Source organism: Lagenorhynchus albirostris, chromosome 5 (genome assembly GCF_949774975.1).
Source record: "Lagenorhynchus albirostris chromosome 5, mLagAlb1.1, whole genome shotgun sequence".
Taxonomy (NCBI): Eukaryota; Metazoa; Chordata; class Mammalia; order Artiodactyla; family Delphinidae; genus Lagenorhynchus; species Lagenorhynchus albirostris.
Window position 1 is genome coordinate 10,585,473 of NC_083099.1, and position 576,716 is coordinate 11,162,188.

The window sequence follows — 576,716 nt, forward strand, 5'->3', positions numbered from 1 at the left end:
GTTGCAGGAATGTACAGTGGAGAAAGGACAGCCTCTTCAATAAGTGATGCTGGGAAAACTGGACAGGTACATGTAAAAATATGAGATTAGAACACTCCTTAACACCATACACAAAAATAAGCTCAAAATAGATTAAAGACCTAAATGTAAGGCCAGAAACTATCAAACTCTTAGAGGAAAACATAGGCAGAACACTCTATGACATAAATCACAGCAAGATCCTTTTTGACCCACCTCCTAGAGAAATGGAAATAAAAACAAAAATAAACAAATGGGACCTAATGAAACTTAAAAGCTTTTGCACAACAAAGGAAACCTTAAACAAGACCAAAAGACAACCATCAGAATGGGAGAAAATATTTGCAAATGAAGCAACTGACAAAGGATTAATCTCCAAAATTTATAAGCAGCTTATGCAGCTCAATAGCAAAAAAACAAACAACGCATTCCAGAAATGGGCAGAAGACCTAAATAGATATTTCTCCAAAGAAGATATACAGATTGCCAACAAACACATGAAAGAATGCTCAACATCATTAATCATTAGAGAAATGAAAATCAAAACTACAATGAGATATCTTCTTACACTGGTCATAATGGCCATCATCAAAAAAATCTAGAGACAGTAAATGCTAGAGAGGGTGTGGAGAAAAGGGAACACTTTTGCACTGCTTGTGGGAATGTGAATTGGTACAGCCACTATGGAGAACAGTATGGAGGTTCCTTAGAAAGCTACCAATTGAACTACCATATGACCCAGCAATCCCACTACTGGGCATATACGCTGAGAAAACCATAATTCAAAAAGAGTCATGTACCAAAATGTTCATTGCAGCTCTATTTACAATAGCCAGGAGATAGAAGCAACCTAAGTGTCCATTATCAGATGAATGGATAAAGAAGATGTGGCACATATATACAATGGAATATTACTCAGCCATAAAAAGAAACGAAATTGAGTTATTTGTAATGAGGTGGATAGACCTAGAGTCTGTCATACAGAGTGAAGTAAGTCAGAAAGAGAAAGACGAATACCGTATGCTTACATATATATATGGAATCTAAGAAAAAAAATGTCATGAAGAACCTAGGGGTAAGATGGGAATAAAGACACAGACCTACTAGAGAATGGACTTGAGGATATGGGGAGGGGGAAGGGTAGGCTGTGACAGAGTGAGAGAGTGGCAAGGACATATATACACTACCAAACGTAAAATAGATAGCTAGTGGGAAGCAGCCGCATAGCACAGGGAGATCAGCTAGGTGCTTTGTGAACACCTAGAGGGGCAGGATATGGAGGATGGGAGGGAGGGAGACACAAGAGGGAAGAGATATGGGAACATATGTGTATGTATAACTGATTTACTTTGTTATAATGCAGAAACTAACACACCATTGTAAAGCAGTTATACTCCAATAAAAATGTAAAAGAAAAAGAAAAGCTATATAACAAGGATATTTCCAGGTAAAACTATTTAGAGTAATGTCTGCAACTAACTGTGCTTTTGGCAGATGAAACCAACTTGTTTTGAAATTTAAGAATATTTCCATTTTCAAATATAGGAGAAGATAAAATGAAAAATTTTATTAAGAAAGGGAAAGAATTTCCCTTTTGGCTAATTCACGCTACCCTTTTGTGGATCCTCGTTTCAAAAGTATGGGGGCTTATATGTGTTTGTGGAATGAAAAGGGAAAGAACAAGTAAATAAGTGAAAAAGAAGATGAAAAAAGAAAGAAAGGGGAGGAGGAAAGAAGGAAGGAAGAAGGGAAGTGTGCAGGTAGTACTATCGGGATTCTGGACATCATTGCCTTGAAGATGCCTTCAGGAGTGGCCCTGTTGAATCGTGGTGCTTAGGAGTTGTTTCCAACAAGCACTTGCAGACTCTTACTTTAACCTTCTTTTGGTCCTCTGTTTCCCTCCTGAAGCCACTCTGGCCAGGCACTCCCCACTACCACGCTACCAGACAGGGTACCCAGTGATCTCCACTTTGCTAAACCCAACGCATGGCCGACTCTCAACCCTCATCTCTTTGACCCGTTGGCAGCAGTGACATCCAGCTGACCATCTGAAATTCCACACTTGCTGCCTTTCCTCCTCTCCTGCCTTGCTGGATGCTCCTCCTGGGGCTCTTTTGCTGGTTCCTCCTCATCTCCCTGATCTCCAACTATGCCCCAGGGCTCAGTCCTTAGACTTTTCTTTTTAAAAAAAAAATTTTTTTTAATTTTATTTATTTATTTACTTGGCTGAGCCGGGTCTTAGTTGAGGCATGAGGGATCTTTGTTACAGCATGCGGGATCTTTAGTTGAGGCATGTGGGATCTTTAGTTGCAGCATGCGGGATCTAGCTCCCTGACCAGGGATCGAACCTGGGCCCCCTGCATTGGGAGCTCGGAGTCTTAACCATTGGACCACTAGGGAAGTCTCTGACTTTTCTTTTTGTATCAATATTTGTTGCCATCTATATGTTGACTCCCTCCTTTTCACCTGACTGTAAGTCTTTAGAGAATGCTAAAAATGAAAAAGTTATGTATACTGTGGTAGACAGAACAATGCTCCCCCCTCAGGACCTATAAGTATGTTATTGCCATGGACTGAATTGTATCCCCTCCACAAAATTCATATGTTGAAGCCCTAAACGCCCAGTGTGGCTCTATCTGGAGATAAAGCCTATTAGGAGGTAATCAAGGTAAATGAGATCATAAGGTAGAGCCTTGATCCAACAGGATTAGTATCTTTTTAAGAAGAGAGAGCTTGCTTCCTTAGCCATGTGAGGACAGAGCGAGAAGGCCACAAGTCAGAGAGAACTCTTACCAGGAGATAAATCCACCACCACCTTGCTCTTGGCCTTCACAGTCTCTGAACTGTGAAAAAATTAATTTCTGTTGTTTAAGCCATCCAATCTATGGTATTTTGTTATAGTGGCCCAAGCAGATGGATAGTCACCTTACAGGGCAAAAGGGACTTTGCAGCTGTGATTAAGCTAAGGATCTAGACATCACAGATTGTCCTGGAATATTCAAATGGGCCCAATGTAATCACAAGGGACCTCATAAGAGAGAAGCAGGAGGGTTGGAGTTAGAGGAGATGTGAGGATAGAAACAGAGATCAGAGAGAGGTCTGAAGATGCTGTAGTGCTGGCTTTGAAGATGGAGATCATCAAAAATGAAAGACAGCTTTACTGGACAGACAGAGGGATGGATAGATACTTAGATGTGTGGTGAAGCAAAGATAGCAAAATGTTCATGGTAGAATCTAGGTGGTGGTTATGCGGGTGCTAACTTAAAATTCTTTCAACTTTTTCTCTGTGTTTCAAATTTAAAAAAAATAAGATGTTGGGGAAAAGCAAAAAAAAAATTAGGTAGATATTATGATTTTTCCAAAATTTCTGTTATTTTTCTTTCAGAAAGGAAAAACATGTTGTCTTCTCCTTGCCTCTTCTCTCACAAAGGCCTTGAATTTCTCTGGAAGTTATGTTTCTACCTATTTATACTGCCTGGTCCCCCTGATGCTCGTATTTTAGAAAGGGCCTGAACACAGCAGAGGTAATCAGACCCTGTGGAGGCTGAAGATCTAACCTTGACATCAACAGCAACAAGCAGTAATCAACTGGGTTAACTAGCCTGAGGAAAAAGGTACGTAACCCCATGGAATGCTAACATGCGGATTTGCAAATGAACCAGCTTGTAATTTCTCAAACCTGAACTAAAAGATATACTCTGAAAATTGATAACTATCCTGACTTCAATGGAAAAAAGCCAGGGCAAAAAAAATTGCTGTTACTTTTGAGAAGAATGATATCCCACTCCCACCTTTATGAGAAAATTCTTATTTTCATAGGGAATGAAGGAATTAAGGAAACAAACAGTGTCTGTGGGCCTTTTGGTCCATTAGGGAGTGAGATCAGAAAATCTGTGGATGTGACTTCTTGAGTTAGAAGTCTTCCCTTTTGTGTATCTCAATAGCTACAGAAGCCATAGCATGGAGGATGTGAGGAGAAATGTCTTCTTTGGAATATTTTCTGATACAGGAGTGGGGATAAGGGTCGGGGTGGTCATATTTTCATATATTAACTGCTGTCTCCCTTACCCAGTAATGACTTCTGTCAGTGAAAAAATGTGGCCTGCCATATCAGTAGACAAATGATGTTGCAGCCATCAAGCCATCACATTACAGCTGCCCTGACGGTGAGTCCTGACGGAACTCAGGATGGAAACAGGATGCCCTCCATTTAGCAGTCAACTGCTGCAGCCAGCCCGACGGTGCACCCTGAGGAGACTCAGGATGAAAAAGCACAGGATGCTGGCTCCAGAGAGCTGAGGTGCATATCAAACGAATGATTTCAGTGAGCCCAGACTCTTGCATCTTCCCATACGTAGAAAAGCGCTAAATTCATTAACTTGTGATGTCTGGTTTTCTTTAATTAACAGCAATCTTCTGATGTTCCGACTACCTGGTCTTTGTTGCAAAAACTCCTGTGTATCCTGGCTCCCCACCTGCCTCTTCTGAGCAGTCCCTCAGAGTGATCTGAGAGGCTGCGTCCCGGGCTTAAGTCCTTAGTTTTGTCCACAAAATAAAACATAATTCTCAACTTTTAGGTTGTGTAATTTTTTTCAGTTGACACTTCTTTTTCTTACTCTACAATTTCCCCCATCATCACTGCCTGGTGAGGGCAGGCTGAGAGGCCTGTGGGTTTCTGCCTGAGAAGGCAGACTGCAGAGTATTTCCAGTCCAGTTCTGGGCTTTTTGAGTTGCTAAGCAGGCCTTTCAAATCCATGACAGAAAAACAGAGGTTCTCATTTACAAAAGCTGTGCTTTTTGAGAGAGAAAATAGTTCTGAGTTACAAAATGTCGGAGTGTCAAAAACAAAGGTCTGAAGCAATCTGGGCATATAGTGTATAAAAACCATATACACTTGCCATCTTGCCAGGAGCTAAGACAAAGCCAGACCGCTCTTTGGGTAAGGCTAAGTCTTCACTACATGCTTCCCCTCTCCACACCTCAGTTTCCTCATCGGGGAGTGGAACGTAAAATACTGACCTTGCCGCCTTGTTGTCAGGATTAGGGGACGTTCCTGGCACAGTCTCTGGCTCCCATTTTTTCCTTCTTCCATTCCCCTGTGTGCCCAGGCACTTCTGAAAGAAAGAAAAGCAGAGTCCTCTTGGGTATTTTATAATATACATGTAGACAGATGAGAAAACTGCATTCTCTCAGCCACTGGTAACTAGAATTCATCTTAGAAAAGGAATTTTATCTTTTTGTTTGAAAAAATAGTTTGATTAGTTCTTGGGGTGTGTGCTGTTCACTGATGTTCCTGGCTCTCTTCCTTCTGGCAGATGGTAGGCTATGCCACCCCCCTCTTGAAGTCAGGTGTGGACATGTGAGTGGAAGTGACCCATGGAGGACCTTATGAACCAGGAAACAAGTTAGTCACATTCTCTTTCCCCCGCCATGTTGACAGTAACATTTTCAACAGTGGAGTGTCCATCAGCTCATGGCCTTTGAGGGAAGATGATGTAGAACAAAGCCCCCAGCTGACCTATAATGAACTATGTCATGAGCAAGAAATAACCTTTGTTGTTTTAAAGCACTACTCTTTGGGGTTGTTTGTTACCACAGCATAACTTAGCCCATCCTAACTACACGGTACCTTAAGGTGTCAGAGGAGACCCCAGGGACTTGGGTGTAGATATGATGTCTCTGCATGGGACCAGAGGAAAGAATGTTTGCCCCGTTGATAGAGGAAGAGCAGGAATACAGAGGTGGAGCCAGCAAATGGGGAAAGGCTGTGTGATCTAAGGGCACTGGCATATGCTTTCTATTTTTGCAACAGTCTCCACTGAAATAAAACTTCAGCTTGTCCCACACAGCAAATTGTTCTGCTTTTCTTGGGCAACACCAGATTCAACTGAGAGAATGATATTGTTGCAGGAAGGGGGACCCATTCCAGAGCCTGAGAGTGGGATCTTGTCTAATACTCAGAAATGAACTGTCCAAGGAGACACTGACAAAGCAAAAGACTTTATTGGGAAGGGGCACCAGGGCAGACAGCAGTAGGGTAAGGGAACCCAGGAGAACTGCTCTGCCACGTGGCTCACAGTCTCAGGAATTATGGTAATGGGGTTAGTTCCCAAATGGGTTGGTTAGTTCCCAATCATCTTGCTTGGGCCATATTTTGTCTGACTCAGGGTCCTTCCTGGTGGCTCACGCACCTATCCGCCAAGATGGATTCCAGCATGAAGAATTCTGGGAGGTTGGTAGGACATATCGTCTCCTCCCTCCTGCTTTGGCCCCTCCCGAATTCTCCCGGTTAGTTTTCAGTGGCAGCACCATGTTCCTTATCCGGACCTCCTGCTGTGAGGCAAGTCGGGCAAGCAGTTATCCTTGTGTCTGGCTAAGGTGGGCAGTTTTGGTCAACGTTTGCCTAACAATATTACCCAGGTAAAGCCAAGGCATTGAAGAGCCTTTCAGATTTGTAAAATATTCCATTCTGATATTTAGCCCCATTGATGAAAATAATCCTTTGGTATGTATGAGGCCTTTCATTTTTGTAAAGGTGCCACAGTTACATAGTTAAAAAGTCATGATAGGTGACCCTGGCGTCACTTCTCACAGGTTGATCAGATCTAAGTTAGCTGTAAAATGAAGTGGAAGGGGTCCCCAGCCCTGTTCCACACTGGGGAACTTCGTCCCTTCACACCCCTGCCAACTCTAGACCCGCAGGCTGTGGCTTCCACAGATCACCAGAGACAAAAAGCCCAGGGGTTCAAAGCCTGGATGCTGGGATCAGAAGGCTGCTTTTGACTCCTTGCCATCACTTAGCTGGATGGTTAAGCCAGTGACTTAACCTCTCTGAGGTTCACTTTCCTATCTTTCAAATATGGAAACTACTGTTCACCTCATAGCGTTGTTATGAAGAATGAATGAAATACTGCATGTAAATCGCCTGCACTTAGTAAGTGCTGCCTAGATGTAGGAAGCTTTCAATAAATGATAGCAATTACCTCTTTAAAGAATTACTTTTTATGTGATTCAGGTTTGTTTCTGTCTTTGCTGTAGGATATCACATTTCCTTGTTGCTGTTGATTTTATCATGATATCATTATTATGATGGACTTCTATTCCTAGGGAATTAACTAATTGCGGTATTAGGTCCATTTTTAAATTGGTATAGGAGCCACAAAGTGAGGTTTGGAGAGAAAGAAGGAACTCATATCTTGAAGGTAACAGACCCTCTACACTCAGTTAGAAGTATTGCTTGTCATCCAGTTACCCCACTTTCTCCGTGTACCCTCTGAACCCTGTATGTCCTATGTGGGCCTGCACAATCTAGCACCTTCCTATCTGCCACCGCCTTACCTTACACACAGCTACTCATGAGCTGTGCTCAGTGCACACTGGTGTGTTTAACATTGACAGGCTTCAAGCAAGACTTGCTCCTTCCCAGGCCTCTACTCTGTATCTAGAATGTTCTTCCATTTTCCCTGCCCTTTGCTAACAACTACACATCCTCCAGAATGCAGCTTAGCTCCTACCCAGGGTATGTGGGTACCCAGAGGCTGATAGATCCAGAGATGAGTGGAACTGGACAAATGATGACTGTCAATCACAGATCCTGGTGACCCCAGTGGGGCCAGTTCCTTACACTCACTAAGCCGCATTTCCTCATCTGCAAGGTGCGAGAACAATGCATCTACCTTCCTTGAGCAATTATGAAGATGAAATGGGATCCTGAGAGGAGCAAGCCCAGCAGTGCCTGTCACACCGTAGTTCTGTCCCCTCCCCATTCACCCATGGAGCTAACCCTCTCCGTCCTGAGTGGACTCATGGTGGGGGACAGAGGCAGAAACCTCCAAGCAGTCAGGGCTCCCAGCCTGATGCATGGTCTGTGCTCCCAAGAGAAGCCCGCTTCCCGACCAGCTCTGCAGCTGCTCCTCACTTGAAGTGTTGCCCTTTGTCACCACGGCAGAGTACCCTTACCCTCCCTTGTGACCCCACTGGGGTCTTGTCCTCTCAGATGACCACAGGGGTTCATTACTCACAGTAATTCTCACCACAGCCTCTAGAAGGGAGCACAGCTAGGCTTTCTGGTGGCCTCGGGGGCACGGCACTTCTCTTTTAGGGAACTTCGTCAGGTGCTCTCGGGAGAGCTGCATCAGAGTGTGGTTCTCAGACTTAAGTGAGCATCAGAGTCACCTGGAGGGCTTGTTAAACCACAGATTGCTGGGCCCAACCCTGATTCAGAAGGTCTGCTTTTCCCAGGTGGTGCTGATGCTGCCGGTGCAGGACCACAGCTCAGAACGTCTGCACTGGGGAAGCAAGCCCAGGAGGGCTTACCCCACAGCCACTTCCTCCCGCCCTTTCCCCTCTCCTGAGGGTCTGAGGCGGGGCCCAGGCTGCTCTCCCGTGGCTTCTGCTGTGTTCTCCTGCTCCTAGGGGCTTCCTGGAGCCTTGTGCCATCTGTGTTCTCTTCCGGTTTCCTGACAGGAGCTCCTCTCACCCCACTCCTGTTCTCTTTCCTCTTCTCTTTCTCGCCCCCTGGGAGCCATGTCTGTCTTGCTCACCACAGTGACCCTAGCACCTAATGCAGTGCCTGGAGAACAAGGACCCGTAAATGAGTGCTGAACCAACCAGATGACCTCCTGCACACGTGGTCCTCGTATCAGTCAGGACAGACCAGGTTATGCTGCTGTAACAAATAGCTTCCAAGTCTCAGTGGCTCAAACGTCAAAGGTTTACTTCATTGGCACTGTGTGTCCTTTGCAGGCTGGCAGGGTGCTGTCCTTGCGCTCACTTCAGGACCCGGTCTGAGACGCCTGTACCACGTGGAATGCTACTGGTGAGACGGCAGGACTAAGGGCACGTGGAAGAGCTCACACCAGCTCTTATGTGATTCCACCCAGCAGTAACGCACATATCTGGCTCGGATTTCACTGACCAGTCCAGTCACGTTGCCGTGTCTGACTTCAGAGGGATAGGAAGTGCAGCCTTCCTACATACCCAGCACTACCACCCCAAGCAGGGAAGGAGAACGGGACTTCAAGAGAGCAGCCCCTCGGGCTTCCCTGGTGGCGCAGTGGTTGGGAGTCTGCCTGCTGATGTAGGGGACGCGGGTTCGTGCCCCGGTCCGGGAGGATCCCACATGCCACGGAGCGGCTGGGCCCGTGAGCCATGGCCGCTGAGCCTGCGCATCCGGAGCCTGTGCTCCACAATGGGAGAGGCCACAGCAGTGAGAGGCCCGCGTACCGCAAAAAAAAAAAAAGAGAGAGCAGCCCCGTGCCTCCCACCCCTACCTGCAGCCCTGATTGCTACCCTGGTATCCAGACTTGTATTTCCAAATGCCTACTAGACATTTATACCTGGCAGATCCTCTAGATGTTGTTTTTAAAACTGAATATGCCCCCATCAAGCTCCCTTTTCTTCCTTGGTCTGTATTACTGGGTTTTGTCCCAGGAAAAACCTATGGGTTCTAAACTTGGCCTTGTCTTTGCCGTCTCCTTGCCCTTGCACAGCTAACCAATTGCCACATCCAGCCAGTTATATGCCTCTTATACCTCAGTGCTTGAATCCTATCTTATCCCCTGCCCTCAGTTACCCACTCCTATTCATTCATCCCACAAACAGGTATAAATGCCCACCGTGTGCCAGGAACTACACTGGACTCTGGAGATACAGCAGTGTGACCGAGTCCCAGCACTGGCCTCATGGAGCTAACAGTTGGAATGGTGACAACTTGACTATACAAGGAATCGTGTAGTTATGCTTGTAATACAGGCTATAATGGAGAAGAAAGGAGGGTGGGGAACATGTTCCAGGCAAAGGAACTCCAGTGTAGAACCTCATCGTCTCTTTCCCAGAACTGCTGCTGAAGCCTCCTCTGTGGTCCTGCCTTCTCCCTCTGTCTGTCCAGTACTACAAAAGATTAGGAAGGGTAGGAGTAATCCTCCTCTGCAAAGGACTTTTCATGCCATCCCTTACTGAAATGCTTTCAATGAGTCTCCACTGCCTCAAAATAAAGTGACTCGCAAGGTCCTCTAGTTTCAACCTAACCTGTCTTTCTGCTGCTGTTTCCCACTTTTCTCCCCTCACTGATGGTCAAGCCGAACCAAATTGCTTACAGTTCTCTTCACACACCCTCCACACTTTCCAGCTTCCAGCCTTTATCCCTGCCTGGAATATCTCCCAGTTCCTTGGGTAAAGATCCCACCCATTCTTCAGATGCCACCTCATCCATGAAGCTTTTCCTTGTAAACCTATCATAAGTAACTTCTCTCTCCAGTTAATGCCAATGACCCTTGATCTGACTTTTTCGAAGTATCTTTTGGGACTTGTGTCAGCGTGCATCCCCCAGGAGACCATCATTTTCTTAAAAAGGAGATATGGCTGTGGTAGCTTTCTGTTTCTCACAGGACTCACCACAGGGTTTTGCACGGAATAAGTTGCAGCTGCATGACTGTAGACTCCTTCACTACCCCCATGGTCTGGCCCCAGGAATCCAGGGAATTTGCTACCCTCTGCTCCCTTTTCTCATAGCAGGAGTCCCTAGAATGGTTTGAGAGATCCCCTCACTTCTCAGAGGGAGATCCATATTCTATTGCATATTCTATAAGCTATATTCTATTGCATCTACTCTCTGGAACTTTCTTTAACCTCTCAGTAAACTTTTGCTGCCATACAAGATACATGCTCCTCTCTCCCCAGCCTAGCCCACCCCCTATTTGCTGGTTTTGAATGGACGTATTTCCACTTCTCTGCAGGGGTTAAGGGGATAAGGACTGGTGGGTGAGCGCGAGTTCATCATGGCTTCGGAGACTGCCTGGCTTTGTTTAAATCCTAGCTCTCCAGCCTTAAGCTCAGGGAGCCTCTTTTCATTCATCTGCGTAATGGGGATATCCATGCTCCTGCCCCAGACAGAGTGGGAAAATACATAGGAAGTGCTTTGGGCATTGATTCCTCCAACAAATATCTTAATAAATGGTCATTGTTACTCCAGTGTGTTCCCTCCCCATCCCCTGCCTCTTAACCTCTCTATCCACATGGAACTGCCAGCCTGTGCCCATTACTGCCCCTCCTCCTCTCCTGCCCACCCCTCCCCTCCACCCCACGGCCCCCACTGTGCCCTCCTGAGGAAGGGAGGAAGCAGGTGCTAGAGCAAGAGTGAAATGGACCCCAGAGCAGCCTGACTTCAATTTGCAGCATCTCTTGTCTGGAGAGCGGAGGGCTTTCAGTTCAGGGCCCACGAGCATGCTCTTTGGCTCCCCTGGGCCACACCTGATCTGACCATCACTCTTGCCCCTCCCAGCCCCTCCGTGGACTCCTGTTCCAGGCCGGCTCACTCCCCACAGGGGCCACAGGAACAGGAATGAAGAGTTCCTCTCTCCCTTGTCCAAAGCCTGAAGATTTGGGCCTGGCAGTGTTCCAGTGTGCCACATTGCAAATGTCCTGGTAAATTTTTTAATTTATTTTTATTTATTTATTTATTTTAGGTACGCGGGCCTCTCACTGTTGTGGCTTCTCCCGTTGCGGAGCACAGGCTCTGGACGCGCAGGCCCAGCAGCCATGGCTCACGGGCCCAGCTGCTCCGCGGCATGTGGGATCTTCCCGGACCGGGGCACGAACCCACGTCCCCTGCATCGGCAGGCGGACTCTCAACCACTGTGCCACCAGGGAAGCCCTATCCTGGTAAATTTTATACAGCAACAAGGAAGATCCCTGGATAGTCACAGCAAAGGTTTTAATGAGTGGGCTGTAACCCACTCCGCTGTGTTCTGGGCCTGAGTTTGGCAGGCACAGACTGTGGGACCTCAAACTGCTAGACCTCCGGGGGCCTGGGTTAGGCCAGCAGGAAATGTTCTCCAGTTCTCTTCAACACAAGCATTCTGGGAGTCTAGAAGTAGGCACAGAGCTCATGAAATCTTCAGACCCAAGCTTTCATGGGTGATCTGGGGCCACGTCAGGACTATGACACAACACCAGAGATGCTCATTCCACAGGCCCTCGAGTCCATGCAGCTGGAAAGCACCAGTTATGATCAGTCAAGGGTTTCCAATAGCGAGAATATTAGGAATAATGAATATCATATGCCAGCCACTGAGCTAAGGCTCATACGCATTAACGCTTTAATCCTCACAACAGTCCTAGAAAGCACTGTCACAGAGGAGGAAACACAGAGGGCCTTACTCCGAATGGATGCCTGGACAGCTCTCCCCATCCCTGGCTCCACAGGGGGACTGACTTTTAGATGCAAACAGCAGCAGCCAGCCACACTTTATACTATACACAAATGTTAGGAATCGCTGATTTATTATATTAATGCTCGCTATTTTAGTAGGGGAAGGGGATCTTGTTTGTGTGTCTGTGTATTAAGCACGTTGTCCCTGTTGTTGGTTATCACACCTAAGAAATGACCCATTGATTGGTCTCCATGGCCAACGGCCAAGCACCTGAGACACACTGTTGAGTGCCTTGCACCAAAATAAGTCCAGCTGAGTAATGTGACGTTCTGATGTCTGTTAACTACAGACAAGCTTATTTTACAGTTTGTTCCTTAAAACTGTACCTGATTTTTAAAATGATAAAAGAGCTAACATTTCTGAGCACTGGCCATGTGTCAGACCCTCACCCCATCACACAGATGCTACCTCACTCCCTCCCACAGCCCCCAGGGCAGAGACCTTCGGCAGTGCTCTCGCTAACAGAGGAGGAAGGAGGCCGGGGCACCGAGGCGGCTCCCTGAGGTCCCACAGCTAGGAAGTAGCTGACCTGCATTAGACCCAGCGTTGTCTGCCTCCGGAACCCATGCTCTTAACCACGCAGCACACTGGGGTAAAAGCAGCCGACGTACTTTAAAATGTTGATTTAAAAATACAGAGTATTAGGGGCAGAGAGAGCAAAAGGAGGAAATCCATGAGCTAATGGGGATCCGGTCTTTCCAGCAGAAATCCTCCCTGATTCCCCTTGAGAATGAAAGCCTCAAGCCACAGGGAAGCAAAAGCATGAAAGGGCCGGGAGGGGGTAGGGAGCTTTGCGTCTCACCTCAACGCCTTTCCTTTCTTCAAATTCACTTGTCTTTCCTGAACCCACACCAATCTGTTCCAACAATGCCCTTTCTCCCTGTTTCAAAAACCGTCATCTGTCCTAGTGGATGATTTTTATTGACACCCTCTTCTCTTTGAGACGCCTCACTAATAGGAATGCATATTAGGAATTTATAAACTTGCTTTCAAAGACGCCACAGGAAGTATACAATTTTTCACGCGTCGCTTTGTCCCCTTCTAAGAAAAAATTAAGCCTGCAGTGGAATATAGTGAGTTAAAGAAAAGGTCTTAAGTGATAGCAATTGATTTTCTGTGAAGTCTCCCCTTAGAATGCCTTTTAGAGAACAGCAGGGGTCCCCCCACACTTCCCAGGGGTTCTCAGAACCATTCTTCCCTCTCATCTTGCAAGTCTGGGCTGGCACTAGGTGTCAAGCCACACAGGAGAGCGGTGGGGGGCTCAGCCCAGCCTTCATTACCCATTCAGGGAGGACAGCGCGGGGCTGAGCTGCCTGAAACCAGCTCTTGTGTCACACACCAGCAGCATCAAGTCAGACAATGTGGACACAATCACCGCTTTTAATTTCAAGTTGGGGGTGGGAGGATTGGATTTTAAGACCTTGTAATTCGGCTTCTCTATTAGGACTGATTTCAGAGCCTCCTGGAGGATCCAGCCCATGTCACTGATGATTTCTGGATCCTCTTCTTCACAGTGGAGAAAGCATCACAAACTACAGGCATATCCAGGTTCGCCTGTACTTTCTTCCTAAGAAAAGCCATTTGTTTTCAAAAATTTAGGCCTAAGAGACGTACTTTAGACCAGTGATGTTCAATAGAGATATAATGGGGACCACGTCAAACTTTCCAGTAGTCATGTTAAAAAAGGTAAAAAGAATAATTTTAATAATGCATAATTTTAATAATGCATTTTATTTAACTCAGTATACCCCAAACAACATCTTAACATGTCATCGATATTTTGAAAATTACTAATGAGCTGTTCTGCGTTCTTTTTTTCATACTAAATCTCTGACCTCAGATGTGTATCTTACAAGCACAGCACATCTCAGTTGGGACCAGTCACATTTCAAGTGCTCCTTGAGGAGCATGTGGCTCGTGGCTGTTGTACTGAACTAGGTGGATATAGATGTTGCTGAATCTATATGTGTCCGTCCATGTATACGTTGCTTTAAGCAGATCTTAATAAAATTCAAGATTCACGTAAAAACAGGACATGTAACTAATCTTTCTAACTAATCTGCACTAATCTTTCCACTTGCTCTCAAGCAAACTGCAAACACCTTGGAGGAAAGGATCCAACCCATAGCCAGTTGTGTATTTCCTTTTTTATAAGTGAAGTTGATAATTTATGATGATTAGACTTATCTGGTTTTATGGTTTCTAGATCCAATTACTAGTCTGTTTGTCAAATTTTATCTTACTCTATTTCCAAACATTTGATTTTTGCAGGGATCTCCACACTCTTATATCCAGCCATCTATATCCAACCTCTCCACTTAAAGAAATCAAACTCAACATGTCCAAGACTGAATTTTTTTTTTAATTTTATCGAAATGTAGTTGATTTACAATGTTGTGTTAGTCTCAGGTGTACTGCAAAGTGATTCATTATATATCTATTCTTTTTCATATTCTTTTCCATTATCGGTTATTACAAGACATTGAATATAGTTCCCTGTGCCGTAAGTCCTTGTTGGTTATCTATTTTATATATAGTAGTGTGTACATTATAATCCCAAACTCCTAATGTATCCCTCCTCCCTTCCCCTTTGGTAACCACAAGTCTGTTCTCTATGTCTGTGAGTCTGTTTCTGTTTCGTAGATAGGTTCACTTGTGCCATATTTTAGATTCCACATACAAGTGATATCATATGATATTTGTCTTTCTCTTTCTGGCTTACTTCACTTAGTATGATAATCTCTAGTTGCATCCATGTTGCTGCAAATGGCATTATTTCATTCTTTTTAATGGCTGAGTAGTGTTCCATTGTATATATGTACCACATCTTCTTTATCCATTCCTCTGTTGATGGACATTTAGGTTGTTTCCATGTCTTGGCTATCATGAATAGTGTTGCTATGAACATAGGGGTGCATGTATCTTTTTGAATTATAGTTTTGTCCAGATATGTGCCCAGGAGTGGCATTGCTGGATCATATGGCAACCCTATAGCTTTTTGAGGAACCTCCATACTGTTTTCCATAGTGGCTGCACCAACTTACATTCCCACCAACAGTGTAGGGGGGTTCCCTTTTCTCCAAAGCCTCTCCAGCATTTGTTGTTTGTAGACTTTTTAATGATGGCCCTTCTGACTGGTGTGAGGTGGTACCTCACTGTAGTTTTTTGAGGTTTTTGTTTTTATTTATTTATTTATTTATTTATTTTTGGCTGTGTTGAGTCTTCGTTGCTGCATGTGGGCTTTCCTTTAGTTGCGGCGAGCAGGGGCTACTCTTCATTGCGGTGCACAGGTCTCTCATTCTGGTGGCCTCTCTTGTTGTGGAGCACGGGCTCTAGGCACGCGGGCTTCAGTAGTTGTGGCACACGGGCTCAGTAGTTGTGTCTCACGGGCTCTAGAGTGCAGGCTCAGTAGTTGTGGTGCATGGGCTTAGTTGCTCCACAGCATGTGGGATCTTCCCGGACCAGGGCTCGAACCCATGACCCCTGCATTGGCAGGCGGATTCTTAATCACTGCACCACCAGGGAAGCCTCCTCACTGTAGTTTTGATTTGCATTTCTCTAATAATTAACAATATTGAGCATCTTTTCATGTGCCTTTTGGCCATCTCTGTGTCTTCTTTGGAGAAATGTCTATTTAGGTCTTCTGCCCATTTTTCAATTGGGGAGTTTGTTTTTTTGTTGTTGAGTTGTATGAGCTGTTTGTATATTTTGGAGATTAAGCCCTTGTCAGTTGCATTGTTTGCAAATATTTTCTCCCATTCTGTAGATTGTCTTTTTGTTTTGTTTATGGTTTCCTTTGCTGTGCAAAACTTGTAAGTTTGATTAGGTCCCATTTGTTTATTTTTGCTTTTATGTCTCTTGCCGTGGGAGACTGACCTAAGAAAATATCGGTATGATTTATGTCAGAGAAAGTTTTGCCTATGTTCTAGGAGTCTTATGGTGTCTTGTCTTATGTTTAAGTCTAAGCCTTTTGGGGTTTATTTTTGTGTATAATGTGAGGGTGTGTTCTAACATTATTAATTTACACGTAGCTGTCCAGCTTTCCTAACACCACTTGCTGAAGAGACTGTCTTTTTCCTATTGTATATTCTTGCCTCCTTTGTCGAAGATTAATTTACCATAGGTGTGTGAGTATATTTCTGGGCTCTCTATTCTGTTCCATTGACCCATATGTCTGTTTTGATTACAAACGGCATACCATGCCATTTTGATTACTGTAGCTTTGTGGTATTGTCTGAAGCCTGGGAGGGTTATGTCCCCTGCTTTGCTCTTTTTCCTCAGGATTGCTTTGGCAGTTCTAGGTCTTTTATGGTTCTGTATAAATTTTAGGATTATTTGTTCTAGTTCTGTGAAAAATGTAATTTAGGTAATTTGATAGGGATCACATTAAATCTGTAAATTGCTTTGGGTAGTATGGCCATTTTAACAATATGAATTCTTCTAATCTAAGATCATGGGATATCTTTCCATTTCTTTGAATCATCTTCAATTTCCTTTATTAACGTTTTAGAGTTCTCAGCATATAAGTCTTTCACCTCCTTGGTCAGGTTTATTCCTAAGTAATTTTTTTGGGGGGGTGTGATTTTAAAGGTATTGCTCTTTTACATTTCCTTTCTGATATTTCACTGTTAGTGTAAAGAAATCCAACCAATTTCTATATGTTAATCTTATATCCTGAGTATTTCCTCTTTATTAAGGATTTGGGAAAGTGTTATAGGAAGACATGGCTTGAGAGTCAAATTTTAAATCAAATGCAAAGTTTTGAGTTAAACCCAAGATGGCCAGCATTGGGGGGAAGGGAGTATGGAATGGGATCAGAGGTTTCCTCCCATCTCTTCCATGTTTCACTGCCAAGAAGAGATGACAATAATAATAACCTTCCTTCCTTAAGCACTGTACCAGGCAATGTGCAAGCACTTTTTAAAATCAATTATCTCAGGAATTCCCTGGTGACCCAGTGGTTAGGCCTCTGTGCTTTCACTGCTGAGGGCACGGGTTCAATCCCTGGTCAGGGAACTAAGATCCCACAGGCCATGCTGTGAAGCCAAAATAAATACATACATACATACATACATGAAAGAGTCTGTGATAGAAGAAGCAGAGCTGAAAATTAAAGGAAAGAATTTAAAAAGAAATCAATTATCAAGTTTTCACAATAACCCTGTGAGGCCAGTTAAACTATTTCCATCTTCATTACACAGATGGGGGAATGGAGACTCTCAGGGTACAACTCCCTGCACAGCTGGCCTAAGATGCTATCTGCCTAATCCCGGAGCCTGGCCACACTGCTCTCCCAATGTTGCTGTTTAAGCCACAGCACAGTAGAATGGTAACACAGCATACTAGAGGGAAGGAGCTAGACATTCAGATAGTGAACTTGAGATTTTGTAGGGCTTATGTGGCAGTGACAAGGTCAAGGGTAAAGCCCTGTGTATATAGTCTGAGGTAAGGTAGTCAACCAGATAGTTAGAACACACCTCACAGAACTAGTCAGATAAAACCAACATTTTGTCGTGGTTTCTATATGTAGGTCAAAATGATGTGGCAAACTGTGAATGTATTGGAGGTTTTTGTTTGTTTTTTCACTAGCAGGCATACCCAGCAGAAGATGTGGCCCTCCCCTTTCTGCAGCTGATCTTTATTAGTGTTTACTGCTCACTAGTATAAACTGTGCTACTCAGAATTGGATTAGGGGGAGATCTGGCCTGAATTAAAGCCGTAATAAATGAGCACTGTTTACATTTCCTCACACCCGGCCTTCTCCACACACACATCAAATTCCTCTGGAAATGAAATGCAAAATAAAACGAGGAAGGGTTCTGTTCTTCATTAACATGTAATTATAAAGTGCTGGGGCTCCCCTGCTGGGTGGAGAAGGAAAGCTCACAGCAGCGGTGGGATGCTTGAGGGTGGGACACTCTTTGTTGCTCTTAACTATGGATGGAGTATGATTTTCACATCTTTACGAAGAGATGAATAACAATGAGGACAGTGATGGATCTCACCAGGCTCAAATCAAGATACTGGCAGGGCAGTGCTCCTTTTGGTGGGATCTGGGTGGGGTCTACTTCCTGCTTTTTCCAGCTTCTAAAAGCCACCTGCATGTCTTGGCTCAGGTCCGCCTTCTGCCACCTTCAAAGCCAGCATAAGCAAGTCGGGTCCTTCTTAAATCACATCACCCTGACCTTCTATAGTCATATCTGCCTGACTCTTCTCCTATATGCTTCCTTTTTTTTTTTTTTTTTTTTTTTGTGGTATGCGGGCCTCTCACTGTTGTGGCCTCTCCCATCGTGGAGCACAGGCTCCAGACGCGCAGGCTCAGCGGCCATGGCTCACGGGCCCAGCCGCTCCGCGGCATGTGCGATCTTCCCGGACCGGGGCACGAACCCGTGTCCCCTGCATCGGCCGGCGGACTCTCAACCACTGAGCCACCAGGGAAGCCCCATGCTTCCATTTTTAAGGGCCCTGTGACTACATTGCCAGCACCCCCCCCCCGCAAGATAACCTTCCTATTTTAAGATCATCTAATTAGCAAACTTAATTCCATTTGCAACCTTAATCCCCCTTTGCCAGGTAACCTAACATATTCCAGGGATTAGGATGTGGACATCTCGGGATGGGAATGATGGGAGGAATTATTCTTCCTACCACATACCCCAACTCCAGGAATCCTTCTGCCCTCTGGGACCTAAGATCCATTGTTCCCACGGCTGAGAACTTTCTGTCACCTTGCTTCATATCATCACTTCTGTCTTTTCCCAGCCAGAATTCCATGATCAGTTATTAAAATCGTGTCTTTCGTACACCTTCAACTCCCTTGTTCCCCTCTCTTGCTTCATTGTTCTTACCTGGCAAAACCTGAAAGAGTTGGGTGAAATCCAACTCTCTGCATCTCTGCACCTGCATCCACGCAGCTAAAACAATGGCCAGAGAAAATATACTACCAGTAGGACCGTCATGCTGCCCACCAATTATACAACATCTCCCTGGTCTGTTCACTCTCCCACATGACACATTCCCACCTTTTTGTCCTTCAACTCTGCCCCCCCCCAACTTACCCTTTTAGCCAATGACCTTTTTCACCAAGAAACAACCAGAGGAGAAGGTCTGCAAATTCCCTCCATCACAGCTACCGACCCACAGCCCATGTCCTCTGCCTTCCATCCTCATGAACTCTATCCAAGGCCAGCACTTCCTCTTGTGTCTAAAATCCCAGTCCCCTACCTCCTCATTCCCAGCAGCACAAAAGCATGCATGATTTCTCTTATCCTAAAAACACACCACAAACTCTCTCTTGACCCCCACTGACCTTTCCTGCTACCCTCCTATTTCTCTGTTACCCTTTAGGGCAAAACTCCTCAGGAGAGTAACCTGATTTGCTGTGTCCAGTCCTCTTACAATTCTCTCTTAACCTTTTGCAGTCAGACTTTTGACTCCACCCCCTAATCCAACCTGTCCTTGTGGAGGTACCAAATGACCACCATGCTGGTAAATCCAAGGGTCCATTTTCAGTCCCAATATTACTTTGCATACCAATTGTTCCATCGTCCTTGAAGCACTTTCCTCACTTGACCTTCAGGACTCTCCTGGTTCTCCACCTACTTCACTGGCCATTTTCAGTCTCCTTTGCTAGTTCCTCCTGGACTGAAGTTCCAGATAGGTCTTTGGCCCTCACGTCTTTTCTATCTACACTCCCCTCTGAATGAGCTCATCCACTTTCATGGCTTTAAATACATCTATATAGTGGTGATGCTCAAATGTGTACCTCCAAACCTAACATTCCCCCGGACCCCACACTCAGAGCCAGCCACGCACCTGACACAGGCACTTAAACGTCTGATAGACATCTCAAAACCCACCGTGTTCAAAACCAGCTAATGATCTTCTCAAAACTTGATCTACCCACAGTCTGCCACATTTCAGTTAATGGCAGGTCCATCTCCTTGTTGCTTAGTCATCGCATAGTTGCAATGCTTGCAAACATTCTTGACTCCCCTCTTTTTCTTATCCATATCCCAACTACCTCGAATCCTTAACTTGGCTTTCAAGGTATCTCCAGGCTCTGTCGACTTCTCACCAGCTCCACTGCTATCATCCTGGTCCAAGCCACCATCGTCTGGCCTCAGTTATTATAAGAACCTCCTAACTGTTCTTCCTGTTTCCACCCTGGTCCCATACCTGCAGTCTACTACAGCACAGCAGCCATAGTAGTCCCTGTAAAACCCAAGTCAAATTATGTCCCTTGTATGCTCCGTGGTTCCTCATTTCACTCAGGGTAAAAGCCAAGGTCCTTAAAGGGCATACCCAGCCCTCGAAGTTCCAGCTCCCACTCACCTCCCACTGTCCTCCCCTTGCTCTCTCCACTCCAACCACCCTGGCCTCCTTGGAGTCTTTTTTAATTCACTAGGCATGCCACTGCCTCAGGGCTTTGGATTTGCTATTCCCTCTGCCTCATATAACTGTGTGATTTGCTCCCTTGTGAAAGCCATTTCCTCACAGAATCCAGCAGCTCAAAATCACATGCCCTCATCACTCCCTATTCTACCTCCCTGCCTGATTGTTTCCCATAGGATTTATAGCCTTTCAAAAGACTATAAGATGTATTTATTTTGTATATCATCTGCATTCGCTGGAATCTAAGTGCCATGAGGGCAGGATTTTGTTCACTGCTCTATGCCCAGAGCTTGGTACGTAATAGGTGTTCAGAAAATATTAGTCAGGTGTGAATGAATGTGTGGCTCTTTTTAAAAAGATCATTCTCCGGGACTTCCCGGGTGGTCTAGTGGTAAAGAATCTGCCTTGCAGTGTAGGGGACATGGGTTAGACCCCTGGTCAGGGAACTAAGATCCCACATGCCGCGGGGCAACTAAGCCCGTGTACCACAACTACTGAGCTCGCCCGCCTCAACTAGAGAGCCTGCGTGCCGCAAACTACAGAGCTCATGTGCCCTGGAACTCGCGTGCCACAACTACAGAACCCATGCGCCCTGGAGCCTGCGCGCCACAACTAGAGAAGAGAAAACCCGCGCACCACAACAAAAGATCCCGTGTGCCTCAGTGAAGATCCCACGTGCCGCAACTAAGACCCAACCCAGCCAAAAATAAATAAAATAAAATAAAAATAAATAAATCTTTAAAAAAATAAATAAAAAGATTATTCTCTGTCAGAAGCTGGACTGTTAAAAAAAATTCAGGGAATTTTAACCTATTATACACCTAAGCACATCACTCTAATTAAAGAAATAAATTTAAAGGAATTGTAGTAAATATTATACATTACCTACAAAAGCCATTCTCCTCTCTCCCCTCTCCATCTATTTTATGCTAATACAACTCTGATTTTGTTTGGGATGCATGTCCCTACCTCCAGGAGTTGAATTACAGTGGGTCTAAGCCAGTTCTGGCGATTTTAGAAACTCATTTTTTTAGTCACTTTGCACCTACAGGTGACCATGTACTCTTACTAAACGTGAAGAAGTTAGCTGGGGCACATCTGGGAAAGATTCTCCTCTCTGGTAAAATCAAAGTTCTTTTCATCCTTTTCTTTCCTGCTTTGAATCTCCAGATATTTGGGGCTATAACTTTTGAAGCTATGGCAGCAATCTGTGACTGTACATTGACAAGCATAAGAAAGCAAACCTTCACTACGAGGATGGCAAAGCAGAAAGACACAAAGAGCCTGGGTCTTTGATGATACTATTGAGCCTTTGGACCAAATCCTGGAAATACTTACTTTCAGACTTCCTGTTTTGTGAAAGACTTAAATATCTTTTTGCTTAAGCCTCTGCTTGTCAGGTGCTCTGCCTAACAGATATAGACCTAGGTGAAGCTTGGGGTGAACTGTGACATCAAGGGACACCATACCTGACTGAATGTACGCAGATTCACAAAGGTTCTCAAACCTCAGGGTGCATCAGGATCACCTGGCAAGCTTGTTAGAGTGCAGGTTCCAGGGCCCCACCTTCAGAGATTCCGAGGCAGGAGGCCCAGGGTGGCCAGGGGACACTGGCTAGGGAGCCACAGAGGAGAATCACTCCAATGCCCTCCAAGAAAGAGCTTGCCTTTCAGCTGTGAGGAGTACAGTCAGCGGCCGACCTCCAGGGGTTAGTACCTGCAGGATCCACCTTAGTTTCTGAGCCAAAGCCGCACTCTTCCCCCCAACCAGTTAAGTATGGTGGGGGTACTAGGACATGGCCATTTCTGCCCATAGTGAGGCTCTAATGGGCAGTCTTTGCTCCAAAACCCCCCATTGGGTTGACTGAGATTTTGTCAGATCTGTGTCATGCTCTGGGCACGTTCTGCCCAATTCCACTTCCTTCCCTCTTCCTTTCGCGGGTGTCAGATGGGCCCTGTGGTGTGAAGCTTCCATGCCCAATACTGCTGCCTCGCTTTTTGTCTCTCGCAGGCGTTGCTGCCCAATAAACCTCTTGTGCTCCTAATTCCTCCTTAGGGTCTGCTTCCCGGAGCACCCAACTAACACAATGACATTTTTTAAGAAGCACCTAGGGATGATTCTAATGCAGGTGATCTGTGGTTAAAGTTTGGGAAATGTTAGTGTAGGATTTGGGGTAAGGAAAAATCCTTACCCCAGCTCAGGGGATGGCAAGGGACGTTGTCTCTCAGACTCTGCCTCTGTGTCCTAGCCTTTTTATTCTTCTCTGGAGAGATTTCATTTTTTCTCACCAGTACCTCTAGCATAAACGTTGGGAAAATGGGTCCAACCATAGTACCCATGAGAAAACTTCGTTGTACAAACTATTCACTTGTTGAACCACTTTACAAACATGGTACGAAATTGTACAAAATGATTACGCGTGCAAGTTCACCTTGTTCCGGTGTTGTAGCACCTGTGTGGAGTACCTGGCGATGCCTTTGCTTTTCACTTTCTGCAGCTGGAAGGCTCATCTACAGTTCCAGTTTTCTTCTGGACACTCTTCTTTCAATCTTTGGGATAACAGGGGCTGGATAAGGGAAGTGGACACCCTGTGGGAGCAAGCACATCACAGAGGTCCACCACAAAGAGGACCCCCAATGTGGCAAATGCACTTTACCATGTTGCCTAGAACGAGCCTTACCTGAAGCTCACTTTTCAGGTGTCTACCTTTCAAAACTGACTTTTACTAAAGTCCATCTTTGGATTAGTGCTGGAAAAGTGAAACTGACAGCTACAGCCTAAACTAAATTTTTTTAATGCTCATTGAATAGAATCAACCCCAAAAATATCAACAAAGAAAAAGAACAAATGTTTCCACGGTTATTCTTGATCTTCTGTCCATAATGTAAAGTGCCATTTTGTAGCATGAGTGGTTCAATACTGAGTTTGGATGAATGAGTGCTAATTTTTCCAACTGTCCTGGTGTAGATGTGCTGTGGAGGCAGCAAGGACACGAATAGCACCCATGCGTCTTTGTCCCCCCACCTTCTGGGTTGCTAAAGCCAGGAGTCTTCCTCTCAGGCACCTCTAACATTGAAGACAAAGCTAAGTTGTATCCACCCTACTTCCTGATGAGGTCTCTAACCCATTCACTCTGTACCACCTCCACTGCCACCATTCTTGTCAAGGCCTCTGTCATCTCTCCTCTGGACTCCCCTGGACCATCACAACAGCCTCCCCCATACTGGCTTCCTTCTAATTTGTTTTCCGCATGGCTGACAGAGGGATCTTTTAAACTTCTAAAGCAGATTGTGCTCTTTCTTAACTTCAAGGTTTTCAATGACTCTGCCTTAAGGCTCCTTACCTGGCCTACAAGCCCTGGAGCAATCCAATCCCTTCGCTCCTCTGCAGCCTCATCTCCCTCCTCCTCTCCTCCTTGTTCAACATGATCCAGCCACTCCGGCATTCCCGCCATTTATTTTGAGTGGGCCAAGTTCTTTCCCATCCCTGCTTATAACTCTCTTCCATCTCCTTCTCACCAGAGCCGTCATCCCCTAAGTAAAGCCACCCCTCACCACCCCTGCCGTCTATATTTGGCCTCTCCTAGGACTCTGTACTGATTGTTTATAGACTTGACCATGTGATTATTTGTGTAACATATGTTTTTTCTACTCTATTTTAAGCTCCATGAGATCTTGGTTGTCTGGTTGACCGCCAGACACCCAACATCAGACACAGTGCCAGGGTCGTAACACTTATTAAAAAATGAAAACATCTGGGCTTCCCTGGCGGCGCAGTGGTTGAGAGTTCGCCTGCCGATGCAGGGGACACGGGTTCATGCCCCGGTCCGGGAGGATCCCACATGCCGCGGAGTGGCTGGGCCCGTGAGCCGTGGCCGCTGAGCCTGCGCGTCCAGAGCCTGTGCTCCGCAACAAGAGAGACCACAACAGTGAGAGGCCCGCGTACCGCAAAACAAAAACAAAAACAAAAAAAATTTTAAAATCTTAATGAATTAAGATTGATCATAGCTCAGTCTTACTCTCACCAAGTTTTCAAGAATTCCTTAGTCTTCTACCAGGGAATAAAGGCTTTGGTCCTAGCTGTTGATAATTTCTACTTGGCTATATACAAATTTCTAGGTTTTCTGGAACTAGAGACTAGGTGAACAGCAAATTATTTTCATTGGTTCAAATATACAATATATTTCTATACAAAAATCATTCTGAAAAAGATATGTAACCAGAATGTGTTGGAAGGCTATAAAAACAAAGCCTGTGACTATGCTCTCTAGGCTTAGGTTCTCAACAAAGCAGTGAAATCCCCAGCGGCTCTGAATCCCGCTGAGACTGTCCACAGCTCCGCCTCAGCTCAACCAGCTCCTCGGAGGCCCTGACAGCACGGAGGTCAGAGTTTGCATGTCCCTACGGCAGGGCTACACATAGATTCTGCACAGGCATACAACTGTCAGTCTTTCAAGGTTGTGCTTCCTCCCTTGGGGTGGGGGAGAGGGATGGGGTCGGCATGGGAGCTTGTTGGTGTAAAGGGAGGCGGAAAGGGAGGGAAGTGGTCTGAGAGATTCAGGAAGATTCAACTACTAATCCACCAATGAGGATCTGATCAGAGAAGCTGAACCACCGGGAGAGAGATAACCAGTAAGGAGTTTACTTAGGGATAGGACCTTTCGCAATTTGGGGATTGGTTCTACAGTCTCTGTAAGGCTCCACGTCTGGTATTAGAACCTGAAGACTTCAGCAGGCTGTTGGGAAAGGAAGATGGAGATAAAGTAGCAGTTCTTTATTAGGGCCTATCACCCCCACCCCCGTGCACCTGACATTTGACAATGTCTGGAGACATTTTGGGTTGTCACAACTTGGAGATAGGATACTGGCATCCAATAGGTAGAGGCCAGGGATACTGATACACATCCTATAATGTAAGGAAAATTCCCCGCAATGAAGAATTATCTCACCCAAATGTCATTAGTACTAAGATTTAGAAACTCTGATGTAGAGTGAGGACGAACTGCAACACGTGTGTGTAAACTGGAGCCCAGGAAGATGGGTTAGAACCAATGTCCCTTACCTCTTAAAGCTTCAGGGCTGCAGGGACCCTGTGGTAGCCGCGGGTGCCTTTTCTCACAGAGCTAACCGTGCACTTGGTTCATGTGTCAGGGAAGCCAAAGATAGCTCCAGGGGCAGGTGGAAATGCTCCAGGCCCAGCTGGAGCTCCTAACCAGCAAAATGGGCCCGCCCATAGCGACAAGGTACGTGACCTACAACAGCACCTGGGGCCTCTGCTCCCACCACCCCCACGATCCCCTGGCTCCAGCCCACCACCTAAAAGCAACGTGGCCACTGCTTCCAAATCCTGGGCAAAACATGTTTGCGGCCCACCTTCAACATAGAGGGAAGACAATTCTGGGAAATGTAGTTCAACATTGTCAAGTTGACACATTATAAAGCCACCACAGGGGACTTCCCTGGTGGCGCAGTGTTTAAGACTCTGCGCTCCATTGCAGCGGGCCCTGGTTCCATCCTTGGTCAGGGAACTAGATCTCATATGTCGCAACTAAGAGTTCGCATGCCGCAGCTAAAAAGATCCCACACGTGGCAATGAGGACCCCGCGTGCTGCAGCTAAGACCTGGCACAGCCAAATAAACAAATAAATATTAAAAAATAATAATAAAATAAAGCCACTGCAGGATATACATGGAAGAGTTATGTGAGGGTTCTCCAGAGAAACAGAACCAGCTGGGTGTGTGGATGGATAGATGGATAGATAGACTAGATAGACAGAGAGATAACAAGGAATTGGTTCATGCAATCATGGAGGCTGACAAGCCCCAATGTCGATCCTCAGCAAGCTGGAGACCCAGAAGAGCCAGTGATGGAGTTCCACTCTGAAAGCTAGCAGCCTGGAGATCTAAGAAAAGCTATGTTTCAGTTCAAGTCTGAACACAGGAGTAGACCAGTGTCCCAGCTCAAAGTCAGTCAGGTAGAAGAAGTTTTCTCTTACTCAGCCTTTTTATTCTATCCAGACCTTCAATGGATTGGATGAAGCCCATCCACATCAGGGAGGGCAATCTGCTCTACTCAGTCTACAAATTCAAATGCTAATCTCACCCAGAAACACACTCACAGACACATCCAGGGTAATGTCTGACCAGATATCTGGGTACCCCATGGCTCAGTCAAGTTGACATAGGAAATAACCCATCTCAAATTGCTAAAAGCATTTCCTAGATTGTGTATCAGTAAACACAGGGAATTGAATAAGGGGTGCCTCTCTTCAGACTTTCTATAGAACCTTGAGTGTATACCATTTGTTGACTTTTTTTCATTGCCTCTCACTGCTGTTCAACTATTATCAGATCTGCTCTACTCAGTTTTTAATCCTCAGCTCCTAGCAAAGGCTTTGGGACATAGTAGGCGCTCAATTGATATTGGTTAAATGAATGCCTGCTTTTAAGGTGGAAGAAACCCAAACAAAATTGTAAATAATAATTTACATTAGGTGGATCTGGTCCTCACAAAGAATTTTTGTTTTAGGAGTTGTGTTGTTTGTCACCAGACTTCTAAAAAAGATTCTAGTTCTCCTATAGCGATATCTTCTTAAATCTTCCCTGGGTTTTTCCACAATAACCTACTAGAATGTTATATTAAAGTAAAACACAAATCAGTCATTTCTCTCTTTGGGAATAAAGTAATATAGAAATAAAAATTTCAAGAGCTAACACTTTAAGTGCAGTCAACTCTTCGAAATAATTTTTCACCTTCAAAACATGACAATCAAGCAGCAAAACAATAAATCCTAAACTCGGAAGCAGTGAGAGTCCATAGGAGGTAAAAGGAGCAAAAGACAACCTCCATTTTTACCCTTCCCACGGCAAATATCACCACATTCAACAGGAAATGATAAGCTTATAGATGTGAGAGTCCTGAGGAAAACAAAATCATTGCTTCCTTGCTTTTTCTGAAAGAGAAAAATGAAACTCTTCTGAACTTCACTGGTCACCAGGAAAAAGTACGTTATATCAAAGAGGTTTTTAAAAATCATATTATGTTAAATAGGTTAAAGGGCCAAAGCCTCAATCTCTGTAAACTTTGTCTTTCCATGATATTAATAATTTCTGAAGTTATTGTGCGCCTTAAAACCAGAAGGTCCTTTGGCAACTCCTAAGTTTCCAATTAGGCTCAGCCCAGAATCTGTTAGTATTTTTTATAAAGAAGTCACTTCCAGGGAAGAAATGTTCTCGAATCCAGTTTCCACAAGAGCCAGGTAAATGAACAGGAAAACACCATAATCTCCATTTAAAGGGAATCTATCATAAGAGGTACCTGATATAACAGGTGAAGGCCCTGACAGAATTAGTTTAACATCATGTGAGTTGCCTCTGGTTTTAGGGAAAGAATTCAAGATTTGGAGTTGGAAAACTTGGATTTAATTTCTGGCTTTGCCACTTGTGAGCTACATGACCTTGAAAGGGGGAAGGAGTGCTATAGATCCTCAGATTCTTATGTGGAAGGTCTAACCCCAGGGTGACGATATTTGGGGATGGAGCTTTGGGGAGGTAATTAGGTTTAGATGAGGTCATAAAGGATTAATGCCCTTATAGGAGACACCAGAGAGCTTGCTCTAGCTTTCTCCCTCCCTTCCTTCCCCCTCCTTCTGTCTCTGCCATGTAAGGACACAGCAAGAAGGCTGCTGTCTGCAAGCCAGGAAGAGAACCTCACCAGAATTCAACCATGCAGGCACTCTTATCTCAGACTTACAGCCTCCACAAGTGTGAGAAAATAAATTTGTTGTTTAAGCCACCGAGTCTATGGTATTTTGTTGTGACAGCCCAAGCTGAATGTTACAGAGAGGCATTAAACTTCTCTGAGCTTCAGTCCCTCATCTGTAAAATGGAGATGATTGTACTTATGTCATAGCGTTATTGAGAGAGTCAATGAAATAATACATAATGAGAGTTTTTAATAAACTGCAAAGAATAATACAAATGCATGGTCTTATTCCATGATTACTTATATAAAAGTAATCAACACCTGCAGAGTACTTTACAGTTTAACACTTTAATTTGATGATTAACACAACTGTATTAGATACACAAAACAGATGATATGCTCACCTTGTTAATGAGGAATTGGAAGCCACAACTAGAAAACCAGGTCTTCTGACACCAAATCCAGCAGTATTCCCACTCTGCTCTTAAAAGATCTGTTCAACTTTAACAATCCAGCAAAAAGGTATGATGAAGGCTCTACACAAACATAAGAACTTTTCTCCCTAGCTTGCCCACCATCTTCCTCCATTCAGTGTCCATATGGTGGGTGGTATTGATTTGTTTCTGGCACAAGTAAGAAGTGTAGGTACTCAGATTAAGAAAGAGGGTGAGAGACTCCCAGACTTCAGACTATAATACAAAGCTGCCATAATCAAAACAGCACAGTACTGGCACAAAAACAGACATATAGATCAATGAAACAGAATAGAGAGCCCAGAAATAAACCCACGCACTTATGGTCAATTAATCTACAACAAAGGAGGCAAGAATACACAATGGAGAAAAGACAATCTCTTCAATAAGTGGTGTTGGGAAAGCTGGACAGCTACATGTAAAAGAATGTAATTAGAAAACTCTCTAACACCATATATAAAAATAAAACTATATATGTTTTAAACACCATATACAACTATAAAACTCCTAGAGGAAAACAGGCAGAATACTCTTTGACATAAATTGCGGCAATATTTTTTTTTGGATCCATCTCCTAAAGTAATGGAAATAAAAGCAAAAATAAACAAATGAGACCTAATTAAACTTAAAAGCTTTTGGACAGCAAAGGAAACCATTGATAAAACAAAAAGACAGCCTCCTGAATGGCAGAAAATATTTGCAAATGATATGACTAGCAAGGGGTTCATATCCAAAATATACAAATAGCTCATACAACTCAACATCAAAACCAAGCAACCCAACTAGCAAGGGGTTCATATCCAAAATATACAAATAGCTCATACAACTCAACATCAAAACCAAGCAACCCAATTAAAAATGGGCAGATGAACTGAATAGACATGTTTTCAAAGAAGACATGCAAATGGTCAACAGGCACATGAAAAGATGCTCAATGTCGCTAATCATCAGGGAAATGTAAATCAAAACCACAATGAGATATCACTTCATATCTGTTATAATGGCTACCATTAAAAAGAAAAGAGATAACAAATACTGACCAGGATGTGGAGAAAAGGAAACCCTTGTATACTGCTGGTGGGAATGTAAATTGGTGTAGCTACTGTGGAAAACAGTATGGAGGTTTCTCAAAAAACAAAAATAGAACTGTAATATATGGCCCAGCAATTCCACTCCTGGGTATATATCTGAAAAAAAACAAAAACACCAATTCAAAAAGATACATGCACCCCAATGTTCATAGCAACATTATTTACAATTGCCAAGATATGGAAGTTACCTAAGTGTCCATCAACAGAAGGATGGATAAGAAGATGGGTGTGTCTGTGTCTGTGTGTATGTGTGTGTGTGTGTGTGTGTGTGTGTGTATATATATATATATATATATATATACACACACACACACACATGCACAATTAAATGCTACTCAGCCATAAAAAATAGTGAAATTTTACCATTTGCAGCAACATGGATGGATTTGGAGGGCATTATGCTAAGTGAAATAAGTCAGACAGAGAAAGACAAATATTGTATGATATCACTTATACATGGAATCTAAAAAATACAACAAGCTAGTGAATATAACAAAAAGAAGCAGACTCACAGATATAAAGAACAAACTATTGGTTACCAGTGGGGAGAGAGAAGGGGGAAGGAGCAATACAGGGGTAGGAGATTAAGAGGTATAAAATAAGCTACAAGGATATACTGTACAACATGGGGAATAGAGCCAATATTTTATAATAACTATAAATGGGATACAACCTTTAAAAATTGTTAATCACTATATTGTACCTCTGTAACTTATGTAATATTGTATATCAACTACAATAAAAAAAATAAAAATTAAAGTTAAAAAAAAGAAAGAGGGTGAGAGAAGATCCTTGAATGACTGTAACAGTTACTAGAAATCTGGAAATTTGGCAGGCAAAGCAGAATGAGACAGGGAAATATAGAAGGTGGTTAATGACACAGATTCTCAACTCCAACCTCGGGTTTGCCACTTATGAACTATGAACTGTTGGGCAAGTTAACCTAACTGAGCCTCAGTTTCTTTATCTGTAAAATGGGGATAATAACAATACCTACTTCATAGGGCTGCTGTTAAGAATTAGATGAGTTGATCCATGTAAAGTGCTTAGGGCAGCTTCTGACACAAAATAAGTGTTCAATTTATGTGGCCTCATGAATAAGTTGCCAGTGGCAAGAAGAAGATGGATGATAAGAACAGAAATGAGGATTCACAGCCCTTTCCTGCCTTCTAGGGAGACAGAAGCCTGCATCCCTTCGCAGGCTACCAGCGCTTGGTTTGCTGGCTGGGGCCATGGGTAAAGGGATCACGTAATTTATAGTTTTTGAGTGCAAATGAATTCATATTAGGTAATTTTGTGAAATATTTTAAAGCGACCATTTGATTTCATTATATTAATAGATCTATAAAAGAGTTTTATTCAAAAACTATTTTCAAAAATAATTTCTCCCAAATAAATGCATCATATATTTTGTTCATGAAAGCAAAATTTTAAACTTCTTTATAGTGATTATTTGAGTTTTAAAATATAACCAAGTAGAACAGTTATTCTTGATATATGCTCATCTACTTTAATGAGTTTCTTAGCTGACTCTAATACTACCGTTGATATTTTCCAAGGTAGTCTCACTCTTTTCATAAAATAACCTGTAATCTTCTTTAAAGATGCATCTTGTAGTTAATAATTTTGAAACTGTTGACACCTTCAATGCTCCTTTGCTGTAAATCACACTATTTTTAATTGAGAAAATATTCTCCCAATAGATACTGAGGTACCCGGTAAACTCACAGTAAATTCTGCTACATAGAAGATACTCTCGTTCTAATGTTTTAATGTAAGTATTTACATATTTCAGCCCAAATATTTTTATACATATTGTCTCCATTCAGAATACCTGTCTTCAACACAGAGTATTATAAAACTTGTCAATTAAATTATCTGTTATCAATCACCACAGATACTGCAAAATACTGCCTTCTCAATCTCATTGCCTTCTAATAATATAAATTTATCCAATTAAAACTGGGAGCTCAAAAGAAAAGGAGGGGGGCTCCATCCAAAGAGTTAAACCCCCTTTTGGAAAACTCTTACTGCCCCTCAGGTCTCAGCATAACCATCTCTCCCTGACCTGGCCACCACACTTCCCTCCTCCCAGGCTAGTACAACCCCTTGTTATGTGCTTCTACTCCATTCTGGCAATATTCCGCTTAATGTTTCCTCCCACCAAGTTCCACAAGGCAGGGACTGTGTCTGTCATGTTCACGGTGGGATCCAGCACAGTGCCCGACACACAGTAGGTCCTCAGTAAATAAAAACTGAATTAATGAACAAACAGCCCATTGTTAAAAAGAACACATAATTAGGTTCAACGTGTAAGAACCCAGTAAGATCCCATGAAATATGATTTAAAACATTTTCTTTTCCTAATAATAACTTTATAGTGGAGAAGCTTGGCAGATCAACCTTGGCCATGTGACCAAAATTAACATCACCAGTAATAAGACATCAACATCATGTACCCGATGACAGGATGCCCTGAGAAAAGCACATCATCACTTCCATGGTTTTCTTGCCCAAAAGCCATAACCTCACTTGGAACCATGAGAAAACACCAGACAAGCCCAAATTGAGGGCTGTCCCACCAAATAACTGACAACGGCACTGGACTTTTCCAAAGTGTCAAGGTTATGAAAGACAAAGACGGAGCAACTGTCACAGATTTGGAGGAGACCATGGAGACATAACCACTGTATGCAAAGAAAAGTGAGGTCCTGGAAGAGTTTAAAGGACATTAGTAGGGAAACTGGAAAAATCTGAATAATGCCTGTAGATTATTTAATCATATTTTACCAGCGCTAACTTGGTGTTAATAATAGTACTGTGTTTGTGTTAACATGTTAACATTAGGGGTAATCAATGAAAGTTAAAGTTTCCCCAGTTATTTGTTCAAAGACCAAAAACCTTAAGCACCATATTTACAGTGTTTCCTCTTGCCTGAGTATCTTGCATTGATCCATTAGTGCTGACTTATGAAGCCCATCCACTCTGCCCGCTTGTCAAGGCCCCTTCCAGCCTGACTGCCCATGGAGCAGACTGAAGCAGGCTCTGGGGTCCTCAGCACTCTCCTTGTCTTTGCACTCACCCAGTCTCCCAGGGACCAATGTCTTCCCTCTACTGCTTCTGCCAAAGGCATGGTCCCTCTCTACCTTTAACGTGGCTCAGAGGTCACCTCCTGAAGGCCTTCCAGAATCTGCCCTTCCCAGGGCTGATGATTCCTTCCCCTCTCACGGCCTGGCCCTTGGATGAATATGTGCTCCAAGGCACGGCTTTATCATGTGCTGTTAAGTCATACCTTGCTTGTATGCTGTGACCCCAGATAAATTGTCAGGGAACCCTCTGATGGCCATGCCCCTCAAGGGTCTCTTCAGGCCCTGTCATTGTAAGAGGCATTCTAGTCTATAATGAGGAGCTGATGAATGAGAAGCATGAGGGCCCAGAGAGGCTAAGGGACTTGCCCAGGATGCTACAGTATGTGAATGGCGGGGCCTACACCACCCGGCTCTCCCGAGTGTCTGTGCAGTGCTGAGCACATGTCTCAGGATGCACTGGGGGAGGTGAGACAGGGGCAGGCCAAGTCGTGGCAAGTCTGGATGAGGAGTCTGGCTTTCAGCCCTGTAACAGCAAGCCACCATTAAGGATTATAAGCCTGGCTCAGCTCTGATAATGTCACTGTTACTCAGAAACTTTCAGTGGCTCCTATATAATAAATTCTACACAATAAACTCCAAAATCCTTATGGTGGCACCCAAACATCCCATCCGACCTGCTTTGGATTTACTTTTCCATCCTCATCTCTCTTGCTTCCCTTTCACGTTATCCAGATCCAAGTCAAACAGTATGCTCACCACATACTCACATGGTCTCTCCAGCACCTAGCAAAGTATCTGACACACTGAATGAAAGAACCCCAGTTTTCCTCCCAAGTCTTGGGCAATGATGCTCCTCCAATTGGAAACCAGTGATGACTTTCCTTCATCTCCTCATATACGTTTCCAGCTCCTTTATTAAGGCCTAGCTCAAATGCTTCCTTCTCCATGGAATCTGTTTTCACAAAATCCCTCCAGCTAGAAATGGAGGAAGGACCCCTTCTCTAACGACTCATGCGTCTCATCTCCCTTAGAGTATGCTATCGTTTGTAGGGAGGGATCCGTGTCTGTTTAGGCTCTGTGGTAGGAAATGCTATGCCCTCCCCCGCCAGATGCCCACTGCCAGGCCCATGCACCCATGTCCCAGCTTCTCTGAGGGTTGACTGCAAATGGCTCACAGACACCTCCCCTGTGCTGAGAATAGACCTCAGCTGGCAGGATCCCCCTTGTCCCTGGAAGTGACTCCCCCAGTCCTACAGGGGCAGCCGACAGCCAACAACTGACTAATATGAGGTGCAAAGGGCCAGCCCCCTTGTCTCAGTGGGGAACAACACTGTGAGGATGTGGATACTCCAGAGCCCCCATGAGTCAGGCCAAGGCTGCTGAATCCACGTCTTCGAGTGGCTTCTTCCGCTGTCTTATCTTGCTGCACACCCTCCCTTCTAGGTTTGTCCTGAAGTACATTCCCTCAATAAGTCGTTTTCCTGAGAATTCCCATTTCAGGCTCACTTCCCGGAACCTGACCTAAAACATACGTGAAACCACCAACACCTAGCTAAAGGCGGGTACAGACAGTTACGTCGTGTCTGCAATGTGTCATGCATGGCAAATATTTTACAGGCATTGTCTCATTTAATCTTCTCAACAATCTTATGCATAGGAACTGTTACCCCTCTTCTGCAGAAAGGGTAACTGAGGCTTAAAGTTAAAATCAGATTCATGATTTCGACTCGTATCTGTTCTTTCCACCACACCCGGTCGCGCACTAGCATAACCTCAACCCTCAGAGGAACTCAATACGTGTTCCTGAGAAAATGAACGAGCCGTAGTTAGGCTTTCTCAACTCTATGTAGTTTAGAGTTGGTTGTTGTTTTGTCCAACTTAAAAAAAAAGAAATTAGAGCCAGTATTGTGCTAAGTTGTAAACTGAGGGAAACTTAGTAAGACCTGTTCTTTCAGATTCCTCTTGGAGTCCCTGTGTCTTGGAGATAAGGATTCTCCCTTCTTCCAGGTATAGGGAGGACACCTCTCACATGCGGGGCTTATGACCTCCTTCAGGGGAAGGTCAAAGAGTTCTTGCATTTGCCATTTCTCAGAGTCCTTCAGCTTTAAATATTTGATACACCAAGTTGCCATATTTGGGGGTAGCGTGTCCTGAACGCCCCCCAGCACCCGCTCCCTCATCAAAACCAGGTGATAAATGCTATACTAGGGAGAGAAAGATGCTGAGTCTGCTCTGAAAACACAGGAGAGGTGACAGTTACCTCTGGTAGGGATGGGAGGTAGGGGATTTTAGAAGAACTTCACAAAGGGAGAGAAACTCACGTGGGGTCTTGAGGGACAAGGAGACAGTCATCTAGCAAGCAAGCGAAGACGGAGTGGAAGATGATCTCAGTGAGAGAGGACATCAAGAGTGACGGCGTGGGCGTGAGAAAGTGCACAGCGTGTTCGGGACAGCCGCAGGTGTGAGAGGCGGCAGGCAGCCGAAACCAGGGGTGCGACAGACAGGAAAGGCAGGAGGGGGTCAGGAGCCCACGACGGTCTGGGTAGGCACTCGAATCAAGAGGGGCCAGGCCTGCAGAAGACTGGAAGTCACCCTCAATGATTTCAACCCTGCTTCCATTGAAGGAGGCCCTGACGTATCCCCCTCATAAGGTTGTCCACGGGGGATGGAACGAGAATGAGAACAGGTCAACTCACAGATGCTCAGCCCAGCACCAGCCCACTCAACAGTACTGCTTGGCAGAGAGAGCCAGAAATAAATATCCAGCTGTAACAGCACCAAAACACGGGTATTTTTTTCAAGTAAACAGCCTCACTTCACCTCACCTGAACTCACATGAACTCTCATTTTGTCCTGCCCGCTGGAAATGGATCCAGGAATGCAGGAATTTACTGATAAGAGGTCTCAGTTGGAAGGAAAGCTAAGCGGCAGGCTCTTTTGTCCTTTATCATATTTTTTAAAACACGAGGGCCGTTTCTTAAGAGGAAACACAAAGGGGTAAGAAAAATGTTGAAGGTTAGCTTCTGCATAAAGCGTCAGAAATCAATATCTTGGCCCAAATTTTGGAGTCTAAATATTCCTATTTAAGCAGGCAGTTTTCAGTTCCTAATTTCTTACCTCCTTGAGCGGAAGGGGGCCCAACAGTTTAAATCGGAGATTCTCATAAAAACAATGTATATTTTTACATGGACTTGAAGAAACTAGAAAATACCGTACGTATTCAATTACATATGATAAAGAACCATTATTAATATTTCTAAATAAATGATTTTTCCTGGCACGCTAGTAATGAATTGTACTCACTAGTCACCTGGTTCTAAATTCTTTATTCCCAAGTGCACGTGTGACAGTAAGTGAATTCTGCTAATTAATCCCGGTGCCTTGTCTGAGATGAGATTTAGAATACAGGAACTAAAATTTGCTTTGTGAGTGAATTCAGAGCAGACCACAGGAAGACGCTTTTGTTTCCATTGCTGCTCTCAAAATTTGTAGGAGTAAAGGCAAGGGGCTGAAGACCACCTTGGGCGGCAACGGGAGGACGTGCAAAGTCTGTGCCCAAGGCCCTTCCCAGCATTATCTCCCTGCACTGAGATCTGTCCACAGTGTACCTGAAGCCAGCACAGGCAAGAGCCCCTGGGAAGTACAGGCCCCTTTGTCCTCAGTCAGACTAGTTCACTGCCCGCAGGCGAAGCAGGAAGGTTTCACTCTCCTCCCCTTTACTGTTCAAATAAGTACTCGGGCCTGCAAACACCCTATGGATCATTAATCAGTTATGGACACTGAACTTTTTCCCTGTCTTGAGTTGAAATGCCCAGTGGGACTCCAGTGGCAATGCTGGAAGAGGGAATTCTTTATGGGTACCCACTGCCAACAAAGTCTTGATTTCAAATCCCTAAACCTAAAGCAACTCTCAGAAGCTGCCTGTGCCACACAGCCTGGGGGACTGCAGGACCCTCTTTTGCCAAGGGCCGCTCAATAATGATAAAGTTTAGACGGCTAACCAGTGGGGGTAGAACACAGCCATTTCCTCCTTGGAAAAAGTGGCCCCAGGATAAACAAGAAGGTCCTACTGTATGGCCCAGGGAACTATATTCAGTATCCTGTAATAAACCATAATGGAGAAGAATATGAAAAAGAATGTGTATATATATGTATAGCTGAATCTCTTTCCTGTACAGCAGAAATAAACACATTGTCAATCAACTACGCATCAATAAAATAATTTTTTTAAGTGGCCCCAAACAGGTTACTCTACAAGCACTACAAAAGGCTGATTTCTCTTTAAAAAAAAATCCAGCCCTTGTCATGATAACCCATGTTATCCTAACTAGAATCTTAGACATTGAGATTTTAAAAAGTGCTTTCGAGATGATCTCACCTAAGCATACCAGCTTACAGATGAGGAAACTGAGCTCGGTCAGTCCACATGACTTACTCAAGGCCCTCCAACGAATTAGTATTCCCTAAAACTGGAACAGAAATCTCCAGGTCCTGGTCTGGTCCTTCTGGGGTTGAAGCTGACATGCTGGCAAGAAGCAGAGCAATGGGCTTAACACGGCCCATCCTGCCGGAGCAATTTTCATGCAATAATAATTCATTAACACATGATTTTTATACTAAAAGGTACATGTTAATTTTTAAAAAATTAAAACAAGTCTCTTCAAGGAAATTCCACGCTTGTGGTGGTGTTTAAGGCTATGTTCCCAAGCCATAAACACTACAGATACTCTGTCGATATGGTAGCCACTAGCCACGTGTGGCTATTGAACACTTGGAATAAGGCTGGTACAAGTTGAGAAAGGCTGTAAGTGTAAAATACACACCTGACTTCAAAGACATAGGTCCAAAAAGGAATAAAATGTCTCAATAATTTCTTATGGTTACATGTTGAAATGATAATATTTTAGATGAATTGGTTTAAATAAAATACATTATTAAAAGTAATTTCACCTGCTTTTTTCCCTTTTTTTAATGTTGTTTAGTAAACAGGAAATTACATTTGGGGCGTACCTTATCCTTCTATTGGACTGTGGCTGGTAGAGGGTGGATATTAGGGTTGCTCGATAGCCAAGTTCTCTTCCTTCCAGGCACACACTAGGATTGCAGGTCCCTGCCCCCTATGAAATGAGGTGTGGTCATGTAGTTGGCTTTGGTCAATGAAATGTGAGTGGAAGACACGCGTTTTTCTGGGCAGCGCCTTTAACTGCCCATGCAGGACACTGTAACGCCTTCCAAGGAAATCGTGGACGTGAATGTGGAGACTAATCGCAGTCAAACTGTGGTGAGCTGAGGCTCCCACGGACTCGCCTTAGCTATGGAACGTGAGCTCAAAATCAACTTTTTAAAATCAGCATTGAGATTTGGGGATCGTTCATTCCTGTAGCATCAGCTAACATATTCTTAAAGCTAACTTTCTAGTGTAAAGGTGTACAGAGAACTATGCCACGGCAGCGTTCTCCCAAACCTGCTTAACCACAGAGCACTTTGAAGGTGTGATTTATTGACAGGATAGTAATTAGAGTTCATGAGATAGAATGCACACTCAGATCTGTGAAGACAGCAAAAATAGACCACACAGATCAATTAATTGAGCCAATGATCAAAACCTGACTTGCATGTCTTACTAGTCTTAGAATAAAACCAAAAATTAATCATTTTTATGTTAAGAATGAACAAATCAAAATCATTTATTTTACTTTTAAAAATACATTACATTTCATCGAAACTTTTTTATAAGAATAATATTTTGTGACTTTTTAAAAATTGTGAGCCTGGTCAATATCAGAAACACGATTGCTGATTAAGGATAGCACCTGGTCTGTTTCCTGAATTTTGTCTTTACTACATTATGATCTGAAAAAATAACATTTTTCCAGAAAATGAAGAACAATATGATCAGTGTGCTCTGCTATATTTGGGGACTACTGAAACGGGCTTCTCCAAAATTCAATTATTTCATCCCGAATAGCTCACTTCCTTCTTTTTTTAGAAAACAAAGTCTGTGATTTTTCATTTTTACTTTGAAGGATTCACTTTTTGCTTTTTTTAGATTGATACGATTTGCTAACTCTCAAGACTGCTCTTTGTTTAAAACTTTCTTCTTTCAATCTCAGATCCACAGGGAGCAAATTTATGTAGTATAAATATTTTTACATGAAATCAGTACTAAATATTATTACAAATTAATTTTTTATTGAGATATAATGTATCACAATCTCTTAAAGTGGTTTTTAGTATATTCACAAGTCATGCCACCGTCACGACGAATTTCAGAATATTTTTATCACCCCAAAAAGCAACCCCATTCCCATGAGCAGTCACTCAGTGCTTCCCCTCTCCCCCCAACTCCTGGCCACCACTAATCTACTTTTTGTCTCTATGGATTTGCCTTTCCTGGACATTTCTTACAAATGAAATTATACAAGATGTGGTCTTCTGTCTGGCTCCTTCACTTAGCATAATGTTTTCAAGGTTCATCCATGCTGTAGCATGAATCAGTACTTCATTCCTTTTCATGGATGAATTATATTCCATTGTATGGAGAATTATCACATTTTGTTTATCCATTCATTAGTTGATGGACATTTGGGTTGCCGCCACTTTGGACTTACGAATAATACTGTTAGGAACATCCCTATACAGGCTTTTATGTGAAAATATGTTTTTAATTATCTTGGGTCAAATTAAAATTTTGGGACAAAAAATAATTTTTAAGACAAAATGCATAACATAGATTTGGGTGTCCTTATAGCAAAGTGCGGATTAAATGTCCTGCATCTGTGCACCAGGCCAGGTGACTTCCTGGGGAATAGAGGCATGCTGGGAGACGGCCGGCTGGCCTGTTTTGGACCCAGCTGGTACAGGCAGGAGCTTTGTCTTCAAGCCCCCATTACCACCACCACCCTCTACTAGGTACCCACACCCCACTCTGTATTCCAGGGGGCTCCTGAGCATCCTGGCTGCCATCCACTTGTGATGAGTTGGGGAGGGGGTCCCCGAACAAAATCTCAGAGCACAGATGGCATCACTCATGTCGGATGATTGACGAGCATTGTGCACTCCTCTCTGGACCTCAACAGGAGGCACGGATGGGCCCGTGCTCGGCTTTGAGAGGGCCTCCTGGCATGGGAAACACACCGCGCCGATTCTGGTGGGAGCTCATGTTCCTTCACTTGTATGCTGCACCCCTTTCAGGTGCTTCCTCCCAATCCTTCCCAGTATATTTCTTCCCACCCGCTGTGGGTTGTTTTTTTTTGTTTTTGTTTTTTGCGGTACGCGGGCCTCTCACTGTTGTGGCCTCTCGCGTTGCGGAGCACAGGCTCCGGACGTGCAGGCTCAGCGGCCATGGCTCACGGGCCCAGCCGCTCCGCGGCATGTGCGATCTTCCCTGACCAGGGCACGAACCCGCATCCCCTGCATCTGCAGGCGAACTCTCAACCACTGTGCCACCAGGGAAGGCCCGCTGGGTTCTTTTAAACTATCCTGCCTTTCACCACCTCTGCAACTGTCTACCTTTCACCAACATATGTTGAATTCAAGACTCAAATATGCCACCTGTATTTTCCTGTCTTCGGGGCCTCTCTCTACCCAGAGGAGAGGGTAACCATGTCTGGCTACCTGGGTTGGGGGAAGGAGGAGGTGAAAAGCCCAAGTAAAGGAAACTCATTTTTATATACAACTTCAGAGTAGAAGGAGGAAGAAGAACTGATCATTTTCAACATTATCCCACATAGCAGTGCGCTCAGTAATGCCGTACCGTTTCTTAACGATAAATTATCCCAGGAGACTAAGAATAACCATAGATTTGATATTTTTCTTAGACATTTAAGAAGAAAGACATTCACTAGTATCCCTGTGAATTTCCCCCACCTGGCACAACCTTAGCCCTTTATGGAACGCAGTTTTGGAAATGAAGCACCCCAGAGCGTGCGGCCACACAAAGGATCTATTTTGAGCCTAGATGTCCTCAACTAGTCCCAACTGAGGAGTTAGGATAGCTAGGTATGTTGCAGAAACAAAAGACCCTGAACTTGAACTGGCTTACAATAACAAAGGTTTATTTCTCGCATAGTTATATGCCCACGTGGGCCTGCTGTGGCTCTGTTCTGTGTCATCCTCACTCCAGGATCCCCACGGAAAGCAGCCACTCTCTTGGAACATTGCCAGCAAGAGGAAAGAGAGAGCAGGCTGAACCAGACCCTGGCTCTCTGCCTTGCCCAGAAGTGACACACATCACTTCCTCCTACATTTCATTGGCCAGAGCAAATCAAGTCCCACAGCCATGACCAAATTCATGGGGTGAGGATGTACAACCCTCTCATGGGGAGGGGCACTACAGTGAGGGGCCCTGAATTTCAGTGAACAACAAATAAGTCAACGATGGGACCAGAACCAGAAAGCCCCACAAAATCTGGACCCTCGTGTAGGGCCTAAGTCACCAAGCCACACCTTCCATTCCCCTCAGTGAGTTCTTTGAGATCATTTGGGTCCTTCTGTACTGGGATCACACCTCCTGGTCAAAGCCATCTCATTCTACCCCATCTCTATATCTGCCTCTAACTTCGAATCTCAGAAAGTAGGGGTTGGGGTCTCAGACTCTCCCCACTGAGCAGGCCCTTGACTCCTTCCTCCTTGGCAATGGGCACAGCATTGTGCTGACTGCCTGTTCTACTCCCTGTTCAGAGGCAATGTCAGGGGCAGGGGAGCCATCTCAGGAATGGGCTACCTAGCGAGCTCCAATCCCAGGCCAAGTTGTGGAGGGCTCTAGAAGTTTGAGCCACCGATTTTCCCTGTTCGTGATTTCCTTCATACAGTCACATCGACTCATTATAGAATAAGTACCACATCTTGGATGTAAAACCATACAGTGAATTAACTGAAGTCAGCAGGAGACGTAACAAGTCGAAAGCACTCAACAAGTTCTCTCAAACGTGCACGTTTTTGCTATCCTAAATCTAAAACCCTCTCTTTCTCTGATCGCTGTATCAATTAAGATTGCATTCACTGCAAATAACAGATCCCCCCCTCCCCCCTCCCCCCGCACGCACTGGTGACTTAAATAACTCCCTTAAGGGAGTATGTTTTTTTTTCATTTAACATGGCCTTCTAAGTTAAGCAGAGGTGGTACTGAAGTTCCATGATGCTATCAGAGACCCAGCCATTTTCTTTCTCTACTCCTTCATCTTTAATATAATGATTTTCATGTCGTGTTTGTCAATTCATGGTCCTCTGATGGTTGCAGCCCCTCCAAGCCACGCAACCGTGTCCAAGAGGGAAAAGAGCAAGAATGATGGGCCAGGGTCTTTCTTTTCTCTTCAGGAGGCTGTGCCTTTTTATGCAGGAAGTGACACAATAGGGGTTCCCTCTCAAGAGCTTCTGCCTGTATCTCACTGACCTGAAGTGTGTCATTTGCTCCACTGGCCATAATAGAGGCTAGAAAAGAAAAATTTCACCTTTTACAGCCTCTGTAGTTGAGACAGGTAAGGGAGAAGGGGGTTGGAGGATGAGTTTGAGTCAGCCAGTCTGCAACGTCTGCTGCGTCCGGGCTGCACAATTTCCACAATGCCACTTACTTCTGTGCCCAAATTAGGCATTTGATTAGATTATATTTATCTCCTGAGAAACCACATGATTATACTCCTGGGAGTGGCTGGTGTCCCCAGCTTCCTTGTTTGATGCCTCTGCAGTCCTTCCTTGGTAAATACCCTAATGCCAGTTGGTTTCCATCCAAGTGTGTATAACCATATTAATCTTGGGTGATCAAAATTATACAAAGAAATAGAAGCTTGCTTTCTGTTATACATTAGAGATGTTAGTTGGTATTAATATGACCTGATTTTCACTGTCCTTATTTTTTTTAATAGATCTTTATTGGACTATAATTGCCTCACAATACTGTGTTAGTTTCTGTTGCACAACAAAGCGAATCAGCCACATGCATATATATGTCTCCATATCCCCTCCCTCTTAGGCCTCCCTCCCATCCTTCCTATCCCACCCCTCTAGGTCATCGCAAATCACTGAGCTGATCTCCCTGTGCTATGCTGATGCTTCCCAACAGCCAGCTATTTTGCATTCAGTAGTGTATATATGTCAATGCTACTCTCACTTCGCCCCAGCTTCCCCCTCCCACCCCGTGTCCTTAAGTCCATTGTCTATGTCTACATCTTTATTCCTGCCCTGCAACTAGGTTCATCAGTACCTTTTTTTTTTTTTAGATTCCATATATATGTGTTAGCATACAGTATTTGTTTTTCTCCTTCTGACTTACCTCACTCAGTATGACAGACTCTAGGTCCATCCACCTCACTACAAATAACTCAATTTCGTTTCTTTTTATGGCTGAGTAATAGTCCGTTGTATATATGTGCCACATCTTCTTTATCCATTCATCTGTTGATGGACATTTAGGTTGGTTCCATGTCTTGTACTGTAAATAGTGCTGGAATGAACATTGTGGTACATGTCTCTTTTTGAATTATGGTTTTCTCCGGGTATAGGCCCAGTAGTGGGATTGCTGGGTCCTATGGTAGTTCTATTTTTAGTTTTTTAAGGAACCTCCATACTGTTCTCCATAGTGGCTGTACCAGTTTACATTCCTACCAACAGGGCAGGAGGGTTCCCTTTCACCACACCCTCTCCAGCATTTATTGTTTGTTGATTTATTGATGATGGCCATTCTGACTGGTGTGAGGTGAGACCTCATTGTGGTTTTGATTTGCATTTCTCTACTGATTAGTGATGTTGAGCATCCTTTCATGTGTTTGTTGGCTATCTGTATATTTTCTTTGGAGAAATGTCTGTTTAGGTCTTCTGCCCATTTCTGGATTGGGGTGTTTGGTTTTTTTTTGATATTGAGCTACATGGGCTGCTTGTAAATTTTGGACATTAATCCTTTGTCGGTTCCTTCATTTGCAAATATTTTGTCCCATTCTGAGGGCTCTACCGAAGAAAGTTAAAGAAGCTGCCTTTTCTCTGCACCTCTGAATGTAGCCTGGGTGAACACTGGACCCTGGTGACTCTTGTAACATCAACAGCAGTGGATTTTTAAAGATGAGGAGCCTGTGTATCTGTTGCCAGCCCTGTGACAGGAAGGTGTGGTCCTCATATAACATCACGTCTTGAAGCACTTTGCTAAAACAATAGCGTTTATTTACTGGGTAAAAGAGTACTTTTTTTGTGGCCCTAATGTGAATTCATAAGTGGAGATTGTTTCTGCCTGGAATCAAAACCAAAAAAATGTATTACCCTTATTGTTATTGTGGATACATCTGTGGTCCAGTTGCGACATCTGGAACGTGTTGAATCCAGCTCTTTTTACAAACAAAAAGAAGTCTAATATTAATTTTGTTTTTTAAAAACATGGATATTTACTTACACGGGGTCTGTATGATATAAAATGTTCAGAGTGTTAGGAGAAAAACAGATTTGTCTAATTTGTGGCTTGAAACAAAAGCTCTTGTGATACTGGATTCTGGAGAAATTTTGTTTTTACTTGTCAGACTTTTGCACAAATGCCCATTAAACATTTGGATGCTCTGATAACAAAGTAGCATTCCTTTTAAACAATGAGCAGAGATGTCAAGAAAACTCAAATGATTTTAGACTTAAAACATAGCCAAGCAGACTTTTGTTCATTTTTAAAATTGCTTTCAATTAAATAGGAATTTTTTTAAGTACTTTAAGGGAAAACTTATGATTTGGTATTGTGTGCTTTAAATTGTGTTAAACTTTTCTATGAGATTAATGTTATTCTGAGTTAAAAGGAAGTCAAAATCCAAATTTTACACTATTCAATGAAGGTCAAAATGTCTCTAATGTTACAGTTTATTTGTAGCATACCCTTAGACAAAAGAAGGAAATTAGAAAACACGTACTAAGTGGCCAAATATATTTTTTCCTGATTGCCTCTTTTGAAATTAACTTATTTCTTTTCAGATTCTGAAAGTAATTCATGGCCGGTGTGGAAAATCTGAAAGATTTAGATTAGTATGATGATGACACATCCATAATACTACCTCTCAGAGATAACAACTACTGTTTGTATTGGTTTATGTCTCTTTGTTCTTTTGTCAATTTGCTATATTTTAAAAGATTTTAGATTCATCAAACCAGCAATCTGGAACTGCATTTTGCTAATCTGATGGATTATACATCACCATGTTTTTCTTTTTATCTACTTCTGGAACAGTTAAAAATATTAACTAAGAAAGAGTAGAAACCAACCAAACAATTATTCAACAAGTGTTAAGGGAGCTCATCTCCCCTTGTGGTTAATACTACGGGAACTAAAATATACAATTGATTTCTGCCTTGAGGGATTTATAGGCTATGTGCAAGATGAGACTAACATGCATGAAACCATTAAAAAACAAAATAGGGAGTAAATGTTATAATAATTATCTTAGTGATTATTAATTGAGACCATTAAATTGAGTCTCTGGCTTAATCAGGCTCTCTGATTTCAAGAAACAGAAACCCACTAAAAGGAGACTTATTGGAAAGATGCCGAGCTCTATCATAGAATGTAAGGCGCTGGAATCAGGAACTACTGTTTCTTGAGTTCTTAATTCAAATGCTAATGGGAGAGAATCTGATTGATCCAGGTTAGGTCAATGTTCATTTCCATACAATCAGTCGTGGCCGGAAGAACTCAGGTGGCATCTTGAGTTGCCCAAAGGACAGTCATGGTTGACACCTAAAATACAGCCATCCCCTCTTCTTCCTTGACAACAGAACCCACTTCTGATATCAAGCAGGAATGTGCCCAAGCCCAGAGGATGAATCATGACTAGTTCAGGTCAATTATTATAAATGCATTTCCCTTTGGTCAGATATGCACTTACCCAGACTCCCTTTGAGCTGGAAGTACATACATCACACAGTTCTGGCCAATAAGGTACAAAAGGAAGTCTATTAGGAAAGATTTTCCTCCCAGATAAAAGAGAGATGTAAGAAAGAAACATCTCTCTATAGCAGAAAACTATAAGACACTGATGAAAGAAATTAAAGATGACACAAACAGATGGAGAGATATACCATGTTCTTGGATTGGAAGAATCAACACTGTGAAAATGACTCTACTACACAAAGCAATCTACAGATTCAATGCAATCCCTATCAAACTACCAATGGCATTTTTCACAGAACTAGAACAAAAAATTTCACAATTTGTATGGAAACACAAAAGACCCCGAAGAGCCAAAGCAATCTTGAGAAAGAAAAATGGAGCTGGAGGAATCAGGCTCCCTGACTTTAGACTATACTACAAAGCTACAGTAATCAAGACAGTATGGTACTGGCACAAAAACTGAAGTATAGATCAACAGGACAGGATAGAAAGCCCAGAGATAAACCCATGCACATATGGTCACCTTATTTTTGATAAAGGAGGCAAGAATATACAATGGAGAAAAAAGAGCCTCTTCAATAAGTGGTGCTGGGAAAACTGGATAGCTACATGTAAAAGAATGAAATTAGAACACTTCTTAACACCATACACAAAAATATACTCAAAATGGATTAAAGTCCTAAATGTAAGGCCAGACACTATAAAACTCTTAGAGAAAAACACAGGCAGAACACTCTATGACATAAATCACAGCAAGATCCTTTTTGACCCGCCTCCTAGAGAAATGGAAATAAAAACAAAAATAAACAAATGGGACCCAATGAAACTTAAAAGCTTTTCCACAGCAAAGGAAACCATAAACAACATGAAAAGACAACCATCAGAATGGGAGAAAATATTTGCAAATGAAGCAAGTGACAAAGGATTAATCTCCAAAATATATAAGCAGCTCATGCAGCTCAATATCAAAAAAACAAACAACCCAATCCAAAAATGAACAGAAGACCTAAATTGACATTTCTCTAAAGAAGATATACAGATTGCCAGCAAACACATGAAAGGATGCTCAACATCACTAATCAGTAGAGAAATGCAAATCAAAACTACAATGAGGTATCACCTTACATCAGTCAGAATGGCCATCATCAAAAAATCTACAAACAATAAATGCTGGAGAGGGTGTGGAGAAAAGGGAACACTCTTGCACTGCTGGTGGGAATGTGAATTGCTACAGCCACTATGGAGAACAGTATGGAGGTTCCTTAGAAAACTAAAAATAGAACTACCATAGGACCCAGCAATCCCACTACTGGGCATATACCCTGAGAAAATCATAATTCAAAAAGAGTCATGTGCCAAAATGTTCACTGCAGCACTAGTTACAATAGCCAGGACATGGAAGGAACCTAAGTGTCCATCAACAGATGAATGGATAAAGAAGATGTGGCACATATATACAATGGAATATTACTCAGCCATGAAAAGAAATGAAACTGAGTTACTTGTAGTGAGGTGGATGGACCTAGAGCCTGTCATACAGAGTGAAATAAGTCAGAAAGAGAAAAACAAATACCGTATGCTAACACATATATATGGAATCTAAAAAAAAAAGGTTCTGAAGAACCTAGAGGCAGGACAGGAATAAAGATGCAGATGTAGACAATGGACTTGAGGACATGGGGAGGGGGAAGGGTAAGCTGGGACAAAGTGAGAGCGGCACTGACATATATACACTACCAAATGTACAATAGATAGCTAGTGGGAAGCAGCCGCATAGCACAGGGAGATCAGCTCGGTGCTTTGTGACCACCTAGATGGGTGGGAGAGGGAGGGTGGGAGGGAGACGGCAAGTGGGATGGAATATGGGGATATATGTATATGTATAGCTGATTCACTTTGTTATAAAGTAGAAACTAACACACCATTGTAAAGCAATTATACTCCAATGAAGATATTTAAAAAAGAAAACTGCAAGATGAACAACGGATTTTAAATGAACAGAATAAAAATTTCAGTGAGCTTTTGCATACAAGGTGCTATTTAGAAATTACCAAAAATGGATATTTTAGCCAGTGATGTATGTAAACACATGTACAAATTAAATAATAGAAATCATATAGATTTTGTGATTCTAAAGTGTCTCCTATATCAGGTAGTGCAGAGTATGAGTTCTCATTTCACCCTAGCTTCACTAATTTAGTAATAACATAAGCCCAGGCAAGTCATTTATGCTCTGCATCCGCACTTTATTCATGCATAAAATGAGAGAAAGTACTTACTTACAGAGTATTATCAGTACTGAAATAGATAATACATGTAATAAGCTAGGTAGAGTGTCTGACCCTCAATAAATTTTTTTTTTTTTTTGGTTTAAAAAAAAAAAAAGAATCCGCCTGTCAATGCAGTGGTCACGGGTTCAAGCCCTGGTCCGGGAAGATCCCACATGCTGCGGAGCAACTAAGCCCATTAGCTACAACTACTAGCCTGTGCTCTAGAGCCCACAAGCCACAACAATGGAAGCCCACGCGCCTAGAGCCTGTGCTGTGCAACAAGAGAAGAAGCCACTGCAATGAGAAGCCCGCGCACAGCAACGAAGACACCATGCGGTCAAAAATAAATAAATAAAGTAAATAAATTTATTAAAAAAATAAAAGGAAGGAATACAGAAGGCAGAATGAGAAGGGAGTTGGTGAGACAGTCTGATTAGGGCTATATAGGGCGAGGTTGTATAGTAAAGAGATCTAAGAGCCAGGCTGAAAAGGTAAAATTTAATATAATAAAGCTAGCACTAGGGAATGCTGGAAGGTTTGTGAGCAGAGCAAGAGAGCAATACACTGACAGTAGCGTCTGATGGAGATTTAGGTGGCATGGATTCCAGTCACAGAGCTATTGGAATCATCCAGGCACAAAAAGAAGAGAACATGACCCGATTTTTTTTTTTTTTTAACCAAGAGTATGTCCCATGGTCTAAAAGAAAGTGGTAGGAACAGAAAGGAAGCTCTGTTAGAGAATCAATTTGAAGGAAAACTGACAGAACTTGTTGACTGACCAGATATGGAAAATGACAAAAGAATGTTTCCCTTAACTATTTCCATTCTTTTTTTAAGTATGTGCATTTTCTCCTTTTCTATGTCTTTTCTTTCTTTACTTTCTGATTTTCTTTCAGTTTGGGTTCTATTCTGCCCTTTCACTTCCGTTTCTTTGTCTAGGTTGGCTGAAATGCTAGCTACAGCTACAAAACACAAAATGTTTGCCAAAAGGGAGCTCTAAAATTAAAGACAGATTTTTTTTCCAGTCAATTCCACATAGGACACAGGAAAAATCCTTAGTAGGGAAAAGGAAACAGCTTCTCCTTTTTAGGGTGATCAGAGATTAATTTATGTTGTGTTAATCAAGTTGCTTTCTGAGCCTTTCCTGCTAGGCTCTAAATGCTGGTCCTGTGAACGATGTATTTATTCATCTGAAGTCTCGCCTCTTTTCTCTACAGGTACTCTCACTCTAAACAGAGGGGACCAGGGGCAAGAACAGAACTTCCAAAGTTGTTGGATCTTAGTACATTGTTGCCCTGAGCAGATTTCTCTGGGGGGGTTCTTTTTTTTTTTTTTTTTTTTTTTTTTTTTTTTTTTTACGGTACACGGGCCTCTCACTGTTGTGGCCTCTCCCGTTGCGGAGCACAGGCTCCGGACGCGCAGGCTCAGCGGCCATGGCTCACGGGCCCAGCCGCTCCGCAGCATGTGGGATCTTCCCGGACCGGGGCCCACCCGTGTCCCCTGCATCGGCAGGCGGACTCTCAACCACTGCGCCACCAGGGAAGCCCTCTCTGGGGTTTTTTAGGCACTTTCTTTGAAAGTGAGGGACTAACTGATTTAAATAAGAGCTCTTATCGGGTTTTTAGGAGGATGTCCAGGAACGGGTTGATGTTCAAAGGCACTGAAAGCTTCAACAGTTGATGTTTACACCACAGATTTCCTTTCCTCTCTTGTTTGTGGCTTACATCTCTTTGATTTAGGGAAAGAAACTCTTGGAAACGAAGGTAACTCTAATGCATTACACTGGACTAGAATTTCAAGGAAGCACCAATACCACTGCAACCTTTGCCCAAGGGGCTGAGGAGGAAAATAAAGAAGCCAGACTCCCACGAAACAGTATACAAAAGACAAGCAACCCAAAAGAAAAATGGCCAATGGCTAAGAACAGGCCAGAAGAAGAAACTGAACAGTCAACAGACAGCAAAATAGAGGCTCAATTAATTCCATGAACAATCAGAGAAATGCAAAGCAAAATGAAAATTAGATGCTGTTTCTGTGCCATTGGGCTGACAAATTCAAGTGTAATGGTATCAATATTGGCAAATGCATTGACTCACACTCACAGCTGTAAGCTGGTATATACTGGCACGGCACCTTAAAGGGCACTTTCCTGCTACCTATTAAAATTGGGAACGTGCATATCCCATGACCCAGCAGTTACACTTTTTGGTGTTCACTGCAGAAAAATACTCATGTGGCTCCAATTAGACAGGCTCATTGTGTATATTTGTAGCAATGAAAAAATGAAAACAACCTAAAGGTCCATTGACCAGGGAATGGCTAAGTAACTATGGTATACCCATATTATGTAAGATTATGCCACAGTTAAAAGGTATTAGGTAGATCTATATACTGACATTAGAAGTCTCTTAGCCATACTGTTAAAGGAAAAAAATCAAGTTGCAAGATCTATACAGTATGATACCATTTGTGTTAACAACATACAATAAAGTACTACATATTATAAATATACATATATAGTCTATAAGTATATACTACAGCATATAGTACCTGTCCTATATAAACTATATATAGTATATACAGCATAAGTAGCATAAGTAGTGTATATTTTCTACAAGTATACTAAAAGAAGTACATATTTTCCATTAGCATAAGTACTTTCTATAAATACAAACAGAAAATATTGCATATAGGTATACAAAAGGGAAAGCCTAGAAAAAGGTGTGCAAGTATTCACACCAAACTACCAACAGTGGTTATTACCTCTGGGGAAGGATCTGGGATAGAGAGTTGGTGGTCAAAGGGAGTTTAAACCTTACCTTTAATGGTTTTCATTTCTTTAGAAAGGGAAACGTATTCTTGTATTCTCAAAAAAATGGATAAGGAAAAGAAAACATTTAAATACAGAAAAACTATGGAAATGAAGGTGAAGTTGACTAGGCCTGAGGAAAATGAGAGAGTGAGTTCTACCAGCCTTTTCTCCCTGCTCCTCCACGGCGTAAAACAGCCTCTGCTTCTCTGATTTGCAAATGTCTGCTCAGTGATGCCTCTTGACTCAGAAAAAATAGTTTCAAAGCGTTTGCGAGGAGTATAAGCATGAGTAGGGAGCCAGCAGTGTGAGCCAGGGCTGGAGATGAGGTTGTCAAACAGTATAGTTGTGACCCCAACACTTGGAAAAAGGACTAGAAGATTTTCTGACCGGCAAAGTTCAGAGGGAAATTTCTGTTAATTGGGTAGCCTCCTCAAGGGCCAATTGTGTTGGAGCAATTCATTGGTGTAGGTTGGTTTGAATGTAGATTTGGGGGGTTTCCCTCATTTTGATGGAACCACTGAAGTCCTGGTCCTGGCCCTACTTATTAATGTGAATATATCAGAAATGACTAAAAAACCTTTTTTAAAGTGAGAAAAGACTCCCAACCTTCCTCTTTACTTGGCTACTCTCATGCAAGTCAGGGATTTAATTTGTCCCACTACATCAGCCCTTTCATCTTCCACAAAGCTTGCTAATACAGCATGATGGTGAAGAATTCAGACTCAGAAGCCAGACTGGATCAAAACTGCCACTCTGATATTTACCAGCTGTGTGATCTTGGGCAAGTTATTTGACCTCTCTGTGCCTCTGCTTCCTTCTGTATAAAATGGCGATGATAATAATAGTACCTGTTACTATTATAAAGATTGGATGAATTAACAGAAGTAAGACGGTTAGAATAATGCTTGGTACGTAGTAAGCACCATATCAACGTCAGTGATTTTTGTCATTATCGCTGCTTTTAGTAAGTCAATCACTTTCACGGTCATCTGTTTAGGCAGGTCTTTTGAAGCCACTGTGAAGATTAGGTCAGCGTGGCTCAGGCCAACCCCCAAATTCAGGCAACCTGCTTATGAGATTAAGTGTTAAATGAACAAACTATTATGCAGGTACTAGGGTTAAAGGTGAATAAATGGGGCTTAAGCAACATTGCTCAATGGACACACATCTCTGCAAATACACATAAGTGCCCTTGAGATGTGTGTTGCTATGCTGGGCCATGTGAACATAGGCCCAATAGAAGCTAAGGTACCATACCTTGAGATTTAAATGGCATTGGCTCAGACTTCAGTGTGCAGTTGGTATAGCACACATCTCTTTCTATATCTCTGGGAATTCTGGAAGTATGATTTATGGTTTCCAGGTCACTTCTGGCTCCAAGCTTCTGTTCCTGATGAATTATTTCATCTGTGGATCATCCTGCTGCAGACTGTGCAGTCCCTGTCTATACTATGTTGCTCCGGAGAGGGTAAAGAGACACTTTCTTGACAGCCCTCACAAAACGCCACTGGCACAAGGCCTTTGTGTATGTAGTAGAACCTTACTAACGGTTGGAAGCAATAGAGGGGTATTGTGTTATGGAGTTAGAGCAAAGAGCCATAAATCTTTTGGCTGTTAACCATCCACTTAAAAGTACTTTGGCTGACCTCACTCTCCACCTATTTCAGTCAAGGTTTTTTGTTGCAAGCAATAGCCACAGTACTTTTGGCTGATTTAAATAGAAAAGGAATCTCGTAAAGGACTGAAGAACCAGGTTGGAAGTCTGTGTCTCCAGGAACAACACGTGGAATCATGCTGCAGAACTGGTCCAGTGAAGGAGCTTCAGCTGCTACTGCTGGGTACTGAATGGCATCACAGCTTGCACAACTGACCTCAGTGGATATCGCTGCTCTGACTGATGCCTGGGCTGCTGCTGCTGTCACTGCTTTGTGGCATAATTAGTCCCCTATTCAAAATTTAGAGTAGGTGCATCTCATTGGTGTTGTTTAGGTCACATGCCCAGGTCTAGCTGAAAGAGAGGCTGGGAAAGCAGTCTCTCCCTGTAAAGTGAGGGATTCTCAAATCCAAGAATGCAAGTTGTTTATGGCAAATATTCCCTATGTCAGTGCTTCCTGAACTTTAATGTGTTTGTGAGCCATCCGGAGATCTTATCAAACTGCAGATTCTGATTCAGTAAGTCTAGAGTGGGGCCTGAGATTCCACAGCACCCAGATGATGCAAAGCTGCTGGTCTGAGGACCACACTTTGAGTAGTAAAGCTCTATACCAAAGATTTTCAAATTTAGTTGCATATTAGATTAACTCGAGAAACATTTTTTTTTAAGAAATACTAATGTCTGGGTCTCATCCTGAATTATTTGGTCTGGGGTAAGGCCTGGGAATGTGAACTTTTAAAAGCCTCCAGATGACTCCAATGTACTCAGATAACATCTTTCATTGCAGGCTCCAACTTCTCACTTTGCAAGCTTATTCCTTTTTCCAAATTCCCAGATTTCCACTTTTCCAGCCTTGCTTGGTTTCCCTCTTCAGATCGAATTACTCTCATTTATTATGAAGAACGATATGACACTCCACCCCCTAGTTCCTGGGACCTAACTTTGCATATCCAAAGACTGGGTAAAAAGTTCTCCTAATCCAGTATTTTTTCTATTGCTCTGGGAAAGTGTGATCTGAAGTGATCCACAGACCAATATTGTTTTAAATGTTAATAATTATATATTTTAACATGCATTGCTAAAAGAAAAATGTAACTAACACAATAAATGTGATTTCATAAATATTTTTGCTTATGACAAGTCAGTTTTTTAAAAGTTAGGTAAATAATGAAATAGAGATTCAGAGCAGATACAACTTAAATTATGAAAATGGTTTGCAAATGAATGAAGTTTGAGAGTGTTTATACTGCTAATTGTAAGCCTTCTATCCAAAGTCACAGGCTTTAAGAGCACAAAAGAACTGGCAGAGGAGTTTAAAAATATCAGTCTTTTTTCTTCTCCCTTCCCTATCAGTCTTGGAGGATAAGCAAGCAATATAGAGATTTATTTCTGAATTTATGTGAATTATGCTACCAATCTTAACACATAGAAATAGTTACAGTCAATCTTCATCTTAAATCAATTCTTTTTCTCTATGTTACGTGACGATTCCATAAGGTTTTAAGAAAATACTATCAACCTTTGAAAAAGTCATGAGCTAAACAAAAATCACCATAAGAATTGCTCATGGAATATGAAAAATAGGTTAAATTCCCTAACCAGTTAATCTTTGACAAGAAAATGGGTGAAATTTTTTAGAATTCTTGAAAGCTAATCTACAAATCCAGAGAGCCCAAAAACTCCTAAGGAGAAAAAATTTTTTAAACTGTACACCTTGTCACATTACTGTGAAATTTCAGAACACCAAAGAAAAACAGATCTTAACCAGCGATTAGATTGATAGCAGATTTCTCAGTAGCAACAGAAACCAGAAGATAACAGAATAATATGTTCAATATTCTGAGGAAAAAAGACAACTGCTAACCTAGAATTATATCCAGTAGAATTATCTTCAATGAACAAGGGCAAAATAAAAGCATTTTGGGTGAGAAAAAACCTGAGTTTACCACACATCACACTTATTAAAGGAAATTCTATAGAGCTTACTTCAGGCACAAGGAAAACAATGCAGAAGGAAGATCTGAGATATGCAAAGAAATGGTAAGCAAAATATTTTTATACATGCAGGTGGCTTTAAAAAACATGATGTCTAATTCATAGAAGAAAAACAGGATAGAACTAAAGTAGTGATTAATAATAGCTTATAAATTGGGAGGGGTGTGCCAACTTAAAACATCCTAAGGTCTTTGAATTATTCGAGAGGAGAGCAAAGATATTTACTTGTTTGAGACTTTGTTTACAAGTTATAATACAGTAGAAAAATCACCTTACGATATACATAGAGTGTATGACTCCAAATAAGAGAAAAAGACATGTGCCCAGGTGTATTCACACACACTCCAAAAGAAGTTTCTTTTGTTAAGTTTTTGACATTTTAATCTTCATCGTTTGCCATTCTTATTCATGGTAAACAGTATGTTATAACTTTTCATTCTGAGTTTAACTTTAAAGGGTTCTCTTCTCATCAGAATCCCTTTCAGCTTTTTACGGAAGCATCCCTCCAGGTTGGTTTTACATTTTTTTCTGCTAGGCATTCCAGTTGCACCCTGTCTGGGATCTTTTCTTGGGGAGGAGGCGAAGGTTAAGGGGAATAAATTTCTAGTTTTTGAAATCCCAACGTCACATAAGTGCTCCAGATTTAAACTCCAAACTCCAAACTCATGAAATGCAGTTCTAGGATTTTAAAATTTCATTGGAGTTAAATAATTTTCATTTTCACCCAGAAATGGGATAAGCTTCCTCACTTGCTTGTCCACTGGGTGTTTTACATTGTCCCTAGTCCACTCTTTTCGTGAGCTGATGTCTCTCTGGGACAATGGCTTTTTGTAGCATATTCAGTACCAGCTCCCACCCTGAGCTATTCCAGACCCTTACCTCCTGTCCCTATACTTTCAGGCCTCAAGTTACAGAAACTGACGTTTTGCCCACACCTAAGATGACCAATTCTCCTGGTTTGCCTTGGACCTGGTCTCCAAGAATTTGGGGGGTTTTCAGGGCTAAAACCAGGAAGGTGCCAGGCAAACCAGTTGATTAGTCACCCTACACTCCAGCCCTGACACCCAGGGGCGGAGAAGAATCTGTTCAACAAGTCACTGCTGATTTTCAGTTTATTTTGATTTCTGGCCTGTTGGGATTTCCCTTCATTTCTTGAGTTTAACTGCACATTGAACTCAAGACATGAAGTTATTATCCAGTAATGCTAGCTGTTTGTGGTCAGTTTTCCGGTTACAGATGACCACGATTTTGCCAGCTCACAAAGTAACATTTTCTAACTTTTCATCAGTACCAAAGTGAAGTTGGAGGATAAAAGTCACAGTTACCGTCTGTGGATACAGGGTGCTGCAGCGGTTCCCAAAGTTATGTGACTTTCTGCCCCACCAACTGCCCCACAGCTCTCCCTTGCTCTAGGCCCTGTTTCTCCGACCTTGAGAAAGTTCTAGAATTCTCTAGGCAGGCCTAGCTTCCTGTAAGGCCTAGAAGAAAAAGTCTCCCCCTCACAACTTGAACTCCCGGAGCGAAGGAACGTTTGGCTGTTTTGTTCACTCCTACACCTTGGGTATCCGGCAAATCGCTGACCTAGATAACTATTTCTTGAAAACATGAACGTCTTGAACACCCAGTTGGCCTGCCCTAACTGGTGTTCCTTCCAATCCAGCCCCATCTCCCTCAGACTTGACAGAAAGTAGTCCAAGTTTCTGGACTTCTGATGTCTCCCTCCTTGTTCTCCATATAGGTGTTTCTATTTTCTATTTCTGTTGGCATTTCAATTGATTCTGCGGCCGATGATAGGAATAATCGCCATCGATCGGGCTAATCCTGTGACTTCAGGACGCCATTTTGATCCCAGTGCCTGGACACATTAAAAGTTTGTTTTTAATTTTAACACATATTTGAGAATGCATACTTATGCCTCTAAGGCACTTTTGGGGTGATGCCTGTCTCTGTGGGTCGGTGGGCCCCTTCGTCTGGGGCCGGTGCCTGGGGCGGAGGGTGGGGGGGAGGGGCACGATGCCGGCCCGCGCGCAACCCCTGCGTGCCCCCCGGCCGGCGCAGTCATGCCCCGCGAGTCCCCCCGCCCCCCACCATGGGGGACGGCGGCGCGGCCGCCCATTGGCTGACGCGTCTTTCCGACGAGCCCCCTCACCCTGCGCAGGAGCCACGTCCGACGCTCCGGCCACGCCTCAGTCCCCCTGCGCCCCTCGGTCTCGCCAGCAGCCTCGGCTTTTCCTCGCTTGTCCACCTCTGCTTCCTCTGCCCAGTCAAGCGGGGCGGTGGGTACGAGCAGGCCTAACAGCAGCCCCGGTGCCTGAAGCCAGCCTCAGCTCCTTCTCGAGCCCCTCTGTGGGAACACGGGCTGCCGCCATCATGGTGAGTGGACGAGGCCTGAGGGGGTCCTCAGGGTGGCCGGGGCGCTGAAGGGGGCGGGGAAACGGGAGCCGAGAGCGGGGCCACCCGGCTTTCCTGTACTTGGGCCCGGCCTGAGGGCAAGGGGGAGGCGGTCCAGCACGGCCTACAGGGCGTTGAGGGCTGGCAGAGGGGCAGGAGGCCTGGCTGTGGGAAGGGAGTGCCCGGGGCTCCGCCCAGCACGTGCAAGCCCCGCGGCCATCCCACCACCGCAGCCAGGGTGTGGAGGGGCTTCCGGCCTCCGCCGTGGACTGGGGGGCGGGGACCCCGCTCCGCCCCACCCCCACCCCACCCCAGAAGCCTCTCTTCCCGCGCTTATTCTGAGGAGCCAGGCGGTGAGGCCTCCGCGAGATGGCGGCGTGCCTGCCGAGCACCGCGTGTCGTGGCCTCAGGCGTGCCTGCGTGCAGATGCGGAAGCCGGGCCCGAGCCACCTCGGGAGGCGGGGCCCCACGGGTCCGGCTCGGGGCTGGGGTTGGGCTTCCTGGCGGGGCTTTGGGGTCATGTCGATACCTGGAGAGCTCGAGCCCGCGGTGCTCCTGGGGCAGCCTTGTGCCTGCGCGGTGGCAGCAGCGGGGCCGCGGGGCGGAAGCTCACCCGACGCCATCATTTCCCTACAAGGTCGGCGCTGTCCACGCCCCTGAGCGGCCGCAGGTGGGGGAAGTCTAGCAGTTTTTAACCCGGGGAACACTTTTCCCGAAGAGAAACCAGAAACCTTCAACAAAATGTCCCTAGAGTATTACATGCTCTGTTGGGTGACATTTATGTGAGTTTTGTTAAGTGCATTTAGTTGATTTCACCACCTCAAGGGTACAGCTCTGAGAACACTTTTGACCAACCATCAAGTCACAGGTGTATTATATATGTGTAGTTGTCGGTAGTGTAATAACTGTTATCTTCTGTATTTTTAGAGGCAAAGGGAGGAACTTTATATACAATTTATTAGAACATATAAATTTTAAAGTAAAAAATTGTGATTGTATGTAACTGTAATAATTATGTCATGTACGTATCCATATCAATAACTAATAATCTGAGTTACTGTAATTATTTCCAACTTTGTTCTCTCCTCTTTTTAGAGGAAAAGGGGGGAAATGCTAATAACTTCATTGATTTTTTTTCTGATACAAAACTAATACGTTGGGCTTACCTGGTGGCGCAGTGGTTGAGAGTTCGCCTGCCGATGTAGGGAACACGGGTTCGTGCCCCGGTCCGGGAAGATCCCACATGCCGCGGAGCGGCTGGGTCTGTGAGCCATGGCCGCTGAGCCTGTGCGTCCGGAGCCTGCGCTCCGCAACGGGAGAGGCCACAACAGTGAAAGGCCCGCGTACCGCAAAAAAAAAAAAAAAAAAAAAAAGAAAGTTAACTCATTGGAAGGTAATCAATGTAAGAAAGTAGAGGTCCATCTTAATCCCAACATTTAACCACTATTGAAGTTTTGATGTACATATGCCCTTGCAGATTGTTTTCAAGCATGTGTTGCATATATACAGGTACATTTTATTTTATAAAAATTTTACCGTGCTATATAATACTATCTTACAACCTGTATTCTTCACTTAGTGTAGTGGGCCTTATTCCAAAGAGAAATTTAAAATAATTTTGAATATATACTTAGTTATTTTACCAAAAATTATATATTTCTATATTACCATTACTTAATTTTACCAATTCCCTTGTAATGAATAATTTGTTTACGTTAAAACAATACCATAATGAGTATGTTTGTGCAAATGTTTTGGCATGCTTATTCTTTTAATAACTTGAAATAAATTGCCAGGAGTGGAATCACTGGGTGAAAAGGTTATGCCCATTTTATAACGATTTTGAATTATGATACATTTTTCTTAGTAACTCTTGATAAAGCACGTACCAGTATGTATTCCCACTGGTGGTGTGTAGTGTGACCCCTTCTCCACACACTTCCCAATGAAAGGTATTGCAGTTTTTAAAGTTGCCAGTCTAATAACTGGAAAATATTTCACTGTGTTGATGTACTTTTTCTTTTGTTTATCATTAGTGAAGTTGAAGTTTGTCATTAGCTTTTTCCATTTCTTTTTTTTTTTAATTCTTAATCCACCTTTCTGTTTGCATATATATCTTTTCTTGGTGATTTATAACAACTCTATATTAATACATTAGTCATATAGGAAAAAATTTATAGGTGTGATAAGGAGAGACCCTTATTTCTAATTTTAATGTAAATTACTACCATGTTTCACTTTAAGCTTGATGATAGCCTAGATTTAGATCAATAGAAAATAAGATGTTTTTATTTTACTTGGGTTTTTTAAAAGTTAAGAAATGGATGCTGTATTTTATCAAATGCTTTTGCAGTGGTGAATTACAGTAACAGATTTCCTAAGAATGAACCATCCTTGAATTTACAATGTAAACTGTTCTTAATTGTATATTTTTTTGTATGCTGCTAGAATTTTGCATCTCAGTGTTGGGGGCAGGGGTGGACCATCTTAACCAGATTTTGCTATTTAGATGGTATTAGTTTTATTAAATGCATTGAGAAATATTATTCTTCTTTCCTCTGAAAACTTTTTTAAAACATTTGAATTTTCCTTCTCTTCCACTCTCTCTCCTGTCTACCGTTGTTTCTGTCTAGGTGCGCCGCCTCTTAGCACCCCACTTGCCCTCCACACACAAATTACCTGTTTCTTCACAGTTTGAGAAAACTCCTAGTGAAACTGACCCAGGAATTGAGTGCTCTTTCTTTTCTTAAGATTGTCTTTAAAAGTTCATTTCTCTGGGAAGTTAGTCATATCATCAAGATTTCCAAACTTAACTCCTACAGAGCATTCTAATCTGTACTCATATCCCGTTTTTTCAGGACTAATGTGTATTTTTGTATTCTTGCCTTTTTCTTGCTTAGCTTTCCCAGGATTGTTTGTTTATTGTTTGGATTCCCCCTGCCCCCCAGAGTCCATTATTTGATTTACTTAAAGGGTTTTATTCTGATTTTCATTTACTATTTCCTTAATAGAATTTCCTTTTCTCTTTAATAACTACTTCCTTCTGTGGATATGACACTGATGACTGCAAATTATTTCAGTTTGCTTGCATGAAGATATAATAATTGAATAAAATGTCAAAGAGCTGACATCCCAGAAGCTTTAGTAATGATAAAGGTTTTTTTTCCAGCTTTTAGTTATCTTTGTCATTTGGCCATCCAGATATAAAAGGGAATTATTACTGTGAATAGCAGTGACGAGAATTGTGTATATGATGGCCTCCAAGTTCACCCCTACTTAATATTCCAGAATTACTCATTTCAGAACCCATCAACTCACTTGAAGGTGTAATTAAGAAAAATAATTATTTCTTTCATTTAATTTACATGCAGTTTATTTTCTACATGCTGTTGGTAGGTAAGATGAATTCTTCACCAAACTTTTTGCTTAAGAATTCATTTGTGAAGTATTTTTAGCAATAGTTTAGAAGTAACCAAAGGTTGTGTGTGGTTCTGGATTTGTATATATAAGTTATAACTGTATGTAAATACACGCACAGGCAAAGTTTTAAAATCCCTATTGTTCAGGCGTCTTAAAATGGAGTACTTTCCTTACTTTAGCTTTGAGCACCATCTGCTGGCTCAGGACTAGGACGGACATAACGATGCCTTCCTTAAGACATTATGACACTAGTGAAATGATTTGATCAGTTTTATACTTAATACCTCAATTAAGCAGACAGTCAATTTGTACAACCCAACCCGAAACCAAACTTTCTATAATATCTAATGGCTTTTTTCTTTTTCGCAAATTACTGTTTAGTTGTCTCACACATCCATTTTACTTTTGTAAATAGGATATAAGAATTAGAACTTCCGGGCTTCCCTGGTGGCGCGGTGGTTGAGAGTATGCCTGCTGATGCAGGGGACATGGGTTCGTGTCCCGGTCCGGGAAGATCCCACGTGCCACGGAGTGGTGGGGCCCGTGAGCCATGGCCACTGAGCCTGCGCGTCGTCCGGAGCCTGTGCTCCGCAATGGGAGAGGCCACAACAGTGAGAGTCCTGTGTACCGCATAAAAAAAGGAATTAGAACTTCCCTCTTCAATTCTGGCAACACTATCACAGGTTTCTCAGCTGTGACCCTGTGCAAATTTGGGGCCAGATAATTCTTTGTTGTGGGAGGCTCTCCTTTGCGTTATAGGATGCTTACTGTATCTCTGGCCTCTGCCACCCAGATACCAGGTACACCCCTCAATTGTGACAACCAAAAATGCCCCCGGGCCACAAAATCTTCCCCGGTTGAAAATCAGTATATTATCATAACTCTTTATAATCTGGCACAGTTTTCTGGCCTAATGTTATACCTCTAATTTAAAATACATTTATCCATTGTGGTTCACAGACAGCTGATATTATAAATAGTTTGTCAGATAAAAAGGTATCCAAAGTTCATCCACAAATGAACGGGAAATTGAGAAGGAGAAAAAGTCTATAAGAATTTCAGAACCACTATTTTGTTTTATTCCTGTTTTGGGTTTTTGAATGTGAGCTAATTGAAAGAGATTGGTAAATTGTCTGTCACGAAGGGAAATCTAGTCAAATTTCTCGATAGTTCAAGGTACGTGACTTATGTAATATAGTCCCATTTAGAAAAATAATAAAATTATAAAACATTTAAAAATGGAAAAGCTTTAGAAATAGTTTTTACTTTCTCTGATTTTATTGTCTTGGAATATCACTGTACCATAGTTAAAGGAAAGAATCAGGAACTATTCAAACAAACACTGAATAGCAAGTATGAACACAAATTAATAGAGAAAAGCCCAAACACTCAAATTTGGTAATTTAACAATTTTGATTTCATAGCTAATTAGTACAGCAGCTTGTAGAATCTTAAATTTATCAGTAATTTCTAACACTTAACAAAGTAGGAACTCTACCTGCTTTTCATTATTGTAACTAATTTCTATAAAAATTATTTTGCTTATCTTTTAAAAAATATGTATCGGTTGCTTTCTTTTGTCCTTGCTTTTGTTTTCCTTTATAAGCTGAAGTGTAATAGCTGTATCTCTCTCTTGCAGCCTTTTGTATTTACTACTTATAATCAATAGGCACTTCATAAATGAATTTCAAATGAGCAGATGTGCCATAAACTAGTTTCCTGAGGTTCCAACTCAAGTTAGTTGTTAATTAATAGAGTATCTACAAAATAAGTACATAAATCATAAAAGCAGGAAAGAAACCTTTCTTTAACCTATTGAAAATCAGATACCAGGATGCTAACCGTATTGGCATACCACTTTATAGTTTACAAAACGAATTCACAGATGTTATCTCACTTCATTCTCAAGTTTTCCAAGAGATAAACAACTGCCAAGTAGGTGATTTATAACTTAGTAAGGTACACAAATGTCTGACTAAATCAATTTTTAGATCTCCTGGCTAAATCAGTTTTTGTTTCCGAAATATGTATTACCAGTAAATTCTGATTCATAGTGTGGGAAGCCTAAAGACAGAGTTCTGACCAGAATTCAGAAAAATAATAAGTTTCTTGTGTGGGTCTCTGAAAATAAAGATGATATCGTTTGTATCTATCAGCCCCTTGTGAAAATTAGAATTATCAGTAGGACTTATTTGGTATTATTCAAGAAGAAAGACATTATTTTAAAGATGCTATGAACACCCTACCATTAGGGAAAAGGATTATAAACCCTCTTTTTTTTAAGCAGGAGCTATGATACGTGAGCAAATGATGTTTTCATGATCCATTTCCAAAGTAAAGCAGGCATACTAACACAAGGAGTGTTAAAATTATAAAGTCCATGTTAGTTTTGGTGAATAGGAAGATGAGGCAAAACAAATTGGTTTAAAACTTTCTTGTTTCCGGGCTTCCCTGGTGGCGCAGTGGTTGAGAGTCTGCCTGCTGATGCAGGAGACACGGGTTCGTGCCCCGGTTCGGGAAGATCCCACATGCCGCGGAGCGGCTGGGCCCGTGAGCCATGGCCGCTGAGCCTGCGCGTCCGGAGCCTGTGCTCCGCAGCGGGAGAGGCCACAACAGTGAGAGGCCCCCGTACCGCAAAAAAAAAACAAAAACAAACAAACAAAAAAAAAAACTTTGTTTCCTTTTTGATGCAACTTTTAAAAAAAATTGGTTATCTTTAAAACCATACTTTTGAATAAGGTACTCAGAAAAATGAGAATTTGCTTATTGACATACAACAGGATGATTTTAGTAACTTTACTTTTTACAAAGCTGAACTTTCTAATTACTTAACCGGTTCACGTAGTATTTCACAAACTCAATATAAAATCAGTATTCTGCCACAGCACTGGACCGGGGTAGTGGTGAGTGACACTGGCTTTGAGAAAGTACTATATACCCTTCTGTTAAAATTTCATGCTGATCTACTCTGATTACCCTAGACCTTGAGCCTGAACTAAGCTATATTGATGACTAATTTACAATGAAAGTAATTTATATGAAAATATTTTGTATTTTAAAAACATAAATTATATTTCATATCATCCATCATTTTAGCCTGTATGCCTAGTGGTGATATCTGCTTTCCAAATTACAGTCTGCTGCAGATCCTGACACTCCAAACTCAACCATCTCCAGAGAGGCCAGCACCCAGTCTTCATCAGCTGCCACCAGCCAAGGCTATGTTTTACCAGAAGGCAGAATCATGCCGAACACTGTTTTCGTTGGTGGAATTGATGTTAGGGTATTGTATTCATGTTTCATTTATTTTTAAAAGTATTTTGTGAATAGTGGGATTTGGGCCCTGTTATAAGGCTTTTTTGGGGGATTGTTTTTATGTTTAACCTAATAGGGACTAAAAATATCTTTGACAAAGAACTACAGGTAGTTTGGGGATACATGGAGGAGATACTTCCACATCATCAAATCTTCTTTATAGTATAATTGAAAATTTTGAATGTTGAATTTTTAATCTTGAAGTCAAATTTTTCTTCATAGATGGATGAAACCGAAATTAAAAACTTCTTTGCTAAATATGGTTCAGTAAAAGAAGTGAAGATAATCACGGATCGAAGTGGTGTGTCCAAAGGGTAAGTGAAACATATGTTCAATATAAATTATAATAAATATCTGAACTATAGTATCTATAGAGTTTCAGAAAATAAAATTTCAAATCTGTTATTATAACATTTGTATAAATGTAATTTGTTACTTTGTAATTCCTTTCATGTAGAAGATAAAAGTTTGCTGCCAGCTCTTTTATTTAATCATTTGCCTAGTGTTTGTATTTAAATGTTTCCCATCTTCATTTGTTTCACTTAAGTGGATTAATCAGTTATATTGAAGAATTGTTTTCTTCACACATTTCACAGTATCTTAAATTTTAACTATCTTACCATAGATAGTAGGTTAAATTCAGGTTCATAGGTATGAATTTTCTGTTCATCTTTGTGCATTCTAATACAGATGACCGTAGGAAAATAAAACAGTAGTATTTATAGAGGATCTATCATGTACGTCTTACAGTTATTTATCTCAGTATATTCTTCATCCTTTATCATTATTACTTCTGTCAGTTATTTCATGGAATAATGCAGTTTCAAACCGTGTACTGTTAACGGTAGTGATTTTATACTCATTTATTTGCCTTTCTAGCTATGGATTTGTTTCATTTTATAATGACGTGGATGTGCAGAAGATAGTAGAAGTAAGTAATCTTCTTTTGGGAAAAAATCTCTTAATTACCTTATGGATGCAGTGTTCAGTATTGTTTTGAGTTCTGAATATTTACTTAGTCTTGTATAATGTATAGAAATAAATATACTTTGTGTTTGAAATCCAGACTTAGAATAATCTTACATAACTTGTGAGAACCTGTTTATTTTTGATTGGGCATCCAGCCTCATGATCCAGAGACAGGAAAGATAAGAGAGAGTAAAGGTTTTTGATCAAATTCCACAACACCTCTCAACATTTGATTAGAGTAGTGAAGGTAAGTAAGGTAGCTTCAGGCTGATAAATTTTGATTTGGTATGTCTTTAGCACTGATCTTCTCCGATAGTAGTAATTTTAGAGAACTTGCATGTTTACCAAAGTCTTGGAAGTAAAGATTTAGACATTGATTCTAGTTTTGTTACTGTTTTATTTTCAGTCACAGATAAATTTCCATGGTAAAAAGCTGAAACTGGGCCCTGCAATCAGGAAACAAACTTTATGTGAGTAAAGAAAGGAATTGTTCTCGTTGACATGTGTAGCTTTTCAGAGAACTAAAAATAGGCTTTGTTTTCTTTTCTTTAAAAAGGTGCTTATCATGTGCAGCCACGTCCTTTGGTTTTTAATCCTCCTCCTCCACCACAGTTTCAGAGTGTCTGGAGTAATCCACACACGGAAGCTTACATGCAGCCTCCAACCATGATGAGTCCTATTACTCAGTATGTTCAGGTAAGAATTACCTACATTCCTGTTTTTTGTGTGTATTCTGTTAGAAATCTTATACAATGAGATGGGCGCACCTTAAAAATTAAGCCAGTCTCACTTCTTACCCTCTGTGGAATTACGTCAACAATTTCCATAATAAGTGACAATATTATTCCTGTTTGAATATTTTTGAGTGACGGGACATCTGTTACTCCTGTTAGAAATCTGTCATTCTTAGTGTTACTTTTTTTTTTTTTGGCGGTACGCGGGCCTCTCCCGTTGCGGAGCACAGGCTCCGGACGCGCAGGCTCAGCGGCCACGGCCCACGGGCCCAGCCGCTCTGCGGCATGTGGGATCTTCCTGGACCAGGGCACGAGCCCGTGTCCCCCGCATCGGCAGGCGGACTCTCAACCACTGCGCCACCAGGGAAGCTCAGTGTTACTTCTTATACTAAGCTAAAATCTGCTTCTATATAGTTTGTAAGCCTTTATCTTAGAACTGATGGCTGTAGCCACATAGAATATATCTTTTTTTTTTCCCAGATAACTCCTAGAATATTTGAAGGCAGCTTTCCTCATATGTTTGTTTGGTTTGTTCTTTTCTAGGGTCAGCTATTCTTTATTTGCAGTGATTTCCAGATGCCTTCTCATATAGATTGTTGATTTCTGGATGTATTATGGTTCTAGAATGGATAAATTTCTGGTGACTTAACTATATTTGTAAACTCTATGAGTTTCTGGCATATAATTTGTCTCGTCTTGGTTACTTTAATATTTGAAGTGGGGTTTGGAATACTTACCTCCCATTGATAATATTTATTTTCTTCTTAGTTCAGTTTACTTTCTTCAGTTTAAAAGACATTTTATTTTTAGGAAAAGAAAGAAGCAAAATAATAGTGAAGTAGTTCTGCAGTGTCTCTCATTTGTTTACATTTTCCATCTACCTGAAGTGTAGGATATATCTTTTTATACTTTTCTTACTTAAAACACAGATAGAAGAAAAGCCCTACTTGTTCCTAACATTTACCATGAGGTATTATTACCTATTCTGGTATATTTATGTATGCTACTACCTAGATATTTTCAATCAATAAATACCTTTTGAAAGATATAATACAAAGACATTGTATTGTCTCTTTTCTAGTTTGGGGTAATAAACTGCCCTTAACTTTTAGAAGTGAAATACAGAAAGAGCCAGAAAGTCTGTAGGAGGATCCCACGTTACCCCAAAATACTGTCAAAGGAATACAAAACTGCTTAAAAGTATTTTTACAAAAAAAGAGAACACATGTATTAATACAACTCTAATATGGAAATCTATTCTAATAGAGTCTTATCATCATGTAAGAAAGAACTTCTGGATGGGAATAAATATACAGATAAGGTAAACTTAGGCTGGCAAAATCAGTCACTCACCTTATTTATCTCTTCCTTCTCCCAGCCCAAAAGACTAACATTTGACAGAGAATACTTACTTCTTCATGAAGCCAGTCACTCAAATAGAATCTTGCATTGTATATGAAAAAACTTAAGATTTCTTTATTTTCATATTTTTTTACATTGGGAATAATATTCCTTCTTTCTGATTTTTAAAAATACATCTCGTTCATTCATTCTTTCTGTAAAATTTATTTTCAGGCTTATCCTCCTTATCCAAGTTCACCAGTTCAGGTTATCACTGGATATCAGCTGCCTGTTTATAATTATCAGGTAATTTAAGAGGGATCAAAATGATTTACATTGGAATATTATTGAGACCTTTATTTATGTAAATTTCCCTAATAGTTTGTCATTTAAAGTAGTTGAGTGTGCTTAAAATTTAAGAAAAAAGTTGGAATTAGTCTAGAATTAGGGCTTCTCTGTTACTTAGAAATAAGGGAATGAACTTAGAAGCTTTTGACAGGAATGAGTTTAGGAAGAAGCTTCCTCTTGTACAAGATTTGGTGTCCCCTTCTGTATTTCAGCATGTATTCTTCATCTTTTCTGTCAAATAGCTGAAACATCCAGGCTGACTTTTATGAGTTTTTCTAATGGCATAGGTTGAAATAAAATGATTACTCAGTTCTTAAGAGCATTGAATTCCAATTATGTTTGATAGTGTTTATTTTAGCTGGCTGCTACAATAGTAGTTCTCTGAATTTCTGCCCATGGATATGACCATATCTATGGTAATATATTCAAAGAACTGTATGTTTGAGTTTTCCTGTAGACCAACTCCAGAAAATTGAGAAAAAGATGGAGTTTATATATGAAAGTAACAATAAAGTCCTTAGGTATCAGAAACAGAAAGTACTTTATTCTTCCATTTTGTTTCTTTTATTATAACAAGGTCAAGGAGCCAGCATGACAGATACCTCAACATTGTCTATCTCATATCTTTGTGAAAATGTGAAGGTATATTTAAATAATTATTTCCTTTTTTTTCTAAGATGCCACCACAGTGGCCTGTTGGGGAGCAAAGGAGTTATGTTATTTCTCCGGTAAGGTGAATTAGCGAAACATGTACTTCCTATTTTAGAGTTTTTTACTGTTTAACTATTATATATTTTAAAGTATTTTACTGTTCAGCTATTATATATTTCTTGACCTTTTGCAATATCAAGTATACCTAGAAATATTTTAAATGCTCTTTTACATTATGTGTTATGTTTTATTTCTTGTCAACCCAAGTATATACTCCCATGGGAGAAACTGTGCTTTTTGTTTCTCAGGTTGTTGTGTGTGTACTTAAGCAATGGCTGCCCTGCATACAACAAGTGCTCAGTTACTTGTTGATAGAATATGTAACCAAGAAAGGTAGTTTTAATAACTATGCTAATTCTAACTCCAGGGATTTAGAATTAGTATTGAATCTGCCTCTAGTTTTCTTGCCATAAAAAATGTGATGAAGAGAAGCAAAAATGTTTTGCTGTCAGTACTGTTATATGTTATATAAGAAAAGGAAAAAAACAAGAGAGGGTGCTACCTCTAAAACACCTGAGCCTTTGTTACCTTCTTTCATCAAGATTGGATATTCGAAGGATATAGTATGAGCTGAAATTCTCAGGCACTAGGAGATTCCCTTCTCATTCCCTTACTATATGTTGGAGTTTCTTTTTCTTAGGGAAATTGTCCTAATTCTGATTGTGTTGACATTTCAAAATAAAAAATTGCCTTATTGCATTTCAACTCTACAGTTTGAAATAGTTTCTGAAATAATGTAATTGAACTTCACAATCCACATTTAGACTTTCAGTGTCAGCTCACCATTTTGAAGAATAGATTTAGAAATGTATCTAATGTACATCTCTTTAATTACACTTTTATCATCATTTTAAATGTAGACTTATACAGCCGTTAACTACCACTGTAATGAAGTTGATCCAGGAGTTGAAGTTTTGCCAAGTGAATGCTCAGTTCATGAAGCTACTGCATCCTCTGGAAATGGCCCACAAAAGGCAAACATCTAATTTTGCTTATTAATATTTATATTTTTATTGTTTTTCAGGTTTTAATAATGGCCATTTGAGAAGCAAGCATCTTTGCCCAAATTTAAATACGTTACAGAGCTTGAGTCATTGACTGATAACTTTGCAATTTACATAAGAGTTAATGAAATTTTAGGCATCCCCAAACTTTCAGTGTGTATATATAGTTGCTGATTCAGTAGTCCTTCCCTCTGTTCTGTTTTCATTGGGGTTTTTTTGTTGTTGTTTTTTAACCGTAGTTTAATAAGTATTGTATTAACGTGATTTGGTGGAGTGGGTTGGTTTCCTCAAGAATCCTACCCTTCAAAAGAGGAATTAGTATGAATTATATCTACTTTGTCTTTTGCCAATTTAAACATTTATTTAGCTAAATAATAATATACAGTTATTTACGGTATTCTCTCTGTAACATTATGTATGGTAGGAGCTCTCAAGAGTGGTGGAGCCACTAGTAATTGAAATATTAAAACAGGCAGAGTTGTTTCTTTTTTATCATTACAGCAGATCCCTATAATAACAGTGCCCTCACTCTTGAATTCTGTGTTTTCTCGTATGGGTGAGAATATGGAAGTAATTGATGTGATTGGAATGTGCATAATAACATAGGATGATTCCCATTGGAGTATGTGTACTTCGTTCATGTGTTTCTCAGTGGAAAAATGTTGAGAACTACTGAACTATGGGGTGAAAAAATTCCCAGATTTGTTACACAACTTAAAATTTGAAAAAATATCGAAATAACTTACAGTATAATTATATTACCAAAGTTTAACCTAAATGTTTTTTGAAATGTTGAAGTTCACTGTTTTTTATCTAACAGGAAAAATTAAAGAGGCTTAAGCAAGTATCTTAGGGCTTGACTAATTGAGCTTTTTAAATCAGTACTCTATCACTAAGTTTCTGAAATAATTCTTAAATTTGGTACAAAAGTTACACACTAAGTGACATGTGGCACGTATTACAAAATTACCTGAGAATTCTTTAGAAATAAGTGTATGTGTTCATTAAACTTTTTCAAAAAGTTTGTTCCCAGTGAGTAAAAGGAGGAATAGTCTTTACCGCGAAAACTTCTGTGTTTCAGAAATCTGTGGACCGAAGCATACAGACAGTGGTATCTTGTCTGTTTAATCCAGAGAACAGATTGAGAAGCTCCTTTGTTACTCAAGAAGAGTACTTCAAGGTATGAAAGGAATAGTGTACAGGATAAAAAGCACACTTGTCAGCCATAAAGTATCTTTTTTCTGTGGTATATATATTTTGATACTACATAGAGCATATATCAGTAATTGAACTGTTAGCTTTTGACTGTAACCCAGTAAATCTGTGAGTGAGTTTTAAGTGGCAGTGTATTCTAGCTGCTCAAATCTTGATATAGTGTAGTTTGCCCTTAGGGAAGATAATCTTTAGCAGAAACCTATACTGTAATTGATAGGGTTCATGAGAGTTGAATGAGAATATTGGCTTGACCAAATAGGAAAAGAGAAAATTTTAGAAAGAGAAAGCAAAACTTAAGAGTACGTAGATATTGGACTAAAGAGAAGAAAAGAAATTGATCACTCAGATGATGCTTGAACCAACAGTGTTTTGGGGGGGAGAAAAGAGGTAAAATGAAGTAGTAAAAAGAGCTGAGTAGAAAGAAATGGAAGTTGATTCAGAGTTGGTGAAGTGGAGAAGAATATGGGTGTTTGAATTTAAGAAAGTTCTGGTTTCTGATCCTGGTTCTGTCACCTTGGACAAATCATTTAAATCTTATTATTAAGGCTCCAGTTTTTACAAGTCTGAAATGAGTCTCTAAGATCCCTTTAAGTTGTGAGTCTCTGAATATGGAAAGGAACCGGTCGCTTCAATGGGGGAAGAATACTGTGCTTTTTAAGTAAAGGGAAGGTTTTTGTTGTTTTTTGTAACAGGTTTATTGAGATAACGATTTTCATACCCCACAGTTCACCCATTTAAAGTGTGCAATTCAGTACTTTTTAGAACATTAACAGAGTTGCGCAACCATAACGACAATCAATTTTAGAATATTTTAATCACCCCCAAAATAAAGCCCCTGCCCATTAGCAGTCACTCTCCCCCAAACTCTCTAGCCTTAGGCAACCACTAACCTCCTTTCTTTAAGAATTTGCCTATTCTGGATATTTCATATAAGTAGTATAATATGTGACCTTTTGTGAGTGACTTTCACTTAGCGAAATGTTTTCAAGGTTCATCAGTGTTACAGCATGTATCAGGACTTCATTCCTTTTTATTTATGGATCTGCCACTTTGCGTTTATCCATTCATCACTTATTTGATAGACATTTGGGTTGTTTCCACTTTTGGGCTCTGATGAGTAACGCTGTGAACATTCGTGTACAAGTTATTGTGTGGATATACGTTTTTATTTCTCTTGGGTATATATCTAAGAATGGAACTGCTGAATCACATAGTAACTGTTTAACTTTCCAAGGAGCTGCCAGAATTTTTCTAAAATGCACCATTTTGGAACCATTTGTAAGCCATTGCTTTGTATCTTAAAACAGGGAAAGGAGAATAGCTTTTTCCATCTATGAATGGAAATTGGATAAAGCTTAAAGTGTTTTTAAAAGGAATACTTAGGCGTTCTTTTAATTCAGAAGGCTAGAGCTGTAGCAGAGTTAAGTTCTTAACCCCCTTCTCATTGGGGAGTAAACCCATTCATTTAAAGTTGATCTTTGTTCTGTTGTTTCATTCTGCATAGGACAATTTAAAAGGAAAGAACTGGGAGCTGTAGGACAGCTTACTTTTGCCCAAGGTTCTGCAGGTTAAATAGGTATAGTACTAAAGGATTTGTTTGCAAAGCAGAAAATCTTTAACCAGCAAGTCTTTAAACTTGAATTTTTACGTGGTATTAAAAGTTTCTCTTTGAACCTTCCAAAATTTTCTGCTTCTCTGAGCTAAGAGTTAGAAGTTGTGTAGCATATCTAGACCTACTTTGATTAGCTAAATGTTGTTATTGTTGTTTTAATTGAATTAGAATGCACTGAGGCGGGATATACACTGTTGCTATGATAAATTCCAGCTCCTTCATAATCTTTCATATCCTGCCTGATCTCTGAAGATACTTGAGTTTGTGACCAGTTTTCTGGGCTTTAACCTAAATAGGATATTACCCTGTTAACAGATTACATAATTTCCAGAAGTCACCCTTCTTTATGTGACAATGGAATTTAATCCCTAGGAACAGGGCACAGTTAAGCTAAAAGTGTAGAGAAGAAATACTATTATTATGTTATTGATGGTTTACTCAGCTCCATTCCTCTTTGTAAGGCCTCATTTCTTCTATCTGCACATCTGCAAGCAACGTAAAGTGAAAGGAAATTTTTGCATATATTTTTATTTTTCTATTCATTTCCTAAAAAATTACATATCGGGCTTCCCTGATGGCGCAGTGGTTGAGAGTCCGCCTGCCGATGCAGGGGACACGGGTTTGTGCCCCAGTCCGGGAAGATCCCCACGTGCCATGGAGCGGCTGGGCCCGTGAGCCACAGCTGCTGAGCCTGCGCGTCTGGAGCCTGTGCTCCGCAACGGGCGAGGCCACAACAGTGAGAGGCCCACGTACCGCAAAAAAAAAAAAAAAAAAAAAAAAAATTATATATCTTCATTACAGGTTAAGAATATGCCTTTAAATATGCCAAAACTTCTATCTTTTAACCTGAAAGCATAGGGTTTCAGATTGAAGTGGATTACTCTTCTCGAGCCATGATTTCTGTCAGATGTATTTTAGTAAAAATAGGACTTTTAAAAATCTCATGTGCTTTTCACCAGCTGTCTGTTTGGGACATCACTGCCAAATCATGAGTTAATGTACATAAAAGGGTATTGATTCTAAGTCCTCTTTTTCTGAGTTACTGATACTTCTTTTTTAACTAAATTGTTGAATAAAACTGGTCATTGGTACATTGGTTATCGCAAAGTTCAGGAATGCTTCCCCAAAAGGATCACTTTTCTTTCATTATTTATAGCGTTTAAACCCAAAATAAATGCTTTTTTAAGTACAATATTTTTCAACTGTCTTAGGTGATAATGGTAATAGGAATTTTCAGTGAAGTAAAATGGAGTATTCTGTCTTTTCTAGGATAAACGAGTTCATCACTTCAGAAGAAGTCGGGCAGTGCTTAAGTCTGTTTGATCCTCTGCTAACTTTCTAGTCTCACAGGAAGTTGGAGGTTTTGAGTAGTAAGAAGAGACTGAAAGTTTTTCCCACTATTTTAGAGATTTAATTCTGAATTTTGATAAATCACACTTAGACTTTCTATACAAGTTATATTAGATTGCCTAGTTTTATTTTACATTAGAACTGTTTTTCATTAGACATTTACTTAGAAACTTTTGTGTTGAATATATGGTTAAAAGTAAAAAAAAAATTGAGACTGAAAGGAATAACTTTAAGATTTATCTGTAAGGATTTTTTTAATTGACATTTTAAGAGTTTAAAAGCAAATGCTGATTTCCAGAAAAATTGTTTTAGAAAACCTATTTTGAAAGGTCAGAATTTTGATTAACTACAAGCACTTCACTTCTCCAACAAGTACCTATGAACAGTACAGTATCTACAATATTGTGCTTTTATGATTTGTCTAGAAATTTACCACAAAAGCAGAGTTTTTAAAACTGCATTTTTAATCAGTGGAACTCAGTATATAGTTGGCTTTATTGAAGTTTTCCTTATCTAAACCCAGTGAAACAGATTCTAAACAAATAGTCCAATCAGTGGGTCTTACATTTATTAGTTCAAAATATTTAATCTTATCTAGAATCCACACATAGAGGTATCTGATTGGGATGGTAACTAGGATAACTAAAATTCTGGGCCTAATTTTTTTTTTTAAAGAATCCAAAACAAACTAAACTTTACTAGGTACATAAGCTTCTCAGTGAGTTACCATTCTCCTTTTTTTCTTTTACTTTTTTTTCCTTGAAATGATAAATTCAATGGCTGTGTCTTAAATTGTGCAAAATGTTGGTATTAAAGAAGGCTGAAACTTTTTTTATGTCACTTAAAAGTTAATCAGAGTATCTGAAAGGAATAGATTTTATGAAAAACATTAAAATATTAGTTATTTGTTAAAGAACAGGTCGATTTTTATTTTTGTTTTGTAGCTTATTATATTTTCTTTTTTAAAGTAAAATATGTCCAGGAGAATCGAATTAGTTTTGGCGTTTCTAAACCACAAAAGTTGTTGAGTAATACGCATAGCCCAAAAATATACTAGCGTTGTGTTAACAATCCATTTTTAGATTAGCTAGGCTCCTGGTTAGACATTGTAAATCGTGACAAACAACTAGAGATCCAGAGCCCCTTTGCTCTACCCACAGTCTTGCTTTTCCAGTCTGTAGCACCATTCTTCCAGGAGGTTTGCTTTTAGAATAGGTGATGTAAAGTAGAGAAGTAGCAATATAAGCAGTATGTGGGCTAATAAGCCTTGGAAGGGTAGCAATGGGATAATACCTTTCTAAGGGAAACACTTGTATCAGCATCATTTGACCTGCCGTGGACATGAGTTTAAAGTGGCTTCCTGGCTTTTCTTTCATTGGCCTGCCCCTTCACTAAAACATGGAAACTCCATTTATCCTTATCCTAATGAAGCTTCCATGGGCCATATCATCAGTGCCCATTGTTTTATAATCCCTAATAATTTTCATTCTGAATCTGAAGGGAGGAGTCTTTTAACTTGAGGGTCCCCAAGAGAGCTTTCTTAGGCCTCAAAATTTGAAAGTGCCCTGAAATTTGTTCTTTTTAAAATTCTTTGTACTTTTTTGTGTGTGTGCTATAACATTCTTACACATATTATTCTGTGATTAAATCTCCAGGTTACTGTAAATGATACCTATATTCTAAAGAGCCAATTCTGATTATCCCAATATGACCTTAAGAAAAGGAAGGAAATAAATTTTTGTCTGCTGTTTTGTTGGACTGAAGTATTTAAAAGAGTGAGGTAGAAAGAAGAGACAAAATCCTGAACCTTTCAAAATGGAAAATTAATTTTAAACTTAAAAGTGTGTTCCTATTACCTATGCTCATACTGTCTTTGCATAAATGAATAAATAGAAATAAAACCTTTTTTCAAAAGCGTTTTAACCTGCTTACTTATGTTATCTTAAGAAAATGGTGGGGATTTGGGTGGGTAGTATGTGACAAGATTTAGATCCTTGAAATTCAGGAGTGTAAATATTGTTCAGTTTCTTAATCTAGCCGAGTTCGTTTATAAAAGCACATTTTGGTACATTGTATTTTTGCTGCTCTCTCATGAAATTAAGAGATTTTCATGAGAAAATAATTTCTCTTAGTTGAGTTGGAGATAGTTAACAGTGGGTTCCAGTGCAGTGCATCAGCAGAGCAGTGCCTAGTAGGAATGCTGGAGAGTCAGGTATATGACTGCAGTCCCATGGCCAAGGTCCCTCTCTGTAAACAACTTGGACTTTATAAACACTTCGTTGCACACTTTTGGTCTAATCTCTGTGACACTATTATTTTGGGGAATTGCAGTTGTTGATAATAGAGCCTAGATTTTTCATATTGCATGTACTTCATGAAAAAGAGTGCCTTCTGAATCACCAAAGATTAAATTTTGATGTTTAAAGTATAATTTGCTAACGATTAGTAGTACTTAAATGTGTGTATACTCATACTTATGTACTAAGCATTATCCAGATTATTTGATTAGTTCTGATCAAGCTAAATTACAATTTTTAACATTTTGAGACCCTAAAACTAGACTATATATTTTAAAACAGTGGCTTTAAATCTACTTGATAATTTAAGCATATTTGCAGTTGAGGATTACCACAAAATTCTCAACACAAAGCCAAGTCTTTGGGATTGAAAAAAATTTCATAGAACACCTTTTTGTAAAAAGTTGCAAGTTACGGCAAAATCAAGCAACTCCAAAAAGTTTGGTCACCTCTGGAAGTTTATTCTGCATGCTTTCTTTTCTTTTCCTAGTAAGAGCATGTTATCTTTGTAATTGTTCAAAATAACTATTCATTATTGATTAGCACCCTTAAATTGCAAGGAAGTCATTGAGTTTCAAAAATAAATACTCCATTGCAGTTCCCTGTAGTTTATAAAGCCCTGTACCTACTTCTCTAAAATTCTCTTGCTTGTCTTTAAAGGTAAATTCATAAAAATGGGCTGCCACATTGCTTAATCGGTTTGCCTGCTTTCATTGCCATTGGTTGAGGGTAATTAGCAACAGCGATAAGGCAGCATGCCACTCTGCTTTCACAAAGAAGTATTAGGGTGGGGGACCATAAGGCAGAGAAAAGCTTCCCATTGACCAAATCTTACAAATAGGCCCAGCTGTTGAGTGTGATCATTTGGAATCCCTGAAACACTTCTAGATGAAGATTGCTCCTGTACATATTTCGATAACTATGTAATCTAGCCCTTCCCAACATTATGTGTAATATGTTTTCTCTGTGTGTAACTGAATCTTTTTGAGTCTTCCTCACTACCCATCATCGAAGACTCTGTAGACAGTACATTTGGTAGTAGAACACAAACATAAGTTCAAACTATAAACATGCGTTTTTGAATGCTCATGCAGAATATTCAGTCTGTATAGCGAAGAAATGATAGGCAATTCTGCATTGCGTTTAGAGTTAAAAACGTGTCCAGTATGGCTGTAGCTGTGGGCCAATCCTAAGAAAATGCAAAAAATTGTCTCTCAGTACAGAAACTGAAACTGCCACTGTACAATTAAGCTCTGTGGTAGCTATATTTTATGTTTTTAACTGGTCTGAAAGCTTTCCAGTTGAGTCTCTAGTTCATTTTCCCAAGGCACACGGGGCTTTGTATCATACATGCACGTCTATTAAGGCTGCGTGCCAGGAATTGCCTTTTCTCATATGAAATTCCCGGATACCAGTTCACTATACCTTTAACAATAGAACAAATGCTTGTATTACTGGGATATTGAAGTCATGAAAGCTCTATAAATTTGAAGCAATAGTAACATTTCAAGTTCAGAAAGTTGAAGGTTTTAATCCTTAATCAGTTCTTTACAAAAAGCAAATCTAGCAAAAGTACATTAAGGCTCTAGTCACATCTGTTATCTTTCTCCAAAAGAAAATGAATAGAGACATGCTGTATTCTGGCTCAGTGTTGGGTGAAACTATTTACTATAATAGAAGAAAGGCAGGGCTGGCACTCAACTGATCTGTGCTGGTAAAGCCAGATCAGCTGTTTCCAGTGGGCTGGTCCCCTCTGCCCATGCACATGTGTTAAACGTTTTTAATATTAGCAGCTTAGCCCCATCCTCCAGAATAAATCTGGCTGGACCAGTGAGAATGGGGAGGGGTAATTTAAATTACAGAGGCCATTTTCTCTTTGTTTTTGCCTAAGCTAGACCCCCTTCACAGTCAAGTCTGAACAACATTAAAATAGTATACCTGGTAAATGAGAAAAGTTTAACTGCACTTTCTTTCTTTCTGAAACAGGGCATGGTTGCTGCTCATTATTCTGATTGGTGGTGTGTCTGTCTTTGACAAAGTAAAACCCATACACTCAGTATCCAAGGTTTTATCAATGATTAGGTCAACCTCATATTTAACAGGTCAAGTTTCAGTGATCCCAGTCTCACAGGGAAGTCAAAATACATCGGAACCATCACCTGGGGTGTTTCTCAGAGATTCAGACTCCTGGGCCCTATGCTCAGATATACTTACTCTGTAGAAATGAGGGCTCAGTAACATGCATTTTTTTAAAAGTCCCTTGGGATTCTTACCTCTGTGACATTCACTTTGAGAAGTACTGCCCCAGATGGAGATCTCAGCATCTCAGGCTACCCCTAGTTTGAGGATAGCTGAATTTGGAGAACAATGCTGTCAAGTCCATTTTGACTCCTTCATAAGGGATTTTGTTGGCTTAATCTTTCCCTGACAAGCCTGTGCCCAGGAGTGCCATTTGTCCTCAGACCAGGTTGACTCGTGAACAGGCTGAAAAGTGGATTGAATGAAGTCTGAAAGCCAAGACTTGTGACCAAAAATGAATGGTAAGAGAGAGTGACTGCAGGAGAAAAGCCGGACGTAGAGGCCAAGTGTAGGCCGAGTGTGAGGGACTAGGCTCAGCTTGGAGGACAGAGTGGACTTTATGGAGGCTGAGATGCCATACTTCCTTCCTGGAGGGTCTTTGGCCCACTTGGCTAATTTTAAAAACATTACCTGGATTTTAGAAAAGTATGGCCTGTCATTTCTCCTATTCCTGCCTTGGAATTAACTAGTATGTCTCATCCTTAACAAGAATATTAATAACACATCAACATTGGAAATAATATGTTAAATCAAGTTCCGGAGACAGTCTTGAGCATACTGAAATCTGAATTGTGTTTGTGTATTTAGAAAATTCACCCATAATTCATGTGAAAATGAGTATAGAAATAAGTATACCTTTAAAGAGTAATAAAATACCCAAGTTAGCATAAGAATTTACCAATAAATAGCAATTCCCTCAAAAAAAAAGAATATTCCATTAATTTAAAAGTTCCCTATATGCCTTCCCTCATCACACCCTCTTCCTCAACAAGAAGTAACCACTAAATTGAATTTTGATTTAATTATCCACTAAATTGTTGGTTGTTTCTTTTCACATGTCTTTTTAGATGCTTTTAAATTTTTATTTCACTTTTTTGAGGATTTTATTTAAAGACTTCATTTCTTCAGAGTAGTTTTAGGTTCATAGAAAAACTGAGAGGAAGGTACAGAGATTTCCCATATGCCCCCTCATCCCACACATGCACAGCCTCAGCTATCATCCTCATCCCCCAACAGGGTGGGACAGTTGTTAACGATGGATGGACCTACATCGACATATCATAATCCCCAAAATCCATAGCTTACTTTAGGGTTCACTCTTGGTGGTGTATGTTCTATGGGTTTGGACAAATGTATGATGTGAATTCACCATACAGAGTATTTTCACTGCCCTGTAGATCTTCTGTTGCCTATTTACCCCTTCAACCTTACTCCCAATCCCAAGCCCTGGCAACCACTGATCATCTTACTGTCTGCATAGTTTTGCCTTTTCCAAAATTTCATATAGTTGGAATTTTACAGTATGTAGACTTTTCAGATTGGCTTCTTTCACTTAGGAATATGTATTTGTTTCCTTCACGTCTTTTTGTCTTGATAGCGCATTTCTGATGAATGATTTCATTGTCTGGATGTACCACAGTTTGTTTATCCTTTCACTACTGAAGGCATCTTGGTTGCTTCCAAGTTTTGGCAATAAAGCTGCTCTAAACGTCCATGTGCAGGTTTTTTTTTTTTTAATAAATTCATTTATTTTTGGCTGCACTGGGTCTTTGTGGCTGCACGCGGGCTTTCTCTAGTTGCGGCGAGCAGGGGCTACTCTTAGTTGCAGTGCGTGGGCTTCTCATTGTGGTGGCTTCTCTTGTTGTGGAGCACTGGCTCTAGACTCGTGGCTTCAGTAGTTGTGGCACATGGGCTCAGTAGTTGTGGCTCATGGGCTGTAGGGCACAGGCTCAGTAGTTGGTGGCACATGGGCTTAGTTGCTCTGCGGCCCGTGGGATCTTCCCGGACCAGGGCTTGAACCCTGTCCTCTGCCTTGGCAGGCAGATTCTTAACCACGGTGCCACCAGGGGCCCCCATGTACAGGTTTTTGGGCAGACAGTTTTCAAATCGTTTGGGTAAATTCCCAGGGTACAGTTGCTGAATCATATGGTAAGAGTATGCTTAGTCTTGTAAGGAACCACTAAAGTGTCTTCCAAAGTGGCTGCACTATTTTGCATTCATTCCCACCAGCAATGAATGAGAGTTCCTGCTGCTCCACATCCTCGCCAGCATTTGGTGGTGTCAACGTTCCAGATTATGGCCATTCTAGTAAGTGTGTAGTGGTATCTTATTGTTTTAGTTTGCATTTCCTTGATGATATATGATATGGAGCGTCTTTTCATATGCTTATTTGCCATCTGTGTATTTTCTTTGGAGAATTGTCTGTTAAGGTCTTTGGCCTATTTTTTAATTGAATTGTTTGTTTTCTTATTTCTGAGTTTTAAGAGTTCCTCATATATTTTGGAAAACAGTTGTTTATCAGATGTATCGTTTATTTTTACTCTCTCCTCCAGGATGTTTCAGATGTACCTTTTGAAAATATTTTCTACAAGTCTGTGGCTTGTCTTCTCATTCTCTTGAAATTGTTTTTTGCAGAGCAGAAATTTTTTAACAAAGTCTAGCTTACTGATAATTTCTTTCATGGATCATGATGTTGCATATAAAAAGTCATCCCCATGCCTAAGGTCATCTAGGTTTTCTCCTGTCATCTTATAGGATTTTTATAGTTTTGCATTCTACATTTAGTTATATGATCCATTTTGAGTTAATTTTTGTGAAGGGTGTCTAGATTCTTTTTTTTTTGCATGTGGATTTCTAGTTGTTCCAGCACCATTTGTTGAAAAGACCATCTTTGCTCCATTGCATTGTCTTTGCACCTTTGTTAAAAATCAGTTGACTACATACTTACATGAGTCTGTGTCTGGGCTCTATATTTTGTTCCATGATTTCGTTTTTCCTCTTCTAGTTTTTCTTTTCTTCCTTCCTTCCTTCCTTCCTTCCATTTTAACAGCTACATTAAAGTTGTATAATTGGTGTACATTAAACTACATATATTTAAATTGAACAATTTGATGAGTTTTGACATAGACATATATATAATATATATATACACACAACCATCACAACAGTCAAGACAAGTAGCATTTCCATCACCTCTTTGTAATTCATTCGCAACTCACCTTCAACTACTAACCTTCTTTTTGTCACTATAGATTTGTTTTGCACTTTCTAGAATTTTATATAATGGAATCATACAGTGTATATATTCTTTTATGTCTGGCTCTTTCACTCAGCAGAATTATTTTTAGATTCATCCATGTTGCATGTATCAATAATTTCTTCCTATTTATTGCTGTGTTGTATTCCATAATATAAATTTACCACCATTTGTTTATCCACTCTTCTGTTGATGGACAATTGGATTGTTTCCAGTTTGGTTATTGCAATAAAGCTGCTATGAACTTTTGTGTACAAGTCTTTGTATGGACATATGCTTTCATTTCTTTTCTGTAAACACCTAGGAATTGAAGAGCTGGGTCCCGTGATAGGTTCATTTTAAATTCGTAAGGAAACTTCCAGACCGTTTTCCGGAAACAGGCAAGGATAAGGTAGCATCATCATCTCTCCTGTTACGTTTGTGCTACAATGATGTTTGAAGGTTCTTATAAAATTAAATGAGAGTATCTGTTTCACCTGTGTCTCTGATTGCCTGGAGATTTCTTCTTTTTTGCTCCTGTAGTTCCTAAAACAGTGCTTTGTAGAAGGCAGATGTTTAATCCACCTTGGATGAATGAATATCAGGTAATGGTTTATCTGAACAAATGTGATGATGATTTAAGCACCAAAATGAATGACAGAGCAAAATTTGAGAGATCGAGAAATAGGTAAAATAAATAAAATAGGTAAAATAAAATAGGTAAATAAATAACACTGTCTTTTAAAAATTATGCAAGTAATTCATTATGGAAAAATTAGAAAATACAAAATAGATTAAAGGAGAAAATAAGTCACCTGTGATCCTTCCCATTCCCTCTTTAAAAAAATATTTTATTGCTGTTCTGTTTTCCCCCCAATATACTCTTATTAAAGTTAGGGCCAGTGGTTCTCAACTCTGGCTACACATAAAATCACCCAGGGAGCTTGCAATGGACTGAAGCCCTCATGAGTGGGATTAATTCCTCTACGAAAGGCCTGAGAGAGTTCTCTTGCCCCTTCTGCCATGTGAGGTTACAGCAAAAAGATGGCCATCTAGGAAGAGGGCCCTCACCAGACACCTGAATCTGCCAGGACTTGACCTCAGACTTCCCATCCTGCAGAACTGTGAGAAATAAATTTCTGTTTATAAGTTTATAAGTCAACTGGTCTATTGTATTTTGTTATAGCTGCCCAAACAGATAAGATAGATCTCTTATCTGGGAAGGTCCAACGTCTGGGTTCCATCCCAGAGATTCTAATTTAATTGGTCTAAGGTAGAGTCTGGGTGTCAACAGTTTTCAATCAACTTTTTCGAGGTGTAATTTACATACAATAAAAATGCATCTATTTTAGGTGAACAGATCCAGTTTTGGCAAATGTATATCCCCTTATAAACACTATAATCAAGTATAGACCATTTCTATCATCCCCAGAATAATCCCTGTTCCATCACCAGGTAACCACTGATCTAGCTGGTCACTGTAATTGGGACTCTGTAAGCACTAGAATTTCGTGTAAACAGAATCAAGCAGTCTGGCTTCTGTCACTGCATCATGTTTATGAGAGTCATCATGTCGCTACCTGTTTCAGCAGTTCATTTTATTTCTTTCATATAAATTTTTTAACATCTTTATTGGAGTATAATTGCTTTACAGTGTTGTATTAGTTTCTGCTGTATAACAAAGTGAATCAGCTATATGCATACATATATTCCCATACCCCTCCCTCTTGCATCTCCCTCCCACCCTCCTTATCCCACCCCTCTAGGTGGTCTCAAAGCACCAAGCTGATCTCCCTGTGCCATGCAGCTGCTTCCCAGTAGCTATTTTACATTTGGTAGTGTGTATGTGTCAATGCTTCTCTCTCACTTTGTCCCAGTTTACCCTTCCCCCTCCCCGTGTCCTCAAGTCCATTCTCCTATTACCATTTTCTTAATTGTTTTGGGTTTGTTATTGTAGGTCTTTTCCTTCTCTTGTGTTTCCTTCCTAGAGAAGTTCCTTTAGCATTTGTTGTAAAGCTGGTTTGGTGGTGCTGAATTCTCTTAGCTTTTGCTTGTGTGTAAAGGTTTTAATTTCTCCATCAAATCTGAATGAGATCCTTGCTGGGTAATCATGGTTGTAGGTTCTTCCCTTTCATCACTTTAAATATGTCCTGCCACTCCCTTCTGGCTAGAGTTTCTGCTGAAAGATCAGCTGTTAACCTTATGGGGATTCCCTTGTATGTTATTTGTTGCTTTTCCCTTGTTTTAATATCTTTTCTTTGTATTTAATTTGTGATAGTTCGATTAATATGTGTCTCGGTGTGTTTCTCCTTGGGTTTATCCTGTATGGCACTCTCTGTGCTTCCTGGACTTGATTGACTATTTCCTTTTTCATATTAGGAAAGTTTTCAACTATAATCTCTTAAAATATTTTCTCAGACCCTTTCTTTTTCTCTTCTTCTGGAACCCCTAAAATTTGAATGCTGGTGCATTTAATGTTGTCCCAGAGGTCTCTGAGACTGTCCTCAATTCTTTTCATTGTTTTTTCTTTATTCTGCTCCCTGGCAGTTATTTCCACCATTTTATCTTCAGGTCACTTATCTGTTCTTCTGCCTCAGTTGTTCCGTTATTGTTTCCTTCTAGAGTATTTTTAATTTCAGTAATTGTGTTGTTCACTGTTTGTTTGCTCTTTAGTTCTTCTAGATCCTTGTTAAATGTTTCTTGTATTTTCTCCATTCTGTTTCTGAGATTTTGGATCATCTTTACTATCATTACTCTGAATTCTTTTTCAGGGAGGTTGCCTATTTTCTTCATTTATTTGGTCTTGTAGGTTTTTACCTTGCTCCTTCGTCTGTAACATATTTTTTGGTCGTTTCTTTTTTTTTTTTTTTGGTGGGTGGTGCTGTATTCCTGTCTTACTGGTTGTTTGGCCTGAGACGTCCAGCACTGGAGTGTGCAGTCAGTTGGATAGAGCTGGGTCTTGGTGCTGAGATGAGGACCTCCAGGAGGCCTCACTCCAATTGATATTCCCTGGGGTGTGAGGTTCTCCGTTAGTCCAGCAGTTTGGGCTTGGAGCTCCCACCACAGGAGCTCGGTACTGACCTCTAGCCTGGGAACCAAGATCCTGCAAGCTTCATGGCGTGGAAAAAAAAAAAAAGGAAGAAAGAAAAAGCAGTAAAATATCAAAGAATAAAAAACAAAATAAAATTAGATAAAAAATACATTAGAAACAAGACTATAATTGAAACAACTGCAACAACGTGAAATAAAACCACAACATAAAAAAGAAAAAAAAAAGGGGGGGGAACAAGCCAAAAGGAGTGATCACTAACAAAGTATAAAGAATAAAATTAGAAAAATAAAAGATTTATTAGGAAGAATAAAAATATAAAAGAATCAACAACAATGAATCACCAAGGTAAAACAGAACCCCAATCTAAAAGGAAAAAAGTAAAGAAAAAACAAAAAAGCCTTGGCTGTGGGGGTGGAGTTTAGGTGGGGGGTGGAACTTTGGCAGGGGCGGGGTTTAGGGTGGGGCGGGACCTAGGTGGGTGGTGGGGGTGATGTTTGAGCATGGGGCGGGGCCTAGGCAGGGCTACATTCAAGCATGGGGCGGGGCCTCTGCTTAGGACCTGTGCAGAAGGGGAGCGGCAGCAAGTGGAAAGGAGGGCTTCTGGAGTGTGGAGTTCCGGAGTTTGGAAGTAGGGCCCTGAGTGAGGGTGTGTGGGTGGGGCTTAGGCGCAGCGCAGCTGAAGGAAGGGGTTCTCTGAGTGCCGAGGTGGGGCCCTGGGTGGGGGTGTAGGGGCGGGACTTGGGTTCTGCACAGCAGAAGGGAGGCTCTGAGGGCAGAGGATTAGTCCTGGGAGCCCAACAGGCTCTCCAGTGTCTAAGTGGGCAGGGAAAGCGCTGGCCCTGTTCCCTTCCATTCCTCTGTGCCCCTCCCCCCATCTCCCTCAGGGTCTCCCCAGTTGCCGCTGGACCCCTAACCCTGGGGTCCTCCCCTCCCCCAGCCGCCCCTCAGGGGTGCCAGTCCTGGAGGTCCGGCCTTTACTTTTGCTCCCCCTTCCCTCCCTCCCTCCCACTCCCTCAGGACCTGCGCAGCTGGAGGGGGCCTAGGTGGGTAGAGGATCAGGCCCGGGATCTCAGCAGGCTCCTGGGGGCCCAAGTGGGCAGGGGAAACCTGGCCACACTCCTTTTGACCCTCTGCCCTCCCAATGGTTCCCCAACTTCCCCCTTCTGCCATGGAATCCCTTCCCCTCCCTAGCTGCCCCTCAGGGGCGCCAGTCCCCTCCCGTCTCCACTTCTCCTCCCCCCTCACTCCCCCCATGCCACACGTCCTAGCTGGTCACTGGGCGTTTCCTCCCGTCCCCTTAGGTGTCCGTGGTCCCCCACTGGTGCCTGGTAGGTGCCCTAGTTGTGATAAGACTCGATTTCCGTGTCCTCCTAGTCCGCCATCTTGACTTCGCCCCCATTTTTTTTTTTTTTTTTTTTTTTTTACTGCTGATTAGTATTCCATTGTGTGGAGGCACCATGTTTTGGTTTGTCTTTTTTTTTTTTTTTTTTTTTGGCCAGGGCACTGGGCATGTGGGCACTTAGTTTCCCCACCAGGGATTGAACCCAGGCCCCCTGCATTGCAAGCATGGAGTTTTAACCACTGGACCACCAGGGAAGTCCCTCACCACGTTTTCTTTACACTCACCTGTTGTTGATGGACATCTGGGCTGTTTCCAGTTACCGAGCATTATGAATAATGCTTCTATCAACATTCATGTAAAAGGTTTTTGGGTGGATATGTGTTTTCATTCCCTTGGGGAAATACCTAGGAGTGGAATTTCTGTTCCTATGCTGAGTGTCTGTTTAACTGTATAAGAAACTTCCAAACTGTTTCCCAAAGTAGTTGTATTATTTGCATCCCCACTAGCAATCTGTGAGTGCTCACTTGTACTGCATTTTGTCCACAGCACTAGGTATTGTCAGTGTTCTTAATTTCAACCATTCTCGAGCATAGCAGTTTTTAAAAGCTCCCCAAGATATATATACTTTTCTGTATACATCAATAAAAGGTTAAGAAAAAACCAACTCCCTAAATGATTCTAGGTTGAGAACTGCCAAGCCAGACTAGACAAGTTCCAAATATCTTTAATTATGCATTCATGGTTGGTTTTTTTCCCCACTCACCCACTTATTTACCCAAAAAGAGCTGCACCAGCTCTTTACTAAGCATAGAGAATGTAGAGATAACACAACACCTCTGTCTGCCCTCCAGAAGCTCAGTGTCAAATAATTTTCTTTTTTCTCTTGTAAGAAAACCAGTTTCACATGTATGACCACACTCATTTCAGAGAGTTTAATTTTTTTTTTTTTTACTGATCTTGGAACTTTGCAGCTCTGGCCTACGTTCAGTCCTGGTGAGGGGAGGCAAAGGGGTCATTCATGGTGTTTGAGATGTTGCTTTGTTGGTTTTTCACTTTTCCTTCCCTGCTTCCTTACCACCAGTACTTTCTTATGTACATATTTAACTTCGGGGACCTTTTTTTTTGGCCGCACTGCGTGGCCTATGGGATCCTAATTCCCTGACCAGGGAACAAACCTGCACCCCCAGCAGTGGAAGCACGGAGAGTCAACCACTGGAACAATGCCTTTAAATGAGGTGGCAGGGGGTTATAACAATAAATATTAAATGGACATATTTTACCCCTGGTAATCACATTGGTGCCTGCACAGAGTATCATGGCTGGTTTCTGATCTTTGTATTTTATTCCTCTCCCTGGTTTGTTTCTTTAATACAGAAAATCTTCAATTAACAGAATGTTCTATTAAAAATAAGACCAATTGGCATAATATTATAAAACTGTCACCAAAAACCTAGTAAAGAAGTATCGTAGATGGGTGAAAATAAGGTGGCATGTAAACCGAACAAGGCTCACATGTAAAATTGTGTCATTAAATAGTAAACTATTCTCTTATTTGCTATTAAACTTACACTATACAAAGATTTTGAAATGGTACAACAAAGTCTGCCTCCCTGGAACTGTTAGAAAGAGGTATAAAACTGAAGCAGAGTCTACGCAGAAATTTTTTTATCTTCTAGGGTAGAGATCAGTGTCAGGATTGTTAATATTGCCCCTTCTTGCAAGAGCAACTGATATAAAATAGATTCCATTTTCCTTTTCCTTGGGGCCTTAGTGGTTCCAGAGACCCCAGAAATCTTATGGAAACGTGGCTAATGAAAAAATTCTGACAAAGAATAGAAAGCTATTAGTCTAGCTTTGGGTCTAAAGAAACCTCATCTCTAACATGGATAAATTTTCATCAAGAAAATATTATCCAGAGCAATCTCAAGCCAGTTTAATCCCTTGATTGATATTCTATACAATGGAATAAAACCATTTTCAATATTTGCTGTGTTTCTTTTTATTTCATTGAAACTTTTCACTGCAATTGTTCTCTTTTTTCAGCCATGGAAAATTCCATTCTTTTTAAAATTTTTTATTGAAATATAGTTGATTTACAAAGTTGTGTTAGTTTCAGGTGTACAGCAGAGTGGTTCAGTTATACATATCTATCTATTCTTTTTCAGATTCTTTTCCATTATAGGTTATTACATGATATTGAGTATAGTTCCCTGTGCTATACAGTAGGACCTTGTTGGGTTCTTTTTCTATGTGTATTGTTTTTACACAAATTGGATTCATTATCAGTTTTTTCCAGATTATTAAGGTATGATTGACAAATAAAAATTGTATATATTTAGGTTGTACAATGTGATTTTTTAAAGTATACAATGTGATGATTTACTATACATATATATTGTGATGATTACCACAATCAAGTTAATGAACACATCCATCACCTCACATAGTTACTTTTTGTGTGTGTGGTCAGAACAGTTAAAATCTATTCCCTTAGCATATTTCAAACACACAATATGGTATCATTAACTATAGTCACCATGGTGTATATTGGGTCTCCAGAACTTACTCATCTTATAACTGAGAGTTTATAGCCTTTGACCAACATCTCCCCATTTCCTCTGACCCCCGTCCGCTGGCAACCACCAGTCTACTCTGTGGTACTATGAGTTTGACTTTTTTAGATTCCATATATAAGTGAGATTATGCAGTATTTGTCTTTCTGTGTCTGGCTTATTTCACTTAGCATAATGTCCTCTAGGTTCTTCCATGTTGTCACAAATGGTAGAATTTTCTTCTTTTTATGGTTGAATAATATTCCATTGAGTGTGTGTATATACATATACCCCACGTGTTTTTTATTCATTCATCCATCAGTGTACGCTTACATTGTTTCCATATCTCAGCTATTATGAATAATGCTGCAGTGAACATGGGAGGGCAGATATCTCTTTAAGGTATTGATTTCATTTCCTTTGGATAAATACCCAGACGTGGAATTGCTGGATCATATGGTAGATCTATTTTTAAATTTTTGAGGAACGTCTGTACTATTTTCCATTAGTAGCTGCACCACTTTACATTCCCACCAACAGTGTACCAGTGTTCCCTTTTCTCCACATCCTCGCCAACACGTGTTATCTCTTGTCTTTTTGGGAATAGATTAGTTTCTTGAACCACATCAATTTTTCCTCATTTAGTTTCAACCATTGTGATTTTTGTTTTGCTTTTCCAAATCCAGAATTCCCCAAGGTCAAATTTTGTCAAGAAAATGTAATCCTTCTGTCCAGTTTTAGTCAATAGCATTTTTTTTGCCATGTGCGGTTTCATTTGTTGTCAGTTTGATTTTGTGTTGATTATTTCTGCCAGTAGTAACAATTAGGAATTAAGCAAAAATTGATTGTATTTATTTCCTAGATAATCAATGAGAAAATTCGGGGTCATTTAGTGAGACAGAGATATAGATACACAGAAAGAGAGGAAGGGCTACAGCTGTGTATACATGGCTGAACTCTCAGTTACTGGGTGGGATCAAAGTACAGAGTGGAGTGGGATTGCTAGATCATACAGTAGTTCTATATTTAGTTTTTTCCAGTGAAAACCACAATTTGAGAAGATGCATGCACCCCAATATTCATTGCAGCACTATTTACAATAGCCAAGACGTGGAAGCAACCTAAATGTCCATTGACAGATGAATGGGTAAAGAAAATATAGTACATATATACCATGGAATATTACTCAGCCATAAAAAAGAATGAAATAATGCCATTTGCAGCAACATGGATGGACCTAGAGATTGTCATACAGAATGAAGTAAGTCAGACAAAGACAAATATCATATGATATCCCTTATATGTGAAATCTAAAAAAAAATGGTACAAATGAACTTATTTACAAAACAAAAACAATCACAGAGGTAGAAAACAAACTTATGGTTACCAGGTGGGAAGGGGGGAAGGGATAAATTGGGAAATTGGGATTGACATATACACACTACTATATATAAAATAGGTAACTGATAATGACCTACTGAATAGCACAGGGAACTCTACTCAATACCCTGTAATGACCTGTATGGGAAAAGAATCTAAAAAAGAGTGGATATATATAGATGTATAACTGATTCACTTTACTGTACAGCAGAAACTAACACAGCATTATAAATCGACTATACTCCAATAAAAAAAATTTTTTTAAAGTGCATACTGGAAATGTCTGCAGTTAAAAGGGCAGCTCCAAGGGCAGAGTCCAAGTACCCTACTTGAGCTCCTGGCCACTCTCTCTGAAGTCACCTTCATTCTTCTCCATTCCCCACTGGATCCCTGTCTTCTTCTCTTTGGGGCTGCCTGACCATGAGCTCTCCTGGCTGAGAAGCCACTGACCTGGATGTGGACAGAAACTCCTAATCCCCTTAACTGAGCTGATAAAAAGTTGAACTTTTTCAAAAGGAACTAATTTTACTTGAGTCAACTAAACACAACCAAGCTACACGAAGAAAATACAACAGCATATAAGTGGATGAGGTCAGGGGCCTGTGTTTCAGTACTGGTGTAAACAGCAGATTCATTCACTCCAGAACAGCTGTGCTTTGGACATCTTAATCATGTGTATGCTTTACAGGTACACGTGAAACTTTACAGAGCTTGTGCTGACCCAGCCAATCCACTTCTACGAGTTTATCCTAAGCTGATATATTGGACCCGTGTCCCAAGATGTATATATAAACTTGTTCATCAACAAAAATTGGCAATAAACTAAATATGTGCCAGTAGGGGAATAATTCACTCAAGGTATTTTCATACTATTTAGTACTGAGCCACAAAGCAAGGGTTGGCAAATTCCTCTGTTAAAAGAATAGATAGTAAATAACTGAAGGCTTTGTGGGCTATATGGTTTCTGTCACAAATCAACTCTGCCACTGAAGCATGAAAGCAGCCATAGACAATATGTAAAGGAATGAACATGGCTGTGTTCCAGTAAAACTCTATTTATTAATAAAAAAGGGGGGGGTAGATTTGGTTTATGGGCCTTAATTTACAGACTCCTGGTTTAAAGAGAAAATATGGATTTGCGTTTATTGACGTGGAGAGTTCATCATAATATACTACTGGGTAAAAAAAAAAACAGATTTTGTTATTGTGATACCACTCATGTAAAATGAAGTTTTATTTGTGTACATATGCCTAGAGAAGGATCTAAAAGGACGATGAGCAAATGTTAAATATTATCTCTAGGTTTCTTCTTTATGTTTATATATATTTTTTTGGGGGGGGTGGGGTACGCGGACCTCTCACCGTTGTGGCCTCTCCTGTTGCAGAGCACAGCCTCTGGACGCGCAGGCTCAGCGGCCATGGCTCACGGGCCCAGCCGCTCCGCAGCATGTGGGATCTTCCCGGACCGGGGTACGAACCCGTGTCCCCTGCATCGGCAGGCGGACTCTCAACCACTGCGCCACCAGGGAAGCCCTGTTTTTATATATTTTTATTATCAGAAAAATACTTTCATTTAGTAATGTATACTCTGACAAAGTAATTCCATGGTTGTTGTTAGGGTCACCACATACAGCTGTGCAGCCTGTGCACCGCACAATTTTAGAAGATGCCATTCACATTGACTACAGTGTGAAGGATGCCCCCGGAGTTGTGTTATGGAGCAGCCCTCCTATCTCCCATTCTCTGTTCAGCCCTGTCCAGTTATTTCAACAAACATTTACTTGGCATCTACTATGCCAGACATCGTTCTAGGCACTACGGAAATATCAACAAAAAGTAGACAAAAAATTCTGCCCTTGCAGTGCTTACACTCTAGTGGGGGAGAAAGGTAATAAGCAGAATGAAGGTTGAAGTGTGTTAGAAGCAGCGATAAAGCAGAGTGATAAGGGGCACCCAGGATGCTGCAGCAGGGATGGGGTTTCAATTTTAGATAGTTTCAACTGAAAAAAAATGCATAACCTAAAAGTTGAGAATTATGTTTTATTTGGCGTACAAAACTGAGCACTTAAGCCTGGAAGAGAGAGTCTCAGATAAGCTCTGAGGAGGGACTGTTCCAAAGAGGTAAGGAAGGAGCCGGGATATATAAGATTTTTTGCAACAAAACCCAAGTAGTTGGAACTTCAGACAATTACTGTTAATTAAAGAAAATCAGACATCTCAAGTTCATGAATTGAGCTTGCTTCTCTACGTATGGGAAGATGCAAGAGTCTGAGCTTACTGAAATTATTCCTTTGATATGCACCTGAGCTGTCTAAGGCCAGTATCCTGCTTCTCTCCATCATGAATCCCCTCAGGGTGCACAGTTGGGGGTGGCTGCAGTGACTGCTGGCTCGATGGCCCCAATATCCTTTGCTTACTGACATGGCAGGTGACCTTCTTCATCCACAATAGGATGGTCAGAACAGACCTTACTCAGGAAGTCGCAACTGAGCAGACTCGAAAGAGGTCAAGGAAGAAGCCGTGTTGCTATCTTGGAGAGAGCATTCTAGATGGAGGGGACAAGCCAGTGCAAAGGCCCTGAGGGAAAAGCGTGCCTGGAGGTGTGCGGAACAGCAAGGAGGCCAGTGTTGCTGTGGTGAAGGGAGGGGCAGGGAGCAGTAGGGGATGAGGACAGATTGGTAATGGGTGGCCAGTTCACAGAAGCCCCTGTAGGTCAGAGCCACTTACGTGTTTTTGAGTAGAGCAGTGACATGATTTAATTGATGCATTTACAGGGCCACTCTGAATGCTGGGTTGAGAATAGATTGTCAGGATACCAGGGTAGAGGTAGCCCTTGACACAGTGTTTGGCAATTCCTTTTTTCTCTCTCTCCTCCCCAGTGGCCTGTGGAATCCTGGAGGTCAAGCAGTGGTTTGTGGTCTCCTCTGTTCCTAGCACAGTTTCTGGCAGAGGGAATAACTAGTGCAAAGGCCCTGAGGCTCCTTTACTAAGTGAAATAAGGCAGGTAGGACACATACTTACTACTCTTGTTCTACAGAAGGGAAAAATTGGAACTTAAGGAAGTTTAAGTGATTGCCCAGAGTCAAAACAGGGTCAGCACCAAAACCAAGACCCTTTTGAGTCCAAGGTCAGGGTTCCTAAGAACTTGGGACAAAAGACAGACATACCTACAAGATTCAGTGGGGTTGAGCTTCCACTGCAGGGAGCACGAGTTCGATCCCTGGTCCCCTGGCCAGGGAACTAAGATCCCGCGAACCTCTGGTACAGCCAAAAAAAAAAAAAAAAACATTCAGAGGAGTTGGTGAAAAGAAGTCCTGAGTTAGATTCTGCAGACTTTTATGAGAAACCAAGGCATTTTGATTTCATACAGTGATAATGGTAATAGCTAACATATTAAAAAAAGAGGATGTATAACTTACCTGGTAGGAGATTCACTGCACATTGCTGATTTGAAAAGGCAGGTTGAAAAATAGCATTTAGAGTTTAGGGACTTGCCTAGTGTGGCAGTGGTTAAGAATCTGCCTGCCAATGCAGGGGACACGGGATCAAGCCTTGGTCTGGGAAGATCCCACATGCCGCAGAGTAACTAAGCCCCTGCGTCACAACTACTGAGCCTGTGCTCTAGAGCCCGTGAGCCACAACTACTGAGCCTGCATGCCACAACTACTGAAGCCTGCGTGCCTAGAGCCTGTGCTCCGAAACAAGGGAAGCCACTGCAGTGAGAAGCCCGCGCACCGCAATGAAGAGTAGCCCCCAATGGCTGCAACTAGAGAAAGCCCACGCGCAGCAACAAAGACCCAGTGCAGCAAAAAATAAATTAAAAAGTAAATAAATAAATTTATTTTTAAAAATAGAGTTTAATTACCATGTATCTAATACGTGAACGCATAAGAGGAAGGATGTTCACCAGATGTTAGTGATGCTTATTTCCTGAGGGTAGGATTTCAAGGGAGTTTTTATTTTCTTCTTTATTCTTTTCTCAATTGTTTGAATTTTCTACAATAAGAACGTAAGACAGAAGAAATCAACTTAAAATGTTTGATGTTAAAGAGATATCACTAAGCCAATATTTACATGCACTTTGCAGTTTCACAGCACCTTTGTTACGCATGTTCCTTTGTAAATTCTTCCAGGGCAGGCACGGTTTTATTTGGTGTTGGATGCCTGGAGTGCAAAGCCTGCCACAAATAGGTGTTCAGTAGGGCATGTGGAATGAATCAAAATGCCTCTGGGAACTGTAGTTCATATAATCTTCAGTAGACCCCTGGGAGGCGGAGGGGCTCAGGAATGACGTGAATACAGGTTTTTTGTTTTTTTTTAAATTTTTATTGGAGTATAGTTGCTTTACAGTGTCGTGTTAGTTTCTGCTATACAGCAAAGTGAATCAGTTATACATATATTCCCTCTTTTTTAGATTTTCTTCCCATTTAGGTCGCCACAGAGCACTGAATAGCGTTCCCTGTGATATACAGTATGTTCTCATTAGTTATCTATTTCATACATAGTAGTGTATATATGTCAATCCCAATCTCCCAGTTCATCCCACCCCCCCCTTCCCACTTGGCATCCACAAGTTCTCTACATCTCTGTCTCTATTTCTGCTTTGCAAATAAGTTCATCTGTACCATTTTTCTAGATTCCACATATAAATAATATTATACGATATTTGTTTTTCACTTTCTGACTTACTTCACTCTGTATGACAGTCTCTAGGTCTATCCATGTCTCTGCAAATGGCACTATTTCATCCCTTTCTATGGCTGAGTAATATTCCATTGTATATATATGCCACATCTTCTTTATCCATTCCTCTGTTGATGGACATTTAGATTGCTTCCATGTCCTGGCTATTATAAATAGTGCTGCAATGAACATTGGAGTGCATGTATTTTTTTGACTTATGGGTTTCTCAGGGTATATGCCCAGTAGTGGGATTGCTGGGTCATATGGTAGTTTTATTTTTAGTTTTTTGAGGAAGCTCCATACTGTTCTCCAAAGTGGCTGTATCAAATTACATTCCCACCAACAGTGTAAGAAGTTCCCTTTTCTCCACATCTTCTCCAGCATTTATTGTTTCTAGATTTTTTGATGATGGCCATTCTGACTGGTGTGAGGTGAGACCTCATTGTAGTTTTGATTTGCATTTCTCTAATTATTAGTGATGCTGAGCATTTTTTCATGTGCTTTTTGGCCATCTGTATGTCTTCTCTGGAGAAATGTCTATTTAGGTCTTTTGCCCATTTTTGGATTAGGTTGTTTTTTTGATATTGAGCTGCATGAGCTGCTTGTATATTTTGGAGATTAATCCCTTGTTGGTTGCTTCATTTGCAAATATTTTCTCCCATTCTGAGGATTGTCTTTTCATTTTGCTTATGGTTTCCTTTGCTGTGCAAAAGCTTTTAAGTTTAATTAGGTTCCATTTGTTAATTTTTGTTTTTATTTTCATTACTCTAAGAGGTGGGTCAAAAAAGATCTTGCTGTGATTCACGTCAAAGAGTGTTCTGCCTACGCTTTCCTCTAAGAGTTTTATGGTGTCCAGCCGTACATTTAGGTCTTTAATCCATTTTGAGTTTATTTTTGTTTATGGTGTTATGGAATGTTCTAATTTCATTCTTTTACATGTAGCTGTCCAGTTTTCCCAGCACCACTTATTGAAGAGACTGTCTTTTCTCCATTGTAATATATTCTTGCCTCCTGTGTCATAGATTAGGTGACCATATGTGCATGGGTTTATCTCTGGGCTTTCTATCCTCTTCCATTGATCTATATTTCTGTTTTTGTGCCAGTACCATACTGTCTTGATTACTGTAGTTTTGTAGTATAGTCTGAAGTCAGGGAGCCTGATTCCTCCAGCTCCATTTTTCTTTCTCAAGATTGCTTTGGCTATGCGGGTTCTTGTGTGTTTCCATATGAATCATAAAATTTTTGTTCTAATTCAGTGAAAAATGCCATTGGTAATTTGTTAGGGATTGCATTGAATCTGTAGATTGCTTTGGGTAGTATAGTTATTTTCACAATTTTGATTCTTCCATTTCAAGAACATGGTATATTTCTCCATCTGTTTGTGTCTTCTTTGATTTCTTTCATCAGTATCCTATAGTTTTCTGTTTTACATGGAAGGAGTTGCATCTCTTTCCTGATTGGCATGGCCCTGGCACTCAGGAGACCAGAAATCCTTGTAAGAAGCCTAAATGGTAAATTTACAGATTTGTGAGGCCTGGTCTCAGGTCCCACCTTCACACTCTGTAAAAATTAAGTTTTTCTTTTTTTGGCTGCATTGCATCTTCATTGCTGTGCGCAGGCTTTCTCTAGGCAAGTGGGAGCTACTCTTCATTGAGGTGTGTGGGCTTCTCATTGCAGTGGCTTCTGTTGTTGCGGAGCACGGGCTCTAGGCTCATGGGCTTAGTAGTTGCGACACGCCTGCCCTAGAGTGCATGGGCTTCAGTAGTTGTGGTGTGTGGGCTCAGTAGTTGTGGCTCTCAGACTCCAAAGTACAGGCTCAGTAGTTGTGGTGCACGGGCTTAGTTGCTCCCTGGGATGTGGGATCTTCCCAGATCAGGGATCAAACTCATGTCCCCTGCATTGGCAGGCGGATTGTTAACCATTGCACCACCAGGGAGTCCCTTAAGTTTTTAAATGGAAGAGTTTTAGTAAAGAATCAGTGATGTGGCAACGTTTACTCTGATCGTATTTCAATCAGGCTTTGGGTTTTAATGACAGTTGCCGTCTCTGTTGGGTTACATCATTCTCAGAAAAGCCTTCTTTTAGTTTTATTTTTTTTAATTTTCTGGCTGTGATGTGGTGCCTTGCAGGATCTTAGTTCCTGGACTAGGGATTGAACCCAGGCCCATGGCAGTGAAAATGCCAAGTCCTAACCACTGGACCACCAGGGAATTCCCAGGAAAGCCTTCTTTTATTTTTTAATTTTTTTAAGTAAAAAAAATTTTAATACATCTTTATTGGAGTATAATTGCTTCACATTACTATGTTAGTTTCTATTGTACAACAAAGTGAATCAGCCATGTGCATACATATATCCCTTCCCTCTTGAGCCTCCCTCACACCCTCCCTATCCCACCCTTCTAGATCATTGCAAAGCAGCGAGCTAATCTCCCTGTGCAACTGCTGCGTCCCACTAGCTATCCAGTTTACATTTGGTAGTGTATATATGTTGATGCTACTCTTGCTTCATCCCACCTTCCCCCCCTCCCACCATGTCCTCAGTTCCATCCTCTATGTCTGCATCTTTATTCCTGCCCTGACACTAGGTTTATCAGTACTTTTTTTTTTGATTCCATGTATATGTGTTAGCATATGGTATTTGTTTTTCTGACTTACTTCACTCAGTATGACAGACTCTAGGTCCATCCACCTCACTACAAATAACTCAGTTTCATTCTTTTTATGCCTGAGTAATATTCCATTGTATATATGTGCCACATCTTCTTTCTTTTTTTTTTTAACATCTTTATTGGAGTATAATTGCTTTACTTCACATATTCTTTATCCATTCTTCTGTCAATGGACATTTAGGTTGGTTCCGTGTCCTGGCTATTGTAAATAGTGCTGCAGTGAACATTGTGGTACATGTCTCTTTTTGAATTATGGTTTTCTCAGGGTATATGCCCAGTAGTGGGATTGCTGGGTCATATGGTAGTTCTATTTTTAGTTTTTTAAGGAACCTCCATAATGTTCTCCATAGTGGTTGTATCAATTTACTTTCCCACCAACAGGGCAGGAGGGTTCCCTTTTCACCACACTCTTTCCAACATTTATTGTTTCTAGACTTTTTGATGATGGCCATTCTGACCAGTGTGAGGTGAGACCTCATTGTAGTTTTAATTTGCATTTCTCTAATTATTAGTGATGTTGAGCATTATTTTCATGTGCTTTTTAGCCATCTGTATGTCTTCTACAGAGACATGTCTATTTAGGTCTTCTGCCCATTTTTGGATTGGGTTGTTTGTTTTTTTGATATTGAGCTGCATGAGCTGCTTGTATATTTTGGAGATTAATCCCTTGTTGGTTGCTTCATTTGCAAATATTTTCTCCCATTCTGAGGATTGTCTTTTCATTTTGCTTATGGTTTCCTTTGCTGTGCAAAAGCATTTAAGTTTAATTAGGTTCAATTTGTTAATTTTTGTTTTTATTTTCATTACTCTAAGAGGTGGGTCAAAAAAGATCTTGCTGTGATTTACGTCAAAGAGTGCTCTGCCTATGCTTTCCTCTAAAAGTTGTATAGTGTCTGGCCTTACATTTAGGTCTTTAATCCATTTTGAGTTTATTTTTGTGTATGGTGTTAGGGAATGTTCTAATTTCATTCTTTTACATGTACCTTCCAGTTTTCACAGCACCACTTATTGAAGAGGCTGTCTTTCCTCCACTGTATGTTCTTTCCTCCTTTGTCATAAATTAGGTGACCATATGTGCATGGGTTTATCTCTGGGCTTTCTATCTTGTACCACTGATCTATAATTCTGTTTTTGTGCCAGTACCATACTGTCTTGATTACTGTAGCTTTGTAGTATAGTTTGAGGTTGGGGAGCCTGATTCTTCCGTTTTTCTTTCTCAAGATTTCTTTGGCTATTCAGGATCTTTTGTGTTTCCATACGAATTGTAAAATTCTTTGTTCTAATTCTGTGAAGAATGCCATTGGTCGTTTGATAGGGATTGAATTGAATCTGTGGGTTGCTTTTAGTAGTATAGTGATTTTCACAATATTGATTCTTCCATTCCAAGAACATGGTATATTTCTCCATCTGTTTATGTCATCTTTGATTTCTTTCATCAGTGTTTTATAGTTTTCTGAGTACAGGTCTTTCGCCTCCTTAGGTAGGTTTATTCCTAGGTATTTTATTCTTTTTGTTGCAATGGTAAATTTGAGTGTTTCCTTAATTTCTCTTTCTAATTTTTCCTTGTTAGTGTATAGGAATGCCAGAGATTCCTATGCATTAATTCTGTATCCTACAACCTTACCAAATTCATTGAGTAGTTCTAGTAGTTTTCTGGTGGCATCTTTAGGATTCCCTATGTATAGTATCATGTCAACTGCCAACAGTGACAGTTTTACTTCTTCTTTTCCAATATGTATTTCTTTTTCTTCTCTGATTGCCATCACTAGAACTTCCAAAACTATGTTGAATAAGAGTGGCAAGAGTGGGCATCCTTGTCTTGTTCCTGATCTTAGTGGAAATGCTTTCAGTTTTTCACCATTGAGTATGATGTTTGCTGTGGGTTTGTCATATATGGCCTTTATTATTTTGAGATAGATTCCCTCTATGCCCATTTTCTGGAGAGTTTTTATCATAAATGGGTGTTGAATTTTGTCAAAAGCTTTTTCAGCAACTATTGAGATGATCATATGGTCTTTATTCCTTAATTTGTTAATATGGTGTATCGTATTGATTGATTTGCGTATATTGAGGAATCCTTGCATCCCTGGGATAAATCCCACTTGATCATGGTATATAATCCTGTTAATATGTTGTTGGATTCTGTTTGCCAGTATTTTGTTCAGGATTTTTGCATCTATGTTCATCAGTGGTATTGGTCTATAATTTTCTTTTTTTGTGATATCTTTTTCTGGTTTTGGTATCAGGGTCATGGTGGCTTTGTAGAATGAATTTGGGAGTGTTCCTCCCTCTGCAATTTTTTGGAGGAGTTTGAGGAGGATCAGCATTAGATCTTCTCTAAATGTTTGATACAATTCACCTGTGAAGCCATCTGGTACTGGACTTTGTTGACAGATTTTTAATTACAGTGTGAATTTCATTACTTGTGATTGGTCTGTTTACATTTTCTAATTCTTCCTGGTTCAGTCTGGAAAATTGTACCTTTCCAAGAATTTATCCATTTCTTCATGGTTGTCCATTTTATTGGCATATAGTTGTTTGTAATACTCTCATAATCCATTGTATTTCTGCAGTGTCAGTTGTTATTTCTCCTTTTTCATTTCTGATTTTATTGATTTGCATCCTCTCCCATTTTTTCTTGCTGAGGCTGGCTAAGGCTTTATCAATTTTATTTATCTTCTCAAAGAACCAGCTTTTAGTTTTATTTATCTTTGCTATTGTTGTCTTCATTTCTATTTCAATTATTTCTGCTCTGATCTTTATGATTTCTTTTCTTCTACTGACTTTGCGTTTTCTTTGTTCTTCTTTCTCTAGTTGTTTTAGGTGTAGGGCTAGATTGTTTATCTGATATTTTTCTTGTTTCTTGAGTGAGATTGAATTGCTATAAACTTCTCTCTTAGAATTGCTTTTGGTGTATCCCATAGGTTTTCGGTTGTCGTGTTTTCATTGTCATTTGTTTCTATGTATTCTAAAATTTTTTCTTTGATCTCTTCAGTGATCTCTTGGTTATTTAGTAGCGCACTGTTTAGCCTCCATGTATTTGTGTTTTTTACAGATTTTTTCCTGCAACTGATTTCCAGTCTCATAACACTGTGGTCAGAAAAGATGCTTGATATGATTTCTATTTTCTTAAATTTTCTGGGGTTTGATTTGTGACCCAAGATGTGATCTATCCTGGAGAAATTTCCATGTGCACTTGAGAAGAAAGTGTATTCTGCCACTTTTGGGTGGAATGTTCTATAAATATCAGTTAAATCTATCTAGTCTATTGTATCATTTAGAGCTTGTGTTTCCATATTTATTTTCTGTTTTGATGATCTGTCCATTGGTGAAAGTGGGGTGTTAAGGTCCCCTGCTATTATTGTGTTACTCTCGATTTCCCCTTTCATGGCTGTTAGCATTTGCCTTATGTATTGAGGTGCTCCTATGTTGGGTGCATAAATATTTATAATTGTTATATCTTCTTGGATTGATCCCTTGATCATTATGTAGTGTCCTTCCTTTTCTCTTTTAACAGTCTTTATTTTAAAGTCTATTTTATCTGATACAAGTATTGCTACTCCAGCTTTCTTTTGATTTCCATTTGCATGGCGTATCTTTTTCCAACCCCTCACTTTCAGTCTGTATGTGTCCCTAGGTATGAAGTGGGTCTCTTGTAGACAGCATATATATGGGTCTTGTTTTCATATCCATTCAGCCAGTCTTTGTCTTTTGGTTGGAGCATTTAATCCATTTACATTTAAGATAATTATCAATATGTATGCTCCTATTACCATTTTCTAAATTGTTTTGTTATTGTAAGTCTTTTCCTTCTCTTGTGTTTCCTGCCTAGATAAGTTCCTTTAGCATTTGTTGTAAAGCTGGTTTGGTGGTGCTGAATTCTCTTAGCTTTTGCTTGTGTGTAAGGGTTTTAATTTCTCCATCAAATATGAATGAGACCCTTGCTGGGTAGAGTAATCTTGGTTGTAGGTTCTTCCCTTTCATTTGGTATCAGGGTCATGGTGGCTTCATAGAATGAATTTGGGAGTGTTCCTCCCATTGCTTTAAATATGTCCTGTCACTCCCTTCTGGCTTGCAGAGTTTCTGCTGAAAGATCAGCTGTTAACCTTATGGGGATTCTCTTGTATGTTATTTGTTGTTTTTCCCTTGTTGCTTTAATATTTTTTATTTGTATTTAATTTTTGGTAGTTTGATTAAATGTGTCTTGGCATATTTCTCCTTGGATTTATCCCTTATGGGACTCTCTGTGCTTCCTGGCCTTGACTGACTATTTCCTTTCCCATAATAGGGAAGCTTTCAACTATAATCTCTTCAAATATTTTCTCAGTCCCTTTCTTTTTCTCTTCTTCTTCTGGGACCCCTATAATTCGAATGTTTGTGCATTTAATTTTGTCCCAGAGGTCTCTGAGACTGTCCTCAGTTCTTTTCATTCTTTTTTTCTTTATTCTGCTCTGCAGTAGTTATTTCCACTATTTTATCTTCCAGGTCACTTATCTGTTCTTCTGCCTCAGTTATTCTGCTATTGATTCCTTCTAGAGAATTTTTAATTTCCTTTATTATGTTGTTCATCATTATTTGTTTGCTCTTTAGTTCTTCTAGGTCCTTGTTAAATGTTTCTTGTATTCTCTCCATTCTATTTCCAAGATTTTGGATCATCTTTTCTATCATTACTCTAAATTCTTTTTCAGGTAGACTGCCTAATTCCTCTTCATTTGTTTGGTCTGGTGGGTTTTTACTTTGCTCCTTCATCTGCTGTGTATTTCTCTGTCTTCTCATTTTGCTTAACTTACTGTGGTTGAGGTCTCCTTTTCACAGGCTGCAGGTTCGTAGTTCCCATTGTTTTTGGTGTCTGCCCCCAGTTGGTAAGGTTGGTTTAGTGGGTTGTGTAGGCTTCCTGGTGGAGGGGACTGGTGCCTGTGTGCTGGTGGATGAGGCTGGATCTTGTCTTTCTGATGGGCAGGACCACGTCCGGTGGTGTGTTTTGGGGTGTCTGTGAACCTATTATGGTTTTAGGCAGCCTCCCTGCTAATGGGTGGGGTTGTGTTCCTGTCTTTCTAGTTGTCTGGCATGGGGCATCCAGCACTGTAGCTTGCTGGTCATTGAGTGGAGCTGGGTCTTAGCGTTGAGATGGAGATCTATGGGAGAGCTTTCGCTGTTTGATATTGCGTGGAACCGGGAGGTCTCTGGTGGACCAATGTCCTGAACACGGCTCTCCCACCTAAGAGGCTCAGGCCTGACACCAGCCGGAGCTCCAAGACCCTGTCAGCCACATGGCTCAGAAGAAAAGGGGGAAAAGAAAGAAAGAAAGAAAAATAAATAAATAAAATAAAGTTATTAAAAATTATTTAAAATAAAACAAAGAAAAAAGTAATAAAAAAGAAAGACGTGAGCAACCAAATCAATAAACACATCCACCAATGATAACAAGTGCTAAAAACTATACTAAAAAAAAAACAAAAAAAACTGGACAGACAGAACCCTAAGACAAAAAGAAAGCTCTACAGAGAAAATCACACAAGGAAGCATGCACATAGACACTCATGAAAAGAGAAAAAGGAAAAAAAAAAAAAATATATATATATGGAAGAGAGCAACCAAATCAATAAACAAATCTACCAATTATAATAATCTCTAAATACTAAACTAAGATAAAAATTAGATGCAGAAAGCAAACTCCAAGTCTACAGCTGCTCCCAAAGTCCATCGCCTCAATTTGGGATGATTCGTTGTCTATTCATGTATTCCACAGATGCAGGTACATCAAGTTGATTGTGGAGGTTTAATCCTCTGCTCCTGAGGCTGCTGGGAGAGATTTCCCTTTCTCTTCTTTGTTTGCACAGCTCCCGGGGTTCAGCTTTGGATTTGGCCCTGCCTCTGCGTGTAGGTTGCCTGAGGGTGTCTGTTCTTTGCTCAGACAGGATGGGGTTAAAGGAGCGGTTGAGACAATGGTCTCCTGCCTCTTAGGCAGGTCCGGACTTTTTCCCGGACTCCCTCCCAGCTAGCTGTGGCGCACTAGCCCCCTTTAGGCTGTCTTTACGCAGCCAACCCCAGTCCTCTCCCTGGGGTCTGACCTCCGAAGCCCGAGCCTCAGCTCCCAGGCCTGCCCGCCCTGGCGGGTGAGCAGACAAGCCTCTCGGGCTGGTGAGTGCGGGTCAGCACCCATCCTCTGTGTGGGAATCTCTCCGCACCCCTGTTGCTGTGCTCTCCTCCGCAGCTCCGAAGCTTCCCCCTCCGCCACCTGCAGTCTCCGCCCGCGAAGGGGCTTCTAGTGTGTGGCAACCTTTCCTCCTTCACGGCTCCCTCCCACTGGTGCAGGTCCCGTCCCTATTCTTTTGTCTCTGTATATTCTTTTTTCTTTTGCCCTACCCAGGTACGTGGGGAGTTTCTTGCCTTTTGGGAGGTCTGAGGTCTTCTGCCAGCGTTCAGTAGGTGTCCTGTAGGAGTTGTTCCACATGTAAATGTATTTTTGATGTATTTGTGGGGAGGAAGGTGATCTCCACGTCTTACTCCTCCGACATCTTGAAGGTCCCCCATATCAAAATTTCTTAATCTCTTCACCAGTTGATAAACATTTGGGTTGTTTCCAGTTTTGGACTTTTACAAACAAATGTTAAACGTTGCTACAGACATTCCTGTATAAGTCTTTGTATGGACATGTGTGTTCATTTCTCATGTAGATACCTTGGACTGCAATGGCTGGATCATATGGTAGATAGATGTTTGACTCTAAGTAAATGCCAGACTGTATTCCATTTTGCATTCCCACTAGCAGTGTAGGAGAGTTCCAGTTCCTCCACATCTTTGCCAACACTTGGTGTACTCAGTCCTTTTGATTTTGCTTTTTAAACAGATGCGTAGTTGTTTTAATTTGCATTTCCCTAATGACTAACGATTTTGGACATCTTTTCATGTGTTTATCATCCATATGACTTCTTTGTGGAAGTGTCTATTCAAATCATTTGCCCATTGTTTTATTAAATCATTTTTTTTAATCACTGAAATTTGAGAGTTCTTTCTTTATTCTAGATGCAAGTCTCTTATCAAATATGTTCTGTGGAAATATTTTCTCCCAAACTCTAGCTTGTTTTCTCATTCTCTTAACAGTGTCATCAGAAAGAGCAGAAGTTTTAAATTTTGATGAAATCCAATTCATCAGTTTGTTCTTTTATGAATTGTATTTTTGGTGTCATATCTAAGAAATCTTAGCCTAGCCAAGGTCATAAAGATTTTCTTCTATGTTTTCTTCTAGAAGTTTTAACATTTTAGGTTTTACATTTAGGTCCATGATCCATTTTCAGTTCATTTTTATATATGGTGTAAAGTATGAATTATTATTTTTTAATTTGAATATCCAATTGTTCTAGCACCATTTGTTGAAAAGACCATCCTTTCTCCATTGCTTGCTTTTGTACCTTTGGGAAAAAAATCAGTGTCCACATATGTGTGAATCTTTTTCTGGGCTCTCTGTTCCTTTTCATTGATCTCTTTTGTCAATACCTCATGTAAATGTTCAACAATCAGCCCTCGGAAAGGACCCTGTTTGTAGTTTATCAGTGCTGTAAATACTCTCATGGTGGCTGATTTCAAGCTTCTTTCTTTCCTCCTTCCTTCTCTCCTTCCTTCCTTGCACTCTTTCCCCATCCCTCTTTCATTCCTTTTTTCCTCTCCCTCCTTCTTTTATTTTTTCCTCCCTCCCTTTTCTTATTCTCTGCCCCCTTCCTTCTCCAGAATTTGCACTCCATGACAGAAAGATCCAAATGTTTGTCTTAGTCGTTGCTTAGAAGTGTCAGACACACAATAGATGCTCAGTAAATATTTGTTGAATGAATGAATGACCCATTTTTAATGCTGTACTTCCAGCATTTAATAACCGTTCAAAGTAGATGGCATATTTTTTTTAATTTTTAAAAGAATTGTTATACAATTTTTAAATGTTACTTTCCATTTACAGTTATTACCAAATATTGGTTATATTTCCCGTGTTGTACAATACATCCTTAAGCTTATCTTACACCCAATAGTTTGTACCTCCCACTCCCCGACCCCTATATTGCCCCTCCTCCCTCTCCCCATTGGTAACGACTAGTTTGTTCTCTATGAGTCTGCTTCTTTTCTGTTATATTCACTAGTCTGTTGTATTTTTTAGATTCCACATATAAGTGATGTTATACGGTATTTATCTTTCTCTGTCTGATTTGTTTCACTTAGCATAATGCCCTCCAGGTCCATCCATGTTGCTGCAAATGGCAAAATTTCATTCTCTTTTATGACTAATATTCCATTGCATATATATACCACATCTTTTTTTTTTTTTTTTTTTGTGGTACGCGGGCCTCTCACCGCTGTGGCCTCTCCCGCTGTGGAGCACAGCCTCCGGACGCGCAGGCCCAGCGGCCATGGCTCACGGGCCCAGCCGCTCCGCGGCATGTGGGATCTTCCCGGACCGGGGCACGAACCCGTGTCCCCTGCATCGGCAGACGGACTCTCAACCACTGCGCCACCAGGGAAGCCCCACCACATCTTCTTTATCCATTCATCTGTCTGTCAATGGATATTTAGGCTGTTTCTATATCTTGGCTATTGTAAATAATGCTGCTATGAACATCTGTGTGCGAAAATGACATAGTTTTAAAATAACCAAATACTGTTTAGCACTTTGAAGTTTGCAAAGCACTACCTCACATGTCGTCTCATACAACCTGGGCACCATCCTGAGAAGCAGCCAGACAAGGTGTTCCCCTCCCCACTTCACAGATGAGGAAACAAAGACCCAGAAAGGTGGAGGTGCCCACCCCCGGTCACACCACAAATGACATAATCTGCGGGGTCTGACTCCAGGTTTGGGGCTCTTCCCCAAGGCTGCCCGTGACCACCTGGCTCTGGGGGGATCTCAGCAGGGAAGGCTGGCGGCTTCAGGGAGAGTTGTCCCAAGGAATAGGAAGGCAACAGATGGAGAGTGGGAAGGGGCAGATGATACCAGGGGAAGGCCTACCTGGACCGCTACCAGGCTGTGACTCTCACCTCAGGGCCAAAACAGTGGTGCCATCAGACCCCCCACCCCATTCCTGTTGCTGGATGTTCACAGCCCCTCCCCCAGACCCAGCTTCCCCCAGAGCAGGCTCACTCCTAGCATCCGCGTCTTCTTACATGTCTATAAAAATGAACAGCAGAGACTGAAAGCTAGAGACCCACAAGCTGAATTCAGTCCCCATGTATGACTTATTCAGTCCCTGCAGGGTTTTAAAATGTGGGCCAATTTACAGAGCGGGAGAGTCCACGTGGGTAGTTGATTTCTTTTGGCAAAGAGGGAAATCTGGCCACCCAGGCCCACAATCCCTTCTGGATGCCCCCTGAGACCAGATAAGTGTTATCCAGGTCACCACAGTCCCCACCATTTCCTAGCACTTCTCCAACCTCGAGGACAGCCATCACCTGCTGTTTACTTTCACCCTCACACTGTTTATTCTTATTGTTGAGAAACATACCTCGGAACCCATACCGCTAACAAAGGGAGGAACACAAAACATGTAGGACCTCATGATTTTATTACATCATGACAGGTAGTCATCTGAGTCTGAGCGCCTTGATTTACATCTGCTTTTAAATACACCCTCTCAACAATCCCACAAAGAAGGCTTGGAGAATGACCGTTTAGGAGAGGATCCTGGGGTTCAGAGGTTGAGGGGCTTACCCAAGGCTTTATAACTAATTGGAAGCAGACATAAAACTTGAAGACAACATCTCACCCGGCACGGAAATCTGCATAAATTGCCTTTGCGGCCACACGCTGCCTTTGTGTCCACTGTAGGACAGTGGGTGCAACCTGACGGAACAGCCCTGTGTAATCTTCCGCGTGCCCATTAGGTGGCGCCCTAAGCCAACAAAGCTTTTCGGGACAATGCCTTTGTGTAAATTGGCTGTCTTCCATTATTACTGAATTTTAAGCCAGAATGGTTTTTCCACTTTCTCTAAGAAAAAAAAAAAAGGAAAAAAGAAAGGTCTTTCAGCACAAAATAGAGCATGGCTTTCGTGCCAGGCGTAAAATGAAGTTTGCTTTAATCCATCGCCTAGGGAGAAAGTGTTTATGTGTCACAATTGACATCTGTTAAATTTTAAAATGAAGTAAGCAAGCAATAAGAAGGTCTGAAACACATTCTTTGTTCAAGAAATTGTGCAGACACTGCTCAGCTGGTCTGTACAATTAGAAATAAAACAAGCACCTTTTCTTCCCCAGCATGCCCCGCTGAAAGCCCCAATGAGGAAAAAGACGGAGGGCGATGGACCTGGGCTCCGAGAGAGGTTAGCACCTGCCTTCCGGCAAATCTGCCCGCACAGCAGGGATGACCTGCTTCTGCCCAGAAGGCCTCCCCCTCCTCACCTGCTCCTTTTTTTGCAAAGCGTAAGAAAGTGTGAGGAATTTCAGAGCAGCCAGGTCAGTTTTAACGATCAGCATATTTTATGGTGAAATCTATTCTTAAACCGATAGACATTTGTTCTTTTGTATTTCACACTAGCAAGGAATCTGGAACCAATCCCTCCAAAGTTAGCGCTTCCTATCTATTATTCAAGCTTCATTATTAAAAAGAGAATGAGAGCAGACATAATTCCAATATGCAGCTTCAGTATCAGTTAACAATCTGGCCTTTTGAAGATATCCTAAGACCATCAAATGAGAAAGCAAGGCCTTGCCTATAAAACCAAATATTACAATTGTGGAACGGGGTATTTGTAATACCCATGTAATAAGTGAAATACTTTTTTGGTGTGTTAAACCATTGAGATTTAAGCTTAATTTGTTATTTCAGCATAACCTGTCCCATCCTAGAAGGTAGGGCTGTGCCTTTGATCACTGGAGCCTTGAGCCCTCGGTAAGGAGTCGAGGGAAAGAAATGCTTGTTGAACACGACTCATTTGGACAGTCTTCCCTTCGATTATTTGAAATACTTCAGTATCCATGAATAAACTCTCCTTTCTGATCAGTTAGTTTGAGTTGGGGCTTGCCATTTTCAACTAAGACGTCTGCATAACAAGTCATTTCTCTCTCCTGTTCTGGAATCACTTTTCTTTTTTCTGATAAATAACTCTTCTTTTCAAATTTTTCTTCTCTTGTCTTATACGAATTGGTAAAAATGTACAAATGAAATACATGTAAGTATTTAATTTTTGTTTCTTTTATTCAGGAAAATGTCTTCAAGTTTAATAATGGCTTTCTTATTTCAAAAGCATGATGTATTATTAAAGAATAATCAGAAAATACATATGGGCCAAAGAGGGAATAAAGTGCCTACAATCCCCATGCCCAGAGAAAAACATGGTTCATACCTTACTGTGTGGCTATAAAGATAGTATGATTTTTACAAAATTGTATCACATTATATATATATTAAAATCAGATTTTTTTCATTGAAGTACCTCTTTTCATTTTGGTAAACATATTTCTATAACACTATTTCAATGGCTACACAATAGTTCATTCTGTGACTATTTGATCATTTAAACATTTTTTCTATACATGTTAAATATCATAAACATCTACCAGATCTTTGTCTGAATTGTATCCTTTGTTAATTTCTTTTTTTTAATATTTTTTTGGCTGCTCCGGGTCTTAGTTACGGCACACGGGATCTTCGTTGCCGCATGCGAGATTTTTCGTTGCAGCATGTGAGATCTAGTTCCCTGACCAGGGATCGAACCCGGGCCCCCTGCATTTGGAGCACGGAGTCTTAACTGCTGGACCACCAGGGAAGTCCCTCCTTTGTTATTTTCTTAAGATAAATCCCCAAACATGGAATTTCTGGGTCAATGAAAAGACACATCTTTAAAGACTTTTGATACATAGTGCCAAATTGCCTTCCAGAAAGTTTCTGCCAAATTAGAGAACATAAGTGCCCATTTCTCTGCCGAGTATTGTATCTTAAAATATTTCCAACTTGGTAAAACTCATTGTTTTACCAAATTACAATAATAGTTTGTATTTTTAAATTACTAGTAAAGCTTTTTTTCATATGTTTATTCTAAAAATTTTTTGTTCATATGTTCTATTTTTCTGTTAAGGTATTACTGTTTTGTTGTTGATTTGTAACAACTTTTACATATTTTGGAGATTAATTCCTTCTTATCATGTATATTGCAAATATTTCCCCAATTTTTCATTTGCTTTTTAATTTTTTACATACAGACATCTTATATTTTATAACATCAAACGTACCTAGTAATCTTTTTTTTTTTTCGTGTAATTTCTGCTCTGGAGTCATGCTTAGCCAGGTCTTCCCCATCCTAATATGATATAAATATATGCTCATATTTTCTCCTAGTTGTTTTGTGGTCTCATCTTTCCATTTGAACATTTAATCCCCTTGGAATTTATTTTGGTATATTAGTTTTTAACCAGTTGTTCACAGACTATGTAATTAGTCTTTCTTTTCCCCACCTACTGCAATTGCCAATCTAATATATGATAAACTCTGATCTCTGGATTTCTGGTCCAGGAATCTATCTTTTCATTCCTACATTGGTAACAAACTTCCTAAATTAGAGTATTTGGAAATATGTCTTACCATCTGGTAGAGCCTGTCCCCTTTAATTTTAAAATATTATCTTAGTTACTCACAAATATATTCTTCCAGTGGAATTTAAAAATCAATTTGGTAAGTTAAAAAGAGTAAAGTTGGCAGCCCTAGCCTTCTCATTCAGATGCATGATGTTTCTCTGCACTATTCAGTCTTCCTTCTGTCCAGGTTGTATATTTCTGCTGTATTTGGTCCTAAGTATAGGATCATTTTTGTTGCTTCTGTGAATGGGATATTTTTCTCATTCTGTTTTCCAATTTTTAGGACTGAACATTATTCCATTGTATGTATGTACCACCATTTATTTATCCATTGGTTGTTGATGGACATTTGGGCTGTTTCCACCTTTTGTGAATCGTGCTACTGTGAACATGTGTGTACCTGTGCTCGTGTGACTCCCTGCCTTCAGTTCTTTTGGGTGTGTACCTGGGGAGTGGAATTGCAGGGTCATATGGTAATTCTATGTTTACTTTTTGAGGAACTCCAAACTGTTTTCCACAGCAACTGAACCATTTTGCCTTCCCACCAGCAGTGTACAAGTTTCAATTTCTCTACACCCTCACCAATGCTGGTTATTTTTTTTTTAATTGCCATCTTAGTGGGTATTGAAGTGGTATCTCATTGTGGTTTTAACTTGCATTTCTTTAATGACTAATGACGCTGAGCATCTTTTCATGTGTTTATGGTCTATTCTATATCTCCTTTGGAGAAATGTCTATTGAATTCCTTTGTCCATTTTTTAACGAATTGTTTATCTTTTCGTTGTTGATTTCCTAACTTTTTGACAGGAAAAAACAGCTAATTGAAAGTTGCCATTTCATATAGAATACTTTCAAAAGCAAAAACTAGAGGCAATACAAAATGACTTAAATGATACATTTTTTAAAAATGTTTGAGTGGTTACTATATGCCAGGTAGTGTTCTAGCATTTTCCACGTATTAATTTATTTAAATTTCACAACACTACAGGGTAGGTACTCTAATCAGTATCTCCACTTCACAAATCAGAAACAAGAGGCACAGAGAAGTTCAAATTCACATAACTGGTAAAATTAGAATTTGAACCTGGGAACTATATTCAATATCCTGTGATAAACCATAGTGGAAAAGAATATGAAAAAGAATGTGTATATATATATACATATATATGTGTATATGTATGTATAACTGAATCACTTTGCTATACAGCAGAAATTAACACAACATTGTAAATCAACTATAATTCAGTAAAATTGTAAAAAAAAGAATTTGAACCTGGGATATCTGACTCATCTCTGTGTTACTCAGTAAATAAGAAAGATTTATTTTCTTACATAATAATAAGTACTTAGGGAGGCATTACCAGCATTGATTGGGTAGGAGTGAAATATAATTCATGAATCAGGATTTTTCTGTCTTCCTAACATGAAAAAGTTCATCCTAAGCATGCTGCTTTGGCCTCGAGATTGTTCCCTCATGGTCACAAAATGGCTACAACAGCTCTAAGCATTACATTCTTTCCCAGCAACACCCAAATGCCTGAAGCAGAAGGTCTCTTTGGTTTCTTCTTCTTTAAGAATGAGGAAAACTTTCCTAGAAGTCTTTCTGGCCCACTTCTCATTGGCCAGAGTTGTGTCACATGCCCCACGTTCAACCAGCCACTGACAAGGGGAAGCAGAACTACAGTTTGGGACAAAGATAAATCAAGATTTGCACTCTGACACTCCAGTGGGGTCCATCCTCCCAGAACCACCTGCTGCTGAACTCCTGAACAGAATCGCTTTTCTGTTAACCAAGGACTAGGGCATGGCTACTGGGTTGGTGAGCGACAACTTCTGCCACGTTGCCATTTGCCTCTGCAAAGCTCAAGGTCAGTGATGTTTCCTCCATGGGCTGGTGATTCCTCACCCTTGATTTGTCCTAAGTCCTCTCTCTGATTCCTTGTAGGCCATGGATGCAGTGCATGCAGGAGAATTTGAAATTCTGTCACACAACTATTTGCAAAACCCCGTTTGCCAACTTCTTTCCTGCCTTTGTTTCCCTCTGTGGACCACAGGGGCTCCCTTAGGCTGACCTTTGTGAGTTCACGCTGATTACACGTTTTAAACTGCAAGCACCAACACTCATAAAATCCTAGCTTCCCTATGTAAAAATTCCCCGAAGTAGTGCTTAATTTCACATGCTTGCCAAATCCTAAACGCAGAAGCAAAAGCTGATTTACCTTTGTGCTGAAACTAAAGCTAAGCAAAGCTCTTGGCTTTGGGGACACACACTGGTGTCCTGGGCAACACGTCATAGCAGGGATTTAAGTTAGGGGTCTCCCTGATATTTTAAGTGTCATTGAAGTGCTCTGGCTAAAGAGAAATGGACGAAGCTTTCTTCCACGTGTACAAGGGTCACAGGCTACCTCTCCAAATGACCAAAGTGAAGTAATCCTGGGACAAATCATTTTACTCCATGTTCATACAGTGGATACACTGCCTGGAACATCTGTGAATTTACCTTTTCCTTTTATTTTTCTGCACCCTGCCCCAGGCCAAATTTAATGTATTTCTGATAATGAAAACAAAAACAAACACACTTAACCTTCAAAGAGGCAAATGAATGCCAGTCACTTCAGAATCTGAGACAAACATCTGTAAGCATCTGGTCGCTGAATCTACATGATGGTCCTTCTGCAATTACTCTGGAGCTTCTGCAAGGTGGCTGTGATGTCACAAAAAGCCAACTCAAGTGGGAAAGCTTGTGGGAGTTAATTTCTTCTTAGAGAAAGGTAGGGAGTTTCCCATCACAGGAAGGATTCAAGCAGAGGGTAGTTGACCTTTTGTCCAGGATTCTTGAATTTGGAGAGGTTGAACGTAAAGAATTTATTTAAGATCTCTTCCAAAGGATTCTAAGATGAGTCAGAAAAAACTCTATCTTCATATGGTGCTTTACAAATCATAAAGCCCTTAGATACATGTTTTATCTCATTTAAGCTTCAAAACAACTCTGTCACGTGAGTGGGTTTATTACTTTCATTTTAGAGATGGAGAAATCAAGGTTCAAACAGAGGTTAAGCAATTTTTCCAGACTCACACTTTTGGGAAGCGGATGGTCTTAGGACATCGGGGTCAGAGATATGGCCACTCTCCAGACAAGGGGTTGGCCTGAGGCCGGCCCATCACTGGAGCATCGACTTTGGGCAGCCACGCTGCGGCCCAGAGACATATCTGGTCCGGACCATCCCTTTCTCCTACGCCCTCAGGCTGGTCCTCGGCGAAGCTGTGTGTCCTCAGGGCCTCTTATGGACTCTGTCGGTTACTCTGTAGTGTGGAGCTCTGTAGTGTGGAGCTTCCTGTCTCCTCAGAAGTGGAGTTTGTGAAGCCCAGGGTTTGAACTTGCTCGGTGTTTCAGCCCATTCCTGGGGTATTTCCTCTTTAAAAGCACCACGGGCAGAGTCATCCTAAGAAGGGAGCTGTCAGGGCGGCCCTCAGTGTGGGAGGAGGGGGTATTTCTGCTCCATGGGGGTCTTTCCAGCCATGCCAACCTGGCCACTCCACCTAGCCCGGATTGTGCAAGCACAAAGGACAATGCCACTGCTTGGTGGGGAAAGAATGCCGGGGAGGGGACAGGATATCCGCCTCAATCCCCCGCAGCCCCCAGGCCCTGGCTGGTGGGAGGACAAATCCCCTTGTGTGAGGGCCTGGGAACCGAGCTTTCTTCCACGCTGATCTTCCTATCAGATTTTGCCCTATTCTGGTAATTCAATGGGAAATGAATCCACCCAGGAGTCTGGGCTGGCCCCCGAAAGGAAGGTAAACGTAACAAAGAGAAAGTCATTGCCAATTTTAGAGATCGTGTGTTCACAGGAATAAACAGGAATACAGCAGACTGGGAAAGTGGGCGTTTCACCACACCTTGTAACTAAACAGGCAGTAGTCAAGCCACGCTTTGTATCTCTTTTCATTTGGGTTGGCCAGTGGGGATAAATGAGGGGGAATAAAGTATGTACAGATTGCTTCAAATATGATAGCTCTGGGTTAAAAAATATATATCCAGTCTTGATACTCCTAGTGCACCAGGAAGTACTTCCATTTTCAATGAATCTGGAAAGAATTTTTCTCCCTCTCACTAAATATCTTTGACCACATAATATGACGTGTGGGTCTGTTGGCGGTAGGTTTTCTGACTCTGAGGGCCTGAGGAAATTGATGTTCAGAGAGAGGTTGAGTGACTTGCCCAAGGCTGCACAGCTTGGAAATGTGAAGCCGCGACTCTCGCCCAGTGTCCTGACCCCTCAACAGGTGTCTTTCTGCGCACCTGGATAAGGCAGGGCATGAGGGGGACCAGGCACCCCACTACAGAGCAGGATAAATACATCGATACTAACTTTTATGATTATTTCATCACAAGGTCATTCTCCCACTCAAAGTACAATGGAGGCACCTGCTGGCTCAGAGGACGGATGCTCAGAAATAAAAGTGGAAGCAAATGTTTTCTGTCTTCTACACCAGGGCTTTAGAGACGCAAGAGCTTAAAAATCGGAGCTCTAAAGGAATTAAAGCCCTAAGTTTATGCCAGAAACTATAGAGAGCGGAAAAGAGCGAGGCTTAGGGGACCAGGAGTGTCCGGGTGTTCACACACCTCACTGAGAAAGGGGGCGTGGCAATACATTTCACAGGCACCCAAGGGGGATGTGGGGATTGCATGCCTCACAGCAGCCTTGGAGTTGGAGCAAGGAGACAGAAGGAGCGCTTTATGGACCAGGGGCGAAAGCCTAGGACAGCGAGGACACCTCAGGGGCACGGCAGAGTGTGCAGTGACCAGGGACCAGGTGGCTCCCGCACATGACTGCCTTTCCCCGCATGCCCCATCGCCACGTCAGCCCCTGAAGTGTAGGCACAGCCCTGGCAGCAATGGAGCTGAAATATACCGGAACCATACACAGTTGCCAATTTTTGCTTAGAAATGATCAAACCGCAGCCATTTCATATTGTTCAGCGTAATGTCATAGGAACCCCACAACTGGCTGCAATTTAGTTTCTATCGCCCAGCAGAACAGGAGTTTGAAATGGAAATCAAATTCAGTGGCAGTCGAACAGACACTTGGATTTCCTGCCCCCTGCTTGGGGGCCACACTGCTCACACACTGACACCAAGCAGTTCTTGGAATGCCCAGTGGTTCAGATCTCCTTCTCCGGGGGGCGCCTGGGACGTTTCCAAGACATTCGGCTCTGATTAGAATGGATTCTGCTCCACAACCTGCCATTTCAGACCTACACACCATTTCCTGTATTTTGATGGACGATGCACGAAGCAGGGAGAACTCGTTCTCTCCTTACAATTCAATCCAGTTCGAAGTCTTCCCTGTGTCGCATGTGAGTACAGGGTTAGAGAGATGTAGGTCATTTCAGAGAACAAGCAGGTGCCTACAAATCCTCACCGCGACTTTGTAAATGGGGTGAGTTTTGCTGTAGGCTTCTTACTGGGGTAAGGCAGGCCGGGTGGGGAAGCTTAGTCCCCACTGGCTGAGGACTGGTAGTAAGGACACTTCTGGGAAACTCATCAGCACTCACTCCTCCTGGTGTGACACTTGTGTGACACTTAGTGTGATATGTAATGTGAGGAGTCTTGGAAGAGCTGAGGAAGTGATTGCCAGAGAGGTCGGAAGGCGTTGCCCCTCCACAAGAAGCCATATCTTGGTGTAGTGCAGTGACTCATAGAGCCAGGGGGACAAGGACAACTTTCTAGGGCAGTGGTTCTCAAATTGTGTGTTAAGGCACCCTGAGGTGCCTCACTGAACACATAGGATCACTGCAGGATAGTTTAGATTTCTGAGAGAAACGCGTTAACTTCTCAGATACTGAATAAAACTACTAGCTCAAGATAGCTTATGTTTGAACGTTAGGTCATGACATCATGTCTTCGTGAAGCTGGGTTTCAGATGGTTGCTTTGATAAAAAGCATGCACTGGGCTTCCCTGGTGGTGCAGTGGTTGAGAGTCCGCCTGCCGATGCAGGGGACACAGGTTCGTGCCCCGGTCCAGGAGGATCCCACATGCTGCGGAGCAGCTGGGCCCGTGAGCCATGGCCGCTGAGCCTGCGCGTCCAGAGCCTGTGCTCCGCAACGGGAGAGGCCACAACAGTGAGAAGCCCGCGTACCACAAAAAAAAAAAAAAGAAAAAGAAAAGAAATTGTGGTATTAAAAATGAAATTAAAATATTATTGCTTATTTTGATCTATTTTTTTCACATAGGTACTAAGCCATTAAGACAGACATAATTATTAAATTATTTGAAACTAAATAATAAACAAATCTTTGGGGTATTTCTTCTGACTTATAGGTGCCATGAAAAATTCCTGAGATGCTAAGGGAGCCGCGAACCAAGAAAACTGGGGCATTTCTGCCCTAGGAGGTGGGCAAGCTAAAATGAACCTGGGCCCCTGGATGAACCACCCTGCATTGCCCACTACCCTAGATGATCTTATGAGAGAGAAACAAACTCTATTGTATTTGAGCCATTGTACTTGGGGGCTCTTTGTTACAGCAGCTTAGCTTGTTTCCTCGCTGTTACAGTAATGCTCAGTAGATATTTGTTGGTGAATAGACTTGGCATTGATTTCCTCTATAGTTTCATATTCTGGATTTGCTTATGGAACAGTAATAAGAAGTGGGTTATGAAAAAAATATATATATATATAAAACAGCAAGGGGCCATGGGAAGTATAAAGGAAAGAAGATTGGATACTCACTGGTCATTTGAGTAAGTTCCTTGAATGTCAGACTCCTCATCTGCAAAGTGGGAATAATTTATCTACCTTGTATAACTTACAGTAGTGGAAACTGGATAAGACAATAATCATGAGAATATTTTGAGGAGTATTATACAAATAGAAGTAGTCTTAATTATTGTAACGTTTACGAAAATACTAATGACTCAGGGATTATCTTCAAAGGGGCTTGTCCATAAGAAGAAAAGCCTGAATTAGTGGAGAGTCTAAATCATAGAGTTTCTTCTTCTTTTTTTAAATCAAACTTTATTTGCTCAAAAGCAGTTAAGCGCTGCCATTTAGAGGCTAAGTTTTAACAGGTAAAGAAGCATTTATCTCTTGAAAGTAAAATTCCAGCCCCAGTAGCTTACCTATTTATGTGGTATGACTACCAATAAATTCATCAGGGTCCCAAAACATTTAATTCTCTTAAGTAGTTAAGCAATCTTCTGTTTTATTGATACCTTCCATTTATTAAAAATCTTTCTTGTCTTTGTCGATGCCATTGTTAAGCCGCACTCCACCCCCTGTATGAGTTCTTATAATATCAAATTAGTAGGACCTGATTTTATAACAGTTTGGGATAAATCAATCAGATCCAAGGAACCCAGGAAAGAACGATTTGAGAGGTGGCCCTGGAGGGGGAGGGGTGCCAGGCTGTCTGGCATCCACTCCCCTCTGTGACTGTCCCCTCTTGTCCCCTCTTGAGGGGTTTTCCATCGTGTGGAACCTTAGAGGTAGGAATATAGTCAGGGGATTTGGCTTTGCCATTTGGGCTCAGCCTCCCTTCCAGGCTCTGAAAATCTGAAAACCATGGGGCAGTGGTGGTCCCGGTTCTTCGCAGGCTAAGGAGGGATGTGCAGGTCATTCCTTGGACGTGGTCCTTTTCACAACCCCCTTGGTTCTGGGATCCTAACCTACCATCAAGTCAGTGAACCCCAAATGTCCTTCCAATTACACCCCGCTCTGTCCAAGAGAGCCAGAATCAGTTTTTTTATTTGTAAATAAATACAGATAAATACAGATAGCCTAACTACTACAATGTCTTTTTCTGAACAGTTTTTCATCCACAAACATTTTTTGAGCTGACTTAGGGTGTTATTGGTGCTAAGTGTTTAACAGGAAGGAAATCAGAGTGATTTTAGAAACAAGAGCGCTCAATCCTGTTTTGATCGAGAATTCCTGAGTTGAAGATTTAAGATGTATCTGGAAGAAGTCTGTGTGCTCTTAAAACGTAGCCATGTTTCCATAATTGATATATTATACCTTTTTCAAATTCTTCCTCTCTGTGTGGCTGCAAAAATTATAAAGAAAAGTTTCTCTTCCCAAAGGAGAATTCCTCTATGGAAAACTTTTTTTTTTTAAAGCCACAACCATACTTCTGAGAATGTTTATCTCACTTTACTAAAACCTCATGGGCATTCTTTATTCTGACACTTATGACTCTGAATAAGAACACCATCCACCTTAGGAGAAAAAAAGAGAATGTTTCTTTCCAAATATGTTTACTGTTCAGTTAAAGTGTGTATATAGTGGAGAAGGGGGAGGATGGATTTTTCCTGAAACTTTTGAGAAGCTAGTTATTCAACATTGTCTATTTTAAATAACATTTATTATCTGAAATTATTAAGAATTTAGGTGTTTGGAGGTTGACTTTCTTGATGTTGGTGTTACATTCAAAGGAAATGGATATAACACCAATAGCTACGTTTTGGCTGAGATATTTGCTCCGAAGAAGAGACTCTAATTAGGAATGCAAGTCTGCCTTTTTGTGTGTGGAATTATTTACCTCACCTTCTTCATTTTTGAATCAGCTCTGTCTGTCCTGATCACCCAATTCAATCACTTCCCTCTTTATCTACTTCTCTCCAATTCCACGGCCACCATCTTGGCCCAGGTTGCTGCCACCTTCCACCTATATTAACGCCTTTTATCTGCCTTCATTGCCTCTATTCTCACCTCCCACTTCCAATCCCCATTCCATTTTCAAGAGCTAGAGAAATCTGCTGAACACACAAATCTGGTCATTTTATCCTCTGTCAAATATCATTCAATGTCTCCTCATTGTTCTTAGGATGAAAAACAAACTCCTTAATAGACTGAGAAGGCCAACAGTATCACTGTATTTTTAGCATTAAGAAAAACAACCCTGAGGGCTTCCCTGGTGGTGCAGTGGTTAAGAATCCTCCTGCCAACGCAGGGGACACAAGTTCAAGCCCTGGGCCGGGAAGATCCCATGTGCTGTGGAACAACTAAGCCTGTGTGCCACAAATACAGAGCCTGTGCTCTAGAGCCCACGAGCCACAACTACGGAGCCCACGTGCCACAACTACTGAAGCCCGCATGACTAGAGCCCGTGCTCCACAACAAGAGAAGCCACCGCAACGAGAAGCCCGCGCACCGCAACAAAAAGTAGCCCCTGCTCGCCGCAGCTAGAGAAAACCTGTGTGCAGCAACAAAGACCCAGTGCAGCCAAAAATAAATAAGTTAAAAAGTAAATAAATTTTTAAAAAACCCCAAAAGATGAAAGGGTCTTATAGTTCATAATTTGCAAACAAATTCACCAGAGCTGGATTTTAAAAAATTCATAACTTGCAATGGCCTCTTCTTTCAATAACCCTTTATCAGTAAATTAAATGTGTCAAATTTCATACTTTTGACAAGGAAAAAAAAAACCCTGAAATGGTGAAGCAACAGAAATGCCTGGTTCAATGGAAAGAAGATGTTGAAACTAAGCAAAAATGTTTAAGTTGGCAAAAATTAGAGCCAAGAAAAAGTGGAGAAAACAGGCGAGCCCATCCATCAGGCAGTGCCTGGGAAGCGGCCACATCCAGGCTGGAACAGGCAATCCCCAAAGTTGAAAAATATGTGGACACAATGTACCTTTGACCTAGTGTTACTTTTCTTTAAGGGAAATGAGTGTGTGTGTGTGTGTGTGTGTGTGTGTGTGTGTGTGTGTGTGTGTATCAGTGGGAAATAAAACAATATGATAAGATTTTACAATGAAATTGTTCAGGCTGCAACAACTTCCTCAGTGCGCATGTATCATAAGAATGTGGGGAGCCAGAGGGAGATATTTAATGCCAGAAAGGAACAGCTCTCATAGCCCCTGACTTCCGGTGGGTCGGCCATTGGGTGGCTTCCTCAGTGGCAGCTCCAGCCTGCCTGCGAGAAAGGACTCATGCAAAACTCTAGTTTTTATTCCCCTGGCGAGAAGTGATGGATCAACTTGCAGAGATCCACTGCTTGCGGTAGGTGAAGGTTTAAGAGATCTATAAAATGGCAGGGTTGGCCATGAAAAATCTTCCATCTGTGCTGGGGATACATTCTTTAGAAAGTCAATGACAACACCTTTATTTTCTGGAGGAAACATTTGGAGACTATTACTTATTAGGCACTTCCCATGAACCACACGATGGTCTGAATTTCATAATGTAGTTAAGGTTATTCCCACTTTAAAGATGGAGAGATGGAGTCTTAGAAAGAGAATAGACACCTGCTGTTTCCTCCATGCTCAGCATCCTTCCCCTTTGTTTCTGGTTTTCTTTGAGGGACAGGCCTCCCCCAGTCTTGGTGGGAGTTGAGGGGAGGCTACCACCCATGATATCCTGCTCTCTTCTAGCCAATCTTATGCTCTTCCCAAAGAATCCCAGCCTTGGTAAAGTACCATGGATGGAAAATGGTTGGAGCTCTCCTAAAGTATCTGCTCCCATGATCTCCCTTCTAGCCTTTCTAAAGCCTGGTTCTTCAGCTTTTCCTCTATTACTTCCTTTCTGGCCTAAGCTGTCCAGAGTCGGTTTCTGTTGCTTGCCATCAGACAGTCTTGGCTCAATCGTGTCAGTAGCTTGCCTGCACACGTTCCTACTTCTTGTTGCCTCAGTCTTTCTGCTTCCTCTCCTTACTGCCTGTGCTTATGATTTCCGTGCACTGGGTGCATGAGGCATGTGGGCCTGACCCTCTCTTCCACACTAGGAGAGTGAAGGAGGTGGTGCGTACTCTGCTCCCTGGGCACAGCTGCCCCAGTGCAAGGCCGTGGGTTTGTGTTTCTCAGTACAGCTGCACTGTATACAAGCTGAGCTCCCTCCTCAGTGTGATTTGAAGGTGGCCGAATAGGCTGGTGGCCTCCACGTATCCATCCCCAAACTGCATCTGTGTCTGAAACTCCACCATGAGAACCACGAGCTGTGGGACTGTTTCTGAAAGTTCTTGTTGAATAGCATCAAGTAGGGGTTTAACTCTCACATGATAGTAGGTGTGTATTCAGTATCTACTGATTACCTAAAGCTTAGATAATGCTTTTGAATGAAATATTATCCATCACAATATCTCATGTATACATCTGAATAATAGTGGTATAACCCTATGCAAGACACATAAGAAATTGAGTTCATGGACAGTAAAGCATGCAGGTGGATTTGGGGGTCTCCTTGCACAAACTGTGTGCCCCCATCCCCAAAAGCCTCATGTCCTGTAGGTGGGGAACCAGCCCAATAATCCCTGCAGTATTTGTTATCACATCAGAAGGATTCATTCATCAGAGAGCAGGGGTCACAGGGAACAGCACTGAGACAGACCTGTAGAGGTCATGGGTTCTGCAGGAAACTTTGAGAGTATGTTTGACTTGGCGGGGGGCAGGGGTGGCTTTAAAGACAATTTTTGCTGCTTTATGGCTTGTTTGGGTTTCTTTGAGCCAGCTCTCTTTGAGAATGAGTGGTGGAAATGTAGTAAGTACAAGTCCTGATTTTAGGAACACCAAATTTCTTGCTAAAATTGCCTTGTGCTTGAAAACCTGGGCCCACAGCTGGGGTTTGGCAACCATACCCTGCGTGTTTTCCAGCTGAGTCTAAGGTGCTGTTGATTGTATGAGGGATTTGTGTGGGCAGGGGTTATGGGAGGGTGGGGAGCCCAGTCTGCAAGGGGAAAAGGGATGTTTGTTTAATCTTGTTTGAGGATAGACCCTGTGGAACTGATTAAAGAAACCTCAGCTAAAGTTGGAGCCAGGCCCAGAGGGGAAGCTTTCATGCCCCACCATGCATCATCAATTACTCTGAACAGGAAGAGACTTTGGTCTAGGACTCTATCAGAAGGTACCTCTACTTACTCTCCAGCAGGAAGAAAACTGCCCTCTGCACAGGACAGCCCAGCCAATCAGAGACTGTAGCAGCTCAACCAATGAGAAGCCTCCATGCTTTAGAACACTAGCTCTTTCAATGGACTCCTTTGGTTATCACAGCCCTGCCAACTCCCCCTTTTTTCTTTTTTAAATTAATTAATTAATTAATTTTATTTTTGGCTGCACTGGGTCTTCACTGCTGCATGAAGGCTTTCTCTAGTTGCGGCGAGCAGGGGCTTCTCTACGTTGCGGTGCTCGGGCTTCTCATTGTGGTGGCTTCTCTTTGTTGCGGAGCGTGGGCTCTAGGCGCGCGTGCTTCAGTAGTTGTGGCACGCTGGCTCAGTAGTTGTGGTGCACGGGCTTAGTTGCTCCCTGGCATGTGGGATCTTCCCGGAACCCGTGCTCCGCAACAAGAAAAGCCACCACAATAAGAAGCCAGTGCAGCGCAACGAAGAGTAGCCCCCGCTCGCCGGAACTAGAGAAAGCCTGCGTGCAGCAACGAAGACCCAACGCAGCCAAAAATAAATTTTTTAAAAAAGGCAAGTTCGCCTTCCTGGTTCTCTGGATTTGATGGTCCACCGTTTTTCTCCATCCTGAATTGCAATTACTCCGGCTATTATAGTACTTAGGTTGACAGCCACAAAATGGAAGAGAGGGAGACACGGAAAAAGAAATAATTAGGGTGTGACTCCAGCCCAGCCCCAGGGACTAATAATAAAAGCCAGCATTTATTGATTGCTTAGTCAGTGGCAGGCACAGTGTATCCCTCATTTAATCCCCACAATGACTCTGTCGTGGAAACAATTACTATCATCTCATCTTAAAGAGAAGAAACAGATTTGGGATGTTAAGTAACTTTCTCAGAGTCACATACCCAGGTCTGTTGCTCTTGGAGCCCTGGCCTCACTCCCACAGTGACTGGAAGCCTCTGCAGGGCTAACCTTTAAGGAAGGTGTGGCCTGTTCCCCGAATTTGTGGGCACACAGCCTGGCTCCAGTGAGTGAAACCCAAAGAGGATATTTTGCACCTCAATGTTATCAGCTCTAGGAGTCAGGGTATCAGCCAACCTCAAGGGTGAGGCATTATTCTCAAGGAACCAGCGTGTACCCCAGCTGTGTAAACTTGAGGCTCAGTCTCACCATCTGTAAAATGGGGATGGCAATACCTCCTATCTCAGGATTAGCTTCAGTTAGAAATGACAGACAATACAGACTAACAGTAGCTTAAACAAGAGAAGTGTATTTTTCTCGCGCCTAAACAAATTCTGGAGATGTACAGTCCAGAACTCACATGGTGGCTCCATGGTAATCAAATACCCAGGCTTTCTATATATTTGTTCTGCCATTCGCACTGCATTTCTTCTACTTCATAGTCCTAAATGGCTGCTCTAGCTCCAACCATCACATCTGTTTCCATTCATTGGGAAGGAGGAAGGGGCAAAGGAGAACACTTCTCTTTAAGGTCACTCTCTTCCTGGAAGATGCACATGCCCCTTCTGCTTACATCCCATTGGTCAGAACTCAGCAAATGCTAAATCTAGCTGCAAAGGAAGCTGTGAGGCCGCTTGTCTAGCTACAAATCAGGAGTTCCATTACTAAGAAGGGGGGGAATGGATACTGAGGTTGCTGGGAGGATGAAATGAGTTAAATGTAGGTAAGTTATCCAGCAGAGGACCTTCCTGGCACTTAGGGTATACTAGATAAACACTAGTTTTGAATCTTTCTTTCCTTCCTTTACAGGTTTCCAATAAAACATTCCTGCAAACCATTCCAATTTGGTCATATCTGCCTTTAGTATGAACAAAAAACCGATCAAACATTTGTCTTTTGGAGCTTTTATTCTTTTCTAATTTTGTTATAGGAAAGTTTTTTTTTAATGCACCATAAATTTTTTAAGTTCCTTGCTGTTCTTGAAGATTTCTTAGTAAAGGAAAGCTCTTTTTTTTTTCTTCTAATGCTGTAATCCTTGGCTCTCTACTTTCCCTATTGTAATCAAGGCCCATCACAGAAGGCAAATAAAAATGATGTCAGTGTCATAATAAAGTGTGATAACTGAAAAAGTAAAGCACCATACTCATCTTTCCTTGGCCTTGAGATCATTATTGATATTCATGCCACTTTCCAAAAGGTGAATAAGGTCTGCCACATATAAGCTATTAGTACTTGGGCAAGTCAGTTCCCGCTCTAAGCCTCAGTTTGCTGATCTGGAAGACAAGACTGTGGGAATGAAATGGAAGGATTGATGGGAGAAAAGCTCTCCACAGACACCTGGCACATCGTACGCCCACCACAAAGGATAACTCTTACTTGCTTATTTTTCTATTCGAAAGACTATCAGGCTTAGTTGGAGATTTCTACAGAGGCTTCAAGTTCATGACATTTTAGCTTTTGTTATAATAAAAAGCAAGTACTCAACAAGATTGTTTATAGCAGATTTATTCACAGTAGCCCCAAACTGGAAACAGCCCAGTGTATCAACATAAGAGCGGATAAACAAAGTTTGCCTGTTCTTACAAAGGAACACTGCTCAGCAAACAAAAGGAAAGAGCAACTCTCCACAGCCACTTGGGATGAGTCCCAAACCACTGTGCTGAGTGAAAAGAAGCCAGCTACGGAAGAGTACCTAATACACGATTCCACATCTTTGTGGCAAAATTAATCTGCGGTGGAAATAAAAACAGAATAGTGGTTGCCTCTGGAGGGTGGCGGCTGGGAGTGACTGAGAAGGGATTTGAGGGAACGTTCTGGAATGTTCCAGGGTCCTCCACTTGGGAGCATTTCTTACAGTGGTCATTCTGCCCATCTGGTGGAATTCTGTCCTCCCATCTGTGGCCCCATCAGACTGTGGGTCCCAGGAGGCAGGGACGAGGTTTGGCTCACCACCATCTCCCCAGCCTCTAGCACAGTAGCTGGCTTAGGGCAGAGACAATGTGCATTGGATGAAAGAGGAGAAGGAGGGGGTGGCAGCCATGAGGACCCACCCAGCTGACCTCCAGGCACGGGGAGCACAGGTGATCAGGGCCCTGTGACTGTGCTCAGAGGTGGAGGCCACACCACAACCAGGGACCAAACACAGCAGAACCCTGAGGCAGTCCTGTTCCTGGGAGACACGGGACCCCTGGACGGCCAGCTTTGGCTCGAGGCCTCCCTAACAGAACCAGCCAGACCTCACAGCAGTCTAGAATGCTCCCCCCCAGTCCTCCTTCCCTCACTCCTCCACCTGGGCCAGACCTGCATCCCCAGCAGGAATCTCCTCTGATAGAAGCCTTGCAAGGTGCATCCCGTCTTGGCATCCGCTTCTCAGAAGATCCAGACTCACAGAGAGGGAGGGAATGAAGGAGTGAGGAAGGGACCCAGCCCCGGCTCAGCCCCCAGTCACGCCCTGAAGGCTCACGATGATGGCACCTCCTAGCTGCTGACTTTTACGTTGCTCTGTGTTGCAGTTTCCTCAGTGCCTTGCCTCCACCGTTAGCCTGCTGAAGGGGGAAGGAATGGCCGGTGTGCTTCGTGTAGTTTCTGCCTTTTCCAGAACAGGAAAGCAGCCCCCAAGGCACCTTGTACACAGAGGAAGCAAAGTCCTAGGCTCTCAACAAATAGCCATTCAAAGGGTTAGAAGCACCATTTTCCAAATTGCAGCCTGTGACCCATTACTGGGTCAACTGAGTGAATCTCAACCACCATTTAAAAAAAAAAAGGAAACTGAAACAGAGTAGAACAGAGCAAGGTGTAAGTATCAGGATCTGTCACAGAAAGAAGGGGCCAGTTTTGTGTCCTGAATGCTTTCAGTTTTTACAGATAGGTGTGTTTGTAACAGGCCCTGGGCTGAAATGTATTTCTTAGTGGTGGTGAGTCATGGTCAAAAATGTTTAGAAAACGCTGATCTACTAGCATCGTCTAGTTCAGCATTGCTCCAGGACACATTTATCAACCCAAGTGATCCTTTCAAAAGGGATTTCCTAGGCAAATTGGTAGGGCAACTGGGAGCAAACTGCTGACTCACAGAGAGAAAAATCTCCTCAAGCGACCTCAGCCTGCTTGGAGGTTCACAGGAGTTAAGGATGTGAAAGACTGCGTCTGCATCATCAAATCTATTGAACGTAGAACTTTCCAAACGTGTTTGAGCTCTGCGTGCCTCCTCCCTCTTTTATTTTGAATCACGCTGGAGCATCTATGTCTCTCTCCCTAGATGCGACCGTGGAGAGACGCTGGCCCAGCTCATGCCCTGCTCCATGGATTCCTCACCACGCTGTCCTTGTTAGTAGGACCGGGGGCTGACCCTCACCCTTTGGCATCTGACCTCCCACTCGGACGATAATTTTGTATGCAGCTTCTTCATACACTCAGAGACCCGCTCAGGGGTGGTGGACATGAAATGGCTTTTCCCATTATTCCCCATAGGCCCCCAGGATACACTTGCACTCTTCTGTGCCAAGTGCATGCATCTGCACGACGGTGGCCTGTCACTGGGGTAACCCCTGGGCCATGAAGAGAGGGAAGTTAAGTGGTCCACATGAGGACTGAGCTGTGACCTGGGCCTCATTCCCCATGCTTGGCGATACGGAGTTAAAATAGTCAGGTGCTTTCCAACAAATGAAAGTAGGTTCTACCAGCCCACCGGCCCCCGCTGCTCTCCTATAATTGGCAAGGAGGTTAGTCTGACTTTGAGGACAGTCTGGGAGTCGGGAGGTCTCAGTTCTAGGCTATGTCCTTGCTGTGGAGCCTAGGCAAGCCCCTGGGCCTTATGGGTAAAATCAGGTGTCAGTCTCAGTGATTGCATTGACACGGAACAGTAGAGGCAAAGTGGGCCTCAGAAGGCTTCAGTTCATGTTTTTGGTTGAACAGATGAAGAAACTGAAGCCGAGAGAGGCCAAGTATCATTTACTAGGCCACACAGCACAGGTGGGAACTCAGATGTCTGGCTCCTATTTCAGTCCATTCCCATCTGACCAGCCTGTCATCCTAAGGCCCCTTCCAAGTATTTTCCAATATATAAAGTAATCATAGTAGAGGGGGCAGATGGCACACAGCTCATCTGAGAGATTTTTAAATGGCTTCTAAAAAGAACCCCAAGAAACAATTATAGAATTATAGAATTATAGAATTAATCATATAGAATTAATCATATAGAATCAATTATAGAATTATAGAATTGTTTAACCGCAGTATTTGCATACTATGATAGGTCTAAGTGCTTTTAAAAGTCTCCTAAACTCAATATAAGTTCATGAATCGTTTCTCCCATTTCCCCGTGGCAAACTTCTTCCTTAATTACAAATAAATGGCATTTACCTTATTGGGTGTGTTTGTCTAAGCCCTTGATTAATCAAGAATCTCAGGTACGATAGAAATTCAACTAAATCAGTTTGATAAAAAGACAGATTTATGGCTCACATAAGTGGAAGTCCACTCACAATGAAATTCAGAGACTTAAACGAGATTGTAGTTGGCTCTTTTTCCCTTGCTCTCACATGCATTCTAAATTCTGCACATCCCTGTGTGGTTGTGGCCTCCTTTTCTCCTTCTAAAGACATGCTTTCTCCACGTGGGGAAGATGTTTGCCAGCAGCCCATTTCCAGTTCTACCACCAAAAATGATGATTTTTTTTCCTCTGTACCTCTAAATAAACAATCCTGGGGGATAAGTCTGATTGGTCCTGCTAGGGTCACATGAACACTTGTAGACCAATCACTGGGACCAAGTGGTTGGGTTATGATGAATGGCTGGGCTCAGGTCACGTGCTTACACACCTGTGGCCAGGACATCCTTATCCTTGGAACAACAGTCCCACTAGAATCTGATTATTAAATCTAGGAGGTGCATTCCCCACACCAAGATAAAGAGCCAAATACGAATGGTTAGTTGACTTAGGAAGCTGAGATCGTATACGAGAAACAAATAGTCTGCTTAAATTCCAGGAATGAAGTCCTTGCCTGGAGCAAATATTTACTTGTCCACACCATGTTCACAGGTATGTATTTGTAAAAATAATGCAACACCATGGATCTGGCTGATCTAACTCCCATTCTCAATCCTTTATCTATAGCTACTTTTTAGCTGGAGGTGGCCAAGTTATGTACTTCTGACCAATAAGACACAAGTTTGTGTTTTCTTTGTGGTTTTTGGAAAAGCAAACACTTCCCCCAAATAGGTTTTGTTTCTTCCTTCTTCCTTCTTTCTTCTCATGGAAGATGGGTGTGATACCTGGAGTTGCAGCAACCATCTTGCAAACATGAGGGAAAGGCCAAAAGAATCATAAGCTGCAAACCAGGGCCAGCAAGCTGTTGCCTTGAGACTTTTTATTGTATAAGGAAAACAATCCCCTGTTTGTTTAAATCGCTCAAGTCAGTTTGTCAGATACTTACAGCCAAAATATTCCTAACTGATAAAACGGATAAATGAGATTCCTTTGTAGCCATACATAAAATCTTAGAAGTTATAGAATCTGGTACAGGTCTATGTCTCTCTTTGTTTCACTCTGAGTTTTCAGTTTCAAACTTTGGGGAAGATGAAGAAGACACAGTCCTTTTACCCAGAGGAAGCTTACAATTAAATAGAGCTTAAAATTTAGGCCAGTGTTGAACAAAGAATTCCTTCTCATGTTTAATTCCCCAATGCTGCAATTAAGCCCATTTGCTTTTTATTCCATCCTCAGTAGAGCTCAAGAATGGCTAGTTACCATATTTTTAAATAAGGAAGATGACTTAATTAAAAATACACTCCCCTCTCTGTGATGTGCGTGTGTGTGCACACATGCACACGTGCGTGTTTCAGTTTGTCTTCCTTGGTTTCTTTGACTTTCTTCATAGGTCTTATTTTTCCAACCTCCAATCTTTATGTGAAATTTGATCAAACAAAATGTAGGGTTAGAGTTTTTAAACATTTGTGTGGTCACGTAGGATCTGGTCTCTCTGGAGAATAAAATTGTAAAGACTTTTTGGGCTCCTGCCTTCAAATCCCTCCAGCCCCAATGCTGGAGCCGCCTAGCCTCTCCTGCGTGATTAAATCTTCATGTTCGTGACTCTGGCTCCCAATTCTGGAATCAAAATTGTCCCTGGGTAGAGGAATCAGACGCAACCTAGGCTGAAGGACCCCTGACTCTGAATGGGGTCTATGGGCCTTTCATGAGCATTTAACCTTGTTGTCCTAGCTCACCAGTGACTGGATTCTCCACATGCTCTTTAATTTCCTCTGTTACGGGTATTTTCCCTGTCTGGTCTTATCTCTCTTCTTCTGGCACCTGTTCACTAGTCTTCCTGCAGCATTGCCCCTTCTTTACTCCTGATCTTTGTGGTTCTAGTGAAATTAACTCCAACTCCAGCTCAAGGGTGAGCATGTGACTCAGGCTGGCCAATCAGAGCATCACATCATCTTGGTCACAGTAATCAGTTCAGTGATTGTCATGTGACCAAGTCTGGCTGCTCAAAGCCAGTGATACTCAGTGATGGGACTTTTTTGGAAGAATGATTGAGAAAGGAAAGCCCTTTCCCTGCTGGGGCTGCTGAGAGGAGAGATTATGAGCCTGGCAGCCATCTTGCCCCCTAAAAGGAGAGGCCTCCAAGAAGAGAGCCCACAAAAAGGCGGGAAGAGCTGAAAGAGAGAGAGAAAACTAGATCTTTGTTTTTTAATATAAATTTATTTATTTATTTTTGGCTGCGTTGGGTCTTCGTTGCTGCACGCGGGCTTTCTCTAGTTGCGGCCAGCAGGGGCTGCTCTTCATTGCAGTGCGCGGGCTTCTCATTGTGGTGGCTTCTCTTGTGGAACATGAGCTCTAGGCACGTGGGATTCAGCAGTTGTGGCACGTGGGCTCAGTAGTTGTGGCTTGCAGGCTCTAGAACGCAGGCTCAGTAGTTGTGGCGCACGAGATTGGTTGCTCTGCAGCATGTGGGATCTTCCCGGACTAGGGATCGAACCCGTGTCCCCTGCATTGGCCGGTGGATTCTTAACCACTGTGCCACCAGGGAAGCCCGAAAACCAGATCTTGAGATTACTGTTTGAGCTCTGGATCCAGCCTGGGTCAGCACTTTCTATTCACTTTCTCATTTCATGATCCAAAATATTTCCTTTTTAGCTTAAGCTAATTTAAGTAGATTTTCTGCCCTGAATCCTACATGTCTTCTGAGTGGGTCCCCAAATCCCATTTGGATTAGACACCTTGATGTGCCATGAATGCACCTCCCACTCAACACTTTAGCATCTCCCATCCTAAGGATGGACCTCCTGGACTTACCTGAGACTCAGGTCCTTACCTGCTGGTCCCTATAGAAATTAGCCCCTGAATATGCCCTCAGAGGCCCTTGCACCTCACCCAGATTCCCAGTGGTTCTTCTACTGGCTGCTGCTAATGGCTCCCGTGGCAATCCTTACCTGAGAAGTGCCCTTAGGAAACTGGAGTTGACTCTCTCTGACGTATCTGGGAGTTACAACCCCTCACCTGGGGCTTCTTTGAGCTAGTGGTTGACTAATGTCAGTGTACAAGAGCCCTACTTCTTTGCCTCAATGCAGGACAGATGCTACATAACAATATATGCTCCAGAGCTCCTCCCGAGATGGGGCTGAGGCTAGAGCTCAGTTGAAACCACATCTCACTTAGCTTCTCCTCCTTCCCTGTTCCTTCATAAGTGACTACACGAGAATCCCTATTTCAAGTTCTGCTTCTAGAGAACCTGACCTGTGGCAACTTGTAATTTCCAAAGATGGCGGCCACAATGTCTCTCACCCCATGTGCTCTTCTTACAACTCAACTTCTCTCATTGGAGGAAGGCATCTATGTCCCTCCCCTTGAATCTGGGTGGATGTGACTGTTCTGAATAAAAGAGTATGGTGGAAATGTTACTCTGTGATTCCCAGTTTAGGTCATAACAGACGGTGGAGCTCTGGTGTTCTGGTGTGATTCGTTGTTCAGTGACAGAGTCTGGAGCCCTAAGACATCATGAATCCTTAGCCTTTATGCAAGTGTGCATGATGGCCTCATCTTTCCTGGTCCTGTTTGGCAACCCAGACAAGCCACATTCTGGAAACAGCTGCTGGTAGTCCTCCTGGCAAACACGCCTGGAAAAGCTGTGGCTTTCCAGGATTCCACCTTCTGGGAGACAATGCTGTCATTTGTGGGTTATCGTTGTCATTCCAACACTCAGGAGGGTTTACGTATCAGGAATAGATGATGCGCTACTTGTCGTGTGGTCAGGCAGATGAGTCAGGGACTGTACTTTCCCTCCTGAACACATTTTACTTGTAATATTAATAATGCTTTCTGGGAAATTCCCAGACGGCGAGGTTTGAAAATCCTGAAGCAGCAGTTCATTGTGTCTCGGTTTTGCTTAAGTAAAAATGCAAAAGAAAGTTTCTCCTGAGTGTTAAAAGGAGAATCAAAAATAGGAACTCAAAGGTGAGGTAAACGTGGCGTTCTCTAAAAGTAACAGGAATGCTTATTTTCATTGTCCCCTTGTGAGCCAAAGGGCTCTCTATCCAAATGATCTGAAGATTGGATGAGTCCACACAAGGTGTGCATGTATGTGTGTGTTTTAAAAAGCTTAGCGGAATTTTTCTTGCATATTCTAACCAGTGTTTTTAAATAGGAAAATGAGCATCTAAAAAATAGAACCCTATTTTTAAAAAGAAGATTGAGTCACAAAAACAGGTGCCTCTATAGACAAAACACCACCTGATATCTTTGGCTTAGGTTTGTTTTGTAGTAGGAATGAGGAGGAAAGGCATGGGGGCAATGAGGAGACTGTTGGGGGGGTTGCTTCAGGTTATTAGCTTTACACTAAAGAAAACAATCTGTATGCCACTGAAATTTCAAGGTTTCCATTCATTCATTGCTCATTTTCTCATATAGCTCTCTAACACCAGGAACTCAGCAATATAAAGTCTGGGGCAGGTAGAGGAAATCAACCTGGTGAGAGTGTCCTGCTTGAACAAACTGTTTCTGATCTTATTCTTACAGTCCTTTGTTCCTGACTGTTCCGGTTAGCTATTGCTGCATAACAAATAACCCCCAAACCTAGTGACTAAAACAACAGCCATTTAGTTTTTATCATGATTTTTGTGAATCAGGATTTGTGGAAGTCAAGGCTATGTGGTTCAGGCGGTGTGTCAGTGAGGGGCCGTAGTGGCCTGGGACTGACTGGGCATCTCTTCCTTATGTCACTGCTCTCAGGTCCTCTCCATGTGGTCTCTGTGCGGGCTAGTTTGGGCTTCCCCACAACATGGCAACCTCAAAGCTGTTGGACTGCTTGCACAGTAGCTATTAATATGTTTCATGAGTGAATTCCAGCTATCTAAGTGGAGGCTTCATTACCTTCTAGCTACAGAAGTCACACAGCTTCACTTATACCACATTCTACTGGTTACAGGTGCATCACAAACTGCTCAGATTAGGGAGAGGGAAATTAGACACCCCCCCCCCTTTTGATGGGGGAATGGCAAGGTTCTGGAAGAGAACACGGGGCAGATGATATTGTTGCAGGCCATCTTTGGAAGATACAATTAGCTACACTGCCCAAGCCTGGTTCCTCAGTGTTCCCATCGATTCTGTGAGCTGCCCAAAAGCCTTTTTCTGATTTTCTTTACACTTTAAGGTAATCAGAGCCCAGGTCTCTGGTGTGCAACAAGAACCTTTCCTGTCACCCTCTCAATTATTTAAAATGGAGTTTACTTATAGATTCTTGGTTAGAACCTCTAACTGGCATTAGAGCAAAGCGAGGTGGCTTTTGGAGACAGAGTTTCCCTCCTTAAGATAATCAGATCAGTATAATGACCTTAAGAGAGGAGAGGTGAGAATAAGACCTTGCCTTGTGGTGTCTTGACCACCAAGGTCTTGTCCTGCATGACTTTACTAGCTGTCTTTTCAGGAATTGATAACACTTGAAAAATATTGGTAATTCCTTAATAATAGCATTAGCAAAGAAGCTTATACTAATGCTTGGAGAAGGCAGATGTCTGAAGCTGGCCTATTGTGGTCCAGCTGTTGCTTAGCAGAGGCTGCATGCCAAAACCAGGCCTTAGGCCTGTTAAAAAGTCTCTCATGCTCTTTTCCCAAGCTGCCAGGGCTGTCAGCCTGACTCTTGATACTTGGGCCTGGGAACACTAGGGCTGAGAGAAAAGGCCTCAGTGGTGACTAATGGAGAGCTCTATTCCAAAATTCCCATTTCAACTGAGTAGAGAGACAACAGGCATTGGGAGGGAGGAAAGTGGGCCTGGAGCCACTGGCATTTAAACCCTCTAAATGTGTTTCACAAAGGGACAGGTAGAACAGAATGAGTTAGGAGGAGGGAAAGCGTGGGCTTTTCAAGAGACATTATTAATCCAACATATAAGTTCTGTATTAGCTCCTGGTATGAATGGTGCTATGGTCTTAATGTGTGCATCCCCTCAAAATTCATATTTGAAACCCTAATCCCCAAGGTGATGGTAGTAGAAGGTAGGGCCTTAGGGAGGTGATTAGGTCATGAGGGTGGAGCCTTCATCAATGGTATTAGTGCCCTTATAAAAGAGGCCCCAGGGACTTCTCTGGCGATCTAGTGGTTAAGACATCACGCTTCCACTGCAGGGGCATGGGTTCGATTCCTAGCTGGGGAACTAAGATCCCGCATGCCATGCAGCCAAAAGATAGAAAAAAAAAAGAGGGCCCAGAGGCCCCTGGTCCTTTCCACCATGTGATGATATATCAAAAGATGGTTGGTTATCTAGGAAGTGGGCCCTCATCAGACAATGAATCTGGTGGGGGGCAGGGAATGATCACGGACTTCTCAAGCTTCCTGAACTATAAGAAATCAATATTTGTTGTTTATAATCTACCTGGTCTATGGTTTTTAATTATAGGAGCCTAGACTGACTAAGACAAATGATATTCACCTGTTTATCCTATTTATTCACTTATTCCTTCATTCATCATATGAGTTTATAAGCCAGAGCATCCTAGGAAATGGAGAAATAACTAGATCAGAACCATGAGATCCCTCCTGCAGGTGGGGAAATAGGAGAGGAGTAAATGGCTGCATAGCAGGCAAGGCAGTTAAATCTCAGTTAACAAAACCTCTTGAAGGAAACCCCTTTTATAAGAAATCATGTTTGGAATCATGTTTTTAATAAGCAGATACCTTGAGAAGCTGTGCTCACAGTGTAGAGCCTGAACCATATGCTAACTGTTAAGAGTTTTCCTCTATACGGCACGGGGAGGGGTGGGAGGAGGACCTTATGTTTGTTTGCTAATCGTCAATGTCATCCTTCAAGGGTCTAATCTCCCCTCTCATATCTATTAGCATAGTAGGTACTAAGATATACTAAGAATAAAACTTATGTTCCTATAACAACATTTCAGGGGGGCAGACGTGGTGGAAACTAATTCCCAGTCAGTTTCAGGATTGGCCCCAGCTCCCCTAGACTTGCGCATAAGTTCTGGGGGTCTTGTATTGTGCCAAACCCTTAGAAGGATTAGCAAAACCGATCGGTGTCATCTACATCCAGGATGGCTTCTGTTGGGACATCTTCGCATCCTCTGGTTGCCTATTGTTTTGTACTGCTCTCTGCTGTAGTATCCCTAAGATTTGTCACAAGGCTCCTGTTGGTTCAAATCTCTCAGCTTCTTTCAGTACATGGGAGCATGTTTGCTGCTTTTGTGCCTTCACTCACTACAGGAATCTTTGTGGGACTATTTTATGACTTCCGTGCTTCCCTCATGTCCTCAGGAGTCATTTTATTTCTTCCACAGTATGGTATGGTCATGGTCTTCTTCAGATCCATCTGTCCAGACATACCATGCTGGGTGCCACCCTGAGCTCTACTTGGGGAAGGAGCCATGAGTCCCTTCTGTACTTGGGTTCTTCTAAACACATCTCAGGTTTCTATTATACCACCCACCAATATTATTCACTTTTATTTCAGGTATTCAGTTTTAGAATTTCCATTTGGTTCCTTTTCTTGGTAGTTTCTAGCTCTCTGCTGCAATTTCCTATCTGTTCCTTCATTACAAACACATTTTCCTTTATATCCCTGAGTATAGTTATAACAGCTGCTTTAACATCCTAATCTTATTTCAACACTTGGCTCATCTTGAGGTTGGCCTCATTAATTAATTTTTCTCTTGGATATGGGTTACATTTTCTTTTTTTAAAATGTCTAGTAATTTTGGATTGTATTGTGGACATTTGTGAATGATATATTGTCAAGACTCTGGATTCTGCTATGTTACTGTCAAGAACATTATTTTTTTTAAATGTTAGCAGGCAGTTAACTTTGCTGAACTAAAATTCCAAACTTGGTCACCTTTGCAATGGGCACTGCTTGGAGTCTACTTCAGGGGTCAGCCAGTGGTTATACGGTCTGGTGCTTCCCATCTGTGGCTCTCTCATTTTGGGGATTCTGCCTCTCTCTCTCCAGCTGCTGTGATCACTCTGAACTCTGTCCTCTGATTCCTTAGCTGGTATGACTATGGGTTTCTGTCAAAGTTTTGGCTGCCCTCTCATGGACTAAAGGGGCCTGGCCTCAGGTGAAAAACCATAAAAGGATGGAAAACCCACCGACGGATGTTTCCATTTTTCAAATGTGGACTCCCTTCCAGCTTATGCCTAGTTTTAGTTACTTTCCACTGCCTTCAGAGAGTTATTTTTTAGAGTTTGTCTAGAGTTTATCTGTAGGAGAGTTGGTTCAGTACAAGCTACTGTACCATGTGGAGTGGAATTTGCTGCCCTTCCTTCTGGTTAAACTGTAGGGGCAGGATATTGTGTCTCCCTTTCTCAGGGACCTACAATGTCCATTCAGTCCCTCTTCTCCTCACATTCTTCTCCCTGCCTGCAGCCTAGGGTTATGTTATGCACTCTGAGAAGTTGGGGAGATTTTTTTCTGCCTCTTTTTTTTTCTTTCTAAATTTTGAGTCCCCTTGGATATTTGAAACTCAAAAGTCCAAGCTTTCAAAACCTCAAAAGCTTTTCTTTGCCTTATTGTTGTGGCCTCTCCCGTTGCGGAGCACAGGCTCCGGACGCGCAGGCTCAGCGGCCATGGCTCACGGGCCCAGCCGCTCCACGGCATGTGGGATCTTCCCGGACCGGGGCACGAACCCGTGTCCCCTGCATCGGCAGGCAGGCTCTCAACCACTGCGCCACCAGGGAAGCCCTTCTTTGCCCTTTTGCTGAAACTACCATTCCTTGGGCTATAGATGCCATAGGTATGTTTGGTTCCCATATCAAAGAAAAGGGATAAGATAACAGGAAGTACGGGGATTGGAAAGTACATCAATATTTCAAAAAAAATTATTCCTCCATATCAGGAATGACACCTATGTTGAGTGATTGTTTGACTGTGGTTTAGTACAAGTGAGACTGAGTGTGTCTGATATTTAGATCAATAGTTGTAAGTATTTAAGCCTTCTTATTTCATTCATTTATTCATTCAAACATGCTTCACTCATTGAAAAAACATTTAGAGAGTGCCTATTATTTGTTAGGCCTTGTGCTAGGTACTAATTATGGAATAAAAAGTTGTATTTGTTAAAGACATTTCAGGCATCAGCAAACATTATGGAGAAAGGCATAAGGCAGCCTAGAATTAAATCTTGCCAGCTCTATCGAGCAGACTTGAAGCAATACAGATGCTGTTACTTTAAAGTCATTTGGGATAGTGAATATAGCACAAAATTTGGATTCAAAAAACTCAAGTTTAAGTCCCAGTTTACCATTTATTAATTGTATTACTTTGGGCCAATCTCTCAATTTCTCTGGGCCCTACATTCATTTTGAATCATTATTAACTGCTGAATGTTGCTAGACTGAAAGCTTTCTCCCAACAGTACCTGTTCCTTCCCCGCTGTATCCTAGCATAGTGTTGGCACACATTAGGTTCTCAATAAATACTTCAACATTAAATGAGCAAGTAAATAATAACTCTTATTGCTTTTTCGATATGGACTTTTCTAGCTGGACATCTTGAGAACTACCAGGATTCCAGGTTAACATGGGAAATGCTCCTCTAATCGGGTTCCTCCTTTGTTCTTCCAGCTCCCAGATATGCTTGTGATGCCTTCCAGAACATCTGATGGATTCTAATAGGTAATAATCAATTAGGATATTGTGCTGCAGAAACAAATGACTTGTAGTCTCAGTGGCTTACAACAGGTCATTTCTTGTTCATGTTCCGTGATCATTACAGGTTTGATGGAGGGCTCAGCTTCTCACAACCATTCATGGACCTAGACTGGGGAGCAGTCACCATATAGAATGTTGCCAAGTGGCCTTGCTAGAGAGAAGAGAGAGCTCTGGAAGGTCTTGTCCTAACAATTAAATAATTGCTGTGGATTGATATACATCACTTCTGCTCACAATTCGTGGGCCAGAACTAGCCATATAGCCTCTCCCAAGCACAAGGAGCCAGGAAGAGCAATTCTACCATGGGGGCAGAAGGAGAGGACCAGAAATATTGGAGGAACAGCACTGACAATCACCACAGTCCTGCCTTGCAAGGAAGATCCTGAGCTGGTCCACTCAGGCTCATCTAAGGACAGGTCTGATGGGAAATAAGTGGGAGTATCTCTCATACTCCTGGGTCTTCTCACTTCCCTCAGGGTGGCAGGGCCCTACTCTCTCTCAGGTGCTTCACAGCATCCTAGGCTATCAAATGAGGATTGAACTCAAGGAATAAGGGTTAGTCTTTCTGGATGACCCACAGGTGGTGCTCTGGCTGCTTCTGATGGGAGTTCATTTCCAAATGTCAAGCTCCAAGAGTTGTTGTCTGGTTGTATACAAGGTTCCCAAGTTGTTACGGATGGATGATTCTCATCTGAGTAGAGGGATCTGGGTTTCTGAATTCTGACTCTGATCAGTCCCTGAGTCCTGTGAATTGCACCCTATTGACACAGCCCCTCTGTCTCTCCCTCCTTCCCCTGATCCAGTCTGGCAACTTCGATCTATTCCTGAGAGATGTGTGTGTGTGTGTGTGTGTGTGTGTGGGATGGTGGTGGGTAGAGGAAGGAAAGGAGATATGATAGGAGACAATGATTCTACTTGATTTCATATTTTTCCATATCTTTTTCATTTCATATTTGGACCTTGACTACGGAAACCCCAAAACCAAGAATTTGGCTTTTTTTGTCTGTTATTGTCATGGTAACTCTCCCTGGTGGCAAATGATGCCTTCTCTAGCTGTCTAAATTGGTGGGAAGAGGGTTGTTACAGCGTAACAAGAAATACAATGGGGCCCAATAGAATATTACTCAGCCATAAAAAAGAATGAAATAATACCATTTGCGGCAACATGGATCGACCTAGAGATTATCATACTAAGTGAAGTAAGTCAGACAGAGAAAGACAAATATCATATGTTATTGCTTATAGGTGGAATCGAAAAAAATGATACAAATGAATTTATTTACAAACAGAAACAGATTCATAGACATAGAAAACAAACTTATGGTTACCAAAGGGGAAAGGGGGTGGGGGAGGGATAAATTAGGAGGTTGGAATTAACATATACACACTACTATATATAAAATACATAAACAACAAGGACCTACTGAATAGCACAGGGAGCTATACTCAACATCTTGTAATAATCTATAAGGGAAAAGAATCTGAAAAAGAATATGTATATAACTGAATCACTGTGCTGTACACCTGAAACTAACGTGACATTGTAAATCAACTGTAAGTCAATTAAAAAAAGAGTTTAAAAGAAAAAGAAAAAAAAATACAGAGGGGGAAGGGAAATCAGATCAGTTCATATATCAAAATATTATCCCATCATTTATTTAGTGAGTTATTTCCACAATCTCCTTTATTTATTTTTTATTTTTTTATTTTTTTGTGTTAGACGGGCCTCTCACTGTTGTGGCCTCTCCCGTTGTGGAGCACAGGCTCTGGACGCGCAGGCCCAGCGGCCACGGCCCGGAGGCCCAGCGTCCACGGCCCACAGGCCCAGCTGCTCCGCGGCATGTGGGATCCTCCCGGACAGGGGCACAAACCATTGTCCCCTGCATCGGCAGGCGGACTCTCAACCACTGCGCCACCAGGGAAGTCCCTTTATTTTTTTACATCTGTGGAATATACAGGATTCCTACATATTCTTATATATATATATGTATATATATTTTTTTCTATCTCTGGTAATAAAGTTTGTTCACAAATGCGAGTTGATAGGTGTGTCCCATGAATGGAATAACCAGTGAAGGGGTATGGATGTGGACGGCTTTTGGTAAAGCCAGCGGCTTCCTCAGGCTGCCAACAGCAGTGTGCTTCATACTATATTCCTGCAATTTAGTCTCGCGGCTCTTTGCTCCAGAGAGCAAATTCTGTCTCAGCCACAGGAGGGCCCCTGCTCCCCTGAACTGCCTGTCAGACAGATTGGGAATTCAGAGGTAAAATGAAGAGTGGATTCAGGAACAGAATAAAAATCTTTTTTTTTTTTTTGTATTGGGGTGAATGGAACATTTGGCAATCATCCGAACATTTCCTCAAATTGGTGATGCCTCTGGGTGGCATATGCAAAGTATTAGTTTGACTACACTTTGGACAAAATTCCCTGGCCTTGGCCCATCAATGCAAACATACAAAATATCCTGACAAGCTCCCTGCTCCACCCCAATTCACAATCCCACATGGCTGAGGGGGTCACAGGGCATGTTTGGACACTGGCATGAAGGTGCCCTGCTCCATTCTGGACTTACCAGTGGCGTGTCTGTGAGGCTGTGACCGTCACAGTGCACGCAGGGCAGGGGGCTCCTTTGAAACCACTGGCTCTGGGGCACCTTATAAGAACTCTTATGGGAATGAATGTTACCCTACATGGGGCCAGCTTTCTGCAGCCATTTATTACAGAGCAGCTGGCCAAACTGTGATCTCACTGTGGCTGCAAACCCACTTAAAATATTAAGAGTGATGATAAAGCTGAATAATTCCTGTACCTCCAGGGCATATATGAGTTTGCTTATCTCTCCTGTCAGCCCTGAAATGTTGCTGTTCAGCTGCCCGGGAGATGATCTGGTTTTCGTGGTCCTGCAAATAAACAATAAGGTCAGTAGCTCCCAGGTTCTGCAGCTTTTGATGGGTCTGTTTTCTGCCGAAGTTGTTACTGCTCTCTGCAGAATAACAGGCACTGAGCGTTTCTGAGCTAAGCTGGGAGAGAGAGGTTGAGTGAGGTGGGGTGGTGGTGAGGGTGGGAAAGAGGTGGGCAGAATAGAAGGTTAGCTGGGGTTCTCCCTCTCTCCAAGCCTCAGCGAAGCTGGGATGCGGCACAACTGCCCCGGCTGCTGGTACCCATGGCCTTAATCATCTCCAGGGTGGGATGATGCTGCTGAGGCCAAGGGAGAGAATTGCTCCAGCAGGGGGGCCCTCGAACCCAGCTCTTCTAGGAATTGTACAGTCTGGCCACGGCTGCTTCTTATGCTTGCCTGGGCCGGCTTCACTGCTCTCCTTTCTACAGGGGCTGTGAGGGGAACCAGCTTCCCCATTAACTTGGGGCTTGCGTTTTATTGATTGCGAACCCTCGGGATCCCAGTTCTGGGGCCATCTGTGACCTGTCGTGCTGTAATAGCTTGGTTTTCCCCGTGTTCAGCTCCCTCCCCGAGTACTTAGTGTTAAATCATAGGGGGAGGAAGTGTGAGCAGAGGAAAAACAGCACTATTACATGACCCCCGATGAGACCGCTGTGATAGAATTAAAAGCTGCTGCCCTAGGACATTCTAACAGATGACATTGTGAGGTTGCCAAGGTAACCCACCAGGATACAGTTCCAGCATCTTTGGGATTGATGCTGGGTAGGCGAGGTCAGTCAGAGGTGAGGCCCAGCTGCTCAGGGTGTGTCCCCTGGCTGGCCAGTCCATGGCAGTCAAGTGGAAAATCAAGGCTGACCTTTACACAACACGAACGAACCCAACCTTGTCTCCTCATCGGCTATTCCAGGTGAAAGAGAATCAGAATACTCCAGGTAATTGTTCAATGTAGGTTACCAGAGCCGGAAAAGGTCCGGATATGAATGACTCACCCATTCATTCCATATATGTTGATCAAACACCTACTATGTACCAGATAGGAAGCGTCAGAATATCTAGGCGGAAAGGTTGGGAGTTCTAGAAAACCTAAGAGAATGCAGGTCCAAGCAGGGAAAAAAGACATTTAAGACATTTACACATCATTACTACTCAGGAAAAGGTTGAGTGGAAGAAAATAAAAACAATCAGAATAACTTATTAACCCCAAGGACCTGGTGTTAAAAAAAAACATGGGCAAAAATTGTATAGAGCGGAAATCATCTGCTTAAAAGAAGGCAACCTCCTCCTCCAAACACACCAAGTTATGCTGCATGCCCCCCTTTTCCCTTTATCTTCTTTTAAATACTCCGTGTTTACTTTTGAACTACTGGTTAATACCTATAAATGTTATTTTCTTTCTCTCAGGTAAGGATGGGAAAGATTTCAGATGGGCCCTAGCTTGGGATCACTCAAGGCCTTGGGCATGTAAACAACAAAGATCCCTCCTTTTGGCCTCATAGGTGGGTGTTCAAAACCATCACTGGGCCCCCCCCCGCCCCCCCCACTTGTCTCCACATAATACTGTTTGCATCTGGACTTGGGCTGTCACCTGATCTTGTTATTTTCTCCCAGATGGGAAGCCAAGCAGAGGAGAGAGTGGGGGAGATTGGAGGCGGTGGTGGTGAGTGATACCAGCGAGTGGTGGGGTGGAAAGGGAAAGGGGCAAAAAACAAAAACAAAAACAAAATGGTAGTGGGGGGAGGGGGGAGGAACACAGAACTGGGATGGCTAGGAACAAGCAAACAAGGAAGAAAATCTCTGAGAAACTGTGGTTACAGGAATTCCTGCAAACAAAATAGTGTCTCCTTACCCCCTGGGGGCGGTTATTAGTACTGGAAGGACATCATTAAAACACTGCTGGGGCCTACACCAGCCCTCCATCCTGTGGGCTCCAATGCTTAAGGCCCCCTCTTTGGCCAACCAGAAAATGTAGATGATTAGATTATGTCAGTTGTCTTACTGCAGTCCCCTAATAATAATAGTAATGATAATGATAATATCAACAACAAGAGGATAATAGCTCAGTTATAGAGTGCTTTCCTAAACACTTTACTTATAAAACCCACCAGAAAAAAGTGCTACTTAACAGAGAAGGAAATAGGAACAGAGCCGTTAAGATCACACAGAAGGTAGATATGGATGAGGGCCTGAGGCCCACCCTGATGACTTGGCTCTAGGGTTCCCGCTATTAACCCTTACCCTGTGATTGTGCTTTGTTTAAAAAGCTCCAGGAAGAAAGACTTTTACAATGGGCTCACTGCCTCCCATTTTCCCGTCACTAACAAAGCCCTGGCTTGGCTTTTCATTTATAGAATTGTCTCCTTGGCCGGCCTGAAGCTGCAGGCCAAGATGGTTCCCCAGATGTTCTCAAACCTTCTGGGCGCCTGTAGTAGGTGGGCTAGGGTGTGGCATGAGGACTGTGGCATTGTCCCGCTCCTTAAGCACTGTCTCCCAAGCAATAACGTAGAGCCTGGGGATGGCCCCACCTGTGGAATGGGGAGGATGAATGGTCAACTGTTACTGGTCCTCCCCCGCCCACTCCCAGCCATCAGCGCCTTAGAGGCAGTCGCCCTCCAGCACCCAAGCCCAAATTTTGAGGGCTCCGAGTCCCCCACGCGCGCTCCTGACGCACGCAACCTTGGTTACAAGGGGTCGAGAGGGTGGGCGGGGGAGCCACGGACCTCTGCGCCGTGGAGCGGCGAGGGTCACTGGCTGGGGGAAGCCGTGTGCAGCGCGCAGGTTGCCGGCCGCCTGAGGCGGCGCGGGGCGCGGGGCGCGGGGCGGGCCAGCTGCTCCCGCGGCGGCTCCCCCGAAGACGCAGCGCAGCATATTTTGCACATGAGTTCAGAGGAAGAGGAAGTGTAGCCGGCGGACGCGCGGCGGCGACGGGGGCGCGTCGGGGCTGGAGCCGGAGCGCGCCGGGCTCAGGGCGCAGCTAGCGGGAGCGCGGCGGCCGCGGGCTCCGCTGAGGGACAGACGCACGGATCGCAGGAGGGACGGACACACGAGCACGCCGCGCCGCCTGCCCCGTCCCCACCCCCTGGCGCCCACGCCTTCCCCGCGCCGCCTCCTCTATATGGCACAAACTTTCCTCCCGGGACGGAACACGCTGTCTCCGGGAGCCCGCGCCCGCGCCTTCTCCTCGGCTTAGTCCAGAACGGTAGGTGGGCGCCTGAAGGATTCGGGATGGAGGCGGGCGCAGGCGGGGCGGGAACCCGGCGGGCAGGGGGAGCCTGGCGGGGCGCCTCCCTGCAGGTTACCGAGGCTGGGCGTGCTTCTCAGGCGCCGGGGCTGCCAGAGGGCCATCCCCGTCCCCTGCACCCCGGCCCGGATTGGATGGGGTCGGGGACAGGATCCATGGGACGCAGCGGTCTTGGGCCAACTTTTTTTTTGGGAAAAAAAAAAATCATCCCTGGCGAGCCATGGGGAGAAGCACCCCAGAGCAGTCTGTTGAGGGTCGTGGGTTCCGCATGCTCCGGGCGCCTAGGAAGGAAGCAGAGGGGAAGCTTCGAGGCTACAGGTGGGTGTAGGACACTGCTGCAGGGGGTCCTCGGCAAAGATCAGGCCGGAGCTGGCCCAGGAATCCAGATTCAGGAGGGCGCGAGGCCGGGGTGGACTGGGGTGGAGGCGACTCCCGCTGCCCTTATGCGTGCGCCCCGGGAGGTGCGTTTGTTCCCGGGGCAGCGGTGTTGGACGGGCGGGAGCAGACGTGCCGCGCGTTCAGAGGAAGCGCGGCGGCCAAGGGAGGCTCAGAGCCTCAGGGCGCGGGAAGTCCCCGTCACTGAAAACGGGCATCTCCCCTTCTGTAAAGGGGGTTTCTTCCCTCGTCCTCACCACTTTCCGAGGCCCAAGGGACGCCAGGGTGGACCTGGGTGAGGGCGGGGTGGTGGCGGCGTTTATTTCAGGAAGCCCCGTTGTCAGGCATGCACACCCCCCTCCTGCGCCAGGGCTCATGCCCTTCACCTAGACTGCCGCTGTCTTTGGCAGCGAGAACCGCGTGGAGGCCAAGGTGCAGTAACCCAGGCGCCCTGCCTCCCTGGTGCTTGCACCTGGCTGCCCTGTGTCGTTGTGGGTGGTCCCCAGGGACGCTGGGTGGTGTCAGTGAGTTTGTTAGGGGGTTTAAGAACAAAAAAGTATTAAAAAAAAAAAAAGTCTGGCACCAGTTCCTATGTTTGAGTGACTGCCCTGGTCTCCAGCAACCTGGTTTCCTTCTTGTAATTGGTACAGCTGTTTTCAGATGGTGGGCGCAGTCAGGCGAGGCGTCTTCCAGCCCCTGCCATCGTGTGTCATCTCAGGATAAGTGAGGCCCTGCCAGGAAGGAAGGCAGGCGTAATGTGAGCCACCTCTGGGCCCGTGCGTAGGGCTTGCCCTGCACCCCACGTGTCCCTGGCCACAGGGATTCCTAATTTGTACCTCTGAACAGCTGAATTCCCTACCAAGTTCAAGTGACCCCAGATGTCACCAAACCCCACAGAGGGGTTAAGCAACAAGCTGTTTGGGGCTCTTTGGTGCGTGTGCGTGCTAACCTCAGTGAAATCACTTTAACCTCAGAGGGAGCTCTGCATCCTCTTTTGCCTTAAGTGGGGTTTCTGGCCTGACAGCTGTGAGGACACCCCTCTGGCTGCATTTGTATAGCAAGTCGCCGGGTCGCTTTTTCTTTGTTTGTCTTTTGGCTGCATGGACGTGGGACAAATGGAAGAGAGGTGTTGTACCGTTAGCTAATAGATTTGGTGCAGGAACTGAAAGAGAATTAATTGGGAATACGAGTCAGTGAGTTCTTTTTCTCCCTCTTGAGCAGGAATTTTTGGCCTCCATTCAAATAATTGCTTTGTCTGTAGGGAAACAGGCAGAAAATCTTTGGCATGAGTGATGTGAGTTCCTGTAAAGCTACTTGTGTTCTTCCAGTCTTAACTTTTCAGCAGAATCGAAATTATGTGGGCCCATGGCTTGGTGGGCATGGGTGTCTTGCTAAATTTCTAAGTTGGTGGGCTAGGGATAGGGCCCTGTGACTCTTTCCCCCACCCACCTCCTTTTAAAAAATATAGAAAAGTTGGGGCTTCCCTGGTGACGCAGTGGTTGAGAGTCCGCCTGCCGATGCAGGGGACGCGGGTTCGTGCCCCGGTCCGGGAAGATCCCACATGCTGCGGAGCGGCTGGGCCCGTGAGCCATGGCCACTGAACCTGCGCGTCCAGAGCCTGTGCTCCGCAACGGGAGAGGCCACAACAGTGAGAGGCCCGCATACCGCAGAACAAAACAAAACTATAAATATATATATATAAAAGTTGCAAAAACAGTGACCACCCAAATACCCGTATCTAGAGTCTATAATTTTACAATATTGGCTTTATTACACATCCGTCCATCTAGTCATCCCTCTATCCATCCATCAGCAACTTATTGTTTTATGCATTTTAAATTAAATGACAGACATTGGTACAGGTCACCTCTAAACGTTTCAGCACACATTTCATTATTTAGAATTCAATATATGTTCATGATTTTCTTAAGGTAAAATTTATACATATGGTGAATTTTTACATACATACATATCTCCGTATAGTGAAATGCACAGACCTTGAGGGTAACATTTGCATAATGTTTCGACAGACACCCTCATCTCTATCAAGTAATGTCGCCATCACCCCCAGAAAGTTCCTTCATCCCCATTCCCAGTCAGTCCCTGCCCTCACCCTTTGTTTCTCACTCAAAGTTAGTTTCGCCTGGTCCTGAACTTCATGTAAGTGGAATTCCACTTACAGTATTTTTTCCACTTTACATTATTGTGTAAAGCTTCTTTCAGTCAGCATGTTTTTGAGGTTCACCCATGTTTTATGTACCACTAATTCGGTCTACTTTATTGCTGAGTTATAGTCCGGTATCTATTTATAATGCAGTTTGTTTATGTATTCCCCTGTTGATGGACACATGAGTTATTTCCAGGTTTGGGGGGTATTGTGAATGGAGCTGCTGTGAATATTTGTATACAAGTCTTCCTAAGGACATACGTTGTCATGTCTTGTGGGTAAATGGAGTGGGATTGCTGGGTCATTAAAGAGATGTATGTGAACCTTATGAGAGGCTGCCCGACCTTCTCCCAACATGGTTATACCATTTCACACTCCCGCCAGCAAAGAATACAAATGTGAGATTCCAGATACAACAACTCATCTTCCTAGCCCAAAGTCAAGAGTCTGGTAGACCAGTGTTCTTCTGGGGCCCGAGGGAGCCAGCAATTGGAACATCTGAGACAGTCTGGACCATGCTGTTCATAGCTGGAGGAGCTGAGAGAAATCCCTGACTCTGCCAGTAAATGGGTTTACTCTTAAATTATTGCAGACAGTCAGACAAATATTTTATTTTTAAAGATCTTCAGAGAAGGGAATTCCATAGGGGAACGTCCCCTTGGTTGTGAAAGAAGATCGACTGCTTTCTATATAAAGAAAAATAAACCCCAAACCCCAAAGAATTCCACTAAACTTCTGCTTCGAAACTCCTGGGGGATTTCTGGCATAGTGGTCTGGTTGCTGTGAATCTGGTGGAGATTCCCGTTGGATTTCACCGGCTGAGGCAGCTGGCTGTTGAAAGCGGTTGTGTTTGCTTTGTGAGACAGGTCAGATTTGGCTTTTTGAAGGCTGCGAGAACAGCTTTCCTGTTAAAGTGATGTGGCCTGTCAGTGAGAAACATGGCCTGTCAACACCCCTCTTATTGTCCTGGCTGAGAAAATGGGCTGTTCCCTCTCAGGTCCCCTTGCACCTTCGTCCCCGTCTGTGGGCCTGTGGCCAAACCTGGTCTTGGCTGATATAGGAAGTAGGAACGGAGCTCCCTGCCTATGTGAGACCCAGGATGAAGCTTTGACATCTCGCTGAGGTGTCTCACTGAGGTCAGCTGACAAGTGGTACAGAGTCTTAAGACATTGGCCTATGTTTGGGGACTGTTCCCTTCATCCGCCAGCCTAGTACATTGCCTGCCGCAGGGTAGAGGCACAGAATAATTCTCATGGTACCCATCTGGGTGACTTCCTGTCTGGACGTTGTCCCAGATGTCAGGACCCCAAGACGTATTTTACTAGAGGCCACTTTACTATAGCCCGTGAAACAGGTTCAAAGTGTTAGGAAAACTTTGCCAACTGTAAACTTCCATTCTAGTAGCACCGTTTTTATTTTATTACAGATTTTACTATCGCTGTTGACAAAATTATCATTATAGCTACCCCTTGCCAGGCGCCCACTCTTTGCCAGCCACAGTTAGGCTCGTTACGTGCGTGCTCTGAATCTAATCCTCGTGAGAGGCAAATACTATTATTATCTGCACTTTGGCCTTGAGGAAACTGAAGCTTAGGGAGTTAGGGAACTTGCCCCAAGTTCACATTTTCATGTTTCCTGGACATTAAGGGAAGAGGCTGTGACCTTCTGGTTTCGCAAATGCAGATTCCATCTGCAAGCATAGATTTCCAAATACACGAAGCCGTCGTAGAAGAGAAATGTAAGCTGGATGGGGGATGGAAGTTGGAACAAATGACACACTGGAATCACTTTCTTAAGTCTTTTGCCTGTTTCTTTTTGTTTCAGGCTTTCTGAGATTTGGGGCACCTGGAGCCTGGGTAGAGGTGCTAATTTTGGTGACAATTTAAGATATTATTGGTTGTGATGATTGTAATTTTATCGTAGGGAAAGGAAGACGTGGCCAGCTGTTTGGTTTGAGCGTCTGTCAGCTCACTTGTGGCTGGGCTGTCCAGTACAGTAGCCACTGGCTACATGTGGCTATTTACATTTAAATGTCAATGAATTAAAAGGAAATAAAATTTAAAATGCAGTTCCAGTCTCACCGGCCACCTTTCAAGAGCCCTAGAGCCACATGTGGTTATTGGCGAGCGAATTGGACAGAGCAGATGTATTTTCATCCTGGTTGAAAGTTCTGTTTGATGGGGCTACTCTGTACTAAGCATTTCTCTTTTGTCCTTCAGTTTAAGAATTGGCCACACTCTTGGCTAAAGCTTAGGCTGTTTTTCACTGACAAAGAGATAAATTTAGCCAGACATTTCTTTTATGTTTATAAAAAGGTTTGTGTGTGTGTGTGATCCTTCCTCCCATTCACATTCAGTTTTTGACATAAATTTGAGTTTCCCTTTTCTCTTGGGCCCCCAAAGGGGCTCTCCTTATTATCGTTGTGTATTTCACCAAGATGCGTTCTCTGAAAAGATCGGTACAGCGGGCAAGCGATGGCCACTGCTTGAGGCCCTGTTAATTTCCTCGCTCTCCAAAGAATTCAGTTCAGCGTTTAAATATGCATTTGTGCGACTTACTCCCTACCTGGGCTGAATTCAGGAAGAAAAAGTGCTCTCAGCGGGGCCAGAACCAAAGAGCTAGAAAATCAGGTCACATTCTATGTGTGATGGCTACCTGCCAAGACTGAGGTGGAGCAGGCATCCTTTGGGGTACCTGGGGGCTTCGTTAGGGGGTTTTCCTGGGTCGGGCCTGCCCCTGTGGTGTCGGGAGCAGCGGAGGGGCCGCAGCGTCGTATCTGATGGTGCAGGATGGTGACGGAGGGACGTCCCCTTTACGGGGTGTCCATACTCAGGCTCGGTTCAAAGGAGAGGGGCGCCAGCCCATGGGGGTCAGTGGGGAACCCAGAGCCCCCAGAGCTGGGAAGTCAACATCAGCTATGTTTGCTCAGCTTGTTTGATGCTCCCCAACTCTCGTGCTACTTTATGAAGCTGTATTGGATGTTTCCACACTTTTTCAACCAGGAAGCCAGCTGCACTTCACTGACAGCGTTCTTTGGCTTTTAAAACGAAACTGTCCCATTGTGTTGTTCCATAGGCAGAGCCCCTGGATGGGCAGCATTTATTCTTTGCAAAGGATTATCAGCTTCCACGTGTGTGTGTGTGTGTGTGTGTTGTGTGTGTGTGTGTGTGTGTGTGTGTGTGTGTGTGTTGGAAGTCCCAGATTAGTATTTCACCCCGAGGAAATACTTCTGAGGAACCTTCAAGTTTTATGGAATAACTCCCAAATTATTCAGATTTGGAGAAATTTTTGTAATAGACCTTATCCATTAAAGTCAGATGAGAAGAGATTAGGTTAATCACAGACTCTGGTTAATGGAACGTGACCATATCGTGTATTACAAGATTTTGGAAATGCAGAGTACAAGAAATCAGACTGTTCATTTAAACACTTCTTTAATTTAGAGAGGTCTTTGGGGATTTTTCCAGTGTCTTGGGACACTTTATAAGCACCCTTTCGGTGTGGTGTAATTATAGCAGGTTAACAGGGATCTCTGTCATGGATAACAAGTAGTACTAGTAATAGTACTAATAATGGTTAACATTTAGACAGCCATTTCTAGGTGCCTGAGCTCTTCTAAGCCCTGTTAAATTAACTTACTTAGTCCTCACCCTGCAAGGGGATTCTGCGGTCATCCCGATTTTATAGTGGAGAACCCTGAGGTTAAGTGGCTCCCTTGACGTCACTCGGCTAGGAAGTAGGGACCCTCGAACTTTAACCAGGCACTCTGGCTCCAGAGCGTCACCAGCCCCTGTGCTGTGCTTTTAAAAAGGCGAACTTGAGAGCAACAGGCAAATATTCCAAAGGCCCTTCCCATCCTTTTCCAGATAATAGGCACCTTTCCTTCTCCGGGAGTCTGTTGACGGAGTAGGTGTTACTGTGCATCTCTTGGGGCAGGGCATTGGGGTAGTTGTTGTTGAGGATGAAGAGGTAACTGCCTTCGAGGAGTTTGCTGTCCCATGGGAAGATGGGGGCGGTACCCAAAGCTCCAGAGCTCTCTCCCTTGAGCTGTGGACTGGTCCATCCGGCTGCCCACCCCACCTCCCCTTGGTTGGAGTTAACGCATCCAGGACAAACTCCGGTCTGCTCTGGCCCAACTGCTCCTTTCACGGTGTGCCTGTCTTGGGAGGTGGTCTGCAGCTTTACAGGTGCTCAGGCCACAAACCTGAGAGGGGTCTCGGATGCCCTCTTTTTCTCATGCCCTGTCTCCAAACCACTAAGAAATCTCACTTCCTACCTTCAAAACGTATCCAGAATTTGACCTCTGCTCACACCTCATCACCACCTGCTCTCCCTGTTCCCAGGGTCAGAGTGATCGTGTCTCCCTCGGGGCTCGAAACCCTCTGAGGTCTCCCATCTCACTGGGGACAAAGCCAGCGTCCTGACCACGGCCGCCCAGGCTACCCCACCTCCCCGGGCAGGTCCAGGACCTCCCGGCCTGTTTGCACTCGTTGCCACCTGCTCCCTCATCCCAGTGCTCGCCCTGTCACCTTCTGGGGGAGGCCTTCCCTGATCACGCTGTTTTTTTTAAAATTGTGCCCTCCCCTGTACTTGCTAATGCCCCTCTCTGCCTTACTTGTCTTTACGTGACATACTTTTTTGTTTTTTTTTTTTTGCGGTACGCGGGCCTCTCACTGTTGTGGCCTCTCCCGTTGCGGAGCACAGGCTCCGGACGTGCAGGCCCAGCGGCCATGGCTCACGGGCCCAGCCGCTCCGCGGCACGTGGGATCTTCCCGGACCGGGGCACGAACCCGCGTCCCCCACATCGGCAGGCGGACTCCCAACCACTGCGCCACCAGGGAAGCCCTATGTGACATACTTTTAAACTTGAACTTCATTCATTATTTTTATGTGTCTGCTCCTGAAAGTAAGGTCCACGAGGGCGGGGTTGTTCTTGTTTTGTTTTGTTTTGGTCTTTGTCTCTGTTTCGCTTCGGTATCCCCAGCACTTGGAACAGTGCCTTGCACCTACTAAGTGCTCAGTGAAGGAGGGCGTGATGGTTAATTTTATGTATCAGATTGGCTACCACAGGGGTACCCAGTTTTTGGTCAAACAGCAGTCCAGGTGTTGCCATGGGATATTTTTAAAGATGTGATTAACATTTGAATCACCCTCCCTAATATGGGCGGGCCTCATCCAACTAGTCCGAGGACTTAGAAGACTGAGGTCTCCTGAGGAGGAAGGAGTTCTGCCTCCAGATGGGCCTGGGGCTCAGCTCTGCACCATCACGTTTTCCCTGGGCCTTTGGCCTCCTGGCCTGTGCTATAGATTTTGGACTTGCCAGCCTCCAAGTCCAAAGACAAGACCTTTAAAACAAATCTGCCCCAACTTCTCTCTCTGTAGATATCTACATAAGGACACATATACGCACAAGAAACCCAGGAGGAAGAACAGGCTTTTGGGGCAGGGTGTTGTGTTCTCTTTGGGGCATATTCATCTGGAAGTGCCGGGAAAGTTCCAGGTGAAGATGTTGGAACGGGTCCGTGGGTGTGTCTGTTGGAGTTGGAGAGCGGTCAGGCTGGGAGGTGAATCTGACAGCTAACGGGGAGATGATGCAGTTAAGGAACTTTTTTGAGCCTACGTGCCTCCTTGTATTAGAGGTTCCCAAATTCTGTACTAAGGCACCCCAAGGCACCGCAGCAAGTGGTACTTGCGTGTTGGATGCCACCCTCATCACTAGCCCGAGGTAGTTCACAGGATCAACATCAAAGGCCACCACTTCCTTTTGATGATGTCATATCTTTGCAAAGCTGGATTTGGGGTGGTTGCTAAGAAGATCATTGTTGAACAGGAGATGAGGGTGGTGGTGTCCAGTGTGATTCTGAGGTTTGAGAAGTTTCCCGGTGCCAAATGGACGCACACATCCCAGTAGTAAGTAATTATGGTAAATTAAGGATGCAGGAAAAATTTTTTTTTCAGTTTGTGTAGTCTGTTCTTTCAAAGGGATGCTAAGTTGTTTATACATAATTATCAATTTGTTTGGACCTGACTACTTAATAAATCGAGCTGTGGGTATTGCTTTTAGCCTGGGGGTGCTGTGAACAAACGTATAGGGACACTGGGGGTGCCGTGACCTGAAAAGTGTCAGAGCCTTTGCCCTGTATTGTTCTGGGTATTATATGTAGTGTGTACAGGATAAGGACCAGGGACAGAAAGGCAGGGGACAAAGGGACAGGAATGAGGGCTGCACACCAAAAGTTGTATTTCTACAGAAACAAAAGATGTGAGCAAATAAAATATAAGCATTTGTTGATTCAGGGTAGTGGGTACAGAGATGTCTCATTTTTTTAATCCTTATCCATATGCTTGCGGTGGTTGGTAGTGAAAGTAATTTGAAGAGAGAGGCAGAAGGAGGCTGGAGATAGAAATTTGGGGGTGCACTTGTGTTAGGGACGACAACAGAGAGCCTGGGAAGGGAGGGTATGAGGTCCAGCGAGATTCAGGTGATGCAGGGGTGGAACCAAGGGGGTCAGCAAGACCACGTTCTTCTAGACTGTGGTTCTCAGCCCTGGCTAAGCAGCCTAAGAGAGACCCTGGGCCCCTGCAGCCTGGGTGTTAGGAGATTGGAGAGGGTCAGGAGTGGGAAAAGACAGGGTTTGCTCTGAGCGTGTTGATTCTCAATCCTGGATGTCAGTTAGAATCACTTGTGGGGGTGTCTTAAAAATGATGCTTGGGCCCCACCCCAAATGCCTGGGCATCTGGACATCAAAACAGCTGTCCAGGTGATTCCAGTGTGCAGCCAACATTGAGAACCACCGCCATGGCTTTCTCAAGCTTTACTGTGATTCAGACTTTGATGAATTGTGTATGAAAAGGTGGATTCTGATTAAGTAGGTCCGGGTGGGCTGATCCCAGGAGTGCCATAGCTCCTGGTCTGAGGACCACACTTTGAGTAGCAAGTTCTTCTGAGGGGAGGCTGTTTTATTTAAGGGTGGTTGTGATGGAGGCTAGTGGGAGAGCAGAAAGAAAGGTGGTCTGGATCAGTCTCCATCGAGTGTTTTCCTTTGATAATGTAAATACCCCTCGTATTGCCTTATCTCTTGCTGTGTAACATATTACCCCCAAACTTGGCAACTGAAAATAGTAATGAATGTTTATTATCTCGCAGGGCTTCTGTGAGTTAGAAATCCAGAAGCAGCTGAGCTGGGTGGTTCTGACTCAGGGTCTCTCACGAGATTGTGGTCAAGATGCTGGCTAGGCTGAAGGCTGTTCTGGAGCTGAGGGATGCTCCCACTTGAGTGTTGAGTTCATCGTGGCTGTTGGTTGGAGGCCTCAGTTCCCTGCCCTGGGGGCTTCTCCACGGGGTTAACAGAGTGTTCTTACAATATGGCAGCGGGCTTCCCCCAGGGACATATCCTACTGATTACACAGGTCAGCCCTGCTCAGTAGAGGAGGGGACCACTGGTGAACGGGAGGATTATTGAGGATATTTTGCAGGCTGTCTGTGATACATCTTGTTGTCTTCAACTAGGAAATGTAATGCATATGCAACACAGAAAACTTGAAAATATAGAAAACCATAAAGAGAATGTCTCTCATCACTCGTGACCCAGAGGAAAGTTCTGTGAATATCTTTATTTAACCTGCCAGTTAAAAAAAATATGTGGATTTTCATATACAGATACACACATAGACACTTAAAAAACAGTAGCACCATAATATAACCCCGTTTCATACAGATTGTTCTTTTCCTTGGCATTGAATCAGGAATACTTTACATGGGTCAGTTTTAGTTTTCCTTGGGTTTCTGTCTTAGTTTGTAGGATATCAAGATTTGATGCCATCCGTACAGCTGATTGGATTTTCAAGTTTTCATTTACATTTCTGGGTGGAGAGAGATGTTCTTATCATGTAAAAACTTCTTAATTTGGATCATCAGTTCCTACTTTGGGTGCCTGAATGATGTAATAAACACACTCGAGTCTTTAAATATAGGATTTGAGTGGAGAAATAAAGAATGAGTTTGCCAGCTGATCCAGCATCGTTGCGTATAATTGCCCCCTCTCTGGTTGCTTGTCATGAGCTGTTGGCAGTTGTTAAAATTAGCTTTACGGTCTGCCTCAGATTAGCAGCAAGTGTGGTAAATGAGGGCTCACTCTTAATGAAACTAATTTGTATTTGAAAATATAACTACATTTATTCCCCATTATTTAAATGTGTGCATGCTAGTTGATAGTAAAAATAAACCTTTAAACTCAGGGATTTTTTTAAACCCCAGCTGAAAAATAATTGTTTAAGGAGGTGATTTTTTTTTTTTTTTTTTTTTTTGCGGTACACGGGCCTCTCACTGTTGTGGCCTCTCCCGTTGCGGAGCACAGGCTCCGGACGCGCCGGCTCAGCGGCCATGACTCACGGGCCCAGCCGCTCCGCGGCACGTGGGATCTTCCCGGACCGGGGCACGAACCCGCGTCCCCCACATCGGCAGGCGGACTCTGAACCACTGCGCCACCAGGGAAGCCCGGAGGTGATCCTTTTTGAAGTGGTTTTCCAGTGTTTTACGTGCATCTGGGGAAGTATTTCAAAACCAGATTAGAACTACTTTAAAATAAAAATTCAAACATTTCAACATTTAAAATGACACAGAACATCGTGCCCCATGGCTGATCAGCTCTTTCTGGAACCAAGTCTATGGGGGTGTGCCCTCTGTTTTATATCACAGCGGTTTTCTCCAAATGCCCTGCACCCCGCCCAGACTTCTAGAACAACCAGCCTCACCGTACCACGTGTATTTCTTCATTGTCTTTCTTCTCCTTCACCTGTGATCTCCTAGAGGGTAGGACCTGGTCTTTCCATTTTTGTATTTCCTAATTGAGGGTGTGACTCAAAAGAGGCCATAATAAATGTTCATTAGATGAATGAATGCACGAACTCGGAACATGAATTCTCTCCCTCATGGAGCTGACAGTTCCTGCATGAAACTGGGCCCACATATACCAAAGACACACCTCCTTCTAGGCTTGATTCAGAAAGAATTGATTTTTCCAGAGTGTCACCAGTTGAGGGATCTTTGCTTCTGGGTCATTTGCAAATGACCTCTCCTTGTAGTGGGTCTCAGAGACCCCCAGTGATGACCTTATTTTCTTCCCTAGTCTGTCTCCAGTCCTTCTAATGTTTAGCCAGTTTCTGCTGAAGAGCTGTAAGGATACTTTGGCTCTTTTCCCACTGTCTCACCATAGGAGCGGGGAAAGACCTGTGAAGACCCCTTGGATGGTTTTTCTTGGTGCCTTGATTATAGAGAGACCCATGCACGTGGGTGCAGGGATGCCTTTTGGGAAGATAAAGACGTAAAAAGAAGAAAAAACCCTCCTGTGTGACTGTCGAATAATCAGAGCTGATCCAACCATCACCTCACACATAAAACAAGTAACCTGGTTTCCATAGGTGTCAATGTGAAGTGACTATAGGAATTTGGAAGGGCAGAGCTATGGGGGTTGGATGGACCATACGAAAGTACTGGAAAAATGTCATCACACACAGGTGATTTTTAGCAAGTGTCCTTTACAAAAACAGACAATAACGAAAGGAGAAATAGCCATGAATAGCACTGCTGGTCATGATTCCCTCCCAGTGAGCTGATGCCCCAGGGTGAGCAGGGGTGGCCGAGCTAAATCCGCGGAATCTCAGCGGGTCTCACCTTCCACGGTGCCTCTCGCGGGTCAGCATCTGGCCACCCTGAGTGTGTTATTCATTAACAGGATCCGGTACTTACCGTGTAACCCAGCGATCCCGCCCCGAGGTATTGCCCTAGAGAAATGAAAACTTAGGTCCACGTCAGAACTTCTACGTGAATGTTTACAGCCACTTTTTTTAGAATCGCCCCAACCTGGACACTCCCCAGATGTCCTTCCAGCATGAGTGGCTGAAACAGGCCCCTGACTGCAGGCTTGGCCGAGGAGGCAGCTGACTGTGGTCATTGGGAGCAAACTTGATGTAGAGGTTACCTGTCGTATGATGAATCACGCCAAAACTTAGAGGCCTAAAGCAGCAACAGCGGTGTGTTTTGTTCAGGGAGGGCCTCTTCGGGGCTGCTTGAGCTCCCTCATGGCATGGTGGCTGGGTTCCAAGAGCAGGTGTCCCGAGAGTCAGGCAGTGGATACTCCCAGTTTCTTAAGGCTCAGGTCCAGAAGCTGGCACTGCATCATCTGACGCTTTCTATAGCAAAGCAGTCACGGAGCCCGGATTCAGGGGAGGTGACATAGGCCCCGCCTCTCGATGGCAGGAGTGTCAAAGGATTTGGGGGCCACATTAAAAAACCATCACAGTTACCGTTTACCTTCTGCCCTACCTTGACCCCCGAGACCCTCCCTGAATGTCTGTGCGGGGCACGTGCAGCTACGCCAGCCCCATCTGCTGGCATCCGGTGAGGCTGTGCCCTTCACTCCTTCCTCCTCCTCCACCTCTCACTGCCCTCCAAGGCCCATATGCAGCCTCTGCCCCAGCTTCTTGTGGGATTCTAATACAACCAGGGTTTGGGAACCTTGCACTGGAAACAGGGAAGTTTACAAAATGTAGATGTAAGGCACTATTATATCTTAGTTTTCCTTCTTTTTTTTTTTTTTTTTTTTTTGCGGTACGCGGGTCTCTCACTGTTGTGGCCTCTCCCGTTGCGGACGCGCAGGCTCAGCGGCCATGGCTCACGGGCCCAGCCGCTCCGCGGCATGTGGGATCTTCCCGGACCGGGACACGAACCCGTGTCCCCTGCATCGGCAGGCGGACTCTCAACCACTGCGCCACCAGGGAAGCCCCAGTTTTCCTTCTTTTTGTAAGCTAGATTTTGTGACTTGTTTGAGCATAGTAGGGACTGTAACAGACATTGTTGGAGTGATGTAAAAGTCTTTCCTATTTTGACAGGGGTGGGGTTGGTGGAAGAATGCAGGAAGGAACTAGGAGGAAAGCAAATGTGTCAGTAGCAAGCAAGGTAGGGCCCTAACACGAACGAGTAAGAGGAACAAATTCACACTAAGCTTTTGGTGACTGGCAACGGCTTCACCATGATTCCCTTCCCAGAGAGAACTGTGCTTTAGAAGCAGTTGCTTAACCAGGGTTGTATGCCCTAAAATTTGAGACCTCAAGGATTCACTGGTATTACAGTTTTGCACCTGGCTGGTACAGTATCTGATCACATAGATGATTTCCCAGGGTCTCATTGTGTCCTGTGAGACAAGCACAGTGCCCTTTGGAGTGAACTTGGAACTCAGGTTTGGGATAGTCTGATTAAAACCTTAAATTCAAAGTTATGAATTGGGAGTTTTTCTAATACTTCCTGACGTGCCTCCCTGCAACCCCAAATTTGTCTGAGACTATCTTACTCATCTTGATAATCCTCTCCTCCTTTTTTTATGCTGTGCAGGATCCTGTCCTTGAGAGAAGAAATTAAATCATACTAAAGTGTTAGTGGCTACCAGGAGCTTGGCTTGTTGCCCGTCCCAGGGAGATATTTGTGGTTTCAAAGGCAATGCTGAGGTAGGGTGTTCTCAAAGGAATGACTCTCTAATGCTCGAATTTACCTAATAGGATAGCAAGAATGGGAAGATTTTTGAGGAAGGGTTTTTTTTCTTGGAGGTCCCCAAATGCTCGGTCCTTTGTAGGGAGGAAGACGAGTGAGTGACTGGTAAGCCTTTGGGTTATTTCCAGTTCTGTTCTGGCAGTGATAGTATTTATCTCACTAGGTTACCTGTTCCCCAGTACTTAGGGGCCTCCCTGTCTGCTTCTGCTTTGCCCCAGCGGATGCCAGGCGGTTTGCTTTCTAGCAGTTATATATGCAGCCTCTGTGCATATCAGCTATTATATCTGCAGAACTGCAGAGTATTTTACAAGTAATCAGTTCATGCAGATTGCACATAAATCATGTCTGCTCTGGCCCCTTGGACACTAATGTTCTCTTATTAAGGCATAAGTAAGCCTTCCTGTTCTCATCCATCCTTCCAGACTTTTTTTAATTACTGCCAATGTAGCCTGGTTGTCGCTTCATCAGCCTGTTCCCTCCCTCCCCGGCCTCGTTGCTTTTGTGCGGTTCATCTTGTTGTTTTGGAGCTGGCCAAGTTGCCGTAGGAAGCTGGGTACCTTGTGAATGGATTGAACCAACGGAAATTCTTATCTCAAAAAGGAAGTGGCCACCACGTTTCTGTTTGTGATATTCTTGACCAGTTAATATATTTGTGAAATATGTTCTGATGGCAGCACCGGTGCCCCAGAGAGGAGGGAACTTAGCCAGGCTCAGTCACAAAAGGGAAACTATCTCCCGCTGTAGTCTGGGGAGTGGATAAAAAGTCATTTCATGAATGTCATTCTGCCTAAATAAACAGAGAACATTCATTGTTTTTAATCCCCTGGAAGCTCAGCCCACCCTAGTATGCACATCGTATTAACATTTCTCCGTTTTCCTTCCAAACCGCAGCCACGGATCTTTGCTCCGATACACGTGGATTCTGCTTCCAATTTCTGCGGCCCTGCTCTTAGTGTTCAGCCAGTTTTCATTTTGGTCTCAACTGACTCTGAGTCTGGAAGAACCGCTCTGTTCCTGTGGTTTGGTCTAAAACGGAATAAACAGGGACTTTTTAGACGAGGCCTGTAAAAGTACCACCGTCTACTTTGAGAGGTGTTTTTTGAATGTAAAATCCTGTCTAAATAATTACTGTTGAGGGTAGAAAGGACTTTGGAAATCGTAACAACTTATTATCCCCTCTTAGAAACCACGGCGGAGCGACATCTCTCTTATTTTTTTTTTCAGATGGGCTGACACCATGGTGCACTTGTATTGCTCTTCAGATCCCATTTTTTAATCATGTATACAGAGTATAGGGGAACTGAGACACTCTGAGGTGTTATTTTCCTCAGATGGGGAGAAAAATGATATAAAACAGTGTTTTTTTTTAAACATCCTTATTGGAGTATAATTGCTTTACAATGCTGTGTTAGTTTCTGCTTTATAACAAAGTGAATCAGCTATACGTATACATATATCCCCATATCTCCTCCCTCTTGCATCTCCCTCCCTCCCACCCTCCCTATCCCACCCCTCTAGGTGGTCACAAAGCACCGAGCTGATCTCCCTGTGCTATGCGGCTGCTTCCCACTAGCTATCTATTTTACATTTGGTAGCCTATATATGTCCATGCCACTCTCTCACTTCGTCCCAGCTTACCCTTCCCCCTCCACGTGTCCTTAAGTCCATTCTCTACGTCTGCGTCTTTATTCCTGTCCTACCCCTAGGTTCTTCAGAACCTTTTTTTTTTGATTCCATATATATGTGTTAGCATACGGTATTTGTTTTTCTCTTTCTGACTTACTTCACTCTGTATGACAGTCTCTAGGTCCATCCACCTCACTACAAATAACTCAATTTTGTTTCTTTTTATGGCTGAGTAGTATTCCATTGTATATATGTGCCACATCTTCTTTCTCCATTCATCTGTCAGTGGACACTTAGGTTGCTTCCATGTCCTGGTTATTGTAAATAGTGCTGCAGTGAACATTGTGGTACATGACTCTTTTTGAATTATGGTTTTCTCAGGGTATATGCCCAGTAGTGGGATTGTTGGGTCACATGGTAGTTCTATTTTTGGTTTTTTAAGGAACCTCCGTGCTGTTCTCCATCAATTCACATCCCCACCAACAGTGCAAGAGGGTTCCCTTTTCTCCACACCCTCTCCAGCATTTATTGTTCGTAGATTTTTTGATGCTGGCCATTCTGACTGGTGTGAGATGATATCTCATTGTAGTTTTGATTTGCATTTCTCTAATGATTAATGATGTTGAGCATTCTTTCATGTGTTTATTGGCAGTCTGTATATCTTCTTTGGAGAAATGTCTGTTTAGGTCTTCTGCCCATTTTTGGATTGGGTTGTTTGCTTTTTTTTGATATTGAGCTGCATGAGCTGCTTGTATATTTTGGAGATTAATCCTTTGTCAGTTGCTTCGTTTGCAAATATTTTCTCCCATTCTGAGGGTTGTCTTTTCGTTCTGTAAAACAGTATGTTTTTGGTGTCGTTTCAGAATCACAGGCTGGCTGGTAATGGTATCTTATGAGCGAGAGAAAGCAGCCTGAGCGTAGAGCCTCCAGTGTTCAGGTCACGGGTTGAACTGTGCTCTAGATTTCAGCCAGGCTCAAGTCCTTTACGTGTTCTTCAGGGAAATAATGGGGTCGTTTATACTACGGTGTGTAAAAACAACATCACAGGAAGAAGAAAATCATTCCCCCGTTTTTCTCCTTTTGCTGGCAGCTGCTGAAATGGGTTGTGGATTGAACAAGTTAGAGAAACCTGATGACAAACGGCCTGGGAATATCTATTCGACGTTGAAGAGGCCCCAGGTGGAAACCAAGATAGACGTGTCCTATGAGTACCGCTTCCTGGAGTTCACCACCCTGACCGCCGGTGAGGACGGGGTTCAGCCCAACCCAGGGGTGGGGGGCTTGACAGGGCTTCGGCCCAATCAGCGCTGGAGGGGCTGCCCAGGACACGCTGGGGGGTGGGGGGCTGGGGGTGGGGGTAGGGGGGCGTTGGGAGGTGAACTGCAAAGGGTGGGCCTGTTGAGAAGGGCCTGCGCTCAGAAATCCAGATTTTTAGGTGAAATCTTTCATTGTTTTGAAAGCTAGCAACTAATTTAAATTGTAACAAATTAAACCAGGTGCGAGCCAAAGAGTACATTTGGGTGGGCTGCATTTGGCCCTGGGCCCGCTTGTTTACAGACTGTTTCACGACAAGACGCGCGGAAGAGGACAGTCGCCATCTGTCCGCGTGGTCGTCTGCCCGTCCACCCAGGTCTCCCTGCCCCTTGTCCGCTGGCGTCTTTCGAGACCGCTCGTCCAGCGGGCTTGGCCCTGCCTCACCCCGGTGTCCCAGTGGCCCCCGGGTGACTGGCGAGTGAGGGTCAGTGTTTTCATCCCGAGCATTTGCTGAGCACCGACTGTATACAGAGAGTTGAGGTGGTGCTGTGGGAAAAGCATGCGGCCCGTCCTGGTTTCCAAGACTCGTACACATGGAAAAACTCAGCAGGCTATAACTGTAAGTCGGAAACATGTAAACTATGTTTTCGGAAGAGGAAGAGAACATTCTTCCTTGTGGGAGACCCCTGGAAGCCGTAAGCCCAACCCAGGAGCTTCCTAACACAGACATCTTAAGACTAGCTTTCTCCCTGGGCTTCTGTGAATATGTTAATCTTCTAGTAAGAGAAGAGAATTCATGGGAAAAGCCCTCCGAGTCGTGGGTTTGAGCCCTGGCTCTGCCGTGGAGCAGCCGGGCCTGCAGTGTCCTCATCTGTGAAGTGGGCACACACAGACCAGCTTGCAGGGCAGCACTGAGAATCAGGAGAGGCGACACGTGTTCTGAAGCTCTTAGCACGTCCAGCTCCAGTTGGGTTGCTGGCATCACTACCCCAGCTCCCTCCTCCACCGCTTCTGCCCGACCACCTTCGTGCTGAAGCTCCAGATGCTTTCTGAGCCCCGAGAGGGATGGGCAGCTGGGCGTCTCTGCAGGGGTGGGCCTGGGCACCCCTCACGTCCCCCAAACTGAACCCGGCCTCTTCCTCAGCAGGCTGCTTCCTGCTGGCGCCGTTGATGAATATAATGTCACCGTTGTCCTAAACGGCCAGACTTGACACCTTAGTCATTGTGACCATGTCTCCCCCTCACCCACAATTTCCATTCTGTCACCCAGGCCTCTTAAAACTACTTCCAGAAATGCTAATGAGGTAGCTGATGTAACATGGACAAATCTGAACCTAGAAGCATTTGGAGTATTTCGTCATCCAGTATTTGCTCAATGAGTATTTGAGCGCTTTCAGTGTGCTGGGCCTCGTAGGATGGTCAAGGAGAAAACCAAAGCATGTGTAGGAGAAAAGATCCGAAGGAAGTATATAACAAGATGGTCGATATTGATTGTTAGGGTGCTGAGATGGTGGGGGAATTCTTTTTCTCTTTTTCATATTTTTGTGCATTGTGGTTACATTTCTTTTATTACTAAGAGGAGTGATTTGTGCCTTTTGCTTTTCTTAGTAATAATTTCCAGGAGTATGTCCCGCCCCCTGCCCCCCACTGATACATCGCTCATTCCCTGAGCTATTTCCCTGACCTTGTTTGTTTCTCTGCTTCCTTGTGCTCCAGTCACAGCACCTACATGGCTTGTTTGGATTGAATTACCTTTTGTTTTCCAATTATAAAGTGGATATATGTTCATCATAAAAAGTTAGGAGGGGCTTCCCTGGTGGTCCAGGGGTTAGGACTTCACCCTCCAATGCCGGGGGTGAGGGTTCCATCCCTGGTCAGGGAGCTAAGATCCCACATGCCTCGCAGCCAAAAAACCAAAACATAAAAAAAAAAAAAAAAAGCAATATTGTAACAAATTCAAGAAAGACTTAAAAAAAAAGTTAGGAAAACACTGGAAAAATTCTAGCTGGTCTCCCTGCTTCTCTCCCCTTGTTCCCACCACCCCCAGATCACATCACTCCTCTGCTCAAAACCCTGCCATGACTCCCAGACCCTGAGACACCAGCTTCCCTCTGCCTCAATCTCCCACTGTCCTGCGTGTTCTGTCACTGTGGCCTTGCTGTTTCTCAAATCTCCCAGGCCTCCTCAGGGCCTTTGCACTGCCTGTTCCCTCTGCCTGGAAGTTTTCTCAGATATACCCTGGGTTCAAACCCTTAACCCCCTTCTCTGGGAAACCTCTCTGACTGCCTATTTAAAATTTCACCTCCCCTGACACCCCATCCCTTTCCCCTCTTGATTTTCCTCATAGCGTATCCTGCTGTCAACATGCTTTATATTTCGCTTGTTGTTATTCATTTCCTTGTTTGTTGTTTGCCTTCCTTCAGAAGGTGGAATCCCTTCTCACGAGAGCAGGATTGTGCTTATTTTATCCTTTGCTGTATTGTCGGCACAGTGTCGGAACAGTGCCTGGCACATAATAGATAATCAATAATGTTTGTTGAATGAATCCTCAATGTGTATTTTTGTATCCTGCTTTTTTGCATCTTAACATTGTACCATGAGGCACACACCTCGTGGTTCCATATGTTCTGAAAATATGATTTAATGGCCCCTATATGCTTGAATTACTCAGGGTGCTGTAATTTATTTAGGGTCCCCTTTTATTGTTTTTTGTTTTGTTTTGTTTTGTTTTTGCGGTACGCGGGCCTCTTACTGTTGCGGCCTCTCCTGTTGCGGAGCACAGGCTCTGGACGCACAGGCTCAGCGGCCATGGCTCACGGGCCCAGCCGCTCCGTGGCATGTGGGATCTTCCCGGACCAGGGCATGAAGCCATGTCCCCTGCATCGGCAGGCAGACTCTTAACCACTGCGCCACCAGGGAAGCCCTTTCTGACACTTTTATTCCGTGATATATTAAACTCATTTGTGTTTCCTTGAGGGCAGAGACCAAGCCATTCCCCATCTTTCTGTTCATCTTTCTTGTTTATGCTTTCTGGCCGAGAACAGCGTGTCCTAAATAGTTGGGTTCTAGTACACCTTCAAAGTCACTGTTACACCTGCTGATGCGGTTCTCTGGCAGCCTGTCAAGTTTCTTTTCCAGAAGTTCTAATGGGATCATTCATTATTGCTCTAGAGTGGAGCCAACATTTGTTAAGAGCCTACTGTGTGCCAGGTCCCGTGATGGGGCATTAGATCCCTGATCTCATTTTTTTAAACTTTTCAACTTTGCCAAAGTATTATTTAAGCGTACCACACTGCACATCTTTAAAATGTTCAAACCCATGAAGCCGTCACCTCATCAAGATGTAGAACGTTTCCACTGCCCCCAAAGTGTCCTCATGCTCCTTTGGAGTCCCTCCTTTTTTCCAACCCTCTGTCCCCAGACAGCCAGTAATCTGCCTTCTATCACTGATTTTATTTTCTAGAATTTTCTATAAATGGAGTCATGGTGTGTAGTCATTTGGTCTGGCTTCTTCCACTCAGCTTACTTATTTTGAGATTCATGTATGTTGTTTGGTGTGTCAGTGGCTCATTCCTATTTCGTCGCTGAGTAATATTCTATTGAATGGATTTACCACAGTGTGTTTTTCCATTCACCTGCTGATGGACTTTTGGGTCATTTCCAGTTTTGGGCGATTACAAATCAAGTTGCTGTGACCATTTGTCTTTTTGTGGTTTCGTATGTCATCTTATCGCCACAGTAACCCAGTGAGGTGTATGGGGACACTCGTTCCTTTTTTGCAGAAGAGGAAATGGACCCTCAGAGAGGTTAAGTAACCTTTCTAAAGATGCAGTGCTAGGAAGTGATTAGGGTGGAATTTGCATATGGATCTCTTGGGCATCTGAGCTCTTGTGCCTTGTAAACCGCAAGGTGCCAGAGAAATAGGCATTGACACCAGTCAGAACATTCTTGCTAGAAAACTTGTGTTCTAGTGTGGAGACGCATAGGAGTGCTCTTCTATAGGGTTTTGGCCATAGGGGATTTTTTGAGGAGCACTTGACATGCTTATTTTTCATAGAGAAGGTGGTCATCTGACACTTTAATGAATTTCAGGTTGGGGAAAGGGTGGTGTCCACTTCCACCTGCTGGCCTAGGCAGGAAGGGGACCACGTGCCCTTTAAAACAATCGAGGTCGGAGCCAACATTGTTCTATCTGTCCCTTGCTTAGAGCTCGGTGCTTTTGTGGATGATACTGGGACATGCAGCCTCGCTTGTAGGGCTGGCGGAGGCGAAAAGCAGCGGGAGACTCACAAGCGAAGCGTGTAAGCTGGCAAAAATCTCCATTCTGGGTGATTCGATTGGATCTTAAATTTTCAATTAACTCTGGTCGCCGAGGGATGAACCTGCCCTTTGATGGGTTTCATCGCAGACGGGGGCCCATAAAACATCACAATTTCTGCAGAACGGTGCTTCATTATCCCTTTTCTGTGTGTGTTTTGCCAGCTTCTCTGTGCCAGGCCACTCAGAAGCTACCTGTGTCAGCTCTGTGAGAATCCACTGTGTTTATAACATGCTTGGTGCGGGGACAGTTGGCAGTCAGAGACCTGTAGGACGAAGTTAGTGCCCAGGGCGTGATCCTTGCTTGAACTGTCTAGTCCTGCACTGTCTAGTACAGAATTCACCAGCCACATGGTTACTGAAATATAATAATTGATTACCACTGAATAAAATGAAAAATTCAGTGCCTCTGTCACCCTGGCCACACTTCAAGCGCTCAGCATGCACATGTGGCTGGTGGCTACCATACTGGGCATCGCAGATGGAGGACACGCCCACCATTGCAGAAGGGTCTGTTGGGCAGTGCTGTTCTAGTTGGTTTTCAAGGGAGGATAACTCTGTGGCAGGTCTGACTCTGTATCCCTAATGCACATTAATGTACCATGTTATTATGAAAGTTTGCCCTTGGGTTCATCACGGACTGTAGGATGACAGCTCATTGATTTCACAGATATTTATTGAATGTTGACCAGAGGCAGATGTTGTGTCCTGAGCACATAAGAGTGAACCAGACAGGAGGTGCTCCCTTGTCTTAGTCAGCTGGGCTGCTGTAACAAAATGCTCCAGACTGGTGGGCTTAAACCACAGATTTTTATTTTCTCATGGATCTGGAGGCTGAAAGTCCAAGATCAGGGGGGCAGCAGGGTTGGGTTCTGGTGAGAGCTCTCTTCCTGGCTTGCAGACGGCCGCCTTCTTGCTGTGTCTTCACGTCTGAGAGAGACAGAGAGAGTCCCTTCTCATGTCTCATTTCTTATAAGGACATTAGTCTTATTGGAGTAGAGCTGCACCCTTATGACATCATTTAACCGTAGTTGCTTCCTTACTCTAAATACAGTCACATTGTGGGTTGGGGCTTCAGCAGTTGAATATTGAAGGGACAATTCAGTCCATAGCACTGGTCTAGCCCACTGGTCTACATGGCTTCGGCATCTTACAGATGAAGAACCGAGTGACTGTAGTACTTGAGGCTAGAGTGCTGGTGATAGAGGGGCTGTGGTGGAAGGTTCCCTTGTTGGAAGATGTGTATGTCAAGGAAGGTTTGAGATCCGCAGGTGGATTTGGAGTTAGCCAGGCAGGAGAATGAGGCTGGGAGCAGGTGATCTTTTCAGGCAAAGGGGACAACCTATGGGAGGGGCCAGAACGTGGAGACAGCATTGCATGTACGGGAAGCTGTAGGTGGTTCAGGTCGGTTGGAGTGTGGCTTTTCAGGGGCCAGGTGACTAAAGGTCTTAGGCCTTGGACTGAGGAGACTAGGCTCTCTCAAGAGCCCTGAAGGATTTTAAGGTGGGGCGAGGGTAGGTGACGTGATCAAATTTATGTTCTGGAAAGCTCGCTCTGGGTTTAGAGTGAAAAAGGATGGCAGGGATAAAACTGGGGGAGAGGAGAGCATTTGGAAACCATTGCAATCATCAGGCAAGGGGTGAAGGTGGCCTCAGCTGAAGGGGTGGCAGTAGGGACGAGGGAAGTGAGCGGGGGGGGGGGAGTCAAGAGAGATCAGGAGGTGATCCCAGGGACTGACTGGCAGGTGAGGGAGTGGGGAGTAGAGGAGGAGGTAGTTCACTGGGCACCTGGATGGCTGGCATGGGGGCTACACGGCTGGATGCTCTGATTCTGTTTTAAAGCAGTTTCTTTTTTAAAAAAATAAATTTATTTATTTATTTATTTTGGCTGTGTTGGGTCTTCAGTGCTGCTCGCGGGCTTTCTCTAGTTGTGGCAAGCTGGGGCTACTCTTCGCTGCGGTGCACGGGCTTCTCATTGCAGTGGCTTCTCTTGCTGCAGAGCACGGGCTCTAGGTGCGTGGGCTTCAGTAGTTGTGGCGCGCGAGCTCAGTAGTTGTGGCTCGCGTGCTGTAGAGAGCAGGCTCAGTAGTTGTGGCGCACGGGCTTAGTTGCTCCGTGGAATGTGGGATCTTCCTGGGCCAGGGCTCAAACCCATGTCCCCTGCATTGGCAGGCGGATTCTTAACCCCTGCGCCACCAGGGAAGTCCAAAAAGCATTTTCAAATAATGATCTCACTCGATCATCCAGGTGGCCCTGAGAGCCAAAGCAAAAGCAATTTTTTTCTCTTTCTTTTTTCAGATGAGGAAATTTCCTTGATATGTAGTAGGTAGTAAGTGGGACCAGAATCCAGTGCTTGTACTGCCTTCACACAGCATTTTTCTTCTGCACGTGAAGGAGAGCTCAGGCCTCCCGAATGGCATAGCAGTATAAAAAATAACTTTATTGGGGTATAACTTATGTACCATAAAATACACCCATATGAAGTGTATGGCTTGATGAGTTTTGGTAAATGTAAACACCCGTGTAATCACCACCACATTCAAGATGTGGAACTTTTCCATCATCCTAGAAGATTCCCTGCCCCCAACACCCGCCCCAGACAACTGCTGATTTGCCTTCTGTCACTCTAGGTTCATCCTGCTTCTTCTCGAGTAACATAGCAATGTAGTCATACAGGGTATATACTTTTGTGTCTGACTTCTTTTTTTTTGCGGTACGCGGGCCTCTGACTGCTGTGGCCTCTCCCGTTGCGGAGCACAGGCTCCGGACGCGCGGGCTCAACGGCCATGGCTCACGGGCCCAGCCGCTCCGCGGCACGTGGGATCTTGCCGGACCGGGGCACGAACCCGTGTCCCCTGCATCGGCAGGCGGACTCTCAACCACTGCGCCACCAGGCAAGCCCTGTGTCTGACTTCTTTAACTCAGCATAATGCTTTTGGGATTCATCCATGCCATTGTATAGATCAAGAGCTCATTCCTTTGTGTTTCTGAGTAATATTCGACTGTCTGGATGTGCCACAATTTTTCAATCATTTTCCTGTTGAACACTTGGGCTGTTTCCAGTTTGGGGCTATTATCAGAAAAGGTGCTATGAACATTTGTAAACAAGTCTTGTGTGGACATATGTTTTCATTTCTATTGGGTAAATACGCAGGAGTGGAATTTCTGGGTTGTTGGGTAAGTGTATGTTTACCGTTATAAGAAACTGCCCAGCTGTTTTCCAAAGTGGTTGTGCCATTTTACATTTCCAGCGGCAGCAGATGAGGGTTGGGAGCGTCATTATTTTACATGTGATCATTACAGCTGCTATTTATTAAGCACCTCGTGTTGTGTTAATCAATTTTAAACAAACTAAGGACAGTCTGATGAGGTGGGTGGCATGGAAGGATAATGGAGATCTTGAGTTCGGAGAGGTCACACAAGTGACTTGCCCTAGGCCACCAAGCTGCTGGGTGTGTGTAGCAAACTCCATCATCGAACTGAACAGTAGAGCGTTCACTTTAGGCTGTCTTGATTCCTGAATCGCCTGCAAGTTGTGGTGGGTTTCAACTAAATTGAAGGGCTTCAACATGAAAAAACTGAAAAGTACCTCATGATCCATCGCGTGTCTTCTTCAAGCTCGTCTTCTGTGTCTCCTCTTAAATTCTTGCTTGTGAAACATTCCCATGACACACATTAAAATATCTAGCATCAGTTCACACTGCCACATTTTTAAAATTCCCGTCTATGTGGTTTTCCTGTCTAAGAGGTCTTTGAGAGCTGACCTTGGGATTTTTTTCTTCGCCATTATGCTGACCAGGCTCATACTTGGATTTTGGCTGCGAGCATTTTAGCCTTAAGCCCTGTATATAAATTTTGGGTGGTTATGAGAATAATACAGGGTGACATTAATTATTCAAAACATGTGTATTGTGCAATGAATCATTTAAAGGTCCAGGTTTTACTTCACTTCCAGTCTGGGTAACCTTATCCCTAAACGCGACTGCAGAAGCAGCTGATAATCTTTGTCTCTTTAAGTTGTCCTTTTAATCTCTCTTCCCAACTGGGAGAAAGACTCCGCTAAAAAGATGGATCACAATTTAAGGTCTAAAAACCAACAGGTTAAAGTGTTTTGGGGCTAAGAGCTTGGATGCATAATGGCTCATTATAAATCCTGGTACTGTTAGCCTGTCTGATTTCACGGGTCGTCAAGGGAGGTGATAAGCAAATTCTGAAATACCATCCAAAATAATGTTAACCTCCAGAGAAAGACTGTAGGCCTTTAGAACTAATCCTTTCCTTAAAGCGGTGGTTCTCCAACTTGGTGGCGGGTCACAAGCACCTGAAGAGCTCTTTGAAACCCAGAATCCTAAGCTCCAGAATTTCTGATTCCTTAGGTCTGGGGCAAGGCCTGGGAATGCATTTGTAGCAAGTTCCCAGGTGATGCTGATACTGCTGGTCTGGGGACCACACTGAGAACCTTCCAGAACCAGATGGACTGCAGATTTCTTTGATCTGAGTGGAGACGGCAGAGAGAAATGGTACTGGTGTGATTTTTAAGTATAAAATAAATTCAATAAATATACACGTACATAATGACCACTCATATTTTATTTCCTTGGAGTAGCTTGCAGTATGTTTAGAAGGACAGCCCATACTCCTAAAACAAAAATACTACCAGTTGGACACAATGATTCTCAAACTTTTTGCTTAAGAGATTCCCATGGCCAGGCTGCACCCCAGACCAGTGAAGTCCATCTTGGGAAAGTGAGCCAGACCTCAGGGTTTTTTGAAACTTACAGGTGATGCCCTGTGCAGCTGTGGTGCACCCGTGGGCATTTGTGAAGGGCCAGGTGGTCAGTAGAAGCCTGGGTACCCCAGCTGGTTACCCTCAGGTGGGTCACATGTACTGAGACTTTGTTTCCCTTCAGCCCTTGGAGCTGTTTGAATCTCCTGCAGGTCACTTCCAGTTCCCTGAAGCCTGGTTTCTTTCTCCAGAGCACTGAGAAGCATGTGACATGGTGTAGTTGGGAAGCCCAGGTACAAACAGTTGTTCTCAAACTGTAGCAACACCAAAATCACCTGGTGGGCTCGTTACACCGGATTGCTGAGCCCCTACCTGTGGAATTTGTCGTTTGGATGTCTAGGGTGGGGCTCAAGATTTTGCACTTCTAGCAGGTTCCCAGGTGATGCTGCTGTTTGCTGTTGCTCCTACAGGGGACCACACTGAAAACCAATGGGCTAGACCGTGGGCAGTAGGTTCCCACCTGCAGCCACAGTCATTCTCCTGAGCTGAGTACTCCACATCTCCGCTGTAACTGCATCCCAGCTGTCCCCTGTGGATACCCTGCCTCCCCAGGGTGCCCTAAAACCTTAAATGGTTGTCCATCAGAAAAGCCAGTCTTTCTAAACTGGCTCCTTCTTCCCCGAGCAGTCACCCTGGGAACCTACCCTCTGGTCCTGATGTGGGACCACACGGCCCTCCCTCTTGCCCTGTGTGAACCGCGTCCTGTGTGGAGCGCTGCCCTCCCCCCCAGAGCCCCGAAGCTAACTGGGGTCCTCTCTCTTCTTCAAGGTCCTAGAAAAGCTTCACCTCCTCCAGGCTCTCTTCCCCGAGAGCCCAGCCCTTGCGGGTTACCAGCCACTGTGGAGGGAGGCAGGAGGTGGATGGGTTTGGGGGTGAGAGGCTGTGTAGTTGGAAATGAGTGTTTGCAGGGAGGATGCTGGGCTCAGCTGAAGGAAGAGGAGTGAGAGGTGGGTTTAGGGAACGGTTTTGTGCTGGCTAACAGGTGTGCTCCCGGTGGTCTGCGGTCTGCGGACAGCCCCTTCTTGGCCCAGGGACCTTGACTACTGGGTGTCCGTATCCTTCCCTCTCGTCCAAGGGGGAGGGGGAGGTGTAGCCCACCTGGGGGACAGTCAGTATACTGTGGTTTGACCAGCCCATGCTGGGCATATTAGGGGCCCGTTACACCTCCAACATCTGGATAGGCCTTTGTTTTCATTTACACGGCTCATCACGTCTAGCTGGAAACACTGCACCTTAGAAGCAGGTCTGTAGGCTGCTCTTGGGCCCCAGTGGCCGCGTGGTACAGCCTCCTCCTTGGCGCTTTTCTGGAAGGCTTTGCCTTGATTAGGTCTCTACCACTTCTATTCCCTGCACCCCTTTTCTACTCCTTTGCTGCCCTTGCCTGTCTGACCAGTTCCCATAGAAATGACCTAGATCCTGGGCATATATCCAGAGAAAACTATAATTCGAAAAGATACTTGCACCCCTGTGTTCATTGCAGCACTATTCACGATAGCCAAGACATGGAAACAACCTAAATGTCCATTGACAGAGGAATGGATAAAGAAGATGTGGTACATATATACAATGGAATACTACTCAGCCATAAAAAAGAACAAAATAATGCCATTTGCAGCAACATGGATGGACCTAGAGATTATCATACTAAGGAGAAGTAAGTCAGACAGAGAAAGACAAATATCATATGATATCACTTGTATGTGGAATCTTAAAAAAAGACACAAATGAACTTATTTACAAAACAGAAAGAGACTCACAGATGTAGAAAACAAACTTATGGTTACCAAAGGGGAAAGAGTGTGGGGGAAGGATAAATTGGTAATTTGGGATTAACATATACACACTATTATATATAAAATGAATAACCAATAAGGACCTACTTGTATAGCACAGGGAACTATACTCAATATTTTGTAATAACCAATAAGGGAAAAGAATCTGAAAAAGAATATATGTACATATATATAACTGAATCACTGTGCTGTATACCTGAAACTAACATGACATTGTAAATCAACTATACCTCAATAAAAAAAAAAAAGAAATGACTTAGAGTTGACAACCTAGAACGAGTGTTGATGGGCTGAGCTTGAGACTGTGAGGGATCAGGGCCAGGGCGTTGGGGAGGAGTGACACCTGGCTGCAGGTGCCTGCAGGTGTGCGTCCCCCTTTTGGGGGAGAAGCCCTTGGTAGGAAGCTCTGGAAAGGAAGGAAGTGGATTGGGGGATGGGTAGTTATTTGCATTACAGGAGGAGTCTTGGTTTAAAGTGGGTTTCACCATGGGGTTCCTTTAGTGGAGCCTCGAGTGCCCTGAAGTGTTTGTTTTGCCATCCGGAATGAGGTATTTATTACCGCACTAAATATGGTAACTGCAGCTTTAGAACATAACAAGTTCATCTATAACATTTGCAGCTCTTCAGCAGAATCGAACGTAAAGTCATTGATGTTGATGGCACATTTCTGCAGGGAAAACAAACAAACAAACCTTGAAGCAAAATGTCAGAAGCCAGGAAGGGGGGGAGGTGGATGGATAGAAGGAAGGCCCAAGGCAGCCCTGATGGTACAGCATAAAGCAGGGAGGGGTCCCCCGTCTGAGTTGGGGGGATGATTTTTTACACCCAAACATTAAGCTCATCCCTGAGGGAGGGTCCTCCTGCTGCAGCCCTTAATCTTAGTGGCAGAAAGGCTTTCTCTCTTGGTTTGCTGAGGATGCCTGCTGATGACGAGGTGTGTCAGGCGCCTCATATGATGATGATGATGATATTATTATTATTGGTAACAGTAACGACAGTAATGACAGCTAATGAGCCACGCACCATGCTTGGTGTAAGTAAATCCTCAGGGGATCCTGATTTTCGAGATGAGGAAATGAGGCCCAGAGAGGTGACCCAGCATGCCCACGGTCACACAGCAAATATGTGATGGGGCTAGAATCAGAACTCAGACTTTCCTTCTTCAAATCCTTCGCTCTTAAGCGGTGTTGGCTGTACCACAGGCCTCTCAGGTACAGCTTTGAGGCTCCGTAGGCTCTGATCTGTCATTCAAAGACCCCAGCTGCGATGGCCCTTCCTTTGACTGAGCCCTGCTCCAGGGAGAACTTACGCGTATGGTTTGGTGACTCATAGCTGGTGGGGATGAAAATAGCAACTGAGGGTGATGCTGTATTAGTTGCTGTACAGACAGGTTAGTCGACCTCGGCTCAAGTAACGCAGCTCTGGAGGTGACTTTCAGTCCTGTGTGTAGACGGGGAGGCGCAGTCACTGGGCGGTCCTGTGCCAGAATGTTGGTCTCCCTGCTGCCCGGGACCCTCGGGATCGGGGGTCAGAAACCACGTTAAGATCATGTTGCCCGTAACCTATTAGAATCACCACTGTTCTTATTTGCCACGATCGCGAACGCGGGGTAATAACCCACTGGAGTGGAGCGTTGCCTTCCATTTGTTGCTGGTTTAAAATCGGGCTGTTTGACCTCTGGCTTGGATTTGGAGGCCAAGTGGCTGTGGATGGCTGCCATGCAGTCCTGGTTTTGTCAGTGTGCCGGGCTCAGAGCTTCTCCTGTGCTGAATATAGGCGCCTCCTCTGCTGAACATAGTATGGGCCGTAGGTAGGGGAACATTTTTCTTTCCTAGAAAATCGCTGCCTGTGCCTCTAGGCTGCACTGACTTCTGTGAAACTGTCTGTTCCTTCCGATGTAATTTCCAGACTATTAGATTAAACAGTTTCTCCTGCCCCACGTTCAGCTTCTGTTTCCTTTTGCTGTTCATTAATAAATTGTGTGGTGGAGTTTTCATGGACAGGGTGTGTGTATGTTTATTTAATTTCAGTTTGGGCAGTAGCGGTTGTTGGGCCCTGTGAATTTATTTAGTTTCCTACCCGTGTTTCATTTTTGTTCTTAGTTTCTGTAATTGTTAAGAGTTGGTTGCTTTTTTTCGTTTGTTTCTGAGACTCATGAAAGGAAGTCAGCTGCATGAGTTAGGGATTGAGGTTCTGGTTGGGAGGTGTGCTAAAAACAGACCCTTCTGTTTTTAAACAGGAGATACAAGGAGTGGTAAGGAAATCGGTTCCCATTAAACATGTCTTATCGCAGATAAGTACACTTTTACAGAGTCTGCGGGGGTTTTTTAAAGATAAATGAGATAATATGTGTGACATGGCTTTAAGTTTTCCTGAGCATAACTACCAAATTCGTCTTCCGTATTGTTGCTTTTGAGAACGCAGCCAAGTCTGCTATTAGTATTTATGTTATTGTTAAATATTCACTAATGGAGGTAATAAGATTAGATTTAAGAGGAAGGAAGGCATTCTTTGCATTCCTTCCTGAATGTAAAAACTCTTCGTGCTCTTTTCCCAGCGACTCCAAATCCAGACCAAGAAACAACACTCAGTCTTGTGTGAAAATGGGCTCAGGGGTGTGTGTGTATGTGTGCAAGCAGTAAATTTCAGCCACTCAAGCCTTCCTTCAGTAAAATGAAATTCCTTGGTGATGACTGTTATCTGTCAAAGCAAAACCAAATTCTTTTTCTATAGGGATTCAGAAAAGCAGCGCTGTGGTCGTGGTAATAATTTTTATCTAATTTGGTTTAAACAGAACAGAAAACAAGTTAATGTTCTATGCACCCTACTAATTATGGTTATTAGTGATATGGCTTCAAAGAAATTTTATAAAGAGGCTGTAGCCAATGTTTGGACTAGCTTTCACTGATGCTTCAGAAGAAAGGAGGCCTGTCGAATTTTTTCTATGAAATATTTTCAAATAGTGTAAAAAGGTAGGTGATTTCGCCTTCAGGTTGCTTGTCACTGTCATTAATTCTAGAGAGTCTTTTCCTCAGTTCTGCGTTTCAGACGTGCCTTAAGCTGTTCCTTGTTTACGGGTCGAATCTCCTGATAAATAGAAGTGAGCCCAGCAGTTGGTACTTGCTAGAGTCATCAGCAGCTGAGATTTTTCCCCATTTTGTTGCCTAAACATGCTTGTCAGGTGCATATATATGATTCATTAGGAGGAGGATACATTCATTTGAACAGCCTTATTGGACCCTCTTAAAAGAGGAAGGGGATGATTTCAGTTGGGCATCTTGGGTGTAAATTCAGAGTTGCTTGGTAAAGCATGAACACAATATGACGCCATATGGAGCGTGTGTTCCTGTTGGTGCAGGATCGGTAATATGTTCCTAAGGGATCTGGCATGCTTGATGGGTGGACTTTCTTTAATGCAGAAAGCAGTCCCTTCTGACAGGGTTGTGCAACAACATCAATTCATTGGATATTTATTGACTACCTACCTGCTCTTTCTCTGGCTCCAGGCTGGGCATGCAATGGTGAACAAGATGGTGAGACCTCTCAACACAGGAACCAGTGTCTAAATCATCCCCATCCAATTCTATGTTATTCATGTCCTCGCCCAGTGTCTGCTTTCCCTTATCTGGAAACCAGTCCAGCGTGGCCGTAGCCTTAACAGAGTCTGTGTGTTATCTTGGAAAAGCATTTTCCTTGACTCACCAGGATTTATCTTTGACCTGGCAGGCCCTGCATGGCTGGAGCTTCGTCTGCTGTTTGGTGGGCGCAGGAAAGCCCTGGACGTCTTAGACCGGGTCTGATCCCTGGGCCCACCAACCTGAAGCTTGGAAAACCCCTGGGTTAGTGCCTCAATCAGACCAGCTTCCCAGGGCTGAGGGTCTCGTCTGGGCAGCTTGTGCCTTCAGGCTGAGCTTTGGGAGCCTTAACAGGTGCATCCAGGATGCCCTGGGTGCTTGCTCCAGGCTTTCAGTCCCTGATGCTTTCTTGGTAAGAAATGGTATGTTGGTCTAGAGTGAGATGAACCTTGTGAAAGAAGAATTACTGCTGCTTCTTCCAATAGCCTGGGCTGAGATAATGCCGGAAACATGACTAGGCGCAGGGAGAAGGGCACCGAGGGTTTTCTGGATGGCCTTTGCTTTATCCCCCAGACGGGTGGCCCAACTCTCCTTGTCTAACCACTGTTTCTTGCCCATCTGGAGACTGTAAGTTCGAACAAAAACGTATTCTTCTTTCTACCCGGTGGTTTCTCACTGTGGACTTCATATAAATGGATTAGACCAAAATAGCTAAAATCTAAGACATCTTTTCTCCTAATACCCTTTATTTTCTTTGCTGTAAATGAGAAGCCAGAGGTGGCTTAAAAGGCAGGTGATGGGGGCTAGTGCCCCAGAGAGGTGAGCCAAACATGGTTGTGTTCTTGAACAGGGCAGAATCTTAGAGTCCTGGACAGAGCTTGGAGCTGGGAGACAAGTTAATGGAGGTAAAAACAGCTTTAAACTCAACTTTTCTGATTACTGGTTGTGTGATGTTGGGCAGCATGGTAGGTACCCTCCAAGGTGGCCCCCAGTGACCCCTGCCTCCTGGCGTTCATGCCCTTGTATAACCCCCGCCCCTTGGGTGTGGGAGGACCGAGCGACTTGCTTCTAGTGGAAGTGATGGGCTGGTACTTCCGAGATTAGGTTATAACAGATGGTGGCTTGCACCTTGATTCCTCTTGTTCCCTTGCCCACTCCTTCTGAGGAAGCCAGCTGCCATGTTGTAGGCTGCCCAGTGCAGAGGCCTATGTGGCAGGGGACATAGGGAGGCCTCCTGCTAACAGCCAGCGAGGAGCCTTGTCCAGCAGCCCTGGAGGACCTGAGTCCCACCAACACCCGTGTACATGAGCCTGGGGGTCGGTCCCCCAACAGACCTCGAGGTCCCTTCCGCCTGAGCTGATGCCCTCATGCCACCTCATGAGGGTCCTTGAGCCAGAGGCACCCAGCTAAGCTGCACCTGGATTCCTGACTCGCAGAAACTGAGGTGATAAATGTCTGTTGTTTTAGGCTGCTATGTTTTGGGGTAATTTACTGCACGTCATTAAATACAGTTAAGTCCCCTACATACGAACGAGTTCCGTTCCGAGAGCGTGTTCGTTAAGTACAACAAAGTTAGCCTAGGTACCCAGCTAACACAATTGGCTATATAGCACTGTACTGTAATAGGTTTATAATACTTTTCACACAAATAATACATAAAAAAATAAAACATTTTTAATCTTACAGTATGGTACCTTGAAAAGTACAGTGTACAGTACGACAGCTGGCATACAGGGGCTGGCATCGAGCGAACAGGCAAGAAGAGTTGCTGGTTGGAGGAGGTGGGAAATGGTAGAGCTGAAGGATCGTCAGCAATAGGGGACGGAGGGCAAGCTGCAGTGTCACTCATGCCTGACGTTGATGGTACAGGTTCTGGTTCCTTGCTGGATTCAATTCTATCTACCCTCTTGAAAAAACGATCCAGTCATGTCTGGGTAGTAGCTCTTTTTTTCTCATCATAGATGACACGGTAGCACTGGATTGCATTCTGAGCAGCTGCTGCAACCTTCGTGTACCGTTCTACGTTCGGATCCTGTGCCTCAAAAACTAACAGCGCCGCCTCAGATAAAGAAAATCCCCTGCCATTTCCTGTGTCGTGAATCCCTTCGGTTCTTCAGTTACTTCTCCTTCCTCTTGTCTCTCTTCGTCCTTTCTCTGGGCCCCCAATTCCATCAGGTCTTCATTAGTAAGCTCCTCGTGTGGCACAGCAAGGAGTTCAATGAAGCCGTGCTCTTGCAGATCTAGCTCCAGCTTCTCGCTGAGGGTCACTGCACTGCTGGAGACCTCTTTAGACTCTTCATTCACCTTCTCAAATCCACAAAAATCGTGAACAAACTGCGGGCCATGGTTCTTCCAAACCCCATTCACGGTGACGGCTGTAACCTCACGCCAAGCAAAGTCTGTGTTTTTTTATGATCTTGTTCATGTTCTATTCCTGCCAAAATTGTCGCAAGGCTGTTACGGATTCGTCACTCGCCTTTACTGCCTGACGAAAAGTGTGATGTAAATAATATTTCTTGAAAGTCGCTGTAACTCCCTGGTCCATAGGATGGATGAGCAACATAGTATCTGGTGGCAGATGCACTACTTTGACGTTGGGATGAAAGTTGTCCATGATTGGGGGGTGGCCCACAGCACTGTAGAGCAGCAAAAGGATGTTGAATGGGACGTCCTTCTCCAAGCAATATTTCTCCACCTCCGGGATAAAGTGGTGGAAAAACCCGTCCTGGAAATGGCCTTTGTAACCCAGGCTTTTCGGTTACTCTTCCACACAACAGGAAGAAAGCCCTTGGCTATGTTTTTAAGGGCTCTTGGGTTCTCTGAATGGTAAACTAAGAGAGGCTTCAGCTTCATATCGCCGGAAGCATTGCCACCAAACAACAGAGTTAGCCTATCCTTTGCTGCTTTATAGCCTGGTGAGCTTATGTTTGCATCTTTGAAAGCGTGCAACTTGAAGGTTCGTATGTAGGGGACTTACTGTAAACTAACAAAGGAAGTTTATGTTAAATGTCTTGCTACTGTATGAGAGGCAGCCTTGTGAGTGGTTGAGAGCACAGACTCTTGAGCCAGACTTCAAATTCTGGTTCTGCCACTGATGAGCTGTGTGACTTTGGGAAAGTCACTTAACCCCTCTGTTACGGTTTCCTCATCAGAAAAGGGAAATGTAGTTTTTGCCTTCTAGCCTCTGTATTCTAGGAAGACTAGCTTGAAGCGGGTGGATGAGTTTTAACTGACACAGTCCACACTTTCTGCCACAATGAGTAGAAAGAAGGGACCACGTTAATAGCTTTTGTGACTCTCTCAAGCCTCTTGGGTGGCTCCCATTGGGCTGAGGGCAGTTTTCCAGAGGAAGGGACAGCTAACACACAGCACTGGGGGATGGGTGCACGGGTTCCTTAAATAATGACCATCAGGACTTCCCTGGTGGTCCATCGGTTAAGACTCCGCACTCCCAGGGCAGTGGGCTCGGGTTCAATCCCTGGCCAGAGAGCTAGATCCCACCTGCCACAACTAAGAGCCTGGTGCAGCCAAGTAAATAAATAAATATTAAAAAAAATAAGGCCATCAACAGGAGTAATGCCCTACAGTGAGTGACCTGCTAGGCCGGAAGCAAAGGACCACTGTTCATTTTTCCATCCTTGTCTTTTCTTTGATGCCATGAGCTGTGTCCATAGCATCTCTAATTTCATGCTGTAGGGCTTGTTGAGCAGAGTGCATCTTTTCTCAAGACTAAATTCTGTGTTTAAGAAAAGCCTTCTGCTTTGCCCACAGTTATTCATCAGTCTAGATGTAAATCAGTCGTTAAGCCTGGCTTCCAGCTGTGAAAGTCAAGACTTGTGACAGCTGAGCCTGTTGATGAAATGCAAATGCCCTGTGGTTACCCTTCAAGGCCCTAGCTAGCACTTAGAGAAATTAATGACTGAGAAGGAGTTGGAAGACATGGGTATCCAAAACCATGAACTTGAGAATTGTTCCTCACTGCTGCTGGCATCTGGTCACCCCAGTGACCATGACTACTGGTCAGTAGTAATGAGGTTCACTCTTCCCAAAGGGCCCCAGTTCACTGTAGGCTGTTCACTTGTAGATACAACTGCATTTTTTCTCCCTTTTTTCTTTGTTTCTTTCTCTTTTCCTTCCTTCCCTCCTTCCTTCATCCCTTCCCTAAAAATGAGCGTCAATTTTTTGTCTAGGGAAAGAAAAATATATATGTAAATGAGACTAGCTCTCCTCAGTTTTTGAGTTTCTCGTGTCTTCTTTTTTTTTAAAATAAATTTATTTGTTTATTTTATTTTTGGCTGTATTGGGTCTTCGTTGCTGCGCGCAGGCTTTCTCTAGTTGTGGCGAGCGGGGGCTACTCTTCGTTGCAGTGCGGGGGCTTCCTACTGTGGTGGTCTCTCCCGTTGTGGAGCACGTGCTCTAGGCGTACGGGCCTCAGTAGCTGTGGCTCGTGGGCTCCAGAGCGCAGGCTCAGAAGTTGTGGCGCACGGGCTTAGTTGCTCTGCGGCATGTGGGATCCTCCCGGACCAGGGCTGGAACCCCTGTCCCCTGCATTGGCAGGCAGACTCTCAACCACTGTGCCACCAGGGAAGGCCCTCTCGTGTTTTCTTGCTGTTTTCACTTTCTCTGCTCTCTAGCAGGAAAATAAAATTGCATTCGATTGACATGCTGTCCTGCTGGGAACCCAAGATCTATTACACCATTTCTGTGTCCTCCTGGTTGTGATGAAACGGTGGGAAATCTCTGGCAACCTTAGACGAGATAGGCGCTGGCGGTTCATCCAATATCAGGAAGGACTATAATTTACTCATTATTTTCCCCATTAAAGAAACACTGCTTCAAAGAGTTGAAGCAGCTGATGCCTTGGGAAGATGAGTGTGCTTTAATGGAGATGCCATTAATAATTTTCTTTTATAATGTAATAGTTGCCATTTTTGTGACCAGAAATTTGTTTCAACCCCTGCTTTATGGATGAAAAGTAGGATCAATTAATATTGAGTGATGACAGCCTTCCTGCAGAGAGAAAATGGGAAATCTTGGTGTCGTCATCCGCCTTGTGACTAAGAAATAGCTTTTCTTAATTGTACGGAACAGAGAAACCCAGGGGGATGTAATTCATTTCTCTCTAGCTTGCGATGTAAATTGAAAGTAAGGAAACATAACCACCCACCGGAGTGGGGATGTGAACTCAGCCACTGAACAAGGTCCAACTTGTAGGGTTCGGCGGAGCAAAGAGGACAGCTTCCCCCGTGATGGACCATCTCCATCCACAGCTCCCGTACCGCTGATGGTGTTCTGGAGATTTCTGCCTGGGGGGCTGGCTCCCACATCTTCTTAGGGCTAATTCCTTCCCTCATCCAACTCTCTGCTAAATGCCACCTTCTCCGAGGGACCTTCTCTTACTGTCCTGCCTAAAACGGCCCTTCCCCTTGCTCCATTCACTTTCACCTGCTCCACCACCTGCTTTATCTCCTTTGAGGAACTTGTCACCATCTGAAGTCATACTCTTGTATTGTTTGTTGTTATTTATGGGATCCCCCAACCCTAATGTAGGCTCCCCGAGCGGCATGGCATTGCCTTGTTCATTGCTAAGCCTCGGAGCTTTCCTGCTGAGGGCACTTGTTGAATGACTGAATGACTGAATGACCGATTAATGTAAAAATTCCAGGAATGCAGAATAATTTTAGAACTCTTGACTGTGCACAGCAGCCTTCCTTAAAGGTGTATCGTCTCCAGGAAGGTAACACAGTCTGAGCTGATCCTCTGAATGTGGTTTGGTGCCAATTATTCTTGTATATCTCTGCCAATAGCTGGAAGTCCCAGAATGTAACCATGCCACTGACATCATTCCCAAGACCTTCTGGGACGTGTTCTCAGAGGAACCTGTACATCTTCATGGCAGTGATCACAGTTCCTTATTTGTTCAATGGCTTCTCCTTGCTGGGTTTTAAGCGCCTGGAGGATCGGGGCCATTTCCACCTCATTAACTGCTCTGTCTTCAGCACCACCACTGAGCTCCCTGAGGCTGCCTCGGGAAGTAGTGAGAGACGACGGGAGGGGGTGGGGGGTGGGGAGGGGTTGGAACCAGCTGCCGCTTCCAGGTGAAGTGGTGCAAACTGAAGAGGGAGGTCCCTTCTCCCCTCGCCTGCCGTCCAGTCTCCATCTAGAGCCTGCACTGGCGACTGACCCTGATAGGAAGTCGGCCGGCAAAGGAGAAATGCTGTTTGCAGACTTCTAGTTCACAGCAAAGATTGGGGTCTAGAAGGGGGATTTGGACCTGAGAGATAGCAACGAAATGACCAGCACGGTCCACCCATTCTCATTCTCGGCATCCATGCACCCTTCTGCACATTTTTAACTCCACGTAATGACAAAACAACTCTGTTTCTATGTAACGAGATGCCACGGCTCTTCACACAAGTGATCTCCCTGTTTCATCATAAAGAGGAGACACAAAGCCCCAGGGGCACAGTGTCCTTCTCTGGGTGATGGGAATTATTTTTCTCGTGCAGTCTGCAGGGTACGGAATGTCAGCATTGCTGACATTCAGCATTGCTCAGATATGGATACCGTGACTGTGGGGACTTGGCTTTTGCCCTCAGCCAACACCTCACCTGGCTGGGGTTCATTGCCTTGTGGAATGATCTAGAAATCGAAATCCTAACTGGTTCTCCCCTCCCCCTCCCCCCCCAGTTGCTTTAGTTTTTCATTAATATTTACTCTCGGACGTGAAAGTACCAAGAGAAACTCCAGAGACTTCCCTGGGTTCCATTTTTGGGCAACGTCCAATTTCCCCTTGGAAATCGGGATCACTCACCCCAGTCGGTGCAGTAACTATCTTCTTAGGCTCTGGGTTCTGTGGCATTGGTCATCCAAAATGGCCTAGGGACGGTCGTAACTTCCAGCTCAACGAAACCATTGCTGTGTTGTCTGGTGACAGCTTTCCGTTGGGAACCAAGACCTCCAAGCCAGCAGATCCAAAGTTGTGGGACCAGGAAGCAAAAGTCCTACATCCATTAGGTTTTCTTTTCTTTAAGATTTTTTGTTTTTTGATGTGGACCATTTTTTTTAAAGTCTTTGCTGACTTTGTTACAATATTGCTTCTGTTTTATGTTTTGCTTTTTTTGGCGGCGATGCATGTGGGATCTCCCTGACCAGGGATCGAACCCGAACCCCCTGCATTGGAAGGCGAAGTCTCAACCACTGGGCCGCCAGGGAAGTCCCCACCTATTAGGTTTAAGAGGAGATGAGGCATCCCTACTCCCAGCCTTGATTGCTGGAAGTAGAACTGATAAGAGGAGATGAGGCATCCCTACTCCCAGCCTTGATTGCTGGAAGTAGAACTGATTCAATTTATATTCCTCATCCTGCAGGAGTGAATTCCAACTTGTCTGGATGTCTCCCACCTGGCTCCACAGGGAATGTTGGACCAATACGTGGTTGTTGTTTTTTAACGATGTACAGCATTTTGCATACACAGTGGTGGCTGAGGCTCTTTGGATAACACTGCATCGCATGGTGAATCAGTGGTTTAAAAATTGCATTGGATGGAAGCCTATTTTTTTTCCTCAATTCTCCTTGAGTGCTTTAAAGTGGCCATCAGACGCCTATAGATGTCCAGTCCAGCATCACTCATCACTGCAGGGTTGGCTGCCTTCCTGGGGGTGTGCTGGCATCTTTCTCATGGCCCCAGGATCAGCCTGTGTTTATCTTGGAGGAAGGGGGCAAGTAGCAGCAGCATTAACTAATTAATCAGACACTGTTTATCAGTCCGTCACCCTGCACGTTGGGGAATAGCGCTGGTGGAGTGATTAAAAGCGTGGGCTTTGGTGGAGCACAGATCTGAGCCTGAGGCTGCAGACCTAGTGGGAGAGCCGGCTCTCTCATTCGCCCCGTGCCCGGAGTGGGTTCCTTAAGCCCCTCAGGGTCTTACTTTCTTATCTGTAAAATGGTGATATATGCCCCGGGGCTGTTAGAATTGGTTAGAGTCATCAGATACCGCACTGGGTAGCCCCATAGATAAGGCTCAGGAAATGACAGCCACTTTTTATCACATCAGTGCAAAGAAGAGTCCATTAAGAATAGTGTCCAGGAGAACCTGACAGGATTTACTGCCCAAGATGGGAAGGATAAAATGATTTTTTGGGACCTTCCTTCCCTTACCTGCAAAATGAGGTTGTCCTTGTTGATCCACCTTTAGGATGATGGCAGGTGGTGGCTCACCACCTTGGGTGGGAAACTGCAAGACAAAGCAGGTTGGATGTGGTGTAGCCCAGGCCACGAGGACCACAGGCTTCCGAAGAGAAGCTCCCCCTCTGAGGTAGGAGCCTCTGGGTGGGAGAAACTGGTGATGTTTGATATTAGTAGAGTGCTTGCAGGAATACAGGGTGCCTCTGTGGACCTTATCTTATTTAGTTGTTTGATAATTAGCAGCTGGGTTTATTAATAGGTGTGATAAGCAGATGATCAATTTTTAGAAATCTGGTACCTTGCAACACCCCACGTTGACCCAGTGTCATGGCATCTTGCCCAGTTTGGGGAGCTGAGGTCTTTTACTCTGGCCAGTGGTGTTGAACTAGCTCTGCTGAAGGAACAGACCGGGGGATTGCATCTGAAGTTATAACGTGTGTGCGTGTGTGTGTGCATGTGTGCACACAGGTGATGGGAAATGGGTGTTATCGACGAGGACATTCATGGCCAACAGTGATTTCCCGGGAATATTTAGGACGGAGAGCAGCCTCCGAGGTCACCCGGCCCAAGGGTGACCCTGTGCGGATAAGGAAACTGAGGCTGTTGGTGGAGAGAGCTCGCCCAGGGCCAGGCAAGCTGGTGGCGCCAGGTTTCTTGGCAACTCCTAGTCTCACCATGGCCCACGTTGGCCGCATTCCTCAGCTTTCGGTCACTGAACATTGTGTTCATTACTTTGGCTTCAGATGGCCCCTCCCGTGTAATTAGGAGAGCAGACCATGGGCCTGCGAAGGTCATCATGTGTTGGGACAAAGCCCACCTCTGATTCAGACAGGAAGTCACATTCACCTGGAGTTGGACACGACACAATTTGCCTCTGCCTTGCCGAGCTTCCTCACCGAGTCGGGCCGGGTGTCCTTGCAATTCCAGAACGTTCCAGCCGAGTCTCATCCATGCCTCCCACCATACCCTTGTCAGAAATTCCTGGAACCCTTTGGACTTCTCCAAGTTCTCCCTCTCCTTTCTGGCCTCAGTTGTTTTGGGTCTTGTTCTGAGAGCTTTTTAAGGATCTAATTTCTTCTCACAAAATGAGGACGGCATGGAGTAACAGCTCTGGGCTGTTACCGCCTGTGTAGTTGCTCCCCGCTGCTTCCATATAGTCAGTGTGTCATGAATTCTTGGGTTTCATCTCACAGGGAGGCGGAGGGCTATGTGGGGAAGGGTGTCGCCTCTCTCCTTGGCTCCCTGTCCCAACACCTGTTTGGTTTTTTCTAAAAGGCAAAATCCCAAGTTTCATAAAGAATTATAACACTCCTCATGTCAGGCAAAAAAAAAAAAGTGACTTTCCTTCCTCAACTCCTAGACAGTTGTTTTTTTACAGCTTAAACTTCTTCGTGCTGTGTCAGCTGTTGGGAAAATGGGAAGGAAAAGAAAAGAAAAACAGTGAGTGCAAGAACCATAAGCACGGGGTGCTCGTTCTTCCCACACCAGAGTCTGCAATGAGATCCTTGAAAAAGATGTTGTCGGTGATCATGTGTGAGGCGAATTCTGAGGCTCCGTGTGAGCGCTGATGGAAATAATTGAAGAAGAAGGGCACTTATGAACTACTATATATAAAATAGATAAGCAATAAGGTCCTAGTGTATGGCACAGGTAACTCCACACAATATCCTGTAGTAAGCCATAATGGAAAAGAATATGAAAAAGAATATATATATATGTATAACTGAATCACTTTGCTGTACAGCAGAAACTAACACAACATTGTAAATCAACTATACTTCAATAAAAAATTTTTTAAAATTTAAAGAGGGCTTCCCTGGTGGAGCAGTGGTGAAGAGTCTGCCTGCCAATGCAGGGGATGCAGGTTCAAGCCCTGGTCCGGGGGATCCCACATGCCGCAGAGCAACTAAGCCCTTGGGCCACAACTGCTGAGCCTGCGCTCTAGAGCCCGCAAGCCACAACTACTGAAGCCCGCGCTCCTAGAACCCACGTGCTGCAATAAGAGAAGCCACCACAATGAGAAACCCATGCACCACAACGAAGAGTAGCCCCCACTCGCCGCAACTAGAGAAAGTCCGCGTGCAACAACAAAGACCCAATGCAGCCAAAAATAAATGAATTAAAAAAATAAATTAAAAAAAAAATTAAAGAAACAAATTTTTAAAGGCATTCATGTAAGTTTCCCAGGCTCACATCTTAAGACCTTTCAAATTCAAAGGAAGAAAATGTTTAAAAGTCAAATATTCTACTTTTTAGATATAATTTTTGGATTGAATTTGTGACATGGCAGAGTTGTGCTTTTTATGTGTTTTGCACATTTTAGAATTCTGAAGGAACTTGGAATAACCAATTTACTGTGCATTTGTGCCTGTCTGAAGAACTTTTATGAAGAAGTGATTTAAAATGGAAGCATGGATCCAGGTGCTACTCCCAGGTCTGTAATCTGCTCCTGGGCAATGCTGGTCAAGGCACCTCCCCTCTCTTACCTCCTGTTTATTGAGCACTTGACTCGTGCCACGTAAGTCCCTGAATGTGAATTATCACACTAATCCTGTGAGGCAGGTACTCTTATGATCAACAGTTTCCACTAAAAAGAAATGATACAAATGAATTTATTTACAAAACAGAAACAGACTCACAGACTTACAGAACTAAGTTATGGTTACCAGCGGGGAAGGCTGGGAGGAAGGGATAGTTAGGGAGTTTGGGATCGACATGTACCCACTGCTGTATTTAAAATGGATAACTGAGAAGGACCTACTGTATAGCACAGGGAACTCTGCTCAATATTGTGTAACAACCTAAATGGGAAAATGCACAGCTGAATCACTTTGCTGTACATCTGACACTATCACAACACTGATAATCAACTATACTCCAATGTAAAATAAAAAGTTAAAACAAAACAAAAAAAACATTTTCCAGTTGGAAAGTGAGGTGCAAAGAGGCTACGTAAGTCGTGCAGGGAGACACAGCTTTTATGTCATGAGGCTGACGTTTGAGCCCAGGCTGTATGACTTCTGAGCCGACAATGGTAAACCACTATGACACTGTCCCCGCCTTCTGCATAAAATAGGCTACGTATGACACGTGGCTCAGTTTTGCTTTTTAAAAGGATTTGTGGTGGTATACGGGCATTACAGGCTTTGATTTATAACACATTATTATTTGTCTTTGTGATTTATTTAAAAACAGAGTTTTGATCGTAAATGCAGTCCTTGAGTATAACTTGTTCCTTGGAGAAAGGCTGTGCGTATGAAAATGGTTTGCTTTAATGTATGGTTTCTGGGAACAGATGTGAAAATTGGGGGCCACCTGAATTCGTAATGTTAGGTGTAGCATATGCGAAACTTTTCAGAGCTCTTTTTCTTGCCTGACTTTACTGTCAGCTGTGATGTAGGTTCAGCAAATATTGAGTGTATTTACAAAGCTGCTTTAAAATTCTTGTCTAACTTCCAGGTCAGTATGGGATCAGTTTTCATTGATGGTCTTCTTTCTTGAGCATGAGGCACGTACTCAATTGATTTTGAAATAACTGTGGATTGTGTCCTGGACATTGTAACTGTTATGTCATGGAGACTCTAGATGCTGTTATATTCGTCTGATGAGTATTGATTTTTCTGTTTGTTTGTTTTAGCAGGCAGTTTACTTGATTGGACTTCAACTGTGAACTCTGTTTCTTGGGTGGTGGCTTCAAGTCTCAGTTTGTTCTTTCAGCCTTAATTGGGCTGGTTGGAGAGTACCTGATATGTGCGTGGTCCAGGGGTCAGCCAGAGACATGGACACAGTTTATGCTCAGAATTTGAGACTTCTTCTGTTTGGCTCTGTCTTTTCTGGCATTCCCCCTTCATATTCCAGCAGCAGAAGTACCCCTGGATTCTGTCTTCTGTTTCTCCGAGCCAGTAAGACTGTGGGTTCCTGAGTTTTAGTTGCCCCTGTGGTATAGACCAGGACTTGACCTTGGGCTAAGAGCCATAAGTAACAAAAACTTGGTGCACTACCTTTCTTCCAAATACCGACTCCCCTTCAGTACCTACCTGCCTTAGCTCACTCTCCAGTGCCCTCAGATGGGGTTTTTTGGTTTTGGGGTTTTATCCAGTGCTTTTGGTTGTCATCTGCAGGAGAGTCAATCTGATAGGAGCTTCCTCAGTCAAACAGAAGAGGAGCTGGAAGGTCAAATGTCAACATCCCCATTTTAATTGGATATTTTTTTTCTTTTTTGTGGTAGGCGGGCCTCCCACTGTTGTGGCCTCTCCCACTGTGGAGCGCAGGCTCAGCGGCCATGGCTCACGGGCCCAGCCGCTCCGCGGCATGTGGGATCTTCCGGACCGGGGCACGAACCCTTGTCCCCTGCATCGGCAGGCGGACTCCCAACCACTGCGCCACCGGGGAAGCCCAACATCCCCATTTTAAGATGGACAGATGAAAGCACTGAGGGGTTCCATCTCCAAGCTTGTTAATAATGACTGAATACAAGTTCTTGGGTCTGTAGCCTGGTCGTCTTTCTTCTTTTCTGTCACCTCCCATCTACTTCTCTCCTCATGAGGATTGGCTTAGCAGTTGTCCACTGAAGTTTCCTACTTCAGTGCCATCGGAAAGGTACCAGAGGCCCTCCTGTTGATTCTGATAAACCGATCATTCGTGGAGGGCAGGCACTGTGGTGTGTGGTGGACAAGGTGTGTTTTAGGGTCTCTGATGGATCCAGGTTCATATTTCACTCTGCTGCTTGCTAGCCCCATGATCTCGAGCAGGTTAGCTCACCTCTCTGAGCGCACAGCAACATGGGGTCACTGTCAGGGGGAAATGAGATGCCGTATCTGGAGGGCCTGGTACAGAGTAGACCTTCAGGAATTGTCTCTGTGTTGACAGAAAGAGTCCTTGGGGTGTATTTTCTGTGATTCATCATCCCTTCTCCCCATGGGGCTGGCCTTGACTCTGCAGTCCACGCATTGGTGATGTGAGAGGGGGGAAGAAGGAAAAGCTTCATGTTCAAGGTGAGCAAGCACCTGCCAGGCCCAAGGCCATCCTCGTTGGAAGTCTTGGGGGGGGTGGTCTCAGACTCAGGGGTCTGCCCTGAGCTCCCCTCCATGGACCCCGATCCCCCACTCTCCCTGGAGGCACGCTTCCATCCCTCAGTCCCTGGGCTGGGCTCGTGTCGAAGGCTGTAGATGTGCCTTTGCAGGGCCTCTCAGCGTTGGCTCGTTTCGCTCTTCCTATGCCCAGTGCCCGGTGTTTGTCCCGCTTGGATAAGTGTAACAGCCTCGCGACTGGCTGCTGCTGGCAGCCCCTGCTATTGTGAAATGCTTAGTAATAATGATACTGTCGTGGAGTCTTAACAACAACATCACAACAGCGACCGCCCGCTTGGATGGCATTTACTACAGGCCAGGCACTGATTGGAACCCCTTGCCTATATTAGCTCGTTTAAGCCTCATAACACTCCATCAGCCTTGTACTGTGGTTATACCCATTTTACAGATGAGAAAACTGCTAGAGAGTAGCACAGCTGGGATTTGAACTCAGGTACCCAGCTCTAGAAGCTGTGCCCTCGGCCGCTTTGCTAAACAGATGGTTTTTTTTAACATGTAGCTGGGCGGGTAGCTGGTGGGTAGGGACCCTATTAATCTTTTACTTACTTGGACCTGGAGTAGGCAAGGAACTCAAGGATTCTGCGGGGGCCTGTTGCCAAAGGAACCCCCCCCCCCCCAGCGGCCTGCCGTTGGATGTGCTTCAGGCAGGCTGCGGGGTGGGAGGATGGGCCGGCCTCCTGCCAGGGGAGAAATGGCTGCACGCCGGCCTCGCAGGTCAGCCACAGGAAAGGGAAGCACGTGTACCCTTTTCTGGCTGCGTCTGATTATGTGGCATTTTCTGTCTCCGTTATAAAGATATAACTGCTCCATTGTACTGGGGCTTCGGGGCCTCTTTTAAGTCATCTTTGACGATTGGTGAAAATTGGCTCAGCTGGAATTGGCTTCAGCTAGTCGCAATTTCCTTACCATTTTGAATCCGAGATCTTATTTTAGCCTTATCTTTTTTGTGAGTCAAGTTTTGTTTTGTTTTTAAACCTCAAATGCTGGGTTGTACTTGAAGCAATGCTTCAGCCTTTTTCTCCGCCCCATCACTCTACTTGGGCTGACCCTGGCATTGAGCATCTAATCGAAAGATAGTAAAGATACAAAAAAACATCTGAAAAGGTTTCTGTGGATTGGAAAAGAAAACACTGTGACGGGGCGTGGGGAATACATTCAACAGCCGTGGGGTGTAGACAGACAGCATCTAAAGGAGCCCTGCTTGTCCATGAGAACTCCATACATCAGAAATTAACAACAGCGAGGATTTGGAAAATCCTGAAGATAAGTTTCCCAATGAAAAAGATAAAAAGCTTGTCTCCTGAAAGAGAATGAGGTATGAGCCACATACATTCAGCTGACAGAGTCTCTAGAAAGCGAAAAGTGTGCTGAGGCATCACCCACTGTGGCATAAAGTACATCTCACCCCATTACCATTCCGGGGGCTGGAGTCTCCATATTGATGTTTCTGTGTTTCAAGTAAGCACTTCCTGAATGTTCCAGTCTGTAAGTCTGGCGGGCTTGATTTATGAAGAAATGATGACGATCATGAATGGAAAAGGTTTGCTGAAGAATTAATTGGGGGTTGGTAAGAGTGAGCCTGCTTCTCCCAGCCTCTGGCCCCAAAGTGTTGCTGACGTGCGGGCAGGGAGAGGGCTGAGGGGCGAGATGCTTTACAGCGCTTTCCTGTGGGTCAGTCCCTGCTCTGTTTGCTGTGAACAGCTCTCATCCTCCTGGGTTCTGAAGGTGGTTGGTATTTTATTTGAAAATCAGGAATGGGCTTGAGGTCCAGCTCAGAAGGAGAGGAGGGGACGGCTGGTCCCCTAGAAACTGCCTTCTTGATGGTGATGATCAGTGAACAGAAAGGAAGAATCCACTACATTCTTTCTGAACCACCAGTGGGGAAAATGAGAGTCGATGCCGTCAGGGGTCTCTACAAGCTTTGTGATTCAGTCATTTTGGCGGTACTTTTACTATCATAAGTAATTGACTCTAGAGATTTTTATAGATAGTACATCTTTAAAATAGAGTGAAATACTCTAACTTTTGTCATGACAAATTCTGAAGTAAGAATGTGGCCCTCGAGTAGAGCTTTATTCCTTTGCTGGTTCGGATGGCGGGGTGATGTGCTTTGAAGGGGTTCCTCGCTGCAAGAGCAGAACAGACGAGGCAGAGAGGCTGGAAAGTAAGTTTGGGGAGAGACACAGGAATGTGGAGCCCCGTGTGTGCTGTGCTCAGGGGCTGGGGCTCCAGAACTGGGCGTAGGGGAGCCACTGAAGAATTCTGAGCGTGAGTGTCACGGAATGCTGGGCTCACCCATGGACACGCGAGCTAAGTTCCGCTTTTGCCTTTCTGTCTCCAGAACATTCTAAGCACTGGGAGAACCAACTTTGGGATCCTGTCAGGGTGGCCTTGAGGGCCCTTCCTTTCTCCCGACTCTGCTTTCCTCACATCTTAGAGGAGTTCGTGTTTCTTTATAAGGACGTGATTCCATTACTTTTATAGATTAATCTTTTTCCTCTCTTACACCTTACTTTGCACTCTCCAGCATAAGTGCATTTTTCCTGGGAAAATGGGGCTCTCTAGTTGGCAAGAGGCAGACACGCTCAGATCAGCCTTCTGCATAAGATGCGGTGAAACAAAAAAGGCTAGCTGCCCCCGACAGGTATGTGCGTGTGTGCGTATGTGTGTAGATGTGTGTATGTGTAGGTGTGTATGGGTGTGCATGTATGTAGGTGTGTGTACGTGTAGGTGTGTACGTGTGTGTATGTATGTAGATGTGTGTATGTGTAGGTGTTTATGTGTATGTGTGTAGGTGTATGTATGTGTAGGTGTGTGTGTGTATGTATAGGTGTGTGTGTATGTGTGTGTGTGTGTACGTGTGTATATGTGTGTGAGATAATTTTGGCGATCCTATGATTCTGAAATTTTTAGCATCCATAATTGACATGGGGTGCTAAGTTGCACCACTCATTAGATTGTACAGTTTTATTAAAAAGAAGCAAATTACCTTGTATTTGTATTAAGCAGAGCAGGGGAAAAGGAAGATGGCCTTTCTTTTAAGTCATTATTAAGTTTGGAACTGTATCAGACTTTTTTCTGTTTTGTTTTGTTTAATCACACACTCTGTGTGTGTGTGTGTGTGTGTGTCCTTGTCCTTCTTAGTTGCCATCTTCTGCTGGGCACATTTTTCCCCCTGGCTCAGGAACTGCCTTGATGAAAGCTTTCAGCAATCAAATGGATAAAAACTGAACACATTCGTAAGGGATTCTTTTCATTGTTCTGCCTTATATGTTTATTTTGTGAACAACACAATAAAAAAGTCCTGTGAAATATTAAGACTTTCTTACCTCAGAGTGGCATCCTTGACTACTTGCCTTCTTTTATTTGTTTCAGCAGATTTCTAAGGTGACTGCTGAAATTCCCTGAATCTTCCAAAGATAAAAGGGCCTTTCATTGCGTTTGCTGGGACTCCTTTTTCCATATTGGGACTGTCTGGTTTAAAATCATCCCTCTCTCCTTCTTGTGTTAATCTTTAAAAATGATTATAATAAATCATTGTGATAGGAAGCAACTTAGAAAAATGGGGAGGCAGCTGGACTAAAAACCAGGGGATGGATGGATGCAATCTTCTCTTAAAGTTGACTGGTAAGTCACTAAACTGAGCTCCAGTTTCCTGAACCCATATAAAACAGGCTGGCAAACTTTTTCTGGAAAGGAAAAGATACTAAATATTTTGGGTTTTGAGGGCAATATGGTCTCTCTCACAGCTGTTCAACTCTGCCCTTGTAGAGTTACAGAATGCAAAAGCAGCCCTACACAATATGTCGACGATAGGTGTGGCAGTGTTCCAATAAAAATGCCCAAAACCTGGCAATGGGCTGGACTTGGCCTGTGGGCCATAGTTTGCCAACCTCTGGTTTCAAAGATTAGAGGAATGAACGTTGCTCTATTTTTTCTTATAGGTTTACAAGGGGGAAGATTAAATATAATGAAAGCACCTTGAAAAATTTAAAGGAGGGATTTCTGTTTCTGGGTAAGATTGAGTAGTTTGAGGCAAACTAATGATCCCAAGAACAACAAGAAAAGCCATATAAAATGTATTTTAAAAAATCATTGTGGGGCTTCCCTGGTGGCGCAGTGGTTGAGAGTCCGCCTGCCGCTGCAGGGGACACGGGTTCGTGCCCCAGTCCGGGAAGATCCCACATGCCGCGGAGCGGCTGGGCCCGTGAGTCATGGCCGCTGAGCCTTCGCGTCCGGAGCCTGTGCTCCGCAGTGGGAGAGGCCACAAGAGTGAGAGGCCTGCGTACTGCAAAAAAAAAAAAAAAAAATCATTGTGTTTAAAGGCATCTGAGAGGTGTTGAAACAATGAGGACCTGGTGGAGGTGGGGGAAGGGTGCTGAGTCTTGGTGCTGAGAAGATAAAGATTAGAGTTCAGGACTGGTTTGGAGAGGTTGGGAGGAGTGAGGGCACAGTGAACACACGAGACCCTCAGCTGAGAGCCAAGTCCTAGGGAGAGAGGTAAACCAGCCCCTCACTGGTTCAAGGGATCAGCCCCACCCCACCCCAGCTCCGTCTGCCTAGCGGAAGAAAGGGAGAGCCATCCCCTGAGGAAGATTCATCAGAAGGCTCTTTAATTTTTTTATACGTGATGTCTGATAGTAAGCAGAAGTTATTAGTCATGCCATTGTCACTGAAAAAGCCAAGAGAGAAGCAGATAATAGAAACAGACTCATCATAGGTGATCCAGAATTAAAAAAAAATTTAAATAACTATGATTGATATGTTCAAGAAAAAAAAATTTGGGGACTTCCCTGGTGGTGCAGTGGTTAAGAATCCACCTGCCAATGCAGGGGACACGGGTGCGAGCCCTGGTCTGGAAAGATCTCACGTGCCGTGGAGCAACTAAACCCGTGTGCTACAACTACTGAGGCTGCGCACCACAACTACTGAGCCCGTGCACCACAACTACTGAGCCCACGCACCACGACTACTGAGCCCGTGCAGTGCAACTACTGAAACCCATGCGCCTAGAGCCCGTGCTCTGCAACAAGAGAAGCCACCACAATGAGAAGCCCATGCACCGCAACGAAGAGTAGCCCCCACTCACAGCAACTAGAGAAAGCCCTCACGTAGCAATGAAGACCCAATGCAGCCAGAAATCAATCAAGTTTAAAAAATAAATAAAATTATATAAAAACCTTTTTAGTGGAGAAATCAGATGAAAAGATGGAAAATTTCATCAGAGAATTGGAATTGATAAAGAATCAAATGGAATCAAAGAATCAGTCAAATCTATAAAGAATCTATTCCTGGCAAAAATATCTGAACTTAAGAACAGAAGATCACATATGGCCGAAGACAAAGAGTAAATTGGAAGTTATTCAGACTGAAGTACAGGGAGTTAAAAATGGAGCATACAGAAAAGAACTTGAGAGACAAGTGGGCCACAATGAAAACAATCTAAGATATGTATAATTGGAGTCTCAGAAGGAGAAGGCAAGGACAGAATGGGACAGAAGCAGTATTTGAAGAGCTCATGGCTAAGAATTTCCCCAAACTTGTGAGAGATATCAACCCGCAGATTCAAGAACCTGTGCAAACTCCAAGCATAATAAATATAAAGAAAAAAAAATAGAGTGCTGAATGGATAAAGATGTTATTAGAAACACACAACACCCTGCCATTTTAGGTTTCTGTTAATGGTGGGTGAGACCCATCAGAGGATGAGACGCCAGCCTCAGGCTTATGTCTTTACCTCCCTGACCCCTCTCCTCCTCCAACCGAACCCGTCTACTCACAGTCCCTTGCATTTTCCCGCTCTCTGCTTTTGTCAAGCTCAACCTGTAACAGCAGCCCTTGGCACCTCCCATTTCCAGGCACCCTTACCTTTGGCCTTATCGTTGTCACAGTTAACGTCCTCAAGGCACGTGTAAGGTCAAGTGAGAGCTGTATCCATTAAGGTGCTGTATTGGGTTCCTAAGGCTGCTGTAACAAACTACCCCAAACATGGAGGCTGAAATCAACAGAAATTTATTCTCTCACAGTTCTAGAGGCCGGAAGTCTGAAATCAAGGTGGAGCAGGGCCATACTCCCTCTGGAGTCTCTGGTTGGGGGGGGGGGGACATCTGTTTCATACTACGTTCAGCTTCTGGGGGCTGACGGCAACCCTTGGCCTGTAGCTGTACCTCTCCGGGCTCTGTCTTCACGTTGCCATCTTCTCTGTGTCTGTGTCTTTTTCTGTGTATCTGTCTTGAAACTCCCTCTGCCTCCTTTTCTAAGGTTGCACGTGATGGCATTTAAGGTCCACCTGGACCATCCAGGAAAAATAAACTCCTCCTGTCAGAGTCCTTAACTTAATCGCCTCTTTTGCCATCTAAGGTAATATTTACAGGTCCTGGGGACTAGGTGGTGGACATCTCTTTTGGGGGCTACCATTGAGCCCATTCCAGGTGATGATGCTGTAATAATAATAGTAATTGCTTAGAAAGGTAATATGTGTCTAGAACTGTACTAAGTGCATTACAGGCATCATCTTCTTTAGTTCTTGAACCACCTGTCTAAGATAGGGGCCATCATTACCACCTTTGTACAGGTGAAAACTCTCAAGCTCAGAGAGGTAAGTCCTTGCTAAGGTCACCTTGCAGCTAGTGAGTGGTAGAGGCAGGATTTGAACCCAAGCATTTAGGCTTTGGAACTCCTTCCCTAGCCTTCCCGGTAAGCTGGAGTTCTGGTTGGACTGTTGGTGGCAGCTGGCTTTTAGAGCTTGGGCCCCGGGTGCTACTTTTTAGCTCTAAAATTCTATGATCCTGTGAGTTCTTATCAGAAAAAACAAAAACAAAAAACTCCAAGCCTGGATGATTAAGAATATAACACATTTTAATCTGCCAGGTAATGGAGAAGAATTTGCTTACGCTGCTTACAAACGAAGCTGATGCGAATTTACTGTTGCGCGTTTTGATGTTTGCTGATGGCGGGGGCGTTCTGGAGTCACCGGCCAAATCTATACCATCTGAGTAAATTGAGGTAATTACTCAGATTATTTAGACCCTGCCTTCCAGATAATGGAGGGAAATGGGCTTATTAATTTGAAGTAGCTAGGCAATTGGGCCTGCCTCCTTTGATAATGTAAACATGGTCCTAGTGTGTAATTGCATAATTGGCTGAAAGGGCTCTATTCTTTCTCTTGAAGCGTCTGCTATTGTCTGTGGCCTGGCCCTTGGGTTACAGCGTGTTAGATTACTACTGACAAACCCCAGTATTTAGCTTGGCTTTCCTAATGAGAAATACATACATATACGTGTATGTGTTTATATACGTGTGTGCATGTATATGTATATTTTTAAATTAAAAATGAGAATATGGGGTATTTTGACGTTTGACTATTGCTGATAATTCATGTAAGAATTTTAAAGAAATATTTGCTTCCAAGGCAAACGGCCTTCGAGTCTATGTGAGGAGATTGGCCCCGCTTTATAAGAGGTTTTTTCTTTGACTCCCTACCAGAACGTCTGTATTTGAATGTAGCAGAGATTAGGCCTTGTCAAAGATGGTCAAAGGAAAATGACCTTCGGTTTGTTAGCTGCTACCTAATCTTTGCCCAGTGGGGTCTGTGTTGTGGTTTTGCTGTTGGGTCACGGACATTTTTCTCCATCCTTCCTATGCCTGGTGCTGGCCCCTGTTGTCACAGCAGCTGGGCTGCCTCGGGAGCCTCCGTGGGCCTTTATATATCTCCCTTTCCAGAATGACTGGTGTCTTCTGAGATGGCTTCATTTTTTTTTTTTTTTTTTTTTGCGGTACGTGGGCCTCTCACTGTTGTGGCCTCTCCCGTTGCGGAGCACAGGCTCCGGACACGCAGGCTCAGCGGCCATGGCTCACGGGCCCAGCCACTCCGCGGCACGTGGGATCTTCCCGGACCGGGGCACGAACCCGTGTCCCCTGAATTGGCAGGCGGACTCTCAACCACTGCGCCACCTGGGAAGCCCGGCTTCATTTTATATTGGGGCTGAGCCTGCTTTGCCTATCATTTTGTTGAGGAAGTCTGGTCGTTCAAGGGTAGGGGCTGCCTTATGAAGGGTAAAATTCTTTGCGGGGGGGTTGGAGGTGGGAGGGAGTGGGCCATGTCACAGCCGTGGAGGCCACCTGTCTCAGATATTCTGAAGTCATCTGGTTCTAGAAGATTCTTCCTGGTTTCAGACCTTTCCTCCTGAATTTTGACTTGGAAAATGAGGCTCACGTGATGTCTGTTCACGTCTCTCATTTGCATAACAGGCCTCTGATATGATACTTCTACCTAAGTCAAAAAAAAAGAGAAAACTGGGAGGAAAATGTCAGTTAAAATGAAATATTCACCACCCAGCCTTTGACTGAAATGTGCAGCTTGGGTCTTGGCTGATGGTGTTGGTGATTGACACCATCGATCCGAGTGTTCCATTCCCTGCCTCACTTTGCTTGCCCAGATGTGGTCCAAAGAGTTCAGAGGGCTGTTCAGACAAAACTGGGCTCAGTACATTCAGATGAAATGTCCACCTGGGCTTCCTGAGGTCTTCCCTGTGGGTGTGAGTTTATTTATAACTTGATGGGCCTTGGGGGAAGGAGAAGGGAGGAGAGGGGGAGTCTCCCAAAATGAAAACCAAATACAGTTACTATAAACCTCCCCACGTGCAACTCACCACCAGCCTCCAATAAACGTACAAATATCAAAATAACACACAACAGAAGAAAATAATGCAAAAGAGAAATTGAGACAATTTCGGTGTTTTACAGGGCCAGAAAATTCCATGTGATTTACTTCTTCTGCAGTGTATATGTTACATACTGTACTACATTATCTGATTGTAGGTAATATTCGTGTAGATATAGATCACCACTAAAACTCAGAAAAATTCAAACCAAAGCTATGTCCACATACAATGTTGAAATCAGCCAATCATGTGGAAAATTCAAGCTTTTAAAGACCTCTTGGTTTTAGTTATCTGAGAAGAAAACATCACATTTAATTTTCTTAGTTTTCTGTTTTAGTCTGCAAATGTCAAATAGCTCAAAGTTATAGGAAAAAAAAGAGATGAACTGAATGTATATAAATATTAGAGTTTACTTTTTTCTAGCATTTAAACAAATAATAGTGGTCAACATTTCTGTAATAATATGTTCTTTTTCATCTTTCTTCTATATCATGATACTGACTAGGTCATTATAGATAGAAGTGATAGCTAGTCAGGCAAGTGAATTCTAGAAAAACTAGAATTTTTAAGAAAATTTTGAGTGTAGATTTGAGTTTGAGTTTTCAGTCTTTTGACATATGGGAAATGAAAAATGGTCTTTCACTAGGGCAAAAGACTCTTCGTGTAAGAGTTTAGATGTCTGAAATACTTTTTGGGCATTACTCAGTCCTTTTTGGTTCTGTTCATTCAGTAAAAATCGAGGTGTACTGGTTTATAACTTTACAGAATCCATGAAGCCGAGCATTATATTTTCAATTTACTCTGCAGATTTTTGTACTTGCAATCTGCTAGGAAAAAAAAAGATGAACAAACTCTCTCTGTGTGTAAAATAAAAGTAACTGTAGCCTGAGACACTCTTCAAAAGGGACTAAAGTTTATGGAAAGTTGCCATGGTTTTGAGAATTCTTTTGGCTTCTTTGTGCTTTGGGTTTGTTTTGTACGCCTCTGAGTTTTTAGTTGCTGGAATTTGACATCTAAATAAAAGGCTGTTACTATGATATGTAAATAGAATGGGTTGAGATACTTGTCATTATGAATATTGAAAGGGCAATTTACGATTTACAAAGACGGAAAAGCTCAATAAAGATCCGTATTGAAGAGCTGGTGCAATAGGAAAGCTGTAGATAGATGGGCTTCTTGCGGATGAACAGAATTAATGACAATTGAGAGGAAAAATTGACTTCTCTGGTAGAAAGACGTTTTCCAAATGTCAGCAAGAACAGTACTCTCTCCTTTCCTCTGCCCTCACCTGGGCTAAAGGCTCTACTACCTGAGGCCCCAGGACCCACCCTGAGCCTAACTGGACCCTAATAGTACAGCAGACAGGTGCTCTGTGGATCTGTTTCCATCCCTGCCCACTAGACTGTGTAAGTAAAAGTCCCCATTGGCCAGACACCTCGTCTGGTTTCTTTTTATCTCCCTGGCACCTAGTACAAGCCTGGCACGTAGCAGGTGCTCAGTAAATGTCTATTGAATTAATATGTCTTGATGGCAAAAAATCTTCCTTTGGTAGGAATAATTTATGTATTCATCTTATTCCCTATCCTATGATGAGTCGTAGTTTAATTTTTGCTTCACGTAGCATTTACCATTTTCAATCAGAGGAACTGAAACAAAAAATGAGAATTTTATTAGTTAAAATTCATAGAATTCAGTAACTTCTTTGGTAAGTTTGTAATGCTTATACTTCTGAAGTTTGAGCTTAAAACTGCCTTGAGACTTTTGGGGTACCTTGTATATTGTCAAAGAAGGTTTACTAATAACTGGTGTTTGGTGTGTACTTACTATGTCTTAGGTAGCTAACCCTTTTGATTTCTATAAAGATCCTGACACACAGATACTGTTGCTGTCCTTTTTTGTGCTTGGGGAGGCAAATGCACCAAGAGATTAAATAACTCACCCAATGCCACCCAGCAAGTGTCCAAGCCAGGATTTGAACCCAGGAGATCTCACTGTAGAGGCTGCACTCCTAACCACTAAGGGAACCTGCCTCTGGGGAGTGACTGGCCTGAATGTGCTATTTGTTGAAGGGACTTCATTTACCCAGGCAGGCCTGTCCCTTAGTGGAGACATTGCACAGCCTGTGTAGAAGCAGTAAGTCATCTGTACCAGCAGAGGCCATAAAACACATGTGCTGAACTATAAAATTTTAAACAGCCAGTTTTCTTGTCACAGAAAGTTGCACATTTACTTGTTGAAGTTCTCCTAGAGCTGGCATCCGTCATTCTGTAAACTTTTTATGGACGTGCTGGACACAAGGAACGTTTAGATTTTACGACAGAAATGATTCTTGAAACAGTTGACATCTCTGTGTCAGCCAGAGGCCAGCAGTTCTCAGAGTGTGGTCTGGAAACCCCTGGGAGTTCTTAAGGACAAAATAATAGTGAGATCTTTATTTGCCTTTTTTCGCTCTTATTCTGTCATGTCACTTTTATTCTGTCACGAGTCCACGGTAGAATATTCTAGAGGCTACATGAAATAATTAGCATCATCGCTAATTAACATGTGCTTGGATATTATTGTTTAAAAAAATCGTAGTTTAGGGCTTCCCTAGTGGCGCAGTGGTTGAGAGTCCGCCTGCCGATGCAGGGGACACGGGTTCGTGCCCCGGTCCGGGAAGATCCCACATGCCGCGGAGCGGCTGGGCCCGTGAGCCATGGCCGCGGAGCCAACAGTGAGAGGCCCGCGTACCGCAAAAAAAAAAAAAAATCTTAGTTTAAAATTTTCTAATATAATAAATTTCACTAGATATAATCCACATAAACAGAAGCTCTTAGGGAGTTTCCCAGAATTGTTTTTTTTTTTTTTTTTTTTTGCGGTACGCAGGCCTCTCACTGTTGTGGCCTCTCCCGTTGTGGAGCACAGGCTCCGGACGCGCAGGCTCAGCGGCCATGGCTCACGGGCCCACCCGCTCCGCGGCATGTGGGATCTTCCCGGACCGGGACACGAACCCGTGTCGCCTGCATCGGCAGGCGGACTCTCAACCACTGCGCCACCAGGGAAGCCCCCAGAACTTTTAAGACTGAAAGAAAGATTCTTTTTTTTTTTTCTTAAGAGTTTGGTCAATAAATATAATTTATTTAGTAATAAATTTATTCCAAATATACCTGAGTTTGCAATCCCTTTGCAATGTGTAAGCAGTTGGGCAAAATGAAATTTGCCTGAGAAAGACAAGCTATTCTTCTCTTTGAGCTACCTCACATCTTTTAGAATATCCTCAAAGCCCTGAGTAACTTATCTCCTGAAAGGAAGGGTATTCTTTCTATCTTCGGTCTCCAAAGATTGGGTCTTCATTCTAACCTACAGAGCGCACAGCCCTCGTTACTGTAATTGTTAATAAGGCAGCCTGCTGAGCGGCAGAGCCCATTTTTCTGTGTGATCAAAACTAAGCTGCATCCCTCCTTCCTGACCTTTCCTCCACTCCACTTGGAGGTTTTGAGAATTAGCGGTTCGTAGCTTAAGTGCCCTTAATCAGTTCATCTTACATTACAATGGGAAGTTTCTCTCCTGTTCAGCAGAGAACTTGATTTTCATTTGATATTTGCGACCACAGAATAGTAAGTGGATTCCCAGGAAATTTCATGGAGAGGAATGATAATGCGGAGATGGGGTGGAGAGCGTGGGGATGTCGAGCTAATTGATTAGTTTAGAACCTTCTAATTTCCATGAGGAGTGGAGGGGCCCAATTTGTCTTTCTCCTTCTTGGCATGGTATTCTCGCAGATTGTCTGATGTTTCATTATCATCTTGACAGAACAGCTGATGTCTAATTCTGTTGAGTAGGAGATCCGTTGTGTTTTTGCCATGTGCATTTATTATTTCGTGATTAGATTATTTGGACTCTATTAGTTGATTATCTGAGAGCTGGGGGAGTGAGCTCAGAGGAGAGTGGACCTCTCTGGGCCCTGAATTTTCAGTGTCACGGGTCCTTTGAATATAGCGGACACCTTCTCCCCCAGTGCTAATAGATTGGGCTTTGGGAACCATAAATGCCTGGCGTGAATGTCCTCTCCTAATAAAACTTCTGGGCAGAATGTCCCTTCTTCAGAATTTTCCTCAGCTCTACATACGGCCAGCTTCCTAGTTTCCTGCCTGTCATCACTGGCCCCTCGCCTGGTTCCAGGGTTAATGTGTGCGCTTGTCATCCCGAGGTTTTTATTTTCCCGCCCCTGACCTGTTTATGGAGCGTCTTCCCTGTGGGTTTGAAAACGCCCAGTTTCTAGCGTGAGGATTTTCACACCCACACGCAAAGCTCAGGCGAACACATTGTGTTCATTGGCCAAATAAACGTCCTTGGTGTCCCCTGCCCCCTAAAAATAACATCATTCCTCCAAGCGACAGTTCCAGAAAATCATCACAGAGCAAGTTTTTCTCACAACCACACACCACCTGAACAAACCGGGGTGGCTCTGCAAATGCTTCTGCAGCTGCTCCCTTAACCCCACTGGTGCCCGACCACCCGCCTGGAGCCTCCATCACTCGCCCAGACGAGGCCGGGTACCGGAGCGGGGACTTCGCTGGCTGCCAGCCCTCATGTGTCAGCCTGTCTTGCCACCTCTTTGGAGGACCAGGGATCTTGGGGGAGGCGACATGGTGCAGAGGAAGAGGCTGCTTTACCCATCTGTCCTTCCCAGTAACTGACTGTGTATTCGTTCTCTCCTAGTTAGTTGTTTATTCGTTTGCTGAGTATTTATTGAATTCTGGTTATCAGCTAGGCAAAGAGGAGGCCAGTTGTGAGGGGACTCAACGGGCAAGACAAAGTTCCAGCCTCTCTGGGGGAGGTGCTTAGAAACTGTGAGAGCTCCGGGGATGTCTGGAGGAAGGCTGAGGGGTAGGCTGAGGAAGCTTCTTCTGGAAAGAGCTGTGAAAGATGATAGGGGTTCTCTAGGCAGACAGGGACAGACAGGGAGAGGAGAGAAGGTAGGCTGGGATCTTGTCGGTCTGCGTGGATTCCCACTTCTGCCACCACGCAGGCATCACTGATACATTGGGAACTATCTCCTGGCGAGCTCACCCTTTGCCCACGGTCTTTTCCAGAACATGGCTCCTGAAGCCTGTCACACAGTCCTTCTCAAACGTGAGGGAGCAAAGGAAGCAAATGGCCCTGGTTGTCCAGATGCAGACCCGACTCAGTAGATCGGGAAATGGCCCGGGAGTCTGCACGCGTAAGCAAGCCTCCCGCGCCCCGCCCTCAGGTGATCGTGATGCAGGTGTGCTCAGCAGCTGTGTTGAGAAATAGGCCCTTGATCTCCCTGGGTTTACACAGGAGTACATGCCTAAAAGATTCAGTGTATAGTAAACCGTGCAAACTTATTTTTGTTGATAGGTAAAGCAAAGTGAAATTCCAGGCTTTGGTAATTAGAGCCAGGCTTTTCATCTACAAAGAATATCCGGTGGGATTTTCAAAAAACGTGTGGGGATCAGGACAGTTCTTAGTGGGGCGGCCCTGTGCACCGTAGCTGTCCAGCTTGCTTGGCCTTTAGCCAAAGTGGTGATGAGCAGAGACAGCCATCCCCTGTGAGGACCACTGGACCGAGCGCTGGGGCCATGGGGTTTTTGTGGGGGGAAGGTGTGCCAGCCTGTGTTTTTTTACTCAGGTAGTTGGTGTGGACAGTGTATGGAGAGCAGCCTGGAGGCATCGTGCAGATCAGGAAGGCTGAGGCGGCGGCGGTGCAGAGGAGGGGCCTCATAAAGGAGAGTTCAAGAGAGGCTTGATAGGATGCAGCGGCCGATTGGATGTAGAGAGGAGCGAGAGGTAGATGGAGGCATCTGTGTTGTTTCAGATTTCGGTCTCTGTCACCCTCGGCTGTGATGCTGTAAACCAAATGAGAAAATGCAGGAGGCAGGGCAAGTGCTGGGAACATGAACGGGCTTTGTTTTGAACATGTTGAATTTTGATGCCTTGTGGGATTTGCTGATAGAGATTTTTCTGGACCCACTGCAGATGTGGGTCTGGAGCTCAGGAGACGGAGACTTAGGAGTGTGGGCCACATGGAATCGTCAGGAAGGAAATAGTGGTTGGAGCCAAGGAGTGCATGAGGTGTGGTTCAGGTGTGTAATTCCTCCCGGCCAGTTAGGAAAGGGGGTCACAGGGACATGGGCAACGACGGTCCTGCTGGTATTGGAGACCACGACTCTGTGTTGTGACTCTCTCCAGCAGTCCCCAAATAGTGTGGGTCCGGGGGTGGGAGTGGGGGAGAAGCCTCAGTTTCCCCTTTTGCAAAATGAGAGTCTTTTCCAACTCTAAAGTTCCAACAGTGTGTGTGTGTTTTGCATTGTTGAGAAAAATATGTTACTAGGCATGAACATGAGGAATCTGCAATCTAAATTTGAATAGGATTGAGTGGGCGGAGAAGAAAGGCATCTCAGTAGCTTCAGAAGAAAGAGGGTCTTGGATATTTAACTCATTCTCTTACGGGGCTGTTGGCCCTGCTCACACCCTCTATTCCTGGACCTCAGCACATGTGTACAGGACTGTTCTGGGGGCCAAGCACTGCCTAGCACTGTAGCGGAAACCCAGTTCTAGGCACTCATTTATCTTAGGGGTTAGTGGCATCACCTTCAACTATAAATGGGGTTTTAAGATATTAACCCAATCCTTTCATTTAGAAAGGATGCTATGTAACCCAGAAGCCTTAAAGTTTTAGAGGTTTTGATCATGTACACTTTTAAAACTTTTATGTCAGGAAAAGACAAACAAAATTGCAATACAGGCACATCTCAGAGGTACTGCGGGCTCAGTTCCAGATGCTGCAATAAAGTGAATATCACAATAAAGCAAGTCACAGAAATATTTTGTTTTCCCAGTGTATATAAAAATTATGTTTATACTATAGTCTGTTAAGTGTGCGGAAACATTATATCTAGACACTGTGTACATCCCTTAATTAAAAAATACTTTATTGCTCGGAATTCCCTGGTGGTCCAGTGGTTAAGACTGGGGGTTTTCACTGCCGTGGGCCCGGGTTCAGTCCCTGGTTGGGGAACTAAGATCCCGTAAGCTGCATGGTGTGGCAAAAAAAACAAAACAAAACTTTATTGTCAAAAAAGTGTTAACCATCATGTGGCCATGCAGGGTTGCCACAAACCTTCAATTTGTCAAAAATGTAGTACCTGTGAAGGACAGTAAAATGAGGTATGCCCGTATGCATAACAGATAAAGGACTAGTACCCATCTTAGAGAAAAATCTTACTGCAAATCAGTAAGAAAAAGATAAGCCGGGTTATGTGAAAATGGGCAGCAGGAATCTTAACTGAAGAGTATGACATATATAATTGTATATAAAAAGAGTCTCACCTCGTTACCAGTTATAGAAATTCAGAATAAAACAACAAGATCATTTTCCACCTATTGGATTCGTAATGTGGGGAAATAGGCATAGATTGGACTGTGAATTGGTCAGACCGTTTCGTAGGGCACTTCGGGAATTCCTATCAAATCTTGAGCCCGTAAAGATATATGAACATGGGCTGTTGGAAAAGCATTAACAGTAATGACACGAGGAGAACAGAGGTGAATGGGGAAACCTCGTTACAGTGGCACCTCCCGCCCCATACCAGGGGATGCTCAAACCAGGTATTGCTCAAACTCTTTGTAGAGGTCCGCCAAGGCACCTGGTGACCTCCTGGCCTTGACCTTTGTCCTCTGCCTGCCCCTCTGCGCTGTGGGCAGGAGTCCAGGGACATGGAGAAGATCAGCAACATGTTATTTGCCTTTGCTCACCTGAATTATGTCAGTGCCCGCTTTATAAACGTCTTTGAATATCACTGTGCAAATTTAAATTTTAATATTGGATTTGCTTTTAAACAGTTGCTTTACTTTCGTGTGCCATACCCTGAAATGAAGCAAGTTTGGTTTCTGATGGTGATTTATAATCACTAGGTAGCCCTTCTTATTCTTCTGGTTCCTGCATTGTAGATTTCCTGCCTGTGAACATGGTGCACACATCCATGCTGTACTTCTCTTTTCCATCGTGATTACACTGCCAAATTCATTGAAGAAATAAACGCTGCATTTCAAAGAAAGGCTTTGCTGTGATCAGCCTTTCAAGGAAAACACTGATCCAAGCAGCTGACTCTTGATGGAACGGAAACAAAACGCAGAACCTTGGAAGGAGCACCCTGGAGGCCACAGTTGTGCAGAAGCAAGGAGACGGTGCCCGTTGGTTTCTAGGAATCCTTTTGTTCTGAGCCTGCCACACCCGTTACAGTTCTGTGGTACAGTGAAAAGAGCATGATGTGTAGTCCAGGGGTCTTTCAGAGTCCTGATTCTGCTGCTAGGTGTGTGTCTATGGCCAGTTGCTTAATCCCAGGGGACATCAAGTTATGATCTGTAAAATGAGGGGACTGACTGGCTTGGGCAATTAGGGAGACTTCATAGTGTCAAGGTTAAAGGAATAGGCTCTGAATGCCTGGGTTTGAATCTTGGGTCCACCACTTACCAGCTGTGCAACGTTGGGAAAGTTACTCAACCTCTCTGATCCAGAGTTTCCTCATTTTTAAAATGGAGATAATAATAATACATAGCTCAAGGGTGGTTTGATAATTAAATGAGGATGCATGTAAAGCAAATAAAACAATGTCTGGCATAAGATATATGTTCAATGGAAGTTAGCTATCATTGTTATCACTGTTGTTAGTATTATTTCTGAAATACTTCTATCATTGTCACAACCATCATCATCGTCATCATCGTCTTTAAGGGCTCCTTTAGCTATAAAATCCTTGGAAACCATGGTTCTCAGGAAGGCAGGTTAGAAAGCACTAAAACACTAAGTGGAAAAGAATATGATAGCTGGGGAAGAACAGGCTGCAGGGTCGTCAGATGACAGCTGACTTGTCCCCAGCCTGACTTTAGCTACGTTTCTCCACTCACAGCTGTCTCTAAACTCCGGGATGGATGTTTCCTATTCCTTGTCTTACTGAAGGGCTTGGCAATGCTGGCCACTCCCTCATTGTCACAGCTGAGACCAATATTGGTTAGGAAATCAAAAAAGTCGGTTTGTACAGAGAATCATTCATATATATATATATATATATATATATATATATATATACACACACACACACATATATATGTGTATATATATATATATGTAATATGCCTTAAACATTTAATTTAGCATCAAACACAAAAATGTACATTCATGTGCCTGTCTCTTAGATGTGGGGATGTGTTCTTTGACCATGTTTCTGATTAAAGATCTACATTATCTTTTTGTGTTAACCCTCAATATACCATCTAAACTTTTCAATTAAAATTTTTTTTAAGATAGAGGGAGACCTTCGATGCACACAAAGCAATCAGAGTATAACATTGTACACTTAAAAGTTACTTCTCCCTTCCTCTCTTATTATTTTCTCTCTCTCATCCACTTTGACAGCCATTTCTCTTAGTAGCTCTCTCTTATGGAATCCTAAGAAACAACTCTCATTCACTCTATTTCGGTTTGTGTAATGATTGATTAAATTTCCCCTTTATAGCCAGTATAAGTGGCATCGGCAGGCTTGGGACTGGGCCCAGCTGTTGCAGAGGAAGGTCGCAGGTGTATGGTACCGTCTGCCAGGCCGGGCGTCCTAGAAGGCAGGAGGGCTTTGGCTGACCCGGGGCCCTGGGTCAGAGGGTGATCGCTTATGAAGCTTTCTCTTGCTTCTTCTTCCCTCCTTCTTGGCTTCTCTCCCACGCTCTCCTGGTTTTCTCCCTACCTCTGTGGCTGCTCCTCTGCCCCCTTTGCAGATCTGTCCATCTTCGCTTGGCCACTGAATGTGGAGAGTTTGGCCGTCTCGGCTGTAGGCCTGCTGTTCCCTCTGTGTGGTCTCTCGTCACGAGAGCTTATCTGAGCCCAGGCCCTCAGTGAGCATTTATGCTTAGTAGATGATTCTTGGACTTGTATCCTCAACTCAGAGTTCACCTTCTTCTGAGCTGCAGACCTCATAGCCAGTGGCCTACTTACCGTTTCCTTTCAGATGCCACAGAGCTCATTGCAGCCACCATGACCAACACCCAGCAGTGCCTATCACCGCCATCCATTCAGTCCCTGCAGACTGGAGCTCCAGGAGCTGTGTTCGCCATTTCGCTCTCCCTCATCTCCCAGCCATTTCTTTGGTTTTGTTTTCTTACGGGGGGAAAAAAAGAAGAAAGAAAGAGACTTGAAAATAGGGTCTCCTAAGAAGGGGAACAGATACTAGGTTAGTGTTTTTAGTGTTTGTTAATCCTGGGTTCAGAGTACCTGTCCTGTCTCAGGAGCAGTCAGAGGCAGATTGATGTCTACGTGGTGTTGTTTGATGAAACTAATTGCCTATGGAAGTCCCTGGATGTAGCAAAGGTATGAGAGACATTCATACCTGACCAGGCTGCTGGCGGACTTCAGGTCATACAGCTAGTGAGGGCTGGCACTGAGATTTCAACTCAGGTAACCCCTGAGCTATGTATTATTATTATCTCCATTTTAAAAATGAGGAACCTCTGGATCAGAGAGGTTCAGTAACTTTCCCAAGGTTGCACAGCTGGTAAGTGGTGGACCCAAGATTCAAACCCAGGCATTCAGAGCCTATGCCTTTAACCTCAACACTGTGAAGTCTCTCTCATTACCTAAGCCAGTCCCCTCATTTTACAGATCATAACATGATGTCCCCAGGGATTAAACGACTGGCTATGGACACAGAGCTAGCAGCAGAATCAGGACTCTAAAAGACTCCTGGACCCCAACCCAGTGCTCTTTCCACTACACCACAGAAGTGCAACCTTGGCCGCTACACCACCCATCTCTGCCTTAGCCAGCTTTGAGACATCACCAACTTTCTACCCTATAATTCAATTCCAGGTTTCTGTTCTCTGTTTGCATACGTTGTTTAGAATTAGGACAGACTGAACTGCAATGGTAACAAAGTAATAATAATACTCACTTCTTACTAATATGTGGGAATTGAGAATATCATGAAGCCTTCATCCTACCCTCAAAGGAACCAGGCAGGGAATCCCAGGAAGGGAGATGGCTCTGTTAACTAGAAACGTGACCACAGGGATGTTTATTAAGTGCATGAGGGAGAATTTGCATTTCTGGAATGTAACATAAATCATTCAGAAAATCCGCTCCAAAGCACTTCCAAGGACTTAAAGTAGACTGGCAGGTCTAGTGATATTCCTGATATGAATAATCTCAGCCATGATGCTGGCTGGCTGGTGGCCTCTGCAGCTGTTTCCGGTTTTGCCAGAGCAGTGATTTGCAGGTGAGATGCTCAGTTTGAGATTCCCCGCGTGGGAAGAGAGGTGAGATTCGGGAGGGTGTTTGGAGCTGCTGATGGAGTAGGGACAGAAAAAGGCTGCAAACCCACTTGCTCTAGAGCAGTGAACACTTTAGGAGCTGGTGTGATTGTGATACTAGGAAGTCTCCAAGAGCAAATATTCAAGGGCTCAGGGACCAAAACGTCGAACGCGAAGATTGTAGGAAGTTTTGCTTTTTTTCCTCCAATTTGGAGTAGTGACAATGAGTAAGAAGGAAAGATTTAATGTGCTTGAAGGCAGGTGACTCACTGATCCCACACTGTAAATATTCTGGCAGCTTTGCCCCGTTCCTTGGTGTTAACAGGTTTATTTTGGGAAGAGAAGTGACCTTACTGATGGCTGTGGCTAACGGATGCTTAGTAAGGAGTTAAATTGGCAGTTTAATAAAAGTAGAGCAGGGATCATGTTTTTTTTGGACTGAAATAAGTTTAAAATAAATAATTAATTAATTTAAAATAAAAGGTTCTAGATCAAGCCTATCCAGTTGAAATATAATGTGAGCCATAGATCTAATTTAAAACAAAATTAGAGAAGGGATCATGTTTTTTGGACTGAAATTAGTTTAAAATAAAAAATTTAAGTAAGTAAATAAATAACTTTAAAACAAGAGGTTCTAGAACAGACCTTGTCCAATAGAAATATAACGTGAGGCATGAATCTAATTTAAAATATTCTAGTAGCCACATTAAAAAAATTCAAATAGGTAAATTAATTTTAACGATATATTTTATGTAACCCAGTATATTCAGAATACTGTCATTTCAACATGTGATCAGTAAACCACTCTGAGATATTTCACATTCTTTTCTTTCTACGGAGTCTTTGAAATCTTGTGTGTTTTTCACACTTCCAGCGTATCTCAGTTCACACTAACTGCATTTCAAGTGGAAGAGAGGAAAGAACAAGGGAGGGAGGAACTGTTAGAGAAAACTTAAGATGCCTTATGAGCACATAGATCCCTATCAGATCCTCACTGGCAATCTCCAAGGCGAAGCTTCCGGGTGGTCCATTTCAGTATGTATCACTGGCCGAATCAGGGAAGTCCTTTTTACTGCCTGGGTAATATCCATCTTTCCCTTCTTGTACAAACTGTCATTGATAGATGGCATTCTTCTGGGTGTCAATACAAATTATTTTTTTTTTACCATGTTTCCTCTCTGTTTTATTATTCTGAAGAATATCTGTTGCCCATTATTCTACTTAATCTCATTCTCAAGCTTTTCCGCTCTTCCACTGAACTACATGAGAAGGCACCTGGGAGGGACTTATATTCATGCATAGACCCCAGACACCATCAGGGGCCCCCCTTTTAATAGTGGGAACCAAAATGTCTCTTAAAATCAGTCTCCCGAGGCGTCACAGACCCCCATATCTTATATGGCAAAAAATAAACTGGAGAGTGCTGATGACAATTTTGCATGCAAATTATTTAGCAGAGCCCGTGCGTACGATTTTCTATTTCCATGCACCAATTTGGGAGTTTGCGCATGAACGTAGTAATTGTTCACGCAAAGCTGAAAATGCAGGTGCTTGAAGCCTTTTTTAGAGCATGAGACCTGGCTGGTCCTGTCCTCATTTGAGTTCTGTTGAATCTTTTATGATGTCATACACATAAGAATTTTATTTATTAACACGCATTTGCATATATGGAACTTTTGGTAAGTTCATGAATGGTTTATTGACTGTGCCACAGAATACGTGGTGTGTCTCCCGTACAGCAAGGAAAGGAGAATCCACTGATGTGCATTTGTTGGTGTGTCTGGGGATCGTGCCTTTGAACCTACGAGTGGGCTTCCTTTGTGGGTAGAAGTTGTACCCAACTGTAAGCCTGGAGAGAGTGGGATTTATTCTGTCATAAGCACTTAAAACTAGTCTTGTGCATGGTGAATTTTTATGCTTTCCAACAGTTTCCATAGTGTATTATTTTATCGTATTATATTCTGAAATAAAAATACTTTCCTAAGTAAAGACTTTATTGACATACCAATGTAAAACTCTGTTATACAGTGGAGACCCTTATGATAATGACTCAGGATAAAAAGAAGTAGTAATATTCTCTTGTGTCCTGTGTACATGCCAAACTGAAGTGTACTTATGCCATTGGGGCACCAGACTTTTGGGGAAATTCCTTTTTTTTTTTCCATTTTATGCTGTTTGGGGTTAAGATGCATAATCTTTGTGCTGTCATTTGGCCGCCTCTGCAAAGTGAAATTTTTTACATTCTTCCTTCGCTTCTGTTGTCATATCAAATTTGATTTTTTTCCAGTGGCAGATTTTCACATTTGGGAATTATTATGACTCATAGCAGCTTTTTTTTTTCTCCTTGCTGCTCTTGTCTCTCCTGCTCATACCAGAGGGGAGAGAGGAAGGAAGGATGGAGGTGAGGTGTCCTTTCTCCTTGGGTGGCTGAGGTGAAGGGTTGGGTGGCAAGTGCAGGTGACACTGTTGGCTAAAAGAAGGTTTCCTGGAGGTGCTTGGTGGCAGTGGTTGCACAACAGTGTAAATGTACTTCAGGCCATTGAATTGTACACTTAACTATGGTTAAAATGGTACATTTTTATGTATATTTTACCATGGTTAAGAAAAAAAGTTCATCACTGGGGGATGGTTTTCTAGGACTATTTATGGTTTCTTTCATCTTGGTATGGTGGCTAATTTACTTTGGAGCCCAGAGCGGGGACCTCAGAGTTAACTACCCCCCCCCCCACCCCGACCCTGAGTAACTGCAGGGGGCAGTTTGCATTGGCCTTTCTTTGATGGAAAAAGTACTGGTGCAGTCGTGTCCTGTGGCTGTACCAATCAATGGAGAATGGCTTCATTTAACGATGATTGTTAATGAGGTTTCTCCAGGCACTTTGGGTTGGCCAGCTTTTTGGCGATAAACCTGGCCTGGGCTCTGGCCTGGCAGAACTTGTTTATTGGGAAGGACAGAAAAAAAAATTAAATGAATAATTTGTATAATTAAAAATAGTGATAAATGTGACAACAAGTGATTGGTAAGTAATTGTAAGAGCAGTGCTGTCCAGTGGAAATATATGTGAGCCCCATATGTGAGTTTAAATTTTCCTGTAGCCACATTTAAAACAGGTAGAAATTCATTTTAGTATATTTTATTTAATCCTCAACTATCCCAAATGTTGTCATTTCAGTGTGTTACCAATATAAAATAACTTCTTTACTTAGGTATTTTACATTCCTGTTTTCGTGCTAAGTCTTTGAAATCTCATGTATATTTTACACGTATGACACATGCAGTTTGGACTAGCCACATTTCCAGTGCTGAAGATTTTCAGTGCTGATTACTTTTATGCAGAGCCTTGAGACTTTATCATGGAAATCTGTATAGGGTCTCATTTACATTCTAAATAGTTTCATTTCCATATTGTTTGTACATAGTCATTAGTGGCTGGTCTTTGATGCAATCAGTTTATTGTATTCTCAAAATCAAAAGAGAACTTCAGGAGTGTCAGCTATGGTGCTATCGTGCTCAGTTAGGAAAATGGCATAAAATACTGATAACTAGCTTCCCTTCTGACTCATGCTAAGCTCTTCTTGGATCTGGTGTGGATGAGTTTGGTTAGAAATTCTGAAGACTTGGTAATCCTTCATGTCGTCTCTTCTCTATAAAAAGTACTTTTAAGTGTGTGAAATATTTTATTAATACTCTGGGTTCAGTTTCTAGCTGGTTGCTTTTAATATCGGAATACTCCCACTGTGAGAGCTAAGGAGCGCGGTGCCTGGTGTTTCTTGAAAAGCTTTCCTGATGAATCTTAGCCTGTGTCTTCTCTGACAAAATGGACCGGTGAGGTGGGATGAGCAATCATGCCATCTTCGGAGTTTGATCAATGGGTATCGTCAACAGGGATTATTCAGGCCCTCTCCTTACAAACACCTAGACATTGAATTTTTTATAGTACAATATTGTGTGTGTGTGTAATTCAATGACTGTGTGTGACTCTTTGGAATGACAAGCAAACCAATAACAACTTGACTCTCTGCTCCCCTTTACAACCCCCCCTTTTTGTCACAGAGTCTGATAGTCTGATGTTTAACGAGCATCTGTGGACCAGTGGCCTGCATCTTAGGAACTCATTTGATGAGCATCTGTTGCTTTGTCAATTACTGCCTGATTGACCTGTAGGAGCCTAGGTTTATGGAAGCTTCAAAAAGTGCTTTTACTTCTACTGAGATTTCCCTCTGAGTTTATCCATGAATTAGTTAAGGTGTTAAGAATTGTGTTTTATGAAAGCAGATTGGTGGTTGCCAGGGGCTGGGGGAGAGAGGAATGGGGAATAACTGCTTAATGAATATGCAGTTTCCTCATTTTAGAACTAGACAGAGGTGATGGTTGTATAACATTGCAAATATATTAAATGCCACTGAATAGTTCACTTTTTTTTTTTTTTGCGGTACGCGGGCCTCTCACTGTTGTGGCCTCTCCCGTTGCGGAGCACAGGCTCCGGACGCGCAGGCTCAGCAGCCATGGCTCACGGGCCCAGCCGCTTCGCGGCATGTGGGATCCTCCCGGACCGGGGCACGATCCCATGTCCCCTGCATCGGCAGGCGGACTCTCAACCACTGTGCCACCAGGGAAGCCCAATAGTTCACTTTTAAATGACTGATTTTTTTGTTAGGTGAATTTCACTCCAATTAACAAAATATGAAAGAATAAATAGTGTTTTAATGGTGCGGTCTCCTGAGTCTGGATGTGTGTTTTTTTTTAAGTTTCAGAAACATGGGTTTATTTGATAACAAGATGACAGAAGTCTGAATTTGAAAATCCTAAAATGAAAGTTTTATGCCACAGATTTAGAAATAACACCGAAGACATGGGCTGCAAACCTTATTTAAAAAATCGAATTCCTGAGACTTCCCTGGCGGCCTAATGGTTAAGACTCCACATTTCCACTTCAGGGGCCGCAGGTTCGATCCCTGATCAGGGAACTAAGATCCCGTATGCCGTGTGGCGTGGCCAAAAAAAAAAAAAAAAATTGAATTCCTATTTTTTACTTATACAGTGAAAAACCCACATCGAAAAGTGATTGCTTTTAGCTTTTTGCTAAATTGGATCTACTGCAAAGTCCAGCCAGATTGTTGTTACAGAAATGGTGGCCTTCAAGGAAATTAGAGAAAAAAAGATTTGGTTGAACAGTGTCATTATCAGCTTCACCTGAGAAGGAAGTGACCCGGGGGAGATAGTGTCTCTCTGTCCTGTTGGGCTCCCTGGTATTGACAGATCCATTAGTGGTTGTAATTAGAAAAGCAAAGTTGGACTTTGAATAATTAGGTTAAAGTCACAAATGTGCTGGGCAAAATCATAGGAACTGTTGAGGGTCAGCGTGTGTTGCCTGCTGTAGAGACTTGAGTGAGATGTGAGGTCATCGTGCACAGTGCTTTCTTTCTTGTGTTGGAAGCTGGTACTTTCCCTATAATGAAGTTTGAAGTAGCAGAAACATTGCTTTGGCTCTTCTGCAGATGTCTGAAGGGCTTCGTTTCCAGGGAATAAACAGGGCTGCAGAATGTTTCTGCTAAACAAACATAGTCATAGCAAAAACACAATCTCCTTTATCCCAGGAGTGTTAAGAAATATGTGGTTTTGTGGATTATGCTTTTTCCCCTGTTTTCCTTCCTTTCTTTTTAAACTCCTGGAATAATGGTTTATTTATTTATATGGAGTTATTTTCTGAAAGAAAAAAAACCCCACTTATTGCAAAACAAAACCTTTGGACTCTCATGTTACCCAAAATACCTTTCTAGCAGTACTTTCTGTGTTTTTGTTTTTTGTTTTGCGGTATGCGGGCCTCTCACTGTCGTGGCCTCTCCCGCTGTGGAGCACAGGCTCCGGACGTGCAGGCCCAGCGGCCATGGCTCACGGGCCCAGCTGCTCCGCCGCATGTGGGATCCTCCCGGACTGGGGCACGAACCCGTGTCCCCTGCATCGGCAGGTGGACTCCCAACCACTGAGCCACCAGGGAAGCCCACTTTCTGTGTTTTGATTTTTTAAAAAGCCTCTTATTGGTAATTGAATGAGGGAAAAAAGATTTCCAAGGGACTTGAAATATAGTTATGTGGTTCTAACCTCTTTGTTCATGTCTACATTAGTATAGAAGAGGGAGGGATTTGGGATTAACATATACACACTACTATCTATAAAATAGATAACCAACAAGGACCTACTGTATGGCACAGGGAACTATACTTAATATTTTGTAATAACCTATAAGGGAAAAGAATCTGAAAAAGAATATACATATATGTATGTATGTATAACTGCATCACTTTGCTGTACACCTGAAACTAACACAACATTGTAAATCAACTGACTTCAGTTTTAAAAGAATGTGATATATAGATACAATGCAATATTATTCAGCCTTAAAAAAGAAAGAAATCCTGACGCATGCTGCAACATAGATGAACTTTGAAGAAATTATGCTAAGTGAAATAAACCAGTCACAAAAGGACAAATATATGATTTCCCTGGTATGAGGTACCTCCAGTAGTCAAATTCATAGAGACAGAAAGTAGAAAGGAAATAGAGGTGTGTGTCAGATGCCTGCGGACATGTCCTTGAAGACTTGGCTAAGTCGTGATGATGTGGGAATGAGCACACTGGTAAGCTGGTCATTGCCAGACTGGCAGTCACACCATCCCTTGGCAGTGCCACCATCAGGGATGGGAAGGGTGTGGGGCATCCATCCTCCCACGTTTATCAAATGCCCCAGCCAGACACTGTGACCTACCGGGTCTTGGCTTTGGGCCACATGGGGTTGAAAATAAAATAGGACTTACTTGCCAAATCTAAAGATCAGGAGAGTTTCTGAGGATCAAGATTTCTGACTTCTTGAAGGTAAGAATTATACGTTCTGGTACCAATGGTGCCCATTGGCAGTAACCAGGGCACCCACGTGCCCATTGGCAGTAACCAGGCTAGAAGGACAAGATGCCGCCCCTTTGGGGAGGTGGGCCCTCCGTGTTCACTGCTCATCCCCTGGCTCTGTCTCTTGCTTACTTTATCCATCTGGGCCCTGGGGCCCCAGTTCCTGGCCTTGGGATCTGTCCCAGACCTGCTTACAGGTCATAGGATGAGACCCAGCCCCTGCCAGTCTGGAGAACTGGGCTTTGCACAGCAGCAGCATGAGTGCCCGTATGGGAAGAAGACAGCTCCCCGGGCGGGAGCACGGGGATGTCCAGCCTGGACCCCGGCTTGCAGACTGATTGCTGTTAACCAAGTGTATGGAACAAGCAGTTTAGAAAGTGGAGAGAAAAGTGTGACCTTCAAATGGGTGTTGGGCCCTAATGATGACACTTCCTCAGACTGGAGGGTGACACTGGCCAAGACAGCCCCATCCGTGCCCTCATCTTCAGCGGTGACTTTTATCCTGCTGCACCAACAGCAGATTCTTTTCCTGCTTCCGTTTCCATCTCTCTACCCACCCGAACATGTGGTTGTGCCTTTTTCTCATTTTGGCTCTGGTTTGGGAGGACTCTTTCAGTTCACGTTGGAAACATTTATTGTATTCTCTTCCAATGTCACTTTGTAGTTAGAGACTTGTACCTTAGTCTCCAAATGGAAAATGATAACGTCATTGCATTTGAAAGTTGGAAGCTCCTTTTGGAATTGCCTGTCCAGGGTCTTCATTTTAAAAATGAGGGACCCAAGAGATGGGGTGGGAATTATGTGACTTGCCCAAGATTATGTAATTTGTAAACGAAATCAGGCAAATATTACAAAACAAAAATAGTGGAGAGGTCATTCTGATGGGTGGGGTGAGAAATAGACCAAGAGCCCACGATTGGTATGTTCATCCAAACAGATAAGTCATTCCCTTGTTTGTGTTCCTAGTAGTAATACTGGGGGATTGGTCACTTTGCAAGAACCAGGGTTTCTTTTTAACGTTAAGGTTCAAAAAGAAACGTGAAATTAGGCCTTTAATCGTGTTTACAGTTGGCGCTGTTTTTTTTTTTTTATTATTATAGGATCGTTGAGATTCATTTTTATTTGTTTTTTAACCAATGAAGCTCAACTTTGATAGCATGCATACTAAAAATTAAAGCTATAAAATTGCTGAGTTTTGACAGGAGATACATCTTTAGATTTCAAGATAAAAATTTTAAAGGTATTCTGTTTCATTCAGGAAGCATTTAGCTATAAAGTGGTTGATTAATATTTTTAGTGCACTGATTTGGAGCATGGAGGTGAAGGGCTGTGGACGGGGATGGGGAGGGTTTAATGTCCCAGCACCGAATTGTCATCAACGGCTGCAGCGGACCAGTCTGTCCGCCACTCCCAGCACCACTGAACTCCGCTGTGGCGGAGCTTCATCGATTACGCACGCCTCCTTACACATGTAAGGATCCCGTGTGATCCTCACAACCACTCTCTGATGGAAGACAGGCCCACGTTGTCATCTCCGTTTTATACGCGGAAACTGACCGTTCACAGGCCCAGGATCGATGCCAGGGAGGAGCACAGAGCTGATCCTAGAATCCCAAGTCTTCTAAACACATTAATTGCTTTTATTCATTTTTTAAATTATAGGATCATGCATAAGAGGAAAGAAACATACAAATTATCAAAATCTTGGCACAGGTTTATTTTACCGTAGCAGAAAGAGTCTGAAATACTAGAAACATTTACAAAATACCGACCCGTAGAGACTGACTTTGAGGTCACAGATGCCCTTTATGTACAGTTTTATCAAAGAAGAGGGGATCTTTGTGCCGTGTGGTATTTTTAGGTCTGATGGATATTATAAAATTACCCCCCAGAAGGGCTTACACTCCTACCAAAATTTCATGCAGTTTTTTAAATAAAACAACAGCGTCTGTGACACACACGCTTCTGTTGCTTCGTCATCTCCTGACAGCGCAGGAGACCTGCCCCTGGTTCCCCTGGCGCAGCCTACATACAGGCCCACTCCTGTCATTCGCAGGGCTCCGGACAAGAGGGCAAGAGATGTTGGGCTGGGCCGGCACTGGGGTGAGGCAAGTGAGGCAACGTCTTTTAAAAAGAGGAGATCAGTAACAGGGTTGTGCCAAGCTTGAGGCAAAAGAAAAATCAATAATACAGATGCTGTCCTTAGTAAAATTTTTGATAGTTTGTTCATTATGGACTTTCGGCATTCATGTTCACTTTTTAACCTATTTTATTTAATGTTGATTCATACTGGTTACTGAGTTTTTGATGCTCCTTAAATGTTGCCCCTGCAGCAGTGTCTCCCCACTCGCCTCCCCCTAGTCTCTGTGCCGCCTTGGGCCTGGGGGTGCACACAGACTGGGGGAGAAGCCTGTGCAGACCCCCGCAGTGGGCCTGGGGCTGCCATGGCAGGGACGGCCAGGGTCCTGGCTGTGTGGAGTTGGGGTGCAGGTCACAGGTGGGTGTGTGGCCTTAGATCCTCTAGAGGAAACCTCTAGAAGGTAGTTCTCAGCCTCTTAATCTCCTCGAGGGCTTGTGAAGCCATAGATGGCTCTGATTCCGATTCAGTAGGTCTGGGGTGGCGCCCAAGGGTCTCCATTTCCAAGGATTTTGGGTGTTGCCTCTGCTGCTGGACGGTGGGGCAGGCTTGGAGAGGCTGCCCCTCTGGCCCACCGGGTTGCTGTGCCTAGGAGTGTGGACGGGCTCAGCGATCTTTCCAGACTTACCTTCAAGATTTCTTTCTATCTGGCGGCATATGTAGGACGTACTCTTCAAGGCAAAGATTGCATGCTCTCTAGCTTTCCTGACCAGCCTTATCTCTGTCACTGTTATTCATGGCGATTTCTCCAGGATGCTGGACACTTGCTTTAGAATGAATCATTGCTGTAGATTTTTCTTCCTTGTAAATTTCTTGCCTGATGTATGGAAGTGAGGGCTACAGTGGCTGATGTTAAGAATATTCTTAAGTACCCCTAGATTTTGTTTTTAAGTTTGTTTTAAAGTAACACAGTGTTTTTAAAAATACATTAAAATTTAAAATATTTTTCACATGTAAAGAAGAAAATTAAAATGTCTCATGAACCCTCCACCCAAATGATTACTGTATTGATGGTAATAGTATTGAAAGTACAAAATAAAGTAAAAACTACCTTCTCATCCTCACCTCTCTACTCCAGTCTCTCCAATATTGATGTTTTTGTTATTTCTTCCAGAAAAAAATTTTATTCATGTCTATCTATCCTTCGAATTTTTTTATACTAAAGTATCCTACGATAAACACTGTTAGACACCTTGTCTCTTAACTTAGTCATGGGTCTTGGGCACATTTTCATCCTCATGTAACACATATTAATGGTTCAGAGGATTCATCATTGGGGTGTCCCAATGTTGAGCTAGTCCTCCGGAGAAGAACTCCTTGGTTCTAGGTTTTTGCTGTTGTGATGACCCTGTAGTGAATAACTTTGCCCATATATCTTGAGAAACATTTAGGAGTCCAGCCACAGGCATAAAACTCAGTGGTGAGGTTGCTGGACAAAGTGCAAATGCACTTTTAGGATTGACGGAAAATACCACACGGCCCTCCAGAAAGGTTCACCACTGTCAGCCGCCATGAGCATGACTGTTTCTCCAACATTCTTGCCCACAATGGAGATCACAGAAGTAAAAGGAGAAAAAAAACAATACAATTAGCAATAAAATATAAAATAACTAGGAATAAACTTCACAAGTGTGCAGTATCTATGTGAAGAAAATTTTAATATGCACCCAGGGGACCCCTAAAGAGTCTTGAATAAACAAAAATCATGCAATGTTCTTGGATGGAAACTTGCAGCGTGATGAAAATATCCATTCTCGGGAGGTTGATGTTGTTAACTTTCTGTAAAATATTGTTTGGCTTCAATTTCCAATTCCTGTGGATTAAAAATATAATCAAATAGTGTGAGGGGGAGCAATAAATTAGGAGTTTGGGATTAACATATCCACACTACTATATATAAAATAGATAACCAACAAGGACCTACTGTACAGCACAGGGAACTGTATTCAATATCTTGTAATAACCTATAATGGAAAAGAATCTAAAGAAAAACAGACATATATAGATATGTATAACTGAATCACTTTGCTGTACACCTAAAACTAACACAACATCGGAAATTAACTATACTTCAATTTAAAAAATGGTTAAAAAGAAAAAAATCCATTCTCTCTCACCAGCTGTAATTTGAACATGATCCGATAAAAGTATCAACAAGATTTTTTTTTTTGAGGGACAATTTGATGACCTGATTTTAAAGACCATTTGGAAAAACAAATAATTGAGAAGAAACAGAAAGATTCAGAAAATAAACAGGAAGATAGGAAGATTCAGGAAATAACCTGACCAGAGTTTAAAACATAATATGAAACTAAAATTGTTAGAATAGTTTAATAGATCATAGTCATAGACTTAAATATACTTAAGAATATAATATATGATAAAGGTGACATCTCAAATCAATGCGGAAAAATGGATAAACTGGGGGTGGGTGCGAAAAGTTGAATTCATATTGCATAAATTCCAAATGGAGCAAAGATTTACATGCAAAAACTGAAATATTACTACAGGAAATCACAAGAGAATTGTTTTATATTCTGGGTCTCTCTGCTATGACATAAAACTCAGAAGCCATTGAAGGCAAGATTGATAAATTCAACTTTATTAAAAAAAATTCTTCATGGCAAAACCCGTGTCATGCAAAGTCAAAAGACAATAATTTGGGAAAGATATTTGCAACTGTTATTACAAATAAGAAATGAATTTCCTAATATATAAAGAGCTCCTACAAATCAATAGACAAAAGACCAATAACCCAGTAGGAAACTAGGCAAAGATTTTGAACAGTTAACAGAAAAGGCAACATAAATAGCATTTAAACATGAGATGTTTAATAAGAAAAAGTACAAATTACATAATGAGAAGTATAAATTACCACCTCACAGGGATCATATTTTTTGTTGTGAGATTAGCCAGGGCGTGGGAAAAGAAATAACCTTTGTACCTCACTGATAAAGGAAAGCCCTTACTGCACTGTGGAGGAGATTTGGCAGTCTCTAAAAAAATTACAATGCATTTATTTTGAGCCCAGCAATTCCACACCTAGGAATTAACTTTTTTAGGTATACCGTACATGAATGCACGTGAAATCATGTAGGAGTGATGTTTTCCATTGCAGTATTACTTATGAAAGCAAAAGTTTGGATAATCTGTGGTACCTCACACAGTGGAACACTTGTGCAGCTGTAAAAAGAATGAGGAAGAGCTCTGTGTACTGCCATGGAATGATCTCCAAGAAAAGGATACTGTTCATTGATAAAAATGGATAAAAAGCTGGGTTGTAACATTATCCTACCATTTGTGTAAAAAAAGTGAGATAGATATATAAACTTATTTGTGCACAGATTCAGCGATTATTAACATATATACAAAAGAAAATGGATAATACTGGTTGCCTCTAGGGAAAGAGCCTGAGGGGCGGGGATTGGGCTGGAAGACTTGTCACTTGAATCTGTTGACTTCTGATATCTTGTCTGCCCTTCTCAAAAAGGTTTTTTTAAACCCCAATTTTAAAATAATTCAATAGGGAGAAAACATTTGTTTTGTTTTGCATAGTTCTAATGTTGAGTTAATTTGAGTGTCCTTTCAAGTATTGATTACCCTTTTATGCTTTTCAGGAAATTGCCTGTTCGTATATTCTGCCCATTTTTCTTGTTTTTGTTCTTGCTTCTGTTTTTTGCCTGTTAAGGAAATTACCCTTTTGTCTTAAGTGGCACAGAAATGTTGTTCCAGTCTGTCTTTGGACTTTGTTTTGCTGCTGCTTTTTGCCACCCGGCAGTTTTACGTTTGTGTGCAGTTGTCATCGTCTTGTGATCCTCCTTCTTCATTTCTTTCTTTTTTATTTTCTGAGGGGGTGGAAGTGACTTTTCCAGTGTGATCTCTGAGAAACTTGCTCTAATTTTTTTTTTTTTTTTTTTTTTTTTTTTTGCGGTACGCGGACCTCTCACCGTTGTGGCCTCTCCCGTTGCGGAGCATAGGCTCCGGATGCGCAGGCTCAGTGGCCATGGCTCACGGGCCCAGCCGCTCCGCGGCATGTGGGATCCTCCCGGACCGGGGCATGAACCCGTGTCCCCTGCATCGGCAGGCGGACTCTCAACCACTGCGCCACCAGGGAAGCCCTGGCTCTAATTTTAAGCCATCCAGTCACCAGTACTTACAGATGAGTTGGAAATTAAGCAGCAGTTTTGTAGGTCCCCTTGAAGACAGTAGTTAAGATGGGAATAGACTCAGGTGACTGAGAGGCAACCTGGAGATTTTCTGCTGAGCTGAGGGGAGAGGGATGTGGATGTGTGGGGTGGCCGGTCTGGGTGGGTCTCTGATGAGCCTCCCCTCTCTCCACTCCCAGCCGAGCTCCCACGGGCCTCGGCCGTGAGGCTGACCTCCCTCCGTGACCTGCCCGCCCAGCTGCTGGAGCTGTACCAGCAGGGCTTCTCGCTGGTGGCCCTGCACCCCTTCGTGCAGCCAACCCATGAACGGGAGAAGACGCCCCTCGAGAACATCTTCAGGGCCATCCTGATCAAGAAAGCCGACAGGTAAGGCCTCTGAGGGTGGGCGGTTACCTTAGCATCATGAGGGGCCTCATGTGTGTTGAATGAAGAAGGGAGGGGAAAGGAATAGGGTTTGTGGATGTGTGTGTGTGGAGTTTGCATCTGTTCCCAGGGCCTCTGCCCTCTGACAGGTAAGGCCAAACATTAGACAACTAAAGAGTTTCATAGCGTCTTGCAACTGTCCACACCAGACGGCCTAAGTAGAGAGTCCACGTTACATCCTTTCCTCCTTCAATTTACTACATTACACTCAGCTAGAAAACTGTCTCCTTGAGGAGCTGTACTCCCAGAAGAGAGCAGCTAGTGAAAGTATACTACTATTAATCTGCAAAGCATGGCTGGAAGACACACTAATTTTGGTTAGAGGCTGTGTACAAACTTCATAATCTTCCCCCAAACTCCAGAAATACTTGAATATTTTGAACCCATCATACTTTCTGTCAATCACTAGGGAGGAAAAACAAAATTCACTTGAATCAAGTCCTGTAATTGATTTGGTCTTGATTTTGATTTTCAAGGCTTGGATGATGTTTTTCAATGTGGCTTTCCCAAGAATGCTTATTCTTATATTTTTATTGGGTCTAATTAGGAAAAGAGAGGTAGAGATTGGTTTTTCGAAAAGAGCAATATTAATTTTAAATGCTTTTTAAAAAAATGATGAAGGGGCGCAGAGGGATAAACTAGGACCTTGGGATTAACATATACATACTACTATATATCAGTATAATATGGATAACCAACAAGGACCTACTTACCGTATAGCACAGGGAACTAAATGTTTTGTAATAACCTATAAGGGAAAAGAATCTGTAAGAGAATATATATATATATATGTATGTATATAAATCTGAATCACTTTGCTGTACACCTGAAACTAATACAACATTGTAAATCAACTATACAATAAAAATAAATGAATGAATGAATGAATAAATAAAAACAATGAAGGTGGGATAGAAAGCACATTATGTTTCTGCTGCTCTTGTAAAAATAAAAATTGAAAGCCTGGCAAAGGAAATCAGATCTATCTTTTGGCCAGTTATCGTGGGAGAAATGACAACATGTGCTATATTTTAAAAAGAGAGTAGAGGGGCTTCCCTGGTGGCACAGTGGTTGAGAGTCTGCCTGTCGATGCAGGGGACGCGGGTTCGTGCCCCGGTCTGGGAAGATCCCACATGCCGCGGAGCGGCTGGGCCCGTGAGCCATGGCCGCTGAGCCTGCGCGTCCGGAGCCTGTGCTCCGCAGCGGGAGAGGCCACAACAGTGAGAGGCCCGCGTACCGCAAAAAAAAAAAAAAAAAAGAAGAAGGAAGCATGGAGGGTTTTCATGAAAGGGAAGATGCCATTGTCCTTGAGTTTGAGTTCACTCTATCCAGAGTGTCTGGACCACCTGCCTGGATGACGTTAATGAACATTCCAGCTCCTTAATAAGCATATACAGAGGAAGAACTGCTTGGATAACTTGGTGCCAGATCTTTGAAACGGGCCCCACCCTTTTAAAGGAAGTTGCAAAAGCTTGGTAATTTGCCAAGTATGGTAATGAGAATGGTAATTTGCCATTCTCGTGACAAAAATGACCAACAGAATTTCCCCCACTTCTGTTTAGTATTGCATTATACAATTTTAAAGTTCAGGCATTTTCTCCCCTAGCAAATGCAATAACTGTATGTTTTTGCATCATGAGGAAGAGACCCCATGCTATGAAAAATAAACAAACAAAACCCAGCAGAACATTTTCTGTATCAGTAGGGAGTTGTGTGTTTGTTTTTTTTTAAGTATTGATTTTAATCTAATGTTCATAAGGCAGCCTTTAGAAGCTCACTACCTGGTCTTTTAATTTATTTTTGGCTGCGTTGGGTCTTCGTTGCCGCACACAGGCTTTCTCTAGTTGCAGCGAGCGGGGACTACTCTTCGTTGTGGTGCACGGGCTTCCCATTGCAGTGGCTTCTCTTTGTTGCGGAGCACCGGCTCTACGCACCCGGGCTTCAGGAGTTGTGGATCGTGGGCTCTAGAGCGCAGGCTCAGTAGTTGTGGCGCACAGGCTTAGTTGCTCCACGGCATGTGGGATCTTCCTGGACCAGGGCTTGAACCCATGTCCCCTGCATTGGCAGGTGAATTCTTAACCACTGCACCACCAGGGAAGTCCAGTAGGGTTTAAGTAGTAAAAAATGAAACAAAGGAAATCTTGTGTGATTAATTTTTAATATGAGCAGTTGATGGTATTTTTTACCAAGTCTGCCAAAGTTCTGACAGCTATAGATGCTGATAAATGAAATGATTAGCTCTCAAAGAGGAGGTAAATGCCTTGGTTAATATTGTCCAAGTAGACAATATTGAAAGACCTGTACATAAACTGTTTAGATTACTATCAGTTTAAATCAAGTTCATTAGCAATAATCATCATGGAATGACTACTTGAAACTTGGATATCAACCTTAATGTGTTTGAAAGGTGAACGTAAAGTTTGTAGCAAATAATTAGCCTTTGGGGTCTGCAGTAAGAGCAGAAAAAAAAAAACCCAGAACCATACAAGCTTGCATTCACTCACTGACTCATTGAGTCATTTGCAGACATTAAGCTTGTGCTCTTCGTAAGGTATCGTGCTAGGGACTCTACTTGGTGGGAAGGGAGAGGGTGCAGGTGCAAGATTCAACTGCCCGTGGAACCTGCCTTCCAGGTACCTGCAGTTTACCTGAGAAAATAAGACATCCCTCACGCCATGGGAGTTTGGAAAAAGGAGAAGTCACCTCCTGCTGGAAAGAAAAACTAGGGAAATGTTTCAGGAGGAAACATTTCTTTCGGCTAGGCGTAGGAGTAATATGTCTGAAGTGAGAAGAGTTTATTCAAGTCTCACAATGAAATGTTTTCTAGTGAATTTTGAGTAATTTGAGAGCATCATGGACAGTCTAACTGTATCATCAGTTATTCCCAAAGCACAGTGCAGTAATGTTCCTCTGAAGGCCTCACTTCAATCCATGAAAAATTGCCCGATCCTTTCTTCTGAAAATTTTGATAACTGCCATTCCGTTTTAAGATGGCAGGCCAAACCACACATCTGAGTCAGTTTTTCTTGATCCTCAGTGTGTTCAGTTGAGTCAGTCAGTGGCTTTGAAAACTGACTCAAGAATGAATAGCCGAATATGAGATATTTGGTAAGTAAAAGGGCGATTGTACTTCCTTCTCTCAGGTCTTTCTTAGGAACACAGAGTGATTTGCAACAGACAATGTAGTTGCATTCACCCTGATTTCTAAGTACATTTAAGTTGTGCTTCATTTTCTTCGGGCAGTTTTCCTTAGAACGAGTTGCCAAAGATCTTAAAACTTGATGGCTAAGAGAAGTCAGTTATTAAAATGTCACTCTGATGTTTCATGAGTGTGGGTTTAATTCTAGGTCGCTTTATGGTTGTAGCCGTAAGTACAGAAATGCATTGTGCTGCTCTATTTTTCAGCTGTTACAAACTGTCGTTGTTCACACACAGAGCTAGTTCAGGGTGTCATTGATGTGTTTTTTCATCACTAATGGGTTGAAGCCATTTGGGTCCAGGTCCTCTGGAATAATGCCTTATATGGAACAGGGAACCAGGACATTTGTGCCCTCTGTCGACATTCATCAGGTGCCTTTTGGCTTAGGGTCAGGGAGTGGGGCACACAGAGGACCTGCAGCTAATGCAGGGGGTGGGATTCTGAAACCCTGGTGGAGGGTGAAAAACGCGTATAATCAAAGCTGCCCTTGAAAATCTCTTTAATTGCCCGTGAAATGTAATCCTGTAGCATCTCTCTACCCTATGATGCAGGCTTTCCTTCAGGACTAGATCAGATTGGTGTTTCCAACAATGAGCCCCGTGGGGAATAAGTCGGTTTGGGTTTAGTGTGAGTGTTCATTGGAATCACACCTATGGTGGTGAGATGCTTGCATCCAGAGAGGCGTCTGTGGGAACTAAGATAGAGAGAAGAGGATCTCCCCCCTCCCCCCGCCCCGCCCGCCGCTGTCTCACATCCATTCTGGAACACATCTGCCTGAGACTAGAATAACTAGCACCGTTTTAAGTGGGAAACGTTTCCGCCCTTTCAGTTAGATTTTTCTAAGGTAAATGAGCAAAGATCACTCTAAAGAGCTCCCAGCTCTCAGGAAACTTATCTGCTAGGAAGATGTAAAGTCTGTATGCAAATTATGTGAATGCCCAGCTTCATCTATGGGTCTTGGTTTTTGTCTCTCACCTGGAATGTGTTAATGGGGGCTTCAGAAAAGGAGGCTCTGTGACTCTCATGTGCTCTGGGTCTGGACTGATGGGTAGATTTGAACAGGGGCACCAGGGGTGGGAAGGGCCTCCCAGGCAGGGGGACCGGCCCAGGGGAGCCTGGAACCTGGAAAAGCAGACCACGGATGATGTGGGGTGACTGGAGCGTGAGGCCCAGAGGGAAACGGGGAGAAAAGGCATGAGAAGGGTGAGGGCCTGGGTCACGAGGCCTCTGATGGCTGGGCTAAGGAGTTTGAACTTTATCCTGAAGTCAGTGGGGAACCACTGCAATATTTTTGTTTTGTTTTAGAGGAAAAACCACTGGAAGTGCTGAGTTTCCAAAAGCCTAAGAGGGGAAGAAAACGGAAGCTGAGAAAACATGGCACCTGTCATGGTGGGAGGTGATGGGTAGCTAAAGTCGGTTGTAGTGAGAAGGTGAGGGTATGTGTCCCATAGGAGGAAATATTGGATTTAATGTGTAGCTAGAAAGAGACAGCATGAAGGAAGAGGGAGAATCGAAGTCTAAGTGAGCTTTGGACTCCGAGGGCCTGGGAGGGGTAACTGGAGGGGACAGGGGTGGGGAGGGGAGGGGATGTGTCTGGGTGGGGTTTTCCCAGGCACAGACCCCAGAGGAGGCTTCACATGCAAGTGATTATTAAGGAAGTGCTCCCAGGAGGAATCAGGATCAGGGTCGTGGGGCAGGGAAGGGGAGGTAGCCAGCAAGGGTGGCTGGTCCCCTGGGGAGCAGTGAGTCCACCCTGAGGCTGGGGATCTGGTTCTCATACTCCTGCATCCAGGAGCTGTTGGCCGTGAGCTTCCCCGCACACTTCCAGGTCTGGGGCACATCCAGGTGAAGCAGCTCCAATAGCCAAAGATGACTGCAAATCACGCAGAAGCTGGGGGGACACACAGAACCGGGAGGGGGGATGGGAGGGACCTGGGTGGAAAATGGAAAGCATCCACCACAGGAGGAGATGAATGGCATCAGTTTGGTCGCATCGTGTTTCGGCCGTTGCTGGTGGCACGTGCCCCTGGGAGGTGTCCCCCAGAGAGCCGGGAGCCAGGAGAGAAGGCCGAGCTGGGGGAGGCTGTGGAAAGCCATGTGAGGCCGGGGTGAGCCCATGAGGACCAGCACGCTTCTGTGCTGCTGACCGAGCCCCAGCTGCTGTGGTCCTTTTTCTGTACCAGATGCTTCCAGTGATCCTTAGGAGGGATGCAGTGGCCTGCTGAGAGCTGCGCTGAGTTGCTGTCTTCCAAACGGACCATATGCTTGGAGCCTGAGAAGGTTTTCCTCTCCGACTGCACCAGCAAGCTGTTCTCACAAGTGCTTACGAGCAGCACAGAGGCTTAACTGAGTCAACTGGCTGATCAGTGTCAAGTGATGCAGAGACAGACAATTCTGTTGGCTTTTTGCTGTTTTATTTCTAGGAAAGCAAATCTCAGAGTGTTCAGCTTTCCCCCGTGTTTCCCTTCTTAGGGTAGGATTCTGAAACCTTGACGACTCTACCTTTGTCCTAAGACAGGGGCTTACGACGCAGATGCCTACAGGGGCCAGGCTCCTTGAGTGAGGACTCTCGGGTACTGGAGAGCCCATGCCTACCTATCTCTGCTCCGTTGTTGCCAAGTGTTGCCAGATCTTGTACTTTTTTTAAGAAAAGCCAGAAATCTGGATTTTTATGTGAAAACTTCTCTTTTTTTAACCGTTGCCTCGCTTTTTCAAAATAACATTGTGTATCCCTGACCCACCCTACTGGCTGCCATCTTGTAACCTTTAAGATTTCTGTGTGGTGCTTGCTTTGGGGGAGTTCATCACCCACCCTGTTCTCCTTTCACACACGGCAATCATCAGACTTCTGACTCTCTTGTCACTGTTTTCCGTATGTCTGCCCACCTCCCCTCCCCCTTGCTAAATCTTCTTTCGTCTTTGGATTCCCATTACTTACTTAGAGTGCCAGGTGCTGAGTAGTGGATCAATAGAATTTTCCCGAATTGAGTGGAATAAAACCGTGCCGTGGAATTTTGCTACCATCTTCCACTAAACGACCATAAATCCATTGAAAGATGGATTTGTCTTTGGTTTACATATCTAACCAGTACCAAAAGTGCATCTTGTTAATGTAGCCACACAGCAGCATGGACCCCAAGTAATGGAACACACACACACACACACACACACACACACACACACACACACACACACACACACACACACAAGATCCTTTCATTGCCAAATAGCAGTGATTTGCCACAAGAGTAACATACATTATTTTTCGCTCTTTTTTTTTTTTTCCTTTTTAAAAACCATCCAAAGGATGGCCTTCAAAGGAAGGGAAATCTTTGTGGACCTTAAGTGGAGTACAAATGCATTACGTTGCTGTATGATCAGGCCAATAAAGATGGCTGTTCTCTCGCTCTCTGTACATCCCCTGCTTGACCAGTACCTGCTTGACCAGTACCTGCTTCACCTATACCCTAATCACAGGAGTGACCTTCTTAAGTACTTGCCCCAGACCCCAGCTAGTGGTGGTTCTTATCAAGGGACAATAAGGGGGTGCCCCTCTGCTGGTTTCCCTGGTAACTGATGAGGCAGCCTGATGTAATCCCCCTATAACTGGTAACCTCCCCTCTCACTGAGCATGAAGCCTGCCTTCAGGTTATGTCTGCCTTTGGCCATGCAAGGTAGGGTGTCCCTCCAAGATCTTGCTTCAGACGTGTAAGCTCCCCCATCCATGAAACCACTGATGTCTCTGTTGGTGACTCAGGGCTCTTTCTTCGGTCTTAAGATCTTAAAGCCGGGCAAGTGCAGGCCTTGTAGGCCTGCGGGATGCAGCCCAACGATTGGCTTTTTTTTTTATAGCCCACGAGATAACATGAACCTTTTCTCTGGCATTTGAAAAGGGCAGAATTGGGAAAGTACAAAATTATATTGGAACTGAACAGAAAATTCTTTTAAAAATTATAGTCGAAAGTGTCCTCTTTAAGAGGCCTTGTGTCTCTTCATGTCTAATTTCTACCAATTACTTTGACTCTTGGGAGAATTATGGGGCTTCTAGAAAGAGGTTTCATAATTAAATGAAATACACAGGGGCTGGGGGCACCTTCTGGGATGTGCCCTAGAAAACGCTCACACACGAGGCTGGGCTTCAGCCTGGGGCATGTGATTGTTGGAATCACACGTTGGGAGGAAAAGTAACGCTGGGCCTAGCGGTGATTGACACGTGTTACTGTGGTGGAAAAACCACAGCAGCTGGTTTATTCCCAGAGAGCAGAAACTGAGGAAGGGGGACTCAAAGTGCTTTTCTTAAATCAGGCGGGGAATAAAGGTGTTTGTTTAGCGAGGAGCTTGTTGTTTGGGGTTCGGATTTGGGAAGGGCCCCGCTCTTTGCCCACGGCTGCCCCTAGCTGCTGGCGTGGGAGCATCCTTCTTCAGGTTTCTCAAGCTTCCCGAGGTGTCGGGAGAACTTGATTAGCTCTCCAGGGCTGCCGCCCGCCCCCTGCAGAGCTGTCCAGCCTCACTGAAGATTACCTTAATGTATCCCTATTTTCCAGGTCTCACTCTTGAGTGACACTCTTTTCTGGCGTGTTGAAGTTTCAGGATTCGCTGTTAATTATTGTGTTTGCACTTTCTAATCTAATATGCCGGTGTAAAGCCACATTCTCTTGGGGAAAGAGAGTTTTTTCCCATCCACACCCCTAAATGGCTTGCCTACCTATTCTTCTGTCTCTCCGAGTGTCGGTCTTTATCCCAGTGGAGAGAACAGGAAAGCCATGCGTGGTTCGTGTGAGACCTCATTTCCCTCCCCTGTTTGATAGCTGTCCTCGATTGCCTATGTCTTTCCCCACATTTTATACTTTATTTATTTTTTTGCCTCCTCTGAGAGAGAGAATTAACATGCTAGTGATTTTCAGTCTTTCTCAGAAGTCATTTGGAATGGCAGAGAACAGCAAGCACATATCCAAAACGCAGCAGCACAAACACTACAGTTCTTTGAAATTTCCTCTTGATCTTAAAACCTGCGCAAATACTACGGTACCATGACATGTCTGTATTTGTTTTAAAATAAAGTAAATAATAGCCCTCTCCTCCCACAATCTTCAAATTAAAATGGACTCTAGAAAGGTTTATTATGTGACATTGCAGGTGTGTTATAGGGACACTTACTGTTAGGAGGGCCATGTGCACACAATATAGGTCATTTGGTTACGTACAATTTTATTTGTTAGATTTTTGTATTTGCACGCCTATTCCATATTAGATTTAGGAACTCACATTGTCTTCCTGGCAAAGTCTTTTTTGTCTTTACTCTTCTTTGTCAATCAGAGGTAACTTAGATTGTGTCCGTTTCTCAAGCTAAGAAAGATGCAGTGGGCATGACCAGTGTTGGAGCCTGGAAACGACTAGTACTCATTCAATTTTGCATTTTTAGCTATGAATGCAGCGGCAGGTGAGAAATAACTTCCAGATCCATATAAGTACATTGTTAGTGATTGCAGCATTCTTGAGATCTTGATGTAATGATTATCTCTATGATCTATCTAGCTGTTTTCTATAATTTTTTAAATGGTTGAGAGATGGAACCATTTTACAAAGAGGTAAATGCTGTAATGTGATTTAGTGGAGTACATCATTTCATTTGCTTCCTATTCGGCGACCACAGGATGGAACTTAAAATGGCTACAAAGACTTTAAAAACCAAATTAGTAACTCCTATTCATACAACACCTGAGGGCCTGAGAGCACTTTTGCTTCATTTCTGTGTGTGTTCAGTGTTATAATTTTGTCTCACTATGTCCTCATGATGGTTGATTTTTGCCGTTAATATTTGTTGAAAACATTATTATGCATTCAGCCGAGGGTTTAGACTTCCTCTATTTTATAGCTAAAAGGTACTATTATCTTCTGTTATTCCTTGCTTCCATTTTATTTCCTAAGAAAATTAGACTGAAGTAGTTACTAATGACTTCTCAGTACTGAAGTGTGGGGCAGGTGAGTGGGAGGGTGTGGTGGGGATGGGACTTACGTTCCATCTTAAGGCTCATGGCTCAGAAATACACCATCTTTCAGCTCAGGGGCCCGGAGCTTATGGAAGGGTCCTCAGAGAATTCCCACAATCCTCTGGGCTTCGCAGTATCAAGGGTCCCCATAGCAAGGCTATGGGACCACAGGCCTGGTTACCCCTAAGCTGGTTTCAGGACATAGGGCTGCCACTGCAAACCAGCTGGCGCCCCCCAAATGGCTCCATTCAGCAGGCTAGCTGGGCCTTGTCAGTTTCTGCACTGAACAGTTGTATGCAAATGATGGTTCTAAGGCCATTCGTGTACTATTTCCCTCTGTTCCCTAAAATCAAAAGCAAAATGTACTAGGTGTCTGTGTCTTCTAAGGTAGTGACCCTTGTAAGAGAGAATGAGGTGAGCACAATCTGTGCTCTGGGGGGATTTATAACAACTTGAAATTTTCATCCTCGACTTCTATAGTTTAAGTCCCCGAAATTGCTCTGTCAGGCAACCTGGATCTTAACAAAAAGGGAACAAAAAGCCCATTTTCCTTGTGAAGAACATTTATATGTTTGCAGGCACTTCTTTTTTGAAAAAAATTATTTTATTGAAGTATAGTTAATTTATTATATTTTATTTCTGCTGTACAGCAAAGTGATTCAGTTATACGTAGATATACATTCTTTTTTTATGTTTTAGTATTTATTTTATTATGAGAATTTCAAACATAAAAATAAGCAGACAGAATAATATAATGAAACCCCCCTACCTATCACCCAGCTTCAACAACTGTCAGTTCATGGCCAGTCTTTCTTCATTTGAGCCCCCATCCACTTCTCTCCTTCCTACATATATATATATATATATATATATATATATATATATATTTTTATGGCACAGGGAACTATATTCAATATCTTGTAATAGTCTGTAATGGAAAAGAATCTGAAATAACTGAATCACTTTGCCGCACACCCGAAACTAACACAACACTGCAAATCAAATACACTTATTGTTTGATTTGTAAAAAATATATAATGTTGATCATTCACTGTGTTTTTTCCATTAAACAAATGTTCAAGTTGTCATTTTTGAAAACAAAAGGTATCTCTCATTGCCAGGTGACATGCAGAATTGTTAACAACTGACATAGGATAGACACTAATTAAAAAGAACACAGACCATAAACAAGTAAAATAGCTATAATAAGGCACATGAGCTGAATACAGGTCCCATATATTATCATTTTTGATCATTTTCAAATACTATGTGTATTAGGTCTTCTTTGTGTATTCTTTTTTTTTTACATCTTTATTGGAGTATAATTGCTTTATAATGGTGTGTTAGTTTCTGCTTTATAACAAAGTGAATCAGTTATACATATACATATGTTCCCATATCTCTTCCCTCTTGCGTCTCCCTCCCTCCCACCCTCCCTATCCCACCCCTGTAGATGGTCACAAAGCACCAAGCTGATCTCCCTATGCTATGTGGCTGCTTCCCACTAGCTATCTACCTTACGTTTGGTAGTGTATACATGTCCATGCCACTCTCTCGCTTTGTCACAGCTTACCCTTCCCCCTCCCCATATCCTCAAGTCCATTTTCTAGTAGGCCTGTGTCTTTATTCCTGTCTTAACCCTAGGTTCTTCATGACATTTTTTACTTTCTTAAATTCCCTATATATGTGTTAGTATACCGTATTTATCTTTCTCTTTCTGACTTACTTCACTCTGTATGACAGACTCTAGGTCCATCCACCTCATTACAAATAGCTCAATTCCGTTTCTTTATATAGCTGAGTAATATTCCATTGTATATATATGCCACATCTTCTTTATCCATTCATCCGATGATGGACATTTAGGTTGTTTCCATCTCCGGGCTACTGTAAATAGAGCTGCAATGAACACTTTGGTACATGACTGTTTTTGAATTATGGTTTTCTCAGGGTATATGCCCAGTCGTGGGATTGCTGGGTTATATGGTAATTCTATTTGTAGTTTTTTAAGGAACCTCCTACTGTTCTCCATAGTGGCTGTACCAATTCACATTCCCACCAGCAGTGCAAGAGTGTTGCCTTTTCTCCACACCCTCTCCAGCATTTATTGTTTCTAGATTTTTTGATGCTGGCCATTCTGACTGGTGTGAGATGCTATCTCATTGTAGTTTTGATTTGCATTTCTCTAATGATTAATGATGTTCAGCATTCTTTCATGTGTCTGTTGGCAGTCTGTATATCTTCTTTGGAGAAATGTCTGTTTAGGTCTTCTGCCCATTTTTGGATTGGGTTGTTTGTTTTTTTGTTATTGAGCTGCATGAGCTGCTTATAAATTTTGGAGATAAATCCTTTGTCAGTTGCTTCATTTGCAAATATTTTCTCCCATTCTGAGGGTTGTCTTTTGGTCTTCTTTATGGTTTCCTTTGCTGTCCAAAAGCTTTGAAGTTTCATTAGGTCCCATTTGTTTATTTTTGTTTTTATTTCCATTTCTCTAGGAGGTGGGGCAAAAAGGATCCTGCTGTGATTTATGTCATGGAGTGTTCTGCCTATGTTTTCCTCTAAGAGTTTGATACTTTCTGGCCTTACATTTAGGTCTTTAATCCATTTTGAGCTTATTTTTGTGTATGGTGTTAGGGAGTGACCTAATCTCATACTTTTACATGTACCTGTCCAGTTTTCCCAGCACCACTTATTGAAGAGGCTATCCTTTCTCCACTGTACATTCCTGCCTCCTTTATCAAAGATAAGGTGACCATATGTGCGTGGGTTTATCTCTGGGCTTTCTATCCTGTTCCATTGATCTGTCTTTCTGCCAGTACCATACTGTCTTGATTACTTTAGCTTTGTAGTATAGTCTGAAGTCAGGGATCCTGATTCCTCCAGCTCCATTTTTCGTTCTCAAGATTGCTTTGGCTATTCGGGGACTTTTGTGTTTCCATACATATGGTGAAATTTTTTGTTCTAGTTCTGTGAAAAATGCCAGTGGTAGTTTGATAGGGATTGCATTGAATCTGTAGATTGCTTTGGGTAGTAGAGTCATTTTCACAATGTTGATTCTGCCAATCCAAGAACATGGTATATCTCTCCATCTACTTGTATCATCTTTAATTTCTTTCATCAATGTCTTATAATTTTCTGCATACAGGTCTTTTGTCTCCTTAGGTAGGTTTATTCCTAGATATTTTATTCTTTTTGTTGCAATGGTAAATGGGAGTGATTTCTTGATTTCACTTTCAGATTTTCCATCATTAGTGTATAGGAATGCAAGAGATTTCTGTGCATTAATTTTGTATCCTGCTACTTTACCAAATTCATTGATTAGCTCTAGTAGTTTTCTGGTAGGATCTTTAGGATTCTCTGTGTATAATATCATGTCATCTGCAAACAGTGACAGCTTTACTTCTTCTTTTCTGATTTGGATTCCTTTTATTTCCTTTTCTTCTCTGATTGCTGTAGCTAAAACTTCCAAAACTATGTTGAATAAGAGTGGTGAGAGTGGGCAAACTTGGCTTTTTCCTGATCTTAGTGGAAATGCTTTCAGTTTTTCACCATTGAAGATGATGTTGGCTGTGGGTTTGTCATATATGGCCTTTATTATGTTGAGGAAAGTTCCCTCTATGCCTACTTTCTGCAGGGTTTTTATCATAAATGGGTGTTGAATTTTGTCAAAAGCTTTTTCTGAATCTATTGAGATGATCATATGGTTTTTCTCCTTTAATTTGGTAATATGGTGTATCACGTTGATTGATTTGCGTATATTCAAGAGTCCTTGCATTCCTGGAATAAACCCCACTTGATCATAGTGTATGATCATTTTAATGTGCTGTTGGATTCTGTTTGCTAGTATTTTGTTGAGGATTTTTGCATCTATGTTCATCAGTGATATTGGCCTGTAGTTTTCTTTCTTTGTGACATCCTTGTCTGGTTTTGGTATCAGGATGATGGTGGCCTTGTAGAATGAGTTCGGGAGTGTTCCTCCCTCTGCTATATTTTGGAAGCGTTTGAGAAGGAAAGGTGTTAGCTTTTCTCTAAATGTCTTATAGAATTCGCCTGTGAAGGCATCTGGTCCTGGGCTTTTGTTTGTTGGAAGATTTTTAATCACAGTTTCAATTTCAGTGCTTGTGATTGGTCTGTTCATATTTTCTATTTCTTCCTGATTCAGTCTTGGCAGGTTGTGCTTTTCTAAGAATTTGTCCATTTCTTCCAGGTTGTCCATTTTATTGGCATAGAGTTGCTTGTAGTAATCTCTCGTGATCTTTTGTATTTCTGCAGTGTCAGTTGTTACCTCTCCTTTTTCATTTCTAATTCTATTGATTTGAATCTTCTCCCTTGTTTTCTTGATGAGTCTGGCTAATGGTTTATCAGTTTTGTTTATCTTCTCAAAGAACCAGCTTTTAGTTTTATTGGTCTTTGCTATCGTTTCCTTCATTTCTTTTTCATTTATTTCTGATCTGATCTTTATGATTTCTTTCCTTTTGCTAACTTTGGGGTTTTTTTGTTCTTCTTTCTCTAATTGCTTTAGGTTCAAGGTTAGGTTGTTTATTTGAGATGTTTCCTGTTTCTTACGGTAGGATTGCATTGCTAAAAACTTCCCTCTTAGAACGGCTTTTGCTGCATCCCATAAGTTTTGGGTCATCGTGTCTCCATTGTCATTTGTTTCTAGGTACTTTTTTATTTTCTCTTTGATTTCTTCAGTGATCACTTCGTTATTAAGTAGTGTATTGTTTAGCCTCCATGTGTTTGTAATTTTTACAGATCTTTTCCTGTAATTGATATCTAGTCTCATAGCGTTGTGGTTGGAAAAGATACTTGATACGATTTCAATTTTCTTAAATTTACCAAGGCTTGATTTGTGACCCAAGATATGATCTATCCTGGAGAATGTTCCATTAGCACTGGAGAAGAAAGTGTATTCTGTTGTTTTTGGATGGAATGTCCTATAAATATCAATTAAGTCCATCTTGTATAAAGTATCATTTAAAGGTTTTGTTTCCTTATTTGTTTTCATTTTGGATGATCTGTTCTTTGGTGTAAGTGGGATGTTAAAGTCCCCTACTATGAACGTGTTACTGTTGATTTCCCCTTTTATGGCTGTTAGTATTTGCCTTATATATTGACGTGCTCCTATGTTGGTTGCATAAATATTTACAATTGTTATATCTTCTTCTTGGGTCGATCCCTTGATCATTATGTAGTATCCTTCTTTGTCTCTTCTAATAGTCTTTATTTTAAAGTCTATTTTGTCTGACATGAGAATTGCTACTCCAGCTTGCTTTTGGTTTCCATTTGCATGGAATATCTTTTTCCATCCCCTTACTTTCAGTCTGTATGTGTCTCTAGGTCTGAAGTGCATCTCTTGTAGACAGCATATATATGGGTCTTGTTTTTGTATCCATTCAGCCAATCTGTGTCTTTTGGTTGGAGCATTTAGTCCATTTACATTTAGTGTAATTATAGATATGTATGTTCCTATTCCCATTTTCTAAATTGTTTTTGGTTCGTTATTGTAGGTCTTTTCCTTCTATTGTGTTTCTTGTCTAGAGAAGTTCCTTTAGCATTTGTTGTAAAGCTGGTTTGGTGGTGCTGAACTCTCTCAGCTTTTGCTTGTGTCTAAAGGCTTTAATTTCTCCATCAAATCTGAATGAGATCCTTGCTGGATAGAATAATCTTGGTTGCAGGTTTTTCTTCTTTATCACTTTAAATATGTCCTGCCAGTCCCTTCTGGCTTGCAGAGTTTCTGCTGAAAGATCAGCTGTTAACCTTATGGGGATTCTCTTGTGTGTTATTTGTTGTTTTTCCCTTGCTGCTTTTAATATGTTTTCTTTGTATTTAATTTTTGACAGTTTGATTAATATGTGTCTTGGCATATTTCTCCTTGGATTTATCCTGTTTGGGACTCTCTGTGCTTCCTGGACTTGATTAACTATTTCCTTTCCCATATTAGGGAAGTTTTCAACTATAATCTCTTCAAATATTTTCTCAGTCCCTTTCTTTTTCTCTATTTTTCTGGAACCCCTATAATTCGAATGTTAGTGCATTTAACATTGTCCCAGAGGTCTCTGAGACTGTCCTCAGTTCTTTTCATTCTTTTCTCTTTATTCTGCTCTGCAGTAGTTATTTCCACTATTTTATCTTCCAGGTCACTCATCCATTCTTCTGCCTCAGTTATTCTGCTATTGATCCGATCTAGAGTATTTTTAATTTCATTTATTGTGTTGTTCATCGTTGCGTGTTTCATCTTTCGTTCTTCTAGTTCCTTGTTAAATGTTTCTTGCATTTTTTCTATTCTATTTCCAAGATTTTGGATCATCTTTACTCTCATTATTCTGAATTCTTTTTCAGGTAGCCTGCCTATTTCCTCTTCATTTGTTAGGTCTGGTGGGTTTTTATCTTGCTCCTTCATCTGCTGTGTGTTTCTCTGTCTTCTCATTCTGCTTATCTTACTGTGTTTGGGGTCTCCTTTTTGCAGCCTGCAGGTTTGTAGTTCCCATTGTTTTTGGTGTCTGTCTCCAGTGGCTAAAGTTGGTTCAGTGGGTTGTGTATGCTTCCTGGTGGAGGGGACTGGTGCCTGTGTTCTGGTGGATGAGGCTGGATGTTGTCTTTCTGGTGGGCAGTTCCATGTCTGGTGGTGTGTTTTGGGGTGTCTGTGGACTTATTATGATTTTAGGCAGCCTCTCTGCTAATGGGTGGGGTTGTGTTCCTGTCTTCCTAGTTGTTTGGCATAGGGTGTCCCGCACTGTAGCTTGCTGGTCGTTGAGTGAAGCTGGGTGCTGGTGTTGAGATGGAGATCTCTAGGAGATTTTTGCGGTTTGATGGTATGTTGAGCTCGGAGGTCTCTTGTGGACCAGTGTCCTGAAGTTGGCTCTCCCACCTCAGAGGCACAGCACTGACTCCTGGCAGCAGCACCAAGAGCCTTTCATCCACACTGCTCAGAATAAAAGCAAGAAAAAGAAGAAAGAAAGAAAAGAAAGAAAGAAAGAAAGAAAGAAAAGAAAGAAAGAAAGAAAGAAAGAAAGAAAGAAAGAAAGAAAGAAAGAAAGGAGGGAGGAGGGAAGGAAGGAAAGAAAGAAAGAAAATAAAGCAAGATAAAATAAAGTTATTAAAATAAAAAATAATTATTAAGAAAAAAATTAAAAAAAAGAAAAAGACGGACAGAACCCTAGGACAAATGGTGGAAGCAATGCTATACAGACAAAATCTCACACAGAAGCATACACATACACTCTCACAAAAAGAGGAAAAGGGGAAAAAATAATCTTGCTCTCAAAGTCCACCTCCTCAATTTGGGATGATTCATTGTCTATTCATGTATTCCACAGATGCAGGGTACATCAAGTTGATTGTGGAGCTGCTTCTAAGACTGCTGGGAGAGACTTCCCATTCTCTTCTTTGTTCTCACAGTTCCCGGGGCTCGGCTTTGGATTTGGCCCCGCCTCTGCGTTTAGGTCTCTGGAGGGCGTGTGTTCTTCGCTCAGATAGGACGGGGTTAAAGGAGCCGCTGATTCGGGGCCTCTGGCTCTCTCAGGCCGGGGGGAGGGAGGGGCACGGAGTGCGGGGCGAGCCTGTGGCAGCAGAGGCCGGCAGGACGTTGCACCAGCCTGAGGCGTGCCGTGCGTTCTCCCGCGGAAGTTGTCCCTGGATCCTGGGACCCAGGCAGTGGCGGGCTGCACAGGCTCCCCGGAAGGGGCTGTGTGGATAGTGACCTGTGCTTGCACACAGGCTTTTTGGTGGCGGCAGCAGCAGCCTTAGAGTCTCATGCCCGTCTCTGGGGTACGTGCTTTTAGCCGCGTCTCACGCCCGTCTCTGGAGCTCTTTTAAGCAGCTCTCTTAATCCCCTCTCCTCGCGCACCAGGAAACAAAGAGGCAAGAAAAAGTCTCTTGCCTCTTCGGCAGGTCCAGACTTTTCCCCAGACTCCCTCCCGGCTAGCTGTGGCACACTAGCCCCCTTCAGGCTGTGTTCACGCCGCCAACCCCAGTCCTCTCCCTGTGTTCTGACCAAAGCCCAAGTGTCAGCTCCCAGCCCCGCCTGCTGTGGCGGTGAGCAGACAAGCCTCTTGGGCTGGTGAGTTCCGGTCGGCACCGATCCTCTGTGCGGGAATCTCTCCGCTTTGCCCTCCGCACCCTGGTTGCTGTGCTCTCCCCCGCTGCTCCGAAGCTTCCCCCTCCGCCACCCGCAGTCTCCGCCCGCAAAGGGACTTCCTAGTGTGTGGAAACCTTTCCTCCTTCACGGCTCCCTCCCACTGGTGCAGGTCCCGTCCCTATCCTTTTGTCTCTGTTTATTCTTTTTTCTTTTGCCCTACCCAGGTACGTGGGGAGTTTCTTGCCTTTTGGGAGGTCTGAGGTCTTCTGCCAGCGTTCAGTAGGTGTTCTGTAGAAGTTGTTCCACGTGCAGATGTATATCTGGTGTATCTGTGGTGAGGAAGGTGATCTTCACGTCTTACTCTTCTGCCATCTTCCCCTCCTTTCTCCATTCTGTTTTTCATATTCTTTTCCATTATGGTTTATCCCAGGATATTGAATATAGTTCCTTGTGCTATACAGTAGGGCCTTGTTGTTTATCCATCCTATATATAATAGTTTACATCTGTTAATCCCAAACTCCCACTCCATCCCTCCCCCACCCCCCTCCCCCTTGGCAACCACAAGTCTGTTCTCTATGTCTGTGAGTCTGCTCTGTTTTGTAGATAAGTTCATTAGTGTCATATTGACATTTTAGACTCACAGGCACTTCTTAATATGATTTACCATTTATGTTATTGGCCATAATAGCTACCATTTATTTATTGCTGCGGCCAGAGTCCCTGCTCTTTGCTTCATGGTGTGCCTTGTCTTTCCTCTTGAAAGCCAAGATGAAGAAAACGGTACTTCCTTCAGAGTCACCCTTCTGATGGCATGGAGGAGCCAGGTTTCTCATCAGGATCCTTCTACTTCTAACACTGTTCCTCTTTAACTTTGTAATCATTAGGGTTAGGGTTTGGGTAGGATTTCTCAGCCTACGTAGTTTCTCAACTGTTGACATTTTGGGCCAGGGACCGTCCTGTGAGTTGTAGCATATTTGGCAGCATTCCTGGCCTCTGCCCACTTGATGCCAATAGCAAACACCGCCCCCCTTCCCGCCCTTGCAGTTGTGGCAATCAGAAATGTTTCCAGATGTTATGAAATGCCCCTGAACAGGCAAAACTGCTGCCCCTAGTTGAGAACCACTGGATTAGCGTTAGGGTGTGAGGTAAGGGGTCTAACTGTATTTTCTTCTACCTTTGTCAACAGCATTTATTGTATTAACCTAACTTGGTGAATGAAATGCCACCTTTATCATAGGTTGGATTTCTGCATACACCCTAATTTATTCCCGATTCTTTATTGTTTATTTGATCTATTGATTGATTTTTGTGCTAATCCCATGCTATTTTGATTACAATAAATTACAATAAATTTGTAGTGTATATTAATATCTAGCCAAGCACTATGTTTTTCAGGATCTTGGCAACTTTGGCATATTGATTTTTCCATATATAGTCTATAGTCTAAAGTTATTTTCTTCAGTTCCCAGTAAACCCTGTTGAAATTGTAATTTCATTTACATACTAATCTGAGAAGAATTTCTACCAGGTGTTTTTAAGATCATAGAGTTCAATATTATTGTTGGAAGTACATTTTTTATTCTAGAGCTTTGTGATTATTCTGAAAATTCTATGCACCGTCTAGACCAGTGGTTACCAAAGGTGGTAGACATACCACATACCTAGGTTGAAAGAGAATTGAAGCTTCTGTGTATGTTTATTTATACTGAAAAATTAGGAGAGAAATTATGCATTACCAATATTTAGCATTCAGGTTGAAGGTGATGCCCTGTCTGGGTGTAGATGTCTGAGGGCCCCTGTCTGTATGAAGCGGGGTGTGATGGCGGGAATCCTGGAGGAGACTGGGGTCAGAGGAAACTTTTGCAGCTGAGAACCCAGGGAAGTGGATTTGTGGATTATTTTTTGTAGTTTTAACTAAGTTTAGCCCTGATGAAATATACACATGGCTTAAAAAATTCCTGTAAATTCATTGCAGATTGAAGAGAACACAGAATACCAGTAATATAAATGTGAAACTCTCCTCCCTCACCCCTCCCTTATCTTGTTCTTTGTCCTTGGAGCACCATGTCTGTCTCTCTTTCTCTCTCTCTCTCTCTCTCTCTCTGTCTCTCTCTCTCACACACACACACACACACACACACACACACACACAACTGGCCACATCGATCCTTCTCTCACTGTGTGTAAGAGCTTTCTTGGTGACATAAAAAAATCGATGCCTACCTGTTCCAATCTGACAAAAGATGGCCAAAGAATTTTAGACTCATCAAGAAGACATTTTGCAATGTGGATTTACTTCCACGATTGTTAACAGTGAATCTCATTGCAAGTGTATATTATGCCTTGGAATATTAATTACTAATAATAGGGACCTATTGCGACTACACTTTTTAAATATTGCTTATTTCATCTGTTTCTCATCTTCTAAATGCATTGTTTTCTAACATAGGTAAGATGTTGGTACAGTAGTACTCAGGAGACTTTTACTTGAGGGTTTTATGATCAGAAGCTTTGGAGACCACCCATTCACGAGGCTTCCAGGTCACACTGGTGGTTCCCGAAGCAGTTCCAGTCTTTACCTTGGTCTGTGCGCTGGCAGCCTCAGCATCACCTGGCAGCCTCTTAGAAATGCAGATCCCAGGCCCCACCCACATCTGCTGACTCCGAATTTGCATTTTCACAGGATCCCAGGGGATCTATGGGCACATCAAAGTTTCAGAACAGAGCTGAGCTGCGCTTTTCTATTAGGGAGACACTAGGCATATATTATCAATGAAAATTAATTAAAATTAAATAATATTAAGCATTCATTCCCTCAGCGGCACTCGCCACATTTTAGGTGCTCAGTAGCAACGTCTGGGTAGTGGCTAGTGCGTTGGGCAGTGCAGAGATGGAACATGTCCATCGTCTGACTCAGCAGGTTGGAGGATGCGGGTAGGAAGACCCAGAAAAGAAGGAAACGGTGAGCAAACTTGAATTGGGATGTGTGCGTTAACCGTAAATAAAGAAGAGACTTCCTGTCACTCTGCTGGACGTGGCTGGTGAGAGTCTTAGGAAGGGCATTCACGTGTGCGGTTACTGCTGTTACTTTTGTTTGCAGATAATGTGACTTTTCTGAACCAGTAAGTACCAGGCGGTAAGTACTGCCTTTATTCAGTGTTATCTTTGTGAAAAAATAATATTTATGCATCAGTACTACTAGTCGTCATTTCCACATGTTTCAGAGTCCGCGAGGAGCCTCGCAGGGTTCATGAGAAAGCAGGACCCGGCCCCAAGTCCGATTTCATGTGGCGGTGGTCCCCTTTGCTGTAGCCCGGTGTGGTGGGGATTGAATTTCTCTCACAGCTACATTATACAGGGACCACTGGGGGTAAAACTTGTTTTTCTTGCCTTTTAAGGTTAAAGGTGAACTTCTTGTGTTGTGCAAGTCACTGATGGCTTATCTACCAGAGAGCCGGCTCCAGCAGTAAAGAGTGAGGCAGGATGTGGCAAGATTTCTCTAGCATAAATAGCAGCCGTGGCTCGTTAGGGGCCCATGATGCCTTGCACCCGCTTGGCAGTGCACAACTCCCTGGGAGAGTGTGTGGTTAGAGTATCATGTGCACATCTCCCCCATCATCTCTGGAATGTTCCAGGGGATACCAAACCCTTATCCACAGATGGGATGCATGTCTGTTGGTGAGAAAAGAAGGGAGAAGAAAGACCAGTGACCCATCTACGAGTTGTTTCCTTCTCTCTGCTTCCTACTTCAGCACTCCCCTGATAAACGCTGTAATTAGGTGCTTTATTGAAAGATTCACTAGGATTTGTTTACTTGGCTTTTTTCTTCTTCCAGCATTTCTCAAGCTTCACTATTAGGGGAAACTTTTGACTCCAGCAGCCTCATTTTGGTTTTGTAGATTTGGTTCACTTTGCAAAGAGGAGGTCACAGAGATTATTGGAACCTTTTCCCCGTTGATCTGAGAGCATCTTTGGGGAGCAGCAGTTTATGCCCCTCCCCCAACCCAACCACCAGCACCTGCAGGGACAATACACACCTCAACTCTCTCCCATCCATCCACTTCCTCTACAGAAATCTTAGCTCTCATTTCTGCTCTCCTAAAATGTTCTTCCAACTCTTCCTCCATCATACGCAATGCTGCTTGCTTAATCTTCCTAAAATCTGTACTTCCATATCTTCTTTTATCTAAGACCATCCATGACTCCCCTGTACCTCAGAAAGAAGGCCAGTCCCGTCCTGTAGCGACATACCCCTGTCCTTTCTTTCCAACCTCATTTCTCATTTTCTGCTCCAGGCAGCACTGCAGGGCCCACATCACAGATCTATTCCAACAGCAAATTCACCCATACATTCGCCAGGCTCGTGTTTACTGATCCAGCTGGATTAGCATAAACAAACCTTGCCTTCACGTATCTTTTACCAAACTGACCTATTCATTATTTCCACCATGTAACTCATGCTTTTTTTCCATCTAGATCCTTCCTAATTTCTCTTCTCAGTGCCTGGAATGTCATTTTATCCATTGTCCCGTGACTAATTTTCACACATCTTCAAAGACTCTGCTTACATGCTCTTTGCTTTTTAAAACTCCCTGATCCCTGACTGTGGAAGCAACTGAACTTTCGTAGCTCTTCTCTATGGTTAGAATAAATAGCAGTGTTGGGTAGTTACATGCCCATAGACTCTAAGTTTCTTTTTTTTTTTTTTATTATTGAAGTGTAGTTGATTTACAAAATTATATGTTTTGGGTGTACAGTGTAGTGATTCACAATTTTTAATTAAAGGTTATGCTCCATTTATAGTTATTATAAAATATTGGCCATATTCCCTGTGTTGTACCATAACTCCTTGTAGCTTATTTTGTACCCAATAGTTTGTACCTCTGAAGCCCCTCTGCCTACGTTGCCCCTCCCCCTTTCCCTCTCCCCACTGGTAACCACTAGTTGGTTCTCCATATCTGGGAGTCTGTTTCTTTTTTGTTATATTCACCAATTTGTTTTATTTTTTAGAGTCCACATTTAAGCAGTAACATGCAGTATTTTTCTTTGACATTTCACTAAGGAAAATATGAGACTGTAAGTTTCTCGAGAGGATGTAACTCCAGCCCTTCCTGTGGTCAGTGGTCAAGCAAGTGATAAGCTCATGAAACTAGAAAAAGCCTTCTTTTCCTTTCGTGGACAGATCTTTCTCAGATGTGTAGTTCATTTTCCTCCCTACTACTCCTTTAAAACAACAACAACAACAACACACCATTCTGATCATTCTACTTGAACCTGGCGTTGCCTTGAGGGAAAAATCTGAAAATTCCGTCCTGTTTCCCAGAGATACAGGATTTGCTTCTGTCAGCTGACATTTAGTGATTTTTTTTTTCTCTCGTTGGAGAAATGCCTAGTAATCTAAGTTCGTGTTTGTCACCATTTCTTTCTGATTGTTCCTCAATGAAGCAAAAATAGCCCTACTGATGAACTGCACATTCTCTCTCGTTTCTTTTCATAACTCAAGTTCAAACTGTGCTTTGTGTCCTGGGAAAAAGAAGATGTTGCTTCAACTCATGATCTTTGAAGCTATCTAAGGGATTAATGAGTTGGAGTGAGATCTGTTACATGTTTATTATTTAAAAGAAGTGTGTATGATAGTTTTTATTAACATGTTTATTGTTTAAAAGGATAGTTTATAGTAGCCTCTAAACAGGCATCTGCTTTTTAGTGGCCTGATTTCAGCTCTGTCCATGAGACCAAAATAGGTATTCAGCTTACTGCTTGACATTTCATCTGAATAATTTGAGGATTAACCCTTTATGACTGTAACTCATAAAGCATTACAGTGTTTGCTTGCAAACATGTTTTTTTAATGGCTTAGAAAAGGGTTCTGTCCCAGCCACTGTGAGATCAGGCAGGGTCAGGGTCGATGTCCTGACCACGGTCATGGGGAGTGAGGAGGGGAAGAATCTGCCAGGTCATTACAATGGGTGAAATATCGGACTTGGGTTTAGGGTTAGTTATTCTGATGATGATACAGTTGGATAATCTGTTCGCTCTTATCTCTTGCCTGGCATCCAGCCTCTGTGACTCACATTAGAGCCTTGTGTATGGAACCCAGAGGCCAGGGACTGATGGCCCAGAGGTCAGATTCAGTCCCAAAGATGTTGGATTACATAATAGTAATAAACAGTGTTTGGAGCCAAAATTAGACATTTGCGGCCACCAAAAAACATGGTGTAATGACTCCTTTAAAAAAGTTAGAAGATTTGGCAACCCCGGCCTGGAGTTTCTAGTAATGGTTGGGATAGAAACTGCCCAGCTCACCATGGTTTCCACTGCTCCCATCGGCTCCCCAGTACGGGGGTGACTCGGCCATGCCACTTGACATCACCTGTGCACTGGGACTTTTCCCCTGGTGGGTCAAGTTTCTTCGTAGCCACATCGCTCTCAGAAATGGGAATGTGGAAGGGAGTCAGCCAGGACTCTGTGTTTGGAGAAAAATAGGAGAGAGCATATTTCTTGGTGGACATGAAGACCATTTCTGTATCTTTTATATGAGAACAAAGTGATCGGGTTATGTCTTTTGGTCAAAAAATATCCTCTTTCACTCAGTGTTTGTGGACCTTTGAGTTTGCTTCCCTTGGTTTGACCTTCTGACTCTCCAGCTGCCTGGGGAGTGACCACGCAACCCTTGGCAGCTGTGGCAGTGGTGACATGAGGAGTTTGTGCACAGTCTTTATGACAGCTGATGTTTGTGTCTGAGTAATGAGGGCGACGTGACACGGAATAGGTGGTGTTTTATTATGGTCTTAAACAGCTCTGATGTCTGGGGCCAATCGTGTTGACCTCTGAGGTACTTCGGCATGTGGGCTCTTTGCTGCCCTGCCCTACAGTTAGGAAAGGTTTGTGCACAAACGCGCAGCGTCTGAATCTGCTCTCGTGTGTTTGTTTGAGAAGCTTTATCTAAATTTTCCTGCGTGTTCATGTTCAGTTTTGGCCCAAGTCCCATTTCTATGGTGTCAAAGGAGCAAGGGCTGTTTGGGATGATGAAGAAGTTCCGGAGATGGTTGGTGGTGACGCTTGCACAACATTGTGAATGTACTTAATGACACTGAATGTATGCTTAGAAATGGCTAAAATGGTCAATGGTATGTTATGTATATCTTAGCACAATAAAACATAAGAAGAGTGAGGAAACCAAGAAGCGGGAAGTATTTTTGAGTTTTTCTAACTGAAAGAGGCACAGATAGAGTTGTCCATTCTTATATTTCCTTAAGGTCTGGTCCTTTTTCTGGGAGGTTTGTCTTCTTCTGAGGGGCTAGGAGTCTACATTGTTGGTCTCTGCAAGTCCTTCTTTCCGTGTTTCCTCTTTTCCTTGGACGTGCTCAGTTACGGCCAAGGAAAATCTCCAGGAGAGCAGCCACTGCAACACAGCCCACCTAGACTGTCGTTCTCCACTCTGGTTGCCCATTAGAATCACTGGGGAGTTTCTAGAGCCCCTTGGCCCAGGCCGTACCACAGACCAATTAAATCAAAATTTGTGGGAGCTCACCGAGTGATTCCAAGGTTGAATGCAGCCAGGGTGGAGAATGCCTGCCTGACGGGACACCCGGTCTGATGCACCGAGCCCAGGGTTTGCTTGTTGGCTTGGTCCAGTGCCTAAAGTTAGGGCACATCAAGGGAGATTATTCTTTTGTCCCCCAAACCCAGTTATTTCAGTCAATGCCTTCATGTGATTTGAGGGGTCTCTTACATAAACAGTATAGTCAGGCAGGGGTGTTGGTGTAGCTTAGGACTAGAAACACTTACTCTGAGAATAAATATTACAGAATCAAAACAAACAAACAGGGCTTCCCTGGTGGCGCAGTGGTTGAGAGTCCACCTACCGATGCAGGGGACGTGGGTTCGTGCCCCGGTCCGGGAGGATCCCACATGCCGCGGGGCGGCTGGGCCCATGAGCCATGGCCGCTGAGCCTGCGCGTCCGGAGCCTGTGCTCCGCAATGGGAGAGGCCACAGCAGTGAGAGGCCCGCGTACCGCAAAAAAAAAAAACAAAAAACAAAAAAAACATACACATCAGAGATCTTTTTAGTTAATGCTCCCTCCAGGCCATTTCTGAGAAATGACCCAGCAGCACGGAGATGGTTTTTTTTCAAGGAGCCAAGCTACTCGGAACCCAAATCAGCAGATTGATTTGACAGTCAGCCCATGTAACAGGATAGTCATATATAATATTAAATGTGAACTGATTTCTTCGCACCTTTTTCTGTAGGGTGGATTAAATCCAGTTTCTCTCTTGGGATTTCAAGAGGATAAGTAAATTGAAGAGAAGATTGTAAATATGTTAATTGAAGCAATGGACGGGGTGGCTCCTACCCTCCCCTAGACATGCTTCCTTGATTTGATCCAGGACTGCACATTCCCTTGGTTTTCTCTCTTCGCCCATGGTTGCTCTTTCTTTGTCTCCTTGGCTGCTTTCCTCTCTTTTCTCCCCACCGTCTTCATGGTGGAGGGTCCCCAAGCTCAGTCCTTGACTCTTCTCTCTCTATATTGATTGAGATCTCATTCAGTCTCATGCTTTGAATACCATGTGGCAGCTGATGACTCCCAGATTCACATCTCCAGCCCTCTCTCCTGAAGTCCAGACTCGAATATACATTCAGCTCTCTACCAGATATCTCTCCTTGGCCGTCTGCTGGATAATGTCAAACTCAGTACCTGGGAAGCCGAATTACTGATCTTCTCCCCAAGCCTGTGACCACTCCCGCCCCAGCCTTCCCCATCATAGTTGTGGCAACATCATCCACTCTCTCGGGGGCTGGAGCAAAAATCCTTGGAGCCATCCTCATCTGCTTTCTTCCTTTCACACCTCACAACCTGTTCTGTTCATAAGGAAGTCTTGAAGGTTCTACCTTGAAAGTATCCAGAATCCACCACTTCCCAGCGCTGCTATGCTGCTACCAGCCCCCTTGGGGTCACCATCACCTCCCGCCTGGACCACTGGGTTAGTCTCTTAGCTTCCCCCTACAGCCAGAAGGCTCCTTTTAAAATAAACATGTACCCACTTCTATATATAAAACGGATAACCAACAAGGACCTACTGTGGAGCACAGGGAACTCTACACAATATTTTGTAGTAACCTATAAGGGAAAAGAATCTGAAAAAGTTATTTTTATATATATATAATTATAACTGAATCACTGTGCTATACACCTGAAACTAACACAATATTGTAAATCAACTATACTTCTATAAAAATAAAATAAATCAGATGGTGTCACTTCTCTGTTCAACAAGGGCTTCCCCTATCGTTCTGAGTAAGAGCCACTGTCTTCACCGTGGCCTGTAAGTTCTACACTCTCTGGCTCCCCTTTGGCTCTCCGACCTCATCTCCTGCCCCTGGTTCACTGAGCTCCAGCCACGGGGCTGTTTTGTACCATCTCACCTTAGGACCTTTGCACTGGCCGTTCCTCTGCCTGGAAGCTTCTTTCCTGGCTGTGAGCACGGTCACCTCCCGTAGATCTTTATTACAAGTGTCGCCTTCTCAGTGAGGCTGCCCTGACCACCCTCATAAAAACTGCAGCTTCCCACCGCTCGTGATTCTCTACACCTTGCTATTTCTTTTTTCTTTAACGCTTACCACCGTTGAACATACTCTCTGTGCTGCGTATTTCTTGTTTATTGCCTGTCTCCCTCCACCAGGTTGTGAGCTCCGTGAGAGCAGAGATTTTGTCTCTTTTGATGCTAAAGAAGAGTGTCTAGCACAAGGTAGTAGTGTGATCAATATTCGTTGAATGCATGAGTAATTAGGAACTATGAAAAGGGCTAGGAATGCACTTACAGATGATAGAAGTAGATCAGCAGCTGCTAATACTCGTTGAGCCCAGACTTCTTGCCATGCTCTATGCTAAGGGCTTTACATGCTTTTGTCTTATTTAATCCTTACAAGGATGCCAAGAGATAGCTACTCATAATATTCCCATTTGACCGTGAAAGAAACTGAGGCATAGAATGTTTAAATAAATTGTCCAAAGGCACACAGCTGGGAAATGATCCACCTCTAGTTAGGTTTAGGACCTGCAGCCTCTAACTAATAAATCTAGAGGAAATTATGGAGGGGAGGTATGCAGGGAGACAGGGAAGCATATTTCGTTGTTAGCAATGCTCTTCTCAGAGTGTCTGTATTTAATCTCAGTGTATTTCCTGTTAATTTTTAGATAAGGGAGGCTTTGGCAGGTAGTTAATCCTACATCTCCAGAAGTGCATTCTGTGTCCCTCTTTTTTTTTATTGTTTAGACCCAGCTCTTTCTGTCCCTTCTGGAAGTGGAAGCCAGTGGGCTTCAGTCCAGGTGGATGTTTGGTGGTTTCCAGTATCCCTTTCCAGGACAACACAAGGACATGTCCTTTGGGGAAACATAAGTGGTGTTTCCCCTATCCCACAGGAGGGTGCAGATCCCTGCTCAGCCGGTGACGCATCTTAAGGATTCTTAGGAACTTGACTGACTGCAGGACGTCTACTCCCCTGTGCTGTGGTCCCTCGGGGGCCAGGCCATGGCTCCTGGACTCACTTCTATGGCATGTCTGCTTCTTGATGCCAGGGTGGTCCTTGCCCTCTGGGACATGAAACACTCATCATCCGTCAGAGGCTCTTCTCAGGTGTCTGGCTGGATCTTGGGGCCTGAGCCTAGACCCAGCCACCAGTAGGAGGCCTGGTCTGAGCATGAAGCTGCCGTGTCTTCCTGCTCGGTAACTGCATGAGTTTTCTACTCTCTGTAATAAATGACCACAAGTTTACTGGTTCCAACAACATACATTTACGATCTCAGTTTCTGTAGCTTTTCTGGGCTCTCTGCTTCAGGTCTCATCAGGCTGCGGTGGAAGTATTGGCTGGGGCTGCAGTCTCATCAGGGGCTTGACTGGGGAAAGGTCTGCTCCCAAGCTCCATTTGGTGGTGGGCAGAATTCATCTCCTGGGGCTGAGATCTCTGTTTCTCGATGGCTGTCATCCAGGGACTGCCCACACGGTGCCCTGGCAGCCTGGCAGCCAACAAGGGCAGGGTCTAGCTCTCATCTGCTAAGGTGGAGTCTTATGGTGTCACGTCATCACGAGAGGGCTCTCCTGTCCCTTTGCCTGGTTCTTTTGATTAGAAGCACGTCGCAGGCCCTGCCCCCACTCAGGGGGAGAGACTCTACAAAGGCATGAACACCAGAAAAGGAAGGTCACTGGGGGTCACCTTAGAGCAACCACAGTCACTGCCCTCCCTCCACCCAACCTCCCCCCAGTGCTGAGAAGCCCAGATGCTCCCCCTGGCAGCCCTGTAGGCAAGCTTCAAGCTTTTGTGGATCTGATACTGTTTTTCACAGGGCTGCTGGCAGGGAGGGGCTTTCTGTGTGACTGTGCCACCCACCCAGCTCTGGCCTCACCCCTCACAGAGTGCTGACTTGAGGGCTTGGGCATCTGTCCTCGGAGTAGTCAGGGGTCCTTGCCATACCCCTCCCCTGCAGCCGCTCTTCAGTGATCCAACCCTTTCATTTTAAACTGTGGAGGTAATTCCTGTAAAGCAGGGGAGACCTTTAGGTACTCACCTGTTCCTCCAATATGCGTGGCTTTGCTTTCAAGTGACCATAGGCCAAGATGTGAGTGTTCATGTTTCATCTAGAAAATTTGTAATAATGCCTATTTTTGTCCACCGTTTGTGCTTCTTTCAGTTCAGATGTAACTGAGTTAATTATCTGATGAAATGAACCAGAGCTTGCTTTCCTCCTCAGAGTACTTCTTGTTCTAGAAGCAAAGCTGAGAGTCATTAGATCCTGTACTAACAATTATCCCTTGTGCGTCTAGCGAGTTTGGCCTGTGAGTTGTTTAAAGACAGACCCGTCTTCCCTCCATTCATTTTATGGGTGTTTTACAGAGTGGATACAGTGTTGACTTATTTTATTTTATTGTTGTGGTTTCTTATTGAAGGATTCTTTTTTTTAATTGAAGTACAGTTGATTTATAATGTTGTGCCCCGGAGCAACTAAGCCCATGCACCACAACTACTGAGCCTGCGCTCTAGAGCCAGCAAGCCACAACTACTGAGCCCGCGAGCCACAACTACTGAAGCCCGCATACCTAGAGCCCGCGCACCACAACAAAGAGTAGCCCCCGCTCACTACAAATACAGAAAGCCTGTGTGCAGCAACGAAGACCCAACACAGCCAAATATAAATAAATACATTTATAAAAAAACAAAACAAAAAAATAAAATAAAATGTCAGTGGGTATTTATAAATAACCTTGTACAGTCTGGTGTTAGTCCCTGTGTGACAGCAGTGGGGATTTCACATCCTATTTTCCTCTTTCTATTCCTGTCTTTGTTGTTTGAGATGCCACACGATGCATATGACAGTATCTCGACTAAGTCTTCTCTTTCAAAAGTCTGGAATCTTCTGCTTTAGTTCCTCTTAGCATGTCTTTTGTTTAGGGTGGGGAGAGAGTAAGAACATGGGGGAAAAAGGGAGAACATGAGTCTAATCTCTGAGGAAGTTTTTAGGCGAGAAGGCTGAGGTTCAGAATTGGTTGATTCTTTTGGAATTAGTTTATTCCAGTTTGGCCAGTTTGGAATCAGTTGATTCTTTTACATTTCAGAAGTATGCACCTCAGTCCCTACCCCTGAAAGGATATGTTAGAGAGAAAAATAAAATAAATTATTGACATTTGCTCACCCAATCACAGTTGCACACCTGGGGAAAGCCAAATCCTCTTTAATTTTTCCACTTTTGAATTTCGTGTGAATCATACTCAGATGGTTAATGGCAGCATAAATTGCTTTGAATGATATATGACTCCTAGAAATTCATCTTTAAAATATTATAGCAAATAGGCATTCAGAAGCTATTTATTTGGTGGGATATACGTGTCTCAGGAATTCAGTATGAAGGCACCCGTCCTGGCTACACCTGCTCTCACAGGGGCTGCAGGGGCCCCTCCTCGGTGGGGACCCTCCTAAGTTGGCTGGGAGGGCCCTGCTCTGCCCTCGGCAGTGGAGAGTTGCTGTACACGTGGTGTGAGCCCTGGAGAGCCCGGCCCTGGTCTCCAAGTCCCCCTTCCCACGAGGAAAGGACACGGTCTGCCGGCCCTTGACTGATGTCCACTTCCTGTTGTCTGACGTCCGGCAGGGCCAGCCAGTCACCTTCAATTTCTGACAACCATGTGGCTCCCAGGAGTCCCTCAGCCCCATAGTGTCACCCAGGGGTCCCTCAAAGGAGTGACACGGAGTGGTGGGATTTCCTTCTGGTGACCACTTGCTGCTGGTTGTCCCAAGTGCACCCAGCATTGAGTCACGTGCACATCTATATGAGGGGGATGGGGAAGCAGCCCCACCCCCTGGTCGGGGGGCAGTGATGGGGGGCAGGGCACGCTGGACGCCTCCGTCTCGACCGCAAGGTGTTCGGTGTTTGCTTCAGACAGCCCTTCACGTCCGCTCTCGTCCCAGGATTTCTACTTCAGTTGCCTTATATTCTTTTCTTCATGCATCTTTAGTTTGGATAGATTTTGCCGGATTGCCCTCTGTAGGGGTTGAACCCTTTAAAAGTCTTTTAAGGGCTTCCCTGGTGGCGCAGAGGTTGAGAGTCCGCCTGCCGATGCAGGGGACACGGGTTCATGGGTCCGGGAAGATCCCACATGCCGCGGAGCAGCTGGGCCCGTGAGCCATGGCCGCTCTGCCTGCGCGTCTGGGGCCTGTGCTCCGCAACGGGAGAGGCCGCAACAGTGAGAGGCCCGCGTACCGCCAAAAAAAAAAAAAAAAAAAAAAAGTCTTTTAAAAATTAATTTTAATTTTTAATTTTCTAAGTGATACATGAATATATTCTCTTCCAAAAAAGTGAAAAAATTAGAGATACAGCCAAAGTCACTTTTGATCACCAGCACCATCCCCGCCGGATTCCCACACTGGCCCTCACCATCCCCCCAGAGGCCACTGCTATTATTGGTTTGCCAGTGGGAAATATACATTACTGGAGTGTGTGTGTGTGTGTGTGTGTGTGTGTTTGTGTTGTTTAAGGTATAAACCTTATTGTACTAAACCCATCATTCTATAATGATGTGTTTTCCTTGATGATATGTCTTGGAGGTCTTTCCATGAAGTATTAATAGGTCCCTCTATATTATTTGAGTTGTTAACCATAAATTACTTTTTCAGAACTGCCTTTTTGACAGTTACTTTCAGGAAAGAAATTAGGATTTCATTCAACACCCAGCGATTCTTTTTTTTTTTAATATGTGTATAGTGCAAAATCTTAACTTGTGTGTGTGTGTGTGTTTCTCTTTTCAGATCTCAGAACACTGATCTTCACAATGAAGGCTACATCTTGGAATTAGATTGCTGTTCTTCCCTAGACCACCTGACAGACCAAAAAATCATCCCAGAGTTCATTAAGAAGGTGAGTGCTGCAGTCAGGATGCAATTGAACGGGCTCGCTGAGCGCTTGCCTGAGTGAATGGCTGGGGGCTGGCTGAGGGCAGGTGGGCTGCACTCCCCAGGCCTGTTCTGACCTGGGACTTTGGGTGGCCTCGTGGGGGGCAGTCCATTCCCACTCAGGCTGGCCTTGGCTCTGGAACAAGGTGGCTTCCACTCCTCCCAGGATGGCAGACCCTGTGTTTTTAGGGCTGGAGTGGCGTTAACAGCTGACAGGCCTGCCGGCCCACTGCCAGCACCCCCTTCAAATCCTCAGGGTGGTGTGAGCCCCTCAGATCCCACCTTCCACTCCCCCTGTGGGTCTTCATTGTCACGAGCCCCCCTTCTTTCCTAGAGCGGGAGCGTGCCACAGTCCGGTGACCACTGGCATGCGATCATAGCAGGGAAAATTGCCTCGTTGCAGGGGGTTCATTTTCTGCCCTGAAATATGTCTGGTTTTGAGCTTCTCTTTGAGCCATATGAGGTTTCCTGCCTAATTGCAGGGTGAGCTGAGTTTCAATACGCTGACGTTTCCTGCCGGAGGAATGTCCTTGCCCAAACTGGGGCTAAGTTCATCGCTTAATGCTGGCCTTGTCCTCCCCTGCCCAGTCTCCCCAAATGATTGGCAGTTCCCCCCGCCCCATCATCTAGAGGTGATTGTGGTTTGTCTGAAATCCAGTCAGTCAGTGAATTCTTTAATAAATATTGTTGGCTGTTGTCAGGCCAGAAATAGTACTAGGTGCTAGCACGCAGAGAACAAAATAGCCGTGGCCCCTGCCCTCGTGTCCTCACAGTGAAGGCTCTTCCGAACCCGAGTCATGAGCATGACTGGGAGGGAAGCAGCAGACAGACAGGGTGTGGTGTGGGAATCGGGGAGGCGCCTCGGGCTGAGACAGTAGGATTAGGCCTGATGGGGCTGCAGTGGGCGGGTTGGGGTCCCTCCGAACAGAGGGAGCAGCATGTGTGAGGGCCTGAGGGGAATGAAAAGAAGGTCAGAGGACCTTTGGCAAGAAAGGGGCCATGAGGGGTGGAAGGAAGGGCCAGGACTCGGCTGTGAAAGCAACAGGAGGCCGTGGAGAGACGTTCTGTAGAAAAGTGGAATTGAATGGTCCCTTTAAACAACCAGTGATTCTATTTTTTTTTTTTTTTTTTGGTTCACTCTCTGCCTCCCTCTCTTCAACATTTGTGGAGCGTTCAGGCCCTACAAGGCCCTGGGAATAACCACTCGGGTATGATGGGAGCCGAGACCCGTAGCCCAGGAGTCGGGTGACCTATTAGGTCAGACATTTGGGTAATTTTACGCGGGTGATGGAGACTCTTTCTGCTATGGTAGAATTCAGATCATTTTTAAGAAGTGGGAGGAAAAGCAGTTTCAGTTCACACATGCCTAAGCCTGAGAACATGGGTGCTTTCATAACTCAGAGGGATGTCTGTATAAATAGGGCCATCTTCTTTGGATTGCTGCGAATAAAATGTTCTCATAAACTTGGTAGGGGCATTCTAGAGGTGGGATTTACCCCGTGATCTGAGCACTGGGGAAAAATAGTTGTAGAAATGGCTTTGTAATTAGACTCAGATGCTTGGAATATTTGAGGGGCGGGTTGGTAAGATGAGGGCATCGGCTCTGGCCGTACTATCAAACAGGCTCTTTGAAAAACATGTGATTTGGCGCTTTTGTCTTAACCAAACCAGATCCCTGCGGGACTGACCCATTGCCTTGTGGCCATATCAGGTCGTAAACAGCCTGCTGAGTGGACACTCAGATGCCGTGTGTCTGCAGTGCTTGCAGTGCAGGTGGGCGTCTGTCCCACAGAGGACAGAACCTCAGAGTTACGGTTTATATGCCCTGAAGGACATCAGCCACTTCTGTGTTAACTTTTACTTTTATCCCAACATTCTTTTCCCCCCACTGATTGTGTGTGTGTGTGTACACATGGCAGTATCTCATGATTTATTCAATAATTGGTTAAATCGATCATTGACACCTGCTCATTCTATGTATGTATAAGAATTCTGTTTTTAACATTAAAAAAATTATTTTTTTATTGAGGTATAGTTGATTTACAATGTCGTGTTAGTTTCAGGTGTACGGCACAGCAATTCAGTTATAAATATGTATATGTATATATACATGCATACATATATACGCACACACACACATATATTCTTTTTCATATGCTTTTCCTTTATACATTATTACAAAATATTGAGATAGTTCCCTGTGCTGTACAGTTGGTCCTTGTTGTTTATCTGTTTCATATATAGTAGTGTATTTATGTTATTCCCAAACTCCTAATTTATCCGTCTCCCAACCTCTCTTTGCTTTTGGTATCCATAAGTTTGTTTTCTGTGTCTGTGGGTCTATTTCTGTTTTGGAAATAAGTTCACCTGTATCTTTTGGTTAGATTCCACATACAAGTGACATATGATATTTATCTTTCTCTGTCTGGCTGACTTCACTTAGTATGATAGTCTCCATGCGAGTCTGTTTTTAACATTTTGAAGAGGATACAGTTTAAAGCCCGCTGTGCCATCCTGCCTCTGCCTGTGCAGCAGGTACAAGGTGCCTCTGTCCCCCTGGTTTTCAAATACAAATGACTGGGTTCAGGCAGACTAGACAAGTTGCACACTCAGGTAGCACTGAGATTTCTGAGCCAGAATTGGCCTCCAGATGTGTATCTCGGAGTCTCTCACCTCTTTTTCTCTCAGTAGAGACATAGTTCATGGTTGTGGTCAGCAGAGCGGAAGGGAAGCTCCCCACTCTGGAGAACCCAGGTGTTGAGGTGGCCTGGCCATGTGGCCCTGCCCTGTCGGTCCGTGGCCGGGGGCTCCACCTGGGAGGATCTAGTGTTTCTGGCTGTCACTGCTGGCTGTGGCTCTAGTTCTAGGCCAGTGGCCATGACAACCAGGAGAAGAGGTACAAAATGATGGGACCGGGCCTCCTTCCCTTTGCTCCCCGTTTCTGTTGTTGGACATGATTTCTGGAGAAAACACCACCTCTGGTGCAAAGAGGAGAGGAATGGGGGCCTCTCTGCAAAGTCAACAGCTGTTGCAGCTGATGGCTGAATTGCACACGTGTGTACATTTTCCTGTCATCCCACGGGTCGAAGACTACAGGAGTTCCCTGGGAAGAAAGACAGGAAAAATTATTTTGTGTATTTTTAGTAAATATTTAATGAATAGCTTGGTCCCTATATATATATATATGTGTGTGTGTGTGTGTGTGTGTGTGTGTGTGTGTGTGTGTATAACAAGTGGTGACACCTGTTAATTGCCATTCACTTAGACCAAGATGAAGCTGTGTCACTGCAGCTACTGCCTACAGCCATTCCTTTTTTATCTGGGTCATTATTTTGTGTGAAATAATGGCTCCCGTCCCTATGACAAGTAGATCCATCTTACGATGAGACGGTAATTAACTCATTTTGTCACATCCAGGATAAGCTCATATTCTTCTCTGCACAGTAGCATTAAACTCAAAGTGATTAGAATTTTTCTTTTCTTCAGAACAATGCCTCCGTGTTGTTTTTCCACCAAATGTTTTAAATTAGCAGAACCTTTGGTTAGAGGACATGGTTGGAGGGAGGGAAAGGAGATTTCATTATTTTCCACAATGAGGAAAAATAAAATCATCTGTATCTGTGTCATGTAAAATTAGCCGAAGATGCCGTAATTCACAGCCCCCCTCCATCACGATTTCACACGGAGGGTGAAGGGAGCTGTATAAAAAAGATGCCTCTCTTCCTTTCCGTGTGGCCTAATGATGTTCTGAGCACTCTGGCGGATCAAATTAAACCTGGGCTACTGCACTGTGTTTTTCCCCCTGGTATCCTGCTGTGCTCCATCCAACTGACCCTTTATGTAAATTATTTATTAGGGCCCACAGAACATTTAAGATACAGTTTTATGGGCAGACTTGGAGAGAATACATTTTCCAAGCCCTAGAACCGGACGCTCGAGAGACAGTTGCAAAGCTGGGAGCACTTCGGTGCTGCCTCTGTTCCTTTGAGACAAAGGTGCAGCCTGCCAGGTGACTCCCAGAGCCTGTTTCGTGTGGCTGGTGTGTTTGTGGGACCCTTTGGAATTTCTGTTCTCCAGAGCTCCCAGAGGATTGTAAAGAAGACAGGGTGATATAGAATGAAGAGTCTACACGTGCGTCTTCGAATGACTTTACGTTCTTTGGAGCTTCTTGGGAAAGTGTCTGGATGTTTCGAAAGCACTTTAAAGTTTGCCAAGTCACGGCACACATTTTCTGGTTGGTGCCGCACAGCATTTCCGTTCCGGGGGCCACGCTGGCAGTGATGTCTCCCTTCTAGACCGGAGGAGACAGCTCAGAGAGGACGGGGGCTTTGCCAGGGGCTGCGACTGCAGAGCGATGGGGCCTGGCCTGGCCTGCCATGGGGTGCGGGGGGGCGGGATGGCCCCAGCGGGTGCCCGTGGAGCTGGGGAGGAGGGTCTGGGGAGGGTCTGTGGCCTGGGAAGGCTGTGGAGACGTGAGCTATAGGATGGGGGCTCTGAGCAGCGAGCGATGGGCGCTGAAGGAGGTGGAGGGGCCTGGTGGACAGTGCTGTTTCTGGTGTGGACAGGAGCATGGAGGAAAGGCTCAAGGCTGAGAAAGAGCCATGTCCTGATTGGCTGGAGTTTAGGATGGACAGTGGGAGGAGGAAGGCTGTTCTGGACACCGTTCTTTTGGTTACGTGAAAGGGAGCCCTACTCAAGCCAGCTCAGGTGAATCGGGGGTGAGGTTCCTTCCTCTAAAGATGCAGGAAATGGCCTGGAGTCTCAGGCTCCAGGAGCTCCAGGAGCAAGAATTCCCCTGGGGCAGGAATACAAGGGAAAAAAAAAAAAGATGATTTGGTCTCTGTCTGTATTACGTGCTGCTGGTGCCTATTTATGCATATATAGGTTAATTTGAATTTTAAATGGGATTTTACTCCACAGAGGGAATCCCTCTAGATGCCAGGCAGACCCTGTGCTGAAGGGCTGTTACAAGCACTATACTCTTAACCCTCATCTCTGCCTTCTGAAGCCTTATCCCCATTTTACAGGTGAAGAACCTGAGGCACAGAGAAGCTATGCAGTTTGCCCAAAGTTACACCTGGGACAGGGAGGACTGGGGTTGGAACCCAGCCTGTCTGGTCCAGGGGCCGCACTCCTGACCACTGGGCCCTGCCGCCACTTCTGCGGAGCCCTCAGGAGCTGGGAGGGAGCCGTCCAAGCCAGAAGGCCGGGTTGGGCATGGGAGGCAGTTGGGTGTAACCGTGTCTGGTACGTGGGGACAGATTTCAGAGCAAGTCCAAGGCCTCCCCTGAGTGGAGTCTGGGGCTCCAGGCCTGGCTGCCCAGGGGAGAAAGCCACACACCCCCCTGCCATTGTCTGGGCGAGACTGCAGGGCCTCACCTTCAGACCCTCAGCTCTGGGCTCTCACTTTCTCAGATTAACTCCTTTTATGATGGACCTGAAGGACCTACTTAGAACTAGGTTTCGGTTTTCACTGGACCACGGAGCCTTGGGAATGAAGACATCGAGGCAGACCCCTGCGAGGCTCTGTGTGGGGAAGCTCAGAAACTCAGTGGCCTGGATTAAACTACAGGCATTGCCCTTCAGAAAACCAAACGATGCTGCTTCCATCTTGTCCTAAAGAAGAGAGCCCGACAGGTATTTCAAATCTCAATGGCTCCTTTTAATGAAACAGAATATCTCAAATCCCCAGGATTCTGAAACTTTGCCTGTGGTATCTAAATGACTCATCGTTTATTCCGGCTAATTGTTGAGTATTCGGGGCTTCATTTCTCCAAGTGCTGTGCAGGGTCTAATTTTAATTAGTGCGAGATGCCGACTGAGAGTGAAAGGGAAATTATATTAAAAAGGCTTCCCTTTCCTCACTGCACCCTCATCTGCTCTCAAACCAAGGGAATCGTGACATTTTTTAAAAGGCTGCCCTGGTAGGGCTGGGGGAGAGGTTAAGGGAAAGTGGAGTGTGGTTCTAGCAGTGAGGGTAGCCTCGTTGTGGAGGGAAGTGGCTCAGGGCTGGGGCTGGACGGAGAAGGGGCTGAGGCACTGCCGGGGGATGGGGTGTCCTGTTCCCTGTTATGTCTCCGGAACTTAATACATATTTGTCGAGTGACTGAACAAATTAAAAGAGAAATGCAGAGGAAGAATCATTAAGACTTTGTGTCACAGAGGAGGGAGGGGAGCCTAACGTGACACTCAGGGGACTGAAGTGTCAGGCGGGGTCATTTGCAAGGATGGGGAGAAACACACAGCCCGAGGGGCCGTTTGGGGGAGAGAGGTGATGAGGCTGGTGATGGGCATGTTTGGGACCGAGGGGCCAGTGGGACCCTCTGGGAAACATTCCAGAAGGCAGGTATGGTTACACTGGAGCTTGGGAGGAGGCGGGGAATGGGGACGTAGTTGAGGGGCAGGTGAGATGGTGCGGAAGTGATTCAGGGGGTTGTCTGGGGGGCACATGCCCATCTCAAGGGCCTCAGCCCATTGCTGCCTCGTGGAAAATACAGACCCAGGATCCTAAGGTCTTCTGTTGCTTGGCTGGCTCGTTGGCTGACTTTGTTCTAGAGAAGTGGATAACGTTTTTTACTTTCTTATTGGGAAGTCTTGGTTTCTCAATGTAAGCAGATAGATCCATCAGAGAACTGCAAGATCTAGACCAGATTCTCTTATTCTCAGATTCTCTGTGGTGAAGGACCAGATTTTGTTTGTTTTGTCCTTTTCCAGTTCATTAAGGAGGGATGCTTTTGTAAAATACAGTGAAACATGGTGGCAACGTTGAAGAGCTAGAAAAGTATATAAATGCTTTCTCTTGTTTTGTGTACCTATCTTGTCACAAACTGGTAACAGAAAGTTGGTGGACCAGCAGTGGGCCGAGGACCACATTTTGAGTAGCCCCTGGCTAAGATGGCAGAGACGTGGACAGGGTGAACTCATGATGGGAGAGCTCACTCATTCCTGCAGAGGGAGAGAGGAGAGAGCTCTGGGGAGGATCCAGAGAAGGAGAAAAAGAAATGGCTTTTAAAAGAAGCACGGGGAGAAAGGGAAGAGCGTGACGTTCCAGAATCTGCGGGAAGAGACCAGGGAATACCGTAACAGCAGGAAAGAGGTCAAGTTGGAACCCACTGCGGGTGGGAGGTCGCCCACTGGGTTTGACCACTGGAGGCCACTGGTAAATCTCACAAGAGCAATTTTTAAGGGATGGGGCAGGCAGAGACCCCTCACATTCTGGGTTTAAGAATACGTAAGTATAGATAGAGGCTAAGACAGGGTACAGGTCGAAGGAATTCTTGTTAGTTTGTTTTGAATAGGAGAATTGAGCATCTTTAAAAGCTGAAAGGTACTGATAGAGAAGGAAAAGTTAACGGAAGTTAGAGGTGATAAAAAGCAGAGGCAGGGGCTTCCCTGGTGGTGCAATAGTTGAGAGTCCGCCTGCCGATGCAGGGGACACGGGTTCGTGCCCCGGTCCGGGAAGATCCCACATGCTGCGGAGCGGCTGGGCCCGTGAGCCATGGCCGCTGAGCCTGCGTGTCCGGAGCCTGTGCTTCGCAACGGGAGAGACCACAACAGTGAGAGGCCGCGTACAGGGAAAAAAAAAAAAAAAAAAAAAATGCAGAGGCAGGTCCAGGGTGGGGTGATCTGCACATGTGGGATGGGACACCCTCTCCCTTGAGGCCGGGGTAGGAGGCAGGAGGGCCTCACAGGCTTAGACGCTCACAGTGGAGGGAACAATGCAGGAGCTGCTGCCTGGAGGCCTGTTTGCTCATAAAGTTCCTTTTCTGCTCTTTTCCCTGGCCTGTGAGCTCCCTGTTCTGTCCTGAGAGGTTAGCTGAAGTTAATTTGATCCTGAGGGGAGGGAGGGCGTTGTGTGCTTGTCTTGATCACTCCGCCCAAAACGAGACAAACTCTTTTGCTTCGTTTTTTGCCCTGTGCGTGAACTTAAGACCCAGTACCGGTGGCCAAGGTTCACCCATGTTTCTGTGACCAGACCTTTGAGGTGTTGTCTGGGGAGGCCTTAGCCTCCGTCCTTGGTCATAGGAGGCTTACAGCCCAGCTGAGAGCAGGTAGTCACAGGGTGGAGGTCTCATCACAAAGGGTATGTGCTCCGGAGTGGAACATGGTGAGGGGCCCTGACCCAGGCAGGCAGTGGGAGGAGAGGGTGGTGCACTAAGAAGTGGGGTTTGCACTGAGATCTGAGGGTTAAACAGGTGAGAGAGAGTGGAGGTAGTGGGACCTGGAAGGACTTGGAAAAAGGCCAGGAGGTGGGGACGGCATGTTTCATCAGAGGAACGGGACGGAGGCCGTTTTTTTTTTTTTTCGGTACGCGGGCCTCTCACTGTTGTGGCCTCTCCCGTTGCGGAGCACAGGCTCCGGACGCGCAGGCTCAGCGGCCATGGCTCACGGGCCCAGCCGCTCCGCGGCATGTGGGATCCTCCCGGACCGGGGCACAAACCCGTGTCCCCTGCATCGGCAGGCGGACTCTCAACCACTGTGCCACCAGGGAAGCCCACAGAGGCCGTTTTGACTTGACCACAGAGATTGGAGGGTGAGGCTGGAGAGTCAGGACTCATGTGTGCAGGGCCCACAGGCCAGCAGCAGGATTTGGGTTTTTCTCCCAAATGCAGTGGAAAGCCGCTGGGGGGGCGGCTTTTAGGAGGAGCTAGAGAATGATACCAGATTTACATTTTGGAAAGATCAGAACGGCTGCGGGGTAGAGACTGGATGGGGGGCAGGGGTGGGTGCGGTTAGGATCCTGTTGGAGTGTCTCTTTGTAGATGGTTAGGTTGTAGCTTAGCTTACAGTCAGAACAGCATCATGGTGGAGATGTGGTTGGATTTAAGGACTGCGGAGCCAGGGGGATCACCAGGGCTGTTTACGGATCGACTAACGGCATGGTAGGGAGGGAGGGACCAGGCTGGTTTGGCCTGTGCCGCTGAAGGAATGGAGGCCTCTGCTGAGATAAGAAAGTCTGTGGGACAGGCCATCGTTTCTGTGGTCCAGGAGCTCAGGGCAGTGGTCTGGGCTGGAGATACCAGCTGGTAGATGGTGAATGATGCCATGGCCCTGATGAAATCACTTAGGAAGGAAGGGAGGGTGTGAAGGAAGAGGGCCTCCATCGGAACCCAGAGGAATTCCAGCATTCACTGCTGGGCAGAGAAAAGAGGCAGAAAGTGAGTGGCTAGAGAGGTCCAGGGGAGACTTGGGGAGGGCGGGTGATGGAGGCTGAGGGTGCTTCAGCAGGGGAGGGCTTGTCCACACTGTTAGTGCTTCTGAGACTAAAAATAAGAAATAGCCATTGGTGGGATGGCCATGAGGTCATTGGTGATCTCCATGGAAGCTATTGCTGTGGCCCCTCCCCTCCCGGTACATACTTTATAATTATACTTTATAATTAAAAACCACTGCCCGGGGCTTCCCTGGTGGTGCAGTGGTTGAGAGTCCGCCTGCCGATGCAGGGGACACGGGTTCGTGCCCCGGTCCGGCAAGATCCCACATGCCTCGGAGCGGCTGGGCCCGTGAGCCATGGCCGCTGAGCCTGTGCGTCTGGAGCCTGTGCTCCGCAACGGGAGAGGCCACAACAGTGAGAGGCCCGCGTACCACAAAAAACAAAAACAAACAAAAAAACCACTGCCCTACACCCTGTAGAACTCACGTGTGTTCCTGTGTTATGCCCAGGATGGTTCTGAGACTGTTGTTTCGTTTGTTTGTTTTACTTTTAAGTTTAAGCTGTTCTTTCTTTCCACGGGCTTGCTGAATTATCTTCATTGTTCTCCTTAATGTAATTTTTTATTAAGCAACTGAATTTTAATATCTGACTTGAGGATTAGAACTTGACCATGTAAAGCATTGTGATTTTATGTAATTTTTAGCATTTGGATCATATGTCACATAAAATAAAATAACAGAACTTGTTATCAAAAAATCAACTTGGGATTTTTAAAAGTGGCATTTAGATGCGCACAGAACAGAGTGGCCTGTTGCTGAGTCTGTGGGCAGCCTGTGGCCGTCAGCCTGCCTTCCTTTGTGGTCTCTGCAGAGAAATTGCCCCAAATCCAAGGAATCAGAAACTCTTCTGGAGGCTGGTGGAGAAGACAAAACACTGGAGGGGAAACAGAAAGTAAACCGGAGCGAGGTGGCAGGTCTGTGCCCAAGAACACTATGTTCTAGAGAGAAATTAGGCCTGGGCATCAGGCTGTCCTCTCAGGAGGACAACCCTCCTGGGTTGCTTTTGGCACCTTGGGAAGGCTACTCTCTCCTCCATCCCCACTTGTTGGTGGGAGGTTGGAGGTGCCAGGGCTCACGTGACTTCACCTGAGGCCAGGTGTTTGGGTGGGCTGTAGGCCAGCCTGGGAGTTCCTGTAGGTGAGGGACAGATGTCTGCTTCTCCAGGACAGCACTGTGGCCTGGGGGCACCTGAGATGTACTTGGCTTCCATAGCTGCTGAAATAGGCCCCAGAGGGAGTCTGCGACGGACAAGGTGGGATAAAGCAGGTTCTGGCTCCCGTTTGCCTCTGAACTGTGCTTACAACAGACAGTTGTGTTCCTTTTGGGCTGAGGGTGAAGCCAAAAGTGCTGAAGATCTGAGTGATTTCCTGCTAAGTCAGCACTTCTTGATGTGTGCTCTTCCTGCAATGTTCCTTGGAAAAAGAGGTTCTGGGGACTTGGTTAAGAATCCACCTGCCAATGCAGGGGACACGGGTTCAATCCCTGGTCTGGGAAGGTCCCACATGCCACGGAGCAACTAAGCCCGTGAGCCACAACTACTGAGCCTACGTGCCACAACTACTGAAGCCCGTGTGCCTAGAGCCCATGCTCTGCAACAAGAGAAGCCACTGCAATGAGAAGCCCGTGCACTGCAACAAAGAGTAGCCACCACTCGCCACTAGAGAAAGCACGCATGTAGCAATGAAGACCCAACGCAGCCATAAATAAATAAATAAATAAATAAATAAAAATAGGTTCTGCAGTCCAGAATGTTTGGGAAACAGGCAGGGTGCAAGCCCTCTTGACGGTCATGATGCTCCTTAGAAGAGTCAAGGCTCTGACAAGGTCTGCAGTAAGAAGCCTGCTTACTTAGCTTAACTCAGCGTTTCTCAAAGGTCATTTAAGAACTTTCCCCTTGTCTCTTCTCCTCCCCAAACACCTGTTTATATCATGGAGCATACTGGGGAAAATGCACCAAGTCAACGAGGAACTCATGGAACACTTACAAACCATGGACAATCACAGGTGGTCAGCAGGTGGCAGGGCCGTCTTCTCCCTTTTTACAGTGGGTCCCTAATACTGATTGTCTCCCCACCACACAGAATTGCCATAAGCCCACATGAGTGGAGTACTTGACTGTATTTTCTTGGTTCTGCTAAAACAAGTCTTTCGGTCCCGACTCTTGGGGTAACTGTGTTTCCTAATCCTCACCCAGACCTCCAATGGAGGGCGATTAAAACTCCCTCCTCTCTTTTGTCACCCCAGAAAGATATGTGCTTGGCACCTCTGTCACCCCTCTGCTCCTTTAATAACAGACATAGCAATCTCCTAACACATTGTCAGCAAAAACTAGGTCCTTGGGTCTGGTGACAGCTGTGGGATCGTCGATAGCGTTTGCTCTGCTGTCTGGGTCAGTTCCAGCTTATCTGACGTTGGTCTCTTGGACTTTTGCTCCCCTTTTCTACTTTTCCCCATTCCCCCAACCTGGCCCTGGACTTCTTCTACCATAGTTGTTAATCAGATCTTCAAATATATTGGCTTTTCCAGCTTTGATTCTCATTCTTTTATCTCTTCCCTTTGGTCCCTAATCAAAAGTGGCGTTTTCAAACTATTATATATAGAATGGATAAACAACAAGGTCCTACTGTAGAGCATAGGGAACTATGTTCAATATCCTGTGATAAACCATAATGGAAAAGAACATAAAAGGAATGTATATGTCTATATAACTGAATCACTCTGCTATACAGCAGAAATTAGCACAACATTGTAAATCAACTATTCTTCAATAAAATCTTTTAAAAAGTGGCATTTTACTCCTTAGTTGTGCTGTCCAATAAAAATATAATTTGAGCCCCTGTGTCATTTCAAATTTGCTAGTAGCCCTGTTAAAAAAATAAAAACAAAGGTGAAATTAATTTTAGTAATATACTTCGTTTAACCTAATGGATCCAAAATATTATGTTTTCAATGTGTAATGAGATATTTTATTTTATTTCTTTACCAACGAAATCTTGGAAATGCGGTATCTATTTTATACTTGTATCACGTCTCCATTTGGATGCCAAATTTTCAGTAAAGTGAAGTGGCCTACAAAATAAAGTTGTGTTTAACAGAAAAATAGTTTATGCAGCTTCGGTTTTTAAATTTAGTTTAAATTCATTAAAATTCAATACAATTAAGAATTCAGCTCCTTAGTTGCACCACCCACATTGCCCATGCTTGATGGCCATGTGTGGCTGGTGGCTACTGTCTGGGACAGCATAGTTCTGTAGGATTCATTTATTTAAACAATTTTCAGTTCTCCGTGTTTTCCAAATTGACAGAAAATATGTGTGATTTTGAGTCTTGTCAGCCACAAGAAGAAGCGTTTATTAGACAACTGAAAGAAAATTTTCCTCATGGAAAGATCCAAAAACTACACTGGGGTCAACTTTACCATATAACCTTTGAGGAATATATTTGAAATACATTTCCTTTTAGAATATTAATTATTAATTTAGTTCTTCATGCATACTTTAAATTATCTAAAAACACATAAATTTGGAAATAGTGCTTTCCCCGCCCCATGTTTACATTTCGTGAAACAATTTTGTTCCAACCCTTTTCATGCATCTTTGCCCTTAGTGTCTCTGTCATCACCAGAGGGACTTCTGGGAGTTTCTAACACAGGTTTCAAGATCATCGTGTTTACTTTCATCCAAATTGTGTGGAATTCGGCACTCTTAAAATTCATGAATGATGCTATCACTGGAAACTCTATTCTAAGTCCTAAGTGCCCATTCATTTGACATTAGGATAGTTTTTTCTTATCCAGCTCATACGTGAATGAGAAATCACCATAATGCAACCACTTACTCTGCGTAGCTCTTTTAAAATCTCTTTATTAAAAATAACATAAATACAGGTGAGTGCATAAATCGTAAGTGAGTTTGCACAAAATGTACTCACCTGGGTACCAGCACCCAGGTCAAGAAACAGAACAGCTCAGGGAACCACCAATGGCCACTCCCATCACCCCGCCTCCTTCTCCTCCCCAAAGGTAGCCTCTGTCTAGTTTCTAACACCAAAGGTTAGCTTAGCCGGGTTTTGAACTTTATGTAAGTGTAATCTTTGTAAATGGAGTCTTTTGCTCAACACTCTGTCTGTGAGATTCATCCAGGTCCCAGTAGCACATTTGCATTCGTGCATAGAATTCCTTGCAGTGTTTTGAAAAGCGATCTTTAAGAAGCATGCTTACTACAGCTCCCCCCAAATTTTGTTTCACGCTATAGGAATTGCTTTAAGCTTTTGCTGAATGTATTTACCTCCTTTTAAAAACTCAAATGCATCAGATGACTTCAGTAAACGTCCCAAATAAGCTTTGACTGGTGTGCTTTCCCCAGTCGGTATTTGTTGTTCAAAATAAAGTGACAGAGAGTCCTTGCCTTGTGAGAGACTTTGTAAAAGTCTGTAAATGTGTGAACTAACTCCCTCTTTCCTGAGAAATAATATTTGGGGGGGTGGGGGGGTAAAACCCAGGGGATATCCAGGTTACATCCTGGAGATGCAGCGTGGGATTTTGTATGCACTGTGTATTTCCCCTTTCAGTTCACTGTGAATCGGGTCACCAAGTTGTGGTTATTGAATTCGGTCTAACTCGTGGCAGGGGACATCACTTTTATGAACCATCTTCCCCCCGAGATACTTGCGTGCCTACTCCCTCCCTTCCTTCACATCTTCGCTCGAGTTCGCTTTCTCAGCACCCTGCCCATCATTTTATTTATTATTGAAATATAGTTGATTTACAACATTGTGTTAGTTTCACGTGTACAACAAAGTGATTCAGTTATATATATAACTGAATATAATATATATATAATTCAGTTATATATATATGTAGATATATGTATATTCTTTTTCAGATTCTTTTCCCGTATAGGTTATTATAAAATATTGAGTATAGTTCCCTGTGCTGTTCAGTAGGTCCTTGTTGGTTATCTATTTTATATATAGCAGTGTGTATCTGTTTAAAGAGCACCTTAGCCCCTGCCCTCCCCACCCTAGTGATTGCCTTCACTCTATCTCTCTTGTATCTGTACCTCTTTTGCCTCTGAAGATACTTTACTATTTTTACTTAATTATTATGTTTATTATTTCCCATGTCTTTTTTTCCGTGCCGGGAAGAGTGGGGGTCATATATTACAGGGGTCCCCAACCCCCGGGGCAGCAGCTGGTTAGGAACCGGGCCGCACAGCAGGAGGTGAGCGCCTGGGCGAGTGAGCGAAGCCTCATCTGCCGCTCCCCATTGCTCCCCATTGCTCGCATTACCGCCTGAGCCATCCCTCCCCCCGACCCCGCCACGAAACCGGCCCCTGGTGCCAGAAAGGTTGGGGACCGCTGATATAGTAGATGCGCTATGAATATTTATGCAATGATGGAGCGAGACCCCGTGGATTCCCGAGGCTTGAAGGGTGTCAGAACTGTATAGGGACAGAGGTTTTTGGAGGTGAGGCAGGGAACACCAAGGTGACGGACACTCACGTGTTTTCTCCTTCCTGTCACTTGCGGTCGCTTTTGTCTGTGCTTGGGGGTGGTCGAAACTTGCTGAGTCAGCCCTCCCTGGAAGTGACTTGGGAGGGTTATAATGTCACCCGATTCCCCTTCATTCTTCCCACCAGACGTGTTTACAAATATGGAATTTGCTGTTCTCACCAGGGAAGTTTCCAAAGTGGCATGTATGGCATGCAAAAAATATATATCTTTTACGGGAGGGGAACATGTTGTGAGCGCTAATTATGTGCTGTCAGTGAACACATGTGGTAGCTGACGGGTTTACAGCCCGGTTGAACTTTCCCATCTGGGTTGTTTGGAGGTTCTGAGCATCCCTGCTCAGTGAGACCTCCTGTCTGCTGCTATGTCTGGGATCTAGCACAGATAGCGAGTGTGGGAATTTGGCCTGACCTCTTGGCACGTGGAGGGTGGAGTGTCTCGTCTGAGAGATGGAGTTTATCCTGGCGGGTGGCTCTTTCCCCCAAACTGGAAGGTTTCAATTTTATTGCTGGAGATTATGTGGAATCTTTTCGGAGGGTTTTGAGAGCCGGTGTGACAGGGTTACAACCCATGTAAGGTTTTCCCCTCTTCTGCTTTTGGGAGAATTCCCGTTCAAAGAGCCCGATCCCATTAGGACCAGTTAGCAGTGTTGAGGATGGCTTGGGGAGGGGGTAGGGAGGGGCTGCTTACCAAGTACTCAATTCCTGAAACCAACTTGCCTCTTCCAGGAGAAATCTGGAACTTTAAAAGCCTAGTTCTAGGGATTCCCTGGTGGCGCAGTGGTTGCGAGTCCGCCTGCCGATGCAGGGGATGCGGGTTCGTGCCCCGGTCTGCGAAGATCCCACATGCCGCGGAGCGGCTGGACCTGTGAGCCGTGGCCGCTGAGCCTGTGCGTCCGGAGCCTGTGCTCCGCAACGGGAGAGGCCACAACAGTGAGAGGCCCGCGTACCGCAAAAAAAAAAAAAAAAAAAAAAAAAAGCCCAGTTCCAGAATTGTCCCCTGATTCCACTAAAGGAAACCTACTGCTTAACGAATCATGGGCCGGCATTTAGGAGGGACACATCATTTCTCAAATTTTTGGTTCTCTTATGTGTCAAATGAGTTTTTGCACATCCGTCATCTTGAATATTCTGTGATTGTGTGGTCAACCTGACTTTTAAATTATTTCTCCCTCATTATCAAAAAAAATGATTGATTAATTCTGGTTTTTAATGGTGGCGTGCTGAATTTCAGTGCCATGTGCCCTCATTTTGTGAATCTTGCTGGGCACATCTTAATATTCCCTGTGTTCTTCATCTAGTAAATCAATGTTTGTTGACTGACAATGATTTTTGTCTTCCCCCTTAACTAATAACTGTGACTGGAGTTCGGTACAAGAGCTATTATTTTCTTTCTTTAAAGCTAAAAGTAAATATTGCCTTTTAACACACCAATGGAAAAAAAATCTGTTGTAAGGAAAATCTAAATGATTCACTTATGACTTCTTAAGTGTTTAAAAGACTGAAAAATAAGATAGATGACCATTTTGTGAGTGGTGCTGTAATCTGTAGAAGTATGTTTGGACCAACGGCCCACATATTCTAATAACTATTATAAACCTAGCCTAAGCAATAAGAGAAGATAGGCTAAACCAAGGTTTCCCATCTAATTAATTACTTCCCAGTCTGTGTGTCCATTCTGTTAGCCTTACAGCAGCATTCCTAGGTACTGAAAAGGTCGCTGAGGAGGATGGCTAGTAGGGATGTTATTGTTTGGGATAGCAGGGATGTTATTGGTGCGGTAGTAGAGAGCTTGCTTTTTTCCAGCTTTATTGAGATATAACTGACAAATAACATTGCGTAAGTTTAAGGTGTACAACGTGATGATTTGAGATATTGTTAAATGACTACCACGTTAATCCAAAGTTACCATTTCCCATGTGTGCTGAAAATATTAACATCTACTCCTTTAGCAAATTTCAATTATACAACACATACAGTATTGTTAACTACAGTCATCATGGTGTCCATTCCATCCTCAGAATGTATTCATCTTACAACTGGAAGTTCGTACCCTTTGACCAACATGTCCCTATTTCCCCTGCCCCCCTAGCTCCTGGTAAGCACCATTCTACTCTACATTTCTTTGAGTTTCACGTTTTTAGATTCTACATATGAGTGACATCATCCAGTATTTGCCTTTCTTTGTCTGACTTATTTCACTTAGCACAATGCCTTCCAGGTCCATCCATGTTGTTGCAAGTGGCAGGATCGGCTTCTTTTTCGTGGTTGAATAATGTTCCATTGTACACACATACCACCCTTCCTTTAAGTAGGGACATTATCGTTGGCAGTGATAGGGATGCCATTGGTGGGGATAGTAAGGATGTTATTGGTGGGGTGATAAGGACGTTATTGAGCGCAGTATACCTGAAGAGACGGAAAAACTTTAAAAGAAAGTGTTTAAATATATTCTTGGTAGAAATAAATTTAGCTTTTGATGGAACTCTTCATCGTTCAGTTGGGGTGGCAACTTTATTTCAAAGACTTCCCATTTTGAATGAGAGATGCTGTTGCCACTCTGACCTCTGAGACACTCCCCGGAGGGCAAGGGAAGATTCTCTTTATGACACCTTAAGAATGCAGATGGATTTTTTTCCGAAGCCTCAAGCACAGGGTTTCTCGGTGACTTTTTCTGAGTCTGATGGTGCCTGGGAACGTGGGCATTGTCCTGTGGCATTCCTAAATAGTAAGACATAATCACTAATGCATGTGCTGCACGTTTGTAACATGTGATAAACAAGAACCGAGCCTCCGTGTGCCTACGGTTTTGCTCAGCCAGTTAATAATGTAAGGCACGCTGCGGGGGCCGCGCTTACCTGCGGGAGCCCGCCTGTGCCACCAGTTCAGAGGCATCATCACAAACTGAGAGGCTAATTACAAATTACTCTTACCTCTTCATTAAAGCAGGTCCCTAGAGGCCCACTCCCTGGAAGTGTTTGTGTTATCCTTGTTTACATTTCCACATGTTTGAGAGCGCTCCTCACAGCATCCTTTATAAAGATTGTGGATTTTACTTTAAGAAAGTACTGCAGTCTGGTATCTTCCCATAGGTATGAATTAGTGAGGCTTACTGTATTTTAAGAGAATGTCTATTGCTGTGTAACAAACCACCCCAAAACATAGTGGTTTACAGTGACACCATTCATTGATTTTGCTCACAAATGTGCAACTTGGGCAGGACTTGGCAAGGCAGCTAATCTTTGCTCTACATGGTATCCTCTGGTCATGCTCTACATGGTATCCTCTGGTCATTTTTTTACTGTGATGACAAGTACTGATATTAACAAATTGTTTGCCTCTGCATATTTTCCTTCTCCTGAGGGGAAGATTGACCTGGTTTGTTACGAGATGAACTGGAAACCCAAGGACTGCCAGGTACCTGCAGCCTCAGTTTTCTTCACTGTTAAAAATGATACAAGTAGCGAACATCCTTTGCTCTACATGGTATCCTCTGGGGAATACACTTGCAAGATGGTGCACCCAGGGCTTCCCTGGTGGCTCAGTGGTTGAGAGTCTGCCTGCCGATGCAGGGGACACGGGTTCGTGCCCCGGTCCGGGAGGATCCCACATGCCGCGGAGCGGCTGGGCCCGTGAGCCATGGCCGCTGAGCCTGTGCGTCCGGAGCCTGTGCTCCGCAGCGGTAGTGCTGGCTACAGGCCTCTCCACAGACTGCTTGGGCTTCCTCAAAACATATGGCTGGGTTCTTCGCCCAAAACAAGGTGGAAGTTCGTGGAAATTTTATGACCAGGCCTCAAAAGTTGCATAGTCTCCTTTTCACTTTACTCATTGGTCAAGGGCCATACTGGTCCAAGGAGACACATATAGATTCCACCTCTTGTCGGGGGAGTGACAAGGTTCCAGCCTGTCATGTGGGATGAAGGATATCTTTGGAAAATACAACCTGCCACAGACATGAATTCAGACATGCTATGTTCATTTACTAGGGGAGAACTTTGAGACCATTTGGGGCTCATATGGAATACAGAAAAAATAAAAATGAAGGCAAGAAGTGGAAATAAGGAGTTGAGTATTGAATATAAGGGTTATTGGGTATTGGAAATCATCTTTAAGTGTAATTCTCAACAGTTGTAAATGGAAAGTCCTCTCCCCCCAAAAACAACCACCCTATTTGTTACGCAAAGAGATCACATATCTTCCTGAGATCTGAAACTCTCAGATCATTTTCATCTTCTAGAAAAACCATCCCAGGGTTCTCCAGGGTATTTACAAAAAGAACAATAAAACATTCATTTCTTTAGCACACTGTAATGGAAACCATCCCCAAGTACTTAGTTTCACTGCTCTGTTTACTGTGAGGGTTTCAAATGCCATTAGGACTGTGTTATATTTTTGCTGGTCTGGAGTCATGGGGACAGAAAAGGGGTGTTTTTTTTTTTTTTAACTAAGGGTTAAAACTAGGACAGCATTGGTCCAACAGCGCCAGCTCAACATTTTGTTAAAGTGCCTTTCATTAATGTTCTGGAGGCCTGTGTAAGTCAGGCAGTGGTGGGGAAAAAAAAAAAGTCATGGATTCTGGATGTTAACGCAGCAATGTGGTGTGAAGGGAAACATCTGCTCCTGATTAAACTTCTCTAAACTCAGGTTCTTTTGCCTCAGTCACTTAACTGTGGTGCTGAGATTTGAGTTCCATGAAGACTCTCAAACACATTTTCCAGAACATTACCAGGAATCTTAATAAGCCCTTGAGGTTCTTTGCCCCCAAGCTTATAATTCCAGGGTCACTGCTATTACCAAAGGATAAAATTGGGGCTGTCAGCATCAGCAGTTCCAGGATTCTAGATTCTAGCTGGTTCTTTTTTTCTTTTCTTTTCTTCTCTTTTTTCTTTTCCTTCCCTTCCGTTCCCTTCCGTTCCCTTCCGTTCCCTCCCCTCCCCTCCCCTGCTATCCCCTGCCCTCCCCTCTCCTTTCCTTCCCTTTTCTTTTCTTCCCTTTTCTTTTCCCTCCCTCCCCTCCCCTCCCCTCCCCTCCCCTCCCCTCCCCTCCCCCTCCCCTCCCCTCCCCTCCCCCTCCCCTCCCCTCCCCTCCCCTCCCCTCCCCCTCCCCTCCCCTCCCCCTCCCCTCCCCTTCCTCCCCTCCCCTCCCCTCCCCCTCCCCTCCCCTCCCCTCCCCCTCCCCTCCCCTCCCCTCCCCTCCCCTCCCCCTCCCCTCCCCTCCCCTCCCCTCCCCTCCCCCTCCCCTCCCCCTCCCCTCCCCTCCCCCCCTCCCCTCCCCTCCCCCTCCCCTCCCCTCCCCTCCCCTCCCCTCCCCCTCCCCTCCCCTCCCCTCCCCTCCCCTCCCCCTCCCCTCCCCCTCCCCTCCCCTCCCCCCCTCCCCTCCCCTCCCCCTCCCCTCCCCTCCCCTCCCCCTCCCCTCCCCTCCCCTCCCCTCCCCTCCCCCTCCCCTCCCCTCCCCTCCCCCTCCCCTCCCCTCCCCTCCCCTCCCCTCCCCTCCCCTCCCCCTCCCCTCCCCTCCCCTCCCCTCCCCTCCCCTCCCCCTCCCCTCCCCTTCCCTCCCCCTCCCCTCCCCTCCCCTCCCCTCCCCTCCCCCTCCCCTCCCCTTCCCTCCCCCTCCCCTCCCCTCCCCTCCCCCTCCCCCTCCCTGCCCCCTCCCCCTCCCCTCCCCCCCTTTTCTTTTCTTTTCTGGAAATGCACTGTCTTAGGCAGTGCCTTTTGAAAGAAGGCCCAGTGGAATGCCCAGTTATGAGGCATTTTTTTACTGTGATGACAAGTACTGATATTAACAAATTGTTTGCCTCTGCATATTTTCCTTCTCCTGAGGGGAAGATTGACCTGGTTTGTTACGAGATGAACTGGAAACCCAAGGACTGCCAGGTACCTGCAGCCTCAGTTTTCTTCACTGTTAAAAATGATACAAGTAGCGAACAATGTGCACATTTCACAATCTCAAATGAGTGTATTTGTAAAACATTATTGGCCCCAGATGGATATTTCCTGAAACTGTAGACTCATAGAAGTTTCCTTTCAGAAGTAACCTCAGATTCTGCAAATTTGATCTCCTGACTATTCACTCCTTGCATAAACATTTACTGAGTACTTACCAGGGACCAGGAACTGTTTCAGATGCTGGGGACAAAGCGGGGGACAACACAGACAACACTCCTGCCCTCACGGAGCTCTCATTCAACTGGGAAAGACAGACAATAGTTTAGAAATGTGGAAATAAGTGATACGATGAAAGTTAAACAAAGAGATGTGCTGAAGAGTGACCGGGTGACCATTTTTTAGGTTGGGATGTCAGTGAAGGCCATATGGGAAGAGGGCACCCTGGTGACAAGGAGAAACCAGTCGTGGGGAGGGGAGGGAAACAGCATCCCAAACAGAGGAAGCTGCAGATGCTGAGGCCTCAGATGGGAACGGACTTGGAGTGTAAAATAGCGAAGGAGGAGGAAGTGAAGGAGGAGTGGGGTAGGTCTCACGGGGAAAGACAGGACAGGAGAGCTGGCAGAGGGGGCGGAAGGACTGCAGGACAGCCGAGTCCACTGCCGGTCTAGATGGAAAACCCTGAGCTGTTCTTTTTGTGACCGTGAGTGGACTGGAGGGACTTGAACTTTGTGGGAGGGGCTAGCCAGAGAAAGCCAAGGATGTAAGGGCAGGAGGGATGGCTGGCGGAGGGAGCGGGTCCCATGCTGGACAGGGAGGGGTGAGGAGAGCTGTCACCCGTGTGTTTGGTACTTTTTAAAAGCAGCTTTCTCGGTCCTCACTGCTGGTCGCGTGTAACGAAGTGACCCTGTGTCTGGGTTAGCTTGGACAGTTCTAGCTCATGCCTGTCGTCACAGACTAATTATTGATAGCTTCACCTTTTGCTTTCAAAAGTGTCAAACTGTTTAAAGTTTGCACGACAGTTTACCAATGTTTCAACACACCGGAATCTCGTGGTGTATCACCTTGTAGTCCTGGACTGCCATGTCTACTCTGGGTCTCCCATCTACCTCGCCCATCCTTCCCCATGGCAGGTGTAAGCTCTTCTGTCCTCTCCCACGAGCCCTGCGGTGACTCCCGGGCCCCCAGCCACTCTCTTTGCCTCCCTCCTTTTACCCTCCTCCCCCATTCATACCACATCCTGTGGAAAGATTAATTTTGCTTGGAAAAGGGCTGATTATGTCACTGCTGCCAGAAACCGTGATGGCATCTCATTGCCTCCAGAAAAGAAGTCCAGACTCGAAAGATTCAACACTCTCCAAGATCAAGCCCTGGTATTTCACAGTATGGCTTAGAGTGTAGGACATACTATAGTAAATACACGCTGTATAACAGGTGGGAATATGGACTCTGAAGCCAGGCTGACTAGGTTGGAATCCTACCTGCCGTTTGCTAGCTGTGTGCCCTTGGGCAAGCTGTGCAACCTCTCTGTGTCTCAGTTTTCTGATCTGTAACATGGGGATAAGAAAGAAAACCTACTGTTACTGTTACAAAAGGATGAAATGAGTTAATCCACGCAAAGCCCTTAGCAGGGCTTTTGGCACATGGTAAGCTCTCGGTAGATGGAAGCTACTGTGATTATGGATTTTTGGTGCAGGACGTTTGTCCTCCTCTGCATAACTTAGGACGCCTTCTTACCTCTTTGCCTTTGCTAGCCTTGTTCCTTCTTGGATACTTTCCCCCAAACCGTTCCGTATGCACATATGCTACCTGTGGGTCGGGTTATTTTACCAACCATGGATTTCAGCAGCCACAAGACTGACAAACCGTGAAGTCTGTTGCACATCCTTCGACTTTCCCATGCGACTCTGATGAAAGTCTCTTTAAATGCTTTGCTGACATAAGCTTTTGAGGTTGATTTCTCCATTTTCTTTGTGGGTGTGCACTGGCCTTAGCGGAAGCCTGGGGGCATCTTGTAGCCTTGGTGGGAGATGCAGATCCTTCTGAGGTCCTGTGACTTGAAGGTCCCTCAGTTTTCCTGCCTGGATGATGCCACGGTCTTTGCTTTTGCTCCAAGATCCTCTTCTGAGCATGTCCATGCAAAGTTCTGCTGATGGGCAGACATCGAGGGAGATCAGGGATTTGCAGGGATCGTGCAAATCTGCCAGAGGTGACCCCTGTCTGCCCCAGCTCATGACTCTCTGTTGTGTCCTCCTGATCTGGGTGCCTCTGCTCTGTGTAGGGGAAAGCTTGGGGGTTGGACACTGACTCCAGAAAATATTCCTAAGAAATAATCTTCAATTTTACCTCAGTAAAGCTGAGAAAAGAAATCTTGAGCAGACCTGATGGAGGTAAAGATAGCCCGAGAAAAGGAGAAGAATGCTGCATCTCTGCAGACAAAATAACCTGGAGCACTGACACAGGTTCCACTTTGACCAAAACATATCAACACTGTTGTGATCGGTATGGCCTTACTTGCTCAGTTTTGCTCAGCTTAAGTATCGGTTACCTTATATTCTCTTCTTCACGTTAGTACACCTGGGTACTGAACAAATTTCAAATTTTATTTCCCATCAGATGATGTGTCTACATGACAGATATTAAATATGTATTTCTTCTGCCCTGAAATTCCTTTTCTTCTGGAAGCTTCTTTGTTCCCACAATCCAGCTATGGGAATTCCATAGGAGCTACCCTAACAATGGCCAGAGCTGATTGGCCCAGAAGTGGACACCTGACCTAAGCTGAGCCAATCAGAGCCCTTCCCTGAGATCTTTTACTTGTGTGTAGCCAGGAAGTTTTGACATTCTATCTCCAGTGGCTAAGCTATGAGCAGAAAAACTTAGAAGTTGGCAATGGCCATAGTTTCTGCCACATGGAGAAAATTGGTCCTGGAAGAGAAAGAAGAATGATGCTAACAAATAAAGAAAAGTAGGGACAAAACCTGGAGCAAGTTTCCTGACAGTGCTGGAGATGCTGGTCCCAGGTCTTCCTAAGATCCTGCTCTGGCCCTACCCTGCTGGCTTGCTCTTTGAGACACAATTGGATTGCTCCCCACAGATAGGTCTCTCCTTGTTCACCTCTCTTTTGCATCTCTGATTTAGACTTTTGACATTAGGTTGGGATCTTCTGGTGGGTTGGTTTTCACGGGGCTTTGGAAATTAGTTGAAGATCTTTGAGGGAGCTTAACAGCACACCCCGTCTTAGTTCTATTGATTTCCCATGAACTACATTTTCAGTGAACAGTGAAATTATAGGCACAATCTGAGTGAAAGAACCGAATCAGTTAACACAGGTAAGGAAGGCCAGTAAAACTCCTTTTGTCAGGACTACCTTCCCTGAACCACCAAAGGATGGATTTGTTCTCTGCTCCTACCCCAGTGTTGGACCCCATCTCTTCCTTTTGCTTTTAAGGGAGTTTACAGTTTTCCAAGTTCTTCCATCATTTCCCAAGCTTCCCACCAAATCACTCCTAATAGCAGAGGAGAATAAAATAGTACCTCTTCCTTCAACCTCAGCCTTGCCAGGGACTTAAGGGGGCAGACGGTGGTCCCTCAAACTGAGCATAGGCAGGTTGAGAAGGAGAGATCACATGGACTCTTCAGAGTCTCTGAGTTGCCCCTTGAGTTAGATCAACACATATTAAACTCAAGGCGTCAGGGATAGTGCCTATTTGCCTCCTCAGCACCTAGTGCCCAGCACATAGTAAATATTGAGTAAGTAGTTAGTGAATGAATAAGTGGGTATTATTATCCCCATTTTATAGATTAGGAAACTGAAGCTCAGATAAATCAACTGAGTTGACCAGTAACATAGCTAGTGAATGGCAGGGTTGAGTCCAAAGCTTCAGGTCTCAGACTTCTTGTCTAGGGCTCATTCTGAGACCTCTCAGTCACTGAAAGAGAAAACCACTACACCAGAGGTCTACATGATCTTTCCTTGTGGCCTCATAACGGAGCTAACACACAGCAGCACTTGGTCAAAGTTTCAATTCCTGAGGCAAACTGTTAACACGTCAGAACTAAAGGCAGCTTCAGACTTGAGCTAAAACCCATGTTATTTTTGAACCTCCGTTTTCAGAAAGCTGGTACAAGAGTTTAGGCGACAGAAGATGAGAAGGGTTGTGTGTGTGTGATAAAATATTCACCGTAAAGACTCATGTGTAACCGTGCAACCCAGAACAGCATTTTTGCACCTGTTCTTGACATACGGTCCATGCCTCTGTTTATAGGTTCCCTATGTATGTCATGGATCCCCAAAGGCTTTAAAATGTCAGCTGTCATGAAATGGTGGCCCATGAGTTATGAGGAGGGTCACAGTGGGCATTGGTCTGGTCTAGGGTCCATTTGGGATGTTTGTGTGTGTGTCTTGGTCTTGACCCTATATTATATGCATCTGCAGTCATTACTGAAAGCTCTGTTTCCATTGCTCAGTATTTCATATGGTTTATTGTGCCCCACAACAGCACTGTCTATCCAGTAGAACTTTCTGTGACGATGGAAATGTTCTATATTTGCACCAAATGTTCTATATTTGCATCCAATACTGTAGTCACCAGCCACAGAGGCTATCGAATACTTGAAATGTGGCTGGTGTGACTGAGGAATTGAATTTTTAATTTTATTTGAATTAATTTAAGTTTAAATAGTCATACTTGGCTAGTGGCTACCATGTTGGATAGTATAGCTCCATATTTTTAAGAGGTCAGTAAGTTTCTGATTCCTAGCACTAATTAGCTCATTATTTATAGGGATTCCAGTAAGTTCATCCTAAAGTTAGAAACTGCTTATAACTTATAGAAATTAAATCTAAGAGTTACAGATTTAATTCTTTCACCTCAAAATATGGTGGGGAGATTTCTTTCACCTGGGCAATGGTGACTGCTCTCCACCTTCTTGTACACTTCAGCCTCTCCCTGGGACCTTTAATCAACACCAGATTGAGTCCTTCTTTGTTCCTGTTTGGAGCACATTTCTCTCCCTGCCTTTTGGGAGCTCTTAGCCATGCCTTCCTTTCACACCCACTCCGCTTGGAATTTGGAGACCTCTAGCAGCCTGCCCTGTGTGGTCTTCTTTCCCTCACTCCCTTCACCTGCTTTTCTCCTCTATGATGTTTCTCCAGAGAAACAACTCATAGGGTTATCTATCTGTCTATCTGTCTGTCTATATCATGAGACTGGAATTGAGATTGATTTATTTTAAGGAATTGGCTCATGTGATTGTGAGAGCTGGCCAGTCCCAAATCTGCAGGGCCATTTGGCAGGCTAGAGGTTCGGGTGAGAGTGATGTTGCAGCCTTGAGTCTGAAGGTCGAAAACTCAGGCAGATTGTCTGGAGGCAGAATTCCTTCTTCTTTGGAAGATCTCACTCTTTGCTCTTAAGGCCTTCAACTGATTGGGTGAGGCCTACCCACATTATAGAGGGTGATTTGCTTTACTTAAAGTCAATGGACTGTAGATGTTAATCACATCTAAAAATACCTTTACCGCAATTTCTAGGCCAGGGTTGACAACTGGTCACCGTAGTTTATCCAGGTTGACACATAAAATGAACCATGACACCTTCTTCATTAGATTCAGACCAGATTGTCCTGGACTCCCTCTAACCCTTCACCTGTGCCATCTCATATGGCCTGTGGGTAGTCCAGTTCCTACTGACCCGTCAGCAGGAGTCTTTTCTGCTCCTTTTCCTGTGTTACTTATGTCTTTCATTTTTCCCAAACTCAACCCATGTCCCATTTCTCCCTAACTGGTTTTACCCTAGTTGATAAATGTACTCTAAACAAATATGTGTATAAGACCAGACAAAGTATATACTTGCACTCAGACGCAGCAGCATGGTATTCATTTTGAAAGTAGGGTAACAGACAGGATGTCCTAGAGTATCAGGAACTATCCCAATGTCATGCTGTTATCTTTAATCAAAATGATTCTTGAAATGTATAACCAAAGATGACATCATTTGCCAATGCATTGAGCCTTTATAGAAATAAAGTTTTCAAAAAGAAAAAATAAATCTTTTTCACATCATGATCTCTGGTTTTAGGTTGGGAAAATATAGTTACCATTGAATTTGTTCTTACTCATCATAGATCAGTTGAATGAAGTCTTGGGTCAGTTGAAAACGTTAATTTTTGATGCCTAAACCAGCAATTGTTACTCCTTTAAGTGTTGGGGGTGGGATGGTTTTTAAATGCAGCAAACATGAGAAAAGGTGGATGAGGGTGTATTTCAGTTTAAACTCGTATCCAACTGGGCATCTTGGCACAGGCTGGATTGTGTAATGTGGAAGAGCGCTGTCCTGAGGGCGCACCAGTTTGCATTAAAACACTCAGAGTCAGATCTGGGCTTTGCCATGATCTAATCACAGATGTTAGAGAAACTCTTTGGGCATGCGTGTGACAGTCTGTGGGGAATTCCTTACCCAAAGTGGCTTGGATATTCAGGATTTGATCTTCTGTATGGATTCGATTCCACCATCTTGAAGACCTGGTGTAGCTTGAAGTCATGGTGGTGTCCAGCCGCTGATGAGCCCCTGAAAGTAAAGGGATCTGAGATGTCTGGAGAATGGGGGAGGGATTCCAGAGACATCGTGGGATAAATCTGGCAGGATGTGGTGAGCAGTTACACAGGGTTACAGAAAGGGAAGAACTGAAGAAGATGCCTTTACTCCAGTGTGAGGGACAAGGTACACAGTAGACCCATCAGCTGTGATCATTGGTCATGTAGGTCTGAGCTCCAGAGGAAAGTCAGGACTGGAAAGTCCAAATTTGGGAATTATTAACATATGACTAGTGGCTAAGTCCAGGTGAGTAGAGGAGGTTCCCATGGGGAGTTTGGGGTGAGGAGAGCTGGTGGCCAGGGATGAACCCTGATGAACACCATCTAGTGCCCACCTTTCTGATGTGTGTGAGACTTGCTTAATGAAGGTTAGGAATGAATAAATGAATACACGAGTGAACGAGAAACAACAGGATTCAGTTTGACAAACACAGTCAAGTGACATTACGAAAACGAAAAGAAAGTCCCCGTTCTAGGATAAGGTAGAAAAGCAAAGGCGTCAGGGCTCCGAGGGTCTAGCCAAATACTGATCTTTATAAAATCTAAATGCGGGTCTTCTAGTTAAAAAAGACTACTCACCCTTTCTGGTAAACAATTTGGCAGCCTGTACCAAGCCTTTGAAAAGCTGATGTCCCTTGACCCATTAATTCCACTTCCAGGAATCCACCCCAAGGAAGTAAATAGAGCTGCAGACAAAGATTTGTGCATGAAGGTGTTTCATATTCTTGAGACACACTTTCCCTGGTAGGTTTGAAATGGGGAGGGGGGAGCATCTTTACCATTTAACTTGAGCATCTTTTTAAGTTTTGATACTGTGCAGTACTAGGTGCAGGATACCACATTTTCATTAATGTTTAAGATAAAAGATGAGCATTCAAAGAAATCTTGTGCTTTGCCCTCAGACCCTCGACCCTCACCTCCTCTGTCTCAAGAGTTACTATGGGGCTTCCCTGGTGGCGCAGTGGTTGAGAGTCCGCCTGCCAATGCAGGGGACACGGGTTCGTGTCCCGGTCCGGGAGGATCCCACATGCCGTGGAGCAGCTGGGCCCGTGAGCCATGGCCGCTGGGCCTGTGCGTCCGGAGCCTGTGCCCCGCAGCGGGAGAGGCCACAACGGTGAGAGGCCCGTGTACCGCAAAAAAAAAAAAAAAAAAAAAGAGTTACTATGGTGCGAAAGTTAGGGACCTGTTGCTGTGGGGTGAAGTCAGAGCCTTTGTTGGCTTGGTATTCTGTGACATCGATGGTGTGGCCCTTGTGATTTCCAGTCCAGCCTCATTTCTGCGCACTCCTGGCTTCTCATGTCATGTTCCAGAAATGTTTCTAGAAATTTCTTCAATACTCAGGCTGTTGCACACCATCAAGCCTTTGCCCGTGATGATCCGTCCATCTCTTTACCTGCACTGCCCTGTCCCTTTTTTTCACCCATCTGGTGAACTCCTATTCATCCTTCAAAGCCTCCCGCAGATTGGGTCCCCTAATAGGATTTGTTTAGCACGATGTTTTGGGGAAAAAATTGAATTTGAATGTTGTCGGTGAGGCATGCACATTCCAGCTCTGCCACACCCCTCACGTCTTCTAGTTGTATTGCAGTCTTACTCCATTTTGTTTATTACAGCCCTGACCTGTGAGAAATGTCTCAGTGTCCCCTTCAGGCAGAAGTAATCTATACCTTTCTATACCTTTATATTCATTATTGCGCTTAGCACCCTCTAGGAGAAATTTCTGGAATATTTACTTTTTTCAATTATAAAGGTAATATGCATGCTTATTAGATAAATTTTGAAAAATTACACACAAATGTTATACAGCTGTCATACTGTGTCTAAAAAGTGTAGAATCTTGATTTTTTTATATAACATTATAATATAAGCATTATTGTGCCATGTTAGTATAATATTCTTAAAGTCTGTTTACAATAATTGGCTGAATCTTTTGAGAGTCAGGACTCCTGTTTTGTATCCCCCAGAACCTAAGTGTGATGTTGGTTTGAGCCAGTATAGGGACTTAATAAATGTTTGTTGGAGTCTAGGGCTGAAAAATCAATTGGTCTCCATCCCTACCTTCTAGGAGCTCTTCTGGGAGAGGAGACACATTTCCACTCATTATGTAATGTATTCATTCATTCATTCATTCAACAGATACTTATTGATCACCTCCTATATGTCAGACAAATTACTAGCTCATTATGCTTCTCTCTTCTTGACCAGGAGTCTTTCCTTATTTCGTTTGGGACTGTGAAATCCCTTGCATTTCTCTTTTCTCTTGTGCTGCCAGGAAGCTCAGAGCTATGCTTTGTACATATTACCTTCCCTCAACCTAAGGCTCTTTGGTATAATTATCTCCTCAGTCTTTTCTTTTAAAACTTTTGTGACCTGTGTGTTGTTTTAGAAGCTTTCCAAAACAATTTCTAAGAGTAGATAGATACCACAGATTAATGGGTAAAAAATGAATTTTCAGGATGGAAAGGATGAATTTAAGTTTTTTTTTTAAGTTTTGAAGCATGAATTGAGCCAACCATGGGCATTTGTGTGGGCACATACATATCCAAGAACTGGATGCTTTGACATGTATCCACTTGACCTTGTACTTATGAGAATGAACTTGGGCCCAAGCCAGACCTGGCTTTGAACCTGGCTACCCACAGCTTGCTTTATGACTTTAATGTCTCTGGGCCTTAGTGTCCTCATCTGAAATGAGGATCGTGATACCATGCAGGGTCATTCAAGGGTTAAGCAAAACAATTTATATGAAGCGCATAGTGTAGGGCTTGACACATAGTAGGTCTGTGATAGATGACAATTAATACTGTTGTTATCATTACATCTAGCACAGGCTAGACCTTACAGAAAGACTGGGCTGTACATTCGTGGAGCTGCTCCAGGCCATTTTCTAGAATGGCCAGTGTTGAACTAAAATGACCTCCTGTTTTAAGTTAGGGTGGGTCATCCGGGGAGGGCTGCCAAGGCTTGCTTCTCCTTTAGAGAGTAGCTCCGTGCTGGTATTTCTTACTAATTCTCAAATGACAGGAGATGATCACTGCAGAAGCCTCGAGATTTTCTGAGGTCATTCACTTGGGGGTTGGTGACTAAGACTCACAGAGCTCTGAGGTCTCCACCTCCTGATTTATTTGTAAAGTGACTTGAGCATTCTTGCCCAGAAAGTCCCCTAAAGCCCATCTTCTAGTTTTGGCCAGCTCTTCTTGATTTTATTCAGCTATTACTTTCAGTTTGTTTTTCCCTTATGACTATTACACTCAATTGCCTGGGGTATATTTTAGGGAGGGGAGCGTTCACGGGGTACAGAGCTCAGTGTGGCCATCCGTCCCCCATCTTGAGGCTTAGGAGGTGAGAAGTTGCCACCTGTTACCTGGACTGGATGGTGGGTGCAGAGTCATGGGTCGGCCCAAAGTGATGCCCGTGGGCTGGGTGTGGACTGATATCCTCAGATGTCCCCTCTTGCGGGGCTGCGTGCGTCAGTTATTGCGCGGTGGTGATTCTCCCCACCTCTGTCCTTCTCTGCCAAAACAATTGTTTCAGAGAGGAAGCTCTTTGGGTCATAAAATGTCATCTGGTAGTTAGTATATGGTTATATAGACGTATTGAGTTATATAGTAGCCTGATGAGCAGGAAGTAGGTGATTCATCAGAAAAAAAAAAAATAACAAGAAAATAAACTCTTACCAAAATGAACTTCCTCTTTCAGCCACTCTTTGTTCCAGCTCATCCTTTTAGAACCTTCTTCCAGCTTCTTAGAAAACAATTGTCCATCGGGACTAACACAGTGTTTCAAAGAGAGGCCGTCGCAGCCCTTCATAGCCAAATGCATTATTTTTCCATAGTTTAAAAAAAAAAAGCCCCACACTCTCTGTCTCCAGTTGGGCCAGGGTTGGGGTGTGGATGCTGCCTTGAAGACACGGAACCTTTGCCAGCTCGAGAGACTTCATGTTCAAACAGAAATGTCCTCCAAGGCCTCCCTAAGGTATTTCGTTGCCCCTTTGCTAGAACATCCCATTCACTTGTTTTCCTTCGTTCTGTTTGCCTCACAGATCCAGGAGGCTGCGAGTCGGGGCCTGAAATTCGTCGGGGTCATACCTCAGTACCACTGCCCTGGGCGCTCGGCAGGTGGCAGCCCCCCAGCGGATGCACGGGATGCGACAGAGGAGCCTGGCAGGGGTGTGGCTACAGAGAGCCTGGGGGCTGCCGACGCTCCGGTGGGGATGGACAGAAGCCCAGAGCCCGGCCAGGGCCCGAGAGGGGAGGCGCCCACCGCCCAGCAGCCCGGCTCGCCCTTGGGAGCCGGGGTTGGCACAGAATCCCCTCCATGCGGGGTGAGCGAGACTCTGGATGGACCGGATGGGGACCCACTGGAAGGGCATGGAGAGCCACTCTCGGGAAGTAAGTATGTCAGTGCTGGGACTCTGACCCGCTGAGAGAGAGGCTGCTGGCTTGTCAGTAATCCCCTTGGCACTTTAGGAAAACGAATGGAACTAGAGTGTAGAGGGAGCGGGCCATCAAACAGGAGAAACTGTCAAGCTGTTTTCTGGGCCTCCTGTCTGCTGCCTGAAGCTGTGACTTCCAGGGGTGTGGAGGGGAAGGGGGGGCGGGGCAGGGGGGCAGAACCACATGACGTTGACTCGTAGTTGCTCCAGATGGTCACGTGTGAAGTAGATTCTAGAACGGGAGGTCGTTTCTCCCGCACGCTCTTGCACTGCCCCTGAGTTACCCCGTGTGAACACAGGAAGTGTGAACTTTGCTGGGCACCAGTGCAGAAAGCAGCCTCCACTTTTGGACCCCTTGTTTTGAATATCTGCCTGAAGAAGGAAATCAAGAAAGCCAGCTGAGGACAAGTTGTGCAGGAAGCTGGTGATTCAGCTCACCCAGCTGTAAACAGCCAGATCTCAGGGAGTTGTATAGTTGACAGATGAGCACCGTGGAAAGAACACTGCCAAGGAGAGGGCACCAGTAAGCGACTCCGCTGAATCACATTGTAACGGCCGTCGGAGCACGCCCTTTAGGTTGGGGATTTCAACTAGCAACACAACAGGGATGATGATAGCCAACGTTTATTAATACTTCCTGTGGACCGGGCGCTGGGTCAGCAAGCTTTCCTATGACTATCTTCATTTTTCCTATGATGTGGGTGAGCTCTTGCATCATGGCCCATTTTACAGCTGAGTAAACTGAGGTTCAGAGAGTCCATCTGTTGCCCAGGCTGGAAATAGATCTGATGTGTGAGCCCAGGCCCGCTCTCTGCCTGGTCTTTCCTGTGTGGTACTCAGACAGACGAACAAGGTTTACTGAGGCCCTCAGTCTACAGGGAGCTAAGTTTCTCTTCATTTCCCTGTGATTCCCTTTCGTCTTTCTTCACCAGGAAATCTAGCCTCGAGCCATTTCCTGAGAGCCAGGCCCTCGTGTGAGCTGCGTGGCCTCTTCTAGCCTTTGGGAGGTGACAAGTGACAAGACTGACAGGAGGTGGCCATAGGTCTTACGAAGCCTTTCTCTTTAGGCCTTCCTGGATCATCTCGCCGGTTAATGTTACTATTTACTTACTAATTATTGAAGTTAGCCTCTTAGAGATGACGAGGAACTATTTATACTTTGAGAATAGAAAAGAGGGTGAGGGGCTTCCCTGGCGGTCCAGTGGTTAAGACTCTGCGCTTCCGCTCCAGGGGGATACAGGTTCTATCCCTGGTCGGGGAACTGAGATCCCTCAGGCCACGCGGTGCAGCCAGAGAAGAGGGTGAAATAGTTTTTCTTGTTATGTCAGTAGTTCCTGGAAAGAAAATTGTGGGCTGGTTAATTCTGGGGCTTGTTTGAAAAGTTGACCTTGGAGGGGGGGTTGGCAGCAGCCTCAGTTCTGAGAGAGATTAGGACTGTTTCATGAAAGCCTTGATCCTTCTTAAATATGTGCTGAAGTGGAGGCTCGTTTGGGGGACTTCTGCTCCCACAGAGTAGCTGAGAGCACGTTTGGGTCCTGTGGGTGCCTCCCAAGGAACAACCCAGTCTTATTTCAGAATCCCCCATTTCTGCATGGCTGTCGGGCTGAATCCCAAGAAGGAGGACTGGCCTCCTTGGAGCCCCTCTGTTGTACCATCTCAGGCCCTGGGAGGGTGAGGGGTCAGGGCATCACAGGCCCCAGGAGAGAGGGTAGGGAGCAGAGGGCTTAAGAACCACACCTCCCGAGCAAGATACCCTCCTGTGCCTCAGCTCCTTGCCCTGTAAAATAGGGATTAAAAAAAAAAAGTTTCTTGGGCTTCCCTGGTGGCGCAGTGGTTGAGAGTCCGCCTGCCGATGCAGGCGACACGGGTTCGTGCCCCGGTCCGGGAAGATCCCACATGCCGCGGAGCGGCTGGGCCCGTGAGCCATGGCCGCTGAGGCTGCGCGTCCGGAGCCTGTGCTCCACAATGGGAGAGGCCACAGCGGTGAGAGGCCCGCGTACCGTAAAAAAAAAAAAAAAAAAAAAAAAGTTTCTTGTAGAAAGGTGAAAGGAGAGATGCATTTAAAGCACTCCTAAGTGGCGGTTCTTATGACTGGGGTACAGGCTCTGTCGTCCTGACCATTGCCCCCACCTCTGCACAGAACCCTGCCTTGGAGAAAGGGGGCTCTTGATACTGAGGGTCCCCTCAGGAGTTTTCAGATATTCCTTGTTCCAGAATCCACTTTTCTCCAAGATTCCTTCCAGACTTCCTGCCTCCTGGGGTTGAGTTCACTGGGGAGACTTGTCCTGGGACCCTCCGCCCCAGGTCCCTCCTGCTGTCCTGTGACTGTTCCCTCGATCACTCAGACACTCCCCCCATCGCTGGGCACACAGAGATCACCCCCGCCCCCCGTGATACCCCAAGTGTCTTGGGATGCATCTCGTTTCCTCAAGTCCCTGTTCTCTATGAGAAAATCAGTTCCTGCTGAGGAACAGCAGGTTAGGGTGTGTCTGGAAGTGGTCAGCCTAACAGAGCATGAGAACTCCAGCTGTGAGGGGCTTATAGTGCCACCCAACCCCCAGTCTTGCTTGGTAGGCAGCTGTGTGTGTCCGTTGTCTGCTCATGAGCCTGGCACTGATCTCTCTGCGCAGGAGGCCACAGGTCTCACTGTTACCCTTTATTTCTCTTTTGGTGGAATGAATGAATCTTTGGGTCGTTTCCATCAGTCAGTGAACACACAGGGGTTACGAGTGCACAGGCGTGGCCTTGCAGGGGATGGACAGTCGTCATGGTGACAGCCCTCTGAGTGAACTGTTCTGAGCTCTCCCTGTGTGTCTTGACTAGGCTTCACAACAGCTTTGTGACAGAAGATGCTATTACTACCCCCGTATCACAGATAAGGACAGTCGCCTGCGTGCCCTCATAGAGTTAAATGTTATCTCCTAGTCTGAGCGTTAGTTGAGCAACCATAGTTTCAGCCTCCCAGAAGGCCGGCCGGCTGTCCAGGGACCCTGTCCCTATTCATAGCCCTCAATTGACCCCAGCTTCTCTCCTAATCGTTTTCCGGGGAAGTCTTTCCTTCCCTGGGAAGTCCATGCACCATCACCCACCCCGTCCCCAATGCCCCCTCCCCGCTGCTCACTCAGCTTTCACCTCCCTTTCTCTCAGGGCCCCCTAAGGAGGGTGAAGTGTTTTTACTCCTCTCTCTGCCAGGTGGGCTTAAATAGGCAATCACAGCAAGACAATTAAAAAAAAATCCAGAGGGAGCCTCCCTCCTTCCCCCTCCCTTTCCTCCTTTAATTTGTTTCCTTTATAGGAGCCTGGGGGAGCTGGTGCGGCAGAGGCTGCCAGGGAGCTCTCATCTGGAAACAGGGCAGGCCGCCCCTCCCCCTCCCCACGGGCTGCAGGGACCGCTCTGGTCCAGGGGTTCTGCTCCCCATGCCCACCTGGGTTTCTTCCTGCTCGTCCTAGGGGATTTTCTGTAGGTTTGAGGTCAGGCCGTGCAGACATCACCTGAGCCTTGCTGCAAGCTGCTTCCCTTCTCACATCTAGCTTGCCCCAGCCTCTTGGTGAAATGCAGAGCACCTGGGAAGGACAGGTCCGCGTTCCCATGCCACGTTCTCCATGCACTTCTGTGCTGGGGGGCAGCTTCCTTCATTCCCCGCAGACAGGCCAGTGCACGGCAAGGTTAGGGAGGTGTCGCAGGACGGACCCCTGGCGCTTCTCTCCTGGCCTCCAGCATTCCCATCTTGTCTCTGTCGCTGAAACTTGAGCAGGAGAAACAAGGAGGCCACACAGGTTCACGCAAAGTCAGCTGTTCTCACTGGCACCGAAATAATAATGCAAAATCTTCCAAGAGTTACCCTTCCTACCTGCACCTGCTCACTTAAAATGCCTACAGATGCAGCCAGGAACCCGAGCCGGGGATTGCAGTGACCTTCTCTGGAGGGGGATTCTATTCAGCAGGCCTCCTTGGCAGGCAGCTTCTTCTGGGGGGATGCCCCCTGAGCCTGCCCTTGTCCTCCCGTCCTGGAGCCCCCAGAATAGTTCTACCCTGTGGTTCTGTCCCCCACCCCCAATCTGCCACCATCTTCCTGGCCTTTCACTCAGTCCATTAACAAATAGCTATTGAACACCTCCCTGCCCGCCCCCGCCCCCCACAGGCACATCGTCATTGTCAGCCCCCGCTTTCCATGCGCCGATGAAATTAGCCTCGTGTTAGATTTGGAACACAGCCCAGCATTGGGGGTTTGGAAGAGTCTTGGCTTTGCCACTTACCAGCTTGTGATTCTGGGGATCCACTTAAGGCTTCTGGGCATAGAAGGGACACCGTTCCCCCGTGGAGGCTGGGGTCATGTGAGATGATGGCGGTGGTGGTGGCCCTCATTAATACGTTCCCGTCCTGTGGGCCGCTGACATCCTTACAAGTGGGCCCCGTGGATTGCTGTGCAGACAGCGGGTCCCACGCTTGGCCTGGCAAGCAGGCCTCCCCCAGGCCCAGAGGTGCCTGAAGCAGCCTCCTCCCAGATGCAGGGATCTGCATCTGAGGCCCTTCTGCCCTCTCTTCCCCCAGAGACAGCCACAGCCTCGCCTTCGCAATGACACCTTTCACCTTAGCTCCCCTGCCGTGACCTCAGCAGACCCGAGGTCCCACCCAGCCCGGCTCCCAGGCCAAGTCTGATGCCCACTTGTGCCTTCCAACTTGCCAGCCTCCTTCTCCCACTCTGGCCCTGGGAGCCCCATGCTTTCAGCCAGACTCTGAACCCTTTCTTTCCTGCAGCCTGGAGGTCCCCTGGGAGGCCAGGACCCACCTGCTACCTGCAAGTTACCACCGCTCTGGGGCTGCAGCTGCAGACAGACTGCAGGCTTCCGTCCCGTGCCTAAGTCCCTACTTCCTGGCACCTGCCTCAGAACCGGGCGTCTACCTTCTTCCTCCTTGTTCCCAAGGAGCTTGGCAAGGCCTGAGCGGACCTGGCTGGCAGGCCGGCAGCGCCCAGCTGGCCCCGCCTCCAGGCCCACGTGCCCTCCTCCCCCTGTCCACCTAGCTCCTTGCCCTTGTCTGGCTCAGGTCAATCCAGCAGACACAGGTGTGGCACCTGCCATGTCTTCTGGACTACCACCTTTTCTGGACACAAAGGATCTAAATGACACAAGGCAAGCCCCCCGCGCCCCCCCCCACCCCATGTCAGGGGAACACAGCAAGACAACGAGACAGAAATAGAAGTGCAAGACAGAACAGTCTCGAAGCTCCTTGGGTGCCCTGCCAGGCCAGTCCTGCGGCCATTCTCAGAAACAATGCCTTCCCCCTCCTTTGGGACTTTCTGTCCCATGTCTGGAAAAATCTTCCAGCTGGGGTCATGGCAGAGTCACAGAGCAGCTAAGAAAATGTAAACAAATTTGGTCGTCTTTTTGGAATCCCTGGTGACTGCTCCTGTGAGGATATGTATTGGAGAGTCAGAATATTAAAACATCAAAGGGCATCGTTTGGGGACAGTTTTTCTTGGCTGGTTTCCATGTGAGTAGAAAGACGATTGTGGCCAAGGAGGCAGCGGGACAGAGGAGTTTACTGAAGGCTTGGGCATCTGGAAGCAGGTTTCTTCCAATATTTCATTGCTGCTCATGCTTTGGAGGCTCTCGATTCCAACAGCCTTTCCTTTTCCTTCCTGAAAAATTTATTTCTGGCTCTGGCTTTGGTCCTCCTCCCTGGGGAGGATCCAGACGGAAGGCAGGGGGCGCTGTCGGCACCCCACCATCCACCTTTGTCTCCCCGCTCTGTCTCCCCCTGCCCTGCCCCGCCCCCAAGCATGCTTCTTCTCCTTCTGCCTTCCCTTGTTCTGTTTCATCATGCGTGTGGGAAAGTTGTGGTTTTGTCTTGCCATGTGACTGGGGATCCTTCTGTGTGATCAAGTGTTGTCCTGTTGTTTTGGACTTGGGCCACTTCTCAGTTCCCCACTCATCCTCCCGTGCAGAGGCTGTGATTTCTTTTTCTCTTTGTTGATAATTCGTATGCATTTGTGCTTGACTGTAGCAGACCATGGGGACTGGTGCTCTGGCCCACCTTGGGGTCACCTGAGGACAGCTTTCCTAGCCTCTGCCTGGGCAGATGTCCCAGGGAATGAACACCTCAGGAGTGGCCTCCATCCCTGAGGACAAATGCCCGGCTTCCTTGCCCCTCATAGAGCAATATGGGGTGTGCGTATATGGTGTGTCAGGTCCCCAGGTGCCGTGACAGTAACCCGCTCATCAATGCAGCCTTCCTTGGCTTTCAGCTCTTCTCTGTTTCTCGTCCCTGCTCTCTCGCTCTGTTTCCTGGGATTACTTCCCAAATGAACGACTTGCACCCAAAAGCTTACAGGGTCTGATTTTGAAGCAATTGAAATGCAGTCAAGGACTCGCTAAAGCATGACTTACCCTCTTTTGCCTTTAGTAGCTGCAGGTCTTATTTGAACCACTGGCACCTTGGACTGGAAAACACCCAATCACTTCCTGTCCCACCCCCACCCCCCAGCTCTAATCCATTGCTTGATTTCCCTCCTTTACAAACCTTCTGTGCTGTCTGCATGACCCCATTCCTAAAGTGTGTATCTGAAAGTCACGAAATAGTCTGGGGATTGCTAGCTCCATATACCAAGACCTAATTTCTCCTGCGAAAGCACTTACTGGCTGGATTGTAGATGGCTTCCTGAGTCAGGTAAGCGGACCCAGAAAGGTAATTTGGGCTGGAGATGATGAACAGGCCAGCGGTGGTTGTTGAAGATCCAGGTGGCCGTTTGTGAAGATGGGGACCCCTCCTTCCTAACTGGCTCTACCCCATGGATAGCTTGAAAAGGCCTCCCTGTCGGCTTCACCGTTGCTGACGACGAAGTCTGTGGCCCAGCAATGCTCCCCAGAGGTCTCTGCTGGTGCTTGCTCATTTGGGGCTGTGGAAAGCCTTCCTTTGTCCCAGAATACAGTCGCCCTGTGAGATAATTTGAGGTGCTACGTGGATGGACATTCTTGGTGTGAACGTGCCTCATCTTTCACTCCTGTTTACGGCAAACGGTAGTGTTTTCCCTTATGGTCGTGAAGCAGAGTTTCCTGTTTAAGTGCACTTATTTAGATAAAGCAGAGTGAGTCCATTTTAAAAAGTAATGTACTCGGATCCTGGAAAAATTGTGAAATACCGAAATATGGGCTGCAGCGTCCCAGAATGTGAGTCTAGGCGAGGTATCTCCTGCAAGGAGCGTGGAATGTCCTTTGTCCTTTTTGCTGATGTTAACCATTGTTTATGACCTTTAAAATATTTCTTCGGAAGAAGGGTGGGGACTTTCTTATTATCCAAATAGATATTTTTGGAAACCAAAGCATATTCCTGACTAGCCTATGTAAGCAAAGCTTTTTAAACTGGGTGGACTCTGATTGCTTGACTAAATGAGTAACGCAAAAATAGACCTCCAGACTTCGATTGAAATTCCAGGTATTTGCTTCCGGAGGCTGACACTGCTCGCTCACGGCCAGCACCGTGTGTCGCAGGAGGCGAGGGTCAGCTGCCGGGTGTAGTGAGTATTGATTTTTAAAGAACTGAGCTATATATAAATGAAGGCACGGGAAGCAGAGCCTCACTCTCAGGGCCTGCCTGGCTGTTTGAGCGACCTACCACTCCAGGCAGGAACCTGCATTTACTGGAATGTATTTATTTTTACATATCAATGATGTATTTTTGATGGACTTGATTAAGTATTATGGGTCTGGCCCCAGGAAACACCACTGCGGTTTATAAATAGTCCGTTCAGGGATGTACAAAGTTCCAGGAATTACAGCAGTATTTTTGTCTTTATGTTTCTCTGTGCACTTACTTTTTTTTTTTTAAGACCAGCTCTCACCCCAAAATCTGTCTGCTTTTTCTTCTAAAACACACCTTTGTATGAATTTCTGGAAATGTCTACTGTGTCCTTCTCTCAAACACCTAACCGTACAAATGAATCCCAGCTAACAGCTATATGCCAGATTCAAAACCTAAGTCCTGTCGACTAAAAAATGCACAACATGAGAGTTGCTAGTGCGTTTTATTGGGGGCAAAATGAGGACTGTAGCCTGGGAGACAGCGTTTCAGATAGTTCTGAGAAACTGCTCCAGAGAGGTGGGGAGAAGGTCAGTGTTGGACATGATTTTAGTGAAGGGGGACCTGCAGTGGAGCACACATGTTGGCAGAGGCTGGCTGCTAGTCACGAGAGCAGGTGTCACTGTTAATGATTTTAGTGCTTTTCTAGATACGAGGAGATGCAAGAATTGGGCTCATAGTGTCTTCTCCTGAAAATATCTGACTATCTAAGGGCTTGCTCTGCCAGTTTTTCTCAGAGTACAGAGGGCCTCCTTCCTGATCTCCACGCTGAACGCCTTTCAGGGTGTGTTGAGGTCGGTGGCTGCAGTGGCTAGTGACCTCATCCTTGTACAGGCAGATGACAAGTGCCACTTTTTTGTTGGCGGTCACCTTAGGACTCAACCTTTGAGGTCCATGTCACTTTTAAGGCACCCTAACTTACTGCTTAGAATTGGGGGTTTTTTGTTTGTTTGTTTTTTTAATTAAAAGAAATTCTTTTTGGCCGCACCACGTGGCACGTGGGATCTTAGTTCCCCAGCCAGGGGTCAAACCCGCGCCCCCTGCAGTGGATGCACGGAGTCTTAACCACTGGACCACCAGGGAAGTCTCCGGAATCAGGTTTTATTATTAGGTAACAGTGCAGCCTAACAGAACTTTGGCCTTTGATATCGCTTCTTCAGGCTCCTGAGAGATCCCGTCAGGCCCAGTGAGGCAGTATGTCCCCATCTGACCTCTTCTCTCCCTACTCTCTTTACAAATCCCAACAGAAATGGAGATTTTCGCCCTTTTCAACAAACCGAAGGGCCATCAGAAGTGCCGGCAATACTATCCGGTCACCATTCCCCTCCGGGTCTCCAGGAATGGCCAGACGGTGAGCAGTTTGGATGCCAATTGGCTGGAGCACATGAGCGACCACTTCCGGAAGGGCGGCGTCCTGGTGAACTCGGTCTTCTCCCTCGGCTTGGTCCACGGTAGGGAAGGCACAGCCTACCCCTCGGGGGGCCCTTCTGAACTCTGCTGCTTCCTCTTCCTCAGAGCCTGCCCTATTCAGAAAGCTCTGTGGCGGGTCCGCATGCTGCGTCTGATTTCTGATGAACACATCTAGAGGAATCTTCCGTAAAGCTCACCAGCCATGTTCTGCCGACCCCTGCAGGAGTCAGCCAGGTCTATTCTAACATGACAGAGAAGGGGGAGCAATTCTGTTTCATTGATGATGTGGTGGCCTCCATCTAGGTTGCTTTTAAAACCTTTTCAAAAGGTTTTCCCAGGGTTTGTTAATTACCCCCAGGATCATGCCACTCCCAAAGTACAAATTGTTTGTAGACACCGTTACAGTTTGAAGCAACCATAGCAGCATCTTGGAATTCACTGCAGAGAAGCGAATTGGTTTCTGTAAGCTCCATGGGGATACGCACTGCTCCTGGGTCTCTCGGCACCCAGTGGCCCTGCCAGTAATGGATTCCCTCTGGGGGGTTGCTGCATGGGTAGCGCTATGGGTGTCAGCTTTTCTAAGGCAGAGAGAAAGTTTGCCCAAAGTGGGGAGACGTGTCACAGGCAAAGAAAGGGTTTTCAAGTTAACACGAAGGCAAGTTGAGTTGCTAGGGGCATCGAAACCGGGAGACAATTTGGGGAGTAGGGCCAACCTGCCAGCATGTGTGCAGGCTGAGGGCTGCCAGCCAGCAGGATCCCGAAGTAAGTGAAACGTAAAGTAACACCAAATCCGATGATCCCAGCAAAACGTGGCAGGGGGCACTGACAGCCCTGCGTCTTGGTCGTGGAGCAGTTTTCTCTCTAAAAATTAGCAGCGTCAGGAACAGAGTTTGGATGCTATGTGACTTGCGACCCTTGAGATGCTAACAAGCATCCTTGGAAGAGACATCAGTCTTAATTCTGAACGTACATACGTGCAATCATCCAAAACCTTAGAACATGGTACAGTGCGAGTCCCTTGTCCCTATCTTAGTAGCAATATCTAATGTTAGTATGTTCATATAGTAGCAGCAGGCATTGTACGGTATCGTGGGCCACGACTATTTGTGGATGGGTGAAGGACATAAGAAAGGTGACGGGCGGTCTCGTAGCACTCGCTGTGTCGACGGGGCTGTTCTGTATGTGTGCTCTCCGGTATGGTAGCCACCAGCCATCGGTGGCCACTGACCACTGGAGATGTGGTAAGTATGACTGAGGAACTTAATTTTTATTTTATTTAATTTTCATTAATTTAAATATCAATACCCACGTGCAGCTCATAGCTAGTGTATTGGACAGTGCAGTTCTAGAGTATATTTTCATTAATACAACTAAGGAAGAGTCAGTTCCACTCCCTGGCGGCAAGGTCAGTAAACTCCCTCTGCTCCAGGAGGCTTTCCCTGGGCGCCTGCAGTGTTCTTGGAAGCCAGGGGTCGTCCCGGCCTATTGAAGATGCACCGTCCAACACCAGGGTGTGTGCTAGGGCCAGATGTTTACAGCCCTCGTCATTAGCATTAGGGGGGCCAGGGAGGAACCCTCCACCCCCTGCTTCCTGCAGGGACACCCCGTTGCCCGTCTTCGGGTGTGGCAACAACAGCTCCTTTTATCTCCTCTTGGGCCCAGAGGGCCTCCCTGTGACTGCATATCTCCCTGGGAAACTGATGTTAGTTGCACTAACATCTTAAAGATAGGTAGGGAGGCACTGGACATGGCAGCCACCGAGGCAGCCACGGGTCATGTCCCCACCTTGGGAGAACTGGGGTTTCAAAGGGGAAGTTTTCTCTCTTGCCTGCGCGTGTCAGAGGCGAGCTGAGCCCCAAGAGAGGACACCTTGAACTTGAAAGTTCACGCTGCCGTTCGTCGTCTGTCTAGCCATTCTGCCTTTGGCAACCAAGGCCCCGTTACCACCTCCACTCCTCCCCCAATCCCGTTCTCCAACCTTGAGTCCAAAAACACAGCTAATGTGTACAGTCTTGCTTCAGATTTGACTGGAGTGTTGGAAGTGCTGTTATATCCTCCCTTGGCTTTAGCTGCATGAAATCCAGCCTTCCTGCCTTGAAGACAGAACATGAAATTTTCCCTGGCAAGTGCAGCCGAGCAGCCTGCGCTGAGCCTGTGACGGCTCCACAGCAGGGCTGCCCACACGTCGGGCTGCCATGGCTGCACATCCCTGTCCCGGTGACGGCTGCAAAATCCTCAGAACAAAATGCATCTGAACCCACTCAAAATTCAAATGCGATTTCACCCCGACGTTTCTGATAGGAGGGAGCGTGTGACCTGGGAGAAGGGCTTACTGGGTTAGCGTGTTTCTGCTCTAGGAAAGCCCAGGCTTTCCGTTGGCAGGGAGGAAACATGCATATGTTCTTTTCCCAGAATTAAAAAAAAAAAAAAAAAAAAGCAAGCTAATCATCATTATAAAAAGAACCTATTTCTAGTAGGTTAATTAGTGTCCTTACAAATAAACCTGGCAGAGCTAGGAGCACATCTTTAAGCTGTTTGCCATCTGGAAAAGCATCAGTCTTCTTAACTAGACATTTGTGCTTCAGAATATTTTCCACAGGGTCATAAAATGCATGAGAACTTTGTCCCATAAGCAAGGTGATGTTTAGCCCGAATAATCCAGTTAAGACTCCATCTTCTGTTTTTGAGTCTTTACCTCCCGGGACATGGAAAGGCTTATACCATCCTCGAGTCGGGCTTCTGCTCGTGGCCTCCTGGGTGTCCCTCCTGAGAATGCCCAGGTGTCCTGGGCTGGGGAGGCTGTGGCCTTGGGGTCTGGTAAACTTCAGGCATAGGTGAAAGGGCAGCAGAATGATGGGAACACGCCCCTAGCGGCTCCTGTGTGCTGGTCCTCGGCCAAGCAGCTCACACAGCAACTCCTCTGATCCCCATGGCTGAGTGGGGTGGGTACTGTCGTTACGTCTGTGGAGACCGAGACACAGAGCACTGAAGTCATTGCCACGGTGCCCAGCTGCTAAGTGGCAAGAAAGTGGTTGGAAGAAAGAAGAGTGTGGGTGGGGAAAAGGGACTCGAGGAGAGAAAAGAGGTTTGAGGTTTGAAAGGAGGTTTAGGCCCCCCGCTGGACCCCTGGGGAGGGGAGAGCTGAAAGTCACCCTTAGGGAAGTAGCAGGACCTGGTGGCAGCCAGCAGCGTGGATGAGCCCAGGGGATGCTCAGACAGCAGGATGGATGGACGTACGGAAACACTGCAGCCAGTGAGACAAAAGCCAGAATCTATGCTTCCCAAGGGTGGGAAAGGCCGGGCAGGGAGACCCTCTGCTGAGCCGGCTGCCGCTGAGGACTCGGGTGGGTACCACGAGTCTGGGGTAAGGGTGAGGCGGAGCTGGCTGCCCACCTTCTGAAGCTTGTTTTCCCACCAAGGGTTTCCAGGCCTGCAGAGTCCCTGCTGCCATCACTGGCCACCACCAGCTGTCTTTGCCCTGCTCTCACCCCCCTTGTCCCCCTGGCTCCGTCCTTGCTCTGCATCCCTCTTGGTCTACCCTTTGCCGCCCCCCACCTCCTTTCCCCACCTTGCTCTGCCCTTGGCTCTGTCCTAGCCCTCCCCCTCCCTCTCCCTGCCCCCTGGCCCTCCCCCTCCCCTCGCCCCACCCTCCCCCTCTCCTAGCCGGGCAGTCCTTCCGCCTCTGGCAGCACCATCTCTATTCAGCCCACGTTCACAGGTCTTCCACTGTTTCTGAAATGTCCTTTGCAGCAAGTAGCGCAAACCAGAATCCAGTCCAGCAACAGGCACTGCATACGGTGACCACGTCCTTACTGCTCCTGTACCTGGAAGAGTCGTTCTTCATGACCCTGACTGCTTGAAATAAACCTGTTAGCCTCTTAGAATGCCCTGTGTTCTGGATTTGTCCGGCCAGGGCCTCATAATGTTATCTTGTTTCTCCAGCCTCTGTTTCCCATAAACTGGAATTTAGTTCTAAGGCCCCGATAAATGAAGCCCTTAGGTCTAGGATACATTCCAGATGCTGTTGTGTTTGACGAGCTGTGTCACATCAGGAGACACATTGTACCTAGGAGTCCCTCCTTTCCTACCTCTTTAAAGATTAGGTTTTCCTGAAGACTCTCTCTGATGCCCCAGCTTCACGTCCATCCAAATAACATTTCGTATTTACACCACATTTTTGATGCCTGACATAAACCAGATTACCTTGTATTTGCAAAATACATAGGTAAAAAACATGTACGTATTTTAAATAAAATACACGTAGGGACACATATTTTAGGCAGACATGTTTGCAGGCCCTTGGGCAAGGGCCTGCTTCCTATGCTTCTTAGTGTCCCAGTGTCTGTCCACCGTGCACTGTATACAGGAGGTGACCAATAAAGGTTTCCGGATGCTGCACAGTAATGCGCAGTGCTGGGGGGAGCTGGTATTGGGGTGTGCATCACCAGGCCCCTGCAGACTGGGGGAGCAAGGGAGGATGAGGTTGCAGGAAGTTCACGGCCACTCCCTTGTCCGACCGCAGGCTCCAGGCACGTTGGCCTAGTGGTTGCAGGCGTAGCTTCTATTTCAGAGGAGCCGCTGAATAACATAAGGGGTAAATTTCACTTACACCATGAAATGCATTTTCTCTTCTATCCATGGCACGTCTTTTAAGTAAATTTTTTCCTGCAGTATAGCACACGTACGGAAACCAAGACAGCTCCTAAGGGTCCAGCTCAGTGGGTTTTCACAAGGCGAGCACACCCATGTAACCGGCGCCAGATCAAGAAACAGAATCCCAGCCCCATCAGAGTCCCACTCACGACCTCGCAATGCCTCTCCCCCAGGGCGACCACAGTCCTGACTGGAAGCGTCACAGGTGGGGTGTGAACTTTATGTGGGTGGAGTCTGCCCTTGTTTGGCTTCTCCTTGTTAGATTCATCCACATTTTTACACGTCACTGCAGATCATTTTTTCTCGCTGCTGTATGCTGTCCCTTGTGTTGATAGATACAGCTTATCCATTGACACACATATTTTTGTTCTTTCTTTGCCCCATGCAGGAAGGCTTGGCCTCTGCACGGATTTGGCCCCAAACAGAAGCCGTAAGGCCATCTCACTGCAACCCCACTGAGACGCCACAAAACACGAGGGCAGGGAGAGCGGCCTAGTGGTCAGAGCACGCCTGCTCCATGAGGCTGGGCGCCTAGGCTGCTCATCCCCCGGCTGGAGCACAGCCCCTGGCACATCCTCGTGGTAGCAAAATAAAATATCTGTCACCTGTTGAAAGAGCATAGGCTTTGGAGTCACACAAACTACACTTCAGGTCGAGATAGGCCCTTGTATGCGCTTGAATGTGGACAAATGGTTTCACGCCTATAGCTTCCTTCCATCTTCTCACCACTTAGAGGGAACGATAACCTCGCAGAACTTGCAGCGGGGGGAGGCATTCAATGAGAAGCCATGAATGTGTCTGGCAGAGGGCCTCATAGCTGGCAAGCACAGAATCAGGGCGTTTCCTCCCCATCTGGTCATCTGGTCTGAGAAATGACACTGAAGTTGCAGGCTGCCCCTAACTGTAACTTATTCACTGCTTCAAACAGGGACTGCAGGAAGGCAGGCAGGCCGAGAGCAGAAGTGAGGGCTGCAGAAGCAAGAGAAGCAGCAGGCCTGCTCCACTCTTGATAATGTCAGCAGATTAGCTGTGGGGTGATGGGGGAGCTGTACACACCATTGTCCGGTTGGTTGCGTGCAGCTGTGCGTCCCTGTAACACGGGCGATTATGGCTATGCAGTTGGTACAGGCCACTCCCGGAGCCAAGGTGGTGCCGTGAGTGCCGTGCTGGTGGGGAAAAGGGGTTTCAGGGGGCCAAGGACATCTGTTATGCCAGTGACGCCAGTGTGGGCATTTAAACCATCCTAGCCTGTAAAAGGAGAACAGTAACATTTTCTAGTAGACCACATGCATCGACCCCTTATGTCGATGGCGTGTGCATTTCACGCTGGACTTGGGAGAGGTGCAGCACCTAGGGTGAGTCTGAAGGGTAGCTTGCTAGATGGAGTCTTCGTGCCCCAGAGGCTGCAGGGGAAGAGCAGTTTTCGCATAGAATTTACCTCTTGGGCTAATAGGGCAAATCTCCTTTTCTCACATCCTTCTTGTAAAGCATAAGCTTGGAAAGTTAAGGTGTCCTTTTGCCAAAAGACCGGCATCAAATATTTATACAATGCCAGGGCAAATAGCTTTCTGTGCACAGTAGGGAAGCATCTTTACTTTAATAAAAAAATGCAGTGATAATGGAATGTTTTCCATAGATGGAGGATGATTTAACCTTTTTGCATGGGGCGCTGCACTCTGAGAGAGACCTATTTATACCAGCTCGGAGCACACTACAGCGAGGCTGAGCTAGGAAGGTGATGAAGAGACGGGTGGTGGATGAGGCCGTCAAAACAAGGGGTTCTTTAAAGGCCCAGCTGTCTGCTGGCTGTGGTTCATTGACTTTTTTGCTGTTACAGATGACCAAATTTTGACAGCCATTCTGAACTTGCTGTGTAGTGAAGTGGGTGAATCAGCAGTCTGGATTCAGAAGAGCTGAGCAGCGGGCTGAGATGCTGCAGGCAGGACTGAGTTAGGAGGATGGTAAATAAGGACCTGGCTTGTTCCTGCTTCACGCCCCCAAGCCTGGACCACACAGCCCTCCTCCCAGGCTTGTGACTTGGAGCGAAGGAGGGGATGCCAGGCAGGGGGTAGGAAAGAAAGTTGGATGAGCTGCACTGTCTCCTTCCCCAAGTGGACCTCAACTCTATCTATATCGTGCTGAGCACTCTAATACTTGGAGCATGTGGTAGGCACATTGAAAGGGCTTAGAGGCTTACCAGTAAGGAGATCTGTAGCTAGAGACTTTGGAAATTGGGTATAGCATATTTTTGTAGAAGCCTTGAAGAAATGTGTGCTGTGATCATAGGCTACTGTAGGATCAGTGAGTATCTTCTGGTCCCAAGCATCACCAGGTCAGGACTTGGGAAAGCTTTATTCAAAGGGGTTCCGTAGGGCATCCCTACTGTGGCAGGGGCTCCAGCTGGACCTCTGTTACCCAGAACTTGGTAAGTGAGCTGGACTATAGTCCGTGCTTGTCCTGGAGCCCAAAATATTTAAATGTGGTTCAGCCAGAGAGCAGTTCTGTCCTTCCTCGGTCACCTTAGTAAAATGTCTTTTAGGAGGACATTGAACAAACACTTGGGGGAAACTTTTTAGCAGAGCGGATGAGAGAGGCAAGCTTAGCACTTTTGCCAAGGCTGATGGGTAACAGACTCTCGGTATAGGAAACAAATACAAAAATGGAGCATAGTATTGATTAACCCACAGGGATCTTATTTAAAATGGAGTTTTGTCTTGTCCGTAGGAAGAATATCAGGATGAGGCTGCTGTGCTCCAGGAATTCCCCTCAGAGCTGTGGTTTGTTGAGCTGGTCAGGCCCCCCTATCATTCTGGAATAATCAGGAATGTTCCCCAGGCTAAGTGAAGTACACTGGTCTCAGATTTCTTAAGTTTCAATTGGGCATTGTAACAGTCAGATATTGCCAGGATGGTGCTGTGTAACAAACCACTCCAGAGCTCACTGGCTTAAAACAGTAATAATTTATTCTCTCATATGTGTAGGTTGCCTGGAGCAACTTCTTTGAGGCAGCTGGGCCCACTCTCAAGTCTATGGATCAGCTGATCTAGGCTAAGTTCCATCGGGGCAGCTGTGTTCCAACAGGCTAGCTGGGGCATGTGCTCTCAAAGTGGTGGCACAGATGTGAGATCAAGTTCAACCACGCCAGTGCTTTGCAAGCTCCTGCTTGTGTCACACCCGCTAAGATCCCACTGGCCAAGCGAGTCACATGGGTAAGCCCCTGGTTGGCTTATCTCCCCACCATTGTCTTAGTCTTGAATTTCTTCTCATGATTCTGCTGCTTGTCTGGTCCTTGGTGACCCCTCATTCACTCTTCGTTTCTATTCAAGCTGTGTCCTCTACCTTGAACTCCAAACCCCGCAGACCTGGCTTGCAGTTAGTTCATATCTCTACTCAAAGTGGGGGGAACTACCCTGAGCACTTCTTTCAGAAACAGCCGTGCCATCGCCTCTACCTCCATGCAACACCCCGCCCCGCCCCAGCCCACTTTATATTCTCATAGCATTTATACCCTGGGACATTATGTTTTCTCCCCCTGCAGGGCAGGGGAGGCTCCATGGGGGCGGGGTCTTCATTTGTCACCAGTGATCACAAGAGTACCTGGCACATAATGGGTGCCAGGGTGCTCAGAATAGACTGAGGAGGTAGAGTTTCTGAGTCAAAGAGGATGGACTTTTGTGTTTCAGTCTTTTGAGACATTGTTAAGTTGTTCTCTGGAAAGGTCGTGCAGTTAAAATTCCCTTCAGCCCTGGAAGCTTTTTATTTATTTATTTATTTATGGCCACGTTGGGTCTTCGTTGCTGCGCATGGGCTTTCTCTAGTTGCGGCGAGCAGGGGCTACTCTTCGTTGTGGTGCACGGCTTCTCATTGCGGTGGCTTCTCTTGCTGTGGAGCATGGGCTCTAGGCACGCGGGCTTCAGTAGTTGTGGCATGCGGGCTCAGTGGTTGTGGCTTGCGGGCTCTAGAGCACAGGCTCAGCAGTTGTGGCACACGGGCTTAGTTGCTCCTCGGCATGTGGGATCCTCCCAGACCAGGGCTCGAACCCATGTCCCCTGCATTGGCAGGCGGATTCTTAACCACTGCGCCACCAGGGAAGTCCTGGAAACTTTTTACATACAATAAAGAGTGTTAAACGTAGCCATTTATTTATTACTTATTTTTGTTGTTGCAAATAATTTTCTCATTCTGACGGCTTTTTGACTTGCTTGTGAGGTCTGTTGGAAGACAGAAGCTGAAGGTTGCTATATGTTTCCATCTGTCTGTCTTTTTGTAACTTCTGGAAAGCACTGGCAGTTCCTGAATTCCAGTGTTGACTCAGGGGGCTTTCTGTGTTTGTCTCCCTTTCCTTCCTGATGAAGAAAAGATCACATTATTGTGTGAATTGTCCTTTATATCACTAAACATATTTTTATGTCTGTTGCCATAACAAAACACCACAGACTGGTTGGCTTGAACAATAGACATTTATTTTCTCATAGATCAGGAGGCTGGACGTCCATGATCAGGGAGTTGGCAAATTCGGTTTCTGGTGAGGCCTCCTTTCCTGACTTGCAGATGGCCACCTTCTCTGTGTCCTCCTATGGGCTCTCCTCTGTGCAAGGTTAGGGGGTTAGGGTGGGTGGTGCTCTGGTGTCTCTTCCTCTTCTTGTAAGGACATCAGTCCTGTTGGACTAGGGCCCACCCTTATGACCTCATTGAACCTTAATTACCCCTGGAAAGGATCTATTTCCAAATGTACTCACTTTGGAGGTTAGAGTTTCAACATATGAATCGGGCGTGGGGGGTGGAGACAGAGTTCAGTCCAGCACAGTGCGACTGAGCAGTGATTTGTAGAATACTGACCAGGAGGAATTCTCTGTCTACAACCCCCTTTCACAGACAAGAAACCAAACCCCTCGAAGGGTCAGATCCCTTTTCCGATAGAGCATGGGCCCAAACCACCTGCTTCTGAGTCCATTCGTCTGTTTCCACAGTCCCTCATCTAAGTGAATCTAGGGTATTTAGGAGCCATTAGCTTAAAAAGTGCCTCCTTGAAAGCCTTCTTCAGGGGCAAGGACCCTGTTGTGTTTTTCTTGACATCTTCATTGCCTGAGACAGTTCTGAATCATGCTATGTTTGATGTAGGTTTGTTGAATTATACGGAACTTTACCATTAACTATAACAGTGCCCAGGGAAACATTTTCAATGGTAAATCATTTTGAAAAATTCTCCCTTCCCCCAAATTTCACCTCCTGACAAGAGCTGCGTGAAGTGTCCCATGTACTGTACCCACGTCACACAAATGTCAAGGAATCAGCGCATCTGAACTGTGTCTGCAAGCCCAGAGCACTGCGTTGCATCTATCCCCACTTCAAAATAATTTCTCTCACCTCAATATAGTTTTCTTCTAAAAACTGTCTCTAAGTGACTGTATTTCCCCCGAATAAGTTCTCCCCAGTGCATTCTGACGTTGGAGCATGAAAAGGAAGGTAAACGCATGAAATCAAATGGTGATTGCTAACAATGAAATTTGGGCTCATAAAATCAAGGATATTATTCAAAACTGCGAGGTAAATTAGTCTCATTCATTCTGATGGGGCTAGACTCTGTGGTTGTGTATGCCTTCTTTAATTAACATGCTGAAAAGATGTTCTGATTGGGATTATTAATGAATGCAGTGAAAATTTTTGCTGCTTGTAAGGCTTCTGCCACAGACGGTTTACAGCAACCTCCCTCCACCCCACCCCGCCTTTTCTTTTTCCACAGATTCCTTACACGGCTTGACAGATGGAGTATTCATCTTTGAAGCAGTTTCCACAGAAGATAGCAAAACCATGCAGGGCTACGATGCTATTGTAGTGGAACAATGGACGGTTCTGGACGTAAGTGCTGGGATTGGCAGTGGTGCTTTTCTTGTTTGGACAGTGATTGTTTTACCCGCTCGCTCCTCTGAGTGTGGCTGCTACTGGACGTCGCTTTCCTCTGAACGGCAGTTGGACCTCCATACACCCTGTGAGGACCCCTTTCGTCCTTTGGTGCCCCTCCTATGCCACCCCCGGTTGGGGGATGGGCCCCACTTTTCCCTTTCTGTAGAAAAAACACATTGTGTGTGCCGGGTAGAAAAGATTCTTCTCTCATTAATTTGAAAGCGCTAAGTGACATAAGTGAGGCAAACGCATAGTTTGTGGCCCCCATAATAATTAGAGCATCGTCGTTATTGGAGCTAGACTGTATGGCGCCCTCTGACAGGGGGGCATAGAAATTTATATGCCAGAAGAAATTTATATGCATCTGCGCTCTTAACCTTCACAATAAGTCTGAGTACTGTGATTGCTCCCATTTTACAGATGAGGAAACTGAGGCACAGGGAGGTTAGAACCCTGGCCCATTAAGTGTAGAAGGCGGTCTTTGGCGGTCTGGTGGCCTTGCATTGACCCGCAAGGCCACCAGATTGCTGTGGGCAGAGGAATTCCTCAAGCTGTGTTGCGCTGGGATTTGGGGAGGGGAGAGCTGATTTCTTTCTGAGGTTTGCTGGTGTGTATTTTAAAGGCATTTCTGCAACTGTTGAAACATGGACCTTATAGACCAGTCTCTTGGCCACCCAGCATCTGGCATGTTTGAAGATAGGGGACTGATTTCTGAATGCTCTCAAGTTGGCCCTAGAAGGACACAGGGTTGGCGTCGCTCCGAGGGGCCCTGCCAGACAGGGGGGTCTCTGTGCCAGGGGAGGACGGATGAGGAAGCAGCTCTTGTGCAGAGTGCGGGGCACTGGGACCTGCCACACCCTTGTGCCCTTTGGCACTGCAGCCTGTGGCCAGTACCCCGCCTGGAACTGGGGTGGAGCGCTCCACGGGCACCGTTGCTTAGCCTCTGAGCCTTCAGCCGTTCTGAGGAGGCCTGATGTGGGGAGCAGGGGTGCGGGGGACAGCCTGCATCTGAGTAGGGATGGGAAATAGCTGCCTGCAAATGTGACAGAATAGAGTCCACAGAAAAACTGTAATAATCAGAAACAGGAATTCCAAAATCACAGCATCCAGGGCCAGTTAGGTTGGGGGCCAGGGGTCCTGCAGGCATAAGTAGTGAGGAAGGTAAGGAGGTAGGTGATGACCTGCTTTGCCGTCAGGCTCCGCCAGTGAGTCCCGCCTGCCATCGGTCCCAGTGAGCCTCCGTGCCCCTAACTGGAAACGGGGTGCAGAGGAAGTGAGGCTCTGTCGAAAATGCAGAGTCCAATGTGGGCAGGTCATGTCCCCCCTGGGGACCCTAAACTTCCACAACTGTAAGATGGGGCGGTCCGTTCACCCAGCCTGCCACGTGTGGTAGATGCAGGATCTCAAGGACCCCGTCCGGACAAGCTCATGCTGGCTGCCCTGCACCCACGAGCTGCAGCACTCGGTTTGCTCTGTGATACAGGGCTGTATCAGCAAGCGATGCATGGCTGCACCAGAAACACGTTGAGTGATTTTGCACATGCGATCGGCCACGGGCCGTGGGGACGTGTATAAAATCCCTTGCTGTCTGCACATTAAAGTGGCTGTGAAAGGCAGGCTTTGTGGTTTCCTCAATAAAGATGGTTTGATGGCAATGACCCAAAATTGCCTGAGAAAGTGGTTCTCAAAGTGTGGTCCCAGGACCAGTAGCAGCAGCACCTGGAAGTTGTTAGAGATGCAGATGCTTGGGCCCCACCCTGGACCTACTGAATGGGAAGCACTGCGGGTGGGCCCAGCCATCTGGGTTTTAACAGGCTCTCTAGGTGGTTCTGAAGCTTTCTCGGATTTAAGAACTAGCGTCTGAAAGAACGGTACAGATGCCACTTTCCCCAGATGTCTATGGTCGTGTGATATTTGATGAAAAGGGTGATAGGAAAAGCACCCCAATGATTCATCTTTCTTCAGCCTTTGAAATATTGAAATTTTAAAATGTGACCTTGATGCGTAACTGGAGGGAACGCCTACTATCTAAAAAGTCTGTGGGAGGGAATTCCCCGGTGGTCCAGTGGCTAAGACCCTGCACTCCCAGTGCAGGGGGCCCCGGTTGCATCCCTGGTTGGGGAACTAGATCCCACATGCATGCCGCAACTAAAAAGATCCCGCGTGCTGCAACTAAGACCCGGCACAGCCAAACAAATAAATATATTAGAAAATAAAATGTCTGCAGGAGGGAGATAATGGTTACAAACTCAAGTAAGGACACAGTTGTCATTTTGTGCCCCTGTCAATTTTTTAAATTGTTATTTTTTTAAATTGAAGTATAGTTGATTTACAGTGTTGTGTTAGTTTCAGGTGTACATCAAAGTGATTCCGTTTTTTATATATATATATATATATATATATATATATAAAGTATGTAGAATATATAAAGTATGTATATATATATACACACACATATATATATATATATTCTACATACTTTATATATTCTTTTTCATATTCTTCTCCCTTATCGGCTACTACAGAATACTGCGTATAGTTCCCTGTGCTCTACAGTAGGTCCTTGTTGGTTACTTATTTTATATATAGTAGTGTGTATATGTTAATCACAAACTCCTAATTTATCCCTCCCCACCTTTCCCCTTTGATAACCATAAATTTGTTGTCTATGTCTGTGGGTCTATTTCAGTTTTGTATTTAAAGTTATTTATATCTTTTTTTAAGATTCTACATGTAAGTGATATCATATGATATTTGTCTTTCTCTGTCTCACTTACTATGATCATCTCTAGGTCCATCCATGTTGCTGCAAATGGCATTACTTCATTCTTTTTTATGGCTGAGTAATATTCCATTGTATATATACACCACGTCTTCTTTATCCATTCATCTGTCAATGGATGTTCATCTTTGTTTCCCAAGGCATCCAGTAAATGCTTCCTGAATTGGGTTGAAAGCCTTTCGGTTCAAATCGAGCTTGTGTCTATCTGGAAAGCTTTTTAAAAGACACACGTCCAGGCTTTCCCCCCAAGTTTCCTATTCAGCCCACTGTGAGAATCAATCCCTGCCTTAGAGGAGCCATGTATATGCAGCTGTTACCAGCACAGCCCAGCAGGGTCCAGTCTGGGGTGGGCTTGCCCCTGGCCCAGCAATTGGAAGAGCTCTGTCCGACCCCTGCTCCGACCCACAGACAGCTGCTCCTCTGCACGTGCCTCTGGCTGTGCGGGGGGTATCTACCTCCCTCACCTCTATCCCCGAGACCATCTCCTTCCTCTCCTCCCCACCCTTATGGCCTCTGGGGAAGGCCTTTCCTGTTCAAGCCCTGGGCAGCTCCCTCTTGGCTTGTGGTTGATCCTGCTTTTCTAGCAGCCACTTTCCTCCCGGAGCCTCCCAGGGCTCTGACCACCAAGTATCTCGGACCAGCTTTTTGTCTTTTCTCACAGTTGGGACTGACGTGTCCCTTTTCTGCCCCTTTACTCCTCTGCCCGTTAATATCCTCAAGCTCTGTGTGCAGATGTACCAGTCTAATTCGGCCACATCTTCCTGGCTTTCCTCTCCCTCCGCACCCCAGACCACACGCACACATACAGACACACACACTTTCACAACACGGCCTACCTGGCTCTTTACACCTCGGCAGACAGTGCGGTATGTTGGAAAGAGAATGTGGATTCTCGAATCTGGCCTGGGTAGGCATCTTGCTCTCTTGTTTCTTGCTGAGTGTATGAAAAGGAAACCACCCCCTCTTTGCTTTTCCATTTTTCAATTGTATAAATGGAGACACGGGTAACAACCTCTCGAAGTCAATGAGAATGAAAAGAGATAATGTATTTAAAAGTTGTGAATGTCGTACTTGGCATAGAGTAAGTAAATACTGTTTTCTTGTATCGGTCACCCAGGATCATCAATTGGAAAGACCCTCTGCCTATTGCATTGATCTTGTTCCAAAAGCCCAGAGGAGGCTGGGCTAGGGAACATGTGGAGTCAAGTGCAAATAATTGCATTTTTCTCAGTTGGAAACCTATGGCCTAAAATTAAAGGCAGTTGTGAATGGGATGAAAGTCCATCCATAGGGCATTTATGACAGGTATTTGGCTTATGCTCTATGAGCTTACAATCTAGAGTGTGACCAGAAAGGGTGATTCTTTGAAATGAAAGGGGGAAGCTACATAGACGGATAGGTGAAGAGGAAGAGAGAGGCAGAGAAAGGGACCGTCCTCTTTCTCTGTCTGCACGTCCCTCAGCCTGACCGCGCAATGGACTTGGAGGATGCCACCAGGAGCTTGTGAGCCATAGAGCCTCTCCATCCTCATCCCGCTCCCTGGACTGTCTTCTAGCTCACAAGTGCTTCCTGTGAAATTTGCCACCAGAACTGAACATAAGACAGTAGGGAAAGCGCTTTGAGTAGATGTAGTTGTCTTGGGAGCTGGTGGGTTAACTGAAAAAGTCAGTGAAAAAGAACCAAAGAAAATCATATTCAGAGGGAAGGATTGGGAGTTTGGGATTAGCACATGCAAACTATTTTTTTTTTAATTTCAAATACATATATAATTTTTCCAAGTCTCCAAATATTTTTTTCTGTTAGTTTCTGCTCTATAACAAAGTGAATCAGCTCTACATATACATATATCCCCATATCTCCTCCCTCTTGCGTCTCCTTCCCACCCTCCCTATCCCACCCCGCTAGGTGGTCACAAAGCACCGAGCTGATCTCCCTGTGCTATGTGGCTGTTTCCCACTAGCGATCGATTTTACATTTCCTAGTGTATATATGTCCATGCCACTCTCTCACTTCATCCCAGCTTACCCTTCCCCCTCCCCGTGTCCTCAAGTCCATTCTCTACGTCTGCATCTTTATTCCTGTCCTGCCCCTAGGTTCCTCAGAACCTTCTTTTTTGTTTTTTGGTTTTTTTTAGATTCCATACATACGTGTTAGCATATGGTATTTGTTTTTCTCTTTCTGACTTACTTCATTCTGTATGAAAGGCTCTAGGTCCATCCACCTCACTACAACTCAATTTCATTTCTTTTTATGGGTGCATAATATTCCATTGTATATATGTGCTATATCTTCTTTATCCATTCATCTGTCAGTGGGCACTTAGGTTGCTTCCATGTCCTGGCTTTTGTAAATAGAGCTGCAGTGAACATTGTGGTACATGACTCTTTTTGAATTATGGTTTTCTCAGGGTATATGCCCAGTAGTGGGATCACTGGGTCATATGGTAGTTCTATTTTTAGTTTTTTAAGGAACCTCCTACTGTTCTCCATAGTGGCTGTATCAATTTACCTTCCTACCAACAGCACAAGAGTGTTCCCTTTTCTCCACACCCTCTCCAGCACTTATTGTTTGTAGATTTTTTGATGATGGCCATTCTGACTGATGTGAGGTGAAAACTCATTGTAGTTTTGATTTGCATTTCTCTAATGATTAGTGATGTTGAGCATCCTTTCATGTGTTTGTTGGCAATCTGTGTATCTTCTTTGGAGAAATGTCTATTTAGGCCTTCTGCCCATTTTTGGATTGGGTTGTTTTTTTTGTTATTGAGCTACATGAGTTGCTTATAAATTTTGGAGATTAATCCTCTGTCAGTTGCTTCATTTGCAAATATTTTCTCCCATTCCAAGGGTTGTCTTTTCGTCTTGTTTCTGCTTTCCTTTGCTGTGCAAAAGCTTTTAAGTTTCACTAGGTCCCATATGTTTATTTTTGTTTTTATTTCCATTTCTCTAGGAGGTGGGTCAAAAAGGATCTTGCTGTGATTGATGTCATAGAGTGTTCTGCCTATGTTTTCCTCTAAGAGTTTTATAGTGTCTAGCCTTACATTTAGGTCTTTAATCCATTTTAAGTTTATTTTTGTGTATGGTGTTAGGGAGTGTTCTAATTTCATTCTTTTACATGTAGCTGTCCAGTTTTCCCAGCACAACTTATTGAAGAGATTGTCTTTTCTCCACTGTATATTCTTGCCTCCTTTATCAAAAATAAGGTGACCATATGTGTGTGGGTTTATCTCTGGGCTTTCTATCCTGTTCCATTGATCTACACTTCTGTTTTTGTGCCAGTACCATACTGTCTTGATTACTGTAGCTTTGTAGTATAGTCTGAAGTCCAGGAGCCTGATTCCTCCAGCTCCATTTTTCTTTCTCAAGATTGCTTTGGCTATTCGGGTCTTTTGTGTTTCCATACAAATTGTGAACTTTTTTTGTTCTAGTTCTGTGAAAAATGCCATTGGTAGTTTGATAGGGATTACACTGAATCTGTAGATTGCTTTGGGTAGTATAGTCATTTTCACAACGTTGATTCTTCCAATCCAAGAACATGGTATATCTCTCCATCTGTTTGAATCATCTTTAATTTCTTTCATCAGTGTCTTATAGTTTTCTGCATATAGGTCTTTTGTCTCCTTTGGTAGCTTTATTCCTATGTATCTTATTCTTTTTGTTTCAGTGGTAAATGGGAGTGTTTCCTTAATTTCTCTTTCAGATTTTTCATCATTAGTGTATAGGAATGCAAGAGATTTCTGTGCATTCATTTTGTATCCTGCTACTTTACCAAATTCATTGATTAGCTCTAGTAGTTTTCTGGTAGCAACTTTAGGAATCTCTATGTATAATATCATGTCATCTGCAAACAGTGACAGCTTTAATTCTTCTTTTCTGATTTGGATTCCTTTTATTTCTTTTTCTTCTCTGATTTCTGTGGCTAAAACTTCCAAAACTATGTTGAATAATAGTGGTGAGAGTGTGCAACCTTGTCTTGTTCCTGATCTTAGAAGGAATGGTTTCAGTTTTTCACCATTGAGAACGAGGTTGGCTGTGGGTTTGTCATATATGGCCTTTATTATGTTGAGCTAAGTTCCCTCTATGCCTACTTTCTGGAGAGTTTTTGTCATAAATCGGTGTTGAATTTTGTCAAAAGCTTTTTCTGCATCTATTGAGTGATCATATGGTTTTTATCCTTCAATTTGATAATATGGTGTATCACATTGATTGATTTGTGTATATTGAAGAATCCTTGCGTTCCTGGGATAAACCCCACTTGATCATGGTGTATGATCCTTTTAATGTGCTGTTGGATTCTGTTTGCTAGTATTTTGTTGAGGATTTGTGCATCTATGTTCATCTATGATATTGGCCTGTAGTTTTCTTTCTTTGTGACATCTTAGTCTGGTTTTGGTATCAGGGTGATGGTGGCCTCGTAGAATGATTTTGGAAGTGTTCTTCCGTCTGCTATATTTTGGAAGAGTTTGAGAAGGAAAGGTGTTAGCTCTTCTCTAAATGTCTTATAGAATTCGCCTGTGAAGCCATCTGGTCCTGGGCTTTTGTTTGTTGGAAGACTTTTAATCACAGTTTCAATTTTAGTGCTTGTGATTGGTCTGTTTATATTTTCTATTTCTTCAAGGTTCAGTCTCGAAGGTTGTGCTCTTCTAAGGATTTTCCATTTCTTCCAGGCTGTCTGTTTTATTGGCATATAATTGCTTGTAGTAACCTCTCATGATCCTTTGTATTTCTGCAGTGTCAGTTGTTACTTCTCCTTTTTCATTTCTAATTCTATTGATTTGAGTCTTCTCTTTCTTTTTCGTGATGAGTCTGGCTAATGGATTATCAATTTTGTTTAACTTCTCAAAGAACCAGGTTTTAGTTTTATTGATCTTGGCTTTTGTTTCCTTCAGTTCTTTTTCATTGATTTCTGATCTAATCTTTATGATTTCTTTCCTTCTGCTAACTTTGGGGTTTTTTTGTTCTCCTCTCTCTAATTGCTTTAGGTGTAAGGTTAGGTTGTTTATTTGAGATATTTCTTGTTTCTTGAGGTAGGATTGCATTGCTATAAACTTCCCTCTTAGAACTGCTTTTGCTGCATCCCATAGGTTTTGGGTCATCATGCTTTCATTGTCATTTGTTTCTAGGCATTTTTTGATTTCTTCAGTGATCGCTTGGTTATTAAGTAGTGTATTGTTTAGCCTCCATGTTTTTGTATTTTTTACAGATTTTTTCCTGTAATTGATATCTAGTCTCATAGCGTTGTGGTCAGAAAAGATATTTGATACGATTTCAATTTTCTTAAGTTTACCAAGGCTTGATTTGTGACCCAAGATATGATCTATCCTGGAGAATGTTCCATTAGCACTGGAGAAGAAAGTGTATTCTGTTGTTTTTGGATGGAATGTCCTATAAATATCAATTAAGTCCATCTTGTATAAAGTATCATTTAAAGGTTTTTTTCCTTATTTGTTTTCATTTTGGATGATCTGTTCTTTGGTGTAAGTGGGATGTTAAAGTCCCCTACTATGATTGTGTTACTGTTGATTTCCCCTTTTATGGCTGTTAGCATTTGCCTTATGTATTGAGGTGCTCCTATGTTACGTGCATAAATATTTACAATTGTTATATCTTCTTCTTGGATTGATCCCTTGATCATTATGTAGTGTCCTTCTTTGTCTCTTCTAATAGTGTTTATTTTAAAGTCTATTTTGTCTAATATGAGAATTGCCACTCCAGCTTTCTTTTGATTTCCATTTGCATGGAATATCTTTTTCCATTCCCTCACTTTCAGTCTGTATGTGTCCCTAGGTCTGAAGTGGGTCTCTTGCAGACAGCAAATATATGGGTCTTGTTTTTGTATCCATTCAGCCAGTCTGTGTCTTTTGGTTGGAGCATTTAATCCATTTACATTAAGGTAGTTATGGATATGTATGTTCCTATTACCATTTTCTTAATTGTTTTGGTTTGTTATTGTAGGTCTTTTCCTTCTCTTGTGTTTCCTGCCTGGAGAAGTTCTTTAGCATTTGTTGTAAAGCTGGTTTGGTGGTGCTGAATTCTCTTAGCTTTTGCTTGTCTGTAAAGGTTTTAATTTGTCCATCAAATCTTAATGAGATCCTTGCTGGGTAGAGTAATCTTGGTTGTAGGTTTTTCCCTTTCATCAGTTTAAATATGTCCTGCCACTCCCTTCTGGCTTGCAGAGTTTCTGCGGAAAGATCAGCTGTTAACCTTATGGGGATTCCCTTGTATGTTATTTGTTGTTTTTCACTTGATGCTTTTAATTTTTTCTTTGTATTTAATTTTTGATAGTTTGATCAATATGTGTCTTGGCATGTTTCACCTTGGATTTATGCTGTATGGGATTCTCTGTGCTTCCTGGACTTGATTGAATATTTCCTTTCCCATATTAGGGAAGTTTTCAACTATAATCTCTTCAAATATTTTCTCAGTCCCTTTCTTTTTCTCTTCTTCTTCTGGGACCCCTATAATTCGAATGTTGGTGCATTTAATGTTGCCCCAGAGGTCTCTGAGACTGTCCTCAATTCTTTTCATTCTTTTTTCTTTATTTTGCTCTGTGGTAGTTATTTCCACTATTTTATCTTCCAGGTCACTTATCTGTTCTTCTGCCTCAGTTATTCTGCTATTGATTCCTCCTAGAGTATTTTTAATTTCCTTTATGGTGTTGTTCATCATTGTTTGTTTGCTCTTTAGTTCTTCTTGGTCCTTGTTAAACGTTTCTTGTATTTTCTCCATTCTGTTTCCAAGATTTGGGATTATGTTTACTATCATTACTCTGAATTCTTTTTCAGGTAGACTGCCTATTTCCTCTTCATTTGTTTGGTATGGTGGGTTTTTACCCTGCTTCTTCGTCTGCTGTGTGTTTCTCTGTCTTCTCATTTTGCTTAACTTACTGTGTTTGGGGTCTCCTTTTTGCAGGCTGAAGGTTTGTAGTTTCCGTTGTTTTTGGTGCCTGCCCAGTGGCTAAGGTTGGTTCAGTGGGTTTTGTAGGCTTCCTGGTGGAGGGAACTGGTTGGTGCCTGTGTTCTGCTGGATGAGGCTGGGTCTTGTCTTTCTGGTGGGCAGGTCCACGTCTGGTGGTGTGTTTTGGGGTGTCTGTGGACTTATTATGATTTTAGGCAGCCTCTCTGCTAATGGGTGGGGTTGGGTTCCTGTCTTGCTGGTTGTTTGGCATAGGGTGTCCCACACTGTAGCTTGCTGGTCGTTGAGTGGAGCTGGGTCATAACATTGAGATGGGGATCTCTGGGAGAGCTTTCACCGTTTGATATTGTGTGGAGCTGGGAGGTCTCTGGTGGACCAACATCCTGAACTCGGCTCTCCCACCTCAGAGGCACAGGACTGATGCCTGGCCGGAGCACCAAGACCCTGTCAGCCACATGGCTCAGAAGAAAAGGGAGAAAAAAAGAAGGAAAGAAAAAAAAAAGAAAATAAATAAAATAAAAATAAAGTTATTAAAATAAAAATAAATCATTAAAAATAATTAAAAAGTAATAAAAAAAGAAAGAAGAGAGCAACCACACCAAAAAACAAATCCACCCATAACAAGCACTAAAAACTATACAAAAATTAAAAAAATTTAAAAAAAAGGACAGACAGAACCCTAAGACAAATGGTAAAAGCAAAGCTATACAGACAAAATCACACAAAGAAGCATACACATGCACACTCACAAAAAGAGAAAAAGGAAAAAAATATATATATCTTTTGGGAAGTCTGAGTTCTTCTGCCAGTGTTCAGTAAGTGTTCTGTAGGAGTTGTTCCACGTGTAGATGTATTTCTGATGTATTTGTGCGGAGGAAGGTGATCTCTGTGTCTCACTCCTCCACCATCTTGAAGGTATCCCTCACCACAAGTTCAGATGCAAACTATTATATACAGGATGAATAAACAACAAGGTCCTACTTTATAACCCAGGGAACTATATTCAATATCCTGTGATAAACCATAATGGAAAAGAATATACATATGTATAACTGAGTCACTTTGCTGTACAGCAGAAATTAACACAACACTGTACATCAACTATACTTCAATTACATTTTTTAAAAAGAGAAAAAAGCATATTCACATCTTACACATTTTAGTATAAAATATGTAATTACACATTCCATGTGCCAATCTTTTTGAGTTTGGGGTCTGCTGATTAGAATCCCACTTCATTCTTCTTTTATCAACCAAAGTGTGCAGTCGCTGATGGCCAGCGTTAGTGTCTGAAAAGTGTAGCAAAGGGATTTGACTGCAGAATCCTTCTGTTTTCATGATTTTTTTTCCTGGTCTTTTCCAGCCCCCTCCACCCCGCCAGACAGTGGCCACAGTTGTTATTTTTAAGCAACTGTCCTTTGTCAGGTCTCTTCAAAGCATTCTATCTAGTTTTCCTAGAAACAACTTCTTTGCACTTCCTATCCATTTTAAATAATTTAAATTAAGACATGTAGCTGTGATCATGGGTCTAACTGACCTGGACAGGTATGGGAGCACGGAAGACTTACCCTGGAAGTGCTCACCTGCACAGCATCCTGGGATCCGAAGGGCATCGTGAAGAGCAGCCCACTACCTGCAAGGACCTGGTCTCGCTACAGCTGGACCTGGGCTTCTGCTAGTGCAGCTGGAGATTGAATGAACTTTGGGGGCACCTGTTACAGCCTGTGAACACCCACAGTTCTCATCCCGTGAGGCGCTGTTGTCAGGTGTTGTCTCCATCCTCCACCTGTGTGTTCAGTGTGCTGTTGAATCGCCTCCCATTGGTTTCTGCCCATTTTTCCAGCCTGCTGAGACATTTGTGATCATGACAGTATCATCTTGCGTCTGGGGGAATCGTCCCAGCCCTGGCTTCTCTGAGCATTTCCTACATAGGGTTGCTTCTGTCTGATCCAGTGTCCAACGGGTGGATGGAGGACACGGTCCTTTGGCATGCTGTGGGAATCTCTCCCTCAGGCCCTAATGTGGCCCCAGCCCCGTCTGCAGAGGTTTCAGATGGCCCTGTCATTCCACCCAGCGGTCACCGTCTTGTCCCTGAAGGACTTATGAGAGGCTTGGTAAGAGGCATCTCTGTAATTGGAACCCACTCTGGGGTACACTCCACCCCACCTGTCCCACAACCCTATCTAACAACTCGTATGTCCCTCTTTGTCTGCATGGACATCCGCAGCCTTCTGGGCATCAATCTTCTGTTTCCAAGGACTCCTGACCATCCACATAACGGTCCACACTGGGATCTGCCAGGGAGTAACGTCAATGTCTGCGGTGACTAAAATTCACCACCTTCTGCTCCTACAAGGGAGCCAATATTTGTTCCTTTTAAACCATCTGGCATTTTTTTTCATTGCCACAATTTCTCCAAGATAATTATTTTGGTTCTGATAGCATAGCCTTTAGTGCCAAAGATAGCAGGTCTCTGCCTTGTTCCTGTGGTACAGAGGATTTTCCCATGGATGGTCACTGCCATGAAAGGTCCAGGCCCGCCCTCCCAGGTGGTAACGCCACTCCTTCCGACCCAGAGCAAACCGCAGCTCAGATGAGTCTGCCAGTGGCTGGGACAACAGAATGTCTATTCTCCCAGCTTTCACTTTGATCAAGTTCCTCCTTGCATCTACCTTTGATAGTGACATGCCAGTGTGCTGAGCACCTTTTCCTTAAAATGGAATTCTTCTCGGCTTGATGAATTTTAAATTCGTCATTTAAAAAATTGAGGTTTGCTTGGGAGGGCAGGTTGCCAACCTCCATGAAAAATGTTCAATGCCCACCCCTACCCACCCCTACGCAAGTCCACACCTCACGTCCATCTCTTTTGGAGAAACAGAGGCATGTTCACAAGAATGCTGATGCCAGGACATGGTGTCAGCATTATTAGTAACAGGAAAAAGGAAACAAGGTGTGCGTCCATCAGTAGCAGAAGGGTTAAATAGTAGATGGTGCATCCTTACTATGCATGCAGTCATTCTGTACAGACTGACACGGAAGGAACTCCATGAAATGTTGTCCAGTGGGGAAACAAGGTGCAGAAGAACCGTGATGGTTAATTTTATGGGACAACCTGGCCAGGCTGTGATACCCAGTTGTTTGGTCAAACACCAGTCTAGATGTTGCAGTGAAGGTGTTTTTAGTTGCGATTAACATTCAAATCAGTAGACTTTGAGCAAAGCAGATGACTAACCCTCCATAATGCGAATGGGCTTCATCCAGTCAGCTGAGACATCAAGAGAGGGCCAGCCCTGCAGACATTGAACTTGCCAGCCCCCCAGTCGCATGAGTCAATTCCTCCAAATCAATCCATCTATCAATCTCTCTCTGTCTCTGTCTCTTTGTCGCTATCTATCTATCTGTCTAAAAATCTGTCTCTCTCTTCTCTATCCATTCTGTTGGTTCTTTCTCTCAGGAGAACCCTGACCAGTACAGAGATACCCTCACCAGTGTGATGCCATTAATGGGGGAAAAAACTTCACAGAATAATATGATGTACATTGTGTGGGAATATGTAAATGTAGAAAAAGGCCTGGAAGAGCGGAAGAGCGGCCACCAAGCTGATGATGGTGGCTACATGTGACTTGGCATGGAAGGGTGGAAGGCAGCTTTATCTGGAATATTTTCATTTTTATGTAGAGAAATATTCATTTTACTTGGGTAATTAAAAGTTAGTTTTTAGATGATAGCTAGTTCTGTCTCCCCATAGCCTTTCTTCTCTTAGGTTTTAGGTGTATTTATTTTCTCCTTGTGGAAAAGAAAGTAAAGTAGGAGTTGAGTAATTCCACTTTCTGTTGTCTTCCACATTTTTTTTTCTTATACAACTTCTTGTTTTGAACATAATTTTTTATTGAAGTATAGTTCATTTACAATGTTTTAGGTGTACAGCAAAGTGATTCAGTTATATATATATTCTTTTTCAGAGTCTTTTCCATCATAGGTCATTACAAGATATTGAATGTAGTTCCCTGTGCTATACAGTAGGCCCTTGATGTTTATCCATTTTATATATAGTAATGTGTATCTGCTAATCCCAAACTCTTCATTTATCCCTTCCCCACTTTCCCCTTTGGTAACCGTAAGTTTGTTTTCTACGTCTGTGGGTCTATTTCTGTTTTGTCAATAAGTTCATCTGAATCATTTTTTAGATTCCACAGATAAGTGATGTCATATGTGGTGGTCATGGGTATCAATCAGCATGCTTTTCACTGTCAAGGCAGAGTATCCACCTGGCAGTGGCTTGAACAGTAGGGATTTGTCATCGCATCTCACCAGGCAGCAAGTCTGGAGGAAGGTGGGGGGTTGCAGCGTCATCTTTTTCAGCGGCTTGAGGACATCACCAGGGACCCGGGGACTGTCACCTTCCGCATCCCGGTCCTCAGTTTGTCTGCTAGGTCTCCCCTCAGGACCCTAATCCCAAGGTGGCTGCAGAGTTCCTAAGCATCTCATGGGAACATAATGACAGTTGGAAAGAAGAGGGCATTTCCTGCCATGTGCCCTTTATTATTAGCAAGTAAGACCTTTCCCAGGAACTCCCAAGCAGAGTTTCCCTTCTGTCCCATTGGCTGGGTCACAGACCCACGTCACTGTCAAGATCATGGTGAGCTGGGCTGGAGAGGGTGTCAGCCAGGAAGGCAGACCTGGGCTGTTGGCCTTGGCAACCAACAGTTGGCCACTGAGTGGGACAGAAAGCAGGGATGCTCCTAGAAGTATTTTAAGGAAGACTAAACTTGGACTTGGTGACAGCTCAGAGAGTGGGATGACAAAGGAAGAATTTGACTTTTACTCTCTATCTGCACTCTTTTTCTTCCATAAACTCAGTGGTCCTGTTTTCTCAGATTCCCATATTTCACTTCCTATGCAAAATTTAGTCATACAAGTAAGTTAAGCCTTTTAAAAATTTATTCAACAAATAAATATTGAGTTCCTACTGTGTGTCAGCCACTGTGAAAACATGAATGGATTCAATCCAGTCAGGAAGGATTGATTCCTTTAACTGGGGGGAAGAAGTGCAGTCATTAAAAATGAATGCTCACCCCCTGGTCTTTCCACACCCGTAAATAACTTCTCTTCCTTGTCAGGTTTCCTGAGGCATGGGGAGAGGCCCTAAATCACCAGGAACCTTTTAAGGCTGATGAGAGGGGAGAGGCAAGTGTGTGGTCTGGTGAAGACCATGGGGCAAGGCGAATTTAGAGCCTGGCTGCAGAGGAAGAGAGAGTGAAGGAAATCATCACGCTTTCAGAATTATGGGACAAATGCATTTTTTAAACAGTAGTAGGCTTTAAAACATCCAGTGCATGACAAAAAAGAGGCAATCCTCAATGTTATAAGAAGGGCTTTATCTTTAGGTTTTCCCAATGTGTTTGGGATTAGAAGGGTGGTGGATGATTCTATAAGAGTTTTAAACACACACACACAATTTATTGTCTTCCAGTTTCTGGAGGTCAGAAGTCAGGGTGAGCTCAACTGGGTCCTCTCCTTTGGGTCTCATAAGGCTGAAATCAGGGTTTGGCAGGGCTGTGTTCCTTATCGGAGGCTCTGGGGGAAGAATCTGCTCCCAAGCTCATCCAGGTTGTTGACCAAATCCAACTCCCTGTGGTTGCAGGACTGAGGTCCTTGCTTCCTTGCTGGCTGCCAGCCAAGGGCTGGTTTTGCTCCTGAGAACTCCCTGCATTCCTTCTCATGACCCCTATAATAATTTTTTAAATGCATAGACAGCCTGGGAGCCACAGGTGAGGACAGGGCAAATGGTTCTGCAAGAACTTAGTATATTAAATCAGTGAGTATGGAGGGTTGGAGGATGTTCTCGTAGTTAAGTGATCATTCATCACCCTTCCTTGGAATTTGTCCTTTTTAAATTCACTTGGCAAGAATTTTAGTAAGATGAAATGCAAAGGAAGGGCCTGCTTCCTTTGGAACTGCTTAAGGGGCTACACTCAGTATGAACATCTTTAATTGGATGGGGGTCTTTCTTCGTGGGCCCTGTGATGCCATCCTTGTCCTGTTTCATGTCATTTTCAGTGCCTCGTGTAGAGACCTAGATGATGGGGGACCTGTGGGAGGCCGTGGAGTATACTGGATGGCCGTCAAGATCCAAAGAACAGGGATGCTCTTGGACTTCACAAAAACATTTCAGTTGGGCATGGTGTGGGTAGGGGAGGGAAGAATTGAGGGAATCGTTGAGAGCGGGGAGTGGGGAAGATTCTGGACAACCCACCCACATCAGTGGGAACCAGAGCTGCTGTTTCTGAATCTATCTGCTTTTACATATTGGGCTTCTAAGTCAGACTACATTGATGTTTGTGGAAAGCCTCCCACTACTTTTTAAAAAACAGAAAAGAAACAAAACAAGAAGCCTTGAAAATTACTTATCTAATCCAGCTTCTTTTCTGAGTAGGTTTCCCTGATTTCTTAAACTCCTTCCAATCTCATTATCTACTAGTTTATCAATGTTAGGTCAAAACCAGCCCAATAAAATGTAATGGGATACATTTAAGTATAAAAAAATCAATTGTATTTAAGTGCAAAAAAAATCAATAACACAGCCTGGAGAATACCTGATTTGAAAGCAATTGTAATGAATAAGTTTAATTCAGGTGAACAGTGTACCGACTACTCCTCTCCAAATACTCCAAATGCTCTGAGCTCTGACCAAGTGGGGTTTTCCAGATCACACCCTGGTTACTTGTCCCTCCATTTGTGTTCTCTCCTGCTCTCTGCTGAGTCCCTCCTCGACATTTGAGGTCCTTGCCCTTCCTGGCCCAACTCTTTGTGACATCATCTTTGATGCTGTCGGCTGGATTTGCACTCCCTTCCTTTCAGCACTTTTGGCACCATGTTCCACCTTCCTTAGAGCTATTCAATTTTTTTAAATTTATTTTATCGAAATATAGTTGATTTACAATGTTGTGTGATTTTCTACTGTACAGCAAAGTGATTCAGTCATACGTATATATGTCTACTCTTTTTCATATTCTTTTCCATTATGGTTTATCACAGGATACTGAATATAGTTCCCTGTGCTATACGGTAGGACCTTGTTGTCTATCCATTCTATATATAATAGGTTGCATCTGCTAACCCCAAACTCCCAATCCATCCCTCCCTTCCTACCCCCTCCCCCTTGGCAACCACAAGTCTGTTGTTCTCTATGTCTGTGAGTCTATTTTTGTATCATAGATGTTTATTTGTTTCATAATTTAGATTCTTGTCTTTCTATGTCTGGCCTACCGCACTTAGTATGATAATCTCTAGGTCCATCCATGGTGCTGCAAATGACATTATTTCGTTCTTTTTTATGGCTGAGTAATATTCCATTGTATATATATATATATATATATATATATACACACACATATATATATATATATATATATATCACTTCTTCTTTATCCATTCATCTGTCAGTGGACGTTTAGGTTGCTTCCATGTCTTGGCAATTATTGTAAATAGTGCTGCTGTGAACAGTGGGGTGCCTATATCTTTTCAAATTATAGTTTTGTCTGGATGTATGCCCAGGAGTGGCATTGCTGGATCCTATGGCCTAGAGTTATTTGATTTTTTAATTGCGCTGTGAACTCCTCGAGTCAGGGACTAGCTGTTTCTAATGTTCATGTTCCCTGGATCCAAATTAATTCCTTTCGTGTTACCAGTTTCATCAAACACTGGTTGGGTGGATATGAAACAACATGAGATTATTGCTATGGGTAAAAGATAACGGGCCATAGTATGAAATGCACACAGGAGGTGCTTATCTTCTGTTTTCCAGTGTGATACCGGTTGACTGGGAGTCTTATGTCTACCACACTGCTGTATTTGACGAGAAACACAGACGGACTGGGGGGTGGACAGCGATGGAGGACATGCCTGGAAATGGTTGAAAACAAGTGGGTGTGTTTATTTTGGAGGAGGAACAAACAAGGGCAATCAGGAAGCTGGTTCCATATCTTCGAAGGGCAAACCTCTGATAAAGGGGATAGACTCTGTTTTCCTTAGTTGCAAGGGGAAAACCAGGATCTTTTGGAGAGTTTTGTGGAACCATCTGGCAGTGGAAGTAGGTGGGGCATGAGGCTGTCAACTCCCAGGTATCAGGGTGATTCACATGTTCAGTTTACCATCTCTCAGGGGTGATGGAGGTGGCCTTCCTGTTCTGGGCAGGAAGCACTAGAAAAGTGCTTCCCAAACCTTGTTGATCCTCAGAATCACCTGGGGATTTGATACGAATACACATTCCCCAGCACCAGCCCTGGCAGTCAGTAGGTCTGGGGGTGGAGATTAGGGATCTGCATGTTAAAAATCCAACCAGGAGCCACTGAACAGAGAAACACCCTGATTGCTTCCAGCTTTAATAAGCTGGGACGCATGGGTCAACTGTTGCTTTTAAGTCAGTGACCTCTTTGAGGCAAAATTATTAAACATCCTCTTCAGCTATGGTGGAAGGGGGGATTCACTTGGCAAATTAGACAAGAAGGCTCAGAAGCTAGTCTAATGAGGCCAAGACATCTGTTCTTAAATTTTTATAACTTTTTTTTCTTATTGCAAAAGTGATGCATGGACAGTTCCTCAAAATGTTAAGCATAGGTACCATATGACCAACCCAGTAATTTTACTCTAAGGCACATATCCAAGAGAAATAATAGTAGCATTATTCATAATATCCAAAAAGTAGAGACAATCCGAATGCCCATCAAGTGTTGAATAAATAAAATATGTACAATGGAATATTATTCAGCAATAAAAAGGAATGGAGTACTAATACATGCTACAACACAGATGAACCTTGAAAACATTATGTTAAAATGAAAGAAGCCAGGTACAAAAGACAACATATTGTATGATTCCATTTATATGAAATGTCCAGATTAGGCACATCTATAGAAAGTAGATTGGTGGTTGCCTAGGGGTGAGGGTGGGGGCAAAAAGAGTGACTGCTAATGGGCACAAGAATTTGGGGGGAGGTGATGAAAACGTTCTAAATTTGTACTTTGGTGATGGTTGCATAACTCTGTGAATATATTAAAAACCATTGAATTGTGTACTATATATAAACAGGTGAATTTTTAGATATGTCAATTATTCTTAAGATGTTTTTAAAAATTGATACATGTAATTGAAGACAATACATGTAATTGAAGACAGTTTAGAAAATACAAATAAGGAAAAGAAAGCAAAAATCATCCCACTTTCATCATAACTGAGAAGATAGTCGCATATTGGTGTGTATTCTAGTATGTATTCTGTCTGTATATAGACAGAAAAATATATTTGCATATATTTTTTAAAAATGGGATTATTTTGTTCACACTCTTTCTATCTCATCATTTTAAATGGCTGTAGAATATTGGTATATGAGCCATCGTATTTTAATTTATTTAATTAGTTTTCTATTGGTAGATTTTAGATGGTTTCCATTTTTTGCTCTTGTACATCATGAATATTCTCTAGCTTTATCATTGTGCTTCATATCACATTTTGGCTTAAAGGTCCATACTTTTTAAAGCTAGCTATTTTGTATCCCATGGAAACAAGTTTTACTTTTGATTTCACCTTAAAAATGCTTGATGCTGTCCAGAAGGGGACATGGGTCAAGAATGTGAGCATCATCACAAAGACATCAGCCTATTTAAAACCGATTTAGGGCTTCTCTGGTGGCGCAGTGGTTGAGAGTCCACCTGCCGATGCAGGGGACACAGGTTCGTGCCCCAGTCTGGGAAGATCCCACATGCCACGGAGCAGCTGGGCCTGTGAGCCATGGCCGCTGAGCCTGCGCGTCCAGAGCCTGTGCTCCCAAACGGAAGAGGCCACAATAGTGATACCGCAAAAAAAAAAAAAAAAAAAAAATGATTTAGGCTACAAATTTGTGCAGAGTCACCCTCCCATATGAAGACAAAGTCACACTGAAAGAAGCAGGTAGACTTGTCTCTATTAAATGATGGATGTTTTGTTTTCCAGTCTGTATCAGTTAGTTTTTGCTGTATAACAAACCATTCCAAACTTCACAGCTTCAAATGACTATTTATTGAGCTCATGATTCTTTGGGTCAGCTAAGCAGTTCTTCTGCTCTGAAGCAGTTTAGCTGACCTCTCCTGGGCTCTCTCATACATCAGGTGACGGCCAGAGGATCCAGGGTTGGCCTCACTCACGTGTCTGACAGTTGGCTGGCTGTTGGCTGGGGCCAGAAGGGCCTGTGTATCTTAACATCGAGTAGGCTCGCCCAGACTTCTTCACAGGAGGAAAGTCACAGGGTGCCTGAGAGCCCCAGTGTTCTAGCTTACTTATTTCATGCTTTGGTTTGCATCATATTTGTTAATATCCTATTGATTTGTTAATATCCTGTTAATAGCCAAAGAAAGTCACAAAACCAAGCTTAGATTCAAGAGGTGGTGAGATAGATATTATCTCCTGGTAGGACCATCTGCACCAAAGTGCAGAGGCACAAATGCAGGATGGGGATGGATTTGTGTGTGGCCAGTTTAATAATTTTACCAATCTTTGCTAAAGCATCCAGTAGCCTTAGTGGTTGGTGACCAATGTGGTTCTGCATTTAATTTTCATTCATGAATATACTTCCAACTTCCACATACAGAAAGGTCAGAAGGATGGTACCACAACATCCTGACAGATTAACTCCCATTTTTAATGGTAAACTCACGTCTCATTAGTGTTGGATGTGATTTACAGCAATTTCGGTAAGATTTTGAGCATATAAGACAGCGGTGGCAGAACCTACCCCAGCAACGCTAGGGAAGGTGCGTTCATTCATTGACTCATTTTGTGCCAGACACTTCCCTAGTTGCTTGGGATTCATTGAGAATAAGACAAACCCCTTGCTTTGTGGAGAATGCATTCCAGTGAAGGAGACAGTAGTAAATAGATAAGCTAATCAGTGTTAAGAAGTCATCAGTATGATGAAGTGATAGTGCAGGGGACAGGGGGAAATAGGGGGGTTTTCTTCAAGACCCCACGTAGAGTTGGCTGATCTCACTGAGGCCGTTTTCATTTTCTTGACCTTGGTTTTCTGTTCATCAGCTCCTCCTTTGGTGGGTCACAACCCAGATGCCGATGGAAACCCAACAGTGCGTCTGTGACAGGCTCTGGTGCATCTATCTCCAGGCTGTAGTGGAGCAGGCAACCAGAGAGAATGGAAGAACCCTGGTGACAGGGGAGCTGACAGTCAGGGGCCTGACGTGTCCTGAAGGCTGGATATTCCCGCTAGTGGTTCCCAGCACCTCGGAAGCCCTAGTAGAAGTCCCCTTACCAGGAGCAGGGTCCTCAGAGGACACACTGAGGGACTTGTGCAACATAATTTGGCTTGAGGGAGAGGGTCCAGTTAGCATCCTGGTAACCATGGCAACAAGAGGCTAACAATTGGGTCACCACCGAGAGAATATTGACCAGAGAGAATACTGACCGAACGCTGAAGTGGGACCGTGGCCCCTTGAATTTACCAGATGGAGAAAGTCAGGGAGGGAAAATGTGTTGTGCTGAATGTTCTACAACGTTACTATCTTTTCAGAGTGACTGTGCTTTGTGGCTCCGAGTGCTGCTGGGCCAGCGACAGTGGGATAACCCTTAACTTCCATTGCCGCTTCTGCTAGGATTTTGAAGCAGCCTTTGTTCAGGGACATCATCTGGGCTAACGCTTTATGATTATTGGTAAGCAGTCAGGAATCCACTGTAGTGGAAGGTGATAACTTTGATGTAGTTTTAAGTTCGAGAGTTTTTGCTGACACACGTCCCCACCCCCTCCCCACTCCAGAGTAAGTCCCTTTTAATTATATACTGTGGGAAAGCTCCTTTTAAATCCTCTTTTTTCTAGGTTGTAGATACGGTGAAAAAATAAGAAAGGCTAAAACTATGATCATCTCCTGTTGTCTAAAGACAAAGTGACAGATCCCATTTATTCCCAGAAAGTCTAATTTCCTCTCACTCCTCAAAGCAAGCGGAAGGGACTTGGCAAGTCCCTGGATGGAGAAAATGTTTCTTGTTTAATTGTTATCAGACCAAGCTGTTTCCAAGTCTGCCTGCCGGAGAGGATGCGCTCACCCCGATGCGTTCAGTGTGTGTGTGAAATGTCAGCTTCTGGAGGTTGCAAGGCTCGTGCTCTCCCACTATGAGGTCCCGCAGAGCAGCCCACAGGATGTCACGGCTTTGAGTCGCTTAACTGTTTGCGCTCAGCACGGCAGCAGCATCTTCTCCTACTAATGGTCAGAGTCTGCCCCCGCCGTGCCCCCTTAGCCTTGAAACGTCCAGCATCTTTGCCTGCAGCGTAATCTGGGAGCCCTTGGCTGTCATGCACCTGGCGTGGTTCTCTCTGTCGAGCAGGCGCCTGTCAGCAGGCAGCTCTGATGCGTGCATGCATCTCCTGTCCCTCCGCCCCATAACCCCTAACCCCTCTCCCGAAGCTGCACATCCCAGGACCAAATCACCTACCCGGCCTAGAATCTAGAAGAGTGATATCTTGCACTGCAGGTTTGGTTTTCCTGCCAGCTGGGCATGCGTGGTACTCCGGGAGAAGCCCGGACAGCATCTCGAGCGAGCACGCTCTCCCCCTGTGTGGGTTTTTAATCTCTCCCTCCCAGGGTGTGCTGGTGGCAGTGTTGGGCCTCACGGTAGCTTGTCGTAAGTGAGACTTCAGGGCGGCGATGCCATGCCGGGTCACAGTGTATCTGGCAGGTAGGAGATGAGGGCGTGGCGTGCGAGCTTTGAGAGCGGTGAGAAATTAGAAACCCCGAGCTCCATTCAGTAGTAGCTATTACATTCTATTTCTCTCTAATCAGATTAGGTGACTTTCGCTCCGATTTCCCTCCTAGAGGTTTGCTGGGTTATTTGGCTCTCCCTAGAATCATAATCTGTCAGCTTCTGCTGTGGAATAAGGCACCCCGAAGCTTAGCGAATTGAAATAACCAGCCTTTGTGGTTGTAGTGAGTGCACAGGTCAGCTGGGTGATTCTGCTGATCTGGGCTAAGCTCCTCTAACCTCAGCGGGGCTCCTCTAACCTCACTCTGCTTCTGTGTCACTGGCTGGTCGACTGGCGTCTCGCTGGTCCAAGATGGCGTCTCTCACGTCTGCTAGTTGCTTGGGCCACATGACTCTCGTCATCCAACAGGCCAGCCTGGGCTTGTCCTTGGTTCCCTGAGAGCAGGTAGAAGCAGCAAGGTCACTCGCGGCCTAGGCTTAGAACTATGATGTCCCATCTACCATATCTGTTGGTCAGAGCAAGACCCAAGCCCAGCCTGAACTCAAGGGGTGGAGAAGTGGACTCTGCCTCTTTATGGGAGGAGCTGCAGAATGCCGTAAAGAGGCCTAGAAGCAGGGAAGTAATCATTGAGGCCATTTTTTGCGAACAGTGTATCTCAAATAATAATAACAGTCATTATTATTATTTTGTTGGGCTCTCAATAGGGCTGCAGAGTTTGTTGCCTTTCTCGCATGGGAGAGAAAATCAGGCAAAGATGTGAATTAACCAGCAGGGGTGGGTAAATACTCCTAGAAAAGAAGCTTTCCACACACTGCATGTATTTTCCTCTGCCCCCTTTTCTATATCTGAGAGCTAAGCTTTTTTTTTTTTTTAAACGTATTCTCTTTGAACGTTATGAAAGCCGAAGTTGTCTAAAATGAGACGGACGGCTTTCTTAGGCTCTATTATGTTGGCCTAATTACATATCAGCAAAATGTTTTTCTGGGGCATTGTGTGTAAAACAAAGAGGAAAACATCTCCAGCCGGCCCCAGCATCCTTGCCCCTCCCTCTGCTGGCAGAGGCAGTGGTCCTGCAGGAGGCCTGTGGGGGGATGGGGGCCAGGAAGGCAGGGCTGCTGCAGTTGCCACTGGCCTCAGATGGATTTGCCCTTTCCCCAGAGAGGACGAGTGGCACAGCCTCCCTTCCTGTCTCCTTCCCTCCAGCACACCTCATGGTGGCTTGCATCTGGGGAGGGACTGTATGTTTGCTCTCCCCACCCCCTGGACCGGGATCTCCTACAGCAGGAGAAGAGGCTCACGCATCTTCGCTTCCCAGGTGCGTGGCACAGAACCAGGTTGACTGGATGTGGAGAGTCATAAGTGAATAGTGGTGCCTGGTATAGCCGTGCCCTTGGCGATACTGAAGGACTCAGTGGAGTTTTCTGCAAGACCGCCGCAGTGTTACAGCCCCTACTTTCCCGTTGATAAATGAAGATGAAATGTTCCTTCTTTCCAGCTTGGCATTCCCCTCTCCTGCCCTGCCCTTGCATCTCTACTTTCTATCACCTGAGAGCACGACTCTTATCTTCCCTGTGTGCCGTCATGGCCAGGGTCTCTGCTGGCCATGGCAACGTCAAGGCAGACCCCAGATTTCCTGAAGACATGTTTACGTGCCAGCCACTTCCCTCCTGAAGCATCCTGGCTGTGGTCTCCTGAGACCTCACGGTCTATCCAGAGATGGTTTTTCAGGCTCCGTGATGCTTGCCCTCTCAAGACATCAGATGGTGTGGATCTTTCTTCTTAAACGTGTTTCCTACCCTGGGCTGCCCTCCAGCCAGTTCCTCCCAGTTCAGGGCTCTTTATCATCTTCTGCTCTCCCCTCCCCAGGAGACCCAGTCCTCAGCCAGCCTCATCCCTCCTTGTGTTGTTCTCCACCCGTATTGGCCAATGCTCCCAAGTCTTCATTTTCATCTAACCTTTCCCTGGCTTTAGACTGTGTATGAGTGCCCTGTTGCTGCTGTAACAAATTACTACAAACTTAGTGACTGAAAACAGCACAAATTTATTCTCTTAACAATTCTGGAGGCCAAAAATCCAAAATGGGTCGTAAGGGATTATAATCAAGGGGTTGGCAGAGTTGCATTCTTTCTGGGAGAATCTGTTCCTTGCTTTCAACTTCTAGAGGCCAACCTGCTGGTGGCCAAGCACCCTGCCCTCTGTTCCCATCCTCACCTCTCCTTACCTGACTCTGACCCGCCTCCCGCCTCCCGTCTAAGGACCCTTTTGATCACATTGAACACACCTGGTTCATCTCTCCATCCCATGATCCTTAACTTCATCAATCCGCCGGATCCCTTTTACCATAGAAGACAGCCTCTTCCCAGGCCCCAGGATTTAGGACGTAGACATATTTGGGGGGAGTGAGTGGGCATTTTCCTTTCTACCATAGGAATCATTCCCTCTCATTGTGGTCCTTGTCCCATATGCCTTGGTTCAATACATGAGCAGCCATTACCCATTATGTTGTTATGCAGCATTATTTATTTAACAAGCCCAACACTGATTGACACAGGTGGTGTCCAGTGTTTTGCCATTGTGAACAGTTCTCCAGTGAATAACTCTGTACATTTGTCATTTTTTTATATACAGGATCCATTCCCAGAAGTGCGGTTGTTGGGTCAGAGGGTAAATGTATTTGTAATTTTGAGAGATACTGTCAAATTGTTCTCCCTGAGGTTGAATCTGTCCTCCTGCCAGCCATGTATGAGAATACTTGCCTCCCCACAGCCTTGTCAGCTAAGTAGTTCTCAAACTCTGGGGTTTTTCCAATATGAGAGGTGAAACTATGATATCACAGGGTAGTTTTGATTTCCACTTCTCTTATTGTGGGATTTAGTATATTTTCCTCTGGCTTATGGCCATTAGAATTTCCTTTGCTGTGACTCTCTTCCTAGCCTCATCCCATCTTAAAATTTGGATTACTGGATTTCTTTTCTTATCAATTTTTAGGAGCTACTTTTTTGACTGTAATTTGAGCTACAAATAGTTTCCCATCTTGTCATTTGTCTCTTGCCTTTGCATAGCTTGTCGTTTGTCACGCAGTAGGGGTTTTATGTCACCAAATTTATGATTTTTTCTTTATGTTTCCTGGATTCTAAGATGTTTAGAAATGGCTTCCAGTAGGCCCTTTAAAAATTAATAAAACTGTGTTCAATGTGGGGAGTTGGACATAGGTAGCTATTTCTTCTCTCTTCTGAAAAATCCCAGTGAACTGATACTAAAAGAATGATAGATTTATTTGTAAATTTATTTGTAATCCCCAAATCAGTACTCTTGGTGCTTTCACAGTCACTTGCAGATGTATGCTTAGTGGCAAAAAAAAATTATGTTGCTGACATGCATGTTCCCAGCTAAGCTTTCTCATTTCAGCTGTCATGCTGTAAACAAGTGTCCTGTTCGCATTTCACTTAGTGCCACATTTTTCACATGCTTGTGCTTTTTGTTGGTGATTTCACTGTATAAAGTTGCCCCCAAGCATAGTGGTGCAGTACTGTCCTGTGTTCCTAAGAACAGGAAGGCTGAGATGTGCCTTATGGGGCAAATACGTGTGTTAGGTAAGCTTTGTTCAGGCGTGAGTTACAAATCTGACCAGAGGCTAACAGGAAGCTAACCCTGTATTTCCCCAGGAACAGTGGTTCAGTATCTGCTAATTCAGTGTTTGTGGCAACATTATAGAACAGAACTCCAACAAATAATGAAAAATGACTTTAGATGATAGATAGATAGATGGATAGAGACATAGGTAGGTAGGTAAGTAGGTATGTGGATGGATGGATGGATAGGAAGATAGATGATAGATAGATAGAGACATAGAGACAGATAGGTATGTAGATAGGTGGATGGATAGATACCCACAAGAACAAAAAGATTGGAAGAAGAGAAAGTAGAAGATGTGTGATTTCAACAGATTTTTAGAAGATGGAAGGTGCGTGGAGGAAGGCGGATTAATTTAGCAAAGTCGAGGAAGCGGCACCTGGGTGTAGAAGGGATCCTGAGGAAAGCTCTGGTCTTCAAAGCCTAAATCACTGCAGGATGGTGGGAGGTGAACTTCAGAGCTGAAAACTGGGGCATTGTGGTGAAGTCCTTACACAGTGTGGTAAGATCCCTGGTTCCAACCTCTGTCTTGTGCAACCTGGTGACTGCGGAGATAATTCAAGGATCAGACGAAACGACTTATAGAATATATGTATCCGTGAAACAAAACCAAGATGATATAAAAAAGAAATGCTCAAAAGAGAAGAAAGAGCTTTGGGGTCTGAAAATAGGGCACCAGAACATTTTAAAACATACAAAAAGACTGGAAAACAAAATAAAGGACATCTTTCAGAAGGTAAAATTTTTAAAAAGTAAGAAAACAGGGGGAAAGAAAGGTAATAAAATTAACATATCAGTCCTACGTTTCGACTAATAGGAAGTCCAGAAAGAAAGAAGACAGAAATGGAAGAGAGAAAAATTATCAAAACATAAAAGAAAACCAAAACACTTTTCAGAGCCAAAGGACAAGAATCCTTTGAGTGCAAAGCCATTGAGTGTACAGCCCTTTAAGTAAACACACACACACACACACACACACACACACACACACACACACACACACGAAGGCATGTTGTGAAATTCTGGAACTTCATGGGGAAAAATATCCTAAAATCTTCCAAAGCAGCACAACAGATTACACTCAAAGTATTAGTAATCCAAGTAGATATCACAATAGCAATACTGACATCTAGAAGCTAGTGGAGCAATACTTCTAAAGTGTTAAAGGAGAAACAGATTTCAGCCTACACTTCTGTACCCAAACTTAGTTAAAAGTGAAGACAAAGACATTTTTAGGAGTTCGGGGATGCAAATAACTTCCAGGGCATTGTTTCCTAGGGAGCCACTAGAGGATATGCTCCAGCAAAATGAGGAGGAAATCAAAACAGAGAAGACGCCAGCCATAGACAGTAGTGGAGGGAGAACACAGTCCTGTGAAGCATCCACACCAGATTGAAGCAAGCGTACAGAAAGTTCCAGAAATTATGTCTCCAACTGGAAAAAAGTAGAACTAATATATTTAGGTACATGGGATAGTTATCGATGGGCAGGAAGAAGTGTTGGAACATGTGGAATGAATTAGTGATGGTTTCATGTACAACCACACAGATGAAATAAACTGAGGCCACAGTTAACTCCAGGAAAAATAAAGGACTTAATAATAAATATATTTAAATATTTAATATAAATAATATTATAATTATAATACAATAATAATTATTATATTTTACATATTTATTTTATATTTAATTATTATAATAAATATATTTAATATTTAATATAAATATATTTAAATAAATGTTAATATTTAAATTAATAATAAATATATTTTTTTAAAAAAGAAGGTGTGGTCACAGTACATTACTTGACCCAGCAATATTTGCAATAACACAAACACAGACTTTTGATTTAATTAGAATTATATTCTAACCATTTGGGGCATCAGGAAAGAGAAAGTAAGAAATGTGAATGGGAGCTCTAAGCCTTCATTTCCCATGGTAGGAAATCAATAGATACCTAAAATTGATAAGTAAGGAAATCGTATATAAACAGGCCCTGCCAATTAGTGTTAGGCATTAGTGCTTCGGTAGCAATTTTACAAAAGACTCTTGCAGGCCTCTGGCTTCACATGCCCTCTCCGGGAAGGGAAGGGAAAGGAAGGGAAGCACCCAGCTGGTGGTTGTCTCCAATCATTGTTTCAGGTGTGGAGACCAGCCCAGAAGTCCTGCATACTTTTCAGACATGGAAATTGAATTCCTCTCTTCATTCACAGTCATGAATAAGGAGCAAAGTATCATCTTTTAAGCTGTTTTTCTCCCAGATTCTTCCAGAATGGAAACAAGGAGAAGAAAAGAAGAGCACACTGCCATCAGGATACAAACTTTCTCACTGGACCAATGTGTTACCTCCTAATATTCCCCTGCACAAAGGATCTTTGAAAGGATCAAAAGACACACGCATTTCTTAGCAAACTCTACGTCCTGTTGTTCTGTTTTGGGAGGGTAAGGGAAAGTTGTGTCGGATGCCTGTTTCTTTAGTGGATTTGCAACCACGGAGAAATTACAGGGAACAAAGGAAAAAGAGCCATAAATACAAATGAATCCCTTTTATACAAGTCAAAGAACCACAGGACATGCTTCATTTTTTTTTTAACACTCCAGGTGTGATCAGAGATTACGTATCCACACAGGAGAGTGGAGAGTTAATTAAAATTTTTGCACCTGTTCCCAGAAAGAAACGTCTTTTCGTTTGATAAGCGGGCTGGCTTTGGAGTGCTGTTTGTGCTTTTCTCTCCTCACTGGAGTGTCACAGAAAAGCAGATCAAAGAGAGCCTTCCATCCGATGCGTTTCCGACCACCTTTCTCAGCTAATGGACTTGAAAGCCTCTTCCACTGACTGCATGGAGTTCATGTCATATTTTAGAAATGTCGTCTTCTGACTGTGTTGATAATATGCAAACCGGCTTTGATAGGTGCTTGTGGAAAACCACATTAACCATTAATTAAATCAAGACCAGCCCAGAGGGTTGGAGTGGGAGAGTCTGGCAGAATGAAACACCTCACCCCCTACCATTTGTATTTTACTTTTCAACCCGTCCTGTGACAGCCGGCTGGGAACACTTGTGATTGAACTCTCAGCTCTCTCAAGCAGGGTCATGTTTTGCTGTGTTTTCGCTTCTTCCTTTTAGTCTTTATGATTCTGTACCCTCTGGCTGACATCCCCTACCTTGAGGGGAAAAGCTGTCGGGGAGAAATCCTGCCGTCTTTCTCTTTAAGATGGTGAATGAGGGGAATAAAATAGAGCAAAGCAGAAGCAGCCCTTCGAGGCCTGTCTGGGCAGGCGGGTCAGGCGGCCTCAGGGGTGCCCATTGTCCCGCCGTGCTGGGTACCCGAGGAGAAAACCCGGCCGGGGCACAGGCACCAATAAAAGGACTCCATCCTGCCACTCAGGGCTTTGTGAGCACCACGCTTGTCCTGGTTGCCATGGCGACTGTCTGTGGCTGGTTTGTCAGAGTGCTTGATAAAGTGGGAAGGTTATTCTTGATAGACCCAAGTAATCTTAACCTTGCAGAGCTTGAGTGTGGATGGACCATTTTCTCTCTCTTCTCTTTAAATCAGGAATGCAGGGATGGGGGCACGGGTTCTCAGGATAAAGCTGCCACAGCAGGTGGTAAGGGCCCTGCCCAGCACAAGGGACACTGGCCGTAACTGGTGGAAGGGAGGTCCCGTGTGTCCGGGGACCGGACCAGCAGAGACAGGGGTGGCTGGGTCATCCGCTGCCGCCTCTGGCCTGAATGGGGGCTTCAGGGACGGGGCCAGAGTGGGGTTGCCTGTCCCTCTCCCGTCAGTTGGTTGTATTTGTACCTGTCTCTCCTCTCTTTTCCTTTTCTTCCTGCTCTCCTCCTTCATTAACTCCCCTTCCTCTCCTCCTTCCCTTGCCCCTTGCCCACCCACCCCCCTTCTTTTGTCCCCCACCTTCTCCCCTTCCCCCCTCCATTGCTTTCTGCTGAACCAGTATTAGTAACAGAGCAGAGCCTTTCAAAGTCCCCCGACTTCTCCCCTCCTGGAGGATGAAAGGAAAGGTAACAGCTTTCCTTTTGAGGAAATTCAAAAGTTAACAGCTGATCATTTCTGGCCACAAAATTGCAGACTCTTTTCTGTCATCCGTAGAAATCTAATTGATTATCTAGGCAGTACTTTTCAGACTTAGCTGCATCTCAACTACTGGAAGCACTCTTTAAAAAATATAGAGCTACCGTATTATCCAGCAGTTCCACTCCTGGGTATGTATCCGAAGAAAAGAAAACACCAATTAGAAAAGATACATGCACCCCAGTGTTCATAGCAGCATTATTTATCATTGCTAAGATACAGAAGGAACTCAAGTGTCCATCAATAGATGAATGGATAAAGAAGATGTGGTACATATATACAATGGAATACTATGCAGCCATAAAAAGAATGAAATAATGCCATTTGCAGCAACATGGATGGACCTGGGGGGTATTATGCTTATTAGTGAAATAAGTCAGACAGAGAAAGACAGATACTTTATGTTTCCACTTATATATGAAATCTAAAAAATAAAATGAATGAATATAACAAATCAGAAACAGACTCACAGATATAGAGAACAAACTAGTGGTTATCAGTGGGGAGAAGGAAGGGGGGAGGGGCAAGATAGGTAAAGGGGATTAAGAGGTACAAACTACTATGTATAAAATAGATAAGATACAAGGATGTAATGTACAGCACAGGGAATATTATTTTATAATAACTTTATATGGAGTATAATCTATAAAAATATTGAATCACTATGGGGTATGCCTGAAATTAATATAACATTGTAACTCAACAGCTCTTCAATTAAGAAAAGAAAAAAAAACAGACCCATGGGTCCCACCCCCAGAGTTTCTGATTGTGCAGGTCTGGGTGGGGTCCCAAGACTCTATTTCTAACAAGTTCCCAGGTGATGCTGCTGGCTCGGGGACCACACTTTGAGAACCACTGACATAGGCCAAGACTTTATATAGTTGAGGCTCCCCGAGAGTACGTTGGTTGCCCGGTAACCACGCTGGGATGGATGCCCAGTGATAGGAGTTTTAAAAGCCTTTGGGAGAAGCAGGGCTGGTTGTTCCCTCATCTCTCTTCTGGCCCCTGGTTCTGTCCCCAAAAGGCCTCCAGCGGGATAACCCCTCACCGTGGGCGGTCCCCTCTGAGCAGCGCCGCTCCCCGGGGGATCCTCTTCTCAGCGCTCCAGGCCCCTCGCGGTCTGCCATTTGTCTGTGCTGAGGCCCCCCCTGGAATGCCTCTTCCCCAGCTCCGCCTGTCCATCTCCACCCAGCCTCTGAGCCCCAGGAAGCCCGCCCTGACCACAATCGCACCATCTTTTTGCTAACAGGCCGGCCTCATGGCCCTGCCAGTGGGCTGTTTTGTATTTCGGTCACATGCGTGTTTGTGCCATGGCCTCTGCTGGACTGAACTCCAGCAGCAGGACTGTGCCTTCGTTCACCTCCAGCCCACCTGGGCTCCAGGTTACTTGCTGAATGAGTCCTGTGGCGGCCTCCGCTGGAAGGACTCTACACATGTCAGCAGTGTTTGAAGCCATTACCAGGAGCTGACCGAGCAGAGAGTGGGTGCAGAGTCTACGCAGGGAGGGCGGGGGCTGGAGTCGGAAGTTAGCCTGCCTCTCGAGAAAGCAGGATGTGAGGCCCGGGCTGGCGGCTTCACAATGGGATTGTCTCCCTGTGGGGGCAGGACTGGGTTTTTAAATTGAAAGGCAAACGTCAGTCCCCTCCCCCCGCTCCTCCCTGATTCCAAATGAAACAGCTTTCATCTACTCCTTTACGGCAGGATGTGTAACACAGGTGAAGCTCCCTGTTTGTGTGCACGTGCAGGGTGTGTGTGTGTGTGTGTGTGTGTGTGTGTGTGTGTGTTGCCGCTGTGGCTGGATGCAGATGACTCGATCGTTTGTCAAATGTAATTTAACTCCCCACAAGATGCTCTGAAACCATCCAAGCAGCGGGTGTTGTCATGGGCTTAGGTACGTCTTGGAGGAGAAGTGATGGTGTTTCTTCAGTGAAACTCACAGGAGGCTATTTGTCCAGACAAGAATAAAACAAAATGAATGGATCAACCCTTTGGCTCTGTCTCTTTGCCGACTGCACAGACTGAGTCGGGACTGGAAAGAAATCCCATGTTGGCAGTTGGGCTCCAAGCTCTTGAAGCTGGAGTAGGGCCCCGGGCTACAGGGCATCCAGCCCCTTTCTGCTTTGTTGGGTTGGTGGATTGGACGGTCCCCTCTCTGTCCCTCAGACGTCATGGGCTTGAGGCAGCTGCAGCCCTGACTGTGGCCTTTCTCCCCAGGGTGTCGAGGTGCAGACAGACTACGTGCCCCTGCTGAACTCTCTGGCCGCCTACGGCTGGCAACTCACCTGTGTGCTGCCAACTCCTGTCGTCAAGACAACGAGGTAACAATAACCATCATTACTGTTACTGAACACTTGCACTGTTCCCCATAAGCTCTTCCTTGCGTAACTTATTGAATCCCTGTGAGTCTGGTGCTGTTACATCAGTTCTCCACCTGGGAAACGGCAGCGTCAGGATTTCAGAGTCTTAACTACCCCCCCACCCGGAGCACCCCTCTTCCCACGTGGGGAGCTGGGCTAGGCAGGCACGTTGCTGGCATGCATGCAAAGTCTCATCTCGCCTCAAAAAATCCTGTGAGGTGAGGTGGGATTCTTTTGGTTGTATTTAACCGATTTTATAGCTGAGGAAAGTGTGGCCGGGGAGGTTGAAGCGCTAGCCCAAGGTCATGGAGCTGGTCGGTAGCCCCACCAAGGGGACGTGAGGCCCTGGAGTCTCAGCCCCGGCTGTGGCCCTCTCTACGATTTCACGTTCACGGTCGTTTGTCCACCCTCAGCTCTGCCTGCCGTCCCTTGAGCCCGTGGGCTTAACCTAGTCTTACGAACACTAAAAGCCCTTCCATCTGTCTTTTGGGTTTGCTATCAAGCTGGTCCTTCTAACTACCTGTGGGGTGGTAAGCATAGATGTGGTTCCCATTTTACAGATGAAGAAACTGAGGCTCAGAGAGGCTCCATCACATACCCAAGGCCACACAGCCAGCAAGTGGCAGAACCCGCGACTAGACCCTCAGTCTACAACGGGCCACCTCTTTGCTGACCTCTGGGGGTGCCCCCTCCCATGGCCCTCAGCCCCACGCTACCTGAGTCCTGCTGCGTGCTCACGCCCGCAGGTGATGGACGGCCTGAGGCAAGCCTAGTGACCTGGGGGACAGCAGGCAGTGCAGCCCCAGAGCACAGACAGAGGCAGGAGTGTGGGCGCCCATCACTGCCTCTCCTGGGCCCTCATCACGTCCCCCACCCCCCAGGTCTGTGCAGCTGCAGGAGCCAGTCTGCAGCTGCCCTTGGACCCTGCGCCACCGGGAGATTTCCGTACTGCTTCTTGGCCAAGATTTCTGTGGGCACAGGGTGGTGCCGTGGAGGGGAAGGAACTCCGGGTTTGTGACCCAGAGCTTGAACCCAAGTCCTGAGTCAGCCGATTGCTGTCTACCTTGGTCAAGTCCACGTAGCTTCTTTGAGCCAGTTTCCTAGTCCATGCAACTAAGAATGCTGCCTGCCTTCCGTTCCAGAGGACAAGAGCCCCCCTGAGAATGTATTTGAACGTGAAGCCCCCGCTGGCTCTGTGCTCGCAGCCCGGAGGGTAGAGACGGTCTCTCTGTCTCAAGCAGTCCCACCTTCTAAATAAGCCTCCATGATCCTCCACCATCCTGGCCTTAAATGACCCTTGCGGTGGAGTGGAGAGTACACGGACCGGGCAGAATCCCCGCTGTGTGACCCCTGGCCTGCTCCTTGACCAAGCTGAGCTGTCCTGTCCTGTCCCGTTGGTGGAAGTAGGGGTCCCATTGTTTGGAGCGCCGGGTGCAATCGCCCAGCCCGGCCGGAGCACAAAATAGAAAATGCTAGTGTCCTCTACCTCCTTTCCCTCCAGCACCCCATGTAGTGACACATCACCTCAGCAGAGAAGACGTTTGCCAAATAGAGGTTTAAGAAAGTGATCCGAAGGCGCGGGGTTCGCGGTGGCCAGAAAACAATGATCCCCATCACAATATTTCTAGCAGCTTTAAAGGCAGCTCCTTGAGAGCCTGCCTTCCTGGGAGGAAGGCGCACCCCCTGTGCCATAAAAATGAATAGTGCCCCAGCCCGTTCGTTAATGCCAGTTCCCGCTGCTCACAAGGGTGACTCAGGGTGACTCAGGGTGGTGGCTGGGACCCGTACGCAGCCAGGCCCTCTGCCCAAGCTCCTGTAATCACTCAGGTCCTCACTGGCCACCCATCCCAGGCCAACCAGGTCCCTCCTCGGCCTCATTCCCAGACTTGGAAGAGGCCTCCACCCTCTGATGTTCACTGAGGCCACTTTGTCATCATTTGGCCAAGATGGTAGCTGTCATTTCACATCACGGGAAAGGGGGTTTTCAGCCAGGAAGCTGCCTTTCAAGGATGCACACAAAGGTTTAGTTGGGTGCTAAACCTTGCGATAGCAAGCAAGGGTGGGTGGCCTGGGGGTGGGAAGGTGGGGGGCTTCTTGACCTCCGACCTCTCACTCTCGGGCGGCCACCTTCCTTCCCACGGGCAGCCGGCCTGGATGAAGTTCAGGACGGCGGCCTCCGTGTGAGGTGCGGGGCTCCTCTAGGTATAAAGGACTCATTCTCAGCTCTGCCTGTGTTACAGGGAGGGGAACGTATCCACCAAGCAGATTGTCTTTCTTCAGAGACCGTGTCTACCTCAGAAAATCAAGAAGAAGGAATCAAAGGTGAGTGACCTTGGCTGCTTTGTTTCGCTTGCTCTGTTTTGCTCACCAGAGCCCGGGGACACCTGAGCCCCTCGGCGACATGAGTCACATCCGGGGCGGTGAGGGCGCCGGAGGGCCTTGTCGCTGGTCTCCTCCTGCGAGGATGCTCAGGCCACCAGCATTCACGAGGCTGAAGGGGGAGTGGGAAGGCAGCTGCAGTGTGACACGGGCTGGGACGGCTGAGCCCAGCTTCTCTGTATCTCTTAATCTCGTTACAAGCTGGTTGACGCCCTGCCCTGCCCGTGGGTCCCTTGGGACATCAGAAGTTTGGGGAGCTTGGCAGAGAGAACCTGCCAGACCACCTTCCCCACAGGCCCTGCCCTGCAGGTCTGAGTGGCAGTGGCTCGTACAGACAGAGGGCATCTCCCCTGTGGAGTGAGTCCTCAGGCCAGGCTGTCCTGGGATGGCCAGGGGCCTTCCCCATCTCCCTGGACGTCACGTGAACTGTCCCAGAAACACAGTGGCACTGAGAGACGTGGCCGTTCTCAGAGCTTTTCCCGTGTTTCCTGAGACTGAGGCCAAGTCCTCCCCTTGTGTGACATGATTCCGATGCCTCACACCCCTGTGTTCACGGTCACTCGGGAAGAGTCGAGGGAATCTGCCAAGCCCCTGGAGCCAGCTGGCTCCCCCTGTGACGGACAAGGCCACACTGTGGGGCAGAGCCCACCAGACCCGCCCGTCCCCTCGCCGGGCACCATCCCCGAGCTCCCCACCCGCGGTTCCGCATGTTCTTGGGACACGGAGCCCGGACAGCAGCACCAAGCCAGTGAACAGATTGGAGCAGTCTCTCTGCAGCCAACAAATCCGAGGGGGGGCCGCTGGTGGGAGGAACGCCAAGGAAGTAGCTCCGGAGCCAGCTGGGGTGCAGTGCGGAGGAAGGGCTCTCCAAGCTCGGAGATGCCAGTGTGACAGATGACAGCAGCAGAGGACCAGAGGCAGCCACCGAAGCCACCATTGCCCACCAGGAGCAGCCAGCCACCAGCTGGAAGACGGATGGCCCCGGGCTGCCACCAGCCACGGCTTTGCCTGGGCTGTGGAGCCGCGTGCATTCACGCAGGGACATTCTAGCAGCACCGCCGAGGTCTCCCGCCAGACGCCAGGCAAAGCCCGGCTTTTGCCCTGACGAGGAGGGCGTGGTGCTGCCTTTTCCTGCCAGCGCGTCCTGGTTGTGGCGCCAGCAGATCCCAAAGGACAGACAGGCGGCTTGATCCTGGTGAAGGCTGCGCATCTCACCCAGGGGACAAGCCGGCGGAGACCCGAGGGCAGGGGGACGCTAGGGGTAGAGCTTTAAGGCTGCTGTAAGAAAGTAGAACAGCGTACCTCAGGGGAAATCCAGGGAGGTGGGAGTCAGCCTTTTCTGGTCGGTAGAGACGTCCACCCCCAGTGAGCTGCACGAGCCCGGGCAGACCTGCTCATTCCAGGGCTTGGGGTGACAAGCACTGTTCTCTGTGTGACCTGGGGAGGCCACCTCACTGTTACAGCCCCAGATGGGGGGACTGTAGCATCCCATCACCCCCGTCATCCACTCCTCGCTCAGCTGACGGGTCATCGTCCTGCTCCCAGGAGACGGTGCCCCCCGCCCCGTGGCCATGGCTCCATCCTCACCGTGCCCTAGACCCCGCGTCACTGACACCGTTCATGCCCTCCATCGCTAGAAGCACTGTTTTCTCTCGGCTGTCCCACCACTCGCCTGGTTTCCCACCTAGTTCCTCATTTCTAGCCCCGTTTCTCCCCATTTTCCCTCACCTCTTCCTTAGAAAATCTCATCCACCCCCAGAGTGAGAAAATCTCACTCACCACCTCTGTGTCAACGAGTCTTACCTCTGCATGTTCAGCCCCGGCTTCTCCCCTGGGACCCCAGCTTCACCTGCCCTGCGGCTACTCGTGACCTTGCCCTTTCCCGCACCGGCCGTCACCCCACCCCCCGACCTTAGAGGAACAGCGCTTCCATGGCCCAGAGGCTCCCGCACACCTAGAGGTCGCCCTCGGTGCTTCCATCTCCTTCCCACCATATTCAGTCTGTCCTTAAGGCACATCTGTCTTAGGTCCTAGACACTCTGGAACCCCCTCTTCTCTCCATCACCACCTGCCTGGACTACTCCGATCTCCTGATGATAGGTGTCCCCTTCAGATATGTTCTCCACTCAGAGCCAAAGTGAACTTTCAAAAAAAGTAAATCGAATCGTATCACTCCACTGCTTAAAAGCTTTGGGTTTTTCTTAAGATAAAGAGGGAAGCCTGTACGGCGGTCCACACGGCCCTGTGGGATCTGGCCCCCATCTTCTGCATTCCAGCCACTCTGGCCTTCATGCGCATCCATGCCCCCTCGCTGCCACAGGGCCTTTGCTTGGGCAGTTCCTCTGCCCCAGATGTTCTCTTCCTTTGTATTTTTTGGGGATGGTGTTCTCTCCTTTTAGACCAAGCCAGGCTCCTCTGTGATTCACTGGGAAGAGCCACGTTCCTCTCCTCTCCGTTTCTAATTATTTGGGATCAATCCTCCACCAGTAGAATCAGACGTTCATTCTGTGAGAACAGACCCTTTTGGTCCTCACTGTTGTATGCCCAGTGCCTGGCTTTTAGTTAGTACTCAACAAATACTTGCTGGATCAATGAGTGAATAATCGAACTTCTGAGCCCGGGACGTGCACAGTATGTCTAGCACTGAAATTTCAGACAAGAGATTGCAAGATTCAAACATCAAGGCTGCAGCATATTTAGTCCTCTTTAATCAGCCAAGTGGACAAAAGCCTCCAGTCAAGACCTTTCACCGTTTGAAAGAAACCTCTCTGTGTACCTCTGAGTGTGGCTTTCAAAGCAAATAGTAACCTCCTTGGAAGGTAACAGGTGATTTCTACGACACGGGAGAAGTCTGCCTTCCCACGAAATTACTTGAAGTGGAGGCAGATACGGATGGTTTCTTAATGTGTGAATGAAATCACCAGCCCTGCTGACGTGAGCTCTGGACACACACGCTGCTGTAAAGCGGAGGATTTTTCCTTTTCTGCACGCACTTCTGGCGTGGACCGCTAGTCGGGGTTTTTCTGTTTAGGTTCCGGCAGTACACTCACGTGCCACACACACACCCGGCTCAGGAAGGCCCATCCACCCTGCTCAACCTGCAGCTGCTGGTTGGGTTCAGAGACTCACCCTGGAACTGCTCAGGCTGTGGATGCTACAGTTCTCCCCTCAGAGCCTGCGCACGGAAAGCTCTACCGCCTCGGATCTGAAATACAGTCGACCCTTGAACAACGTGGAGGTTAATCCGAGTGTAATTTGTAGTGGGCCCTCCGTATCCAAGGTTCACTGACCCGAGGATGCAACCAACCACTGACCGAACAGCACTGTAGTTTTTACTCTTGCCAACCATCCGCGTGTAAGTGGACCTGCATCGTCCAAGGGCCAAGTGTAGTTTTGGTTGTTCCGTAAAGACTGTGACTGTGTGACTTTGGGCAAGTTACTTAACCCCTCTGAACCTCTACCTGCTCATCATAATAATGGTGGTAACAATGCCTAATGAGCGTACCGCTTTGGGGATTCAGGGAAATGGGAAAGCTTGTCCCAGTGTGAGACACTCAGAACATTTAGCTTTTAGATTATATAGACCCTGAGTTTGGGCCACTGCTACTTCCCTGCTTCATGAGAATGCTCCCTTCAAAAGGAGATAAGGAAAGGAGAAGACTCCAGCCAGAGCCTCCGGGTGACCTGGCTGCAGCACCGGGACAGCTGTGGTGGCTTGGGGACCCCGGGCAGCTTGGGGAGTCAGTGACATCACCACTCCCCATCTGAGGACACAGAAAACGGTGCAGTCCTCGAAGACATTTGGCTTGGCAGGTTTTTCTGGGATGACTCCGAAGGACAGAAAAACATTGGCTGGGGTAGTTCCCATCCAGCTCGGCATGGACCCAAATCTTTCTCTGCCCAGCAGCCCAGGCAGGGTCCTGGAGAAAGTGGCTGGTGTGCCCGCCACAGGCCCTTTCCAGTCTGTGTCCTTCTGTCGTATTATATCAGGAGATCAATGCAGTGTCCGCTACAGGAAACTGGATATGGCCAGGCACCCGAGGAACCATGAGTCTGTTGTTTATTTATAGCAAGAGCAGCCTCTGAGAGGACATCGGGTTTGCATTAGAAAATAGCCAGGGTCCAGGATGGAGGCTGGCACAGGTAGAATGGGCACAACTATACGCCGCCCACCCGCAGAGGGTGCTGTGCCCATCCACTACGGTGTGGGTTGGCCCCCGGGGTGTGCACCCAGACCTGGGGGCTGGGGCAGCTCTTTTGGAGATGAATAACTTGCCCAAAGACAGACAGCTAACGAATGCCAGAACCGAGGTTTGAACCGGGGTCTTAGCCACCACACTACGTGTAATGCTTTGGTGTCTTAGCATTTAGGGCCTTTCAGCCGAAGCAATCTCCCCAGTTTTTTGGCAAAAGTAAAACTTCCTCTAGCTTCTCTGAGAGTTGACTGCCTCTCAGATCGCTATATATAGGCCCACTTGACTGGCCTTTTTCTAAGAACATGCAAAATGCAGAGGGTCTGTTTGGAGACATCCATTAAAAAAAAAAAAGGCTCTTCCATTTGGGCTGGGATTAAAATGCAGCAGCTTCTGCACACGACAAGGCAGCAGTTCTGAAGCATGATTGCATGGTACCCAAGAGCTGGTACCCAAGAGCCATGCAGGGCTGGCACTGGAGGCTGCAGCATCTGTGCTGAGGTCAGAGGTCCTGGTCCTGCACTGGTGCTTAGGGGGCCCCAAGATGCCTGCTTGGCAGTGTCTACTGAAGTGGGTGCCTTTGGGTTGGGGTCTGAGGCACCACTTCACCTGCAGAGGGGGTCCATTGTTGCAAACTCATGGCTTGGGTAGAAGAAACTCAAACTACCCCCAGAGGGAAGTCCATCAGCCATCGTACAAGAGAACCCCCAAAAGGAGTGCCCTGGGGAAACCCAGCCAACGCTGTAGGTGAACTCATTTGGGATTTGCAGGGAGGGCGGGTGGAGGAAGACAGGATCAATGTTAAATCCTAACCTCCGCACGCACTTCACTCTTTTTCCTCTTCTTTGATGGAATATTCAAATTTACCAGTCTTGTCCAAAAGGGGCTCAACACACGAACCCCAGGTTGTGTTCAGCCTCGGAGCCCTGAGTGTGTTTAGGCAGATGTCTTATTTGAGGAAGTAGACTTCTACCACCGAAAACGCCACAGAGTTGGCAGATTTTTAAGAATTTACATAGCACATTTTTGCTTCTTCCTAGCAAAGTACTCAGATTTATCTACGCCTGGTAAAGCCTTAGGAAATGGTTTTCCACTGATGGTGCAGCTGCCCTCCTGGGCTCCCCTCTCTAGCCTCGCCAGAAGTCATTCGAACGGACGGCTCCCTTTTTCTTTCAGTCACAGAATGGCTTAGATTTAAGTCCATATTTGGTGAAACCAGTGTGCTGCGACTCAAGTGGAAAGAAATGAAACAAAAGAAAGAAGTGGAACTTCAAGCGAAACCACGTGTCCCTGGGGCCCGGAGCTGCACCTGCGGGGTGGCCGAGGCCCTTGCCCGGGGTCCAGGCCCCCGATTCTCTTCCCAGCAAGACCCGTCTCTCCCCGGGGCCTCCTGACTCCAGTCCTCCCCCACCCAGCACTCTCGGGGCTTCGCTCTTGTTCTCCGTGACTCTCACAGCTGGGCCTGGCACGTCCCCAGGACCCTGTGGCTGGTGTCACCCCAGGTGTGCAGCACGCAGCTCCCGGCCTCTGACTCTGAGCACCGGGGACCGGGGCCCCAGGATGGCAGGGCTCAGAGGGGCCTTTGCTCAGGAAGACTGGGGGACCCCTTATGTTTGGGGAGTGGAAGAAGGCCACAGTTCTCGCTGCGTTGTTACCCAGGAGTGCATCCCTCTTTTGTAAACACAGGGACCCATTTCTCCGAGTCTTCCTTTACTACCCTTCACGTTTCTGTGTCTGCTGCGGCTCATTCGCCCGGATTTATCCCAAGCACACAGGCTCCCAAACTGTCTTCCTCCAGAGCAGCTCCTGCTGTCAGCAGACTCAGCAGGACTTTGAATTTTTCCCCCTCTTTTCTCCCTCAAATTAATTTCTCTTTCTGGAGATCAGCCAGACCTGATGTGTGGATGCACCAGTAACTCCTCACTAAGCCCCAAGCTGTGTTTTGACTCTTAAAATTCCAGGACCGGCTCCCCTGAAACAGGGAGCTTGGCCAGCTTGGCCGGGCTCTGCCGTCCTTCCATTCATCCATCTCACAAAAGGTTTTGAGCACCTTCTCTGTGCCAGGCTCCATGCTGTATCCCAGGGATGCAGGGGTGCAGAGGACAGATGGCATCCCTGACCTTCTGGACTCACATCTTGTGTCAGTAATGGTAACGGCAGACACACTGGTGTATTGTGTGCTGGGCACAGTGCTAAGCCTGCTGTGTGGATTATTGCATCATTGAATCGAAATAAATACCCTCTAAGGCAGAGTTTGGCCAACTACGGCTCTCAGGCCGAATCCGGCCCACTGCCTGTTTTTGTAGATAAAGCTTTATTGGAACACAGTCATGCCCGTTTGCTCACGTGTTACCCATGACTGCTTTTGTGCTATGGCAGAGTTGAATGGCTGCAACAGAGAACATAAGGCTGCAAAGCCTGAAATAGTTATTACCTGCCTCTGTACAGAAAAAGTTATCGACCCTGATTTAAGTTAGGGTTACTCCCCCCATTGTATAGATGAGAACACAGGCCAGTCTGGGGCGGGGGCGGTGGACGCTTCACGTGGGCGGTCTCCCTCCACGGCTTTGATGTGACCCCGTCCTTGCCCAGCTCTGTTGCTGACTGTGCGCTTGATCCTCTCTGAGCTCCATAGACTTCCCTGTCCCACAGGGAAATGCAGGTGGGGCTCCCTGGGAAGCAGCATCTGAGATGGATTTGGATGCGGTTTTAGGGGGAGTGCCCTTGGGAATAACACCTGTTGGGGAAGGAGGGCGCAGGAGTGGGCAGAGGGAGATGTTGGGCTGTGATCGTAGCTCTGGAGCAGGGATGGTCTTTTAGAGCTGCCCAGAGTTGGAAACAGGAGGATGGGCCGTTGTCCATGCCTGGACCAGTCATTGGTCGTAGCTTGCCCCCAGAAGGGAGTGAGACCTTTGGGGAGGTGGCCGGACTCAGAGAGGAGCTTGGCTGGGGGCTGTCAGCCTGCCCATCCTACACGGGGACCTGAGCACCCGGGTTCAGTGCCCTTCTGGCTGGGGTGATCTGATGAGGCAGTGACCAGTGCGTGGTATCTGTAGCTGCTCAGAGTGGAAAGGAGTGGCCGGAGCCATGGCACTTAGGAAGAACAGGCCCGTGTCCCCTCACCCATCCTTGTCCTCCAAACGATAGGATTTCAGCACCTTCTTTTGGTATGGGGCCAGCTGAAAGAAATACCCCTCGTCCCCTACAAAACCCTGGAATCCACATCTAAAATACACGCCACGGCAGGATCGGCGGGCTCTGGGTGGGTGTGACGTTTGGGCTGTGATTGGGTTTGGTGCCAGGAATGCCCTGCTCCGGGAATACCGGGCATTGCGTCTTGCTGCCAGAAGTGACGTGGGCGTGAATGCAAACAGACATCCAGGGGAAGCTCTAGATTCACAGCGGACGCATGTATTTATCCCCATCGTCTCTGGTTTCTAGTTTCAGTGGCGATTCTCCCGAGACGAAATGCACAACAGACAGATGAGGAAATCCAGAGGTAAACTCGGTGCCAGAGAAAAGCAGCAGGCAGAGGAAAATGAGAGGAATCCAGAAGCCCAGCTCCCCGAAGCCGGAGACGTGGAAAACCATGTGCCGGGGCTGCAGCAGGAGGACTGGGCCTCCGTCGGGGTGAAGGTCCCTGTGCAGGCGGAGGTCCCGGGAGAAAAGCTGTGTCCTGACGGCCGGCTCTGGGTGGAGGCTGGGGCCGTGCAGAACGGTCCCTTCGGCCACAGCCCCGCCCCGGCGGGGGGCTGCACTGGGCACCCCAGTCCTGATCCTAGAGAGGATGCCGGGGAGGGGGATGCTGAGGAGGTGGCTGCAGAGCCCGCAGCAGCAGAGGACAACTGAGGCTCAGCAGGTGGTGCTGAGGCGTGGCGAGCTGGCAGACCTGGGGCACGGTACCAGCTGAGCTGGGGGCTGATGTGCCCTGGTGTCACGTGTTACCCTTCGGCTTGGCTTGACCTCTCCTTGCGAGCTTACCTGAGCCCTCCGAGGAGGAGCTGGCTCCCTGACAGTGTTGGTTTCTGCACATCCATTTGAAATGTGTCGTAAGGCCCTGGTGTTAGAACACAAGAGGACAGGTTACTTCCAGACATGCGGGCTGGAGGCCCAGCCCCGGCTCCACACCACTCCTCCAGGGAGGGGCTGGGCCATCCAGTGCCTGTGCCCACCCCCACCCAGAGCCTCCAGGGGGCCTTCGGGCCAAATCCCCAGGCCTCCCTGTCTACAAGTCAAGGCTGAGTTGTTCATCCCCACACCCCGAGATGGCCGTGTCCAGCCCGTGCTGTCTGCTGCAGCTACTTGGTGATTGTAACAACCCCTGGTGCCCAGTCGGGCTGCCTTTCTCCATCTAACCCCCACCCGGACCTTGCTGCTTTGGCAAAGAAAATAACATTGGGAGGGGAGGTGCCCCACCTCCTGGCTTTTCTCCAAGTGTTCCCATAGATACTGGTAATCTGAAAATGAAGAGGTAATTCTGTGTGTGTACCCACTCTTGCAGAATGTCCAAGAAAGTATTCTGTTAGTGTTAATGCCAAAAATTTTTTTAAAGATTTTGTATTCAGCACATCACATGAACACACGTTCTTTCTGTCATTTCAAGGCAAACCGACTGGCGGCGAGCCCTTGTTACGTGCTATTTTAATCATGTGTCATTAGCCAAGTCACTTCCCATGTATGCTATGATGTGTTTATATCGTCCAGAATGTGGCTTTAAGTAGATGCAGCTGGCAAACCTTGGAGAGAGTGTCAACCGTCTTGACCAACATCCTGTCTCTTCTCTTTCTTGTTTAGTTACTTAAAGCAATAAATCATCTATGAGTTTAGTGCACTGTGAGTATTGAGTATTTATCATGTTGCAGCGACAAGTCCTATAGCCTCGTGTCCCCTATTCACGCTTCCTAAGTTTCTAACTCCTGGCAGCAGCTGGATGACTTTGGAGTAGAGATCAAAGCTTCTGTGGAAGCAGCAGAGCCAGCTGAGCATGCTCTGCTTTCTCGTCATTTGTAGAAAGAAGACAAAAAGCAGGATTCAGGTGCCACCAGGTAAGTCAGGGCACGGCCATCTCCCAACACCCCGGGGTGGTGGAGACAAGTACCTTTTTAAAACAAATAAGAAGCCCCACGTCAATTTCTAAGCATGTCTCCAAGCTTTTAAGTAAATTATTTAATGAGGTAAGTCTTTTACCTGCTTGCAAATTTGCTAAAATAAAACACATTTTAATATATTTTTATAGGGCAGAATTGAAAACCCTTACACAGCCACATTGTACAGTCGTTTTCCTTTTGATTTTTGAGCAAACTTCACACCCAAGCCCCAGAGCTTACAGAAAGGCTGAAGGCTCTGTTCGAAAAGAAGATAGGGTTTTTTTTTTTCCAGTTATACATGTATATGTATTTTTCAGATTCTTTTTCCTTATAGATTATTACAAAATATTGAGTAGTTCCCTGTACTATACAGTAGGAGCTCGTTGGTTATCTATTTTATACATAGTAGTGTGTATATGTTAATCCCAAACTCCTAATTGATCCCTCCCTTCCTCCTTCCCCTTCAGTAGCCCTAAGTTTGTTTTCTACGTGGGTCTACTTCTGCTTTGTATATAAGTTTATTTGTATCATTTTTAAAAAGAGTCCACATATAAGCGGTATCATATGATATTTGTTTTTCTCTATCTGACCTACCTCATTTAGTATGATAATCTCTAGGTCCATCCATGTTGCTGCAAATGGCATTATTTTATTCTTTTTTATGGTTGAGTAGTATTCCATTGTATATATGTACCATATTTTCTTGATCCATTCATCTGTCAGTGGACATTTAGGTTGCTTCCATGTCCTGGCTATTGTAAATAGTGCTGCAATGAACATTGGGGTACACGTATCCTTTCGTATTATGGTTTTCTCCAGATATATGCCAGGAATGGGATTGCAGGATCATATGGTAGCCTTATTTTTAGTTTTTTAAGGGACCTCCATACTGTTCCTCATAGCGGCTGTACCAATTTACTTTCCCATGAACAGTGTAGGAGGGTTCCTTCTTCTCCACACCCGTTCCAGCATTTACTTGTAGACTTTTTGATGATGGCCATTCTGACTGGCGTGAGGTGATACCTCATTGTAGTTTGGGTTTGGCTTTCTCTAATAATTAGCGACATTGAGCATCTTTTCATGTGCATTTGGCCATCTGTATGTCTTCTTTGGAGAACTGTCTGTTTAGGTCTGCTCATACTTTTAGTTGGGTTGTTTGGTTGTTTTTTTTGATATTGAGCTGTATGAGCTGTCTGTTTATTTTGGAAATGAATCCCTTGTCAGTAGCATCATTTGCAAATATTTTCTCCCATTCTGTAGGTTGTCTTTTCATTTTATTTATGGTTTCCTTTGCTGTGTAAAAGCTTTTAAGTTTAATTAGGTCCCATTTGTTTATTTTTGTTTTTATTTCCATTACGCTAGGAGACGGATCCAAAAAGATAATGCTGCGATTTATGTCAAAGGGGGTCCTGCCTATGTTTTCTGCTAGGAGTTTTATAGTATCTGGTCTTATTTAGGTCTTTAATCCATTTTGAGTTTATTTTTGTGCATGGTGTTAAAGAATGTTCTAATTTCATTCTTTTACATGTAGCTGTCCAGTTTTCCCAGCACCACTTTTCAAAGAGACTGTCTTTTCTCCATTGTATATTCTTGCCTCCTTTGTGGTAGATTAATTGACCATAGGTGAATGGGTTTATTTTAGTCCTGTTCCATTGATCTATATTTGTTTTTGTGCCAGTACCACACTGTTTTGATGACTGTAGCTTTGTAGTATAGTCTGAAGTCAGAAAGCCTGGTTCCTCCAGCTCTGCTTTTCTTTCTCAAGATTGCTTTGAGAAGGTAAAGGAATATGTACATACGTTTTCATACAAATTAAAAAAAAATTTTGTTCTAGTTCTGTAATTTGATAGGGATTGTGTTGAATCTGTAGATTGGCTTGAGTAGTATGGTTATTTTGACAATATTGATTCTTCCAATCTAAGAACACGGTATATCTTTCCATCTGTTTGTGTCATTTTCAGTTTCTTTCATCAGCATCTTATAGTTTTCCAAGTACAGGTCTTTTGCCTCCTTAGGCAGGTTTATTTCTAGGTATTTTAAGACAGTTTTTAAAAAATAGTTTTAAAGAAGATGGTTTTTTTAAAGTTATTTTAAAATGACATTTTCCACAATTATACTCAGAAACATCTATATAGTATTTTGATTTAATACAAATATTACCTCTTAGCCCATATCTTAAAGGATCATGACGCTTGAAAAACAGGCTCCACAGCAGCAGGCTGGGACAAGAACCACGCTCATCTCTCAACTCTGAAAAGCACAGAATCCCAGCTGCACCCTTCAGGTGGATGCCTTGCATCACCCAGAGTTGGATATATTTTTCTTTTCTTTTTTTAATTTATTTATTTTTTTACATCTTTATTGGGGTATAATTGCTTTACAATGGTGTGTTAGTGTCTGCTTTGGATATATTTTTCAATAAGCAGACTGTGGGTGGTTTCCCTGGGGAGTGGCCTGGGCCTTGGGATTTGTAAAACCCCCCAGAATTCTATGGTGCAGCCAAGGGTGAGACCCACGGCCGCAGGACAGCCATGAGTCGCATCACAGCTTGTTCCGTGTGAAATGAGATGCTTGTTACAAAAAATAAATAAGCCCCTAAATCCCAGTCCCTACATCCTGCACGTCCCTTTTAAGTGTGGGGATTCCTGAAGGAAATTTTACTTTGCTGTGGTTGCCAACAGGGAAAAAGGCTATCGTTGGCACTGACAAGGCCCCGGTGACCAAAGTTGCAAAGACTGGCAGGGTTTGGCGTGAGGCTTGTGCATGTGGTCATTAGTCTCTGGGGCTGCAGCTGTCACAGTGGGTCTGGAAGGAATGGGGCGTTTTCGGGGTGATCAGGTTATGGAGGTGGGGACCCAAGTAGCTGCCCTAGGCACTGTGGCCACCACTGTGCAGCCCAATGGGCTGTTAAAGCATAGCGGACCCCATCCTAACAGAAACATTGTAATAACGTTTAGAGTCTTAAAGTTAGTGGCCTATAAGTAACAAAACACTGACCATCAGTCCAATCCTTGTCTGAATTTTTTCAGACTTCTAACTGGATCCTACTTTAGAGTTATGCTTGATGGGACTGGCTTCAAGAAAACATGAGAAGGAGACATTCTAATTCATTTCTTATGAAGCATGTTTTATCTGTAATCTAAACGTATTAATCACGGCCCATTCTAAACCACAAACCATCCTAGTTCAGGACGAGCTCTCAAAGCAATCAGTGGACTGTTATTAGTAGTAGGAATACGCTGACGCAAAGCTCACCACCCACACCCAGTGCAGGGCCGTGCTGGCCCTGGGGACTGTCCTGCTGGGCTCCCCTGAGCAGGCCGAGAGCAGCAGATGGGATTAAAGATGACGTGAGAGGGCTGGTGAGGGGACGGGCTGGAGGCAGCTGGGCATGACCCCTGCTTCCCGCAGCCCTGCTGCAGGTGCTGGCACCACGTGGGCAGCACGGGACGGCCTCCCAGGGGAGTCTGGGTTTACCGTACCTGCCCCAGAGTGACGGCATCCCGTCAGATCCAAGGTCAGGACCCAACGAACCTTCGCCTGGGTTTCTGAGGTAGCTGTCCCCAGAAGAGGAAGTAAGGTGGTATTCCCCACGGGTTCCTGTTGCCTGGCGTCGCTTCTGCAGCCAGACCAAAGCTCACGGGCCATAGGCCACTGGGCCCTGCACCCGGCAGGCGCTGGCTTCCCCAGCCCCTGTGCGTTCACGTGGGCACGAGGGGCCAGATCTCTCACTCCCCAGACCTGTGGCTTTAGCTCCTATCCACTGTGCTGGGTGCTGGGGAGACGGAGCCAATCCTGGCTCCCTTGGAGCTCACAGCAGATGCCCAGCAGTTGCGCAGGAGTGGTAACTGCACTAACATGGGCTGTGGAGAAGCTCAGGGGGCCGTGAAGGCGGGCGTGGGGCGGAGGGTGCAGCCGGCTGGGGAGGCTTTGCGGAGGAGGTCAGCGTTGAGGCTGAGACCTGAAGGCCAAGGTCGGGGGAGCTGTCCCCGGGGAGGCAGCGTGCCTGGTGGCTAAGGGCATGGATGCTGGGGCCATGCTGCTGGCTAGAAGCCTGACCCCAGTCCCAGGCATGAGGCCTTGGGCAAGTTACTTACCCCTGTGTAATATGGGGATGATAGCTGTGAGAATCAAACAAATGCATGCAAAGTGCTTGGAGACTGGCTGGCACACAGTAGGTGCTACATGAATGTCAGTGTGGAGGAGGAGTCTGAGGGCGGGCTCTGAAGACTGCAGTGGACTGGAGAATGAAGAGGGCCTGAAACTACCAGTCACACCGGAACCAAGCAAGCATTGTCATTGTCAAAGGCATTTCCTCAGAATAATGAACACTCCGGGGCTTCCCTGGTGGCGCAGTGGTTGAAAGCCCGCCTGCCAATGCAGGGGACACGGGTTCGAGCCCTGGTCTGGGAGGATCCCACATGCTGCGGAGCAACTGGGCCCGTGAGACACAACTACTGAGCCTGTGCTCCGCAACAAGAGAAGCCCGCGACAGTGAGAGGCCCGCGCACCGCGATGAAGAGTGGCCCCCGCTCACCGCAACTAGAGAAAGCCCTCGCACAGAAACGAAGACCCAACACAGCCAAAATAAATTAATTAATTAATAAACTCCTACCTCCAACATCTTCTTTAAAAACAAAAAAATAATAATGAACACTCCGGTGATCCTGCCCTGTCCTGTTTAGGACCTTCCTAGAACCTCTCTCATGGATTCGTTTTCAGGATTTGAACCACTAATCTCAACATTATTCTACAAAGTCATTGAAATGTAAATCTTGATCCTTTCCTTAAGACCCAGAGAACATATCTTTAATCTGGGGAGAGAGGAGTTGTTGGGAACCAGAAGCAGCTGGCTGGGGAGACATCACAGGTGAGGGGTGTGGTTGCATAACGGGAACTGTTTATCCTGGGTCTGGGGGCAGAGCCTAAGTTCTGCCCCGAAACGATTCTAATGGTGATGCTGGCAATTACAGCCATGGCTGGCAACTGTGTCTTAGAAATGGGGTAAAGGGATTCATTCAATCCAAAGATGGTTTAAAAACACAGACCCCATGTTGGCTGACTGGTGAAAGAAGAAAAGTATTCCACCCTCTAACTAATGCAGTCAGATCTACACTTCCATAGTTAAATGTGTTGCTCACTAGTCATCAAACCCAATATGGCTTTGGATTTTTCTGCTGCCTCTAAGTAACATAAAGGCTCGGTGATGGTAAGAAATAGACTTCACTTTTCAGAGTGAGTATTAAAATGCTTCTTGTAATGGACCTGTGTCCGTGAACCTTCAGTGCTAGGTACCATCTATCTTGTTGACTTTTCAACGAAAATAACAAGAAACTCATCTTGGAAGGAAAGACAACCAGCAAGCTTGCCAGTTTCTGGAATCACAAAATGCCTAAGTTGCTAACTGTCTAGAACTTCCCTTTCTTGAAGCTAGGGAACTATCAATTCACCCCCTGTCTCAGTCCAGCCCATCTGGAGCCCCAATAGGCAAATGTTGTCAGTTTTCTTTCTTAATAATGGTGATTCCACCATTTCTCTTGAGCCCCAACTCCAGAATTTAATCACTGGTAGAGTGCAAAAGCCCTCTACATCAAACCAAACTTTTCCCTTGCTTCAGTCCAAGGCAATTTCTTTTCCTTCTGTCAACACTGGAGATGCAAACAATAGTCACTGCAACAATTAATCAAATATCTGAAGACAGTTAAGACACTCCTTGCTCATCGCTCATCAGAATGGCCAACCTCAACCGCCCCTTGATCCCTAAGGCCCGTTTTTCCATCATGAAATTGTAGGATGGTAAAGCTGAAAGGGACTTAAGCTGCACATTCCTACCTACTTGACAGACGAGAGCAGGTTACGGAGAAAGGTGGGGTGAGTCACGCAGGAAGCAAGGTCTCCGGATGCCGGGCACCATGTTCTTTCCATTAGACCACACAGCCAACCACACTCTCATCCTGTGTTTCTTCTCTCTAGGCGCCTTACAACAGAGAGGCTTAGCAGGATTTAAAAATCTCACCAACTGAGGGGCTTCCCTGGTGGCACAGTGGTTGAGAGTCCGTCTGCCGATGCAGGCGACACGGGTTCGTGCCCCGGTCCGGGAGGATCCCAGGTGCCGCGGAGCGGCTAGGCCTGTGAGCCCTGGCCGCTGAGCCTGCGCGTCCGGAGTCTGTGCTCCGCCGTGGGAGAGGCCACAGCAGTGAGAGGCCTGTGTACCGCAAAAAAAAATAATAATAATAAAAAAATCTCACCAACTGGAATGCTCTGGTGATGGGGTGTTCTGGTTAGTTGAGTCTCTCTCAAAAGATGGAGGAGAGCCCACCCTTTAGCGGCAGGGAGGATTTGGGAAAAAGCCCAAGGCGGAGTCTGTGGAGAGGAAAGTCCTCCAAGAGGAGAGGAAGGAGGCTGAGTCCCACACGTCTGGCTTTGTCACTCCCAGCCACGGGCAAGCCATCTAACCACTCTCCCTCACTTCCCCTGTAGGTAAATGGGACAGCATTGTTCACACTGCCTACTTCACAGAAATGTTGTAATTCACTGAGACAAAACAAACTACTTGTCAAATGCCAAGTACTTCTGTAGTGTTCAGTTGATACTGGAGCGCCCACCAAAATCCAGACCACCATAGAATTCAGGTTAACCCCAGAGCTTCTACTCCCCGTCACTCCCCCTTTATAACTTTACCTGTGAAACTGAAGTTATATTGCTGTGGATAAAACCTATTTGTGTTTAAATAACCTGAAGATGAAAAAGATGTGGTAAAGAAATGACAGAATATAGTAAAAAGCTTGAGTAATGAAAACAGTGTGATTTCAGAGCAGGAACAAATAAGTAGACTTAGGAAACAGTAGTGAGGGGACTCAGTATGTGATAAAGGAGGCATTTCAAATCAAGGGGAAAAGTGTGATGAACGGTGCTGAGCAACTGGAGAGCCATATGGAAAAAGACCCCTATCCCTCATCCAGCACAAAATTAATTCCCAGTGGATTAAAGACCTGCAAAAGTATCAGAAGAAAGTATATCCACAAAAACCAAGGGAAAAGACTGACATATTTGATTATATATAAATTTAAAATTCTGGTATAAATTATAAAAAACAGAATTCAGGGACAAGTAATAGACTGGGAAAAATATCTGCAATACACGTAACAAAGGATTAACATTCATTCTATAAGGAGTTACAAATCAGATATCAAGATGGACAGAAAACGTGAACACACCATTCTCCAAAGAAGAAAGAGAAGTAGCTAAAACACTCAAGGAGAAAAAAAATGCTAGAGAGCAATCAGGAAATAAGTTTAAAAAAAAAGCAACCTTCACCTAACTGACTAGGAAAAACAGTTTAAAGACTTAGAATATCTAGTATTAGCCAGAAGGTAGGGGAATGGGTACTTTCATACTCCATTAGACTATAAATCGATTAGGAATTTTATAAAGCAGTTTGACCATACCAGTCAACTTTTGATCCAGAAATGACAATTCTAGCAATTGTACAGGATTATGTGCATAAAAACCAAATGAACAAGTTTGTTCACTGCAAATTGTAACAGCCCCAAACTGGGAACAATCTAGATGTCATTCATAGACATATGGTAAAGTACATTCTGATATATATCCATAACTTGAAGTATGTTAAAAGAATGAAATCCACAAGCACACATATTTCATATGTATTCCATGTTAATGCACTGTAAACTGTCTAAAAGAATACCCAGCAAGATTTTTACACAGAAGTTCGTTCTAGGTGAGGGAGTGGCACGGGGAGGTGGTGGTGGGGACTTCAGCTTTTTATTTTACATGCTTTTGTATTATTTGATTTTTCACAATCATATTGATTAAAAAGAAATGGACAGAATCTTGGTACACTCGAGCACAGCAAAATGAGACACGGGGATGAGATGGAAGAGACCAGCTTAGGCTAACGGGCCCCTGCAGGGTTTGTAAGAGCTCAGATTGGATCAAGCTACTCAACATCCAGGGCAGTCTGGGTTCCTAAGCACAAAGCATTTTAAAACGCACGCCTTGATTTGATGGTGGGTTAGGAGGTATCTTTAAATGTCATCTCCATGCTTGCTGCATATGTGCATATTAGGAAAGAGTAATATTAAAGACAAGACATCTCACTACTTCTCTAAGATGAGAACAGTATACTTCCTTGAGTTTCATTTAAAATAAAATGAAATAACAGCTCTCAGGTTGAATTATCAGGATATGATCGTCTACAATAAGCAGGAATGAAGGAAATTGCTGTTCTCCATTCAGAAAGTTAAAAAAAATCTCAGACAGAGGCACGTGAGACTGGATGCTGTTTGACAATCAGTGCATGTGTCCACACACTGGTACCTGCACACGCACATGTACCCACTTGCAGCTCTGCATCGCGTAGTAAAAATTCTCCAGAGCACTGTCGCCAGAATGGGTACACCCTTCCCCACTGCCCCCTCCCACCTCCTCATCACTCCAGTGATTCATGCAGTCAGCCACATTCTACACCTCTCTTTCAAGCAGAGTTGCAAAAAAACATTTTTCCCCAAAGCGTTTCCACTTTCAATCATAAAAAAAGTTTCCCGAAGTATTAAACTTGCTCCTCAAAAGAGACTTTGTCTTATACTTTCTTATCTTGAATTTCTAGACAGTGACTGCACATAGTAGGTGCTCAGAGAATAACAGTTAACTAATTTAGCATCCTCTAGAAAAAGCTACCTGGACTCCCACTAAATGATTCTTTCAGAGTTTGGTTTAGTTAATAGTACTGTACCAATTTAACTGTGCTTTTGATTCCTTAGTTTTGATAAACATACCATGTATATGTAAGATGCTGCCACTCGGGGAAGCTGGGAAAAGGTTGTATGGGAACTCTGTACTATCTTTGTAACTCTTCTATAAATCTAAACTTATTTCAAAATAAAGTTTAAAAAACAAACATTAAAAAATGAGTAAATGTTCTTGGATTAGAAGAATTAATATTGTTAAAATTAAATTAAAATGGCCATACTACCCAAAGCAATCTACAGGTTTAATGCGATCCCTATCAAATTACCCATGACATTTTTCACAAAACTAGGACAAATAATCCTAAAACTTATATGGAACCATTAAAGACCAGAATTGACAAAGCAATCCTGAAGATAAAGAACAAATCAGGAGGCACAACCTGATTTCAGACAACACTATAAAGCTACAGTAATCAAAACGGCATGGTATTGGCACAAAAACAGACGTATGGCTCAATGGAACAAAATAGAGAGCCCAGAAATAAACTCACACACCAATATACAATGGGAAAAAGACAGTCCCTTTAGCAAGTGGTGTTGGGAAGGTAGGACAGTTGCATGTAAATCAATGAAGTTAGAACACACCTTCACACCATACACAAAAACTCAAAATGGCTTAAATGTAAGACATAACACCATAAAACTCCTAGAAGGAGAACATAAGCAAAGCATTCTCTGACATAAATCGTACCAATGTTTTCTTAGGTCAGTCTCCCAAGGCAATAGAAATAGAAGCAAAACTAAACAAATGGGACCTAATTAAACTTAAAAGCTTTTGCACAGCAAAGGAAACCATAAAGAAAACAAAAAGACAACCTACAGACTGGGAGAAAAGATTTGCAAACGATGCTACCAACAAGGGATTAATTTCCAAATTACACAAACAGCTCATACATTTCAATAACAAAAACACAAACAATCCAATTGAAAAATGGGCAGAAGACATAAATAGACATTTCTCCAAAGAAGACATACAGATGGCAAATAGACACATGAAAAGACACTTGTCATTGCTAATCAAAACTACAATGAGGTACCATGTCACATTGGTCAGAATGGCCATCATTAAAAAGTCTACAAACAATAAATGCTGGAGAGGGTGTGGAGAAAAGGGAACCCTATTATTCTGTTGGTGGGAATGTAGATTGGTGCAGCCACTATGAAGAACAGTATGGAGGTTCCTCAAAAAACTAAAAACAGTTACCATATGATCCAGCAATCCCACTCCTGGGAATATATCCGGAGAAAACCATAATTCAAAAAGATACATGCACCCCTATATTCATAGCAGCACTATTCACAATAGCCAAGACATGGAAACAACCTAAGTGTCCATCGACAGAGGAATGGATAAAGAAGATGTGGTACATATACACAATGGAATACTACTCAGCCATAAAAAAGAATGTTGTTTGCAGCAACATGGATGGACCTAGAGATTATTATACTAAGTGAAGTTGACAGGAAAAGACAAATATCGTATGATATCATTTATATGTGGAATCTAAAATACTACACAAATGAACACATCTACGAAACAGAAACACTCACAGACATAGAGAACAGACCTGTGGTTGCCAAGGAGGGGTGTGGGGGAGGGATGGATTGGGAGTTTGGGGTTAGCAGGTGCAAACTATTATATATAGGATGGATCCACAACGAGGTCCTACTGTACAGAACAGGGAACTATATTCAATATCCTGTGATAAGCCACAATGGAAAAGAATGTGAAAAAGAATACATATATGTATAACTGAATCACTTTGCTGTACAGCAGAAATTAATACAACATTGTAAATCAAGTATACTTCAATAAAATTTTTTTTAATGAGTTTTAAAAAATGGAGTTCTCTTGACCCCATTTCCCTTTCCAGTTACCATCCCATCTTTTTCCTTCCCTTTACACTAACATTCTTTGAAACAACGATTCATACTCATTACAATTTCTTTCCTCCCAGTTGTTCCCACACCCACTCCAATGTTTCACTCTTGACATCCCTCTTATCAAGATCACCGGTGACCTTCCAGTTGCTACATCAATGGCTGCTCATGAGAACTTCCCTCCTGTTGCATCAAAAATGACCCAGCTGACCAGTCCGTCCTGCTTGAAACACTTTCTTCATGTGGGTTTCTGACAGCACACTCATCTCCTTTTCCTCTTTTCTGTTTATTCAAGCACTTTTTGCAACTCTAATAGCCCCAAACCTCATCAACACCCCACGACTTAGTGGGGGCCCCTAACACAGCCGGGGCATCCCCAAACAAGCCAACCATCGAAAGTTTGAACACAATGGATGCAAACAATCAAATGTACAAAAAGCCAAAGAGTTCATAATGATACTTAAAAAAAATAATGTCACTGGTCATCTTCGATCTTTGGAGGTTGCTCAGACACCAACTCTTAATAGGCTAATTGATGAATAAAAGGAATCAAGCACTGATTCTGTCTTTCCAATTCAGACTCATTTTAGGGCAAAGTCAATGAGGGAAAGTTCTTTTTAGAAGAGTCACGGGTAATAAATGCAGAAAAAATGATAGAGATGGGCGATTAATCCTTAATGAAATAGTAGGTATAGACAATGATCAACAGCTACTAAGATAATTAGGTGAAAGGCTGATAGAGAACTTTTCATTGGGGGGATCAGGCTGACAAAAGCTGAACCCACTGATCAATCTTAAAAACACTAGAAGTGGGACAGACATTAGGTGCCTCCTTGGGATGCAACAGAAATACATAACACCGGGCTTCCCTGGTGGCACAGCGGTTGAGAATCTGCCTGCTGATGCATGGGACACGGGTTCGAGCCCTGGTCTGGGAGGATCCCACATGCCGCGGAGCAACTAGGCCCGTGAGCCACAACTACTGAGCCTGCGCGCCTGGAGCCTATGCTCCGCAACAAGAGAGGCTGCGATAGTGAGAGGGCCGCGCACCGCGATGAAGAGTGGCACCCGCTCGCCGCAACTAGAGAAAGCCCTCGCACAGAAACGAAGACCCAACACAGCAAAAATAAATTAATAAACTCCTACCCCCAACATCTTCTTAAAAGAAAAAAAAATACATAACACCACGTACGATGTAGTCCTGCAAAAGAAAAACAAAATCTTGAATCTAAATGAGCTCTAGATCTCCTTACCAGTTTATGTGACATACAGAGGATACAGGGTGATGTTCAATGACACCTTGAGGATACAGTAAGCTGGGTTTACAATGTGGGAAAGTCTGTAGTTCCAATGCCCCAGTTTCTTCAATGAAATGTCTATGGATATGTGTGTGGGGTGGGGAGAGGGGACCGTGGATTGAAAGCAGCTCAAAGGACATATCAACCAAATTGCAACACGTGGACTTTGAGGCAGTGGGGGGAAAAGAATTCAGGAAGGTTGTTTTGACGATATTAAGGAATCACTGTTACTTGTGCTGAGTGTGATGATGGCATGGTGGTCACATTGAGGTGACATGGCTGTTATACACTGAAGAATTTACAGGTGACATGATATGATTTCTAGGATTTACTTCAAAATACTCCTGAAACATCAAAACACAATGACGTTGAGGGCAGACAAAAATAAACAGCAGAATGTTGGTAATCAGTGAAGCTGGGTGATGGATGTCTACTTTGGTGTATCTTTGAACATTTTCGTAAGACCTTTTTTTTTTTTTTTTCTTTCAGAGTAGGGGCTACTGACCAGAAACAGGGTCCCAGGGAACATCCTTATCTCGGAGCTCCACGTCCACCTACAGACACCCTGTGGATGAGGAAGTGCCCTGTGCCTCAGAGAAAGCCCCTTTAATGGCAGACTATTTGGGAAAGGCCAAGGTGTTTGATCCATTTTCTGGTGAGCATTAGCGTTCATTCTAACACAAAATTTGAGAAAGTCTCACACATCAGCTTAACCTATCTTCTGAGTAGACTCTGAAAGGGTCTCATGTCCCAAGAAGAAACATCCTTTCACAAACTCATAAGGCCAGAAGGATCCATAAGAGTGCCTTTAAAACAGCCCATCAGCTCTGGGCAGGTCCTCTCACCCATGTAAGAAGTATCTACTAAGTACTTACCATGTGCCAAAATGAGCGCTGAACAAGACAGAGCCCTACCATGTGCAGGTTACAGGCAGGTGGACTAAACCTGCGCCATCCAGCCTCTTACACCCTTCCTGAATAGGATGAGGAAAAGCAAAGTACTAACACACTCACACTCATGCACTGCTCTACCGAGCACTTCATGTTTCATCACCTTTAATCCCCATAACAGCCCTACAAGGGAGGGGGTATTATTCCCTCCGTTTCACATGCAGGGGCGCGTTATGTGCCCACGTGTGTGTAATCACAAACTGAGGCAGCACGCAGGTCAGTGACGTGCTCCAGGTCATCTACCCAGTACGTGGCAGAGCTGAGATCTGAACCCACGCAGCCTGGCTCACAGGCTCTCTCCAGTTGACATTCTCAGCCACCACACTATAAATTCCAAGTCACCCTGGCTGGACTTAATTTGAGGACCAAAGAGATTCTCACTGGCCCAGCAAGCAAGGGCAAAAGGACATCCTTGACCAGTGGACCAGATATACTGTTCAGCGCTCAGCACCAGAAAGAACAGAGCTGGAAGGAGCTACAGTCTAGGCAAAGGTCATGACCTGGCCCCTCAGCGATTTACAGATGGCGACAGTGTCTGGCAGGGTGGCGGGCAGAGCTGGGATCTCCAGGACGGGTGGCCCTCGCTCTATGACACAACACCGGGCACACAGGCCCCTGCCCCATGCCACACTGAAGCTACCCCCCGGCACCTCCACTCCCAACACAGAAAGGCCTGGGGCGGACTCCCTCTCGGTAGCTGGGTGTCCCCCCGCTACCAGCTGCCCTGGCCAGTGGGCAGAAGGGCCCTGCGGTGCTCTCACGCCCTTGAACCTCAGCATGCTCCGCCCTCAAGGCCAGCCCTCAGCCTGGACACTTTGGGGCCAACGGGTGACTCAGGCTCCTTAGGGAGGTCAGAGCTCCTCATGTTCCCCTCACCTCTGAAATGGTGACGATCATTGCCCTGAACGGACTCTGATGTTCCTGTCGGGTCAAGGGTCCCCCTCTCCTCCTACGGAATTCAAATGTGGGATTGAAACAGTTGACAAACGATCCCTGCTTAAAACAAAATTCAAAACAGGGCAGAGGCTAGAATGGTGATGCTAGCCGTCGCTAGACCCCATAAGTCAGTGATGTGTTTAAGTCCTGGAGTCCCCGTGAGACCTGCAACCCCAGAGAGGAGAAAGGGTCCCCTGCCCTCTCATCAGCTGGAGAACAGAATCCTCTCCACGGACCCCTGCATTCCGGCTCTGGTCTGCCCTTCTTCCCGGACCCCCCTTACCTCATGGGGTTCTCCAGGAAAGTGGCCATGGTCCGAGACTGCCTGTCACAGAAAGGAGGGCCTGGCCTGAGCCTGGGGACTTATTTCAGGTATTTTAAACTCTAAACAGAGATAAGAAGTAAAGTCTGCTTTCTAGCAGTTCCACCAGAGCAGCCTTAGGACGATGCTCTCCACTCTGTCCATGCATCCTGGGGACCACCTCCCAACCCCAGGCTTAGCAAGGGATTAAACGGTAGTTGCTTTCTTTTAGTCACTCAACAGGTATGTGAGAAGCTGCTGTGCCAGGAACAACCCTGGCAAAAGAATGAAATAAAAGGCAGAGGAACAGGGTTTGGAATTGGCTCTGTAGCCCCTAATCAATCCTAAGCACATTTCTATAGCCAGCCAGCCGAGCCACTAAAGGCAGATTCAACAGGGAACACGGCAGTCATCCTTGCCTTTGTCCCAAACAAGAAGCCGCCTCCCACGTGTAGCACTGAGGCAGGTGGCCAAAGACACAGACCCCAGGAAAGGTTTCATCTGAGAAGAAACTAACAATTAGGATACATACTGAGGTTGTTTATTAACATGAAGCAAATATGCTGGATGTTCAATTCCATAAAGCAGTTTTCCTAATAATTTTCTATTTCCAAATCCAACTTCTGAAGAAGCAAGGCTGCAGGCAACAATAAGGTAAACTAAAACATTAAATTTTTATTTATTTATTTTTGGCTGCGTTGCGTCTTCGTTGCTGCGCGCGGGCTTTCTCTAGTTGAAGCAAGCAGGGGCTACTCTTCGTTGCAGTGCGCAGGTTTCTCACTGCAGTGGTTTCCCTTGTTGCAGAGCATGGGCTCTAGGCGCACACGCTTCAGCAGCTGTGGCACGCAGGCTCAGGAGTTGTGGCACGTGGGCTTAGTTGCTCCATGGCATGTGGGATCTTCCCGGACCAGGGCTTGAACCCGTGTCCCCTGCATTGACAGGCGGATTCTTAACCACTGTGACACCAAGGAAGTCCCTAAGACATTAAATATAAAGCATTTCAAATGAAATTATGTTTAAATTTATTCAACATAAGATATATAGGTTGTTATCAAATAATTTAAAGATAGCCTACCTTTCACACACAAAACCATATTTTCATGACTGAATAAAAGTCTATGTCTTTTTTTCCCTTAAGGGGAAAGAAAATCCCTATTGACCAATTCAAAGTACATCATGAGATAATCAAGCAGTTATTCATAAAAGAAAGTCAACGTAGTGAAAATCAGTTTAATCAATGAAGTTTTTGCAACAAGTTTATAATTTAAGTCTGTCAGCTGGTTTTTCTTGTTTCTCCAACCGGTCACTGAGTTCACAGCCTTAAAAACTAAGACTGGGTAGAGGTAAATTCATCCACCACGAATCACAGAGTGTACTGTCTGTCCCTGTCCTCGTGGACCTCCATCCCACCCTTCTGCACCTGCGCCTGCCCCCTACCACCACTTCTCAAAGTAGATGTGCTCTTTGGGAACGTGGCTGCTCTCCAGTTCCTTGGAGAAAAAGTCTGTCATGGGAGGTGGGCCACAAATGTAGAACAAGGTCTCTCTTGAAATATGGTATCTTATCTCCTTCTCCGTTATTCTTCCTTCTACCAAAAAACAGAATAAACACCAATTTAAGCCAGACGTGTCTGTACTGAAAAGAGGAAGGACTAACCACAACTCGGCAACAGTGTTTATTTTCAGTAACTAAGCTCAGTGGGTCGCGTCCTGAGTCATCAGCATGCTGGCTCCTGCTGGTGTCCGGGCCGGACCCAAGCAGAGAGCCCGTCTCCAGGTTTCCTGAATCCACGGCAAGCAATGAGGGCAGCTGATCCTAATGCACTCACCAGACAGGGCCAGGGAGCATACTGATCTTTGGGAGAGATTCAAAACTGCCTTCAGCAAAGTAAATAAACTGCTTTGTGAGAACTCCTCCCAGGGAGGGGAAACCACGAGAAATTTAAATTACTATTAATGGCAAATGGAATTGATTCAGTCAAAGCCGGAGTATAATTCTTTGTATGCATACTACGGCGATGACGCAAAGGTCCCCTAAAAAATGCAGAAAATAAATTTTAATATGGGCAGCAGGAGATCTGTATATAATAAGTAAATCCAACTAACCTCTCCGTATTTTCCATGCTGAATCGTCTCTCAATTCCCCAAGTAGTGACATTCCCAGCCAGCAACTCCCAGCAATAAAGCATCTACACTCAACCAACTGGCACATCCACAAAATAACGGTGTGGATACAGTCAGAACATCTTTAGGGGACTCACCCGTGATGTACGGCTTGAGGTCTGCACTGATTTGTGTAGTCTGTTTTGTAACATGCAAACTGCATGCAATCTTCTCAGGAAATTCATTTACTAAATCAAGGATATTTTTCTGGAATGTCAAACATACTTGGTCACACTACAATTTAAAAAAATCAAAACAGATGTGCACCCCCAGGGACGATGAACCTCCACTGCCATTCCACACACGTCTGCCCCTCCGCTCTCTACTTAGAGAGATATTGTTTGCAGCCGAGCAGGCCAGAGCATTCAGAGTACAGAGGGCTATTTGCCTTCAATTGAAATCTGAATATGCTAACAAGCATATTACTAACTCTCCGGGAGTTTTTTCTTTTTTTTCTCAGGCGTGGGCAATTAAGCAGCAGTTTCACTGACCACAGTTGTGTCTTTTAACTGTTTCTGTTCTTTTGTTCATCCTTGCAGCTGCAAAGCAACCCAGAGTGAAACGCTTCTCCTGTCAAATGGACTTAGTTTCCACAGATGCAACCGCTGGGAGTTTCACATACCCAGCTGGGTCTCACCTACTCCTGTGCCATCTGAGCCCACCCGTAGTCCTCGTGACTCTCTGGGGAACCCCAGCGCCACGCTGACTTTCCTGCTCGTCCACCTCCTGAGTCAAGCCCCCAGCCCTGCCCTCTCCTGTCACTGCACTGGGAGCCTCCTCAGCACTAGCTTTTTAAATTGTCCTGGGCCTCATTTGAACATGATTTAGCCTCTCCAGCTTCTGAACTATTGCAGAGAAGACAGAATAGAGACAAGAAAGGTCCGTGGACACTAATACCATGATGCGAGTCTGCTCACAGCAAGCTATGGGACACACACTCCTCCCTTACCTTGAACAGGAGCTCACTGGTGTCTTTTGCGCTGTAGAACAGTCTGATTGTTCCAATCTCATACCCACGTCCCTTGTTCGCCCGTTCTCTGTGGAGGTCTGCTGCATGCCGCAGGATGGAAAGCAGAGGGTTAATTCCAACTCCTCCCGCAATCAACACAAGGTTTCTAGAGGCATCTGCAGGCTGAGGGTCAAAGAAGAACTCTCCACCCACTCTCATGGCCACTTCCGAGTCCAGTGTACACTGAGGGGGGAGAGAAACGAGCCTTTAATGCTGTGTAGCAAAGGTCTTAAACCATGTTCTTCCTTCGGAAAGCAGAGGGCATCCACCTCCTATATTCTGGTCAGTTTTTAGGGCCATTTTTACAGCTTGCTCTCAGTTCTCGCAGGGCCGTGAATTGATCCCACCTGTGCCCCATACAGGCCATGTGCTCCTCCACCTTCATGATGCAGGCTGCACAGCCACTCTGGTGTTGAGAAATGGAGGCTCGCTTCAGGAATCCTGCCGTTTGTTAACTTCTCAGGTGCTGAACTAACTGGGTTGTGCAGAGAGGCACTGGGCCCAGGGGACAGCCCTGACGTATGAGTGTCCTTTTCTGAGCTGTGCGCCTGTGCTCTGATTAAAGCCTTGGAGCTGAGAGGCGGGATGGGGCTACCCTGGGCTCATCAGGGCTGAGGAGTGTGGGTCCCCAGGCTTCCTCCTGGCCGCCAGCAGGGAACAGCCAGGCTGCTCCACAGGCTGAGGCCAGCACTGCGGTCCTGCTCAGTGCTGTCAGCTTCTCCCTGGAGCAGAACAGGCAGCCAGAGGTTCCAGCCTAGGGGTTGAGTACCAATCACACCCACCCAGGTAAAGCAGCTACAACTGGGTGAGGTCACTTACACCAGAGATACCATCAGAGCTGAATGCACTGGTTCTCCATGGGGGCGGTACTGCCCCTGAGGGAGGTGTTTTGGAAATCTGTGGTGACACTTTTTTCAGGTCATGATGACTTGGGGAATCCAACTGGCATTCAGAGGGCAGGGCCAGAGACACCAGATGTCCTGTGAAGTTAGTGGTGCCCAGAAGCTGGCTCCTACTAAGCGGATGGTTAAATCTGCAGGAATTGTGTGGGCCAGTTTCTACTGGTAGTTTGATGCCAGCAACTGTGGGAGTACTTACAGCACAGAAATCAGCAAATGAGGCAAACGAGGGCTTTTAAGTCAGAGAGCTGGTGTGGCGGCACACCAGTCTCTGTGATGCACAGGGCTGCCCTGCACAGACTTCTAAAAGATCCATGGGACGTACATGCAGGTGAAAACTGGTTTGGAACGATCTGAGACTAGACCCTAAATCATTTTACAAAAAAACTCGACCACAGGGCAGACAGCAAAGCAAGAAGAACCACAATCCTGCAGCCTGTGGAACAAAAACCACATTGACAGAAAGACATGATGAAAAGGCAGAGGGCTATGTACCAGATGAAGGAACAAGATAAAACCCCAGAAAAACAACTAAATGAAGTGGAGATAGGCAACATTCCAGAAAGAGAATTCAGAATAATGATAGTAAAGATGATTCAGGACCTTGGAAAAAGAATGGAGGCAAAGATAGAGAAGATGCAAGAAATGTTTAACAAAGACCTAGAAGAACTAAAGAACAAACAAACAGAGATTAACAATACAATAACTGAAATGAAAACTACACTAGAAGGAATCAATAGCAGAATAACTGAGGCAGAAGAATGGATAAGTGACCTGGAAGACACAATGGTGGAACTCACTGCTGTGGAACAGAATAAAGATAAAAGAATGAAAAGAAATGAAAACAGCCTAAGAGACCTCTGGGACAACGTTAAACACAACAACATTTGCATTACAGGGGTCTCAGAAGGAGAAGACAGAGAGAAAGGACCCGAGAAAATATTTGAAGAGATGATAGTCGAAAACTTCCCTAACATGGGAAAGGAAATAGCCACCCAAGTCCAGGAAGTGCAGAGAGTCCCATACAGGATAAACCCAAGGAGAAACATGCCAAGACACACAGTAATCAAATTGGCAAAAATTAAAGACAAAGAAAAATCAGTGAAAGCAGCAAGGGAAAAATGACAAATATCAGACAAGGGAACTCCCATAAGGTTAACAGCTGATCTCTCAGCAGAAACTCTACAAGCCAGAAGGTAGTGGCATGACATATATAAAGTGATGAAAGGGAAGAACCTACAACCAAGATTACTCTACCCGGCAAGGATCTCATTCAGATTCAATGGAGAAATCAAAAGCTTTACAGACAAGCAAAAGCTAAGAGAATTCAGCACCACTAAACCAGCTCTACAACAAATGCTAAAGGAACTTCTCTAAGGGAGAAGCACAAGAGAAGAAAAGGACCCACAAAAACAAACCCAAAACAATTAAGAAAATGGTCATAGGAACATAACGCATCGATAATTACCTTAAACGTGAATGGTTTAAATGCTCCAACCAAAAGACACAGGCTCGCTGAATGGATACAAAAACAAGACCCATATATATATGCTGTCTACAAGAGACCCACTTCAGACCTAGGGACACATACAGACTGAAAGCGAGGGGATGGAAAAAGATATTCCATGCAAATGGAAATCAAAAGAAAACTGGAGTAGCAATACTCCTATCAGGTAAAATAGACTTTAAAATAAAGAACGTTACAAGAGACAAGGAAGGACACTACATAATGATCAAGGGATCAATCCAAGAAGAAATATAACAATTATAAATATATATGCACCCAACACAGGAGCACCTCAATACATAAGGCAACTGCTAACAGCTATAAAAGAGGAAATCGACAGTAACACAAAAATACTTTAACACCTCACTTACACCAACGGACAGATCATCCAAACAGAAAATTAATAAGGAAACACAAGCTTTAAGTGACACAACAGACCAGATAGATTTGATATTTATAGGACATTCCAACCGAAAACAGCAGATTACACTTTCTTCTCAAGTGCGCACGGAACATTCTCCAGTACAGGTCACATCTTGGGTCACAAATCAAGTCTTAGTAAATTTAAGAATACGGAAATCATATCAAGCATCTTTTCTGACCACAATGCTATGAGATTAGAAATTACAGGGAAAAAAATGGTAAAAACCACAAACATATGCAGGCTAAACAATGTTACTAAATAACCAAGAGATCACTGAAGAAATCAAAGAGGAAATCAAAAAAATACCTAGAGACAAATGACAATGAAAACAGAATGATCCGAAACCTATGGGATGCAGCAAAAGCATTTCTAAGAGGTTAAGTTTATAGCAATACAAGCCTACCTCAAGAAACAAGAAAAATCTCAAATAAACAATCTAACCTTACACTTAAAAGAACTAGAGAAAGAAGAACAAACAAAACCCAAAGTTAGTAAAAGGAAAGAAATCATGAAGATCAGAGCAGAAATAAATGAAACAGAAACAAAGAAAACAACAGCAAAGGTCAATAAAACTAAAAGCTGGTTCTTTGAGAAGATAAACAAAATTGATAAACCATTAGCCAGACTCATCAAGAAAAAGAGAGAGAGGACTCAAATCAATAAAATTAGAAATGAAAAAGGAGAAGTTAGAACAGACACTTCAAAAATACAAAGCATCCTAAGAGACTACTACAAGCAACTCTATGCCAATAAAATTTTAGGACAACTTGGAAGAAATGGACAAATTCTTAGAAAGGTATAAGCTTCCAAGACTGAACCAGGAAGAAATAGAAACTATAAGCAGACCAATCACAAGTAATGAAATTGAAACTGTGATTAAAAATCTTCCAACAAACAAAAATCCAGGACCAGATGGCTTCACAGGTGAATTCTACCAAATATTTAGAGAAGAGCTAACACTCATCCTTCTCAAACTCTTCCAAAACACTGCAGAGGAAGGAACACTCCCAAACTCATTCTATAAGACCACCATAACTCTGTTACCAAAACCAAAGATACGGGCTTCCCTGGTGGTGCAGTGATTGAGAGTACGCCTGCTGATGCAGGGGACACGGGTTCGTGCCCCGGTCCAGGAGGATCCCACATGCCGCAGAGCGGCTGGGCCCGTGAGCCATGGCCGCTGAGCCTGCACATCCGGAGGCTGTGCCCTGCAACGGGAGAGGCCACAACAGTGAGAGGCCCGCGTACCGCAACAAAACAAAACAAAACCAAAGACACTACAAAAACAGAAAATTACACACCTATATCACTGATGAATATAGATGCAAAAATCCTCAACAAAATACTAGCAAACAGAATCCAACAACATTAAAAGGATCATACACCATGATCAAGTGGGATTTATCCTAGGGATGCAAGGATTCTTCAGTATATGCAAATCAATCAATGTGATACACCATATTAACAAATTGAAGAATAAAAACCATATGATCATCTCAATAGATGCAGAAAAAGCTTTTGACAAAATTCAACACCCATTTATGATAAAAACTCTCCAGAAAGTAGGCATAGAGGGAACCTTCCTCAACATAATAAAGGCCATATACAACAAGCCCACAGCAAACATCATTCTCAATGGCGAAAAACTGAAAGCATTTCTTCTAAGATCAGGAACAAGACAAAGATATCCACTCTCACCGCTATTATTCAACATAGTTGCAGGATACAAAATTAATGCACAGAAATCTCTGGCATTCCTATACATAAATGATGAAACATCTGAAAGAGAAATTAAGGAAACACTCCCATTTACCACTGCAACACAAAGAATAAAATACCTAGGAATAAACCTACCTAGGGAGACAAAAGACCTGTACGCAGAAAACTACAAGACACTGATGAAAGAAATTAAAGATGACACCAACAGATGGAGAGATATACCATGTTCTTGGATTGGAAGAATCAATATTGTGAAAATGACTATACTTCCCAAGCAACCTACAGATTCAATGCAATCCCTATCAAATTACCAATGGCATTTTTTTTACAAAACTAGAAAAAATCTTAACATTTGTATGGAGACACAAAAGACCCCGAATAGCCAAAGAAGTCTTGAGGGAAAAAAACGGAGCAGGAGGAATCAGACTCCCTGACTTCAGACTATACTACAAAGCTACAGTAATCAAGACAATATGGTACTGGCACAAAAACAGAAACATAGATCAATGGAACAGGATAGAAAGCCCAGAGATATACCCATGCACCTATGGTCAACTAATCTATGACAAAGGAGACAAGGATATACAAGAGAAAAAACACTCTCTTCAATAAGTGGTGCTGGGAAAACTGGACAGCTCCATGTAGAAGAATGAAATTAGAACACTCCCTAACACCATACACAAAAATAAACTCAAAATGGATTAGTGACCTAAATGTAAGACCATACACTATAAAACTCTTAGAGGAAAACACAGGAAGAACATTCTATGACATAAATCATAGCAAGATCTTTTTTGATCCACCTCCTAGAGTAATCGAAATAAAAACAAAAATAAACAAATGGGACCTAATGAAACTTAAAGCTTTTGCAAAGCAAAGGAAACTACAAACAAGACTAAAAGACAACCCTCAGAATGGGAGAAAATATTTGCAATCAAATCAACGGACACAGGATTAATCTCCAAAATATATAAACAGCTCATGCAGCTCAATATTAAAAAAACAAACGATAGAATCAAAAAATGGGCAGAAGACCTAAATAGACATTTCTCCAAAGAAGACATACAGATGGCCAAGAAGCACATGAAAAGCTGCTCAACATCACTAATTATTAGAGAAATGTAAATCAAAACTACAATGAGGTATCACCTCACACCAGTTAGAATGGGCATCATGAGAAAATCTACGAACAACAAATGCTGGAGAGGGTGTGTAGAAAAGGGAACTCTCTTGCACTGTTGATGGGAATGTAAATTAATACAGCCACTATGGAAAACAGTTTGGAGGTTCCTTAAAAAACTAAAATTAGAATTACCATATGACCCAGCAATCCCACTACTGGGCATATACCCAGAGAAAACCATAATTCAAAAAGACACATGTACCCCAATGTTCACTGCAGCACTATTTACAATAGCCAGGACATGGAAGCAACCTAAATGTGCATCGACAGACAAACGGATAAAGAAGATGTGGTACATATATACGATGGAATATTACTCAGCCATAAAAAGGAACAAAACTCAGTCATTTGTAGAGACATGGTAAGATCTAGAGACTGTCATACAGAGTGAAGTAAGTCAGAAAGAGAAAAACAAATATAGCATATTAACGCATATATGTGGAACCTAGAAAGATGGTACAGATGAACCAGTTTGCAGGGCAGAAATTGAAACACACATGTAGAGAACAAACGTATGGACACCAAGGGGGGAAAGCAGTGGGGCTGGGGGGTGGTGGTGTGATGAATTGGGAGATTGGGATTGACATGTATACACTGACGTGTACAAAATGGATAACTAATAAGAACCTGCTGTATAAAAAACAAAAACAGAGGGCTTCCCTGGTGGCACAGTGGTTGAGAGTCCGCCTGCTGATGCAGGGAACACAGGTTCATGCCCCGGTCCGGGAAGATCCCACATGCCACGGAGCGGCTGGGCCCGTGAGCCATGGCCACTGAGCCTGCGCATCCGGAGCCTGTGCTCCGCAATGGGAGAGGCCACAACAGTGAGAGGCCCACATACTGCCAAAAAAAAACCCAAAAAAAACCCAGAAACAAAAACAAGTCAAAGTATTGTTTGCCTGGATCTAACATAGTCTGAATTTTCCAGAATGTCACTGCCATGTAGATTGTATGTTGTTATGTCCAGAAATTTACCAAACATGTTCACTATTCTGGAGAACCACATCCCAGTGTACAGCACGTATGTGTGGTCATTCTGTTGCCAGGAAACACCTGCACCACCTGCATCTGTATACGTGTATTCACGGTAATCCTACACTGAGGAACAGCAACCTGCCTACCTCATTCTACCTTCTAGTTTAGACATGTCCCACCATTTATACACTGAAATACAGTCTTTGATTATGGATCACTTTCCTTTATTTCTCCTTTGTATTGTATTTAGAGAATTGTGTTATATTTTAAATGTATTTATTTAATGTATGTACCTATGTATATATTAACTTTGAATTTCATTTCAGAAATGAAAGGGGGCATTGGATCCAGCAGTGTTGAGAACCCTTAATTTGGATAAAAACACACTGATCTAGGAGTCAGAAAGCTAACTTTTAATCACAGCCCCTATGAAATCCAGCAAGTCCCTTCGCTCCTCTCAGCCTCTGCTGCCGCACCTGGAAAATGGGTTCCAGCCCCTGTCCTGCTCACCCCCCAGGGCCATGGTGGGCATTGCATGACACTGTGGGGGAACCCCTGCTGGCAGCAAGCACTACATGGAGGGTATTTTGGTCATGTGGCTGTCACAGAAGAAAAAACATAGGGGGTGCCTGCTTCCTTCTTCCCTGTCACCAAAAAACAGAACTTAGGAATAAAGAAATCATTTATACTAGGAGCATTCTTGACACAAGTCAACTGAGTAGACTCCCTCAGTTCAGGCACTTTCTGAAGACCAACCCTGAGCGCTCACCTGGTGCCTTGCCTGATAGGTGCACAGTAAGTACTTTTTGATATGAATTTAATTTGGGGCTCTACAACTTAAAGAACTAAACTTAGAGAAAATCTAAGAAAAAACGAAAATTATGTGAATTCACAGAACAGGTCCTTTTTGGTCAAGAACTGTTAAATGAATGGAAATCCTTTCTCTGAGGGGGAAAAAAAACCCATCTGAACTATTTTAAAGATGCAGGAGATTTTTACATGAAGGATGGTACATGGGTTTTCATTTTTGACAGAAGAAATTAGCAGCAAGGGTGCATTCTTTTAGGAATAACTAAAATCTAGGAATTGCGACACTGTCTTCCAAAGTGCTTTAAAATGCTCTTCCCTTTCAAGTCTTGAAAACAGAAATCTGTGGAGGCTCTGTCTAATGATGACAGCAGAGTTAATCTCTCTCCCCTCCTCTCCTTCTTGCCTGTACATTTCTCTTTATCTCTAAGAATCTAAGAGTAAAAGAGACTAAGAAACAAGACAGAAATAATTCCCTCCAATGGTCACCTTCAGAGTGCTTAGTAATGACACCAAACAAAACCTTTAGGTTACTGTTTTTAGAAACCAGAGCATTTTCAACCCTTAAGTTGTCAAGAAAATATGTCCCAGAGAGAGATAATAATCAAGAAGCCTGTCGTCTCCTTAGTGACAAAATAATCTTCAGTAGATCTATCTCCTAATTTGCTAGCATCTGGAAAGAATCAAAAGCCATCTTTGTCTTTTGTTGATCAATAAAAACTGCCAGGGTAGCATGAACACGAGACTCAAAGTGCTGTAGAGTATAAAATGGAAGCGAGTAAAGGGACATTACCTTCAATTACATGGCAATGTATCTAATTTGGATATAGATTTTCTACTTTTGAAATAAACAACTTTTCCACTGCAACTGGCGCCCAGCACACAATAGCTGTCTACAACCCTTTACCCTACCAGGGGCTTGAGCCAAAGCAGAGAAAATAAAGGAAGACATTTATGGCACTTTATTCCATGTCCCAACATAGCAGCCTGCTGCCACCGAGACACTCACGTGCCTCTATTGTCCACTCTAATAGCTTAATAAGACGAATCCTCAGGAGGAAAACAGACACCTGAGAATGGTTCCAAGAAAAATCTAACTTCATAAAGGCTGTTTGCAACTCCCACTGGGCAGAGTGGAGCAGGCAATACAATTAGGATGTGCACTCAAGCAATGCCACTTGGAGATTTTCTACAGCCTCTTGGAATAAGTTCCTTCACTGAAATGCCAATGAGCCATGAAACCAAGCAGGGAGCTATGGACCAGGAACAGGTCCAGGTCATGTAGGCGGCCAACAACTGGAGGGGGCACGTGGCACTAGGAGCCCAGATGGCTAAGCTCCTTTTAGCACTGAGCTCGGGGCACATGGACACCTTGCTGGTCCCACCCTCAGGGCATACTTTAACAACTCAGGATGCAACCTGGAGATAGTGATGGAGGAAAATCCAAAGAGAATATAAAAAGGAATGAGATAGCCGAGGCCACACCAAAGGAAGGACTCAGAAGGTTGCAGGGTAGAAATGTGACAGGATACATTTACAATGGAAATGCTAAGGCAAGCAGCTAGAAATGTGTGTAAACAGATACAACCTGACATGTAAACCATAGGAAGAATATTTTTTTATGCTGCTGTAGATTTAGAAATCTTTTATTTTTTACATTATCTTTACGGTAACAGTTTTTTGTTGTTGTACACTTCTATGAATTTTAACACAAACATAGAGAAGTGTAGCACCAAAATTGATACTGAACAGTTCCATCACCCCCCCCAAAACTCCCCTATGCTATCCCTTTCTGCTCACACCCTTCCCCACCCTATCCCTTGTCAACCACGTTTCCATCACTGTATTTCTGCCTTCCAGATTGTGGCATAAATGAGATGTATGGGACCTTTGAGACTGGCTTTTTTCACTCAACATAACACCCCTGAGATTCACCTGAGTTGTGTTGTGCATCAACAGTTGATCTGTTTTTACTGCTTAATTAACAAATACAGGTGGACCTGGGAGATACTGCAGGTTGGATTCCAGAACACAGCAATAAAGTGAATACTACAATTAAGTGAGTCACAGCCATTGTTTGGTTGCTGTGCATATAATAGTTACATTTATAATGCATATAAAAGTTATGTTTACATTATACTTTAGTCTATTAAGTGTACAGTAGCATTATGTCTGAAAAAACCATGTACATACCTTAATTAAAAAATACTTTATACTACAAAGCTACAGTAATCAAAACAGTATGGTACTGGCACAAGACAGATCAATGGAACAGGACAGAAAGCCCAGAAATAAACCCACACACTTATGGTCAATTAATCTATGACAAAGGAGGCAAGAATAGACAATGGAGAAAAGACAGTCTCTTCAATAAGTGGTACGGGGAAAACTGGACAGCTACATGTAAAAGAATAAAATTAGAACATTCTCTAACATCATATAGAAAAACAAACTCAAAGTGGATTAAAGACCTAAATGTTAAGACCAGATACTATTAAACTCCTAGAGAAAAACATAGGCAGGACACTCTTTGACATAAATTTCAGCAATATTTTTTTTGGCTCCATCTCCTAGAGTAATGGAAATAAAAACAAAAATAAACAAATGGGACCTAATTAAACTTAAAAGCTTTTGCACAACAAAGGAAACCATAAACAAAACGAAAAGACAACCTATGGACTGGGAGAAAATATTTGCAAACAATGCTACCAACAAGGGATTAACGCCCAAAATATACAAACAGCTCATACAGCTTAATATCAAAAAAAAACCCAATTAAAAAATGGGTAGAAGACCTAAACAGACATTTCTCCAAAGAAGACATACAGATGGCCAAAAGGCATATGAAATGATGCTCAATGTCGTTAATTATTAGAGAAATGCAAATCAAAACGACTATGAGGTACCACCTCACTCCAGTCAGAATGGCCATCATCAAAAAATCTACAAATAAATGGTGGACAGGGTGTGGGGAAAGGCAACCTTCCAAACTGTTGGTAGAAAGGTAAATTGGTGCAGCCACTATAAAGAACAATATGGAGGTTCCTTAAAAAACTAAAAACAGACTTAGCATATGATCCATCAATCCCACTCCTGGGCATATATCTAGAGAAAACTCTAATTTGAAAAGATACATGCACCGCAAAGTTCATAGCAGACCTATTCACAATAGCCAAGACATGGAAACAACCTTATGTCCATCAACAGATGAATGGATAAAGAAGATGTGGTGTATATATATATGATGGAATAATACTCAGCCATAAAAAAGAATGAAATAATGCCATTTGAAGCTACATAGATACACTTAGAGATTATCATACTAAGTGAAGTAAATGAGACAAAGACAAATATCATATATCACTTGTATGTGGAATCTAAAAAAATAATACAAAAAAACTTATTCACAAAACAGAAATAGACTCACAGGCATAGAAAACAAAATTACGGCCACCAAAGGGGAAAGCTGGGGAAGGGATAAATTAAGAGTTTGGGATTAACATACATATACTACTGCTATATATAAGACAGATAAACAACAAGGACCTACTATATACTACAGGAAACTATATTCAATATCTTGTAATAACCTATAATGGGAAAGAATCTGAAAAAGAATATATATATGTATGTATATGTGTATATATATATATATACACACACACACATACATATATATGTATACAGTCACTTTGCTGTACATCTGAAACTAACATAACATTGTAAATTAACTATACTTTTTTTTTTTTTTTTTTGCGGTATGTGGGCCTCTCACTGTTGTGGCCTCTCCCGTTGCAGAGCACAGGCTCCGGACGCGCAGGTTCAGTGGCCATGGCTCACGGGCCCAGCCGCTCCGTGACATGTGGGATCTTCCCAGACTGGGGCATGAACCCGTGTCCCCTGCATCGGCAGGTGGACTCTCAACCACTGCGCCACCAGGGAAGCCCAACTATAATTTAAAAAATTTCTTCATATAAAGAAAACCTTTATTGTTAAAAAAAATGCTAACTATCATCTGACAAGGCAGGGTTGCCACAAACATTCAATTAGTAAAAGAACACAATTATTTGCAAAGTGCAGTAAAGTAAGGCGCAGTAAAACAAGGTCTGCCTGTATACTGTATGAATGTATTGATATCACAGTTTATCCATTCACCTGCTGAGGGATGTTTTGGTTGTTTCTAGTTTTTGACAATTATGAATAGAACCACTATAAACATTCATGTACAGGTTTTTATATGGACAATTCTTTTGTTTCTCTAGGATGAATACCCAGGAGTGGTACTGCTGGGTATTATGGTAAGTGTATATTTAGTTTCATATGGAATTGCCAAAATATTTTCCAGGATGGCTGTAGTATCTTGCTTTCCTTCTAACAATATAAGCAATATAAGAGTTCCAGTTTCTCCACATCATTGGCAGCACTTGGTATTGTCGATCTTTTAAATTTTAGTCATTCTAATAGGTCTGTAGAGGTATCCCACTATATATGGTTTTAATCTGCATTTCCCTAATGGTTAATGATGCTGACCATTGTTTCATTGCTTATTTGCCATCCTTATGTCCTTTTTAGGGAAGCATCTGTTCAATCCTTTGCTCATTTAAAAATTATGTTTGTTTTATTTTTGCTGCCTTTTGCAAGTTCTTTATATATTCTGGATATGAGTCCTTTGTTGGATATCTAATTTGCAAATACTTTCTCCTAGGCTGTGGCTTCTTTTTGAAAATTCTGTTATAGTGTATTTTGCAGAAAAAAAATTTTAATTTTGATTAAGTCCGATATATAAATCTTTCCTCTTAGGAATCTTGCTTTTGGTGTCATGTCTAAGAACTATCTGCCTACCCTGATGTTCAGAATATATCCAGTGTTTTCTTCTAAAACCTTTACTTAGACCTACAATATATTTTGAGTTACCTCTGAATATAAAGTATGAGATTTAAGTCAATGTTCCTTTTTTCTGCATATGGATAGACAACTATTCCAGCACTGTTTGTTGAAAAGGTTATCCTTTCTCCATTGAATTTCTTTAGCACCTCTGTCAAAAATCAAAAGGCCGTATGTGTGCCGGTCTATTGAACTCTTTAATCTGTTCCATTGATCTATATGTCTATGCCTTCACCAATACCACACTGTTTTTATTACGGTAGCTTTATTTTAATCTTAAATTTGAGTAATGTGATGCCTCCCCTGTTAGTCTTCTTTTTCAAAACTGTTTTTGCTACCCTAGTTCCTTTGCTCTTCCATATAAATTTTAAAATCAGTTTATTTGTATCTACAATATTTGCAATATAGCACATTCCTTTTTGGTAAAGGGGATAAACAAGTGCCTGAGATGGGATGGAGGTTGTTGGTAAATATAGAAGGCACACTCTAGAAGTGAAGGGGATGGCAGTTAAAAAAAAGATAAAGGTCAAAAACTAAGAAGACAAATAACTGATCTGTTCTTAGCTCACTCTTTGTTATCAGAGTTCTAGTAGGTAATGAACAGCAGCATAGGGTTGTGTTGACGTCCATGATGAACAATGAATTATTAGCAGCAAATGTGGACTCCTTCTCAAAATCACATGTGAAGAGCTCTCCAGAGACTGAAATGGAGAGGCAGTGGCACCACAGGTTTAGCAGTGCTCAACTGGGCACGAGAAGTACGTAATCAGAGATTGTTTCCTCTCCAAATAATGAGAGAATGATTAGCTTAATTCTCTTCATTTAAGATGGTCAGGACAAAATAATCTGATTTATAGATTTACCAATTACAAGACACACACAGAGCCAATTTCCAAAAACGTACATATGAAGTAAAAATGTTTTAATCCTAAAGCAGCATTCAACTGAATACTGTTTGGTGACCCAGAAGGTATTTCAAGACCCCAAAGCATCTTTGCATCATCCTTAGTGCATCAAAAAGGTTCTGCTTCTTTAACCTTGCTACAGTCTGAATTCTGGATGGAGGGGAGCTCTTTGTGAGCTTCTACCCTTTTCATGCAAGCCTAGGTTTCTTAGGTGGATTAAGTGAGCTGAACACAAATTCTGCGGGAGACAGAGATCCCAGATCTCCCAGTTTAAACACAGGTTTGCTCACCTGATTGTGAATCCAGAGAGCAGGAGGGTGGTTTGTGTATTTCACTGCCAATTCTATCATTCTCTCTTGTTCTAGCAGTCTGGGGCTGGAGCATATTGAGAACCCACCAACCACAGAGACTCCTGGGATAAAGAAGTCAACCCTAAAAGGAAAGGCAAGTAAATAACTATTGTTGAAGCAATTTTAAAAGTGGGTAGTAAGGTAAACAAAACTGACAAACTAGACTAAGAAAAAAGGAGAAACAAATAAAATTACTAAAATCAAGAATGAATGATGGGACATTATCACCAACCTCACCAAAAAAAAAAAAAAAAAGATTATAAAGGAATTCTATGAATAAGATAAAAAATTAGCTAACTCAGATGAAACGGACACATTCCTTGAAAGACACAAATTACCTAACTGGACTCAAGAAGAAACTGAAAATCTGAACAGACCCATAATAAGTAAATGGATTGAATTAGTAATTTTAAAACTTCCCACAAGAAAAGAATAGGTCCAGATGGCAGCACTGGTGAACTCTATCAAACATTTAATGAAAAATTAATGCTAATCTTTCACAAATACTTCCAAAAAACCCAGAAAAGAACCCTTCCCAACTTATTCTATGAGGTCAGTTACCCTGATACCAAAACCAGACAAAGCTATCACAAGAAAAGGAACTATAGATCAACATCCCTTGTGAATATAGATGCAAAAACCCCAGGAATACAAGATTGGTTTAACATATGAAAATCAATCCAATGAAATAAACCCACTTAACAGAATAAAGGACAAACCCATGTGATCATCTCAATAGATGCAAAAATGGCATCTGACAAAATTCAATACCCTTACATAATAAAAATACTCAACAAACCAGGAATAAATGTGAACTTCCTCAACATGATAAAGGCAACTATAAAATATCTACAGCCAACATCATATTTAACCTTGAAAGGCAAAAAACTTCCGCACTAAGAACAGAAGCAAGACAAAGATGTCTGCTCTGACCACTTCTACTCAACATGGTACTAAAGGTTCTAGCCAAAGCAATTAAGCAAGAAAATGAAATAAAAGGTATCCAGATTGGAGGGAAAGAAGTTGCAGATGACTTAATATTGTATATAGAAAATTCCAAGGAATTTACTATAAATATATTAGACTAATAAACAAGTTCAAATAAGGCTGCAGGATTTAAAATCAGTAATAAAAACCAATTTTACTTCTACACACTAGCAATGAACAATCTAAATGTGAAATTAAGAAAAATAATTCTATTTATAATAGAATAAAATAATAACTGGGAAGAGTCTTTAAAAGAAGTTTAAGATTTGTACACTGAAAACTACAAAACATTGTTGGAAAAAATCAAAGAAGATCTAAATAAACAGAAAGGCTTCTCATGCTCATGGACTAGAAGACCTAACACTGTTAAGATGGCATTAGTGCCCAAAGTGATCTACAGATTCAATACAATACCTATCAAACCCTAGCTGGTTTCTTTGCAGAAACTGACAAGTTGATCATAAAACTGATATGAAATTCAAGGAACCCAGAATCACAGAAGAATAAATTTGGAGGATTCATACCTTCTGATTTCAAAACTTATTATAAATCTACAGTAATGAGGACACTGTGTACTGGTGTAAGGAGAGGCATATATATCAATGGCAAAGAACTGAGAATCCAGAAATAAACTCTTAGATTTATGGTCAACTGATTTTCAACAACAATACCAACACAATTCAATGGCAAAAGAATAGTCTTTTCAACAAGTTATGCTGGTTTTGTAGTAATCTATAAGGGAAAAGAACCTGAAAAAGAATATATATATACACACACACACACATATATAAATAACTGAATCACTTTGCTGTACACCTGAAACTAACACAACATTGTAAATCAACTATACTTCAATTAAAACAAACAAACAACAAGTGGTGCCAGGACAACTGAATAGCCACACAAAAAGAATAAAGTTGGACCCCTACCTCACACCATATACAAACTTTAACTCAGATCACAGACTTAAATATAAAAGCTAAAATTATAAACTCTTAGAAGACTTACACAGGAGTAACTCTTCATGGCAACAGATACTTAGAAATGACACTAAAACACAAAGGTCAAAGAAAAAATGGACAAACTAGACTGCATACAATGAAAAACTTTGTGCCACAAATGATACCATCAAGAAAAAGATGACCCTCAGAATGGGAGAAAATATTTTCAAATCATGTATCTAATAAGGGACTTGGATACACATTATATAAAGAACTCTTAACAAGTCAGTAATAAAAAGACAACTCAAGTAAAAAATGGGCAAAGGATTTGTACAAACGTTTCTCCAAAGAAGATATACAAATGGTTATTAAGTACATGAAAAATCCTCAACATCATTAGTTATTAGGGAAAGGCAAATCAAAATCACAATGGGCTATCACTTCACACTCACTTGGATGGATGGCTAATCAAAAAGACAATATCAAGGATCAGAGAAATCAGAACCCTTACACATCGCTGATGGGAATGTAAAATGGTCTTGCCACTTTAGAAAACAATTTGGCAGTGCCTGAAAATGTTAAACATATGTGACCAGCAATTCCACTCCTAGGTATATACCGAAGAGAAAAAAATATATATGTCCACTCAAAAGCATGTACATGAATGTTCACAGCAGCATTATTGATAATAGTCTAAAAGTTTCAAAATAATCTAAACATTCATCAACTGATGAAGGCATAAACAAAATGTGGTACATCCACACGACGGAATTAAATACTGATCACATGCCACCACATCGATGAACAACAAAATTATGTTAAGTTAAAGAAACCAGTCACAAAAAAAGATCACATATTATATATTTCTATTGATACTAAATGTCCAGAAGAGGTAAATCTGCAAAGACAGAAAGTAGAACAGTGGTTGCCTAAGAGGGTGAGGATGGGGACTGAATGATAATTAGTGCAGAGTTTTTTTCTGGGATGATGAGAATGTTCTAAAATTTGTCTGGGCTGATTGATCACTGTAGTTCTGTGAATATACTAGAAATCACTGAATTGTACACTTTAAATGAGTGAATTTTATGATATGTAAAGTATATCTCAATAAAAGTTTTTAAAAAGTGTGGGGAAAAAAATGGCAACAAACACTCTCTCACTGGCATTTGAAAAACTAAACAGGCTGATGCGGGCTCCTAAGTTCCAAGAGTCTCATTTTCCTTCTTCTCTTCTAACCATTCTCCTGTAGTCGAGAACTCTTGTGAGTTCTTCTACTGAATTGAATTCTATGCCACAGAAACTTTTTGGGGGGGGGGCGGGCTGGGGGGGTGATTCTAGGAAATGCAACAAATCTAGTCACATACCAAGGAAAGGGAAACTCTTTAGAAACTGGGACCACAGGAAATTCTCATCTCCATGTCCAGAAAACTCAAATATCCAATATAGCTGCTTCTCAGCCATCAAAGAGCAATAGTATTAAAAAAAAGCAGTAGTATCATTTCCCTCCAGTTGCTTCCCTACCAGCAGTCTTACACGAAAAGCACTTGACGTTCTCTCCTGATTTGATCTATGTATGGCCTTAAAAGATGTTCTCTTCTCATCTCTGGCCTTAGATATCTGGCCATTTTTTTATAGTCTTAGAAAACCAGTTCTGGACTGGAAGTGCTCCAGAAAAGGTCCCCAGGCTGTTTTCGCATTTATTCACTTCCTTCTTTCCCATGAATATTCTAATTCCCCTTCCATTTCAGACAAGATACAAATTTTAAAAGACTATAGCTAACATTTATTAACACAGTTGCTATATGCTTTCAGAGAAGAGGTAAATGGCATCTCCATAGCTTCTGTGTTTAAAAAAATTAATCTCTGAGCTACTTTTGCTGCTTTATCTCCTGAACTATAGCACCCTCTGCTGCTTGATGTTGATAAAGACCTTTCTCTCAGGTGTCCCTCTTCTCTAGTAACTCTGGAAACCCTTTGCCTTTAAAAGGACTCCTTCATGAAATGCTACAGAAGAACCTCATCTGAATGGACTTAAGAAAATATGTACAATACGTATTTAATAAAACATCTTTCTAAGAAAGAATTAAGTTTTAAACACACAAGCGCGCGCACATGCACCCCTTTAAAAATGCCCTCTGCAGGATCAGCAACCAGATGAGTGAGTACGTGAAGAGCGGAGAGAAAAGACCTAATTCTGCAGTGAAGCGCACATATCCACATCCAATGTGACACACCAGGCAGCCCCATCCTGCCCCAGGGCCCAGCACAGAGCAGGCACACAAACCACAGCCGAACGACAATGCTTTAGCCGTCAGCTACCGTACTCGGCAAACGCGACAGACGGCATCTGCCCACCATGAACAGGCACTGGGGTTGGTGTTGCAGGTAAAGACGCAAGTATGTCTTGGTTCCTGCCCTCAAAAAACTCCCAAGTGGGAGGAAAATTAACAAATAAACACGATTAATGGGGCTATGAAAAACTCTGCTTGGCAGAGAGAAAACGCTCATCATTTGAGATCTGTCTGGAAGTACCTGTACTTAGTATAGGTTTCTTCTTAGCTCCAACATATGTGATCCTGATTTTCTCAGGCAAATAACTAATAAAGCTGCTGCTTTACTTAAAAAAAAAAACTTGCTTGGGGGGTGGGACGTGGGGAGGGGAGGCGAGGAAGAAGTAGTCAATTCCACTAGGGGTGGAGGAATTAGGAAGGACTTCACTGAGGAGTCCTGAAAGACAGTGCTCATCAGACAAGCACTGGAGGAGGACACCATCTGAACAAAGATGCCAAGGAACGCAGCACTACCTCAGCGTGGCCCTGCGAGTCAGGGCTGTGAGGCCGTCTCTATATACGTCTACAGTGCAGCTGCCCTGCCAGCGGGTGGCGGGGGGGGGGGGGGGGGGGAGAGTCCTATTTCTCTAATCTTGCTCCTCTAATCACTTTCTTCTCAGTGTCCTCCTCTCTTAGTACAGCCCAGTCACTTGCAAGCATAAAACCTTGTGTTATCTTGTACGAAGTCAGAGACACACCTTTCTCTCTCCAAAAAAACGCCTGGGCCTTGCTCGCCTGGGTGCGTTCTGTGCACAGCCCAGGTGCGGAGCACACACTGACTGCACACAAGGGACAGCATCACAGGGAGTGGAGCTGTGCACTGGCCCACTCCTCGCAGGTCTGCTGCTCTTCCAACAATAGCCTCACTGCAGGGGAACTGGCAGAGGAGCTAAGAGTTACAATCTGTCCCTTGGGCCTCACCAACACAGATGATCTAACTGACTGTGAAACACTGGCTACAACAAAAAAACAAAACAAATTCTGCCCGACATACCCCAAGACACAAAAATATTACTATTCCCTGTTTAAAGACATGGAAACGGAAGCTCAGAGCAAGAAGAAAGCCGCCCATATCACAGAGCCAGCAGGTAGAAAAGCAAGCCTTTGGGCCAGGCAGTCTGCAGAGCACAAGGCATGTGACGCTATGATACAGCCGCCCAGGGGGACAGACCCAACACTGGTGATATTACCAAATCCATTCACTGATACGGTGCATGTAACACCCACCCTGAGTGATTTTATCTTGAGGCTCACAGGGAGACCCTATTTCTATGTATATCACCAGGGAAGGATGACATTTTTCTTATCAGATAACAGTTTGCAAACTTACAGTTTGCAAGTGCCAACACACTCACACACACGCCATGGGAGCAGCAGTGTGACGAAGGCACAGGTTTTTTCTAATCAGGACGCTGGGGTCAGAGTCTTGGCACAACTCTGAGTTGGAGGCAGGGAGATAATTGTGTGCACAGGACACAAACACTTCCCCAGAAGGGAAATGTGGAAAGATAGATCATTACAATTAAAGTTTGCACTTTCAATGTAATAACTGCTAAACTAGTTTGGAAGGGTAAAAACGCTGCCCTCCCCCCTAAAACAGCCCAAATTCACTTAATATGTATCACTGAACATGTGCAAAGATTGCAGTAAATTGCTTCACAAACGCAAATTATTGCAATCAGCATCTTGTTTTCTAGTTCTAAATTCAAAGGCAAACTATTAACACAAGACTGCTAACTCTTGCTATTATCACATTTGCTATTATCACACATCCTCCTTCTAACAAAACCACATTTCCAGATGGACTGCCAAAATTAGTCAAGTGACTCCTAAGAAAGACAACCAAGACTGACATGCCAGAAATTCATTTAGAAATGAATGCTTTATTTAAATAAAGGAAACAGACACCCAAACACACCTTTCCTAAGGAAATACAAGTTGCTTTATTTACAATTCAACTTGAATCCCAGTGCAGTGAGGCCATTTGCGGGAACAGTGGGACAGCTGGGCTGTTACACTGTCAGCGTACTGACCAGCTCTCAGAGTCCAGAGTGTGATGTGGGCTGGGCCCCATGGGGGATCCTGATAATAAATTCAGCAAAATATTTCAACTCAACCCAGACAAGTTATGAGGGATACAGGAATTCAGGCAAGAGGGTGGGCAGCTCTGTGACACACCTCGTTAGAACAACCAGTTTCAGACTGCTGTGTTTACTCTGCATTTGACATAAAGAAGACTGATTTTTAAAAATGGATCAACCCCCCAGCAACACAAAACTGAAGCACGTTAGATTACTGCAGTGCAATCTATTAGCAGCCATTCCTGCAGAACGTAATCAGAGTTGTCAGGTCCTCAGACCACAGCTAGCTGCTGTTTCAATCTGGAAAACTCAAGAAGTTCTGGGAAGTACTCCTTGGCATGAGCCCTCCCAAAGTCCACCATTAGCCCCACCAAAGAGCCAGGTAGGCTCCAGTGCTGGGTCGCCTTAGGCCAAACAACCAACAGGGAGGGAACCCCACCCCACCCATCAGCAGACAATCGGATTAAAGTTTTACTGAGCTCTACCCACCAGAGCAACACCCAGCTATACCCACCACCAGTCCCTCCCATCAGGAAGCTTGCACAAGTCTCTTAGATAGCCTCATCCACCAGAAGACAGACAGCAGAAGCAAGAACTACAATTCTGCAGCCTGTGGAATGAAAACCACATTAACAGAAAGATAGACAAGATGAAAATGCAGAGATGTACCAGATGAAGCAACAAGATAAAACCCCAGAAAAACAACTGAATGAAGTGGAGATAGGCAACCTTCCAGAAAAAGAACTCAGAATAAAGATAGTGAAGATGATCCAGGACCTTGGAAAAAGAATGGAGGCAAAGATCAAGAAGATGCAAGAAACGTTTGACAAAGACCTAGAAGAATTAAAGAACAAATACCTAGAAGAATTAAAGAACAAACAAATAGAGATGAACAATACAATAACTGAAATGAAAAATACACTAGAAGGAATCAATAGAATAACTGAGGCAGAAAAAAGGATAAGTGACCTGGAAGACAGAATGGTGGAATTCACTGCCACAGAGCAGAATAAAGAAAAGAGAATGAAAAGAAATGAAGAGAGCCTAAGAGACCTCTGGGACAACATTAAACATACCAACATTCGCATTATACGGGTCCCAGAAGAAGAAGAAGAGAGAGAGAAAGGACCCGAGAAAATATTTGAAGAGATGATAGTCGAAAACTTCCCTAACACGGGAAAGGAAATAGCCACCCAAGTCCAGAAAGTGCAGGAGGTCCCAGGCAGGATAAACCCAAGGGGAAACATGCTGAGATACATAGTAATCAAATTGACAAAAATTAAAGACAAAGAAAAATCATTGAAAGCAAAAAGGGAAAAACGATAAATAACATACAAGGGAACTCCCATAAGGTTAACAGCTGATTTCTCAGCAGAAATTCTACAAGCCAGAAGAGTGGCACGGTATATTTAAAGTGATGAAAGGGAAGAACCTACAACCAAGATTACTCTACCTGGCAAGGATCTCATTCAGATTCAATGGAGAAGTCAAAAGCTTTACAGAAAAGCAAAAGCTAAGAGAATTCAGCACCACCAAACCAGCTCTACAACAAATGCTAAAGGAACTTCTCTAAGTGGGGAACACAGAAGAAAAGGATCTACAAAAACAAACCCAAAACAATTAAGAAAATAGTAATAGGAACATACATATTGATAATCACCTCAAATGTGAATGGATTAAATGCTCCAACCAAAAGACACAGGCTCGCTGAATGGATACAAAAAAAAAACCTCCATATGTATGCTGTCTACAAGAGAGCCACTTCAGACCTAGGGACACATACAGACTGAAAGTGAGGGGATGGAAAAAGATATTACATGCAAATGGAAATCAAAAGAAAACTGGAGTAGCAATACTCATATCAGATAAAACAGACTTTAAAGAATGTTACAAGAGACAAGAAAGGACACTACATAATGATGAAGGGATCAATCCAAGAAGAAGCTATAATGATTATAAATATATATGCACCCAACATAGGAACACCTCAATACGTAAGGCAAATGCTAACAGCTGTAAAAGAGGAAATCAACAGTAACACAATAGTGGGGGACGACTTTAACACCTCACTTACACCAATGGACAGATCATCCAAACAGAAAATTAATAAGGAAACACAAGCTTTAAGTGACACAACAGACCAGATAGATTTGATATTTATAGGACATTCCAACCGAAAACAGCAGATTACACTTTCTTCTCAAGTGTACACAGAACATTCTCCAGGATAGATCACATCTTGGGTCACAAACCAAGCCTCAGTAAATTTAAGAAAACTGAAATCGTATCAAGCATCTTTTCTGACCAAAATGCTATGAGATTAGAAATCAATTACAGGGGCAAAAAACGTAAAAAACACAAACACATGGAGGCTAAACAATACATTACTAAATAACCAAGAGATCACTGAATATGATCATCTCCATAGATGCAGAAAAAGCTTTTGACAAAATCCAACACCCATTTATGATAAAAAAACTCTCCAGAAAGTAGGCACAGAGGGAACCTTCCTCAACATGATAAAGGCCATATATAACAAACCCATAGCAAACATCATTCTCAATGGTGAAAAACTGAAAGCATTTCTTCTAAGATCAGGAACAAGACAAGGATGTCCACTCTCGCCACTATTATTCAACACAGTTTTGGAAGTCCTAGCCACGGCAATCAGAGAAGAAAAAGAAATAAAAGGAACACAAATTGGAAAAGAAGAAGCAAAACTGTCACTGTTTGCAGATGACATGATACTATACATAGTTAATCCTAAAGATGCCACCAGCAAACTACTAGAGCTAATCAATGAATTTGGTAAAGTTGCAGGATATAAAATTAATGCACAGAAATTTCTGGCATTCCTATACACTAACAATGAAAGATCAGAAAGAAAAATTAAGGAAACAATCCCATTCACCATTGCAACAAAAAGAACAAAATACCTAGGAATAAACCTACCTAAGGAGGTAAAAGACCTGTACTCAGAAAACTATAGAACACTGATGAAAGAAATCAAAGATGACACAAACAGATGGAGAGATATACCATGTTCTTGGATTGGAAGAATCAATATTGGGAAAATGACTCCACTACCCAAAGCAATCTACAGATTTGATGCAATCCTTATCAAATTACCAATGGCATTTTTTACAGAACTACAAAAAAAAAATCTTAAAATTTGTACAGAAACACAAAAGACCCCAAATAGCCAAAGGAATCTTGAGGGAAAAAAATGGAGCTGGAGGAATCAGGCTCCCTTACTTCAGACTATACTACAAAGCTACAGTAATCAAGACAACATAGTACTGGCACAAAAACAGAAATACAGACCAATGGAACAGGATAGAAAGCCCAGAGATAAACCCACATATCTATGGTCAACTAATCTATGACAAAGGAGGCAAGGATATACAATGGAGAAAAGACACTCTCTTCAATAAGTGGTGCTGGGAAAACTGGACAGCTACATGTAAAAGAATGAAATTAGAACACTCCCTAACACCATACACAAAAATAAACTCAAAATGGATTAAAGACCTAAATGTAAGACGAGACATTATAAAACTCTCAGAGGAAAATATAGGAAGAACACTCTGACATAAATCGCAGCAAGATCTTTTTTGACCCACATCCTAGAGTAATGGAAATAAAAACAAAAATAAACAAATGGGATCTAATGAAACTTAAAAGCTTTTGCACAGCAAAGGAACCTATAAACAAGACAAAAAGACGACCCTCAGAATGGGAGAAAATATTTGCAAACGAATCAATGGAGGAAGAATTAATCTCCAAAACATATAAACAGCTCATGCAGCTCAATATTAAAAAAGCAAACAACCCAATGCAAAAATGGGCAGAAGACCTAAATAGACATTTCTCCAAAGAAGACATACAGATGGCCAAGAGGCACATGAAAAGCTGCTCAACATCACTAATCATTAGAGAAAGGCAAATCAAAACCACAGTGAGGTATCACCTCACACCGGTTAGAATGGGCATCATCAGAAAATCTACAAAGAACAAATGCTGGAGAGGGTGTGGAGAAAAGGGAACCCTCTTGCACTGTTGGTGGGAATGTAAATTGATACAGCCACTATGGAGAACAGTATAGAGGTTCCTTAAAAAACTAAAAATAGAATTACCATATGACCCAGCAGTCCCACTACCAGGCATATACCCAGAGAAAACCATAATTCAAAAAGACACATGCACTTCAATGTTCCTTGCAGCACTATTTACAATAGCCAAGACATGGAAGCAACCTAAATGCGTATCAACAGACGAATGGATAAAGAAGATGTGGTACAGTTATACAATGGAATATTACTCAGCCATAAAAAAGGAATGAAATTGGATCATTTGTAGAAATGTGGATGGATGTAGAGACTGTCATACAGAGTGAAGTCAGTCAGAAAGAGAAAAACAAATATTGTATATTAACGCATATATGTGGAATCTAGAAAAAATGGTACAGATGGTACAGAAAAATGGTACAGAACTATTTTGCAAGGCAGAAATAGAGACATAGATGTAGAGAACAAACGATGTAGACAACAAGGGAGGGAGGAGGGGATGAACTGGGAGACTGGGATTGACATATATACACCAATATGAATAAAATAGATAACTAATAAAAACCTGTTATATAAAAAATAAAATAAAAATTTTAAAAATGTGTATCAACCCCCAGCAACACATAACTGAAGCAGATTAGATTATTGCAGTGCATTCTATTAGCAGCCATTCCTGCAGAATGTAATTATCAGAGTTGTCAGGTCCTCGGACCACAACTAGCTGCTTTGTTTCAATCTGGAAAACTCAAGGCAGCAATTTTCATCTATGACTGAGAGGGTCATGTGCTCAAAACCAAGGTGAGCTGAGGATAGGAAATGAATCAGATTCTCCATGCCAAAAAGAGGCTCAGGCCGAATGGAGACACTCTAGAATTCCTACTCCCTGGCAGAAACAGTAGCCATAGAAGTCCTTTCCAGAAGGAAAAACAAGCTCTTGTATCTGATGGCACCTTGAACACACACACACTTAGGAAACAGAAAAGCCACTTACCACTGGCCGGCTTTAAAAGAAAAGTCTTTATCAGCTACAAGCAGGCGGAGCCTCTTCACAGATGGGGACTCATCAGCTGCTCCACACACCTTAGCTGCTGACACCACCTGGAGCCAAAAGACCACAGTGGCTGAGGTTAGGTGCACACAACTCAGGAACAAACTGTGGCTTTCTGCTAGGTAGGTTTTTGGGTTTTTTTAAAAATCTACAAAGATGTGGGTTTTGAAAATTGCAAAACAAAGTAAAGCACACTTTGCTTTAGAATTCTGCCTACCACCAGGTGAACAAATTTTAATTATTTTGGGAGAATTTTATTCTGCATACAAAACTCACCTCTGAGAGGGACCGTTTAACAAGCGTGTATTTGTGGAGCGTGCAGTGTGTGCCACGCACGAGGCTGGGTGCTCTGGGGAAGAGCCGGGGCACCGGAGCCCCATGCAGCCCTGCCTGGAGCCTGACTGCTCTGTCAGCGCTATGCACGTAAATGAGACCCACCGTCAGCCACAAGCCTGTGTTTGTTCTGAGCCCTCCAGAAGCCCACGCCAAGCTGACTTCAGAAATTAAAAGCCAAGCACTTAGAAACTTTTTTTTATTTTAAGCAATTTTCACAGAGTAAGTTGTGTGCCTGTTTAATCTAATGACAGACAACAAATTGGGTTTGTACTCCTTGTGCCTTTGTTTTCTTCATTTATTTTTTCTAATTCATTGTTTATTATATTTTACAAGATATAAAGAGTTCACAACCTTCAAACAACAAAAACAGCCCTTTGCCACAGATCGTTGGACAAACACTATTTTAAACGATGTATCTGATTTCCAGAAAATCCTAAAAAGGTCTGAGTCAGGTACTCTTCAGTTCAGTGACATCCATGCCTCCAACACCCCTCAAATTCCAAATGCCTCTACTTCCTACATTCCTTGTTTCTTCCGCCTGTGGGTTTCTCCTCCTCCCAAACCTGGGATTTCTTCACAACAGGGCTGAAAAGACAATATGACTCTTTCCTCCACCTACTGCCCTTCAGCTCCACTTCTGGCAGCAAATCAAATCAGTAGCAGGTGACCAAACACAGTCCTTCTCCTTGACTGTGTTACCTTCACAGCTCCTTGGGGGCGCCTTGGGAATCTGTCGAGGTCAGTGAGCCTCCCACCCTAATGCTAGCTCCCCTAGCCCCTTTTTTCCAATAGGACCAAGTCAAGTCAAACTATCAGTGGGAGACAATTCTTAAAAATCCACGGGAAAATTCTCCAGATGATGATGGTCTCCCTCGCCACCTCAACAAACCTCTTAAAATGTTCTCCCTTTCTCTTGCTCCTGTAAAATCCCCTGCCTCTCTTTCTCTGTATTTTTGCCAGTCCTCTCTCTCCTCCTCTCCCTGAGAGCAAGTGGGGTGAATATCCCCTCTGGAGCCTCTGAGCCTGGCCCCACCCCCGCCCTGCATGAAACGCTGCTTCACCAGCTCCCACCAGCCTCTCCTCCAGGTTCAACCTGCTCCTCTAGACCCCCTGACTCATCAGACATGATGTCTAATGCTAACTGCTCATCCTCAACAATTCAGCAGCAAAGAGGAAGCAGCAGAGTACGGCTTTTAACAGCACAGGCTCTACAGCTAGACTGCTTGGTATTGAAGCCTGGTGCCACCACTTACCAGCTGTGTGACCCTGGCCACACGTGTGACCCTAGGCCGCCTCAGCTGGGAGATGAGAATAACAGCACCTGTACCTCACAGAGTTGGTGGGAAGATTAAAGGAGACAACATATGCAAAGCACACATAATGCTGCTGGCCCACAGTAAGTGCTCCTTAAGTGTCTGTTTTTATGTATCTTATTGCATTAATTATAATGAATTTATCAGTATTTATTCATTATTACAAGAAATCTCACACTTTATCCATTTACGATCGCACATGCCACCTCACCAGTGCCGCCATGCAGGGACTCGCAGACCAAGCGCCGCACACCCCGGGGAGCTGTTCTCATGGACAACAGTACACACTATAAAGCATGGTGGTCTTGGTACCACAGCCTATTCATTGTTTTGCTAGAACAAACCTAAAAGCCATACCGTCTTTAAAAGCTATTCTGGAAATCTTGCCTTTAACACTGGCCTCTACTTATACTTCTTCATCCAACAGAACCTTCCCTGCTCCCTTGATGCTCTCTGCACCCATGGGAAACCTGGCTTCTGCTCTCCTGTGACTTCTCCCAAGCTTGGTGGATGTCTTGCCGAACAACCAAACTCAACATCCAGTCCCAGTTCTCAGCCTCCCTTCCAAGCGTCCCTGGTCTCTCTGAATTTGATGCTTCCTACTTCCTTTCCATCCTGAAGCACCCTCCTTGCCTCGGATGGCTGACACTGAACTCTCCCGACCCCCTCCTGCCTCTCTGACCTGGTCCTCCTGCCCCTTCTCCGCCCCTCCTCCCACTTCCTTACCAGGCGCTTCCTCTGAGCTGCCTCACTCCTGCGCCCTCTTCACCTCCGGGCTGAGGCCCTCAAGCACTCCCAAAGCTACAACCCTCCACCCCAATTCACTGTTACTTCTCTGCCAATCACAGGCTCACATCTACATGCCCCTGTAAAAACAGCCAACGTCTGAGGAGCATTTATCTCAGGTGTACGCCAGGTGCTGAGCTAAATGTTTTATGTGCATTAATTCATTCAGCTAATATGAATAACCATATTCTATCCCGAGAGACAGTATTGTTACCCTCCATTCTGCAGATAAGGAAGTGGAAAGGTTCAGTAACTTGCTCCAGATCACTCAGGAATGGCCGTGTCGGGATTCACACCCAGGTCTGCTTGGCCCTTGACCACCTGAAAGTCCTGATCCAATGGCAAACGCACTGATGTGCACAACTAAACCCAGCATATTCATTCCTTCCACAAACCTTTCTTGAACTTGGTGCCTGGCGCTGGAGGCGCAGAGGTGGAGAAGGCTGCTCCTGCCCTCAGAGGGCCCCGCAAAAGCAGCCGCCTTTCACGACCAAGGTTTCAGGCCAAGGTTTCAATTCTGGATCGACCTTGGAGTCAGTAAGTCAAATCCATGATCTACTGGTACCTGCGCACACAGTCTTGGTTCATCGCTAACACAGGCCAGTTCCACGAATTCAGCTCACGCCTCTTCCTCCCCTTGCTCACCCACCACCATCCTAAGCCAAGAACTCTGCTCTTCTCGCTTGAGTTTCTGCCTCAGCCTCCTTCTTATCTCTCTCAAAACAGACAACAGGCGAATATTCCTCATGTTCTGACCTCACCGAGTTACTCACCAGCTCAAAACCCTCCAAGGTCTCCCTAACTCTCAACTACAAACAAAATGCTCAGAGGCCTTGGTAACTCATGCCAGCCTGAGCTCCTCCTGGTTTACCAGCCAAACTGGACGACTTGCCAGTCCTTAAAGGCAACTGACACCTGCCTCCCTCTCAAAGCCCTGCTGAGGTCTCTGGGCAGGCACCTGCCCTCAGTCCTGTCACCCTCCCACCCAGGCCCCCGGGCCCTGCTCAAACACCACCCCTCACCCAGGTCCTCCCTCTCCTCTCCATCCTCTCAACTCTGCCAATAAAATTTTTCCGCCTGTCTTATCATACTTAGCACATTTAATGTAAATATAAATACTCATGAACAGATCTTTTCCACACACAGACCACAAGCCTCCTGAGGTCACGTACTGGATAGAATTTCCATCTAGGTCACTTCCCTGCCTCAAGCATGGGGCCAAACACATAGTTAAGATTCAGTAAATATCTGCAGAATGAACGAAAACTCTAACTTAAAGTGACTTAAAATTGGTTTCCAAAACAAAGGTTAGTAGAAATTCAGGAGTTATTTGTTGTTCAAAAAAACAAAAAAACGAAAAGAAAAGAAAAGAAAAGAAAAAAAAAGCAAGTGGGGGACCACTAAAGAAAATCTAAATTCATGTTCAAAACTGTGGAAAAGTCAGGGAAAGCAGGGATTTCTTCAGTAGAATAGGAATCTTCCTTTGTTTGCCACACACTCTATTTTAAGTATCTTATTACAAAGTAATAATCAGCAGAGGACTCCCATGACATTATTACCCTTATTTTTTTAGGTTTACAAAAAAGAAACATTTGTTTTTGTAAAGTCATTATTTTCTTTCAATACAATAATCTGCAAAAACACAGCCAAGAGCTAGATTATTTCATTTGTAACAGTTTAATGGGCATCTGTCAGATTCATTAAAAGCTAGATATGTATAAGCTTTAAACACATCCCAAAGAGTCACCTGGTCACAGGGAAATGACATTCATAATCACAGGGGAGGTGGGGAAAGGCACAGAGAATTTCAGCTGAAACATGAGCATGCTTGACCAACAAATGCTAGACTACATAAAATGAATTCAACAATCATCTGCCAATGTCCAAATAAATTCAATGAAGAAGGGAAAGAAGTTATACTTCCCATTGAAAAAGTTCTGTTTTCATCTGGATAGCCCCCACGACCAAAAATGATCCCAGATGCTTTATGCCTACTGGTATTAATACAAAAGGCAACATACCTGTTGCTATTAGTCCAAATAATCTGGGCAAAACTGCTATAACTGGTCACACAAAATACCTTTGCACAGTTCATGATTTTTAAAGACATGCCTCCCTCTTAACACCTTATTTTCTTAATATAAATACTGTTCACTATACAAAGATTTCTAGCAATGGGGATTAAAAACATTAGCAAAATCTTTTTGAAGGCCGTGTCTTTTATTTTATTCTGAAGCTATTTCATATAATTAAGCCATGATTATGGCTCTGGTTATATGCCATTCTTTCTCTACTTTTAGTGAATAAGCAAAACATGATGGAGAAACTGTATGTTTTAACATTTGTACTTGTTCTCAATGGATCAAAAGATTTCGCAACTGAAACCTCAACTAGCCATGTCCTAAGTTAAAACACATGGCAGGAAATGAAGTTTTCCATAAAATAACATCTAGACTCTTCTACTGTTCAGTAAAATAACAATACATTTGCCAACTTTTACTAGCACACTTTTTTAATGCTTTGTCAGAGTCAGCATCTAAAAGGAAATGCCATCATGCTGACTGAAAGGGTTTTATGGACGATATTTTGATGTTACTGCTGCTACAAAAGTCTCTGTTCAGGAAATGGGCCTTTCTCTGGGAAACCTGGCCGCCTTCCCCTGTTCACTCCCATTCATTCATTTGCTGGCTTAAAAATTTAGACAAAGTCAGTAGTAGAGACGACCTGAAACAAAAACACAGGTGGGGCACAGAGCATTTCAGAGGTGAAGGAAAATGTAGTCATCATCCAGAATAGTGTGTCATCTTACACATAAGGACACCAAGGCCCAGAGACATGATTTTAACTGTGGCTGAACACCAATCTGATGAGTAGGAATCTGATTAAAAGAAAATGGTTTTACTGAAGTAAATTACTGACAAGGAAAGACCACACAATTCTGTCAACTGTATAACCTCTTCAACGGTGTGTGCCGTCAACACCACGGCCTGCTGTGACAATGTGCTCTCCCTGCTCCTCCCAAACACTCACCCATCCACCTGGGCTGAGTCTGCTCTCTGCCCCCTCAAGCCTTCACTCTCTCATGCATCACTCCCCGCTCCCCTGTCTCCATGACAACACACTCGCGTTCGGGTCTGCCGCCTCACATAAGGACACCGGCAGCAAACGCCTACACACAGCGCTCACCACCGGCTAGCCACTCCACGTACAGCATTCATTCCATCGTCACAACAACCCGAAGAGGTGGGTATTGCTATCACCCCCATTTTATATGTGAGAAAACTGAGGTCCCAGAGCTAGTAAGTGGCAAAGCCGAGATTTGAATCCAGGCACTTGACCACTGTGCTTTGCTGCTTCTCAAAACATAACAATTAAAACAAGCCTCTCCCTTAACCCAGCTGTTACCCCATTTCTCTGCTACCATCCACATAAAAAATTTCAGAGGGATACATGGTCCTGGCTCCACTTCCCTATTTCCCACCCTCTCCCCAACACATCCATCAGGCGTTCACGCTCAGCGATGCACTGAACTGAAGCCAGCCACTCCGGTGGCCCACTATCCACTCTGCTATATCCAGTGACGGCCTCTCAGCAAACTTCCACGTGGTTGGCTGCTCCCTCCCGGAAACACTTTTCCTCCTGGCTTCACCAACACCTGCTGATCGCCCGCCTGCCTGGTCAGCGCCTGCTTCCCCATCTCCTCCGCTGGCCCTTCCTCTCCTGCTTGACCTCTAGATGTTGACATGCCCCAGGCTGAGTGCCGGGCCCTCTCCCTCTCCTATGTGGCTTAAACTTTTCATCTCCAGCAGTGAACTCCAATCTCGTATACCCAACTGCTGACTTCAATTTCCATTTCAAACAAAACATCCAACATAGAACTCTTTTATCTCTCAAAGTTTCTTCCTTTTTATTATGGAAAACATCAAACATACACAAAACTAGTAAAAATAATATAATGAATCTCCATGTAGCCATGACCCACATTGAACAGCTGATGTGAGGTGACAAAGCTCATGGCTGATCTTGTCTCATCTGTAACTCCATCTACCTCCCACCCCAGATTATCCCCAAACTGAGCTCTTTATCCCCCTCCTCCAAACTTGTTGTTCTCTATTTTAGTAAATATGTGCCACCACCATCATCTACCCCGATGATTCAAATCCCAAACTAGAAGTCTCTTGGTCTCCTGTCCTCTCACTAGCTGTACGCCCCCCGCCCCACCTGTGAATCCCATCAGCCCCACCCACAACCCCACCACGCTACCCTAAGCCACCGTCATCTCTCCGCGGACTATGTCAGTAGCCTCCAACTTGGTGTCAAAGCACCGCAGAAGCCCAGAGCTCTACCGAGCCAATAGATGACCCACTTACAATGTAAACCACACGTCATTTCCCTGCTTTAAACCTTCTGTCGCCCTGAGAATAAAACCCCAACTCCTTGTCCAAGGCCACAGCAGTTTCCATGACCTGGGCCCTCCTACCTCTCATCTATCACCTTCTCTGAACACGCGGTGCTCGTTCCTGCCTCAAAGTCTCCGCACTCTCCAGTCCCTCCGCCAGGAATGCTGTGCACTAGGCTGGCTGGCTTTCCTCCTTATTCGAGTCTCAGCCCAAACGTTACAAACCAATAGGAAATAACGCTCCCAACACCCATGACCCCATTACCCTGTTTTATTTCCTTCACAGTGTTTATCACATCTGACATTTCTGGTTTACCAGCCCCACATACCTCAGGGGCTTTACCTGCCTCATGCACTGCTGTATTCCCCACACCTGGAATGGGGCTAGGTTATAGCAGGCACTCAATGCATGTCTGTTTCATTTGATTGGATCCCCTAAGGGAAAAATGGAAAAGAGCCACCTCTTAGATTACTTAATTTGTTGAAAAAAAGGGTGTCCGTGAAAAGCAATGACACTATATATTTTAGACACTAACAAGTTAAGTTCTGGGTCTAGTTAAGAAGTACCAGGTGAGGGAAGTTCTCATTTTCACAGGCCTTATCTGCATATCATCACTGTCCCTACTTTACAAAGGGACTCTCCAAGGCAGTACAGGTAATCAGCCACAGAAGAGGTGTCGAGTGAAAAAAAATACACAACCTAAAAGTTGAGAATTATACTTTATTCTGTGGACTTACTGCAGACTAAGTCTCGGATACAGCCTCTCAGATAGCTCTGAGATACTGGTCCAAAGAGGTAAGGGAGGAGCCAGGATATATAGGAGTTTCTGCAAAAACCCAGGTAATCGACCATCAAAAGATTACTGCTAGGGCTTCCCGCCTGCCGATGCAGGGCACACGGGTTCGTGCCCCCGTCCGGGAGGATCCCACATGCCGCGGAGTGGCTGGGCCCGTGAGCCACGGCCGCTAGGCCTGCACGTCTGGAGCCCATGCTCCACGACGGGAGAGGCCACAACAGTGGGAGGCCCGCATACCGCAAAAAAAAAAAAAAAAAAAAAGATTACTGCTAATTAAAGAAAAAACAGACATCTCGAGTTAATGAATTTAGTGCTTCTCTATGTATGGGAAGATGCAAGAGCCCGAGATTATTGAAATCATTCCTTTGATATGCACCTTGGCTATCTAGGGCCAGTATCCTGCTTTTCTCCATCCTGAATCCCCTCAGTGTGCACCATGGGGGATGGTGGCTACAGTGGCTGATGGCTTGATGGCCCCAATATCCTTTGTTTACTGAAATGGGCAGGCGACATTCTTTGTCCACAGTGGGAGTAACACTTGTTCATTCTACTCAATGAAACAGGTACTGAGTGCCTATGTCATGTCAGCACTATGCCAGGTTCTGTGGCTACAGTGGCTTCCCTCTTCGTAGGCCTCCACTCACAGCAGGGTGCTGGGTACCTGAGGAGCTGGAGGCCAGCTGCCAGGGCCATCAGACTGCACCCCCCTGGGAGATTCTCCAAGAGACTGGGGCCCACCCCCCCACAAGCCCCCAGCTGCCTCTAGGTGCCTGAGGTCTCCCCACCACTCTCTGCTCTGTCAGAGCTCACAGTGCCGTGAATGCCAAGTACTGTTCATCTCAATCTGGATGATCTCTAAAAGGTTCTCTGACCATCAGTCAAAGCAAATTAGCTGTCCAACTGCTGGGAAACAGTCCATATTAAAAAAATGCCCCCTACCACCACCTCCCAACTTGAAGAAGGCCGCTCCAGCACACAACCTTCCCCAAATGTACAGGTGATGACTAGCAGAGAAGTGTTAAGAGTTAAACTCAGAACATGATCCAGCTCTCCAACTAAGCAGCCTATTCCACTCAAATCCAAGGCTCAGCAAAACCCAAAGTCAAGCAGATTCTCAGCACTCAATAACCAGCAATGGGACTCATAGGATCCCCAAATGTCTCTGACTCAGAAGCCCAGTCATTTGGTTTTATTGTGTCAGTAGTAACGCCCACGTTTGTTATGCCCGGTAATACTAAGTGAAGTTTTGATCTGGAACAGAGAAATGGCTGTGTGAAATTTACCTCCCATTTTGTTGCTCAATTGAACTTTGTCTAAATCAAGTGTCACGATCCTCAGCTATATTAGAAAGAAAGACCAATTTGATAACAAAGATCTGAGTTCAAGGGCTGAGTTCTCCATTTACTTGAACAAGTCCTTTAAACTTAGGCCAACAATGTAATTTATCACCCAAAACAAGGCCCTTGTGAAGGTGAAAAGGGGGTGCTACTGACAATTATACCAGAGGAAGAGTTATAAGCCAGGACTACCCCAGGCAAACAGAAAGCAGGGTCATCCTATCTAAATCTCTGAAACCTTACTTTCCTCCCCTGTGCAATGGGGATAAGCACCAGGGTGGCTGTGAGAATCAAGTAACAACTTATTGTCTAATCGAGGGCTTTGTAAACAATAGGCAACAATACACATAAGGCATTTGTAGGATAAGGCATAGGCTTCTAAAAGAAGTACACTAGTACAATTAAAAAAGTATTAATCCCAAGGAGGAACATTACCTAGACACACAGTAATCAAACTGACAAAGACAAAGAGAAAATATTAAAAGCAATTAGGGAAAAGCAACAAATAACATAAAAGGGAATCCCCATAAGACTATCAGCTGATTTTTCAGCAGAAATGCCGCAGGCCAGAAGGGAGTGACGTAATATATTTAAAGTGATGAAAGGGAAAAACCTACAATCAAGAATACGCTACCCAGCAAGGCTTTCATCAGATCTGACGGAGAAATCAAAAGTTTACAAACAAGCAAAGCTAAAAGAATTTAGCACCACCAAACCAGCTTTATAACAAATACTGCAGGAATTTCTCTAAGTGGAAAAGAAAAGGCCACAACTAGAAACAAGAAAATTATGAAAGAGGAAAGCTCACTGGTAAAGGCAAACATACAGTAAGAGTAGGAAATCATCCACACACAAATATGGTATCAAAACCAGTAATCATGAGGAGGAGAGTACAAGGGCAGGATGTATGAAATGCATTTGAAATTAAGAGACCAGCAATTTAAAACAATCATGTATATATACAGACTGCTATATCAAAACCTTATGGTAACCACAAATGAAAAATCTGTAAGATATATACATGAAAAAGAAAAAGGAATCCAAAAACAACATGAAAGATAATCAATCACACGAGAAGAGAACAAAAGAGGAAAGGAAGAAAAAAGACCTAATAAAACAAATCCAAAATTAATAAAATGGCAATAAGACCATACATATGGATAATTACCTTAAAAGTAAACAGATTAAATGCTCCAATCAAAAGACATAGACTGGCTGAATGGATACAGAAACAAGGCCCATATATATGCTGTCTACAAGAGACCCACTTCAGATCTAGAGACACATACAGACTGAAAGTGAGGGGATGGAGAAAGGTATTCCATGCAAATGGAAATCAAAAGAAAGCTGGAGTAGCAATACTCATATCAGACAAAATAGACTTTTTTTTTTTTTTTTTTTTTGCGGTACGCGGGCCTCTCACTGCTGTGGCCTCTCCCGCTGCGGAGCCCAGGCTCCAGATACACAGGCCCAGCGGCCATGGCTCACAGGCCCAGCCACTCCGCGGCACATGGGATCCTCCCGGACCGGGGCACGAACCCGTGTCCCCTGCATCGGCAGGCGGACTCTCAACCACTGCGCCACCAGGGAAGCCCCAAAATAGACTTTTAAATAAAGACTGTTACAAGAGACAAAGAAATATACTACATAATGATCAAGGGATCAATCCAAGAAGAAGATATAACAATTGTAAATATATATGCACCCAACACACGAGCACCTCAGAACAGAAATAAAAGAAACTGACAGTCACATAATAATAGTGGGAGACTTTAACACCCCACTTACATCAATGGACAGATCAATCAGACAGAAAATCAATAAGGGAACACAGGCCTTAAATGACACATTAGACCAGACGGACTTAATTGATATCTACAGAGCATTCCATCTGAAAGCAGCAGAATACACATTCTTTTCAAGCACATGTGGAACATTCTCCAGGACAGATCACATGCTGGGCCACAAAGCAAGCCTCAGTAAATTTAAGAAAACTGAAATCATGTCAAGTATCTTTTCCAACCACAATGCTATGAGATTAGAAATCAACAAGAAAAAACTGCAAAAAACATAAACATGTGGAGGCTAAACAATATGCTACTAAACAACCAACAGATCACTGAAGAAATCAAAGAGGAAATCAAAAAATACCTAAACACAAATGAAAACAAAAACATGATGATCCAAAACCTGTGGGACATAGCAAAAGCCATTCTGAAAGGGAAGTTTATAGCAATACAAGCTTCCCTCAGGAAACAAGAAAAGTCTCAAACAACCTAACCTTACACCTAAAGCAACTAGAGAAAGAACAAAACACCAAGAAGGAAAGAAATCATAAAGAGCAGAGCAGAAATAAATGAAATAGAGACTAAGAAAACAGAAAAGATCAATGAAATTAAAAGCTGCTTCTTTGAAAAGATAAACAAAATTGATAAACCTTTAGCAAGACACATCAAGAAAAAAAGGGAGAGGGCCCAAATCAAAATTTGAAACAAAAAAGGAGAATTTACAACAGACACCACAGAAATACAAAGGATCACATGAGACTACTACAAGCAACTACATGCCAATAAAATGGACAACCTAGAAGAAATGGACAAATTCTTAAAAAGGTACAATCTCCCAAGACTGAACCAGAAAGAAACAGAAAATATGAACAGATCAATTACAAGTACTGAAATTGAATCTGATTTTAAAACTCCAGAACACAAAAGTCCAGGACCAGATGGCTTCACAGGCGAATCCTATCAGATATTTAGAGAAGAGGTCCAAGAGGGAGGGGATATATGTATACATATATCTCATTCACTTCACTGTACAGCAGAAACTAACACAACATTGTAAAGCAATTATACGCCAATAAAAAAATTAAATTAAATTAAAATAGGGAAGAGTTAACACCTATCCTTCTGAAACTATTCCAAACAAACTGCAGAGGAAGAAACACTTCCAAACTCATTCTATGAAGCCACCATCACTCTGCTACCAAAACCAGACAAAGATACCACAAAAAAAGAAAATTACAGGTCAATATCACTGATGAATAGAGATGCAGAAATCCTCAACAAAATATTAGCAAACCAAATCCAACAATATATGAAAAGGATCATAAACCATGACCAAGTGGAATTTATCCCAGGGATGCAAGGATTCTTCAATATAGGCACATTAATCAGTGTGATACACCATATTAACAAACTGAAGAATAAAAACAATATGATCATCTCATTAGATGCAGAAAAAGCTTTTGATAAAATTCAACATCTATTTATGATAAAAAACTTTCCAGAAAGTGGGCATAGAGGGTATCTACCTCAACATAATAAAGGCCATATACGACAAACCCACAGCAAACATACTCAACAGTGAAAAACTAAAAGCATTTCCTCCAAGATCAGGAACAAGACAAGGATGTCCACTCTTGCCACTTTTTTTTTTGCGGTACGCGGGCCTCTCACTGCTGCGGCCTCTCCCGTTGCAGAGCACAGGCTCCGGATGCGCAGGCTCAGCGGCCATGGCTCACGGGCCCAGCCGCTCCGCAGCATGTGGGATCTTCCCGGACCGGGGCACGAACTCGTGTCCCCCGCATCGGCAGGCAGACTCAACCACTGCGCCACCAGGGAAGCCCCACTCTTGCCACTTTTATTCAACATAGTTTTGTAAGTCCTAGCCACAGCATCACAGTCAAATGTCATTCAGTTCAGTGCTCAGTTTCCCTCATCAGCAGGACTCCAGACAGCTTACAGTTACAGCCCCAAGTAAGAGATATTAACATCATAATATGGTCATTCAGTAAATTCTCCAGAGGGAACCCCAGGCCTAGTAAAGAAAGGACACTTCCGGGCGGGTGAGAGCTCCATTCTGGACCCACTCCAGGAAGCAGCAGGGTCCTTTGGCCTAGGAATCAGAGACCTGGAGCTTCCCTCTGGCCCCAGGCTCTGCTGCCTCTGCTGTAACATGGAGATGCCAAGCTATCCTTAGGCTGCCTCACAGGCTGGAACTGAAGGGCAAATGACGCATGGGGAGTTTTGTGCAGTATGCTAGCCGTACAAAGGGAAGGCAGGGTCTGCAGACAAGAGAGGAGAAAGTGGTCTGGCCTGAGCAGAGGTGCTGGTCATTTCCACAAGTCCAAGCTGAGCACCTGTTCCATGGCTAGGACCTGCACTCTGGAGGGATGCAGGTGAGCCCCTGATGACCTTACACCACTAAGGACGTGGTTCCAGGCACCACCTGGCTTATCCAGCTCCACCCCCCAGCACCCCACTCTCATTCTGTGTGGTAGAGGAGCAGAAATGAGAAACAGAGAAGGAGGGGAGGTGCAACTGGAAAATCTCCCACCTAGCTGATACCATGGCTGGAATTACCCTGTAATTCTCTGACTTCCAGGCATTACAACTCTCAACTGCTCAATCACACTACTGGAGTTTCCATTAACTTTCTGTGCAGGTTTCTTAAACTTGGCTCAAAATAACCCCTCAGAAGTCTCAGAAATTCTGTCCTGTAAAATTTGAATTCAGGGATTGGCAGATTACAATCGACCCACAGGCCAAATCTGAGTGTTCTGGTGAATGCCGCCTTATTGGAACACAGCCACAACAATCTGTTTACATGTTGCTTAGGGCTATCTTCACACTACAAAGGCAGAGTTTTGTAGTTGTAACTGAGACAGGGTGGCCCTGGAAGCCTAACATACTATCTGGCTCCTTATGAAAAGTCTGCCAAACCCAACTCGTAATTCTACCTGCCTCAAAATACAACAGAAGAGAGTACAGTCCAAACCTGTTAAATAAACTGCTTTTTCTTCAAAGCTGGCAAGGTTTCACTTTAAAAAAAAAATTCTAACAAATCTCACTTTTACAGAGTCAGCATTTTTGCGTGTTGAACAAACCAAAGAAAAGCGTTTTCAGATTTATCATCAGCGGGAAAAGCATATTTTCCCACACAGCCATAAATCTATTATGCTGAACTACTTTACATAAACTCCTCAAAAACACATTGGCTTAAAGCTGAATCCACAAACACACCACTCTTGGCCCCAAAGCAATTTTCTGAAAGTAGAATAAGCTTGAGGGTGGGGCCTAAATAATACTCTTTTACATTAAAGTATATTCTATTATTAACACTAAAAATTAAACTACTGCGACAATGCAATTTCTGACCATGTTTATAGAAGTGTATAATCCTTCCTTATATGAAATAGTTTTCTAACTGTTAGTTTAAATACACTTACAAAACTAAGCTAAATATTTCCAAATATGTGAAGAATCATTCAAAAGCAAAATCAAATATCCAACTGACACTTTTAAAAGAAAATGGGGTTACTCACAGAGATAAAGGGTGAGGATCCTTTATTTCCCAGCCCTCGACACCCCTTTGGGTTGGTGGATTAGCCCTTCTATGGTCTGAATATGGAGGAAAATATCTGCACATGGGAAGGGGTAACAGGAGCTCGTCCACCTTCCTTTCTCAGATGTTAGTGCTTTCTCCCTTTTGATGAAATAGGAAGTTGTTCTAAAGTAGGGATAAGAACAAGGACTTCGAGACATGGTGCCAAAAAAAAAAAAAAAAAGAAAGAAAAAGCAAGCTACTCGTAAAATGTAGGCTCTAAAAGAAGTTCTATCCCTAAAATATAACCTTAAACCTTAAACCTTATGCCTGTGAGGATAGTTCCCTCCATTGCTGCTACACTTCCTTCATCAAAAACAAATCCATCAGGACTTCACTGGTGGTGCAGTGGTTAAGAATCTGCCTGCCAATTCAGGGACATGGGTTCGATCCCTGGTCCAGGAAGATCCCACATGCCACGGAGCAACTAAGGCTGTGCGCCACAACTACTGAGCCTGCGCTCTAGAGCCCACGAGCCACAACTACTGAGCCCACGTGCCACAACTACTGAAGCCCACGTGCCTAGAGCCTGTGCTCCACAACAAGAGAAGCCACCGCAATGAGAAGCCCACGCACCGCAACAAAGTGTAGCCCCCACTCACCACAACTAGAGAAAGCCCACGTGCTGCAACAAAGACCCAACACAGCCAAAAATGAATGAATAAATAAATAAATTTATTTATTTAAAAAGAAAAAATCCATCCATTCCAAGTTTAAAGGGAACAATTTTTTGACAGTATTTTGACAGTATTTTGCTGTCATCTTTTCAAATCAGTTGTCATATGCCCTGTTCAGAAAAGTTCTGAAGAGAAAAATAACAAACTTGCCCTGACTGTCTTCACAGGGATCAAGCTCATGTAATGCCCTCTCAGTAAGCCAGTCCTAACTGCGTGCCACCTGCCAGCGAGGAGAACCTGCCCTGGCCCAAGATACAAACCTCCCGGCGAACGACATCTGCAGTTCTCTCCAAGTGATCAGTTTTCCTTTTGGATTTCATTACGCTTTAATAGAAAGTAAAATTAGGTTATTAAGTATTATCCTCCTGAAAATTAATTACACTAGTAATTATTGTGACTATCCAATACCTGTCATACCTGTAGCTGGAAAGCAACAGCATGACTATCCACAATACAATATAACATCATGGATCCCAGAAAGTGGCCCATGAAAATCTGCACATCTAACTAAAGCTTAACGATCCACTGACAGCATGCACATGTAAGCAAGATGTTACAACATGCCTCCCATGATCATCAGCAGGTCAGGTCTTTTTGAAAATCAACCTCAAATGACACTGAAGGTGACAACTCACCTGCTTAGAGTAAGGTGGCGCAAAGCGCTGGGTGTCAGTCTACTCGAAGCAGCCTGAGCGCAGATGGCCCCCACAAAGCCTCGCAGCAACGCAGGAATCACGACAGCCATGGTGCTTCCTGGGAAACAACAAACTGAAAGTTAAAATATTTTAAGGAAAAGTAGGGAAATATCAGACTATGTTAGGGGCCAGTGAAGAAGAGTTTGGATTTTTGTTGCTGACATTATGAGCTGATATAACAGCAAAACAATTAACTTCACCCTGACAAAATTTCTGCTACTACATACAACTGATTCAACTGATCTCCACAGCACATACGTATGTAATTATGGTGTTCAAATATTTCTGTTCTCTATTAGTTTCCAAAATCTCTGACCAAACTCATGGGACTAATCTTCTGTTATTACAGAAGAGGACAGTAGATTTTATAACTGCCTAATAATTATATTCTGCCCAGAGCACCGCATAAGTCTTTAATATTTCTTGTTAGATAAAGTGAAAGGGACAAATTTTCTGAGGTCCATAGCAATGAGAATAAACAAACTCCAACTACATGCAGTAACATAGGTATCACAAATATCACAGTAAATGAAAAGAATGAAAGAAGCCAGACTCAAAGAAGTCAGTCACACAGAGTATAAAAACAGAAAAAACGAACCTACGCAGTTAGAAATCAAGTTAGTAATTACTCCTGGTGAGGTGCCAATGACAATGTCTTTTCTTAATATGAACGCTGATGGGTATTTTCATTTTGAAAAAAGTTCATCAAATCACAGAGAAGTTTGGGGGCAGTAAAAATACTCTGCATGGTACCATAATGACAAAAGTCATTAAACATACGTCCAAATCCACAGAACATACAACACCAAGAATGAGCCGTGGTGTTAGACTTGGGGTGATTATGATGTATCAGTGCAGGTTCATCACTTATAACAACTGTCCCACTCTGGTGGGGGATGTGGATGCTGGGGGAGGCGATGCACGTGTGTAAGCAGGGGGTGTATGGGGAATCCCTCTACTAGCCCTCAGTTTTGCTGTGAACCTAAAACTGCTCTAAAAAAAAAATCAAGTCTTAAAAGTTCAATGAAGCAGTCCTCTTAGGGTTTATGTACGTCTGTTTATATGTTACACTTCAATAACAAGTTAAAAAAAAAAAAGCCAGAAAGATTCTCCAACTTTTCAAATTCTAAAAACTACTGGCCTATCAGGGAAAGCACTGATTGGAAGTCAAATGATACATTCTTTTTGCTTCCTATCACTCTGTTTTCCTCTGCCAAGTTTTAACTATTTCTTTGCCTAACATGGCCACTTTTAACACGTTATATTGCCATATATATCTGTCCTTTCCTATCTCAGTTGGCTTGAGAATAAATGAAAATGTATGTGAACACTCTATTTCCTGAGCTCTTTGGAAGGTACTACATAAATTAATTGTAACAAATACAGTGTTAGAAAAATATTCAAGTGAGGTGTGCTGCATTCCTACTCCACATTTATTAATTTAGCCCTTCATTTGACAAATATTTATTAAAGCCCATCACATGGCAGGTCCTGGGGATACAAACATGAACAAAACAAAGACCTTAGGGAGCCTACATTTAAAAGACAGACACAAGAAATAAATAAAAGTAAGTAAATTAAGCAGTGATATCAGTCATATGTAATTTATTCAGTTATAATCAAATCATATCAAAAATCCACTGTTTCATAACTAGTCTTTAGACAAGATAAAAGATCTATTTCTTGCCATGCAGCATCACTGTGGATAAACATGCTACTCGCTACTTTTCTCTCTAGTAAATGAAATAAGTATAAGGCCTCTTTCACCTCATGTAAGACTATTACACGTAGTTTTTCTCCTTTGAATGTAGTAAACCAAAAATGGTACATAAATCATTGAAAGAAAGAAGGCAAAACTTACTTTAGAAGTCCATGAGAGTTCAGGAGTCATTAAGAGTAAGGCTGGCTGACTGACTGACATGCAATATTCTGGTCCTGCATTTACACTGAGACCTTTGGAATATACACCAGTTGGAACACAGACAGTGTTTCCATATACTGAAATTCTCACAAAGTTCCTGCAATGGCAGAGACAACATATAAGTACGATGTTGGGGAAAATTAAAAAGCACTGTCTCTTAGTGGCAAAAGGAAAGCTCACTGTAATCAGCAAGAATCACCACAGGGCAAGCTGACTCTCAAAGACCCCCTTTCCATTCATTCCTCCTCCTGTTTCCACTTTTCTTGTCTGACTGTCTTGCTGCTTCTCTCTTTCACCTTCCTTGACAGTCAGTCTGTAACTTCTGCTGCTTAGGGTATCCACCCCATGAACAACCAGCTCAATGGCTGGAATGATACAGTTACATGTCACTTGGGGTCAACTTCCCTGATAAAATTTAACTGATATGTAGGTACATACGGACACCCTGTTCTGCTCAATGTTTTGGACAACTACTGCTACAGTAAGTTGTCCTCATCTAAGACACATATTTTAGTGATTATGCTGTCTGAACGGTCTAATGTTCAACTGAACTGGAAAACAAAGAAATGTTAATTTTTAAAAGCTGTTCTCTTTAAAATTCTAAAATCTTGTTTTTTAACAATAGTAACCATGACCAAGAGCGCCACCTACTGGTAAAAAGAAGGGTATTTCATCAAATTGTGTTCAAAGTGCCTTCCAAAGCAATAGGTATTTAAAGAAAAAAAAACTACCCATATTTTGAAATATGTCCAGTGGTTTTATATATTCAATGTAAGTATTAATTAACTATGGAAAATTAACATATATTAAGTAATTTTCAAAAACATACAAAAAAGAATATTCCATCAATGTTTGTATCCTCATAGGCCTTACCTCACCAAAGTTATTTCTAAAACAGAGAAAAGTATCATAAATGCTAAATAAAACATATATCCATTTAAACAGTGAACTACAAGCAACAGATAATTATGACACTATACATATAAAATCCTGAAGATGCTACCAAAAAACTACTAGAGCTCATCAATGAATTTGGTAAAGTTGCAGGATACAAAATTATACCCAGAAATTTGTTGCATTTCTATACACTAGCAACAAAAGATCAGAAAGAGAAATTAAGGAAACAATCCCATTTACCATCACATCAAAAAAAAAATACCTAGCAATAAACCTACCTAAGGAGATAAAAGACCTGTACTCCGAAAACTATAAGATGCTGATGAAAGAAATCAAAGATGACACAAACAGATGGAAAGATACACCATGCTCTTGGATTGGAAAAATCAATATTGTCAAAATGACTATATTACCCAAGGCTATCTACAGATTCAATGCAATCCTTATCAAATTACCAATGATATTTTTCACAGAACTAGAACAAAAAATTTTAAAATCTGTATGGAAATACAAAAGGCCCTGAGTAGCCAAAGCAATCCTGAGAAAGAAAAACGGAGCTGGAAGAATCAGGCTCCCTGACTTCAGACTATACTACAAAGCTATGGTCATCAAAACAGTATGGTACTGGCACAAAAACAGACACGTAGATCAATGGAACAGGATAGAAAGCCCAGAAATAAACACACACACCTATGCTCAATTAACCTCTGACAAAGGAGGCAGGAATATACAATGGAGAAAAGAGAGTCTCTTCAATAAGTGGTGCTGGGAAAACTGGACAGCTATATGTAAAAGAACGAAATTAGAACGTTCTCTAACACCATGCACAAAAATAAATTCAAAATGGATTAAAGACCTAACTGTAAGACCAGGTACCACAAAACTCCTAAAGGAAAACATAAGCAGGACACTCTTTGACATAAATTGCAGCTATATCTTTTTGGATCTGTCTCCTAGAGCACGGGTCCCCAACCGCCCCCCCCCAGTCGCACAGCAGGGGGGAACCAGGTTGCAAGCAGGAGGTGAGCAGCGGGGAAGTGAGCGAAGCTTCATCCGTATTTACAGCCGCTCCCCTTCGCTCACATTACCGCCTGAGCTCCGCCTCCTGTCAGATCAGCAGCCGCATTAGCACAAACCCTACTGTGAACTGTGCACACAAGGGATCTAAGCTGCATGCTCCTTATGAGAATCTAATGCCTGATGATCTGAGGTGGAGCTGAGGCAGTGATGCTAGCACTGGGGAGTGGCTGCAAATACAGATTATCATTAGCAGAGAGGTCTGACTGCACAGAGACCATAATAAATCAATTGCTTGCAGACTCATATCAAAACCCTATCAGTGAGTGACAAATGACAATTAAGCTGCATCTGGTGGCAGGCTTTATAGTGGCAAGTGAGTTGCTGTACTTCAATTGTACAGCTGCATCTAGTGGCAGGCTTTGAGTCAGAATCCAACACTTATTTAGTCCACGAGTGGCCCACCCATTATTTTATTTACCACTTCCACTGTGCCTCCTTCCCGCACTGCGCACTTGTCTCAGTCAGAGTTTTGGTAAGCCCACAAGCTAACCCTAGCCAAAATGCATAAAAAACAAACGTCTCTGGAGAGCTTCTTTGAAAATGGGGAAAGACCCAATGATGAGACAGCAGAAGACTCTAAGACTGCCAACAGAAAGAAAGCTGTATTTAAAAGAAAATACCAAGAGTCCTACATAATTACGGGTTCATTGCAACAGGTTATTCACATTCTCCAAGCCTGCTTTTGTATAATATGTGGCAACTGGCTATCCAACAAAGCCATGAAACCTTCAACTGCTTCACCACATGGAGACCAAGCACCCTGCATTAAAAGACAAGCCTTTGGAATTTTTCAAAAGAAAAGAACATGGACACGAAGAACAGAAGCAATTATTGAAGGCCACCACTTCATCAAATGTGTCTGCACTGAGAGCATCTTTCTTAGTGCCCAACCACATTGCTAAAGCTAAGAAGCCCTTTACTATTGGTGAAGAGCTGATCCTGCCTGCTGCTAAGGACATTTGTCGGGAACTTTTAGGAGAGGCTGCAGTTCAAAAGGTGGCATGTATTCCTCTTGCAGCTAGCACCATAACTAGATGAACTAATGAAATAGCAGCAGAGGATACTGAGACACAATTGTTAGAGAGGATTAATGAGTCACCGTGGTATGCAATCCACGTTGACGAGTCTACTGATGTTGACAACAAGGCAACAACGCTTGTTTTTTGTGCAATATATTTTTCAGAAGGATGTGCATGAGGATAAGTTATGTGCACTTTTGTTGCCAACCAACACCACAGCTGCAGAACTATTCAACTCTTTGGACTTATCGGGACATATCAGGAAAACTGAATTGGTCATTTTTTTAAATTAATTAATTTACTTTTGGCTGCATTGGGTCTTCATTGCTGTGTGTGGGCTTTCTCTAGTTGTGGCAAGTGGGGGTTACTCTTCCTTGCGGTGCATGGGCTTCTCCTTGTGGTGGCTTCTCTTGCTGTGGAGAACGGTCTCTAGGCGCACAGGCTTCAGTAGTTGTGGCACACGGGCTCAGTAGTTGTAGCTCGCAGGCTCTAGATCACAGGCTCAGTAGTTGTGGCACATAGGCATGTGGGATATTCCTGGACCAGGGCTTGAACCCGTGTCCCCTGCATTGGCAGGTGGATTCTTAACCACTGCGCCACCAGGGAAGCCCTGAATTGGTCATTTTGTGTCAGTATATGTGCCGACGGAGCACCTGCCACAACTGGACAGCTTTCTGGCTTCACCACTTGGGTCAAAGAGGTCGCTTATGAATGTGAGTCTACGCACTGTGTCATCCGTAGAGAAAGGCTGGTTAGCTGAAAAATGTCACCTGAACTTAACGTTTTGCAGGATGTGATTAACATTATCAACCACATTAAAGTACATGCCCTTAACTCCCATCTGTTTGCGCAGTTCTGTGAGGAGATGCACACAGAGCACACACGTCTTCTCTTATACACAGAAGTGAGATGGCTTTCTAAAGGTAAATCACTGGCCAGAGTTTTTGAGTTACGAGAGCCGCTCCTGAGATTTCTTTTAGAAAAACAGTCACCACTGGCACTACATTTCAGTGACACAGAATGGGTCGCAAAACTTGCTTACTTGTGTGACATATTCAACCTGCTCAGCGAACTCAATCTGTCACTTCACAGGAGAATGACAACTGTGTTCAAGTTGGCAGATAAAGTGGCTGTATTCAAAGTCAAACTGGAATTATGGAGGTGACAAGTGAACGTTGGGATTTTTGACATGTTTCAAACATTAGCAGAGATTTTGAAAGAGACTGAGCCAGGGCCTTCTTTCTCCCACTAGTGCATGATCACCTATCTCAGCTTTCAGAAGAGTCTGAGCATTACTTCCCAATCACAAAAGACTCCCGAACCGGGAAGGTATGGATCCGTGACCCATTTGCGAATAAGCCAGGTGAATCGACTTCGTCCGTGCTAGAAGAGAATCAACTGCTTGAGATAGCAAATGACGGTGGCCTTAAAAGTATGTTTGAGTCAACTTCAAATCTCTATACAGTCTGGATTAAAGTCAAGGTGGAATATCCTGAGATTGCCACAAAAGCACTGAAAAGCCTGCTTCCATTTCCAACATCCTATCCTTGTGAAGCAGGGTTTTCTACAGGGACAGCAACCAAAACGAGATCACGGAGTAGAGTGGACATAAGCAACACACTTCGGGTGTCCCTGTCTCCCATCACCCCCAGATGGGACCATCTAGTTGCATGAAAACAAGCTCAGGGCTCCCACTGATTCTGCATTAGGGTGAGTTGTATAATTATTTCATTATATATTACGATGTAATAATAACAGAAATAAAGTACACAATAAATGTAATGCGCTTGAATCATCCTGAAACCATCCCCCCACCCCACCCCACCCCACCCCGGTCTGTGGAACAATTGTCGTCCACGAAACCAGTCCCTGGTGCCAAAAAGGTTGGGGCCGCTGTCCTAGAGTAACGGAAATAAAAACAAACAAATGGGACCTAATTAAACTTAAAAGCTTTTGCACAGCAGAGGAAACCATGAACAAAACGAAAAGACAACCGACAGAATGGGATAAAAAATTTTCAAACAATGCAACCAACAAGGGGCTCATTTCCAAAATATACAAACGGCTCATACAGTGCAATATCAAAAAATCAAACAACCCAATCAAAGAATGGACAGAAGATCTAAATAGACATTTCTCCAAAGACATACAGATGGTCAAAGACACATGAAAAGATGCTCAGCATTGCTAATTATTCGAGAAATGCAAATCAAAACAACAATGATGTATCACCTTACACTAGTCAGAATGGCTATTATCAAAAAGTCTACAAATAATAAACGCTGGAAAGGGTGTGGAGAAAAAGGAACCCTCCTACCCTGTTGGTAGGAATGTAAACTGGTACAGCCTCTATGTAGAACAGTATGGAGGTTCCTTAAAAAACTAAAAATAAAGCTACCATATGATCCTACAATCCCACTCCTGGACATATATCCAGAGAAAACCATAATTCAAAAAGATACATGCACCCCAATGTTCACTGCAGCACTATTTACAATAGCCAACACATGGAAGCAACTTAAATGGCCACTGACAGATGAATGGATAAAGATGTCATATATATATATATATGTATATGTATATGTATATGTGTATATATATATATACACACACACACAATGGAATATTACTCAGCCATTAAAAAGAATGAAATAATGCCATTTGCAGCAACATGGATGGACCTAGAGATTTTCACACTAAGTGAAGTCAGACAAGGAAAGACAAATAACCACATGATATCACTTATATGTGGAATCCAAAATATGATACAAATGAACTTATCTATGAAACAGAAACAGACACACACAGAAAATGAACTTATGGTTACCAAAGGGGAAAGAAGGGGAGGAATACATGTTTGGGATTAACATATACACACTACTATATATAAAATAGATAACCAACAATGACCTACTGTATAGCACAGGGAACTATACTCAATATTTTGTAATAACCTATTAGGGAGGAAAATCTGAAGAACATATATACTTATGTATGTATAACTGAATCGCTGTGCTATACACCTGAAACTAACCAACAATGCAAATCAACTATACTTCAATAATTTTTTTAAAAAACAAAGCCACATTCAAAAAATACAAAAAATACAGAAAAAGAAAAAAACTACACATATTTTGAAATTTATGTCCAATGGTTTTATATATTCAATGTATTAACTATATAAAATTAACATATTAAGTAATTTTCAAAACCATACAAGAAAGAATATTCCATCAATATTTGTATCCTCATGGGCCTTATCTCACCAAAAAGTTATTTTATTTTTAAAAGAGAGAAAAGTATCATAAATGCTAAATAAAACATATCCATTTAAGCAATGAACTGCAAGCAACAGATTAAGATTTAAAATGAATGATACTAGTTTCTGTTCAATAGCTACATTCAAATTCTTTAACAATTATTGAGGCACCAGGCACTATTTTAGGTTGTGGAGACACAATAAACAACCAGACACAAGGCCTTTGCCATCATGAGGCTTTTATCACAATGTCTACAACAGATAATAATAAACAGATAATTAACAAGACACGGATTACAATGAGTGTGATAAAGGAAATAAGAGTGATGGGGTAGATGGGGGAATATCAGGAAAGGTCTCTCTCAAGAGGCATCAGAGCTGAGACCCGAATGAGGGGAAAAAGGCAGCCAAGCAGGCGTTAAGTGCAGAGCACTGGAGCGAGGCCCCATCACAGAAACAAGCCTGGTGTGGTAGAGGGAGCACAGCCAGTGTGACTGGAGAGCAGTGAGCCAAGGACAGTGACAGGACGTGAGGTCAAGTAGGGAGACACGTGCCAGGTCACAGCAGGCCACAGGAAGGGTGTGGACTTTCTTCTAAAGGTGATGGGCAACAACTGAAGGGTTTAAATAAACCAGGGGAGGGACGTGATCTAATTTACATTAAAGGATCACTCAGGCTGCGCTGTAAAGAACAAATCGCAGAGGGGCAAGAGTTGAAGCAGGAAGTTCAGTTAGAAGGCACCAGGCTAAGCGTAGATAGGATAAAACTCAGACAGAAGCAGATGAACATGGAACAGATTTTGGAATTAGAGCCCTATCACTTGCTGATAGACTGGATGAGGTGTGAGCAAGCAGAGAGAGAAAGAAAAACCAAGAATGCCTCAAAGAGCATGAATGCAGAGATAAACTCACAGAGCTAGCATGGCACCTGCTGATTTACAATCCTAGGTGCCAGTGAGGAAGCACAAGGGATCCCGGCATTTGGTAAGGGGACCCGAGTGGAATACAAGTTATAACAGAGTGCTCGACTCAGAATCAGCAGAACTGGGCTCAGATCTGACTCCTTTCTGCTTTCTGACCTTACGCCAGTCACCTCTTCCCATTTATAAATGGGAATGACAACACTACCTCACTAGATTGCTGAAAGGAATAAACGTCCGGGGAAATACCTAGCAAGCAGGAGTGTCACTAAAAATCAACCCAAATACGTTATCCCTGCCAAACAATGTAGAGAGGCAGTGGGTTGATATTGCCAATAAACAACTCCTTAGCCTGATCTACAACAGCACTGATAAAAAACAGCTGCTATGACAATAAGTAAGTATGATCTAGTTCTAAATTCAATCTCACACTAAGAATTTTGGTCACTGTTATTTTCCAAATCAGCAGTGTTACAATTAAAAAAATATATTTTTAAACCATAAATTTGTGATCTCAAATGACTGTATAGCAACTAGTAAACTTGCTTTTGTCATGCTCTCAGAGTCCAAAGATGTTTCATTATATTATAAAATGTCTATTCCCTTTTAGGAATAAATGTAAAGTTTAGTAGTCATCGTGATGTTTTATTAAAAAATGCTTGGTGGCGTAAAATAATGCCTCACAGGATTGACTACAGTTTTACTTTCCTCAGCACAGGATGAACTCAAACTGGCAGAATGATATGGGAAACCACCTCTGGCCAGACAAGGGATATGGCAACAGACGGCAGGCTGAAAGTGGTATGGAAGGCCAAGGAGACCCCCAAATCTAGGCCTCAAGGGAACCTGCACTGCTCTAGCAGAAAATCTCAGCAGTCTACAGAGTGCCAGGGCTGTTTGTTTAATCCAGCTTTGCTCCAAGCACCATCATATCAGATGGCACTGAAGGTAATTAAGAGCCTAGTTTCAGGGGTCAGACAGGTCTGAGTTATCACCATAGCTTCATGTCACTTAACCAGCTTTGCCCCTTTTGGTAAGCTCCTAAACCTAAGCCCCTAAAGCTCAGGTTTCCCAATGTTGAAGATGGGATTAATGATACCTATACCTCACTGGGCTGTTTCAATGACATGATGCATGTAAACCATTTGGTACAGGGCCTGGCACACAGTGTCAATTACTATTAATAAGTGGTTCACTCATTTTTCTTTTTCCATTTGAGGTAATACATACTCAAAGAAAAGTTGGAAAATTACAAGGAAATTATAAAGAAAAATTATCCAACGACTCCTGAAACTTTTAGGATTACAAACCTCAGATTTTAAGATTCCCCAGCAAACTGTTTTTGATAGATCCAAACTGTTTTCTAAAAGGTCTACCAATTTATAGTTCCATGAACCAAATATGACTGCACCCATTTCTGTACATTCAAAAATGGCTCACCTTTATTTTGTAGGTACTTATGCTCAGAAGCACTGAAGAACTAAAGAAAGTTCCCAACCTCAAAATGATCACTGGGACTACAGAATAAACACTGGAGACTCTGTGTCCTCCTCTCTCCAAGAGGCTACCTGGGAAGTATCCGTGCCTGCAAAGATTCAGGGAGCAGCCTCTGAGCTATGTGGGCTCTGAGCTATGTGGGCTTTCTCCTTTGCTCAGAGCAGAACCATCCCAGTTAACCCTCAACAAGTTTAGCAAATGTTTCCTAACTCCTGGGTAGATCTCCAATTAGGCAAAATAGAATGTTGGTGAAACCTCTGAAATAATCTTCTACTAATCCCTTTAACATAACTTCTAAATTTTCTCCCAAAGATTCCTCTGCCTTTAGGTTTTCAAGCTTTAAAAGGGCTAAACCAGGTGGAACTTCAGCGTGCACAAAATTGGTAACTTCATGCAAACGTCGGAGTACGTGTACATAAATAAGCATAAGGATGTGTACGTGTGTATATTATGCATATGTATTATATAAATATAAACGGAATATCGTATATGTGATTGCTGAACCAAGTAAAACTCGTAATTTCCACGCAAAAGTAGAATGTTGGATCTGAAAGGAATCTTGTAAATCATCTCTCATCCAACCCTCTTTCAGTCAGAAGAGGAAATAAGGCCCAAAGAATGTAAATGTCCAACCCCCAGAGTTAGTTCCCAACGGTCATCTTCTGAGCCCAGATCTGCTTCTAAATAGTGGTTTTCTCACAGCATTCCTTCTCTACCAAGATTTGAATAAATGCCTAGTAATGGAGCAATACTCCCATTTTACCAAGGCAGGCACTAGTACTGCTTTCGAGACAAATCACTTTTTATTTGCATTTCCCATTAAGGTATACAAAGGCCTCATGGTAGTAACTCTGCATGCTGATGCCATTTCTTTTACAAAGAAGAAACTGTGGTTCACGCAAGTTAAGTAATTTGTTCATAGGCTTGGGGACAGACAGGCTCTTCATTTCCTAGGTGTGTGATTTTGGTCAAGATACGTGACTCTCTGTATCTCAGTTTAAAGATTAATAATATGGAATAACATCTAAAGTCCCAAGGTTGATGGAAGAATTATACTTAGCGAAACACCTGATTGTAGTTATATAATATTATCAATACATGCTTGGCAAACACAGGACTAGAACTCAACCTGCGTAACAGATCTTGTTTGGTCCTTTTGACAACACAATTTAGGGCATTTGAAGACAATCTAGGGTGAGGAAGAGGCGGGGATGTACCTGAATAGCCGAGTGCAGCCAGAACTACAAGCTACGCGTCGCCCAGAGCTCACGGTCACTCGGTGAAATCACTATTCCAGGGGAGCTTTTCGTCAGTCACCGGGGAGGCAGGGAGGGACGTTCCGGAGTCCGAGCAGTTCCCGCCGCCACCTCTGACTCACAAAGCGCGCCCGCTTTTCCACAGCGTCGCCGAGGGGCAGGGCCGACGCTACCTAGGCCGGCCGCCGCCCGCTGCGGGGTCTGGTTAAGGCCTCTCTAAGGCCCGCGGACGTGAGGCAGGTAACCAACCCCTCAGTAAGGAACCTCCAGACCACCGCCGCCTCTGGGACTCAGCTCGCAGAGTAGGGACAAGCTCCGCCCCCGGCGCCGGAGAGCTTCCGGTGTTCCCCCACGTGACGCAGCAGCTGCGCGAGCGAACCTCACATATTATTGGTCGCTGCCGTCCGATGGGCGGGGCGGGGCGCGACCTCAAGGAGCAGCCACCGCCGTCCGCTCGTGTCTCCGCCCCCTAGCTCCGCCATCTCCATGGTGACCGCTACCCGGTCACCCGTTTGACTTCAAACCCTGAGTTGCGTCATTGTCTCTGAGCCGGAAGCGGTCATTCCTGCGCAGGTGCACTGCGACAACGCCCAGCTGGGCCGGCGTCCTAGAAGTTGGACGGGTCCCGGCCTGGGTCGGACGGCGGAGGTGACAGATCTCTGCTCGCCCCAGTAACAATGGCGGTGTTTCACGACGAGGTGGAGATTGAGGACTTCCAATATGACGAGGACTTGGAGACGTACTTCTACCCTTGTCCGTGTGGAGATAACTTCTGCATCACCAAGGTAACTCGGGGACCCGCCCGGCGACTCCAAGGAGCAGGCGCGCTTTCGCTCTGCCGAGTCCCTGCCGCCGATCCACGCGGCTCATAGTTATCCACGCCCTTTTTTATCTGTTTCTGAATTCCCTCAAATTTGATACTCCGCGCTGTCGGCGGCACTTGGTTCTGGCCTTTAGTCGGGCCGGAGCGGGGAGGGGAGGGTGTGGATGGCGCCATCCTTCCCAACTTAAGCTTCCACTTCCTGGGGTACTCTTTTGGAGGAAGGTATGTGTTTTTGTCTTCCCGGGGGTTTTGAGGCGACTGAACCTTGACTCACTCTCCTGGGTGTTTATCCCAAGTGACGCTTCCAGGGAAGAGTGGGGCTGGCATTTCTCTTGGAAGATGCTTTTGGTCCTCACATGCCTTGTGGGGAGGCCATCCTCAAAGGAGCTTGCCCACAGAGATGGGAGGGTTTGGGAGAAGGAGATCGCCAAGAGAAGACTATGCTGACCGTGCGGTGTTCGATTTTGTTATAGGAAGATTTGGAGAATGGGGAAGACGTGGCAACGTGCCCTAGCTGCTCTCTCATTATAAAAGTGATTTATGACAAAGTAAGGAGTCAAATTTTAAAAGGTGGGGGGAGGGTTGCAGGCACCTAGAGTAGTCTGCCTGTGATAGGTAGGTGCAGAATGTTTTCTAATCTTGTGTCAGGTAAATGCTGTGTTTTTTAAAACAAATTTTTAAAACCATTAATAAGCAGCTGTATGGTAAATTAAAATTTTAAAAGCTCAAATTAATTACTCTTTTAGCTTTGGAGAAGGCAGTAAAGAAAACTGTTCTGTATCTAGTGAATATTATGATTACTTATTAAATAGAAAAAAATAATTATAAAGATTATTTAATTGACAGTGTTTATTCCTCCCTTATTTAATAAGCAATTAAAATTGTTTAGAGCTCTTGGACTTATTTTGAGGGAACATTTGTATAGTGTCTCTTACCTGGCTTATACGTCGAACTCTGCATTATCTTGTTTGAGATGTAAGTCATAGTTGCAATTTTACAATTTTCATTTTAGTCTTTAGTTGTCCTGCTGTTTTCACCCAAGGATATTGACAATAGAAAACAAAATAAATGCCCACCTCCACCCCAACTTTTGGTCATTACTTTGAATGGAGTCTTAACATCATAAGAAGCTTAACATTCTTTTCTCTGGGTTTTGTTTTTTGTTTTTGTTGTTTTTGAGATATAATTGTCATATAACAAAGCTTAACATTCTTAAGGATGAATTCTAAAATGAGTATAGGCAAGGTGGGGGAACAAGGCACTTAGCCTCATGACATAAGCAGCCTATAATTTAGACTACACTTAAGAGGTTTACTGATTTATTCTTGCATTTAAGTGTGTTCTGGAACAAAAAGAAAACAGGGTAAAGGTGAGCAGGAGTGCTGGTATGAGAAGAGATAGCAATTTTAAATCGGATGATCACGTACTGTAGCTTGTTTAGTAGCATCCCTGACCTCTACCCATTAGATGCCAGTAGCACCCCACAGTATGTCAACCCAGAATGTCTCCACACATTGCCAAATATCCCCAGAGACAAAAGCAATGCCTCCTCCCCGCTACCCCTTGAGAACCTTGTGTTAGAGCAGGAAGCCACAGGGCCATTTTAAAGAATGTGGAGCATTGTGTTGTTGGTGGACCATAAACTCCAAAGAACACAGTGGGAGGGTTCCAGGTGCTGGGCAGGAGTCAGAGATCGATAGGGACAGAATACAGGCAGATCCTTACGGGGATCAGACTGCAGGAGATGAGGGGTAACCTGGGAGGCAGAGGTTTCCTGGGCTGGCTGGTGTAAGCCAGGCTAAATCATCAGAGATTGAACTTCATTTACAAAATAGCTAATTTGCAGATTATCTATGTTGGGAAACATGAAGAGCTATCCCTTTAGTTGAAAAAAGTGATTACTTTGAAGAGGGTAGGTATTTGAGTGACCAAATATTGAAGTGGAGAAGTAGTAGTACAAATAGTAATTAATACAGAAACTTAAAAGGTGTGACGTCTGTTTTATAAATGTGATTTCTGAGAAATGGGTGCTCTGTAGTGACGAGGGACATGTTTGTTTATAAGGTAAGGTGCATTAAATATGAATTCAGAACTAAAAACGGATACATTTGTAAGATTATGATTCTGATGCTGGCATTGACTCATTGAACAAGAATGAAGTGATAGAGCAAAGCAAAAACTTAGATTAGCAGAGCTGGATTGATTCTGTAACAAAATGAGTATACCATTGATGCATCTGTGACACAGACACTCCGTGATTAATATAATTTCTTGTTCTGTCTTAGGATCAGTTTATGTGTGGAGAGACAGTCCTGACCCCTTCCACCAACAAAGAGCTAGTTAAGTGCTGAAGCAGACTTTAGGATTCCAAAGCCTGAATTTTGGGGAATGAGCCAAATTGGAAAAATCAAATGCAAAGTCACTGGCTTCTTCATGGGGACAGTCATTTTGTAGTTTGGTGTTCCATAGAGCGTGGATTCTTTCCATCGGCTGCCAAGTTCATCTCCAGTTGAAGAAGCAAGTCCACCACATGACATACCCGGATTTTGTGCCAAAACTTTGAATTGGATGGGCTCTTAATTTTCCATCTGAACTTAAAAGAAGATAATTTCAAATCAGTGCTTTCTTTTGCTCAATTTTGTTATTTTTATATCTTACACCTAATTACTTCATTATCTGACAACAGCTTCATCTACCTCAAAGTCATTAGGATTCGTTAATTTAAAAAAAGATTTTATTTTTTAGTTGGTTATTAAGATTATTAAAATCAGCCCTTTCTTTGTAGTTTGACATCAGCTCTGCTGTTCTAAACTGAAGGAAATCAGTTGCCTTTAGTCAGTCGGGACTGTACCTTCAGTTGGCCAGGCCAGTTTTCAAGAGCTGGCCATGAGTCAGATGTCTGTGTTCTGTTAAGCAAGTCATTTCCATTATACTTCATACACTGGGTTCTGGTCATGGTGTTAAAGAGAAAATATACTGAGCTCACAATTTTTCCAGAGTTAAAAGGTAGTGAGTTAAGAAGAAAAGTCAAAAAGTGAAATGGTCGAAGAATGTGGAATTTCCTTATCAATATTCTGCATGTTCCTTGAAAATCAGGACAAGATAAAAACAAAAACAGCCAAAGAAAGTGAAATTGGTAACAGACGAGAGGAGAAAAATATGCCTACTTTTAGTAAATTAACTGCTTCAGTGGTTTTGTGAGAACAGAGCTAGTAACATTTCTGTATCTGGGTTCTTGTGTGTGTATTTGTTTTTAGATAAGGCTAAGGAAATTTCACTCTAGGTAGGGGTTAATGTCAAGTCTTCATGGCTAGCGGCCCTGCTTTCAGCATTACCACCAAATCGAGTTACTAGTCCTAAAAGGTAAAGCTTCGACAGCAACTCTTGTATTTGCTGAGGAGGAACTTAAAAATGAAAACTTAAAAATGCCTGTTCCAATTAAATATGCCCCTGAGGGCACATCTAATAAGCCTCTATAAGCTGCAACCACATCAGACATTCACTCTTGCTCTGGAGAAAAAGAAACATACAAAAAGATAGGCTATCGGTCTTCCTTTGCTACAGCCCTGAGAATAGCAAGAAATAGAACCACTTGCACAGAAATTCCAAAATTCCCTTTATATACACACCTCTGCTGTGTGTACATAAAGTTAAAGTCACCTATGTTTGGTGGGTTGCTCTGTAAATGGCTTCTGCAGTTAGAAAAATAGCTTGCCAGCATGTGAGCATTTTATTACTAACTGATAAATGTGCAGCATACTCATTGGGGGTTTAAATTAAAACAGGCCAGTGGCCCTTTTTCCCCTGCCAACAGCATGGCTATGTGAAGCCATTAGGCTGAGACATAAATCACCAAAAACTGTATGCCAGAACTGCTTGGTACATTATGTGAAGCATACGGCATGTTGATGTGTTGAGAAATCTCATCGCTATTTGGGACACTGACACCCCAGAAGTAATCCACAGTTGCTTTGGAACGAGTGACGGCTCAGGTGAACAGAGCAGGGTGTGTGCTGACTGGTGGGGATGAGCTACAGAGAGAAACGAACTGTCCCATACTCAGATCTGATGGTTTCGTAGATACTGGTAACTGATGATGAATTTCAAACAAGAACAGACATCCCTGATGTCACTTACACTGTGAGCATAGAAGAGCAGGAAGAAAAGTTGCCCAAGTCCGAACGTCCCAGGAGAAAAGCCAACGCTACTGGCGATTGGTGATAATCTGTGATAACGGGAATGATTTCACTCCAAAGCAGCTGAGTTGCTAAATCTGTTAACCGCAAAAGAACACATCAGGATTTAAGGATTAAGCAGAAAGTAAAACCAGGGTCTTACAGATATGACTCAAGTTCAGTGTGGTGTATATGCCTTGTTTAGCTTCACAGACATTTCAGAGACCCTCTGAGGACTGAGTTGTAATCCAGGCTCTGTCTCTTGCTACCTTGGTAATCTTTGGCAAGACCAGTGGATTCTTCATCCGTGCGATTCGGAGACTGGATCAGGGTATTTCTAAACTCAGTACTATAATTTCAGGCTTCATAGTTTGCAGGAGCTGGAATGGTAATTGAAACCTTTTTAAACTAAACACGAGCTGAAGGTGAATTACAGAGAAAGACACTCCATTCTTTAGTAACTCCATGTCAAAGGATTCTGCATATACTTTAGTGTACATAGTCAGAAACCTTTTTATTGGAAAGCACCCAACATTTTTGACAACTGTACGTATTAATTTATTACCAGAATAAATTGTATTGGCATGCTAAATAAAGCCAGATTATTTACATCCATTTGTTTTCATGTGGTTTTTCTTCCCCTAAATACGAACATTATGTATTAAAAGGTTATAATGTGATTTTTATATGAGGTAGAAATCTTTAACCCGCTTTAGAACTTTGTAAGGTTTCTGTTATGGACAGTACAGTTTTTAAGTAGGAAAGAAATTGCCACTGTTTCTACTGTTTGGCCACGTGGGTTTCAGTTCTGGATTTTTATTGTTATTTGGAAAAAAATAGCTTTGAAGTAAGCGGCAGAAAGGCAGATATAGTTGACTGTAAGTAATTCAGTTTATTGCTGAGAAGGAAGGCTGGTATTTAAGACTGATGATCAGTTCTTACAGTGCTTTGAGAGCCCAGCTCTAGTTAGGGCACAGTTTGAATCTCAGTTCCTCCACTGTGATCTTGGACAGGTTTCTTTTTGTATCTCTATGTCCTGGTCTGTGAAATGTAGACCATAGTAGTACCTTTTCCCCAGCGTTGCCCTGTGGATTCCTTCATTCAGCAAGGGTCTGTGGAGTGCTTGCCACATGGTGGACACTAAGTGAGGAAGACAGGTAGGTTTCTGCCATCGTGGAGCTTCCTTGCAACTAGAAGAGAGGAAATAAGAGTAAATAAGAGAACAGACTGTGTTTAGGGCCCAGGAGGAAACAAACCACGTGATGCCTTTCTAAAGAATAGATGAAAGCCTTCTCAGGTCTGCCACCTTTTCTGAGACGTGAAGGATGAGAATGAAGCAGCCTTGTGAAAATGATTACATTAGCTAATGACTAAAACATTTAGCACAATTCCTGTCATATGTGCAAAAACAAAAAGTTATCTACTCTAATACCAAAAGGAATTCATTGTTTTGAGCACTGACAATATTATTAGAATAAATACGAAAAGTGCAAAGTACTGGACACCCTTTGCCCACACGTACTGAATCTCTCTGGGCTTGGGTTTTGACAAGCCCTCCAGGTGGTTCTGATGCAGCTAACTTTGAGAAGCACGGGTTGAGCACTGGCGTTCGAACTTGGCAATGCACTAGAACCACCTGAGGAGCTTTTAAAAGCCGTGCTGCCCAAGAGAGGCTGATTTATTTGCTCTAGGTGCAGCTTGAACGTCAGGAATAGTACAATCTCCCTTGTGATTCTAACGTGCAGACCAAGCTGAGAACCACTAGACTCAACTGGAAAAGAAAATTCATAATCACAAAGTAAGAAGGATCCAGTTTTTTCAATGGTCACACCTTGTTTGCACGTGAAACAGGAGTGGGTTCAGTCGGCCACTTGCTTTGTGTCCAGGCATACAATCAGCCTTAACAAGTGACTGCAGAGCCCAAGCTGGGCTAATGACCCCAGTGGGAGAGCCCCAATCTGGGTAGCCCCCTAGCTGCGCCCCCTGCTTAAACAATCACATTTTCCCAGAACACACTCTGGCTGCTAATTACACACCTTACAAAAGTGACAGCTTCTGCATGTGTAAGTAATTAGGATTGCTTTAACTCCATTCCCTACTTCCTACAAAGCAAATTGCTCATGATTACATACTACATTGGGAAACCATTTTACAAATTATTCCTTCTTAAGAGTTTAAAACAAAGGACACATGAAAGGGACTTCCCTGGTGGCGCAGTGGTTAAGAATACACCTGCCAATGCAGGGGACACGGGTTCGACCCCTGATCCAGGAAGATCCCACATGCCGCGGATCAACTAAGCCCGTGCACCACAACTACTGAGCCTGCACTCTAGAGCCCGGGAACCACAACTAATGAGCCCACATGCTGCAGCTACTGAAACCCGTGTGCCTAGAGCCTGTTCTCAGCAACAAGAGAAGCCACCGCAATGAGAAGCCTGCACACCACAACCAAGAGTAGCCCCTGCTCACCACAACTAGAGAAAGCTCACACGTAGCAACAAAGACCCAACGTGGCCAAAAATAAATAAATAAATAAAATAATTTATATATTTTAAAAAAGGACACATAAAAAAGAAATCACAGTTAAAAATACTAGCTCACAAAATTCTTAAAATGGGGGAGGGATATCCAAGGAAGGCAGCCACCTTGGTCCTGGCAAACGAGGGGTATTTGATGGGGCAAGGGGTTCCATATGAAGTGACTCCCAAATAGAGGTGAATGTCTAGTAAGGGGTGGGGCATCTCAGTATGTGGCACAGAGCTCAGGCACTGCTTCAGGGGGTCAACACTTGGCACTGAGACAGGCAAGCAGGACCCAGTCACTAGGCAAAGATTTGGGGCTAGACTTCATTTTTAGAGGGGAATTGAGCTCTTTCCTGTACGTTTGGGCAAAGATTAACGCCAAGACTGAGGGTGCAGAAGAGGGGAAACAGACTCTTAATGGGCACCACCTGTGTTCTAGGCTCTTTCCATGAGGGCAGGACAGGGCACCCAGGGACACCCCAGAGGGCATTGGGTCCCAGTCTACTATCCCAAATGGCAGAACCTGGACTATTACTGTAGCCAGCAGGTATCTCTGAACTACCAACTGGTGATGATGAAAGAGTGAACTGGCGAGGATGGGGGCTTTGGACCATTTAATGAGATTAAGTGAAATAATACATGTAAAGCAGTGAGCACACTGTTTGCACATAGTAAGAGCTCAATAAAAAATAGTTTAATCGTGCTTATTTTTTGCTCTATCAGAAATGACCCAAGACTTATGGTCTGAGGAACTTGCCTGAATTTAAAGGTTAAGACGGCACAGAACTCAGCCATGATGTGTCAGGGGTCAACCCAGAAAAGCAAAAGAGCCACGAGCAGTAGAGGACGAGGGATGTGTCTGAGGGTTAGACTTTATGTGGTTGTGCGAGCGAGAAGGAGGCATCAAGGCTGTTGTCTCTGCGTCTGGTCTTGAGACTAAAGTAGCTACACGTCAGCCAAACTTGGTGTGAACAAAAGAAAATACAAACTGGAGCTACATCTGTCGCTCCCCACTGCCAACCTTGACTCAGTGGGTGATGTCTGTAGGAGGCTGGCACTCTTCCCCAGGGAACTGCATAAGTAGTTGGCGCAGAACAAGGCAGAGATGGCAACAGTGTGTGTGAGCACCCACTGACATGCTGCCCTGCTCCAACCTTCCGAACATAAAAATATGTCTGCTGCTTTCCTTCTCATTTCCAATTTTTTTTTTGGCCGTGCAGCTTGCGGGATCTTAGTTCCCCGACCAGGGATTGAACCCGAGCCCTGGCAGTGAGAGCACCGAGTCCTAACCACTGGACCACCCTCATCTCCAAATCTTGCACAAAATTTCTCTGGTGGTCGATGCTCACCCCGGACCATACAGAGAAAGGAATTCTGCAAACTGTAGTCCTATAGTCCCAGTTTAGCCGATTGCAACCATACACAATGTTGGGGAAGCTGAGGCAGGGGTGGGACACCATTTTTGTTTTTAAACAGGTAAAGTGATAATAGCATGACGTCGTTTAGATCACACTGTGGTGTTGATTTCATTATCCCCATGTTAACTGAAACATTAGATCAAGTCAGCCTCTCTTGCTGGCCAGACATCAGACAACAGTTCCATGAGATTAATTTTTGCTACACTTGCGTTGTGAGATGAACAAGGTTTTGGCTGTGTTTTCTGCATTCAAATTTAGAGCAATGTCATTCTAGTAATAATAGGTTAATATTTCCAAAGTCTGCTCTATATATCCACATGAAGGGATTTATTAGCTCTAATTCTAGAGAGAAATGGGACATATGTTCATACAATGTCATTCAAAGTGAGATGTAATACCCCTGGGAACCTAGACTACCCGCCCCCCCACCTCCCCTTACTGATGGGTCTGGTTTCCTGGTTGCCGGAATTTGGGGATGATGCGTTTTGAGTGTTTTTATTGCAACAAATTCCCTGATACATTTCAGTGGTGTCCAACAGTTTGTTATCCAGACCGTTTCAAATCAGGTGAGAAGCTCATACATTAAGTCTGACATGATCTGCATGGCCAGGCCTGAAAACTTGAACTTTGGACCTTGAACAGAATCTGCCAGATATAGTTTTTATATTCCTGGCAAAATATGGCCTACTCAGGACTTGTCCATCTAGCTTGGCTAAGCACTCGTCACATGATGCTGAGGTCAAGGGGAAAAACATCCGTGAAGTTAGACATAAAAAAGGACTCTCTGCTTGTAGAAGTGTTAAGGTTATTAGTAGTTACCCACCAAAATGGATAAGCAGTGTCATTCAACCAATAAAGATGCCGCAAGCATTTTCTGTTTATGAGTTAGGCCTAATCTTAACTTTAAGAACAGGATGGAAATGCTTTTCACCAATGAGTGACACAGATGTAGGTATTGGTAGCTAAATGAGTGGAAACTTTGTTCTCTTTGCCGAACACACCCCTTACTCATCAGGAATTGTAAGCAGTTAGTACCATCTGGACATCATGAGGCAGAATGGGGCCTGACCTCGGCCAGATGGCTCCTGTTTTCCTCGCTTGCACACGTGTTCCTCCCCATCTGTGGACTCAGTGGGGCAGGGCCCTGGGCAAAGTGGCCAAGGACAGTACTGGTCACCTGGGCAGGCCTTGGTCTCTCCACTGTAATACAGGGAGGGGGGAGGAGTTGAAGGAATGATTTCAGACATCTTAGCTCTGTTCTGATGTGACATTGAGTGGGTGAATGACTATTGCCAGTCTCCGATGAACTTGTCCTTTCGAGCCTGCAGGGGCCACCTTGAGGTGACAGCCGTGCTTTGGGCTGGGAAACGGGGTCAGGAAGAGAGGAGTGGAGGCGGGGTCAGGAAGAGAGGAGTGGAGGAGAGCAGCCCTCGCAGGAATGACTGTGAATGACAGCGGCCAGGGCCTGTCGGGAGAGCCAGAGCCCCACTGGACACGAGTGTGGATAGCCCAAGCCCCGCCAGCTTGCAGAAGGACATGTGCGGCCAAAACCTCCCTGTCCCACGTGTCCTTTTTCCCAGGGGGCAGCCTACTTAATGCAAATGCCACCTGCGGGACCTTCAGCCCAGGTCTGGGGCAAACTCGCCCGCTGGTTACTGGCCTCAGCATCTCAAGACACACTTAGCCAGGCCTTTGAGTTCCAGGGCTGCCCTGTTTAACGTGGTAGCTAAAGTTCATATTTCAATTAAGAGGAAATAAAATTAAGAAGTCAATTCCTCAGCCATACTACCATATTTCAAGTACTCATGTACACTTGCTGCTGTGGCCTGTGGCTACCATATTGGATGGTCCAAGTAAAGAACATTTCCATCATCACAGGAAGTTCTACTGGAGAGCTCTGTTCCAGAATTCGCCAGAGTGCTCGTATACTGAAGAAACATAAAACACCTCTCTGGACTTCCTCTTCTTCTATTACGTTTCTTTCTTTGCTTGCATTGGAATATCTTGGCCATAGATTCTTTTTTTTTAATTTATTTATTTATTTATTTATTTATTTATCTTTGGCTGCATTTGGGTCTTCGTTGCTGCACGTGGGCTTTCTCTAGTTGCGGCGAGCGGGGGCTACTCTTTGTTGCGGTGCGCGGGCTTCTCATTGCAGTGGCTTCTCTTGTTGCGGAGCACAGGCTCTAGGTGTGCGGGCTTCAGTAGTTGTGGCTCACGGGCTCTAGAGCACAGGCTCAGTAGTTGTGGCGCATGGGCTTAGTTGCTCCGCGGCATGTGGGATCTTCCCGGACCAGGGCTCGAACCCGTGTCCCCTGCATTGACAGGCGGATTCTTAACCACTGCACCACCAGGGAAGTCCCCATAGATTCTTAGAGACATTTGATATCGAAGACCTGTGTTCAAGCCTCAGCTTCCCCACATCAAGTTTACGAGAGTTACTTAGTCTGTTTCTGTGTCAATAAAACGAGGATAATTAACCACCTCCCTGGGTTGGGAAAATCAGATGGGATAATAAACAGGAAGTTGCTGATAAGCCCTATGCACTGTACATATTCTCACCAAGCGATGCACAAAGAGAAAAGGGAGGGGTGATAGCCATTAAAATTCTGTCAAAAAAAGAGGTGGTTTTTGGAATAATATTGGTGGTTTTTCAGAAGGGACTGTAAAGGTAAAATAATGATACTTCCTCTGAGAAGAGAGGCCACTCCTTCCCACTCCTCTCTCCTTAGTGGGTCTTTTTGAAAACACTAATAGGCCTGATAAGAAGCCCAACCTTTTGATTTTATAATGCAAGGTCAAGGGCCTTCGGACCCTTAAAACCATAGACACACATTGTGCAAATGAACTCAGAGCCTCTGGAGGTGGACAGGAGACAATCACATGGTCCACCCATCTGTCTATCAAAGGAATGAGAGACGTTTTCATCGTTCCTTCTTCTACTTTACTGCATAAACTCATGGGAAATTCTGTCCAGACTCTGAAGTCACTTTCGTGTTACCTTAATGCACGTGAGTCTGGTAGTTCTTACCAATAATGAGTCATGTTCGCTCCCTTCTGTATTAGTACGGAGGGGTCTTTGTGTTGGCAGGATTGTTTTATTTCTCCAACAGGACCAAAGGAGACTTGAGTTTCCCATGCGGAGTGGAGGTGGCGAGGAGAAAGCCCCCCTCTGGAGGTGATGGGCTCAGATTGGAGGGAAAGGCTGGGTTTCTGGCTGATTTCCCCTCCTGGGACGCCAGCGTTTGAGACCCAACCAGGAGAGAGAAGGTGCTCTGGTTTTCAGGAGCCCAGTAGGGATGTAGCCCAGGAAAGGAGAGGAGTAGCCTGCTAAGTGTGTGGCAGACTCACTGATAACTCCAATCCTTTGATTTCTCCTATAAAAGTCCATGAAGTGAAATTTCTATTTTAAGTACTATGGGGCTTTGTCTTGCATGAGGTTTCAAATCACTCTAACTTCAATGGCAACTAAGAAAAAGTCCTTTCAGTTTTCTAGAAGAAGCTGGGAAGGAGCCCCAAGTCCTACTGTGAATTAGTTGGGGAAGCAGGTGGCAGATTCTGGGAGCCTGTGTGCCTTTTGCAAAAGGGTAGTTGGCGATCAAGTGGGCTGCAAAGGACGGAGCAGGGGGGCGAGGGGCCCGGGGGCTGTAAGAACAAAGGAGCCCAGGGGCAGACAAGGGAGGGACCAGCCCTGCCCACAACCCTGGGGTTCACATTTGGGGCCGAAAAGCAAGTCAGCCGACAATTTCAAGGAAGAATTTGGTCAAAACAAATATCTACAATGCATATATTCCAATCAATATTCCTTCAAGGATTAGTAATTTTGCTACATCACGGGACATTCGACAACTGCTTTGCACATGTATACACTTTTGGACAACTTTCAGAATTTTCCATTATTTTCTGTTTATTTCTTATTCATATTTTGCCAATATTCTTGGTTCCACATTGTTTATAATTACAGGGGAGAGGCTCCGGGTCCGGGTACTGAGGGCAGGAAGGACAGAAATGTTGAAAAATAGGGGCTCCACTGGTACAAATTAAATGTTCAACAATAGTTTTATTGTTTATTTTATTGTTTTGTCTCATTCTATAAGTAATGCAGCCCCATTATAGGAAAAACAAAAGAAAATAAAGAACAAGAGCTCCTATAATTCTAACTTCCCTTGCCTCATTCCATTTCTGTTCCTCCCAGGGGGATTCTTTTTTTTCTCCTAGGAGTTGAAGGCACAACAGCCCTCAGACTGGCAGCCCCTCATTTCCCCCACCCCAGACCAAGTTCAGGAGGCGTCCTGCCCTCAGTACCTGGCCCCAGAGCCTCTCCCCGGACACCTGCAGCTTGTCTGCACTTTGCTACACTCACTTTGTATTATACTTCAAAATCCTTAAATGTAATTTTTTTTAGTTTATTTATTTATTTTTGGCTGAATTGGGTCTTTGTTGCTGCACACGGGCTTTCTCTAGTTGCGGCGAGTGGGGGCTACTCTTTGTTGCAGTGCGGTGGCTTCTCTTGTTGCAGAGCATGGGCTCTAGGTGCATGGGCTTCAGTAGTTGTGGCACATGGGCTCAGTAGTTGTGGCGCATGGGCTTCGTTGCTCCGTGGCATGAGGGATCTTCCCGGATCAGGGCTCGAACCCATGTCCCCTGCATTGGCAGGTGAAGTCTTAACCACTGTGCCACTAGGGAAGTCCCCTTAAATGTAATTTTATATATGATCTTCTATCAGGTGTGTGTGTGTGTGTGTGTGTATGAAAGAAAGATACAGATACAGCAAGTGAGGGAGGGAAGGAAAGAGAGAGAGAGAGAAAGGGACAGAGACAGAGAGACAGGGACAGAGACAGAGAGAGACACAAGGTAGATCTTTGGTGTTAAAAGATCTACAGATTGGGGTCAAGGGAAGCCCTGGAAATTTGGAAGGGGCAAGGGGATGGTTGGGGCCTTCTATGTTCCCAGGGTAGAGAAAAAAGTGTATTTCAATGGGAAACTATGTTTCATCTAGAGGTTAGATCACCTCCAATTTATCTGCTTCTAGACTCTGACTGTCTCTGAGCTGTTTTAACTCTGTAGTTGAGGGCAGCTGACAGCAACGCGAGGTCGCTCTTGTCTCTAAGTGTGCATGTCCTCTATTGCCCAGGAAAGGCTCAGTTGTTCACCCTCCCACCATGTGACAAGACCCGTTTTGCCTCCATTTATGTACATATTCTTGTCAATATTCCTCCTGTATAAGGTGTCTCTTTTGCACTGGTTATAGTCTCTACTGGTCCCACATGAAATCAATAAAATCTTTAACATGTGTTCATTTTTATATCTGTATGAGAGTCATGATTTTACCATTTTTTCGAGAATTATCTTTGAATAGTTTTCCGAGGATTGAGGAGGGGTCAGCTGGAAAGTGAAGGGGGGAAGGGGTGAGCGACATGTACACCTCTGGGCATGAAAGGAAGTGGGTGGTGGGGTCAAGGCACCCAGGTCATCTAAATCGCTATAGAAATGCACCTCTGTTTGGCTTACTATGTATTACTGATTTGGGCTCAGACTCTAAGAAGTCAGATATTAATGTGTAGAAGAGTAGTAAGTTCCAAGTGATTTTAGCCTGCTACAGATGCAATGATTTCTATCCACCAAAAAATATAACTCCCAAAGGATTTACTGTCCTGTAAGAAGACATTATCTAATTTTGCAATCTATTTCAACATCTTTTCTTCTTCTTCTTCTCCTCCCTCCCCCACCCCTCCTTCTTCTTCTTGGCTTTATTTTGCTTTGTTTACTTACTTTTTTGTTTTTCTTTGTTGGAAGGCAACATTCTTTTTTTCACTAACATTATATCAATCTTTCCTATTCTTTGAACTAGCTTTACCAATCTGCTGATTCTCTCATTAATGAGTTAAATAAATCTTTGCCCCATGCTTATTCTACTATGAAAGAGGGTCATAGTTTTTAACTTTTTGAAATGTATACGGCAACAGTCTAGTTACCAGCTCATGTTCTGCATGATCCTGTCCCACAGAACAGAACGGTGGAATCTGCATTCTCTTATCATTCACGGAGAACCTGTCCTGTGCCTGGCACCGTGGCAGGTGCTGAAGTTAGGGGAAATGGAGGCAGACAGGCTCAAGAAATTCACATTGTGGCCAGAGAAAAGTTGTTGGTTTGTTTCTTAAACCAACAATTAAAATGAAATGTGATAGGACTTCCCTGGTGGTGCAGTAGTTGAGAGTCCGCCTGCCAATACAGGGGATGCGGGTTCGTGCCCCGGTCCAGGAAGATCCCATATGCCACGGATCGGCTGGGCCCGTGAGCCATGGCCGCTGAGCCTGCGCGTCTGGAGCCTGTGCTCCACAACCGGAGAGGCCACAACAGTGAGAGGCCCGCGTACCGCAAAAAATTAAAAAAAAAAAAAAGAAATGTGATAACTGCTGGCTTAGAGGTGGCAGTGCTCTAGAGCAAGCGTGGACGAAAGGAAAGCTCAGATCCCCATTATGCGGGCCTTGCCCTTGCTCCTCTTTTCCCTTTTTCACAGGGAATCGTTAAGTTCCAGCTCAGTAGTCAGCATTTTCTTCTTCCTGGCTAGGCGCATCCTCACACCTCACATGACTCCAGTGTCCAGGCATTAGGTGCTTCTGTGTTAAATGAGAAAAACTAATTTGAACAGCGTATCGTAAAGAAAGTCTGTTGTGAAATCCATCCAAATATCTAATAAGTAGGAGTGATATCTGTTGGTGAATGAATTGGGTTATCTGAGGTGAAGCTGAGTTACTAAAGCAATAAGCAAATCAAGAAGAGAGCAATCTGGAAGGTTGTGAATGTGCCTTCTGGTTCCTAAAAAGCAGGATTAGCACTGAACAGAAAAATCCAATGAAGCTTGGCCCATTTGCATTTTAGCACTCATTTTGGGTACGGGTGGGATGGTGGAGAGGACCTTGGTCATGGAAATGGAAGTTCTTTGCTCTAGTCTCAGTTTGGAAATCTTATCCCAGATTTTCTCTCTGAGCTTTAAAGAGTTGATGTGAGGTTAAATCATAGAATTAATGTTAAAGCACTCGTGACTTTGCCTCTACAAGACATTTGATAATGTCTGGAGACATTTTTAGTTTTCATAATTGGGTAGTGAATGGTGCTCCTGGCAACTGTGTAGTAGGTACAGGCCAGGGATGCTCCGAAAAGTTCTGCGATGCACATGGCAGCCCTCGAGCAAAGACTTATCTGGCCTCAAATGTTAATAGTGCTGAAGTTGATAAATCCTATCTAGGTCCATCTTCTTGGTTCTGTTTGACCCAGGGAATCTGATAAATGAGAGCTTTCTGAAGACTGAGTTTCCTGAGTAGGTAGCTGATCTGGGGAGGTGTGGGTAGAGGATGTTGGGGAGTGCAGATTCAGGTGATAATCTGGGTCCCTTGTGGTTACAGATGGATTTGGTTGTCAGTTTTCACTGGTCTCAGTTCCCCAGTTGGTAGATGAATAGAGTGGGAGGGCATTGCTGTGGACTTTACAGAGATAGTTGGTACCTATGTTAGAAGGCCCCTCTGAGTGGCTGGGCTATAAACATAAGCTTTAGATGGGGTGACATATTGGTGTCTTATCAGTTTGTTAGATTTACAAAGACTCTTCCAGCTCATTTAAGTAAAGAAGAGTCACTTATTAAAAGTTTTGTTGGTTATCCATTTTAAATATAGCAGTGTGTACATGTCAGTCCCAACAAGCACCTACTGTATAGCACTGGGAACTCTGCTCAATATTATGTAGCAACCTAAATGGGAAAAGAATTTGAAAAAGAATAGATATATATATAACTGAACCACTTTGCTGTAGACCTGAAACTAGCACAATATTGATAATCAACTATACTCCAATATAAAATAAAAGTTTAAAAAAGTTATGTTTAAATTAAAAAAAGAAAAAAATGAAATGTGATAAGTCCCATAGTAGAGGTTTCAGAGTTAAAAACTAGATGCTTACAACAGCCCCTGCCTGACACCTCATCTTCCACATGATGGGTATTTAAAATCGTAGCTGGAATCTTCAGGGGGTGACTTGAGCTATCCAAGCCTGGTGATGCTTACAAGGAAATAAAATGGGAGTCTCCTCTCTGAATCACTTCACCTCATCAGGGTAGGACCAGCAGCCCAGTGGTTGTTAATTGTCCTGAAACATACTGGCGCTATTTGCTCTTCTTTTGACAGTCCCAGTAGCTTTCGTTGCCTTTTTTGGATAGTGGGTTTGGGAGTGAGGGTTTGCTTCTCCTTGTTTCACAAGCCGTTTTTTGAAGAGGAGGCGTGCTTAGTTCCGGCGCGTTGGCCTGTGTCTGATCCAGTCCGGCCACCAGATGGCGCAGTTTCGCCTCTCAGCGCCGCAGTGCCGCGTAGGATTGAGCTCTGACGCTACTGGATTTGAGTCCTTTGTTGCATTGTGACCTTGGGAAAGCCAGTTTCCCCTTCTGCAAATGAGGAATGGTGAAAATCACCCTGCTGTGCAGCTGTGAGGATTAAATAAGATGACAAAGGCTAAGCGCGTTGAACAGTTCAGACGCACAGTGGATACTCTGTAATCCTGGCCCTTCTCTTTCCTCTTTCATTCATTCAGTGCACATTTATCGACCGGTGTTTCTATGCAATGGCTCATAAAGGCGCAGAGTGTCTTACACACAACACACACACACACACACACACACACACACACACACACACACACACACACTATTGTAGTTACTGGCATACAAGACATACCCTCTACCCTCCAGTACCTAAGTCATCCAAAATTTCCTCTCGTTCAAATGCATTTAGGTACAAAAAGCTACATTCTGAAGAGCTAAAATAATGGTAAAAGACATAGCAACCCTAGAAGAGTGTTACTATGTGTTCAGAGCCTACTATTCCCCACTGGGTTCCACTGTAGAGTATTATACAAACAAGATAATATGTTGCCCCATACAACCAACTTAAAATCCCTTTCAAAACATGTATGATGTTTTCCCCAGAGGAGGGACAGTGACGCTGGCTCAGGACAGCCCTAGGCTTGTGGGCCAATGTGCCCTGAGTGCAGCGCTTTGAAGGGAGGTTGTTAGAGCTGCGCTGGGGGGGATTGCATGTAACACTAAGCACATCCATTTTTGTCACATGCAGTGCGGAGCCACAGCTGCCTTCTGAGTTGAGGAATGACAGGGCAACACTACCAGCCCCAAACCCTAGAAAAAGCAGTGTCTGTCTAAAGCTGGGGGGTAGATAATTTCATCCTTAATCCCACCCGAACGTCTTCTCCCACCCCTCCTCCTCTCTTTCCTGTCGTCTCCTCCTTCTATTTACTCATTCATTCATTCATTCAGCAAAGATCTATTAACCATATATACCATATTGCAGATATGTTTTAGGCACTAGGGTTAATCAGTGAACAACAGCAACAAAGCTTCTTCCTGGAACTTAGAGAAACCCATTCATGTTACAATATTTACATATGCACCTGTCTTCTATGGGCCACCTGAGCAGTTGGGGGCCACCTGCCTCCCCGTGTGAAAAAACCAGCATCATAGCTTGTCGTCTGAGGCCCTACCATGCCCCTGCCATTCCCATGGTTTGGTTGTGCAACCTTCCCTTCAATTACACGAGATGCTTTGTTATTCTCCTACAAATCTCCCCAGCCTCTGCAGGACTAAGCTTGTGTAATTTGCATTTCTATCACCCGCCACCCAAAGGTGCCTGCTAGAAAGGCAGAGCCACTTAAGAAAACTGATAAGACTTTCTTGATTGTGTTGGGATGCAGGGCCAGCCCTGTAGGCAGGATTAGCCTGAAGGCCTACTTGGCATCAGCTGTGTTAGCCAGGACCAGCCACATCATAAAGGAAGGCTGTGTTCATGTGTGGTTTTGCTTGGCTTCCCCTGAAAGCAGAGCCTGAGGCAAGGATTGGGTGCAAGTGGTTGATGTGGGAGGTGAGCCTGGGAAGCAGGGGAGTGTGAGCAAGGAACTGAGATGGGGAAGAAGGAAAGGTGAATATAAGGGCACATTCTCCCAGCTGCTGCTTGATTCTGCTTGATTCTGAGAGGCGAACAGAATGCCTCCATTCAGAATTACCTCCTGAAAGGTGGAGGCTGGAGCGATCTTCCACTGGGTCCTATCCCCTCAATGACTGAGAGTTGCCTGGGGTGCTAACTCTCAGGGATGCTCGCTCCTGGTCTCTGCCTTCAGAGAAGACCCTGGGGCAGAAGACCCTTGGCATGGGGCGAAAGGAATCAGAGCCACATGGAGCTGACCAGGAACTGGGGCTGAAGCAGAGCCAGCCTGAGGGCATGTGATGCAGGCATAGGAGGTGTCACCAACAGCCTTACTGAACTTTGCTGCATACTGTAAGTTACCTAACTCAGTGGTCCCCAACCTTTTTGGCACCAAGGACCAGTTTCGTGGGAGACAGTTTTTTCACAGACCAGGGGCGGTGGATGGTTTCGGGATGATTCAAGTGCATTACATTTATTGTGCACCTCATTTCTATTATTATTACATTGTAATATATAATGAAATAATTATACAACAATTATACCATAATGCAGAATGAGTGGGAGCCCTGAGCTTGTTTTCACTTGCCACTCACAGATAGGGTTTTGATAGGAGTTTGCAAGCAATTGATTTATTATGGTCTCTGTGCAGTCAAACCTCTCTGCTAATGATAATCTGTATTTGCAGCCGCTCCCCAGCGCTAGCATCACTGCATCAGCTCCACCTCAGATCATCAGGCATTAGATTCTCATAAGGAGCATACAGCTTAGATCCCTCGCATGTGTAGTTCACAGTAGGGTTTGCGCTCCTATGAGAATCTAATGCTGCTGTTGATCTGACAGGAGGTGGAGCTCAGGCCGTAATGTGAGCGAAGGGGAGCAGCTGTAAATACGGATGAAGCTTCACTCACTCCCCCGCTGCTCACCTCCTGCTGTGCGACCTGGTTCCTAACAGGTCATGGACCGGTACTTAACAGGACCAGTTAGGTTGGGGACCCCTAACCCCAGGTTGTGGGAGGTGTTGCTGCCCCAGATGAGATAGTCTCTGGCTTATCTCTAGAATGTAGCCTCTTTGCAGAACTCCAATCTAAGCATGGGTCTGGCAGGAAAGAATTGAGCTTCCAGAAATTCTGACAAGATCTCTATTTGATTTTGCACATTTTAAATGTCATTGCTGAGGCTAATTTGGGGATCAAGAGTCTGCACCTCGTCCGGAACATGTAGCATTCTCTATGGTGTACCCCAATTAGGATGACTTCCTTAAGCCTTTGATTTGCCCAATGGTGTTAGGATGCCTGACTGTACTGCCCTGACTGGGCCACCTTGGCATTGGTCAACATAGTGGCCGTGCACAAACTCTGCTTCCAGAATTGCTCTGCAGGCTCCAAATCACATTCAAGTTCTCCTGTGATGGTTGCAGCCAGCTGCAGAGACTGCAACATGTGGAGTGCCTGTCACTCTCCTCCCTGACAGCCTGGCTCCATTTACTTTAAGGATTTTGTGGCCCAGAATATTAACTGAGCTGTCACCGTCATGCTCTGTTACCCTGAAACGGATGGCAGGAAATGGGTCGGCGAGCCCTGTCAGTTTCCTTGCTGCTGGCATCATTCCTGGGTTCAACCGTGAGCATCCCGGCTGTGAGTCACTGCGGAGGTGGAGAGAATCCACTCAAATGTCTGCAGCCACACTTAGAAAGAACTCTTCGAGAGACAGAAGAGCCCTCTTCATCCGTGTCTATTCTCTGCCCTCCATGAGCTGATTGTTGCCTAGACTCACACAGCTGGGCTAATGGGGCACCTGCCACTCCTAAGAGGGCACAGAGCCTGTGTCATATGAGACCTGAGAAAGGAAACCCACCCCCAGGCTGTGGAGCCCCCTTCTTCCTCAGCACACAATTTCCCCGACACCAACATCAGACAAGGCTGCTCTGTGCCTGTTGTGATGGAGCGAGACCAAAACAGAGCCACACTGTCATCGGTGTGAGCTAAGACAAAGCAAGAACGCTGGGCACATTACAAAAATGACCAGAGAGGCCCTTTCCTGGAGAGCAGGAGTGGTTGTCCGTCCACCAGTGATAGTGTTAGCCCCGCTCTGTTCCTCCCATCACCTTCTATATAAAAGTGAGAGGCCCACGGGCTTCCCTGGTGGCGCAGTGGTTAAGAATCCGCCTGCCAATGCAGGGGACACGGGTTCGAGCCCTGGTCCGGGAAGATCCCACATGCCGTGGAGCAACTAAGCCCATGCGCCACAACTACTGAGCCTGTGCTCTAGAGCCTGCGAGTCGCAACTACTGAGCCCACGTGCCTAGAGCCTGTGCTCCGCAACAAGAGAAGCCACTGCAATGAGAAGCCCGTGCACTGCAACGAAGAGTAGCCGCCCTTCACCGCAACTAGAGAAAGCCCGCGCAGCAACAAAGACCCAATGCAGCCAAAAATAAAATAAATATATAAAAAAATAAAAATTAAAGAAAGTGAGATGCCCAATCATAAAATTGCCCCATTTCCTGATCGCATCCAGTCTAGAGCAAGACCATGCTTCCTAGCACCCTTTCCAAAGTCCCCTTGCCCAAGCTCTGATCTCCAAGCCCCTCTGCACCCTCCTGCTGAGATCCCCAAGGTTCCATACGGTGTATGGTCTCCCTGGGCAATAACCCCAAGTTCCGCGGCCACGGGTGTATTCCTGATGGTGTTGGCTGGCTGGAGAAGGCCAGTGCTGACCTGCTGCCCAGCAGGTGCTCCTGTGTCCCCTCATCAACTGCAGAAGTGCTCCTGGCAGCCACTGGGGGAGGCGACTGGGGCTCTGGCCCCACGGGGGGCACTTGATTGTCTCCTGTGGCAGACATTTTGGTGCCCAGTGTCTTGTCCCTGCCCCCCTCCAGATTTCAGCTCTAGGGCGCCTTTCCATGTGGGCTCGGAGTGACGGTCAAGCCCAGGCCTCTCCACTTTCCTGCCTGGGGGCCTTCTCTGAAGCCTGGGAGCCGCTCTGCCCTTGCAGCCTGCAAGGTGCCCTGGAGAGAGCTGATGTCCCCAGAGGTCATGTCAACCAGGAAGGGAGAAAAATTGGTGGAAAAACGTCCCGGCCTCTGCCTTTCCGGTGGATGGCTCTGGAACATGTTCTGCAGGCATCTCAGAGTAGGAAGAACCAAGCTCATGACCCCCTTACATTGGCTTTTCCTCCCTCTCTGCCACACTCTCCTGACTCCCTGACTCCTGCCCCCTGGGGTCACCTCTCAAATAAAGCACCCACATCCAAGGCCTTGTTTCATCTTAAGTTACCCCAAAGTAACACGCCTCCCTAGGACGCACCCACCCCCAGCTCCTGCCTGCAGAATTTCCTAGCCGTAATGTTGGCTGGGGTTGTTTCCCACACCCCAGCTCCAATCAAAATTCCCAAGCCCCTGGTCACAGAGTTTGGTTCAGGGGTATGCGCATTCCCCAAGCTAGTCTAACCAGAGTGACCCTTAGAGCTCTTGCTGGGGATTCTGGGACATGAACCCGGTCTCTGCCGCTCAGCCTGTGGGGATGGTTCTTTACCGATGGCTGCATTTTTTCACTCCTCCCTTTGTTAGGTGGGGTCTGTTTGCCCTCCTCTTGAATGTGGGCTGATCTCAGTTGCATTGAGCAAGGAGAACAGTGGAAGGGGTGCTATACAAGTTCCAAGTCTGGTCTTTAAGAGGACCAGAAGCTTCTGTGTTGGTCTGGGTGTGCTGAGCCATTGGGTAAGAGAGCTGACAGCCCTGCTGCAGGGACCATGAGAGAGGCCGAGACTCCTAGAGCCAGGCTATGTTTAGTTTCCTGAGGAACCTCCATGCTGTTCTCCATAGTGGCTGCACCAGCTTACATTCCCACCAACAATGTAGGAGGGTTCTCTAGAAAAGGGCATTCTCGGCAGAGGGAACAACGTGGCAAAACCAGGGACAAAAGAAAGAGTGATGTATTAGGGGACAGTGGGTTGAGTGGCAGGAGGTGAGTCCATAGGCTGCAGGCTAGACAAGGAAGGAGCTTGTAGGCAGGCCGTGTCGGGGACCTAGAGCATTATTCTGAAAATAATGGGGAGCCATGGAGGGGATTCCATCAGGGGAGCATTTTGGCGAGATCACTCGAGCTTTATGGAAGACTGACGGTGCTTGAATGAGTGAATCCTTCAAAGGAGGGGTTAAGGCTGGAGAAACACCTGGGAATTATCCGAACATAGGTGGATTACTACATCACAAATAGGTATTTAAAGGGTCACTTGATGCTGGGCCTGTTGCCATGGCAATTTCTGACAAATAATTATTTACAAATGTAAGTCTATTTTGTGTCCCACTTGGCAAATGTATTAAAAAAAAAAGCATATTCATTTACTTTCCTGGAATTGTTTTTGAAATAAATAGCTCTGCCTTCCCAGAAACCTGAGGGTACATGTCCAACTCCATCTGAGTCTGTGGTGACATAATATGCATTAAAGATGATGTTTTGCAATTTTCTGATTCATGGGTGACTCATCAAGGTCATCCAAGCTTAGCATTCCCAACGAAACACGTGGGACAAGGACCTTGCCGTGTCCCTGGTACTTAATAGAGATTCAAGAAATATTTGTAGTTTTTGAATTTGGAAAGTGACCCTAAGTGTCTAGAATTCACTCTGGAAAGAACAATATAGTCTTGGTTGCTATTAGTAAACTTAATCATTCAGAAGCTTAACTTTGTGTTTTGCGGGCCTCCGAAAGCCCAGCCATTGAAATTTGTCAGAGCACAGAAAGGTTTTCACCAGATGCCATACCTCTGTGTTTAATGACTGGACAAGGAAGGCGAGGATTAGGACCAAAGTGTTGAAGGATTTTGTCTTAAACACTCGCATTATGAGAAAGCCTTGAGGAAATCCAGAGGCCCCTTGGCACTGCCGTGTAATGACTTCTCCCGCTCATGGGAAGCAGATGGAGTTAACAGGCTGAAACTGTTGTTTTATATAAAATCCCCAAACAACTTCCTATATCATATACTCCCATATGATACACAAAACAGGAAGAAATTCATTATAAATCCCAACGGAAGTTCCCTTCTCACTTTCAGAAGCCGTACTTACTTGCTGTTCATGGTTTTTTTTAGAAAGCAAATAGAAACCTGCCTCTCAGAGATGGGAATAAAGAAAGATTTTTTTGTTTTGTTTTTGTTTTTGCGGTAAGAGGGCCTCTCACTGTTGTGGCCTCTCACATCGTGGGGCACAGACTCTGGACGTGCAGGTTCAACGGCCATCGCTCACGGGCCCAGCCGCTCCGCGGAATGTGGGATCTTCCTGGACGGGGGCACGAACCCGTGTCCCCTGCATTGGCAGGTGGACTCTCAACCACTGCGCCACCAGGGAAGCCCAAGAAAGAGTTTTATGGGATGGTGCTTTGGGCCACAATGCTTTCCAGAAGGTGTGTAAGAAAAGAGATCAAAACACCTTTGCCTCTCAGCATGTCTGAACAACCCAGGTGGACGGTGGGATCTGGATGGCAGGCACACAATGCCTTCCTCACAACCCCAAACTGAGAAAACCGAGCTGGTTTGGGGGGTTCTGGAAGATCCCTACCTTGGGGTGGGACAGGAGCTGATTGGAGAACACCCTGGAGTTGTGAGCACAGAACTGTATAGGTCTTAGACTCAGGGTCTGGCAATTTTCATTTCATAATGATAAAGAACAGAAGCAGAGCCCAGTCTTGCCTGAGAGAGGAGTCATCTGCAACTGCAGACACTGGCTCTGCACCAGTCAACCTCCCATCTTCCTGGCCCACAGAACCCCAGTGAGGTCTGGGTGGCAGGGTGCCCAGCCCTTTCCTCCCTGTGGGTTACTTTCCGTGACCACGTGGCATGGTTCTGGCCACTGGGGCAGAGGGAAGTCCACTGATGGGAAGTGGGAGGGTGTCTCTGGGAAAGACCTGTCTTTCTCAACAGAGACAAAGATGTTAGAGGAAAGCTTCCTTGTGTGGCATCTCTTCCTTACTATTTGGGATGCTAGGACAGGGATGTCATGTTTGGGGTTGTGATGGACATCCTGTAACCACGAAGCAATAGATATCAGAATCAAAAGCCAACAGGAATGGTGAACAGAAGGTTAAAAAGAGCCTGTTGATGAATGCTGTCTGTGAGCTATTGCAGCCAATGGGGAACCTACCTTTGAATCAGGAGTGTGAAATAACTGAAGATCTTTATTTCTTCAGCCTCTGGGGGTTGGTTATTCTTATACTTGCACCTGAACTCATTGAACTGATGCATCTAATATTTGCAGATGCTAAAACAACTTGACCTTTGTTTTCACCCATTCCCATTTGGAAGGTCATTGTCACAAACACTGGGAGGCAATAAAATGTGGAGGTTAAAAGTAAAGGCCTTGAGACAGAAGAAGCAAGAAGAACTACAATCCTGCAGCCTGTAGAACAAAAACCCATTCACAGAAATATAGACAAGATGAAAAGGCAGAGGGCTATGTACCAGATGAAGTAACAAGATAAAACTGGAGAAAAACAACTAAATGAAGTAGAGATAGGCAACCTTCTAGGAAAACAATTCAGAATAATAATAGTGAAGAAGATCAGGACCTCAGAAAAAGAATGGAGGCAAAGATCGAGAAGATGTAAGAAGTGTTTAACAAAGACCTAGAAGAATTAAAGAACAAACAAACAGAGATGAACAATACAATAACTGAAATGAAAAATACACTAGAAGGAATCAATAGCAGAATAACTGCTATTGAATGGATAAGTGAGCTGGAAGACAGAATGGTGGAATTCATTGCTCGGAACAAAATAAAGAAAAAAGAAAGAAAAGAAATGAGGATCATACACCACGATCAAGTGGGATTTATCCCAGGAATGCAAGGATTCTTCAATATACCCAAATCAATCAATGTGATACACCACATTAACAAATTGAAGAAGACAAACCATATGATCATCTCAATAGATGCAGAAAAAACTTTTGACAAAATTCAACACCCATTTATGATAAAAACTCTCCAGAAAGTAGGCACAGAGAGAACTTAGCTCAACATAATAAAGGCCATATATGACAAACCCACAGCCAACATTGTTCTTAATGGTGGAAAACTGAAACCATTTCCTCTAAGATCAGGAACAAGACAAGGTTGCCCACTCTCACCACTGTTATTCAACACAGTTTTGAAAGTTTTAGCCACAGCAATCAGAGAAGAAAAAGAAATAAAAGGAATCCAAATCAGAAAAGAGGAAGTAAAGCTGTCACTGTTTGCAGATGACATGATATTATACATAGAGAATCCTAAAGATGCTACCAGAAAACTACTAGAGCTAATCAATGAATTTGGTAAAGTAGCAGGATACAAAATTAATGCACAGAAATCTCTTGCATTCCTATACACTAATGATGAAAAATCTGAAAGAGAAATTAAGGAAACCCTACCATTTACCACTGCAACAAAAAGAATAAAATACCTAAGAATAAACCTACCTAGGGAGACAAAAGACCTGTATGCAGAAAACGATAAGACACTGATGAAAGAAGTTAAAGATGATACCAACAGATAGAGAGATATACCATGTTCTTGGATTGGAAGAATCAATATTGTGAAAATGACTATACTACCCAAAACAATCTAGAGATTCAATGCAATCCCTATCAAATTACCAATGGCATTTTTTACAGAACTAGAACCAAAAAAAACTTAAAATTTGTATGGAGACACAAAAGACCCCAAATAGCCGAAGCAGTCTTATTGGAAAAAATTGGAGCTGGAGGAATCAGGCTCCCTGACTTCAGACTATACTACAAAGCTACAGTAATCAAGACAATATAGTACTGGCACAAAAAAAGAGATATAGATCAATGGAACAGGATAGAAAGCCCAGAGATAAACCCACGCACATATGGTCAACTAATCTATGACAAAGGAAGGCAAGGATATACCATGGAGAAAAGACAGTCTCTTCAATAAGTGGTGCTGGGAGAACTGGACAACTACATGTAAACGAATGAAATTCGGACACTCCCTAGCACCATACACAAAAATAAACTCAAAATGGGTTAGAGACCTAAATGTAAGACCAGATACTATAGAACACTTAGAGGAAAACATAGGAAGAACACTCTTTGACATAAATCACAGCAAGATCTTTTTTGATCCACCTCCTAGAGTAATCGAAATAAAAACAAAAATAAACAAATGGGACCTAATGAAACTTAAAGCTTTTGCAAAGCAAAGGAAACTACAAACAAGACTAAAAGACAACTCTCGGAATGGGAGAAAATATTTACAAACAAATCAATGGACAAAGGATTAATCTCCAAAATATATAAACAGCTCATGCAGCTCAATATTAAAAAAACAAACAACCCAATACAAAAATGGGCAGAAGACCTAAATAGACATTTCTCCAAAGAAGACATACAGATGGCCAAGAAGCACATGAAAAGCTGCTCAACATCACTAATTATAAGAGAAATGCAAATCAAAACTACAATGAGATATCGCCTCACACCAGTTCGAATGGGCATCATGAGAAAATCTACAAAGAACAAATGCTGGAGCGGGTGTGGAGAAAAGGGAACCCTCTTGCACTGTTGGTGGGAATGTAAATTGATACAGCCACTATGGAGAACAGTTTGGAGGTTCCTTAAAAAACTAAAAAGAGAATTACCATATGACCCAGCAATCCCACTACTGTGCATATACTCAGAGAAAACCATAATTCAAAAAGACACATGCACCCCAATGTTCATTGCAGCTCTATTTACAGCAGCCAGGTCATGGAAGCAACCTAAATGCCCATCGGATGAACGGGTAAAGAAGATGTGGTACATATATACAATGGAATATTACTCGGCCATAAAAAGGAACAAAATTGGGTCATTTGTAGAGACGTGGATGTATCCAGAGACTGTCCTACAGAGTGAAGTAAGCCAGAAAGAGAAAAACAAATATTGTATATTAACGTATATATGTGGAACCTAGAAAAATGTTACAGATGAACCGGTTTGCAGGGCAGATGTTGAGACACAGATGCAGAGAACAAATGTATGGACACAAAGGGGGGAAAGTGGCAGGGGGGTGGTATGATGAATTGGGAGATTTGGATTGACATATATACACCAATATGTATAAAATGGATAACTAATAAGAACCTGCTGTATAAAAAATAATAATAATAAATAAATAAAAGATAAAGGCCTTGGAACCAGATGAACCTGGGTTTGGGATATGGCTGCATCCCTTTCTTGTTGTGTGGCCTTGGGAAAATTGCTTCATCCATGTAAGCCTCACTTTTTTCAGCTATAAAATGGGATAATATAAAATGAGGATTATAATGGTACCTACTTTGTTGGCCTATTGTACATACAACAAGAGATGGTGTGAGTAAAGGGCTAGGCACAGGCTTAACACCTGGGGAAGTTATTACTATTATTTCTGATGATGGGTACCTATGTTTGTTCACAGAGGTCGTATTGTCTCTTGTCCAGTTAGTGGCCAAAGTTTTTTTCTACTTGATTTTCCTCCCAATTCTTGAAACGTCATCCATCTGTACTCCAGCTCCTGGTTTTCTCTCCTCCATGATAGAATCCATGGAGTCGAGCATCCAGCCCTTTGGTAAGTGGTGAGGGGGAACAAGGAAGTATAGACCATGACTCTTTGCTTAAAAAAGCCTATTGCTTAATCTGGGATAGAATTCCACTATGAGCTACACAGTAAGTCCCCTACAGATGAACGAGTTCCATTCTGAAAGTGCTTACGTAAGTCCAACAAAGTTAGCCTAGGTACCCAACTAACACAATTGGCTATTTAGTACTGTACTATAATAAGTTTATAACACTTTTCACACAAATAATACATAAAAAACAAACACAAAAAATAAAGAAAATATTTTTAATCTTACAGTACAGTACCTTGAACAGTACAGTAGTACAGTACAACAACTGGCATACAGGGGCACATTCGCATCTTTGAAATTTCGCAACTTGAATGTTCACATGTAGGAGACTTACTGTATTGAATAGAAATGTCAGACAAGGGCCATCTTAAGGCAACATATATCATGTTTCCATCTGGATCCCACCTGTTGGCCTAAGGCCAGATGGGTAGGGAGGCAATGCAAGGATGTAGCCAGCGGGTTGGAGGAGGGCACTGGAGACCTGACCAGCTGGGAGGGCCATTGCTCAAACCAATCTGTGAGGAGATGTCATTGTCAGGAGCTGGAGCCTCAGGGAGACGGTAGGAGCTCCACCACCAAGCAAACCAACCGCTACCTAGAGCCATGTGCAAAGGCCTCCCATGGAGAGCAGTTGAGGATATTCTCAAAGAGTTGACTGGAGAAGAAAATAGCATTCCCAACAAAGAGTAAGAATAGGGGATTCTCATCCTTCTGTTATATGAGGCATCTGACCAACATGGAGGAACAAACCAAGATCTCACCACAGCAGAAGACAAGAGGCCTCAGCTGTGCCTCCCAACTGCGTGGCCAGAGTGATGGAGCTGCGTGGTCCTTGTGCTTGGTGAAGGCTCGCTGGACAATGACAAGTGGGGTCCGCAGTGTGGAGAGTAGAGTTGGGGCCGGACAGCTTTGGACTGTCTGTGCATGTGGGGTGCAGGTGGTCCTCAGGCTGTTCGTTTTATCAGGAGCCAGACTTGGATGTGCCGGCACTGATGCTCCAAGGGCATGATGGGCTGGCAGCCCCGAACGTAGGTTGTAACAGGCGGGAGGCACCCCTGGGTCTGGCCTTTAAACATGTTCCATGGGCCCATGTTGGCTTAGGAGCACAGGGAGGAAGGTTTGCCGGCCTCGTACAGCCTGGCCTCAAGCCCTGCTATTGGGAGTCCCTCTACTTGGCTTGACTCCTCCTGTTGGTGTTTTGAAGTCTGGCTGAATTGGATGCCAAGAATCGGAGTTTATATAAATACATAGAGGCTATGGCTCTTGCTCCACGCAAGAGCTTATGTCTGATTGTCCTCACATCCCAACTGCAAGGGAATTGTGTTGGGGGAAGGCAGGGAGTGTGTGTGGATTGTGTTTTGTGAGTCTCTTCACCACTATAACATAAAACCTCGAGTGTCAGATTTCATCTGTTTCTACAATTGAATCCTGTTGGCTTGGCTGAAATGCTGAGAGCTGCTTTGCTTCTTAGCAGCCCTCCTTTTCCCGTGGATGTTCTTACTGCAGCCTGTGGTCACATAAGGAAAGCTGGTCCTGCCCAAGCTCTGTCAACAGTGAGGGCCCGTGGCATCTGGGTATCCAAAAGAAAGGCGGCTGAGGGCTACAGTGTCAATGTTTTATATTTTGATTTACAAAAATGATTCATTTGTTTATTTCTATTTTTTTCTGAAAAGGATTGGAGTCTGCTTACAATAAGATCTAATATTTCCCCTCTTCTGTTTTCTTTGCTTTTTTGGTTATTTATACTGTAAAAACACCCTATTTTTATGTTTTTCAAGCTGATTTACAATTTCTTTGGGAATATTTCTGTTTTTAAAGCATCTGTCATTTGTCTCCTTCTGCAGCTGGAATGAGACAAAAAACTCTAGTGCAGGTGGTGGTAAATGATGCCTGTGAGCCACATCTGCCCCACCACCTGTTTTTTTTAAAATTAATTAATTAATTTATTAGTTATTTTTGGCTGCGTTGGGTCTTCGTTGCTACGTGTGGGCTTTCTCTAGTTGCCTGCCACCTGTTTTGTTTTGTTTTTTTTAAACAGTGCCGACTTTCTTTTCTTTTTTTAATTAATTAATTGATTGATTGATTTTTGGCTGCATTGGGTCTTGGTTGCTGCGCGCAGGCTTTCTCTAGTTGTGGTGAGCGGGGGCTACTCTTCATTGTGGTGCCTGGGCTTCTCATTGCAGTGGCTTCTCTTGTTGTGGAGCACAGGCTCTAGGTGCACGGGCTTCAGTAGCTGTGGCATGCAGGCTCAGTAATTGTGGTGCACGGGCTTAGTTGCTCCGCAGCCTGTGGGATCTTTCTGGACTAGGGCTTGAACCCGTGTCCCCTGCATTGGCAGGCGGATTCTTAACCACTGCGCCCCCAGGGAAGCCCCTGCCACCTGTTTTTGTAAATAAAGTTTTATTGGAACACAGGCATGGGTATCTGTTTATTATTGACCCTGATTACTTTTGTGCTACAATGGCAGAGCTGTATAGTTGTGACAGAGACTGTGGAGCTGCAAAGCCAAAAATATTTACTATGTAGCCCTTTATAGAAAAAGTTTGCTGACCCCTGCTTTAGTTCACAGTCAAATATAATTTTAAAATACTATCTGACCTAAGTGAATTTATCTTGATCGGCACTGTGTGGTGGCGTGTGGCTAGGATGGGTGTCCATTCTTTTCTATACCAATGTTGCTCTGCTTCCTGAGAGCCCAGTCTTACTGGATCTATCTGACTGCAAAAGCTGCTTTTTGCCGGCTCTGTCCTGGACAGTGAGCTCAACCCAATTCCTTGATTCCCGTTCTCCAAAACAGGACACGGTCAGTGTGGAGGGCTTGGCTGAAAGTGTGGAGTGATGGAAATAAAGCACACAACTTTAGACTGAGGACTAGACACCTCACTCTGAAAATCCCTCTGGCAACCCTTCCTGCCCCCACTAGGAATACCTTTCTGACCATCTTGCTCTTTAGATATTCACCATGTTGTTTTGCCCTTCTCCTCCCCAATACCCACCTCATATCTAAATCCCCCTCACTTTATCCTGGAGAGCTATCATGCTCTCCACTACTGACTTACACAGTATACCTGTACATCCTCTAATACTGGTATGTACCAGTTACTGGAAAATAACTGGAATATGAGAGGGAAATGTTGTGTGATGCAGGAGGGAACCTTGCTTCCCTAGGCTTCAGGTTTCCACAAGGAGGGACATCAGCTAGTGGAACATGAGTGGCCTCACTCATTCTTACCCAGAGGAAGGACTTCTAATATTATTGATAAGCTTGGGATAAGTACTGACCATGTGCCCCTTCCTCAGTCTCTTTCTCTCGGGACACAGCTTCCCGGAAGCCCATACTCTGGTCTTGCTCTTTGGTGGGATAATTTCAGTTCAGGGGAATAGGGGTATTTGGTGCATGGGGTGGGACTATTGATAAATAAATGAAGAATGGAATTTGATGAACAAACTAACTCTTGTAGATGGAAGCTTCTGGTGGGCCAGGCCATGTATTCTAGGGTGGGTTTTCCTATTAGGAGATAAGGATTTGAGGGCAAGTGGTCTATCTGGAAGGTGAGCCTAGGAAGTACCAGTTGGGGTGTGTGGACGGGAATGCAGCCAATTACAGATGCACCATCAAGCCATTTACCACTTGGGTGATCAGAGCTCAATCCCACAGTAAACGCTGGAAAATGGTGTAGAACATGCACCTCAGAGTTGTCCTGCTGGAGAGGTGAGGGAGCTGAGGTGTTTATACTCCAACTCCTGTCAGTCAGTGATTGAGGGTTGCTCCTGGGGGGGTGACTTCCAAGGCATGGCTGGGCTTCCCCACATCATAAAGAAGCCTTCTTTATCTTTGAGGAAAACCCTCAGGCAAAGAAATGCAGATGCTCACTGTTATCATTTCTTCAGGAGCTCACTGAAGCTGTAAGACCAGAGGGAGGTGGGCAGGGCCAGAACACTCTATGTCACTATTACAGACTCTGGTGTTGAAGGGTGAATTTGACATCTCTTTCTTAGTTAATGGTGCTTTAACTTTACTGTGGGATTCAGGATTGAGAGAATCAAATTTTGGGTTTCGGCGTGATTTGTTTTCTGATCATATAATCTCATGTTTGTCTGTTCGATGTGGCTATTTTCAGAGGCCACAGGTCCTGGATCATCTCCAGAGGGTTCCTATAAAGCCTCTACTTAAATGGGGCTACCTTCTTTCCAGGGCCCCAGCTGCCTCCTCGAGACAAGGACCATATCCCCACCACTATCGGCAGGACCTCTAGTAGCCTCTCATCCTATGTCCATAGTAAATGGTATTTCTGTGCCTTCATACTGTGGGCTCTTCCAGGAGAGGAGCTGAGGCTGGGAACAGCTGAAAATTTGAGCAATTAATTGATTTGTTCAGTGCTCATAAATTCTTACATTATCTCTTACATTTCTGCTAGAGAGACTAATTTCTTAGCCTCAGTAACAAAATTATTGGTGAATGTGCTGGTTGACCCAATTAGGGCAAGTGTCCTCCCTGGAACCAATCAGAGGGTGGAATCCTGTGGCGATAACAGGCAGGTCCCACTGGAGCCACGTGGCTAGAGCTGGAGAACTGTGCTGGTTAGATAATCCATTTGTTGCTCTCCTCCCACACAACAGATACTCTCCACCCTCTGAACAGGGTTAGCATTGGTGTATCTGGACAGGTCATGACTTTAAAAACAGCTTCTCATGCTCTCCTGGGTCTTATTTAAATAAAACATTAAGCAATGCCACCCTTGGCCAATTCCTAAAGGAGAGGGGTCAGCAGTGCCTTCATGAAGGTTGCCCAGTGAAGTAAAGTTGCCCTATCCTCTGGTCACATTTTACTGTAAAGTTTAGAGGCTTTCATAAGCCCAAGTTGCAGCAGAATTGGCCCTGCCATCTTCATTTAGCATTTGTCAAGTGTTCTGGAATATCAGTTAACTGTGTGTTAGCTGTACGGTTTAGGAATTATTGGGAAACTTTAATTTTCAAACATGAATCTAATCTGTTTGGGCTGAGCTTGTGAACTATCACCCTAGGAGTGAAGTAACCAGGCCGACTCTGTTTTTGAGCCAAATAAAATCAGGTGAGCTGCTTTTATGTCATTATAGCATAGTGTATTGATATCATGTAGAGACTTCAGTGATGAGAGGACATCAACGTTCCAGTCCTGTGGAAAGAATTACCACGCCAGCAAAGATCCTCACAATATTAAAACAATACTAAGGACACACTTCCATATTTAAAGAGCACATTTCATGGAGGAAAAGGTTGAAACTGCAAAGAGTTTGGAGATTGGAGGGACCATTATTAATAAAGAAATAGGAGAGGATTCTAGAATCCTGAAAATATCACCTCCTTGGCTATTTGCACTTAACATAATCACTGGAAATATGCCCAAATCAAGGTGCTTGAAGAATCAGGGCCGGACTTGTAGGTGCTTTGGGCTTTGGCCAAACAAGTTGCATTCTGAACAGAGCTTTTAAAGAACAAGCATAAACAGTGTACACAATATGTAGAGTTGTGCCCATCAAGGCAGCCCGTGTCAATGTCCAGATTTGGTGACTGGTCACAGATCACTTGGTGTCCAACTGGTTTTTCTTGGCCTTTCAGGGGGAAATGGAAGGCTTCTCCTGAGGTGGGCACAATAACACGAACTCTAATGATGTCAAATTCTGGTGCAGTGACAGCACCATCTCGTGGACCTGGGGGACTTTTTGATGTTTGTGGGAGTTGGGATTCTAAGTTGGTCAGTGAGATTGATGGCATTGAGACCAAAGAGGAAATAGATCAGGGCCCCTCCAGGGATGACATCTGCTTTCATTGTGTAATAACACAAAGAGTGTTGACTCTAGATTGTTGCCTGAATACTTCTCTCTGTCCCCTCAGTGGGATACTTACTAATGATGGCGAGCTTGTTGGGGGTGATGATGAATTCAGTCTTACAACCCAAACAATAAAGTCAATCATAAAATTCAGGTAGACAAATGAAACTCTTGGGAATCAAATCTTCCGACTGCCAAGTTTCTCTACTTTTAAATTGATCATTGTGGATAAAATCAGAGATGAGCCCATAGAGAAGAGAATTTGAACACTCTGTTCCTCTATGAGGAGAAGAAGGTTGAATTTTTTTAGAACTAAATGGAGGCATCTGTTTTGTTTAAATTAAGGGTCTTGAAGTACCAGCCAGGGACTGAGCTGACCACCATTTCTGTAATAAGGTAATAAATCATGCGGATGGTTAAAGAAGCAAGAAACACCACATTCCTGCTTTGTTCAACCAATTAAGCAGTAAGCCTTCTGGGTCCTTTTGTTAATTACTGTCAAACACAACTTATACAATTGAATCCAGCCTTTTATTTAATTATATTAATCTATTCCAGCAACTTCAAATACCAACAATGCCAATAACAAAGTTCATTTTAAAAATAGAGGTCTTGTTTAATTTTTATTTTTCAACCATAATACCCTTTACAAGGTTGCCATCTGAGAATTTTTAGCTCTGTCTCAGCCTCAGGATGTTAGGGGAATTTGTGTTGAATATAGACAAGTCTGAAGCAAGAAGATGGTGGCTGAATCTCTTCTCTCAACGGGGTGATAAATCTGTCTAGGTCTGTGCTATCCAACAGACCTGTTTGCACTGACGAATGTTCTATTCTCTGTGCTTTGCAACACAGTGGCTATTGAGCACTAGAAATGTGGCCAGTACAACTGAGGAACTGAGTTTAAATTTTAATTTTAATGAATTTATGTTTAGATAACCACATGTGGCCACTGGCTCCTCGCCCAGGTCTAGAGTGTATTCTGAGGAAGGAAAAATGCAGTGTTCCATTGACTTCAACAGGTGAAGAAATGCATAGTTATGATGTGTACTGTTTAGAAACCCTTACCTCCTGCTTAGAGTTTGTTATTTGAAACACACTGTATCCTGAGACAGCCCAAAGGAAATCAGCATCTTTGAGAGGAGGTTTTAAGCTGACCATGTGAAGAGGGAAATCCACCTGGAAGAGAGATGGGTACCAGGTCTTTTTTTTTTTTTTTAATAGATCTTTATTGGAGTATAATTGCTTCACAATACTGTGTTAGTTTCTGTTGTACAGCAAGGTGAATCAGGCATATGCCGACATATATCCCCATATCCCCTCTCTCTTAAGCCTCCCTCCCACCCTCCCTACCCCACCCCTCTAGGTCATCGCAAAGCACCAAGCTGATCTCCCTGTGCTATGCTGCTGCTTCCCACTAGCTATCTATCTTACATTCAGTAGTGTATGTACTCATACACGTCGCCCCAGCTTCCCCCTCCCCACCTCCTGTGTCCTCAAGTTCATTCTCTATGGTTACGTCTTTATTCCTGCCCTGCCACTCGGTTCATCCGTACCTGTTTTTTTTTTTTTTTAGATTCCACATATGTGCGTTAGCATACAGTATTTGTTTTTCTCTTTCTGACTTACTTCACTCTGTATAACAGACTCTAGGCCCATCCACTTCACTACAAATAACTCAATTTTGTTTCTTTTTATGGCTGAGTAATATTCTTTATCCATTCATCTGTCAATAGACACTTAGGTTGCTTCCATGTCCTGGCTATTGTAAATAGTGCTGCAATGAACACTGTACTACATGTCTTTTTTTTTTTAACATCTTTATTGGGGTATAATTGCTTTACAATGGTGTGTTAGTTTCTGCTTTATAACAAAGTGAATCAGTTATACATATACATATGTTCCCATATCTCTTCCCTCTTGCATCTCCCTCCCTCCCACCCTCCCTATCCCACCCCTCCAGGCGGTCACAAAGCACCGAGCTGATCTCCCTGTGCTATGCGGCTGCTTCCCACTAGCTATCTACCTTACGTTTGGTAGTGTATATATGTCCATGCCTCTCTTTCACTTTGTCGTAGCTCACCCTTCCCCCTCCCCATATCCTCAAGTCCGTTCTCTAGTAGATCTGTGTCTTTATTCCTGTCTTACCCCTAGGTTCTTCATGACATTTTTTTTCTTAAATTCCATATATACGTGTTAGCATACGGTATTTGTCTTTCTCTTTCTGACTTACTTCACTCTGTATGACAGACTCTATGTCTATCCACCTCATTACAAATAGCTCAATTTCGTTTCTTTTTATGGCTGAGTAATATTCCATTGTATATATGTGCCACATCTTCTTTATCCATTCATCCGATGATGGACACTTAGGTTGTTTCCATCTCCGGGCTATTGTAAATAGAGCTGCAATGAACATTTTGGTACATGACTCTTTGAATTATGGTCTTCTCAGGGTATATGCCCAGTAGTGGGATTGCTGGGTCATATGGTAGTTCTATTTTTAGTTTTTTAAGGACCCTCCATACTGTTCTCCATAGTGGCTGTATCAATTTACATTCCCACCAACAGTGCAGGAGGGGTCCCTTTTCACCACATCCTCTCTAGCATTTACTGTTTGTAGATTTTTTGATGATGGCCATTCTGACCGGTGTGAGGTGATACCCCATTGTAGTTTTGATTTGTATTTCTCTAATAATTAGTGATGTTGAGATCTTTTCTTTTTTTTTTCTCTTTACTACTTTTTTTTGAATTTTTGAATTTTACTTATCTTTTTATACAGCAAGTTCTTATTAGTCATCAATTTTTTACACATCAGTGTATACATGTCAATCCCAATCTCCCAATTCATCACACCACCACTCCCACCCCCACCCCCCCACTTTCCCCCTTTGGTGTCCATACGTTTGTTCTCTACATCTGTGTCTCTGTTTCTGCCCTGCAAACTGGTTTGTCTGTACCATTTTCTAGGTTCCACATATATGCATTAATATACAATATTTGTTTTTCTCTTTCTGACTTACTTCACTCTGTATGATAGTCTCTATATCCATCCATATCTCTATAAATGACCAATTTCGTTCCTTTTTATGGCTGAGTAATATTCCATTGTATACATGTACCACATCTTTATCCATTCATCTGTCGATGGGCATTGAGGTTGCTTCCATGACCTGGCTGTTGTAAATAGAGCTGCAATGAACATTGGGGTGCATGTGTCTTTTTGAATTATGGTTTTCTCTGGGTATATGCACAGTAGTGGGATTGCTGGGTCATATGGTAATTTTATTTTTAGTATTTTAAGGAACCTCCATACCGTTCTCCATAGTGGTTGTATCAATTTACATTCCCATGAACAGTGCAAGAGGGTTCCCTTTTCTCCACACCCTCTCCAGCATTTGTTCTTTGTAGATTTTCTCATGATGCCCATTCTAACTGGTGTCAGGTGATACCTCACTGTGGTTTTGATGTGCATTTCTCTAATAATTAGTGATGTTGAGCAGCTTTTCATGTGCTTCTTGGCCATCTGTATGTCTTCTTTGGAGAAATGTCTATTTAGGTCTTCTGCCCATTTTTGTATTGGGTTGTTTGTTTTTTTAATATTGAGCTGCATGAGCTGTTTATATATTTTGGAGATTAATCCTTTGTCCATTGATTCGTTTGCAAATATTTTCTCCCATTCTGAGGGTTGTCTTTTCATCTTGTTTGTAGTTTCCTTTGCTTTGCACAAGCTTTTAAGTTTCATTAGGTCCCATTTGTTTATTTTTGTTTTTATTTCCATTACTCTAGGAGGTGGATCAAAAAAGATCTTGCTGAGATTTATGTCAAAGAGTGTTCTTCCTATGTTTTCCTCTAAGAGTTTTATAGTGACCAGTCTTACAGTTAGGTCTCTAATCCGTTTTGAGTTTATTTTTGTGTATGGTGTTAGGGAGTGTTCAAATTTCATTCGTTTACATGTAGCTGTCCAGTTTTCCCAGCACCACTTATTGAAGAGACTGTCTTTTCTCCATTGTCTTGATTACTGTAGCTTTGTAGTATAATTTGAAGTCAGAGAGACTGATTCCTCCATTCCATTTTTCTTTCTCAAGATTGCTTTGGCTTTTTGGAGTCTTTTGTGTTTCCATATGAAGTGTAAATTTTTTTGTTCTAATTCTGTGAAGAATGCCATTGATAGTTTGATAGGGTTTGCACTGAATCTGTAGATTGCTTTGGGTAGTATAGTCATTTTCACAACATTGATTCTTCCAATCCAAGATCATGGTGTATTTCTCCATCTGTTTATATCATCTTTGATTCCTTTCACCAGTATTTTATAGTTTTCTGAGTACTAATCTTTCATCTCCTTAGGTAGGTTTATTCCTAGGTATTTTATTCTTTTTGTTGCAATGGCAAATGGGATTGTTTCCGTAATTTCTCTTTCTGATTTTTCATTGTTAGTGTATAGGAATGCAAGAGCTTTCTGTGTATTAATTTTGTATCCTGCAACCTTACCAAATTCATTAATTAGTTCTAGTAGTTTTCTGGTGGCATCTTTAGGATTCTCTATGTATAGTATCATGTCATCTGCAAACAGTGACAGTTTTACTTCTTCTTTTCCAATTTGTGTTCCTTTTTTTGCCTTTTCTTCTCTGACTGCCGTGGCTAGGACTTCCAAAACCATGTTGAATAAGAGTGGTGAGTGGACACCCTTGTCTTGTTCCTGATCTTAGTAGAAACGCTTTCAGTTTTTCACCATTGAGAATGATGTTTGCTGTGGGTTTGTCATCTATGGCCTTCATTATGTTGAGGTAGCTTCCCTCTACTCCCATTTTCTGGATAGTTTTTATCATAAATGGGTGTTGAATTTTGTTGAAAGCTTTTTCCGCATCTATTGAGATGATCATATGGTTTTTCTTCTTCAATTTGTTAATATGGTGTATCACATTGATTGATTTGTGTATACTGAAGAATCCTTGAATCCTGGGATAAATCCCACTTGATCATGGTGTATGATCCTTTTAATATGTTGTTGGATTCTGTTTGCTAGTATTTGTTCAGGATTTTTGCATCTATGTTCATCAGTGATATTGGTCTATAATTTTCTTTTTTTGTGATATCTTTTTCTGGTTTGGGTATCAGGGTGATGGTGGCTTTGTAGAATGAATTTGGGAGTGTTCGTCCCTGTGCAATTTTTTGGATGAGTTTGAGAAGGAATGGTGTTAGCTCTTCTCTAAATATTTAATAGAATTCGTCTGTGAAGCCCTCTGGTCCTGGACCTTGGTTTGTTGGAAGATTTTTAATTACACTTTCAATTTCATTACTAATGATAGGTCCGTTTATATTTTCTAATTATTCCTGGTTCAGCCTTGGGAAATTGCACCTTTCAAAGAATTTGTCCATTTCTTCGTGGTTGTCCATTTTATTAGCATATAGTTGTTTGTAGTAGTCTTTTGTAATCCTTTGTATTTCTGTGGTGTCAGTTGTGATTTCTCCTTTTTCATTTCCAATTTTATTGATTTGTGTCCTCTCCGTTTTTTTCTTGATGAGGCTGGCTAAGGGTTTATCAATTTTGTTTATCTTCTCAAAGAACCAGCTTTTAGATTTATTGATCTTTGCTATTGTTTTCTTCATATTCTATTTCATTTATTTCTGCTCTGATATTTATGATTTCTTTCCTTCTACTGACTTTGTGTTTTCTTTACTCTTCTTTCTCTAGTTGCTTTAGGTGTACAATTAGATTGTTTATTTAAGATTTTTCTTGTTTCTTGAGGTGAGGTTGAATTGCTATAAACTTCTCTCTTAGAACTGCTTTTGCTGCAACCCATAGATTTTGGGTTGTTGTGTTTTCATTGTCATTAGTTTCTATGTTTTTTAAAATTTCTTCTTTGCTTTCTTCAGTGATCTCTTGGTTATTTAGTAATGCACTGTTAGCCTCCACGTACTTGTAGTTTTTACAGTTTTTTTTCCTGTAATTGATTTCCAATCTCATAGCATTGTGATCAGAAAAGCTGCTTGATATGATTTCAATTTTCTTAAATTTTCTGAGGCTTGATTTGTGACCCAAGATGTGATCTATCCTGAAGAAATTTCCATGTGCACTTGAAAAGAAAGAAGTGTATTCTGCCACTTTTGGGTGGAATGTTGCATAAATATCAATTAAATGTAACTGGTCTATTGTGTCACTTAAAGCTTGTGTTTCCTTATTTATTTTCTCTTTGGATGATCTGTCCATTGGTGTAAGTGGGATGTTAAAGTCCCCTACTATTATTGTGTTACTGTCGATTTCCCCTTTCATGGTTGTTAGCATGCCTCATATACTGAAGTGCTCCTATGTTGGGTCCATAAACATTTATAATTGTTATATCTTCTTGGATTGATCCCTTGATCATTATGTAGTGTCCTTCTTTATCTCTTGTCCTTGTTTATCTCTTGTAGCAGTCTTTATTTTAAAGTCTATTTTATCTGATACGAGTATTGCTACTCCAGCTTTCTTTTGATTTCCATTTGCATGGAATATCTTTTTCTATCCCTTCACTTTCAGTCGTATGTGTCCCTAGGTCTGAAGTGGGTCTCTTATAGACAGCATATATATGGCTCTTGTTTTTGTATCCATTCAGCCAGTCTGTGTCTTTTGGTTGGGGCATTTAATCCATTTACATTCAAGGCTATTATCGATATGTATGTTCCTATTACCATTTTCTTAATTGTCTGGGGTATGTTTTTGTGGGTCTTTTTCTCCTCTTGTGTTTCCCACCTAGAGAAATTTCTTTAACATTTGTTGTAAAGCTGGTTTTGTGGTGCTGAATTCTCTTAGCTTTTGCTGGTCTGAAAAACTTTTGATTTCTCCATTGAATCTGAATGAGATCCCTGCTGGGTAGAGTAATGTTGGTTGTAGGTTTTTCTCTTTCATCACTTTAAGTATATCCTGCCACTCCCTTCTGGCCTGCAGATTTTCTGCTGAAAAGTCAGGTGATAACCTTATGGGGATTCCTTTGTATGTTATTTTTCCCTTGCTGCTTTTAATATTATTTCTTTGAATTTAATTTTTGTTAGTTTGATTAATATGTGTCTTTGTGTATTTCTCCTAGGTTTTATACTGTATGGGACTCTCTGAGCTTCCTGGACTTGGTTGACTATTTCCTTTCCCATGTTAGGGAAGTTTTTGACTATAATCTCTTCAAATATTTTCTCAGACCCTTTGTTTTTCTCTTCTTCCTCTGGGACCCCTATTATTTGAATGTTGGTGCATTTAGTGTTGTCCCAATGGTCTCTGAGATTGTCTTCAATTCTTTTCAGTCTTTTTTCTTTATTCTGCTCCTCAGCAGTTATTTCCACCATTTTGTCTTCCAGCTCACTTATTCATTCTTCTGCCTCAGTTATTCTGTTATTGATTCCTTCTAGTGTATTTTTCATTTCAGTTATTGTGCTGTTCATCTCTGTTTGTTCTTTAGTTCTTCTAGATCTTTGTTAAATATTTCTTCTATTTTCTCAATCTGTGCCTCCATTCTATTTCTGAGATTCTGGATCATCTTTTCCATCAGTACTCTGAATTCTTTTTCAGGTAGATTGACTATTTCCTCTTCATTTTTTTGGTCTTGTAGATTTTTACCTTGTTCCTTCATCTGTGACATATTTTTTTCCCATCTCATTTTTTTTTCTTTTCTTATGAGTGGGGTTGTGCTCCTGTCTTTCTGGTTGTTTGGCCTGAGGCTTCCAACACTGGAGTTTGTAGGCTGTTGGGTAGAGTTGGGTCTTGGTGCTGAGATGAGGACCTCACTCCAATGAATATTCCCTGGATTCTGAGGTTCTCTGTTAGTCCAGTGGTTTGGACTTGGAGCTCCCACTGCAGGAGCTTTGGCCTGACCCCCGGCTCATGAACCAAGATCCTGCAAGCTGCGTGGGGTGGTTAAAAAAAAAAAAAAGGAGAACCATAACAAAGTAAAAAATAAAATTAGACTAGGAAACTAACAGCTGTGTTAGTTCCCTAGACTAAAAATAAAAATATAGATGAAACAACAACTGGAAAGTAAAACAGAGCCACAATAGTAAAAAAGAGGAAGAGAAAAAAGAAAAGGTGGAAAAGGCCTTCGCTGTGGAGGGCAGGGCCTGAGCAGGGGTGAGGTTTGAGCAGTGAGTGGGGCCTATGCTTAGGATCCATGGGGCTGGAAAAGGTGGGGGGGGGTGGGACTTAGGCTCAACAGAACAGAAGGGCCCAGGTGTGCCCCTGCCTCTGGTCTCAGAGGGTGGGGGACCTCACCTGGGAACCCAGCAGGTTTCCTGGGCTTGAGTGGGCAGGGCAAATGCCCTCCACTCCTCTACCACTCCTCCGGTCCCAGAGGGCTCCTCCCGCCTGCCTCTCCTGATCTCCCCAGCCTCCCTCCTATGCCCCCAGGACCCACGCACCCAGAGGGGACTTTGGAGGTTGGGAGACTGGCCTGGGAGCTCAGCAGTCTCCCTGTGCCTGAGTGGGTGGGGCAAACCCTCTCTGCTCCTTTCCTACTCCTCTGGTCCTGAAGGGTCCCTCCCGTCTGCCTCTCCTGTTCTCTCCCGGCCTTGCTCCTATGTCCCCAGGACCAACTCAGCCCAGAGGGGACCTCTGAGGGCATAGGACCCAGCCTGAGAGCCCAGCAGATTTCCCCGGCCGATTGGGCAGGGGAAATGCTGGGCCCCTGATCTGAGCCGCTGAGGTCCCTCCAGGAGTGGGAACCCCTCCCCCCTCTCAGCCACCCTTCAAGGGTGCCGGTCCTGTCTAGCATCCGCTTCTCCTTCCCCCTCAGTTCCCCCACATCCTACTGGTTCGCTTGGGGGTTCTTCCCATCTCCTTGGGTGTCAGGGTCCCCCACCCAGCACCATGTCTTCTCAATCACAGAACCACCCCCACTCAGCAACTCTTACAGCCCAACTGGGTGGGCCAAGTCACAACAAGAGGGCCATTCAGCTTTTGCTAGCATGGGCTCTGCCCTGATGGAGATGTGTTCTTCTATGACTGAATGTTCAGGTGTGGGCATATTTGAGGGTCCCAGACATTTCCTACCGGCTCAGAGACAGCCCTTTCATGGACATTAACACCCACCTCTAGTTCCTCTCATAAGAATTTTGGCTCAGACGCTGGCATTTCCCTCCCAGGGAGGTTTGCCTTTTTGCAAATGTTGCTCATTCTGATCCAATCAGCGCAAACCCTGTAACAGGGCATCAGGAGAGTTTCTGAACTGTACACGCTTCTGTTAGTGGGAGTGTTCAATCTAAGCTGACCCAACACCAATGATTAAAGAAAAGAATATTGCATGAGAATCCAATTGTGGTTAATCTAGATAGAGAACAGCAAGGGCAGGGTGAATGCAGATAGAAAGTTCTGAGGAAATTCTCATTAACATGAGAACATCTTATTCCAGGTCTACTGACTCTTTTCAGCTACTAGGCTGAGCTGAAGAATTGGGTCAAAGCTCTCTCCAACCCTATTTTCTCTCAGTAGCTTACTTCCCTTCCTTCCTCTGAGCTATGCCTCAACCAATGAACATGAAATTTGTCCTCATAAGCCTATTGCAATGGTTTTTGGATGTCAGGACTTTGCACTTTCTTCATGCTTTAATTTTCATGGCTGGTGACACAGACAATCCAAGATAAGGCCATTTGAGATAAACTGATCAATCAGAATTGTGTATCCTGAAGGTGTTGCCAGGCCTCTTTCCTTAGTCAGAGATAAAAGCAATTATTTACTGCTCAATGGAAAAAAAACCCCCAAGAATCTTATGTACCATGTAATGATCATCTACCAGTGATGAAGACATTGAGACAATGGGTCCATGTGTTTCTTTTTCTAAAACAGCCAGTGGTCAATGAAGTAAGGTACGGGAAGGAAAGACTTCCCATATTCATTTGTGGAGTTTTTGTTTCTACTATCACCACTGCACAAATACAAAGGGTCTCCTTCATGATATGCACATGCTCCTGTTGTTCCCTTGAGTTGAACCTCTATGGTCACATTTCTCTTTTCCTTCTGTTAGTAGCATTCATTGTTCATCCACGGTGCTGACATTGTCAAATCGCCACAGCTGGCTGGCTTTTCCATCACACTCACGTAAATACAAATCTTTATTGTTTTCCTGCATCACAGCTTCTATGCATTTCCCAGAAAGAATGTGAACAATCATTCCATTCTGAAAAGAGAGAAGGAAAAAAAAAAAAAGAAAATGAGTTGGTCCCCCACAATCAGTCAGCAAAGAAGGAAATTTCTAAGATTTGTGCTAATCATTAAGAGAATAATAAAGGTGATATGAACTGGCTTGGTAAGGAATTGGAGTATTTTGGTTACTATATAATATAATTTAGGTAACCCTAAAATTTAAATATCATACAGAGCCTTGGGGTCATTAATTCAATTATTATTATTGTGGTTGGGTAATTATGCCATTTCTTGGAGAGTTCTGGCTAGTAAAATGCCAGTGTAAAGATCATGTTCAATCATTATACTGTATTGTTGACATTCATTGTTATCACTGTACTTGTAAATTTCTGCTTTCAAAAGGATTTAATTTAATCTCAGCCCTCTGTTAATCCTGCAATTTAGTACTGCTGCCACCAGGCTGCAGTATACAGTAAGACTTTAAGGATACACTGAAGGCCTGAGTCAGCCATGTTTGGAAGACCATAACTGCTTCCTGCCCAAAATCTACCAAACTTAATACTGAATGTAGCCATCCCCTTTTCAAGAAAAAAATCAATTTCTTTATGAAAAGTTAAACAACCTTAACCAACAGTGCTGATAATGTCCATTTATTTATTTAGAGATATAATTCACATGCCCTAAATACAACTCAGCAGATTTTAGTATATTCACAAAGTATATGCAACCATCACCTCTATCTAATTGCAGAAAATTTCATCACTGTAAAAAGAAATGTACTATCCATTAGCAGTCACTTCCCATTCCTGCTTCCTTCCAGCCACTGGAAATCATTAATCTAGTTTCTGTGTTTATGGATTTGTCTCTTCTTGACATTTCATATAAATGGAATCATATAATATATGGCCTTTTGTGACTAGCTTCTTTCACTTTGCATGGTATTTTCAAGTTTCATCCATGTTGTAGCACAAAATAGTACCTAATTTCTTTCTTTCTTTCTTTCTTTGTAGTGGTAAAAATATGTAACATAAAACTTTCTACCTTAACCATTTTTAAGTGTAAAATTTAGTAATGTTAAGTATATTCACTTTGTTGTGAAACAGATCTCCTTTTTTGAATGAAGAACTTTTTCTTCATTCAAAACAAACTCTATACCCATTAAACAACAACTTCCCTCTCCTCACTTCCCCTCGTGCCTGGTAACCACCATTCTATTTTCTGTTTTTATGAATATGACTTCTCTATATATTTCATATAAGTTTAATCATACAGTATTTGTCTTTTTGTGACTGGCTTATTTCACTTAGCATAATGTCCTCAAGCTTCATCCATGTTGAAGCAAATGACAGGATTTCCTTCTTTCTTAAGGTGGGAAAATAGTCCATTGTATGTATATAGCACATTTTGTTTATTCATTCATCAATCACTGGACCCTTGGGTTGCTTCCACCTATTGACTATTGTGAATACTGCTGCTATGAACAATATCTTGCTCCTTTTTATGGCTGAATGAGAATACTTTTTTAAAGCCTTATTTTTTAATGCCTGAAAGATGCTGGGTGTATCTTAGTCACTAATCTTTTACATATTATTTTTAAATGCTGTTTCTAAATCTATCTTATCCAGAGGACTTTCTTAGAATGATCCTTTATGATCATTCATAAAGGGCCTTAACTTGGTTTCTAAGAATTCTTTGAGCATGTGTGGGCCCCCTGAGGCCTAGGTTCACTTGTCACCAAAGCCCCAAGAGCTTTGTTCTCAACTGTTTATCGTGAGCTCAGCTTAAGTTTTACACTATACGATTTTCCTCTTTCACAGCCTGCTTTAAGAGTACCGATGCATGGAGTTCTGCTTAGTTATTTAATCCCCCCGCCCCCGTTATTCCCAAGCAAAAGTTGAAGAAAGGCATGTTTAAAAGATGTGTGTATTAATCTGTTTGTTTGTATACTTGTACCCTAACTCATTTCAGAAGGGATTTGAGGTGAAGGAAAAACTATGTATGGACAGTTATTGTTGATACTGTCACCTTCCAATCCCAATCCTGTAAACGGCTCACTCTCCCTAAATACTTACACTCCTCCTATTTCCTAATACTTACACTCCTATTTCCTCTTTATTGATGCATAACCTCTGGAAAGGATCTCAAGCTTCTCTCTGGAGTCATGGGAATCAAAGCCTTACTAAACTGATGAAATGCTCAGAGTGGAATTTGCAAAGGAAGAAAGAACGATCTACATCCTCATCTATCTGGTTGTGGAACAGGAGGCAGGCCTTTCCATTGCCCCTAAAACCACGCCACCAACGTGGTTGACTGCTTCTGTAACACGCTCCATGGTCCTACTTGTGACCTAAGCTAATAAACTTTAAAAAGAGGCTGTCTCCTCTCTCCACCATATCAAGACCAGAGCTATACAGAAACCTGGCAAATCAGTACATTTCAAGATGCTGGTGGTTAACTTTGCTGCAAGGTTGGCTTCACCTCCCCCTGAGGCCTTAGTGCCAAGTCACTCAGTTCAACAGCAGGGACACAGGCTTGTATGGTAATACTTGACCTCTTGGAAGAGCCTGAGACACGCACCAGCCAGCCGCCCCGCTGAATCCTTCCTAGCTGGGTTACTTACCTCCTGGTAGTCCCAGTGCTGCCGATGGATGTCAGGGCCTCCCTTGGTGCAGTTCTGCAGAATCACCTGCTCTCGCCTGACATCGAAGCACAGGTGGTGGGGGCTGCCATAGTGGATCTCCTTCCTGCCCATGTGATCCAGGTGCTGGGACAGAGGGAAATGGCTGTTAGCACAGCTAGAAGGAGATCCTCTCCAAAGCTGGAGGTAAAGGAAGGAGAGCTCACTGCAATAGGGCTGAGGTCTGGGGGCAACCTTCAGATTCTACTGGGGTCAGCAAGACCCTATCTCATAGTCAAGTCCACAGATATGATGCCGGACTAGCCCTGGCCTCTGAAATCTCCACATTCCATCTACTTTTGCATTCATATTTATACATTCTGGAAAGTTCCTCCATTATTCTATTTACTGTATCATAGGTGAGGCCATAAAGGATGCTGTGTGTTTTGTGAGGGTACAGTTGGAAGGGCAGATGAGGAAACTCCTGAGGCCCGAGTGGATCTCTTTCTGGAGACGTCTGTGCTGGCCCTGCAAGTGATTTTCCTTCTGTCTTTTGTATCTGCTGACTCTCGCTCATGGTTTGCATTTCCTCCTGGGTTCCGTAGGACTGGATCATGCATTCCTTTGCAGAGGGGCTTTAGCTGCGGGAAGCTCGTGGGCCCAGGTTGGAAACACATCCCGATAAAACCATTTTCCGTTTGTTCCTGCTAAATGCAGCCTGAACTAATTTTTACGCTAACTTTGTGACTGGGAGACGGGGTTGGCTTCATGGGCATGTGACCTGTGTGACTGCAGGGGCCTCATGCTTAGAAGGGTTTAATGTTCTTGGTGTAATATATTTGGTTTAATGCTGATACTGTCTAGGAATTCTTAATAATTGTTGAGTGATAGGTCTCACCATCTTCATTTGCACTGAGCCCAACAAGTTAGGTAGCCAGTCTCACCTGAGGATTCCCAGACAACACAGTTCCTATAAATTTGAACCCTAAACCCACGTCGGACACAAGCTTGTGGTTAAAAATTTTCAGGGAAGAGTCATTTTCTCCAACGCAAAGACCTGTCTACAGACCTGCTTCCTTGTCATCTTCTGGTGGCAATAGGTAGTCTTTTCTAGTCCCGGTTTTCACAGATAGGTTACTCTGTGAAGGTCAAAGCTGGCTTTGTATGGGTGTCCCATTTCCAACCCCTCATCTGTCATGGGCTGAAGATGGGCTTTCGTCACTATCTCCTGCTTGGAACCAACGCCTCTGGGTTCCTGAGGTTTGACAGAAACTGTCCCCTTCACCCTGCAGGAGAGCTTGGCCATGGCCCTATGACTCTATTTCAGTTGCCTCTGGATTCGGGGCCCCTGGAGATTTCCCTTTGTTATAAACATAGTTACTTATGCATAAAAGAGGGTGTTTCTTCTTTTTTATATGGCATATGGTGCTTTCAGCTTAGCAAGTTCACAATTTTTCTGGATACAGAAGCCCTTGCTAATCCCCACCTCCCCACCAAGAATGTAAATAAATAAATAAATCCAAAAGCTAACATTCTTTTTGCACCATTATCCCCAGTTGCAGATGAGGAAACCAAGACTCAGAGAGGTCAAGAGGCCTGCCTGATGTCACACAGCTAGAAGGTGAGCTATTTCCACCATCACAGAGCTATCTCTCTGTCCTCCTGTGCCAGGTGTGAGTGCCCATTGGGGTGTTCTAGAACATTGGTAAAAGGGCAAAACTGAAAGGGGACAAATGGATACTGAGAACTTGCTTCCCCGGGTGTCCTCCAGGCCCAGGGCCTTCCCCTAGGGTCCCAGAGCCTCGCCAGTCCTGCCTGCAGGGCTGGACCCTCCAAGACTTGTTCTGCCTTTCACCCCAGGCTCTTGGGGCCTCACCTGACTCGTTTGATCAATATCTCCAGGAAGTTACACTTTGTTGTTTGTTTTTTAATACAGGCCTTTGGGGTAGGACAACTTATGCAAAGGCCCCATCACAGGCTGAAAAGAGAAAGGTTTGGGGGGCGGGCTAGACTTTCCAGGTTGTCATCCAAGTTGTGATAAGAAGTGGACACATCAACCTTCATCCGGCATCACGGGGACGTCCCACGACCTGGGCAGTTATTCCTGAGATGGAAATTTGAAGAGAAGAAATACCCTAACATAGAAGGAGACCTTCCTGATATCCAAGGAGCCCACATGGTGCCGGAAGGACCCTCTATCTCTAGATTCTTCCCCTGACTCAGTGTGGATTTCAGACCTGATTCAGGTCCCTTCTGGCCATATGTACCCACGAGCAGGACCTCTGGCTCAAGGAGAGACTCTCCCTGTGGTCAGTGCCTGCCAGTCACTTTCAGTGTCGCCCTTTGGGCCATAAACTTTTGTTGTCACAGGGCAACCCCGCCCTTCCTCGGTACCGAAGGGTCCAGCCATGCTGCAGAGTGAGGCCCCGGGAAATCCATGGAGTTGGTCTCCAGTGCGCCCCAGGAGAGCTCGTGTGCTCTTTCGCTCCCATCCCCAGGGACGTTTGTACCCTCTGCCTTCCTCCTGACCATGCAGTGGAAGCCTTTCTCCCTGTGGAAGGAGTTTCACAAACCACATTGCTCTGTGTGTGGGAAACGTTCCGAATGAGGCCACAGCTCTGAAACCCGATGACCCCATCTGTGTGTAAGGTCTCCTCTGACAAGTGAGGCAGAGGGTCACCAGAGGCCATGAGCCTTGCCTACCCAGATCCAGCCCTCTCCCCACTTCACACACACACACACACACACCCCAGGCTCCTGTGATGCCCTAAAGTTCCCCTCTGGCCCAGAAGTATTGGCCCCCATAGATCCCCATTAAATGCCCGAAAGACACAGCATACCTACTCTGGGCAGGACTCAGCATCAGAAGCCTGGAGTCTTAGGAACACAGTCACGAGCTATGGGTTTGAGGCACTGCTGCAAATGGGTAACATTTTCCAGGGTCCCCTCGATTCCTCAGTGTTTCTGTGCCTATAGTGCCTGCTCGGTGACCCACTTTCTCCATCTCTGGTTCTAGTTGGCTAACGATCTTGAGCTGGTCCAGATGTTTCAGAAAGGTGCCCTGGTGGAAATTTGCCTGCACACAGGTTTTCTTTGACCTCTGATTATAGATTTTTCATTTAAATGGGGAGCTTTTCCATTTTATAAATAAGTTCATTTGTATCATTTTTTTAGATTCCACATATAAGAGATATGTTAGGATATTTGTCTTTCTCTGTCTGACTTACTTCACTTAGGATATTCACAGAACAGAAACAGACTCAGACATAGAAAACAAACTTATGGTTACCAAAGGGGAAAAGGGGGGAGGGATAAATTACGAGTTTGGGATTAGCAGATACAAACTACTATATATAAAATAGATAATCAACAAGGTCCAACTGTATAGCACAGGGAACTATATTCAATATCCAGTAATAAGGTATAATGGAAAAGAATCTGAGAAAGATTATATATATATATTTATATATGTATAACTGAATCACTGTGCTGTACACCAGAAACTAACACAACATTGTAAATCAACTATACTTTGATTAAAAAGAAAAAGAAAAAAATGGGGATCCTTTCCATAAACTCTGGATTTCCAGTGTCTTTTAAATTTTTGGATGATCTTGTAATACTGGATCTCCTTTCATACAAAACAAAAGACATTTACTGAGGCTGGGGCAGGCGCTCCTCTGTGACAACAGCCTCTGCCCAGCTCCCCGTGTTTGTTTCCTTTATCCACTTAAACCCTGGAGACACACCTGAGTTTGAAGCCCCTGGACTAGCCACTCTCCAAGCCTCGGTTTCCTCATCTGTCAGATGAAGACATTGGCTAAACAGCCTCGCCATGTCCCTCGAGCTCAGATGCTCATATTCTCTGATGGGTCCACATTTGGGCTTGGGGCTGGGGCAGGTTGGGGAATGGGTCGTCAGAGTGGGGGACCATGCACAGTCAAGGGACATGGGACCACTGAAAGGAGATGCCCCAAAGGGAAGGGAGGGCCATCCCAGCAAAGACCCCTTGCAGGTCTGAGAACACTGACCACCCACCTGCTGCTGCTGGCTGTCACTGCAAGGAGCTAGCATCATGGCACAGCCCAGGACGTCCCCTTCTGCCAAGCAGTCTGCACAGAAGCCAAGTCCGGTGTTGTGGAGCTGTAAGCAACGTTCACAGAAGTGAATCCCGCCCTCTGCTGCAAAGATGCCCTCTGTCGGCCACTCCTTCACCCTCTGCAGTGTAGCTCAAGGTCCCATGCTCAGATCATAAAAATGATCGAGGTCAAGCTGAAGCCAGTGACCCTAAGGACAGGCCTCCTGAACGAGGTGACAGCACCTGTCCTGGTGAAGGGGCCCTGGGATGGGTTATGGGGCAGCCCAGCCACCCCCCACAAGGAGGCCCTGCTGAGCTGGGACTGGGTGGCCAGGGTCATGGAAGAGCATCTGAACTTCAGCTCCTATCCTGGGAGACCACCCAACCCCTTCTCTTCCTCTCTCTCTGCACTTTGTTTTTGTTTTTTTTTTTTTTGCGGTACGCAGGCCTCTCACTGCTGTGGCCTCTCCCGTTGCGGAGCACAGGCTCCGGACGTGCAGGCTCAGTGGCCATGGCTCACGGGCCCAGCCGCTCCGCGGCATGTGGGATCTTCCCGGACTGGGGCACGAACCCGTGTCCCCTGCATCGGCAGGTGGACTCTCAACCACTGTGCCACCAGGGAAGCCCTCTGCACTTTGTTTTTATCATGACTTGCCTTTCCAGAGAACCTGGGCCTCCGTTCGGATGGGTAGAGCTCGGGATAGATGTTGGCCAGAAACCAGTGGAAGGTCCGACAGCCCAGCCTCCTCTGCAGCTGCTGGCGTTCAGTGCAGTCCGGCTTCCCAGCCTGGGGAGGAGAGAGACACAGGTGGCAGGACGGAGAAAGCTGGTTTTACATCACAGTTCATGTGCTGGGAAGCACAGAGGTGTCTGGGAGCAAGCTGAAGGAGGGGGACAGCAAGCATCACTGTGAACCACGTCCCACATTAAATAGCATTTACATGTCACGCCATCAGAACGGCGCTGAGTGGTAGTGGACCAGGTGAAAATGCACTGTTTGCAGACATTTCATTAAATGTTTAAAATGTTTATTTTTCTGTGCCTTTTTGGGGATGTCCTTTATGTTTATATTTTATAGTAAAAAATACTTATATTTGTTTCACGTCTTGGGTAATTTTACACAACACTGTAAATCAATGTTATATTTGTTTCACATCTTAGGTAATTTCACAGCCTTGAGCACTTTGCCTGGGATGAAAGGGCCCTTGGAGACCCACTGCAGCGCTCACTCCTCACCCAGCCTCTCCTCCGGCCACGGGATGAAGGATCACACCCCTTAGATGTGATGACAGAACCCCTACAGACATCAGGGGGTTCCAGGCCATGATGCCCCTGGGAGATGCTGGAAGAGACAGAGGACAACCCCGCCAGGTAGAGGAGCCACTTGGCAGGGGCCACTCATGGAAGTACTAGCCAGAAGCTTCTATCTGCCCTTCCAGGCGGGAGGGGAGGTGGTCCTGCACAGCCTCCACCTGGTGGCCCTGGGTGGGCACAGAAGACCCTGCCGGTCTCTCCCCTTACCTTGCTCAAGGAGAAGGCCTCCGGGCTATGCCTGTAGAAGGTTTCTTTGAACGCACCCAGCCAGGTCTCAGCAATGCGAACCTTGTTCCGCAGGGTGGCCTCCCAGTCAAAAGGGGAGTGGGCATCCTGATTTCGGTAGACGTGCCCCACCCGAGAGCAGGGAAGGATTTCGACGGAGCCCCTACAGAGCCAGGTCTGCAGTGAAAGGAGAAGATCAACACCTCTGTACTCCTCGCCAGCAACGTGGGGAGTGAGGGGCTGGCAAAATGCACCAGAAATCATGAGCACAGAAGAGAACGATGGTTCTTGTTCTCAGGATGGAGCAGGGTTTCCAGATCTGAGGGTTCTGGGCTGGGGAGGGACAAGGTGGGGAGAATGAGGGCGGTTGTCCTGGGTCAGAACTCGTGGTGTGAGGGGCTCACACCCCTTGCCACTACCTGTGGTTCCCCACCCCTACTGAAACACGTGACCAGATTCAGCACTTAGAGGATGCAGCCATGCCGTAGTTAGCGCCTGGATTCTCCCAAGGCTGCTTCCTCGGGGAAGAGGGTATACCTAGTGGCCAGGGAATTTCTAAAAGGTTGTGAAGTCTCCTGCTGCAAAGGCACCAGAAGCCATCTGTGTGGAGGTCAAAGCAAGCTTTCCTCAACCAGAATCTTTCTACTTCTGGAAATTTCTCTACTCTCCACTCCCTCCCTCCTACTCCCAAATGCCTGAAGTTCATCTGACAGGAAGCCTTTTATTCCCCACTTGGGAATAAAGAGGAAAGTGAAAACATGCCTAGGGTAGGCAGTACATGAAGCAAAACACACCAAGAACCCAAACCGATGGGGTTCCCAAACTGGGTGCCAAGGCACCGCAGGGTGCTGCAGCAAACTCAAAAGGCCACGTGGGATATTTTCATTGTTCAGGAGAAACACAGTGACATCTGTGTTCTGAAAAGTACAAGTTCAAGGCAATTCATTGTTTCAACCTTAGATCACTGCCCTTTTAGCGATATATGTCTTTGTTGGGGTGGGTTTTCAGTGGTTGCTGCATCAGGTTAAAAATCAACATGGAACAGGAAATGAGGGTGGCGGGTCCAATCTGATTCCAAGGTTTGAGAAACTGTCTGGCGCCCAGTGGGTGCTAAGCTGTTCGGACAAATACTTACTAAGTTCTTTGGACCAAACTACTCAATGCACAGAACTGCTTGGTATTTGCTTTGGCCAGTGGGTGCTGTGAAAACTGTCAAGATGCTAAGGGTGCCGGGAATGGAGAACGTAGGGGAAGCTTTGCACTCAGGTGGAGATGACTGAAAACTCGCCCTTTCCTAAGGGCAGGTTTGACAGGCGAGTTCAAGAAGGAGGCTGGGGTGAACTCAAGAGAGATGAAAAAGGGGGAGAAATGAGGGTTTGACACACTACGTATAATGACTCTGTAATTTGCCCGAAGCCTTAGCCCTGACCTCCAAGCTGTGACCGGACACAGGGCTCCAAAGAACCCACCTGGGCCTCCCTTGGCCCAGGAAGTACCTTGAGAGACAGTTCGAGGTTTTCGCCACCCCTCAGTGACATGAGAGGGTCATACGCTCCAGTGTTTTGGAAGTAGTGTCTGTCCATGGCCACGACCCCGCCGGGCAGCACAGGGCTCCTGGAGAGAGAAGGTGAGACTATGTAGAAAGGTTCAGAACCTGGAGCATCTGGTGAGCGGTGGGGGGATGGCAGGTAGGGGGCGCTCCAGTGGCCCAGAGAGTGAACTCAGGGCTCAGACAGATCTCAAGACTGGAGCCAAGCAAGCATGTCAGAAATCCCAGTATTTCATGAAAAGAGAGCTCTATGGGCTTCCCTGGTGGCGCAGTGGTTGAGAGTCCGCTTGCCGATGCAGGGGACAAGAGTTTGTGCCCCGGTCTGGGAAGATCCCACATGCCGCGGAGCGGCTGGGCCCGTGAGCCATGGCCTCTGAGCCTGCGCGTCCGGAGCCTGTGCTCCGCAACAGGAGAGGCCACAGCACTGAGAGGCCCGCGTACCGCAAAAAAAAAAAAGAGAGAGAGAGTTCTGGTTGCCTGGGCCTTTTATACCCCATCCTCCGGTACTGCTCCTTCAGGGAGAGGCCCCTCTGGCGAGATTTTGGGAAGAAGACCTTGGTTAAATAAGATGCCCTAAGGCCGGCAGCACCAGGCATGGACCAAGGAAACCGGCAGTGCTCTTTCTTCCCTCACCCCTGATCTCACCCTCTTGTTTGCTTCGTGACCATTCACCCCCTCCCCAATTCTAAGATGAATCCCCCAGGGACTCTGGAAGTAGATAGGTCCCCATCTGCTCTGGGGGAAATACACATGAATTAAAAACACAGAAAGCTGGAATCCCAAGTGAGGGAATGAAGATGGCAACAGCATCCCTCAGAAGGGTTTAATTGGGGAGGATGGAGCCAGAGGCTTTTGAACCACAATCTCTTTATTCAAAAGAGAACAAATTTTCATTGTTGTTGTTTTTTGGGGGTTTTTTGGTTTTTAAAAAAAATTAAAAAAATTCTTTTATACAGCAGGTTCTTATTAGTTATCCATTTTATACATATTAGTGTCTATATGTCAATCCCAATCTCCTAATCCATCACACCACCGCCTGCCTCCCCACCACCACTTTCCCCCCTTGGTGTCCATACGTTTGTTCTCTACATCTGTGTCTCCATTTCTGCCCTGCAAACCGGTTCATCTGTACCATTTCTCTAGGTTCCACATATATGTGTTAATATACGACATTTGTTTTTCTCTTTCTGACTTACTTCACTCTGTATGACAGTCTCTAGATCCATCCAGATCTCTACAAATGACCCAGTTTCGTTCCTTTTTATGGCTCAGTAATACTCCACTATATATATATACCACATCTTCTTTATCCATTCGTCTGTCGATGGGCATTTAGGTTGCTTCCATGACCTGGCTATTGTAAATAGAGCTGCAATGAACATTGGGGTGCATGTGTCTTTTTGAATTATGGTTTTCTCTGGGTATAAGCCCAGTAGTGGGATTGCTGGGTCATACGGTAATTTTATTTTTAGTTTTTTAGGGAACCTCCATAAAAGAACAAATTTTAATGCAGCCAAACTCTGGGTATGCCTCAAGGAGTGAGTGACTCAGAGTTCAGATTTTTTTTTAATTACTAAGAAAATAGTCTTACATTAACAAAACTACTGACCTTTAGGTTATTAAATATACTAAGTTATACCACAATACTGAAAACCAGTAGTGTAGTTATTACTTGATACAATTTCCAATTCTACCACTCACGATTTGTAAGATCTTGGATGATACAGATAACCTGTCTGGTCTCAATTTCCTTACCTCTAATCGGGTACAGTAATAGTGTTTCATAATAGGGTTTTGTGGGGATTAAAAGAAATGTCATGTAAAGCACATGTGCATGCCAAAATCCAAAGATCTCTGAAAATCAAGTGCTTTTTCATGATGCATCTGGCAGTAAACCATGTCCTGAACTGACGTGGGTATCTGGGGATGACAGACTGTATCTAAAACACAGCAGAGGGGACTTCCCTGGTGGCATAGTGGTTAAGAATACACCTGCCAATGCAGGGGACACGGGTTCGAGCCCTGGTCCAGGAAGATCCCACATGCTGTGGAGCAACTAAGCCCATGTGCCACAACTACTGAGCCTGTGCTCTAGAGCCCGTAAGCCACAACTACTGAGCCCATGCACTGCAACTACTGAAGCCGGTGTGCCTAGAGCCTGTGCTCCGCAACAAGAGAAGCCACTGCAATGAGAAGCCCACGCACCACAACAAAGAGTAGCCCCTGCTTGCGACAACTAGAGAAAGCCTACAAACAGCAATGAAGACCAACGCAACCAAAAATAAATAAACAAGTAAATAAATTAAAAAAAAAAAACACAGCAGATCAGAGCCGTGAAGAGCGATGTTTCAGGAGGCTGGCCATAAGGGTTTTTTTGGTTTGGGGTTTTTTTTTTGCAGTACGCAGGCCTCTCACTGTTGTGGCCTCTCCCGTTGCGGAGCACAGGCTCCAGATGCGCAAGCTCAGTGGCCATGGCTCACGGGCCCAGCCGCTCCGTGGCATGTGGGATCTTCCCGGACCGGGGCATGAACCTGTGTCCCCTGCACCGGCAAGCAGACTCTCAACCACTGCGCCACCAGAGAAGCCCCAGGCCATAAGCGTTTTAACCCTGGATCTACCTCTTAACAACCTTATGGAACTGGGCAACCTCTGGGGGTTTCATCTGTAATTTAATCTCTATATACCTCACTTTTCACACGTGTAAATGGGATTAATAACAGTAATTAGTAACAATAACTGCTTTACAGAATTATGGTAAGGTTTGAGTTAATATGTATACTATGTTTACAGCATTAGCTAAGCACATAATATATGTTCAGTAAATATTCCTTAATACTATCATTTGCAAGTATACAAATGATGATACCCTTTCTGGAATTTTCTTAGCATCTGTATAGAGTCTATACCAAACCTTGTCCTAATTCCTTGTTTCGTGCTCTCTCACCAGACTGATGAGGGAAGCCATGAAGTCAGAGTATTCAGGGTGGGGAAGACATGGGTAGAAAAGTATGAATGTGTGTGAGGAGGGATCTGGGCCCTGGATAGGGAGGCTGAGGCCTCCGTGGGGCCCCAGGTAGCAGCCGGGTCCCAGGAAAGGACTGGCTGCTGAGGGCAAAGGTGGCTGGGCTCTCTCTGGCGCTGACTTTGGCCGATGGTAGGTCACGGTGACCTACAGAGACCTTGGCCATCAGAGAGGCCCTGAGGCTTAGAAGGTTCCAGAGAGGATTGATGCCTGGGGTCAAAGTGCCTTTGCCTCAGGTTGGGTAAAGGTCCTCTGAGAAGTCTGTTCTCTTCAATAGAATCCCTTTGCTTCGGCTGGAGCAGAATAAATTGTTCCCTCAAGCGAGCACCTCTCTTAACTCCCTGTGGGCCCCTCTGTCCGGTACTCCTCATACTGCTCACCAATCTACTACCCTCCCCACACCATAAATCGAAGAGGTCTGGAAACTTCTCTTTCAATTCTTTGTGTCCACAGCCCTTAGAGTGTCTGCCATGAAACAGGTGCTCAGAAGAGGCTGATGGACCAGGAAAGAGGTTAGAAAGCATTCAAAGCTCTCTGCACTTTCAGGATTCATACCTATGATGGAAGGAGGTGAAATCTATCTGGCTCTGCACCCCGACCCCTCATAGTTACATCTTAATACCATGAAACTTCCCCATTGGGTATACAAGGCCCAAGGTTGGTATTGGCCTGTTACAGACTGAATGTATGTGTCCCTCCCAAATTCACATGGCAAAGCCCTATCTCCCAGCGTATATTGTATTTGGAGATGGGGCCTCTGAGGAAGTAATTAAGGATACATGAGGTCATAAGGGGGGAGCCTTGATCTGATAGACTCGGTGCCCTTAGAAGAGGAAGAGACCCCAGGACCCCCTCTCTGTCCTGTGGGGACACAGGGAGAGGTGGCTGTGTGCAAGTCAGGAAGAGAATTCTCACCAAAAACCAAATTGGCCAGAAACTTGATCTTGGGCTTCTACCCTCCAGGACTGTGAGAAAATAAATTTAATGTGGGTTAAGCCACCCAACATGCAGTATTTTCTTATGACCACTGAGCTGACTACAACATGGCCCAACAGCCAAGAACGAAGACACCAGACTCTGAGCTTTAAAGTTTGAGTGACAAAGCCGCCGCCTATGCCTAAGATGAGGGATCACCCTCACAGAGCCAGTATTTTCTATGTCCAACTAGAGAAGATCCTCCACCCTGAGGAGAGAAGAGAGAGCCCGTGGGGAGACCAAGAGACAAAGGTGCAGGTAGATCCCTGAGAAGGACCTCGTGTCCACCTTTACACCTTCGGGGTTAATTCCTGGAAGAAGAGAATCCCGTGCTTGTTGTTTGGGAATCAGAGAGCAGGGGGCATGTTGCCCACCTCCCATCTGGCTGCCCTGGGAGTTCAGGAACCCTCTGACCACCTTTGGTCCCGGGAGATGGGTCTAGGTGGTACCCTGGGGACCCAGGCAGAAGGTGGTGGGTGCAGTTCCATGGAGACCCCTAGCCCATCAGCACACCAGCGTGTGCTGTGCTATGGGGGCCAGGAGACGTGGGACTTCAGCAGATGCCACGTGGAAGGTGCAGGCCACTGGGGTCAGCGTGCCAGCCCCGCATCAGAGGCCACGACCAGTGAAAGTGCATCGTGGTGAACACCGACGCAGGACAGCTAAAGCCCGAGGTGGGGCACTCCCTCCCCACCCACCTCCCCGACAGAAGCCTGGAGCTCAAAATCAACCCCAGGGCGACGGGAGGGTGGACAAGCATGGACGACAGATTTAAAGATGAGATGACTAAGCTATCACTGAATTTGTCTAATTTGTCTGGAAGGTTTCTGCCATTAGGAAGCAGGGGTCAAGACAGAAATTGCCTAAGTCCGGTTAGTAGAAAATAAAAAGAAATGTTTTTTGCGTATCTAAGCTCATGGTTTATCACATGTCAGCTGTGAGAGTTGCACACCCTCGGGCAGTCCCTTGGAAGTCCTGTTTGTGCCTAATGCCTTCACTTCGTGTCCCTGGACTAGGCATTTGGAAACAACTTGGGTAACTACTTGGCACTGGGCAGGTCAGCTGTGGCAGATTCCTTATCCCACGGGCTTTTTTTTTTTTTTTTTTTTTGCGATACGCGGGGCCTCTCACTGTTGTGGCCTCTCCCGTTGCAGAGCACAGGCTCCGGACGCGCAGGCTCAGCAGCCATGGATCACGGGCCCAGCCGCTCCGCGGCATGTGGGATCTTCCCGGACTGGGGCACAAACCCGTGTCCCCTGCATCGGCAGGCAGACTCTCAACCACTGCGCCACCAGGGAAGCCCCCCACGGGCTTTTCTTACAACATGACATTGACATTGACACCCCTGAGAGGTGGGTCCATGTCTCCTTCCTGTGGACCTGGGTGGGCCTGTGACTTTGGAGGAAGTGACCTTAGGTGACTTCTGAGACTTAGTTATAAAAGGGGATGCATGCTCTAAGACATCACAGTAAGTGAGAGAAGACACATAAAGGTTAACTATTGTACGATTCCATTGATATGAAATACCCAGATTTGATCAATCCATAGAGACAGACGGTAGATTGGGCATTGCCAGAGGCTGGGGAAAGGGGACAGCTGGAGACACTAAGGAAGGGATTTCCCTTTGGAATCATGGAAATGTTTTGGAACTAAAAAGAGGTGGTGGTTGCCCAATATTGTGAATGTACTGAATGCTACTGAATTGTTCACTTTGAAATGGTTCATTTTATGTTATATGAATTTCACCTCAATAGATTATTTTTTTAATCGGTCGGGGGATACAGCTTGGTTTGCCTGGCTCCTTTTGGGTACTTGCTCTCCGAACCCAATGCCGGGGTGTAGGAAACCCCAACTAACCTGCCTTCAGTGACTTCAAGGAGAGAATGGGGAAGAAGCTCCCGCTGGGTCCCAGCGACGGCCAGCGTCAAACTCCAGGGGATTCCTGCCCGGAGCTGTTGAGTCATTTCCAGCCAGTCTAGTCTAGTAAAGGATAGTCCTGCGGAGGCCCCAGACACCACGGAGCAGAGACAGCCAACGCCAATGCTCCCTTTCAGAATTCACAACCCAGAGTCCATGCTCTTAATAAAACAGCTGTTTCACGCCTTTAAGTTTGGGTGGTTTGTTATAAAGCAGAAGGTATCTAGAACATTGACTTAAATAGAATAGTTGTCCAAAAACCAAACACATGAGAAGCAAACCATTAAAGTTGGACATATCTTGAGACTTATGGTGTCCTAGCATTCACTCGGCTGAATTCTTCCTTTTTACCAAGAAAGCACCCCAGACAGGGAAACTCCAGTGTTACCTGGTAAGACAGAGCTGGGTTGAGGCCCCAGACAAGGTGCTTCCACTTTCCACTCCAGTATCTGGAAGCTTCGCTGGACTCCATCCATATAACATTGTAAGAATAATAACACCTATAGCTGCGTGTCTGGCACTTTCCGAATGTTTTTCATATATTAGCTCATTCAAACCTCACAACAACCCTATAAGGTAAGTACCATTACTATCCCCAATTTACTGATTAAGTAACTTGCTAGGAAACTAGGAGAACCGGGATTAGCCCAGGCAGTCTGGTGCTGAGTCCACCCTGAGGAAGTAAAAGCAAAGCAGGCTGAGTGAAGGAGCCTCACCTGATGGGGCTGATGGGGGACAGGAGGGCCTTCCTCTCTCGCTCCGGCAAAGGCTCCCAGTGGAAATCCAGCTTCCAGTCCAATACCCCGCGCTGCAGGTCCTTGGAGGGGTAATACTGGAAAGTCTTCCAGTCAATCACGTCCAGGACTGGAGACACCACCCTGCTCCTGGAAAGAATCGTGGAATCAGATTAGGGATACACACCCTCCACTTGCTGGGGGACAGAAACATAATCCAGACACGTGCTGCCCAATAGGGCAGCTACCAGCCACACGCGGTTCCTGGGCACCTAAAATAGCATCTGTCCGAACTGAGATGTGGTGTAAGTGTAAAATATGCCCTGGATTTAGAAGCCTTATTTTGGAAAAAAAGATGTACGAATCTCAGATTGCATATTGAAATGATAATATTCTGGACATATTGGGTTTACTAAAATATTTTGTTAAAATTAATGTCATCTGTCTCTTTTTCTTTTGTAATGAGACTACTAGAAATGTTTAAATTATATCTGTGGCTCATGTTCTATTTCTACTGAACAGTACTCTCCTAGAAAATATATTTTTCCATAAGGAATTGGGGGCCTATTTCATTAAAAAGCATGCCTGCCCCTTTCTTTAAAAACCTCTCAGGATAGGGCTTCCCTGGTGGAGCAGCGGTTGAGAGTCCGCCTGCCGATGCAGGGGGCACTGGTTCGTGCCCCGGTCCGGGAAGATCCCACATGCCGCGGAGCGGCTGGGCCCGTGAGCCATGGCCGCTGAGCCTGCACGTCTGGAGCCTGTGCTCTGCAACGGGAGAGGCCACAGCAGTGAGAGGCCGGCGTACCGCAAAACAAAAACAAAAAACTCGCAGGATGAAACTGAGACACAGGGGAATAGGGACCTAGGCTCAGCTCTGCCGCTAATGTGCTGTATGATCTTGAGAGAGCTGTTGCACCTCTCTGGGCCTTAGCTTCCTCATTCATAAAATGGGAGGCTGAACTACTTCTCACAAAGGTCTTTCTCAGCTGTAATGCTCTAGGACTGTGGCTCTTGACTTCTTTGGGGGTCTTTGATCCCTTTGAGAATCAGGGGAAATCTATGGACCCCTCCCCAGAAAATAATCATATGCACATATACAAAATATCGTGCACAGCTGCAGAGGGTTCACGGGCCCCTGCTCTAGGGTCTAGTTCTTGTTCCTCCCTGGATCATAAAACTTCATTGGCTTGAGGAATCAGGATTGTCAAGCCCCAAAAGGGTCCTCATTGTTAAAGTGTGTGTATGTATGAGTACGTGGTGTCTGTCAGCAAAGTCGTGAGTCTAGGTTGATTTGCTCATTTACTGTTGCTGTTGGTAATTGTATTTTATCCCAATTTTTTTGCACAGCCTGGGATTACGTGACCTCAGAGAGGGTAATGTGGGAAATTGGTACAGGTTGGAAACTCTGCCTTTTAATTAAACAAGTAATCACTTAGGTGTAGCAGGAGCTGCCCTCTACCTAGTCAGTATCTCACTACATTTTTTTTCTGACCTCTCACAATAGTTTCTTCTAAAATCCGTACCATGCAATGAATCAGGCCTGAACTCAGGGGTGCTGGAAGTTACCAGTCTAAGAAAAGGAAGATTCCTGGAAAAGAGATGCCAGCCATGCTGTTCATACTCCCATCAATTTCCATCCACCTCAGAGACAGCCAGGGCTGGCACGAGCCCAGCGCTTATGCAGAGGGCCAGGGTGGTCCTGGGAGTCAATGATCTGCTTTAATCTGTGGCCTCAAGTGACTGGCCTTGGCATGAAGAGTCATGGGGTTTATATTTACAGCAAGGATCTTGATATGCTTGTCCTGCGCTTTTCACACTGTTCCCTCTGGAAGGTAAGGGGAACTTAATCTCTCTGGCCTCCACTATTTTGGGGCACCTCGCGTTGACCTAAGAAAAGTGAGAAGCAAGGTCAAGGAGGAAAGGAGGGCACCGTCCCAAGTCTCCGCTTACTGTGGAATGAGCTGAGCCATTGAGATGTATTTGGCTACTGGCAAAGCATTTTGTGGAATTTCAGAATCGAGAGGCAGGGAAGCTGTGTGGCTGAATTCTAAAGAACCCCATCAAGTTTGCGCCATCTCAGTAATGGTAACAGGACAAGAAAGGAAACTGCATTCAAGCGTCCACACAATCAATTCATCCCAGACCTCTGAGCTGTGTCCTTCTTGATAAAAGGTGTACATCCCTTTTCATCAGAAAACGATCACCCTAAAATTCATCAAATTTCTCTTTTTACTCTGTCTTTCTGGAGGCTCAGTCATACGTAAAGCTCACTTCTAATAACTGTATTATCCCCGATTTCTTTCTTTTCTTTTTAAACTTAAATTTGCCAGATTTCCCTGTATGTTTTATTTTTTTTAATAAATTTCTTTATTTATTTTTTGGCTGTGTTGGGTCTTTGTTGCTGCGTGCGGCCTTTCTCTAGTTGCAGTGAGCAGGGGCTACTCTTCATTGCAGTGCGCAGGCTTCTCATTGTGGTGGCTTCTCTTGTTACGGAGCACGGGCTCTAGGCGTGCGGGCTTCAGTAGTTGTGGCGCACGGGCTTGGTAGCTGTGGCTCGGGGGCTCTAGAGAGCAAGCTCAGTAGTTGTGGTGCATGGGCTTAGTTACCCCACAACATGTGGGATCTTCCCAGACCCGGGCTCGAACCCGTGTCCCTGCATTGGCAGGCGGGTTCTTAACAACTGCACCACCAGGGAAGTCCCTATCCCCGATTTCTAACACTATATTTTCCTTTCTGAAATCTCCTTTCCCTTCTCTTTTAGCCAGATACATAAGTGATTCATCATAAGCCTCCTTGAGTACATTTCGGGTAGAGATAAAGAATAAAGTGTCAATGAATGAAGTGAAAGATGTGTCCTTGTTTTGGTTTTCATTCCCATGGACCATAGCAGCTGCCCAACCAGAGCTGAATTAGGAAGTAACTACAGTCTAGGGACTCGAAAAAAAGTGGTTAAAAAAAAAATCTTATATTTAGCTTTGTGTTTCGAATCTACAGATGTAGCTGGTGCTCCTGGACTTCACTTAAAACAAAATAGCAAAGCTTCCCTGTCTGACTTGGAAGGAGCTAGGAGAGGGCTCACTCCATCATCCTGTCACTTGTGAACTGAGTTTTAACTCTCAGGCAGACACGAGATCGATCCTCTCTTAAGCCTTTCTAAGCTCCAGGAGGTCAAGTGTTTGGGTTTCAATGGAGCCATCAACAAACACCAGCTAACTGAAATACGTGAGGTCAACCAAGGCGCCACTGTCCAGAGAGCCAAAAGCTACCTGCAGTTGCAAACTTCCCAACCAAACTTTTTACCGCAAGGAAGAATGAACCCTAGTTCATCTCACCCACTCTTTATTTTCCCCAGTCCTGGATGTTCCTCCAGCTCTACAACGTATAAAGTCATTTTGGAAGTTCACGCAAATTCTCTGTGTTTGTGAGAAGTATCTTATACTGAGAAGCAAAAAGCTCTGAATTCCCTCTTCCCAGAGCTCTGCTGCTCAGGTGCGACCCCAAGACTGACTCTGGCCCTTCCAGGACTCTGCCTGCTGAGGGGAGTGGAGAAGGATGGAGGCTGGAGAGTTTCCTGTGGGCATCGGACAGGAGGAAGGCTGCTCCCTCTGCAGGGCTGGAGGCATCTTGATCCCCTCGCTGCTCTTCAACACACACACACACACGCACGCACGCACGCACGCGCACGCACACACACACACAGGATTCCTCAGACTGCCTTCCATCATTTATGCCCTCGAACGGAGGTGCTCTGTTCCCTGCCCCACCTTGCTTCTCCCTGTGGAGCAGGCCCAGCCCCGGCTGAGAACTAGGTAACCTTAAGAACTAGGTGTTGCTAGGACAGGAGCCCAGACCAGTCTTCAAGTGGGAAACAGCTCTTGAGCCTCTTGACAGCCTCTGGAGCCAGGAATACCTCTAAGAGGGTGTTGCCCATTTCCCCTTGGAAATTCTCCTTTTTCTCTGGCCATGACTCTTACTCCTTGGCTTGGGCCCTAGAGCTGGTAGTCGGCACAGGCAGTGATGGGTGGGTGTTCTCTGAGCGGCTGAGGCTGTGGACTGTTTCCCCCTCTCCCACCTCCTGCTCTGCAGCCCCTGGGGATGAGTTACCTGTCACCAGCTATTCTGGCCAGGAGGGGCTCCAGCCAGCCCGGGTGGCACTCGCAGTGGGCGTCCATGAAGACCAGCACGTCCCCGGTGGCCCTGGCGGCACCCAGCATCCGGGCCCTGGCGGCGCCCAGCCTCCTGTTGCTCCTGAGCAGCTTCACCCCCTCCAGCCGGGCCACATACTCGCTGAGAGCCGACTTGAGCTGTCCTGGAAGCAACAGGACAGTGGGGTCACAGATGCCACAGCCCGCGAGATTGCCATGACCCTCACTAGGAACACTGTCAACAGGTCTATCTTGGGAGCTGTGGTGAGCACGAGAGTCCCGAGCAGCACGTACATGGTGGTGGTTGTGAAGGTGTAAAATGCTTCGTTAGTTTCGGTGGGTCAGGATTCTCTCCACTAAACACCAAAAGAAATGGTGTCGTAAACTAAGAGAAGAGAGAACCCGCTCACATTCTCTAAATGCAGCAATGAGGTTGAAGCAGATACTGCTGGTGCCCTACTCAGAAGCCCTGAGACCCCTTTTACTGATCTGGTTTGCTTTGCATGTGCCCAGCTGCTGTGGGCTGGCTGCTAACGGCAATCAGCAGCCTTCCCTGGAGATGTGCCCTAGAGTATGGGAACCACCTGTCCTGCAAGTGGCAGGGAGTCATGCAGAATGATACCCCTCACCCCAGGGGCCAGAGTCAATGACCGACAGTTGCCGGGGTACCAAGCCCGCTCCCTTGCCTCAAGGCAAGACAGATGCTGAGGTGCAGTTTACACTGCAGAGCTCCCCCTGGGATCAGGCTGTGGCTAAACTTCGTCTGACACTACATCTAAGTTCAGCTCCTTCCTCTGCCTCTCCGGCTTTCCCCACTCCCCTACAGTGTTCCCCGGAGGGCACCGCCCCTGCCAAATCACATGCACATGAGGCCCCATCTCAGGCTCTGCTTCTAGGGTACCTGAGCTAAGACACAGTGGTCAAGGAAGTCAAAGACAGAGGGTCCATTTCATGTGACTGCCAGTAGGTCATTGGTGGCCCTGGCCAAAGCGGTCTCACTGCAGTGGTAGCGGTGACTGGGCAAAATGCAGTGGGTCGAAGAGAAAGTGGGAGGTAGGAAATTGAGACCAAAAGTCTAAACGTTCTTTTAGGAATGACAATCTATAGAGTTGACAGCATGAGGCAAGCTTGTTAGGCTTTGTGTTCAAGATCAGAAATGCTATGTATATGGGCAGGCTGAGTACACCCAGATAAGCAAACTAGTGGGGATGGAAAGAACAATGTATAGTCGTTCCTCAGTATCCGGGTGAGGGGATTGGTTCCAGGACCCGTCCCCGTAGATACCAAAATCTGCAGATGTTCAAGTGCCTTATGTAAAAGGACAGCATAGTCAGCCCTTTGTGTCTGAGGGTTCTGCATCTGAGGATTCAACGAGCAGAATACGTCTTTCGTATTCACAGAGAAGCAGTGCCCCTGGGGCTCTTCACTAATGAGTTACCTGCGCCTGCATCCCATCTGCAGGTCTGCTTTGGGGAACCTTGCCTGCACAGGTTCCAAACCCCAGTCTGTGCACGGGAACCCCCCAGGGTCCAGGCCCTCCCCAGGGAACCTGGAGGAAGCCCGCGGGCACCTTGCTGGCTGAGGTCGTCCACCAGGATGATCTCCTTCAGGTAGGCCCTGGGCGCTGTGTCCAGGATGCTATGCACGGTTCTCAGGAGGGTGGACCAGGCCTCATCGTGGAAACAGAGGATGATGCTGGCTGTGGGCAAGCTGTCTCCGGGATGCTGCTGCAGACACCTGCAGGGAAGAGAAGCAGGGCGCTGAGGGGAAGCGCAGGCCCTGGCTGGGGCTTCTTCAGCCAATGGCTCTCCTCCCAACTCACCGGCTCTCTCTGGGTTTTCTCAGAATTTCCACATAAACAGAACCCATTACACACTGACAGAAGTGCTGTCCACTATCTCCCAGGACTCAGGTTCCGAGAGCTTCTTTACAGTGTTAACCCATGCCTCTCCCATAGCAGTTGAGAGGTATTACCACCATTCTCAGCAGACGACTGTCCTAATCTGTAAAGTGGGAATGAATGACAATATCACCAACCTCTTAGAGCTGTTGTGAGGCTTAAACAGGACGAGGTACATAGTAAGTGTCCTGTGAACATGAAAGATCATCGGTTTAGGAGTAGGGACACTATTTTCTTTATTTTTGTATTTCTATAATCTAGTACAGCATCTGACACATAATACATGTTAATCAACATTTCAATCTATGCGTGTCCTTTGCCCTAAGGTGGGTCTCTTGTAGGCAGCATACTGTAGGTTTTTTTTTTTTTTTGTAATCCAATCTGCCACTCCGTGTCTTTTTTTTTCGAGACTGTGTCATTTTTTTTTTTAATTTATTTTTGCTGTGTTGGGTCTTCGTTTCTGTGCGAGGGCTTTCTCTAGTTGCGCCAAGTGGGGGCCACTCTTCATCGCGGTGCATGGGCCTCTCACTATCGCGGCCTCTCTTGTTGCGGAGCACAGGCTCCAGATGCGCAGGCTCAGTAGTTGTGGCTCAGGGGCCCAGCTGCTCTGCGGCATGTGGGATCCTCCCAGACCAGGGCTCGAACCCGTGTCCCCTGCATTAGCAGGCAGATTCTCAACCACTGCGCCACCAGGGAAGCCCGACTCTGTGTCTTTTGATTGGAGTGTTTAATCCATTGACATTTAAGGTAATTATTCATAGATATGTATTTATTGCCAATTTTAACCTTGTTTTCCCATTGATTTTAAATTTCTTCTTTGTCCCTTTCTTTTTCTTTTTCCTTTTCTGGTTTGATGATTTTCTTTGTATTATGCTTATGTTCTTTTCTTTTTGGTTTTTGTGACTCTATTGTATATTTTTGGTTTGTGGTTATCCTGTTTTTCAAGTATGTTAACTCATCTTCCTATATCTAATTGCTTTAGACTGGTAGTCATATAGACTCAAACACATTCTAGAAAAAAATCTATATTTCTTTACTCTCTTCCTTCATATTTTATGATTTTGATGATTTTATGATTTTACATCTTCATTTTCATTCTTCTGCTGTTCATTGTGGTTATGATCACTTTAACAGAAAATTTTTTAAAAATCTGTGTACTGGCTTATTTAAATGATTTACTTTCCAACTGTGATTTTCTCTTTCCTATAGATTCTTACTTCTTTTCTATTTAGAGAAGACTTTCAATACTTCCTTTAGGATAGGTTTAGCATTGCTGTATTCTTTTAGCTTTTGCTTGCCTGAGAAATTCTTTCTCTCTCTTTCTATTCTAAATGATAATATTGCTGGGAAGAGTATCCTAGATTGCAGATTTTTCCCCTTGAGGACTCTGAATATATCTTGTCATTCCTTCTGGCCTGAACGTTTCTGTAGAGAAATCAACTGACAGCCTTATGGGGGTTCCCTTGAAAGGAACTCTTTGTTTTTCTCTTTCTGCCTTTAGAATCCTCTCTTTATCTTTTAACCTGTGGGGCGGTGCGGTGCGTGGTGTGGCCTCTGCCCAGAGGCTGTCAGGTCCCACTTTCCTCTCCAGGTGAATGGGATGCTCTATATTTGTTGTGCATCGGGTCTGTTGAGAGCTCTGAGCGAATCCACAGTGGAATGAATTCTAATAACAAGCTGGTCCATGGAGCAGTGTGTGGCTCACATTGTCCACAAAAGTCACTTTCCTAAACTGCACTTCCAGAGTGCTCCTTTCTAGGCTGCAGCTGCTGAAACCACTGGTCCCTCCTCAGAGGAGTATTTGCATTTGAATTGGGGCTGTCCCAAGGACCTCAAACTTCTAGCATCTAAAGGCATCTGTGCTGGTGGGACTGCACACAGAGGGATGATCAGAGGAGGCTGGCCCTGCTCGCGGGAGATGCCACCTGAAGGGTCAGCCCGAGCTGCTCACCAGCTGAACATCCCTCTGCCGAGTGCGTCCCAGCCAAAGCTGGAACTCTCAACACTCTGGAAACCTGCCCGTGACTCTCTGGGCAAAATCCTATGTGGTGGGGGATTGATACCAGGTAAGTGCTTTAACTTAATGGTAAAACAGAAATCTTAGACAATTAAACAAAAAAGCGCATGAACATCTCATAAGGTAGCTGTGACAACTGTCTTATTGTTTCTGTATTTATACACTATTTCTTTTCATAAAGTATTTAAAGTCACTCTCAAGAAATATGTACCATAAAGTATTGGTAAAAGAAAAAATAAGGCTGAAAAGTCAAGAGTAGGGAAATAGAAGTAAGAGTGTGCGGACAAAGAATGTCGCCTGCCATTCCAGTAAAAAGAAAAGAACGTTGTAGCCATCAAGCCAACAGCCAGTGCATCCCTCACCCACAATTCACCCTGAGGGGATTCAGGATGCAGAAAAAGAGGATACTTAAGATACTTATCTAAGGAATAATTTCAATGAGCCCAGACTTTTGCATCTTCCCTTACGTAGAAAAGCACTAAAATCATTAACTTGAGATATCTGTGTTTTGTGATTAGCAGTTATCTTTTGATGTTCAGCTCCATGGTTTGTCTGTTTGTTTGTTTGTTTTCAGCAAAACCTCCTATATATCCTCCCCTACCTCTTTGGAGCAGATCCTCAGAGCTATTTGAGAGCCTGTCTCCCCGGCTATGGTCCTCAGTAAGGTTCCCAAATAAAACATAACTGGCAACTCTTAGGTTGTGCATTTTTCTTTAGCTGACAAGTAGAAAGTCAACATCTGGAGAAAGAACATACATTCATAGGTCAAAAGGGCCTTGGTATTTCTAGAGAGAATCTAAAATTTGACTCTGAGCTTCCTGGTAGCCAAAGTAAAATGGGAGGTGTATTCTGCAATAGAATTATTACCATCAGAAAAGTTACATACCAGATATTTTAGGGAAAGCAATGTTCTTTCTAGATTTTTTTTTTTTTACAATTTATAACTTTTTCATTTGAAATCATTTAAGACTCAAAAGAAGTTGCAAAAATAGTACAGACAGTTCCCGTGTTTTCTTCACCCAGCTTTGCCGAATGATCCACAATGATCCAAACCAGGAATCTGACATTGTTCCATACTATTAACTCAAATACAGACCTCATTTAGATTTCACTAGTTTTTACACCTAGCGCTAATTTCTAAAAGAAATTCCTATGGACTTTAGAAAGAAGTCCCTCAAGAGATGACAGTGTCCTTAGAAGCATCCCTAAGATGAATAAAATAATGAACTATACTATACATGAACCTTTACAGCTTGATTTCAGGGATGGTCAAATAACACATCCAAAGTGGAACCAGTTCCCATGAAGTTTTGGGACGATAACGGAGAGGCCCCAGCGCACGCTGCGCTCTCGGCTGGGTCTCCGACCCCCTCTACCCTCCCTCTCTCCCACCCCGCAGCCCCTCCTCTCACCCCAGGCCCTGGTGGGGCTTTCCTCCTGCAGTCTATCCGAGTTCGAGAAGTTCCACTCTGCCCCCAGAACTGCTCTAGATCTGCTCACAAACAAACAGGTTCCAATTTTCCTTTGTGTGTTCTCCATTTCCTGTGTGGTTGTACGTATTGGCGGATCCAGGGGTTCTAGAGATGGGGACCTCCAATGGCTGTTGAAAAGAAATCTTGCCTCAGTGGACTCAGTGAGTACAGAAAAACCCAGAAACATTACTTGGGCGATTGCTCGGAGGCTGGCTGTTTTCCAAGTCAGACAGGAGAGGAGTCTGGGGACAAGGAGGTCTGCAGATGGGATGCCCATGGGTGCAGATTCAGAGGAAATGAAGTTCATCACCTCAGGGCAGAACACAGCCATACCTTCCCCGGGGCCTGGCCCCTTCTCCACCCCAATCTATAGAATATGTGGACAGGAAACAACACTTCTGTGTGTGTGTGTCTGTGTGTCTTTGTCTATGTGCACCCATATGTCCTTGTAGAATGGTAGTCAAAAGAGCTTGGACTTGGAATCAGAAAAATTTTGATTTGAATCTCCCCCTGCTGCTCCCTGAGTTTCTCTGGGTAATATACTCAATATTTAACTCTCCTCAAGTCAGGAGACGGGGGAGCTTCCTGCCGGGCTACAGAGCTGGGGACCCCGGGCAACCGACTTTCTCTCCTTGGCCTCACAGGACATTCCCTGCAGAGGTGATTCAGCTGTGGACGCGGGAGCCCCGCTACTTCCTAGCTGTGTAAACGACCCTGGACAAGTAACGTGGCTTCCTGGGGCCTTGGTTTCTGCAGGCGGGTGGCAGTAGCCCCCGTGTTGCAGGGCTGCTGTGAAGATGAGGTGGCTTTTTCACGAAGCACTAAGAACGGTGCTGGCGCTCAGCACTGTGTATTTGCTGCCATGATCAGAGGATGTATTACCACTGCAGGATGGATCACGAAGGCTCTTCCAGCCTTGAAATTCTGTGCTCCTGACTCTTCTATGCATAGGAGAGGGGGAAGAGAAGAGGGCAAACCAGGGGAGCAGGGGTTTCAAAGAGAATCTCAGAGGACTCCCCTCCTCTCCCTCCACTAGGGTTTTCTAGGTTTTATGCATAGATAGAACTGTGTTCTCTCTTCCTGGTGAGAGAGGTGGGTGAAGAGATGACAGGCAAGGCTGGGATGAGCTCAATAGGCTGCGGGGACTTTGAAAGGCAAATGGGCTTCTGGAAGCTCTTCCAAGGCCAAGGGCGGTACCTCCCTGAGCTGCGGAGGCAGGTGTCCTGGCACCAGCTCCGAGAGGACCCTTCACCTGCCCCGTGGAAAGATGCTCACATGGCCTCCAAGACATAAACAGGTGGTGTTGGAACACCTCTTCAGGCAACTGCAGAACTGCCCCGAGCCGTGAACTGGAAATAGCCGTGGCGGTACCGTGGTCTTTCAGGGCTGAGTGCCGTGGGCTCCTGCGGGAAGGCCAGTGCTCTCACCGTAGTCTGAGCGCGGTGCTAAGTATCAGCAACAGAGGGTGGCGAGGCCTGTGTCTCGGGGCCAGGGAGATGCTCTTCAGAGGAACCAGGATTGATCCTTTTGTTTCTGGGGGGCGGGGTGAGGAGGCGCAGGAGCCTGTGGGCAGGGCAGGCTGTGTAGAGCCCCGTGGAAAAAGGGCTCTGGATACATGCCTGGGCTTCTGCGGTCGGTGGTCATCAGCCCATGGGCAGCACCGGGTCTCGTAGGGATGGGCAGATGGGCCCATGTGGTATCATAGTGTGGAGAAGGGGGGTGTGGCATGCGATACCCTGAGAGCTCAAACACCGTGACAGTTCAGGGCATCTTAGGAAGAGTCCGTATGTGTCATCAAGCTTTGGCATTGAGTTCAAATCCTGGCTCTGTCCTTGTGTGACTCGGACAAGCGACATAAGCTCTCTGATAACCATCTTTCCTTTCAACAATTTCCAGATCCGCAGAACCAGTCACATCTGTAGTAATCAATTGTTATTTTTCGAAATACTTTTGATTCCAGTATGTCCTTTTTGAGCATGCATTTTACTTAACCTCAGTATTTTTCATCTGTGAAATGGATTTGTTGGAAGGATCAAATGAGTTACTTCATACAAAGTACTTAGAGCAGTGCCTTACTCATAAGTAACAGTTCAATACATGCTAGTTATTATTATTTCTTGCAAGCCTCCCAAAGGCCTGAATACCTCTCTAGGCCTCAGTTTCTTCATCTGTAAAATGAGGATAAGAAGTAGAGTTATTTTAGAGGACTACTTAAAGATTATAAACTTCATATAAATGGAATCACATAACATGCAGCCTTTTGTGTCTGGCTTCTTTCACTTAATATAATGTTTTCAAGGTTCATCGTGTTGAAGCATGTATCAGTACTTCATTCCTTTTTACTGATGAATAATGTTCCATTGTTTGAATAGACTGTATTTTTATTTATCCATTCATCAGTTGACGGACATTTGAGTATTTCCAGTTTTGGCTATTATGAGTAATGCTGCTGTGAACATTCATGTATAAGTTTTTGTGTGAACATATGTTTTCAATTCTCTTGGGTATAGAGCTAGGACTGGCATTGCCGAGTCATGTGGTAAATCTGTGTTTAATATTTTGAGGAACTGCCAAACTGTCTTCCAAAGCAGCTGCACCATTCTACGTTCCACCAACAACTTCTTCACATCCCTGTCAACACTTGTTATTGTCTGGGTTTTTCTTTAGCCATTCCAGTATGGGTGAAATGGTACCTCACTGTGATTTTGATTTGCATTTCCCTACTGACTAATGATTTGAGGATCATTTCATGTGCTTTTTGGCTATTTTCTATGTATTCTTTGGAGAAATGTCTATTCTAATCCTTTGCCTATTTTTAAGTTGGATATCTTTTTATTGTTATTGTAAGGGTTCTTTATATATTCTGATATAAATCCCTAATCAGATATATGATTTGCAAATATTTTCTACCATTTCTGGGATTGTGTCTTCACTTTCTTCAAGCACAAAATTAAAAATTTTATGACATCCAATTTTTAAGCCACTAAATTTTGAGGTCGTGTGTATGCAACACTAGATAATGGATACACTGTCCCATTTTAAAGATGAGGAAATTAGAGTCCAGAGAGCTTAAGTGACTTGCTTAAAGTTGCACAGCAAGTTGCTGATGGTCAGTGTGACTCTAAACCTTGTGCTCTTGACCAGTATATACATATCCCCATCTTGGACTGAAGTGCTAATAGAATGTTCTGGATTCAGAGTCATAAGGCTTGGGTTCTGATGTCCAGATCACACTGACTGTGATGGGGGGGGGCGTTATTTGAAGAACATGCAATCCATTGGTTTCATCACAAGCTCTGGACTGTCTACACTGATTCAGTAAAGTCCTCAGAAAGCAATTTACTTTGATCCCACTGTCTTGGCTGCCTTAGAAATTTGCTTCTGTGGAGTTCTGCTTGACACCATGCTCTCAGCTTTGATCAGAGAACAGTACATGAAGGCATTTCAGGACACCTGCTTGGCATTACAGTCTCTGTAACACCTGTGGAGGGGAATTGTCTCCTCCAGCACTTACTATCCCCTCCATGCAACTTTAGGGGGAAATTCCTGGCAGATAGAAGTGCCAGGAAAAGCTTTTCCTCCTCTGAGGACCTGGCGTGTTTCCTGTTCCTGAGCAACAAGGATCATGATACTTATTGAGTTTCCTTTTTCACTTTGGCTGCCAGGAAGCTCAGAGTAAGGAATTAGGATATTTAGTCATTGGTTGCTTATTTTCATTCTAATTTTCTCTTTGATCTTGATCTCCCATCTCTCCATCCAGTCATTTAACTGATATTGACTGACAACCTACTATGTGTGAGGACTGGAAGATGAATTAAGTAGATAAAATCCTTGAAGCAGAATCTGTGGTGCCCTGCCCATATCCCCTCGGGGATATCATATAATACAGCACAGCCTGACTTCCAATTGCCCGAGCGTTTTCTCTGACTGCCAGAGATGCTCTCCTTAAGCACCAGCTGCCTGAAGAGGTGGAGAGTAACCTCCCTCCACCCCTGGGAGCTGCCCTCAGTCAGTGACTAAAATGAGTTGGTGTATTAATATCCAGCAACCCAGACCCTAAGGGTGGGGGTGGGTAACAACGAGATGCTGTCTCCCAGGTTCCCCCCAGGGCTGAGCTCTAGCTGCCTGCAGAGGTAACTGCCTGCAAACCCACTTTTCATTGGCTGCTCCCTACCAGGGCTCCCAGGCATCACCTGCAAAACAACTCTTTATCCTTAGGGTCTGCTTTGGGGGAACCCAAACTCAGATAGTCTCTGATATCATGGAGTTTATATCCTATTAAACAGAAAACCGAAGAATTATTCAACAACTGAGAGGGGAGAGGTGTTCTTGGCAGAGGTCACAGCCTCTGCTAAGGCCTGGAGGTGGGAAGGGGCTTGGCCTGTACCAGGAAAGGAAGGAAAGATTTTCTAAAGTGTGCTTCCCTTTATCTTGACTAAACATGATATTAATAGCAATTTTGTATTTCATAATGTATCTTCAAATCCTTTGAGGGAATAAAGTACGTAGGTAAACAAAGAAGAGAGCAAAAGGTAAGTGGTCCACACAGGGGCCCTGGGCAAGTCGCTTCCCTCCCCTGGCGACCTGGGTTCTTTCTGTCAAGTGGGGATGTTTTTCCTGCTCTGTCTGTGCCACGGCTTTGCTGGGGGGCGTGAATGAGGCAGGGCAGAGAAACAGCTCTTGTGCATTGCGAAGCAGTGTCCAAATGTCACCAGGTACTCATGAAGCGATCCAAGAAGAAATCCTTGTTTTCATTATTAAATAATGGAGGCATTTTCTTTGTCCTTCAACCATATACCTGGTGAATATTTTACTGTCCCAGTTTGTACACATCACACAAGTATCCGAAAGCCCACCCTGACCTCATTTGTCCATCTTCTGAGTGGCAGCAGGTGGGGAAGGAAAGACCCAGGGCTTTGGAATCAAATCAATGTGGCTTTGAATCTTGGCTCTGTTATTTATTTATATCCCTTAATTAGCCAGCACAGGGAGCCTGAGACCTTTCTCCAGCCCACGGCTGCTGCCTGGATTAAAAGGGATCATTCAGGCCCAGGAGAGCCGCTCAATGAGTGCAAACTTTATGTCTTCACACTCCAAGATCAGGAGAGCCTGCGTCTGTGTTTACACAAAGATGCACGCCCTCACTTCATGCAGCTCCAGGGTCCCCCGTGAACTCAGAACATGAATTTGGAGGCTGATTCTGAAGAGGATGAGTCACGGCAGTGCACCAGATGGCCTGGCTGTGACACAAACCCTCTCCTGCCCTTCCCTTGCCTGGCCAGAGTAGAAAGGTTTCTGCCGGGTTTTCTAAAGCTGGTTTGGAGTGACTGACCCCCTGCTCCTACCAAATCAGCAGAGGCCCCCCCACTGAGATGGGCTTCCCTGTCTCAGCCCTGAGCCCAGTGATGTAACAGCTGGTTACTTGTCTGCATCCCTCAGTGTACCCTGAGCTCTTTGGGGGTGGGGCTGGGGCTTGCTCACCTTCTCACTTTCAATAGTCGCTAAACAAATAATTATTCAGTGAATGACGATGGACACTGTTCTTGTTTTCAAGGGGTGTATAGGCTGGCTGTCTATAGACACAGGACAATAATACCAATTTCTTGCATTCTGGGAAAAAACCGAGGTTCAGCCCATTGTGTCTCTAATTGGTAGAGCTCATCTTGGGGACACCAATTTCCAGGCCAGACCTGGGGATAGAGCGGCTGGAGATACAGCCTGCAGACAATGCCTTAGAAGGATGGACAAAGGAGCTTACAGATGAGAGAGAAATGTGGAAGGGCTGGAGCCTGTAGGTGAGGCTGAGGTTGCCAGCCTGTCACTCGCCACAGTGGAGACAAGTCACACAAGGTGCGTGCAATCCCCTTCTCTTTGTGGGAGTCCCCTGAATTCTCCCAGCCTCCTTCTGAGGGGCTCCAGGCACCCTTGGCTTTGCTCTGATCCTGGCTCCCTAGTCCTGGACTAAAGATGGGTACCGACTAGGAGTCTCTGATCTGAACACTGAAGGCTCCTGGTGCAAGAGCTCCGCCTAACAGGGACAGCTGCCCCAAGAATGGCCAGCTGCCCCAGACAGATCCTTGGTCTCAAGGTGATATTCAGACACACGGCGAGGGTCAGCAGCTGGTAGCAGGTCACAGAATGGGCAGTAAGCCAACGATGAGGCAGCAGAAGCCAAGAGGTAGCCCAGCGCTTCTCAGATATTAACAGGTACCCACATCACCCGGCATCTCCATAAATGCAGAGTTGGGGTCCAGGAGGTCTGGGGTGGGGCCTGGGAGTCTGCATCTCTAGTGAGCAAGCTCCCGGGTGATGCTGATACAGGTGGGTGCTAGACGACAGCTTGAGTAGAGGACAAGACATCAGCAGGGAAGTTGCAACAGGAGTGAGTGCCGGGCCTCCAGCTGCCAGAGGACGTCAGGAAGGCACAATCCCAGAAGCACTGTGACCCATGAGTCCCCTTCCTGCACTGCCTGCAGTCTTCCCTGGGCAGTCCCTGCTCCTTACTTCCCTGGGAAGACTCGAAGCAACCCTGCCACCTGCAGTCACATGAGTGTCTCTGTTCCTTTTCACCTAAGAGGACCTAGATCAGTAGCTCCCGGCCTGGCTGCACACAAGAATCACTTAGAGAGCGAGTCCCGGTCAGTTGTATTTTGCTTGGTTGGTCTGCGGGTGGGGAGCCTGGCCGTGACGATTCACAAAACGCTCACATGCAGGCAGGGCTGTGAACCCTCATCAGCTTACTCAAACTTTAACACGAGCATAAACCACCTGCGGATCTTGTTAAAAACAGAGTTTCTCAAGCAGTAGGTCTGAGTGGGCCTGAGACTCTGCATTTCTGATGCTGCAGGTCTGAGGCCCACACTTTGCGTGGCACTGCAGTAAATAACACCAGCTTTCCCCAGTAATTAAAAAAAGATTAGATGCAGGTTGATCACTTCTGATCTAACCCCCGAGGCTGGCCCGAAGCACAAGACAAGACCCCACTGCACTGGGCACCATAAGTGCATTCGATCTCAAAGAGTCACACTCAGCTCTGTCTACACCACAACCCCACTGTGGGGGCCGGATCCAGGGTGGAGGTCCAGGGAGGCGCCGCTCCCGGCCGTGGCTACGCTGGCCTCGGGGGCTTGGTGCTCGTGGGTTCCCTTCGACACCTGGCTGGCCAAGTCCCACACATACTGGGTTGTTTTCCCTCTCTTGTTGCCGGAGGGAGATGAGCTGGGCTCCAACCCCCAGTCTCTGCCCCAGGCTACTAACCCCTCCCCAAGGGGCATGCCCACTCCCCCAGATTTACTGGTGATGCCCTGTCAGCTGCCTCTCCTCTCTTTTGCAGCCCAGGTGCCAAAGCCATCCTGGGGTGTCTCGCTGCCCACCAGGAACTGACCTGACCCTGTGGCCTGCAGCACCCCTCCTGCTTGATAGCAAAGCTCCTGCCAAAGGGGCCTCTGGGGCAGGAGGGGGGCGGGGTGAGCAGAGGAGGAGATGCTCCTTCCTACCTCCCCCCACTGGCGGGGGAGTGCCTGGTGCCTCGCAGCCCTGGTTCTCAGCCCTGGCTGCACGTTGGAACTACCAGGGGACACCCAGGCCTCACCCCAGACCAACTAAATAAGAATCCCTGAAAGTGGGACCCTCACAGGAGTCCTTCTTATGACTTCCCAGGTAATTCCGATGTGCTGCCAAATTTGTGATGCCTTAGCAGCTGGAGGGGCAGAAAATAACCCATGGGTCAGAGAAAGGACAGTGGTGTGAGGCCCACAGCTGCCCGCTCCAATCTTCCTCCGTCTTTACAACTCACTCCTAGGGCCTATGCTAGAGAATACAATAAGGGCATCTTCTGTTTGGACTTGAACACTGGGGCGGGGGGGTTGGCGGGGGGGAATCAGCACACACTTCATCTCATTTGATTCACAACCCTACGCAAGAGTGTTATTATCATCGCCATTTTACAGTGGGAGAAACCGAGGCTCAGAGAGGTTGAATGATTACACAAGGTCACACAGTAAGGGTTGGTGTCCAGAATTCAACCCCAGGTCCACTGTTCTACGGGCGTATGATTTAGTCACAGTTGTGGGCATATAAACCAGGGAAACATGGGCCAAACGGTAAACACAAGTTATAAGTTGGCACAGGCAGGTAGTGTGCAGCCAGCTACGGCTGACCTGACATTTGCGTTTAAGTGTAAAACCCTGGGCCACGAAGGGGACTGTGTTCCTTTCTGCCTCTCTTCTCTGTTCTCCAATCCCAGAACTACCTCCTCCATGGAAACTTCCAGAACCCTACTACCTCTCCACTCACCATCTATACCAGTGGTTCCCCAAACTGTCTAGTATCAGCTTGTAAAAATTCAGATCGCTGGGTTCCAACTCAGAGCCACCGATAGTCTCTAGCGATGGAGTCTGAAAAATCTGCATTTTTTTTTTTTTTTTTTTTTTTTTTGCGGTACGCGGGCCTCTCACTGCTGTGGCCTCTCCCATTGCGGAGCACAGGCTCCGGACGCGCAGGCTCAGCGGCCATGGCTCACGGACCCAGCCGCTCCGCGGCATGTGGGATCCTCCCGGACCGGGGCACGAACCCGTGTCCCCTGCATCGGCAGGCGGACTCTCAACCACTGCGCCACCAGGGAAACCCTGCAAAATCTACATTTTAAACAAACAATCTGCAGGAATCTAACATGCACATACGTTTGGGAACCAATGATGTAGTCCCTTGCTGCTCAAAACTGTGGTCTCTGGACCATCAGTGCTGGGACCTGATAGAAATGTCGCATCTGGGGCTGCACCCCTGGCCAACTACCAACATACTCTGCATTGTCACAAGATGCCTGGGGCGATTTGCATAATGTTGAAATTTGAGAAACAGGCTCTATGCAATCTGGTGGGCATAGAGTGTCCTCAGACACAAAGGGTAGGTGCTTGAGAAATGGCTGTTCTTTTATGGGTTGTATTTGGGCCCAGTTTTAAATCTAGAAAAATGGTACAGATGAACCTATTTGCAGGACAGGAATAGAGACGGAGAAGTGGAGGACGGACATGTGGACACGGAGGGCGGGGGTGGGCGGTGGGGAAGGGGAGGGTGGGATGAATTGGGAGATAAGGATTGAAATATATACACTACCATGCATAAAATAGACAGCTAGCAGGAACATGCTATAAAGCACAGGAAGCTCAGCTCGGTGCTCTGTGATGACCTAGATGGGTGGGGTGGGGGGGAGGGAGGTCCAAGAGGGAGGGGATGTATGTATACATATAGCGGATTTCTGTACAGCAGAAACTAACACAACATTGTAAAGCAATTATGCTCCAATAAAAAAAAATTTTAATAAATAGAGTGATGGGAGAAGGAGAGTCCTGGCACCCTGGAGGGAGGGTTGTGGCCTTACTTTGCAGAGAATCCCTTGTGCATCCTGGAGCCTGCCAGGAAGGGGCGGCGCCAGTGCCTGTGCGCTTCTGGGGGAGGGGAGTCTGGGGTCTCAGGCCGGGCGCACAGGCTGCAGGGACAGGCTGCGGCCAGAAGAGGGCGCCACATCCTGCCGGACAGAACCAAGCTGTGGGCGGGGAGACCTACCGGCCCGGTTAGCCTGGGACCGAGGGGTTACTGCGATGGGAAAATCCAGGCAAACTGAAACTAGTTGGTCACTCTGGCTGGAAGAAGCACACACAGAAGTGGTGCACACATGCACATACACACGTGCACATCACACGCATGACACAGTGTACCCACACATGCACAACACTCACCCATGCACTTCACACCACAAGCACAACACAGACAACACACTTGCAAAAGTACACACGCGCCGCTTGCACAACACATTTATAACACAAGGAGCACACACCACACAATGCACATGTGCAGCACACTCACAACAAATACGCATGTACGCAGACCACACAAACATGCCAAACAAGCCGTACATCACAGCACACACACATGCACACAAGCACAGTAGGGGTGCCCATCACGCCACGTGCACAACATACACACATGAACCACACACACACAATACACCCGTGCCCTTCACACCACTTACACAACGCATGGGTAAAACACACACAAGCACATCATACATATCACACACGTGCACACAGTCATGACACACGTACCACAAAAACATACAGCTCAAGCACCACATAACAACACACACAGGCACAATGCCATGTGCATCACATACATGATACGTGCACGTGTCACGCAATCACGATGCATACACACATGAATATTGACACAGCAACAACACACATGCACACATGACAAGACACCACACAGCTTGCACCTGTGCACATCACATCACAGCATACACAGGCACCAGGCACACGGGCACCACTAACACACTACACACAACACACATGCACAGCATCCATTTGACACACGCACAACACAATGCACCCACACTTGCACGATGCGGACACACAGAGACACACACACTCACAGCTTTGGGAGCCAGAGACTCTTGATCGAGGCTGTGTGTCTGGTTGGTAAAACGTCCTTGCTCCAGGCCAATGAAAAGATGTATCAAAAGAATTGGAAAATGATATATTGATTCATTCAGCAACTGTTTCTTTACTGTGTGCTGGGACTACAGGTTCACTGCATGGCAAGGGAAGCAGGCACCGAATAAACGGATACATCAATGACCATTTAGCTTCGGTTGTCATGAGTGTTACGAATTAAGGCTGCAGAGAGCACAAACCTGTGATGAGGGTGCGGGGCCTGGATGGGTCTGGGAGTTGCCTGAAAAAAGCTGTTGCAGCCAAGACCTGGAGTCGGAGCATCAGGGCTGGGGCTTTGGTGACATGGGTGAGACTCTGAGGTACACAGTCTAAGGAGGCTTCACCCTCCAGGCGACTGCATCTGCACGCCCCTGAGGGCGAGTGGCTGAGTGGCCAGGCTCAGAGGAGCCCCATCAGGGATCTGAGAAGTAAGTGGTCCGACTCCCAACTGCTGCTTCACTCCAATCCTCCCGCCCAGAGGGCTGGAGGATGGGTTTGCTTCCCGGGAAACTCTGGGCTCTGGGAAGAGCAGTGCTTATAGGGAAGGGACCTAGTCACCCAACTACCCAGCTGCCCTGCTCCTGGTTGCTGGTAACCAGACCCCTCCTCTGCACCCGCCATGGTAATGGTGGGGAGGGCAGGGGGTCCAGGACGAGCCCACCATTTCCCTGGGCACAGCCTGTATGTCATCCTACTTCCCAGCTTGCCTCCTGGGGGCGGGGGCACCCTGCCAGGTCAGGCTGCATGAGTGCAGTGTTCTAGATCCTGGGTCCTGGACCTGTCCCCTTAGTTTCACCGACTAAGGAAGGGGGCGTAGAGTGGGGGGCTCAGGCAATTTGGAGCAAATCCCTGCTTTGGCACCTACTAGCTGTGTGACTGTGGGTAAGTCACTTGGCTTCTCTGTGCGTCATTTTCATACGCATAAAATAGGCACGATCGTAGTGCTAGCACCCATCCTTATAAGTTGTAAGGATTTTTGAGTCAATACATGACAAGCTCTTTGATTAAAGTCAGGCACATGGCAAGAGCCACATAAAGGTTAGCTGCAATTGTTACCTTCATCCAAAACAAAAGTAAACCCAACAATCATACTATTAAAATGTGCTGGAACTGGAAGCGTCTTGGAGAACACCCACCCTAGGCCCCTCTGGGTTATAGAGATAAAGCTGTTTGACAATCCACAGAGACAGAAGGACTAGAACCCAGGACGGGAAGAGAAGGGACAAGGAGGGGTTCCTCCTTTTCTGTCTCTAGGACGGTGGTTCTCCCCTGGAGGGCTGGTTAAAGACAGATCGCTGGACCCCACCCAGGGTTTCTGCCTCTGCATCTCTAACACGTCCTCAGGGGATGCCGCCGCTGGTCCAGGGACCACAGGTGGAGAAGCGCTGCCCTGAGGCAGTGGAAGCAGAATGCAGAAAGTCTGCATCCCTGAGTATGCTGGTTGCCCTCCAGGAACGGGGAAAGGAGAAGCAAGGGCCTACTTACAGCGGATGCCGTACCTCCGGCAGCGCCCTCTGCAGGGGGATGCGGGCACTGAGCGCCTCCTCCAGGCTGAGCGAGGTCAGCGCCTCTTCTTCAGATGCCCCCGCGTCCTCCTCCTCGGCCGCCCAGTCCCTCTCGGGGGCGTCCTCGTCCGGCCTCCTGCTCAGCCGCTTGATGAGCTGGTAGCTGCCACCTCTCCTGCCCTGGCTCTGGTTCCCTCTCGCCCTGGGAGAGGCCACAGCCACCAGGAGCTGATCCTCCCGCAGCGAGATGAAGGGCGGCAGACCCTCCAGAGGGCCGTACTCTTGGTCCTCGTCCTTGGACTCCAGCACCCACTCCTGGGATTCCCCAAAGTCCAGGCGGTACCCGGCTTCGGGGCCGTGCTTGGCGACCTGAGCTGGGACAGCCTGGGGCAGGGCAGGCAGGGGAGGGTGCAGCACGGCCAGCATCAGCAACACACATCCCAGCAGCAGGAATTGCAGCCTGCAAGGTCCACGCCTGCATCGCTTCCTTACCAGCATGTGGCTGGAACTTGCCAAACGCAACAGGTCATGTTCAAATTCACTGTTTCCTCCTGCTCCGGGTTCCTCCAAGCTGGCAGCAGAACCTGGCGTCCTGGGTCCACCTGGAAGGTTTTTCTGCCGGTCACTTAACCTGCTCCTTTTTTCCCCCGCTGACATTTGCCAGCAGCGTGTGTAAGACTGGCTTCCACTTACAATCAGAAAGCCACGGACCCAAGTCCCAGCCCAGGTCCCCTCTGAGCGGACGTCTTTAATTGCCTTCCAAAAGCCCGTTCACAGGGACTTCAGACTGAACTGTTTGCGCCTCCCTCCACCCCCACCCTTTGATGCCCTTTTCCTCTTTGGGAAAAATAATGTTTCCTTTCTGCTCAGGGGTCCTAGTCCCACGTGTTTCGCTTCCCCCCCTTGTACGAATTGTCAGGCTGCTATGAGATGTCTGGGGGTAGCCGGTGGGTCCTCAGTCTGGCAAAGCTGACAGCCGTCCTCTTTTGGACCCTGCAAGTCGGGTCAGCTCAACAGATGTGAAGCCGGCAGCAGGCTAATTTCCTTTCACACATAGCTCCCCGCGCAGCCGGCCCGCGAAGCTCTGCCAGACGCCGCAGGCGTGCGCCTCGCTCATGGTCCTAATGCCCTCACTGTTCCCAGGCTTTGTGCAACCGGAGGAACCCGACTCCGGGGAAAACAAACACCGTCACCGCTAGGACCAAACCCAACAGGAACACCCTAGGAGTTCTGATTCGAATCTCCTTCACAGGAAGGCTTCTTTCCCCACCCAAAGGGGCGGGAAAGAATATTCCCTCCTAATTTCCGGAAGGCTGTACCTGGGATGGAAATGCAGGGAGCTCGCTGCCCATTTGCACACTCAGCCTCCGACAGGTCTGAGGACCACCGTCCTCAACCTTCTGAAAAGGAGTGGAGCTGGGGGAGATGCTTTTGTCACAAGCCCCTCCTGCCCACAACAGCACCTGAATGCCTGCTCTGCGCTGGCCTCTGAGCAGGCTGGGGGTGGGGGGTGGGGAGTCAGAAGAAGAGGGGCATGCTCCTTCAGTTGTAAATGTCCTTCATTCAACCAATGCATATTGATGAGCACCCACCATGTGCCAAAACTATCCCGGAGACTGGGGTATAGCAACGAATAAAACAGCAAAGTGTGCACCTCGTGGAACTTACATTCTAGTGGGAAAGACAAACAGACAGACAGATAATTAAAATATACAGTGGGAGACACTTCCCTGGTGGCGCAATGGTTAAGACGCCACACTCCCAATGCAGGGGGCCTGGGTTCGATCCCTGGTCAGGGAACTAGATCCCACATCCATGCCTCAACTAAGGAGCCTAAAAGCCACAACTAAGGAGCCTGCCTGCCGCAGCTAGGACCCGGTACAACCAAATAAACAAATGAATATGTTTAAAAAATAATAATAATAAAATAAAATATACAGTGGGAGAGACAGTGATAAGGGCTAAGGAGAAAAATAAAGCAGGGAAAGGGGCTGGGGAACAGAGGCTGGGGTTGGCAATTGACACTGAGCGAGGGAAGGGCTCTCAGAAGCATTTGTGAACGAGGAGGCCTGGGCAGCTCAGTGGGGTGAGCATTTGGGGTAGAGAGCACAGCAAGTACAAAGGTCTTGCGACCAAGAGCATGCCTGGCCTTTTGAGGACCCGCAGAGGGCCCGTGTGGCTGGAACAGAGTGGGCAGGGTGGGAATGGAATGAGAAAGGTAAGAGGGGGGATTACTTAGGACCCTGGGGGGCTAAGGTCGGGATTTTGGCTTTTCCTCTGAGTAAGATGAGAGCCCTTGGAGGGTTGTAAGCAGAAGACAGACACAGTCAACTCGGACGTTAACTGGTCCACTCTGGCTGCTATGCTGAGGTTAGACAGTTGGGGAGAACAGGGCAGAAGCGGGGAGACCAACTGAGGTGTTACTGCGGTGAGACATGATAAGGGCATCACTGGAGGTGGGGCAGTGCTCGGCTTCTGGACGCATTTTAAGGAAGAACCTACACGATTGGTTGGTGAATTAACGTCCAGTGTGAGAGAAAGATGAGTCAAGGATGATTACAAGTTTTTGGTCTGAGCAGTTGGAAGAATCAAGTTGCCGTCAAGGGAGATGGGGAAGGCTGGGAGCATGGAGAGGGCAGTGAAAGCAGTGGTTCCGTTGGGGACACGCATAGTTGGAGATGGCGTTTCAACAGCCAAGGGGAGGGGAAGGGTGGGCAGCTGGATATATGGATGCATGGGGATATATGATAGCTGGAGGTCAGAGGACAGGTCTGGCCTGAAGATAAACAGCCAGACGCCAGCAGCACATCGATGGTGCCTGAAGATCCTGGAGGGAGTGACGGAGACGGGAGAGAGGAGGGGAGCCAGCGAGCTCAGAGGCCTCGGGCGTCAGGTGGACCGATTGATGGAGGGTGGGTAGTTGGCACAACGAGATGCCACCCTCCTGATGTCTGAAGAGGAACCAGGGGTGGGGTGGGGAGGGCTGTCATTGCAGGGTTCCTGGATGAATTGCTCATTGTTTCTGATTTGATTTTAATCTTAAATTGTGAGCATAAACATCTCATGGGAAAAAAAATGTTTTTCCTTTGGATTCAGTTGCTGCTTCCAGCCTGTGTGCGTGTGTGTGTGTGTTCACATTTGTTTTCCCTGAAGCCACTCAGAGTCAGAGGTGAAAGAGTGGGTCCTAAACGATTGTTCTCGACAGCCCAGCGCGGCGCCCAATGGACGGCTCATAGGAATTGCCATATTGGACTGTATTTTCCAAATCCCACATCAGGATGTCCTGGGGATGGGAATTGTATGACTTCCAGGTTTAAGAGGCAGGCGTTCTGGGAGATGTGGTTTAGAATGTAAGGACATCTGGGGGTTAACGAGGATGATAGGATGGAGAGTTTTGATTCCAGGAAGCTTTCGGAGATCTAAGGGTGCACAGTCTCCACCCTCGGGCAGAGCGCCCTCCTCCATCCTCTCCAGTAACACTGGCCTCCAACTTGCCAGACTCGTCCCACCTCAGGGCCTTTACCTGGCCTTCCTTCTGCTTGATGGCCCTTTCCCCAGAAGTCCAGCCACATGGTTCACTCCCCCACTTTGATGTCAACTCCAAGATCGCCTATTCAGGGAGAGCTCCCCAACCCACCTCTTCCCATCAGAAGCCCTCCATCCACGTGTGGCATTGTCTGTCTGCTTCCCCTCTGCTTTCTCCGTGTCTCCATGGCTCTTCTCAATACTCGGTGAGTAAGATACTCATCCGTGTCACTTCTTGATCTGTTTCTATTCATTTTGCTGCTCATTATGGGTCATCTTTCACTGGCTCTTTGCATGCCTAGTCATTTTAACTTTGATTCCAGATGCTGTGAATTTTATCTTGTTGGATATTGGATATGTCCGTATTTCTATACATATTTTGAGCTTTTTCTCTGGAAGGTCAAATGGTTTGATCTTTGAGCCGTCTTTAGCTAAGGGCCCATTTCCCCCCACTTACTGAAGCAAGACCTTCTGAGTACTCGGCCTGACGCCCCATGAATGACGAGTTTCCACTCTCACCGGTGGGAGCACTGACTATTCCCCGCCCTGTGTGAGCTCTGAGGAGTCTTCCCTCTGCTCCTGTAGCTGGTTCCTTCTCTGGCCTTGAGTTGTTTTCCCACAGGCATGTTCTGATCAGAGTTCCTGTGAAGACTTGGGCTCCTTGCAAATCTCCGGAGCTCTCTGTGTGTAGCTCTCTGCTCCCTAAGCCTCTGCTTTGCATGCTCTAACCCCCTTGGCCTCCCCAGTCTCCCAGTTCTATCTCAAGTCAGGGCCACACCCCGCTCCACCTGGGATCCCCTTCCTGCACTGTAGCCTGGAAACGGTCTCCAGGCAACACACTCACAGGTCTCACCTCATTTGTTTCCCCTCTCTCAGGGATCGCTCTCCCTGTTACCTAAGGACAATTCCTGAAACTATTGTTTTATACTTCTTCCAGGGCTTTCAGTTGCCTCTGAATTACTTGAGGAGGAAAGCACTTCTGTGATGTTGTCTTCATTTGGAGTCCCCTAGTAGCGGGCTCTGGGGTATAGTTGATCCTGATGTGTTCTGGTTGTGTGAATTTGCCTACTTGCTACAATTTATTTGTAACCTCGAAATTAACACTTGTGTCACTTTCACAATCATTTGTGGACGAGTGCGGAGTGGCAGAAATGTTGACTTATGTGATGTGCACATTCCCAGCTGAGGTCACACAGGTGACACTCTGACCTTTTTCCAGCTCTCGTATTATAAACAAGTAACCTGTTCTATCTAGTGCTATGTTTACACATCTTTTGTGCTTTGTGTTGGCGATTTTGCTGTTTAAAATGGCCCCCAAGCCTAGTGCTGAAGTGCTATCTAGGGTCGTAAGCGTAGAAGGCTGTGATGAGCCTTACGGGGAAAATGCGTGTGTTAGATGAGCTTCATTCCGGCATAAGTTCTAGTGCTGTTGGCCGTGAGTTCAATGTTAATGAATCCACTATATATATTAAATATATTAAGGTGTCTTTGAACATAAACATATAGAACAAGGTTATGTATTGATTGGTTGACCAGAAGACCAGGGAGCAGTTGTTCTGTATTTGCTAATTCAGTATTCATAGCAACTTTGTAGAACAGCACTCCTACGAAGTCTTGTTACTGTACAAAAAAACTGAACAAGTAGTTTATTCATGGAGGGGAGAGAGGAAGAGAGAGGGAAGGGAAGGCAGCCTTTGAAGAGCATGTCATCAGGGCAGCTATTACTGTGGGGACCTAGAGCTTAATATCATTGGGGTTGTTTGGGAGCCACAGTAGAGCACGCCTCAGGGTGATCACAATCAGGGGAGAGGGGGTTGGGGTATTTATGCACCAACCCCCCATCAGCTGAGGTCTGCTGGGGAGGGGCACTCAGGGCCTGCTGGGGAGCAGACAGAGGTACTGAATGCCAAAGGAAGTCCTCAGAGAAAGAGGTACAGACGCTGGTGATTGAAGTCCAGCCTGGGTTTCTACTACAGGGGGAGAGGATCCAAGCATCTGCTGCAGATGGCATGACCAGGGCTTGTAAACTCAGATGCTTCCAGAAGCCAGGCAGGTAATATAAGCAAGAGCAGTAGGCTGAGGGGGGCTGCAGGACCCGAGAGTTTCTCTTCCTGTCTAACAAGAACAGCTGTTCCTCAGCTATGGCCAATTTTTGCCACGCAGGAAAATAGGCCGAGACTTGCCAAATCTTCTGGTTTTTCAAGAAAAGTGGGAAATTCAGATTTTTAAAAATGTGAAATCCTAAATTTGTAAAAGCTGGCAGTGAATTTAAAAACTTTTAAATACACCATGAACGCCAAACAAAACATGGCGGCAGGCCAACTTCAGCCCACGGACCACCAATCTGCAATCTCTCTGATAGAAGGTGCGCGAAACCCCACCTGTTGGGTATGAGGCTGGAGAAAATGGATCGTCATCTCCTGTGCATGCTAAGCCTTCTGGGAGTGCCAAGAGATGCCTAGAAGTCTGCCCTGACATCCACGTGGCTAGGCGTCCCTGTGTCTGTCTGGTGAGCTCACCTCACTCTCCTGCTTCGAGGTTTATTAGAAGTCCAAGGACCACCATTCCTCGTGGCTACAGGAGTTCTCCAGCGATTTCTTGTCACTGTTTTGGCATTTTTCCTCCTGTGAGAAATTAGCTGAGCCTCCTGGGCTATTCGTCTGGCATCTGCTCATCTGCACAGCCGGTCAGCCCACTCCATCACTAAGAACAGGGCTGCCTGCCCAGCCTTCCACCTGCACACAGACTAGAGATTGTCAGAGGAGCTTGCAAGTCGAGTGGTAGTGTGTGGGGAAGCAGGGCCCAGGGAATTGGCCACCATCTGGCATTTTCTGCAACTCAGAGGGAGGGAGAAGCCAATGGCTGTGCTCCCAGGGAATGGCAGAGCACCTGTCAGCCAGGGGTCAGGAGTCAGCCAGGGAAACAGATCTACCAAGAGACATAAATGGGAGATATATGACTTGTTACAGAGATATGATCTCACGCAATCTTGGGAGCTGGCAAGCGGTCTCTGCAAAGCTGTTGTCTTCACATCTGATGCTGAAGCCTGAAGTCCACAAGACAGGCAGCTACGAAGGAAAGATAGATACAAAGTGGGGGAAATCAAGACCAAGCTGGAACCCCAGTGTGAGATGGAACCCCACACTGATGGACTAAAACCCGTGTCAATCCTTGCTGCCTCTATGTAAGTGGTATGGGTATCCTGCAGAAGCAGGGGTCCTTTGGTGTGGAGCTAAACGCAGACCCCTGGCCCAGACACAGGAGCAGAAGAGCTGAAGGAGGATTCAGGGGAAGTTCTACCGCTTCCCGCCAATGAGGTGAGTCAGCAGATTAGCAACATTATGTAGTATGAGCTACATAATGTCTGTTGCTTCCCTTCTGCCCTTCCAGATTTCCCAAGAATCACTCTTGTGCCCCACTGTGGAGATACTAGACCAGCTCTGTCTTCACTTCTGAGGGTGCCTGAATGTCTGACTTTTGACGTAGATAAAGGCAATGGGATGTGTGGTATGCTGTGTGAGGTCTGAAGCTCTCCCGACAAGTGCAGGGTTATCTTCTTTACCAGCGGTTTGCAATGGCCTCCCCAGTTGGAGAAGCCTGGCTGGATGACTTAAAGAGCCACTTGGTTGGCTGTGTCCCCTCCTTACTCATGCCCACCAATAAATCCTACTTTCCTGTCAAAGAAAAAAAAAAGCCACCTGGCTCTTTTCAGTGAGTTCTCCTAAAGCCAAGGTTCCTCACACAGATCTTGGCCGTTCAATCCAGAGATTCAGTGTGGCCTGTGTGGACAAATGCTGGGCCCCGATGCACAAATTTTGTCTCTCAGAAACCACACTGTTCCCTTGCATTCTCTTTCTCTCCCTCCATTGGATCTTTCATCTTTAAACAAAAGTCTTAACATAAGTATACTCTGTGGAGTCTGGAGAATCCATTCAAATATCTGAACTGGGGAAAACAATATAACCAACCCCACTGAAAATGTGTAAAAATGAGCATTCTGGGAAATGTAGGTCAGTCAAGCTAATTGATACATTATGAAGTCATCAAAATGTCCATGGGCTTCAGTGCTCTGTGGCCACTATCTTGGTATAGGGAAGTTTGCTCTTGGTGTCAGGGACAAGCTTGGCAGACCTAGGTCTTTCCAAAGAAATCATTCCACAGCTGCCTGGGGAACCAGAACAGACAAATTCTACGAGGAAACAAAGACTTGTTGATTTCTTAAAATCCTCCCTTCTTGTGATTCTGCGGCTAAAACCTTATGTGGTTTCTTGCTAGTTTTCCAATGCTAACAGAAAGAGAATTCAGGAGGGAAGGTCTGATTCCTTTTGGGAAGGATGCTCTAGAAAGATCCAGGAAGACATAGATGAAAAAACTAGAACTGCCAAGAGGAGTTACAACATGGCAGATTTGGGCTCCATCAATGGGAGGACTTTATAACATTTAGTGTAAATGTCCAATAGCTGAAGGGATTGCCTTGTGAGGAACTGAGTCCAACTTCTTGACTTTAGGCAGAGATTTAATAACATCCTTCCTTCCTCCTTCCCTCCCTCCCCCGTCCCTCTCTTCCTTTCTTCTTCCTTCTTTTCTTCCTTCCTTCCATGCCTCTGTCCATCCAGTAAATTTTCTCTGAATGAAATCAGTCAACCAACATTTATTGAACACCTATTATACGCCAGGTGCTGTGTTGGGCTCTGGAATCACAGCCCAACAGGGAAGGCAGTTGGGGTTATTGACCACCTGCTGTGTGCTGGGCACTGCTTGAGGTGCTAGAGATTAGAACCTAGGATAGCAGGCAGTCTGAGACTGGTGTTGAGATTCAATTCTAAGCCATGACTCTTAAGTGGATCCCCCAATTTGTGAGTCCCAGTCTGGTTGGCACTACCAGCCATGATTCCCTGACTCACAGTTACCCACGGGGCTTCTGTTGCCACTAAGACTGTTTTGGTTTGGCCGGGTCCAGTGGGGCTGGGATGTTCTGGTCTGTGACCTCATTGTTTATTATCATTTTTCAAAGCTTCTGCCTCCCTTCTGTAGGCTGGACCAGAGCCAGAGACAACAGAGTGGCTATGTGAAATAAACTCCAGCCAGCATTACTATCATCTTGAACACCCAGACAATGGGTCACATGCCTACGGCTCGTGATTTCTTGGCAGCCTGGCCGAGCCTGAGCTCTTCACATTTTTATATGCCATTTGAGATGGGAAGGCATTGGAAATGGCTGACCTGTGAACGTTTACAGTGTGAAACCCATGCAGATAGAGAGGAGATGAATTTACGAGTAGTCCAATCTCAGCCCTCAGGAAAAGCCTAGGAAATACATTTAGCCTGACATTTAAAGATCTGATGTGATCCAGATGCTGTCACTTTAGCACCCAACTCTCCCCAAACACTGTGTAAGACCTGACAGGGGAGGGTGGCATGTGGGAGGACACGTGGGTGGAGGAAGGCCATGAGGTCAACAGTTCCCAAGATGGCGGCTGGGCTTTACCCCTTGGATGTGCCCTGTGCTGTGTCCCAATTTGCAAGGGTGGGACTGTCTCTAAAAGAGCCTTTTGAAAACCTTGTGCAATCTCTTTGCAAACATGATATGATCCCTGAGAAAGAGAGTGTATATGAAGCTGGAGATGGCTCTTGACAAAAGTGGTTTGCTAATAAGCAAGAGTGGGACAGATAGAAATGTAGGCCTTTGCTGGCTGTGGAGGGAAGGCAGGGCTGGATTCCTGACAGAGAACTCTCGTGGTCTATGGTACTTTCCATCAGGACTCGTGCTCAGTTATGTGTTCAGAAGGCTGCTCATGCAGATGGTTGGGGGCATAGATGCTCCAGGCAACTCTGCAATGCTTGGAGGATGGGCGTCTTCGTGAATGTACCTTGAATATTGAGTAGATTGGAGGTAGGGCTTGGAGGAAGTCTATGAAGTTTGTCTTAAGAAGTTAGAACTGAATTTTTTTAATACTTTATTATTTTTTAATTTTATTGAAATATAGTTGATTTACAAAGTTGTACTAGTTTCAGATGTACAGCATAATGGTTCATTATACATATATATAAATATATATATATTCTTTTCCATTATAGGTATTATAAGATATTGAATATAGTTCCCTGTGCTATACAGTAGGTCCTTGTTGATTATCTGTTTTATATATAATAGTGTGTATATTTCAATCTCAAACTCCTAAATTATCCCTAAACCTTAGAACTGAAGGTAATGCACCTGATTCTGGGGTGGTCACAGGTGTGATGGACGTTGGATCCCAGTCCAAATTCTGCAACCTATTCTCCGTGTGAACTTGCAAGTCCCTATATATTCACGGAAGGAAAGGGCTGGATTAAATGTTCTCCAGAGATTTTTCGGCACTATGATGGAAACTGAACATGCATTATAAAATGGAGATCGTGCCTGAGCCATTTATACAGAATCTCCCAATAGTCACGCAGCTGGAGGAAAATGAAGAAACCTTAAATATTCTACCCAGCCTCCCTGCCTTCTGAGCAAAAGCATTCTTGGAATAACCAACTTCCTGGCCTCTACAAATATAACCCCACAGAGAACCAAGTCTTCAGCCACAAAGAGCTTTACTTCAGGTGTTTAAGACGACCCTGCATTCCCGATAAAAAGGCCCATGCTCTTGGCTCAAAATATCGCTGCAGGTTTTAAGTGACATTTGCATATTGATTTCAAAAGGCCCTGCGGCAACTCTGTAAATGAATTCATTAGAATAACTGACTCTGGTAGCTCTCCGACCCAGCAGTGACATCACCCCTACAGAGCACAGAGTTGAGCTTATGAACAAATCAAGATAATTGTGCCCTTGATTGGGAAGGATAAGTGTGCTGTTGAAGGCATTTGTCAGCTCTACAGCTGGGACTGTGTGGAGAGGCCAGGAGACAGTTGCAGAGAGAAGGCCGTGGGGAATTCCCTGGGTTGGGTGTTTGAGCGTTAATACTTCTTTCTCCATGAGGTAGAGGCAGCGGTGGGGCAGAAGCATGCATCCGAGATTGGAAGCCTCGCATCGTGAGAGTCAGCATGACCTGCCTTGTAGAGTCTACAGTACTTTTTGTGCTCTGCTTCTTCCTAATCATAGCAGTTACTGTTTGCACTTTGTTTTTATCAATATATTAGTCTCCTTTTTTGGAAAGGATTTGTGGTGGCTTGAGTGTACATTCAATTCAATAGGACAGAATAAATAGCTAAGGACACTGGGTCAAAGGAAAAGTAAGCTTAGGGAGTAAGATGAAACCAGAAGTAAAGTTAACACACAAAGTATGTAAGCAATTGCAAAAGTGAGCCACTCTGAGCTTCCTAGCAGCCAATGTAAGGAAGGGAACACGGTTGGTCATCAGGTTCACAGTACCCAAAGAATAAGAATGTTCCAACTGGACAATCAATAGATCTGCCTGGTCATTGCCCATGAAACCTGGAGTTCAGGATTTTCATCTTTAAATGACAGGTACCTGGAGATAAAATGTCTGCATTGATCAGAAAGGACAGTGCCAAATGCTTTGATAATCTAGAAAATGTTATATAGGGCAGATGTTCTTTTTGGTTTAAAAAAAATTGCTTAAACCAGGACTTATGCCTGAGTGGAGGCCCGTTCCACAGCTGCAGAAAGGTGAGCTGAAGGAGACCCCTCGCAGAACCAAGAGTGTCCTGAAAAAACTGTTTGGGACAAAGGGGAAAATTTTTTTTTTAACATCTTTATTGGAGTATAATTGCTTTACAATGGTGTGTTAGTTTCTGCTTTATAACAAAGTGAATCAGCTATATGTATACATATATCCCCATATCTCCTCCCACTTGCATCTCCCTCCCTCCCACCCTCCCTATCCCACCCCTCTAGTTGGTCACAAAGCACCGAGCTGATCTCCCTGTGGCATGCAGCTGCTTCCCATTAGCTATCTACCTTACATTTGGTAGTGTATATATGCCCATGCCACTCTCTTACTTCGTCCCAGCTTACCCTTCCCCCTCCCCATGTCCTCAAGTCCATTCTCTATGTCTGCGTCTTTATTCCTGTCCTGCCCCTAGGTCCTTCAGAACCATTTTTTTTTTTTAGGTTCCATATATGTGCATTGGCATACAGTATTTGTCTTTCTCTTTCTGACTTACTTCACTCTGTATAACAGACTCTAGGTCCATCCACCTCACTACAAATAACTCAATTTCGTTTCTTTTTATGGCTGAGTAATGTTCCATTGTATATATGTGCCACATCTTCTTTATCCATTCATCTGTCGATGGACACTTAGGTTGCTTCCATGTCCTGGCTATTGTAAATAGAGCTGCAGTGAACATTGTGGTACATGATTCTTTCTGAATTATAGTTTTCTCAGGGTATATGCCCAGTAGTGGGATTGCTGGGTCATATGGTAGCTCTATTTTTAGTTTTTTAAGGAACCTCCATACTGTTCCGCATAGTGGCTGTATCAATTTACATTCCCACCAACAGTGCAAGAGGGTTCCCTACAGAGGGGAAATTAAGTGCCCAGTGTTCTAGGTCTTAGTACTGTGGGTCTTTCACCTTGGCTACACATCAGAATAATCTTAGAGCTTTTTTTTTTTTTAATTTTATTTATTTATTTATTTATTTTTGGCTACGCTGGGTCTTCGTTGCTGCGTACGGGCTTTCTCTAGTTGCCGTGAGTGGCGGCTACTCTTCATTGCGGTGCACGTGCTTCTCATTGTGGTGGCTTCTCTTGTCGCGGAGCACAGGCTCTAGACGTGTGGGTTTCCGTAGTTGTGGCACGTGGGCTCAGAAGTTGTGGCTCACGGGTTTAGTTGCTCCGCAGCATGTGGGATCTTCCCAGACCAGGGCTCGAACCCGTGTCCCCTGCATTGGCAGGCGGATTCTTAACCATTGAGCCACCAGGGAAGCCCCAACCTTGGAGGTCTGAACAACACTGAAGTCCAGTCCTCCAGGGGATTCTAATGTGTCCCCAGAGATGGGGACCACTGCTCGGAGCATGGGGTTGTTTTGGGTGGAAAACCCCAAAGCAGCTTGCTACCAATCTCTGGCCATAGCCACAGTTAATAAGCTGTCCTTGCTGGATCTGATCGTGAGTGATGGAAAATCCTGGTGAACATGGGGGAAATATGAACCTGCGGGTAGTGAAGCTGTTGACCTGCTGCATCAGGTTGTGGGAACTTAGCCAATGAGTTTTGGAGGATACCTGCCCACAGGAATACCCGAGCCCTTGCATACAGGACCCCTGTGGGCATTTGTTGTGACTTTGATTTACAGAGGCTGATTAGCCAACCCGGTCCACCGAGGCTAACTGGGTCACAGGACTTGCGTTGCTAAAACTAGGAAAGCCCCAGGCAAACTGGGATGAGTTGGTCACCCCAATGGTTTGGTCTCTTCTCAAGACAGGATCAGAGAGCAGAAAGGGTGAGTCAGGCCTGAAGCCGAGCGGGTTTGACCCTCTGTGGATGTTTATCTGTGTCTTCCTTTCTACCTGGGCTGCCAGATGCAGGGTCCTCTCCCCCCCACCTCTGTTCCCATCTCCCTGAGACATTTCTGTGTCTGTCCCGGATTCCAGCAGGGGCCCAGCCAGAGCTCTGGGGCCTCTGGGGCCTGGGAGGAAGTGGAACTTCCCCAAACTCTGAAGATCTGCTCTGTCAGACGCTGTAGGACCATGGCTTTTCTCCAAAGTCAAGACACAGGGCTTCGAGACTCACTGTCTTTTGCCTGGAGCCTTTGTCCTGGAAAGCCAGTGGGCAGCCCCTGGGGTACGCATGAAACAGGCCGGGACCTGGGACCTGGGGCCCTTTGCTGCAATGCTTGCAACTGGACAAACGTCTCCTTCAGCAACAAAATACAAAGAAACTCTAAGGGACTAAAAATAACTGCCCACATGCACAGTTGGGGGCAATTATGGACAACAAGATACAAAAAGACCAAAAACACAACTACCACTTCTGAAGAACCAGGAGCAAAAGCAGGGTGTCAGGAGAAAAAGCAGGGTACTGTGCATGCCCCCTGCACTCAGCACCACCAAAGAGGTGGGCAAACCACCTAAGTCACCCTTCTGGCCCGACCCCTGGACACACCGCTACCCTCACCCCATGTAAGGAACCAGCTTGCCCCTGCCTGAGGAGTGAGCGAGCAAGGAAACCTGTTACTTGTTCTCGATCCTTCCTGCTGCAGCAGGGGCCCCAGTAAGGCCTTCCCTGAATTTCTTGTCTGCTCTCTGATCAACTTCTGTTGATTAAGGAGGCCAAGAACCGTGGTCAGTAACACAAACACTTAGATGACACAGGAACCCCACAGGCAAATGGTGCCCTGCTACCAGGGCTGGTTTCAGGGACGCCCACTCATTAAGGCTCCTGCTCAGAAGGGTCCATGCTTGGTTTAACAGTTCTGCTGTCATCATCTTGAGCTCCTTAATGATTTTTGAACAAGGGGCCCTGCATTTTACTTTACGCCAGGCCCTGCAAATTCCGCGGCCAGATCTGCCTGCCACCCAGCCCAAAGGCAACCCCTCCACCTTCGTTCCACCCAAACAGATTCACTTATGCTGCTTTTGCCAGGGGTGCCGTTATGGAAAAAACTGAAAATAAAATGGGAAATTTTACCCGAGGGACTCACAACCTGGCTAATTCCTGGCCTAATTCCGGAATCTCTCAATCACATTTCCAAGGGGCACAGCCCCCAAATCTGCATTTTAGGAAAGGTACCTGGGTGATTCTGATGCATGGCGAAGATTGGGCTCCAATATTTTAGAGGAGGATTTTAAGTCAAAATAAGTAAGGGGGAAAAAAGAAAGGGAAGGCTTCTTTGGTGGCACAGTGGTTGAGAGTCCGCCTGCCGATGCAAGGGACACGGGTTCATGCCCCGGTCCCGGAGGATCCCACATGCCGCGGAGCAGCTGGGCCCGTGAGCCATGGCCACTGAGCCTGCGTGTCCGGAGCCTGTGCTCCGCAACGGGGGAGGCCGCAACCGTGAGAGGCCCGCGTACTGCAAAAACAAAAACAAAAAACAAAAAAAAAAGAAAGGGAATAAGCTGTGAGAGGTAAGCACTTGTTGGAGTCGCTGACTCAGGCAGACTTTCAGGCTCCTACACTTATCCATAGTGCCCTCGTTTGGCCCCGACTGTGGGGATGTTTCCTTTTGTGGGTTTCACTGCCTGAAATAAGAAAAAAGCATCTCCGTTACAATTCTGTGAGCAAGTTCCTTGAGGCCTGGGCCTGCTCTCTGCCCATGTTTTAGCCCCTGCTACCCCTTGTAGCCAAGCCAGGCTGCCCAGCAAGAACTCCCAGATCAGCTCTCTGGAGCCTCACACCCCCGCCTGCACCACTCTCCGGTTTCACGGCTTCCCAAATGCCCTCCTTCTGACCAGCCTCTCCAGCTGCTACACCCCATGTTTGCTTCTGATTTTGACTGACCTTGGCCCGTGGTCCTTGGCTGACTCCTTCTGGCACTCTCATGGAAGACTCCAGGGCAAACAATTACCTGTGCCCTCCTGGGCTAAGCTGTGTGTCTTTGTGAGAATGAGAAAACAATGCCCCTAGTCAAGTCTCACATGAGTAAGAAATGTAGCAGATCTGGCTGGCTTCAGGCATGGCTGGATCTACTGACTCTCTCCATCTCTTTGCCTCGATTTCCTCTATGAGTGCTCAGAGTTGTATCTTTCGATTCTAAAGGAAAGGCATGGTGACCAACACTCCTTCCCCCATCACAGGCAGCAGGAGTTTGGTTAGCTCAGTCTGCCTCCTCTGGGGTCTCTCATCATCTGACGTTGACATCCAATGGTGGTGTGCTGGTAGATGTTTAACAACTGGCTCTCGCCAGGGGAGTGGGGAGGGTGCCTTGACTTGTAGGATTTGCTGGTTTCTGTGATGTAAATACTATTGTGGTGACATATTTCAAGTTACGGATACTATATCTGTCAACACAGAGTTGGGAAGAGATGTACAGTAGAATGCCATCATGTAGTATTGCCAGATACCATATTTGTAAGTAACCTCAGGCACACAGATAATAATAAAATGTGACAAGACAATTAGGAAGGGATGAATTTTGAGTAGCCATTACTTTTTCTTTTAATATAATTCATTTAAGTATAAACTTATATCATTTAAGTTTTAATAATGAATATGCTTAACAAGCAGCTAGCAAGATTCCTGAATTTTTTTTCTTTTTTTCTTTTTTGCGTTACGCGGGCCTCTCACTGTTGTGGCCTCTCCCGTTGCGGAGCACAGGCTCCAGACGCGCAGGCTCAGCGGCCATGGCTCACGGGCCCAGCCGCTCCGCGGCATGTGGGATCCTCCCGGACCGGGGCACGAACCCGTGTCCCCTGCATCGGCAGGCGGACTCTCAACCACTGTGCCACCAGGGAAGCCCCCTGAATTTTTTTTTTTTTAATGTTTTGGCTTGCTCCACACAGCATGCAGGATCTTAGTTCCCTGACCAGGGATCAAATCCATGCCCCCTGCATTGGGGGCTCAGAGTCTTAACTACTGGACCACCAGGGAAGTCCCAAGATTCCTGAAATTTAACCATCGGCTCTCATGAGCTGGTACCAGCGGCTCCAACACATCACTGCTTCTAGAACTGGGCTCAGTGACAAATGGTGAACAACATTCAATTAAGAACATCTGCTAAGGACTCCGGGTGGAAGATGGGTGGCAGGCATGCCTCGGGTTTACCTTTTCTAGAATGTCAGCGATTTTATGAAAAGAACGTTTGTTTTTTTCAATTGCAAAGAACCTAGGATCCCCAAGTGAAATGGCACGATTTTCCCTGGGGAGGAGCAGGTAGATTTTGTTCCTGTTTATGATGCTTCTGCGGTGGGGTCTGACTGCATCTCATCGGCATTGCCAAAGTCAGGAAAGAAGGGAGTGGGAGCCACCTGGGGGGGCATTTCTCATTTCTGTGCCAAGGTGCTAACAGATCTGTTAATTCCGCACACCACGGAAAAGCTAACTGCTGGAATGTGGGTGTAGATTGTTTTTCAGGTTCTTTTGCTTGAGTAGAGGGAGTCTTTACGGTCAGGATTTCACAGTTTAATGTCTCATTAAGACTTCCTGCATCGGCTTTCCCGTTTCCCTCTTGTTTTCCCTGGTGGAATTTGCCAGCAGCTGAGCAGATCTGGGGGCTGGCTGGTTCTCGAAGGAACCAGTCAACAGCTGCCTCTGTGGAAGCATGACAGGTTAACGTGGCCTCCCGGGTGTCAAAAAGTCTCTTAAATAAGGAGCTGTTAGTTCTGGGTCCAATTTGGCTCAGCGGCTGTGGCTTGAGGAATTCCAGGTATTGATTCTGGAGCTGGAGAAGTGTCCCTGGGAACTAGGGCCCAGGGTGGCTCCCCTGCACCCCCACCCCCTCCCCTTTTGCTACACCAGTGATTAGTGCAAGAATCTGTATACAGTAGGTGCTTGTCAAACCTTCATCCCAAATTGATCAGTTGGAGGGTATGAATCACAGTGAAGAGATAATCATTCTTAGCAACAGGTTTAATTTTCACTTCTTTATTGAGTTATAATTTACATACAGTAAAATACATACGTCTGAAGTATACAGCTCAAACCTTTTCTGCATATACATATGTAAATATCCATGTGACCACCATCCTATAAGATGTAGGTAATTTCCTTCACCCTAGAAAGTTCTCTGTGTCCTTTTCCAGTCAATGCCTCTCCCAGAGGCATCCACTATTCTGGTCTTGTCTTAGCTTGGGCTGCCATAGTAAAATACCATAGGCTGGGTGGCTTAAACAACAGAAAGTTACTTTCCCATGGTTCTGGAGGCTGGAAGTCCAAGAGGAAGGTTCCAGTCGATTCAGATGGCTGCCTTCTCACCCTGTTCCAGCATGACCTCGTCTTTGTATCTGGAGATAGTGAGACCTCTGGTATCTCTTCTTAAAAGGACACTAATCTTGTAGGATCAGGGCCCCTCTCTTATGTCATTTAACCTTGATTACTTCTGTAGAGGCCCCATCTCCAAATACAGCCACACTGAGGGTTAAGGATTCAGCAAAACAATGGGGACAGGGGTACAAGCGTTCAGTCCACACAAATTAGCATTGCTGGCTCTAGAGCTTCAAACAGATGTGATCATAGGGTACATGCTCCTCTGTGTCTGGCTGCTTTTGCTCAGTGTAATGTTTTCAAGATTCATCCACGTTGTTGTATGCATCAGTGATTCTTTCCTTTTTATTGCTAAATAGTGTTCCATTGTATGAATAGACCATAATTTGTTTATCCACCCTCCTACTGATGAATGTTAGGATTGTTTCCAGGCTGCCAATAGATATTTATTCTGTGTAGGTCATTACGTTAGCTGCTAGGATATTACAAAATGTAAAATATGTCCCTGCCCATCCGGAGCTTATGCTTGCGATCTGCTCTTAAAAATAGCTAAGAAAAAAAAAAAATAGCTAAGAACATACCAACCTACCAAACAAAATAAAATATGACCCTGTGACTGACTCAGGGACTTGGAAGGAGGGAGATTTTTAAGGCATGTCAGTAAAGTCTGTTTGTAAATACATGTACTCAGGAGATGAGCCAGCTCAAAAATGTCAGCTGCCAGAGAAATGAAAGCAACTCCAAGTGAGGTCCAGGCTGGCACGCCATTAGGCCAGCTGCATAGGTACCTCTGGGAAGCCTCAAAATGCTTCACTGCCTGTGTTACGGGCCGAAGCGCTTCGTGAAGTGGGAACAGGCTGAAAACATTCCCCTCGGAACAAAGCTGGCTCCTGCTTTGTTTTTGTGGTTTCCTCCAAGAGGGTGGGAGGGAAACGTTTGTGCTCAGAAGGACAGCTAGGCACCACGTCCATGGTCAGGAAGGGCTCTCCGTGGCCAGGGGTGGATGCTCCAAGTGACGGGAAGGCAGGGTGAGCAAAAGGGAATGGGTCCTGGTCCCAGTGTGGGGTCTAGAGGGTGCGCATTCAGCTTCTCTGGCCCAAAGGTGTATTTGGGTGGGTTGGCAGAGGTTTGGCAGCAGTGACAATGTCACATGGGCAGGGATGGGCAGCTGGAATTGACAGCCCCCTAAAGGGACCTGGGGGCCTGCCTGGGGTCTGTGAGCAGAGCTGCTAATATCTGTCCGTGAGTCTGAGAGATGAGGTCTTGTGTGTGTCCTCATAGACCTTTAGAAGCTCCCCCAAGTCCTCCCCCACCAAGTTTCATCTAACGCCCTGGGTCTTGCCTTTCCCTGCCCAGCCATAGAGCAGATGGAGTTAAAGGGACTTCCGAGGTCCCTAAGCATTCGGAGGTGAAAGGGTGACAGAATGAGTAATTGTGGGAGATTTCAGGAGAGTTACTCAGTGAAATCTCCCAACCATCGTTTTATGACCATGTTGGTGGTAACTATCCATTTCATATTCATAATATCATATAATATTAGTGTTCTGCTTGCTTGGGGTTTAAACTATCTTTCTTACCTTTTTTTTGATTGAGAGGACAAAAACCACGTTAAAAAATTGGGAAGAAAACAAGAAAGGTTCCTAATAGCCCCTCCTCACAGATATTTTCACATTGGTCTTACCTTCCAGTTCATTGTTTATGCACCATCTTTTCACAAATTTGCTTAAGCATTTATTTACCTGTGGCTGCAATAGACTTGACAATGATCACACTTAATAGCTGCATGATATTTACTGTTGATGTGCCATAATTTTCTGTTGCTGGACATCTCGGTGTCCAGATTTTGCTATTATCTGCAACGGAGTAATTCCTTTTAAAGAATTTGTACCCAAAGGTGCGCTTACCACAGCCCTGAGGGAGGCCCAGGGTGTCATCAGTGTTTCAAGGACAGAAAGACACAGAGGACTTGGAACTGCATTTTTGTGGGTCCAAAGGGAACCAGAACCAGAGCTGTGGTGGTGGTTGGGGGGAACGGTGGAAAGTATGTTTAAAATGTTAAAAAGGCAAGAAAAAAAGTTATAAAGGCAAAAGAAAGTATAATTCTCCTACAAGTATCTAATGAGTACATGTCAAAGTTTTGTTTTAATTCGTTCATTAGAGAACCAGATGTATAAGACGACCTGATATATGGTTAGTAAAAGAAAAAAATGGGCAGTTAAGATCGCTAAGTTAGATACAACACTGATTATTTTTCTTCGAGGCAATAAAACTACAACCTTTAGTGTTATCTTCTCTATAAACAGAAAGCCATTTTTATCTCTACAGGAAAAAAATCATTTACACCACTTGGATAAAAGCCATTTGTATCTTAATGGTTTTCAACAAGTTAATAGCTAATTTTAGAGACTTGCGAAATATGGAATCAAGAGTAAATAGTAAGTCAAAGTTATTTCCTTCTAGAAGGTCCAATGCCCCTGAGGCAGCCATTCTTTTCTGCATCCTTTTTTGCTTTATTTCTGACTTTTGGAAATTGTTTTTCTTGAAGAGAGAAGTGACCTGGAGAGGGGAGTCCATGGTGATGTTAACTGTCCCCTCCAGCTATTTCAGAGCAGGGCAGCACCGCCAGATTTTTCTCTTGGCTTGAAGCAACAAGGGGTACAGATGGCTGGTGAGGACAAAAAAAGAAGCTTGAATAATTAATGCCCTCCCACTGGGGATGGACATGGAGAGGAGGGCCCAGAGCCTGTGAGAGGGATGGAGTGGAGACCTGGGATTGGACTAGAGGCCAGACCACCCCTCACCCCAGAGATTCTTCTGGAAGGCTGCCCAGAAGGGACCTTAAAAGCTCATTTGAACCTGTTCATCTCACACGTTAAGTGATCCCTTCCTTATGGAGTGGAGCTCTGCCTTGGTCCTTTTGATCCATTGACAGTATTGTTCACCATTACCACTGCCACTTTCTTATCCAAAGCATCCCTTAGTCCCCTGAACCTAGAAGCCTAAGTAACCAGCAGTCCTCTGGCTTTGTTCTTTTCCCTCCAGGCCCCTGCATTGCTTCCTCCTCCTGTTCCAGAGCAGAACCCGGCTCTTCCCAGCAAAGCAGAGTGGGGAGCTTCTGATTAAGGAAGAGGACTCCAGCCAAGGCGGGTGGGGTGGGAGAGGAGAGGGATGGATTGGGAGTTTAGGATTAGCAGATGCAAATTATTATATATAGAATGGATACACAACAAGGCCCTACTGTAGAGCACAGGGAACTCTAGTCAATATCTTGTGATAAACCATAATGGAAAAGAATAGGAAAAAGAATGTGTGTATATATATATATATATATATATATATATATATATATATATATATATAAAACTGAGTTATTTTGCTATACAGCAGAAATTAACACAACATTGTAAACCAACTATACTTCAATAAAATTTTTAAAAAAAAGGAAGAGGATGACAGTTCAGGTGATGAACTCATCCTAGTATTCCTGGGAACGTCTAGATTGGAAAACTGAATGTCCCATGGCCCAGGAACCCACTCAGCCAGAGGCTACATGGGACAGTTGGTCACCCTAAGTCCAGCCCCCCTTGTGTTCTGAGCAGCTGTTGGTGCTGCTGTTGCCACCCTTAGTGGCTCTTTTAACTCTTTCCCCTCTGTTCTCCTAGTCGTCATCTCTTGTTATATCTCTGTTAAATACTCTCTCAATTTATGAAGCTGAGGCGATAGCTTAGGACTCGTACAAGTTTCCTGTGGACTTCAGTCTGGAACAGAAATGCATACGAGTTTTACATTTTTGTTTTCTAGCAAGGAGTGTTTGTGGAAGCTTCCAAGAAGACCAACAGAGTGGAATGGGGTGCTTGTTTTCATGGATCAGAAATGAATCACATCGACTTTTTTCAGTAATGACACAGAGTTGTGGAGTCTTGGGAAAGAAACAACAGAAAGAAAAGGTTTTCTGGTGGAGACCTGTGAGAAGAATAAAGGCTCCTGAACGGAGAACTGGGATTAGGAGAGAAAGATGGACAGTGGTTGGACTCTTGAAGGACAATAAACTTGCCGTGCTTGTTAATGCCTGACCGCTGTTTACAGCTGGTGCTGTTTACACCTGGTGCTGTTTCCAAATGTTCTCCGTAAGCATCCGTTCTGCTCCAGGGTCCTCAGAAAGACAGGTTAATAGTTGACTGAAGGGAAGGGAGGCAAAGGGGGATTGTGTCAGTGTGTCCACAGCTGAACTCTTCTTAGGGCTGAAGGCACATAAGGGGGTATCATGCCCAGCTCTGAAAATAAAGCGTTATTGGCTCCAGTCAGAAACTGTCACTTTCTGCTGAGATGGAATATATTACTCAGAAGAGAGAAGCACCAAATATTATGCAGTCTGCCTTTGGGGAAAGAAAAAAACACCCACTTCTTATAAAAACACTTTTTTGGGATGAAGGATTTGATTTCAACTGGTGAGTCATCCCTGTGTTTTTTTGTTTTTTTTTCTTTAACCACTTAGCCAAAAAATGAGGTTTTTAAAAAAGCATTTCTCGAAGCAAAATCTTCCACTGCTTGAGTTTCTCTCATTTGACATGGAAGGCATCCTAAGTGCTTATATCCACAGCACCAGAAGCTGCCCCAGTTTGCATGAAAGATATTGTAGGACAAGATTTATAATGATCAAGTTTCAGGCTCATTAGGAAAAAGCAACCTCAAGATACTATTTGTGATCTAGAAGTGAGAAATGATCAAGCAACAGAAAATAAAATTTAAAACACAAATTTCAATGAGTGTGTTTGAAAATGACACAGTGAATGTCAGAAGGCAAAGGAGCTGAAGAGGGCTGTGGACATTGTAGCAGGAAGCACCATATGTCTTGGTCTAGCAAGGACAGTCCTGGTTCATGTTGGAAAAGCACCTACTTTCACTCTCAAGGATGTCTTGCTTTGGACAGTGGGTTATACGCTCGCCCCAGATGTAGTGGTTTGAAAGCATGTCTGCCGATTCTTTGACACTCTTAACCATCAAGAAGTCTGTGTCCCTTCTCCTCGGAAACGGATGGGCTTTTGTGACTGCCTGGGTGAGTGGTACGTGACAGCAGAGAATCCTGTAAGAAGCCTCGCTGCCCTGGATCTGCGTGCTGGAAGCACTACATGGAGAGACCAGAGAGCAGAGCCAGAGGTGCCTGAGGAGCACCCCCTGCTGGGGTCTTCCCTGTCAAGACACCAGACATATGAGTGAGGAAGGCTTCGTGATGACCCCAGCCCCCATCCAACTACAGCCACATGAGAGACCCCTAGTAAGAGCTGCGCGGCTGAGCCCAGGCAACTCTAGAACCGTGGGAGAAAAATAACAAATTATGGTGCTCTTTTATGTCAAGAAGTTTGAGGTAGTTTGTGATGCAGCGATAGGTAAGCCAGATGCTAATTACAGGTTGGTTAACTACCTTGAGGGCCCCCACTGAGGACTTTTACGTTGCTGACAGTTTTCCATCATGTGCCTTCACTCACTACGCCACGGCTGCCCTGGCCCCCTTTCGTTCCATTCTCCCTAGAGCCACGTTCCTCTTGAGCCAGGACCCACTGTCTAGAATGCTCTCCACTCCTCCCTCCCTCCTCCAGGTCCCAGCTTAAAAACCCCTGCCCGATCCCTCTAATAAAATCTTAGCTCTCTCATAGCCACCTGGGAGAGATTACATTTTCCAAAAATTGCCCGAGCCACGTTTGTGATCTTACGTGCTGTTCCAAAACCTCATCTTTCCCTTATCAAGAGGTAGGGACTACTTCCTTTCCCCTTGAAGTTGTGCAGGACATTGCGACTGCATGGATGGTACGGCATCCACCCTGCTCTCTCTCAGGACACACACCCTGGGAGCCCAGCCACCACATTGTCGGGAAGCCCAGGTCAGGCGGAGAGGCCACGTGGTGTATTCCATCTGATAGGTCCAGCTGAAGTCCCAGCAGAGAGCCGTCATGAACTGCCAGACAGGCAAGGGGGTTTTCCTTCAAATGATTCCGGCGCCCAGCTTCTATGCCACCCCAGCCAACGCCATCTAGAGCTGGGTGAGCCACCCCTGTCCAGTGATCATCAACATCACACTGTCTGTTGACTTTCAGACTGAGTTTGGGCTGGTTGTTACGCAGCCATAGGTGACCAGAACACCACTGTATTTTTATTTCTTAAAACTGTCCCAATCATGATTAAATATTTTTAAATGATTTACTGAGTATCTATTTTTCTTCCTAAACTGTAAACTCCATGAAAGCCGGAACCCTTAGTACCTTGTCCATTGTTGTATTTCCAGCACCTGGCAGTACAACAGATGCTCTGTAATATATTTATGGAATGAATGAATGGATACAACAGCCTGAAAATACATGAGGAATGCCACCAAGGTGAAAATGAAAATCAGAACAGTTCCTGAGGACACACAGTTATTTTGGCGATTAGGAAAGTGCAGAAGGATATGCAGCTTATATAGGACAACAACTGTGGAACTTGGATGCTGTTTTGTAATTTTGCATATAACCACCATCCAATCAAATTTGTGTGTATACTAACACACACCATCTCAACAAAAGCCTTTGATAATCTTTTGACACCCTTAAAAGTTAGGTTCAGAGTAGATCCTTGGTTCGTGCAACTTCGTTAATGCATTTATCAAAGATTTAACTATAATCACATACCAAAACAAGTATCGTCTCCCATAGGTGGGAAAGTTGTTGTCAACTTAAACTCCATAGAGGAAGAGCTGTTTGAAGATGAGTATATTCAAGCCAGCAAAGTGTGAGACGTAGGGTGTTGTTGACAAGTGTTACTGCAAAACACTCAGCTATTATTTTTGAGAACACGTGGCAGACTGAGGTCCCAGAAGGGGGAAAAGCTACAATGGTGCCCATGTTTTCAAAAGGGGAGAACTTCTCAGGAAAAGAGAAAAACAGAACAAAACACCAATTTATCCATTTGTGGTCACCAGGCAGAACTCGAGGTCCTGAGCAGCCAGCTTGGCTTGAGGGAGATGGATTTGGGACCAGGACCAACTCAGCCTCCAGTGAGAGTGACAGGCTGGGTAAACAATTGCACAGTGATGAATGACTGTATTTGGGCTTCTTGGTTGTTTGACTGCAGGTGAATAAATCAAATGCCTCTTGAAAGAACGGCGCCTGGCCTGAGAAGATTTTATAAACATCTCCTACTTCTGGGGGAGAAACTCGTACAACCTTGTGAACTGGACCCACTCAAATGTTGCATAACTTCAACTGGTCATAATTCTGTGTATCCTGGTCAGAGCCCTCTTCCACCCTCTGGTTCAGTTTCTCCAGTGACGGTATCGGCAGTCTCCTTTAAGGTGGAAGAAGGGTGGACATCAATTACCAAGATGGGAAAGGACTCCTCGCCCACTGCTATTAACTGCTGCCACACACACCCTTTTCTTTTTAAACCCAGTATTCTGTCTATCCCATCTGCAGTGCGGTGGACTGAATGTATGTGTCCCCCTACCCCCAATTCATAAGTTGAAATCCTAACCCCCTGTGTGATGGTACTGGGCGGTGGGGCCTTTGAAAGGTGATTAGGGTTAGTGTCCTTATAGAAGGGACTCCTGATTGCTCTGTGCCCTCTTTCTGCCATGTGAGGATACACCAAGGGAACAGCAGTCTACAACTCAGAAGACGGCTCTCATCAGAACCTGACAGTGCTGGCCCCCTGATCTCGGACTTCTAGCCTCCAGAACTGTGAGAAATACATTTCTGTAGTTTATCAGCCACCCCCTTTACATTTGGTTATAGCAGCCCGAGTTAAAGCACATACAAAACCTCGGGCTTCCCTGGAGGCGCAGTGGTTAAGAATCCGCCTGCCAATGCAGGAGACACAGATTTGAGCCCTGGCCCGGGAAGATCCCACATGCCGCAGAGCAACTAAGCCCGTGCGCCACAACTACTGAGCCTGCGCTCTAGAGCCTGCGAGCCACAACTACTGAGCCTGTGTGCCTAGAGCCCATGCTCTGCAACAAGAGAAGCCAACGCAATGAGAAACCCGCACACCACAATGAAGAGTAGCCCCTGCTTACCACAACTAGAGAAAGCCCGTGCACAGCAACGAAGACCCAACGCAGCCAAAAATAAACAAATAAAAAAAATCAAAAAACCATGCACGAAACCTCTGTCTTTGGCAAATGCATCGTGTCCTCTCTTCCCCCTGTAACTTTGCCCTGAAATGCCCTACTGTTCCCCCTCCCATATATCCCATCTAACTAACTTTGACTACTCCCTTCTCTCAGGGGTCAGTTCAGGTGTTGTACTAGAGGGAAGCTGGGGGCACCCATCCAGATCCCTGTGAGCTGGGCAGGTACACCCATCCGCCAGCTGCTCTGAGTGTTAGCTTCTAACAGCTCAAAGCTAGAAGCCAACACTCCAGTGACTGGATGATAAGGAGTACAAAAGTCTGGTGTCTTTGGTTGAAGGAAGGACAACTCTGGTGTAATTCACCCTCCCTCCAGATACCCTCCAGGACTAGAGGCTAGACTCCAGCAGGAACCCAACTTCTTCCCTTGTTCTAGCTCACTTGCCTCAGTTCTTCACAGGCTTCTTCTGCTCTCCCTCAATAAGTCACTTGTACAAGATTTCTCCTTCCAGACTCTGCTTTGAGGGAACCCCACCCAAGCAGACATTGTCTCTTCTGGGAAGACTTTCCCTGACCATTTTCCACCCACACTGATTTAGGGACCCCTCTTTTGTGCACCCACCTCTACCACTGAGCTCCTCGCTAAGTCCTAGAATCACTGATTTACCAGTCAGTCTCCCTCCTAGGCTACTTGACAGCAGAAACCCTGACCCACTGATCTTTTCCTCCCCAGCACCCAGAGCAGTATCAGTTTGGCCTATAGCTCGTGCTCAGTAAAATGTTAACAAACTGAATTCTTGGGGGCCTTTTGGGAAGAGAATGTGCTCGTGAAATGAACCGAGGTAAATGGCAAAACCTTATTTTGGCCTCCCATGTTGGAAGAGGGTTCAGAAGAAACCACAGAGATGGTTCTAGAAATAGGATATGGCCTTAGAATGTTGTTAGCACCATTGAAAATGGAATGTCATCTGGGATTTTGGTCAGAAAATAATTATCAAGCCAGCGACTTACAAGGTACAATGGAAGATTTTTTTTTAAATGTGATACATGGGCCCTATCTTCAAACAACTCAAAATCCAGTTTGGGAAAGGTTGACTATAAATATATGAAGAGGCAATCCAAGTAGAACATGAACCAACTTCCAGCCCCAGTAAAGAACAGGAAGAAATAGGCTTAAACCATAGTGGGATATTGGGGGAAATATTTGAATGAACTTCCTGACGGTCAGGGCAGCAGAAGTCTCGCCAGCACGGAGAGAGACTCTGTCTTTGGCCAAAGTTGAATCCGGCTCCTCTGAGCTCTTGACTGGCCTCATCTTTGGCCCATGAGCACTGCAGACTCTTGGCACAAATGATTTTGTCCACCTTCTACCCTAAAAGACTTGAACAACACTAACGCCTCAAGCCTGCGTCCCTAGGACAATGGTCCCAGTCCCCTTAAGTTCCTGCCTGAGAAATCTCAACACTGCCAAAAGTATTTCCTGTTTGTTCCAAAAACCTGACTATATGTCCCTGACCTCCCTTTTCTTAGAAGCATTTACTTTGAAGAACTTGCGATTGTAAATCCTTTCTCTGTCCTGTTGTGATGTGTCTTCCACAAGCCAGGACTGTCTTTTTCAAGGACCTGAGAGCCATCACTTGAAATGTAATCACCAAGAAGCACAGGGCCCTGTCTCCCAGCCTCTATGGGAGGGTGGGAGCCTAACTTCAATAGCAAACACTTAACCCCACATCATATCCTTCAGTACTTTTCCTTTAGCACACCCTAGTGTTTAAAGGCCTCCCATCTTCCGTTTCAGTGGAGTTGAGCTGAAGTCTCTCCCCAGCTGCAGTAGAACGGAATAAAATCTGTCCTACCACCTTTAACTAGTGTCCAGCTTTGTTTCTCTTTGACAACACCCGAGGGAAGCTGTGACTTCAACATTAGTAGAAAGCTTTGAAGAGGAGAGCAATGAATTTCCACTTCAGAGGGTCCTGATTTTGTCCTGCAATGAAGCGGGAGGTGGACAAAGTGACCCTTTCAAGCCCCTCTGCTGGCCAATTTGTCAGATCATTGGGAAGATGTCCCTTAGGAACGCCATGAGTATAAAGACAGGATCAGGCAATGTATTGAGTCCCAAAATAAACAGAGAAGTGATGTCTATAGTAAACAAAAATGAGACTGGTCCTCACTCTGCTTCTCCCTTGCTGGGTGACTTTAGATAGATTACATAACCTCTCTGAACCTCAGTTTCTCCATTCTGTAAAAAGAAGGGGTTGCAGTAGATGACGTTTAGGCTCCATTCCTAAACATGATGCTTTGCTCCATTTCTCAGGCAAAATCAATTGATATGTTACGACTTCCAGAGCCCCCAAATTCCTGAATTAACAAGGAAGACCCTCCTGCTAGTTGTCCTTGATGGGTACATTGAAATGCCTGTCATCTGTGTGTTAAGATGGGAGAGGGGCTGTCTACTGCCTGCCAAGAAAGCACTGTCACACCTCTTCCAGGGCCATATGTGGCCAGGATCCCCTGGGAAACGAAAAGCGCACATGGTTGCCAGAGCATCTAACTCTGTGACTCAGAAATTGCCATCTGTGAAACAGCTTTTAATTGAAGCTCCAAGAGGCAGAAGCTGGCTGGAAAAACCTTGCAAGTTGATCCAATAGGATCATCTTCCCTAAAAGAGGTTTTTTATGTTTAATTAGTTGGAAGCCATTTTTTCCCAGACGGATTTTTCGGATGTCAGTCCTTTTGGTGCCCTGTCTGTCCACTCCCTCACCCTTACACCCCCTCCCTGTGTTCAAGTCCCACAGATTCTTTAGTTAGTAGCAGCCTCTGATTTTTTTTTTCCCCTTGAGGCTACATTGACCATCCTATGAGGAATCCAGGGTTATAGAAGGCTTTCCCCACCACTCAGGATACAGATGAGTTATTTCAACCTGGGTGGAGAAGCCAAGTGCAAGCAGGTCTCAATTTTTGGTAATCCAGGTCAGTTACCCCTATACTCAGGAACCACAAACTCATGGTCGAGTTGGTCTGTACTGAGTCATCAGGCAGGCATGAGCCTGAAAGGCAACACTGACCAAAGGGAAACCCAGTCATTCCAGGGGTGAAGTGTTAACCCTTTGTGCCCCAGGCTAGAGAGGACTTGCCGTGGCCAGGACCAGCTCCACCAGCTGCCGGCAAGAGGTGCGTGAAGGAACCCAGAGTCAGGGGCTTCTTCCGACCTGGGATTTGTACTGCTGCAATCCCCCTTGTGTCCTCAGGGTGTGCAGTGTGAGACTCTGTTATAACAAAATGGGTAGAGTCAGGGAGTGGAGACAGAATTAGAACTGTGGACAGACCTGGCTGCAGCAAGTGAAGATACTGTTCAACGTGCTTCTAGGTTTGCAGCTGGGCAAAATACTCCATTTCAACCCACAGGCAGATAATAGTATCTTCATTTTAACCCTTTTATTATGGAAAATTTCAAAACATACAAAAACGAAGAGAACACTTAAAGAATCTCAGTATACCAGTTACCCAGTTTCAACAATTATTAACTCAAAGCTAAGCTTGTTTCATCTATACTCCACCAACGCCCCAGCCCCACCTCACTCCCCGTATTTCAGCCTCACACTTTGTAACCAAGGAAAGCAAGGCTCAAGCATAAATGAAGAAGAATGAATTGGGCCAGTTATTCTCAGTGACTGGAGGGAGGGTGAGGGTGGAGGAGGGATATCACATTCTTTGGGGTGGCATGTGTGTGTTTTGGAAAAAGCAAGAAAATACTGCACTGTTATTATATAATTTTTATTTGGAACATGAAAATATAATACCTATTGTCTTCATAATATAAATTACAGAAAATAAAGCTGAACCAAAGTTTTCTCAAAGCAGGTGGTGGGGATGACATAAAAAATTCTCAGTCTGTGAGATCTCTATATTTATCAGAAAGAGGTTATGGGTTAGAATAGGTCATAAAGTACAGGATTAGAATTTGTCTAAGGTTCATTTCCCCTTTGACCTTCCAGTATTTATAATCCTAATGCCTGGGAATTGGAGGCAATGGCTACTCCCCTTTATAGCATCTAGCACAGTTCTGCATAACCAAGAGGCTTCAAAAAATGCTTTGGAGAAGTGGCCTTCCCTACAGTTGTAATTAAAAATAGGACCCAATGGGAGACTGAGAGGAAATTGCTCATAAATATCTTACATATGGCATTTCCAAATTGGAGACATTGCTTGAAAATAAGTAAGGCCTGTAGTTTTCAAACTCTGTTCCTTGGGACCTTATGGCTGCATGAGGGGTTTGGCAAGGATTGATGTGTCTCAATCAACCTTGGAAAAATTAACCCTGTATCACTTTTGTTTTATATTTGGGTTTTGCTTTAATTTTTCATTAGATTTTTCATAAAGAGTTCTGCTGATGAAAAACAGTGGCAGTAGTCTCCTGCCACGGGGAGGAGCTGGTGGTGCAGAGAGGGGATGTGACTTGCCCTCACACAACAGGACAGTGGAGTTGCTGGGACCAGGGCCTGGTATCCAAGGATCTATGGGCAGTTGACATGGTTGCTGGATTGAAAGCCACAGAAAGTACCCAAAGTAAGTGGGAAAATCCTTTGGAATGGAAGCACCGCCCACTCAGGCTCTCCTGCCCCTCAACCCCATCAGTCTTAAGGATAATAGAGGAATTTTGCAGGGGATGTTTGGGAAGGTTCCTGCAGAGGAAACCATTGTTCCAGGACATGACATGATTAGAATGCAGGCTGTGGGATTTTCTCTGATGTGCTATAGAACCCTTGAACTGTGGCCCTCATAGCATCCTGTTTGTTTAGCCAAGTCCAAGTCAGAGGTTACAAATGAGTGGTCAGGAGGCTGAACACTACCCCCAGACATGTTTGGTTTAGCCTTGTTTGAATATACATATATTTTTGATACTGTACATATTACATATATAAGGCATGAAAGAGGGGACATCACTACAGATCTTACAGTGTTTGAATATTTTTTAAGTCACCAACACTTTTAAATTGGGGGATTAAAAATTCTGAATTTCTGGTGTATCTTCAAAAAAAAAAAGAGAAATATTTGGCAATGGAATACTGGGCAACATTGGCAACACATTCTTGTCTCAGTCAGCTGGAAGCTGGGGCTTTAAACTGAGCATCTTTTCTCTTGTTTGCTTTATTCCCCACTGCTCCCTACTGCCTCACACCCAGCCTGCTACACTAGTTCATTTTATGTCCTGGGCCCTGTAGTAATCTGGATTGGTGACCTAATACTCTGACAAAGGGTTTTAAACAATGATTCTCAAATATTAGCATCGGAATCCCTCCATGGTGCTTGCCTGAGTCACTACCCCTCAGAGATCCTGATTTCAGTGTATTAATGAGGTTCAGGATTTACATTTTAAACCAGCAGCCCAGAGAGTTCTGGTGCAGGTGGTTTTATGGTCACAGTTTAAGCAAAGCTGCTCTGTAACTGAGGTTCTTAATACGGGCTGCACATTTGAATCACCAGGAAGAGATTTACAATGTATTCAGCTTTTGCCTTCAAACAACGGAATCAGAGAACACTAGAGGCCTGGCCCAGATTGGTTAATATTTCTTCATTTATTTTTTTAAATTCCAAAAATACAAAAAATTTGAAAGAAGTGTTCATGGGACTCCTTTACACCTCTTACCTAAATTACCAACTATTAACATCTTGCTACACCCATACCATATCTCTTATTACACACACACACACACACACACACACACACACACACACACATTCCCTTTTGGCCAAACCATTAAACAGTAGTCTGCACACATTGACACTTCACCCTTAAATGTTTCAGCATGCCTCCCTTAAGAAAAGAGACATTCTTCTCCACAAACACACTGTATTACCAAGACTGAGATAACCACTGTTTCCTCGAGATGAGATTCGGGTCAAGTACTTCCAGCAAGAACCCCACATAGTGATTTTGTGTGATGTTCTGTACTTCCCATTACATCACATCAGGAGGCCAAAAATGCAACAGTTCATGAACTTTAGTGTGCACTTGGAAGGTTTGTTAAAACCTAGATTGCTGGGCCTGCCCCTGCAGTTTGAGGTCTGTGGTGGGACCTGAGCATTTGCGTTTCTCATAAGTTTCCTGGTGATGCTGATGCTGCCAGCCCAGGGACCGAACTCAGAGACCCACTGACCTCAAAGCAAGCTATCCCGTCATTGGTGGTAGGCATTCGTACTTGAAAAGTTCCACCAGTTGATTATAAACTACCAGCATCGGGAACCACTGCTAGCCTGGCCCGCCACTCCTCAAATATTGTCCTCGGGGCAGCGACGTCCTCATCACCCAGGACCTCGTGAGGACTGTGAAATCTCAGGTCCCACCCAGACCTGCCAACCCAGAAGCTACGTGCTAACAACATCTGCACTGACCCATGCGCACATTGAAGTGTGAGCGGCTCTGCTCTAGAGCACCTGGAAGCTTATTCCACGCTTCACCTGGCCGGTCGTGACTTGGCAACCAGGGCTCTGTGGGAGCCCACGATGGGGCATGGGCTGCTGCTTCAAGGCCACAGACCCAGCCCTGGAGGGGGAAGAAGAGAAATAAAACCTACCAGTTGACTCTGGGCCAGCTCTCCCACCCCCGCTTCAGCTTTTAAAGTCTTTTTAAGAAACTACTCACTTCAGTCCCATCTCTAAATTTAGTGCCTTGTCTTACCAGCTCCTCTGGTTGGGCCTCCTCCTCAAGCGTGGCTTTGTTGGATCTGACTGTTTCTGAGTGGGCAGCATTTTGCTAAGCCCTGAGGGTATAAAAGTGACTAAAACAAATTCCCATCCTCAGGCATCCTGCATTCCGGTTCCTTCTTTCCCCACTGGCCACCTGCCCAGCAACGTCATGTCCCCAGCGGGGTCCCCGTGCGGTGGCCTGTTGTACCCGTTGCAGGGCTGGGGTGAATGAAGAGCTCCTCTGACCTTCTTTCTCTTTCCAGTTTGGACCTAACTTTTAGAGACTGGGGCTATATGGGGCCATCTATCAGCTATCATCAAATAGTCATTCAGCAAACATTGACACTGGGCCTTTGGTGCTGTGGAGGGGACAGATGTGGTTCCTGGCCTCTGATTACCTACAATATGGAGGAGAAGATGAGGCACTTATGGAAAAGGAAATAACACCAGGAAGAATGTGTATGGAGACATTTGTGAGATTTCAGACTGGAGAGAAATCACTTCCCACTTAAGGGACTAAGGAAGGCTTCGTGGAGGAGGTGACATTTGGGAAGAGGCCGACTTCATCTTCAGGGTCAGATAGAATCATCGGGTGTCTTGGTTTTGCTCTGAGACAGGCCCAGGAGTTGCTCGGATTCAGACCATGTTTACTGCCACTCCACTTTCACACCCCGGTGGCCGAGGAGAAGGCAATATATTTGCTCATAAAGCGTTTTACAAGCCTGGGCAATGGGGCGTGGATTGTAAAGGGTTCTAACTAATTCCGTGCTGCCGTGGAAATGGCTTCAGCAGGTGGGAGGAGAAGAACCAGCCAGGGAACGTGACGACCGGGGATTGAAAACAGCCATCAGAAGGATCGACCCACACTTTCCGCTCCTGGCAGACAGCAGGCCTGTCAAGAGTAGCAGCAGTTGGTTGAGGCAGGGGGTCTCTGAGGCAAATGTGGGGCTGGCAAGTCATTGTCCTGGGTGAAGTTAAGTTGGGGGATGATCTGAAGGAGAGTGGTGAAGGGGCCGTCTCCCGTCTCAGAGCCCTGGGCAGGCGGGACCATGAGTCAGTTCAGGAGACCCTGCCTTTGCTGAGGGTGGTCGGGGAGGCCTTCAGGGGAAGTGAAACTTACAGCCTGAGTTGGAACTTTCCTGGGAGATGAGGGGTCGTGGGAAAGTACAGAACAGCACACAGGAAGCAGGGAGATGTGCGCGTGGGGCTGTGTCCTACGATGATGAGACCATGGCGGCCCCTGGCCCAGGCCTGGCCCCAGAACCACGTGGCGGTCGCATGAATGGCCCCAGCTCTTCCCCTGGCCCTGCATCCACGCCCTCTGCTGAGACACTGTGCTGCCCTCGGACTCTGACTCAGCCGTGTGACCTACTCTGGCCAATAGATTGAGACAGAAGCGACAACCTGCAATAAAGGATCAACTCAGCAAGTCTGAGGGGTCCAAACTTTCTTTCTGCACATTCCAAAGAAAGTCTGGGCCCTGGGCTGGTTCCTCGTTCCTAGGAGGTAACTTCTAAGCCCCGAGAATATACTGCCTGAAAGAGTGTCTTTGTTTACCTGGAGGCATTGGGCCAGGCCAGATAGTGACACTAACAATATGATTTGTGAGGGGGCTTTGGACTACATAGTATCAACTTGACCTCTGGAGGGGCTGGAGACTAAGGTCAGGCACATAGCAGCTGTCAGCTGTGCCTATGTGACCAACCCCCAGTAAGAACCCTGGACACCAAGGCTCAGGGGAGCTTCCCTGGTTGGCAATATTCCACGTGTGTTGTCACACATTGTTGCTGGGAGAAATAGGCGCTGTATGTAGACCTCCACCGGGCGGGGACAGCTGGTACCCTGGACCATGCCCTATGTGTCTTGCTCAATTGCTGATTCAATCTGTATCTTTTTGCTATAGTAAATTATAACCATGAGTGTATCAGCTTTGCTGAGTTCTGGCATACCTGAGGGTTGGCTTTGGGGATCCACACACTACAGGCAGCATGTCAATTCTGAGCCAAGGCTTTGAAAGGCTTTGTAAGTGTTGCTGCTTATTCTCTTGCACTCATGCAATTGCCTTAAGAAAGACGTGCTTGGGTCCGCCCACTAGTCCAGGAGAGGAAAGAGAGACACTGGAGCAGGGCCACTTCCAACAGGTCCATCCTAGATCAGTTGACCCCCAGCTGACTGTGATGACTGAGCCAAACAGAGAACAGCAGAACCACCCAGCTGAGCCCATCCTGGAGTCCCTGACCCATGAGAAACAATACATACTAGTTTTCAGCCACTGAGCTGTAGAGTGATGTGTCCTGCAGCAGTAGGACTGATAAGCCCCCAAACAACAGTGGTGGTTCCAGCTCTGCTCTAACTGATGTCAGGGTCTCTGCAAGCTGGTTGCCCGGAGGGACTCTCCATCCCCAACTTCCAGGCCAGGAAAGAATCACAAAGTAGCCAGCGATGTAGCTTCAGTCATGCAAACTGCAAGGGATCCGTTTTTCCAAAGGAAATTATATGGAAGGCCTTATGGGCCTGCTGGGGAGGAGGGACACAGGTGAGGGGAGATGAGATGTGGTCTGAAAGTAGGGCAGGGGAGTGGGCCCCAGGGAGAAGTGCAAAAGGGGAGAAAGGAGAGTAAATGGGAAGAAAAGGGCTCTATGGAGTGAGGGGTGGGGAGGAATCTTGGGAGTAATTTTTTAGAACCTTTTGTCAGGCGTATATACCCTCACACTAGGCAGCGTGTACCTTCCAGAATGCTTCAGGCTGCCATCCTGGATGGCATAAAAATAAATGACTGTTGAAAAGTTTGGAGTCCTGAGGACATAGCATAGTTTGGGGAGAAAGGGCAGGGATGGAAAGATGGGTTACAGGATTTAAGTTCTCATGAAAATATGAACAATACATGGTCAGTCCTCGTTATTTGCAGATTCTATGTTTGCAAATAGCACCTACCTGCTAAAATTTATTTGTAACCCCCAAGTCAAATAGTTGCACTGCTTTCATAGTCATACTTCTATTTCCCCTAGGAGCAATGTTTCAGTATTCACTGATTCAGTGTTCCTGATCTCTTTAGAGGACATAATACCATGAATAACAAGAATCAACTGTATGTTGGTCTAAAGCAATATATATATACAATATATTGGTGGGCACACTGCTCTGTCCAGCCACTCAAAAAAATGACCATAATGGGGAAGTCCTTTGAATGGCATGCACAAGACAGCTGTCCCAGATCTTAGTTTTTTGGCTGGAAAAATTGGCCAAGAATTCAGAAGAGGCAAAATGAACATTATTTTTCCATCGAGCAGAGCCGTCCATCATCAGAGCAGTCCAGCCTGGAATCAGACCGACAGGAGAAGTCAGGGAGAACCTTCCCCAAGCAAATCAAAGGGGAGTCCATTCAATTCAGCAAATGCCCTTTCATTACCTGGGATTAGCCCTTGCTAGATACAAAGACTAGCTCTGTGCTCTTCAACCCCACAGTGGTGTAGAGAGAGACCCTCAGGTGATGCTGCCAAGTTTTTATCCATGCAAAAAACTTACAGTGACTATGCTTCTACAATAAGCATACCCACTGTTCCAGTGAAGGCTGTCAGTATGTGGTGTTGCGTGATTGTGTGATATGCTAGGATAGATCAGGGTACCACTGGCTGTGCGAGAAGAGGGAGTTCACAACAAACAAACAAAAATCCTGTGCATTTACTGGCAAGCCTTCTTATTATCTGAAAGAGCACTGAAAGCAGATGATGTTAAAGGAAAAGAAGTAAAGAGGACAGTGACTTGATACAATCTAATTCCTTCAGGTGTCACCAAAATTTCCTATATTTGAAAATAGGGAATGGCTGAACCATGGGGTATAGAAGTATGTTTACCTTTAGTAGATATTGCCAAACAGCTTTCCAAAGTTTTGGTATCAGTTCACATTCCCATCAGCATTGTAAGATAGTTCTAGCTTCTCCACGTCTTCACCAACACTTGGCATTATCAGTCTGGGATCTTGAATCTTGAATGGAGGGTCTAAAGGGCAGAGAAAGCTGTCAGAGCTTGTCCGTTCCAATTGGATCACCCTGCCAAGGTAATTTAGCAGTTCTGATGCATGGTCCCCTGGAGCACCATTTCTCTGTTTAATTCTTCTGCCTTCCCAACAATTCTCCCTATATCCTTCTGTAAATTCCATGTTGACTTACCCTAACTTGAGTCAGTTTCTGATACCTGTAACCAAACAACCCAACTGATGCATTAGTCTTAGCTACTGGGGACTCTAAACTGCGCCCTGGCCTCCCCTGACCTGGGCAACAAGGTACAATATCATGGACCACACACTGTAGCCAATAAAATACTTATTATCTCCAAGCCCACCAGGAAGGCGCTGCTTCTTTATCTTTTCAGGGTACCTTTGCTCTGCCCAGAATTCACTTTCAAAACCTATCCACTTGGAAAAATAGGATGAAGATTAAATATCACCTTCTCTGGGAAACACTTTCTGACCACCTCATGCAATTGCTCCCTACACGGCTGAAGAGAATTCTGGTCACACCCTGTCCAGAGCTGTCCCCTCATAAATTCATATGTTGAAGCCCTAACTCCCCAGTAACTTGGAATGTGACCGTGTTTGGAGACAGGGCCTTTAAAGAGCTAATTGAGGTTAAATGTGGTCATATGGGTGAACCCTGACCCAATCTGACAGGTGTCCTTATAAGAGATTATAACACAAAAAAAGACAGTAGGGATGCACACACACAGACAGAAAACCCTGTGAGGAGGACACAGCAAGAAGGAGACATCTGCAAGTCAACAAGAGAGGCCTCAGCAGAGACTGGCCCCACAAATACCCCTCAGAGCTTCCCCTGGCTCTTCAGTTTGGAGCTGTCACCACCCCTCAGCCATGTGGGCCTAGAGCTGGAGTAAGAGCCATCAGTGACTTCAGCCCTGGACTTGGGTTTCTAGAAAACACCCAGCTCAGCTCAGCTGTCTGCAACATCCGGGCTGTTCCTGGCATAAAGGTTCTCAAACTTTGGCATGCATCCCAATCACCTGGCAGGCCTAGGAAAGCACAGATGGCCAGGCCACCCCCCCACCACTAATTTCTCATCCAGTAGGTCTGGGGTGGTGCCTGAGAATTCACATTTCTAACAAGTTACCAAGGGATGCTGATGCTGCCAGTGCAGACATTAACCCAGGCAAAGGCAGGCAGGCATTCCAGGGAAGGATGACAGACACACTTGAAAGAATGTTGAAGGAGATCCAGGCGGGGTGAGATAAAAGGTGATATGGATGGATGACTCGGTCCAAGAGTGCTCAGCATGTGCTGGGCAAAGCCAGACCGTGGTTACAGCAGGCCACAGGGTGAGTGTGGGAGATGGATACAGATGAAGCACCAGGACCATCCCTCAGAGCCCAGGTTCATTTAGACAAGGAGTGGCCACCGAAGGGCAGATCCCAGTTCATTTTCAGATCTGTGAACATTTCTGGGGATCGTACGGTTTAGCGGCTAGATACTGAGCTAGAGGCAGCAGCTCTCATGCGGAGGAGTAAGATCTGAGTCCTGGCTTAGCTGTTATCAACTGTGTGTCTCAGCCATTTAACCTCTCCCCCTGGGTCTCTGCTACTTGATTTTCAACAACGCTTCAAGGTTGCTTCAAGGATCAAGTGAGGTTTGGACAAAGGAGCACCTCGTAAATTATGATATTCTACAGAAGCACAAAGGATGTAGATACTCCTGGGGATGTAGAAATGAACAGGGCTGGTCCTTGCCCACCGGCAGTCATGATCTCGGAGAGGCAGCAGTGAGTGGTGGCCTGAAGTCAGATCTTAATTCCCTGCCCTGGAATTGAACCTGGGGAGCCTGGTTGAAAACTAGGAATCCTGGCTACCAGACCCCCTGCTCTTGCCCGCAAGTGAAAAATGCATTTCTCACCGCGGCAAAAACTGTAAAAACAGATACAAAGTTTATTATTAGAGACATAGCACAACAACAAGTGGGAGAGCACACAGAGAAGCAGTTTGTTTAGTTATGACGGAAGCAAGGCAGAGATGCCCACCCGGAGAGAAAGGGTGTGGGCGTCCTCCCCAATGACAAGGAGCGCTGTCAAGAGGCGGTTAGGTCACTTATCTAGGGCAGTTCTTCCAGGTCTTTGTTTACATTTGGCCAGTTACCTGGTTTCTTTTTCCACACCTGACGTGCCTTAGGACCCTTCCCAACATGCGTGCGCAACTTTTTTCCAAGATGGATTCCAGCCCACAGGCCTATGGGATGACCTTGACATCACATATTATGGGGTGGTGCTCCCTCCTTTTTACCCCCAAGGAGGCTTTCTGTGCATATGCAATGTTTCCCTTGCCCCAAGGATGGGAAATATATGAGCTCTTGATATTTTAACAGGGTTTAGTCCCACTCTGTCCCTGCCATAAAAATGTCCAATGTCTGGTTGTTTACCCTATTTCTGTTGCTGGTTTTTATATTGAGGTGCAGATCTTGAAACATAGACAGGAGTCCTGTCATAAATATGTAGTCCTGGAGCCCATTTTTCTCTTGCTTTCGGAAATGTAAACAGGGGGCTGGTAATGAATGCCTGGCCTGGAGCCCATCTTCTTCTCACCCCAGGAAGTGTGAACAGGACACCAGTTGTAAATGCCCAGCCTGGAGCCCATCTATCTCCTGCCTCAGTCACACTCCAGAGCAGGAGGTCCTGTATCCAAATACCTCCAAATCCCGATAGGACTTTGCTTCTCTCCATCTCCTTTGCCACCACCTAGCCTAAGTAGCATCATCACCCTCCCAGAACACTCAATAACTCCCAAGCTCTTGTCCTCTAAGCCAACTATTTTTACAGCAACCAGAGGAATTGTTTAAAAATCTAATCAGATCATGTCCTCACAGACTTAAAATGTTCCAGTAATTTCTTCCTATTGTCTTGATACCAAATTTAACTCCATAACCTACAAGACTGTGTGATCGGGGTGCAAGCCCATCTCTCCAGCCCAGCTCATGCCATGCCTCCCAAAGACACCAGCCTCCATTCCTTCCTGGAATGCAGCAAACTTCTCCCTGCCTCACGGCCTTTGTTTGCCCTCTGTCCTCTGACAGAGGGTTCTTTTCCTCCCCTCTGTCTCTCTGTTGCCTGCTCATCTTTCAGATCTCAGCAGCTGTTTTCAACAGCTCCACAATATCAATTAGATCATCCCATTACTCTCTCTCAGAGCATCCTCTTCCTTTATTTCACAACTCTTTGTAATACATATTTTTTCATTTGTTTACTGTAGGTCTTTCCGACCAAATTAATAGGCTCTAAAAGCTGGGATTATGTCTATTTCATTCATTTCTTGTATCAGTCAGGGTGTTTGGGATGAAAGCAACAGAAATCAGTCTGGCTGATCTAAGGTAAAGGAGATTTGTTGGAAGGACGTCTGGAATTAATAGGCCAGAGAACAGGGCTTGGAAACAAGTAGGAGCAAGACATCTCTAAAAAGTGGGAAATTAAAATGGCAGGAAATGTTCTAGTAAAAACAGCCTGATTGTGGTGTGAGATCCCCAAATGCCAACTTGTTTTCAGTCTCCTTATTAATCTGTTTTGATTTAAAATCCAGAGTGAGAACATTTATTTGGCCTGGCTTGGATCATGGGCTCACTCTTGGCTTGGGGAGGGAGAGAAGCCTCATCAGATTGCATCCAAAAGAAAGAGGTCATCTCCCATCCTCAAAAAAAAAAAAAGAGTTGCTTGGGTTATGCTTCCCAAGGGGAGAATGCACACTGGCTAGCCTCAAAGGAAGTATCTGCTAGGCCACCATAGTGATCCCTGCTGGGTATCCAGACAGGGTAGCTGCCTAATAACATATTTGTACAATGAATGAATGAAAACTTGCTTCTGGGCAAAGTTCAGAGCTTGCTCAGTGACTTAAGAGAAGAGATTGTCAATGCCAGTCTTGGTGTTTTGGAATAGAAATCTCTTGGTGCATTTAGCAATACTTGGAAACATGCATCTTGAATGGAATCAGTAAGCAACTGGGGACCCTAGGAAGTTGTATAGCTTCAGCCATGGACAAACCCCAAACATTCCTGAAATGTCATACCCAGTAGTATTTTTAATTACCTCAGAAGATGGTGATTGCCTCTCTGGGTAAATTTCTTTGGCATTAACAGGAAAATTTCCCCTTCAATTTTTCTTTTTTTTTTTTTCTTTTTTGTGGTACGCGGGCCTCTCACTGCTGTGGCTTCTCCCATTGCGGAGCACAGGCTCCGGACGCGCAGGCTCAGTGGCCATGGATGACAGGCCCTGCCACTCCGCGGCATGTGGGATCTTCCCGGACCGGGGCACGAACCCGTGTCCTCTGCATCGGCAGGCGGACTCTCAACCACTGCGCCACCAAGGAAGCCCCCTCCCCTTCAATTTTTAAAGACATACAACCCATCACAATTTGGGCCACCTCACAGGAGACTGGGCAGTAGAACAAGAGTCATTTGAAGGAGCTTTCTTTCCTGGTGTCTGAGGAGAACCAAAAAAAAATGTGCGGCCTTCCCTTAAAGTAGAGGTATTAATTGAGGAGAAAACGAGGTACGTAAGAGAGGCATGTGGAGCACTGTGTGAGGGCCTGGTCTCATCTGGCTGGTTAGTAGAACATTCTTATGCCTCATGGTTTAAGGGTTTCTTTTTCTTTTCGAGATTTGAGGAGGGAAGTTCTCAATTTCCAGAACAGGAGAAATGAAGACATCTCCAGATTTCATTTTCAAGGCCCTTTGGCTACATTCCCAGATCCAAAACATTTTCTTCAAGGGTCCTCAGCCAGACATCTGGATTTCTAGATGAGTTTTGTAGCCAAGGAAATTTTAGACAGGGGATGCATTTCAATATTTTGTAGCCTTATAAACCATCCTGAAACAGTGATTTAAAACAAACAGCAATTATTTTTCATGATTTAATTTATTGTTTTTCATGACTGATACCAGTTGAATGGTTCTTCTTTTCCACATGGTATGTCTGAGGTCACTCATGGGCTGTATTCCACTGGGGTTCTATTCAGGTGGCTGGGTCTTGGACATCAGAGATGGCCTCTCATCCTCCAGGACCTCTTACCATTCTGTAATTTAGCCCAAGCTTCTTTATTTATTTATTTTAAAATTTATTTATTTATTTTTGGCTGTGTTGGGCCTTCATTGCTGTGCGCGGGCTTTCTCTAGTTGAAGCGAGCAGGGGCTATTCTTCGTTGTGGTGCATGGGCTTCTCATTGCGTTGGCTTCTCTTGTCGCGGAGCATGGGCTCTAGGCACGTGGGCTTCAGTAGTTGTGACTCGCGGGCTCTAGAGCACAGGCTCAGTAGTTGTGGCACACGGGCTTAGTTGCTCTGTGGCATGTGGGAGATTCTGTATATATATATACAGAATTCAGTAGAACTTGAGCAGTAAGTCCCAGACCAGGGCTCGAACCCATGTCCCCTGCGTTAGCAGGCTGATTCTTAACCACTGTGCCACCAGGGAAGTCCACAAGCTTCTTTATAGCATGGCAGTTGGCTTCCAAGAAGGAGCATTTCCAGAGGACAAGACCCAATGTGAATTCATTTATCAAGCCTCTGTTGGCACCACTTTGCTAATGCCTCAATGACCAAAGCAAGTTCCATGCTCAAGTCCAAAGTCAGTGTGGGAGAGAAGTACACAAAGGTGTAAACACCAGAAGGTGTGGTTCATTGGAGGCCAGTGATGTAACAATTCAGCCCAGGAGAGCAGGGAAGTTGTGCAGGCTGAGTCTCCCTGGTTGTCAGTGTCTAGGTAAGGATGCTATCTGGTCTATGGCTCTGCAGTTCCAGAAATTCAGTGTGATTAGGGTTGCATCTAGCTCTACCTTTTTCTGTGGAATTTCCTCTCATCCACAGACCCTTCCAAAGAAAGGAATTAAACTTGTAATGTTATTTCAAGATCCTGTATCCTTGGCCACAGGTGATTGGACCAGAGTGGACTCCTGACCCAGTGGAAATAAAACCATTTGCTGGGCTGGCCCAATTAGATTGTCTCCTCTGCCTCTGGAGTTGGGATGCTGAAAGATTAAGGTCTAAGTTGGTGAAGATGTTACAGAAGATCTTCTGGGTACCCTAAAATGAGCTATGTCTTCTGAAATATGTTCCAAACTCCTGGGAGGAATGAGACAGCTAGACCATAGTAAAGAATTTTTAAGGAACAGTGACAAGTAATAAGGTGTTAGAGGGTTGCAGAAAACAAAACAAACACCATAAATCATTATTAACTCATAGATATTGCATGTTTCTTCTCATCCGATTTTATTCCAATGATCTATCAGAGAAGACTATGCCCGCAGTAGCCACCAGTCCCATGAGGATAAGACATGTGTGGAGCAGGTCAGGAGAGGCACTCAACCTAGGTCAGCCTAGCCACAGTTGACTGGCAGCCCCACAGTTGTGAGTATAAATATTTGGGGGGATGTTTGTTATGCAACATTATCGTGCCAATAGCTGACTACTACAAATCTCAATGTTAAAGGTCCTGGTTGGCCAGTTCTCTGCTCCATTGATCATTCAGGGCCTCTGTCTCCATCTTGTGAGTCCATCAACCCCTAGAATTTCATCCTCATCTACATGTTTAAAGCCTTGTCACAGGCCTATGCAGGATCCAGCTTTCAGGAGAGGAAAAATTTATGGAGAATCACACAGGCAATATTTAAAGGCCAAAACTTGGAAGTTGAGTGCATCACTTGCATTCATCTGGCAAGAATGGAGCTACATGACCACACCTGGCTGCAAAGGTGGCTGGGAGATGTAATCTCTAGCTGAGTAGCCCTGTATCTAACAACTATGAAAGAAGAGTAAACAACTGTGTGTGAACAATTAGCAATCTCCACTCATAGATGGGAAAAATGATTTAAAAATCTGTGAAGATTTTCATGAATAGCAAGATAGTATGAGCTATTATAGTGACATACTTTCTGAAACAAACTAGACAGTGAAACAAATTTTATGCTAACTTCTGTGAATCACAATGAGAAAATGTGATGGCCCTGTAGCGTCCAATTCATGGTCACCTTCCAGGAGAGACAGAGACAAATACAGATACATATGTTCAGAGGGAGTGAACAGAATGCTGAAGGTCTCAAAAGCAGGTCATAAGCAGAATGGTCGAGGACCTTGGGGACTTTCAAATTGAAAATAATAGTTGGGGGAAAAAATGGCTGCCCTCAAACGTCTTAAAGTTTGTCATGGCAAAGAGAGGTAAGGTTTATACTGTAAAGTCTCCAGGAATAAACAGAAGATAAGAAGAGGAAACTGCAAAGAAACATATTTATGCTCACTCTAAGAAAAGAAGATTCTAGCAAAGAGGTCCAAAATGATTTATACCTCAGATGCATTTTGGACTAGAAGATACAAAAAAAAAAAAAATGCTAGCATTTGCTGAGTACCTACAGTATGCCAGATACTACTAGGAACTTTCACATACTTTATTCCTTTCAACTCTGAAAGTCTATACATTGATAAGGCTACATCCTACATCCTTCTGAAATCTTCTAAAGAGGCCACTTGCCTCCAGTCATTAATTACATACATTAATGTGTAGTAGTTCCTGAGAGTCTTCTCTTTGTCAGACTTTGTCTCCAAATTTCTGGAGGCAATTTATTGCAGCTCTACATACTTTTCTTCAAGCCCTCTTTTTGGGGACTCACCGACAATCCTGCAGAGAACATATATGACAAGTTTGTGGAGTAGAACCCTCATAGGAAGAAAATCCTGGGGATGTTGTATATACACCAAGTTGTGGGTTCTGTGGTAGATGAAGATATTGGTGAGGGAAGGGAAAGGAGGAATCCTATCACTCAGTAATTTTCCAATTCCCAGCAGAAACCTGAGATCTTTGAGAGGGGGGGTTATGGTCCTGAGTAGCACAGCTTTGTGGTGGCCCACATGTCTACTGAGTTACCGCCTCGAGGAGTCTGGAGGGTGCTGCCAAGAAGGGGGAGTGGTCTGGTTTGGAAGTGCTGTCCAATGCACAGACATCCAGTATTTTCCTCAGACCTCTTCTGGGAACCCGTGGGGAGAGACGCCTTTCCTGATACACTGGGAGTTAACTGGAGTCCATGAGTCCTTTTTTTATTCCTTGTACCTCCTGAGCCAAAGTTCCCAGATCTCCCAGATGTTTCCATCTAAGTCAATCCCAATCTCTAACACTGTATTCTTCTACCAGTGGGAATCCCAGGCAGGAGACAGAAAGTGACATGAGGAAGAGACTCTAAAACTCCAAATCTTCTTAAAGCTTGGGAGAAACTTTAATGTTTTGTACACACCTTTGGTAAGTGATAAGTTCTTCCTACATGTTCCCAGGAAGTTAAGAGACAGTCAAGAGGGTATGGTAGGAACCTATTTGACATGTAAGTATTGCAGTTAAGCTGCGAAGAAGGTGAGCAGAGGACATTTCAAGGCCTCTGGAGTCACAAAGCAGCAGGACGGACGAGGTGCTTGGGGAACAAGGGCATCCTGTCTCTTGCACCCACGCACGCTCCACCTTCCAGCCCCCAGTCTCTGCTGTGTCTTCTAAACCCTAATGCCTCAGATTGGCCAAAGTTTTAGTAGAGGTTTGCTATGTCCAGGAGCCACAGGCATCTGGTGTTCTGGTGCTGTGACCTCACGGAATAAAATGCTCACAATTCAGTTCAGCCTTTCCAGCAACAAGAGCTCCAGTCTGCTTCCTCTGATTTATTTAATGGAAAGCATACTTCACCACAGCAAGCAATATTTTCTCCCAAGACAATAGAATATAGAGTCTAAAGAGAAATGCATATTCTTTTTGACTTTCTAAGGTCCTCTCACCTTTGTCTTCAGCTACTCTGGTAGAAAGTGTTATCAACTTAGCTGAGAACGTTCTAGAATGGATGTGAAATCCCTGTGTGAAAGTAAACAGACTAGGAAATATAGTGTGATTGGCACCAACAATAAGGGCACATTTGAAGTTCACGGTTTGTAAAATGGGGATGATAATAAAAATACTACATCAGGCTGTTGTGAAGATTAAATGAGTCAACTTATGTAATCAGACCAATGTTTGCCATGTGGTAACATGCGGCCGTCTCAACCATTATTAAGAGTAGAAAGGGATAGATTTGTTAATTCAGTAGAACTTGAGCAGTAAGTGACATTCCAGTTGTGTTATATTACTTATTATCACATGGAGGTCTAATAGTAAATATAATTAAAAGTAAATACAACAAATAGAATAAAACTAGGAGGGGGCAAAACACATTTATCTTGAGATGAGATGACTTGGAGGCATTCCGTATCTCCTTAATGGCTGCCTTTCATTAATTTAAGCATTAGAGATCCAGGTAGCTGTCAGTCTCATGGGATAGTGAGTGGAAAGGGGGGTGGGTGTCGCTTCTAAGATGCTGGCAATAATTCTGTTTCTTGATCTGGTGTTGGTTACATAGGTGTGTTTAGTTTGCAAAAATTTATCAAGCCCTATGCTTGTGATATGTGTACTTTACTGTATATATATATATTATACTTCAATAAAAAGTTTTAAGCACATAAAATTTTAATTTAAAAGAATGTAAATGAACATAGAAACAGAGAGATGAATGCCTGCTCTTGTCAGTAGCCTTTAGAGAATGATAAAACTTATCCTTATTTGAATTTTCCTTCTTTTGGACTTAAGCTATCTTTTTTAAAAAACATAATAAATTTTATTTATTTATTTATTTTGGCTGTGTTGGGTCTTAGTTGCTGTACACGGGCTTTCTCTGGCTGTGGCGAGTGGGGGCTAATCTTTGTTGCTGTGCACAGGCTTCTCACTGTGGTGGCTTCTCTTGTGGAGCATGGGCTCTAGGCACGCACGCTTCAGTAGCTGTGGCACGCAGGCTCAGTAGTTGTGGCTCGCGAGCTCTAGAGTGCAGGCTCAGTAGTTGTGGTGCACAGGCTTAGTTGCTCTGTGGCATGTGGGGTCTTCCCGGACCAGGGCTCGAATCCATGTCCCCTGTATTGGCAGGCTGATTCTTAACCACTGTACCACCAGGGAAGTCCTGGACTTAAGCTATCTTGAGTGGGTTTCTTCAGCCTAGGGGATCAGTTGCTGATGCCCAAGGCCCTTCTACTGGAAGGCAACCCTCCACAAGGACAGAGATGGAGGACCTCAAACTCCTCCCTGCCCTTCCCCCCATCCTGGCCCTCTTCAAAAACAGATAAATCTATTCTCTGCAGAAAGTTAAGTAAGTTAAGAAAGTTAAGTAATGGTCAACTCTAGCATTCCATCAAGATCAAACCTCAACATTTATTAAATTCCGCTAAGAGTCTTGCATTCTTTGAGGAAAGATACCCTGAACATCTAAATCACTAGTAACTTTCTTGTCTAACAAGTTTCTCCAAAACAGAGGCAGGGTCTAGCACTTCAGACAATCTGGTCTCAACTCACCCACTGAATCCTCTGCCCCCACAGAGGGGACACAGCTTCTCTCATCCACCTGGGGTGCGACAGTCTCAGCCAACACAGCCTCAGGACCCACAATCTGAGATGCCCAGTATTCAGCCCAGACACTTTGGACAGTGGCTAAAGCTACGCTTTAGAAGTTGGGTAATTTATTCCCCCACCTCAGTCCCCTAGATGGCTTCATGAAAAAAGAGAAACCAGCTCAGAGTCCAGTTTCTCCCACACAACTTCAAGAGGACAGACATGCAGCCCATGAAGCAGAACTGGCAAAGCAGTGAAGTGTTTGCAGCCGCGTAGAGATCAGACCCTCAGCACGGAGCCCCAGACCTCTCCAGATGGCCCAGCAGCCCAAATCTAACCCAAACCCAGACAACTGAAGTAGTGTCTTCTCTCGACAGGCTCAGATCTATCCAACCGCATCCAATACAGTAAATAATCATCGTGAAGCCAAAGCCACGGAAACTCAACTCTGGGTGTCCGTTCCTCATGTATCTTGTGTGACTATTTTCCCTCTGACCTTTCTTCTTGGATGGAATTAATGACTTCACTTGCTTCCAACCACAGTGACTAAGACTCAAAGATGGTGTTTGCTTGGAAATAAAATTTAACTTCATAGCATCATCCTGCCTCTATGTGGATCATGTGTCTCTGGATCTCCTTGTATCATTGAAAAAGACAGAGGGAGACCTGGAGACAGGATGCTTCTGGGAAGTCCACTTCATGTCATGGCAGAGTGAGAACTTTATTCATTTATTCAACAAATATTTATTGAACACCTGTTCTGTGACACAGACTACGCTAGGTACTGGAAATACCATGATCAAGATAAACAAAGTCCCTTCTCTTACGGGGTTTGCATTCTAGACAGAAGGAGATAGACAACGAACCAGTACACAGATAAATTTTTAAAGATAACTTCATGTACTGATAAGAACCATAAATAAAAATGAAACAAAGTGATGGGAGAGAGGTGGGAGTGAGCGGCTCTCTGGGGAACATCATTTAAGCTCAGATTTGAATAACAAGAAGGTACATCTAAAGATCTGGGAAAGGGTATTCTAGGCAAAAGGAGCAGCAAGAGCAAAGCCTTGAAGGCAGGGACCGCCTTGGTATGTTCAGGAACCGAAAGAAGGTCCGTGTGGCTGGAGTGAAGGAGACAGTGATTTGTGATGAGGCCAAGCAGGTATGTAGGGACTTGATCCTGAAAGACTGTGAGCTGTGATAAGAAATAAAATCTGCCTGCCTGATGTGGCCAGATCATTGAAATGTACCGGGGAGCCCCAAAGGAAAAGAAAATAGTTTTGAGTGTGAGGGAGGGCTTGTAGTAGCGTGGTTAGGGGCTCAGGCTCTGGAAACAGAACTCTCTTGGGCTATATCCCAGCTCGACCACTATGCTGTGTGAGCTTAGGCAAGTGGCTTAACCCCTCTGGGTCTCAGTTCCTTTATTTTTAAGTTGAAGATAACAATAGTTTCTACCTCAGAGATATTATTTTGTTTGGAGGATTAAAGAAGTCTATATATATAAGGAGCTTAAAACAATGCCTGGCATGAGATAGTGCTTGCATTTTAATTTTTTCATTGTTGCTATTGTTATTATTATTATTGTCATAGACATTGCTAATGAGAAAAGGACTTTCAATGAATTCTTCACTATGTTATATTTTAAATTTAAAAATGACTCATGGAATAACATTGCCATAGATTGTATTATCTGTCATTAATTCTCCTTTCCCTTCTTTCTCCTTCCATGGCTAGGGTGGCTTAAACAACAGAAAATTATTTTCTCAAACTTCTAGAAGCTAGAAATCCAAGATCAAGGTGTTGGTAGGGTTTGTTCCTTCTCAGGGCTGTGAGAGGCAGATCTGTTCCAGGCCTCTATCCTTGCCTTGTCTTCTCCCTGTGTCTTCACATTGTCTTCCCTCTGTCTGGGTCACTGTGTCCAAAATTCCCCCTTTAATAGGACACTAGTTATTTCAGATTGAGGTCCATCTTAATGACCTCACTTTACCTTGATTACTTCTATAAAGACCCTATTTCCGAATAAGGTCACTTTATGAAGTACTGGGGGTTAGGATGCCAACATATGAATTTGAGTGGACACAATTTAACAGCTTCACTGACTGGAATATACCTCCTCATCCCACTTATTTTGGGTTTGGTCATGTGACTTGCTTTGGCAAATGTAATATGGGCTCAGGATGAAGGTACATGGAGCACTTTTGTACCTCACCTAAAGTCTTGAGTACAGCCTAGCCAAGCTGATCCACATCTGGCCTACAATCACCCTGCAAACCAGCTGGCAAGAAATAAGTAATAGTTGTTATAGACCAATAGAAGTGTGGGGGTTATTTGTCATATAGCATCATCACAGTAAAAACGGACTAATACAAACATTTTCACTCAGAATGTAATAATCAACTGTTTTCGTTTTCACATCTCTATTCTTGATCCTGATTCCCTACATAATTTTTTACTGTTGTTGAATCATGTACCATTATCATTCCAGGCTCTGATTTTTATTTTATTTTTTTTTTCTATGTAGCACATGTCAGGCACTTTTCAGGCTGCTACACAGTTATCATAAGAGTAAATTTCCTGTCTCCATGGCACCTCATTCATCTGTTCCTCTCTGGGGATCATCTGTGAACTCAGGCCATCTCTACCCCAGTTTGCTTGATCCGGGGCTTTTCTAATGCCTCCAGATTGTTGCAGTTATAAACACTGTCATTTTGTGCTGAACATAAAAGGGTCGTGGTGAAGCCAGGCTGCCTGCAGTCCTGCCTGCTGACCACCAGGAGGCCTCCAGGATGGGCAGCTGGTCAGTGAGTGGTCCTCAGCCCAGGTGAAGTTTAGGAAACCCAACCGTGTTGGTTCTCCAGAATTAGCCAGCTGCAGGAAGACAGTGATATAAACCAAGCCTGTGCATTCCCAGCGAGACGCTCCCACGTCCAAGAATTAGATGGCTTCTCTCCCATAACCAGGCCTCCACTTTCCAAATACTGTTGTCCTTGAAGGGCTAAATCTCTCCTAAGATTGGCAAATTTAGAATCAGAACCAGAGAGAAATGAGACATTTGAGGGTTATTTCACCCAGCCTGGGAGGGGGTCTGATGCGTGACCGTGCAGGACACCCGGGTCTCCATCCTGGGGCCTGTGCTGGGCACTCATTGGGTCCAAACTCTGACACCTGGGTGTTTCTGCACTCTCTCCAGAGGAATCAGGGGGTCTCGGTGAGGGAGATGGGGTGAATTCCCCTTGCCAAATTGCTTCTGTGTAGCTGAGAAATGTGACTGCCACCACTTGGCATGTTATACTTGGGCTAATCTCAAGTAATCCACCTGAAGAAATATTACAAGAATATTCGGAGTTAGATGACTTGGGTTCGAGTTTTCATCCCTTTTCAGCTTCCTGGATGACCTTGGCCGAAACACTTAACCCCTCTGAGACTCAGTTTCCCCATCTACCCCTGCAGAGGCAGACCCTCCAAGGCCATTAAGGTGAAGATGTTTTGAGGTCTAACAGTGTTGTAAAGATGTTAGTTGTTGTTCTATTCAGGATGGCTGTCTGGGGCTCCTCTCCCTTCCACAGAATTCTCCAGGCTCACCTGACGCCTCAAAGTTAGCCTTGTTAGAAGCCTCCGGTGTCTGTTATACCCCAAAGAGGCCCATAAAAAGTCCGTCACAGGGCAGGGCAGTAGTACGGGATAAAACAACTGCCTACCTTCTACACACATCTCTGCAGTTCAGTGACCCAAAATTCCATCCTCTGCCTTCTCTCTTTTTTTTTTTTTTTTTTTTTTTTGCGGTACGTGGGCCTCTCACTGTTGTGGCCTCTCCCGTTGCGGAGCACAGGCTCCAGACGCGCAGGCTCAGCAGCCACGGCTCACTGGCCCAGCCACTCTGCAGCATGTGGGATCATCCCGGACCGGGGCACGAACCCGCGTCCCCAGCATCGGCAGGCGGACTCTCAACCACTGCGCCACCAGGGAAGCCCTGCCTTCTCTCTTGAATGCTCATTAAAGAATGGCTTTAATTTGGGGGCCCAGGGTGATGTTGGTGCTGTACAGGGATGCTAGGGAAATGTCAGAGTGTGCAAAAGTCAGATGCACAGTGACGAGAATGGATGGTAATCATCAAGATTATCTTATCTCCTGCCGTTCAGTTACCACAGTGCTCTTGTAAAAATACAAAAAAAGCAGCAAGTAACGTTCAGTATTTTTCTACTGAATGGCATCGCAACAACGTTTCTCTGCAGTTTGTCTTTGTCTTCATCTTCTAGGTGTATTGAATGTGGAAGGTGCAGGTGACAATTAGCATCGTGTGTGTGCACATGCGTGCACTCGCATGCACGCACACATATGGGGAGATAAAGAGAGCAAGAGACAGAGGAAGAGACAGAAGGAGAAAGACGGTGGCTAGAAGGAGAAGGGGAGGAAGACGCATTAACTAAATACTCAAAATGATAAGACAGAACAGAAGGGGAAAAGGAGAGGATGACGAGGAGGAAGGAAGCGGGCAAGAAAGAGCAAGATGAAAGAGCAGGGAAGAAAGAAGAAAGTGAGGCAGAGACGCGCTTTCCGGGTGAGCTGGCTCCTCAGACTAGTTTCTTGAAATGAGCCACAGGTTCACGATGTCACCCGCAGCGCTGGTCCTAAACTTGGCAGGTTCTGAAATTCAATTTTGTTAGAACACCTGGAGATGCTCACAGGCTAGCAAAGGATGGTGAAATAAATTCCAGAGGAACATTTCATTATCAAAGGTAATACCTTTCCAGTATTTACACATCGATGCCCACTGTCCTGAGCCCCCTATTCCTGGACTCAGAGGACACAATTAGGCTCAGATTAAAACAATGCCCCTCAGATAGGAACTTGAACCCACGCAGCCGGGACTCAAACCCAGCCTAAACCCAGATTGCGACTTGAACCCATGGGGCCGGGACTTGAACCCAGCCTAAACGCTGACTGGGTCTTGACCCCTTGGAGTCGGGACTCAACCCCGGCCAAAACCCACGGTCTTCCAACTGAGATCACACACCTGGTTTTAGGACTTAATGAAGCTCAGGTTCTTGATGTCTTATCGCAGAAAGAATTCAGTGAGAGACAAAGTGATAGGTAAGAAGTGGATTTATTTAGAGAGAAACACACTCCACAGACAGAGTGTGGGCAGTCTCAGAAGGTGAGAGTGGCCCCAGGGTATGGGGTTGTCAGTTTTTATAGGGGTGGGTAGTTTCATAGGCTAATGAGTGGGAGGAGTATTCCAGCTATTGTAGGAGGGGGAGGGGATTTCCAGGAATTGGGCCACCGCCCATGACAGGTCGGCCTTGGAACTGTCATGGCGGCTGTGGGTGTGTCATCAGCATGCTGGTCTGTTACAGTGAGCGTATACTGAGGCTCAAGGTCTAGTGGAAGTCGACTTGTCCGTCATCTTGGACCCATTTTGTTCTAATCAGTTTATGTTATGTCCTCGGTCTATGTCATTCTTTCAAAGGTTGTGCCCTGCCTCCTTCCCTCCTATTTCAAGCTCAGAGCTCTGGCGAGTGCAGTGGGACATTTTGACGATCTCCCAGAAGGGCCCAGACTCTACTTTTTTTCTGGCCCAAATTCTCATTTCTCCCTGTGACTCCCCACGAGGTAGGTGTTACCATTATGCCAGTTTTTCAGTGAAGGGAACTGAGGCTTGTAGACACTAAGGAAGCTGCCCCACATCAGACAGACAGTGAGGATTCAGACTTGAGTAGTGTAAGGTCGGATCTTAACAAACGGCACCGCGAAACAGAGGAAAGCTTCAAGTGAGCTTTATTAGGGAGCGCTCCCGGGCGAGGTTCACTGGTCCGAGAGAAAGGGGCCAGAGAAGTCGCGCCTGGGCGAGGGTTGGGCAAGATTTTATAGGGGAAGAAGGGAAAGGGGTGTGGTGAATCTGGGAGGGCGCAGGGTATTCCTTATTTGGTGGTCTTTTCGGGTATCCTAGGGAACCGTTAGTCCCGCCCCTCGAAAGGCGGGAAGGCTGGGCCGGGTTCAAAGTCCCCAGGTCAGTTCCTGGAACTGGGTGGTCCTCCGGAGAATTTTGGTCGGATGCAACCAGTGAATCTGATTGTGTTCCCCTGCCTCGGGCCAGTTGGCCTTACAAGTAGGACTGACTGCGGGGCCTGAGGAGGTAACAGGTGTGAGGATGGTTAAAACCACACCTGCCACATGGTAGACACTCAACACAGCCACCACCTCTGCTACTGGATGCCACCACTGCACTCAGGGAGTCTGACGATTCCTCCACTGCCAACCAAATCAATTCTCTCATCTTTGCTCTTTGGATCTCTTGGTTTAGCTGTGGCTGCATTTTATTAACTAAGCCTAAATCACATATCGGAGCTTCCACGATGTTCTGAGCATGACTACAAAGTGGGCAGGAAGTGTAGCAATTCCCAGAACATCATGGAAGCTCCAATAGATGACTTGGGCTCAAGGCAGAGCTGTTGTTGAGTTGAAGCACAAAGATACAGCCAAACCAGCTGTGAAAATATTGAAATAATTCCACACTAATTGGCAAGTATCACTATCTCTAGTCTCCAGGTGCCCACCACCATCCAGGAAACTCCATCTCTCCCCTCAGCACCCTGGACCCCACCTTTGATTCAGCGACCATGAGAGTTAATTTTATGTCAGCTTGACTGAGCCAAGGAGTACCAGGTAGCTGGGTAAACATTATTCCGGGTGTATCTGTGAGGGTGTTTCTAGATGGGATTAACCTTTGAATCAGTAGATTGAGTATACAAGATTGTCCTCCCTACTGTGGGTGGCCCTCATCCAATCAATGGAAGACCTGAGTAGAACAAAAAGATAGGCAAGAGGGGACTTCTCTCTGACTGACTGTTTCAAGCTGGGACCTAGGTCGTCTCCTGCCTCTGAACTTAGATTCAGACTAGAACTTACACCATCTGTTCTCCTGGGTCTCCAGTTTGCTGACTGTAGCTCCTGGGACCATTCAGCCTCTATAATCATGAGAGCCGATTCCTTATGTATTGGAATATATATACATATATTCCAGTTTGAATACATATTTGGAGTTACTCATATATAGTGTTCTATTTCTCTGGAGGATCCAGACTAATACAACAGCGAAAGGGTTGATGCCTGACCCAGCAGGGCGTCTCTGGGACCTTCCCGCAGCCAGTGTGGAGAGTCATTATGTTACCCAGTGAAGCTCTCTCTGCTCACCGCATGAGAGGCCAATAAATTGGAAGACGAGGTATTGAGGCAAGGAATATGACTTTATTCGGAAAGCGGGCAGACCAAAAAGCTGGCAGACTAGGGTCCCCCAAAACCCAAATTATCGGGCTCTGGATGATAGTTTCTTTTATAGAACGAGAGGGAAGTAAAGTAAAAAGGCAGAAAATAGAGAGGGAGAGGCGGGGAGGAAGTAAAGTAAAAAAAAGGGCCAACAGTCTTGCAAAACACCTCCTGGGGCTTCCCTGGTGGCGCAGTGGTTGAGAGTCCGCCTGCCGATGCAGTGGACACGGCTTCGTGCCCCGGTCCAGGAAGATCCCACATGCTGCGGAGTGGCTGGGCCCATGAGCCATGGCCGCTGAGCCTGCTTGTCCGGAGCCTGTGCTCCAGAACGGGAGAGGCCACAACAGTGAGAGGCCCGAGTACCGCAAAAACAAAAACAAACAAACAAAAAACACCTCCTGGAATGGCCAGCCTCAGGGAGGGGATGTGTAATTTCTTCTTTCTTGCAGCTGTTCACAGGTGGGTAGGGTTCCCTGAGGCAGGTCATTATGTGTGATTATAATAACAAAAGCAACAAAAGGCTAAAGTCAAAGAAACAGACCCAACATGGAGTCAAAATTGGCTCTTCCCTGTTGCAATTGTGACTACCTCTGAGTGCACCAGGTGACAGCATCCAGGAGAGCAGGGGTCACCGTGTGACCTTCCCCTGCATCCTGCCAGGTTCCGGGCAGCCTGCTCCAAGATAGGGCTGCTTCTCCTGCCCACCCAGCGCCAGTGCCTGCTTCTCCGGCCTGAGCCAGAAGGCTTCCATAGCCATTGCCATCTGTGAGCGAGAGCTACTGAAACCAGGGCGTGGAGAGGGGGTGAGGCGGGGTTGCTACTAGGAAAGTCCTATTCCATCAGTGTTTGGCCTGTGATCAATTGGTGTTTAAGATCCAGAAACCAGATCCCTGTACCAAGAGCCCATGTGAAAGGAAAGTTAAATTTTGCCCCTTCACACACAGGCTCATATGGGAAGGAACTGCATGGTCTTTTCCACTCTGCATATATTTTCCAGTATAATCAGACATAAGAGAACAATGTATTTAGTCAGATAAGGAAGTCAGTTTGTTACAGAAACTTCCATAGGAGCGAAAAGACTCAGACACATCCCAGGGAAGGGGGCAAACTCCCAAGTCTGTACGGAGCTGCAGTTCCAATATGCCTTCTTCCCCCGGGGCCCATCTCAAAGCATAAAGTGGTCAGAGGTTTCCCCCAGTACCCCTGGCCATACCCCATCACTGGAGTGGGGTCCAGTGGTCAGGAGGAATCAGAACTTGACCCGACATGACCTCCAGCCCAGCTACCCATAAGCAGACTGTCCATGGTCTGTGTTCAACAGTGAAAAAATCTCAACATAGGGGCTTTAAAAAAAAAACCAAAATCAGTTCCTGTCTCTTAATGCAGGTTTAGCTGCAGTCTTCAGGGCTCTGATTTTAGTTGTTCTGTGAAGGAAATATGTGAGAGTGAACATGTGTCTGAGTATGTACTGGGATAAAAGAGAGAGGACGGATGGGAGAAAGAGCACAGAAACAACTAAAGCCGCATTGGAGGCCAATGGAGGGACAGGAGACTAAGACATTTTCTATCGTGGCTTAACACAGGCAGTGCATCAGAGCTGAGCTTTCAGCTCTGGAAGAGGCCTGTGCACAAGAGTATCAGCGGTAATCAGGGAACCCTAGCAACCCAGCCCCAGCACAGGGCACAGTCCTGGAGGCTCCTGGGTCGGCCACTCTCTGTCCCCTTTCATGCCCAGGCTAGACAAGGTGACCAGAGACCAGTGCCTGCTTTCTAACCTTCAAAGATGTCACCTTTACCTTTCTGCAGCTTTGGCATTCATCCGGTTCTGTACTCAGGGAAGGACCCAAGAAATCCTGTTGGTGCCAAGATGTTCAGTAAACTCCAGATCTGGGGCTCTTGGCTGACGTATGGAGGCCACAGGATGCCAGGGACCCCCCCAGAGAGGAAGAGCAGATTCCTGAGGATTCCCCAAAGATGAAGCTCACCAACCGGGGGGCAAGAGCGTAGGTTCCTCCTCCCATCTCAGCTGACAGCGGCCCAGGCTATGCGCTGCCATGGCAATGGGGAGGGGTGGGAAATGGAGCAGAAGAAGAGTTTCCTTGGCTTAAACATTGTGTCACCTGGACTCACGATGCCTCCTTGACATGGTGAAACATCAAAAAGTCATTCGAGTTTCTGGAGGCTCTGTGAGCCAGCCTGACCCCTGACCCACTCAGAGGAATCTTCCAGTACCCGTGGCACTAACACGATGTGAAGGAATTCTCTCTGCTCTGAGCAGAAAGTGGGCTGCAGCCGGTTGTATTTTCCAAAAACAGTTGCAATATCTCTCATTGTGTATATTCTTCTAGAACAGGGGTCCACAGACTGTAGCCTGCAGACTACCTACCTGTTTTTGTAAAGTGTTTTTGGAAGAAGGTCATGCCCATCTTGTCAACGGCTGCTTTCATATCGTTGCTATGTCGGCAGAGTCGGAGTTGCAACAGACACTGTATGGCAGGCAAGTCTAAAATATTTACTATCTGGCCCTTTAAGGAAAAGTTTGCCAAAGTTTTTTCTAGAACCTTGCTATCAAGCAGTTGGGGTTGGGGGGAGATGATCTATGTTCCCTCCCTTTGGACCAGGGTGGAACTCTGTACCACCTTGACCCAACAGAGTATAGCAGAAGTGATGCTAGGTGACCTCTGAAGTCGGCTCATAAAAGGTCATATGGCTGCACCCTGCCCTGTCCAAATAACTGCTTCTTGAGCCATGCTGGATCCCAAGCTGAGATCCTTCCGAAGGGCAATTAGAGGCTAACCCGGTTACTGTAGTTACACTGTGAGGAGAGTGAATGAGCCCCCTGAATAGCATTGTTACAGATCTCTTGGACTTCTCTGTCTTATCTGAGAAGCAGGCTATACTGATGGAGGGCAGAGATCAGTCAACCAACCAATCTGGTAATTACCTTTTACTCAGCAATGAAATAATACACAGCGTAGATTCTTCATCATGTAGTACATAAAACAGGGATAGACTCTAGTTGTAATGACAGCTACTAATAAAATGTAACTTTCTCATATTTTCATAGCTCTTTAGTATTTAACGAGTGTTTTCATATACTTTGTTTCATTTCTCCCCTTCCAAGAACCCTATGAGAGACACAGGAATCTTGAAACTGAGGCAGAAAGCTGAAGAAGAAGTGGGGCTTTAACTGAGCCTTGTCAAATGGGCCACACTGGAGATAGAGAGGGAAGAGGCAGAGGGAGGCCACAGCAGGTGGAGGTGGAAGCAGGTGTAAAGGCTTGAGATGTTGTGTGGTCCCAGCCTGGGAGCGTGGAGGGTGAGGGCAGAGCCATGACCTGCTGGTCCCCAAGCTGCTTGGAGAGAAGGCGTTTCTAGGCAACCTGACCTGCCTAAAAAATCTAGATGTTGGCCTTCTGAGACCTCCCCGAATTGAACTGGTTACCGTGAGTACTCCGTGAGTACTGGGTACCATGCGTCTCCCTGCAGCCCAGCAGATTTTGCTCCTGTCTGCCCATTCCTTGCTCTGTGGTTCTCCAGCCCCATATCACATTTTCCTTGTTCCAGAAGTGATGTGGGCATGACAATCGCTGGAGAGGAGAAATCACTGTGTGTCTCTGTCCAGCCTTGATTCCCTGCCCCATCTGTATGACCAAGCCAACTTCCCCAGTCTCCTGCCGTCTTCCCTCCAGGCTGCTGGGTCAGCTCCTCCCTGGGAGACCCTTTTCCCCTCCACTCTCTGGGAAAGTCTGGCTGGGAGGGATCTGCTGTTATCATGATGTCATGCTCTCCTAGAGAAGTGAGATGAGTTTTTTAAAAATATTTATTCAGGGCTTCCCTGGTGGAGCAGTGGTTGAGAGCCCGCCTGCCGATGCAGGGGACACGGGTTCGTGCCCCAGTCCAGCGGAGCGGCTGGGCCCGTGAGCCATGGCCGCTGAGCCTGTGCGTCCGGAGCCTGTGCTCTGCAACGGGAGAGGCCACAAAAAAAAAAAAAAATTATTCATTTATTTTAAAGTTTTTTAACTGAAATATATTTGACATATAACATTGTGTAAATTTAAGGTGTACATGTTAATTTGATCCATGTATATATTGCCATATGGTTGTCACCGTAGCAATAATTAGCACCTCTATCACTTTACATAATTACCTTTTACCATTTACCATTTCCTTTTAGTAGCTGGAATAATTTGAGATGAGTTTTTTTATTCCTTTAGGCTTCTCAGCCCCTGTCTTTGCCAGGCCCCACTCAGCCATGGGAAGTACAGGCCAAGGCTGCCCATGTTGTCACCCAATCATGGAAACCAGCTTCCTAATGACCACCTTGGGAACTCAGGCCGAGACTTGTGCCCACTGCCAGGCACTGGTGTGAACTGGGCATCTGAGTACCGCCCGGCCCCCCTTCCCTTGCCTCTGCTGGGCTTCCTGCGTGGATGGGAAGGGCCACAGCCTCAGGACCCGGTCTGCACTCAAGCTCCCCTGAACCCCACCCCTGTTGTCTGGGGCTGTCCTAGCCCCTCCCAGCAGCTCTTCTCCCTTCCCTCTTCCTATGGCTAAAATGAAACAAAGACAAGCAAGAAGGGGGAAAGCCGGTCACTGAAAATGAGTCACAAATTTAAAAGATGCCTTTCTTTCTGGGAGGACTCAGAGGGGTTTCCCCTGCAGGGCAGCTTTTAGTTTAAAGACTTGCCTTTATCCAAGATGCGTCAGTTCCCAGGATGCCCCTCAGCGAGGTCTGTGCAGCTAAAGAGTTGAACTGTCTCGAGAAGCCAAATGGACAGCCCAGAGCACCTGGAGGTATGCCTTTAGCAGTGCACATGCTGCAACAGGCACTGACGTGCCACGTCCTCCCCCAAGAATTGTGGACAATTCCAAATGGATTGGCTGCTCTGGGGAGAGGCACACAGATTTGACTGGAAGATGGGGGTCAGGGCACCATTGGCAAAGTAGCCACTTGATCTTGGCTGATTTAGTAGCTGTTTCGGCTGGTTTAAGTTCCTTCAAGCATTCAGCAATTAACCCCTTCTTAGAATGTTCTGGAAAATGACATATCGTTTAGGGTCCACTGGCAATCAGCTCAGATCCACAGCCTGCTATCTCCATGCTTCCCAGCAACTAATGAGACTCTCCAACAGTGAGTAATGGCACCTGTGTAAACAGATTAGGTAAAATTCATTGATTTGTGTGACACCCTTCTGTGGAATTTTTCTGAGGTAAAGGACTGTCTTTAAAGAATTAATTGTACTTGACTTTTTCATTATTAAGGGTGAAGGGGGTGGAAGTTAATGAGCCTGAAGGCCTCAGAGCTTGGATCTGCAGAGGTTTAAACTCTGAGCGCCTCGGTTTCCTCCTCCAGAAGGAGGACCTACATTAGCTGCCCCTTGGGGATGCCGTGAGGATCACATGGGCAATCTGCATGAAAGACCTTTGTAAACTATAAGGTGTTAAAGATTATGAAAACTAGTCTCCCCCTTTCCTAGCCCCTCCCTTGCTTCCACACACATGTAAACTCCAAGCATGCAAACTCAGAGTTTTTGCTGGGAAAATTCCAGATGATCAGCCCCGGAAGTGTTTGATCTTAGCCCACCTCCCCGTTTACCTTTTCATCCCCAAACCGAGCTATGGTTAGACCAAGATCTCAGGCTAACTGAGTCACAGATTTGGCAGGCTTTGCCTCTAGCGTTTTGACGTGTGTGTTTGTGTGTGTGTGTGTGTGTGTGCACATGCGTGTGTCCTCCTGAATATCAGGCACAATCATTCACTGGGGTCACTCTGATTCGTGACATTTTAAAACTCGAGGCACTCTGCAAATGTTCCCCCAGGACATTCCACCAAGGCCCCTTCGGGCCACAGCCATCTCTGTCCTCTCTTTCCGGTGGACACTCAATAAAGAGCTGAGGTGGGGCGGGGGAGAAGGCCCAGAGGGTGTTAGGTTGGGCCTGGGTGCTCCTTCTGGATTCAGTTTGTTGGATTCTTGCATATCTGTTGCATTTGGGTTTCTAAAACTTTACCTATTTTCTTTCCCACACATGATCTTTACATCAGCATGGCGACAACGATTCCTGGTCCTGTACAAAGCTGCCCACGTGTCACACCAGCTGCTACCATGGGAAACCTGACTGTGGGCTCTTTCACCTCTCCTCTCCGGCATGTCCAACTTGGGAACTTTTTTTTTTCCCCGCCCAGGGAGATTGAACCCAGGCCCTTGGCAGTGAAAGCGCGGAATTCTAACCACTGGACCACCAGCGAATTCCCGAACATGTGTCCTTTTAATGCAGGACAGAACTCCCCAAGAAAAGAATCCCTGCCCCCAAGATAAATGTACTAATTCTAGAGACAAGAGGGAAGAATCATAAAATCATAAAAATTCACTTGGGATCCCAAATATAAAATTCGTCCACAGCGCCTTCTCCTTCCCATTCAGGAAAAGTGTTCTGGGAACATGAACTTGGGCAGGAGCAGGGGAAGGGTGAGGCGTGGCTATGACTTCTCTGACCAGATCATTTCTACCAGCTCAGTCTCTGGAGCTCCAACACAACTTCCCGGCAGCACCACGGCCTGAACATCCAGGCTGACATCTCTGGTGGATGTTGGGAGAGAGTCATGCCCTGGGGTAGGCAGCTTCACGGAGAGCTGCAAACTCAACACTCCCTGCCCTTTCCTCATGCTCATCCTGGTGGTGTGAATCTCGGAGGGCTGAGGCCAAGGAGCCTGGCATCTGGTGAGATCCTCAGTAAGGGCCCAGTTGAGCAATTTCAGGAAAGCTATAACCCAGGGTGTGTTCAAGATGAAATGTTTTCTGTCATCACTTGCAATCAAAGGATTATAAATGGAAATCATTTTTTAAAAATACATGAGCAATTATACTCCAATAAAGATGTTTAAAAAATACATGAATCATTACTGGCAGAGCTATTAGCACTCTTTCCCCCTCACCGCCCTAAAAAATGGTCTCCATCGTATAGACCATGAGCTGTCTCAGCCTCCAGACCAACTATTACCCCCATTCTACTCTCCCTGGACTGCTCTGGACATGTCCTGACTTTCCACACCCACCCCTATCCACCTCAGCCCTCAAACCCTCCCACTGGACCCTTCAGAGCTCATGTTCTACCATCAATGAAAGCTTCCAGAGGCTTGCCATCTTCTCTGAGCCTCCTTTCTGCTTCTTGCCATAACTCTGGAACCGGGTCCGCCCTGAAGACCCCGGCAAGTGGAGGCTGCTTTGTTCTCACAGCTGTCCTCCGTGACTTCCATCACCACTTCCAAGCCATTTTCCATCCTTCTCCCTGCAAAAGTCCCAGCTCCTTTGAAGTTCACGCTTTTAAACTAGAGGGTCCAAATCCCTCTCTGGTCCTGTCATCTAACAATCCCTAAGTGATTGTCTCTTACTTGTGGAAGTTTCTTGCACCTGGCTCCCTATCTCTCTCTCCACCCTGGCTCTGTAAACACAATTTCAGTACACGTACAGATGACTCATCCAAACTCATCCAACACTTGGCATGTCTATTCTTTGACTCCTTCACCTCCTCTTCTCTTTTCCTCTAATGCACCTCACCAGCCACCCTCCCCCTTAGTCATTATCCTGGCCTTGTCACCACTGATAAAACACCACCTTCCTGCTCACTTACTCGGACGGCCCATCCCAAGGCACCAAGCCTGCTTCTCCATGGAAACTTTCAGATCAGAAGCCACTGTTTCCTTATCCATTACCCCCCTCAAGTCCCTATGTTCCTCTCCCCACAAATTACATTCTGGGATCCATCATTACACTCAATGCCTGCCAACCTCTCCCCACCCCCTCTCTCCCTCCCATGTGCTCACCTGTTTAAACCCCAGCTCAGGTCACATGCATCTATCCACCCACTCCATACCTCTACCCAAGTAGCAGACTCCTGCTGGAGCAGAGCACACAACTGTGCCAACTGGTCTCACCCTAAATTCATGATGCCCACAAGTCTTCAGAGGGCCTCACCTGGACTGCCAAGGTAGGCTCCTTCCCTCCTGAATACAACCCTCAAGGGCCTTCTTTTCTGTCCTCAGACTGCCTGTATCCCCTCCTCTGGCTTCACTCGCAGATGACTATCTTGTCTGGTGTTTTACTGAGAAAACAGAAAACAGAAATTTTCCCATCTTCCTACCCCCAAATCTCTCAGTTCACCTGCATCCATTCCCAAACCCTCTGCTTTCCCTCCTGCTGAAATGGAGGAAGTATCCCTGCTCCTGTCTGGAGCCAACACCTCCCTCTCGCCTTCTCCAAGTTGTCACCACTGGGGTCGGGATGGGGCAGAAAAGGTTTCATCTAGGGCCCTTGTGAGTGCACGCTTTCCAACCCTCGGGGCTCCTCTTGCCTCATTCCAGCCCTGGCCTGCCTCTAGGTCCCTCAAAGCCATTCCCTAACCTTTTTTCGTATCTTTTCCCCAGACTATGACAAACTCCCACCTCCTTTATGACATTCCACCACAATTATAATTAAGTAACTGTTTAATTCTTTGTTGGACATCCGCCTCCCATACTGGAATATAAGCACCCGAGGGCAGGGAACAGCTCTAGCACATTCACTGCTCTAACACCTATCTGTGCCTCAGTTTACCTATCTGTAGAATGGGGATAATGATGCCCCCAATAAATGTTGGGGCCGTCTCCCCATCATCCAGTAAGTTCTCAGCCCATGAGAGGTACTTCATCAGCAATTACCGAATAAGTCAGTACATGAAGGAATAATCCCAGGACTGATGCATGGATGAAGATTCGGCAGGGTCGAGTGCTTTTCTGAATGCAGTAAACTAGGAAGAGGTGGCAGTAAGATGACCTGAAGCTACAAGTCTTCCCCTCTTCGTGGTGGTTGGTGAAAGGCAGCCATATCTTCCTCTCCTGCATCTGTGGCTGCCTTCGTCCCGGTGTCCCAGGTGCCTATTATCAAGTCAGGTCCAACAGGCCCTTTCCTTCCCAGCCCAAGGGGGGGCCTACCTTGTAAAATCTGTGGCAGAACAAAATCACCAGTGCAGTCTTCCCCTGACACACTGGGAAAGGCTCCACAAAGCTCTTCAGGGAGATCACAAGGCAGGGAGACTGTTCTGCTTTGCTGTTACTAAGGAAACAGATGCACCCGCCCTCGCGCTCCTCCCCTCGGCCTTCAGGACTTCTCCACTCCTCCCAGGTCCCACATGGCTTTTTTTTTTTTTTTTTTTTTTTTTTTTTTTTGCGGTACGTGGCCCTCTCACTGCTGTGGCCTCTCCTGTCGCGGAGCACAGGCTCCGTCTGGACGCGCAGGCTCAGCGGCCGTGGCTCACGGGCCCAGCCGCTCCGCGGCATGTGGGATCTTCCCGGACCGGGGCACGAACCCGTGTCCCCTGCATCGGCAGGCGGACTCTCAACCACTGCGCCACCAGGCAAGCCCACCACACGGCTTTCTTGAGCAAGCCCCTCAACTCTGTCCCCTCCGTCTCCGTCCTCTGCTTGCGGAGGGAGAAGGAGAAACCGAGTGCTTACAGGCCAGGACCCAACGAGGCCCCGCAGCAGCTTGTGCCCATCAGCGCTCAGAGCCCACCTCTCGCTCTCCATTTTCTCCTCCTCAAATGTTTGCAAGCACGGACACCAGAAAATTCCAAGATGCGGGCTCTGGTTTAGCTGTATGGGACCGTCACAGAGTCTCCGGGTTTTTACCAGGAAGGGGGTAAGAGCTACACCCACAGTACCCAGAAGCAGAAGCAAGGGGCTTCTGGAGGCAGCTCCTTGGTCTCTGGCTTTGATTCCCCTCTCAGCCCAGCAGCCTGGACTACGGGGCTTGAGGGAGGTGTGTGGACACGGCTGCGTCTGCAAGAGCTATTTTCTTTTATTGCTTCCCCTCACCCACTACGTCTCTTCCAACCTCTCTCCCTCCCTCTGTATAGTCACTGCAACTTTCTTCAGGTTTCCCTTGGGGTCTGGCCGGCTAAGATTTGGTTTCACCCTCAAGGTGTTATGGCCCTGCCTGTTCCCCTCTTTGGAAGCGTGACCCAAACCCAAATGCCGCTGAGCTGGGAGTGGGAGAAACAGCCCCGTGTTTCCCAGCATGCTAAAGCTGTCCCGTGTCTGCTTGCTCTACCCACCAGCCCTCACTTCAGGGTCATCTTGCTTCAAACCATCACTCTTGGTACCCTTTCCTCAGCTCCCTGAGGGAGACCTGTGCTGTTGTTTGTTTTTTAACAAGACATGTTACAAACATGTTTATTTTGAAGTAGGAATTAATAGAAAAATATGGACTCCTTCCAAACCTCTGTATTTTTCTGAAAGGACACTCCTGGGTCAAAAGGACATTTTTGTTGAGAGCAACTCCTAAATGACTGGATTTCTAGTCACAGAACTACCCTTTTTTTTTTTTGGTCAGAAATTCGGTGTTGGCTTTAACAGGACATTGAAAACTCACATTAAGAGTGGTGGCTCCTGTGTTTCTGGCTTTTAAGGGGCTCCTGCTGGTACACTGGCCATTATTTGTCCAAGCCTCCTGGCTGGGTTCAAGACATTGCTGTTGGGTGCTCCATTCTGTGATGGACTGAATGGAACAGTGAGGTGAAGCACAGCAGGGCACGTGGGGCCTTGCCTACTTCTTAGCTGTGTGATCTCAGGCGAGCTACTGTCCCTCTCTGAGCCTTAGTGTCCTCATCTTTACCATAGGGATAATCCTGCCTTCCTCACACCATTATGGTTAAGAGATACACTGAGGTCATAATTTATTGTGGTAACTGAAAATTGTGGTTAACTGTAAATGGGTAGAGGGTGGCCCACCAGGGTTTCTTCCCTCTTCTTCAACAAAAGAAGCTGTCAAGTCACAGTTGAGCAAATCTTCACGGCCACTCCGTGCTATGAGGATGTAACCACAGATGCCCCTGCCATGGGGAAAAGCACCTCAGGAAGCTGCTCTTCTTGGGACAGACAAAAGTCTGAGGAAGAGCTGCACAGTTTATACAAGAATCCCAGGGCTCCCTTGGAAGAGAACGGATTGATTATACCTCACTACATCAACCACGGCCAACAGCAGCACTAGCCACCTCCACCAGGAATCACACTTCTGCACACAGTCACACCACCAACCACGATCACCACCACCGCCCCGCCCCCACCATTGTCACATGACAAATCTCCCTACCATCACCAACCCCACCACCACCACCATCACCACCAACACCTCCACCACCATCACCAACCCCACCTCCACCACTGTCACCAACCCCACCACCACCACCATCACAACTCCACCTCCACCACCATCACTACCTCCACCACCACCACCATCACCAACCCCACAAACACCACCATCACCAAACCCACCACCACCGCCATCAACAAACCCACCACCATCACCATCACCACCCCCACCTCCAACACCATCACCACCCCCACCTCCAACACCATCACCAACCCCACCACCACCACCATCACCACCAACACCTCACCACCATCACCAACCCCACCACCAACACCACCAACACCTCCACCACCATCACCAACCCCACCACAACCACCATTACCACCAACACCTCCACCACCGTCACCAACCCCACCTCTACTACCATCACCACTCCACCTCCACCACCATCACTACCTCCACCACCACCACCATCACCAACTCCACGAACACCACCATCACCAACCCCCCACCACCACCATCACTACCTCCACCACCACCGCCATCACCATCACCAACCCCACCTCCACCACCATCACCAACCCCCCCACCACCACCATCACAACTCCACCTCCACCACCATCACTACCTCCACCACCACCACCATCATTAAACCCACCACCACCCACCACCATCACCAACCCCACCTCCACCACCATCACCAACACCACCATCACCAACCCCACCTCCACCACTGTCACCAACCCCACCACCACCACCATCACAACTCCACCTCCACCACCATCACTACCTCCACCACCACCACCATCATTAAACCCACCACCACCCACCACCATCACCAACCCCACCTCCACCCCCATCACCATCTCCATACACAGCTCATCACGGTCATCACCATTAGCACCACCATCATGTCACCTCATCACCAATACTACCACTATCATCAACGACACCCACCCCCCACAGCCAGCACCTCCACCATACTCTCAACATCAGTATCATCACTAACAACATCCGCACCCCCGCCTCCACTGCACAACCCATCACCATTACCATTTCCCCTTTTCGCCAGCGCTCTGCCCCATGAAATTCAGATCTTTATGTTTGGAAAAGTGTATCTTGGCCTAGATCCATGGACCCAAAACCCTAAAATAAAGCTAAGAGAGAGAGAGAGAGAGAGAGAAATAGTAGCCTGGCTTTGACCCTAAAAGAGGAGAGGGGGAGGGGAGTGTTCGTTTTGCCTTTTTGAGTCCAGGGGTCTTAGGATCTACTCACACATGGTGAAAGAAAACAGTAACTGGCCTTTGGGGCTCAGAGCTTCTATGGCTTGGGGAACACTTCCAACAGAGAAAAAGGAGTGTTGCTCCTTCCTAAAGGATTGCTAAGTCTATCAATCTGAAACCCACCATCTCATTAGGCAAATAGACTCCCAAAACTGTTCCAATTCCCCCCTCATAGGACAATCTGTCACCAAAGGAAATGGCAGGGTGAGCTCAGCACACAGACAAATGGCTTCAGTGAGGACCAGCCTTGCAGGTTGCTGGACACGAATTCTGGGCCTTCTGATACTCCTGTTTCATGGACGAGGCCCCAGGGGTTCTCTCTAGGGCCCAACGTGACATCTTAATATTATCTCAAATAAGAAAAAGAGAGACCGAAGGACAGAGTCGGGGAAAGAAAAATACAAATCAGAGGCAATTAACATGCAGTGTGACTCTGGTATGAATTTCCAATCTCTGCTCTCGAGAATCAAAGGAGCCTCCTCAGGAAGTGGGCACAGACCTCTGAGTCCTGGTCCAACCTTCCCTCTTCTTTTTCACCTGGTTCTGTGAGCCTCATGATCGCCTCTGTGTGTCAGGCCTTCCACATCCCTAGCTTGTAGGCCCTGGGAAGGGCACTTTCTCAGATAGAAGCGCCCTGTGTATGTTGGCTTTTACACTGAGATTACAGAGGATTCCCACTCTCTCCAACGTCAAATTTTTCCTGGTTTTGACCTAAAGGTACAGAGCTTTGTCAGTTGTTTTCGTAACTGTAATCCTGCCTTTGCTCGGGGCACATGAAGGGGGTCTGCCCTCCTTTCCCAAGTGGGCTGTAAGCTGCGCTCCTTGGTTGACTGGGATGGCCTTTGTTGTGCCTGAGCTGCTCAGCCCCAGGCCTCTCTCTGCCTCATGTAATTTCCATCTGCCTCACAAGGGGACCAAGAGATTTTAAAGCCTGCCCTGTTCACTGGGTGGCAAGAGATGGAAACAGCCTGCAAAGGTGTCTCCTGATTCATCCTCAGCTCCTGCACAAGTCCAGGGATGTGCTGTCAACCCCCCTCCCCTACCAGCTACAGCTGTTGGAGGTTTTCACTTTCCTGTCTCGTTATTTAACTACTGCATGCCCACTTTTGTGCAAGCTACCTAGGCGGCTCTCCAGCCCACACACAGCCCAGCTAAGTCAGGCTCCAGCCCACACACAGCCCAGCTAAGTCAGGACCCAGAAATTCATCCTGGAGCAAGATAGGTGGCAGCTACCACCAGGGTAGCTGCCACTGTGAGCACAATTAGTGACACAAAAGGTCCAAGACAGACTTGTGTCCCTAAAGCCTCCAGGTGCCTGGGGCTGCCATCTTAGGCCAAAGCTTGAGTTTTTAGTTCATAAAACACTCAGTCCTTAATATCAAAACCACCAATTAAAGTGGCCCTGTTCAAACATGTAAGGGATACACACTTAGAGGGAGTAATTATGAACCCTGTAGTTTGGGATTGACTGTGTTTTTTTCTTTGATTGTTTTTAACATTATTAGTCTTAGCAAGAATCTCTGTTATGTTTATGCAAATTTTATGTGCAATATGCGTATGTGTACTATGATTTTAAATTTTTATTTTGTGACAAAAAGCCCTGAGGATCTTTTGAAGAAAAACACAAATAAGTGCAAGAGAAATAATGCAGCAATGATAAGATCCCTAAACAGCCCACACAGGAAAATTAAGGAGAAAATTCTGAAGTGTCCTATTCTGGCTCCAGCTAAGTCCTCCTCAGAGAGCTGAGATAAACTCTGTGTGTGTGTGTGTGTGTGTCTGTTTGTGTGTGTCTGAATGGGGGTGGGGGCATAATGTGTGTGTGGGTGTAAGTCATGTGAGTAAAGTGTGAATGTGTGTGAGTGTGAATGTGGATATATGAGTGTGTGATCATGAATGTGTATGTGTGTAAATGTGGGTGTGCACATGGGAATATGTGTGTGGGTATTGAGTGTATGTAAATGTGACTGCATTTATGTATGAGTTGTGAATGTAAGAGCTCACTGTATGAGTGTGAGCAGGAGTGCATGTACATATAAGTTATGAGAGTCTGTGTGCATGCCTGTGAGTACAAATGTGAGTGTGGATGTGATTGTGTGAGTACAAGTTGTGTGTGAAATGAGTGTGCATGTAAGTGGTGTGCATGTGAATGTCATTGTGTATGAATGTGAGTGTATTTGAGTGTGAGTGTGTGCATTTATTATGCAAGAGGATCTAAAGATGCACCTTTACAGGATCTTGACTTGGAAAGCCCATCATTTCTGAGCACAAACACAGCTTGTCCCGGCCCAGGGAGACCTGATGGGAATTGGAAATGGCGAGGGTGCCCATCTGTCCCACTGGCCCAGCACAGAGTTCACTGATGCCCATGGTCCTGGCATAGCTCTCATCTTTTGTAATCATCCTGAGGCTGTGGTTGAGGTCTAGCTTACATGAGTAAAGTACACACCTCATGAAAGTAAAGACTGTCTGCACACACACACACCCAGAGCTACCCCCAAGATCAAGTCACACAACAGTCCCAGCACAACCCTCCCTTTTTACTCTCAAAATTCTCCTGGTTGGGAGGGGATATGAGGATATGTGTATACGTATGGCTGATTCACTTTGTTATGCAGCAGAAGCTAACGCACCATTGTAGAGCAATTACACTCCAATGAAGATGTCGAAAAAACAATCATTTTGATGTGACAGCCACCATCATCCATTTTAAAAGTACAAGACAAGCTCTTTAACAATCAGACATTTAGCATCATTCCTTTTACTCCTTGAAATTATATTTCCATCTCACTTCCCCCACAGAATTTTATCCTGATGTAATACACTGATATTTTATACTTGACAGTCTTTTATTGATCAGTCTCTCATATATCACAGAAACAAAACATGTATGCAAATTTATTTAAAATTTGTTTCCTATAACCGTAAATAATAAATAATTATTTTAAAAAAATCTCCTGGTTGGGATGATGAACACTTCAGTCCCCCTGGGGAAGTCTCACCAGGCTTTCTCCTAGGCCCCTGAAGGAGGGTGGATTCCATCGTCCATTAGCATGACACCATCTTCTGGCCTGTGGGTAATATTTTACACATGCAGGAGAATCAAAGTAAATGTATTGCAGCTGTTTGGAAACCAGGGATGGTTAGATGACATAGGTTTGACTTGATGGGCTCTGAGGATGTGTGAATTCTAGAAGGTGGAAATTATTAGAACAAACACCTTGGTGGAAATTACCATTAATTCAAAGTGTCTGAACTTCCCTTTACCCCATCTCCACCACTCTGGCCTACCTCTGCCAAACTTTCCTTTCGTTAAAGGAATGAGTCATCCCCAATGGGAACCATATGGAAGCTATGGGAAAGAGTATGGGATCTGGAGTCGGCCTGGCTTGGCCTTGCAACTTGACTATACCATCAGCTAGCTCTGTGTCTTTGAGTAAGTTAGTTAACTTCTCTAAGCCTCAGTTTCCTCATCTGTGAGAGGAATAACAATTTACTTTGCAGTATTGGGGTCAGGATTAGATTTAATGAATATAAGGTACCTGGCACATGGGCACCAAATGTATATTAACTGATATTTAAGTCAGATTTAGGGATCAGAATAAAAGCAAAGAGGCAGACTAGCTTTTCCAAAAGTGACCACAATGCTATTTCCAGTCCCATTCATTCTTCCAGAATTTTGCCCCTCCCCATCAAGAGACAGAGTCTATCTCCCCTCCCCTTGCACTAGGCAGGACTCTGTGACTGCCTCAATGAGTAAAATATGATAGAAGCAATAGTACATGACTTCTAAGGATAGGTGAAAAAAGCTCTCTCTCTCGAGATGCTTACCCTGGGAATCCAGCCACCGTGCTGTGAGGAAGCCCAAACCCGCCCACACAGAGAGACTGTATAGAGAGGCCCATGGGAAGAGGACTTGAGGATCCCCCCAGCCAAACAGCACTACCAACCAGCAGACATGTGAGTGAATGAGCTTTTAAATGATTCCAACCCTCAGCCCCTGAGTCTTCGCACTGAGGTCCTAGAAATTGGGAGACAGATACAAACTGTTTCTGCTGTGCCCTGATTGAATTCCTGGCCCAGGAATCTGTGAACATAATCAAGGCCTATTTAAGCTGCTAAGTTTGGGGATAATTTGTTATACAGCCATAGTAACTGGGACTCAATGTAATCAGGGTTTTGTGGATGGAGCTGACATTACTCACTTATATCTGCATCAGGCAGAGTGAATGTGAACACAGCTCTCTGCTTTGGTGCCTCCAAACCTCAAAGGTAGAGAGTCTGTTGTACATACTTGTCCTGTTGCTTGTGATTGGAGCCTAGTGTACATGTTCATGCTGACAAAATTGATTGGCTCCATTACTCAAATCCAAAGTGATCTCCTATATCCAAACTCCTAGATCCCTGTCAGTTCTTTAACACTGACCCCTTACTAGCCTGTGGGAAATGGAACCAGAAAATAATGCAACTATTTCATAACCAAAGATGCCTGAAGTTATATATGCAAATTGGTTGCTATCCTCTTCAAACAACAGTTGTGCAATGTCTAATCCTACTTCTCTATTTTCTGTCTCACAGAGATGGAAACTTTACCCAGTGCCATGAACACATTTGGAGAAGGAAAAAGACTAGCAAGGCCTTCAGTGACAGCCAAGGGCCGTCAGAAAAATCAGGCCAGAACGTAGGGCAGCAGCAAGACCAACTTTCCAGAAAGCCCAAACCAAGGAAAATGGGTTAAATGGGCAGACCATGCCCATAGAGCTCTACCATGGCCTAGAACATGTCACGTGTCATAGCAAAGTTAGTATAATAGAGTTGTGAAAGCATGAGCTTTGGGTCAAACAAACCTGGTTCAAATTTGGTTTCTCCACATAGTGGCAGTATGACCTTGGTAAGTTCCTTACTGCCTCAATTTTATTACCTGTAAAAATAGTACCTACCTGTGGCAGAGGCAGCTGGTGGTCTACCAAAGATATGTATTCCTCTTGCAACTTCACTTATGGCTGGGAAGAAGCTGCCCAGCATCTAAGTTGGACCATGTGACCTGATGGACTAATGGGACCAATGACCAATGAAAGCAGAGGTTCTATGTGTCCCTACCAAGCCAAGGTGGTGAGATCCAGTGTGTTCTGCCTACACCGTCATTCCCTTTCCTGGGACCTTGGAGGCCCCAAGTTGAAGATGGTGACTTCCTGGGATAGAGTGAGGCTGAATCCCTGTGTCACCACTTGGAAGAGAACCATTTAATGAAGAACATGCACAATGGACTTTGTGTGAGTGAGAAATAAACTTTTACTAGGTGAAGACACTAAAAATTGAGGTTGTTTGTTATAGTAGGGAGCCCACTCTGACTCATACATTGTTTTAGAGAATTGTGACGTACATAATTACAGATACTGTAAACAGTTGTATACCATTTGTCTTCCCCATTTGACTTATGGCCCACGAGGGCAAGGACTGGGCCCATTGACCCACAGTGTGCAGTGTATACCAAGCAGTGAGTAAATTTGAACTGGTTATCTGCAACTTGATTAAGAGAGGCAAATTAGAATATGGACTCTTTAGCAATAGGAGAAAGAAAATGTTGAGGCTAAAAAAGAATATTACATCAATACTTCATCCCCAAACATTTAAACACTTGTCAAAAGTACCAAAAAAAACCAAAAACAAAAACACCAAAAAAAACCCCACCTAGCAATAAAGTCATAATTTGCCAATTTGGAACTTTGATGCCAAAAGGGACCAGAGAAATGCATTTTCTCATTAGCAAGTTTTAGAAACCAATGTTTACTATCAGATTTTCTGTAAAGTTCCACAAAGCTTTTCCAAGGTAATTAAATGGTTGCCTTAACCACTGGTTCATGTTTCTAGCAGATGAAGCTGAGGAATCTAAGGGATTCCTGTGTAAATGCAAACTCAGTAGGAAGAATTGTATCTAGAAACAATACCTTATCAGTAACGCCTGAGCTTTCTCTTTGAATTATCCATGTGAACAAACATAAGTTGCATTTATTTTTTTAATTAATTAATTAATTAACTAATTTATTTATTTTTGGCTGCGTTGGATCTTCTTCCTTTCTGCATACGGGCTTTCTCTAGCTGTGGCGAGCGGGGGCTACTCTTCGTTGCGGTGCGCGGGCTTCTCATTGCGGTGGCTTCTCTTGTTGCAGAGCACAGGCTCTAGGCACGCGGGCTTCAGTAACTGTGGATCACAGGCTCTAGAGCGCAGGCTCAGTAGTTGTGATGCTAGTTGCTCCGTGGCATGTGGGATCTTCCTGGACCAGGGCTTGAACCCGTGTCCCCTGTGTCCCCTGCATTGATAGGCAGATTCTTAACCACTGCGCCACCAGGGAAATCCCATAAGTTGCATTTATATAGCATGTTTTTTTCTGTTGCTTCCACTGTGTTTTCTCAACAACCCTAAGAAGTTAGGGCACATTTTATTGTCATCATTTCACAGATGGAAAATCCATGAAATAAAGAGAGTTGTGATTTGGCCAGCATCTCAGAGCTCTTGTGAGAATCAGAAAACAGGTCTCCTGAAAAGGCATAGGACTTTTTCTCCACCAGACCTCCCAGGTTGATATGTGTTCATCATGGACGATAGCCCAATAGAAACCAAATCAAACAAACTGTTTTTGAGTCAGTCTGGGTAAGGTCTCAAGCTTGGGATAAAACGTCTCAGTCTTATGGGATAAAGAGCAAACTAAGACACACTCGTAAAATCCAACAACAGCACCACTGGGGAGAAAATAATTTAAATAGATGAGCAGTTAAAAAATAAATAAAATATTAACATGGCAATTCCTCCTAATAACAGAAGAGACAAGGTAAGACAGGGTACGACTAAATAACAAATAAGGAGAAAGTCCAAGAAGTGTGATGGCCGTTCAGAGGAGGGAAAGAGTCCAGAGGCTAGAACACCAGAAAGACAGGGTGCAGGAGCTGTCATTTTAGAAAGGGGTAAAATTATGGAATCAAAGTGTCTTATCTGCTCAGCACCCCTCCTTTCTTCTCTGGAAACATTCCCCTTTCTCTGGGGAATTTTTCCTTCCTTTATTCCATTCATCTGAGATTGATTCTAGATGGGACTGCTAGTGATAGCATCCTACACCTTGGCCATTGGAGTGGGCGTGGGACCCAGTTCTAGCCAATTAGAATTCTTGAAAAAGAAATAACTGTAACTAAGGGAAGGAACCAATCCTGCTTGCATGTAATGTGAGGAGGACCTGCCATAGCCATGGGTTCTGCTCTGTGGAGGAGACTGGGCTTGAGGAAAGCAGCTGATATTAGAGAAGGGGCAAGACGGTATGGGTGACATTGGAATGTGGTTCCAATTGTTCCCAAAGCTTAGCAGACCCCTGCCTTCCCTGCAGGTTATAGTAGCATGGAGTCAATCATTTCCTCCTTAACCCAACGGTGGTCAAGCAGGGCTCATGTCATTTGCAAGCATGGTCTTGACTATGGGAACAGGTGGAAAGGAGAGAAGAAACTGCCTGCTCTCAGGCAGAGGCTACAGACGAGCTGTGTGGGAAGTGGGGCACAAGACTTCTCTGGGGACAGTGAAGAAAGCAGTGTTTCTAGAGGTGGGAATCAGATAAAGGACGAGTAGGACACCAAGCTCTGAGCGGCTTGAATTTGAGAAGATAGTAGAACGTATCCATGGAGACCCTGAGCTGGCAACCAGGATGTGGAGGTGGGTCTCCAGAGAGAAATTATGACTGATGCAACTATATACCTTCAGTCTTATATACACTTAGTCAAAAGGACTCCAGCGAGAAAGGGCTTTTATATGATTTAAAGTGGTGCGTGAATTTAAGGGAATATTATTAATTTTGTTGTGCCATCTGCATGGAGGTAACAGTTGAAGTGGATGTAGAAAATTCTCAAGGGAGAGAAGGGAAGAGCGTCTTGGATAAATGTTCCCAGTTAGTCAAAGACAATAATAAGATCATCGAGGAATTAAGACAAGGCAGGGTCACAAAAGCCAGGTAAACAAAGAGTTTGAAGAGGGAGAGGTTGAGCAGTGGTGAAAAGAACAGGGAAGCCAGTGAGAAGGTTGATGAGAAATTCTATGGGATTTGAATTTGAGGAGCAGGAAGTTACTGATGAATGAACTTGGATGTAGCAAGATGCCAGCCAAAGGATGGAGAGAAGTTACAGGTGTGTGCTGTTGGTGGCCACCCATATTACTTGAACCTTCCAGAGGGGGGCGCTGCTGTGACTTTCCAGTATGGAATCCGCATCTCTGGGCCTGAGGGATTGTTTCCCCAGAACCAAAGAAGGTCACAATGCCCATCAGGTGAGCCAGAAGTAGCAGAGAATTAATACCTGCCAGGAGCAGCCCTTCAGCTTAGGAGCTGGTGTATAAATATCCCAGCTCTCTCGCCTTGCCCCGGGGGTGGGAAAATTCAGAATAGATTCTGCACCATTTCTCAGAGTTTCCCCCCAAAATTACACTCCAGGTGCCCACGGTAGCCACTGTTAACAGTACACTCTTTAATCAGCTGCATTCCTTTTCTTGTCTACCTTCCTAGTCTCCTAACAGTGTGTTTCCTGCACTTCCTAAATATACTACTTGTACTTGAATCCCTGTCTCAGTGTCTGCTTCTGAGGGCAACTAAGCTGAGACAAGCGATCATGTAATTTACAGCCCAAACTAGGACCCTTGTGAGAGTGAAAAGGGGAGGGGACATTGTTAATAGTTATGCTCAGACATATGCCTGGAGGTATGCCCCCCCCCCACCCCGCAGTTATATGCTTGTCCTTTGAGAAGCTGGACTGGGGACAGAGGAGGAAATGCAAATTTCAAATACCAATTCCTTATGCTAACAGAGAGTGAAGATTTGTGGAGAGTAAAGCTGCCTTTTATTGGGTGAGTATTTGCACCCTATGCCCCACTACCTGGAGGGCTCTGAAAAGGAATATGTCAGCTCAAGAGTGGGAAAACATCTCAGGAGGAGAATGGGCCACAGAAGTAGGTCAGTGTCCGGCCCTCAGGAAAGCGAGGCTCATGCATTTCTGTGATTTTAGTCTCCGAGGCTGCGAGCCATGCCGTCAACCTTAGTCAACAAGACACTCATCTTACGGCCTCGCTGGGCGCCCCCTTCTTGCTTCCTCTCTGCTTCCGTTAGTAAGGTCACTGCGTGCCTCTCTGCAGCTGCACAAACAGACAAACTTCCTCTGACAGCACATCCATGCCCTCTCTGTGGGTGCCCTAGCCCTAAGGATATCGTCTGGAAACCTGAATCCTTTAATACCCAGGGTCTTTCCACTTCAGATGCTTCTATGTCTATCGTTTTAGCATCTCTCCTCTAAAAAGAGATTTTTTTTTTCTCTGCAAGAAAGTCTTTGAAGAACGCCACTCCATCGCGTTGCATGGTTGCCGAGGAGCTGCTGCCGGGGGGGAAGCGTGTTCTGGATGTGAAGGTGCTGAGGAAGGACAAGACGCGAACATTTTTTCCTCTCCCTGTGCACGTATTAATCCCCATCCCCGCGTTAAGACGCAGCTTCTGTGTGATGTCGGTGGTGTGGACGAAGTGTCTCTGACGGGGAGGGACCTCTGCCCTCCAGCACCAGGTGTTGGCCTGTGGTGCCTGCTGTTCCCCGTGGCTCTCAGGACCCCCGTTCCTGGGAGATGCGTCTCATCCGTCTGACAGCTTGCCCTTGACAATCTGGCTTCTGCCGCTCTGCTCCCCTTGAGCGTGGAGTTGATGAATAAAGAGATAGATTAACACAGGCTATGCCAAGCACCTTCTGTGTATGAACTCATTTCATCTTCACAATTCCACGGAGTGAGTCCTGTTATTAAGCCTGGGCCACAAGTGAGGACTGAGATTCAGGGAGGCTAAGTAGCTTGCCCAGGTTCTCTCAGAGCGTAAAGTTTGCAGTTTGAGCCGCAGAAAAGGAAAAGCCTGTGGGATACTCCATTAGATACAGAGGTAAGGCTGGCTGGTCGGCTGGGCTGGTTAGGAAGGAAATGCTCTGTGGGTCCATATTCTACAGAGTTCTCCTTCGCTGACTGGATTAGAATTCCATTCTGTAGCTATACTCCTGTCCTAGACCTTGAGGCCTGGGGGGACGATCTCCCATGGATGGCCCAGGCAAGAGCTGATCAGACACCGCCTTGGCCTCCAAAACCCAGCTCCCTTCCCAGACCTCAGCTTCGCAGGGTTTTATCTCCTCTTAAAAGCCACCCAGACTTTGTCTTTGTGTCACAGGTCAAATGCATGACCTCCTCAGGAAAGGCCCTAAAGACCCTTCTACCCTCCCACTGCCCGTGGATCCTACTCTGCTACATCCCTCTCCACCTGGCCTCTGCACAGAACCTTGCCTGTCCTCCATCATGGTGGAGAGACAGACATGGGGCGAGTGGGCCTGGACCAACAGTAGGCAAGCAGGCCCCTCTCACAGGTGCTTTGGGAGCGTCACACCTTATTCAGAGGACTCGTTGCTGAGCCAAGCTACCTGCAGCTCCCAAATACACTCGTGATTTCCTACCTCAGTGTCTTTGCTCAGACTGTTCTCTCCACCATGAATGACCCATCTCTGAATGTCCAAACTCCATCCATTTGTTAAGGCACAGAACCGTGGCATCACAGTGCCTGATGCCTTCTCGGAGCCCCTCACTGGAAGTCCTCTGCACCCCTCTGAGCCTCTGTCTGTACCCCTCTAAAATCACACATGTGCTGCATTCTTCTTGGAAAAACAGAAGAGATGTATATTTATAGTCATATTTCCTTTTCTAGTCTGTAAGTTCATCAAAGGCTGAATTCAACTGTGCATCTTCAAATGTGCTTAGCAGAGGGCTTAACATGTCAGGTGTTTTTG

At 44.8% G+C, this 576,716-nt stretch overlaps 5 protein-coding genes and 2 long non-coding RNA genes across 9 annotated transcripts in view; 4 read left to right on the top strand and 3 right to left on the bottom strand.

The window, feature by feature from the left end:
- Positions 1-62,207: 62,207 nt before the first annotated feature.
- On the top strand, positions 62,208-72,945 carry DAZL (deleted in azoospermia like). The gene is made up of 11 exons (XM_060149494.1): positions 62,208-62,216; positions 63,510-63,656; positions 63,911-64,002; positions 64,568-64,619; positions 65,064-65,127; positions 65,214-65,353; positions 66,967-67,038; positions 67,758-67,808; positions 68,652-68,765; positions 69,877-69,975; positions 72,892-72,945. Exons 1-11 carry the CDS (start codon positions 62,208-62,210, stop codon positions 72,943-72,945), a joined length of 894 nt encoding a protein of 297 aa, XP_060005477.1.
- A 68,652-nt stretch (positions 72,946-141,597) lies between these two features.
- On the top strand, positions 141,598-347,001 carry RFTN1 (raftlin, lipid raft linker 1). Its single transcript, XM_060149554.1, has 10 exons — positions 141,598-141,849; positions 158,695-158,847; positions 219,953-220,139; positions 251,763-251,871; positions 283,149-283,497; positions 292,368-292,571; positions 302,927-303,042; positions 335,461-335,564; positions 337,844-337,925; positions 345,617-347,001. Exons 2-10 carry the CDS (start codon positions 158,703-158,705, stop codon positions 346,022-346,024), a joined length of 1,704 nt encoding a protein of 567 aa, XP_060005537.1. The 5' UTR covers positions 141,598-141,849; positions 158,695-158,702; the 3' UTR covers positions 346,025-347,001.
- Positions 347,002-362,615: 15,614 nt separating this feature from the next.
- On the bottom strand, positions 362,616-417,562 carry OXNAD1 (oxidoreductase NAD binding domain containing 1). Of its 2 annotated transcripts, XM_060149557.1 has the most exons (9): positions 417,212-417,562; positions 407,264-407,420; positions 405,343-405,460; positions 404,968-405,031; positions 389,621-389,727; positions 378,164-378,305; positions 364,511-364,753; positions 363,660-363,768; positions 362,616-362,987 (listed from the first exon to the last, which is right to left on the bottom strand). In XM_060149557.1, exons 3-9 carry the CDS (start codon positions 405,450-405,452, stop codon positions 362,833-362,835), a joined length of 930 nt encoding a protein of 309 aa, XP_060005540.1. In that variant the 5' UTR covers positions 405,453-405,460; positions 407,264-407,420; positions 417,212-417,562; the 3' UTR covers positions 362,616-362,832. The 2 variants fall into 2 exon arrangements, with proteins under 2 accessions (XP_060005540.1, XP_060005539.1); XM_060149556.1 differs by lacking the exon at positions 407,264-407,420.
- Positions 417,563-417,797: 235 nt separating this feature from the next.
- Positions 417,798-420,691, top strand: DPH3 (diphthamide biosynthesis 3). Of its 2 annotated transcripts, XM_060149558.1 has the most exons (3): positions 417,812-418,035; positions 418,547-418,621; positions 420,359-420,691. In XM_060149558.1, exons 1-3 carry the CDS (start codon positions 417,928-417,930, stop codon positions 420,422-420,424), a joined length of 249 nt encoding a protein of 82 aa, XP_060005541.1. In that variant the 5' UTR covers positions 417,812-417,927; the 3' UTR covers positions 420,425-420,691. The 2 variants fall into 2 exon arrangements, with proteins under 2 accessions (XP_060005542.1, XP_060005541.1); XM_060149559.1 differs by lacking the exon at positions 418,547-418,621 and having other exon boundaries at positions 417,798-418,035.
- A 40,473-nt stretch (positions 420,692-461,164) lies between these two features.
- Positions 461,165-500,887, bottom strand: GALNT15 (polypeptide N-acetylgalactosaminyltransferase 15). The gene is made up of 10 exons (XM_060149555.1): positions 499,662-500,887; positions 483,868-484,034; positions 482,257-482,461; positions 478,135-478,302; positions 471,452-471,569; positions 469,938-470,132; positions 469,072-469,203; positions 468,377-468,481; positions 464,342-464,485; positions 461,165-461,755 (listed from the first exon to the last, which is right to left on the bottom strand). The coding sequence occupies exons 1-10, from the start codon at positions 500,336-500,338 to the stop codon at positions 461,609-461,611; spliced, it is 2,058 nt and encodes a 685-aa protein (XP_060005538.1). The 5' UTR covers positions 500,339-500,887; the 3' UTR covers positions 461,165-461,608.
- Positions 500,888-506,256: 5,369 nt separating this feature from the next.
- Positions 506,257-525,137, top strand: LOC132520837 (uncharacterized). Its single transcript, XR_009540622.1, has 2 exons — positions 506,257-506,523; positions 520,818-525,137. It is a non-coding gene; the product is annotated as an uncharacterized LOC132520837 (long non-coding RNA).
- A 32,145-nt stretch (positions 525,138-557,282) lies between these two features.
- The window catches only part of LOC132520359 (uncharacterized), a 22,210-nt gene continuing 2,776 nt past the window's right edge, over positions 557,283-576,716 (bottom strand). Inside the window, exon 2 of the long non-coding RNA XR_009540530.1 lies at positions 557,283-557,437. This is a non-coding gene — a long non-coding RNA (uncharacterized LOC132520359). The remainder of the gene's footprint in view (positions 557,438-576,716) is intronic.

Excerpts from the sequence above, each read along its gene's own strand:
- DAZL (XM_060149494.1), top strand. Across the intron at positions 67,809-68,651 it reads GGAGTTATGTTATTTCTCCG|ACTTATACAGCCGTTAACTA; the intron begins GTAAGGTGAATT and ends TTTTAAATGTAG. Across the intron at positions 69,976-72,891 it reads CTCAAGAAGAGTACTTCAAG|GATAAACGAGTTCATCACTT; the intron begins GTATGAAAGGAA and ends TGTCTTTTCTAG.
- RFTN1 (XM_060149554.1), top strand. The coding sequence starts at position 158,703 with ATGGGTTGTGGATTGAACAAGTTAGAGAAACCTGATGACAAACGGCCT. Across the intron at positions 158,848-219,952 it reads GTTCACCACCCTGACCGCCG|CCGAGCTCCCACGGGCCTCG; the intron begins GTGAGGACGGGG and ends CTCCACTCCCAG. Across the intron at positions 292,572-302,926 it reads CTCCCTCGGCTTGGTCCACG|ATTCCTTACACGGCTTGACA; the intron begins GTAGGGAAGGCA and ends CTTTTTCCACAG.
- OXNAD1 (XM_060149556.1), bottom strand. The coding sequence starts at position 405,452 with ATGGCTGTCGTGATTCCTGCGTTGCTGCGAGGCTTTGTGGGGGCCATC. Across the intron at positions 405,032-405,342 it reads CGCCACCTTACTCTAAGCAG|CGTAATGAAATCCAAAAGGA; the intron begins GTGAGTTGTCAC and ends TTTCTATTAAAG. Across the intron at positions 362,988-363,659 it reads CCTCAAGCCGTACATCACGG|AAGGAAGAATAACGGAGAAG; the intron begins GTGAGTCCCCTA and ends GTTTTTTGGTAG.
- DPH3 (XM_060149558.1), top strand. The coding sequence starts at position 417,928 with ATGGCGGTGTTTCACGACGAGGTGGAGATTGAGGACTTCCAATATGAC. Across the intron at positions 418,036-418,546 it reads ATAACTTCTGCATCACCAAG|GAAGATTTGGAGAATGGGGA; the intron begins GTAACTCGGGGA and ends ATTTTGTTATAG. Across the intron at positions 418,622-420,358 it reads TAAAAGTGATTTATGACAAA|GATCAGTTTATGTGTGGAGA; the intron begins GTAAGGAGTCAA and ends GTTCTGTCTTAG.
- GALNT15 (XM_060149555.1), bottom strand. The coding sequence starts at position 500,338 with ATGTCAGCGGGGGAAAAAAGGAGCAGGTTAAGTGACCGGCAGAAAAAC. Across the intron at positions 469,204-469,937 it reads AGGCCTTCTCCTTGAGCAAG|GCTGGGAAGCCGGACTGCAC; the intron begins GTAAGGGGAGAG and ends TCTCCTCCCCAG. Across the intron at positions 461,756-464,341 it reads AGCACTGGGACTACCAGGAG|AATGGAATGATTGTTCACAT; the intron begins GTAAGTAACCCA and ends CTCTCTTTTCAG.